The sequence below is a fragment of the Dromiciops gliroides genome, chromosome 1 (genome assembly GCF_019393635.1).
Source record: "Dromiciops gliroides isolate mDroGli1 chromosome 1, mDroGli1.pri, whole genome shotgun sequence".
NCBI classification, from domain to species: domain Eukaryota; kingdom Metazoa; phylum Chordata; class Mammalia; order Microbiotheria; family Microbiotheriidae; genus Dromiciops; species Dromiciops gliroides.
The window spans coordinates 319,448,646-320,025,361 of record NC_057861.1 but is presented as its reverse complement, the minus strand read 5'-3'; the positions used below and the strand labels follow the sequence as shown (position 1 = coordinate 320,025,361).

At 41.4% G+C, this 576,716-nt stretch overlaps 3 protein-coding genes and 1 non-coding gene across 10 annotated transcripts in view; 2 read left to right on the top strand and 2 right to left on the bottom strand.

The window, feature by feature from the left end:
• Positions 1–75,611, top strand: part of RNF165 (ring finger protein 165) — a 169,780-nt gene extending 94,169 nt beyond the window's left edge. Inside the window, exons 2-8 of one of the 2 annotated variants that reach the window (XM_043976070.1) lie at positions 51,198–51,513; positions 52,703–52,813; positions 64,920–65,049; positions 66,146–66,250; positions 67,683–67,778; positions 74,584–74,690; positions 75,281–75,611. In XM_043976070.1, coding sequence (XP_043832005.1) covers positions 51,198–51,513; positions 52,703–52,813; positions 64,920–65,049; positions 66,146–66,250; positions 67,683–67,778; positions 74,584–74,690; positions 75,281–75,398 — 983 coding nt within the window. In that variant the 3' untranslated portion in view covers positions 75,399–75,611. The remainder of the gene's footprint in view (positions 1–51,197; positions 51,514–52,702; positions 52,814–64,919; positions 65,050–66,145; positions 66,251–67,682; positions 67,779–74,583; positions 74,691–75,280) is intronic. The other variant, XM_043976071.1, reaches the window with a different exon arrangement.
• Positions 6,083–6,186, top strand: LOC122737618. The gene has a single exon (XR_006354435.1). It is a non-coding gene; the product is annotated as a U6 spliceosomal RNA (small nuclear RNA).
• Positions 75,612–103,899: 28,288 nt separating the features above from the next.
• LOXHD1 (lipoxygenase homology PLAT domains 1) lies at positions 103,900–381,208 on the bottom strand. Of its 3 annotated transcripts, XM_043977280.1 has the most exons (41): positions 381,085–381,208; positions 350,964–351,078; positions 344,478–344,558; positions 340,874–341,058; positions 292,819–292,917; positions 285,608–285,756; positions 277,840–277,963; positions 266,909–267,159; positions 264,923–265,058; positions 263,918–264,078; positions 260,060–260,146; positions 259,494–259,629; positions 251,603–251,763; positions 248,986–249,146; positions 243,961–244,037; positions 240,447–240,643; positions 236,940–237,132; positions 234,955–235,115; positions 231,627–232,083; positions 230,778–230,932; positions 227,718–227,851; positions 224,150–224,328; positions 221,540–221,644; positions 219,213–219,344; positions 217,641–217,805; positions 209,084–209,265; positions 195,324–195,440; positions 190,903–191,065; positions 185,478–185,632; positions 175,878–176,087; positions 172,506–172,641; positions 170,786–170,994; positions 162,013–162,198; positions 152,111–152,238; positions 149,052–149,169; positions 142,009–142,186; positions 138,862–139,047; positions 120,836–121,006; positions 116,181–116,310; positions 114,491–114,649; positions 103,900–104,380 (listed from the first exon to the last, which is right to left on the bottom strand). In XM_043977280.1, exons 1-41 carry the CDS (start codon positions 381,206–381,208, stop codon positions 103,900–103,902), a joined length of 6,834 nt encoding a protein of 2,277 aa, XP_043833215.1. The 3 variants fall into 3 exon arrangements, with proteins under 3 accessions (XP_043833215.1, XP_043833216.1, XP_043833218.1); XM_043977281.1 differs by lacking the exon at positions 162,013–162,198; XM_043977283.1 differs by lacking the exons at positions 230,778–230,932; positions 231,627–232,083.
• A 47,021-nt stretch (positions 381,209–428,229) lies between these two features.
• On the bottom strand, positions 428,230–571,109 carry ST8SIA5 (ST8 alpha-N-acetyl-neuraminide alpha-2,8-sialyltransferase 5). 4 transcript variants are annotated; one of them, XM_043979208.1, is made up of 10 exons: positions 570,978–571,109; positions 569,710–570,447; positions 534,323–534,433; positions 489,795–489,887; positions 485,352–485,366; positions 478,916–479,002; positions 468,390–468,534; positions 460,956–461,068; positions 438,187–438,279; positions 428,230–432,357 (listed from the first exon to the last, which is right to left on the bottom strand). In XM_043979208.1, the coding sequence occupies exons 2-10, from the start codon at positions 569,838–569,840 to the stop codon at positions 431,889–431,891; spliced, it is 1,257 nt and encodes a 418-aa protein (XP_043835143.1). In that variant the 5' UTR covers positions 569,841–570,447; positions 570,978–571,109; the 3' UTR covers positions 428,230–431,888. The 4 variants fall into 4 exon arrangements, with proteins under 4 accessions (XP_043835143.1, XP_043835144.1, XP_043835145.1 ...); XM_043979209.1 differs by lacking the exons at positions 485,352–485,366; positions 570,978–571,109 and having other exon boundaries at positions 569,710–570,560; XM_043979210.1 differs by lacking the exons at positions 534,323–534,433; positions 570,978–571,109 and having other exon boundaries at positions 569,710–570,559.
• Positions 571,110–576,716: the final 5,607 nt, after the last annotated feature.

Sequence of the window (576,716 nt, the reverse complement as noted above, 5' to 3'; positions counted from 1 at the left end):
AACTGTTATCTTTCCCAACCCCTATTTATTTATAAAGTACCATCTGTGTACTAGGGCAGCTAGGTGGCACAGTGGATAAAGCTCCTGGTCTGGTCAGGAAGACTCATCTTCCTGAGTTCAAATCTGTTCTCAGATACTTACTAGCTGTGTGAACCTGGGCAAGTCCCTTAACCCTATTTGTCTCAGTTTCCTCATCTATAAAATGAGCTGGAAAAGGAAATGGCAAACTTCCTGAGCGTCTCTACCTAGGAAAACCCAAATAGAATAGGGTCAGGAAGAGTCAGGTGGGATTGAAAGGACTCAACAACTATAACAAACCTGTGTACTGGACCCTGTGGGGAGATAGAACATTTAGATTAGACAAAGTCTCTACTCCCAAGGAGCTTTCCATGATGGGAAAAAGAGGAGGTCAGGAAGGACCAAAGACAAATGTTCATTATTATGTGTATGTATATGTATGTATGTATCTCTCTCTCTCTCTCTCTCTCTCTCTCTCTCTCTCTCTCTCTCTCTCTATCTATCTATCTATCTATCTTCTATCTCTCTATCTCTTTCTCTATATCTTGGATTATAGCTGAACTTGCCTCTGGCTCTCTAAGAAAGATTAAACCTAGAGTAGAAGATATCTCTTTTTGTCTTGGATTGCTTGCTTTCTTTTTTGGGGGGTGGGGCAATGAGGGTTAAGTGAGTTGCTCAGGGTCACAGAGCTAGTAAGTGTCAAGTGTATGAGGATGTATTTGAACTCAGGTCCTCCTGAATCCAGGGCCCGTGCTTTATCCACTGTGCCACCTAGTTGCCCCCTGTCTTGAATTTCAAACAATAATTTCTTTAAGCCAAAAGATAAAAAAGCAGAACACTGACAAATTTCACGAGTTCTTCGGAAATTACAGACAAATGGGTTCATAGTTCTAGGATTTACTTTACTCTGTCCTATTTCCTCCAAAGTGAATCCTTGACTTTCTGGGCCTTGGTTTCTTCATCTGTAATATGAAGAGGTTGGAGAAGAAAGCCTCTGAGGTTCCTTCCCATTATAGATCTGTGATCCTATGAGCCCAGGGTCTTACGACCCCTTTGTATCTCTATCCCTGGCTAGACAGGCTCTGTAATCTCTTTTCCTATTTGTGAGGTTTGAAAGTAATTTAATAGAAATGTTGTGTGTAAGTCACATTTCAGGAAATCAAATAAGTTTGGTGCAGTGGAAAAGAGTGTGTGACCTTAGACACCTTAGACAAGTCACTTCTCTGGACCTCATTTTCCCTATCTATAAAATAAGGGGGTTGGTTGGATTAGGGACCAAGGTCTCTTCCAGCTCTAAACCAATCTCATGATTCTAATATTTCTACAATGTTCTAGAAGGTAGAGAGGCAATGTGGAGTAGTGGTTAAAGAAGTGATCAGAATCAGGAAGACTTGAGTTCAAATGCTGCCTTTGACACATACTGGCTGTGAGACTTGGTAGCTCTCGATGCTCTGGGCCCTCTGAGACTGGAGGTTTCAGGACAGTTGCTGATCTATACTCCCAAAACCAAAATAATTTGAAGTTAGTTATTTAAAGTCAGTCAGTCAACAAGCATTTAAGCACCTACTGTGTATCATGTCAATCACTGTACTAAGTGCTATGGATACAACAAAAGGCAAAAGAAAAAAAAAATCCCTGTTCTGAAGGAACTTACAATCTAATAGGGAAGATAACATGTAAACAACAATGTATAAACTAGATAGATACAGGGTAAATTGGAGATTATCAACAAGAGGAAGATGCTTGAGGAATTCTGTGATGATTTATTTTTTTAAAAAGTGAACAATCCAGGGCAGCTAGGTGGCGCAGTGGATAGAGCACCAGCCCTGGAGTCGGGAGTACCTGAGTTCAAATCCGGCCTCAGACACTTGACACTTACTAGCTGTGTGACCCTGGGCAAGTCACTTAACCCCAATTGCCTCACTAAAAAAAAAAGAAAAAGAAAAAAAGTGAACAATCCTAAATTCATAGATTTGAAGTCTTCCCCAACCTTTCTTAATTTGACTGCTTTCCATCTTTTACTTATTTCCTATTATTCCCGTACATAGTTTGCTTTGTGTCTTTTTGTTTGTAAGCTTTTCCCCCCATTAGATTGTAAACTTCTTGAGGGCAGGGACTATTTTGCTTTATTTGCCCTCTTATTGTATCCCAGTGCTTACTTAGTACTGTGCCTGGCACATAGTATCACTTAATAAATCCTTATTGAATTGATTTAGAACCTTGGAGATCATCTATAGAAGGTTGGCTCTTTGAAGGCAGGGACTATTTTGTCTTATCTTTTGGGCCTTTAATAAATTCTTGTTGATTGCTTGCTCTCCCCATCTCAAAGAGAAGGAAAGTGAAGTCCTGAGGAATCACAATATGAGAAAGCTTGTAGGGCAGTAAGTTGCAGAGTCAGGATTTGAACCCAGACCTCCCAGTTCCAAATTCAACACTCTGGCCACTACTTATCTATTTTTCTAAGTGCTAGTTTTCATCTATTAGATTTCCTTACAGTAGGACTTGACTATCTTTAAAAGTAGCAACAACAAAGGGTATTCTGTTCTGAATTGTAGTAAACACACACAAAGACTATGTTTCTCCTGGCCTCTGCTCTGACATTCACAGTTGCTATCTCAGGGTGGATGGGAGGCTGTCCTTAACGTAAGAGGTCTTGAGCAAGCTTCTGGCAGACAGTGGCAGGTGAAGTCAGGGACATTTTATTTCCTGACCCCCAAATCCCTTTTGCCCCCTTCCCTTAAGCGAGCAGGCCGAATAAACATGGCCTTCCTGTGAATAGACACCTGGAAAGTCAAATGTTTCCCCTTCTCCCCAGAGGTCTTGGGAACACATCTGTTAGCACCAGCCCCCCTGTTAGAGGACCAGAAAACAGCTAGCAGCGGCTCTCTCGCCCTATGACCCAAGGCTCAACCCAGCAAGGAGCTCAGTTTTCTGCCCTCCCTTTCCGTCCCCTGTATCCTACATACCTTCAGATGCTTGTACACTGATAAAAGTCAAAGACCCATGATGGTCTTTCCTTAGAGTTGTTAAGTGTGAGGGGCCTCCAGCAGGACCTATGCTGTGATATCAGGGGAGCAAAAAATAGCAAGCCTGGACAAAACCCTTTGCTTCAGAGGCTAGGGCTTCAGATATCTAATCTCTGATGTGCTTAGTACCTATATGAACTTGGATTAAAAAATTTACCCTCTGGGGCAGCTAGGTGGTGCAGTGGATAAAGCACTCGCCCTGGATTCAGGAGTACCTGAGTTCAAATCCAGCCTCAGACACTTGACACTTAACTAGCTGTGTGACCCTGGGCAAGTCACTTAACCCTCATTGCCCTGCAAAAACAAAAACAAAAAACCCACACACAAAACAATTTACCCCTTCTCCCCTCCCCTGCCTCACCAGCCTCAGTTTCCTAATCTGTAATGGGAGGTATGTAGACCAGAAGGCAGCTAAGGTACTTTTCCTTCTAGTTGTATGAGTCTCCAACCTCCCCAGCCAACTTGTTGATGCCTAAAATCTTCCCATTGGAAACTCTTTCCTTTAGCTGAAGACTTATTAAATCCTTGTGAAAATGCAAATACCTCCAGAGTAAGCCTTTGTGTGAGCCTTATATCGAGGCTTCAGAGCTTTGTCTGAGAGGTTTTGTTAGGAGAGGGAGCTAGGGAGCCTGAGAGAGGAGGGTTCCCCTAAGGAATGGGTGGTGGCAGGCCGTGGAAGGTGAAGAACAGGAACACTGCAGCTACAGAACACAAGCTTAGCTGACTTCACAATTTTTAGAAGGACCGGCTTGGGTCTTCGACTGTTTCTTCTTAATAAAAACTCTCTGGAGAAAGCCTGGCCGACTTCCAGAACAGACCCACCCAGCGCAAAGGCTCCAGAAACTGACAGGATATCAGGCCGGTGGCCAAGCCGCATGCTCACCCCTGGCCAAGATTTTCCAAGGCTCGCTGAACACTGAGCCTAACCCACCCAGAGCCCCCTGCCTCCGACCTGTTCTCACTGAATTTCCTTCTCTACTAACTAGGGCCAGACTTTTGCCATATTGTGTCGGAGCCATAATCTGCCTGAAAACTCCAGTCCTTTTAGGAAAGGTTGCCAGGGGAGATCCATCTCATGGATCACACACTGGAAATCTGTCACCTGAGATCAGGGAGAGAACAGAGGCTAACATTCCCACCAAATCACTGATGCTTTGCAAGTGACTAATAAACATTTCCTCAGCCCTCAACATAAAAACTAGCCTCTTTCTCAAGGCCAGTTGGGAGAAATTCCAGGCAAGAAGAGAAGAAAGTTGATTTCTTCCACTTTCCTACCAAGAATAACATCCTTATGAAAAAATAGGACCTGAGTTGTAGTCCTGACTTGTTTACTCATCAACTGTGTGACCTTGTTTGAATCATTTGCCTTCGCCTTAGTTTCTTCTTTTTTCTTTCTTTTCTTTTCCTTCCTTCCTTCCTTCCTTCCTTCCTTCCTTCCTTCCTTCCTTCCTTCCTTCCTTCCTTCCTTCCTTCCTTCCTTCCTTCCTTCCTTCCTTTCGTGAGGCAATTAGGGTTAAGTGACTTGCCCAGGGTCACACAGCTAGTAAGTGTTGTGTCTGAGGCTGGATTTGAACTCAGGTACTCCTGAATCCAGGGCCAGTGCTCTATCTACTGTGCCACCTAGCCGCCCTTTGCCTTAGTTTCTTAAGGAGGAAATTATATTTTCTAAGGCTTTGTCTAGGTCTGTTATGTTCTGATTTTATAATCTGGTTACTGGCTAAACTGTAACTAGGACAGGGTAACTACAGTTGACCCAGGGCACCAAAATGTAACGATCATTGAAAGGCATTCGAAATCTTGTGGAAACCACTTGAGTTTTAACACCTAGGTAATAAGAACAATTAGTTTAAATAGAAAGCTGGGAGGTGGCATCAGCTTCTTCCCCTACCCCCGGGCAAGCTCTTTCCAAGCCTAGCTCTAGCGATACCCTTGAGGTATCTGAGGTCCCTGTTGCCCTTCTCTTCCTTCCCCCTCCTGTTGGGAATCCTTTTAATGCTAATACCCTTGGGGCAAAAATTGCTAGTTACCAGAAATTGCTAGTTACATCTCTGGGGTTGGCTGGTGGCGAGATTGGGAAATCTGCCGAGTTTGACTTTGAATCCTCCTTTGGCTCCCTTGCCCCACCTGCAGGGCCCTTCTCTCAGCCCAGCAGAACCTGTTTCCTTATCACCATGGGGGAGAATCCTCTGGCCCTTTCTCTCCTGCCTCAACAAAATTCCAGTGCCTTCATTCACATTGAGGCATGTGATGGATAACAGTTTAAATTAGCATCCCTCCCAGGGGCATATGCATTTAGAAAGGGATGGGTGTCTTTCATAGTAGAATACCAGGCATCTGCCACCTGATGGGGAGGATTTTTTATCTGTACTCCCTGGTATCTCTGACATTATATGAAGGAGCCATTTCCATGTTCTGCACATGGGGATCTGGGAGATAGGAAGCCTTCTTACACACACACACACACACACACACACACACACACAATCTCTCTCTCTCTCTCTCTCTCTCAAAAACAAAGCAATAAAACAAAAACATCCAAAATAATCCTGCAGGTTGATCAGTTCCTTTATTAGGACATAGCCTTCCATGCTACCATCAGGCTGGAAATACAAGTCCCCCCAAGTGAGGGCAACGCAGTCAGTGACATTTAGAATCAGGTGTAACTGGCAGATATCAGAGTCTTTCCCAGGCATGGGATTTGATTAGGGGAGTGGGAAGTGGCTCACTGGGAGACTCTGCCAGAGGGCAGTGGATGCCTTAGTGAAATGGGTAATCTGCAAGGGGAAAAGGGCACAGAAAGGGGAGGAGGCATGTGAGCCAAACATAGGATGCAGAAGTAGAAGGCACTCACCTGACCCATCTGTGTTATGTGGTGGAGTCATGTAGATGCCCACTTGTGTGGGTCCCTCTGCTGTACCATTCTTTCCTCTATAGATGGGGTCTATAAGCCTGCTTGCTTTGGGGAAGGGTTAATTGACAGAAACCAGAATGATTAAAAGGAAAGCTGATAAATGAGAAGGCTCAGAAAAGGATGAAGAGTGCTCTCTTCGGCAGCACATATACTAAAATTGGAACGATACAGAGATTAGCACGGCCCCTGCGCAAGGATGACACGCAAATTCGTGAAAAAAAAAGAAAAAAAAAAGAAAAGGATGAAGAGGCTAGGGGGAGTTATTCCAGACAAAAAGGTTGGAAGAAGGCTACTTAGCCTGAAGAAGAGAAAGCTTAGGGGGGACACGATTTCCCTCTTAGTGTCTTAAGGACTCTAGAGGTTGTCTAACCCAGTCTCCCATGCATCCATGCAATCCCCTTCTCAGCATCACCTCCTTGGGAACATTTCCTTGAATATCTGAAGAATTATCATGGTGAAGAGGACCACGTTTCTCCAGTAGCATATTTGTTCATTAGTTTTTGGACAATTATCTCACACTTAGAAAATTGACAGCTGTGCTAAAGTTTATAGACAATCTAAAAATTATGATTCTGGGGCAGCTAGGTGGCGCAGTGGATAGAGCACCGGCCCTGGAGTCAGGAGTACCTGAGTTCAAATCCGGCCTCAGACAATACTTACTAGCTGTGTGACCCTGGGCAAGTCACTTAACCCCAATTGCCTCACTAAAAAAAAAAAAAAAAGAAAAAAATTATGATTCTTAGCATCCTTTGCCTCCTAAAATGTCATTAATTTTGAATCATAAGAGCTAACATTCATGTAGTGTTTTAAGACTTGCAAAGCACTTTATATTATCCGATTTCAATCTTACAGGAACCCCGTGAGGTTGGTGCTTTTATCTCTCCCCATTTTGCAGATGGGTAAATTGAGGCTTCAAAAGATTAAGTGACTTGCTCAAGGTTTTACAGCTAGTGCTTGCTGGAAACTAGATTTAAACTCAGGTCTTCCTAACTCCCAATTCCAAGTTCTGTTCAGCTTTCTATGTATAATATCATGTTGCCCCTAAAGAAATGAATGGGATGAAAATATGAGCTGGTTTCATGGTGAATGTGGGAGGCAACTGATGAATGGTCCATGGCTCCACTGGTATCCTCTTGATGTCAAGAGAAAATGAGTAGAGACCCCTCCCCCTCCCAGGATGTTGGGTGGACTCCTTTGGTAAACTTCTGGGAGCATCTGGACAAGAGCCACACAGGATGGGCAGTCATAGTTGGATTTCAATCTGTTTCAATGGTGGGAATACCCACCTCATTGAGCTCACAGATTGATTAGAATTTTTAAATTATGGCTCTCCAAGGAAGAAAATTAGGATCAATGGGGATGGAAGTAACTGGGAGATGGATTTCAGATTAACATGAGAAAGTCCCTCCTCACGTTACAACCTCCCAAGATAAAGTGAATAGACAATCTCTAGAGACAGTGAATTGCTCACCGTAGAACCTGAATTTTAGAACTGGAAAGAGACCTTGGAATTCATTGTACCAATGGGGTAATTGAGGCCCAGAGAGGTGAAATTATTTACCCAAGGTCACATTCCTAGTTAGTGGTGGAGGCAAGACCTTAGAATCCAGTTTTATTGACTGAACACTTTTTATGACAGTCCATAATAGCTACAATCACCTCTTGGCTCTCTGTAGACATGAAAATCTGCTGGGATTCTCTTGCCATGGGGCTTAAGTCCTGGTCTGGAGCCAGCAAAGACTTTTTAACTCAAGGCTCTACATTTCTCAGTGGGTCTCTCTAGCTGCCAATTTCTTCACAAGTAAGTTGAATTTATTTTGTATAAACTTATATGTGTAGATGTGTCTCCACCGACAGAATACAAACTCCTCCAGGGAGAGTGTGGCTTCATTTTTGTTTTTGTATGCCAAGAGCCTAGCACAATGTCTGGCATACAATAGACGCTTAATAAATGCTTAGTGATTGATTTATGATTTGGGTCAGCAAGATACTAGGGTTAGGGCTGGCTAAGAGTAGATATGCTACCATCCTCCTTTCCTTCTGACTTCTGTTTCCTTTCACCTCCATCACTATCCAACATCTCAATTCATGTAAATACTCATCTCCTTAAAAACAAACAAGCTCATTAGCCAGGGGCCAGATGGCATATTTGTTATAACTCGAGTCAGCAAGCAATGATTCAGCTTACTCTCTCCTGGTTGAGGATAAAGATAACAGGTCAGATGGTTATTAGGGTTAGGTTGTTTTTCTACTTAACCCTTGGAAGCCCAAACACTGCAGGCAGAGAGGAGATGCAAGCTTTAGAGAGAGTCAGGCACTTCAGGGATGAATGGAGCCTCAGCCCCAAGCTTCACCCAATCTGTTCAATTCTTTAGGTTCAACCAACATTAACTGAGCTTGGGTATCATTTGGTTCTTTCCCTCCAGGTGCTTATAATCCTGTTAGGGAGATAAGAAATACGCACATCAAATAATTAGAGAGAATGTCTAGAGAAAGGCCTCTAATCAGACATCCCCTCTGTGGGTCTCACTTTCTTCGTCTGTAAAATAGGAGAGTTGAACTAGATGACTGCTGAAGTGCCTTCTAGCTTTAACATCCTCTCATTCTCAGAACAGTAATAATGGCTTTACAAACAGGTCATTGTTGGGTGATGGTATCCATTGGAAGATTTCCTTAAGGAAGTATCTTTAAGATAGACCTTGAAGGAAGTGAAGGCTATGGGTTGACTATGAGAACAAAGGGTTGGGAGAAAGGTGTGTATTCCAATCGTGTAACTAGGGAGAGGTGGACAGTAACACAGGCCCAGAAAAGAAAGTGAGTCTTTGGGGGATGACAAGTCAACTGGGCTGGCTACATAGTATATGGCATTTTTAGAGGTCTTCTGGGAGATAGAGTTGGAATAATGTGATAGAAAAAACACTTTGGACAGAGAGTCCAAAGACTTAGGTTTAAATCCTGGTTCTACCAGAACCAGAGACAGAGATATGTATATGTATGTATGTATGTGTGTATATATACATACACACATATATACATACATATTTATACACACACATATTCCAATCCCCTAATCTTATAGATGAGGAAACAGAGACTTCAAGAGATTAAGTAATTTGTCCAAGGTCACAGAGGTAACAAATGGAGAGGGGAAGGAAATAAGCATTTATATATAGCACCTACTATCTGCTAGGCACTGTTTTAAACACTATACCCTGTGAAGTAGGTGCTGTTATTCTTATTTTACAGTTGAGGAGATGGAGGCAAACGGAGGTTGTGACTTTCCCAGAATCACATAGCTAGGAAGTGTTTGATGCCAGATTTGAACTCAAGTCTGACTCTGGGCCCAGTGCTCTAACCATTGCACCACCTAGCCTCTTAGGTTATTCAGACCAATGTCCTTTTACTCCAAATCTTGCTCTTCTCCCATTGTATCTTTGTTTTTTTGCGAGGCAATGGGGGTTAAGGGACTTGCCCAGGGTCACACAGCTAGTAAGTGTCAAGTGTCTGAGGCTGGATTTGAACTCAGGTACTCCTGAATCCAGGGCCGGTGCTTTATCCACTGCGCCACCTAGCTGCCCCGTTCTCCCATTGTATCTTGCTGCCTCCTTGAGGAAGTCAGTTGATCTCTCTGAGCCTCAGTTTTCTCATCTGTGTCATGGGGGTTATAATATGTGCTTTGCCTACTTCAAGGGATTGTGAGGCTCAGATGATGGTGATGGTGAGCATTATATGCTTCAAAGTCGGGGCGGCTAGGTGGCGCAGTGGATAAAGCACCGGCCCTGGATTCAGGAGTACCTGAGTTCAAATCCAGCCTCAGACACTTGACACTTACTAGCTGTGTGACCCTGGGCAAGTCACTTAACCCCCATTGCCCCGCCAAAAAAAAAAAAAAAAACCCAAAACAAAACAAAAAAACCTAAACCAAAGTCACCAAGCACTTTAAAATATGCAAAGCATTTTACATAATTACTTTTCAACTCATAATGAGATAATGTATAGAAAGTGCTTTTAAACTATAAAAGGCTAAATAAGTGTGATTTATATTATTGTAGCTGATGGCTTAGGTGGAAGAGGACCCTGAATGCCAGGCTGAGGCTTTTGGAGGTTGTGGGAGGAGGAGGAGGAGGAGGAGGAGCTGCTGCCGCCACCGCCGCTGCTGCAGCAGCAGCAACAGCAACAGCAGCAACAGCAACAGCAGCAGCAGCAGCGAAGCGTTTTGGGCTAACAGCCCTTAGCAATGACCAGGCACTCCTATATGACGACCTGGACTTGGACCAGCAAGTGAAGAAGGGCAGTCTAGGATTAGTGGACTTGGAGGCAGGAAGTCTTGGTATTGAACCCTGCCTTCCATACTGACTATCTGTGTGGCCACAGGCAAGTCACTTGACCTCTCTGAGATGCAGGCTCTTCATCTATATAAAAAATAGGGGAGGTCTTCACAAAGTCTACAGCACCTACCATCAAGGGTTGTTGCCAAGCTCAAACCTCAGATGATCGTACTGATGTCAGTTGTTGTTACGATTATTTTCATGGGTCTGGAAATATTGAGAAAATCTCGAGTTCCTTAAATGCATGGCTTCAGGGTCCATTTTACAGATGGCTAATCAAGGTGGTTATCAGTGGTTAACTGCTTTTATTGGGGGAATCTTCTAAGTCAGTGTCAGAGCATGGGCTGTAGCCCAAATCCCCTGACTGCCAGACTTTTAGCTGAACCCTCATTTACACTTTCAGAGTCAGGATAGGTGTGAAGACATCTCTGTATTCTCTAAAATGTGCGTGTTTATTTAAATGTGTTTGGAAAAGTGTAATCCTGTGGGCAAAGCACAAGATATTCCTGTCTACTGATTTCCCCCCCTTCTTCTAGGCCAACTTCAAGGCCTCCCTTCTTTGTGAAGCCTCCCCTAACTGATCTCTCCCTTCTTGGAGCTTAGAGACCAAAGTCCATAAAATTGAATGGGGGCGGGGCGGGGGCCGGGGGAGGTCACTTCTTTACTTTCTGAAACTTAGCATTTCTTTATTTTGACAAAGGGTCCATAGGCTTTATTAGACTGCTATGACACAGAAAAGGTTAAGAACCCTGCTCTAAAGGGACAGTCTGCATTATTCCAGGGAAGAGAGCAGCAGAGGACTTTGTCCTGTGACAAATCTGCCCTGGGTCCTGGCATTAGGTTGTGAGCTCCTCGCGTGCCTGGGGGGCTGGGCCCACAGCCAGGGGCTGGGGGCCAGGGCCAGGCTAGGTTTTCTTTGTATCCCCAGAACCAAGGACAGTGCCTGGTTCACAGTAGGTACTTAATAAATGCTTGCTGACTATTGCCTGAGCATTATGAAGATTGGACTGCTGATTTGCAGAGGGATCCAGAGTGTGATAGCTCTAAAGCTAGAAGAGACTAGAAGCCATCGAATCCATCCTCTTCATTTTACTAAACTGAAGATCAGAGATGTTAATGTGCTTGCCCATGGTCACATGGGCAGTGAGCATCTTAAGTGGTGTTTAGACCTGGGTCATTGGATGCCAACACGAGGGCTCTTTCCATTGTATTGTTGCTATTCTCTTCCTTCTTGTCCAATGCCATGATTTCCCCACTGCTTATGTTCAGTCCAATCCATCGGGCATCTTGGGCAGCCTGCCTACTTTCCTCTTCCTTTGAGAGCCCAAGGGCTCTGGAGGGGAAATCTGAGCCACATGTTTTGGCTTCACCACAATGCTGTTTGTGTAAGAGCAGCTGGAAGGCCAAGACGCCTTTTAAAACCCTGGATTCTTAGAAACAGGAAGCTGTCTTTGGCCAAGAGTCAATAAGTCTAGCTTCCCATGGGCTCTGGGCCTTGGGAATGGCCAGGCCCAGGAGAAACCTTTCTCCCTCTGTTCTCCTGTTGGGCTCCATCTGTGGCAAGAAGGTTCTTTAACTAAATATGACCCTTTCAAATGGAAAGTTAAGTGGGTTCTTCCCAGGTCAGCACAAATGAGAGTGGTTTCTCAAGAGATAGAGAAGACATGAGACAGAGTTCTAACCTAATGCAAGAGGGAGACGGAATGATGTGGTCTGTATGTTGGGAGTTAGGGGATTAACATAGGGGTGGGGGATGATTTTCATGGTATGTATAGAAAAGTCAAGGTTAGTCGGTCAGTTAAAGAAGCATTTATTTAATGCACTATGCTAAGTGCTGGGCAGGTTCTGGGAAATTGAAATGACCACTCATCTGTGTAAGTGTTGTGTGGCCAGTCTTGCTCTAGGTGCTGAAGAAAAGATAAAGGAAGGAGCTCACAGTCTACTTGGGAGGAGATGAGATTAACAGAAGAAGCAGTAACGAAACCATGAGAATCAATGGATGATTAAATGATGTAATATGTAGTACAGACCCTTAAAGCTGTGGGAGGTCAAGGATGGGGGAAGGTCACTGTGGGCTGGAGACCTCCAGGAAGGCTTCATGAAGGGAAAGGGTACTTTAACTGGGCTTGAGGCGTGGGCAGGTTATGGCTCAGCAGAGTGGAGAAGGGTGGGTATAGGGGCAGCTAGGTGGCACAGTGGATAGAGCACTGGCCCTGGAGTCAGGAGTACCTGAGTTCAAATCCGGCCTCAGACACTTAACACTTATTAGCTGTGTGACCCTGTGCAAGTCACTTAACCCCAATTGCCTCACTAAAAAAAAAAAAGAAAAGAAAAGAGAAGGGTGGGTATTAATAAAGCTTCAGAGGCTGTGATGAGCATAGATACAGGGCCTGGGCCTGGAAAAAGGCTTCACTGTGATATTGGGGGGTGGAGAATGGGAGTCGATGGCCCTGCCCCATGGCTTCCCCCAGAGTTGATCCCTCACTCCCTGACATTTTCTCCCTTCAGCAATCAAAGACTTTTCTGAATCTGTAGCATCCACAACAGGCCGACTAATGAAATCAGGCTGCCTGGGCAAGCAATAGAAGCCGATTGTTTAATTGGAACAGACATGGAGTTTGGCCCCTAGAGGTCTGGCTGCCCCACAGATCTGCACAATGGCCAGACACCAAAGACCTCTGTCATTGGTGCCTGGAAAATCCCAAAGTCTCTCAATTGCCCCAGCCCTTGTCCTGAGTGATGCTTCAGGAGAGAGTGATCCTTGGGCTCGAGGCAGTGCTGAGGTTTTCTTTGTCTCAGGCATCTATCTGCCTTTTCTTCTGTTTCTAGTATCAGGGAGCAGAACCACTGAGGTCTGTTGCAAGGGATTCATTGTGTTTGGTGGTGTGAAAATAGTGAATATAGCAGTGTGAGAATAGAAATGAGATGTGTGCATGGTAGAGTCCCCTGCCTCACTGATCGGCCAGCTTCATGAGGATCGTTAGTTCCTGTGCAGCATGTTAAACACTCTGGGGAGGCTGCATGGTGGAGAGAATTGTATGGGTACGTGGACAAGGAGGACCTGGGTTCCATTCTGGCCTTCCATAAATGTTAGCTGAGTGACCATATGAAGGTCACTTAACCTCAAGTCTGGAATCGTTCTAAGATTGTAAGTTTATTGATGAGAGGAGGAGTTCCCACTACAATATAATATATAGTCAGTCTTCCAATGGCTCCATTAGCAGAGATTACTGTATCTGGTTAACCCACTTTCTCAGAGACAAGTGCCAGTGCAGACCAGTACCACTGTGGACAGATACATCGAGGCTGGATTGTTGAGCACAGAATAGGGGCACATTGGTAGAAGTGAAGGAGGGAACCTGGGCAGAAGAAGAACCCTATTGGAAGGGATAAGGGAGCAAATACTGAAAGGAGGTTGGGGGCCTTGGGTGGGAGAACTGGGAGTGGTGGTGGAGGGCTTTAACAACCTTTGAAATTTACCCTGATTGGGGGCAGCTAGATGGCACAGTGGATAGAGCACCGGCCCTGGAGTCAAGAGTACCTGAGTTCAAATCCGGCCTCAGACACTTAACACTTACTAGCTGTGTGACCCTGGGCAAGTCACTTAACCCCAATTGCCTCACTAAAAAAAAAAATTTTACCCTGATTTTGGCAAATCACAGAACGTGATTTTAGATATTGAGAGAAGGGTTTCCTTTCCTTCCTGCAGCTGGGATAGCTCCAAGAAGCTCTGAGAATATTAGGATAATAGAATCATAAATCTAGAGAGACCAACTAATTCAACCCCATCATGGTACAGATGAGTAAACTGAGGGACCAAGAAGTTGTATGACTTGGTGCATGTCATGCAAGTAGCAGCAGAGGAAAGATTTGAACCCAGGGTCCCTGAATCAAAAGCCGGGGCCTTTCCACATTACTGCCAGGTTGGGAGGGCTCTTAGGATTTCCTAATGCAACTCCTTCATTTGATAGATGAATAAAATGAAGTTCAGAGAAGAAAGTGACTTCCAAGGTCATATGCTTTTTTAGTAGAAAGTCTAATGCTCTTTCAATCACCCTCACTTAACTCCCAGGTAGGGAGACATACCCTCCCTCAATAGGAAGTCAAATTTTGTTTCCCCATTTGGATAATAGTAGGTTGGGAAAACCTTGCTTATGCTTCTTTTCCCTTGCCCTTCCTTCTCAAACCAACCCAGGGCAGGACAAGCACCCCCTCAGCAGCCCTGAAGTAGGTGAGGTTTCTCTTTGGCATTCTTCCCTAGTCTACCTGCTTCTCCAAGACACCTGGCATTTTATCATCCTAGATCTGCTTTTGGCTCAGAGACCTCACACTGCACACACAAAGAAATCCCCTGCATAGTCCCTGTCCCTAGCCCTACCCTCCACCCCCTCAGGATATCAATTAGCTCTTCATATACACTCCCAGGACTAATCTGGTAATGGAAGAGGGTTGGCAGAAGGCTGCCTAGGCAGGATATATACATTTTAGCTGAAGTCTTCTGGACTTGGCCTTTGTCTAATCCTTTAGTGATTCTGATAGTGAGAAAATCAGTGGGGAGGAAAGGACATTGCTATCTTGGGGACTGAGGGGCTGTGGAGACCCAGGAAAGACCTTGAGTAGATCCCCAAAACTCACTCCATTAGTAGCCTTCTGTTCATCATTGTGGAGATCTTCTGCAGAGCTGAGATTCTGCTTGAGACCATGGATTCATGAACAAGGTCGATCTTACACCTGGGAATGTGAACTTTGTACGGTTGACACCCCAGGTGAAGGAACCTAATGATAATTCCATGTCACTTAATATCTGCCTCTCAACAAATGACCTACAGAAGCTGTCCCCCAGCATCTGTTTTCCAACATCTCTGCCTCAATGGGTCCAGCCTTTGGACATGAAGTCTATTGGCAATTATACACATATGGGGAGGGGGAGAAACTGTACTCACATAAGCAGGGAGTCCTGGACTTTAACTGATGGCTATGTTTGGCTTTGTATTGGGTCAAATCCTGGGTTTGAAATCCCCTCCAGCTCTAAGAATCTCTAAGTCCTAGCCTTACACAAGGACTCTAGGCTAAGAGTTTGCATTCATTGGCATCCATGCTTATGCCTCAAACAAGATAAACGAGATCTTGGTGCATTTGGTCAAATGAGAGACTATTGAGTGAGTGGCAGATCTTATAGATTGATATTGGATCTCCAGTTGTGAACTTCACAAAGTAGGTTAGAATTGACCTACATCTAGAACCAGAGCTTAGAAGTTACCTTGTCCAACCCCTTTACTTTATTTTTTTAATTTTTATTTTTTTTTAGTGAGGCAATTGGGGTTAAGTGACTTGCCTAGGGTCACACAGCTAGTAAGTGTTAAATGTCTGAGGCCAGATTTGAACTCAGGTACTCCTGACTCCAGAGCCGGTGCTCTATCCACTTCGCCATCCAGCTGCCCCCCCTTTACTTTATTATTAATGAGGAAACCGAGGCCCAGGGATCCTCTGGGAAGCCACTCGCCCAAGGTCACAGAGCTTATTAGTGGTAGATCTAGAGCCTACAACCCAGGACCAGAAAAAGTACAACATTAGGTCATCTAGGTAGTAAGTAGCAGAGTCAGAATTTAAACTCAGGACCTCTGACTCGAAGTGTGGCATTCTTTCCACTGGACTGTAGTGACTCCTGAATATGTACAGGTGGCAGATAGTAACAACTTCTGTCACACTTATCTTCCCTCTATCTCCAGGGTCTTCACTGACTTCTTTCCTTCCTTCTCCTAATAATAACTTACCTATATAGACCTGTGTGTAGGGATGTGCTGGAGCCAGCTCAAACCATCTTTCAAGAAGCAATTGCTAAATATTTCAGTGCAAGCATTCAGAAATCTGCAAACGCTACAAATCTGGTTTTCATCTATTGTTTTGTTGGTTTCTAGATTTAAGAAAATGATAGAGAAAATGTTAAGATTTAAAAGTATGCATAGGGTACATTTTTTGGGGAGAGTCATTAAATATTTATGAGCACACTTTATGATTTACAAAACACTTTCCATCTAATCACTTTGTGAAATAGCTAGTTGTAGTATTCCCATCCCCAATTTATAGATGAAAAAACTGAGAGGTGACTTATCTGTTAAGGTCACAGCTAGTATGCATCACAGCTGTGATTCAACACTAAATTTCATTCATCCCAAGTCTAGCGCTCTTTCTGGTATATCACACTGAATTTCTCCTTTTCCTCCATCCTAAATGATTTTCCTTTAGTCATGCCCCTCCCTCAAGCTACCAAGTGATCTCTTTCTTCCCTTCATAGACAAACCTCTTGAATAGATGATCTACATCCTTCTTTCCCAGAGAGTCCTCCCCCTCCTTTGTTTCTCATACCATATCCCAGGACCCTTTCCTTCTCCCTCTTGGCTTTAGAATTCTGGGCTGAGAGGATGGTGATGTTGACCACCAGGGTCCTCCTTAGGCCTCAGAAGCTTTCTCTCTGTCTTCTGGCAGTCAACCAACTAATGCCCACTATGTGGCAGGCATTGTGGGTACAAAAATGAAAGTTTTTACCCTCAAGGAACTCATGTTTTACTGGAGTAAAATATATGTCTAAAGAGAAGAACTATAATAGCCAGGACCAAGCTCGGGGAAGGAGAAGGTCTCTACTGTGTAAGAGAAATGACATAAGGGAAGTTACCATGTTCCAGTGAGGCACTCTGATTAGCTCAGAAATCTCCATTGCAGACCGAACAAAATCAGATGAATATTTAGCTCAGGTTTCAGCCAGAGTCAGAGACAATCAATTATCACATTTCAAACTTTTAAAAAAATACTTCCATCACCTATGTCAGTCAAAGGGAATTTTCCCCTAAGTAGAATTTCTCAAACCTTGCCTGGTGTCATTCAAATTTTTTTTGTCATTCAAATTTTAATGAAAGATCTTTGTATTTTAATCCTGCTCTCAATTCATTAGAGATGGAGAAGAATTTAAGAGACCATCCAGTCCAATTCTCTCATTTTACCAATGAGGAAACTGAGACCCAGAGAAGGAAAGAGACTTGCCCAAGGTCACACAGTGAGTTACAGGATTGGGAATAGAACACAGTAGTTTTTTTGTACAATGTAGGTATGCAATAAATAGCAGTTGGATAAAGAGATAAAAAATAGAATCTTTTACCTCCTGATTTCTAGACATGTGTTTTTCTACTATCCTGAGCAATCTCCCAAATGTAGTCTGATTCCCTTTAGAAATGTCTTCTTAGTGAATAAATCATAACAAGAAGAATACATCATTTGTTGTCTATATGAAACACTTTATTTGGTATATATATATATATATATATAATCTTGGAATGAGAACTTGGGGGTCATCTAGTCCAACTTCCAACCCAACAAGAGAACCCTTTCTACTATATCCCTGCAGGTGCTCATCCAACCTTCTCCTTAAACATTTCTATTGAAGAGGAACTCAATACTTCTTAAGACAACCTCTAAAAAAAAAAAGACAACCTCTGTTGAATATCCTTAACTCTTTTTTTTTTTTTGCAGGGCAATGGGGGTTAAGTGACTTGCCCAGGGTCACACAGCTAGTAAGTGTCAAGTGTCTGAGGCCGAATTTGAACTCGGGAACTCCTGAATCCAGGGCCGGTGGTTTATCCACTGCGCCCCCTAGCTGCCCCTATCCTTAACTCTTACAAAGCTCCTTATATTAAATTAAGCTATACACCTCAATGTAAATTATATAAGCACAAATTCATGACCTCTCTACTCCAAATGTTCATATAGAAAAAATATATGCATATATGTCCATATATATCAGACCAATATGAGTGTTATAGCCCATATATAGCCGCTATATATACATGTATATACCAGACTGAGACACATATGTGTATATTTATCTATGTACATGTGTACAGACACATCCATATGTGTATATGTATATATGTAGTATATGTGTGTGTGTGTGTGTGTGTATCTCCCCATCCTCTTTGTTTGTTTGTTGGTGGGGCAATGAGGGTTAAGTGACTTGCCCAGGGTCACACAGCTAGTAAGTATTAAGTGTCTGAGGCCAGATTTGAACTCCAGTCCTCCTGAAATCCAGGGCTGGTGCTTTATCCACTGCACGACCTAGCAGCCCTGTCTCTCTCTATATGGTCTTATCAGCCACAGTCGGATACACTGTATGTTGACCCCAATATAGTAATATCATTTTGGTCCTCTTCAAGAAGGAAGGACAACGCCTATATTTACTCCCTTGTCCATATGGCAACACTTCAACAATTTGAAAAGAACCATTACGTCCCCTTGAGCCTTCTTTTATTTCTGCTAACTATCCCTCCATAGTTCCTCATGGTTTCTAGACTCCTCACAATCCCTCATGCTGTCCTCTGCATATATGCTCATTTGTCAGTGTTAAAAGGGGAGCCTCATACCCCAAACACAATAGTCCTGATCTCCTCTGACTAGTGAAGACTGCTCTGAAATCTATACTTCGATTAAGGCATCCAGTGCTGGTTCCCATCAAGATGACTATTACTTAAAGTCTCTTTTTCACACTAGTTTTTGTCAAACTAATCCCATGACTGACTTTTGTAAGCTAAACAAATGACTTTACCTTGATTCCTATTAAGTTTCATAGGAGTCTTTCTGGTTCTTCAGGAACCTCCTGAATCTGTGGTCCTACCTCTTAACCATCCCTCCAGATTTTGCATTATTTACAAATGTAATAAGTAAAATATCTCATACCAGAAAGTTTCCTGGCCATGGCAAATACTATGAAAACTAACATAAGAGTGCTAGATTGGAGTCATTGGTCATGTATTTAAATCCCAGCTTCTTTACTTATTATCTGTATATCCTTTATTGAGTCACTTTTAGGGGTGGGAGAACCTTACTTTCTTCAACATCCAGCTTTAGATCTCATGGCCCCATAATCAAGCTGGCTGCTGGAGATGGTTTATGTATAGATTTGAAAACATAGCCATGTTAGGGTTTCACCGGCTCTCAGAGTGAAATGGTGATAAAATGACCTAAATTAGAAAGTTGGTTTGACATAACATGGTAGATTGAAGCCTGGATGTCAGGAGGCATGGATTCTAGTCCTGATTATCAGTATTCTTATCTGTTTAACCCCAATGTTGTAAGGAAATAATGGATATGAAAGACACTATATGTGTAAAATGGTAAGAGATTATTATAAGCACAACAAAATGTTGGGGGAAGACATATATTTGTTTTTGTACCAGGACATGGTATTCGTTTATTTTACTTATGTGTCCTTTGGTCCTCACCGAGATGGGACGGGCATTATTTTTTTTAAATTTCTAAACTTTGACTCAACTCTGGATTGTTTATCTAGAAGAGGGATCTGGGCAAATGGGGACATTTTCCTATGTGACAAAGACAGGAAGAAAATATGGATACGATTCACTTTGGTGACAACTGTTGGGGGAAAAAATACCCATCTTTTCCTTGCTTCCCCCTTGAATATGTGTGTGTGTGTGTGTGTGTGTGTGTGTGTGTGTGTGTGTGTGTATGCATCAATGTCTATAGAAATTATTTTTCCTAGTGGAAAATTTTTCTTTCGATAGAAATTAATTTTTAACAAAGAAGTAGGGGCAGCTAGGTGGTGCAGTGGATAGAGCACCGCCCTGGAGTCAGGAAGACCTGAGTTCAAATCTGGCCTCAGACACTTAACACTTACTAGCTGTGTGACCCTGGGCAAGTCACTTAACCCCAATTGCCTCACCAAAAACAAAAAAAAGACAAAAACAAAAACAAAGAAGTACAGTTTAGCAAAATGAGCAAATCAACAACCATATGTCACAGTGTATACCTCATTTGTGTCTCACTATTATTAGTTATTTGGAACATTCTTTCTTATATAAGATATAAACATATCTCATTGATAGTTTGCATTTCTCTTCCCTTCCCTTCCCTTCCCTTCCCTTCCCTTTCTTTTCTTTCTTTTTTTTGGTGAGGAAATGAGAGTTAAGTAACTTGCCCAGGGTCACACAGCTAGTAAGTCTCAAGTGTCTGAGGTTGGATTTGAACCCAAGTCCTCCTGAATCCAGGACCAATGCTTTATCCACTGTGCCACCTAGTTGCCACTGTTTGAATTTCTTTTTCTAGAAAATATCTGTTCATATTTTTTGAGCACTTATCTTTGGGGAATAGCTTTTATTCTTGTATATTTGTATCCATTTTTTATTCACCTTAGGACCATCATACTTTTATCAGAGATATTTGATATAAATGTTCTCCCCCCCAGTAGCTTATTTTTCTTCTTTAGCTGCATTGATTTTTTTCATGGAGTAGATTTTATTGAATTAAATTTTGCTGTTTTTTCTTCTGTGGTCACCTCTCTCCCTGGCTTGTTTAAGAATTTAAAATTATAAAATACAGCTTCTTCCATTCTCCTCTAATTTCAGGTTGTTTATGTTGTTTGAAGCTTATTGTGGTTTATCTGGTGTGAGGTGCTGATCTAAACATAATTTTTGCTATTTTGCTTTCCAATTTTACTAGAAGTTCTTGCTGAATAAGTAGTCCTTGACTTAGTAGTTTGGCCAAGTTCTTGGATTTTTCAAAATTTAGGCTAGTGTATTTATCATTTCCTGGTCTTGCTTATCTCATCTATACAATTGATTGACTTGTCTATTGTTAGTACCAAATAGTTTTGAGATTTACTGGTGAATAATATAGCTTGCATGGTCATCTTCATTCACTCTCCCCTCCCCCATTTCTTTCCTTGATACTCTTGACTTTTTATTCTTCCATATGAATTTTATAACTGTTTTGTTTGGTTCTATAAGTAGCCACTTGGCAATTTGATAGGTTTGGCACAAAATCCTTAAGTTAATTTAGGTAGTATCCTCAACTTTACTTGATTACATCATCCAATCATGACCGATAAAAAGTCCTGTAATTTTTTTTGTCTTTTCTATAAAGAATTTTTTGTAGTTGTATTTTAATATAAGTCCTAGGTATCTTGGTAGGCTCACCTGCAGATATTTTATGTATTTTGTATTTATATTGAATGGAATTTCTTTTTCTATCTCCTCCTGGTTTTTGTTAGCAAGACATGGAAATGCTGAATATTTCTGTGGGTTTACTTTCTGTCCTGTTAATTAACTCAACTTACCACTTAACTGCAGGAGGTTTTTTTAGTTTGCTTTTTTGCTTTTTCCCAGTTAAGCCTGACTAGGGCCAAAATTGTGTTGGGAGCCAATTCTTTCAGCCCTTCTTTTTTGTTTGTTTGTTTGTTTGTTTTTTGCGGGGCAATGGGGGTTAAGTGACTTGCCCAGGGTCACACAGCTAGTAAGTGTCAAGTGTCTGAGGCCGGTTTTGAACTCAGGTACTCCTGAATCCAGGGCCGGTGCTTAATCCACTGCGCCACCTAGCTGCCCCCTCAGCCCTTCTTTTGGAAGTCACCATTCATTTTGAGTACTATCCTCAACCACATGCTCATAAGATGGGTATCAGGATGGTAAGGGGAAGGAAAAATCACATCATAGGGAGGTTGATTGTAGGAATTGGGAATGTTTTGCTTGGAGAAGAGAGACATATGAAAAGTTGTTGTATGGAAGAATACTTAGATTTATTCTGCTTGGCACTAGAAGGTAGAACTATAAGTAATAATGCAATAATAATAACTAACATTTAAAGAGCACTAATTCCCAGGCACTGTGCTGAGTGCTTTACAATTATTATCTCATGGGATCTTCACAACAACCTTATGAGGTGGGTGTTATTATTATTCCTATTTTACAGATGAAGAAACTGAGGCAGAGGTTAAGTGACTTGCCCAGGGCTACAAGTGTCTGAGATCAGATTTGAGCTCATTTTCCTGACTACAAACCCAGCACTCCATCCACTGCCACATAATAGGTGTAGATTGTAGAGAGGCATATTTAGTTTCAATATAAGTATAGCAGAGACTGACCTACCTCATGCCCCAAATCCCAAGTAATTAGAATTGATGAAAAAGAATGGGATGTTTCAGAAGGCAGTCATTTGTTGGAATGTTTTGTAGAAGGGCTTTCTGATTAGATATGGTTTGGACTTGTCCCTGAGGTCCCTTGAGATTCTGAGATTGTGTGATCCCGAGCAATTCCTGACAGCTCTGTGAGTGACTGTGATGTCAGCAATGCATCAGACTCTAATCATAGCTTGAACTTTATTCCAAGCAGAGAGGCCAAACAGGCAAACATTTCCTTGGTGCCTGCAGTAGGTAAGGGACGAGGCACTGTGGTACACATGATCTCTGCCCTTACAATCTAGTTGGACAGACAAGATTAACATAAGAAACGTTGACTAACCACAAATCTTAAAAAAAAAAAAGCCAACACACCATGGGCCTGATTAATGTTCAAATGCTTGGACGCTGGATGTTTTACTATCGCAGTTCAGAGGAAGATGGTAGGGGTAGTCAGAGAAGGTTCCATGAAAGAGGACGGATTTTATATAGGATAGAGAGAAAAAGCGCTAGACTTAGAATGAGGATAATTGGACTAAATCCCAATTTTGCTACTAACTAATTTGAATATGGATTTACCTCTTTAGTTCTCTAGGACTCGGTTTTCTCATTTGTAAGAGGCAGGGGTTGGATGAAACGGCTTCTGAAGTTCCTTCCAGCTCCATCCATTTATTAATAAATGTGGCACACAATGGCAAGAGGATGGTTAAAGCATCCCCTGCTAAGTCCCCCTACCTCTAATACTTTATGACATGGCTTCCCTTCACCATATTTCAACCTATTTTAGCTGTGTCCTCCAACATAGTTCTTTTTTCCCCTCCAAGATCAATCATGCCTTTTCCCTGAATCCACCCTTTGCCGTTTTCATAAGGTATCTGTTATGGAATAGAATTGACACTGTAGGGGGTTCCAGGTGTTTTCTGTCTCTCTAGGGCGATGCTACATGCTAGTCAGTGTTGTTCCAACTCTCTGTGTACACACATCTGGCTTCCTATAGTCGGCGTATCCGATGAGAGGCAAGGGAGGGAAACCACCAGCTGTGTGTGTTATGGTTAGAGACAGATCCCCTTTGGCAGGGAAGGACAAGTAGGAAGCTGCAATTTTGTGCTTCTACCACAAAGGACAGTGATTTGTTGGTTTAAGTAAGACTCATACCTTTATTACAGGTGTTATTATGGTGAAGTGTTGACAGATTACAGGCCTCTGCTGTGAAGTGCAAACATACTTAGGAAAATTCAAATATATTATCTTTTGACTATTCGTATTCTTTCATAGCACCCAGCACAAAGTAGCACCTTGAACATAGTTCATATTGAGTCAATGTTTGTTGAGTGAATGAATGAGTGGCTGATAGCCAACAAAAGCTTTAAGGAAGCAGGATGACCAAATACATGATTATCCTTTCCAGCAGAAGAATACGTCGATAAGCATGGTCCCATATGATTTATTAGGGACCTCTAGTTACCTCCTATGTTTGTGGGTTGTTTTGAGTCATCAGGTATTAAAACATCAGACTTGAGCCCCTATCTAGGGTATTCTTTTTACAGACTAAATCAGAGACATCATCTGATCTATAACAGCTCTGTTGCTTGTTACCTGTGTGACCTTGGGAAAGTCATTTACCTCTCTGGTCATTAGGAAAATGAAGAGGTTTGGAAGAGATGGACTGTAAGGTTCCTTGGAGTTCTAAAGCTATGAACTATGGAATAATCAATGAAGGTTATGTAATTTCAATAGGATAGTAAGGTATATCCAGGACGTTGAATTATGTGACCACTCTTTATGCATCTACATCTACATATATGTATAAATATATTCATATATATTTAAAAGCTGATATTATAAGATTCCTTTTATAATAGAAAGGAAGAAAATGGAACAAAAACAGTGAGTATAAGGGTAGCTAGGTGGCGCAGTGGATCAAGTGCTGACCCTAGATTCAGGAGGACCTGAGTTCAAATTTGGCCTCAGACACTTGACATTTACTAGCTGTGTGATGCTGGGCAAGTCACTTAATTCTCATTGCCCTGCCAAAAAACCAAAACCAAAACCAAAAAACAACAAAAAAACCAGTATCACAAAAATATATCCTTAGGGCAAATAAAGTAGACTTCATGACAAAGTAACTGAAAAACTATATAAAATAATGATTAAATTTAGAGCGGTTGAAAAATTGAATTGGTATATGAACAAAATCACATGCCCTCTTGGAGTAAGCTAAACACACCAATCAGATTGAATAATCATGATTAAAAAAAAAAAGTCTGGCACTTTTACACACTCAGACCACATGACTACCCCCACCAAATTTCTCATGGGACTGCATTTGCTCCTGAATTAATCTCCTCTTGTGTATGGATCTAAACCCATGGAATGGATCAACAGTCTCTCTGTTGAGAGAGTTTTCATTCTTTCTCATTTTAGTAGCAAGTCTTGGGTTTGCTGGTTTTTCTGAACCCATCTTACCTGACTCCCAGACAAACTGTTTTTGTTTGTTTTTTTTTGTTTTGTTTTGTTTTGTTTTCAGAATGGCAAAGAAAGATCATTGCAAAGCACTCTCCCTCTTCTTATTTTATTTTTGCTACTTACACTAGCTCCACAATGGTATAGATGAAGGGTGCTTAATCTGGGGTGCATGAACATTTGTTTGTGTATGTATGCATATGTGTGTATGTGTGTATAATGGGGCCTTCTGCATGCCCCTCCCAAGTTGGACTAGGTAGGTAGGCCACTGTCTATTTCCTCTACAGTCAGCAATTCAGCACCTCTGAAGTAGAGAAACTAATTGTATTCCCTAAAAAGAGACACTGGGCATAGTGGAAAGTGTGCTGGATTTATTAGCCAAGCTTCTGTTGAATTTCGGCTTTACTATTGTGTGATTTTTGGGACAAGTCATAGAAGCTCTCTGGGCCTCAGTTTCCCCCTTCATAAAACAAGAGGTTGGAGTAGATGACCTTTGAGGGTTTTTTTCCAGCTTTAGATCAGTTATCCTTGGTAAGGCCAACCCTGGGTAGTCTGGGTGCCAGATTAATTTAGTGTATCCTTTGGCTGGCAGCAACTGAGGGACAGTCGAGCCTCTTTCTCCAGGGCACTGATGTCAAGGCCTTTCACCCTGTGGCCTCTCCCTCACCCACATCTGCTTAGTACTTTTTGCTCCTATGTTCCTGACTCAGTGCTGAGGGAAAGAAGGTGTAGAACATGGAGCCGAGGTCCCCAAGGGCCGTATCACCAGTGTCAGGCTCCCAGGGCTAAGAGCCTCTTGTCGCAGTAATCGGATCTGACTTGCAGCCAGCACAGGGAGCAGAGATATATTAAAGTCAGTTGGTGCTATTTTTAAACGCCCTCTCTCCCAAGTGCCACCTCACTCTAAACACAGCAGGAGAGATGGGCTCAGATCTGAGGCCTGTGAGTAGAAGCTCAGCATTGGCCTCATGTAATCACCTCCCCCTCATCCCCTACTCCCTTTCTCCAACACCTTTCAAAATGGGATCCACAAGCACACTGTCTCTGTCTCTCTGTCTCTCCCCCTCTCCGACTCTCCCCCTCTCCGACTCTCCCCCTCTCCGACTCTCCCCCTCTCCGACTCTCCCCCTCTCCGACTCTCCCCCTCTCCGACTCTCCCCCTCTCCGACTCTCCCCCTCTCCGACTCTCCCCCCTCCGACTCTCCCCCCTCCGACTCTCTCCCTCTCTGAATCTCTCTCTCTCTCTTTGTCTCTCTCTGCCCCTCTCTTTCTCCCTTCCATTCTTCCTTTTCCATCTTGCCTCTTCCTCCCCCTCTCCCCCTCCTCTCTCTCTCCCTGTCCCCTCTCCCTTCTCCCAAAGCTTTGAGTCTGTTGTAGCTCAATCCTGGCAGCCAGACACAGGCACATCTCTGCCCTGGCCTAGGTCTCTGGAGTACTTCAGAGGTTCCCAAGGGAGCCTGGGACCATATTTCACCCCTTGCCTTAGACAACTGGTAGCAGCTTATGGCTGCCTGTCAAACTCTTAAAACATACCCAAGTCAGCACATTTTCAAATCCCCGGGCTGCGGCAGAGAAAAGCATTCCTGTCAAATGTCACTGTTTCGAGCCCCGTTATATGCGCTGCTGCCAGGGATGTGTTAGGCAGCAGCTTCATTAGAGACATCGGTTTCCTACAGCTCACTTTTTCCCCTGTTGTCTGATGAGCTCCCATCACTAGCTCTGTTTTTTTACCCCTCCCCGCAAAAGCTCTCCTGCCATCAGTTGCTTAGGATCATGGACTTAGCTCTGGAAGAGTCTTCAGAGGCCAGCTAGTCCACCCCCCTCCCCCATTTTACAGATGAGAAAACTCAAGCCTTAAAAAATAAAACAACTTGCCCAAGGTCATATAGATAGTAAATAGTTGAACTGGGATTCCAACGCAAGCTCCTTGACTCCAAGTCCAGGGGTCTTCTCCTTTCTCCACACTGCCATCTCTGGTCAGAGCTTGTGGAAGATCCAATTCTTTGTTGTGAGCATCCTGAGAACAAAGCCGGCAGATCCTTGTCGCTGATGAGCTAAGGATCACTTTGCTGCTTGTTTTCCACAAGGGATGGGAGTTAAGAGACCTGAACTTGGACCTAATATCTGTATGAATGAACTTTTAATTTAATTTTTAATTTTTTAGCAATCATTTATTTTCTCTCCCTGCCACTCCCACACCCCAGGACAAAATAAGATAATATTTGTAATTTTTAAACAAATAATTAATTTTTAACAATGAGATAATATTTGTAAAGTGCCTTATAAAACCTTAGTGTTGTATAAATGGTAGTTATACTATTATTATGTTATTCTTAATATGCCTAACTCTATAATAATATCAATTATAAGTAAAATAATACATTATATAATTGATTACTTTAGGTTAATATAATTCACATTAATAAATTATAAATATAATCTTATACATTCTAGCTATATTATTATCATTATACCTACCTATATTAGATGAATATTGTTAATAATAATTTAAAATTATATAATTCAATTCATTATATTAGCTATAATCAGTATTAACAAATTATAAATATAATCTTATGATAAATGCTAGCTTTATCAGTATTGTTATGCCTAACTATATTATTTAACCAATTATAACCAACTATTAAATAGTATATAATTGATTATTATATTATTGATTATAATTATTCATTATAACACTATACAGTTGATCATTATGATGTTATTAATTAGTATTGACAAATTTTGAATATAATCTCATAAGTGCTAACTAGGTTAGTATTATTATTATGTTGCTCTATATAATAATGTTATTAGTTATAATACTTACTAGATTATTACATTATTACATATATACTAGCTATATTATTGGTTTTTGTTTTTGTTTTTGCAGGGCAGTGAGGGTCACACAACTAGTAAGTGTCAAGTGTCTGAGGCCAGATTTGAACTCAGGTCCTCCTGAATCCAGGGCTGGTGCTTTATCCACTGCGCCACCTAGCTGCTCCTATATTATTGTTATTGTTGTTGTACCTAACCAACTTCTCTGTACCATCAGAGCTAGAAAAATGGAGGCAGAGAGGTGTGTTGGAAAACACAATATAAGAGAAGATTATAGATTCCTAGACGTGGAGCTTCAAGAGCCTAAGAGGCTGCTTAGTCCAATTCTCCCGTCTAGATTTAGGATCAGATGGCCTGACTTGGTCAGGGCTACCAGGGCTAATAATATTTGTAAAGAGCTTTGAAAACCTTAGCTCTACAAATGTTAGCTACGTTATTACAATTGCTTTATGAATGCTAGCCTCAGGCAGTTTTTGTAGTCATTTAGTTAGCAGCAATAATGAAGCTCTCCTCAGCTCTCCCCTTCTCCTCTTGCCTCAGTCCCCTCCCTATCAATGATCCAGGGTCTATTTCTCCAAACCCCTGCCTAAAATTAACCAATCACCAAATGCTTACAAAGTCCCTCTGTGTGTCAGGCACTAGGCTAAGCATAGGGTACAAAAAGACAAAACAAAACAAAAAACCCAACATATCCTTTTGGGGAGACAACATGTGTGCACATTACTGTGTAAAATCTATGCAACAAGGGGCAGCTAGGTGGGACAGTGGATAGAGCAACGGCCCTGGATTCAGGAGGACCTGGGTTCAAATTCAGCTTCAGACCCTTGACACTTACTAGCTGTGTGACGCTGGGCGTCACTCAACCCCAATTGCCTCACCAAAAAAAAAAAAATCTATGCAACACAAATATAAGGTATTTGGGGAGAGGGGAGGTACTAGCAGTGAAGGGCCAGTTGGAGAAGGAGGCTGACAACATACTTTGAGCCTCTTCTCCCTAACTGTTTGTGGTGCTTTGCCCCAGATGCAAAAAATCCCCTAATTACAGCTCTGCTGGGTTCAGCCTCCGCACTTACTTACCTGAGTGACCTCAGGGAAATCACTTCTCTCTGTGTCTGTTTCCTCTTTACTTCTAGCTCTAAATCCTGTGGTTCCTTCTCATTTAGAACAGTTATTTCCCATACACCCCCACCCTGACACACCTCCCTCTCCCAACCAAAGAGCTCAAAATGCTTCTCTTATGTAATCTCCTTTATCAATCTTGTAGAGGCCAAGTGTGAGTCATTGGGACAAGGAACAAAGTCCTCCAGCATTTGGTTTAAGTCAAGTTTATTATCAAAAGGGACCAGCTCTTGAATACAGCCTGGCAAATAGTTTCCAAAAATCCTTCAGCCTGAACAATGCCAAGCTGGAGCCCAGCCCTGACGTGTTTCTTTCAGAGGAGAATCGAGCATGCTCTGGAGCCTCCCTGGAGGCCTTCCAAGGGGGCTGAGGAGCCAAAGGAGGAAAAAGCCTTTGTTCTAATCCATTGCCACCTGGGCAACCCTTATTAGTAGCAGAGGAGGTGGTTGGTCACTGGCCTGTAATAAGATGTCTGCAACTGCATCATTAGAGAGTCATTTCTTTGTATTAACAAATGTCCTGTGAGAGAAAATAATAACAACAATAGCAGCAATACCAATACTGATGATGATAAAAATAATACCTTACTTATAGGACCATAGGATATAGAGATGGCATATCTTCTAGTCCAATTCTCTCATTTCATTATTGAGGAAACTTCAACCCAGAAAAGAAAAAATGACTTTCTTAAGGTCAAAAAATTAATTCTAATGATAATTGACACTTTGATAATGTTTTAAGGTTTTACTTGACATTATTTCATTTGCACCTCAGAGTAGCCCATGTTACAGATGGGGAAATAGATGTAGAGAGGATAAGTGATTTGTCCAAAGTCACTGTTATTGTTGCCAAACACCTCCCACCCCCGCCCCCATCCAAGGTCACTGTGTTAAAAAGGCACAGGATCTGGGTTTCAACCCAGGCCTTCTAACTCTAAATCTGGTGATTTTTCTGTTAGACCAAACTTTATTACTCATATGGTTCTTTATGGTTGTTTAGTTTCTAAAATGCTTTCTCATATGTGATCTCATTTCATAACCTATTAGTACTAGAAGAGACCACAGAGGCCAACTAGCCCACAAGAAACTAGTGAGAGAGATAGAGCAGGTATTTTTTTATTATTCCCATTTTACAGATGAGTAAACTAAAGCCCAAAGGAGAAAAATAAATTGCCCAGATCCACACAGCTAGTAAATAGTAGAGCCAAAGTTAGAATCCAATTATCCTGAACTACAATCTAGTAGCAACTAGATTGGGGCAGTGGGGTGGTTTAGTAGATAGAATGCCAGGTCCGGAGTCAGGAAGACTCATCTTCCTCAGTTTAAATCCTTCCTCAGACACTCACTAGCTGTGTGACCCTGAACAAGTCACTTAACCATGTTTGTTTAACCCACTTAACTCTCATCTATAAAATGAGCCGGAAAAGGAAATGGCAAACCACTTCAGTATCTTTGCCAAGAAAACCCCAAAAGCAGTCAGGAAGAGTATGATATGACTGAAATAATTCAACAACAACCACCAATCTAATGATTTCTCTACTATATAAGCTCTTTTCAACTCTCCTGGTACACAGACTACCAGGTTTAAGAAGTCTGCTAAGCCTTCTTCACACTTTGGTGTAAAGCTGTTTATCATGTGGCTTTCTTCCTAACATCCTTCTAAAATCCTCGCATTGAAGGAGTGGAGTTTTAAGTAGTAGTGGGGGTGGGATAGAAAAAGCAATTATTTCAGAGGATGGGATGCCACATTGGTAGGTCAGTTCCTGGGGGCGGGATTGAAGTAGGGGAGAGCTGGGTGGCCAGAGGGCAGCATAAATGATGAGGAGTCAGGAGACTGGACGTCAAACCCTAGCTCCAAAAATTTATTAAATGTGTCACATAGTGGATAGGACACTAGAACCAAGATCATGAAGACTTGGGTTCAAATCTCACTTCAGATACTTAGTACCTCTGCAACTCTCAGTGGAGTTTTGGCGCTGGATGGAATCAGGAGAAGATTGCTAAATTTTCAGTGTGAGCACTTACACCTCACAAATCAGCAAATGTTACAAAGCAGGGTTTGATGTCTTGTTTTATTGGTTGTTTAGCAAAAAGAAAATAATGGAGAAAATGTTAGTAATTCATTAAATATAAAGGTGGTGGTGTGCCTTTTTGGAGAGCCAGTGTTAAACATTTATCTTGTTTGTGTGAACCTGAACATGTCACAGATTTATATTATCTATATTGTATTGTTATTTATTTTGTCAGATACTTCCCAGTTACATTCATCTGGCATTTGGGAGGGTTGTGGCAGCATGTTTGCATCTGGACTAGAGGGTAATGAAGAAAGACATGGAGGATATGAAATGGATTATAATCTCTTGAGAACTGCACAAGAAAAGTAGCTATAAATGAAAGAAAAGGTGGACTGGTTGTGTGGTGAGAGGGAGAGATGATGAATGAATAGCTCACATGCTCCACTAGTATCCCCACGATGTTGGGAGGTCTAGAAAAAAGGTTTCTCACTCCCTAGGTAGAAGCCCAGTAGAGAATTTATCGGAGGACTTGAATGGAAGTTGAGAGAATCATGTACAATGGGAAGCATGGATGGGTTGTGACCTGCATCTCAGATGTTGTTGTTGTTGTTGTTGTTGTTGTTGAGTTATTTCAGTTTCGACTGACTCTTCATGACCCATTTGGGGTTTTCTTGGCAAAGATATTGGAGAGGTTTGCCATTTCCCTCTCCGGCTCATTTTATAGATGAGGAAACTGAGGCAAACAGGGTTTGGTGATTTGCCCAAGGTCATACACCTAGTAAGTGTCTGAGGCAGTTTTGAATTCAGCTCTTTCTGACTCCAGGACTGGAACTTTACCCACTGAACCACCTAGCTGCCCCTAGATCTGTGCATCTCAGGATAATGGAGCATATCAATGTCTAATTGAGTAATGTATTTATATCCTTCTGTATACCTCCCCCACCCCCCAATTAGACCTGGAGGACAGGGACTAAGTCATTTTTTCTCATATCCTTCACAGGGTTGGGCACAGAGCAGGTGTTTAATAAAGGCTAATCAATTTGATTTGTTGGCCAGGTAAACCAGAAAAAGAGTTGGGCAGTTCTAGCTGAGAAAGCCAGGTCAATTTGCAGGAAGCTCAGGGCTGTATTAGAGGGAAATGGGTTGGTGGGCAGCACAGCATAGTGGATATGGAATTGCACAGGTAGCCAAGAGCTGGACTCCAATCCCATCTCAGCTACTTACTAGCTATGTGATTCTGTGCAAGTCTCTCTGTGCCTCATCTTCCTTATCTGTAAAGGGAGGGATTTGATCACCTCGAAGAGTCTTTGCAGCTTCAATTCTATCATATGGGCTATTTCCTCTTTTTCTTCCAACACTGGGGGAAATGGGGAGCATGGGGAAGAGAGAACTGTTCACTCAGTGCCTACTAGTCAAATTTCTCATGATACTCAGTGGCTCCCACCTTAGCTTAGTAAAGCAGGGAAAGTATGGTGGGTGGAAAGGTCTGATATACGAGAATGAGGGATCGTTTATTTGGTTGGGGGCCAATTTTCCCTACTAAACATTTCCCTTTTATGCTGCCACAGCATTTTAAATGGAAATCATCAGCTTATATCCCAGCCTCAGGAAGGCAGCAGGAAAGCATGTGTGAGACCTGGGGTCCTAATCTAATCGAGAAACCCTGCTGGGGCTCTAAGAAATCTTAGTGTGGCTTCTTTCTTATTCATGGGCTGTGGGCTGAATAATTACTGCTTGGTAAACACCACTGCCAGAGTATTGAATATGAAAGGGAAGAGGCTCCAGACAGTGTAGGGATAGATGGGTAAAAGGTGAAAACAGAGAGAGAAAAACGCAAAGGAGATGAAGCTCTAACTGTTTTTTTTGGGGGGGTTTCAGAGGCACTAGGAATATTCCAAAGTGTCTGCCCCACTTCTTCCCAAATACCCTCTACTTGCACTGAGTATCAACAAAAAATGCCTTTTCAAGTTAACTGAAGACCATGATTTCTATTAAACTCCTATATCTCTGGGGGAGGGCACTGTGCTTGATTTTATTAGTCATTGATACTCCAGTAAAGATGAGTTTATCAGCTCGTTTCTTGAGATTGAGTCTTGGTTCCCTTACATTACTTCCCTCCTTACATCTTATACTTCAGTCAAACTGGAATAACCGTCCCTCTCACTTTTCTCCATACCTTGGCTCTGATTTTTCCTCCAAGGCTAGAATGGTTTCCCCTTCCCGTCCCAACCCCTGAATTCTTCTTTTTTAAAAAGCTACCTATTCCACAAGGCCCAGCTCAGATATCACCCCTTCCAAAAAGCCTTCCCCTGGTCCCTCTGTTGTAAATGTTCTCTGCTTCCTAGGCACGGGCCCAACGCTTTGTTCATACCTCTCGGACACTTTATCACATCTGTTTGTATAAGTATGAGTCTTATCTCACCTACTATCCCGGAAAGCTCTGTAAGGATAATTATATAGTTGGAAACTTAGAGGTGAAATGGACCTCAGAGGTTATCTTGTCCAACAATCTCATTGAACAGAAGACAAAGATGTAAAATGGGAATTAACCTTTAGAATTCATCTAACCCAATTTCCCTTATTTAAAGGATGGGGGAAAATAAGGCCAAGAGAAGATAAGTGATTTGTGTAAGAACACAAAGGTAAGAATGAATGAATTCTGGAAATTCACAGAGATGGCAAGTAGAGTCACAGGGTCATTGATTGACATGTCTATTTCAGAAGTAGTAATACTTATTTGAATACTGTTCCCAAAGCTAGGGGTGGAAAGGAGGGGAAGGATATGTGTGTATGAAGGGTGCTTGTGGCCTGATGGCTGGAGAGAAGCCATGGTGCATTTGGGTTGGGCTAGATATAGAGAACTCTCATCCATCAGGAGCCCTGGCCCCAGGATAGTAACTTGTTTACAAAAGGCATTAGACATGTTTCATGAATTTGATTGTATTTTCTGGCTTGAGAGAGCATGATGGCAGATACTGGGCACCTGGAGCCTAAGAGGGGTATCATGGAAAAGTAGGAGGAGAGGGAAAAGGGAAGAGGGGAAAGGGAAGATTGGAAAAAGCAACACCCAAATTTGTTGCCTTTTAATATTTCTAAAGATTAATTCTGAATGGAAAAGGTGGGGGAAATTCAGGAACTCAGGGAAACTAAAAGTAATTTATTGGAGTTCCAACTGTTCTAGAAGTTGAGTAGTTTGGGCTAGGCTCCTCTTCTTTCTGCTTTCTGCTGCTGGTACTTTGCTCCCTTTTTCTTGCTTATTTTAATTTTAAAAAGTGTTTTTTACATTATAAATATTTACAGATTATTCCCACTTCATAACAAAGTAAAATAATTCAGTAGAACTAAAAAGATAGTGACCTCATCTAAAAGAACATGGAACATTTCATATCTGTAGCACCCTACCCCACTAAAAAAATGAATAGAAATCTAAAAAAAAGAAAAATCTCTCGTTAACATAAATATCGTTAAGCAAAACCAGTTCTCTCAGTGATTGCATACAACATGGTTCTCATTCTACACTCTAAATCCATCATATCTCTGCCATGGATAGCATGTGTCATCTTTGGTCTTGAGGTCAATGAATAGTCATTATACTGATCATAGTTCTTTTAGTTTTTAAAGGTGTTTATTATTACAATGTTGTTAATTTTATGAATTGTTCTGCTACATATTAAGTTGACACAGTCAAGGAGAAGCCAGAGTAGAACAAGCACTGGCTCCCAAGTTGGAGGACCTGAGTTTAAATTCCCACCTCACCCACTACCCACGGGACCCTGGGGCAAATCATTTCACTTGGAATCAGGAAGATGAGAGTTCAGATCTGGCCTCTGACATTTACTAACCATGTGCCCCTGGACTAGTCACTTAACCTTGCTGAGCTTCACTTTCCTCATTTGTAAAACAAGGAGAGTGACACCTATAATGTATTCACCATTACAGAGTTGCTGTGACTCTTAAGTAAGGTAATGGGTAGAAAACACTTAACAAATATTAAAATGTTCTCTAAATGTCAGTAATTATTATTTCCATTAAAGTGACAAAAATGAAAATCTATCCAATAAAACCCTCAACAAGTTTTTGTTAAGCACCTACTATATGCCAGGTACCGTAGATGCACTGAGAATACAAAATAAAAAATTAGTGGATTATCAGCACATCTGGAAAAAAGTCTGGAGGTGGGGAAGTGAACACCATTGGAGATTTCGTCTTATCTATGGATCACAATTACCCATTTTTTTGTTTGTTTTGGGGTTTTTTTGGTGAGGCAGTTGGGGTTAAGTGACTTGCCCAGGGTCACACAGCTAGTAAGTGTTAAGTATCTGAGGCCAGATTTGAACTCAGGTCCTCCTGACTCCAGGGCCAGTGCTCTATCCCCTGCACCACCTAGCTGCCCCCTCAATGACCCATTTCTTCTTCTTCTTTTTTTTTTTTTTGGTGAGGCAATTGGGGTTAAGTGACTTGCCTAGGATCACACAGCTAGTAAGTGTTAAGTATCTGAGGCCAGATTTGAACTCAGATCCTTCTAAATCCAAGGCCAGTGCTCTATCTACTGCGCCATTTAGCTGCCCCTGACCCATTTCTGATATAGATGAGAAGAACCAGGTCAGGCTTTGGCTGACCTCAGAAAAGTTTGAAAATGGGACCCCTTCTAGAGGTTTTGAGCTTTCACGGTAACCTTGGACTTGGCATTACAAACATGAAGGCCTTTATAACATGGAAAGCATAATTTTCTGGCATTAAAGTATGTGCATTTGTATAAAGCAATATTAAAAAGTATGTCATGCTGTGCCCTATATAATTGACTTCTTTGTCTATACCTAGGCCTAGCTTTGCTTATGAGCTTACCCTAAGCATGGAAAATAAAGAATAAGTTGCATTAGTAGGAGAAGACATATTTATATATTATATATTATTATATATATTATTATATTAATTATATATAAGATATTATATTATATATTTATATAATGCTTTGACACTTGCAGAGTATTTTACTTGTGCCTTCCTTCTTTTGATTATGTCCAATTTACCTTTCATGTATTTTACTATTATTAATTATCTTACTATTATCTCATTTTACGTATCTTGCTTCTATATAGTTGGTTGTACGTTGTCTCTCCCGTTACACTGTGAGCTTCATGAGGGAAGGGACTGTCTTTTGTTTTTCTTTGCATCTCCAGCACTTAGCACAGTGCCTGGGACATAGCAGGCATTTAATAAATACTTGTTGACTTGTTGACTATTATCTCATTTGATCCTTGAAACAACCTTACTTTTAAGATTGGTGCTATTTCTATCCTAATTTTATAGATGAGGATGCTGACATTCAAAGAGATCAAGTGATTTATTCAGGGTCACATAGCAAGTAAGAGTCTGAGGTAGGGTTCAAACATAGGTCTTCCTGACTCCAACTCTAGCACTCTATATGCTAAAGGATGCTGTCCTTTTTCTATATTAAGATGTTATGGTCTCTCCATGCAGGATGAAAGTAGATGAGGATTTGGGATGATTCTGTCACTAGTTGGAACTAGAGGACCTTGACAATTAGTAGTTGCTTTATGTATTAAGTTAATGTCTCATTCATTTTTACAAAAAGGTATTAAGAATTTAGTATGTGTTTAGCCCTTTACTAGGCACTTTGGGAAAACAAAAAAGGGAGAGATAAGGGTCCTGCTCCACCAGAGCTTAAAGTGTCACTGGGGAGACTAGAGTAATACATGCCAAGGAATTAGAAAACAAAACATAAAAGATGATGTTAAATTTGGAGGTAATAAAATAAATGTGTAAAAATCCACAAACTTGAGAAAAATTAGAAGTGATAATTTTTGAGGGATATACTACAGACCACCTGACTAGATGGAAGAAATAGATGGCAAGTTTCTGATACAGATAGCAAATATGAAAATGGGTGAAAGCTGTATCTGTCTTGGGGAACTTTAATTATTCAGACATTTGCTGGAGGAGAGGTACTTTTCATTAGAAGCAGAGCATCTGATAACTTCTGTATTTGCCTTGCTGATAATTCCATCTTTCAGAAAGTAGAGGAAATGATAAGAGCATCTTCTTCTCTGGACCTGATTCAGAACAACTAAAGGTGAATTAGAAATGAAAGGAATCTTTGGGGATGATGACCCTGTCATCTTAGAGTTTGTGATATCCAAAAAGGAGAATACTAGGCATAGTTTAGTGAATCTACCGTGGACTTGAAAGGATAAGCTTTCAAATAATTCATGTTTTAAAAAAACCCCACAGCCTTAGACTCTAAAATGGATGATGGCTCAAGAGACATGAAAGATCTGAAGAGCAAAATTCTGGTGCCATCATCTGAAATAATTCTGGGGAAAATGGAGAAGAAAAGGGAAAGACATCTAAAGAGGCTGATGCACATGCATGTTGTTTGTTCATCCTTTGTTTTTGAAGAGGATCAATGATGTCATGATATTGGGGGTCAGGATATAGTGGCTGATCAGTCCAACATGAGTTTGGAAGGTTCTACAACAGGTTGGGCACAAATAGCCTGTTAGAATATTTGGGATGGAGATGTCTCTGGATTTGTACAGCTCATAATTTCTTTGTACTACTGTGATTCTGCTTTGCTTAAGAAGTACAATGCATTCTTTGTGGGTACACTACACTGGGTGGTCATATGTCAGCTTCTCCCATGCCTCACAATGGATGCTAAAGTTCTTCAGAGAGACCTTGAGAGTGTCCTTGTACTGCTTCTTCTGACCACTGTGTGAGCACTTCCCTTGTACCAATTCTCATAAGATAGTTTTTTAGGTAAGCATGAATTTGGTATTCAGGATATGGGGCTGGCCCATCAGAGTTGTGTTTTCTGCAATAGAATTTGAATGCTTGGCAGTTCAGCTGAAGAAAAGACTGCAGTATCTGGTACCTTGTCTTGCCAGATGATCTTCAGAATCTTCCTAAGATAATTCAAGTAGAAGCTGTTCAGTTTTCTGGCAAGGTGCTGGTAAACTGTCCAGGTTTCATAGACATACAACAGTAAAGTCAGCACAATGGCACTGGAGAACTTCAGTGTGGTAGGCATCCTGATGCCTCTTCTCTCTCATTTTTTCCTTTGGAGCTTTGCAAACACTGAGCTAGCTCTGACAATGCATGTGCCAACCTCCTCATCTATGTGGATATCCCTAAAAAGTATACTGCCAAAGTAAGTGAACTTTTCCATGGCATTCAAAATCTTTCCATTTGCCCTAACCAATGGTTCCATGTTTGGATGGTGTGGTGCTGGCTGGTGGAGGACCTCTGTTTTCTTGGTGTTGATCATCAGCACAAGTAGCAGAGAATCAATCCATACCCTGTTGTATCTCAGCCTGAGAGACTGCATTAAGTATACAATCACTTGTGAACAAAAAGTCAGCTCTCCCTCCACTTTGGTCTTGGTGTATAGCCTTTTCAAGTTAAATAATTTACCTTCAGTGAAGTTGCTGGCCTTGATACCATTTCTGTCCTCCACAATAATGTGGAAAACATCATGCTAAAAAGCAAGGGAGCAAGCGCAGAGCCCTGCTTCGTTCCATTGGCGATTGGGAAAGAGTGAGAAAATAATCATTCATCCAGAGCCCTTATGGCATCATAAAACTCCCTTACAATACTGAGGAACTCCTTTGGGCAACCAGATTTCACCATGATCTTCCAACAAACCCTCACAACCAGCAAAGGCCTTGGTCAGGTCAACGAACATTGTGTACAGACTTCTGTTCTTCTCTTGACATTTCTTTGGAGTTGTTGAGCAGCAAACAGCATATCAACCATTCCTTTTGGAAGCCACACTGGGTCTTGGGCAGATGACTGTCTTCTAGGTGAAAGGCTCAGCTGATTAAAGAGGATTCTCCAAGAATCTTGCCAACAATGACCAAGAACCTTGCAGGACAGGAAAACCTGTTTCCTTTTCTTTTGCTGTGAAGGACAATACCTCAATACCTCTTCTTCAGTTGGTGCATCTGCATAGGGAGCTCTCCAAGGAACTCCAATTTTTAAAGTATAGACACAAACAATAGAAACAGAGGCACATACCAAAAGGGTAGTACAAAAGTATGGTAGAGCCCTATAAGAATAGCATTAGGAAGATTAAAACTCAGAAGGAACCAAAAGGTGAAAAAATGTAAATGATAAGAAAAGGGACTTTAAAAAAATGTGTGGGAGAGACCACTAAGGAGAGCAAAGAAGTGAATTCTGTGGTCTCTGAGGTCCCTTCCCGATCTAAATTCTATTATCCAATAGTAGAATAATGTTAAGAAGAGTCAGGGGGCAGCTAGGTGGTACAGTGGATAGAGCACCGGCCCTGGAGTCAGGAGTACCTGAGTTCAAATCTGGCCTCAGACACTTGACACTTACTAGCTGTGTGACCCTGGGCAAGTCACTTAACCCTCATTGCCCCACAAAAAAAAAAAAAAAACAAAAAAAACAAACCCAAAACAACAACAACAAAAAGAATCAGGCACGTGGTCAATTGATGCAAAGAATGTTTGGTTGTTCAAGATAGACTTGAATTCTGGTCCTCTATTAATAGTCAATCCAGATAAACATATTTTGCATGTCTTCTCTATCAGAGTGAAAAGGATAAAACAAAGATTGAACCTCTGATAAGTGAGCTATTAAGAGAGTATCTAGCTACCCTCAGTGCAGTTAAATCTCTAGGTTCAGATGAATTAATACCAGGGTGCTAGAAAAAAACCACAAAAAACAAACAATTTAAGATATTAAATCAAAGTTTTAGCTCAGAGGTCATTGAATTCAATCACCCCATTTTACAGATGTGGCAACTGAGATCCAGAAAAATGAAGTGATTTACCTCCAATGGCTGTGCCATTTTGCCTACCATAATTACTCAAATAATTGCTGATTATTTTCAATCATCTGTAAAATATCATGGAGAAAGGAAAAAATACAATTGATTTAGAAATGGAGTAGATTCTATAAGCCATAGAGGGGTGAGTTTGATATTTACTCCTAGTAAAATTCTATAGAATATCTAGGGGACGATTTGTGAGCACTTAGAAGGGGTGATCACTGGGAGACAAACTTGTTATATTTGAAAAGTCATGCTTGACTAGCCTCATGTTCTATTTAAAAGTGTTATTAAACAGGTAGATCAGAGAAATACTATGTACATACTCTGCCTGGGTTTCAGTGGGTTGTTTGGCAAAGTCCCTCATGACATCCTTGTAAATAAAATGGAGAGATATGAACTTACGGCTGGTTTAATGACAAACTACCATATTCAAAGAGAAGTTACAAATAGATCTATTTCCACTCTGAGGGGGCTCTCTGGGGGCCTTCCCCCACAAGGCTCTGTCTTTCGTCTCCTTCTGCTTGACACTTGCAGCTATGATTTGGGTAACAATATATGGATAGTACATATGTCAAATGTATAGATTATAGAAAAGCAGGAGAGATCAATAGCTAGCATCAGAGTTAGTCCCTGCTTTCACCTCATCTAGTTAGAATGAAGGGCTGAATCTAACAAGTTACTATTTCATAGGTGTGGGTACTCAGTCTGTGACAATATGCATTGTAAGCTCTCCACATCTTCTCATTCTAGATAATCCTTGTCCATGTTTTCCCCAAATTCTCCATAAAGTGTTTGCCAAACATGCTGGAGAGCTTGTACGTGTGTGTGTGTGTGTGTGTGTGTGTGTGTGTGTGTGTGTGTGTGTGTGTGTATGAGAGATAAAGTCTTTTGGAGAGAGTCAAGCTCACCACTCCTTAACTTATTGAATTCCCTTTCTTCCTCTTCTTGAGAACTTGAGCCATCTTAATTCCTATAGTACCTGGTTCATTTCCCTAGAATAGATTTAAAGTTGGAAGGGATCTTAAAGAGCATTTTATCTAGACCCTCTCATTTTACAGATGTTAAAACTGGGACATAGAGAAATTAAAGCCAATCAAAGCATTCATTCAAGATCATGCAGGTAGTAAATGCTAGAGCTGAGATTTGAACTCAGGTCTTTTGACTCTAGACTCTATGCTCTCCTCCTCCGGCCCCCCCCTTCTCTCCCCCCCCCCCCCCCCCCCGTGACAATCAGGCTGTATCTCATACTTGCCATATGACCAAATGAACTTTGTATCCAGTCATACAAGAAGAATCTAGGTCATCCCTCTTTCTCTTCTCCCCCTTTCCCCATCTGTTGCCCGCAGCTGCCAGCTGTGTCTGCTACAATGTTTGAATAGGCCAGCTGTGCCAATGATATCCCATTTGTATGGGACACAGGGGCCCATTTTTAGCATCTTCCTTTTGGGTCTGCGTTGAGATTTTCCACCTGTGGCTTCCCCATCTGCTTAGGATCACTCACACCCTGAGGCTCTGCCCCCTGGCTGTTATTTACAGGACATTCTCAAATTTGGGTGATAACCCACTCTCCTTCCATTGGCAAAATAGTGAAGTCTATGAAATTTATCTTTGGCAACAAATAGACTCTTTCCACTCCCTTTTCTCCTTGCTCCCCCTCCCCCAACCCCAGATACCCGCTATTTTCTGAGCTGCCCCGTCTGTCTAGTCAGGCAGGAAAACTCACTCAGACTGAGATATTAAAGACTTAATGTATTTCCTCTTCCCAGAGGTATCTGTATCAGAAAAGATGTACAGGAAGCTGATGCATTTAATCCAAAGTAATAACAGTATTTCAGGCATCAGTGAGGGAAGTTGTATTCCAACACTCCCCAAATCACGTGCTCTATGCACTTTGGACCCACCCCTAAGGTCAGCACTGTTGGAAAGACTTCTAAAATGCCTCTCTATGATGGAGGAAAGGGTACCTACCATAGGCTCCGTGCCAACTTGGAGGGCGGTTTCCAGTAGAGTGTCTCAAGTCTCTGTATTGGTTGACGTTTTTTTTTTTTTAACATTGGATAATGATTTCTGTTTTAGACATAATTAGTTTAAGATGTCTACTGGACATCTATTGTGAGATGTGTGAAAGGCAGTTGGATAGGTAAGATTGGAGGTCAGCAGGGAGATTGGGACAGGATAGGTGGATTTGAGAATCATTAGTATAGAGATGGTAATTAAATCCATGGGGCTGATGAGATCACTAAGTGAAGCAGTATAGGGGGAGAAGAGAGGAGGGTCCCGGAGCAAACCCTAACGGACACTTATGGTTAAGGGCATGATCTGGAGGAGGACCCAGTGAGGGAGGCAGAGAAGGAGCAGTCGGATAGGTAGGAGAACCAGGAGAGAGTGCTGTCCTAGACAATCTAGAGAAAAGAGAGTATTGAGGAAGGGAGAGTGATCCAAAGTTACAAAAAGGTCTAGGAAAATAGGTATAGAGACTCAGGTTCAAAAAATCAACCTTACAAGTTGAGGATAGAGAAGTAAGGTTAAGCAGCCATCTATCTAATAAAAATTTAGGGGATTTAGTGGATTGCAAGCTCAATAGATGTGTGTGATGTGTTCAAAAAACCCCAAGGTGATTTTGGGATACATTGGAACAGCTTCCAGGAATGAGACAATTGGTCCCTCTGGATTCTTGCCTGATCAGGTCATCTCTTGAGTACCATATTCAGTTCTGAGCATTGCAGTTTAGAAAGGTTATTGATGAATATTGATGGACTGGTGAGGATCCAGAGAGTGGCGACAAGGATGGTGGGGGCCTTGCATCCAAGATTTATGAAAATCATTTGAAGGAACTAGGAATATTTAGCCTGGAGAAGAGAAGATTCTTGGAAGACATGTCTTCAAATATCTTAAGGTCCCTTACAAGGAAAAGAAATTAGACTTATCCGTTTGGCCTCTGAGGGAAATGTAGTTAGAAATTACAAAGAGGCACATTTAGGAATGATATCAGGAATAATTTCCTAATGATCAGAGCTATCAAAAAGTGTTTTAGATTTGCTTGGAAGGAAATAGTTTCCTTAGTAGATCATTTGTTGAGTACATTGTTGTTGGGATTTCTTTTTAGGTGTGGGTTGGACTACGTGTGACTGTGGTCCCTACAGTTTTCTGATTCTGTGTCTCACCTGATCTACCTTGCTTCTTGAGTGCTTTGAAAGAACATGGTAGGATATTGTCCTGAGAGAGAACCATCTTTGGAGTCTCTATGGAGGTAGAAGACTCCCAGCACTCTTGAGCTCAGTGTTTGCATAAAACAAAGCTATCTTTTCCTCAGGCAGAGGAAGTGACCATATAGCTAGGGTGATTTTAGGGGTCTATATCTTTGCCAAGACAACCTCAAATGGGGTCATAAAGAGTCACACATGACTAAAATGACTAAACAATGACAAGACTCTGAAGTTCCATCTTTCCCTACCAACTGGTAGATGCCCAAAATTCTACCATGACAACTTCATGCCTTTAGCTTAATTCTATAGCTGTGATCCTTGTGAAAATATAAATATCCCCAGGAGGGATACAGTATGAGTTGGTCTTAGTCCTTGACAAGCTGTGTGTAAACAAAGAATTTAAAGGCAGTTTTTGATAGAGGGAAAGAGAGCAGGCTGGCTCTTGACTTCTGGAGGTCCTATGTAGTTTGGTGGAAAAGGAGACATAAAAACGGAAGCTTGGGGAGGTCAGATAAACTTGGGAATGGGGGTGAAAGTGTCAGGTGAGTGGAGAAATGGCAGAAGTAGACCATTGTTTTACCTCAGATGTGTAAAGAAATCTATAAGAATTGTCTTTAAAGTCGTACAAGAGTAATATCCCATGGATTTGTGATTACCTGATTTGTAAATAGTCTTTATTTCCATGATCCTCATTACTCAAATGAAGATTTTTCTATCTAGCTTAGTGTCTTTTCTGAGCTATCTTACATCATGAACTGTGGGGCTGGGAGTGGGGCACTCTGAAGGCAAATGTCAGCCTCTTTATAGTATTACTTCCATTCCTACCTTTTGCCTCCACTTTGAAGATAGGATGTTTTGGGATATCAGTAAATAACTCACAGGGTTGTTGTAAAGACCAGAGAGATAAGATGTAAAATGCTTCATGAACCTTAAAGTGCTATCCTCCTCCTTTCTCTTCTTCCTCCTCTCTCTTCCTCTCTTCCCCCTCCTCCTTCTTTCTTCCTCTTTTTCCTCTCTTCCTCCTCTTTCTCATCCTGCTCCAGCTCCTGCTCCTCTTACTCTCTCCCACTCCAGACAGAAGACTCGGGCTAATTTAATTCAGGCTTTGTCACTGTTATCCTAGTGACTTTGGGTAACTCACTTCTTGATGGATCTCAGTTTCCTCATCTGTAAAATGAAGGAGCTGGATTGGGATTGGCCCTGGTGTGGTTCAGTGGAAGGAGGACTGCTTCCGGCATCAGATCTTGTTTCCGATGTTTATTAATTGTGATGCTAATTAATTATGTGATCTTGGGCAAATCACTTCCCTTTCCTGGGCCTGAATTTCCCTATTGGTAATATGAGAGGATTTGACTAGATGGTCTGAGAAGTCTCTTAGGCATGTTACTTGCTTTCCTTATTTGTACCGTGAAGGGGATTGAACCAGATGTTCTCCAAAGTCTTTTCTAGTTCTAATATTCTATGATTACTTACCATCCTTGTCTTAATAAGGAGTTGGGGTGGACCAGGTGTTATTTAAGTGACATTTGAACTTAGCCTATGGAAGGAGAAGGCAAGGCTAGCACTTTGAAAAACTGACATGAATAGATCATTCAAATCACATAGTGGTTTGAGGGCTGGACTTGGAGTCAGAAAGATCAGACTTAAAATACTGCCTCAGGGGGCAACTAGGTGGCACAGTGGATAAAGCACCAACCCTGGATTCATGAGGACCTGAGTTCAAATCTGACCTTAGACACTTGATACTTACTAGCTGTGTGACCCTGGGCGAGTCACTTAACCCTCATTGCCCCACAAAACAAAACAAAAACAAAAACAAAAACAAAACAACAAAAATAAACCTGCCTCAGACATTCACTAGCCGTGTGACTCTGAATAAGCCATTTACCTTCTCTCTGTCTCAGTTTCCTCATCTGTAAAATGGGGATACTAATAGTACCCACCTGTTGTTGGGATCAAATGAGATAATGCCTATAAGGTGCTTTTTAATCCTTAAAACATTATAAAAATACTGGTTGTTATTATTTAACCTTTTACCAGACAACTGTCTAAGACCAGAAATTACATGTTAATGAGGGGCATTTCTACCAATAGAAGCTTCCTACATGGATGACATCCCAGGTTTGCATAATAACAACAACAACAACAACAACAACAACAGAGATGAAAAAGGAAGGAAAGTTCACTTTTGATTGAGATTCCTGGAGGAATGGGCATTTGAGCTAGGTCTCAAAGGATGGGGACGATTTCATAAAGCATATTTGGGGGAGGATATTGCAGGCATAAGAAACCCTATTGGCATAGACACAAAAGGGAGAAGGCCTCTTACAGGTATGAGAGAATGAATAATCCAGAGTGGCTGCAACGTAATACACGAAAGACTCTCAGTAGGGAATAGCATGAGATCGGTCTGATTAAAATGGAAAAATCTGGAGGTGAGGGACCTCCCCTCCTTTTTATTTTCCTTCATTCTTTGCTTCCCTAGTGCCTAGCAGAGTGTCAGAAAATAGGTGGCTGGGGGTGAGGGTGAGTGGCATTATTAGATCTATGCAGCAGGAAAATTCATCTACTATTAATCCGTAGACAAGAAATGAAGGATGGATTAGAGGGTTGAGAGAGTAGAGTGGGGAGAGATTTGTTAGGAGGCTGTTTTGACAAGCCCTGTAATGAAGCCCCATCCTGGTGTGTGTGTGTGTGTGTGTGTGTGTGTGTGTGTGTGTGTGTATGTTGGCCATGTAAACAGAAAGTAGGCAAAAGGAATGAGATTTTGACTGAGGTAGAATCCACAGGTCTTGCTAAAAGATTGGATGGGAAATTTAAAGGAGAAGGTAACACTGAAGTATTGGGTCTGGGTGACTGAATGAATGCTGGTGCCTTTAGCCGAAATAAAGAAGCCAAGAAGCAGAGCCCATTTTAGGGGGACAAATACTAAGTTCTCTTTTGGACCTATTGAATTTAACAAAAGACAATTAGAAATGTGGGCCTGGAACTTGGGCCTGGATATAGAAATCTTAGATGCATGGATACAATGGGAGGACAGTGCTAATTGAGATGCTAAGGAGAAGAGCTCAGAGAGAGAAGAGAAGAGGGCTAAGAACAGAATACTAGAGATGTCTAACTTAAGGGAACAGATCAAGAAGGTCAGAGCATGGTAGATTAAGGGTCGAAAAGGGCCACAGTGGTCACCTGGTCCAACACTCAAATTTCTCAGATAAGGAAGAGTCCACAAAAGAAAAAGAGAAGTTGGAACCGGAAAGGCCGAAAGAGAACCAGAGGTATTGTCACTGATTCCCAGGGGAGAGATGGCATGAAAGAGGGGGCTTAGCCCTTTCAATCCCCCAGGGTTATAAGTCTGAGGAGTTTTCAGAGGGGCTTTTAAGCAGTTGCTGTGGTTCTCACAGCTAATCACATGAAAAATGCTTCATTTGGCTTATGAAAGTACTGCAAATTTCAGGCATTTATATGATCTACTTACCTATAGGTCACTATGGTGCAATACAGTCACCATGTGAAGATCTGTATATTTACATCGCATTGATTTTATCAGTTTTATTTGATTGAAACACTAAACTCACTTTATGTATGCTCAGCCTTCACGGTTCATTGGTGGCTTTGATATCTGCTCCCAATTTAAGAGTCTAAGAAATATGATGTAATTACCCTTCACTCTCTGCTTTTGGTGACCTTTTTTTTACCCTAGATACCTAGTGCCCTCATCTTCTCTCCTCCTTCCCTGGTCATCTTTCACCCCATCCTGCCATGCTCCTTACCTTTGTCTCCTCCATCTAAGTTTTATGCAAAATTTTTGTTCCAACCCCTCAGGAAGGTGCTGATCTGTGGTAATATGTTAACTTATTCCACCACCCAGAGTATATATAGGTATTTTAACAGGATTATTTGAGAGATAATGCCTTAACTCAAAGGATCTTGCCAAAATGCTTTTGCATTTGGGACAGAATTTCAGGTAGTGGTCTAGGCTACCGAGAGAGACTTTTTAGTAGGGGGACTTTTCAAGGTCTCACAAGGTACCAGTTGTATCACACCCAAAATCTGTAAGCCTGCTTTTAAAATTTCATTCCTTGGGATCACAAAGAATTTTTACTTCTGTCCCCTCCTTCCTATTCTAGCCACCATCCTGCCCGAGGACTTTTTTTTTTTTTTTTTAGTGAGGCAATTGGGGTTAAGTGACTTGCCCAGGGTCACACAGCTAGTAAGTGTTAAGTGTCTGAGGCTGGATTTGAACTCAGGTACTCCTGACTCCAGGGCCAGTGCTCTATCCACTGCGCCACCTAGCTGCCCCATGCCCGAGGACTTTTGATGACTATATCCCAACCTGGACTTTCCAAGTAGTCTCCTGACTAAACTGCCTGCTACTAGACCCCCCTCTCCCTCTCCTTCTCCCTCCCTCCCTCCTTTTCTCCCTTGTTCCTCTCTCTGTGTCCCTCTCTCCCCATTCTCTCCCTCTCCCTCTTCCTCTCCATCTCCCTCTCCCTCCCTACTTTTTTGTTGTCTCCCTCTCTCTCCATCCCTTCCTCTTTCCCTGTCTCACTTTCTCCTCCACTCTTCCCCTACCTTCTCTCTCTTCCTCTCTATTAGGATTTTGAAGTGCCCAAATGCCCCTGCAAATGGGTAACACTTCAATGAGCACTAGTTAATTGTTATATAGAATATGGCTCCGGAGGAATGGAACTGGAGCTAAGGGACTAAATCTGATAGGAGGAGTTCCAGCAGAGGATAGAGGGAGGGAATCATAGAAAGCTGTCACTGTCACAAATTCCCTCATCCCCTTACTCTTCCCATTACTCTCTTAGAGAAGAGTCTCTCTCTCTCTCTCTCTCTCTCTCTCTCTCTCTCTCTCTCTCTCTCGTGTGTGTGTGTGTGTGTGTGTGTGTGTGTGTGTGTGTGTGTGTGAGAGAGAGAGAGAGAGAGAGAGAGAGAGAGAGAGAGAGAGAGAGAGAGAGAGAGAGAGAGAGAGAGAGAGAGAGAAGTAGCCTGGAAATGTAGCTTAGGGAAAGTACATCTGCAAAATGAAGGGTTTGGGTTTGATGACCTCCAAGATCCTTTCCAGCCCAGCCTATTATTCTCTTATTAGGAGAACTGCCTGGACCGACTCCTCTTTCCTCAAATGGTGATGGTAGAAGAGAACAGAGATGTATGGGGAAAGTGCTTTGCAATGGGAAAGTACCCAAAATATTAGCAGGCAAAATCAAAGCATTCCCTCCTCCTGTCTCTCACTGTCCATCCTGTCAACTTTAATTCTAAATATGTCTATTTGAATGCTGCCAGCTTTAGAAAGGGAGAGCGGACATCTGCCTGGGCAGGTTTCATAATTATTGTTTCTAATAAGCAGCGATGGACTCCAATAGAAACCTGAAGTCTCAGTCATTGAAGGGCTTGCTCCCATCCAAGCAGCAGGATTTCACAAGATTGGAACAGTTGTTTCTCCCAAATGGGAAAAGTCCTACTGGTGCTGAAAGAGACAGCTCTCTGTCTGACAAGTCCGTGATTTGGAGTTGAAATACCAAACCACCTAGGCAGGATTCTATTGTCTTTGAAGATCAATCAATCAATCCATTAGTTAGTTCATCGATGAAAGAATGAATGAGTCTGCTGACTGATCCACTTGTTAATCAAAAAGTAATTTAAAAAAATACCCCCACTGGATCTGGAGTCAGAATATCTGAGTTTGGATCTCAGTGGTGGCACTCCCTGGTGCTTTAATGTAAGCAAATCACAACATCCGAGCCTCTGTTTCCTCATCTGTAACATGAAAAGTTTGGACTAAATAATCTCTAAGGTACCCTCCAGCTAGGGATATGAAGGTAAACATTTAACAATTAGCTCTCCAATTCCGCCCCCCCCATCCAAACAAACAACAACAAAATGACCCACTTCTAAATTTAATTTGAATTATTAACATTTTCTATATTGCTTTCTTAAGTCTGGATGATCAGCTAAACAATTAACCAAGCTCTTTTCATAGTACCTGCTGATTTCTGAGTTGTTAAATGCTCATACTGAAAACTTAACCATCCAGAGAGCTGGCATGAGCTGGCTCTTGCTTATAGCCCTAAGAGTCTAAAAATCTATGAAGATTTTCAGTCTTGAATGGGGGTGTACAAGGAAGGTTAGTAAGATCTAGTCCTCAGGGAGCCTGCAGATCTAATCAGGCAGAGAAGACTCAGTTACTAGTAAGACAGGAAGTACACGATTCATTGCCAGATGTGACAGGGCTGGGGCAAGGGGAAGACCTGGGACTTCTGGACGCAAACAGTGGTGTGCTAGAGCCAACTCCTATTACGAGAGAGCCAATTGTTAAATTTTCATTGTGAATATTTACATCTTGGAAATCAGCAAATGGTACAAATCAGGGTTTGGTTTATTGTTTTCTTGATTAGACTTAGGAAAGTGATAGAGACATTGTTAATGAAAATGAAACTTAAAAGTGTGTCTTACATAACTTTTTTTTTTTTAGAGAGTCACTTGTTAAACATTTGTCAGCACACCCTTGTAATAAAGTTCTATGATGGAAGAAACTTTGTCGTGCTGCTCTGTGGGAAGGGGCAAGGGGGTAGGATACATAGCTGCATGGCCATGAAGACTGTGCTGGAGAGAGCTCTTCTGTTTAGGGCATAAGGAAAGGCTGAGATGGAAAGGAGCTCACTTGGGGTGTGGCTGCTGTGGAGAGATAGCTAGCCAGGTGATAAGTCTCTTGTTTATACTTCCCAAATTATAAGTGTTGTCAGTGCCCTCCATGTTTGGAGCTGGGGTGGGGGGGGGAGAGGGGGGAAGCCTCAGTCTCCTGCCCTGGATCTGGCACTTGGTATAGATAATGAGTTCTGTTGGTCAGAAGAAGAAAAGGGCATTATGGGTAATCAGAGAAAATTTCACAGAAGAGGTAAGACTTGGTTGACCTTGAAGGATAAACAAGATCCAGATATAGAGGAAGATGCACCAGGCAGGGGAAATAGCATGAGCAAAGGCAAAGAGGCAGCAGAAATGAAAACGAATGTTTTCAGTACACAGTGACTACAGTGTCTTGGCCAAAGTGGGCAGGGGAGGAGGAGGAGGAGGAGGAGGAGGAGGAGGAGGAGGAGGAGGAGGAGGAGGAGGAGGCTGGGAACACAGGGGTGGAATCAGCCTGTGGAGGTCTTGCATGCTAGTCTTAAAGAGTTTGGATGTTTTTTTACAGGCAGAGGGGAGCCTCTAATAATTAATGGAGGAGACCAGTTAAGGGCTGAAGTGCTTACTCCATTCCTTCAGGGCTTGTTCCTTTCTTTCAAACTCTTTGCCTTTGATCTTGCCCCTCTCCTTTAGTCCTTCCTACCCCCTTCTATTTTCCTCTTATGATGCTGGGCTCTGATGGGTGATCTTTTGCTTAATCTTGCTAGGAACCATGCCTCCATGTCATTTATTGGCCATCATTCCCATCCAAACCATGCTGCCTCCTAACCCTAATATCCCCTCTCCCCACTTCTAGCTCCCCTTTATGTATTGGCTTCCCCCATTAGAATATGAGCTCTTTGGGGGGCAGGGACTGTCTTTTTTTTTTTTTTTGCTTGTATTTATCTACCTAGGGCTTAGCACAGTGCCTGGCACATAGTAATGGTAAATAAGGCTTAATAAATATTCTCTGTCTCCCTCTAATCTACCTATATTTACCTATGTGCTTAACTTCTCTCTCTCTCTCTCTCTCTCTCTCTCTCTCTCTCTCTCTCTCTCTCTCGCTCTCGCTCTCGCTCTCTCGCTCTCTCTCTCACTCTCTCTCTCTCGCTCTCTCTCTCGCTCTCTCTCTCGCTCTCTCTCTCGCTCTCTCTCTCGCTCTCTCTCTCGCTCTCTCGCTCGCTCTCGCTCTCTCGCTCTCTCTCTCGCTCTCTCTCTCTCGCTCTCTCTCTCGCTCTCTCTCTCTCTCTCATCTATCTAAGAGACTGGGCTTCTTTATATCTTAGAAGGAAGGGTTTACTCAACAAATGAATATGGTCAACAAAATTGCTTTGGTGACGGTTAGCTTATTCAAGGGTGGGGAAAATGTTTTCGAGGACCTTTGAAACTACTTTATTTGCATGTCAATAATGAAATACAAAGGGCTAGCTTAGGTGGTGGATAGGGCTGGACCCGGAGTCTTTATGATCCGAGTTCAAATATGACCTCAGACACTTATTAGCTCTGTGACCCTAGGCAAGTCATTTAATCCTATTTGCCTTAGTTTCCACATCTGCAAAATGAGCTAGAGAAGGCAATGGCAAAGCACTCTAGTATCTCTGCCAAGAAAACCCCAAATGGGGTCACAAAGAGTTGGACTGAAAAACAACTGAACAACAAAAAGGAAATGCAAACAAAATTGGTTATCTATTCATTAAAGGCAAACCTTGGAACAGTTGATTCTTCACCTTACATCAATGCAATGCTTTTATGCGATAGTTTTGAACTCTGATTAAGTTGAAGCTGTCAGCCAGGTGCTGGCTAATTGGTCCTAATAGTCTTTTTCCTGTCCTTGCTTCCCCAGGTGCCCCTTTTCAAAGGTCTCAGCATCCTCACGCTACCTCCTGCCGCCACTTCCACTTGGGTCCCCCCCAGCCACAGCAGCTCACTACAGACTTCCCCATCGCGCATCCTGTGCAGTCCCAGCCGGGCCTCAGTCCCCACATGGCCCCGGCCCACCAGCACAGCGGCACCCTCCACCAGCCCCTGACCCCGCTGCCCACCCTCCCGTTCCAGGATGTCACAGGTCCCTCCTTCCTACCTCAGGCCCTGCACCAGCAATACCTCCTCCAGCAACAGCTCCTTGAGGCCCAACATCGCAGGCTGGTCTCACACCCCAGGTGAGTGACTGTGATTAGGGGAGGGCCGAGGGATTCTGGGCAATGGGGAGACCTTTCCCTGGCAGAGTCTTGAAACCATCCTCCCCTGGGAGGCTGTTTATTCCTTAGGAGTGTATGGGAAAGTTGGCCTTAAACTTGCTGGCCATCAGTCTGCAAGAGCGCCCAATGTATCAACCCCGGTTGTTTGTAGAGGGAGATTTTTGCCTCAATAAATGAAATGACTTCCTAATAGCTAGAGCTGCCAAATAAGAGAAGGCTTTGATTCATGTCTGTCAGAGGAGAGAGAAAAAGAAAAACAATGGGAATCAGAGAGAACTTCCTGGGGGAGCTGGGACTTTGAAGGATAAGTAGGATTTGGACTGGTGGAGAAATATAACAAAGATGAGGGTGGGAATGTATGTGGCATACTGGCAAGAGAGTGAAGGGGAATGGACCTGATTAGATTGGATGGTCGGTATTGGGGAGGAACGGGTGATAAAGTAACCAGAGGCTGCAGGCTACTGTGAAAATAATGCTGCCTTTGAAATCGGGAAATCTGTGTTCAGATCTTGGCCCTGCAACTTGTGTGACCTTGGACAAAGTCACTCACCCTCTGGGGGCTTCAGTTCCTCCTCTGTTATCATCCAACAAGCATTTATGAAACACCTACTATGTGCCAGGCATCTATAAAAGGAGGGCATTGGATGAAATGCCCTCTAAAGTCCCTTCTCGCTCTAAATCTTTTTGTTTCTTTAATTTGGTGCCTTTGGTTTTCACATCACATTCATTTCTGAATGTATATACCCCTCCCTACTCAGAGAACCTTCCCTTGTAACAAAGATTAAAAAAGAAATGGGGGGGGGGGAATAACAGTTTAGGACAACCAAAGAAAACACCTAGGATATCTGGTTAGCTCTAAATCTATGATCGTAAATTGGAGAGGTAGAGATGAGAATTATGAGAAAACATCTGTGAATACCAGGCGCTGGGATCAGCTGGGGATCCTTGAGGTACCTGGAACACTTGGCAATACAGGACTTGGGTGGGATCCCTGTGGTAAGGCTTTCTGAAAGACAAGGTCTCCGAAGGGATGGGCAGGGATGGACCTGGCTCTGCATTAGGATCCCTGATGTTGATTCCTGGACAGAATAGTAGGGGTGGGTTCCAGCATGTGCAGCTTTGCCCTAAATCAAGTGCGTCTATGCCACAGGCGGACTCAGGAACGTGTGTCCGTTCACCCTCACCGGCTGCATCCAGGCTTTGACTTCAGCCATCAACTACAGACGCCTCAGCCCAGGTATTTGGCTGAGGGCACCGACTGGTGAGTCTCCTGAGTATCCTGTGTCCACCTCCCCTCACTGTCCAGGGAGCACAGATGGGGCATGGGCAGCTGGGAAGTGTGAGTCAGTGGGGGAGGTGGGAGAAATTTCTTACCTGTGCTGACTCCATCCTTTTCCCTTTAATTTGAGCAGGAAACAAGGCCTACTTTCTCATCTGTATACCTACCCCAACTGCCCCTTCTGCCTTTGGCTAACTCCCCAAAGGCTAGATAGCAAGAAAATAACTGTTTATTGATTTGGCTGTTTACTGTCCATTCTATGTCTAGGCCTGTGCTAGGACTGTGGGAGATACTAGCATAGGGGACCTTTTGTAGACTTTTTAGACTACACTGGTTAACTCCTACAGAGATTAAAGTCTAGCAGTAGTGGGGGCAGGGAATGTATAAATAGCAAAAAAAAAAAAAAGACTACAGTATAAAAGGTGTCGTAAGGTGCTGTGTGGTTACTACCAAAAGAGGGAAATCAATAGCAGGAACTTTGGGTTGAATGCTCACCCTGATATATACTAGCTGAGTGACCCTGGACAAGTCATTTGATGTCTATGAACCTCAGTTTCCTTTTCTATCACATTGGAATACTGATACAAATCCATATAGCTATTATGAGAGAAGAACTTTGAAAACTCTATGGAAATATGAATTACCATTTTTGTAAAATGGTGACAATAATTCTTATGGAACAGTGGGAGAGGTCCTGGACTCAGAGTATTCCTTTTGATTCTTATTCTATCGAGGTGTATGATACCATATCCAGGTCTTGGTAGCAGTTACAACTGGCCACCAAGTTGATTTTCCTTCATTTCTCAAGGAGCTTAATACCTTGCTCACAGTCTTCCCTCTGCCCCAACTTCTGTCCTTATACAAAGGGGTATGCCAACATTCAGACATCCTCATCTCTCATTTCACTGATTATCTCAACTCTCCTGACATGTACTTTTAGTTGATTACATAGCCATAAGCAAGAATGGTAACACCCTTGATCTCTCCATCACCCATAAGTGCCCCTTTCCAGGATCAAGCATTCTGAAATTCCTTTATCCAACTATAATCTGTTGTTATTCTATCTTTCCCTAGGCTTTACTTCTCCCAAACCTATTCTTCATTCATACCATAGCCTCCATCTCTATCCCTCAGTGTTCTTCCTGCCCATCTGGTTTTATTTTCCTCCCTTCCCAATATGGACCCAACAGCCCATTCAGCTGTATACTACTATTCTCTACTTTCTTGCTGCCTCTCCCTATCACTGCTCATATCTTTGCCAAAGCCTAACCCAAGATCACCTTTGCCATTCACCTCCTAGTTCTCCTTGCAGTTTTGATCCATCCTTCCCCCATACTCCATCCTCTTCTGGCAGATTGCTTCTACAGTTATCCCCTCTCTCACTCCCTAATCTTTAATCTCTGCTTATCTACTTCCCTCTTCTCTGCTATGTGCAAATAAGAGCAAATCTCACCCATCCTCAAAGACCCTTAGCTTCATCCTATATCTCTTCTCTCACAAACAAATCCCAAAATAAAAAATGCTTACCTTCCTAACCTCTACTTCCTCTCCTCTTATTTACTTCTCATTCTTGCAATCTGGTCTTTAGCTTTTGCAACAGTAATCAAATCAGCACTACTGCTCCTAGAAAAGACATGCCAATCCATTGTCCTGTGGCTACATTTACCATCCCAGTGACACTGTTCCTCTCTGGTCAAAATATAGATTCCTCAAGCCACACTGTTCCTCTCTGTGTCATTTCCCTTGTTAGAATGTAAACTCTTTGAGTTCAGAGACTATGTGTCTTTCTGCATTTGTATTCCCATCATTTAGCATAGAACCTAGTACACAGAAGTGATTCATAAATACTTTTTTTCATTCATTCGTTTGTTCACTCACAAATAATGAAACAAAATCCACTCACATCAGTTACCAATGATCTTTCTTTAAAAAATGTTATTGATGTCTTTTATTTTGATTATAACTTTCATCTCCTAATATATTCTTCTCTTTTCACCTACCCCATAAGTCATCTTTTATAACAAAGAATAAACAGAAAGAAAAAAAGTTCAGCAAAACCACCACAACAGAATCTGACAGCATCTTCAGTTTTCCATAATCACTGCTGCCAAACTCTTGAAAGAAAGAAAGAACATTATCTCATCTCTTCTCTGGGGCCAAACTTGGTCATTATAATTACATGGTGTTCGGCTTAATTTTTTTTCTCTTCTTTCTATTCCACTTTGGAGTCTCAGTGATCTCTTAATTGCTGAGTCATAAGGTCTTCTTTGCCTTCATCTTTCTTGACCTGCAGAATTTGGTGCTGTTGACAACCATCCTCAATGTTCTCTCCTCTTGTCTTATAGTTGTCCAGTGTCTTCTCAGTCTCCACCATCTGTTTCTCATCCTATAACTGTGGATGGACTTCAAGCCACCATCCTGAGCCCTCTTCTTTTCTCTCTCTACGACTCTGTCTCCATGATCTCATGAGCTTCCAAAGGTTCAGTTATCTCCAGGCAAGTAACTCCCAGGTCTATATATTGAGCCCTAGAGTTTTACATGACCAAGGACATTTCTAAATAAATGTTCTCAAATTCAACATGTCTACAACAGTACTCATTGTCTTTCTAACTCTTCTGATTTTGTAGAAAGCAACATTATCCTTCTGGTTACCCAGGTTTGAAATCTAATCTTGCTCGATCCTTTACACTTCCTCACCTCCTATGACCAAATCAATTGCTGTCTTGTCCTTTCTACTGCCATAGCGTCTCTTGTATCCATCCCTTTCTCTCAACTTACAGGGTTATCATACCACCCTAATTCAGGACCTCAGCATTTCTTTCTAATTAGGTTAGCAATTGCTTCCTAATTGGTCTTCTAGCCAGGGTTATCTCTTTACTACAATCTATCCCCCATAAACCGCCCAAGCAATGTCCCTAAAGCATGTTAATACTCTCATGTAAAAATTCCAGTGGCTTTCTATTGCCTCTAGGATAAAATATAGATTCCTCTACTATTCAAAACCCTTCACATTCTGACTCCAACCTTCCTTAACAACATTATTCTACTTTACTCTCCCTCATGAATCTTGTAGAGCAGCTAGGTGGTGCTACAGTGTGCATAGAGTTCTGGGCTTGGGTTCAGGAAGACTCATCTTCCTGAATTCAAATCTAGCCCCAGGCACTACTAGCTATGTGACCTTGGGCAAGTGATGTAACCCTGTGTGACTCAGTTTCCTTATCTATAAAATGAGCTGGAGGAGATGGAAAACCATTCTAGTATCTTCGCCAAGAAAACCCCAAATGGGGTCATGAAGAATTAGACATGGCTGAACAACAACAGTGCATTCTATGTTCTAAGGCAAATTATCCCAGTTGCCTTTCCTTATACATGCCAATCAACTGCCTGACCCTGTGGTTTTGCATTGGCTGCATCTCATGCCTGGAATTCACTACCTCCTCATCATTACTTCTTTGAATCCCTAACTTTCTTTAAAATTCAGGTGCCATCTCCTACATGAAGCCTTCCATGATCCTTCCTGCTGCTTGCTTCCCTCTCTCCTTATCCTTTACTTTGTATGTAGTTTGTATTTACTTGCAGGGGTGTGATGAAGCCATCTCTGGCTTAAGAACATTTTATTAAATTTTCAGTATGAACATTTACACCTCAGAAATTGGCAGTGTCTACAGGGCTTTGGTAGTTTTTTCTCCTTGATTGTCTTGACTTAAGTGATGAACAAAATGTTAATAATACAGTCTAAAAGTCATAGTATATGAATAGAGGGAGTTTTTTTGAGCTTGTTAATTACTTGGCACACACTTATTTATATGTATTTATGTTGATTTCTCCAAAAGAATGTGTTTCTTGAGGTCAGGGAGTGTGTCACTTTTGTTTTCTTTCCCTATTGTCCATCACCATTCCTAGCAAGGAAACACTTTATGAATACTTGATGGTTCATGGATTTATTAAATAAGAAAGGTCCAAGTTCTAATCTTGACTCTGAAACTGAATAAATATAGTGCCTGGCATATAGTGGGTACTCAATTAGTGTTTGTTGAATTGTGGGACCTTGGACAAATCACTCAACCTGTCTTAGCCTCAGTTTCCTCTTCTGTGAAATGAGAATAATAATAATAATAATATTTGTAGCACCTACCTCAGAGGGATGTTGTGAGGCTCAGCTGGTATAATGTATGCAAAGCACTATGCAAACTTTCAAGGGCCCTGTAAATGCCAGCTACTTGCTCAACTGGTTCTACTGAGGCAAGTATGGACCTTTTAAGTGCTATGTAGACATGACGATTATTGTTGCTGCTGCCACTGTTGTCGTTAACCATAGGATCTCCAAGAAAGGAGAGATCACTGTGGGCTGAAATGGTCAGGGGAATATTCAGTGGAAGAATTAGTACTTGAGGTGGGCCTCAAAGGATAGATGGGATTTAAATAAACTCCCATTCCAGGTGAGGGCAAAAATTTGGAGACAAGAATGTCTGAGGTATTTTCTGGAGGTAGGGAGACTAATCTGATTGGAGCAGAGTTCATCAAGGTGACTAGTGTGAAATGAGGCTGGAGAGAGAGATTGAAGCTGGACCCTAAGGGCATTGAAAGCCAGGTTTTGTTCAATTTTATGTTGTGTGATATGAGTAGCTGCTGAAATTTCCAGTAGCTCAGTTCATACAGAAGTCCTAGTATTTCATGCCTTTGGAAAGACAGTCACACCTCATTCATCTGGTCTGGTTTGTAAAGGAGGTCAGCCTAACTTGGAGACAAAGTCTGAGTTAACAAATATTCAACCGAGACAATAGTTGGGTTATTATGTGATTACTTATTGAACTGGCCTAATCAGGTGTTGTTGAGGAAGGGTCTTTTGGGGGATATCATTTAATAATAGGTAAGAGCAACTTAGATGTAAAATTCTAATTATTGGCATCTAAGTAGAATATTTACATTTATGGTAGACTGTGGCACAGTAGGAAAAAAAAAGGTGACCTCAGGCTCTGAAGATCTGCTTTTAAGTCTTGCTTCTGACACCCTGGTTGGGAAACTGAGCCGGAGTTGCCCAGGCAACTCAAACAGCATCTAAATTGCCCCAAACTGTGGAACTGCATTGGTAGGGGAGATTACTCACTAGTAGCTCCCCATACAGTTGAAATCACAGGTCTGAACCAAAAAGAAAATGGAATGTTGGAAACAGTTGATTCTCTTAAAGTAGGTTAGACCTGCCTCTTACTATCTTATTTCCATTATTTATTAACCAAGCTAGGCTTTTTAAAAAAATGTAGATAAAGAGAAGGTCAACTTCATCTCAACATTTTCCCAGTTAGTAATTGTCTGAATTAATGAGGTTTTACTATGGATCAAATCTGTTCCCTCTGAAATACGACTATGAAATAATGCTGTTAAGCTATAGCTCCATGTTTTTCCTGCCAGTGTATTTTCAGTTAAAGGCACAGAAGGTCTGGATTTGAATCCATATTCTGCAACTTAGTACCTATGTCACTTGTGTGATCCTGAAAAAATTTAAACTCTCTGGATCTTAGTTTCTTCTTCTGTAAAATGAGGATCCTATACTAGTGCTTTCTCTTCCAACTCTTAAGGCTTATGATCTAAGCGTAAAATTCTATTGACCTAATTGTTGGGGCAGCTAGGTAGCCTAGTGGATAGAGTACTGGGGCCTGGCATCAGGAAGACTCATCTTCCCAAGTTCAAATCTGGCCTCAGATATTTCCTAGCTGTGTGACCCTGGACAAGTCACTTAACCCCATTTGCCTCATCTATAAAATGAGCTAGAGAAGGAAATAGCAAACCACTCCAGTATCTGCGCCAAGAAAACCCCAAATGGGGTCACAAAGAGTTGGATATGGCTAAACAACCCCAACAATTCAATCTAAATGTAAAGACTGTAGCCCAGAGAGCAGTCCAGTGCCTCTGAGCACAGATCTTGAGAGAGATCTCCTTGTTGTGCATTTTCTTTCCTGTGTTTGCTCCCTACTGTTTTGCTTCTTTTGCCAAGGCTGGTCCCAATTTTCAGTCATCTTCAGAAGTTTCCAGAAGAAGAGAACAGCTATCCCTCCTCCTGAGTAATTATCTCTGCTCCAGCAAGTCCTAGCACGGTGGTGATGAGGGGATTTTGTAATTATGATAAAGCTAACAACATTGCAGAGCCCTCTTCTTCCTTCTGAGAGATTCCTTGTGCCAGGAGACCAGGAATTTGCTAATTGGATTAGAGAAGGAGCTGCCACTGGAGGGGCCCATCTCCCCATTCCACAAGGAGCCCCTGGGACAGAAGGAGGCAGGAGGAAGGGGAGGGATGTGTCAGGAGGTTTGGATTATTTCTCAGTTGGCATCTGAGGTGTGTGGCCTTCTGAGACCAAGTGGAGAACTCGCAATCTTGCCTGCTGCCTGCCCCACTGACTTAGTGTCCCAGGCTGGCTAGTTTTTCTTCTTTATTTGGGGAAAGCTTACATTATTCCTAGAGTTTCTCAGGGACCCCTGGGATGAAGATGGGGGCCTCAGGGTTTAGGGGTGAGTGCTGGTAACAAAAAGACTGGAAGAGCTTCCAGATGGGTTTCTCTTCTCCTCCCAAACAAATCCTCAACACCTTGGTTAATATCTAGGCCCTGTCTGATTGAGAGGCAGGCTAGTTTAGGGAAAAGTGAAGTGATCATGCAATCAGAGTACCTGGAACCAAATCCTGCCTCTGTACAGGTCACTTTACCTCCTTGGGCCCCAGGATCTTCATCCAAGAAGAGAGGGTAGAATTAGGTGGTCTCTGAGGTTCCTTCTTCCTCTAGATTTGTGATCATAAAAACCTAAAACTCTTCTAACCCTGTCCCCAAACTAATGATCAAGGAACAGTAGAAAGAGTCAGGGGCCCTGCTATGGAGTCCCAACTTTGGTCTTTGTAACAAGCTGTGTGACCTATTGCAAGTCACTGTCCCTTTGGGACTCAGTTTCCCCATGTGTACATTGGCTAAAATGATCTTTAAGGTCCCTTTGAACTGCAGGTTAAAGAATTCTAAGGGTTGGGCTGAATTCTGGAATGATGGGTTCATAATGAGTAATTAGGAGCTCAGCAAACTTGGGGGCACAGCCATACCTCTGAAGGTGACACTGGGGAGGACAGTCACTCTCCCATAACCAATCTCTTAGAGAGAGAATCATGGGCTGGGGGGGCCAGCCAGGGGACTGACCCAAGGGAGCCATTCCAAGGTCATTACAGCTGTTAGCAAGTGAGCAGGGCCTATTCTGAGTGTCACGGACAAGCCCTAGCACCTAATTATAGGCTAACTGATTTGTGATATTTAAATGACAAGATCTGATGGAGTGCAATCGAATCCTTGCAGTAATGAGCTGCATTATAACCATGTTCTTCAGTGGTGATAAGAATAATGACAAAGTAAGTTCTAATAAATGGGGCCGGCTCTGGGGGAAAAAAAATTGTGAAGCACGGGAAGCTTCAAGCATCCAGGCCCCTTCTGCTCTCCCACATCAGAGCCTGTCTTCAGGAAAGGTTCTCCTACGTGGTGATGGGTGCCTCGCTGTATCACAGCGGTGTAATGGTTAGAACACGGAACTACGAGTCAGAAAAACAGGGTTCAAATCTCTCCGTGACACCGCGTGACTCTGAGCAACACGCTTCATTTCTCTCGGCCTCAGCTTCCTCGTTAAAATGTGGAGATTGGACTTGAAGACCTATCTCTAACTTTATAATCCTAGCATACCATGTTCCCTGGTGAGAAGAGTGTGGGTATATGCTTGTGTGTGTGTGTGTGTGTGTGCATGCGCGCGCGTGTGTTTAGGTATATGTTGGGGGAAAGTGTGTACATAAGGTCAAGGTAGTCAGCAATTTGACCAAGGATAGAGGCACCATGATACAAGGAAAAGAGTAGAGTCAGAGGACCTGAATTCAAATCCCAGTTCTGAGGTTTACTCCCTGGGTGACTTTGAGTAAGTTACTTCTGTTTGGGCCTCAGTTTCCTCATTTGTAAACTGAGGGGGATTAGATCATGTGATTTCTAAGTTTCCTTCCAGATCTAAATCTATTATCTGTGATCTTATCATTTGGGTAGGGAGTTTTATGGTCATGTCAAATTCTTCATGACCCCATTTAGGGTTTTCTTGGCAAAGATACTGGAGTGGGGGGCAGCTAGGTGGCACAGTGGATAAAGCAATGGCCCTGGATTCAGGAGGACCTGAGTTCAAATCTGGCCTCAGACATTTGACACTTACTAGCTGTGTGACCCTGGGCAAGTCACTTAACCCTCATTGCCCTGAAAACAAAAAGAAAACAAACAAAAAAAGAACAAAAAATAAAAAGCAAAGATACTGGAGTGGTTTGTCATTTCCTCCTCCAGCTCATTTTATAGATGAGAGTTAAGTGGGTTAAACAAGCAGAGTTAAGTGATTTATCCAGGGTCACACACAGCCAGTGAGTGTCTGAGGCAGGATTTGAACTTGGGAAGATGAATCTTCCTGACTCTGGACCTGGCATTCTATCTCCTAAGCCACCTCACTGCCCCAATCTAATTGCTGCTAGATTAGAGTTCAGCATAATTGGATTCTAACTTTGGCTCTACTATTTACAAGCTGTGTGGATCTGGGCAATTTATTTTTCCCCTTGGGCTTTAGTTTACTCATCTGTAAAATGGGAACAATAAAAAAATCATACCTGCTCTATCTATCTCACTGGTTTATTGTGGGCTAGTTGGCCTCTGTGGCCTCTTCTAGCACTAATAGGTTATGAAATGAGATCATATATGTGAAAGCATTTTGGAAACTGCAAACAACCATAAAGAACCAAAGAGACTTAGCCAGGGTCACACAGCTAGTAATGGTCTGAGGTCAGATTTGAACTCATGACGTTGAGTCTTCCTGATGCAAGGCCTAGTGCTTTATCCAATGCACCACCTAGGTGCCTGACTCAGGAGTGGGGAATGCTGAATTTAGAGAGTTGGAGAGGCTCTTGGAATACTTTAGGGATATAGAAACAATAGAGATGAGCATCTAGTTAGCAAGAATACTTAGTGACAATGGGAAGTTACCATCTCTCAGCTGGAATGACTTCCTCCTCTGCCTTGCCCTGCCGGGCACTGGCCTCACTCCCTTGTCTCAGACTCTCTGCCCCATCATGGGCGGGGTCCCTTTTCCCTTCAACTTGAGGGAGTGCGTCCTGCTGCTTTCCCTGGGCCTGGTTTTCTTCATTAGAATAAAAGCCCTTCCTTCCTTCCTTCCTTCCTTCCTTCCTTCCTTCCTTCCTTCCTTCCTTCCTTCCTTCCTTCCTTCCTTCCTTCCTTCCTTCCTTCCTTCCTTCCTTCCTTCCTTCCTTCCTTCCTTCCTTCCTTGCCTCATTTTATGGTGATATTACTGTGCCAGACAGGAAAAGGAAATTTTCTTATAAACCCATTGACATGGGATAATAGAACCATCAGGTTCTATGTCCTCACATTACCAATGAGGGCACTGAGATCCAGAGAGGTTAAGTGAGCTTTGATCATACAGGTAGCTGAGCTGAGATTTGATCTCAGGTTTCCCGACTTCAAATCCAGTGTGCTTTCCACTCCACTGTACTGAATAAATGTCCCTGAACCTTGGGCAGACACATCTTCCAGGACTGGAGTCTGGGAAGGGGCCAAGGAAGGCATGGCAATGGAAGGAAAGACTTACTTCACTGTCTTTGTGTAAGACCATCCCTTTATTTCTTTCCAAAATAATCCTTGGTGGTAGAGGTAGGACTGGAAGAATGCCCCGATCATTGATTGGTATGACACTGTCATGATTGATAAGATCCTCAAGCCTGAAATGTGACTGACTAGAAACCAAAGGGGGAGAAGAATAACTGTGGAGATTGCATGCCAGTCTGGATGCTGAGCCAACCACTGGACTTCCATCTCCTTCTCTATGGTCTAGATAGCTTTGTGGTTTCTACCACAAGAGGTGCTAATGACACCATGTTTAGAAGGTCTGGTCATAGTGTAGCTTAGGTGGCTTTTCTCTACTGCATGACAACAGATGTAACCTGAGCTCTGGCTGACCATGTCTGGAAGGAGTAGCTTTGCTTAACAAAGCACACCAAGTAGGAGGTGGCTGTAGGTATCTCAGTGCAAATGTACCACTCAACTGCAGACATAGCTCATTCATTTTCATTGCTTACAAGGGCACCTGTGTTGGAGGGGCAGCTTGGTGCAATGGAGTGAAGACTATTGTGAACCAGGAAACCTGGCTGTGTCACTCATGAGATGTAGGACCTTGAGCTTGTCACTTCCCAGCCCTGAAGTTCTGGTTTTTGCCTTTGCAGAATGAAGAGATTGAACTAGATGACCCTTTAAGGCTGCTTCTGTGGTTGCCAAATCAATATGAATTACAAAGATGGAAGTAGGGGTCCAGGCACTTATGTGTGCAGCAGGGGTAATCAGGAAACCCCCAGATTTGCTGGAGTAGGGCACCTCCAATGGAGCTGGGAATGTGTACTAGCCCATTTTTGACACTGACATGGTGAGCCCATCTGACTGGCCCCCAGGGACTGGCATTGTCTTCCAATGATTGGTTGACTGAGACCCAAGGGAATGAACTCTGACCATGAGGGCCTTCTTCCTCTAAAACCTACAAGAGCAAGGATTCATTGGTCAGCTTTAGAAACTTTTGCTAGTGTTCCCTCTCCTTTGGACATCTAGAAAGGCATATAACCATCAGCAAGAGACTGGAGCATGTGCCCAACTCCATGGGAGGTGTCCTAGTCCCACATATAAAGGAGAACAGGTGAAGTGCTTCAGTTGGAAAGGGCTCTAGTTTGAGACAAAAACCCGTAGTTGAGTTCTAGTCCTGATTCCCTAGACTAACTCACTGTATGATTTTCAACAAGGTCACAACCTCTCTAGGTCTTAGTTTTTTCCCCCATCTTTAAAATGGGAATAATGATATCTGCCCTCTTACCTAGAAAAGATAGGGTAAAGATGTGTTTTGAAAATATTTGAAAGCACTCTTTAAGACTGAAAGGAATTTATTTATTCATGTCTCTGGGGCTGGACTAGAAACTAGACTGGCCCTTGGTGAGTGGGAAAGGGGAGTGTGGTGTAGTGGAAAGAGCATTGATCTTAGAGTCTGAAAACCTGAATTCAAGGTCTGCCTCTGACATTATCTGTATGAACCCCAGAAGGTGACTGCATCTCTCTGAGGTTCTGTTCCCTCATGTTTAAAATGAAGGTAATAATATTTGCACTGAAAGCCTTAAAGAGCAATAAAAAGTTATATTACTTTTATACAAGAAAAAGAGAAGAGAGGTCCCAGACCTTTCCTAATACCCACAGAAAACAATCTTTACCCTTCTCATTGTTCCCCATTTAGCCTCCTGCCTCCTAACAAAAAATAAACCAACCCTTGGTGGAAGAATGTTCTTTATCTCCATTTAGCTTTTAAAGCCCTATACCATCTTGCTCCCACCTATCTTTCAAGTCTTATTGGGTATTATGAACCCTCCCACACTTTGTGACCTAATCTCACTGCCCTTCTCTATGTTCCCCACATACAAAACTCCATCTCTAGACCTTTGCATTGGTGGTTCCCAATGCCTAGAACACCCTCCCTTCTTATCTCGACCTCTGAGTCTCTTTCTTCCTATATTATACAACCCAAGCACCATCTTCTTCTTGAAACCTTTCCCTAACGTCTCCTGCTGTTATAAGTTCCTCCTCTTCCAAACTACTTTATGTTTAATTACCCTCTATATATTTATACTTACCAACTTTATGTTTATGCTGCATATATGTATATTTATGTATACATGTGGGTGTATGCTTGTTGCTTCCCCCATTAGAGTGTAAGCTCATTGTGAGTAGATTGTTTCATTCTTTGTACTTGTATTCCACCTAGCACGGCACCTGACACACAGTAGGTACATAATAAATGCTTGTTGATTGATTGTCCCCTTTAGGGCATCAAGAATTAGAATGGAACTCAGTGGATTGAGTGAACCAGTTCTGTGGGTTTACAGGGAACACGGGCGTTGGGGGTGTGTGCGCACGCGCGCTTCCATAGGGATGTGTCTCTGAGTCCCAGAAAGCGAAGTTGTTCCTTGTGGATGTGTCACCATTTCCCATTGCTGCCCCTGCAGGGATCTCAGTGTGGATGCTGGTTTGAGCCATGCTCAGTTCCAGGTTCGACCCATCCCTCAGCACTATCAGCATTACCTAGCGACGCCTCGAATGCACCACTTCCCCAGGAACTCTTCCTCCACGCAGATGGTAAGTGAGAGGGCTCTGCTGGGAAAACGCTTCCCTGTGGTGCCTGCCAGGAGCTCATCACTTGTCCCTCCAGGAGCACCTCCCTCCCCTTCCCACCCTCCCCAGCTCCAACCAGGAGAAGGAACCAACCTAACAATGAGGTGACATTGGGCAAAGCAAGTCAGTTTAGAAGGGGAAGCAGCAGGAGAGAGAGCAGATGTTGTACTATGGTCTGTTGGAAAGAGCTCTACTTAGAGAGACAAACAGGCGAGTTGAGTTCTAGGCTGGATTCCCCAGGCTAATTCACTATATGATTTTTTTCACAAGACCTCTCCAGGTCTTAGTTTTCTCCATCTCTAAAATGGGAATAATGGTATCTGCCCTGCTTACCCAGAGAAGATAGGATGAAGATGAGTTCTTTGGAGGAATTTTAAAGCACTCTTTAAGACCAAAAGGAATTCATTTTTCCTTTCTCTGGGGCTGGCCCTTGGTGAGTGTGGAGAAAAGGGAGTGTGATGTAGTGGAAGGGCACTGGTCTTAGTGTCTGACCTGAATTCAGGATCTGGTTCCAAGACAATCTATTTGAACCTGAGGAGTTGATTGCATCTCTCTGAGATTCTAGACTAGGTATAACAATATTGGCTTTGTAAGCCTTAATGAACTATGTAAATGTGAGTTATTTTTGTTTTTATGTAGGAAAAAGAGAAGAGAGGTCTCTAGCAATTCCAAGAAGTTTGTAGTCTTGTTGAAGGGACAAGATAGGTACACTTAAAACATCTGAAGAAATAAATAATATAATATAGAATCAAAAGCTGGATTGCATGGTGAGGACACCAAGGCTCCAACTGAATTAGGTGTGTTCTGAAGGGGAAAGAAGGTTGAATAAGTAGATTGAAACCAGGTTTTGGGGGGCTTCGGAGGCCTGGAAGAGGAGTTTGTGTTTGACCTGATAGGAAGTGAGCACTATAGATTGTTCAAAGAAGAGTGACACAATGCTAGAAATGGATGGGAGGGATGAGCCAGGGGCTGTAGGGAGGGGGAAATGACAGAAATTAGTCCGTCGTAAAGACCTGAGTTCCTTTTTGTGTATTCATGGCATTTTCTCCGCCTGTCACAGGTCGTCCATGAAATCAGAAATTACCCTTATCCCCAGCTTCACTTCCTTGCTCTTCAGGGACTGAATCCAAACAGACACACATCGGCCGTGAGAGAAAGCTATGAGGTATGTTCTCCCCAGCTCAGTGACCCACCGAGGCACTCTGGGTTAGATCCTGGCAGGTCGCCGGCTATAAACCCTGAGGTCAGATTGCACCAAAACCTACAGTGGCTTCCTATCGCCCTGAGAGTAAAATTATTATCCTCTATTTTGCCCTTAAATATATTTTTATTTTAATATATACTTCATGACAGGTTATATAGAAATCTGTCTTTTATAATAAAATACATATTTATTATAAAATCAACATATTTATTATAAAATATGTAAAATCTATGTTTTATAATAAAATATATAGAATCTATATATTACATATATAACCTACATTTTATAAAAATCTATGCTTTTGATATATAAAATCCATATATTAAAAACTCTAGATATTTATATAAAAATATATTTTATATTAAATATATTTTAAATATAATCCTCTATTTTGTTTTTTAAAAATATACAACCAGGGGGTGGCTAGGTGGTACAGTGGATAAAGCACCGGCCCTGGATTCAGGAGTACCTGAGTTCAAATCTGGCCTCAGACACTTGACACTTACTAGCTGTGTGACCCTGGGCAAGTCACTTAACCCCAATTGCCTCACCAAAAAGGAAAAAAAAAAGTTATTTAAAAATATACAACCAGGGGGTGACTAGGTGGTGCAGTGGATAAAGCACTGGCCCTGGATTCAGGAGTACCTGAGTTCAAATCCAGCCTCAGATACTTGACACTTACTAGCTGTGTGACCCCTGGGCAAGTCACTTAACCCCCATTTCCCTGCAAAAAAAAAAAAGAATAGTAAAAATATACAACCAACTTGACCCTACCCTTTCTTTCCAGCCTCACTGGATACTGTTATCCATCTTGTTCTTGGCAAACAATCCAGCCAAAGTGACCTTCCCTTTGTCCCTCACACCTGATGCTCCATCTCTTGTCTTCATGCCTTGTGTATTGGCTGTCCTTCATGACTAGAGTCCACTCCCTCTTTACTCCTGCCTCACAGAGTCCTTCTCTTCCCTTAAGATGCAGCTGAGGCATCAGCTGCCACTTTTTAGAACAAATCTTTCTGGATCCTTCCAACTAGGAGCATCTCCTCTCCCTAAACTGCCTTATATTTATTCTCCTTATATTGATGCTGTATACACACTTATATATGTACTTGTTGCCACCTCTATGAGAATATGTTTCTGCTGAGTAGGACTTGTTTTCTTTTTTGTAGGCTTGCATATGGCAGTTGCTTAATACATTTTTGTTGATTGATAGAAGGGGGGGAAAAGGAGGGAGAACAGAGGAAAGAGAATCTTTTTCATTGCATTTTTATGTAAACCAGAAAAGTTCCTTCTGCAGTCTCTTCTGTAAGTTTATTGTAGTCTCACCAAGCAGCTCACTCTGTGTGTGTGTGTGTGTGTGTGTGTGTGTGTGTGTGTGTGTGTGTTTCTGTCACAGGAGCTACTTCAGCTGGAGGACAGACTGGGCAGTGTGAGCCGAGGAGCTGTACAGAACACCATTGAGAGGTTCACCTTCCCCCACAAGTACAAGAAGGTGAGTGACTTCTCCCAAGCATCAACTGGGCAGAATGGCAGTGTTTACTATGGCAGAGGCTGTGGGACTGGATCCAGCTCATGCTTAGAGAGATATAACAGCGGCAACCAAAGTCTGGGGCCCCACTCATCAGCCCGGAGGACAGGGTACCTTTATTGCCCTTATTCAGTGCCTGATAGAGATGATAGAGAGGGTGGTAACCCTTGTAGAAAGATGAGGGTAAGGGTGTGTTTGTATGGATATTCCTGGGTTCTTGATTGGCTGTGACAGGAAGGCTCAAGCGCTGGCAGATTCAGTAAGCTGTAAAGGCTTCAGGTATGGGCCTGGTGACAGACTGTGTCTACTGTCTGAGGATCAGCAGCAGAGAAGCTCATGACCAGAAAGTTGGCTGCTTAGTGAAAATATTTTTGGCCTCAGTACCACATCAAATAGTGGCCATGATAAGTAATAACTCAAGCAACATATATTTATTTATTTATTTATTTTTAATTTTTGTGTGTGTGTGAGGGAATTGGGGTTAAGTGACTTGCTCAGGGTCACACAGCTAGTAAGTGTCAAGTGTCTGAGGCCAGATTTGAACTCAGGTCCTTCTGAATCCAGGGCCAGTGCTCTCTATCCACTGTACCACCTAGCTGCCCCCAGCATATATTTATTAAGTGCTTACTATGTGCCAGGCACTGTGCTAAATGCTGGAGAAATAAAGGGAAAGCAAACACAGCTCCTGTCCTCAAGGAACTTACATTCTACTTACAACATGAAAATAAATGTGTTTCTATAAGACACATTGAGAGTTCATTGAGTATAACCTTAGAGAGGAAGGCACAAGCTGCCAAGGGGAGCAGGAAAGGCCCCATGTCAGAAGTTTGAGAACTAAGAGTGTACAAGCAGATGTGTATGTCCTTAAGAAGATGGGTATGTGTAAGTGTACAGATGTGTGTAACAATACTTCACATTGGTCATCTTTGGTTAAATGTGGAGAGATTTAAGCTCAGAGAGGTTAAACAACCCACTAACAGAACTGTGTGGTTGTTTGAATTATGGACAAGCAGACATCTGCTGTCTATGGGAGGACATGTGGCTGGCCTGGAGAAGGCAATGCAGTTTCCCATAAGGTGACTGCTATGTTCTAGACTGAATGAAGTTAGACTAGCTGAGCCTTAGTTGGGAGAGCTAGCATCTGATCCTGGCTCCGAGGCTCATTCTTTGGGTAACCTTCAATTTTCACCTTTTTAGGTTTACATGTTAGAGCACTGGGCTTGGAATCAGGAAGTCTCATTTTCATGAGTTCAAAACCAGCCTCAGACACTTAGTAGCCGTGTGACCCCAGGAAAGTCACTTAACCCTGTTTGCCTCAGTTTTCTCATCTGTGAAATGAGCTGGAGAAGGAAATGGCAAACCACTCCAGTATATATATATATATATATATATATATATATATATATATATATATATATATATATATATATATATATATATAGCAGAGCAATGAGGGTTACGTGACTTGCCCAAGGTCACACAGCTAGTAAGCATCAAGTGTCTGAGGGTGAATTTGAACTCAGGACCTCCTGAATCCAGGGCTGTTGCTTTATCCACTGCACCACCTAGCTGCCCCCTCCCTTCATATATTTTGGCCCTTCTGAATCATTCAGCATCTCTGTGGCTATTTTCTTTCTTATATCATAGCTGTTATGCTTTTCAAGTACTCTCAAGTTTTTTGGGGGGCCCTGGACCCCTTTGGCAGTCTGGTGAAACCAATGGAGCCCTTCTCACAATAAGGTTTTTAATTGTAAAAAAAGAAAAGGCCTAAGATTACAAAGGAAACCATTCATATAGAAGTAAAGATGCATTTTCCCCCATCCAAGCCTATGAAGTCCCTGCAAATCTACTTTTTACAGGCCTTTTGGTATCTGCGGACCCTAAGTTAAGATTCCTGGCTTCAAGTATCTAACTTTGCTGAGATATTTAGAAGTTGCTTTCTTACTCCTTTCTTTTCAGTTTAAAGTCTTCTTGGTTGATATTTAAGGCTACAGGAAAATTTATTCCTGCAAGTCCTTGTTAGGTATACTCCATGCCTGGACAGCATCCTAACCTGTCTGTATTTTATACCATGGTTTAGAAACCAAATCCTGTTTTCAGACATCATCTTAACCAGAAGCTGTTATTTCCCACATTTGTCTTTTCTGAAGTTCCTTCTTACAATTAGAAGCAGTGATAAAAAGAATATTTGCATCTCCAAGCTCTTCAATTTCTGGCCCAAACTTTATAATCTGTAGATTCCTTCTGGCATTATCATTTGTTCCCATGTGAATCATCTGAAATGGGTTAGTGGCCACCAGGTTTTGGGAGGCTCTCCCTCAAGTCCTATATCCATGCCCTGGGAAGTCAATAGACCTTTCTATGATCAATGCAACTTCAACAAATGCTTTTCCACAGGGAGTCACCAACTATCATTACTTCTGATCATTACTGAATTCTCTCCCTCCCTCTTTCCCTCCTCTCTCTCTTCTCTCTCACAGATACTCTCCTCTCCTCTCCTCTCCTCTCCTCTCCTCTCCTCTCCTCTCCTCTCCTCTCCTCTCCTCTCCTCTCCTCTCCTCTCCTCTCCTCTCCTCTCCTCTCCTCTCCTCTCCTCTCCTCTCCTCTCCTCTCCTCTCCTCTCCTCTCCTCTCCTCTCCTCTCCTCTCCTCTCCTCTCCTCTCCTCTCCTCTCCTCTCCTCTCCTCTCCTCTCCTCTCCTCTCCTCTAACATGCACACACACATGCATGGGCCTAACCGTATTTCTTATAGAGGATGCAATTCCTTCCATCCCTCATTTTGTGTAGGCATCTATTATTGAGGTACAGGGATCCTTCTTACCTCATTTTATCCACATTCTTCTGTCTTCCAATATCCCGACAAAGGTCAACATTTCCTCCTACCTCCAAGTTCCCCTTGTTCGTATTGGTAGCTCTTGTGGCTACCTGTCCTGGAGAAATGCTGTGGTGAATTGCCTATTGACCACTCCTATTCACCTTGCTGGGGGCTCCTGAGGGAGACTTTATTTATTATGGTGGTTTTCCCAGAGACAAGTCTAGCTTGCTTAATTGCCCTTGATTGGCAATTAGCAGCTTCCTGTCAAAGCTTCAATGTCTCTAAATAAGACAGAAAATTGGAATATGTTCTACTCTGAACAGCATTTATGTGGAGGTAGAGAAAGGACAACATAGTTTATAGAATCTTAGGGTTGGAGGGGGCCTCAGGTGATGAAGAGCAGTCTGACTCTGCAGCATCCCCAGGAAATGACTAATCAGCCTACACTTGACTTCCAGGCACAGGAAGCTCACTACATTTTGAGGCAACCAATTCTGCTTTTGGAAAGTTTCAGGAAGTTTTTCCTTCTATGGACCCCAAATCTGCTTTTCTGAAACTTCTACCCCTTGTTCTTAGTTTTGCCCTCTAGGGTCAAATAAAATAAGTCTGATCCCTCTTCTATCTGGTGGTCCTTCATAGACTGGAAGACAACTGTCATACTCCTAATTTTTCTCTTCTCTAGACTAAATGGTCCCAATGGTAACCACTTCTTATACGGTACAGTTTCTAGTAAAGACCCATACTAACTATCTTTTGAAATGTGTCAATATCCTTCCTAACATGTGACACCCAGAACTGAATACAGCACTCCAGGCATGGTTTGACCAGTGCCAAGTACAGTGAGAATATAACCTCCCTTGTTTTGTACACTATACTTCTAGAGTAAGTGATTAATTAAAGATCTTTCTCCCTTTCCCCCTTCCCCTTCTCCCTCCCTCCTTCCTTCCTTCCTTTCCTTCCTCCTTTCCTCCTTGCCTCCCTCTCTTTTTTCCTACCTACCTATCATCTATCAACCACCTATTTCTATCTTCTCCCTACCTATCTTTTGACCTATCACTTAACTTTTACCTACCTACTTATCCACCTACCTATCCTTCCACTTACCTATCACCTATATATCTGAATTGCCTATCCATTATCTATCAATCTATCTCATATATTATTTATCTACCTAGTTATGAGGTTATCTTTTTTTTTTTTTTTGAGTCTCCCCATTTTGCCCAATCTGAAAGTGCAGGTTCAATCCCTCTAGTGATTAGCTTGGGAACTTTCTTTCTCTATTTCCACCTAAGTCTGTTTGCTCCTACTTAGGTAACCTGGTAGCTCCTGCTCTTGAGGGCTAAATATATTGATGCTTAACTCAGTGTGCACACATAATAGGCCTAGTCCACTGCAGCTCAGAACTCCCAAGCTCAAGAGATTTGCCAGCCTCAGCCTCTTTAGTACCTGGGACTAGAGGGATGAGCCACCATGCCTGGAATCTCTGTCTCACCTCTCCTTGCCTCCCCCCTCTCTCCCCCCTCTCTCCCCCCTCTCTCCCCCCTCCTCCCCCCTCCTCCCCCCTCCTCCCCCCTCTGCCCCCTCTCCCCCCTCTCCCCCTCCCCCTCCCCCCTCTCTCCCCCCTCTCCCCCCTCTCCCCCCTCTCCCCCCTCCTCCCCCCTCCTCCCCCTCCTCCCCCCTCCTCCCCCCTCCTCCCCCCTCCTCCCCCCCTCTCTTTCCCCCTCTCTTTCCCCCTCTCTTCCCCCCCTCTTCCCTCCTCTCTTCTCCCACTTCCCCCCCATCCCCTCTCTCTCCCACAAATCTATGATCCTGTGATCCTTGAGCTCACAGGGTTGTTTTTTGGGGAAACTTTCTAGATCTTAAGGTGCCATAGAAATGTACTATCTTTCATTCAATCATTAAATATTCTTTTTAAATCAATGGTGTGTCTCAACCCTGTACTAGTTACAATGCGGGTTACTAAGATGAATAAGACAGGGTCCCTATTCTTTAGGATCTTAGATATAGCCCATTCAGGGATTGCTACATATGCTTGAGGAATTCAGAGAAGAGAATATCAATCAAGTGTGGAGTATTCACAAAAGGCTTCAGAAGGAGGTTGCCTTTAAGTGAGCCTTGAAGGATAGACAGAATTTGGAAATCATAGTGAAGTATGGGGCAGGGATGGGGCAAGAGGGTTATGTAAGTTGGGAGAGCAGCTTAAGCCAAGATCAAAAAATAAGGAAATGAATATATCATGTTTGGGAAATGGAGACCAGCTGGCTGGAGCAAAAAAATGTTGGGTATTTATGAGAGAAAAATTAATTCAATCTTTCATTGAATAAATATTTATTGAGGACCTACTATGTGCCGGGCACTGTGCTAAGCCCTGGGGATATAAAAAGAGGCAAAAGACAGACTTTGCTCTCAAAGAGCTCACAACTTAATGGGGGAGAATGAGTTGGTTGACAAAAATTATTGATGTAAGGGGACTTAATAAATATTGAATGAATGAATGAATGATTTCTGAGGTCTTTTCCACATTTGAGATTCCTATGATTTTATGAGTGAATGAAACATTAGGGAGTCAGAAAATTACATATCTCTCGAGCAGGAGATGGACATGGTGAAAGTTAGGAGGGAAGAAGGTTATAATGAGGTAGTGATAGAGCAGAGAGAACCTTGACTCTGGAGTCAGAGGTCCTGGGTTCAAATCCTGACTCTGGTGCTTATTTTTACCTATAGGATCTTGGGCAATTACTTAACCTCCCTGGGCTTTGGTTTTTCTCATGGAGTTGGCCTATATGAGCTCTAAAGTCTCTTCTGGCTCTAGGCCAAAGATCCTATATTGTTCATCCTTCATTCTTGGAAAGGACCAATGGCATCATGGGTGATGCCTTGACTTGCACATGAGCTGCGCAAAGTCATCAGCCTCACTCTCTTCTCTGGAGTCATCAGATTACAGTGGCAAGACAAAAGTCAAGACAACTGGTGATGGCCCTGATGTAGTGGGGAACCTTGGCCTTTCTATTAATGTCTTTCCTATGTCTCAGTTTATCTGAGGCTACACCAATGAACAATGGACAAGGATTAATTATTAATTGATTAACAAGTTTAGAGGCTGTTGCAGTAATTCAGGTATGAAGTGAGGAAGATTGGTATTAGGGTGCTGGCAGTGGAAATTAAAAAGAAAGGGTGAATTTAAGAGAGCTTTATAATAATGTATATGATAGGAGCAGCTAGGTGGCACAGTGAAGCACCAGCCCTGGATTCAGGAGGACCTGAGTTCAAGTCTGCTCTCAGACACTTGACACTTACTAGCTGTGTGACCCTGGGCAAGTCACTTAACCCTCATTGCCCTGCAAAAAAACCAAACAAATAATGTATACGATACAACTCCAGAAATGATCTACCAACCTTCTTGATTTCCTAACCTCTGTCCCCCGAAAGCTGCGTAGGGACCATAATAAATGAAGTTACCCTCTTCTCTCACTTATCTGGCCTGAATTATCGGTGAAAGTGTCCTTCAAATGGCATTCTGCTCCTCAATCAATGATGCACCTACTATGTGTCAGGAACTGTGCTCATCGGAATCAAGTATTTTGGCTGAAACTGAGGAAGGAAAACAGGAGCCAATTATAGGATGGGCCACAGAGGGAAGTCATTTGGTTTCAATTCCTGCCAGGCCAGGTGATAGGCGTGATACAGATTTGGGGGGAAGGAACCCATTTTGAGAAGGGGCTTAAAAGGGGTTGCTGGTTCACTGGAGGAGATTTCTCCAGCCTTGGAGTGTAGTACTGATGGAGGAAAGTCAGAAGAGACAAAACCAGGGCAGTGGAGTGGGAGGCTCCTGGGAACACCACCCCTGATCTAAGGGGTGAAATGTGAGTGGGGAGGGAAGGAAGGGATTTACTTAAAAAACACAGGAGCCACCGGGCCTGCTCTTTGGTAATTGTCTTGCCTGTCTTTCTAACAGCGAAGACCCCAAGAAGGCAAAGGCAAGAAGGAAGATGGGGAGGAATCAGACACGGATGAAAAATGCACGATTTGTCTGTCCATGCTTGAAGATGGAGAAGATGTGAGGTATGATGAAAGCCACTTTGGCCCCTGTTCTCCACTCTCCCGACAGCTAGTCATCAAGTTGATGCATATCACGAGAAGAAATCTGTGTGTGTGTGTGTGTGTGTGTGTGTGTGTGTGTGTGTGTGTGTGTGTGTGAGAGAGAGAGAGAGAGAGAGAGAGAGAGAGAGAGAGAGAGAGAGAGAGAGAGAGAGAGAGAGAGCGAGGAGCAAGCTTGATTTGGGGAGGTATAATGTGGGACAGAAATTGCTATTTGGTGAGCTTGGCACAAGGACTTCCCCTCCCATTCAGTCTGGGAAGTGTCAGCCTGGAGGAGGTATGTTTTAGGACCTCATTCAAGGACCTTTTTATCTTCTGTTCAATTCAACAAACATCTGTTTAGTACCTACTGTGTGCAAGGCACTACTTTGGGCAGTTGTGAGCCTCCTTAGCTTCTGCCATGGAGAGCTGCCAACTGTCTCTTTTGGATGAACTTCCATTTGCTCCCCAAGAGGGTTTCCGACTATAGTACACCTTGCTCTTAGCTCTAGGACTGCCCGGAGAGCCCCTCCTTCCTGTCAATCCCAGAGCTAACGCATTCTTGTCTCTTCCAGGCGTTTACCCTGTATGCATCTCTTCCATCAGCTGTGTGTCGACCAGTGGCTCGCCATGAGCAAGAAATGCCCCATCTGCCGAGTGGACATTGAAACACAACTGGGCGCCGACAGCTGAGGTGACAGTCCGCCTGGCAGATGCCCCACTTTCCTTCACCAGGTCCCCCGACGGCCATAGCCCTTGCAGCCAAACTTTGCCTTCTGAGCCATTTGATTTAAAGGAAAAGCCTGCAAGCACATTTTGCGGAAAGAGGAATCGGTGGTATCAGCGTCTGAGGGATAGGCAGGAGGCCCCACCCAGCCCAGCCCGAATGGTCACCACCCCATGTGTCATGCGTGGGGGAGGGGCCATTGCCCAGCCAGGGGGGCGGGAAGGGGGGGCCCACGCTGCTGAGGATTTAGATGGGATCTCGAAGGTACTAGTTGGATAGTCTGGCCCCTCAATCCTGGCCTTCGAAGGATTGTATATATACCTCTCGACTACGTAGAAACCATGTAGGGGTCTCTAGCTATTTCTGTGGATGGCAACCGGAGCATGTTAGCTTAAGAAAAAAATGTTGTGTGTGGTGCTCTAGTCATCTTGTGGTGGACATGTCGCTATTGCCGAATTTGCACCAAATATTTCTCATCAAGTCCCTTGTTTGGTGCCTGACAAAACTGACCAACGACAGCCCGAATCTTCCCATCTTTAGGAGAGAAGGAAAAAAAAAAGGTACAAAGGTTAAAAAAAAAAAGCCAAATCCTGTTTACAGTGAAAAGGATGATTTCTTCACCCAGGTCTGGGGGTGGGTGGGAGGGGCTTCTCGTTCTTTGTGTTGGTGTTTCGTTTTTTATTTTTGCTTTGATCATGTTTACAGTGTACGCAGCGGTGGAAGGAGGAGGGGCATCTGGGAAAGAGATGGGGACGGGCGAGGATCCAGTGGGAACAGACGGGATCCCTCAGGATCCCTACCCGAGCCTCCCACCTGGCGTGCTGGGGTTCAGGGTGGGTGGCCAGGGCGGGGAGAGAGGAGAGAGGGAGGTCCCTTCTGAGGGAAGGATCCCGAGCTCCCACTAGCCCTCGGAGGAGCCAAGGCTTGGCTTCAGGGCTCCCCGCCTGTTTCCCCATAGGCTAGAGAGAGGCTGGCCTTCAGCTATCGTAGCTTGCTGCATTCCCCAGAGCCCAACTGCTATCGCTCTGTGTTCTCCCCTCTGCTGCTCCCTGCCTCGTGGCAAAGAGGCGATTTAACCGCTGCCTCCCTATGCAAAAATAAATAAATAAATAAATAAAAAAGTAAGTAAAACATAAAATAAAATAAATAGCATAGATAATTAGTAGCTGGTCTTGGCCAAAGTGTTCTCAGCTGCTCCTCTGAGAGCTCTGGCTGGCGCTCGAGGAATGATGAGGCTCACATGCCCCAGGAGGCTGGGAGAAGGCCAAAGCTTGCAGCCTGTTCTCTATGGTGCCAGCCAAGGTGGGGCATCACAGACCAGGAGATGGTACTTGAACTTCCTCCGGTCCCACCTGGAGAGACAGAGACTGGGCTCTGGCTCAGAGAGAATCTTCACTGGGAAACTGGGGGCAAGAGGCCCCCAGCCCCTGCCTCCTCCCTTGACCTGCTTTGAGCAAGTCACGTCCCTTTTCTGTGCCTCAGTTTCCCCATCTGTAAAGTGGGGGAGAAACTAACTTTTTTTCCCAGCCCCCACTCCCTCTACCTCCACAGGATGTTGTGAGGATTAATTAGTACTTCTGCTCTCTCCTGAGTCTCTTCTCAGGGTGGGGAAAAACTTGGAAGTTCCAAATGATTCCAACTAATGTTCCCCCCACTCCCCCCACCCTGCACAAAGCCACAGCTTTTTTGAAGCTTGGAGGGAGCAGAGGGAATGAAAGAGGAGGCGACAGGTGGGAACCCATGAAGTTCCATCTAGCACCAAATTGCTTTTTTTTTTTTTTACTATTACTCTTATTAGCATTATTATCACGACTATTATTATTAGCTGGTCCATGCTTTCTTTTTCATGGGTGAGAAACACCAGGAATTAGGACATACCAAAAGGAGTGTGGGGGGAGTGATTACAGCTCATATGGAATTCTACTATCTTCCTTTGGCCTTTCCTATTTCCTTTCCTCCCACCCATCTACTACCCCTCTCCCACCCCCTTTTCTCCCCCTGCCCTTTCATAAGCTAGAGAGGACATGGGGAGAACATGGTCCCAGTGTTTAGACCATTGGGTGGAGGAGGGAGTAGGCTTGTTTTCTGTCACTCTAGAGCAGAAGACTAATGGGTAGACGTTATAGGGAGAGACTTCAGTTCCATCTAAGACCATTTTAACTGTCCTCTGATTAATCCGCTATGGAAGAGGCTTGTTTTAAGAGGCATTGAGCTTCCCATCATTGCAAGTGTCCAAAAAGATTACTGTCTGGTGGGGATTTTCCTAGAAGAGATTTCTGCATTGGATGAGAGATCGGACTGAATAACCTAGAAAGTCCCTCTAAAATCCATGATTCCGTGGAGTTTTTTTTTTTAAGTGAGATAATGTATGTAAAGTGCTTCGCAAACCTTAAAATGCTATATAAACGCAAGCTATTATTATTAGTGCTCACTGTGAGTCCACTGTTGTGCTAAGCGCTATGGGGGATATGAGAGGAAGAGGAAAACACAGGTCTTGCCCCTAAGGACCTTACAGTCTAGGGAAGTAGGCAATACCCACATTAGGGAATGTTACAATACATGACAGTGTTAAAGGAAATGCCACACTGCAAAACTGCACTGAAGCCAGTATTTAAATAACAACAAAACAAAATTCACAAAACTGCCAGGAGGCTATCAGTACTTTCAGTGGGGAGGTAAGGCTTCAATCAGAAGATAAGCAGCCGCCTTGTCACAAACAAGGACCTTAAGGAAGGGCAGACTAGTCCCGATGCAGGGGCTCACGCCATGGGGTCATCAGCAAGAGAGGTTCCTTTCTATAGCTTTAAGTAGAAAGATCTCTCCCTGTTTTGGTTCCTTGTTCCACCCTCCGGGGTGGTTGGAAGAGACAGGAAGGTTCAAGGGAAGCAATGGGTTAGAGTGGAAAGAACACTGGTTCATGATAAAACAGCTGGCTTCATCTTGAGCTGTAACACTAACTGGGTGACCTTGGGTAAATTCCTTCCTTGCTCTGTGCCTCAGTTTCCTCATCTGCAAAATGAGGGGGTTGGACTAAATGATCTCTATGGTCTGGTCCAGCTCTAACTTTCTGTGATTTCCCCAAGGCCAGGGCAGCTTTTTTCCAAGCTAGTAAGGTGCCTGCATATTCACCACCTGCTTCATACCGGGAAGCTGCTGAAGATGATTTTTTTTTGGTGGGCAGGAACATCTGCTTAAGAGGCTGAAAAAAAAAATCAGAGCGAGTGGAACATAATCTTTTCTGCCTTTCCCCTCTTTCTTCCTTGCCCACATTTTCTCCAATCCTGTTTATATATTCCTAGGTGCAGAAAGCCCTGCTTTAGGTGCCAAGGTGGGGTCTACCCAGAGGGCAGCCCTTGCCTTGGAGGAATTTAACATCTGCCACTTGTGGAATCCCAGCTGAGCTGTAATTACCAGGCTTCTCCTCAAGAGACCCCAGGTACTGTCTGGGGGGCCAGGTGAGGGGCCTGCTCTCCTTCACACCTGTCCCCCCACCCTAGCACCCTGGGTCCCTTCCATGACATAGGGAGAAGGGTGAGAGTCAATTTGGGCTCAAGACTCTTAGCCTCTTTCTTGGGAGGTCTCTGGAGTTGTTCACCGGCGATAATATGAGAAGGAAGAGTGGAGAGGGGCCCATGTTTCCTTTCCCTCCCCTCCCCAGGGACTTTTGAGGGGAGCTGGAGGTCAGGGAAGCAGGCACAGATACTGCTCCAACGCCAACATCTTAAGGAGAGGAGACCATCTTCAGTCCTTCTTCTGCTCAACTCAAGGGCCTCAGACCCTCGACTGAGAAGCATGAGTGCCTTCTGTGGCTGGAAGCTGCCCTGGGAATGAAACTGGGGCCCCTTTCCAACAGCAGCCGCAGCCACAGCAGCAGGCCCCTCTGGGACTCTGGTCAAACCAATGCCACCGAGCCCGGCAGGGCAGGGCAGACGGAGGTCGAAGGGTCCAGGGTCCACAGTACACCTCCCCTTCTACAGGACCCTCTCTTCGTCCCCTCCAGAGCCCAATGCCCAGTCCTGCTGCCCTCTGAGGCAGGGCATCAGCTCCTCTGTTCCCAGCACCCCAACTCCATGCAGGTGTTACTAACTCTTTATGCCTAACGAACAAGCACAGTTTTTTTTCCAGTGGTGATGAAAAGCACCACCAGACTCTTTCCTGAAGAAATCCCACTCGCTCCCTCCCCACCTTTTTTTTGGTGGGGGAGCCTTGCCCCCCGTGGCGCCGTAGCAACGTCTGTCAGGTCCCCCTTTGCCCGCGTTCCATCTCCTGTCCTCGCATAGAGCGAATGCTAGAGCGATTTCAGCTGATAGAAAAAAAAATACAAAAATGAAAAAAAACAAACAAAAAACAAACAAACAAAAAAAAACCACATGGCACGTTGCTAGTTTACAGGGTTTTGTGAGTTTAAATGCCTTATATTTAACAATCATAATTTATGACTAACTTGTAGATATTGTGGGTTCTTATTTAATTATTTTTATAGTTGTTTTGCATTTTTAATTATAATTTATTTATTTAGAAAGGATACTAATTTTTTTTATTACTCCTATTACCTCATTTTGGCATTGTTTCTGGGAGTGGAATGCTTTGCATGCATTGGTACGATGAAAACCGACTTTGACCACAAAAAAAAAAAAAACCCACAAAATTTCGCTGAACTTTATCTCGTCCCAAATCAGGGTGTGTGATTGCAAACTGTCTTACTGTGGTGCTGGCCTCTTTGGATACATTCCATACAAAATGCAAACCTTTGATTCTGTATGCTGTGATTTAGTGGAAAACTGCAATAGAGTAACCGTATTTAGCACATATATAAATATGATTTGCACTCAGCATCAAACTGAGGTAATCCTTTCACTCGCTTCCCTCCGGGTCCCTCTGAATATGGACCTCTGTTCTCCCCCACCTCTAGCTTCCTCTGCCCCAAAAGCAATCCCGAAGGATCCTGTTAGGGAGGGTTTGGGAGGCAAGTCATAGAGGAAACTATGCTTGGGAAAAAAGGGGGTGCTTTGGGAAATACAGGCCACTACCCTAGGGGTCCTGTCCCATCAGCAATCTCTAGGTTCCAGCAGAAGTTTCCTCTTGGGAAAATCCATAGAAGAGAGAATTCTTATTCAGGATTGGGCAATGTCGGATAGGGTGGAGAGTCTATGGCCCCATGAGCTCGCCAACAGTGTGAAGGACGAAAGACAGGGGGTGTCAATAGTAAGAGTATCCAAGCAGTGTGGTGTCATGGAACAAGTCAGGAGGTCTCTAGAGTCTAGTCCCCTCTTGGTTCTACCACTAACTTGCACATGATCTCTCTGGGCCTCTCCATTGAAAAGTGAGTGGAACTAGATGACCTCTGAGGTCTCTTCCAGTTCTAACATCCTCTTCTTATGAGGTATCCTCCTCTTCTTGGATTTCTTCTTGGAGATCCCAACTCTACAGAGAGCTGTTGGAGCTAATGGGACACCCACCATTTTGTACCTAGTTTGCTTGTATTGGGCTTCTTTGGCCCTATTAAAGAGAAAATCGTTGGCCAATCATTTTTCCAGTGAATTTGCTCAGTGTAGGCTTTCAATATAGGTCACTGGGGCCGCCAGCCCCTCCATTGCTATAATAGAAGGTTAGGCTATTTCTATGTGCTGATAATTGCCTCAATTGTGTCCGTCTCTTTGACCCTGTAGACCAGAGTTTCCCAAACTATGTTTTACAGGACCCTATGTGGTTCTGGGAATAGGGTTAAAAAAATCACACAACTCAAAATCTGTGAGGAAGTTTTAAAGGAATGTTTTGCCTCTAAAATGTTATGTATGAAATTACTTATGCATTAAAATACATAAAGCAATTTTCAGCATGAAAATAGGGTTAATTGGTTTAATATGGTGGCTCTAATTTGTCTTTGAACCCTCTTTTTTCCAGAGGTTATGCCAACATTTATGTGGCCAATGAGTTTGGGAAACACTGCTGTCCACAATGCTTGGGGCTGGGCAGGGTGGGTGGGGGGTTGGGTGGGTGGGATTCCACCTGTTTAGTGGACTTGCCTCTTGCATGCTGGCTTGTATGTTTTCAGTGGATTTGGAAGATGTTGGCTGGTTGGGCTAAAGTGCATGTCATAGAATACTGGGGTTGAAATATGGGCCCCAAATGTTGTAGCTTGATGTTATTGTCCTGACCATGGAAGCTCTTGGAGTCTTGGATGATTGGGCCTCCTCCCAGCTTGAAGCTTTATTTCTAGAAAGTTAGGGTGAATTGATGAGCAGGTAGGGGCCACCCTAGCTCTAGATTCTATGATTCTGTGACCCTGTGAATTCAGCATCATTTGTTGGCAAAATATGAGTTGAAATATGGCATTATGTTACCCCAAATCTCTCTTTCCCTGGTGACTTGGCTGGGCATGCTTCTTGCCCCTCCATCTGTTGTATAGGAAGGACAGAGAAGTCATGGGGAAGGGCTATGGTTAGAGTTGAGGGTAAGTGGGAGGGTGAATTATTTGACTTTGGGTGAGCTATCAGTGATTAAGCCATTGGTTGTAGGGGAGACAATCTGGGTCATATCTTTGGTATAGGCTAGCACATTGACCTGCTCCCAGTGCCCCTCAGTTGATAGGACATTTGGGGAGTTGTTAGTACTCTTGAAGAGAAGCATCTGCTTTCAATCCAGATTTAGATCCTTCAGGGACCTTGGTAACATTTCAGGGTGACATCTTTAAGACCTTCTGTCCATTTGACTCCTCTTCCCCTCTGTCCCTTTCCCTATTTCCCTCTTTCCTCTCCTTTTCTTTCCTATATTTTTCTCCTTTCTCTTCCCTTCCTTTCTACCTTTTCCCCATCAATGCTTCTTTCCAATAACTAACAACCCCAACTCGAGGTCATCGTGGAAGGATAGGGATTGGACAAGTGGGATTGGTAATATCACCTTACTACTTATAGTCTGTGGAGCAGCCAAGTCAAGGGACCTTTCTGCCAACTAGTGAGGGGTGATGGAGCCTATGTGCTACACCTCCCCCACCCCACCCTCACCATCTTCTTATATCTCCTGTCAGTCTAGCTCTGCCTTCCCCTTTGAAAAACCATCACTATTGTGCCAGACCTGGGGTCCAGCCTCTGGGGTCTCTTCTAGGTAAACTGGCAGACATTATAACAAAACTTGTCAGCCCAAACTCCTTTGATGGGTCCCAGATGGATTCCCCTTATATCAAGCTCTGTTTTCTAGCAGAAGGTATTTAAGTGAGGTACCTCTTGTGCTTCTTTTGAAGTTGGTACCTGGAACCCAAGCCAACACCATTCACCCTTGCCTGTTCTGGTTCTCGTTGTTCCCCCACACCCCAGTTACAGCCACTTTTGTTTCTCCCCATTTCCCCTTCTGGTTCCAACTTCTAGCCTTGGAAACCATTCCTTTCTAAGGCTGTAACTAGCCTCATGGGGGGCCCAGGCGAGTGAAAGGATTATTATTGGTTTTGATTGGTTTTTTTGGTAACCCTACTGCTGTTCTGTTCTGTTGTGCTGTGTGACATTTTGCTACATAGACTATTTTATAGCAGAAAGCTAGAAGAATATTTATTATGAATATTAAAGCAATAGTGCATCAAGAGACGGAGACATTAGGAATTGTGTAAATGCTTAGATTCACTTTTGGTGGATTTTTTGTACTTTATTTATAACTAATAAAAACAAACTGCATTGCTAACTACATTCTGCTTGTCTTGAGTGATTATTCCTTGGCATACTTATCAAAGTCAAGGACTCAGAAAGAATATAAATTGTCTCCTTCCTTTTCCTGGGATTTGGGTTCAATTCCTCATGTCAGTATTGTCAATCGTTCATCTCTTTGTCTCCTGACTTTTTGGTCTCCTTTATCACCTACATACTTTTCCTTTCTTGCTCTTTGTTTTTCAATAGTTACCCATTTTCTATGGAAGTTAATATCATCAGTGTTCATCACCTATAGCTATTTTAGGCTACCATTCATATCTATTAATGATTGGCTACTAGGTGGTACAGTGGATAAAGCACAGGACCTGGAGTCAGTGGCCTCAGATGCCAAATAGCTGTGTGACCCTGGGCAAATTATTTAACTCTGATTGACTCAGTTTCCTCCTCTGTAAAATGAGCTGGAGAAAGAAATGTCAAAGCACTACAGTAGCTTTGCCAAGAAAACCCAAATGAGGTTACAAGTGAAATGACTGAACAACCAAAGATTGGCTATTTTTAGCTATCTGTGATCTATTATTTATTTATGTCTATCATCTGTATCTTTTGAGAGATAGCAAGGCAGAGTAGGTAGAGGGTTTGGGCTCGGAGTCATGAAGCCAAAAATTCATATTCTCCTTTAGCCATATACTAGCTGTGTGACTACAGGGAAGCTGCTAAATATCTCAGGTACCCCTAGGCAACTCTCTAAGACAGGTAAGTTACAGGCCAGTTGCATTCAATGAAAAGATTTTCCATACCAGGGAGTTCTCAACAACTTTGAAATTGCAGGGATGGCTCCTGCCATTTTCTATTTTCATCCCATTTTCTATTTTCTATTTATTTATAATTATCTATTTTTATTTGTTGCCTAAGAGCTTAAACTAACATCTTAGGGAGGCAGCATGGTACTGGGAAAAATCAATGTTTTGGGAGTCAGAGGACCTGGTTGCTTACAGTCACCGAAGCTCTCTGGGCTTCAGTTTCTCTTCTGTAAAATGAGAGTTGGACTTGACCTTGAAGGTTCCTTTCAGTGCTAAATCTATCTTGTGATAAATTGTTGTTATTCAATCATTTTTCACTGTGTCTGACTCTTCATGACCCCCCTTTGGGGTTTTCTTGGCAAAGATAGGGGAATGGTTTGTCATTTTCTTCTCCAGCTCATTTTACATATGAGGAAACTGAGGCAGAGTTAAGTGACATGCCCAGGGTCATACTGCTAGTAAGTATTTGAGGCTGGATTTGAACTCAGGTCTTCCAGACTTCAGGCCCAGCACTTTATCCACTTTGCCACCCAGTTGTCCTTCCTATGATAAATAAAGAATAACTATTAGTAAATTCATACAGTCCTGTTTTTAATTTTTTAATCATCTGTAATCACATTTTGAACCTGAAGGTTTTTAGTTATCACCATTTCTATTCAACAGTCTGTCTACCTGCCTGTTTCAAAGACTCATCCATCTGCATTTATAATTACCATTCATTTCTACTTGAGTATTTCTAAAATTGTGTGTTCTGAAGAAACTTTGGGATTTCATTGGGAAGTGTGGGATATATCATGAAAAAACCCTTAAAAGTTGGAATTATAGCTAAATACATACAGTCAACAAATACATTCGATTTTTGGTCTGTGTCAGTAATAAACAATTGTGTGCATTCAGTCAATGCAGAGATTCATCAGGAATTGGATGGAATTGATAATGAGACAAAGAGATTACTATCTTATTGGTCTAGAATCAAGAACTAAAAGAATTAGTTGATGGACAAGCAGTTGATCCACAGTCCTTAGCAAAGTGCAAGTAAAATAACCAAGTACCATTTATATTCTTAGTGCCTTCTTCCAAACCCCCCACTCCCTTCCCTTTCAGCACAGTGGATGTAGAGCAGGAAGACCTGAGTTCAAATCTAGCCTCAGATACTTACTAGCTATGTGATCTTATGGCCAAGTCATTTAACTTCTGTTTGCCTCACTTTTCTCAACAGTAAAATGGGGATAATAACATCAGCTGTCTCCCAGGGTTGTTATGTGGACCAAATTAACTATTTGTAAAAGCACTTAGCAATTCTAAAGTAGGAACTTAATATTTCCTTCCTTCCATTTAAAAACTAACACCCATTTTGTATAATTGGGTAAAACTGGGAAGTTTAAAAAAACAAGGAGGCCCAATGTAAATAACCAAGATTCTGACAGTTAAATGAACACCCACAAAACTAGAGTATTGAATCTCCAAAAGAGAAAAAAAATGTAATCATTACCCAATTAAAAAGATAGTTCTGTAAATCCAGCAAAATCAGAAAGGCATTTACAAATTTAAAGAAATTTAAAACAAAAATTATATTATCAAAATGAAAATGTAATGAACTGAAAATTTCTCCCAGTTTCTGTAATGAGGAAAATGGAAATTGTTGTGAGGCATCTGACATAATTCTCATTATATCTGATTTGGAATAAAATTGTTCTGAAGGTGCAGTTTTTTTTTAAATCAGTCTTTTCTTATTTGGCACAAAGAATAGTAAGCATTTTCAAAAGTTATTATTATCAATTATTATTCCTATGAGGAATAGTTGATGGACTTCCCTACCACTGCAAAAGCTGTGGCCCAGAGCTCTAGACAATAGCAATATTTGCTTCCTATCAGTATCTGGAAGTGAGAACATGTGTGAACTTCACAAGGGGAGGTAGATTTTATATTTCCCAGCAGCTTTAGGCAATGTTTTCACAGAAATCAGTTCTCAGGAAGGCACAGAGTATGACTTTAGCTAACAGATGATTACCCTTCACAATAGACCCACCAACGAGGCCCAAATGACTGAATTTGCTAGTAGCTATTTCCTGTTTAAATGAGATTTGCTAATGTTCTGTCTTTAGGTTTAATTTAGCTTTCTGTAGTATTTGTCTGCCTTGATTATCTCTATCCGTCTCACTCACTCTACTCATTTATCTGTCTAATAAAAATAGCAGACATTTACATAGCATTTGGAAGTCAACAAAGCACTTTATAGACATGTTCACATTTGCTTCTTCTAACTCGGTATAAGTCAGCTGTTATGGGTATCATTGTCTCCATTTTACAATTAAGGAAACTGAGGTTCAGAAAGGTCAGCGATTTGCTCATGGCATGAGAGGCTTAGTCAAGTGTCAGAGGTTGGGTTTATATGCAGATCTCTCTTGACTTTCAAATCTAAAACTCTATCCACTCCACCATACTCTCTCTAGATATCTATCTGTCAATCAATCATCTGTCTAACCTGGATTCTGTTGTTGACTGCTATGTAAGAGTGAATGAGTCACTTAACTTCCCGGGGCCCAGTTTCCTCATTAGCAAAAAGAGGAAGTTAGTTTAAGGTATCTCTGGGGTCTGAAATCTGTAATTCCTAAGAACCATTTGCAGCTCTCTCAACACACATTTGTTCTGACCTGTTCTCCTCTTCCCATGGCTTTTTTCTATGATTGATTTCCCATGTCGATAGTTCCTTTCTTATGATTCAAGTTCTCTCTGATACACTCAGTTTGCCCTTCTGGGCAAAATTTCTGGGGGAAAATAAAAAAAGCAAGGGCTGGACTGAACTTGACCTTTCAAATTTGTAGGATTTAATCAGCAAATGAATGCTGCAAACACAATTGGTAGGGCTTAAGTTTGAGCTACCTAAGAGAACCAGTGGTTTTTCAGGACTTTGGTATGGTGAATAGTTTGTAGGTAAGTATAGGCTGTTAATTAGGAACAAATCTCATCTCTTCATTAAAGCAGCACCCCCAAGGAGCTTTATTTAGAAAAGCTTTGTTGGCCTATGGCTTCCAAGGAAACTCAAACCTATTTCCCTAAGAACATTCAGACTATCGGCCACCCCTGCCTCCCAACCTCGCAATTCCTTTCTCCACCACAGAATCAATCTCCCTCTCCCTCCCCTTCCCCCTCCCCAGAAATGAATGTGCATGTTGAACCCAAAAGGTTCCCAGTTTTTACAGAAGTTTACATTTTTATAATTGGACAATGGGAGGAGGGGATGGATACCGGGAAGGGGCATAACACGGGAGGGGGACAGTTCAGCAAAGGTGGGGGAAAGGACAAGATCACTCCTCACAAGGAGGATGATGGCAAAAGCCTCATTCTTTTCCCTTGGGAACTGCTAGACTGTGAAGATGGGAGGGTCGGCTTATCTGCAAAAGACCCCAGTTGCACAAGCATTATCCCAGCCTGGCACAGACTGGCTAGAGCCTGTCTTGCCTCCCAAGGACACACAGCTTGGGGTGCAACAACAAATTATGTCAGCTCAGGGGGAACTTCATCCTTGACACATTCAGGGCTTCCTGCATCCTCTGAGTCCAGTGTTTCTGGAAAATATGGCAACTCAAAAAAGACAAGTTCAGGGGACCTCTTAACCCTTAACATAAGGATAGGAGATCATTTCAGGCTGGAGTTTGGAAATGCTTAAATAGAGAAAAGTCTGCAAATGCATCAGTGAAATTATAGTCCTGATTGAATTATTGATAGTTCAGAGGATAAAATATAACTGGAGCAACATGGCAGCCAGGTGGTACAGTGAATAGAGCACTGGGCCTGAAGTCTTCAGAAGAACCTGAGTTCAAATCTGACCTCAGACATTATGTGACCTTGGGCAAGTCACTTAACCTATGTTTGCCTTGGTTTCTTTGGCTGTAACATGGGGACCAAAACAGCATTAAGTTCTAAGAATTATTGTATCAAATGAGATAATACTTGTAAAATGCTAAGCACAGTGTCTGGCACGTAGTAGGTGCTGTGCAAATGTTTATTCCATCATCTCTTTTCTCTCCCTCCTTATGTCATAGGAGAAATAACCATGGGAATAATGTGGCTTAATCTGGAGGGGAAAAAAAGATCTGGAGGGGGTGTGAATATTCTTCAAATATGTAATGCACACAGACAGTATGCTTTTAGGTTTACAGAGCACTTTCCTTGCCCAAGCCCTATATGGTAAATAATACAAATATCACTCTCATATTTTATGAATCAGGAAACAGAGTCTTTGAGCAGTGAAATGATGTGATGGAGGCTACATAGCCAGGAAGTTCTGGTATCCAAACTCAGGGCTTCCAGTTCAGTGCCGTTATATCAGATGAAGGAAGGATCATGTTTTCTTCTGCTTGATTCCAGAGGACAAAACTAGAATAAAGGGTGGAGGTTGTAGGAAAGCAGATTTGGACTCGGTAGAAGGAAGAACTTTATAATAATTATAGCTATTTATAGTGCCTCTAGATATCCAGCGATCAATATGTCATCTATCTAATCTGGATTCTGTTCTTGACTCAGCTACTAATTAGCTATGTTACATTGGGTGAATCTCTTAGCTCCCTGGCCCCTATGAGGCAGTAAGTAGCTCATCATTTGAGATATGTAAGAAGAGGTTGGATGGCTTGTCAAAGGGATTCCTGCCCCGGGTGGAAGGTTGAACAAGATGATGCCTTAAGTCCCTTCCAACTCTGATATTCCATCATTTTATGAAATCTGAGTTCCTGCTTAACATAGTGTCATATTGCCTACATGACACCAAAACACCAAATGGGTTATTGGCAGCATGAGATTTTAGTGAGATATAGGGAAGAGCTTTCCTTAAAAAGAGGAAAGTCACAGTGGGATGGAATTTGGAATTCCTGGAGTCAGTGAATCAGTCAATAAACACTTATTAAGTGCTGAATTTGTGCCAGATGGATGCCATGCTAGGTGCTGGACCTACAAAGAAGGTAAAAGGCTCTGACCTTAAGGAGCTTGTAGTCTAAGGAGAGAGAAACATGCAAATAACTAGATATAAAATAAGCCATACACAGGATAAATTGTTAATAACCAACAGAGGGAAGTCACTAGAATGAAGAAGGATCAGGACAGGTTTTATGTAGAAGGTAAGATGATGATTGGGATTTGAAGGAAGCCGGGAAAGCCAGCAGGCTGGAAATGAGGAGGGAGAACATTATCTGGATGGGGGTCAGCCAGGGAAAATACCCCAAGTTACAAGATGGCGTGTCTTGTTTGAGAGATAACAAGGAGGCCCATGGCACTGGATCTCAAAAGACATGGTGGACTGTGGGATGGATGGAAGAAGACTGCAAAGGGATGCGAGGACAAGGTTATGAAGGGCTTTGAACACCAGGATTTCATGTTTGATCCTTGAGGTGATGGAGTCACTGGAGTTGACTGGGTTGGGGAGGGGAAGGTCTGACTTGTATTTTAGTAAGATCACTTTGCCAACTGAGTGGAGCATGGATTGGAGTGAGGAGAGACTTGGGAGACCACTCAACAGGCTGTTGTAACAGTCTAGGCTTGAGGTGATGAGGACCCGCACCACATTGGAGCTCACACTTCAGATGTACCCTCTGCTCTTGGGAGAAGTCTCTGATTGGAGGGTGGAGGGTTCCTTCAAGAACCTCCATTTAAGGAGTTTGTCCAGGCTAACCATCTCCTCATGTCACACCAGGCTACAGTCCTCTTGACTTATCTATCAGATCCCCCAGTAAGGTACCTTTTCTCCCCCTTCAGCTTCCTTCTATGTGTTGTCTTCCCCATTTGAATATAAACTCTTTGGGGACAGGGACTCTTTTGTCTTTCATTTTGTTTTTATTTGTGACGAGATATGTTGGCAAGGGCCACCCAGCATGGTATGCCCTCATCAGAGAAGGCACTGTGCTCTATGAACAAAGCAGAATTGAAGTAGCTCAAAAGAAACTTGAGATGTACAAATTTAGAGAATCCACCCCAAATGTTCACATAGACTATTTGTGCCCAAGCTATGGTCAAACATTGAGCTTGTATTGGTCTGATCAGCCACAGTCAGACACTCTTGATCTAATATAGTGATATCATTTTGGTTGTCTTTGAGAATGAAGGACAACCAGCCAATTTGTGCTCCTCACACATCATGATGTCTGGAACACATTAAGCACCTAATAAATGCTTGTTGACTGATTGTCCTGATGGATTGTGTAAGGGCCAATTGGCCAAGTTTAGACTAGGTTTAATAGGCTGGGCCAGGTGTGGCTCAAATCTAATCATCTTTAAGTGGGTACTTAGTTTCTCACTCACACCCAATTCAAAAACTACTAAGTCAATTAAGTTGGACTCCTGGGCATCTGCCAAATTCCATTATTTTACCACAATTTATTGAGACATGTAACAGAGATAAAATTGACAGGCCTTCACAATAGATTGGATTTTTGGGATGAGAGAGAGTGAAGATTCAAGGATCATACGTAGGTTGTGAGCCTGAGAGACTGGAAGGGTGGTAGTGCCCTCCACAGTAATAGGGAAGATTGGAAGGAGGGAAGATTTGGGGGTTAGGACATAATGAGTTTAGTTTGGGACATGTTGAGTTTAAGATGTCTAAAGGCAATCCAGATTGAGATACCCAATAGGCAGTGAGCTGATGATGTGGGACTGAAAAACAGCAGAGCAGTTAAAGCTTCATAAGTAGATTTGATAATTATTAGACTAAGGGCAGCTAGGTGGCACAGTGGATAGAGCACTGGCCCTGGAGTCAGGAGGACCTGAGTTCAAATCTGGCCTCAGACACTTAACACTTACTAGCTGTGTGACCCTGGGCAAGTCACTTAACCCCAATTGCCTCACCCAAAAAAGAGAGAGAGAGAGAGAGAGAGAGAGAGAGAGAGAGAGAGAGAGAGAGAGAGAGAGAGAATTATTATTCTAAAGATGATACTTTTGTCCATGGGAGCTGATGAGATCACTAAGTGAAATAGTTAGAGAAGGACAAGAGAAGAGCCTAGGATAGAGTCCTTAGGAACACCCATGATAATCAGGCATGACCTGGATGAAGAACCAGCAAAGGAGACTGAAAAGGAGCAGTCAGATAGGTAAGTGGAGAAATGGGAGAGAGCAGTGTCCCAAAAATTTAGAGAGAAGAGAACAACAAAAAGAGAGTAATCAGCAGTGAGAGGCTGCAGAGAGATCAAGGAGAATAAGGATTGAGAAAAGGCCATTGGATTTGGCAACTAATCGATCAGTGGTAACTTGAAAGAGAGCAGTTTTGGTTGAACGATGAGGCTAGAAGCCAGACCATAGAGAGATAAGAAGAGAGGAAGAAGAGAGAAAGTGGTCAAACCTGTTGTAAATGGTCTTAGCCAGAGAGAAAAGAAGACCTTTTATTGTATTCAAGTAAATTTTTTTTTTAGTGAGGCAATTGGGGTTAAGTGACTTGCCCAGGGTCATACAGCTAGTAAGTGTTAAGGGTCTGAGGCCCGATTTGAACTCAGGTACTCCTGACTCCAGGGCCCGTGCTCTATCCACTGCACCATCTAGCTGCCCCGTATTCAAGTATTTTAAGAGTTCTCAGCAGAAGAGGGGGTAGGGGAACAGATTGGATTTGTTCTATTTGGCTCCATGGGGCAGAATTAGGAACTAAGTGGAGGTTGCAAAGAAGTCAATTTAAAGGTTTTGGTTTTTTGTTTGTTTTTTAGTGAGGCAATTGGGGTTAAGTGACTTGCATAGGGTCACACAAGCTAGTAAGTGTTAAGTGTCTGAGGCCGGATTTGAACTCAGGTCCTCCTGACTCCAGGGCCGGTGCTCTATCCACTATGCCACCTAGCTGCCCCAATTTAAGTTTTATAGCTGGAAAAATAGAATTCCTAACACTTAGAGATGTCCCAAAGTGGAATGGACTGTCTTGAGAGCTGATGGCTCCCTTCCCTTTGAGGTGTTCACACAGAGGTCAGATGTAGATTTGCTCAGGTATGTTATAGTGGGGATTCTTTTCATGGATGGGTTGGATTAGATGGCCTTTGAGATCCCTTCCAACTCTATGATTCTGTTAATGTCCTTGTTCATCTCAGTAAGATAGGAGGTCAGGTAAGCTTCTAGATGGTGAGAATGGAATCTGATCTGGGGCATGAGAAGGGAAGTGAAAGAATAGAAGAGTCACTGTGGGGAATGTATTAGAGAGTCCATAAGGCAATGGTGCCCAAAGGAAACACTAAGGCATGCTGCTGTTGTGTTTTGAGTTTCACTAGGTATGCTATGAATTCATATGGTACTTACAATTGCCTACCCACAGGACAGTCTCCCTGTAATATTGCTAATTTAAATGTTCAGTGTGCCACAATTCCTTATGATAAAGAAGAAAATTGCTACATGAGCAAAAAAAAAAAAGTTTGAGGACCATTGTCCAAAGGGGTGAATGGAAGCATTAGTGGGAAGCAGGGAGTTTAGGTTAGAAAGCATAGACTTTTATGGGGCCCAGTCAGCTCTGTTTTATGATTTTTCACATAGCATTTCATGGAGACAGGGTTGGAACTAGCCAGGACTGGGAGGTAGGATGATAATGGCAGAAGGACAAGGTTTTCATTGAAAAGGCTGACCATTAAGGCAATGCCAGGAGTGAAGGTAATGAGGCCTAAAGAGGGTTGATGGATTAAGTGAAAGGTCCTAATAAGGGCAGACAATGGGTTTGGGAAATGAAAGAAGGGGCAGAGATGGGAGGCAAAGGGATTACAGTAAAAAAAAAAAAGGATTTCAAAATTCAAGATTTTGGAAATGAAAATAGCTAGCATTTATACAGTACTTTAAAGGTTGACAGAAGGCTTTACAAAGAGTTTCTCATTTGATCTTCACAACAACCCGGGTTGAGGAGGGGGCTGTTATTATCCCCGTTTTACTGTTGAGGAAACTGAGACAGACAGAGGTTAAGTGACTTGTCCAAGATTGTACAACTAGTAAATGTCTGAAGCCAGATTTGAACTCAGGTTTTCCTGCCTTCAGGTCTAGTACTCAAATGCTCATATGCTTCATTTAACAGAGATTGAAAGAGTTAGTGCTAGAAGGGGTCACCCAGGCCAACCTTCTCATTTTTCAGATGAGGGAAGCAAGCCTCAAAGAGGTTAAGTGATTTAATGGTAAGGAATAAGGTAGCCCTGATTATACAATGGATAGTAGAGGAAAATAGGGGAACAAGATCTGGATTATACTGTGGCTGAGCTGGATTTGAGCAGAGGGTGGAATATATGTTCTTCTTGTTCTCTACTCTGTTACTTGGATTGTTCTGTGACCTGGTCCACGTAGGTACTCTTCCACCCCGGAGCAGAACACGAATCCCCCAGGCCTTCTCATATGATTCCTAGCATATTTTTCCATAAGTCCTCCACAGAGAATCCACCCAATGGGCTGGAAGTAGGGGCTCTTTCTCTGGATCACGTCATATTTGTAGGCTCTTAGTGCTACATGGCAGTGGTCCACGATTTTATCTCCTGCTTGCTACATGACTGGCCCATTTTTTTTCCCTGAAAGAAATCTGTCCTTTACAATAGAAGGCTGCCCACCAGGTAATGCATTTAGGTGGGGGGCGAGGCAGACCTATGAAACAGGCAACAATCCAAATTGCCCTTGGCCCTCTGCAGCAACCTTCCTCTTTCTCAATGATGATGGTGGGACTAGAGGAAATAAAAGGAAGTTAGAGGATACAAAGAATCGGGGCAGCTAGATGGTGCAGTGGATAGAGCACCAGACTTGGAGTCAGGAAGACCTGAATTTAAATCCAGCCTTAGATACTGGCTATGTGATCCTGGGCATGTCAATCTTAGCTTCCTCATCTATAAAGTGGGCATAATAATAACATTTATCTTCCAAGGTTGCTGGAAAGATCAAATGAGTTAATAATTGTAAAGGACTTAGCACGGTGCCTGGCACATTGTAAATTCTATACGAATGTTAGCTGTTATTATTGTTATTGTTATTAATTATTTATTATTACAATGTCCCTGACAGATGTGTCATTTGGCCTGTGCTGAAACAGCTCCAGTGATGGGGAACTCACCACCTCAGAAGACAGCCCCATTCCACAGCAAGGCAGCTCTATTGTTAGAAAGTTCTTCCTTATTTGGGAGCTAAATACAAAGTGTTTACAGGGGTAGAGTGGGAATCAGAGCAGGCACACAATTGTAGGGGTATGTTGCATTTCCTTGCCCCTGGCTCCACACCCAGGGATACCATTGATGTTCCTGCCCTGGTAGGGTGTGGGAAGTTGGGGTGCTCTAAGTCATTGTAGGATATTTACACTTTTTTGTCACTCTTTTTTTTTTTTTTTTTTTTGGGCAGGGCAATGGGGGTTAAGTGACTTGACCAGGGTCACGCAGCCAGTAAATGTCAAGTATCTGAGGCTGGATTTGAACTCAGGTCCTCCTGAATCCAGGGCCCGTGCTTTATTCACTGCACCACCTAGCTGCCCCCAAGATCTTTACACTTTTTAGGCCATGCTAGATGTTATTTTAGGTCAACGTACAGACCTAGTAAAAAAATAAATCTCGGGGGCAGCTAGGTGACACAGTGGATAAAGCACTGGCCCGGGATTCAGGAGGACCTGAGTTCAAATCCGGTCTCATATACTTTACATTTACTGGCTGTGTGACCCTGGGCAAGTCACTTAACCCCCATTGCCCCCCACACAAACAAAACAAAACAAACAACAAAAAATAAATCACATTTATAGGGTGCTTTATAGTTTACAAAGCAATTTCCTCATAAACACCCTGTGAAGTGGGTAGCACAGGTATTATTAGCATACCCATTCCACAGAGGAAAAAACTGAGTTTCAGAGAAGTCAAGTGAGTTTTCCAGTCACATAGTCAGGAAGTTATAGGGCTAGACTACGAAGGTAAGTTTCTCCAATTTTATGTCCTGTTTGTAGGTTTGTAGAGTTAGAGCTTGTAGGGACCTTAGAGACTAGCTAGTCTAGCACCGGCAACCCACCCCCCCCCCCCGTTATAGATAAGGAAACTGAAGCCCAGAGAGCTCAAATGATGCAGAAATAGGACTCAAATCCAGATCTAGGTGGCAGAAACCTATTAGTCAGTGATTTGAGGGGCTCCAGAAGCTTCCCTTACTCCAAATCTCTTCCTTTTGTAGATTGTTCCTCACTCCTGAAATTCTACTTGAACATCACCCATTGTCCTGGTTAAAATGGAAATACCCCAGAAGAGGTCAGCCCTTGGCTGTGATTAGCATCACAATGAGAGTTAGGCTATCAGATCTTTGCCATCTTTGCCACTTTGACAATGAACCTTGAGCAGGTTGCACAATGAGGAGAGAGACCCAGAGCATGTGAACTGTGAGGAGGACAGGCCTGGAGGGGAGGCAGTGTAGGGGCCAGGGAGCCTGGATACCTGAGGACCAGGGGGAGCAGGATGCAGGAAAAGCACACTGTCAGATGGAGGGTAGAATGTCCTAAAGATAGACTTCTCCTTCACAGTTTTGCCCAGGCCTGGCCATGTTTAACCTTATTGATGCTGAGGTCCTGGTTGTCCTGGCAACAGCATGGCACACCCTGAGAAAACCGGGCAGCCCGTGGTTTTCCAGAGCACTGCAGTCATTTGCAGATCAAACAGTAGACCTCAAAGACAGAGAGAAGGTGCCCCTCCATTATGCCTTTCACATTTTCGGCCTCTTGTCCTCTAAGGCCCATCAGTATACATGTAATGCTTCATTCGGCCCTCACCCAATGACCCTGTGAGACAAATACCATAGACATTACTTTTTATTTTTATTTATTTATTTATTTTTTTGCAGGGCAATGAGGGTTAAGTGACTTGCCCAGGGTCACACAGCTAGTTAAGTATCAAGTGTCTGAGGCTGGATTTGAACTCAGGTCCTCCTGAATCCAAGGCCAGTGCTTTATCCACTGCGCCACCTAGCTGCCCCCCATAGACATTACTTTTACAGTTTTTTAGATGAAGGAGTCTCAGAGTTTAATGATTTGCCTAAGAAGTTAAGGGGCACATTCACCCATCAGCTATTCCAGATAGCATAGCAACAAGATACATCGGTTGTGGCTGGACCACCCACAATTCTAGTTAGCCCTTCCTGATTCCAACTGCTTTCTGCCCTTCTCTCAAACCAAGTTGTGGTTAAATGCTTTTAAAAAATTCTCTTTATATTTGGGGTGTGTGTGTGTGTGTGTGTATTTAGCACTTTACTTGTTGCCCCCATTGGAATGTAATTCCCTTGTAGGCAGGGATGATTTAATTTTTTTTTTTTTTTGGTCTTTGTATTCCCAGAACCAGCACAGTGCCTTGCATGTAGTAGGCTTCTTATCAATGCTCGTTATTGTTAATTGATTGTCTAATGACTAGGGCTTCAAAAAGGTTTAGATGGAGGAGGCTATGGCTATGGCAAGGAGAACAGAAGATTATGTGTTGCAGAGGAAGATAAGGTTTAACAAAGGAATTAGGTGGGCTGAGGCACAGCCTCAGGGTTGTTTGGCATCTGCGCCTTTACTTAGAGCTGCTTCCTTTCTCCTTTCTCCTCCTGTAACCCTCCCCCCCCCCTTTCATTTTTTAAGGACCAGATTAAGGAGGTAAGGAGAGCACTTAAGATGAGGGAAATAAAGAGGACATGTGTCTGGACACTGAAGAAATTAGTCTGAGTAAAGCAGAGTGTTTATGTAAAAGTGGGAGATGATATTGTAAAAAGCAGTTTGGAGTCATATTGGAAAAACCTTGAATGCCCAGTTGAGGAATTTTAAGGATAGTTAGTTTTTGTTTTGGTTTTGGTGGGGCAATGAATGCTAAGTGACTTGCCCAGGGTCACACAGCTAGTAAGTGTCAAGTATCTGAGGCTGAATTTGAACTCAGGTCCTCCTGAATCCAGGGCCAGTGCTTTATCCATTGTGCCACCTGGCTGCTCCCAAGGCTGGTTATTTTTAAAGGGGAAACTCTGCCTGGGTCCTGCTCTCTTCACTGTGTGTGTGTGTGTGTGTGTGTGTGTGTGTGTGTGTGTTGTTTTGTTTTTGTGGGGCAATGGGGGTTAAGTGACTTGCCCAGGGTCACACAGCTAGTAAGTGTCAAGTGTCTGAGGTTGAATTTGAACTCAGGTACTCCTGAATCCAGGGCTGGTGCTTTAACCACTGTGCCACCTAGCCGCCCCTCTCTTCACTTTTACATTCTCATAGTTAATGCCTGAAATATTTTCTTGTGGTTAATTGGGAGAGTTTGGCATTAGGATAAGGAGGAACAGTTTTTCAATTAATCGGTTTAATCCATTTTTTTTTTCATTTTAAATTCTAGTTCCAATTTCTCAGCCCATCAGCTTATAGGTTTGTGAGCCACCCAATGGCTTGGGAACATGATCTTGGCCTCTCTGAGTCGGAAGGGACCTGAAAGGCCATCTGGTGTAACTGGTGCCGGGACAAGAATCCCCTCCACAACACACCCAGCACAAATAGACATCCAGTTTTTGCTGGAAGGCCTCCAATGAGAGGCAACCTGCTCCTCCTGAGGCAGCCATTCCATTTCTGAAGAGCTCTCATTATGTGAGCTAAAAGATCCGCCTCTGCAATTTGCACCCATTGGTTTTAGCCCTTCCCTCTAAAGCCAAGCGGACTAGGGATAATACTTCTTCCACTTCACTATTTCCTTTAACTGATCCTCGTGGGACAGGGTCGCAAAGGCCCGCATCTTCCTCTGGATATTCGACAGATCAGCAACGTCCTTCTTAGTATTGAATTCAATACACCAGACACGTTCTGACCCGGGCAAAGAGCGTTGAGCCTGAGGTCTACTGTGTTCTGAACAGAAGTGAGCTGAAGATCAATCACATTAGCTTTTTGGCAGCTTGGTTGCACAGCTAACTCCTATGGTTGCAATTCACTAATACCACCCACTTCTCTCCTCTTGAACTTGTGAAGTTAATTAAACCTAAGTCTAGGATTTAAAAAAAATTTATCACTCTTAAATTTCATCTTACTAGATTCACCCTAACATTCCAACCAGTACATATATTTTGAGATTCATGTCTGTCCTCCAGTATGCATACATACATATGTGTTAGCCACAATGCATACACATATATACGTATATGTATATTTAACTATATGTATGTGTAATGTATATACATACATCTACTTTTGTGTGTTCACACACATATGTCACGCAGCTTTGAGAATCATGCTATCTATGCCTTTGTTTAGTCATTTTCAGTCATATCTGACTGTGACCCCATTTGGGGTTTTCTTGGCAAAGATACTGGAGTAGTTTGCCATTTCTTTCTCCAGCTCATTTTTTAGATAAGGAAACTGAGGCAAATAGGGTTAAGTGACTTGCTCAGGGTCACACAGCCAGTAAGTGTCTGAGGCAGGATTTGAACTCAGGGAGATGAGTCTTCTTGACTCCAGGTCCAGCATTTTATTGACTGTGTTGCTTATCTGTGCCTACATTCAAGTCATTTATAAAAATATTAAATTCCACAGGATCCATGGACAGCTACTTCCCTCCAAGCTGACATCAAACTATAATGATTATTTTGGATCAAGTCATCTAATCAGTACTAAATCTACCTATCTATATTATTTTCTAGCTCCCATCATCCTCTGTCCAGAAGGACAGTGGGAGAAGCATTGTCAAATACTTTGCTGGATCCAATAGCAGTAGCCAAGTCAGAATTAGGGTGGGGTACTGAGGTCTTTTCTCAAGGTGTTGAAATTGAGAGGGTGCTCATAGCATTTGCAATCTTTTAGCAGTATAAAAACAATTGAATTTATTTGAAAAATTTGATGTGAGGCGATTTCATAGCATAGGTGTATTTTGTCCTGAATGCCCTGGGTGCAAAAATTTCTGGTTATGGCTCTGTAGTTGAGGAATCTTGTCCAAAAAGATTTGTCTGGCATGACCTGTTTTTGATGAAACTATATCTGTTCTATATATTATTTTGGGATGTTCACCAATGATCCCTTAAATAGTATATTCTTGAATTTTGCAAGGAATCAAAGTCAAGCTCACTGACCTACAGTTTGTGGATATTACTTTCTTTTCCTTTTTTTTCTTCAAAATTGGAACATTTGCTGTTCTCCCGTCTTGTGACACTTGTCTTTCAAAGATCACTGACTGTGGCTCAGCTTTCAGTCCCCTGGGGACATTTTCTTTAGACACATGCACAGTCACAATACGTGGTTATATACCATTTATCTCCACAAGCTGTGACTTACACTAGCATAATTATTTGACAATTCTTTTAAGGTTGATTTGTAATGGTGGGAAGGGAACCTAGGCTTAGAACCAGAGACATTCTCAAATCTCTCAGCCATCTAGCCCATCATTACTCATCTCTCACCAAGTCCTAACACTGGATCACTTCTACTTTATGCTCATCTGCCTCTACTCATGTGCTGCTAAACCGAGCTGGAGGAAGTCATGCAGCTGTACTTACTGGTAGACATTGATGCCCTCTAACTTCAACTGGGCCCTCACTGCAGCAAGGCAATCAATCCTTTGATCCTTCCCCAAATGATTTCCTACCTCACATCTCAAAGAAGCTATTCCAAATCTTCTCTGCTCTCCTCCCCAACTGAGAACCTTAGTTTAGTGAAAAATTAAGGCTATTCACCATGGGTTTTCTCTTCTCCCCTTTTCTTCATTTCGAAACTTCTTTTCAGTAGGAAGATTCTCCCGCTCTCTCTTCTTTCTCTCCAATCTCCAAGAAGGTGGCTCTTCCTTGCCATCTCTAGCCCCTCTACAAGTGTCCTTGATACTATCTCATCCCATTTCTCTTCAACTCTTTAATTTTCAATTGATTGCTATCTACTGGTCCTCACCCTGCTATCCACAAACACACTCAATGTGTCCCCATCTTTAAAAAATCTTCATTAGATCCTTCACTTTCCCTCAAGCTATTGTCTTGTATCTTCCCCCTTTTTCAGCCAAACTCCTAGAAAAACCTGCCCATATGTGTGCCTCCATATCTTCTCCTCTCATTCATCAACCCTTTGCAGTATGACTTCTGACCTCATTACTTAATTGACTTCGTTCTCTCCAAAGTTATAAAAAAATCTCTCAATTTACAGTTCTGATGGGCTTTTCTCAGTCCCCATGGATCTTGCCCTCTTTATATCATTTGACACTGTTGACAAACATCTCTTCATGAATACTCTTTCTTCTCTGGGTTTCGTGTGATGATTCTCTACTGTGGGTCTTCTCCTTGTCTGAACTCTCCTCCTCAGTCTCCTTTGTTGGTTCATCATCATATCATCTTCCCTTAACTATAGGCATTACCCAAGGCCTGGTCCAAGGCCTTCTTCTCTTCTCTCTTTATACTTTATCTCCTACTGATCTCATCAAGTTTGCCTGAGTTTAGTCATTATTTCTTTTCTTTTTTCTTTCTTTCTTTTTTTTTTTTGGTGGGGCAATTGGGGTTAAGTGACTTGCCCAGGGTCACACAGCTAATAAGTGTCAAGTGTCTGAATTCAGATTTGAACTCAGGACCTCCTGAATCCAGGGCCATTGCTCTATCCACTGTGCCACCTAGCTGCCCCAGTCATTATTTCTTTGCAGATGACTTCAAATCTGTCTGTCTGTCTCTGTCTCTTTCTCTGTCTCTCTGTCTCTGTCTCTCTGTCTCTCTCTCTCCATCCCCAGTTTCTGCTCTGGGCTTGTCTCACGTTGCCAATTACTTATTGGGTATTTCAAACTGGACATCCCAATGACACCTGAAACTCAACATGTCAAAAGCTGAACTCATATTTCCCTCAAAACTCCCTCCTCTTCCAATCTTCCCTATTTGTTTTGAAGGCACTACCATTCTTCAAGTCCCCATGGTATCTAACCTCAAGTGTTATCTTGTACTTCTCACTCTCCCTCACCCTGCATTATCCAATTGGTTGCTAAATCTTGCTGTTTCTACCTCCATAGCATCTCTTAACATTTGACCCCTTTGGGGCAGCTAGGTGGCGCAGTGGATAGAGCACTGGCCCTGGATTCAGGAGTACCTGAGTTCAAATCCGGCCTCAGACACTTAACACTTACTAGCTGTGTGACCCTGGGCAAGTCACTTAACCTCAATTGCCTCACTAAAAAAAAAAAAAAAAAGAACATTTGACCCCTTCTCCCTACCCAAACAGCCATGACTGTACTTCAGGCCTTCATCTCCTCTTTTCTAGAGCATCACATTGACCTCCAGAATTTTCCCTCTGCCTCAAATCTCAACCCTCCACGTTGCTGCCAAAGTCATTTCCCATAAGCGCAGGTCTGCCCATGTCACTCTTTTACTCAGTAACCTCTGGGGGCATCTGATTGCCTCCAGGATCAACCATAAACTCATTTTGATTTGTAAAGCCCTTCACAGACTACTCCCAGCCTATCTTTTCAGCCTGTTTGTACATTCCTTCCCTTTCCTCACTCTTCTGTAGAGCCAAGCTGACCTTCTCTCTTGTCTCACATAAGCTCTCATCATTGTGCCTTTGCAGCATCCATTCTCCAGTTGGAACTCACTCCCTTTCCTCCTCCACGTTACAGAATCCCTCCCTTCCTTTAAGGCTAAGCTCAAGCATCACCTTCTACACAATGGCTTTCCTGATCCTCCCAAATGCTGGTGCCCTCCCCCAATGACCTTGTATTGCCATTATATTTATTCTGAGTATGCATGCACATATAATTATGTTATACATGTTTATATATATACATATGTGTGTTTCATACACACACATGCCTGTTTTGCATAGCTAGGTGGTGCAGTGGATAGAGTGCCAGGCTTGGAGTCAGGAAGACCTGAGTTTGATGCCACTGATCTAGTCCAACCCCCTTGTTTTACAAGAGGAAACAGATTCAAGAGTTTAAAGGATTTACCCAGGGTCACACAGGCAATAAGTAGAACTAAGAGGTAGGATTTGTTTAGTATTTTTTGTTTGTTTTGTGGGGCAATATTGGTTAAGTGACTTGCCCAGGGTCACACAGCTAAGTTAGTGTCAAGTTTCTGAGGTCAGATTTGAACTCAGGTCCTCCTGAATCCAGGGCTGGTGCTTTATCTGCTGAGCCACTTAACTGCCCCTAAGAGGTAGGATTTGAACCCAGGCTCTTTGACTTCAGAGTCTGAGTTCTTTCTACTACATTATCCATGTTCATATGGGATCATAGGCTTGAGAGCTAATCTAGTCCAACGTCTTTACTTTATAGATTAAGACACTGAGACTTAGAGCTTGCCTAAGATCACCCAAGTCTCAGGTGGCAGAGCTGAGATTCCAACTTCAGGCTCCAGATCTGATGCTCTTTCCATTCCCTTCCACTGTTTGCTTTGTGACAGTTCTAGAAATCGGCTCTTGCCCATGGGCCCTGTCTTCCCTGCTTAGGTCATAAACTTCTCAAAGGCAGAGATGGGGCCTTGGATTTCTTTTTTGGGCACAGTGGGGCCCCAGGGATGGTTGGTGGATGGCTCCTTGCCCTCACATTTCATCATCAGGAGATGGGTGAGTCAGTCAGGTTCCAGGCTCTGCGTGCCACCCCCACCCACACTTTGTGCCCTGCTGCTACTTCTCATGGGCTGGACACAGAGGAAGAGTGCTTTGAATGCTTGCGGAATGAAGGAGTGAAGAAACGGCTTCGTCTCTTTTCTATGGGATCGTAAATCACCGAACAAAAAAACACTCTTCACAGTCATTTTACTCTGCTTGACACTGGATTTATTGGAACAGGAAAAAAAAAACAGTTTCTTAGCACCTGCAATACTTGCCAAGAGTGCTGCTCATTGTGGGGGGCTGGTCAGCATTGGCTGTACTGGTTCCAGCTTTCCTTTTTAAAGTGTTAATTAATTATGGCTTCAAAATTGACCACCTCAGCTTTTCCTTATCTCCCATCACTTCCTTTGGGTAAAGCCCCAATCCCCTCCTGTACCCTCTGGCATGTCCTAGCTTGGTCCCCACACTGTGTGACAGCTGCATTAGAGGAGGAGAGTAAACCAGGAAGTAGGGAGCTTGAAGAATCATAGCTGGAAAGATGGGCAGATGCAGGCTCTCCTACTGCACCACTACCTTCCATAGGATTATATGGTTAGGATGGGTAGATAGATCTGGGAGTCATCTACAAAGAGATGATAAGCAAAGCCAGGTAAGATGATTAAAAAGAGAAGAGCAGAGGGTCCAGGGCAGGACTATAAGCGACCAGAGATGGCTTATCTTGACCAACTTATATTTTACCTATGAGAAAATGGAGACCCAAAGAGGACCTCTTCAAGGTCATGAAGCCAGTAAGTAGCAGATCCTGGATTTAGACTCAGGTTTCCTGTCTCCTAATGAGATATTCTTTCTGACACATAACCATACCAGGGGTTGGTGCTTTTAAGGGCAAATGGATAAGATAAAACTGGATGACATGACTTCCTCCCCAATCTTTTACCCATCCCAGGGCTAAAAACCCCTCAGTATAAAAGACAACATTTAACAAAATGGACCCAGGGGGCAGCTAGGTAGCGCAGTGGATAGATCACCAGCCCTGGATTCAGGAGGACCTGAGTTCAAATCTGGCCTTAGACACTTGACACTAGCTATGTGACCCTGGGTAAGTCACTTAACCCTCATTGCCCCACCCCAAAAATGGATCCAGTGCCTCTTTCCTCTAAAGCCCTAAGTCCAGATGGCCTTCTCTCTACTGACATAGCTTGTATGTCCCTTGTTAGATACATGTTGTTTTCCTTATTAGAATGTGAGCTCCCTGAGGGAAGGCACCATGGTTTTTCCCTTTGTATCCACAGCAGCTCAGCACAATGTCTGGGGACAGAATAAGTGCTTTAAAATGCTTCTTGACTGACAAAAACAATTGTTTTTGTTAAATAGGCAAATAATTTGTTCTAGGCTGCACCACAAGTCAGTAGTGAATCCTAGAAGAAAATGCAGGGCTGATTTTATCTTCCTTATGTCCAAGGAGTTTGGGGAATGGAAGACACCATGATAAATGCCACAACTGACAAAGAAGAGTGATTCTGGAATGACCTGGTGAATTCTGGCTGCCTCCCAGGGGAGAGAGAAGGGTAGATATGAAGAGACTCTTAGGTATCCTTTCTTCCCCTCAGACTGTAGGGAAGAGATCTCTCCATGTCAGCCCATCTCCCTTCTTTGGGTCCAGCCATTTCCCACAGGCAAAGATTGTGGCGACTCCATTGCTGGTGTTGGTGACCTCCACTCTCTCCACCAGCCAGCCAGAGCAGGGACCTTTGCCGTCATGCTCCAGCCTCACCTTGCGCAGCTCCCCCAGGTCCAGAGTCTCTAGGAAGAAGCGATCAGTGTGGCCCCTCTCAAAGAGGTTGCGCATGCGCCGCTGGAGCTCCCGCTTCCCTGTGTCACCATTGGCCCCAAAGACGGTGATCATGACATTGGCATCTGTGCCTGCTCCATGCTCATAACCGGTCGTGATGATGATCTCGTACTTGACTGGCACCAGGCTCTGGACCTTACTGGCAAAGCTCTCAGTCACTTTGGTGACCTCAAACACCTTGAAGTACTTTTTCTTTTTCTTTAGGGGGATTTTGTAGTCACAGTTAAAAAAGTACCTGGAGAAAAAAGGTGGAAAAGAAAGGGAGGATATTGAACCCCCAGGGAAAATTATCCAAGTCCCTCTGGGGGTACAGCACAATGAACCCTAGATTGAAAATCCCAGGATCAGAGTCCAAACCAAGGTGTGCCATCAACTCTCTATGTAGCCTCTAAGTTTTTTCATTTGAAAAATTGGGGAACTATACTAGATAATCTCTAAGATAACCTCCCATCTCTGAAGCTGATGGCTCTTCTGATCCTGATTGGCATATTACCCTTGATTACTGGCTATAGAAAAAAAATACCATACCTCCTTCCTCCCAAAAGATAATTGTGAATGGAGGAGTGAGTGCCACCAGCCAGAGAGGTCCAGATCTGAATGTATGGTCCAATGGATTTTAAAGGTTATAATAAAAGTACATGGGGGGGGCAGCTAGGTGGTACAGTGAATAAAGCACTGGCCCTGAATTCAGGAGTACCTGAGTTCAAATTCGGCCTCAGACACTTGACACTTACTAGCTGTGTGACCCTGGGCAAGTCACTTAATTCCTCATTGCCTTGCCAAAAAAAAAAGTCCATGGGAATAGCTGCTTTTAATCTGTAGGAAGGTATTATGAGGGAGACTATACAGGGATATCTCATAGCCTGGGGAATGAGGACCTCATGGGCTTTATGTGAGTGGATGCCACTAAAGGAAGAAGTGTAAGGATAAGGACCTACTGAAAAAACTGGACACCATCACCAAGAAGAAAAGACTAAGGACAGACAGTGGAGTGGAAGGTACATGGGTTTAGCAGTCAGGAGATCTGGGATTCAACTACTGACTAGTGTGTGATCCTGGACAAATCGCTTTACCTCTCTGGTTCTTAGTTCTGTCCTCTGTAAAATGAAGGTATTGGACTAGATAGTTCCAGTTCCAGAGTTATGAGCCTATGTTTAGAAGGTTTCTGAGGTTCCATCTATTTTTAGATGTATGATCTATCTAGAGTTATCTAGAGATTATTAATCTGGGTTTCATGCACCTGAATAAATCTTTGGATAGATTTCAGGGGGTAGGAAAATTTGGATAGGAAAAAAAATACATATTGTTCCTAGAGTTGATTTCCATCATAATCCTGTGTATTTTATTTTATGCATTTTAAAAACCTGGTTCTGAGAGCGTTCCATTGGTTTCACCAGAATGAGAGAGGGCTTTAGGGCACAAAAAGGATCATAATCCCTGGTCTAGCTGATCTCCAAGTTCCCTTCAATTTCTAAAGCTATCACCCTGTGTCTCGATGACCTCTGAAGCCTCTTCCAGTTCTAAGGCCATCATCCTGTTCTAGGTGACTGCTAAGTCTTTCCAGCTCTGATATTCCACAGTTCTCTAGTGGGAAGAGATGCCAAGGAGTTTTCTAGTATGTACAGCCTTAGGTGAGATAATGGGAAGTATTTTCCAATACCTCAAAAGCCCTGTGATTTCATCTGCGAGAGTGGTCCTTCACGAGTAGAGATCACAGCTCCCAAATGACTCAGGAGACAGTTTTCATGATCTGTTTTGGCCAAAAACCAGTTCATGTCTTGGAGCCCAACCTCTAGGTGATAAGCTTCTCTGTACTCAGCTGTCTGGAGTGGTAAGGTGAGGGGAGAATGTGTGCAATACCCTTTTTTCTTTTGTGGGGGGGCCAATGAGGGTTAAGTGACTGGCCCAGGTCACACACAGCTAGTAAGTGTCAAGTGTCTGAGGCTGTATTTGAACTCAGGTCCTCCTGAATCCAGGGCTGGTGCTTTATCCACTGCGCCACCTAGCTGCCCCCACAATACACTTTTAGTTTAATCTTCATTATTAAGAAATTAAAAAAAAAAGTCTGGACAATCAGCAGACCAATAAATTAAGTCTTCGTTTAGAGGGTTGCTGATTTCATGCTGAAAATTTAAGATGGGCTCTAGCGAGGTGGTTAGAACTAGCACCAACACACGCCTGGAACTCATGTTACCTCATTCAGTTTCAATGAGGAGTCCAGCAGAGGAATGGAAAGTATACATGTGTCCAAAAGAGTCAGGAGAAGAAGTGGCCTATTGGAAATAGGACAGAGAAGTAATGGAAGGGAAAAGGATACAGATTTAGGACCCTGTATTTTTAGACAACTGTGAAGTGGGTCACTTAAAATTTGTGGGAGTTGTTGCTTTGGTTTGTTGATGTGGAAACAGAAATCATAAATCTGTATAATATGCAAATTGAAAAGGGCAGCATGAAAGCATATAGTCAGCCTTGGAGTCAAGAAGATCTGGATTCAAGTCCTTCCTCTGACACTGTCAATATGACCATGTGCAAATCACAACATCAACGTGTGTTAGAGGACTCTTTAAGACTTTAAGGTGCAGAGAAAGTACAGGTCTCTATTGGTAGAGAGTTTCCTCCTCCAGGAAGTTCCTGGATCAATGGAATCACAGGTCTAATCCCTATCCCTATATAAATACATTGCATAATGGAAAAGATAGAAGGTCTTTAATACTATGTAAATATCTCATAATCATAACATGTAAAAACCTATAATTAAAAAAAAAACAGCCTGTGCAATCTCCCTTTTGGAAGTTCTTGTGAATAAGAGAAGATACTATCTATCTGGAATAGCTATATTGGGTCTTGCCTAAAGTCAGGGGGATGGATGAGATGACCTTGCAAGGTCGGCCCCAGAATTCCCTCATTGGCTAGCATTTGGTTCTAAGAGCTTTAGGCAATTGCCGAAATGAGATCATTCCCTGGGTAGTGAGTGAGGTCAAGCCGGCTCTACAGGGAGTAGAGAGGTCTGAGCAGAGAGAGCCAGTGAGAAGAGACAAAATCACACCGGATTTGGCTGGGTAAGCAGGGGGAAGGGAGCATACTCTTCCTCCATTCCCAGCAGTAAGCTGCTGCAGATATTTGGAGCAGATGCTAAGAGATGCATGCCTTCAGTTACTGCCGTGGCCCATGGCAATCTACATGGAACCCGCCAACAGCATGTCTGGAATTAGAACTGGCAGCAGTCTAGTGAGGTTTGAATGCTGTGGGGTTCTCAGTGATGCATTTCATTTCTAATCATGTAAATGACTTCCAAATGATCCTCTCTCTCACCCTCCATGGCAGGTATTCATGAACATGAAAATCACAGAACACTAGAGCTGGAAGGGGCCTTCAAGGTCCAACTCCTTTGTCTGACTGAAGGGGAAACTGAATCACATTTCCCAAGGTCAGGTGATATGGAATGCAGAGGTAAGACTCGGACCCAGGACTCCCGACTTCCAGGCTGGTGCTACCTCCCTCCATCCAGGCTTGGCAGGGCAGGAATCCCTAATGTAATGCTCTTGGGATAGGGGCCACAGAAAGCTAGCTATACAGGTGTATTCATGATAGTTTTATAGCATATCATTGTTCATTGGATCCCCATTTCACAGATGATGAGAGCAATTAAACATTTGTCCTGGTTCAGTTAGAAAGTGATTGAGCAGAACTTGAACTCAGTTCTTCCTGATTCCAAGTCCAGCACTTTTTCCATCGAGACCCCTAGCTGCCTAGGCAAAATGTTACTTCACAATTGAACTGCTGTAATATTTAAACACATTTCTGGACCCTACAAGTTCACCTCATAGAGCTTTAGGGAGGAAAAGTGTTGGGTTACTTAGCATGTGCAAAGTAGAAGTTGAAACATAGGCTGAAGTGATCACTGGCAAACCCTAAAATATTCAAGCTGCATTTCAAAGGCTTGGACTCCTGGGTGCTGATTAATTCACCAGGGAGAGGCTAGAAACCTGATCTGTGGTATTGTTATAGTGGGGAAGAAATGCCCTAAACCATGAATCAAGAGAAATGAGTTCTAAGATCCTGGCTTTGCCGCTAATTATCTGTGTGACCTTGGGCAAGTCCCTTCACAGCTCTAAGTTCCATTTACATTATCTACAAAATTGAAATCGATTATACTAGCTTAGATTTTCTCCTTTCCCAGAGGAGTCAGGAGCCCTAAGTTCTGGTGTTGTCTCTGGCACTAACTGACTCAGGAAGCTGGACTGACATTTCTCCCATGTGAGAGATAGGAAGAAAATGAAGGGTGATAGAAGCACTTGCCCAAAGTCACATGGCCAGTACACACAGAAGTAGGATTCAAAGTAGGCAGTGTCACTTTCCACTGTAACATTGCTCCACCCCCACCCCCACCCCCACCCCCCAGATCTGTAGTGTTCCTTTTAGCTCTCCTTGAGTCTCCAACAATCATGAAAGGCATTCTCTAGGGCAGTGGAAAACCCTAAGTGCAGCAGAAATGAATGCTACTTCCTCATTTGCCTTTCTGAGCTTTGCCTCCTCACCTCACCACACCCTGACTAGGAGTTCTAGAGGTTCCAGATGTCAAAGCAGCTGCAAGAGTCTTTTTCTTCCCTCTTTGGTGAGGCAATTGGGGTTAAGTGACTTGCCCAGGGTCACACAGCTAGTAAGTGTTAAGTGTCTGAGGTCAAATTTGAACTCAGGTCCTCCTGACTCTAGGGCCGGTGCTCTATCCACTGCGCCACCTAGCTGCCCCAAGAGTCTTTCTTTTGCTTACATTTTCCCTTATGCTACATCTCCTCTGTTTTAGGGTGACAAGCCTGAGAATGGAGTTCAATCTCTTCTTTGATGTCTTGACAGACTACTCCAACCCTCACTGAGCTTTCCCCTCAGGATATCCAATAACAATAACAGCCAGCATTTATATGGTACTTTAAATTTGGCAAAGCACTTTAAATATAGTATCTTACTTGATGCTTACAACCACTCTGAGAGGTAGATGCTATTATCCATTTTTTTTTTTACTGCAGAGAAGGAAACTGAGGCTGAGAGGCTAAGTCCCACAGCTTATAAGTTTCTGAAGACTTCTTTGAATTCAGATATTCCTGAATCTAAAACCTAGCACTCTATCAACTACTCCATCTAGCTGCCTACTATTACTTACCCTCTGTCTTCTCTTCTCCAGTTCCTTTAACTATTAGTGCATTCTCTGTATCTCTTTTCTCTCTTCTCTCTGTCTCTATTCATCTATATATCCATCCATCTATATATGTCTGTCTGTCTGTCTATCTATGTATCTATCTATCTACCTATCTATTTATCTATCATCTATCTATCTATCTATCTATCTATCTATCTATCTATCTATCTATCCATCCATTCTTCCCTCCATCATCCATCCATCCATCCATCATCTACCTACCTACCTACAGAGTTGTTATGTGGAAGACTTACTTTTGCTTGGCCCAGAAGGCCGGGCTAGGAGTAATGCTGTTAGAAAATGGTTTATAATTGACTCACTTCTTTAAGGGTGTATTGGGCTGTCTCTGACACCTGGATTTGTACCTGCTCTGCCCTTCAGGTTAGCTTGATGTCTTTTAATGACTAGACTTCTTTCTGTTCCCTTAGTCAAAACAGACAAATTTAAGCTACCAAACTTGGATCATCCATTTCCCCCTCCCAGTCATTGTATTTGGGGTGGGAGGGGATGTCTAGAGAGCCTTTCTTCTGTAGTCCAAATGTCTATCCACTACATACTAACATGTGGCCCTAACTTCATGAAGAATAATAGGTTGATTCTCCTGGTCTATACATGGGCAGGCATGTACTTCTATTACCTTATCTTCCTCTGTCATTTGGCAAAGTTGAGATATTTGCTCCCTAAGCTCTGAATTCCTATAAGGAATAACCAGGAGATAATCTTTTTTTTTTTTTTTTGGTGCCCTGCCTCTTCCAGTTCTTCTCCCTATGAATCTATAGGGCTATGGCCATAGACTTGATGGGACATCTTTCCCAGTCTCATTCCTAGGATTTGACCCACAGAGCTCATTGTTCTTGGTCAACATATTCTACACACCCATGTCAGATCTCCTGGCATTGGTAGGTGTGTGTGTGTGTGTGTGTGTGTGTGTGTGTGTGTGTGTGTGTGTGTGTGTGTGTGTGTGAGAGAGAGAGAGAGAGAGAGAGAGAGAGAGAGAGAGAGAGAGAGAGAGAGAAGGGGGGGATCTTCCTGAACTATAAGGCCATTGTGCCAGATATTCTAGGTAGGTTCTAGCCCAGAACAGTGGAGCACTTATGCCTCAAACATACAAGTGAGCAGTTAATCTTACTAAAGTAGGATACAGTTCTTAAACAGCAGTACAACAATTCCCTATGTTAGGCTCCAGGCTTCTCACTAGCCTGGTCACCTTCTTCTGGACACTTTCCAACTAATCAATATCCTCCTGAAAAGGAGACTCCCAGACCTGGATTTAATCCTCTAGGTTGCACTCTGATCAAAGTGGAAAACACTGGGACTATTGTCTTGGTTAAGAGGAAGTTGGGAGGCAGTATGATATAGGATGGCTAGCCACATGTGACCTTAAATAAGCCACACAACCACTCTGTGCCCAAGGTTTCTTGCCTGTAAAATGATGGAGTCAGATTAGATGATTTCTGAGGTCCCTTAAGCCTCTAAATCTATTATTCCTATGAATTGAAGCCCAAGGTGCAAGAATGAGGTGCTGCCAATTCCTTAATTGAAAGGCAAGTGCTCAGTTGTGGTAAGAGTTCTAGATTTGGAGTTTAGGAAGACCCAAGTCCCTCCCCTGATATTTACTTGTGTGACCATGAGTAAATCACTAAACTTTCTGGGACTCCGTTTCTTCATCTGTAAAATGGGGATAATAATACTTCATAGGATTATTGTGAGCCTGGAATGAGATAATGTTCCTGTAGTCTCCTCCTTCAGTTGTTGAGTTCTTCCATGGAACCTCCACCAGTTCCTCCACTGGAGGATATACTCATGCCAGCCTTATTTACTTCTTATTGGGCTCAGTCCCTGAACTATCTCCTCACCTTAACCAATGGGTGATTCCCTCTCCCCACCTCCAGCTCCCTTTTATGTGCTGTCTTCTCTATTAGAATGGAAGTTCTTTGGGAACAGAGAATGTCTTTTTGCTGGAATTTGTATACCCAGGATTTGGCACAGTATATAGGCACATATAAGAAATGCTTTTCTAATCTAATGGATTTAAGGTGCTTTTTGGTGGGGAGGGGAGTCCAGACTTGTGACATCATTGGTGAAAGGGAGTCCCACAGTGAGGAAAATGCCCTCTACCAATGCATATTGGCAAGGAGCAGACTTTAAAGCGTTGCCTAAGGTGCTAAAAGATAAAATGACTTGCTTAAGGTCACACAGACAGTATCCTCTGGCAGGGGATTTGAACCCAAATAGGCTGGACTTTTGTAGTGACCTTCAAGTCACTAAATTATGTTGCCTCTGAGGGCTTTGTAAACTTTAAAGCACTACAAATGTCCGACATCATCATGATTAAGATAAAGAGCTATTAAAAGAGCACCTCATAAAAGAGTTCAAATCTCAATGAGATTAACTCATTTAGATAAATTATGTCCCAGAATTCAGGAAGAACTCATAGGTTTGATCACAGGGCTACTCTGGATAAGTTCTGAGGGACTATAGAAAACAGAAGGGAGATGCCAGAGGAATGGGAATGGGTAAATGCCATATCAACTTTCAAAAAGGTGAGGAAGATCAATTATGGGAAACTGGGCCAGTGAACATGAATTTGATTCTGGGTAAAATTCTAGAGGATATGATTAAACAGAAAAATAATCAGGGGGTGGCTAGGTGGCACAGTGGATAAAGCACCGGCCCTGGATTCAGGAGTTCCTGAGTTCAAATTCGGCCTCAGACACTTGACACTTACTAGCTGTGTGACCTTGGGCAAGTCACTTAACCCCCATTGCCCCGCAAAAAAAAGAAAAAAGAAAAATAATAAGGAGGCAACTTAGTTCCCATAGAAGAAAAAAGTGTTTGCCCAACTAAGATCCCTTGGCTTTTTAATTGAGTTATTAGGTTGCGCCGAAGACAGTGGCTTTTGTGTATCAGACACTCAAATCAGTGTTTACTGCATTGAATTGAATTAAACTGGTAGATGGGAAATATTATTATAGAATATAAAAAATAGAAACTGACATTTATATAGATTGAAGGTTTTGAAATTGCTTTACAGTTCTTAATGGAGGCTCACAACAGTCCTGTGAGGTAGGGGCTATTATACCCATTTTATAGATGAGGAAACACCAAAGCTGAGAATGGTTAAATGAGTTGTCAAGCATCACACAGCTTGTAAGGATCTGAGGCAGGATTCAAAGCCAGGCCTCTCTTGATTCCAGATCCAATGTACTTGGGGAAGCTAGGTGGCGCAGTAGATAGAACACCAGCCCTGGAGTCAGGAGGACCTAAGTTCAAATCCAGCCTCAGATGCTTGATACTTACTAGCTGTGTGACCCTGGGCAAGTCACTTAACCCCAATTGCCTCACCAAAATTAAAAAAAGAAGAAGAAGAAAACCCAAGAGATCCAATGTGCTTGATCTCAGCGAGCCATGTGACAAAGTATCCCATGAGAGCTTTGTGGATAAGATGGAGAGGTGTGAGTCATATGAGAGCAGAGTTAGGTAGATTCAGAGTTGGTCTGAACCACTTAGAGATTTAATTGTGTCTTAGTAGTGGATGAATGCCAATCTGTAGAGAGGACTCTAGAGCAGCCTGTAAAAGAGTGATGTCCCACTTATGTTTTTATCATCAATTTGGATGAAGGCATAAATGGCATTCTTGTCAACTTTATGGGATGCCACACTGTTGGGAGGGATAGCTAATATGTTGACTACAGGAACTCAAGGCTTAAAGATTTCAATAGACTGGAATGATGGGCTAAAATGAACAACAAATATGCAACAAAAACTGCTTAAGTTCATTTGTATAGAGCAGAGAATTAGAGATGGGGACTAGATGTGTAGTTTTATTGACATCAGGAACTCCCTGGGTGAGGAAACTCACTATATCAATACAAGTCTATCAATCATTCAATCAATAAACACTTATGAAGTATCCATTTGGTGCTAAGCATTGTTCTAAGTGCTACCTTCTTTGCAACTTGTAGTGTTAGAAATTTGCCTATAACACTGAGAAGTTAAATGACTTATCCAGGGTCACACAGCCTACCATTCTGTATCAGAGGTAGTATTTGGACCCAAGTCTTCCTGGCTTCAAGTCTCTATTGACTATGCTATATTGCTTCTCAGTAGAAAGGTAATCAAAATAAATGTAAAGTTTTGTATTTTGGTTTAAAAAATCAATGGCACAAGTACAGGTTGGGGGAGACTTGGCTTAACAGTAGTTCATGTAGAAATATTTAGGGCTTTCATAGGGCTACAAAGCTCCATAATGTGACCTTTTAACTCAGTTCGGGTCAAATATTTAAATGCCTCTCATTTGCACCGCACCGTGGATACAAAGTTAGATATGATAGTCTTGTTTTCAAGGAGTTTATCATCTAATAGAAGGTTATATTAGCAAAGGTATAATGTCCAGAATGAGGGTGCTTGCTCAGGCCATATCTGAATTATGACACTTCTGGGCACTACATTTAAATAAGAAAAGGAACAAGATGGAATATGAATCAAGAGAAGAGTGACCAGGGAAGTGATGTATCTGGAAACCCCATAATGAGAAGAATGCTTGAAAAATGTTTAGGATAGAGAAGAGAAAACTAGGAGTGGGGGGGGCACATAATAACCCTCTTCACATATATGAAGGGTTGTGTCATGTGGCAAAAGGGACAAGTTTGTTTTCAGTAGTTCCAGAGGGTAAAACTAGAAAGAGAGGGTGAACTGATCCAATAAAAAGGGAAGAATTTCTAACAACCAGAGCAGTCAAAAAATGATACAGAATGCTTCTGGAGGCTGGGAGCTTCCTGTTACTGGACATGTTCAAGCAGGACTTGATGATATTCTGCCTGAAGGTTTCTGCAACTGGGTAGAAGATTGAACTTATAAAGTCCCTTCCTCCACTGATGTCCCATGACTCTGTGAATCTTTTTGGTGTATTTCCTTAGTATTTCCCTTCAGTGCCTTCACTATTCCTCATTGCCCTCATAGGATACTCCTTAGATGACCTGGTTCTTCCTTCACTCAACTTCCCAAGGTTGTGCTCACGACACCAACCCTACTTTGCCCACAGTCAAATGAGGCAAAAGATTCCAAGCCACCTTAGTAGCCTACACTTTTCAGTTGGGAACTCCCACCAAACCCTTCCTGGTTTTCTAGCCAAGACAGGAAGTTACATACACATTGTTGAACTCTAGCTCTGTGATGGTGATGGTCTTCACATGCCAGAGTATCTCCCTGGGAGGCATCCTCTGTCCTTCTCTGGGCATGTGCCACAAACACAGTGCTGCTATGTCACCCACATAGGTGCTGTCAAATTCAAATTTGTCAGTGGCGCCTCTGTAAGAAACAAAGGATACTTCCAATGAGCCTTCCAACGCCTAAATCATCCACCCATCCATCCATCCATCCATCCATCCATCCATCCATCCATTCATTCTCTTGCCTATTTTATTTAGCTATTCATTAAAAGAATATTGATTGAGTGTCTACCATATGTGAACACTAAAACTGGGCACTTTGGGATGCAAAGAGTAAGACACAATTCCTGTACCCATTTGGGTTATATTTTACTTGGGGAGGCAAAACTATCACACATGAAATAATTCAATAACCACATGGTGCTATCTATACTAAGACAGAAATAATGGCAAAAGCATTAAGTGCTTATAGGATTTCAGTCAAGGGAGAGACCACTGAAGGATGGGTTGCTCAGCAAAGGTTTTATGAAGAAGGTGCGATTCTATCCTTGGCCAATAGGTAGGTCTTGGATGGCAGGGAGGGGACAAAAGGAAATAAGAAAAGCCAAGTCATGGAAATGGGGATGCACATGGACTACAGGAGACGGAGGGGGCCAACCTCCCTGGAGAGTGGAAGGATGGAAGGTTGGAAAGATCAAATATATAACTTAGGGCCAAAGGGTGGTGGAGCATTGAATAACAGAATAAGGAGCCTGGGTTTTATCCTGTAAGCAGTGGGGAGGGAGTCATTAAAGCAAAAAAATCGACAGAATGTTACCTCAATAGTGTTTTAAGATTAATCTGGCAGTAGAACACGGGAGAACCTAGACTTAAAGGTGGTATGATTCCTCAGGCATAGAGGCCAATGTTAGGAAATACAGTTAAAGAACGCTTTTTGGATAAATCCTTATGAAATAAAAAAATATATTAACTTATGTTGATATTAGTCTTTTCTTTTTTCTTTCTTTCTTTCTTTTTTTTTTTTGCAGGGCAATGGCAGATAAGTGACTTGCCCAGGGTCACAAGGCTAAGTGTCAAGTGTCTGAGGCCGGATTTGAAGTCAGGTACTTCTGAATCCAGGACTGGTGCTTTATCCACTGCACCACCTAGCTGCCTCCGATATTAGTGTTTTCAACACTGCAAAGCACTTTACTTATATTATCTCATCTGAGTCTCTTAAGAACATTGTGAGTTAGTTAATTCAGGTATTATCATAGCCATCCTACAGATGAAGATGTTGAGGCTCTGAACAGTGAGGTAAGTTGCCCAAGGTCACATAGCTAGTGAGAGGCAGGATTTAAACTCAAGTCATCTGACCTCTACCTCCCAACACTTTACTACCCTGCCCTGCTTCTCACCTCCATGAAGGTGACCTCCTGGAGGGGAGAGATCATGTCTTTTTATTCTCTTTTATCTTCTAAACTGCCTAGTGTGCTGGGCACCCAGAAGAGATCAGTAGACACTTTGCTAATCTGTGTCCTAGGATCAGATGTTGGAGGCTGCCCTGCCCCCTCTCTCTGTGCTCAATCACACTAAAGACAAGAGGACTGCAGGACACCTGGCAGTTCTTAGGTCTATTTTCCTTATTATCTACCCTCCTCCCTATGCCCTGGTCCACAGGCCTCCCCTACTTTCTAAACACCCTGTGCCTAGGGCTGTTTTCAATGAGAAGTTCTTTGGATCGGTCCTTTCTTCCTTCCAGAACGATCCAGGCATTCTCCCTGGTATCTGAATCGCCGGTTTCTATGACGATCTCATACGCTGCAACAGAGGACAAAAGCCACACATTAGGAGAGGGGAGGCAGCTGCCCATAAGTGGGGATCTGGCAGAACAGCTCATGTCCCTTTGGCCTCATCCTCACCTCTGAGGAGGCGGGGAGCATGGGGCTGGGGGAAGCTGAGGTTAATTACTGGGCTGAAAGGCTACAACCAGAACCCATGATGAAAAGAACAAGTATCCCCTAAAGATTCAGGGGATAATTAAGCAATAATTCCCATTCTCTTTATTGTAATGATTTCTTCACCACGTATTACAGTGAAGCAATCTTGACTCAACTGCAGTAGAGAGGCCTGTCTGGAGGAGGTGTGAGGAAGACACTGCCGGGAATGGAGGTCTGGCTATCTGACTCTCACTGACATAAGCCTAAATCTCTGTCCCATATTTCCCCACTTTGACCATTCACCATTCATGTGAAAGATAGCTGGGTAAGCAGAGACAAAAGGGGGTGGGTAGGAAGGTGGAGGGCAGAAGGCCCCAACAGAAATATACAAGAAGGAGTCTGAATCGGCTCTTTTTTTTTTTTTTTTTGCAGTGCAATGAGGGTTAAGTGACTTGCCCAGGGTCACACAGCTAGTTGAACCAGCTCTTTACCAATCAGCTCCATTCTTCAGGTCCATTTTCTGTCAGCAGAAGGAAAGATAGAATCACTGAATGTTACTGCTGGATATAACCTTAGGGATCACTGGTTCAGCCTTCTTATTCTGTAAAGGAGAGTGCAGAAGCCCAGGGAAGGGCAGTGGTTGGCCTAAGGTCACATAGCTTGTGAAGCGCAGAGCTGGGAATCTAACCAAGATCCCCCGGTTCCAAATCTTTTGCTCTTTTCACTGCCTGCTGCCGCTGCTACTACTGTGAATAACCATAGCAGATAGTTCTCTCCACTCTGAAGAAAGAAAGCACTTTCTATAGGAGGGTGCCCAAAGTCTTAGTGCAGTTTAAAATTTTTTTCCAGTTACGTGCGAAAACAATTTTAAACATTCATTTCTTAAAAAAAAAAATGAGTTTCAAATTCTCTCCCTCCCTGGACTCTTCCTCCTCCTTGAGAAGGCAAGCAGTTTGATATAGGTTATATATGTGCAGTCATTCAAAATATATTTACATACTAGTTATGTTGTGAAAGAAAACACAGACCAAAAAAAAAAGAGAGAAGGAAAGAACGGAAGGAAGGAAGGAAGGAAGGAAGGAAGGAAGGAAGGAAGGAAGGAAGGAAGGAAGGAAGGAAAAAAAGAAAGAAAGAAAGAAAGAAAAAAAGAAAGAAAGAAAGAAAGAAAGAAAGAAAGAAAGAAAGAAAGAAAGAAAGAAAGAAAGAAAGAAAGGAAGGAAGGAAGGAAGAAAGGAAGGAAGAGAAAGAAAGAAAAAAGAAAAGAAAAAGAAAGTTTCAAAAAAAAGGATGTTTTGATCTGCAGCCAAACTCCATCACTTCTTTCTCTGGAGATGGATAACATTTTTCATCATTAATCCTTGAAAATTGTCTTGGATCTTTGTATTGCTAAGAATAGCTAAGCTGTTCATAGTTGATCATCATACAATATTTCCATTACTGTGTATGATATTTTTCCTGGTTCTGCTCACTTCATTTTGTATCAGTTCGTATAAGTCTCTCCAGGTTTTTCTGGATCATCATTTCTTCTACCACAATAGTAGTCCATCATAGAGCAGTTAGGTGGCACAGTGGACAAAGCCCTGGACATGGAATCATGAAGGCTCATCTTCATGAGTTCAAATCTGGCCTCAGACATTTACTAGCTGTGTGACCCTGGGCAAGTAATTTACCCGTTTGCCTCAGTTCCTCATCTGTAAAATGAGCTGGAGAAGGAAATAGCAAACCACTCCAGTATCTCTGCCAGGAAAACCCGAAATGGGGTCAGAAAGAGTTGAAGATGACTGAAACAATTCAACAATAACAACAACAACAACAACATTATTTGGAGCTAACTTTTTTTGTGTGAAAAGTGTTTTGTACTTGGGTTCATATAATTCTTGGGTCTGTCTTGGCAGGTAGTTCTCAAGTATTTTATATTGTCTATAGTTATTTTAAATGGAATTTTTCTTTTTATCTCTTGCTGTTGAACTTTGTTGTTAATATATAGAAACGCTGGTGGTTTATGTGAGTTTCTTTTATATCTTTCAACTTTGTTAAAGTTGTTAATTATTTAAATGAGTTTTTTAAATTGATTCTCTAGGATTCTTCAAGTATACCATCATATTACCTGCAAAAAGTGATAGTTTTGTTTCCTTATCACCTTTTCTAATTCCTTCAATTTCATTTCTTTTCTTCTTTTCTTCTTTTCTTCTTGGCCGGGCAATGAAGGTTAAGTGACTTTCCCAGAGTCATACAGCTAGTTAAGTGTCAGGTGTCTGAGGCTGGATTTGAACTCAGGTCCTCCTGAATCCAAGCCAGTGCTTTATCCACTGCCCCTCTTTTTCTTTTCTTATTGCTATAGCTAACATTTATAGTACAATATTGAATAATAGTGGTGATGGACATTCTTGCTTCACCTCTGATCTTATTGGGAAGGCTTCTAGCTCATCCCTGTTACAGATAATATTTGCTAATGGTTTTAGATAGATGCTACTTACCTTTTTTTGGGGGGGGCAGGGCAATGAGGGTTAAGTGACTTGCCCAGGGTCACACAGCTAGTAAGTGTCAAGTATCTGAGGCTGGATTTGAACTCAGGTCCTCCTGAATCCAGGGCCAGTGCTTTATCCACTGCACCACCTAGCTGCCCCCTAGTGTTTTTTAATAGGAATGAGCATTGTACTTTGTCAAAAGCTTCTGTATCTATTGAGATAATCATATGATTTCTGTTGTTATTGTTATTGGTATGGTCAATTATGCTGAAAGTTTTCCTAATATTGAACCAGCCTGGCACTCCTAGTATAAATCCCACCTGGTCATAGTGTATGATCTTTGTGACGTACTGATATAGTCTCCTTGCTAGTATTTTATTTAAAATGTTTCCATCAATTTTCATTAAGGAATCAGTGCAGTTTTAGACTGTATTTAAGTACAGTTTAAACTGTATATGCCCTGTATATAAAATCTCTTTTGATTCCCACAATAACCTTGTGAAAGTGAATATATATCCCCATTTTATAGATGAAGAAAATGGACCAGAGAGTAAGCTGACCCATGTCATAGAACTAGTGCGTTCATGACGGAGTCAAGCCTGAAATCCAGACTTTCTGACACAAGTCCAAAACTCTTTCCCCGATCTTATGCTGCCTAGTGAAGAAGAAATTAAGAAAATATATTTTTTTCCTCTTGGCAAGAGAAGTAGTTGCTTAAGACTACCAGCTGTGTGACCTACAGTTTCCTCATCTGCAAAGTGAAGGGGTTGAACAAGATGATCACTAAGGTTCCTTATAATGCTAACATTCTAGGATAAGAAGCCGCTGCCTGCTGCAGGAAGGGACTAAGCTCCCTGACATGAAAACAAAGCAGAGATAGTTTCATGCCAACAACCCAGCTCAGCCCCTGGAGAGAGGACTAGCCTGATCTATGGTGTTTTCTTGCTGTTTGTTTAATTTCCATGATTCATGACCCCAAGTGGTCAACGGCACTTTGTTGGTACAACTTAAGTGATTTTTCTGACTCAGAAATATGATCACTGCCTCCTGACTTGTAAATCTAAATGTACCCACCCATACCAATGGGCACCAGGGTAGACTAAAGGATCTGAGGTTGGAAGTCTTAACAATTATTTTCCTTCCCTGTTCTAAGCCAAAGAGCTTTGAGCCTCTTTACCTGCCACCTCTAGAGTCCATATCACTGACTTGAGGCCCCTGTTGATTTCTGTGAGTTCCTGCACTAGACAGGGTGGTGACAGAGAGCCCTAGATGGGGCTCTAGATAGAGTAAGTGGACTCCTGAAAGGTGGGATTGGAGGAATGCTGCTGGACTGTGATCTGTCTACAAGGAACTCACCCACTGACCCCCTACAATTTCTACCACTTGTGATATGCCTCCTGGCTGTCCCAGGGTCTCTTGGGGAGTAACTCTTATGGTTAGCACCACTATCCAAAGGCTCACTCAGGACCCACCCTACACGCAGGGAGAGAAGATGGTTTTCCACATTAACCTAGTTTCAGGGGCACCTCCAGAAACCCTCTTTCCCTTAACAGTCTCTCTTCTAGTTCTGATATTTGAATTTCCACCATTATGGATTAATGCCTTTGAGTTAAGGCATCCTTGACTCCTGTGATACTGCAACTATATTACCCTGGAGATAACCCCTTTGTAGGGGCTAATTTATCTAATGAATTAGCTGGAACTTTGAGGAAGATGATAGCATAAAGACTAGGTTGGTTTTAATGAGGGTAGGGGAAAGCATTTGGAGTTTCTAGGAATCAAGGGGATAGTATAATAGCACCAATTGCTTATGGTGCTGGGGGAGGGGCAGGAAGGATGAATGGAAGCTCTGAGACATGGAAGTAAGGGAACTGAAAGTGGGGAGAACTCTCCCTACTTCCCAACTCTCTGTGGGGCTTCTCCATCTTCTAGACTTACTGGTTTCCTCCATCTCCTCCAGGATCTCATTGTTGGCACAGCGCAAATCACGGACTGTCTGTCTGTCCCCCTCGCTCTTTGATAGCCAGCGTTCGCATGGGAAGCGGAATGTCTCATCCCGGGAGTTGTCCTTCACATCTATGTAGTTCAGATGCCAGCCGGGAAATATCCCTGTGGGTACAGGGATGGGACTGGAAGTCAAACTTACCCTCCCCTCTTTCCCTTCCACCATCCTCCTCTCCTCATTGAGTAACTTCAGGCAATATCATTCCTCTCTCTTAACCTCAGGTTATTCATCTATAGAACGGGTGTCAGGGGAAAAAGACTAAGTGAGCTTTAAAATTCCTTCCAGCTCTAAGTGTTCATGGCTTCCTTTGGGGAGAGAGTCTCTAAGAATCATCAGAAGTAACACATCTGTCTGGCCTAAAGCAAGTTGAGCTGGGATCCAGAGCTGATGATGATCTTGGTAAAGAGACTGTGACCAGAGCCAGCTGTTCTAACCTTTGCCTGTTGGAATGAGTGAGCTAGCTGAAGCTAGCAGACAGCTCGGAGAGCCTGCAGTTGCTGTCCCCTCGGGAAGAGCCACAAAGGCAGCATTGTTGAACTTTGCAAATCATTGTGGGGAATCTGAAATACAGCTGCTATTTGTCGGGCATGGTTGAGAAAACAGGCCAATTTTTCACAGCTCTAAGGTTGTCTGCAGACCCCTGAGTGTGTGGCTGTCAATGGTGCTATAATTTGCATTGCACAGTGTATGAGGAACATTTCACTGAACTGCAATATAAGTTGCTCTGCCTAGTTGCTTCTCAGTCCCTGAGAGAACCTAGGAAGAAAAAGGCTCTACCTTTCTTACACACTATACATGCCTCCTCATTTTCATTTGTTCATTCATTCATTGAACAAAAAATTTTTAAGTGCCTGCTCTGTGCACCGGGAAATAGAGAATAATAAACAATGTGCAGTCTCTGCTTTCAAGGAACTTATTATCTAGTAGTAGATGAAATAAAAAAACACATTTTTGTTGAATAAAAAAGAGGCAGAGACCAAGAGTGGGTGATATCATTGGTGTGAATACTTCCTCTGCCAATACAGATCAAAATCACAAATTCGTCTAATTTTGAAGATGATCTTTGAGAGTCGTCACTAAGACTTTATCAGCCTGTAGCCAACCTTCTGGTGTAGCTCTCCAAACCTAACTAGGTTGGTCTTCAGAGGACCATCACTGGATCTCTACTCAAAGCCATTCCAGTGTGGAAGGACAGGCCTGAACCTGTACTGTGCTGGCTTTACCTTAAAGATTGAACCCACGGTAAATTCCATGACATGATGAATAGGACAGAAATGAAGAGAATAATAATATAATAGTATGTTGTTATAATAATATGCAATATATGTGATAGAGAGGAGAGGTCAGAACAAGACCCTCATGTCAAATTCAAGGTGGAAAGGGTCATTGAGGGAGAGGCTAAGATGGAAATCAGTGAAGACTACATGGAAGAGGTGACTCAAGTGCCGCCTTGGAGAAGGGAAAACTTTCAACAGGTGAAGATTTGGAGTATAGGACATAATGTATAATAGTCAGGGATATAGAAGAAGACAACAGGGCAGAAAAAAGTGATGTAAACCTGCTTTAAGCAAATGTTGGGGAACAAATATAAATCATGCACTAGCATCCCCAAAGAACTTAAATAGGAAATGTAAAGGTCTAAGAGGAGGTGTAAAGGCAGGAGAGAAGACAAACTTTAGAGAATTTCTGTGTGTGTGTGTGTGTGTGTGTGTGTGTGTGTGTGTGTATAATGAAGAAGGAAGGAAGAAGGAAGCAGGGGTATTTTGGGCGAAGTTATTTTGACACTGATTTGACAGTAAATTTGCTCACTCTTCAAACAAAAGAAAAATCTTCCTTCTGGAAAAGAACTGAAATTGCAACACCAACTCCCCAGGGTCAGCTCAGCTCAAGGCTCCTTAATGAGGCTTTTCTGGGTGGCTTTTACCTGCTTTTCTTCCTTTTGAGAAAAGATCCTCTTTCCCAAGAAGACAAGTCACTTTCAGATATTGCCCACCTCCACTGTCCTAAGCAGACATGGATGATTTCATTGACAAGACTAAGCATTGTACAACAAACACCAAGGAACAGTGCTGACTCTTTGGTGTCAATCAATCAACAAGCACTGATTAAGCACCTACCATGTGCAAGGAACTGTGGTAGACACTAGTGACACAAAGGATGAAACACCCCCAGCTCTCAAGAAGCTGACACTTAACAGAAGAGAGAAAATGAAATGAGGGCCATTTTGGGGAGTTTGCCATCATTCTGGTTATGTAGGGGAGAGAATGAAAATGTCTTTCCAGTTCCCCCTTCAGGAACCCCAACCCTTCTTCTATATTTGCCTTTTCTTTCCTTTCACCCCAGGGCCTTAAGCGACCCCCCTAAGATACTTCGAAACTTCCATGGATCCAAGGTTCTAGAGCCTTTAAGGAAGACCTTGTTGAGCTCACAGGGATCTCATTGAGGAGAGATGTGAAGAACCTAAGGTGTTAACCCTTCTCAGCATTTTGACATTTCAGTAGAGAACTCACTGCCCACAGTTTTCCAAATCATACCATGTCAGTTGATGCCTATTTGGCCTCCAAGTAAGATCAGTTTTGTGATGTCTATTGATTTCCTGGGATTCTGGAGCCAAATACAATTCGAATGAATCTATCTCATGGGTAGATAATCTAAAATCCTGAGGTGGGAAGTGACCATGCCAAGGAATGTCCAGGGAAGTGAGTAGCAGAGCAGGACTTTAGCTACTGCCTGTCTCACGCTTGGGACAGCAAGAGATACTCTCAGATAAGCAAGGATACCTTGAGAAAGAAATGCATCAGCACAAAGTACCAGCTTGGATTTCAAGGGACTTGAGTTAACAAGATAGTGGTTCAGATATAAGACCAGGGTCAACAGCAAGCATAGAGCAAGTAGATGACTGCCTATGAGGTTTTTTTTGTTTATTTTAGTGAGGCAATTGGTGGGGTTAAGCGACTTGCCCAGGGTCGCACAGCTAGTATGTGTTAAGTGTCTGAGGCCAGATTTGAACTCAGGTACTCCTGATTCCAGGGCTGGTGCTCTATCTACTGCGCCACCTAGCTGCCCCCCCAATTTTTTTTTTGTGAGGCAATTGGGGTTGACTTGCCCAGGGTCACACAACTAGGAAATGTTAAGTGTCTGAGGCCGGATTTGAACTCAGGTCCTCCTGATTCCAGGGCCAGTGCTCTATCCACTGCACTACCTAGCTGCCCCCTATGAGGTATTTTTAAAATCAGAAAATCCCTTATTTTCAAATCTATCTCTTCTGAACCCCCACCTCAATTTGTCTCATGCTTGAAACTCCCATTAGAGTTTCCCTATGGTTTTCAAGAGATGCCAATTAAAATGAAAATGCCCCGAGAGATACTGATCAATATTAACTCCTCAGCAAGGTGTATCTCATCAACTCCTTTTCAATCCTGATAAAAAGGGAACTGATTATACCATGCAAATCAGTTCCAGGTGGGAGAGTGAGGCCCTCCAAGGTTCCATATGCTGTCAGCTAAGTGACCAGGAGGCTCCAAAAGGGGTTGTCTCTTCCACATTCAAAGCACAGGTTCCTGGCCTGGCTTCAGAAATCCACTCAGATGGAGATTACTCTAGCATTTGGCTTAAAATTCTTCCTATTCCTTCTCCTTCTCCATTCAAACCCCTTGCTAGACCAATCTACATCTCTCAACTCTCAAAATCGGGTTCAAAACTAATCTCTTCAAGGAGGCCTTGCTCACTGACCCTCTCACTAGTTGGGTTTATTTCCTTACATTACATCCCTTCCAAATACAGCATACCTCCCTCACACATTACCTCCCTCACATAGGCTCTAAAGATCCCTGAGGGCAAGGATTGTGACTTCTATTTGCTTATTATCTGCCTTTTACCCCACATTGTGCCTGGCACTGGGTTTTGCACAAAAGGAATGTTTGATCAGTGCTATCAGTGCACTTTTATAGAGCATTAGTCTTCAAAATGATGGCCGGCCTCATCAAGGGGCATGGCATCACATTCAGGGCGGCATAAACTAGGCCCAAGAGGTAAATAATAAACTAACCAGGAGGTAGGAAGATGTAATAAGGCACTATTTATAATAAGGCACTATATATGCGTGTGTGTGTATATACACATAATATATTCATATGTATATATGTGTATATAAACAGATATATGTATATATGCACATATATGTCCAATATATACATGAATAATGAATTCAAAAGCATTGCATGGTCCTATAAAAAGAGACTCTGCAGGGCTAAAGCTCAAAATAAGCTGAGGCTGGTGATGAATGCAAAGGACAAGAAAAGGGGCTTTTTTGGTTTTGGTTTTGGTTTTTTTGCTATGTTGCTAGAAAGAGGAAGATCAAAGAAAGAATAGGGCAGCTGCTTGGGATGAATAGCATCATGATAATGGATGATGAAGAGAAGTCAGAACTATTGAAATCTTACTTTGTCTCTGTTTCCTCCACCAAGAGAATGGTCCTCAGACGGGGAAGAATGTAACAAAAATGATTAACAAGGAGTTGAAAACCAAGATAAGTGAGGTGTTTAAAAAAACAAAAGAAAAACCTAGCTGCTTTCAATGAGGGGTGTGTGTATATGAATCTATGTATGCATATGCAACACACATGTATATTGCATATGTGCACCCATCACACATACATGCACATACACAAGGCATACACACATGCCAATACACACAAATATACACACATACATACACACATACATACATACACACATACATACATACACACATACATACATACACACATACATACAAACAATGATTGTGGAGCTACTCTCATTCATCTTTGAAAAATTGTGAAGAATGGGAGAGGTGGGACAGGACTGGAGATGGGCAAAGGTCCTAATTTTCAAGAAAGGGAAGAGGGTGGTGCCTACAAATTATAGGCCCATGAGGTTGACATTGATCCCTGGCAAATTTCTGGAATGTATTATTATAGGGGTGGTATCTAAGCATTTAGAAAGGGAATCAGTAATTACTAGGAGTTAGCATGTCTGTGTCACAAAAAGTCATGCCAGGCCAGCCTCATTTCATTTTTGGACAGTTACTAGAATAGCAGATCAGGGGAATCATATGACATAGTAAACCTGGATTTTAGCAAAGCTTTTAATAAAGTCTCTCATTCTGCCTTTGACAAATTCTTTCATCCTAGTTTTTGTAGACAATATGGAGTGATGTGGCCTGGAGGATGAGACAGTTAGGTGGTTTCAGAATTGTTTAAACTCGAGTAGTCATCAATGGTCTGATGTCAATTTGAGCAGAAGTCTGTCTCTGTCTCTGTCTCTGTCTCTCTTTCTCTCTGTCTCTCTCCCTGGGGCAATGAGGGCTAAGTGACTTGCCCAGGGTCACACAGCTAGTAAGTGTCAAGTGTCTGAGTCCAGATTTGAACTCAGGTCCTCCTGAATCCAAGGCTGGTGCTTTATCTACTGTGCCACCTAGCTGCCCACAGAAGTCTCTTAATGGCATGTTTCAGGGGTCTGTCCTTGGCCCAGTGTTAGTTAACACTCTTCAAAATGACTTAGATGGATATAAGGAAGATATGCTAATCAGGTTTAAAGATGGCACAAAGCTGAAAGAGATCATTATTATGTTTTATGAAAGACTTGAGATATAAAAAGATTGCAAAAGGCTCAAAGAAAGATCAAAATTTAACTAATAATATACTTGTAGTTCTGTAATTTAATGGATTTGTGTGTTTTTTCCCAATCACCTTTACAAGTATATGATGAAAAATACAGGACTGACAAGTAGTTTGTGCAAAGATGATCTGAAGTTTGGGTGGACTGAAGTCCAATGTAAGTCAATGTGACACATGGACAACGTGACAAAGCTTACACAGTCTTGGATGGTGTTAAAGGAATTAAAGTGTCATAGGAAGAGGTCATCATCCCAAACAACTCTGATCACAGTCTAAAATCCCATCTCACCTATGAGCACCACATCCTGGGAGAGGCATTGACAAGCTGGGGTGATGAGGTTGGTGAAGACACTAAACCATGGGATACAAAAACATATGCTGAATAGTCTCAGCTGTTGAAGTAAATATGACTGCTTTCATATTTTTGTCTAATGGTAGCCATCTCCAGAGCTGGGTGGGGGGAGGGAAGAAAAAAAAGAATGTTATATGATGACTTTTTTGTATATTTAAAAGGAATAATAAGTTTTACATAATCAATTTGTAATGTCATGTGAAATCATCTTTTATTCTACTATGTTATGGAAATGCTTGTTTTATTTCATAAATTAAAAATTAAATTAAAAAAGAAAAGACAGGGTGTGGAGGGAAAATATAAGTTATATCTTTAAGTATCTGATGGATTGTCATTTTGGAAGAGATAGTAAATGTGTTCTGTCTAGCTTCAGTGGGGAAAACAAGGAGAACTCAGTATATTTTACAAGAAGATAGATTTTGACTCAATAAAAGGAAGAACTTTCTAGGATTCAGAGCTGCTCAAAAGTGGATTTTTTGTTTATTTAAAAGGTAGCTAGGTGGTTAAGAAGCTAAGAGGTAGAGATGTTATAAAAGTAGCAATAATAGGGTGGGGCAACTGGTTGGATATGGGATGTGAGAGCAAAGGAGGAGTTGAGAATGACACCTAGCAAGCCTGGGTGACTGGGAGCATGGCAGAACCTTCAATGGTAAAAAGGAAGTTAGGAAGAGGAGATGGTTTGGGAGGGAGAAAGATAATGAGTTTATTTTTGAACATGCTGAGTTTAAGACATCTATGGCATATCCAATTGGAGATGTCTATTAGACAGTTGGAGATGTGATATTGGAGGTCTCTAAAGAGGCTAGGACTGGACAAATAGATCCAAGAGTCAGCTGAATAGAGATGATAATTGAATCCACTGGAGCTAATGAGATAATCAAGTGAATAGAAGGAGAAGAGAAGAGACTCTGGGTTAGAGCCTTGGGAGACTCCATGGTTAGCTGGCCTGATAACAGCAAAGCAGTAGCACAAAAGACAGAGGAGTGGTCAGAAAGGTCAGAGAAGAACTAGGAGAGAGCTGAGAAGAGATGGAATGGAGGAGAAGAGGGTGATCTACCATGTTATGTGACTGCAGAGAGATGGAGGACAATGAAGATTGAGAAAAGGCCATTAGGTATGGAAATGAAATCATCATTGATAACTTTGGAGAGAACAATTGCAGTTGAATGAGGTCCGAAGACAAATTGTAGAGAAACAAATGTAATGTTATCAGTGGAAATTACATAAAGAAGACACTTTACATGTTTTTCATGGCTACACCCAAATGCCATGAGGCCTTTCTATCTGACTTGTTATTTTTGGTCTTTCTCATTAGAATGTGAGCTCCTTGATCATATAACCTGCTTGCTTTTTTGTTTGTACTCTGAGGCAGAGCCAAGATGGCAGAGTAGAGGCAGCAAACCAACTGAACTCTCCCAACATTCTCCTTCAAACATCTTTAACGACTCAGGAGGCAGCTAGGTAGTACAGTGGATAAAGCATCAGCCCTGGAATCAGGAGTACCTGAGTTCAAATCCAGCCTCAGACACTTTACGCTTACTAGCTGTGTGACCCTGGGCAAGTCACTTAACCCCCATGGCCCCGCAAAAAACAAAAACAAAAACAAAATAATGCCTCAAATAAAATTCTGGAATGGCAGAGTCAACAAAAGGTCAGAGTGAGACTTTTTTCAGCTTAAGAAAGCTAAGAAGATCAGCACAAGAGGTCTGTGACATAGGAGTAGAGACCAGCCTGGAGCCTACACAGCTGCAGCACTAGTAGTGGGCCTTGGAGGTGTGTTTGTGACAATGGCCATAACAGCTTTGGGAGCTCTCAGCCCAGGGATGATAAGAGCAGTGGGCAGGGCAGGGCAGTTAAGCAGTCAGAAAGAGATTATAGGGGCACTAATTACAGGGCCCTGTTGCATTGCCCAAACACAGTTCCAGGTTGCAATTCCAAGTCAAAGAGGAGCACTAGTGCTTGTGGCCACAGGGGAGCAGGGGCTCTGGTCACAGTTTCAGGGTGAAGAAGAGTGCTTGTGTTCACTTACAGGGGAGTAGGGGTCCTTGTCTGAGGTCCAAAGCAGCAATGGTACTTATGGCTGCAGGAGAGCAGGGGACCTTCCTGGGTAAAGACAAGGGCACAGACCAGGAGAACCTTAGAAGCCCCCAAAACTTACAGACCCCCCAGAATGAGCTCTGAAAACAGCAGCACAAAAAACCTGAAGCTTAAGACAATCTCTCCCCACCCCCACCCCACCTTTCCTCCAATTTGGGAAAAGAGCCCAACTTTAACATAAAGTTAAAAATCAAGAATCAGTTGGGGAAAATGAACAAAAACCAACAATATCAACCTGACCATAAAAAGTAACTATGGGGAAAGAAAAGATCAAGTCACAAACTTAGAAGACAGAGATGTCAAAACAGCTATAAGCAAATTCTCCCCCCCCCAAAATTGTGAATTGGACACAAGTCAAACAAGAATTCCCAGAAGAGCTTAAAAATATTTTAAAAAGCTATTTGTACCTCTAGTGCTAAATACATATTAAGCACTTAATAAATATTATTTTTCATTAATTCATTCCATGGCTGCAAGCTATAGGCCTGACCTTAGAAAACCTATATAGTCTGACTTAGACTGAGACCACTCCAACCCAAAATATTTCCTCTACAAATGCCTGGAATTCTCCATTTGCTTTAATCACTCTGTATGAAATTCTGTCATTATAGATACATTTGGATTTTTGAATCTTTTAACACACAAATATCCCTCAGAGAATAATCAGTCATTTAAACCCTCAGGGTTAAATGGTTTACTTATATTGCTTTCCTCTTAACACTTAGTTGAATGCAGCTACAAGAACAGAATGGGAGTTTGGATGTATTAAGAAAGAAAGGTTAGAAAAAGAAGATTAACTTTTTGAGAAGTAATGGAAGAGGGCAGGTTTGGGGGATAGGGCACACTAGTGAGTATTCAAGAAAAAGCAGAGGGCAGGATAAAGGCAACAAGAGGATGGAAGCAGGAACTAGTAAGAGCCTTCTTCACTAATGTCTGTCATTAGTCATAACAGAGTATCTTAGAAGGGAGTATGCGATAGCTCAGCTCAATCCATCATCAATCTTGGAACAAAGGACATATATACTGTGTTGATATGCTGGATCAATAGGTTTATCTTGACTGAAGGTCAGATGTCAAATATTCCATTAGTCTTGAGATAGAAATGAAAGGAAAGAAGGCCAGGAAAAGACATGAGTGACACTGCTCTTGAAGTTGCAAAGTAGCAGAGGGGAAAAAATTAAGGTGATGCTCTAATGACAGGGGATTCTTGGAAGATGGCTGAGTAAGTCAGAAATTTTAAGGCTCTCCAGATTTCCTCCAAAAACAGACAGAAAATCACCATGGAATGAAAGTAGAGCAGAAAATATAAAGGGGAAAAGCAGTTGTGGACTGAAGACCCTGGACTTAGTGGTCCAGCCTAGTGACATCATGTGCACTGTTTCCATTTGGGTTTTGTCATTAAAAGAAGGGACATGAAGTCTTCTTAATGAATGTGCATGTTCTCATCTTCCCAGGCAATACATAGCCATCTCTACATTACTGCCAATGTTCTCTCTCTCTCTCTCTCTCTCTCTCTCTCTCTCTCTCTCTCTCTCTCTCTCTCTCTCTCTCTCTCTCTCTCTCTCTCTCTCTTTTTCTTGTAGGGCAATGGGAGTTAAGTCATTTGCCCAGGGTCACATAGCTAGTAAGTATCAAGTGTCTGAGGCTGGATTTGAACTCAGGTCCTCCTGAATCTAGGGCCAGTGCTTTATCCACTGTGCCACCTAGCTGCCCCACCAGTTCTATATTGCTAACTAAACCTGCTTCTCTCTGGATTTCATGTTACTATACAGCTTAAAATCCATCAGTAGCTACCTATTACCTACAGCTGAAGTCCATACTCCTTAACATGGCAGTCGAGCCTGATATAATCTGACTCTCATCTTTCCAACTTAATTTCTTTTGATTTTCTTATGCAAATCTGTCACTTCAATAAGTCTCATCAATTTGATTATTCTCCTCTCTGAGTTGTTATTTAGGTCAGAGAATGGATAGGGAAAACATAAATTCTTTTAGACCTCAGTTTCCTCAGTTATATAGTGAAAGAGTTAAATTAGATCATTCAATTAAACTCAATAAGAATTTACTCAGTGTCTATAATGGCACTGAAGATACAAATATAAAAATAAAATGGGTCCTGCCCTCAGAAAGTTTATAGTCTAATTAGATTCTCCAAGTTTCCTTCCAGCTCTAACAAAGATTACAAATCATTCTTGATAACAACAAATCAATTTCTCTTTCTCTCTTGAAGTCGCCAAACTGCTGTCTATGCCTCCCATTTGGTCCTTAATCATATGATGTTTTATATCTCTCATTTGAATGAATGAATGAACAAATGAATAAATGAGAAAACATTTGTTCAGTGCTTCCTCTATGCCAGTCCCTCTGCTCAGCACTGATGATAGGGATAGAATAAAGTCCCCTGCTCTCAAGAAGCTTACATTTTAATGGGAGAGGGGGCAGTTGTATTTGGGTGCAGGTAGAGATTTGTAAAGATAACATATTATTGGAGGGTTCAGCTGCAGGTAATTGGAAATGCCTACTTGTCCTTAGGGTGTCATGGCAAACCAGATGGTAATGCATCTTCTTGCATGTTATTAATTATACTATTGGCCTGCATTTTAATGTCATTCTTGTATTCTTATTTAATTTTCAAGCATGTTATTTGCGTTGCCAATAATCTCCCATTTGTTCCAGATCCTTGCCTGCTTGTTTCCACCCTCATTTGTTTACAAATCTTTGCTCTTGGCCCAGTATGAGTCTTTTGTTCAGCTAGTTCTTTGGATACTATCTGCTGATTCACTGACAAGTCTCTCCCTGCCTCTAGGATACTGTGAGCACCTTGTCTTGCCATTCTCTGCTTTGCTTACTGACAAGATCTCGATCTCAGACACTTCCCTTCAGACTGTTTGCTTATCCAGCAGCAACTCCATTTTTACCTTTTGACTAGTGCCTTTTGGCTCACTCTCTTTAAACCCAGTTTTATTCCCAGAGGATGCCCAGCCCTTCCTTCTTGCTGACTCTCAATCTGGCCCTGGTAGATAAAATGACATCTTGCTTTGGATGAAATTCAGGTGGGTCCATCTGAGAATCCTCCAAGCCATTCTTTCAAAACCTTTCCTTCAAATATATCTGGGCTGGAGGAGCAGAATGGTGTGGTGGAAATGCCATTCATTCTGGAGTCAGGAGATCTGGATCCAAGCTTGGATCACAACCCTTATCCCTTGTCAAAGCTGTTACTAACATAGAGTAAAATGAGTCTGCCTCAGGGTGGTAATATGGGAGGGAGGACTTCTCCCTTGCTTTCCTCATTCCTGAAGCACACAGAATTAGATTGTGAGCTCCTTGAGAACAGGGATTGTCTTTTACCATTTTTTTTGTACCCTCCATGCTTAGCACAGTGGCATATAGTAGGCACTTAGCACCTGGTACATAGTAGACACTCAATTTTCACTGACTGACTGACACAGTGAACCCGACTCTAGCTGTCACCTTCAAGATTTTGTCACTTGGGGTTTACCTGTTCACTTTCAGCCCCAAACCCCATAGAGGCAAGAAAAGAACTATGTGGGTGAATGGCCACTGCTTTCCTATTCAGCTGCACCTGTGACAGCAAGGTCTTTTGGGCCACTGTTCCCTCCTCTACTCTACTGTCCTCTAGCTCTCTGGAGAGGCCAACTGAATTTGTCCCAAATGCCATTTCAACTAGTTCTAGCTATGCTCATTGTATGATCCTAAGTAAGTCCCTTAGCTTTCCTGTACCTCAATTTCCTGGTGTGTAAAATGGAATAATAAATGTTACCTACCACACAGGGTTACTGTGTTTCTCAGATTTTATCTTGTCTATAAAATACGGATGAGAACCTTTGTACAACCTTCCTCAGAGTTACTGTAATGAGAGCATTTTGAAAGCCTCAAAGTGCTCTGTAAACTATATTTCCCATCATCCCATTGTCTAATATTGACAATAAGGGAGAAGTAGAGGGATTTAGTAAAGCTAAGTTCTAGTCTCAGCTCAATCACTAACTAGCTGGATGACCTTGAGAGAAAACTACTTTACCTTTTCTGGGCTTCTGTGTCTTTCTCTGTCAAATAAGGAGGTTGGACCCAAGGCCCGCTAAGGCTCCTGACAGATCTCCTATTTTATGCTTCTCTGACTGATGCAAAAGCAGAAATGAAAACCTGTTTCATGATTAAGTCATAAGCTGTACTCCTTTCTCCGAGGTTTTCATTTCAGAAGGGAAAGAGGAAAGACAAGATTAATTTGAACAAAACTCAGACTTATAATTTATCCAGCCTTTTGACAAAGACCCAGACAAATGGGGGGATGGGAAGATAAATGCCAGTAATGAGAAGACTAGTAGTTCAGAGTGTGACTCGTTATTAGGTGTGATTCCTGGGAGACGCTAATTTATATAGTATTTACTATGAGCTAGACCCTATGCTAAGAGCTTTGCAATTATTATCTCATTTGATCCTCACATCAATATTAGGAAGATAGGTACTTTTATTACCCCCATTTTACACAGGAGGAAACTGAGGCAAATAGAGGGTACATGGAAGAGCATGGTACAGGGGTCAGAGACAGCTCTACCAGCTGTAGAAAATGTCAGGGCTCCTCAGGTCCCAAACTCAAAATATGTTTGGTATCTCTTACCTGTCTACTCACACAGCCAGTACCCTAGTTCAAGATCTCAGCCTCTCTTGCCTGGGTTCATTGGAATAGTTCCCTAATCTGTCTTCTGTTTCCTATTCTTTCCTTACACATGACTGCCAAATGAATATCCCTAAAAGGGACATCTGGTCAAGTAACTCACCTGTTCCAGCATTTTTAAAGGATCCTTATAACTAGGATAAAATACAAACACCTGAGCCTGGCATTGAGCATGTGACAGAATATGTCTGCAACCTACCTTCTCAGAGTCATTTCACATTACTCCTTTTCCTGTACTTTTATGTACCTGTTTGCTGCCCTTGTCATTCAGTCTCCCATCTCTACTTTTGGCCTGGATGCCACCCCACTACATGGAATGCTCTCTCTCTTCATTGCCACCTCTTAGAATCTTTAATTTCCTTCAAGACCCATTTCAATCAAGCAATCAATAGGCATTTATTACCTTACACTCGTACTGTGTATAAGGTATCATGCTAGGCAAGCAAGTACAAAGACCGAACAATTTCTACTCACAAGAAGCTTATGGTCTAATGGGGGAGGTGAAAGGTACATATATAAGTATGTGTAGAATAAATATAAAGAAAACAAATATAAATGTATCCAAAGTAATTAAACACAAGGTAGTTTGGGGGGGTAATCATAGTTGGAGGGATCAGGAAAGGCTTAAGATGCATCTAAAGAAAGAGATGGAGGTGAGCGTGGAGTGTGTATCAGGCATGTAGAATGGATAGGGCAAAGACATGGGAATGGGAGCTAAGGTTTGGAGTGTGAAGAACAGAGAGAAGACTAGTTTGGCTGGGTTGCAGAGTCCAGGAAGGAGAGTGATGCTAAATGAGGCTGGAAAAATTAGTTGGAGTCACATTGTAAAGGGCTTGAAGAACTAAACAGAGGAGTATATATTTTAACCTAGAGGCAATAGGGCATCCCTGCACATGGCTTGAGTAGAAAACAGAGTAAAGTTACATAGATTTGTACTTAAGAGAAAATATTTTGGCAGCTATGTGCTGGCTGTTTAGATGGAAGTAGTAAAAGATCCGAGGCAGACATTTAGGAGGCAATTGCAAGAATCTGAGTGAAAGGTGATGAAGACCTGAACTTGGGTGGTGCTTGTGGGAGAAGAGATAAGGGAACAGATATGAGAGTTATGGAGGCAAAAATGGAAAGATTCAAATCAACTGATTCAAATCAACTGATTGAGTATATGGAGTGAGGGAAAGTGAAAAGTCATAGATAACACTAAGAATCTGGGTGACTAGAAGAATGAATGGGGCCATTGAAAGAAATAGTGAGGTTTGGAAGAGGGGGAGGTTTGGGGGAAAAACAATGAGTTCAGTTGGAGGTATGTTGAGTTTAACATGTCATAGGCACATTCAGTTTAAAATGTCTAACAAGGCAGTTAGTGATGAGGGTCTGAAGTTCAGGGGAGACAGTGGAGCTATCATCTGGGAGTCATCTGCATTGATATGATTGTTAAACACACAGCCATGAGATCTTATGAAACAAGAGCAAGAGCAGGAGTGAGTGCTTAGAAGGAGAAGAGAAGAGGGTCTAGGGTAGGCCCTTGGGGAACATCCACAGGTTGGGGGGGTGATATGATTCAAGAGCTAGCAAAGCAGATGGAGAAGGAATGGTCAAACAGAAAGCAAAACAGGGGACAGTTATATCATGAGATTCCAGGGAGGAGAATGGATCCAAGAGGAGAGGGTGGTCAACAGTAGGTCAGATGCAGCAGATACCTCTTCAAGTAGGAGCACTGAGAAGAGGCTACTAGATTTTTTTCAGTTAGGAGATTATTGGTAACTTTGAAGAGTTTCCTTTGAGTGATAAGCATGATCTCCTGAATCAAGGCTTTCCCTAACATTCTATTTGTCAGTCTTTCCCTCTTCAAAGTATGGTGTTATTTACCCAAGTAGAATATAATCATCTTGACGACTGGGATCAAATTTATTTTTTTTAAAAAACGATATCCACAAAACCTTGTCTTACATATTAAAGGCATTAATGAATACTTTATTCATCCCCCTAGGTTTTGCATTCTATCTTGAGTCTGTTAATCTGCTCTGATTTGGAGCTAAACTGAATAATAGAGACCTAGCTTTGCCACAATTCTCTTCCTGTCTCTTCCTCTCCCCTTTCTCCCTCTCTTTTTCTCTCTCCCTCTGTCTCCTTCTCTTTCCCTCTCCTTGTAGCATTCTCCTTCTGTTCCTCTCCTTCTCTCTCTCTCCTCTCCCTCTCCACTCTGCTCTCCCCCCACCCTCATTCCCCTTGTTGGACATCCATGTGGCTGAGTGTTGATATATGCCCTAGGAGGCCTAGGAGTGGGAATCCATTGTAATCCTCTTTTCAGAAACAATTGTGGGACTTATATGCTTAAGATTATAGCAAAAGATTATCTTTTCATTGCTTGGGAGCCATTTTTGATAAACTGGTATGTTTGTTATAAAACTAAACATTGCTGTATACATAGTATATGTGCACATGATCTCTGTTAAATACCTCTATGATGAGAGTGGCTGCTGGGGGCGGGGGGGGGGGGGTGTCCAAATTTGGACTAGGAATGGGCCTTCAGGCAGCAGTTGTAGGATTGTTAATGAGGGTCAGAGTTATACATGAATATTCCAGGCATAGTGGCCTACTTGCTACTTCTGCCCTGCTTCAGACATTCTGTTTCCTGCCTATGTGCTTCTGATAGCACAATGTCTCCCAGGCCTAGAACATTCTCCCTCCTCACCTCTGCCTCTAAGAATTTCCTTCAAGGTTCTGTTTAAGTGCCACCTCTTCATAAGGCCTCTCCTGAAGCTCCCAGTTGCTAGAGCCTTCTTACTTTTTCATATTCTTTTGTATTTTGGAGGTGTGAGGTTAAAGATTTATATTTTCTTACCTGTTTCCATATTGTTTTCTCTTAGTAGATTTATAAGCTCCTCAAGGTCAGGCATAATTTTTGATTTTGTATCCCTAGCCTAGAATAGTTCCTGGCCTATAGTAGATACTTAATAAAATGTTGTTTGACTAAATGATATAAGGAAAGCAGAAGTCATGTCTATTTATTTTATTTTTTTAATTTATTTTTATTTTATTTTTATTTTTTGCAGGGCAATGAGGGTTAAGTGACTTGCCCAGGGTCACACAGCTAGTAAGTGTCAAGTGTCTGAGGCCAAATTTGAACTCAGGTCCTCCTGAATCTAGGGCCAGTGCTTTATCCACTGTGCCACTTAGCTGCCCCCAGAAGGAGGCACCCCCACCAAGGAGGGGAAAATGGTAAGCATAGGTCAAATCAATAGGCTAAGGTTGGAATTTTAGTCCAAAGCCAAAAAATCAATTTCAGGTCAAAAGGCTGATGGGGTCAGGAACACAGAGGTCAAGTAGTAAGAGAAATTATAGGAATGGGACAGGGCACTAAAGGTTCAAGCAGCAAGGCAGGATAGACAGATGACCAGCAAAGAAAGAGGCAATCAGGGAGAGAGATGAGCATGGAAGTAGCACTGGATAACCCTGAAATTTTAGGTATTAGATTAATACTTTAACCCAAAGACATAAGGCTTGTACTTTTCTAGGCTTATATCTTATGCTCTTTATGAGGAAGAAAGTTTGTGTCTTTTCTATGACTGAGGCTCTATAAAATCCAACAAGGGAAATAAGCAAAAGCACCAAGAAAGTCTGATGCTTTCTCTTAACTGTGGTAACTATGGATTTGCAAAGACTCTACCAAGATAATGCAAGCACTGACAATTCCTACACAAGCTGGGTATTCTTCAAGTACAAACCCAGTGATAGACTGTGTCTATCAGCCAATGAGCAGCCTAGCTAAGCTCAGAAAGGTTTACCACCCCACAGGCCCAGGGTAATGAATTCTTTTGGCCACAAACCAAAACAAAAAACCTGTCTACTGAGTGAGGCATGGAGGGGCTACTATCTGAATAAGTGGAGAGACTGCCCACTCTGATGAAATCACTGAGTTCTTCAACTATTAAAGTAAGTAGAGCTATCCCTGTGCACTGTTTCCTAAAAGGAAGTAAATGACGCCTCTAATCATTTGAACTTGACCCTTAGATTAGCCTAGCACCATAAAGGAAAGAAGTGGCTGATTTTGGAATGAGATTTTTAAAAGTTCTGTTATAGTTCAATGATGGAGAGCAGAAATGAGTGCTCATTCCCTATGATTGATCTCACCTAGGGGAAGCCAGGGAAGTAATTTGCTCTATCTCAGGGACATCAGCCTGGTATCAGGGATGGTAAGAAACTTGGGCTTGCTGTGACAGCCTTGCTATTTCTAAGTCTTTCCTTTTGATCCTGGGGCATAATCACTCCCAAAGGCCATCAATAATCCTGGTCATAGCCCCCCAAAGAGAAAAAGACTTATTTGTACTAGTAGTACAAAAATATTTCTAGCAGCTCTTTTTTGTGGAGGCCTTAGCCTCCACAAAATTGAAAATCAAAGGAATGTTCATCAATTGGAGAATAGCTAAACAAGCTGTGGTATATGACTGTAATGAAATATTATTGTGCTATAAGAAATGACAAGCAGGATGACTTCGGAAAGGCCTGGAAAGATTTGTATAAACTGATGTATAGTGAAGTGAGCAGAACCAAAAGAACATTGTGCACAGAGAAAACAATATTGTTTGATGAAGAACTGTGAAAGACTTATTTTCAACAATACAATGATCCAAGACAATCTCAAAGGACTAATGATGAAACATACTATCCACCTCCAAAGAAAGAACTGATATTGACTGAACACAGACTGGAGCATGCTATTTTTCACTTTCTTTCAATTTTTCTTTTATTCAAGGTTTTTTAAATAAAATGACGAATATGGTAATGTTTTACATAATTGTACATCTATAACCTATATCTTATTGCTGCTTACTGCCTCAGGGAGGGGGGAGGGAAGGAAGGAGGGATAAAAATTGGAACTCAAAACTATAAATAAAAATGTTTATTATATGAAAAAGAATCTTGATCATGACATGAGTTGGCACCCAGACAGCTTGTCAGTCTGTCCCCAAGCTTCTAGTTAACCCAGCTTCATCTAGCTGCCAAGCCATGGCATAGCCATGCTTGTGGCCACTGCCATAGAGGCCTGACCCTTGGCCCATGCCTACCTCGTGGAGCAGAGCACTGAGTCATCCAGGGAAGCAGCTGTGGCCTGGCCTCCTCCACATCCCTGGTATGAGGGGTCTGATCAGGGCATTACCTTTGTTGTCATGCCAGACCCTCAGCTTGCAGAGATGACCAAGGCTCAGCATGTCCGTGAAGCTGAATGTGTCTGTCCCACTGCGCTCAAACTTGTTAAAGTTTTTGGATCGCTTCAGGGGCAGGGTACCACTGTCTCCATTCTCTCCAAAGATGATGATGAACACATTGGCATCAGTGCCAGCTCCTGAAGGGACATGGCAAACAGACCACATAAGTGACTTTGAAATTCGATCTCTCCAACATGAGACCTTCTCAACCCTGGAGTTATTTCTAGACTGTTTTGTGGCTCACCTGGTTGGGGCTTACAGTTCTTAAGGTCCAAGTCAGATGATTGACTCCCAAATGACCAGTTAAGTTCATTATGCTCCCTGGCCTGGGACCCTAGCCAATCTCCTTGAATATGCTATTGGTTTCAAGAGATCTCAGAGAAGGATTCAAGGCAAATCTATGACCAATACTTAAATAACAGTACAAAGCACAATTCATCCCAGGTTGATTTTATGTATAGATTGAATTGACAGCTGCCTACATCATGTGAATTCAAAGTAGTAGGAAAGCTTCTAACAGGAAGACAGCTAAATACTAGTAATGCCTAAAATCCCACTATTAGAACTTTACTCCTTTGGCTGTAATAAAATGAGCATTTTGTCTCCTCTTATAATGAACTGTTTAGCCATTCCCTAATCAATGGTCAGTTGAATATTAAATATAGTTTTTGTACCCATCCTCCTACAAGATAATAAACAAGTCAGAGACATAAATAATATCTCTGACAATTTGTTCACCCAGATCAGAGAAGTCTATTTCTGCCTCTCTTACCAGAAGTAGTTACCTCATAGAAACTAGGTCAGAGAATGGATAGGGAAAACATAATATCAATTTGATATTTTGTCCCATGTGGAGTCTCCTCTCCTAAGAAGAGAGCTCAAGGACTCCCTCTTTCTGAGGGTATATAAGGTTTTCTTTGCTCACTGGTTACAGTGACATCAGTTTTATTAGCATGATACAAATTAACCAAAAGCAAATACTATAACAGGCAGCTTAAAGACACAGGAAGGGTTTACCAAGGACAAGGATGTCTAGATATTTGCTAAGAAGAATGATAAGATCTATTTACTCTTTGGGGGAAAGAAGATAGTGAATGGGGTCTCAATTGAAGTTTAGTCAAAAGGGGCATTTTGATTTGTTTACTCTCTTGGGGAGAAAAGTTAGTAAAATAGGAACTTATCTGCTAGCTATCTGGGTTCAGCCTGAAGTTTAAGCTGAAGAGCATTTTCCAGGGTTTCATAAAATTCATTTGGATAATAAGATATCTCCATCAAATCCAGGTGATCCATATATTCATATTAACAGGTGATGGCTAAATTATTGATCAACATTGATTAGATTTGCTAGATCATGGCAAAATTTGATATGGTTAGACCACTGCCAGAGAAGGTTAGCCTTACATATAGGTACAATTATAGACTATCTATGTAGTGTGATTTGGGGGGCAGTTAGGAAAACTTTTCTTTCCCAAACATCTTCCCTGCTTACCTATCACAAAATTCCACCCTTAGAGCTTTATTCTTTTGGGTTAAGGGATTGTCCCTCGTTAAAATACAAAGATACTATTCCAAAAGATTCATGGTGGAAAATGCTCTTCACAATCAGAAAAAGAACTGTGGTGTCTGAATGCAGATCAAAGCATACTATTTTAACATGTTTTTTGTTGTTTTGTTTTTGTTTTCATTTTTTTTTCTTGTGTTTTTCCCTTTTGTTCTGATTCGTCTTTCACAACATGACTAATGTGGAAATATGTTTAGCATGATTATACATATATAACCCATATCAGATTGCTTACTATTTTTTTGTGGGGTGGGGTGGGGTGGGGTGGGGCAATGAGGGTTAAGTGACTTGCCCAGGGTCATACAACTAGTAAGTGTCAAGTGTCAGAGGCCCCATTTGAACTCAGGTCCTCCTGAATCCAGGGCTGGTGCTTTATCCATTATGCTGCTAGCTGCCCCCAGATTGCTTGCTATCTTGGGGAGGGGGGAGGGAAGGGAGGGAAGAAGAAAAATTTGAAACTCAAAATCTTACAAAAATGAATGTTGAAAACTATCTTTATATGTAATTGGAAAAAATAAAATAAAATACTATTTAAAAATACAAAGATCTTGAAGAGATAGCATAATGTGTTAAGTTCTTATTGAATTTTTTGATTGGAGTTCTTGAATGTTATTAACTTACATGGGTTTGGATAGAAGAGAGGAAAAAGAGGTGGAGTTTGAGCACCATGCACCCTCCAGAGAGGGCTGGTTTCAATAGGGGTTCTAGGCATCAACAGGGCACTCTGAGGGCATGGTGATAGACTATACCAGGCAGCCTAGGAGAGGCACTGACTGGGTGATGATCACAGAACGCAAAGTCCACTTTATTCAAAATTTTACTAAAGACCAGCCACAAGAGAAGAGAAACTGAGGCAAATATGTAAAAGATCTAATATCCAAATAATATCATAATATCTACTAAAATATTTAAATGAAAATGGAAAGCAACAAGGAAGCTGCATTATTCCCATTCATCAGATGTGGGAACAAAGGGTTTTTTTTTAATTTATTTTATTTATTTACTTATTTTTTTGGTGAGGTAATTGGGGTTAAGTGACTTTCCCAGGGTCACACAGCTAGTAAGTGTCAATTGTCTGAAGTCGGATTTGAACTCAGGTCCTTCTGACTCCAGGGCTGGTGCCCTATCTACTGTGCCACCTAGCTGCCCCCAAACAAAAGGGTTTTATTCATTTATTCATTTTGTGGTTTTTTGACAATCAGCATAACAAAAAGGGCCTGGGTTTTGGAGTCAGCAGAACAAGTCCTCAGCCCCAAGTCTACCAACCCCAAGCCCCTGTCTTCATGCATAAATAATATTATCTCTCTAAACTTTAGTTCCCTAGCCTACAAAAGGAAGGGGTTAGACTAAGAGACCTTAAGGTCCCTTCTAGCTCAAAAACTCTATGATTCTAGATGTATAAGCTTCTCAAAAGTCACTCCCCCCAAAGTGATTGGAATAGGAACTAGGAAACTGAGACAGGACTCTGGACTTGAAGAGAGGAGGGGACAGGAAGTTAGCAGAGTGGAAGCCTTTCCCCAAGAGGACTAACACTCACCCAGAACGTTGCTGGTCTTGACTGTAACAGTGTAGGATGTCCACTCCATCATCTCTTCCTCATTAATCACTGCACACATCTCACAGACCAGGGTCTTCTTTTCACCCTTCCTCTCAGATAACCACTCACCATAGTAGAACATTGTCAGGTCTCCATTGTCCATGTTCTTCAGGAGGACCTGAGGAAGAGGAATGGCCAGGGGTGGGACCTCCATGCCTCTCGGGCACCAAACTCAATACCTTCAGCAGAAAAAATCAATCAGGGCTGCAAGGGACCCGAGGTGGGGCTGGCCCCAAATATCCTGGAGTAAGCTGTCACCTAGCTGGTATAATTTGAGGTTGCCATCCCTGCCCTCATTCACAAAATCTTCTCTCACTATCCTGTCACAGCGTCAAAATTTTCTACTTTTACTTACTCATTTAAGGCAGTTAAGTTGTACTTGGGTGAGATGTATATGTATATGTATATATATATGTGTGTGTGTGTGTGTGTGTGTGTATACACACGTACACATATACACACATGCACACATACATATAAAACACAAGGAATATATGCATATTTATGTTTATGCATGTATGCATATGTATATATACACATATGCACATACAATACACATATACATATACATATATGCCTCAAGGATATTATTTTTCCCTACAGGGGCAAGAGTCCACCCTTTAAGTCACAGGTCTTAGAGCTTCTCCCTTCTTCACTTAAGAAGAACCCTGCTCAGCTGCCCCAAAGGAAGGAGGGAAGCAAATGGAAATAGAAAGAGACCCCAAATGCTTTTCTGAATCCCTCTTAACACCCTGAATGAGTGATGACCAAATGGGAAGTATGCTCTACAGGCCCAGGCAGGGACAGGGGCAGGGGAAAAGAGATGGATGAACCAGACAGGAATGGGAAGTAGAGACATTCCCAGAAAGGCAAGTTGGAAGTGTTTCCACAACTACTTGAGAGAGTCCTCTGTGTATAGGGTAGGGATATGGGACCTGGATGAAAAAAACAGAAAATTTCCAATTGTCCAAAGGCATCCTGCCCCCTTACTGGAGGGTAAAAGTGCTATTGCCCTGGATCAGTGGATGCCCATACAGCAGCTTAGCAATGGGGAAGAATAACCTTAACCTTCACCCTCAAGCCCCACCTGGGACAATAGGGAGTCACAGGCCTTATACAAGTCTCCAAGGTCTTTACAAAGGGGAAAGGGTCTCTCTGTGGACTCAATTATTTGTCCTTACTGTGTTCTTTATTCTGCAAGTAAAACCTGAGGCTTTATTAGGAGAGCTAGTCTTATTACTGGGGAAATGCCAGTTATCCAAGTGACCAGATTCTACTTGGACAACAAAAATCAAGCCAGATAAATAAGAGGTCATTAAATCATAGGTTCTTTTTTTTTTTTTTTTTGGAGAGGCAATGGGGGTTAAGTGAGTTGCCCAGGGTCACACAGCTAGTAAGTGTCAAGTGTCTGAGGCCAGATTTGAACTCAGGTACTCCTGAATCCAGGGCTAGTGCTTTATCCACTGTGCCACCTAGCTGCCCCCAAATCATAGGTTCTTAGTGAAGGGAGCCATTGATGCAAAGGTTATCCATTCATTCAACAAACTATTGAACATCTACTATGTGCTAGTTACTAAGGATACAAAGAGATAAGACACAAGCTCTGACCTCAAGGGGTTTATACAGCCTGGCACATAGTAGGTACTTAATGTTTATTGACTGAATAATTGATTGAAATGAAGGACAATATAAGTATATGAATGAAACTGTGATATAAGGGAGAGTGAGATAAGTGCAAAGGAGAGTACCAGGGGAAATGCTATGAAAGATTTAGAGGATTCTTTGTAGGGGAGATGGGGCAAGCTTGGAGAGGAAGCCATAGTGGGAGCTCTGGTTTAGAGGAACCTGGGATCCAGGTTTGTGGGAAAGGAGGAAGTCAAAAGAGAAAAGAGGAGAGAAGAAATGGTGATGAAGGGACACTGATGACAATCATGTCAGTTTTGCTCAGGACCAGACCTGCCTTAGCCATGGAGCAAAGAATCTTCCCTGGTGTTTCTGATGATCAAAATGCAATTCTATTCTTTAAAAAAGGATCTACTCACTGTTTACTATGCTCACAGTGTTCTGGAGGCTAAAAAAAGAAGAATAAAATGTATTCCCTGACAGCAAAAATCCTACCTGACTTTAGAATGAACCACAACTGGAAACAATAATGCCCATAATTCAGTTGTAATATAAAGCATGTCTCCTGAGGAAGCAGGGGTGAGGAGAGAATACATCATTGTTGGCTTCTGGTCATTATACCACTGCCTCAAGTGACCAGACACTGACCCCTCCTCTGGGTGAATGTAAGCGTCTGGTGAGTAGAAATTATTCAGGTTTCATCTTTGTGTCTCTGGTGCCTACCGGAATGCCTTGCACACTTAATAAATGCTTGTTTAGTTGAAGTCTTCTGGTAGAAACCAGGTCATGCCACCTCTTGCCTGTGCGACACTTAACCTCTAAGCCTCAGTTTCCTCACTTGTAAAATGAAGGGTTGAATTTGAAATCTATAATGCAATAATCAATTAAGGCATGGATCTTTTGAAGCATTAAGGAAGTATTGTTTTTTGCCTTTTAATCTATCCCCATGTCTTTTAATCACCAATCATTCTAGGCTCTTCAAGGATAACAACTGTGACTTATCCATTCAAACAACATTTGTATCCCTCATACAGCTTGACACTTAATACATGGTTGGCAACTAGTTGATGGAATCTTGGGATTATGAACCAGGTCTGGTGACTGCCCTGGTCCCTGGGCCCCTCTTTCCAGGCCTAATATGACAAGTGGCTGTCCATCTACCCATCTGGGACTCACTTAGCAATCCAACAGATGCATATTCAATCTGCCCATATCCCCTTGACCTTCAAAAGCACTCATCTTGCTGACCTCCAAACACACACACACACACACACACACACACACACACACACAAGCAAGCAAAGTGTCAATTGACCTTGCTATGTCTCCAACATGTAACATCCACCCAGTACTTCAGTTTTCTCATCATGCGCTAACCCTATGAAATTTAGCCCATATCCTCACTATTTCAAAGGAATTCTGAGATCACCAAGAGCTCCTATTTGCCAAATACATTGACCCTTCTCCAGCCTAATATGGACCAATGAGAGGAATGGGTGATGTCAAGGGAGCCCAAGTCCAGAGATGCCATGCCAATGAAGAAGGCCATTTGTTAACAGTCAAACAGCATGTAAGCCAGGTCCTCCTACAGTGACCTGGCAACACACTGTCAAGTCCAAGGGATCTTCATTGAGTGCAATTCCCTCCTCTACCCTCACCCCTAAGCCCTGCTGGTGTCCCATCAATCAGCAAGTCTACCATTTCTAACACTGGTACTTCCTCCAGGCAGACCACCGAAAGATAAGCAATGGTTTTGCTTGAATTTGTCATTTTGTCATTGGTTCACTCAAAAGAGTTTAAGCTGCGGCTACTTGAAATTAAAGTTAAGTTAACTGGGCAGTGAAGGGCTATAGGGGTGGGGGGCGGAATGAACCCAAACAGTTTGTCACCATGGAAGGTGAGCAGTGCAGATAGAAGAGCAATGGACAGGATGTTCATAAGATGCAGGCGTTCATCCCTGCTTTGCCACTAACCAGCTAAGACATTGGGCAAGTCACTGCTTGTCTCTGAGCCTCAGCTTCCTGACTTGAGGATGAGAAAAATAAGGATTTTAACGCCTGTCTTACATACCTCCTGTTATGAACATTAAATGAAAAAATGATTGAACAAGTGCTTTAGTAAAACTGTAAGCGACGTACAAATGTCAGGGATTATTAGACAAAACCAGCTTGTTCACTGGATTTTTCATTTTCCAAATGATATTTTTGATAGAGTGTGTTAAGGCTATTTCCCCAAGGGCCCGTCCATGGAAAAATAGTAAAATTTGTTCTTGTGGCTCCAGTCTACCTTTACAGATCCTTCTACTATCATTTGGACTCTTTCCTTACTCGCTCCACAAACCAACCTTGGGTGTCTCCTTTAGTCTGAAAATGGAACCATGTATGTATTAAATACAGTATTTTCCCTCACCTACCTGCTGATGTATCCCCACATTTCACCACTCTTTTGTATTAAAGCATTAACCCCCTCCTAAAACATACATTTTGTCCAGGAAGGATGACAATCCATTCTAATAAAACATTAATGTGTTTTGTTTTTGTTTTTGTTTTTGTTTTGTTTTGTTTTGCAGGGCAATGAGGGTTAAGTGACTTGCCCAGGGTCACACAGCTAGTAAGTGTGTCAAGTGTCTGAGGTCGGATTTGAACTCAGGTCGTCCTGAATCCAGGGCCAGTGCTTTATCCACTGTGCCACCTAGCTGCCCCAACATTAATGTATTAAAGTGAAATATACAGGTTGTCCCAAAAATGGTACTAGGACTTTTGGGACACTATTTTGTGTAGATGGAGAAATATGTTTATATTAATATATTATATATAAACATGAATTATATATACATACATGTATGAATTATGTGTGTGTATTTGATATAAACTCCTTTAGGCAGGAATTATTCCATTCTTGTTTTTGTGTTTCTAGTGCATGGTTTCTATCATATTAAATACGTGTTGCTAGATTAATACACTCATACGTCATACACAAGAGATCTAGCAGGAAGCAGAGGATAGAGAGCTAATCTGGGCAGCAGGAGGACCTGGACAAGGACCAGCTTTCCCTCATTCTAGCAGTATGACCCTGAGAAAATTAGTTAACCTCTCAGTACCCCCAGACAATGCTCTAAAGACTATAAGCTGAAGAAGAGTTGTTTATCTGAATTGGTAAAGGGTCCTTCCTCAATAAGAGCTCTCCAAAAAGTTAAAATCATAGGTCTAGAAGAAAACCATACACATAGACATATTTGTATGTCTATGAGTATGTTTGTACATGTCTATGTGTATATATATGTATATATATACACACACAGAGGCACATACAGATACATACATACATACATACATACATCCATACATCCTTCAAGAATCTCACAGTTTGTTGGTATGGGTAATCTTTACACCTAAGCAGATCACAGTCCTATAACCTTGTAGAACATCTTTGAACATTGCCAAGGCTAGAAATCCCACTGCTCTGTGTCCAGCTTTGTGGAGAGTCTCCCTAAGCTTTGTTAGGTTGGTCCTTGAGTCACTGATGATACAGAGCCTATTATCAAGTCCATACTTGAAACCTTCCAGTTTGATAGGACCTACCGGGACCTGTACTCTGCTGAGAGCCTTTTGGATCCCAGAGTCATATCCTAGTCACAACATGGCATCAGAAGAGGACTTTAGTGTGGGAGGAAAACAGTACTTGTGTGCATGTTTATAAATAGAAATATAAATTATGACGTTGTAATATAAAAAGATACGATATATGGTATAATATGACACAATAGATGATATAGTATAATATGATATTACAATATAAAATATGTTTCTATATATGATAATATATGACATAATATGATATGATATAATAATATCTAGCATCTATATAGGACCTACTATGTGTCTGGCACTATGCTAAGCCCTTTGTAAATATTATCTCAGTTGATGCTCAGAACAACTTTGGGAGGTAGGTTCTATTCACAGATGAAGAAACTGAGACAAACAGAGGTTACGTGACTTGCCCAGGGTCAGACAGCTAGTAAATGTCTAAGGCTGGATTTGAACTCAGGGCTTCTTGATTCCAGGCCTGCCTGGTGCTCTATCTACTATGCTATCTACTTGCATGATATGATTATAACATAACATAACATAACATAGCATAGCATAACAGCACAGCACAACACAAGTTAACACAACATTGTTGTTGAGTTGTTTTAGTACTGTCTAACTCTTTGTGAACCCATTTGGACTTTTCTTGGTGGAAAAATAGAATGGTTTGCTATTTCCTCCTCCAATCCATTTTGCAGATGAGGAACTGAGGCAAATAGGTGTAAGTAATTTGCCTAGGGTCATACAGCTAGGAAGTGTCTGAGCCCACATTTGAACTCAGGAAGATGAATCTTCCTAATTCTAAATCCAGTGCTCTATCCACTGTACTACCTAGGTGCCCTATAACATAACACAATACATCTTTACACAATATACTCTCACTTTATTGGTGTGGAATATTCCCTCTACTGATGTAGAATCTAGCTCCTTGCCTGGGTGGATAGCTTATTTCACAATTTACATTACTGGAAAAAAAAATGTATCATTTGGTGAACAACCTCTTGGTGATGATATGTGTGTGTGTGTGTGTGTTTGTGTGTGTGCGTGTGTGTGTTTGTGTGTGTTCTTTTTTTTCCCCTTGCCTTGAGAACAGTGTGGAAAGCAATATTCCAAGAAGTCAGATAATACAGTTGCTGGGGAGTGTAAGGAGCTAAAATTCTAGCTATACTATCTAAAATCTAATGAGTGGTTGCCAATAAATTATAAGCTTTTGCAAGAGTATTTAAGTGCCTATTTATTAAAGAGCATTAGAATCAGAGAGAAAGGTAAAAATCTAACTATTTCTAAGAGACCCCATCATCCAACCCACCACAGCGAGGTCAGGAACCAAAAGAGAAAGAACCCCTCTGCCAGCGTCTGCTTCCTACTTCGTGTTCTCCTCCCAGAAATGGGAGGCTCCTCAAGTTGATTGGCTGGTAGCTTTGATAGAGAGTACCCATGAGCATACGTTACTTCCTGACACCAAGGACCTGACCACATGGCTTGCCCTCAGACGCCTTCTCCTTATGGCAGAGCTTTCCTACAGTAGCTCTCCAGCAGGTGGCATCATTCCAGTCATTACAGGAGGATGGGGAGAGAACAGGCAATAATTATGCGAGCAGGGTCAGGTTAGTCAGGACACAGTTTGGGGGTGGGGGGGCGATACAGTTATGTGAGGAGATAATGATGCCAAGAAGGAGCCCAATGAGAGAGAGTGAGCAAGGAGACTGAGAACAAAGGGAATGGCAGGTGAGATGGCAGGGGGGTGGGGAGGGAGTCCGGCTCAATCATTACCTTGTCCAGGAACCACTCGGGTCGGTTGCCCAGCCCATCCAGCCGCATCCGCATCTTCGTGAACGGGGCAATGTCATCAATCTCCATAACGAAAGTGTCATTCTGTCCTCGCTCAAACCTGGGGGCATGCAATCAGAGCATATTTCTAAGGTGCTTTCTAATTACAGAGTGATTTCTATACATTAGCACATTTGATCCTCACAAAATCTCTGCTGTAGGCAGTGTATATTTTCTTAGCCCCATTTTACAGATGAGGAAATTGAAGCTTCTAAGGTGTATTGTGCTTATAGGAAATCAGAAAGACTCTTTAGGGAGTGACAGCAGGAAGGTTTTGATCTGTTAGTGGATAGAACTAGTTTACCAATGAAGCCACTCTAACTGTACTTCTTTTTTTTTTTTTTTTTTTTTGCAGGGCAACGGGGGTTAAGTGACTTGCCCAGGGTCACACAGTGACCCTGTCAAATGTGTCAAATGTCAAAAGTGTCAAATGTCTGAGGCCAGATTTGAACTCAGGTCCTCCTGAATCCAGGGCCGGTGCTTTATCCACTGTGCCACCTAGCTGCCCCCCCAGATAACTGTACTTCTTTCTATGAGGCAGGACATCACAAGGAGAAGTACAGTGTAGAGGAGCCAAGTGCTGCTCACTAATCCTCCATCTAGTTCCCCTTCCTATGGCTTAAGGTGAATACCGTCCCCCTTGAGAGTTTCCATAAAGTAATTTGCCACTCAGAAAATACAGAACCATAGAGCTTTTTTTTTTTTTTTTTTGGAGGGCAATGGGGATTAAATGACTTGCCCAGGGTCACACAGCTGGTAAGTGTCAAGTGTCTGAGGCCAGATTTGAACTCAGGTCCTCCTGAATCCAGGGCTGGTGCTTTATCCACTGCTCCACTTGGCTGCCCCCGAGCTTTGTTCATAGAAGGTGCCCTGGAGATTTTTGTCTTTATTTGCCTTCAATTCTTCACACTTTTCATTGTCTTCTTGAAACAGCATCTCGCACACACATTCACATGCACACATTCATACACACACATCCAGCAAAGAGGAAAAAAATCTATTTTTTTTAAAAAAAGAGCAGTGGGGGGCAGCTAGATGGCACAGTGGTTAAAGCACCGGCCCTGGATTCAGGAGTACCTGAGTTCAAATCCGGCCTCAGACACTTGACACTTACTAGCTGTGTGACCCTGGGCAAGTCACTTAACCCCCTATTGCCTGCAAAAAAAAAAAAATTAAAAAAAAATAAAAAGAAGAGCAGTTAAAATTTTGCCCTAACCCATCATTCCTTCATGAAACTCATTTAAGTCCCAGCTCACTTTGCCTCTTCACAGAACAGAACACCCCCTTGTCTATGTGGGTGACTCCTCGCTATCTTGTTCCATTTCTTTTGTACATTAGTCACACCCTTCTTTTATGGCTGCAGGAGGTTTAACTCCACCCCTCTCTTCAAACCACTCAGCTTTCTCTTGCGCTCTGAGAATGCAGGGATGGGTTTAGCTAAGTGCTTCTAGCAGCCTTGGCTGGGGAGGCTCTATTCAGTGTACCTGAAGGGTTTGATTCAATAACCAAATGGAGAAGAACCTCATCTTACAGATACTTCTCCTAAAAAGAACTTCCTAAGAAAGGGCAGTGATACAACAAGATTAGCTTTTCCAAAGAGTTTGTATTCAATGGCCCCAACTTTCTATTTGTTCCTTTGTACCCCGCCCCCCCCACACACACATCGTCCCTCTCAACTGCCAGTGTCTGTTTCTTCTGCTCCCCTTCCTCCACTCCCACTCTCAGGAAAGGTCTTAAAATGCTGAACCAGGGACTGACCAAACCCAGAGGTTTCCCTCAATGTTGGTCATTTATTTTACTGAAGATCAAAATTTTAAGATAGAGAGATGAAGACAGGACTGTGGAACTTCCACTTTGGCCAAGAAGGTGGTTGGGGAAAACTTAAGGTGCTGAAACTTCCTGGATAACTGACATAAACCCATTTAAGGCAGTGGCTGACTCTCCCTATAGCCCGGGCTGGCTCTAGCACTACCTTATTGTACCTAGGGTGGAACAGATAGTATGGTTGAATTGAAATACTATGGAATAGGGGGCAGCTAGGTGGTGCAGGAGGACCTGAGTTCAAATCTGACCTCAGACACTTTTCACTTACTAGATGTGTGACCTTGGGCAAGTAACTTAACTCTCATTGCCCTGTGGGGGTGGGGGGAATGAAAAAAAACACTATGGAATAGAGTGAAAAGAGGTCAGACCCCCACCCAAATCCCCAGTGTGTTCCATGCTGGGAGTTTCTTTTACCCTGTGCTCAAAGAGATGATATTCTAGATGGGGAGACAAGCTATCCAAATATGAAAAACTATGATCAGTACAAGGCTGTGTAGGATTAGAACCAAATTAATGGTATTATCAGTGCTATAGGATTTCAGATGTGGGAGAGGTCATTGTGGGCTGGGTTGGGCTGGAATAGCTTCATGGAGGAGGTAAGACACTGATCTGTTCCTTGAAAAGAAGGTAGGGGGCATCTAAGTGGCACAGTGAATAGAGCACTGGCCCTGGATTCAGGAGGACCTGAGTTCAAATCTGACCTCATTTACCTGACACTTACTAGCTGTGTGACCCTAGGCAAGTCACTTAATCCCAATTGCCTCACCAAAAAAAAAAAAAGAAGAAGAAAAGAAAAGAAGGTAGGATATAGATAATTGGAGGCAGCCTTTCCTGACATGTTCCATCCGAAATCCCACCTCTAATGACATGTACACATTGTTTTGCCCAATAGAATGTAAGCTCCTTGAGGGCAAAGTCTGTTCCATTTTTATCTCTGTATCCCCAGCATTTAGTGTGGTATCTGGCACATGGTAAACACTTAATAAGTGCTTGGTGATTGAGTGATTGATGGACATTCCAAGCAAGATCAATGGCATAGAGAGAGATGTAGAATGAGGACTGGATAAGACATTTGGGGAGGAATAGGAAAATGACCCATTCGACTGGAGTCAAGGATGTGCAGAAAGGAGCAATAGAAGCCAGGTTGTGGAATACTGGAGGTTAGTGCCTCTGCATACCGAGCTTTCTTTTTGTCCAACTGCACCTCTTCTGTGCTCCCATTGACACCATAAAGTGTCATAAAAATGTTGGAATCAGTGCCACCTCCAACGATGTCACCCGTCCAGACGGTCATTTCATACATGATCTGCCAAAAGAGCAAAGGGTGGTTTAAGGTTCTTTCATAGAATATTATCATTTGAGAGGTGGAAGGGACCCCAGCAGCTATCTAGTTCAACCCAAACCCCAAAGCAATCCCTGTTATAACATTGAACAAATGATCATCCAGCCTATGCTTGAAGATCTGATTGGAGAGGGAATTCATCACCTCCAACATAGCCCATTCTATTTTTGGATAGCTAATTTTTTAGGAAAATTTTTCTGACATAGAACCTATATTTTTCTCTTTGCAACTTCTTCCTATTGTTCCTCATTCTCTCCTCTTCTCAGAAGAGTCCCAAGACAAGGGATCAGGGGCCCTGGTTGCATTTCCAAGGCAGAGAGTATCATTAACACTTTTGGCTACAGGAGACCAAGTAACTTTGTTGCAGTTCCAGATCCAAGAGGAGTGCTAGCACTTAGAGTTGCAGAGAAGCAGAGGCCCTTCCTGAGTAAAGACCAGAATGCAGACCAGGAAAGCACTGACCATACCTCTCCCTGAACACACCACCTTGGAAGCACCAAAAACTTACAAACCCTCCATAGTAGCTATGAAAACAGTAGTATGAGAAAACCTAAAGCTTAGGAAAGGGCCTACCCTCTACCCTCAGTGAACAGAGCCCAACCTTAATATAAAGTTCAAAGGCAAGAAATTAGCTAGAAAGGTAAACAAACAACAAAATAGGAACTTGACCATAAAAAACTACTATGATGGCGGGGAAGACCAAGAAACAATCTCAGAAAAAGACAATAATGTGAAAACAGCTATAACCAAAGCCTCAAAGAAAAGTGCTAATTAGACCCAAGCCTAATAAGTATTCCTGGAAGAGTTAAAGAATGAGACAGGAGTGGTAGAGGAAAAATTGGGGAAAGAAATGAGAATAACTTAAGAAAATTATGAAAAGAAAATTAACAGCTTGGTAATAGAGGCCCAAAAAATACTGAAGACAATAAGACCTTAAAAAACAGAATTGGCCTAATGTTAAAAGAAGTACAAAAATTTGCTAAAGAAAAGAAGTCTTTGCAGAATAGGCCAAATAGAAAATGAGGTATAAAATTAACTGAAGAAAGGAACTTCATGGGAAGCAGAATTGGCCAAATGGAAAAAAAAAAGAGGTACAAAAGCTCACTGAAGAAAACAATTCCTTAAAAAATAGAATTGGCTTACTAGCTATGTGACCCTGGGTAAGTCACTTAACCCTCATTGCCCCACAAAAAAAATAGAATTGGGCAGGTGTAAGTTAATGACTCCATGTGATATCAAGAAACAATAAAACAATAAAAGTCAAAATAATGAAGAAATAGGAGAAATATGAAATATCTCTTCAGAAAAACAAATTACCTGGAAAATAGATTTAAGGGAGATAAACCTGAAAACTATGAGCTATAAAAAGAGCTCAGATATCATGCTTCAAGAAATTATCAAGGAAAACTGCCCTGATATCTTAGATCCAGAGAGTAAAAAAGAAATCGAAACCTACCAGTCAGGGGGTAGTTAGGTGGCACATGGATAAAGCACTGGCCTTGGAATCAGGAGGACCTGAGTTCAAATCCAGACTCAAACACTTACTAGCTGTGTGACTCTGGGCAAGTCACTTAACCTTCATTGCACCGCAAAAATAAAAAATGAAAGAAAGAAAGAAAGAAAGAAAGAAAGAAAGAAAGAAAGAAAGAAAGAAAGAAAGAAAGAAATCAATCTACTAGTCACCTCCTGAAAGAGATCACAAAAGGAAAATTTGCAGGAATATTATAGCCAAATTTCAGAGCTTTCAGGTCAAGTAGAAAATATTGTAAGCAGCAAGAAACAATTCAAATATTGTAAAGCCATCGTCAAGAGTTAGCTTCCGTGTTAAAGGAGCTGAGGTCTTGGAATATGATATTTGATTGGAGAGGGAATTCATCACCTACAACATAGCCCATTCTATTTTTGGATAGCTAATTTTTAGGAAATTTTTTCTGACATCGAACCTATATTTTTCTCTTTGAAATTTCTTCCTATTGTTCCTCATTCTCTCCTCTGCTCAGAAGAGTCCCAAGACTCTATTTTGGAAGGCAAATGAACTAAAATTAAAACCAATAATAACCTACCCAGAAACATTGAATATAATCATTGGGGGAGGGGGATGGAAATTAAATTTAATTAGAGGACTTTCAAGCATTACTTATGAAAAGACCAGAGCCAATTAGAAAATTTGACATTCAAATACAAGAGATTCCAGAGAAGCATTAAAAGGTAAATATAAAAGAAAAATCATAAGGGATCAATAAAGTTAAATTGTTTATATTCCTATATAGGAAAATGATATATGTAACTCTTAAGAACATTACCATTTTTAGGGCAGTTAGATGTAGTCTACATAGCTATTTATGGCAATAGTTACACAGGGCATGGATGTTAGTAAGCTATATCAAGATAATCTCCGAAAAAAAATGAAGAAATAAGAAAGAGGGACACATTGAGACAAGGGGAAGGGAGAGGTAGAATGGAGAAAAACATCTCATTAAAAAGCTGTACATTGAAGAGATTTTATAAGGGAAGGGAAAATGGAGAGGTGTTGGGTACTCCTTGAACCTCACTCTCATTGTAATTGGTTCAAAAAGGTAAGAATATATATACACACTCAATTGGGTATAGAAATCTATTTTACCCAGTAGGGAAATAGGAGAGGAAGGAAATAAGAGAAATAGGTAGGGGAATGACAAAAGGGGGTGGTGGATTAGGGGACACTGTGATCAGAAGCAAAACAGACTTTTGAGGAGTTATAGGATAAAAAGAGGAAAAAAGATAAATAGAAGAAAACAGAATGGAAGGAAATACACAGTAATCATAACTGTGAATGTGAATGGAATGAGCTCATTTATAAAATGGGAGAGGATAGCAGAAGGTATTAGAAACCAGAATGCAACAATATGTTGTTTACAAGAGACATATTTGAAACAGAAAGACATACACAGAGTTAAAATAAAGGACTGAACAGAATTTATTATGCTTCAGTTGAAATGAAAAAGGCAGGGGTAGAAATCACAATCTCAGACAAAGCAAAAGCAAAAGCAAAAATAAACCTAATTAAAAGACATAACCAGGAAACCACATTTTGCTCAAAGACAATGTAACAATATCAAAAAAATTTATAGCAAGTTTTTGTGATAAAGGCCTAATTTCTCAAATATATAGAGAATTGAGTTAAATTTGTAAAAATAAGAGCCATTCCCCAATTGATAAATGGTCAAAATATATAAAGAGGCAGTTTTCAGAAGAAATTAAAGCTATCTATAGTCATGTGAAAAATATTCTAAAGCATTAGTGATTATAGAAATGTAATTTAAAATAATTGTGATGTACCACCTCACACATAACCGAAATGACAAACAGAGGGGATGTAGAAAAATAAGTACACTAATAAGCTATTGGTGGAGTTGTGAACTGGTCCAATCATGCTAGAGTATAACTTGGAACTACTGACCAAAGAGCTATAAAACTGTGATCCAATAATAGTATTACTAGATCTGTATCCCACAGAGATCAAAGGAAAAGGAAAAGGACCTATATGTATAAAAATATTTAGAGCAGTTCTTTTTATGGTGGCAAATAATGGGAAATTAAGGCCAATGCTCATCAATTGGGTAATGTCTGAACAAGTTATGGAATATGATTATGATGGGGTATTATTATGCTATAAGAAATGACAAGGGGGGTAGTTTCAGAAAAACCTGGGGAAGTCCTATATGAACTGACTCAAAATGAAGTGAGAAGAATCAGAACATTATGCTTAGTAACAGTAAGGTTGTAATGATGATCAACTGTGAAAGACTTGGCTACTCTGATCAACACAATGATCCAAGACAATTCTAGAGGACTCATGACAAAAAATGCTATCTACCTCCAGAGAGAAAACTGATGAACTCGGTGTGCAAATTGAAGTATAATTTTCTTGCTTTCTTTATCTTTCTTGTTTTCCCTTGTAATATTGCTAATCTGGAAATGATTTGCATGAGTCCACATGTATAATTGAGATCACATGGCTTGCCTTCTCAGTGGGTGGGGGAGGATTAGGAGAGAGGAAGAGAATTTGGAGTTCAAAATTTAAAAAGAAAGCAATGTTAAGCATAAATAATTTTTTAAAGAAAAAAAAAATGTAAGCTCTTTGAGGGAAGGAACTATTCATTTTTTGCCATTGTTATCTATCCCCAGCACACTGCCTGGAACATAATGAGTACTTAATAAATGCATGTACAATTGAAATTAATTGGCACAGATCCTGCTCTGCACTCTAGACTGCACATGGAAAGCACTTAGTAATTCTTATGGCAGAGAGACTATCAAATATGAATAATAATAACATTAAACAGTGCCAGGCTTCTGTGCTCTTATTGTTGGTTCTCCTGTCTCCTCCCTTGCTCTCAGACTGGGACTTCCTATTGACATCATTGCCTCTTGGAGCCCATAACCCACCTTTTAGTCTGCTTCTATCCTAAGCAAGCTTGTTAACTAACTCTGTATCCTTATTTTTACACACATCACTAAGTCTGTAAGGCTCTGGGTGGGCACCTGAGAGTTTGATTTATGGTACAGGAGGTTTGTAACAGCTACTTTTAACATATCTGAGAAATCTGTTTTAGTTGTTGTTTTTTCATTTCTGGGCTCCCAGCTATGTTGTAGATGATTAAGGTTATTAGAAGGTAGTCTAGTATAGGAGAAAGAAGACTTGGATTCTAATACTGGCTCTGCTACTAATTCCCTGGGTGATTATGGAAATCATCGCTATAAGCCTCAGTTTCCCTGTCTGTAAAACACATAGAATGGAGGAGATGATTCCTAGGGCATCTTCTAGCTCTGAATTCTATGATTCTAAGTCCAACTTCTAAAGAAGTGGGATTGTTTAATGTGTAGTATTAAATATAAATATAATCAAGGCCTAGGTTGTCTAGTCAGGATAATACATGCCACAGGAATTTAGAAAAGCAGAGAGAAGGGACTGGACCAACATGGTAGGCACTATAAACATGCTCATTCCCTTCCCTATTCAGGGAAGGCTTCATGGAAGAGGTAAGACTAAGGTGGCCCTTTAAGGCCAGGCTGGGCATTAAAAGAGAAACAGAAAAGAGGAAGAAAGCCATTCCTCTGATAGAAGGTAACCTGATCAAACTCGCAGGTGCCCCACTGTTTTGGCTGCCATGTAAACAGATGGGCATTTAAACAAACAAGGAAACAGAGAAACCCAGGAGCCCAATTCATTGTCTCTTGGGAAAACCAGCTGTGAGATGTGAACAAGATGGGGTTCTGGCCTTCTGAGCTCTTAGGAGATCTGGATTCCTTCTCTCTCTGTCTCTGTCTCTGTCTCTCTCTGTCTCTGTATCTGTGTGTGTGTCTCTGTCTCTATGTTTCTCACTCTGTCTCTGCCTCTCTGTGTCTCTTTCTCTATCTCTGTCTCTCTGCCTCTTTCTTTCTCTGTCTCCCTGTCTATGTATCTCTCTCTGTCTCTCTCTTTGTCTCTCTCTGTCTTTTTTTCTCTGTCTCTCTGTATCTGTCTTTCTTTCTTTGTCTCTCTGTCTCTGCATCTTTCTCTGTCTCTCTCTGTCTCTCTCTATCTCTCCCTTCTCCCTTCCTTCTCTCTCTCCCTTCCTCTCTGTCTCTCTTTCTGTCTCTCTTTGTCACTGTCTGTCTTTCTGTCTCTGTATCTCTCTCCTCTCTGTCTCTCTCTCTCCTCTCTCTGTCTCTCTGTCTCTGTCTTTGTCTCTCTGTCTCTCTGTCTCCTCTCTCTCCCCAGATGTGTTCCTGACAACTTGTGATCCAAACATTTCCTTTCATTCCAACTCTATCCTAAAAGTCCTGGGAAGATAGCTACAGAAAGACAGATGACTATTTTGTCAAGGGAAGAACTCTGGTATGAATCCAGATGTTCACACACCACACTTCCTTACACTGAGTTACACCTGTAGTTTGTCTTCTATGCACCTGTGAGCCGGTGCATACACTCACATATGTCAGTAATGATTTTTTTGCCCAGGGAAGACCTCTGGTGTGAATCCAGATGTTCACACACCAGATTTGCATACACTGAGTTAAACCTGTGGTGTGTCTCTCTATGCATGTGTGTAGGCACACACACATGCTCTCTCTCTCTCTCTCTCACACACACACACACACACACACACACACACAAATCAGTAACTCAGCATCAGGGTAGAAGGACAGGAATACTAAGTTCTGGCAGTGTCTATCATGCAGCAGAGGAGAATTTCCCTTCCCAGGAGACAGAGTTCTGAGCTGCACCAAGGCTTGGGTTGTGCCACCTGGCAGGCCCATGTGCTGATTCTCCTGCTTACCAGTGTTTCTATTAGAAACCTTTTGGGTTTGTTTTGTTTTGAGGGCCCAATATCTCAGTTCTTTCATTTGAATCTATTGGAACATAACCAGGAGGGTTTTGGCTCTGATATAACTTCACTCTTCCTGCTTTCCAGAGCCATTCAGGGGTCCACATAGGCATGGCTGGGCCCCCATCTATACAACCACCCGAATGCCAAATTGGCCCTTGACAACCTGGCTCCAATAACCTGCCCAGCCGTAGCTTCTGCTGCTTTCCTTCACTCTGTTCCCCCAGCCTAGTCTCCCCACAACTCTCAGCTTTTGCTCATTCTATATCCCCCACATTCCTGGAATGGCCTCCATCTCTTCAAAGGCCAATTCAGATGGCATCTCCTCAATGAAGCCCTTCTATGACCCCCCCTTCCCTTCAAGTGAAAATGACTCCTTTCTCCTCACATTTCTCATAACAATTAGCCTATTCTTCATACTCGAATCATTTTGGTGCACTCATCCTTACTTCCATTAGATTACAAGCTCCTTGAGAACAAATCCCATGTCATAAAGATCTTTTGGTGCCTAGGGAATACTGTCATGCCTTGCATGTAGACTCTTAGGCTCATAACCCTGGAGCTGGATGACTCACAAGCCATCTGCTCCAAACTCTCATCAGATATGGACAATGAACCCCAGGGGCTTAATGGACTAAGGTTATACAGGTAGTAGCAGTATCAGAGTTGGGATTTGAACCTAGGTCTTCCAAAGTCAATCTTTTTTCCAGTTTCCCACATTGCGCCTTATAGGGGGTGAATAATAATGTTTCCAGAATGACAACACTATTGTGCTTTCTGGGGATTTGATCATCGCAAAGTACATATAATAGTCCTGCAGTTGGAATCAGGAGCATTGAGCTCTGGTTTTGGCTCTACTACAAGCTTACATAAAGGCCACTGTAAATGCAGGCAAGTCGACTTCACCACAACTCACAGTAGGTCAAAACTAGAAAGAATTTACTGATCTCATGGGAACTAATAATATATTTATAGCTGGAAAGAGACCTCAGAGGTCATTTTGTCCAACTTTCTCATTTTACAAATGAAGAAATTGGAGCCTGTTGAAAACTATCCTTATATGTAACTGGAAAATAATAAAAATGCTTTTATTAAGAAAAAAAATAATAAAAAAAAGAAATTGGAGCCTGGGGAGCCGAAGTGATTTGCCCAAAGTCACATAGGTGGTAGGCTTCTGTAATGGAATCATCCTTAGAGGTCATTCGATTGAACAGACCCATTTTACAGATGAGCAAATTGGGGTCCAGAAATGTGAAGGACTTCCCAACAATAAGTTGTGACAGCTGGTTAGTGACAAAAGCAAGAGCAGAATGTCATATCTTCTGGTTTCTAATCCAATGTTCTTTCTGCTCCCCAATTCTACCACTCAGAGAACAATATTTATTAAGTACTTAGTATATGCAAAGAGAACCAAACTGTATTGAGTCTTGGAGTTTTTTACTTTATACCATGTTCCACAGGAAGCTATTAAAGGGCTTTAAATAAAGAAAGAATAGAGTAACAACATTTTAAAAATCAACAGAATCATAAACTATTGAAGCTGGGCCTTAGCTAAATTGATCAATGAACAAGCATTCATCACTTGTACCATGCAACATGCTAATGGGGATACAGAACTAAAAGTGAAATCATCACTGCCTTCAAGAAGCCTAGAGATCCTTCAAATCCAACCCTCTTTATTTTATAAATGAGGACACTGATGATCCCAGAAGCGAAGTGACTTGCCCAAGGTCACACAATTCATTAGTTCCTGTGACAGAACTGGCATCCAGGTCTATTCATTCCAGCCTGGCATTCTTTCTACAGTATCACATTTCCTATGATCAAATAAATCTGTTTTCTCATCTGTCAATTTTGAATAATAATCTCTGCCACACCTACCTCAAAGGATTTTTCTGAATACCAAATGAAAGCATCTCACATGGAAGATTAAAAAATGTAAAATATATATATATATTTTTTTTCAGTGAGGCAATTGGGGTTAAGTGACTTGCCCAGGGTAACACAGCTAGTAAGTATTAAGTTTCTGAGGCCAGATTTGAACTCAGGTACTCCTAACTCCAGGGCAGGTGCTCTATCCACTGTGCCACCTAGCTGCCCCGAAAAATGTAAAATATTCTACCAGGAGCAATGTTAATTAGGTAGAATCGTAGAATCTAAGGGGGGAAAGAGAGCCCTTGACCCTTGTATAGACTGGGGATGGGAGAAGGCCTAGGATTGGGTTGAAGCACTAATTCTCCCTCCTACTTTAAGATTAAGTAAACATATTTGTATATATTATACACACATGCACACACACACTTTAGGTTGATATAGTTCAACCCTCTCATTTTACAAATGAGGAAACTGAAGCCTGTTATCTATCCCATTCTTTTACATACTACTATGAAGGACTTATTTGTCCTTCATAATACTTTTGGGAAATAGGAAGGGCAGCTAGTGTTATCACCATTACCTTGTTGTCAGGAAGGTTCTTTGTAAACATGAAAATACCTCAGTTCAATTCAACAAGCACTGATTTAGCAGCTACTGTGTGCCAGCAGTAGGTCAGGTGATAATAATACAAAGACAGTCTCTGTCTGCAAGTAGCTTTTGTTCATACAAATAAGTTATCAATATTGTTACTTTTTAAAAATCTCATTCTTACAATTTTTTTCGTGGAGTTCAGACAATTTGTTTTCCTATTTTTCTTTTACATTTCATGTTCTCTGACCTCTTACAGAGGTATATACAATGATTGCTTTAAAATATTGAATCAGACTCAGTGGAAACTTCTTTAGTACAATATTAGTAGCAGCCAACACAACAGGGATAACTATTGGTCTCTATATTTTGAAAGTTTTTCATTTCATGTAGTTTGGAGATTACAATTATTTGGTATATCTAATAGATCATTATGACATCCAGGCAATTCTGGGTGACAGTGTCCTCATCTTAAATGATGTTCTAGTTTAAGCACAGTTTATTTATTGAATTCTCAAAGACATTTGGGGTTTTATGTCTTTAGTACAGGGATTTGTCATCTGCTAGTTTGTAAAGGCTAGTGAACTTCCACTGTGCATATCTAGCTACCTTATCATCTATCACTAGGCATATAGTAGATGCTAATCTGAATCCATCAACAAATCTGAATTCCTTGAGGATAACCTTTCTGTAGTTTCTGGTGGCAATAACCTGACCCTAAATTGATATTAGAAACCTCCATTTCTATAAAAAATCCTCATGATTCAGCCATTTGTTCAGCATGTGTGTGTGTGTGTGTGTGTCTGTCTGTCTGTCTGTCTGTCTATATTTTGTTGGTTCAGGTATACAGATGTTGTCCATGGAGCACCTTTTGACTCGGCTCTTGGATCTTAGTTATTTCGTGGACTCTGTCTATGTTCTGTACCTTCACACCAATATTCACAAACACAGCATCTAGGAGGTCAAAGACACTAGAGGTCAGACCATCACCACGATCCTTTGCCAGCCAACAGTCACAGCGCAGGGTGTACATGCTCCCCTTGGTAGGCACAGCGACACACAACTCCTCTACCAGCCAACAGCTCTCTGGTGAGGCTCCATCATGACCCAGCTATGAGACAACAGATAAACAGGAGGTGCACAGTGAAAAGTAATGTTATGATTGGTCCAACCATTCTAGAAAACAATTTGAAATTACACTAAGATAGTAAGTTGTCCCTCCTCTTTGACCCAAAGATCTCACTGTTAGACATATACCCCAACGACGTCAAAGACAGAAAGGTTCTGTACACACTGAAATATCTATAGCAACACTTTTGTGGTAGCAAAGAACTGGAAACAGAGTAGGTGTCCATTGGTTGGAGAATGCCTAAACAAATTGTGGTACAGAAATGTAAATGGAATGCTACTGTTCTATAAAGAAACAATGAATATGAAGACTATAGGAAAACATGGGAAGACTTACATGAACTGATGCAAAGTGAAGTAAGCAGAACCAAGAAAGACAATGCACTATGTTAACATGATCATTGATAAAAACAATGAAGGAGAACTGGGAAAGGGGGGGAAACTGTTGTTGGATTATAATGACCAAGTTTGATCCCCCCAAAATATATAGAAAATATAGAAAAAGCACCACCCTCCCTTCTTTGAAAAGGTAGTGACTGTATGTCACTACTAGTCACAACTAAGTTGTTGACTACTATCATATTCACTTTATGTTGGTTAGTTTTGATAAGGTGCTTTTTCATTTTTTTTCTCTTTTTCATTCTTTGTTACAAGGATGGGTTTTCTGGAAAGGGGGAAAAGGAGAGGGATGCATTTGCAAATGAAGGTGATGTAAAAACTAAAGATGGTCTTTTTTTAAAGAAAAGTGTTATAAAGTCAGAAACAATTGTCATAAAGCCACTGAACACAGGGGCGATAAAAAGTATAAGTTAAATCAACAAGTTGAGTATAAGCTAGGAGTCCCTAATATCATGGGACCTGTGTGATCTCAGGCAAGTTGCTTAACCTCTGAGTCCTATTCTCCTTATCTTTAAAATGAAAGGTTGGATGATATGGTCTCTAATTTCCTTTCCATTTCTAAATTTTATTATCCTATGATTGATAGTGTTTCAAGAGACCTTAGAAATCATATAGTTCAACTCTTTTATTTTAAAGATAAAAACACCTATGACTATCAAAGATTATGTTATAGTGATTAAGATGTGCCAAGGGCAAAATCATGGAAGAAACCATATCTATCTTTAGCATACCAGCCTCTCCTTTCTGTGCCCATCTTTCTTCCTTTTGGGGCACCCTCAGGCTTTGAACACTCAAGACTCTCATCCTGACCCAGGTCTTCCCTGTTAGGGAGGAAAGGGAATCTGCCAGTTTACTAACACACTACTATGGATTTACTTAATGCCTTAATCTTCTCTAAGATCTTAGATGTTGTTGTTGTTGGTTTTAAAGAGGGGGCTGAGGGGTGCCTCTGAAAGAAAGCAATACTTTTTCTAAGGGAATAAAATGTTTATGGAAAAATTTTAGGCATCATGACATTGGCCAGAGAGATATTTTCAGGTGTGTATCATATAAGTCATATCAGAAAGGTTTTTGCCTATATAATAATATCAATAAATATTTACATAGACTTTAATGTTTGCAAAGACATGCATTAATATTTGTTTATATTATGTACATGTATGTATATAATATGTATGTGTATATATTATTTATGTGTGTATGTATATATTCTCCTTTGATCCTCACAACAACCCTGTGAGGTAGGCACTATTATTATCTCGATTTTATAGGTGAGGAAACTGAGGCTGTGAGGGATTAAGTGACACAGCCACCACTCTGATGCAGACTCTCATCACCTATCACTATTACAATAGCCTGCTGGTGTGTCTGCCTGCCTTAAGTCTCTCCACACTCCAATCCATCCCCCATTCAGCCACCTAATGCACAGGTCCAACCATGTCACTCCCCTACTCAATAAACTCCAGTGGCTCACTACTCTGACATTCAAAGCCTTTCATAACGTAGCCCCCTCTTACCTTTCCAGTCTTTTTTATATTTTACTTCCTAACACATTTTTTTTTGATCCAGTGACACCAGCCTCCTGACTGTTCCATGAACAAGATACGGCATCTTGGGCATTTTCTCTGTCCCCCATACCTGGAACATTCTCCTCCTCATCTTCCCCTATTATAGAACACTGGGCAGCTAGGTGGCACAGGGGATAGAGCACTAGGCCTACAGTTGGGAAGTCCTGAGTTCAAATCCAGCCTCAGACACCTACTAGCTGCATGCCCCTGGGCAAATCACTTAACTTTGTGTGCCTCAGTTTCCTCATCTATAAAAGAAATGGCAAACTACTCCAGTATCTTTACCAAGAAAACCCCAAATGGGGGTGATGGAGAGATGGACGTGACCATAACAATTCAACAACAATACTGAACGTTAGAAAACACCAGCAGAGGGGCAGCTAGGTGGCACAGTGGATAAAGCACCAACCCTGAATTCAGGAATACCTGAGTTCAAATCTGGCCTCAGACACTTGACACTTACTAGCTGTGTGACCCTGGGAAAGTCACTTAACCCCCATTGCCCTGCCCAAGAAAGAAAGAAAGGAAGAAAGAAAGAAAGAAAGAAAGAAAGAAAGAAAGAAAGAAAGAAAGAAAGAAAGAAAGAAAGAAAGAAAACACCAGTAGGTTGTGAGGTTTGTTCCCTTTCTGGAAATGTCACAATCAGATGTATCATTTTAGACATGGCTAATGAGGGAATTTGTTTTGCTTAACCATACATACATGTTTGTAATAAGGGTTTTATTTTTCTTTCTCAAGGAGGGAGTGAGTGGGATGGAAAGAAGGCAAATTTTCATTGATTGGAAATTTAATTTAAAAAATAAAATAAAAATCACTGGTCAAAGTCATTTCCTGCTACATAAGCTCCCCATGGGGCTGAGAGATCCCACTTCCTTGGCTCCCTCCCCACTGCTGACCTGCTTGGAGCTATTACTCATATTATCAGCTGCATAACTCCTGGTAGGAAAATCCTCCCAGGGCCAGTGCCTCCGCAGCTGCTGAAGATTAAGAACCCAGACTCCACATGGAGGAGATTAGCTTTCTGTGCTAAGATAGCCATATTGAGGCAAAGGGTTTCTAGGTGACAGTTTGGGACAAGGATAGCAGCGAGGAAGAAACCAGTCTCTTCCCTGCCAGATTGCCATGCAGATCATGGGCTGGGGGATGAAGGGAGTGGTGGGGGTATGTAATCAGTGCCTCAGGCTTCTAGACCCAGGAATCTGGATAGAGAAGTAGGGGGAGATGTTATAAAAGCAGGAAAGTGAGTCTGCATGATTTGTTTTCACAGTTTGAGCAGCACTATTGTTATTTTGTGTTCCCTTCTCCTCAGGCCTTGTGATTCAGTTGAAAGAGCACTGATCTTGGAGTCACTGGTCCTAAGTTCAAATCCTGGCTGGTTCTACCTCATGTTATCTGTTTGACCCTCAGCTTTTCAATTTCTTTGGGCTTTGGTTTCCTCTTTTGTAAGATGAGGATTTTGGATCGATTTTGGAACTCGGTCCCAGGAAGAGACAAAACACCCTTAAGCTCTTTACAACATCCTAGCCTGCATCTTAGGGTTCCTGTTATGGAGGAAAAAAGGACTGGATTTCAAGTCTAAAGACCTGGGTTCAAAATTCAAGTTCACAATTTCTAGTTGTATTACTATTTCCCCTTTCTGTGATTCAGTTTCCTTATTTGTAAAACGTGGACAATAATACTGATTTTACTTGCCTCAAAGGATTGTAGTAAGGAAAGTGCCTTAAAAGTCTTTAAGTGTTATGCAAAGGTGACTTGTTACAGTAGTTTGTTCTAGCAGTGTCTTATTACCACTCCAAGAAAACTATTATTTACAGTTAATTTCATTATATAGAAGAATAATTAGTAAATGTACGGACTAAGCTTCAGTTTACACATGTTTCCAAGACTCATAAGTGTTTTCCTTTTATCTGAAAAATATAAATTCAATTATATTTTAGCCATTGGGTTAAATTTTACCTAAAGGAGTAAATTAAATTTTACCAATAGGATTGTCATGCATTTATACTACTGGTGGGCAAATGCTTGTTGACAGGACCCATTAAGGCAGGTTTTAGTTTGAACTGATAACTCTGGCAGCAGAATTATAAATAGAACCATCCTTGGTGAATTTGCACCCTCACTATGTGCTCAGGTCCATCCTGGGGTGCAGTGGTGCAAGCAGAAGCATAAGATTCCTATGTTTCTATACTTGTCTGCAAAGGGATTATAACCTAGTTGATGAGAGAAGCATGACACACATATCGAATCATATTCTTTTTACTTAATTGAGCATTATGGGGGGTTTATGTGGAAAAGGAGAGACAACCAAAGAATAGCTTCCTATGCTAAACTAATTCTTTATCATTTCAGCTTACTTTATTAATGTAACATTTCTTCAGAAATTTGTTTCATAGAGCAATTTAAAAACATTTAAAAGCTGAAATGGAAATTTTATCCGCCAAAAATAAAATGTGCAGTTTGTTGAGAAGAGATAAGACTGTATTACTGAGATAAAGGCCATTATCTCACCTCCCCAGTGATTACTCAGAAAGGCCAAGCATCCTGGGGTAGCAGAAAGGACCCTGGCCTTAGAGTCAGAAGCCCTGGGAAGCCCTGGTTCATCACCAGGAATCTGGCCACTGGGGAAGAATTTTATTTTACTTTATTTCATTCTATTTTTTCCCCTCAAGGCAATTCATGAAAACCATCTCCTGGAGCAGACACACTTCAGTCTTCACTGGTGAAAGGAGTACTCAGGTTGACAAAAAGCCTAGATTCCTGAAGTACTGAAGCAAGCACAATGAAGAAGGGACCTGTGGTATCTCCAAAATAGGTGAAAGGTTGGACCAGATGACCTCTCAGATCTCTCGTAATTTCAAGGAAGCATCATGAAATAGTGGACAAACACTGGACAGGGAGCTAGGTTACTGGGGCTCCTTCTCTGACTATGACCTTAGGCACTTCACTTGCTCTCTCAAGAATTCAGCATTCTCATCTATAAAATGTGGAGTTTCAGCCAGATCCCTTTTGATATTCCTTCCTGGTATAATATTCTATGATATAATTTTTGCCAACAGTCTAAAATTGTGGGGAAAATCAATAGTATAAAAAATTTTTAAATAGCTAATTTCAAAATACCTTAGGTATGAAGAGACATTGGGGGCAAAAAGTGTTATTTTATAGCTTTTTATTGCTAAATTAGCAATACAGGAAAATTTAAAACCAAACTAAGCTTCAAAAGTATAATCTATCTTGAATCAACCAAGACTGACTATCCACAAGACTAACCACTGATGAAAAGTGTTGGGGGTTTAGGAGAAGGTGTGGAAGAAACATTTTGTAACACAGTCAACTCATTGGTGAATGGCTAAATAAGTTGTGGTGTATGATCGTGTTGGAATATTGCTGTGCTACAAGAAATGATGACCTGTCTGATTTTAAAAAAACATGGAAAGCCAGCCACATGAAATAATGAAAAGTGAAATGAACAGAACCAAGAGAATGTTCTATATAGTCAAACAATAGCTGTGAATGACCAAGTTATTCTGACTATTATAAATATTTAAATCAACTACAAAGGTCTATGAAGGAAGATGCTATGCACCTCCAGAAAAAGAATTGATTATAGAAGTATGCATAGTATGGTTATACATATGTTTATAAATCTGTGTCAAATGGTGGCCTTCTTTAGTGTGGGGTAGGGAAGGAGGGACAGAGACCATTCAAAACTTAAAATGTAACAAAAATTAATAAAATTTAAAAGCTAAGTCAACTCAAGGAGAATTTGTGTTTGAAGCTGAGACTCAAATTTCTCCTCAATTCATGCTCAGCTTTAGCCTCAGTCAAAAATTATACTGCACTAAAAGTTATGTGGCATTTGACAAGTTTGCCACCATGGAGTAGTTAAAGCTTTTTGCAAACCTTAAAGCCTAGATAAATTTTAGATGTTACTATTGTTGTTGTTACCATTATTATTCAACATGTATACATAAATGCATATATTACTTGCAAAACATGGATCCAACTATGTCACTTCTCTGTTCAATTGTCTCCAGTGGCTTCCTATTATCTCCAAGATCAAATATAAACATCTCTGTTTGGCATTAAAAAGTCCTCACAACCTGAGCCCTTCCTACCTTTCCAGACTTCTTTTACTTCCCTCCCCTTTACATATTCTAAGATTAGATATCCTGCTCTACTTGCAATTCCTGAATGCAACACTCCATCTAACATCTCCATACCTTTGCACTGGTGTTTGCCTCTGCCTGGAAATGCTCTGTCCCTCTACCTCTATCTTTTGGTTCCTTTGGTCTTCTCCAAGAATCAGCTCCAGTCCTGTCTTCTGGAGAAGGCTTTTCCCAGTCCCTCTAGTTGTTAGTGCCTCCCTGTCTCAGATAATCTTCCAGCTACTCTGTATATATTTGGTATCAACCTAGTTATTTACATGTTGCCTTCCCATTAGAGTGTACACTCCTTGAGGACAGGGCATGTTCTTGCCTTTTGTCATATCTCTGGTGCTTAGTATAATACCTGGTATATAGTAAGTGATAATACCTGCTGACTGATCGATTGACTAATGTGTTATTGTTGTCTGTCTTCTTTTTCAAAGAGAACCATGACATCAGGGTGATGTCATGACTTGTAGTGAATTGGATTTAAGTGAGGGAGGGCTGAGCAAGGTCACCAACCTCACTCTTTCCTCCAGAACCATCTGGGTCCAGTGGCAAGATATAGATAAGGATGACTGGAGATGGCCCTGGAAGTTTTAAGGCAAATGGGGTTAAGTGAGTGTCTGAGGTAAGATTTGAACTCAGGTTCTCCTGACTCCAGGGACAGTGCTCTATCCACTGTGACACCTAGCTGCCCCCAAGACTAATGTGTATAGGATTTTAAAAGCATGAACAATAATAATAACAGCTTTTATAACACAATAAACTTTTCTAAATGCTTCCAATACTATTTTAGACACTTTATTATCTTGACAGGAATCATCTTATCTTACTTGGCTAGAGTGAAGCCAGTGTTTTAGCATGGTAGAAAGAATACTGGAATGAAGTCAGAGAACATGGGTTTGAACTCCAGCTGTGTTACTAATGACCTTTATGACCCTACATAAGTCACTTAGCTTCTCTTGGCTTCTGTTTCTTCAACTATAAAATAAGGGGGCTGAAGTGGATAATCATTAAAACCCCATCTAACTCTAAGAGCTTATGAGCCTGAATTTAATCCAGATAAGGGCCACAACTTTAAATTAGCTGGTTATTTCACAATTTTTTGTTGTTGTTGAGTCACTTTTCAGTTATGTCTGACCCTTAATGACCCCACTTGGGGTTTTCTTGGCAGAAGTACTAAAGTGGTTTGCCATATCCTTCTCCAGATCATTTTACAGATGAGGAACTAAGGTAAACAGGTAAGTGACTTGCTCAGGATCACACAGCTAGTGAGTGTCTGAGGCTGGATTTGAATTCACAGAGAGTAGTCTTCCTGCCTCCAAGCCTGGCACTTTATCCACTGCACCACCAAATTGCTTGGTTACAAAGGGACTAAGTGAAATTGTGGGTATATCCAATGCAGACCTATTCTCACTCGGGGAGAAACAACTCAAAGAACATTTTCACCAAACATGGGTTCCACCCTTCATGACAGGTTCACAACATCTTGCATATGTGGATCTTTGGCCAGAAGGTAGACTGAGTAAGAGTATATATGGTTCATTGCAAACCTGTCACTCTTACAGGGAAAATAGGTCATAGCTGTGATTCCCAACATAGGGGGCAAGTACCATAATTATCTCCATTGGGCAAATAAGGAAACTTGAACACTAAAAGGCTAAGTAGCTTGCTCAAGATCACACAATGGGTCAGTGTCGAGATTAAGCCCAAGTTAACCTACGTCAGATTGTTAGCTGGCATTGGGAGGAGAGAGGGAAGGGAGCATGGGAGAACAATTTGGAACTCAAAATCTTACAAAATTGAATGTTGAAAAAAATAATCAAAAATAGTGAATGTTTAAAACTATCTTTACATATAATAAAAAAATAGAGATCTGATAAAATGAAAAAAGATTAAAGCCTGAGGTCCTGATTTGAAGACTGGCAGTCTTTCTATCACACCATGCATAATATGTCCTGGGGCTTCAGGGCATGTTCCCCTTTGTTTTTCTTTACTCCTTTCACCTTCAGCTCCCTCCCACCATTATGGTAGTTGTTTGTCCTTCATTCTCAAAGAGGACCATGACATTGGGAGGTGATGTTTTGACTTTCAGTGAATTGGATTTGAGGGGGCAGGGTGTGAAGTCATCAGCCTCAATTTCTCCTCTAGAGCCATCTGGGTCCAGTGGCAAGATATACATCAGGGTTACTAGAGAAAGAAAGAAAGAAAGAAAGAAAGAAAGAAAGAAGAAAGAAAGAAAGAAAGAAAGAAAGAAAGAAAGAAAGAAAGAAAGAAAGAAAGAAAGAAGAAAGAAAGAAAGAAAGAAAGAAGAAAGGAAGGAAGGAAGGAAGGAAGGAAGGAAGGAAGGAAGGAAGGAAGGAAGGAAGGAAGGAAGGAAGGAAGGAAGAAAGTCCCTTTTTGCTAAAGAGATAACATTGTGAGTTTCAGTCCAAGGGTTTCCTGGGGCTGGCACCTCTATTTTCTTGATGACTCCTACATCCAGGCCAACGACATAGAACTTCTCCACAGAGCCACAGCTGAAACCTTTCTTTGTCCCGGGGTAATCCAGCCAGATGCGGTTGGACACCTCATCATCCTCCCCAATAATGATGATGAAGGCACGGCTATCAGTGGCTGCATCCTTGTGCTCACCCGTGGTAATGGTCACATGGTAAGGAATCACTGCAACAGATGCCCAGGGACCCTGGTTGTGATTAGTGTATAGCAGGTGAGGGGACACAGACTCTCATAACTATAAAGCTGACAATAACCATTTAGTTCAGTCCCCTGCCTCTAAGATAGAATTGATCTAAGCCTTTCCTGACTGGTCAACGACCATTTTGTTATCTGTGGAAGACAGAAGATTCCCTAAATATAAGGATAAAAGGAGATAATCTTTTTTCATTGGTATAGAAGAGGGGTCAGCAAATTAAGGCTCAACACTTGTTTTTGTATAGCCTGTGAGGCACGAATGGATTTTACATTTTAAAATAAGTTTTAGTGTGTGTGTGTGTGTGTGTGTGTGTGTGTGTGTGTGTGTGTGTGTGGCAATTGGGGTTAAGTGACTTGCCCAGGGTCACACAGCTAGTAAGTGTCAAGTGTCTGAGGTAAGATTTGAACTCAGGTCCTCCTGAATCCAGGGCCAGTGCTCTATCCACTGTGCCACCTAGCTGCCCCATATTTTTTAAAATGGAAAAAAACCCCAAACTCATTCTTAGCTCACCAAACATGTAAAAGCAAGTGTTGAACCATAGTTTTCCTATCTCTGGTATAGAACTTTATGTTTTTCAAAATACTTTTATAAGCCATTATCTTTTTTTTTTTTAAGTGAGGCAATTGGGGTTAAGTGACTTGCCCAAGTTCACACAGCTAGTAAGTGTTAAGTGTCTGAGGCTGGATTTGAACTCAGGTACTCCTGACTCCAGGGCCAGTGCTCTATCACTGCACCACCTAGCTGCCCCAGCCATCATCTTTTTTGATGCAACAATGCTATGAAATAGATGGGCATTTGTATAGAAAGACAGCCTAACATAGTGGAAAGAACATGGGACTTAGCTGGCTGTGTGCCTGTAGGTAAGTTACTTAACTTCTAGAAACCTCAGTGCAAATATAGTGCAAATAAAACAATTTGTACTATGTTCCTCATAGGAAAGCACTATCCATATGCAAGCTATCATTAGCATTGTTGTTGTTTATGATATCCCACTTTTTCAGATGAAAGAACATAGGCCTAGAGAGCTTAAATGATACCTGAGGTCACACAGAGCCTGGGATATGAACCCAATTCCCCAAAAGCTTAATTCAGTCCTTTTTTCACTACTGCCTGCTATGAGCTAATGGATATGAAAGCATTTTGAAAAGCATGTAGAGGTAAACATACAAGCAACTGTTATTGTGGCTGAAGGAATGATTGATTGATTGGAAATGTCTAGAACTCTTTGTGACAAAGTGAGGCAACATAGCACTCATCAAATGGAGCTACAACTCCGAATCAGCTCTTAACTGACAGTAAGTCACTAGTCCCATTTTCCTAGCTGAAAAAAGGGCCCCTTTCAGTACAGTGGACAGCAGCAGCATGGACTAGACAGGTACTGAATTTCCATTGTTCCTGTTGCTAGCCCAGTTTATCTCCCCTCTCACAGGTTCTTTGGCCTCCTCCCAGCTTCTCTTCCCCACCAGGGGCAGTGTCTTACGTGGACCTTCCTGAACATAGTTCACCAGAGGGCCAGTCACAGTATCTATATCGATTTCACTCATCTTGGAACTGAGGGTCATCTCCCAAAAGTCAGCAGGGCTGCTGCAATTGCTGCTTCGGTCACCTTGGTATTCCTGACCAGAAGAAATAGAGGGAATTTGAAGGTCATTACTCTCTGAGTCTCAAACCATTTCCACACATTAAGTCTGTCACTATGGAGATGGTAGGATATGGTAAAGTCAAGGGCCCTGTCTTTAGGCTTTATTGGAGCTCAGATCACTGGCTTTCTACATAGAAAGAAGACTGTGGGGGCAACTAGGTGGTGCAGTGGATAAAGCACCAGCCTTGGATTCAGGAGGACCTGAGTTCAAATCCATCCTCAGACACTTGACACTTACCAGCCGTGTGACTCTGGGCAAGTTACTTAACCCTCATTGCCCCCACAAAAAGAAGAAGAAAGAAGGAGGAGGATGAGAAAGAGAAGGAGAAGGAGACTGTATTAGGAATTGTGGACCCTGGATTCAGTTGTTAGCGCTACCTCTAGGTAATGTGGTCAAAGCACTTAACTTTTCTGGGCCCCAATCTCTGCATCAGTAAAATGGAGATACCACTTACCTTTCCTTCCTCAGAGTGGTTTTGTGAGGATGATATGAGAAGCATGAAAGCACTTTGAAAAGCATATATTATTACACAAATATGTCATTATTATTGTAATTATTATTTTTATAACCTCAGCTTCTACACCAGCTGCAGCCCTAAAAATACCTATATTATTGCTGTGGCACTGAACCATGAGCGCCCAAGGAAGATCACAAATCACAAGTCAAGGAAGAGAGGAAATTCAGTTTCTTAGATGCCAGTAGACTCCTTGTTCTGATCAAAGCAAAGCCTTCATGGCCATAACAAGATGATCATTACTAATGATAATAATATTTTCCCCTCTAAAACAACGGCATCCTCCACACCTTATCATGCTTCCTGTTTCAGTAGGAACTCTTTCCTGATCTCACAGTGGTTAGAGCATCACCCTTATTGGCAAACTTTTGTATTTGCTTCTCTGTGGGCACTTTACTCTTCTTCCTCTCTAAGAATGGATTTCCATGAAGGCAAGAAATGTGTTCTATTTTTGTTATTTCATCCCCAAGCACCAAGTATATCACAGGTGCTTAAGAAGTGGTCATTGAGGGGCAGCTAGGTGGCGCAGTGGATAGAGCACCGGCCCTGGAGTCAGGAGTACCTGGGTTCAAATCCGGCCTCAGACACTTAACACTTACTAGCTGTGTGACCCTGGGCAAGTCACTTAACCCCAATTGCCTCACTAAAAAAAAAAAAAAAAAAAGAAGTGGTCATTGAATTGAATTCTGCATGGGAAGTGACCCTACTTTTATAAAAGTCATGCCAACAGGGCATTAGCTATAAGCTCCAGTAGGTCCCATCAAACTGAACAGTTTTGAATACAGGCCTGACCACAAACTGCCTTCTAAGGATTGGTCAGGGACTCATCACCAGAAGACTGGTCACCAGGGGTGACCAGAGTCACCAGGATTGGTGATGGGATAGAGTAGACATTCATTGTCTCAAATGAAGTAAAATTACATTAAACCATTTAATAAAGCATTTCTGATCTGTCTCATCAGAGGAAGTGCTTCCTCACTGATGAAACTGGGGATCTCATGAAGTCCTGAGAAATAATACAATCATTTTCATTGATCTTGAGCTTTGGCTTTTACATTTATGATGCTCATTTTTTCTTCAATCCATCCTTGGGAGACAAGTGGAACAAAAAATATTTCTCTCATTTTAGAGATGAGGAAAATGTAACTTCTTGGTTACAGAGATGCAATCAGATATTTATGCATCCTGGGCAAACAGCATAAAAGTTGCCCTTAGTTGAGTGGTGGTAGGGGAAGAAAAAGACATTCCAGGATATCAGTTGCTATTGGGGTAGGGGACAGGTTAGAGAGGGAAAGGGGCTGGCCCAAGCCTGTCATCTGGTAGTTTCCTGTTTTAACTAATTATTCTCGTTAATTTAGTTGTTGAACAATTAATTGCAAGTGCTCTTAGCACCCTCTAAATTCAGCACACCTGGGGAAAGCCCTCATTGACCCACCCTAGCTACAACTCTATAGAGACTTCAAGTGATTTGCTTAGGTGGGCACACAGAGCTAGAACTTGGTTATTTTGATTTATTGTATATTGGAATGGGGCAAGTTAAAGAAAAATTCGGGGATGATAACCTTGGGGAGGGAGAAGCAACCAATGGGAGCCTCCTCATTCCACCAAAGGAAAGCAAAGAGAGGTGGTGGAAAGTCAGTGGCTGGAGGGAGAGGGGATCTACTTCCTGCTCTCACTGCCAAAACATGACAAAATTGTGATGTGTGTTTCCAATACTATACACAGTGCTATGAGCTCTAAGGGACCTTAGAGATCATTAAGTCTTAGTTTGCTGACCCCTGTTTTATATCAATGAAAAAAATGGTCTTTTATCCTTATATTTAGGGAATCTTCTATCCTCTTTCCTGCTTTCATTTCTCTGACCCCTCATTTTAAAAATTCTTAACCTTTTTTATCTCATGGGCACCTTTTTCTGTCACATGAAGCCTGTGAACCCCTTTTCAAAATGATGTTTTAAATATATAAAATAAAATATGTAGCATCACAAAGGAAACCAATCATGGTCAAATGCAGTTACCAAAATCATTTATTATTATTATTTGGGGTGTGTGGGGGGAGGCAATGAGGGTTAAGTGTCTTGCCCAAGGTCACACAGCTAGTAAGTGTCTGAGGCCATATTTGGTTTTGTTTGTTTGTTTGGTTTTTTGGGTGAGGCATTTGGGGTTAAGTGACTTGCCCAGGGTCACACAGCTAGTAAGTGTTAAGTGTTTGAGGCCATATTTGAACTCAGGTCCTCCTAAATCCAGGGCCAGTGCTCCATCCACTGCACCACCTAGCTGCCCCTGTTTTTGTTTGTTTGTCTGTTTGTTTGTTTGTTTCTGAGGCCATATTTGAACTCAGGTCCTCCTGAATCCAGGTGCTTTATCCACTGCGCCACCTAGCTGCCCCTCCAAAATAATTTTTTTAATCTAAAAAGAAGTTATTGAGTTCAAAACCTGCCTTTGCCACTTGCCACCATTATTACTGTGAGCAAGTTATTTAATATATCTGTGCCTTGGTCTTCCTGTATGTAAAATTACAGGAGGAGTGTTAGACTAAATGACTTCTAAGGTTTCTTCTAGCTCTAAATCTATTATCTATCCTAAGGGGTCATGTTTCTCACCCAGAGAGTGAAATAAGGAACATGGATGAAACACTCAGACGTGGTGTGACAACAAAGTCCTGGGTTTGGGCTATTTTTCTGCACTCATAGTACCTTCTCATAAAACAGTCGTTCTAGCCGCCCATCCTCCTTCTTCAAGGACAGCCAGCGTCCACAGAGGAACAGAAACTCATCCTCATTGGTATCATTCCAAATTTCAACTTTCTCCACATACCAATCAGCATACCACTTGCTGTTGTCATGCCGGAGTTTGATTTTGTATATGACGCCCAGGTCAGCAGCCTCTATGATGAAGGTGTCAGCCTGCAGAATGCAGACAAGGAACGTCACCAGGAACAAAACCCTGTGTTTCAACTACCTCCCAAATAATATTATGCATGGAGCAGGGTCCCAGAATTTTGTTAGGAACACAAAGGAGACCTATAGCCTAAGAAAAAATTTTCTACCTCCAGAAAATAAAAAGTAAAATAAAAAACCCAAATATAACACACTTGATACTTCTGCTATGCTCCTCTAGTTTTTTTTAAATAGAAGTATGATTTTTAATATTCAGATCACATATCCATTTTTAGCTTATTTCACTATGTATTATAATGTGTTTGGTCTAAAACTAATTTCTGTCAAACTGCATTCTAGTTTTCCTAGCAGTTCTCATCAAATGTGGAATTCTCCAAGTAATTTATGTTCCCTGATTTGTCAAACACTGGGTTGATGAATTCTATTGATTCTTATTCATTCCCGTCTAGTCTGTTTCACTAATCTACTTTTCCATTTTTAAGCACTACAGATTAATTTTGATGATTACTGCATTTTAGTATAATATTAGATCAGGAAGTTCTATTTCCCCTTCATTTCTATTTTCCATTATTGAAGTTCTAGATCTTTTATTTGTCCAGATGAATTCTATTATAATTTTTCCAGCTCTACAAAGTATCCTCTTGGTAGTTCATTGTTATAACATCAAGTCTGCAAATGAATTTAGGTAATATCATTTTTATTACATTGGTGTGGCCTATCCATGAGCATTGAATATCCCTCCAGTTTTCAGGTTAGTTTTTTTATTTATTTAAAGAGTATCTGGTAGTTTTATCTATAAAGGTTTTAAATGTCCCTTGGTAGATTGACTCCCAGCTCTTTTGTGCATTTTCTAGTTATGTTTAATGAAGCTTCCCTTCCTATTAATTCCTTCTGGAGTTTGTTATTGCTATATAAAGATGCTATTGGTTTTGTGGGTTTATTTTATGTCTTGCTATTTTATTGAAGCTAATCATTGTCTCAATTAGTTTCTTTGCTGATTCTCTAAGATTTTCTACATAAACAATTGTTTCATCAGCACAAAGGGATGAACTTTTGATATTTAAAGAACTTTCATACATATATCCTGTTTTGTGAGGGAGGCAAGATAGACATTATTGCTCACATTATAGACAAATAAACTGAGGACCCAAAAGTTTAAAAAGCCTGTAGTAACAAAACCAGTACTATATACCCAATTCCTTGGTTATATGCCTTGGAATCACTCTATACAACCAAGGAAATGAGGGAAAATGGAGCAAATGTATAAGGTCTCTTAAATTCCCATCTTCCATTTCTCAATCTTTTGACCATACATAGGAAAGAAATTGGGCTAACTGGAAAAATTTGTTAAATGGAGAAGAAAAGCAGCTCCAAGGAGGGGGGGGGGATAATGAGTCTAAACACAAGAAGTATACAAACTGAATCACAACTGGTGCTGATATAATAAAATACTAATGCAAATACAATGAAAAAATAGAGGAAGTGGAAATAAAACCAATATAGGTAGGTACCCTCAGCACATTCATCATGTGTGCATATGTGGCAAAGATTGGCATTATAGTCTAATTGACACTTCTCAGACCTAAGAATCAGAAAAAATAGGAACTGTCTGTGGTACTGAACCTGCTGAAGCTACAGAACTTCACAGAGCTCTACATGTCCAGGGTCACAGACAAAGGGTGTGTAAACACACTGTCCACTATAAAGTATATTTGCCTCTTTCCTTCCCACGAGGAACACCACAACCCAAACCAGACATCCAGAAACCAATGCTCCAATTTAGCTTGGGAACCTCCATCCTGGAGTTGAGCTATAGTGATTGGTGAGTGAGTTCAAATTCACCCAGATAACTATGTCGAGCTGGCCCCAGATCACATCTTGCCAATTGTCCTTCAACTACTCCTAAGAATGCAGATTTTTATCTCCTTCTTTGAGCAAAGTAATAAAATCAATATTACTGTTGCATCATCTGCCTGTGACTCCTCAGACCAAAACTCCTTTCTTCAGTCATCACTGTTGGCATATAGTAGGCATTAAGGTTTTTTTTTCCCATTCCATTTAATTTTAGCTACTTTAGCAGAATTACAACACTACCCTTATAGGAGTATCTGTCTTTCGTTCCTATTCTGAAACTGCCACTATACAATCCAGAATGGATATCTTACTCTTCACTGATTATTTGGACACTAGCAGCTTTTTAAACTAGTTTAGAGATAAATTGGGAGCTTCATTTAGTCTTTTAGACTCTTGGTATGTGTTGTGTAAGTAAACCCTCATCAAGCCTTACCAATGAACCCTCTTTTAAAGTTTCTGGTGGTCAGGAAATATAGGTATATGTGTGTGTGTATGTGTAGTATGTATGTATGTATATATGTATGCTGCTCCTGGCTTGGGTTTTATCCACTGTATTCCCAGGAGTAAAGGCTTCCTTATAGGGAAATAGAGATTACAAAACGAACTCTGAGGTGGTTAAAACACAAGGTGTCAGAAGCCAGTGATTATGACTAGTTTCAGCCAGTATACATCTAGGTTTATGCCTGAGTTAGACAATTCTGAAGTCTTCTTTATATCTGCAAATGGAAGGAACAGTTAGATAAATAAAGACAACCTGTTGCAATTTAGTTCTTAGCTTGGTTTTGACATTAACTATGTGACTTTATTTTCCCCAAATATTTTACTTATTTCATAAAATATTTCTCATTTACATGTACAAATTGTTTAACATTTGTTTTTTAAAATTTAAGTTCCAAATTCTCTCCTTTTCTCTCTGTTCCTCTCGCAATCTAATATAGATTACACATATCAAGTCATGAAAAATATATTTTCATGTTAGCCATGTTGCAAAAGAAAAGAGAGACAAAAATTCCCAAGCAAAATAAAGAAAAAAGAAAAGAAAAATTTAAAAATAATTTTTAAAGTATGCTTCAACATGCATTCAAACTCTATCACTTCTTTCTCTGGAAGTAGAAAACATTTTTCATCAAATGTCCTTCATAATTGTCTTGGATTATTTTGTTGATCAAAATAGCCAAGTCATTCACAATTGATCAATGTACAGTATTACTATTACTATATACAATGTTCTCCTGGGTCTGCTCACTTTACTTTGCATCAGTTCATTTAAGTCTTTTTTTCATATAAGTCTTTCCAAGTTTTTATGAAACCATCCTACTCATCGTTCCTTATGGCACAATAGTATTCCATTACAATCATATACAATTTATTCAACCTTTCCCCAAATTATTGGCATCCCTTCAATTTCCTATTCTTTGCCAACGCAAAAAGAGCTTTTGTTTTCTATTTTGCACATATAGATCTTTCCCTTTTTTCTTTGGGATACAGACCTAATAGTGGTATTGCTGGATCAAAGTTTAAGTACAATTTGATTACCCTTTGGGCATAGTTCTGAATTGTTCTCTAGAATGACTGGATCAGTTCACAACTCCACTAACAGTATGTGTTAGTGTCCCAGTTGTTCCATGCCCCCTGAAACATTTGTCATTTTCCTTTTCTGTGGTACTAGCCAATCTGATAGGTGTGTAGTAATACCTTAAAATTGTTTTAAATCTATATTTCAGGGGCAGCTATGTGGTGTAGTGGATAAAGCACCGCCCCTGGATTCAGGAGGACCTGAGTTCAAATTTGACCTCAGATACTTGACACTTACTAGCTGTGTGACCCTGGGCAAGTCACTTAACCCCCAATGCCCTGAAAAAAAACTCCACTACACTTCTCTAATCAATAGTGATTTAGACCATTTTTTTCATATGATTATAGTTAACTTGGATTTTTTCTTCTGAAAACTGCCTATTCATATCCTTTGACCATTTACCAATTGGGGAATGACAATTTTTTTCTTTTTTCTTTTTTTTTAAGTGAGGCAATTGGGGTTAAGTGACTTGCCCAGGGTCACATAGCTAGTAAGTGTTAAGTGTCTGAGGCCAGATTTGAACTCAGGTACCCCTGACTCCAGGGCTGGTGCTCTATCCACTGCACCACCTAGCTGCCCCTGAATGACAATTTTTATAAATTCAACTGAGTTGTCTACATATTTGATAAATGATGCTTTCATCAGAGAAACTATAAAAAATTTCCCCCAGTTTCCCATTTCCCTTTTAATCTTGGGTATATTGGTTTTGTTTGTGCAAAAACATTAATTTAATATAATAAAAATTATCCATTTTACATCCCAAAATGTTATCTTTTGTTTAGTCACAAAGTCTTCCCTTAGCCATAGATCTGACAAGTAAAGTTTTTCTTGCTCCTTTAATTTGTTTAGGATATTGCCCTTCTGTGTAAATCATGTACCCATTCTGACCATATATTGGTATATAGTGTGAGATGTTGATTACACTGACTTTCTGCCAAATTGCTTTCTAGTTTTCCCAGCAATTTTTGTCAAAGAATGCGTTTTTGTCCCAAAACCTTGGATCTTTGGATTTATCAAGAATTAGATTACTTTGGACATTTACTACTGTGTATTTTATATCTAATCTATTCCACTGATCCACCACTCTATTTCTTAGCCAGTAGCAGATTGTTTTGATAATTACTGCTGTGTAAAACAGTTTAAGATTTGGTACTGCTAAGCCAACTTCTCTTACTTTTTCATTGATTCTCTTGATATTTTTATCTTTTGTCCTTCCATATGAATATTGTTATTTTATAATTCTATAAAATAATTTTGGTGGTTTCATTGGTATGGCACTAAATAAGTAAGTTAATTTAGTAGAATTGTCATTTTATTGTACTAGTTCATCCTACTTATGAGCAATTCATATTTCCTCTAATTGTTTAGACCTGACTTTATTTGTATGAAAAAGTGTTTTGTGGGGGACAGTGAGGTGGCACAGTGGATAAAGCACCCATCCTGGATTCAGGAGGATCTGAGTTCAAATCTGACCTCAGACACTTGACACTTACTAGATGTGTGACCCTGGGCAAGTCACTTAACCCTCATTGCCCCACAAAAAACAAAACAAAACAGTGTTTTGTAATTGTGTTCATATAGTTCTTGGGTTTGCCTTGGAAGGTAGACTCCCAAGTATTTTATTTTGTCTGCAGTTATTTTAAATGGAATTTCTCTTTCTGTTTCTTCCTGCTGATCTTCTATGGTAATATATAGAAATGCTGATGATTTATGTGGGTTTATTTTATATCTTCCTGCTTTAACAAACTTGTCAATTAATTAAACTAGGGTGGTTTTTCTTTTACTTTCCCCCTAGGATTCTCTAAGTATACCATCATATCTGCAAGAGTGATAGTTTTGTTTCCTCATTGCCTATTCTGATTCTTCAATTTTGTTTTCTTCTCTTTTTGCTATCATCAGTGTTTTTCTTTCTTTTTTGTGGGGCAATGAGGGTTAAGTGAGTTGCCCAAGGTCACACACAGCTAGTAAGTGTCAAGGGTCTGAGGCTGGCTTTGAACTCGGGTCCTCCTGAATCCAGGGCCAGTGCTTTATCCACTGCTCCACCTAGCTGCCCCAATCGCTAGTGTTTTTAGTACAATATTGAATAATAGTGATGATAATTAACATCCTTGCTTCACCCTGATGTTCTTGGGAAGGCTTCTAGCTTGTCACTATTACAGATAATGCTTGCTGATGGTTTTAGATAGATACTACTTAACATTTTAAGGAAAGATCCATTTATACCTATGCTTTCTAATGTTTTCAATACAAATGAGTGTTGTATTTTGTCAAAAAACTTTTTCTGCACCTATCAAAATAATCATGTGATTTTTTTTGTTTTTGTTATTGATAAGGTCAATTATCCTGATAGTTTTCCTAATATTAAACCAGCCCTGCATTCCTAGTATAATGCCCACCTAGTCATCATGTATGATCTTTTGATATATTGCTGTAGCCTCCTTGCTAGTATTTTATTTAATTTTTTTGCATCAATATTCAGTAGGAAAATTTGCCTATAATTTTCCTTCTCTGTTTTTGCTCTTCCTGGTCTAGGCATCAGAATAAAATTTGTGAAATAAAAGAAATTTGTTAGCACTCTTTCTTTACTTATTTTTCAAATAGTTTATATAATATGGGAATTAGTTTTTCTTTAAATGTTTGGTAGAATTTACTTGTGAATCCATTTGGTCCTGGGGATTTTTTTAATGAGTGAGTTCATTGATAATTTTTTCAATTTCTTTTTCTAAGATAGGGTTATTTAAGTATTCTATTTCCTCTTATGTTAATCTGGGCAACTTATATTTTTATAAATATTAATCCATTTCACTTAGATTGTTAGATTTATTGGCATATGCTTGGGCAAAATATCTCATAATTATTGCTTTAGTTTGATATTTATTGGTGGTGAATTTACCCTTTTCATTTTTGCTGCTAGTAATTTGGTTTTCTTCTTTTTTAAAACAAATCAACCAATTGTTTATTTTTTTGGCTTTTTCATAAAACCAGCTTCTAGTTTTATTTATTAGTTTGGTAGTTTTATTGCTTTTAATTTTATTAATCTCTCCTTTGGTTTTTAGGAATTCCAATTTGGTGTTTAATTGGAGATTTTTTACTTTGTTCTTTTTCTAGTTTTTTTTATTGCATGGCTAATTCATTGATTTATTCTTTCTCTACTTTGTCGATGTAAGCATTTAGAGCTATAAATGCCCCACTAAATACTGCTTTGGCTGCATCCCATAGATTTTGGTGTGTTTTCTTATTGTTGTTATTCTCTTTAATGAAATTGTTTGCTGTTTCTATGATTTGTTCTTTGACCCACTTATTCTTTAGGATTACATTACTTAGTTTCCAAATAATTTTTTTTCTGTTTCCATGGCACTTTATTGAATGTAATTTTTGTGGTCTATCATATATAATTTATATAAAATTCTATTCATCTCCCTAACTTCTTTCTTGTTTATTTTATGGTTAGATTTATCTAGTTCTGAGAAGGGAAAGTTGAAGTCAGCTATTAGTATAGTTTTACTGTCTATTTCCTCCTGTAACTCATTTTGCTTTACCTTTAAGAATTTGGATGCTATGCCATTTGGTGCATATATGTTTCATATTGATATTATTTCATTGTCGATGGTATCTTTTGGCAAAATGTAGTTTCCCTGATTACCTCTTTTAATTAGGTCTTTTTTTTTTTTTGCTTTTGCTTTGTCTGAGATCATAATTGCTACCCCTGTTGTTTTTTTTTTAACCTCAGCTGAAGCATAATAGATTCTGCTCCAGACTCTTATTTTTACTCTGTATGTGTATCTCCATTTCAAGTGTGTTTCTGGTTGTTGGATTCTGGTTTTTAATCTATTCTGTTATCCACTTCTGTTTTATGGGTGAGTTCATCCCATTCGCATTCACAGTTATGATAAGTAACTGTATATTCCCCTCCATGATACTTTTTCCTTTCTCTCTCTCTCTCTCTCTCTCTCTCTCTCTCTCTCTCTCTCTCCTTCTCAAAAGTCTGTTTTGATTATGAGCACTGTCTCCCTTAATTCACCTTCCTTTCTATCAGCCTCTCCCCATTCTTTTATACCCTTCCCTTCCTACTTCCCTGTAGGATAATATAGTTTCTATACTCACCTGAATGTGTATTTTACTCCCTCTTTGAGCCAATTCTGATGAGAGTAAGGTTCAGGTATTGCCTGCCCCCCCCCATTTTCCTTTACTGTAGAGGCTCATTTATGCAAGATAATTATCCCCATTCTACTTCTTCCTTCCTTCTTTTCCCAGTGCATCACCCCCTTAATTTTTTGAAATCATTCCACCATATTCAACTCACACCTGTGCCCTCTATCTATGAATATTCCTTCTAACTGCCCTAATAATGATAAAATTCTTAGGAATTACAAGTATCATATTCTCATACAAGAATATAAACAGTTTAACCTTATTGAATCCCTTATGATTTCTCTTTTCTATTTACCTTGTGTTTGAATGTCAAATTTTCTATTTAGCTCTGGTCTTTTCAACAGGAATACTTAAAATCCTCTATTTCATTGTGTCCATTTCTCCCTTAAAGGATTATACTCAGGTTTTCTAGATATGTTATTCGTAGTTGTAAGCCTAGCTCCTTTGCCTTCTAGAATATCATATTCCAAGTCCTCTAGCTATGTCTATAAAGTCAGTAGTGGTGGTGGTTGGCCACAAAGAGATGTGGGCAAGCCTAAGGCTACCTAAGTTTAGGGGAAAGGAAATATAGCCAAGGAATAAGAATAGAAAAGAGAAATAAAATGGATGGGGAGAATAGAAGGAGTGGGGGATGGAAAGAGAACATGGAGAAAATATTCCAAATCATGGCTTTAAATCTTAGCCATTATCCAGTAGAAGCTCTGCTATAGGTCTCCTAGTACTGGAGTTTAATTTAGAACTAGAAGGCACATAAGAAATCTTCAATATTTTCATTGCACAGATAAGGAAACTGAGGTTCAGGGAAATTAAGTGACTTACCTAACATTACCCAGGTAGTAAACATCAGAGGCAGGATCCAGGTCTTCTGAACCTGAGTCCTCTGATTCTAGGACCAGTTCTCTTTTCACTGACCCTCCCTCTCTTGTGTAAGAATAGCATAAAATAATAGGATTGAAAGGTCAGACCAAACTCCATATTTCATAGCAGAGGAAACTAAAGGTCTAAAGTTATATGTGTTCCTAAGAGTCACATAACTATTTAATGGCAAATCTGAGACTAGAACTGAGGTCTTCAGTGATCCAATCCAATCTTGAGATCTATCTATTGCATCAGGTTTTCCCTTCCTTCTTCAGCTCAGTGAAAACACCCTCTTTTTGAACTCCTCTTCCATTTACTATATGTATCACTTTTCTAAAACTTATCATGTTCAATCAGTCCTAGAAATTAATTTTTCAATTGGCCATATTTCCCTGACTCTGCTATAAATGTATCCAGTATTGGGCTCAGATCTCTTACCTCTCTGTACTCCTATGATCTAGCAGAGTAATCTGTGTATATTGGTCATTGACCAAATACTTGATGATGGTGAAGTACAAAGACTTCTGTAGGTTCTTTGAATAATCCAAATATGAAAAGGACATAATTCCTGCCTTCTGATAGCTTATAGTCTAATTAGAGAGGCAAGGTTAATACAAATTAAAATACAGATAACAATATAAGGTGGTATACAATTTGGGGCAAGTGAATGGTAAAGAAAGAACTTTAAGAGTTTAGAAGATTAAGAGGAAGAGATCACTGAAGTCTGGGATAGTCAGGGAGGTCTTAACAAAGAAGGTAGGTTATAGGTAGGGCCTTGGAAAATAGGTAAGTTTGGAGAGTCAAAGACAGTGGAAGAAAATATTCCTGGTGGAGAGAAGAGGAACAGCATTAAGACTTTGCCCCAGAGACTATGAAGAAGACAAAACAAGTGATGCATTGAGGATAGAGACAGGGGAGAAGGGAAGGCCAGAGGACAGGAGAGTGTCCATCCATACCGTTCCTTTTTCAAATTTGTTAGTCCTGTTTTCTGACTTTCCAAGGTACCGTTCCCCAGTGTCTCCAAGGTCTCCATAGATTGTGATGAAGACCTTAGCATCTGTTCCAGCCCCAGGTATATTCCCAGTGAAGATCTGCACTGAATACAGAACAACTATACAGACAAATAGACAAGAGGAAAAAGACAACTCAGTTTAAGGGAGCTAAATTCCTAGGTAGATTCAATGAAACACATGGACCCAAATTTGCTCAATAGTGTGGATTCAGATGTGACCATAGTTGTTCTAATATCCACGCTTATGCAAACAGATATATTGACCAGACCCTTTAGAAGAGTGATAAAAGGATTCATATGATGATCTGAGAACCTTCTGATATAGACAATAAGGACATAACACTCCTTTTACTTATTTCGTTGCTGCATATCTAGATGTAAATGCTCTTAGAACATCCATATCCCTATTTGATGTACTTATGAGAAGCCTGGCTAGTCAGAATAGGGAGTGTATCCAAAAGTTTTCAAAGAGATTTAGGAGACATGGATGGTAGGTGATTATCTATTCCACCTCAGTTCCAGTCTTGGATTAACATGAACCCAAACACACGCACATCAAGATTAGCCTGAGAGGGATGGCCAATGTTAATTCTCATAAGAACTAGCTGAAAATTGTGATACTGTGATCACTAAATCCACATTATAAAATTATTAGTGCTTCTCATTTGCAAGTGACTCTTGTCCATTACAACTCCATTATTGTTCAAATGATTCAATATTACCAAGACCCCTCTGGCTATAGTTGATATAAGCTAGAGTTTGGACTCTGGCTGCAATGCAGACAAAACAAGCAGTTCACTGAATTTTTCACTTTCTAGCTGCATTTATTGGCATCATCAAGACATAGACAGCTTTGGGTCTCTAACAGCCATAGGGTGTAATTGGTCTGTCAATGTAAATAACTTGACTCCTTGGAAGGCAAGTGTTTTTGAACCTTGGTCTCAGAATGTGATGCAATGTCATCGGGCCTGTCATTAAACAGCCTTATTTTTCTTCCTCTCTGGGACCTGGGGAAGCTAGGAAAACAGATTCAGCTCCTGGGTGCTGAGCAATAGGGATGTGCAATGAGATGTGGCTATTTCTGGATACCTCCTCCCTCCCAATGCCCACCTCAGGCATTGATCGTTAGTGAAAGGAGGTTTCCCTAGAAACATTATAAAGAGCAACATAGTTTTAATAGCACAATAGTAACATACAAGGGCCCCAAGAGGGTTATTCAGGCAGCTTTCCAGGGCACTCCCCTGGGATTCCAAATGAAAAGGGACACATTCACGGAATTTTATAGCATCGCAAAGTTGGGGAGTAGACAAATGTTTGTGGTAACTGAAATTCTAATCTATGAATGATCAGCAACCAGGTTCAAGGAGCAGTAGAGGTAACAAGAAAGGTGGTATGAACATGGTGGACAAAAAAAAACCCTCCTGTTCTACAGGCCCAGTAGGATCTCAGAGGCTAGTAGTTAGGATTTAGGGGTTCTCCTTCCCACTTAGTCACAAGAGCTTCTTCCATAAGACAGAAGGAAGGGGCTGGGATTCCCTACTTCTCTGAATGATCTGATCTAGGTAGGATAATACAGATAATTAGGCAGCAAAGTGGTTTGCTTGGTTTTTTGTTTTTTTTTTTTTTTAGTGAGGCAATTGGGGTTAAGTGACTTGCCTAGGGTCACACAGCTAGTAAGTGTTAAGTGTCTGAGGCCGGATTTGAACTCAGGTACTCCTGACTCCAGGGCCGGTGCTCTATCCGCTTGGTTTTCTTATACAGTTAGTTTTATCTATAACACTGTTGTCTATTCAGGATGTCAGGAAACTTTGGTGTTGCAGAACAAACTGGATAATTTGTGGTATGCTGCATTGTTTCCCAAATATTTCCTTTCTCAAAGTTCTTGAACAAGAATATATGAAGAGGTGCAGGTAGGTGGCACAGTGGATAAAGCACCGGCCCTGGATTGAGAAGGACCTGAGTTCAAATCTGGAATCAGACACTTGACACTAGCTGTGTGACCCTGGGTAAGTCACCTAACCCTCACTGCCCTCCCTCCCCCCCAAAAAAAAAGAACATATGAAGAAGAAAGGGAGTAGAAAGAGAAGGGTGTGTGTGTCTGTTGTGTGTCTGTGCATGGGGGTATGCATATAGGTATGACGTGAATGGGCCATAGGTCAACAGATGGATGAATGTCTACAACACTAATAAGATTTGATCCAGTGACACTGGCCTATTGACACTAGCTATTCCACTAATAAACCCGCTCCATTTCTTGGCTCTGGGCATTTTTGTTGGCTGTCTCCCATGCCTAGAGCATTCTCCTTCCTCAGTTCAGCCTACTGATTTCCCTAGCTTCCTTTAAGTCCTAGCTAAAACCCCATCTTTTTTCAGGAAACCTTTCCTAACCTCTTTTAATTCTAGTGCCTTCTCTTTCTCAACTATTTTTAATTTATCCTCTACATAGCTGTTTGCATATATTTGTTTGCATGTTATCTCCTCCATTAGATTGTGAGTTCTTGAGTGCAGGTACTATCTTTTGCCTCTTTTTTATCCCCAGAACTTGTCACAGTGCTGGCACACAGTAAGTGCTTAAAAATAAATGTTCATTGATTGATTTGCATGACTATAAAGTAATATATGAAATGCACTTATAAGAAGGATCTTCAATTTCAGTGATGCAGACTATAATGTCTACTTTATAATGTAATATAATTTTAAAAACAGATACACACATCCCCTAATTTACATGTGTTGATGAGTGTTGTCTCCTTGAAATAATCACTTTGGGAGACTGTAGCCCAACAGTACTGCCAGTTTTGAGATCCTTGTTGGAACAAACTCTTGAGCCTGTGATAGATTCTCTTATAAATGTGCAATGATGGAAATTCATCATTCTTTGAAGACATTCAATTTTTTAGAAATAGCCACAAGTCATTTAGAGCCAAGTTTGGAAGAATAAGATTAGTCATCATGTTGGGTAAACCTGTTTTTAGTAAAAAAAAAAAAAAACAGGCATTGCTGTCAAGTAATGAGATTGATTTTTGGTGTGACATATACTAGCAATGAACTTATTGGAAGAGTTAGAAGAGCAAGTGAAGAAAAAGTAGAGAATGGATGGAGAAAGGATAATAATCATCATCATGAAAATTACAGATAAAGGAAGAGGAAAAAATAAAGCACCAATAAGTCAAAGGGAAAAAAGGCTTTAGGAACACTCATAGGTAGGGGAGGGAGAAAAGATGAGGTACTCACATTAGAGAAAGAAATATTTTAGTCATGGAATGCTGTTGTTGAGTTGTTTTAAGTCATGGTCAATTCTTCATGACCCAATTTGGGGTTTTCTTGGAAAAGTCACTGAAGTGGCTTGCCATTTCCTTCTCCAGCATATTTTTTAGATGAGGAACTGAGGCAAACAGGGTTAAGTGACTTGCTCAGGGTCACACAGCTAGTAAGTGTCTAAGGCTGAATTTAAACTCATGAGCTTGAGGCTTCCGGATTTCAAGCCCAGTGCTCTATTCCTTTCACCATTTAGTGGCCAAAGTCATGAAAATGAAAGGAGAAAGTTTCAAGAAGTGCTTGGTCAACACTGTCAGACATGGTATAGAAATCAAAGAAGATGAGGGTTAAGACCAGCTGTCAGGTTCACACTGACCTTTAACTCAAGTCTTGGCTTCTTAAAACCATGCATTAATAAAGGCAATTTTTTCTCCAAATGTAAATATGTGCTAATCATAACATCTAGGATACTTACTGTGCTTGAAGACATATGGCTGAATAGGAATAGGAACTATAGACAGTGAGAGGAAAAAGGATTAAGTTCTATAGCACAAAAGAAAAATAGATTGAAATAAATATTTCCTCCTCTTCTTTATCCTACCTATCCATTGAAGAAGAGTCAGGGGAGCCAAGATGGTAAAGGAAAGGCAGTAACCTCTCAGAGATTCCCACATGATCACTCCAAAAATCTCCAAATAATGCCATATGACAATTCCTGGAGCAGTAGAACCCACAAAAGGATGGGGTGAGATCATTTTCCAGACAAAGACAATTTAGAAGGTCAGCAGGAAGGTCTGCTGTACCAGGGTGGGAGTGAAGAACAGCCCTGAAGCTACACACAGATCCAACTCCAGGCAGGCTACACCAGAGAAAGAGACGTCCAGAGTTTCTGAATCGGCTGCAGCTGTGGCTACTTCTGAAACTCAGCTCACTGTCTGGTGAGAAGGTTGGGTGGCTGGGTGGGGGGGATTACAAGGGTGGCTGCTGGCACTGGTGCAGAGGTGGAACTTGGTTGTCTGGCCTGCACTGGGAACCAGGAAGCAGTCTTGAGTGGTGGGCCCAGGTGGGGAAGGGGTGCAGGCATGCCCAAAGCTAGCAACCATATTGACACAGAATTCTGTTTCCTTGTTAAAGAGCAAGCAAGAAAGACTGGGGCTATTTACAGACTAGAGGATGGGCCAGGGGAGTGAAGAACCTGTCTCTCCTTAAAATCAATCCAGCTGGGACACCCTGAAACTTGGGACAGTACATCCAGGAGACAGTGCCCCATTTTAAGAAAAAGTTAAAATCCAAGAAATAGGCTAGAAAATATGAACAGTAAATAACTTAAAGATAAGTAGCCAAAAAAGAGGTGAGAAGAAGCCAGGAGTCTAGATAATCCACAAACAGGATTATCAGGCCTTAGATAATGAGATTTGATTATACAATAAGATCTCACCTATCTGAAACTCAGCTGCTCCAAAATTATGTCTATCTGGAACATGTCTTGGCCCAATATGAGCATCAAAAGCTTCTGGGCTACCAAAATAGATTTTAGAAAGTCTACATACAAAAGATTTATATACATGTTTTATTCTTAGAATTTCTTATATACTTGTTTAGATTTTTTTACTCTTATTTTACACACAATTCTGACACACTTGGCCATCTAATGTGCAAGCCCACAGCAGATGAGAAGAAAGCAATTAGGGGAGAATGTGCTACAAGATGGCATGCTGACAGTGGTGAGAGATAATAGCTGAGTCTGACATCAAGGGAGGAGACAGGAAAAAAATAAAAGCAGACACATACTCTCAGAAAGCATAGCAGTCTGGGAACATTTAATGTAGGACACAAATAGGAATTGAAAACATCAATGTATTATTGCACAGTACAGAAGTTAATGTTCACAATGATACCCTCAAGGCAAAGTTAAAAGATGTTCAGTATTTTCTATTTAAGGAGGCAGGGGAGTATGCAATATATTTTAGAAAAATGTTCATTCCATATGATCAATGTTTTTATGCATTGATGCTTAAGATCAGACCCTCCTCTATGTGGAACAATTCATAATCACATAACATCAAGGGTTGGGGTTCAGGGTAGAAAATGGATCCTATCATCATACTTACTGTCCAGAGGTTCCTCTATTTCCTTATAAATTTGTCTTAAAGACCCATCTTTCATTACTTTCTCAGTAAACATATCAAATGGGACCAGTTCTCGGATAGTCTTCTTATCATCTTCAGAGGTGGCAAGCCATCGATCGCAGGCAAAAGTCACAGTCTCTGATCCCTAGAGCAAAAGGGAAGGAAAAATAAATTCAACCTTCAATAAGGGAAATGCCTGGTTCAGCAGTTTCTAAGCAAGCCAGTCAATATCCAGGCAGGAGGAGTCTCTGGTAACTGGGACAACTGTGTTTCATGGAGCTACGTTTATGCAAAAATGGCAACAGGTCAAATGTTTAAAGACTCTTCCACCAAATCCTATTGCCTTCCATTTCTTCTTTGGTTTTATCTTTTGAGTAATTATCAAGTTTTGTAATTGTTACTTTAGAGGCAGCTGGGTGGCTCAGTAGATAGACTGCTGGTCCTGGAGTCAGGAAAACCTGAGTTCAAATCTGGCCTCAAACACGTATCCTGGACAGTCGCTTAACCTATGCTTGCCTCAATCCGGTGGAGAAGGAAAAACCAGTCCAGTAGCTGCCAAGAAAACCCCATGGACAATATTGGCATGCTAAGGTCTACGGGGTTACAAAGAGTCGGACATGTCTGACCGACAAATTATTTTTAAATTTCTTTTGCTCTCATTGACTCCCCAAACATGAATGTAAGCTCCTTGAGGACATACTCTCTTTTAATTCAGCATCTAAGCACAGTTATGCCCACATTTGAGGCTATACTTTTTTGTGGGGCAATGAGGGTTAAGTAACTTACCCAGGGTCACACAGCTAGTATCAAGTGTCTGAGGCCAGATTTGAACTCAGGTCCTCCTGAATCCAGGGCCAGTGCTCTATCCACTGTACCACCTAGCTGCCCCCTGAGGCTATACTTTTATATCCAGTTAACATCATCCAATCTCAGGACTTTCACTCATTCCTTCCTACCAATATAGTCACTCACCTCCAAATATGCTAATCTTCCTCAGTCTTTGGACCTAGTTCAAGGACCATAAGGCTAGAAATAAACCAATAACCAAGACCCCAAAGTAAGTTAGCAAGCTCTATACTTTGTCCTACCTCCACCCCAACCTCCCCAACCCCCCCCCCTTATTTTTTGCTACTGCCCTCTGGAAGTCCTCACTGCTCCACCTTCTTCTGCAATTATGTTTTAATACTTGAAATGGCTCAGCTTCTTGATATGGGTGCTCTGGGTCAGGCAGCTGAGCCATTTTTATGTATGTTTGGGGATAGGAGGAGGGCTGATAAAAGAGCTGGCAAAGTCAGTGGTATCCTCCTTAAACTTATCTCACAGCTTCTTGTTATTGTTCATCCTTTGTTCTCTCTTTTTTTAAGTGAGGCAATTGGGGTTAAGTGACTTACCCAGGGTCACACAGCCAGTAAGTGTTAAGTGTCTGAGGCCAGATTTGAACTCAGGTACTCCTGACTCCAGGGCCGGTGCTCTATCAACTGTGCCACCTAGCTGCCCCCATCCTTTGTTCTCAAAGAGACTCAACGACATCATAAGTGTGAGGTCTTGGCTTACATGTGAATTAGATTTGAGTGAGGCAGAGCTTTGAAAAGTCATCAGCCTTTCACTCTCCTCCAGAGTCATTGGAATCCAATGGCAAGACAAAAGTCAAGACACCTGGCCATGGCCCATGATGTGGTAGGTGACCTTTAAGAAAGTGATGGTAGAGGGGAGGATGCTGGCCCTCATGAATTAGTGGAGTATGGCTGTGTCACAATGTTGTGAAGCTGTCTTAAGTATAGTATGATGTCTTCTTCTAACACATTGCCAATTTGTAACCAGGAGGACAGAGGCCATTGAAAGAGGCTTATTTAGATCACGTGAACTTGTGTGGTTGTGTACATATTTATGTATATGCATGTGTGTATGCATATGGCTGTGTATCTATACTGATGTGTGTATATGTTTATTGAGGTATGGATGTCAGTATACAGTGTGGGGTGGGGTGTGGAGAGACAGGTGACTGGACCCATCTCCTGCCTTTCACTGAGAAACAACTTTACAAAATGGTACACACCCCAGGTCTACACTTTCCCATTATCTGCTCTATTCAAGGGATTGCTGCCTGGTTTCTGCCCTCCATCACTGTGCTGATACTGGGTTGTCAACGCCTACTGATGCCCTTCAAATGGCCAAATCCAAGGAGTTTTTTCCCAGTCCTCCTTTCTTTTCTTCTACGCTGTAGATGACACTTCTGGCTGTCCCCTATTACTCTGAATGCTCTCCTTCCTTCATTATAGAAATACTAACTTCCTGGTTATGCTCCTTCCTTCCTTCCTTCCTTCCTTCCTTCCTTCCTTCCTTCCTTCCTTCCTTCCTTCCTTCCTTCCTTCCTTCTTTCCTTCCTTCCTGCAATCAGAGTTAAGTTATTTGCCCAAAGTCACACAGCTAGTAAGTGCCTGAGGCCAGATTTGAATTCAGGTTCCCCTGACTCCAGGGCTGGTGATCTATCCACTGTACCACCTAGCTGCCCTTCCTCCTACCTTTCAAATGTTTCCTCTCTGCCTTCTTCACTGACTTCTCATCTTTTTAATTCCTCAAGGTGGGATGTTCCCCAAGGTTCTGTCGTCATTTCTTCTCTCTCTCTAATCCCTCCCTTAGAAATTTAATCACTGTCACAGATCCAGCTAACACCTCTATGCAGATGACTCCCAGCTCTGTTTTTTATTTCAGAATTGGCCTCTCTTCTTAGCTTCTGACCCACATGGCTGACTACCTACCAGATGTCTGTTTCTACCTCAAACTCAACATGTTCTAAACCTTGCTTAATATCTTTCCCCCCAAATCAGCTCTTCCTTCTGAATTTGCTTTTCTTGTCAGGGTCACCACCATTCATGTGGCCTCCTGTTTCCAAAATCTGGGACCTATCTTTGATTCTCCCCAAGTCTCATATTCAGTAACAAAAATCCTGCCAATTCCTCTTCTGCTGCTTTTGTCATTCAGTCATTTCGGTTATGTCCAACTCTTCGTGACTCGCTTTGGGGTATTCTTGGTAAAAATACTGGAGTGTTTCAACATTTCTTTCTTCAGCACATTTTACAGATGAGGAAACTGAGGAAGATAGGGTTAAGTGATCCCAGAATCACACATCTTGTATCTGAGGCTAGATTTGAACTCAAGTCTTCCTGATCCTAGACCCTGTGCTTTATCTACTACACCACCTGGCTGCCCTCCTCTGCAATTTTCCTCAGATTCCTTCCTTCCTCTCTATACCCAGTGATGCCACCTTTTTATAGGCCTTCATTACCATATTCTTGGTTTATTACAATAACCCATTTGCATCCCAATTTCATCCATAAACAACCCTCTCCAATCTATCCTTAATTCCACTGACAGAATGGTCTTCCTCATGCACAGATCTGGTCATGCCACTCATTTAATCAAAAAACGTAAGCTGCACTCAAATGCCTGCCAAATAAGATTAAAATTCCTTTGTCTGTCATTCAAGGCTCTTCACAATCTGCTGCCACCCTCCATTTCTGGCATTTTGTCATATTGCTCCCTTCTATACACTCTATGCCCCAGTTAAACTGGACTGTTTTCTGACCCTGAAATATGTCCTGTGCTTTTCTGCCTTGACATGCCTTTGTTTTTGCTGTTCCCTATGACTAGAATATCCTTTCCCCCGCTTCATTAATTTAATTCTTACCTACCATTTATTGTTTTTTTTTCTCAACCAGACCTGTGATTTCACCATTATAAGGAGCTCCCACTTAGGGAATTTCCTCTATATATGTAGAAGGATACTTTCTCTGCCACTTACAAACTAAGAGAATTGCTTGAGACTTTCAGAAGTTAAATTCCCAGGGTTATATAGCCAGTATATGTCAGCATAAGACTCGATCCCAGGTCTTCCTGACCCTATCTATTACAGCATGTTGCATTTTCCATGATTTAAAGTCCAATTCAAATACAATCTTCTTCATAAAATCTCACCTGATCACCCTGTCAATAACAGCTTTCTAATTTTGACTTAGCAGAGCACTTTGTTTTGTACTTCTTAATTTTAATTATGCAATGTTATCTTTAGCTATCCACATTTGCATCATTCCCTATTAGACTTTAGGCTTCGTGAGGACAGAGACCATATATTATCTGAAATTTTCATCTCACCCATATGTAACACAAGGCTCTGCACATCATGTTTTTAATAAAAGTGTGTTGATTGAATGTATAAATCAAATTAATATATTACTCTTTTCCCCTTAGATTTAAAGATTTTCTTGAGAAATTTAATCAAAAAATCTAGCCCCGAGTTCTCAGTGTACAAGGCAATTTTCACAATCTCCTTTGCAAACTCTTTAACTTATCAAAACAAGAAAGACTGCCAGGTTGTTGCAGGAAATACTAGGGCAGGAACATACATCTTTATCTGGCAGAAGCCTTCGGATATCCACGTGGTCACAGTGCCACCCGGCATTCATTCCTGCATTGTCATGTCCAATCCGAATTTTTTCAATGACTTCTCCCACATCCTCCATCTGAAGAGCAACAAGCACAGGGCACCAGCTTAGTGTTTTAAAAATAAAACATTTGATGAATAAATCAGGGAAGGATTGATAAAAATGTTATCCCCAACAATGTCCTTTTCCCCTCTGGTCATGGCAGTAAGAATTGACTTGGTCATTTTTTGACTCACGAAAGAATGGAAGCTCCTCCAACAGCTTTGGGAAAATACCCCAGATAAGAAGGGAAGGAAGCAAAGCCCTTCTACTTCTGAGACACTTTTAATTATTCAATTGTATGTCTTATGGTCTACCAGAGTTGGTCTATTAACACATCAACCATCTTATCAGTGGTACTGGATCTTTTGATCCAATTGTTCCCATAAAGAGAAAGAACTGAAGGTAAGAGGAAGAAAGAAAAATACCCAAAGACTGAGAAAGGGACAGTGGGGCTGGACTCCCCCAACCCCCTCTAGTCAGGGTTGAGTTGAAGAAAAATAACCAGGACAGGGAATTCTATAAGATGCTGTTGCCAAGTCAATCTATAACTGGATTATTTTTTGAGAGAGAGACAGAGACAGAGACAGTCAGAGACAGTCAGAAACAGTCAGAGACAGAGACACAGAGAGAGAGAGGCATAAGGAAAAGCACTGTACTCGAATTCAAGAAGATCTAGGTTCAAATATTAGCTCTGATGCTTTCTACCATGTGACGGCGAGCAAAACCACAACACATCTGGGTCTCATTTTCTTTCTATAAAAAAAGAATAAAATAATATGTATAGTACCTACCTCACAGGATTATATGGATCAACTGAGATGACATATTTAAAGATTTTAAAATAAATATGTAAATTATCTTATAATTCAGAATGACAAATCTGTACCTAGTATATTTTTCAATTATTTTTGTTTTCTTAAATTATTAGCTAAACTTCATTTTGAAACATCCCTACTAGGTCAAGAATCTCCAGTAAAATATTGAAAAAAATGTACAAAAAGGAAAGGGACCTAGCAGTATTTGACCTTAAACTACACTAAAAAGCAGTCATCATCAAAAACCATTGGTAATGGTTTAAAAAAGATAAAGTTGAAGAAGAAATTTAGGTACATGAGATCCAGGAATAATCACCGTAACATAGTAAATACAAGGCAAAAACTCACAATTTGCCAAAAAAATACTGGGAAAATGGGAAAGAAACTTGGCAGAATTTTATTTTTGGCCAACATCTCACATTGTATACTATAGTAAACTCCAAACAGATATAAGGCTTACATATAAAATATCACATCATGAGCAAATGATAAGAACAGGAAACTAGAGGAGATATTTTCACAACTATGACTAGACAAGAATTTCTTGACCAAACAAGGGATAGAGCAAGTTATAGGAGATAAAATGGACAATTTTGAGTACATGAAGTTGAAAAGTTTTTGCACAAGCAAAATCAATGCAGCTGAAATTAGAAGGGAAACCATTAACTAGGGAAAAAAAGCTTTTCAGCAAGTTTCTCTGATAAAAAATGTATATCCAAGATATATATGGAATGAATTTGAATAAGAAAAATTACTAAGTAGATAAATGATCAAAGAATATGAACAAATAGCTCTTAAAAGAAGAAAAGTATGCTACCAAAAATTAAAACAACACTGCATTCTATTTCACACTCTTAGATTGGTAAAAATGAAAATAAAGGAAAATGACAATTATTGCTGTGGCTGTGGGAGGAAAAGAACCCAGAACAATTCACTGTTGGTGGAGCTGTTAATTGATCTAATCATTCTGTGTGAGAATTGGAGTTGCACCCCCTACTGGAAAGATACCGTAGGGAAACTCCACTATGAGGAGAAAGCATGTGATTTAGAGACGAGGTGACTTTAGTATCCAGAAATTACATCTATGGAACCACCTGTGGGACTTGTCAATCAAAGCTACCAGCCAATTAGCTTGAAGGGGTGTGTGTGTGTGTGTGTGTGTGTGTGTGTGGACAGGCTTGCTTCCTGTTTCACAGACAGCTTCTGGGAGAAGCCATTGAGGATCGGCCTCTTTTCGTCTGGGAACAAGAGTGGTGGCAGATGGAGAATGGGGGTGGGGGGCTGGGGGGGGGCCCTCTTAGTCGTTTGGACACCGACTTGGTGGTGGTGAGAGATTTCACGTGGGCTGCTAAGAAAGGAAATTGCTTTCTTTCTCTCTGGCTATACCAAATTAGATCTAAGCTAGAATTTCCATGCTATAAGGAATCTGTTTTCAATCTTTCTCTCTCTCTCTCTCTCTCTCTCTCTCTCTCTCTCTCTCTCTCTCTCTCCACTAACTTAAACTATATATTTTAATAAATCTTTAAAAGCCTAAACTTTTGCTAAATTTATCAGTGATTTTAGCCAGCTTCCCCACAAGACTGGGGGGGGGAGGCAGATTAGAACCCACAATTTAGATTTTAAACAACACACTGGAAAGAAATTTTGAACTATATCCAAAAAGTCATAAATTCTATATAACTTTTAACATATACCTCAAAGAGATTAAAGATAGAAAGAACCCATATGTTCAAAAATATTCATAGCCACACTTTAATTATAACAAAGAAATAGTGACTAAGAGAATATTCATTGATTTGGTAAGTGATGAACAAATTATGGTATATTAATAGAATGAAATGTTATTTTGCCATAAGAAATGAAAACAACAAAAACCAGACTCAGAGAAACTTGAGAAGATTTGTATAAAATGACACAGAGTGAAATGAACAGAACAAGGGAAACAACATATACAATAATTATAAAATTGCAAAGGAAATCAATTTTGAATGACTAATCAATATAATAACCAACCCCAACTATAGGAAACTATTATGAAATATATATTCCACTTATTGTTAGAGAGGTGACTGTCTATAAATGCAGAAGAAACATAATTTTTTGACATGATTAATGTGTGAATTGTTTTTTTGTTGTTTTTACTTTGTTTATGAGGAGGGACTGAGTCAGGGCAGAAAAAAAGCAGGCTAATGATAGTGATGCAAAAAAATGAGTGTCAATGAAATGTTTCTTAAACTGTACAGAAGAAAAGAGAATAAAGCTCAGAGGAGGACAAAGAAAAAGAAAACAGTTTTAGAACTAAAGTATAGATTTCATTATGGACTTAAAAATAAGTTTATTTTTGAGATTTATGATTTTTATCAGATTTATTATGAAAATTATAGCTTCAAATACAATCCTCTTTTTTCTGTTCTTTGTATGTGGAAATGTTGATGTGTGTTGATGTTTAAATAACAAAAAAAAAATTAATTAAAATCCCAGGGCAGAGTAATTGCCTACCTTCTCTCTCTCTCTCTCTCTCTCTCTCTCTCTCTCTTTTTGCAGGGCAATGGGGGTTGAGTGACTTTCCCAGGGTCACACAGCTAGTAAGTCTCAAGTGTCTGAGGCCGGATTTGAACTCAGGTCTTCCTGAATCCAGGGCCAGTGCTTTATCCACTGGACCACTTAGCTGCCCCACCTACCTTGTCTCAATCTAACCAAAGGGGAAAAAAGTATGTTCAGTTTGGTTACCACATTTTAGGAAGGAGAGTGATCTACTAGAATATGTGGTAAAGAAGATGACCAGGTTCATCAGGTCTGGGTTCACAAAGCCATGCTATGTAAGAATTGGATGAAGGAACTAGGCTAAGGAAGAGATTTAGAGGACATAAGATAAATGCCTTTAAGTATTTTAAGGATTTTCACATAGAAGAAAAATTAGACTTGTTCATCTTGGTTCCAGAGGGCAGAACTAAAAGAAATAAATGAAAATTGCAGTGGCTGATTTTAGCCTGATAGAAGGAGAAAAGTTCTTAACAGTTAGAATGACCTAAAATTGGATGACTCAGTGGGGTAGTGACTTCCAAATAATTAGAGGTTTTAAAGGAAGTCCTGCATTAACTCCTTGTTGAAGATCATGGAATCTCAGCGTTATAAAGGACCTCAGAGGCTTTCTAGTTTTAACTTGGTATTGAATAAGAATCCCCTCTATAACATACCTGACAAGTATCTAGCCTTTACTTTAGTGTAAAGAAACCCACTACCATATTTGAAGAAGACATTCTTATTTTTCAAATATCCCTTATTGATTATAATATTTATTGCATTGTAGTCTAAAATGATGCATTTAATATTTCTTCCTTTAAGCATTTGCTTATGATTTCTTTATGTCCCAGATTTAGTCAGTTTTTGTAAAGATGCCATGCAAAACATAAAAATAGGTATATTCTTTATGATGCCCATTCAGTAATTTTCAAAGGTCTACTATATATGATTTTTCTAAAATTATCTTCAGGTCCTTAACTTCTTGTTTACTTGTACTAGGTTTGTCTATGTTTTCAAAAGACACAATGAAGTTCCTAATAATTTTTATTGCTTAGTTCTCCCTAGGATTGACTAATTTTTCCTTTAATTATTAAATGTTATATCATTTTCTTCACATTTATTTAGTAAAGATATCTTTTCCTTATCTGTGGTTTCTTTAATTATCATCTACTTTCCTTTCTTATCTCTTTCAACTCTGTTTTTACTGTTACCCCATCTGAGATCATGATTGCCATCCCTCTTTTTCCTTTTATCACTAAGACTTAACAGATTCTACTCTTCATGTTTTAAAAGTTTCTTCTAAATAACATATTGTTGGGTTTTGGTTTTTGTCCCATTCTGCCATCCTCCTCCATTATAGGTAAGTTCATGCCATTTACATTCAGAAGTTATTATTGCTAGGTTTTATTTCCCCTCTATTATATCTTACTATAATGCTTTATTTCTTTGCTTTATATCCCCTTCCAACCTTTACAAGGTAAATAAAGATGGAGAAAAACATAGAAATCAACATTAATAACCCATAGCTATAACCCAAACCTTTCCCTCTGAGGTTACTTCTCAATATGAGATTGTATGATTATAATTTTCCACATCTCCCTCACCATAGATGGAGCTAGTATTGGGAGAGAACAGTGCATCCCTAATATCCTAAGTATGGTAAAGGAAGTGCCATCTTACCTCGGCATCCCAAGAGGAGTCTAATGCCAAGGCAGACAGAATGAGGAAAAGAGAGAAAGATTCAGCTATAGCTATAGGCATTGATTCCTTTTACCTGGGGCATTCCCTAATATTTTTCACATCCATGCTAGTGGATACATATATGTATGGTGCATATGTGTGTATGTATGTATGTGTGTGTGTGTGTGTATGTATCTTCACTAACATTTTGTCTATTTACTTTATGCTACTTGGAAATTTCTGTTCTGTCTTGTTTATTCGCTCTTTCATTTATTGCTCCTGCCTGCTCCTTTGGGTGCAGAGATTTTGTTTTCTACATCCTGTAGCACAGTGCTGAGGTGCTCAATTTCTTGTTTGAGAACTTCAGATCTTCCCTCAAGAGAACATCAAGAAGACTCAATTCAATGAATATTTATTGATACCTACTATGCATCTGGCAGTTTGGTGCAGTGAATAGAATTCTGGCCCTGGAATCAGGAGAACCTGAGTTCAAATCTGGCCTCAAACCCTTACTGCATGACCCTGGACAAGACACTTACCCCCATTTGCCTCAGTTTCCTCATCTGTAAAATAAGCCAGAGAAGGAAATGGCAAATGACTCCAGTATCTTTGTCAAGAAAACCCCAAATGGGGTCACAAAGAGGGGGACAACTGAAAAATGACTGAAACATGCATCTGGCACTATGCTAGACATGGAGAATCCAAAGACTAAAATGAAGTTTCTGCCCTTAAGGCATTTACATCATAGTGGGGGAAACAACATGTGCACAGGTAACTACAAAATAAATCCAAAGTTATGGGGGTTATAGGGATGCCAACAGCTAGGGAAAATCATGAAGGTAATAACACTTTAAACCAAGACTTTAAAGGGCATTGGAGGTTCCAGAGAAGGTGAGAAGACAGACCATTCTAGAAATGAAGGAGAGCATGTGCAAATGATGGCAACAAGAGATGGAATGTTGTATGTAGAGAACAGCAAAGGAGGCCAATCAATGGATGATAAAGGGGATGAAGGGAAACAATGTGAAATCAGTCAGGAAAGATGTTGGAACCCGATTATGAACGACTTGAAGGGCCAAGCAGAGAAGTCTGTATTTTATCCCAGAAACAATAAGGAGCCACTCATGCTTCCTGACTAGGAGACTGGCATTATCTGACCTATGCTTTAGGAATGTCAGTTTGACAACTATGGCTGCTAAATTAGATAGGGGGAAGATTAGAATGAGGAAGACCAATTGAAAAGTTATTATAATAGTCTAGATGAGAGAAGATGAAAGCCTGGCCCAAGGATGGTGGCCACCTAAGTGGAGAAAGAGATGAATGTGGGAGATCCCGTGGAGAGATGATTGACCAGTCTTGGCAGCTAAGTGGATGTGGGACATTAGAGAGAGGACTTAAAATGCTCTCCCTCGCTTCCCACTGCTCATCTACATTCTAACCACACTTATTCCATGACGCATTCCTGGATTGCTCCATCCCATATTGATCCCTGCTGCCTCTCAAATCCTATAGCACTTAATGAATGGTACAGTTTCTGCAAGTCTCTGAATTTCAGGCTTTCAGAAACTGCCAGCAAGATGACCTAATCATGCTCATATGCATATCCTGAGTGCAGAGCCACTTAATGAATGAATGAATGTTTTTTGATTGATTCATTCATCAAACATGAAGCCTCGGTAACCTTGGACAAGAGCAACTGCTCTGAATGAATTCAAGCATCAGCTTATTGGTGGCAGTCCCATTTTTGTCATACTACTGCAAACCCTTACAAATGCTAGGACTCGGGAGGGAAGGAACAAGAGTGAGGAAACCTGGGTTCTAGTCAGAGGCAATAGAGTACACTGGAAAGTGGGCTGAATTTGAAATCAGAAGTACTAGGCTTAAATCCCAGCTCTGCTACTTACGATTCATGTGACTTTGGGTAAAGTCATTAAATCTCTCTGAGCTTTTTCATTTGTAAAATATGAACGTTGGACTGGTAGACCTCTGAGGTTCCTTCCAACTCTAAATCTGTGACCCTATTTACTCTCTCTTCTGAACACACACACACACACACACACACACACACATGCATCTTCTATTAATGTGACTAATGAACAAGTCGTTGTACCTTTAGAGATTTCCATTTCCTCATCTGTAAAATTTTGTTGGTTTTCAGTCATATCTGACTCTTCGATGACCCCATTTGGAGTTTTCTTGGCAAAGATACTGGAGTGGTTTACCATTTTTTTTCCAGTTCATTTTACAGATGAGGAAACTGAGGCTAACATGTAAGTGACTTGCCTAGCATCACATAGCTAGTTTTTGAGGTGGGATTTGAACTCAGGTCTTCCTGACTCCAGGCTCGACTCTCTATCTACTGCACCATCTAGCTGCCCATCTATAAAACAGGAATAATAAATAATACCTTCCCCAGGGAAGGTGGTTGAATAAAATGATCTTGTGGTCCCTTCCAGTTCTAAGGTCTAAGACTTTACATGTTGGGATTTTTCTTTGAAACAAAAGTACCACCTTATGTATAGTGCTTAGTCTTTGGTTTATGGTCTACTCTTTGTACATCTTTACCAGGTCTGCCATAAGAAATGAGAGAGCAGGGCTTGAGTCATTTTGGTCATTATCTTATAGATCCAATAGATGATCATTCAGCACTTACTGACTTAAGTTGTGAGCATTTTCAGGAGCATAAAATGCTTCCATGGATGGCGGTGCAGCGATAGCTAAATTCTAACCACTGGAATTCTCCATTAACTGGCATTTTTTTGTTAGTACAATGATAAAGCTATATCTCTAATGACCACCTTGAGTCACTGTTAAGTTGTTGAAGAGCTTTCTGAATCATCAAATAAATAAGCAATTATGGTAGGTTTAGATTTACTGTGAAGTTTAACACTATTGTACTGTATAACCTATATCAGATTGCTTGCTGTCTTGGAGAAGGGTGAAGGAAAGGAGGGAGGGAGAAAAATTTGGAACTCAAAATCTTACAAAAATGAATGTTGAAAATTATCTTTACCTGTAATTGGAAAAAATAAAATACTAGTAAGTGAAAAAAAAGATTTGGTAAGAAGAACAAGGTGGTATATTCAAATCTACCTGATAAAAATCTATGATCCATGGCTGTTAAGTATGGGATCCCTAATAACCCAAATTTTGAATGAACCAGCACACTGCATTATTCAAGTATATTGGCTAACAGTTTACTGTATTTTTCCTTTGTCCCCTGGCTGATTTTCTTTTATCCCAGCCTCATTTCTAGGAGGCTCTAGTCTTCTGGACTAGAGTTGATTTTGACCCTGGCTGCCAAACATTCAATTATATGAGGCATTGAAGACAATAGGCAGCTAGACAGACCCTCTAAATTATTCTGTTTCTATGCTTTTTAATTGTCCTTTCCCTTTAGTTGAAAAATTTCCACTGTCTCAATTGAACTAAGGGGGAAAAGGGATTGTCCAGATGGCTATAAAAACATTGTGGTGAGGCAAATCCCTGGTGACTCAGTGGCAATGTCACACTGCAGATAAATATACAATTCTCATAGGGTAGAACTATAAGGCCCCTTAGGGACCATCTAGTTCAGCTAGGCATCAGCTATTAACTGAAGCTTCTTATTTCTCATATGGAGAAAGTGAAGCCACCCACAGGGGTGGGGTGCCTCGATAAGGTCATATAACTAGTCAGCAGCAGAGCCAGTACTAAATGCCAAAGCCCCTAATTCCCATTCTAGTCTTCTTCCTACCATACCACCATGTGTCAACAGGGATAGGAAAAAGAGGAGGAATAAATATTCTGAGGCCAGTCTGTGCTTGCCTAATAATGCCCAAGAGAAACAACATTTTCATTTGGGGCTCCTCAAAATTTACTGAGGCCTCAGTCTCTTCTAGGGCTTATATAAATTTGAAAGGAAAAACACACACACATAACAACAGTATCCAGCAGCGGAAATTATAGATGAGTATTAATGGAGTGCTCAATTGAAGAAAGCCTTGGAAATCTGCCCAACTATGAGTACTCCTTTTGGCCTGCTTATGACAGGCTTGGATGACTCAAAAGCAATCACCCTTGACTGGACTCTTATACTTAAAAAAAACAACAATAGTACAACTGACCAGAGAGAGCCGGACCTGGACACCCTCTATGGAAGGTGGAGAAGAGCTATGAAGCCTTTGGCACAGAAGTCTACACTGGAAAGCAAGAGGGCTCTCTGTGGCTGTGCTTCTTTCCAGAAAAACAGGTGAAAATGTATGCTCTCCCATAATACTACTATCTGCTGAAAAACAAACAATAGGTCTCTTTTGACTACAGAATAAAGTTTCAATTTAGCTTACTGTTCAAAGCCCATCAAAATCTGGGCCCACTATCACTCTTCAACTTTTTTTCTCAACTGTTTTCCTGAGTGGACTCTTCAATTTACTCAAATGTGACTCTTCACGATTCTTTGTTTATGCTATTCTCACACCACCTCTTGGTTTTCTATTTTGGCCAGAAGCCTTGAGGGTCTTCCCCTCCCAGATTGATTAATTTCTTTATTTACTCTTTTGTTCATTTATTTATTTATTTATTTTGACTGGGTAAAAGAGGCCAATCTTTGCCTCATTTCTTACCTAGCCTTAAGCACTGAATGGGCGTTGCCTCAGGCAAACTGAGACCTGGGAACAATCTTAGCTTACAAAGGTCAAGGTCTCCCACTGCATCAGAGCCATCTCTAGACATCCTCATCTATATCTTGCCACTGGACCCAAATGGCTGCTGAAAGAATGAGGATGGTGACTTTGCACAGCCCTTCCTCACTTAAATCCAATTCACTGCAAGGCATAACATCACCTTCCTATGTCATGGTTCTCTTCCAAGAACTAAGGAAAACAACAACTACCCCCAAGAACACCTTTGTCTTTCCTTGCTTCCCTCTGTTTATCCAACCTTCAAAGCCTGTTTCAAATCACATACAACCTCTGCAAAGTCTTCCCTGACCAAACTCACCAAACTCACTGTTTTCTCTCCCGCCTCGTTTTTTTGTTTTTTTTTTTAGTGAGGCAATTGGGGTTAAGTGACTTGCCCAGGGTCACACAGCTAGTAAGTGTTAGGTGTTTGAGGCCAGATTTGAACTCAGGTACTCCTGACTCCAGGGCCGGTGCTCTATCCACTGCGCCACCTAGCTGCCCCTCTGCCTCTTTTAAGTAAGCCCTTTTATAGGCTGTCCCAGTCATCTGGCACTCACAATGACTTGTATTGCTATCTGATTCATGTATGAACCATATTGTCCCAATAAGGCCTGCTTTTCTTTGATCACTCCCCCTACTCCAACATTGATGCTCCACAAATATATATTTTACATGAACTGAAAATAGGTTACCAGAATTGGTGATGCAACTTGACAGACCATTCAAAAATGAATTGAAATGGTAAGAGGGAAAAGAAGCAGAACCACAAAACCAAGTGTGTGAGCATATATTCTAGTCCTGGGACTGCAGTCCTATTTCAGAGATGCAAGGTCCTCCAATACATGAACTCCTGAACAGAATGCTCTGAGAAAATGTTAATGTGATCACTGAACCTAGAGAGTAATTTAGCATCTAGAGACTGACACAGGAGAGTTAAGAGTTAAATTAGAAAGTCAGACCATGAACAAACATTGGCATCTTTGTTCTTGGTATGAGTTCATGACCACCACCTGTGCAGGGGAATTTTCTCAGAAACCCAGCCAAGGTCTATCTCTAGGAGAACAGGCCCAAAGTTAGGTATGAGATGAATTAGATTTTTATCCCCACTTCCCTTTCTCCTTCTTTCATTCCTTACCCCTCCTCCCCCACCAACCCAATTGCAAGGTTCAAAGATCCCAAAGTGCAGATCACACCTGACTTCCTTACCAATGGCCAGCCTGGAATTCCTAAGGAGCATGGGAGTGTTTCTAACTCACACAAAAGATGAGATGTTTCCTGCACCAAAGGGGAAAGCTGGGAAGCCATCTTTGGAGCTGCCATTCCACCACTCCAATATCTGTGCAGACCTGGAGGCCTGAAGCCCCTCTCCTGTCTCCAGTACTCCTGAGGTCTCAGTGAGCTCTGCAGAATGTTCGTTAATACATTTCACTCAGACATATGGATATGGTGCATGTGTTTCCTCTTTTCTTCTTCCTAGAGGAAATTCTGGTTTGCCATATAGTCAATCATTTGGAAGAGTCTTTGTTACCAAAATGTAGGACTTGAAATGGGTAAAAGAGACTGGTGGGACAGCTAGGTGGTGCAGTGGATAAAACACCGGCCCTGGATTCAGGAGGACCTGAGTTCAAATCCAGCCTCAGACACTTGACACTTACTAGCACTTAACCCTCATTGCCCCACAAGAGAGAGAGAGAGAGAGAGAGAGAGAGAGAGAGAGAGAGAGAGAGAGAGAGAGAGAGAGAGAGAGAGAGACTGGTCAAAACTTCTCCTTTTAAAACTTCTAGAATTCACAAAGAATAGTCCTCATTCACCAAGTTAGTAATGGGGGAGTCTTCTCTCACAAAGGATGAGATATGCAGTGAGTGGAGAGACCAGGGTATAAGATAGATGATCTTCTTTCCATGAGAGACGGCTCTCCTGAAGTGTTATCAGTACAAGGAAGATCAGACATATACCCATATCCCATGTGAGCAGAAACCATGTTCTACTCCTGGGTGACTTGTGAACTTCATAGGATCTTACTTCTGGGAGAGACTGCAGGGATCTTCCTTACGATATTACTACCATAGAGCATATGTCTAGGGCTCCATGTTTTTGTTTTCAAATCACAATGGCATCATCCCAACATGACTGCCACTAAGCAGGCAGAGTGGGATCATGAACCTCATTTTCCTGAAAGCAGGACTTCAGCAAAATATAAAGTGCTCCTGTGTACTGCTGAGCACTGCACCTCAGGAATTGAAATCCAGATCAAGATTCGCTAATAAATTCAGAGAAGTGGTAATGAACTGGGTCTGATATTGTACTGACATGAAGGTCCAGGGCACTCAACCCAGATGGATACCCACACATATCAAAATTACTATAAGACTAGACAGTCAATCAATTAACAAGTGGTTTGTTTGTTTATTTTTTGCGGGGTGAGGAGGGTTAAGTGACTTGCTCAGGGTCACACAAATAGTAACTGTCAAGTGTCTGAGGCTGGATTTGAACTCAGGTCCTCCTGAATCCAGGGCCGGTGCTCTATCCACTGCACCACCTAGCTGCCTTCAACAAGCATTTATTAAGCACTTACCGCATGCCAGGTACTACTTTAAGTGGGTTACAAAAGCAAACGTGACAAGTTCAGAACTGTGCCTTAGGAAGATTAATTTGTCAACAGCATGAAGCATTGATGGGAAAGAAATATGAAATAAGTGATGAGAATCTACTTGGGTGGTTGGAAGGAGGCAGATGTGAGAGAAGCTGCAGAGTTAGAATCAACAGAACTTAGAAACTGATTGGGTTTGGGGAGGCCCCCTTTGTTCTTGTCACTCTTTCATTCTCCACCATAGCCAATGTGCTGCTAAACCCTGCTGATCTTACCACCCTTGAGGGATGGGCTCAAGAGTACAAGCAAAGAGGTTGGTTAGCCCTAACAAGGAACAGAGGCGATTCAGGCCCCTAGCTTCTTCTGATCACTCCCCACCAAACACTCCTCTTACTCTTCACACTAAGTAACTTCACTACACCAGACCATCCATTAATGTTCACACAACATCCTAACCCTACTCTTCTGTCTCCACATCAGCTTCAGGCTCATCATTTACCCTTGACCGAACACCAAGAGTTTTCCTGCTTCTTAGAAGCCCTCAATATTTCACAGAACTGTCATGCTTCCCCAGATGCCACTGCATCCTTAAGAACTATGTAGAAAACTTTTCTAGGAAGGAAGGAAAGAAGGAAGGGAGGGAGGGAGGGAGGGAGGGAGGGAGGGAGGAAGGAAGGAAGGAAGGAAGGAAGGAAGGAAGGAAGGAAGGAAGGAAGGAAGGAAGGAAGGAAGGAAGGAAGGAAGGAAGGAAGGAAGGAAGGAAGGAAGGAAGGGAGGGAGGAAGGGAGGAAGGAAAGAAGATAGGAAGGAAGGGAGGGAGGGAGGAGTTGAAGAAGGAAGAATGGAGGGAGGAAGAATGGAAGGGAGGGTGTGAGGGAGGAAGGAAAAAGGAGGAAGGGAGAGAGAAGAGAAGGAAGGAAGGAAAGAAAGAAGAAAGGGAGGGAGTGAGGGAGGAAGGGAGGAAGGAGACAGGAATTTATATAGCACCTACTGTGTGCTGGGCACTGTACTAAATATAAATATTACATCATTAACTCCTCACAACACTGTGAGGCAGGTGCTGCTGTTATTACCCCCACTTTACAGTTGAGGAAACTGAAGAAAGAAAAGATGAAGTGATCTGCCCAAGGTTACACAGCTAGTAATTATCTGAGGGCCAAATTTGAACTCATCTTCCTGACTCCAGGTCCAGCATTGTATCCATTTCACCACCTAGCTGCCTAACTACTCTTCCTCATCCCTGACCTAACAGACCCCATGTCCTAACACATAGCTAGTTAGTAGTGGAGCCAGAATTAGAACTCAGGTCTCCTGAGCCAAGTTTAGTGCTTTCCATTTTACTGTGCAGATATCCACACCTATATATTTTTTTCCTTTCTTCTGAACCATCCCACATCCACAGCCCAACTCTACCTCCACGATGAAGCAGGAGACAGAATTTCTCTCAAAAAATGTCTTCTGCTCCCTTTTGCTGGTGCACAGATACTTCTGTTGGGTGCAGATGGCGTCACAGCCATAGATCACGATGAAGATGCTGGCATCCGTCCCCGCGGCAAAGACATCACTGGTGTAGATGGTTATCTCATAGGGAATATCTAGAGGGCAGAGAGCTCAAGTGAAAAGGTAACCAGGAGGGTGAAAGTCTAGAAAGGTATTTAAAGATGGAGAAGCCCACTTAGGCTTGGGCCTGGGAAAGGGTGTGTGAAAGAGGTGGAGCTTGCCCTCAGTTGTCCTTCCTACCCCAGCCCCTTTTGGGACCTTTTAGTACTCTGTCATTCTGTGACTGGGCAGCTAGGAAGTGCAGTGGATAGAGTACTGAGCCTGGAGTCAGAAAGACTTGAGTGCAAATCTGGCCTCAGACACTTGCTAGCTGGGTGACCCTGGGCAAGTCACTTCACCCTTTTTGCCTCCGTTTCCTCATTCATAAAATGACCTGGAGAAAGAAATGGCAAACCACTCCAGTAACTCTGCCAAGAGAACTCCAAATGGGGTCACAAAGAGTCACACATGACTGGAAAGCAAACAATTTAATTTAGCCTGACCTATGCTAACCATCAGTTTGTTCTTGTGATATTTGGTTCCCATTTCAACTTTCCTGTCTAATATCTTGTCTTCTCTCTATGCCTTTCAAGATGACAAATAAGGGATAAATCACTATGACAATGTGGTAATGGAGAGAGTCTTGTGGTTCAGTATTGAAGCATCATAGCGCTGGAGTTGGATAGGACTTCAGAGGCCATCTGCTGTAACCCCCTAATTTTACAAATGGGCCTCCTGGGGGATAAGTAATTGAGCAAGTTTATACAAGTCCTAAGGGTCAGAGGTAGGAATTGAACCCAGGTCTTCTGATACTCAAGTTGTTATTTTTCCACTATACTTGTACTGTGTACAGTGCCTGAAATGTAGTAAGTGTTTAATAAATGTTGATTGATTGATTGATTGATTGATTGATGGACTTGCCTAGGAAGAGAGTGGCAGAGCTAAGAGAAGAACTTAGGTCCTCCGACTCAGCCTAGAGCCCTCTGGGCAGACATAGTCCTGAATTTTTTTCTAAACTTCTATTTAATTTGTGTTACTCTTGCCACCCTCCTATATATATACAGAGACAGACATAGACAGAGAGAGAGAGAGAGAGAGAGAGAGAGAGAGAGAGAGAGAGAGAGGGAGGAAAGAGAGAGAGGGAGAGGGAGAGGGAGAGGGAGAGGGAGAGGGAGAGGGAGAGGGAGAGGGAGAGGGAGAGGGAGAGGGAGAGGGAGAGGGAGAGGGAGAGGGAGAGGGAGAGGGAGAGGGAGAGGGAGAGGGAGAGGGAGAGGGAGAGGGAGAGGGAGAGGGAGAGTTTTATAAGGGCAAAGACCATGTCATTTCTCTTGGCTCCTTCACTGAGCCTGGTATAGTGCCAGACACAGGGGAGATACACCAAAACCCATTCTGGATTGCAGAAAGAGAACTGGATTTGAAGTCAGAAGACATAGGTCTGAATTGTGATCCTACCACTTTCTGTGTGACCCTGGGCAAATCTCTGAGCCTCTTTGGTCCTCAATTTCCATATCTATAAAAGAGGGATACTGTTGGTCCTGCTTACCTTACTGGGTGGCCATGAGGAAGTTATTTATAACCCTTAAAGCGATAGAGAAATGGGATTTATTTTTTTCCTAGTGGATCTTATAATTTATTTATATAACTGCAATTGATACAGTTTGCAAAGCACTTCACATACATTTCTCATTTGAGCCTCAACAATCTACACAATCCTGTAAAGTTAGTTCTGTGGTTCTTTTTTTTCTCAATTACATGTAAAGATTTTTTTTGAGTTCCACATTTTTCCTCCCCCCTCCCAAAGCCATCAATGTCAATCATATTGCCACAGAGAAATATGATTTATTATTAATAATAATATTACTATTATTACTGTTATTGTTTTTGTTTTTCTTACTGAATTGAATACCTGGCACTGAGCCTAGATGAATTGTCTCCAAAATGGGGGCTGTGGTCTCTAGGAAGAAGGAGATGTGGCTTGAAGGGGGAATGTCATGTCAACAAGAGCTATGTGATCAACCAGAGGGAGGAGAGATGGGTCACATACCACCTTCTCCACATAGCCAATGGTGCCACTTGTCTCTAAGACAAGCACCTCTACCTTTCACTTGCAGGACCTGCACCAGTAGAGACCTCCTGAGTCTGCCCTCTCCCACCAAGACCCGTACTAGCAGTTGTACGGGTGTCACTGGGAAATCCTCACCCCAAGCATATGTATCCCCTGTCCTCCGAACCACCTCATGGCTGTGGCAGGCCTAGTTCTTCAGGACAGCAATTAGTGATTACAGATCCCAACCCCTGGGGAAGGGTGAAGTATATAGGACAAGCAGGTATGGAAGAAGGAACCTTCTGCACTTCATATCTCATTGACATTCTATTTCCCCCCAAACCTACTCCTCTTCCAAACTTTCCTATTCCTATCAAGAACACCATCATTTTTCCAGTCATCCAAATTCACATCCTTGATTTCATCCTCAACTCTTCACTCAAATATCACCTCATTTAGCTCATCTGTTCCTAAATCTTCTTGCTTCTACCTTCACAACATCCCTCCTAGATATCCCTTTCTCTCTCCTCACATAGCCACAGCCTGGCCCGGGCCCTCATCATCTCTTTACTGGACTATTAAAACAGCCTCCTAATTTTTCTCCTTGCCTCAAGGTTCCTTTCCCCTTCAACCCACCCCCCACATAACTACCGAAGTGATATTCCTTGAAGCAGAGGCCTGACTGTCACACACCATCACCCCCTGTCTTCCCCAACAGAATACTTCAATGGTGCTCTATTATCTCTAGGATCAAATACAAACTCTTCTGTCAGTTAAGGCCATGCACAGCCTGGCCCCAAACTACCTTTGCTGCCTCATTATACATTTCTCCCCTTTGCACACTCTATAGTCAGCCAAATTGGCTTTTTTTCCTGCTCCTCAAACTCATATGAAAACAAAACTAAAATATCCAAACATGAATAGGAAATTAAGATATGATACCATCTAATAGGCAGAACCACATAAAGCAAGAGGCATGGATTTATATTGAAAACTTTCTGCTGGATTGAAACCAATGACAATGCACATTTTCTTGATATTTTTGCATTGTGTGTGGTGAATAAATACATGCTAAAGAACATGAATCCTGCTGAAAAGATGTTATCTTCACTGATGGGGATGTCACCTGTTATTTGATTGTTGTTTTATATACCTTGATTTTTTTTAAAATTGTATTTATTTTATTCTGAACTTAAATAAAACAAGCATTTCCATAATATAGTAGAATAGAAGAAAGATGATTGTACATGAAATTGCAAATCTATTATGTTCAACTTGCTATTCTTTTAAAATATATAATAAAGTTATCAGATAACTTTAAAGTACCTTTAAAATAAAGAAATCCCCCTATTTGGCTACTTATGTTGATGAACTGGACTGAAAAATTAATTAATACCATTTTGCTTCTACCCTAGAGCATATACATGGGTTTTAAAAGTAAATAATAACCTGCTGTCTAGGGGAGGGGGAAGGGAGGGGAGGGAGGGAGAAAAATCTGAAATCATAAAGCTTGTATAAACAAAAGATGAGAACTATCTTTACATGTAACAGAAAAAAATAAAATACCTTATATGTAAAAAAAATTAAATTAAATTAAATTTTAAAAATAATTTTAAAAAATTTTAAATTAAAAAAGTAAACTTTAAAAAAAGTAAATAATAGGGGCAGCTAGATGGCGCAGTGGATAGAGCACCGGCCCTGGAGTCAGGAGTACCTGAGTTCAAATCCGGCCTCAGACACTTAACACTTACTAGCTGTGTGACCCTGGGCAAGTCACTTAACCCCAATTGCCTCACTAAAAAAAAAAAAAAAGTAAATAATAATGGGGGGGCAGCTAGGTGGTGCAGTGGATAAAACACCGGCCCTGGATTCAGGAGGACCTGAGTTCAAATCCAGCTTCAGACACTTGACACTTACTAGCTGTGTGACCCTGGGCAAGTCACTTAACCCTCATTGCCCTGCCCCAAAAAGAAAAAAAAGTAAATAATAACGAAGCATAATGAATCACATTGTTGTAAAAAAAAACAAAGCAAAAGGGTTTTTGTGCTGTTGATATATTTTAAATTTTAAAATATTATTTATTCCACATTTAACTCATCCTTCCTTAATTTCTATTTTTGTGAAACTTTTATAAGGTGCCTGATGTGTTTGTATAATAGTGCACTATACAGTTTAAAAATAAAAATACGCAGATACTAGAGGTATACATTTAAAAATATTTTCCTGAAGGAGTGCATGATGAAATAAGTTTGGAAACCACTAGCCTGGACTAGTACAAAAGTCCCCCACTAATATGCCTATAAACCTGAATGGTGAATAACACCTGATTTTGAAGAGGCAATCTCCCAGTTAAATGCCATCTCTCCCCATGATAAGACTGGAGACTCCAAGTAAAATGTGGGGTGTCTGGTGGGTCCCTTAGACCTGTTCAGGGGTTCAGCAAGATCAAAACTATTTTCATAATAATACTAAGATGTCTTAATTTCCATAGGATAATATCAATAGCTATCACCCACATAAACATAAGCTCTTTGGGATGATCCTCAATAATTTTTAAGAATGTGACATGGTCCTATGACCAAAGTGTTTGATAACTGCTGGTAGAGATTCATGAATTTCTGTGACTACTGAGAGAAAGAGACAGACAGACAGACAGAAAGAGAGAGACAGAGACAGACATAGAGGAGGAAGAGAGAGAGAGAGACGGAGAGTCAGAGACATCAAGAGGCAGAGACAGAGTCAGACAGACAGAGAAACAGAGAGAGACAGAGATATCCATTTCCCTGTCTTCTCCCTTGTAGGTTGAAGCAGTCCCCTAACTCCTGTGCCTTAAAAAGCTGAGTCTTTCTTGTGCCCGCTCTGGCAGATGTGTTTAGAAGAATGAAGGGTAAATGGATTTTTTAATATCAGGCCAGAAGCAACAATCTTAAAGGATAGACTGTAAAAACCCCTCTTTTATGAAGTCTGGACTCTCCTAAGGGAGGAAGTCAGAAGCAGATAAATGAAACAAGCATTCTAAGGATTACCTCTGAGAGCCACAAAATTTCCTTCTCCCTTTCTGTTTCTCCCCTACCCATTCCCTTGGCTCTTGACAAGCAAACTGATTTTCCTATTCTCAAAGGCTATAGTCAGTGTTTCTTTCCTTTTCTGTTCTCTCCAGGGCTTTCCTACATTTCTCTATGTCGATTGGTCAGTTTTACATCATGAGTCCCAGTATTCAGGACCTAAATCGACTTGGTTTTCTCCATTTGGGGATCCAGGCAAGACACTGAACAGATTGAAATTTTTCTAGGTTTAGATTTGGTCTAGAGAATATCTTGATATTCCAGTATTATTCCACTACAGTAATTTTAAAAAATATATAAACCTGTAGAGTTAGAAGGGCCCTTATAGGTCACCTATTCCAACCCCTTAGAACTTGAGGGGATGAGTTTGGGAGCCTCATCTCTGTGCCTAACACTTGGAACATGTGGCCTGGGTTGGGAGGAACGGAGTCACAGGGAACCTACCTGGAAAAATCTAAGGCCTCAGGCTCCCTAGTACTTAATAGGGATCCCTTCTGAAGCTTGGGGATGGCATGGAAACCCCTTCTTTCCCTGCTTCTGTCCCCCAGAAACTCTATGGATTCCTGATCTTTTATCTGACAAATAAGTCATCATTCTCAGAGGAGAAATTTCTAATTCGAACTTGGCTGACTAGTTATTGTTGGGAAGTATGGGAGGGAATAACCCTCTGGTTCTATTAAAAATTGTAATAATTAACTAAGAAATGTGGATTTAGAATTGTAAGGAACCTTAGGGGTCATTGAGTCCAACCTCCCTCATTTTACAGAAGAAGAAACTGAGGCACAGAGATGTTAAGTGACTACCCTAAGGTCACATGGGTAGAAAGTAGAAGACCCAGATCCTCTCATTATAAATCCAGTATGCCATCCACTGGATCCGATTTCTCCTCCTAGAATACAATCCTGGTTTGGTTTGGTTAGGTTTGTCGAATTATCATATGGCTCTTGTATGCCTTGCAAAATGTTTCCTGATAATGACCAAAGAGAGAAAATGTCAAAGCTCTTCCAGACCAACAGCTCCCCACCCTATGCTTCCCTTGGTCAAACAAATTAATGGAGTTTCCATCCTCTACTCTTTCCTGGTCAGATCACCTTCCCAGTACCACACCTTAGAAAGGACACTGATAATCAAGAGTGTATTCATATCACATAAGGACCAGTTGAAGGAACTAAGAGTGTTTTACCTGAAAAAAAAAAAGACTTAAGGAGAATATGAAAATTGTCCTCAAGTATTTTTTGTTTTGGTTAGGTTTCTGGAGGCCATTGGAGGGCCAGCTAGGTGGCACAGTGGATAGAGCACTGGCCCTGGAGTCAGGAGGACCTGAGTTCAAATCCGGCCTCAGACACTTAACATGTACTAGCTGTGTGACCCTGGGCAAGTCACTTAACCCCAATTGCCTCACCAAAAAAAAATGAATGTTGGAGGCAATCAGGGTTAAGTGACTTGCCCATGATCACATAGCTACTGACTCCAGGGCCACTGCACCAGTTAGCTGCCCCATGTCTTCAAGTATTTTAAGGGTTGTAATATGAAATAGGGATGTGGTTTACTCTACTTGGGCCTAAAGGGAAGAACATATAACAATGAGTGGAAAGATGCAAATTTAGGCTTGACTTCCTTACAACAAGAGCTTTCCTAAAGTGGAGTGGACTGCCTTCAGAAGTTATGGTCAGCCCTGATTCCTCTCTCACAGTCACCCTACATACTCTTTGCCAAGTCTTAGCATTTCTAACTTCACCACATCCTTCATATACATCACACAGTCCCCACTGTGGTGCAGGCCCTCACAGCCTTAGCCCTGAGCTATATCAGTAGCCTTCTTCTTGGTCTTCTCAGCTTGAATCTCTCTCATTCCAATCTGTCCTCCACTCAGCTGCCATAGTAATCTTTTTTTGTGTGGGGGGGGCAGTAAGGGTTAAGTGACTTGCCCAGTAAGTGTCAAGTGTGTGAGGCCGGACTTGAACTCAGGTCCTCCTGAATCCAGGGTCAGTGCTTTATCCACTGCGCTACCTAGCTGCTCCCTGCCATAGTAATCTTTCTAAAGCACAAGACTGGCCATGTCATCCCCTCTACTTTCCTCTGAAATTACCTTCCTCATTTGAATGGGACCATTCTTTGAGGGCAGAAACTGTGTTTTTGCCTTCCTTTGTAAACCGAGAATTTACCACAGTTCCTGGCACACAGTAAGTAATTTCTTTTTTATTTTATTTTATTTTTTTAGTGAGGCAACTGGGGTTAAGTGACTTGCCCAGGATCACACAGCTAGTAAGTGTTAAGTGTCTGAGGCCAGATTTGAACTCAGGTACTCCTGACTCCAGGGCCGGTGCTCTATCCACTGTGCCACCTAGCTGCCCCACAGTAAGTAATTTCTAAATTGTTGCTGACACTGTTGACTATCTAGCAGGATCCCTTTCACGGGCAACCTTCAAATGAGATGAGCTGGATGACCATTGGTCAAGTATGTCATAGGGAGTGATTCTTGTTCAGGTACAAATTAGATCAGATACCTTCTGAGGTCCCTTCTAACAGTGAAAACCTATTATTCTATGAATCTTTTCTGATCTCTTCCTCGTTCCAAGCACCAGGAGAAATTCTTATACTGGATGAGTAGGCAAGTAATTACAAGCAAGGTAGCATTAATGAGTGGAATGAAAATTGGTGGGTGAGCCTAGAGGTGATTTGGTTGTTGTTGAGTCATTTTTCAGTCTTGTTCAAATCTTTGTGACCCTGTTTGGGGTTTTCTTGGCAAAGTACTAGCGTATCTTTCTTCAGTATCATTTCCTTCTCCAGCTCATTTTACAGATGAGGAAACTGGGTCAAACAGGATTAAGTGACTTGACCAAAATCATATGGCTAGTAAGTGTCTGAGGTCAGATTTGAACCCATGAAGAGGAGTCCTGACTCCAGGTCCTGTGCTCTACCCACTGCATCACCTAGCTATCCTTATAGTTTTACAGTTTTAGCATTCTCAGAATACTTTTATTTAGATCAACTTCTTTGATGTTTACAACAATCCTGTGAGAGATCAAGGACAGGTATTATTACCCCAACCACTCTTCAACAGATGCAGATATAGGTCAAAAGAGGTGACTGGGTCAAGGTCACACAGCCAATTTGTAGCAGAGGTGAGATTAAGACCCAGATTTTATGAGCCTTATTCATAGGCTTTTATCATACTGCCAAGCCTATACAGACTCTTTGGGAAAGGAATGGAAGGCCCAAAGTCAGCTGGGTAGGCACATTCTACAATGTGCCTAGTGGAATCAGGCAGAATTTGAGTTGAGACACATTAAGGACACAAGGACAGCTGCCATTTACCTACATGGAGTATAAGTTTTAGTCTGTAGCTCTGCGTGGAAGAGGTCCCGGAAGGTGGCCCCATCATCTTCTTCTTTTCCTAGCCATCGTCCACAAGGATACATCAGGCACTTTCCTAGGGATGGTATATCTACCTCTACCCAGTCCACAAACCAGCCTGGGGACTTGCCTAGGGAAAAATACACATGTCTGGCACAATAAGTAGGTAGGGAAGTATTTGAAGTTACTCCCCCCCCCCCCCCCCCCCGTCTATCTGGTGAGATTTCAGGGTCATAGAAAAGGCCCTGCTGCCCAGGTACTCAAATCTTCCTCTAGCTGTTAAATAATGCCTGAAATTCCACCATTAGTGTTTTATCCCTCTAACTTAGGCCTTGATTTCAATGAAAAATGCACACAGTCTTGGAAGGGATTGCACTATAAGCTGTTGTGTCATTGACATCTTGGTGTGAATAGATGTGAGAGCTGCTCCTCATAGGAGAAAAGGAGACAGAGTATGAGGACAATGGCAAAATCCAAAGAAAGGAAAGGGCAGAATTATAATGTAAGGGAATGGGCAGGCTAAAGACACACCAAAAACAAACCCTATAGACTTTGTAATTTCTCCCAGGGCCAATTCTGAAAGCAGGGAAATCATTCTACAACGCGGGGCTGGAGCTTTTCTTGAGGAGATGGAGGAGAAGAGGAGGAGGATTCCTTGGCTGACACAATTATTTGCTATCGTGAAAGGGGGAAGATGGTGATGCGAAAGCAGATGTGATTTGGGCCATCTCTGTGTGTGTGCAAAGACGTCTTTCCTTCTTCAGTGGGCCATATGTGTGAATCGGTGCTGAGAACACAGAGGAAGAAATGAAAAAGAAAATGGGAAAATGGGGGTGGAAGTGGGAAAGGTTGGAGGGACCCAGTATAAGGCTTGAATAGAGCTAAGGAACACAAGAGACAGAGGTGGGAAAGGAGGGCATTCTAGGCATAGGGGGACAAGTCAAAGGTGCAGTCAGGGATGGAATGTCATGGGCAATAGGTCAGGTTATCTTGAATATAAAGTACATGAAGGAGGAAAATGTGAAATTAATCTAGAATACCAGGTTGGAATGAGATTATGAAGGACTTTAAAATCCAGAGGGTTTATATTTTCCAGGGGTAATAGGGAGCTACTAAAGCTTCTTGAGAAGGGGAGTGATGTGGTCATACCTGTGCTTTGGAAATATCAATGTGGCATCTATATGAAAGATGGGTTGGAGAGGGAAGATAATGGAAGCAGGGAGAGTAATTAGGAGGCTATTACAATAATCTAGGCAAGATGTGGTTAAGGGCCCTGCCTTGAATGGTGGCCATAGGGGAGGTTTGTAGGTTTTAAATATTAATGGATGCAAGCTGAATTTAGGAAACTCCGAGATGTCAGATCTCTCCTTGGTTATTGAAAGCAAGGAGGGTTGTTTAGGGTAGATCACCTGACAACTTGGTACTCATTTCAGAGATAAGCCTGAGTCACAGGTGGCAGGGGCTGACCTAGGGTGATATTTCGGGGTGGGGGGAATCTTATGTTCTTAGTAAGAAATGGGGGACAAAGAAGACTCACCTGTATTGTCGTGACCAATCCTGATTTTCTGAAGTTCTCCAAGATAAAATGCATCCACCGTGAAGATTTCAATACTCCCTCTCTCAAATTTGTCCTTGTTGCTGGACTTGGAAGACTTCAAGAGAATTGTCCCTGCCAATGCAGCGGCCCCAGTATAACTGATCATGTGTCACTCCAGCCTGAGAATAGCTCAGTCCTCCCATTCTCTCCCCACAAGTGTGGGGAGTTTGCAAAGGGAAAGAGGGTGAGGTGGGCACCCTTTGACACTCCCCTGGTAGAAAGGGCTATGCCCCTACAACAAGGGGAGTTCTTATAAGATCCCTCCAGGGGAACAGAAGAAGAGAAAGGGGACACCAGTGACTGTGCTGTCTAGACACTCCCACCTTGGCTTTTGGTTCGAGTTTAAAGTCCTATTTGCCTGGTGGTGATCTTGATGTCAGTCTGGAATTTGAGATGAGTTTGTGAATTGTTGCCCCTTTCCTCCTCTGTAAAACAAACATGCCCTCCTTCTAAGTCCTCCCAGTCTTCTCCCACATTTCCCTGGAATCACATCTTTGGCCTATTTCCTATAGTAATTATTTTGGGATTAAAAGAGACGATTCTCCAGTCTGCCCATTGAGTCTTTGGCTCACTCGCTTCCTTGTTTCATCTTCCTTATTAAATGTAGACACCTAGTAGGAGACTGGGCATCTACTGAGTACTCAGAAGGTTAATAGGCTAGCTAACTAACACTGGGCAACCAACCAACTGAGTTAAAGAGGTAGATTGCTAGCTGGCTATCTAAAAAACTGGGAAAGGGAATTGGAAGAAGGCTCCAGTTGTCTCCAGGTTCTTTGGCATTGCCCATTGATGCTGGCACCTTCTGTCTAGCACACTGCCTGCTGCTCTTTAGAGTTATTGGTCATTTCTGTTTAACATTTGCAAGATCACCATCTCCCCTTCCCCTCAATAGTCTCCAATGTCAGGAGAGGAATAAAGGAAGCTGATGGAAAGTACAACAAGCAGCTCCCTCATGTTTGGGGTCCAGGACCCCTGTCATTCAGATTTTGAAATGCAAACCCAGTGATGGCCACAGGGAAATCAAAGGAAGCAATGTGAAATTTGAGAAGGAGCCTTAGTAGAAAGACCTATTAACAGAACTAGAGACATTTATCCTGAGGGAAAGACGGCTGAGGGAAAAGGGCTTTCATTTAATAATTTCCAAGTCCATCAAGAGTTACCATATGAGCAGGACTGAGAATGGGGGCCAAAAAAAAAAGGCACAAGGGACTAAAATGGAGGAAGATGGATTTAGGTCAAATATGGTACAGAATTTCTGTGATAGTCCCCCAAACTCATGCCTATGAACCTTTCTGTGGCCCTTCAGACTAACTTCTCTTTTCTGGACATTGGGTATTTTTATCCTCCCCAGCTCCTGTCCTACCCTGTCATTTTATGGAAAGTTGCCTCAGAAACCAAGCCCCCAAATTGCTTTTCCTATTTGATTCAGCAGGACCTCCCCCAGTCCCCTAGTTCTCTCTGACTCGGACTTCAAAGATGGGAAATCATTCAGAAAGGCCTGAGTGAGAGCCAGCCTCTCCATATACAACTCTTCACTACTTAGCTGCTTCCATGAGCTAGGGAGGCAAATGGCACCCAGGCATCCCTGTGTTGACCAGGAGGAGTGATCTCCAAGGAGCCTGTTGGAGCAGAGTGTGCCAAGTATGGAGATGGCCCAATTGAAGAACCATCACCAATCCCCCATTCCACCTCCTGCTGTGGCCTGAACACCCTTCCCACCCTGGAGGCCCTAGAGATCTCACTAATTCTATCTTCTCCTTGTTGTCCCACCCCATCTTCCTCTTAGTTCTTGCCATCACTCAGGCTGTGAACCACCTCTTATGTGTGATAGGACAGGCTATAAAAATATATTGTTTTATGCATTACTGGTCTGTGTGATTCTTTTGGGAACTCTTTTTTAAGTTCCATAAGTGTAGGTATAGATTAGGACCACAAACTCCAGGGTGTTTAAACAAGGAAATGTCATACAATTTTTCTTAATAAATATTTTTATCCCTCCCTCCTCTCCCTACTCCCTAAGATGATAAGCAATCAGATATGTTATACATGTGCAATTACATCATAGAGTTTTTACAAAAAAGGAGGCACCCTTCTTTGAGGAGATGGTTTGAATGCAGTATTGTCTAGAGGCAGAGGGATGGACCAGATGACTCCCAATATGGTCCCTTATAGCAGAAGATACAGATAGGTCTTACAACTCAATCCAGTTGCTAGGAACATAGTTATCTAAACAAATCAAGTCTCACTCGCACACCCAGGGTTTTTACCTGTATCATCATCTGTGCCAAAAAGAGTGATGAAGACATTGGCATCTGTGCCTGCTCTTTTCTTGTCACCAGTCTTCACGGTCACTGAATACATGGTTGATTTATCTGCCGGGTGAGGGGTGTGGAGGTGTGAGCAGTGTGAGCTGTTCTCAGTCTCAGGCATGGTGAGAGAAAAAGACAGGTCTGGACTGTGGCCCGTGGGTCACTGACACAGTCAAGTAACCTTAGATCCACAGGCCAGGCAAATCTCCATGATTCCATGGCCAATAGGAAGAGCTGCCAGGGTGGTGCTCTCAGGAACTGGTGATATTCTGCATGGTCTCATGGAGGGTTATGGGGGAGGGGGAAAAGGAATTGGTTAAGGGGATAGGCTATGGGTTTAGTTCAGCTACCAGCTGCCACCAGAGAAATTGGGTCTCTTCCATGGGTCACTGGGTATACCCTCCATGGATAGTCCCACTTCGTCTGCCAACCTGTGGAATTTCTGTCCCTCTTTCCTGATAAACCATGATCCTTCCTGGAAGCAACATTCAGTTCAATATAACCTCTTCTAGAAAGTCTTCCCTGTTGTACCTTACCTAGAACAGCCACTCCAATCCTTCCTGAAAACCTTAAGTATTCTACCTCTGAACAACTAGAATTAGCTTTCCCAGTTGAGGGGGTGGTAGACTTGTGATTTCCTTCATGCACTGGTATAGGGAACTCTTGGTATAGAAACTCCCTCCATCAATGCAGGCCAACACCTCAGTAATTTAAGAGTCTTAGAGAGTTGCCTGTGGGCACTAAAAGCTTAAATGTCTTGTCTATGGTCACACAAGCAGTAATGTGTCAGAGGCAGGACTTAGACCCAAGCCTTTATGATTCCAAGGCCTATCCTCAACCTGCATCATCACACTGCATCTTGACTAGCTATGAATGTTTTTTTATAAATTCCTCTTGTCTCCCAACTATGGATTTCTCCCATGTGCTAGTCCTTTCTTTCTCCCTTAGCCTAAAAACTTCTCGAAGGCAGGAACTGGGTCCTTCCCTTTTTCTTGGGACCACACAGTAAGTATCCAATAAATACTGTTGGGAGATTGAAGCAGTCACACTTGGAGATGATAAGGCACTCTGTCCCCCTGTCTGGTGTTAGGACACCCTTAACCAGCAGACCTGGGCCATTCCCATGATGCCAAGCCACTGGGTACAGAGAAGTCAAGTTTCTTTGATCTCTAGGTAAATGTTTCTAATTGCTGCCAACTGTAAACTGTATTCATTTTCCTTTTCCTTAAAGAAAAAGTTGGGGGGATTTTAGTTACCCATTCAAATGTCCAACCTTCACAACCTCTCTGGAATACAATCTTAGTTTAGGTTCTTAACACTTCTCACCCAGAATATTGCAGCCATCTCCTCCTTGGTCTCTCTGTTCCAAGTCTCTCCCCACTCCAGTCCATCTCACACACTTCTCTCATTAAGCACAAATCTCAACCACCTGACATCCTACTCAACTAACCCCAGTGGCTTCTTATTGCCTCTAGAATAAAATTGAAAGTTCTATGATTGGTTTTTGAAGCCCGTCATAACTTGGCTCAAATCTCTTTCCAGCTTTATTGGTCCTTACATACCTTCCTGCACTGCACCATCCAACCAAAATTGGCCTTCTCTCTCTCTCTCTCTCTCTCTCTCTCTCTCTCTCTCTCTCTCTCTCTCTCTCTCTCTCTCTCTCTCTCTCTCTCTCTCTCTCTCCCTTATTCCCAACACTCCTGTTCCCATATCTTTGTACTGTTCTCTATGCTTAGAATGCGCTCCTTCCTTATTTCCACCTCACAGAATCCCTCTTCTTTTTAAAGATGCTGTTCATCTTTTGTGTGAAGCCTCTCCTGATCTGCTGACACTCCCCTCCTCCCAATCAATGCGAGTGCCCTCCCTCCCAAACTACCTTGTATTTAATTACTTTGTGTGTACACGCATATATATGTACATATACAAATATAGGGATGTATTTATTAACTTTATATTTTTGTTACTTTTTTTTATGTTCTTGTACTCTTCCCCCCATTAGAATATGAACTTCCTGTGAGTCGGGATTATTTCATTCTTTGTACCTGTCTCTCCCCTGCCCTGCACAGTGCCTGGTGCAGAGTAGGCATTAATAAGTACTTGTTGATTAATTGATAGAAGAGTGCCTTGCACACAGTAAGCACTTAATAAGTGCACTTTGAATGTAATTGAATTGAAATAATTAGAGACCAAAGTAGGACTGTGTATGATTAAATTCCAAATGTGTAGCATAAGTAATAAATTCTGTGGGTAGGCAGAAGGGAGAGAATCCAATAGAGGCTGGAGGTTTGGGGTAGGTGGTGGCAACTTGAGCTGGATTTTCAAGGACAAGCAACAGTGGGTACTCCAGGTAGGAGGCACAGATCTGGAGGCAGGAGTGAGCATAGCACATGCAACCCAGTGAGGATGCCAGACAGGCCTAATTGGAACAGAGGTGTGCAGGGTGAAAGGGGGAATGTAAGATTGAATCATGGTGGTAAGAAGCAGAATGGGGAAGGGATACAGCGTGAGGATTTTAGGAGTCTCAATTGTTGATGGGAAGGAATGAATCAGTACTAGGTCAAGGGGAACCTTTCATATCCAGGGCCAGGTTGGCAAGCCCAGGGTCTTCAGTTCCTCCTTCCTGGCCCTCTTCCTCTTCATTCTCCTCGTCCTTCAAGATATATGACTCATCCACTGGGATCAGCTCCCTGGAGAGCTGCCCATCGTCTTCATCGACTGCCAGCCAACGCTGGCATGGGAAGTAGTACCTAAAAGGAGACAAGTGAGGCATGGTCGACTGGCACCTCAAACTCTGTGACAGTCTCTGGAAGACAGTGAGGGGGCCATTGTCAATGTCAACTGATAGGAGCAGTGTTTGAAGCATCCCATCTCCTACCTGGCCTGACATGATCCCCAGCAAGGTCCACAAAGACAGTTGCATTTTCTCTAGAAGTTGCCAGAACTACTTGGGAGGAAATGAAGGTTTTAGGGGGCTCTACTCTACCTTTTCCCACAAGTGTTTTAGAATAGGTTACTAGTAGGTTGATAAGAACATTGGACTTAAAGTCTTAAACCTAGGTTTACATTCTGGCCCTGCTAAAATCTATCTAGTTGGGTAACCTTAGTCCCAGAAGGACTAGGCACATCAAGTGATCCAAAAACCGTGTAATTTTACTTTAAAATAAAAAATTTCATCCTACTATATCTATTTTCTTTGCCTCATGAATAAGAAAATGCACCATGTCAAGTGACACAGCTTGGTCCTTTGAGGTATTCTTGAATTTTAGTCCTAACAATGTTAAATAAGTCATTTCTTGGCAGCTAGGTAGTTTAGTGGGTGGAGCACTCAGTCTGGAGTCAAGAAGCCCTGAGTTTAAATCTGGTCTCACACACTTTGTGAGCCTGGACAAGTCACTTCACCTCTGCCTTGCCTCAATTTCTTCATCTGTAAAATAATAATATTATTATAAATAAAATTGTAATAGCACTTATCATCTAAGGTTATTGTGAAGATAAAATGAGATAATATTTGTAAAATGCTTCTCAGATCTTAGAGTACTATAAAAATGCTAATTGTTATTAGCATTGTATTTTTCGGAGCCTTTTCCCCCTATATATCAAATAAGGGTTATAATACTTGTGCTATTTCTATAGCTATAGTCAGGAACAAATTATATACAGGGTATGAATGGGCTTTGAATGTTGTAAAATACTACATAAATGTGATTTATTACTAGTTACCAGATTAAAGTGCTTGCAATTTGGGATATGAAGTAGAAAAAAGCTGGGGCAGTTGGAAGGAGAGAAGATAGAGATTCCAGTGAGGCGCCTCAGTGTGGGGGCTGGAAAATTTAATGGGTAACTAAAGGTTAGGAGGGGAAAGACCCTTGCTTGTGGAATCATTAGATCACAGAATGTGATCAGAGCTAGAAAAGATCTTACATCTAGAAGGGATAGACCATTTAGTCTATGCTTTGAGAAATCATTTTTGTAATTAATATCTTGGGGATATAATCCTGACTTCCCCCATTTCAAAGTCCTTCTTGATAAAATAAAGACAACTCTCCTTGGCCCTGGTCATGGCCATAAACTTTTAGGAATCTTGATAAAATAAGAATGAACCTTCTAAATTCTTGTTAGGACAATAAAAAATTTTGTCTGGGGTAAAGATTAATAATTAGCCCTAGGTTCAGGGGTGGGGGGGGGGAGGTCTGCTATCAGTTCTTCATTTTTTGTTTGTTTGTTTGCTGGGCAATGGGGGTTAAGTGACTTGCCCAGGGTCACACGGCTAGTAAGCGTCAAGTGTCTGAGACCAGATTTGAACTCAAGTCCTCCTAAATCCAGGGCCAGTGCTTTATCCACTGCGCCACCTAGCTGCCCCCAGTTCTTCATTTTAATATAGCCTACCTACAAATTAAGTTGGCCAATCAGAGGTGATTAGGTATCCCTCAGGAATACCTCCTCCTCGAAGGCCATATAATCTTTGACCTCACTGCTATTAAGGGTTTTGGGTCTGAGAGAGATGGCCAAAGACCTCATTCTACTGATACCCCCTGGCCTTATTAATAAAATGATTAGATTGCCCAGAAACTATGTCTTTCATATTTTTAATCATCACAATGCCTTCATTTTCTAGTGGAGGAAACTCAGGCCCACAGTAAGAGAAGTGATTTGCCCAAGGTCAGAAAGTAGGAAGGAGGAGATTCCAACTCCAAATTCAGTGCTCTTTTTGCCATACCACATTGGTGTGGTGAAATTATAATAGTAACAGGATATATTATGTATCATCTATGCAATATATTCTATACATCACATATTTATCTAAGAATATATGTTGTATATTCATAATATTATGTATCATATAATAACACTTTTATTATGATGATTCGGAAGCTAGGTACTATATATCAATCCTGAAGGACTGGAAGGATTTAGGTTGGGGGGTGATAAAGAGAGTTGTTTTGGATATATTGATTTTCAAATGTCTACTGGACATCCTGTTCAAGATTCCTGAAAAGCAGATTGGAGTTGCAAGACTGGAGGTCAGCAGAAAAGTTGAGGAAGGAAAGGTAAATTTGAGAACTGTCAGCATAGAGGTGGTAATTAAATTCATGGGAACTGATGAGATCACCAAGTGAAGTCATATAGAGGGAGGAGAGAAAGGGTCCAGGACAGAACCCTGAGGGACACATAGTTAGAGGGAGTGTTCTGGAGGAGGATCCAGCAAAGGAGGCAGAGAAGGGGAGGTTATATAAGTAGGAGGAGAACCAAGAGAGTGCAGTGTCCTGAAAACCTAGAGGGAAAGGAGCATCAAAGATGAGAGAGTGATCAACACTGTCAAAAGTTGCAAAGAGGTCAGAGAATGAGGACTGAGAGAAGGCCATTGGATTTGGCAACTAAGAGATCATTAGTAACTCTGGAGAGAGCAGTTTCAATGGAATGATAATTCAGAAGCCAGATTGTAAGGTGTTGAGAGGAGAGAAAGTAGGGGCACCTATTGCAGTGCCATTTTTATATAGTCCTACAAAGTGCAAATAAAGGACAATAGTTAGCATGAAGTGAAAGTTCTTTCAAGCTAGGGGATACATAGATATGTTTGTTGGAAATAGGAAATGAGCCAATAGAGAGTGAGAGACTGAGAGGGAGCAGTCTGTTGGAGGAGACAAGATGGAATAGGATCACCTGAACAAATAGAGAGGTTAGCCTTGGTAAGGAGTGAGGCACAGAAGTGAAAGGAGGAGAAAGTAGCCAGCATTAATACCTAAGGAATCAAAGTTGTTCCCATCCAAAAAATTGTGATCTGGCATCTTCTGTGACACTGTACCTCCCAAATTCTGAGACACCCTTCTTCGTATAGACCAGACCAGCCTTCCACTGGACCTGAAGGCAGTCTTAGGACAGTTTTTGTTGCAGAGTTCATACTCTGGGAGTACAGGGTTCCTTCACCTGTGCCCTTAGAATCACAGAATGCAGGTTGGCATCTATCCTGAATATGCTCAAGGGCAGCACTGAGTGAAGGAGTGATGGGGTAGGGAAAGGTATGGGGGCGAGCATCTAAAGCATGAGAAAAGAAAATGCAATGTATACATAGGACAACATTTGCCTCTCCCTTGGCCATTCAGTTGTGAGTCTGCCACTCTCACCCCTAGCCACTCACGTGGTTTCATTATTTTGGTCAGTGATGTCCACTCGATCAAGGAACCAGCCAGAGGCATTGCCAGAGTTATCATGACGAATCCTAATCTTCTTCAGGGGTCCCAAGTCAATGGCACTGATGATAAAAGTGTCTGTCTGTGGAGGGTAAGGATGCAACATTCAGAAAGGAGCAAGTCCAGCAACCCTAGCCTATTTCTAGATTTTCTAGAGAAAGCTCAAGACTACAATTTTTTGGAACACTAAATGCAGCAAGCTGGAACAGAAAACATTCAGTCAGCCAATCAGCTATTTGGTATGGCTACTCAGCATTTTTAGCATATCATGAAATTCTATGTCTTCTCACTCCCATTGATCATGGAAGAGGATGGAGGAGAGAGAAAGGCTTAAATGGGTATACATATGTTATATATGCATGTATGTATATATTTGACATGACATAATAAGAAAAAAGCAGGACATGGATCAATTACAATCCTGTGTCAGCCACCGGCTAAGTGATCCTAGGCAAGTCATTTAACTTGAGCCTCAGTTCCTATACCTGTAAATCGGGAATAACAACAATGCCCATCGCCTAGAAATGTTGCAAGGATCAGATAACATATAAAGTGTTTAGCAAACCCTAAAATGGTTTATAAATGGAGGCATTAAAATATATATATATATATATGTTGTATATGATGATCCTCAGGGAAGTAGCTGGGTTATAGTGGATAGAGACTTAGCCTCAGAGTAAAGAAAACCTGGGTTCTAGTCTTGTCTCTGACACATATCCACTTGTGTGATGCTGAGAAAGTTACAACTCTCAGTGATCCAGACAATGCTCTAAGACTATGGGTCATAGAGAAGTTGCTGATCTGCATAGAGGGAGATTCCTCACTGGGAATTCCATACATCAATGGGGAACCACAGGTTTGGTCCAAAAGAAATGATCATAATCAAAAACAAATGTATAGTTGCCATGTACAATGCAGGTATGACAAAAAGACAAAAACCCTAAGCTTTCTATCCTGCAGGAACATAGAGTCAATGGCAAACAAGGAAACCAATCATCAAACATTTATTAAATATTTACTGCACATCAGGCATCATGTTAGGTGTTGGACATAAAAAAAGCAAAAGTAAAAACAGTTCCTGTTCTCAGGGAACTTACATTCTAAGGGAGGTGATAACAGGTACTTACATAGATACATGTGGCAGCTAGATGGCACAATGGTTAGAGTGCTAGATCTGAAGTCAGGAAGACTCATCTTCCTGCATTCAAATCTGGCCTCAGACATTTACTAGCTGTGTGACCCTGGCCAAGTCACTTAACCCCATTGGCCTCAGTTTCCTCATCTGTAAAATGAGCTGGAGAAGGAAATGGGAAACTACTCCAGTGTCTTTGCCAAGAAAACCCCAGAATGGTGCCGTGAAGAGTCAGACATGACTGAAATGACTGAACAACAACAAAAATGATTGATAAAATCATTGTGAACAATGAATTGGTGAATACCAAACCATCGTTGTCAGGGGAAATACAGGGTTAAGTTCTTGCAAGCCTATGATCACAACATTTAATTTAGCACTTTCCAGATTAGTGAATTTCCTCTTCCTTTTTCTGGATGTAGTGTATTGTTGATTCATTAACATAGAACTCACAGTCAACAGCACTACAATTCATGCATGAATGAAGCTTATCTAACACCCATATTTGCTCCATAAGACACATCACAGTCTTCTTGTGCTTAGGAACACCAGCTAGCACTTCAGCACTGTGCTTGGGGGCCATTTTAAACAGTGAAATCACCAACAAAAAAGCACAAAAATGTGAAAAATGTAGCACTAGAGATGGCCTGTAAAGGACACTCATTTACAGTATGAAAGTTGAAACAAGCAGGCAGAGCATCATCTCCTTGTTTGACCTCTCCTGGGAACATGAACATGGGTGATGAAAACTCTCTGCACATGTCTGCGAATAGCTGTGAAAGTGCCCTGAGTATTGATTTGGGGGTTACAAATAAATTTGAGTGCGTACGCAAATTCCAATACGGAACCCACAAATGAGTATCAGCTGTACATACAAAACAAATACAAGATGATTGGTCATTAACACTAACAGCTGGAGGGATTGAGGAAGACCTCATGTAGAAGGGGATACTTGAAGTGAATCTTGAGGGAAACCGAGGATTCTTAAGAACAAGCAAGAAGGCCAGTAGCCAGATTTCGAAGGGTTTTAAATGCCAAGTATTTGCATTTATACTTGATCCTGGAGGCAAGAGGTCTAGAACTAGAAGGGCCACTGAGTCCAATGTCCTCATTTTACAAATGAGGAAACTAAGGCATGGCAGCTAGGTGGTGCAATGGATAGAGTACAGGAAGACTCATCTTTCTGAGTTCAAATCTGGCCTCAGACACTTACTAGCTGCGTGACCCTAGGCAAGTCACTTAACCCTAGTTGTTTCAGTTTCCTCCTCTGTAAAATGAGCTGGAGGAGGAAATGACAAACCACTCCAGTAACTTTGCCAAGGAAACTCCAAATGGGGACACAAAAAGTTGGTCATGACTGAAATGACTGAACAACAACAAAGGTACAGAGGGGTTAAGTGACTTGCCCAAGGTTATCTAACTAGTAAGTCTGCTGTAGTGTCCTCTTGAGTCTTAGTCCAACGCCTTATTTACCAACACTTGACATGCATTGAGTCATTTAATTGTCACAACAGTGACATGAAGCTGGCTGCTTCATGACCCCAAAAGAAATGCAAAGACAGATTTAGAGCTTAGACAGAAGATTCTGTACTTTCCTGCCATTCTCGTGTCATCATCCCTGATTCCAATCCATTCCACTGGTACAATAGTTTGCTTATAATATGCATGAATTAATATGTTCCCCCCCATTCATTCACTTACTAGTTGGACAAATCACTTAATCCTTCTGTGCCTCGGTTTCCCCATTTGTAAAATGAGGGGGTTAGACTCAATGGCCCCTAAGGTCTATGCATGGTAAACTTTAAATCCCTGTTTGAATTTGTTACAGTTAATCTGTGTAAAGTGCATATAAATAAATTGTTATTGCTGTTATTACCTGTCCTTGTTCAAACTTATTTGATTTATCTGATTTTCTTAAAGCTCGTTCCCCAGTATCCCCATACTCTTCACCATAGATATTCAGGTAGACGTTGGCATCAGTGCCACCTTTGGGCATCTTCCCTGTGATCACCTGGACCTCATAGGTATTGGCTGTGGACACAAAAGAAGTCAGGATTTAGGAAACCAAGACTTGATCCCAATCCCCAGAAATCAAGCCCAGTTCCAAGGAAAACAAATGGCTGTCAGCATGCTGGGTTTTCAAAGGTCAATTGTACATGCCTCTAAGACCAGTGCCAAAATTGGCTTCCCTAAACTGTATCTTAGCCCCAGCTCTACCTCCCCCCTCTCAATTCCTACTCTTTCCAAAAAGTCCATGGGTACTGAGAGATTTAGCCAGTGAAGTTTGTCTTTGGCATCTCCCACTTCCTATTTCTAAATGATTTCCTATTCTCTCAGTGCTTTCCTGTCTCTTGACTACCTCCTTTAACCCCCTCCCCAACCCCACCTCCCATCCCTAGCCACCCAATGGATTCATGTTACCCTGAGTCCATTTTGGGGGGGAAAATCTGATCTCATAAACTCATTCACACTAGAATGCTAGCAATAATTTTCCCCCTTTCCAAGGGTATCTTGTAGTTTAAAAAGAGGACTGCAAAAAGTGAAAAATGCTTGATCCCAAAGACCAAATCGCTAATGGTGGGATTGCAGGCACTGGGCCACCTGGGTGGGGGAGATATTTGTGACACCTCTGGGTGACTGCCAATTCTGCCTCCACATAAGGTGGTGTCACAAATAGGTGTCTGATCAGCTCCGGGGAGGTTATTCAACCCTGTCTCAGGCTTACGCTCAGGACCCGATCTTCCAGACGGCGCCAGCTCCATGACAAGCTCTTTATCCTCCTCATCCGTGGCTAGCCATCGATTGGCTTGAAACTTGTAGACATCAACTACTTCCTGCATGCCCGGCCCAAATTCTTCCTCTTCATCCTCGATCTCGGTCTCCTCTTCCGACTCCTCTGAAGATTCCTCCTCCGAGGAGGACTCTTCTTCCTCAGACTCCACGTTGCTGCTCTTCTTTTTCTTCTTCCTCTGCTCCTTGGCCTTTTGCCTCTCCTTCCTCAGCAGCTGCCTCAGTTTGTCCTGCTCCTTCTTTTTTCGGGCTTCCTCCTCCGGGGTGACTTCCACCTCCTGAAGCACCAGCCGCCTCAGCTCCACCGTGTCCACGAACCAGCCAGACCCGAAGCCTTCGCCCGTGTGGCCCACACGGATCTTGAAGATCTCACCCACATCTGCTGCCTCTAGCTGTTGCCAAAGCACAGGTCAGTGCCTTGGGGGATGTCTGCCACCCTCCTTCCCCTCCCACCCAAGAAGAACGGGCCCCAGGGTCCCCAAGCCTATTCAGACTCAGGCATGAGATCATAAGGAACTAATGCTAGAAGGGGCCTCTCAATCTCCAGAACAGTCATTGCTTAGCACATCATATCTGAGGTGTCAAGCCAGCCCTTGGACGTCTACCATCATTTGTCCTCACCTTACTTATCCAATCTTTTCTCATGCTACTTCCCCACAGTAATCCTTTACTCTAAGCAGGTCAGTCTCCTTATTGTCCTACACATATATACCAAGCTCTTTGCTTTTTTTCATGCCTTGCTTCTGTCATCCTCCTACATTCAAGGCTCACTTCACCCTTCTCCTCTAGAAATCCTACCTATCCATCAAGGGCCAGCTCAATCCCCACTTCCTCTTTGAAGCCTTCCCTGATGAGATGATAAAGCAGAAAGATTGATGTAAGAATCGTGGCACCACAGAAAGAATGCTGCCTAGGGAGTCAGAGGACTTACCTAGACTGAGCTAGCTAGCATTTTATACTATAATACTTTAAGGGTTTTCAAAGTGCTTTACCTATATTAACTCATTTGACCTGGGTTCAAATCCCATCTCTGATGGGTACTGCCAATGTGACCTTGGGCAAGTCAATTGACCTTCTTGAGTCTTAGTTTCCTCATCTTTAAAACCAGAGGGTTGGACCAGATAGTCTTTGAGGTCCCTCCTGGCTATAGCTCTGTGATCTTTTAATCCTATGACATCGTTTCAAATCCCGGCTCTGCCACTCACTATCTGTGTGGTTAGAGGCAAGTCATTTTACCATTTCACTTTCCTCAACCATGAAGTCAGGGGGCTGGACAAAAATGATCTCCAAGATCTCTTCAAAGTCCATGTCCTCTGGTCTCCAGACTCCATTCTCCCTCTTCTGAATTCTGTAGTTTATAATTCTCTCATATTTATTGGTCGTATCTCTCCAAATACTCTGCAAGCTCCCAGAAGGCAGAGTCAATTCACCTTTCTCATGTATCCCCAATGCCTGCTGTAGGGTCGAACCCACAGAAGGTTCTAAATTCACTGGCTTAACATTTTCTCATAGGCATCCAGCTCCTATATGATCTTTGTAACACATAAAGCCTCAAAGGCTCCACCACATCCTACTCTATTAAATGCGTGGTTGGCCAGATTGGTCAATATATTCAAATAAGGCCTGACTGATAATGAGGAAGAATTATTTCCTGTCCCTCACACATCATACTCCTCTTAATTCAGTAGTAGTAGTAATAGTAGTAAATTTCTGGCCTTCACACATTATACTCTTCAATCGAATAAAAATAATAATAATACCTTGACTTTATATTCTTTGTTTAACATTTCAAAGAATTTTAAAACTTTTCTATCATTGGATTCTAGAAGCAAATAGGGAACTGATCATTTGTGCCCATTCCACAGAAGAGGAAACTGAAACTAAGAGACCACACAGTGTCAGAACTGGGATTAGAACCCAGAAATCTAGACAACCATCCTGGGAGTTCTTTCCCACATATTCTGCATATACACATACTGACACACATGTATGTGTATGTTGTATATTTTAGATGTTATATATTTTATGACATGTATATATTATATATCTTTATATATGTATGGCATGCATATGTACATATAATATATACACCTTTCTACATGATATATATATATGTGTGTGTGTATCAGTACAGAAACAGAGACACCCCCCTGTATGAAATTATTACCTGAAAGACAATGTTGAAGCCCTTGGGGAAAATGAATTTACACTTTCAAACCAATAAGGGACTTCTTAGTAAGTCACTTCTGTAGTGCCCTTAGTCATGAACTTTCCTGAGGCCATGCTAGTGTCAGGATTCATTCCCCTCATCCTAGACCCCACACCTGTCCTGCCATCTATCTACCCACACCACCCACCCCAGCCACAGCAAGAACAAACATACAGTGTATATAGCCACCTCTATATAGAACTATACAATATAGTACATTGAGTCTCCATACATATACACAATCACATAATCAATAATAAAGTCATGATGATGATAATAATAATAATAGCTAGCATTTATATTATGCCTACTGTGTTCCAGGAACTATGCTAAGCACTTCATGAATATTATCATACACATATGCATGTATATGTAGGAAAGTATAGTCATGTATACATGAAATGTGTGTGTGTATATATATATAATATATATAATATATAGTGTGTTTGTATATACATACATATATATATATACACAAACCCTCTTCCTTCCCATATTCACCAAAGTCTCACATACACACACACACACACACACACACACATACACACACACACCATTCCCCTGCACAACTCTATACACAAATTAGCAAAGAGGGGCAGCTACGTGGTGCAGTGGATGAAGCACTGGCCCTGGATTCAGGAGTATCTGAGTTCTAATCCGGCTTCAGACACTTGACACTTACTAGTTGTGTGACCCTGGGTAAGTCACTTAACCCTCATTGCCCCACCAAAAAAAACAAAAACAAAAAAACAATTAGCAAAGGAAAGCAAGAAGACCACCATGACATATGACCCCAACCCTTGGCTGGGAGACAGGTCCCTGGTAGGCCTATGGAAGATAACCCCCTCCAGTATTCTAAAGGAATCAGGTCTCCACTGGTGCCTTGGGCAGTGACCTTACAAAATGGTCTTCCAAATATCTCTTCCAGGATAGCTATGCAGGGATGCCACCAAAGTGTCTGGATGGAGGAAGGATGGACAACACCCAGTGACTCCATCCCAGGTTCTCTGTGGACCCATGGCCCATGCACCTATTTCCCCTCTATACTGCATACCTGAAAGGTGTCCTTGTTTCCCCGCTGGAAGACTTTTGAGCGGCTTTTGAGATAGAGCACTTCGGTCTTGCCCTCCTCCCCATAGATCTGCATGTAGACCTGGGCACTGGTGCTTGCATTGCCCACATCTCCGGTCACGATCTCTACCTCATAATGGATCACTAGGCCAGAGACAAAGGAGGGAAACAAAGGTTTAGGGGTGAAGGAAACCCTACTCTATAGAGGGAGCTATCACCTCTAGGATGACAAGGATTCTAGGGGACACCACCCAATCCGCAGACAGTATTCATTGATCTGCTGCTCTGCATCCAGCCTTGTGCTAGCTTCTGGACTGGATGGTTCATGGAGTTCACAGTCTAGTTTGGGAGGAAAGGACAATTTCACACATGAAAAGATAGCAAAGTCCCCAGACCTGTAGGCAGTGGACAGGGCTTAGTACACAGCAGATACTTAATGAATGCTTGTTGATTGATTGACAGAAAATGCTCTAGAATTTGAGAAGAGGGAGGATCAGTGTGAGGAAGGATAGTAGAGGTGTCATTTGAGCTGGACATTGAGCCCAAGTGAGATTTTTTTGCTTTGTTTTGTTTTGTCTTGTTTTTCACAATGAATAGAAAGATTTACCATTTTTAGTCAATCACTATGAAGTTCTTTCTGTTACTATTAAGCCTTACAAATACAACAAAAACCCACTTTTATCAAATAACATTTTAGAGATGTTTCTGTTTTATAAAATGAAGACAATTTCAACAGACCACAGTTTTGAAACTGCCTATTAACCAACGACTGTTAGTGTCACAGTAAGTTTCCATGCAGAGGGACTTGGCTAGGCAAGAAAGGGGATGACATTCTAGGTGAACAGAATAGTCTGAGGAAAACTTTAAGATTTCATAGTACAAGGCTTGGGTTGACTAGAATAGAGAGTTCAAGAAAAGGAACAGTTGAAGATAAAGCTAAATATTGAGGGTTACTGTGGAAATGAATGATTGACCAAAGGATTTGTACTTTATTGTTTCAAGTAAATGGATCTGGCTCGATAGATTGGAAGGGAAAGAGATGGGAGGCAAGGAGACCATTTAGGAGGCTGTTGCAAGAATCCAGGTGTGACACATAAATGCTTGTTAATTGTATGATCAAATTTCATTTGTGGCGTATGGATTCTTGTTGGCTTCATTATTTCAAATAGGCATTTTCTGACTGTATCTCTAGGTTTGGGGGCTCCAATACAGGGGCCTTTAATCCCCTTCTGACTACTTTTGCCCATTCCTTCTGGATTTGAACATTTAGATATTCAGGAAAAATGACTGGGGAAGAAACCATTTAGAATCACAGAGACAGTTTTGCATGCTTTTACAACTATAACTAATTTTTAAAAAAATAAATGTTATTCTGGGGGCGGCTAGGTGGCGCAGTGGATAAAGCACTGGCCTTGGATTCAGGAGGACCTGAGTTCAAATCCAGCCTCAGACACTTGACACTTACTAGCTGCGTGACCTTGGGCAAGTCACTTAACCCTCATTGCCCTACAAAAACAAAAACAAAAAAAATAAAAATAAAAAAATAAATGTTATTCTAATGATGGATTCTTTGAGAAAACAAAAGAATCCAGGTCTGAGGCAATAAGGGATTTAACTAGGCTGGTTACTCAATGGTTTTGTCTGCTGCCTGTGAAGATGAATACCATTCTGCCTTCTTTTGCATGCCTTATAATAGCTAAAATAGTTTTGAGGGCACCATAAGCGATAGATAAATATTTCTAGATTGAGGCATTAATCAATGGGGACTCTTCACATCTTGCTAGCCATCATCTGTCTTTTAAGCAAACTGTTACACCCATGCAGGTCTTGACTTCCCAATCATAGAATGAGGTTACTAGAGTTCCTTATGGGTATTACCTCTACACAGGACCTTCTCTTAAGGATGCAGACCAGGCCAGTGATCTTCCTTTCCTACTGAGTAAAAAAAGTGACCTCCCCTCTGCTTACACGTTTCAATCTCTTCAACCTCGCTGGGGTACAGCTCCACTTCTGTGCGCCCATCAGCCGCTTTCTTGTCCAGCCAGCGATTGACAGGGAATGTGTACTTCTTCCCTTGGCGGGGCACCCGAATCTGAATGCTGCCCAAAAACCATCCTGCCCGCATGCCCGCGCTGTCATGGCCAATGATAAGCCGGTTGATCTGGAAGGAAACTGAGGGCTAAGTGGAGGGATAAGATTTGGTGAGGCCCACCTTATACAACTGAATGTTTGAGCCAGAAGGAACTCTGGTTTTGGTTTTGGTGTTGGTTTTTCTTTTATATTATATTTTATATTATATTATATTATTTTCTTTTATATTATAATCTTATAATCTTCAACAAAGCCAAATACAAACATGCAGTCTACAAAGAAAAAGAAAAAAAGGAACACATCTGAAATTAAGTGTTACTTACAATTTGGTGGATTTTCTTAAAGTATTATTAAATTTAACAAAGGAGCATCAAAACTGCCCTATTTGTCTGAACCTCTGTGTATGTTAAAATGCATGATTGATGTTCTTTAATTTCTTTTCTTTTGCATCTCTAAAATTACCCACTAACTTACCCTTCCCTAAATAGAAGCCCTCCCTTATAACAAATAGAGTTGAGAGGGGGAAAATCAATGCATTAGCCATATATGAAAATGTATATCTCATGCTGCACCTCTATCACCTGTCTGCCAAGGAGCAGAAGACAAGCTCTGGGAGATATTTTGGAGAGCAGAGAGACCTTCTCATTTTACCAAAAGGGAAACTGAGGTTCGTTGTGTTTAAGTTGCTTGCCTAAGGCCACATAGCTAGTTAGCAGCACACTTAGGACTAGGTGGCATGATCCTGAAGTCAGTGCACTTTCTATTAACCCATTCTACTCCCTCTCAGGGAGCTCTCATAGACCACCCACTCAGTAATAACATTCCTATGCCTAGCCACAAAATTATATTTGGCAGCTGAGGGGAAGGGGGAAGCTTCTCAGATACTATTTTGAGTTATACCTTTTGGCACCAGCCTCAGAAATGTGGTTAGCTTAGCTGAGGTCATCAGGACATCCAAAAGGGAACAAGCAGGAAGGTATTTGGCAGGTCCTAGACAATCCCCAATGAATGAGTCTCTGGGCTCCCTAAGCCTTCACTCCTGGGGAAGGCTTGGACCATATGAGGCAGGGGATCATTCTTGCTTGGGGACTGAGTCACAAGCTGCTTATATGGTGTGATTCCAGAAGCTTGAGACAGTAAGCTAGGTCCATAGCCTGCCCCCAAAAACTACAGCCATAAACCCTGCCCTTGGGACAAAGCCTCTCATTCTACAGCGAGAAAGTGCAAAATATAACTCTCACTTGAAGACATTCTCAAAATACAGATTTAAGTGGAAGGGGAAAGAGCAAGGAGGGTGTTGGGTGCTTGAAGAAGGATGGGAGCAGCACAATAGCAAGGGGATAACTAAGAAGTGGCATGCTATTGGGGAAAAAAGAATTCACTCTGGAGGCAGGAGCCCTGAGTTCAAATTCCGACTCTGGTGTTTATTATTTGTATGAAATTGAGCAAGTCACTTATTATCTCTCATCCTCAGAGTCTCATCTGTAAAATGAAGATGTTGCCTCTGAGGTCCTTTTTTACTCTCCATCTACTCTCCATCTAGGATTCTCTGAGTCTAGACCACTTTGCCTCTCCATAATTTTGTTTGGGAGCAGCCCTGAGTACAGGACTAGATGGTATAGAAAAGATAGGTCTAGGCCTTTTCAGGGAAGGTCCTAAAACCTGGGAAGATTTTTGTTTTGTTTTGTTTTGTTTTGTTTTGTTTTGTTTTGTTTTGTTTTTTAGTGAGGCAATTGGGGTTAAGTGACTTGCCCAGGGTCACACGGTTAGTAAGTGTTAAGTCACTGAGACCGGATTTGAACTCAGGTACTCCTGACTCCAGGGCCGGTGCTCTATCCACTGCGCCACCTAGCTGCCCCTCTGGGAAGATTTAACGAAAGCTGCCTGTTGGCAGAATTATGGAGCAAGCAACATACGTTCGGCTCTCCTCTGCCTTGCCTTTCGGCATGGTGGGTGATCCCCTTTGCTCTCCTGACATCATCTTCTCTGGCACCTCGATGCCCCTTCTCTTTTTTTAAATTTTTTTTTTAATTAAAAAAATTTTTTTTTTACTCTGAATAGAATTTTATTTTCCAAAATATATGTAAAAACAATCTTCTCAAAATAGCCTGCTGGGATCCAGGACCTGGGAACACTGATCCCGACTCTCATTACAGGTAAGGCAAGTATGATATCATAGCCGCTACCTCATCCTTTCTCCCATCACCAAAGCCTCCAAAGCCCAGAAATTAACCATTGTTCACAGCTCTTCCAGTGCTCGGCTTCAGCCTTTAGAATGTGTGACACCGTTACTAAAACAGACTCCTGTTATGAAGTTAGGAAGACAAAACAGAGAAGAGGCAGGGGAGCAATATAAGCAGAAACAATGCTGGATTCTGACTCCAAAGATCTGGATCTGGGTCTGGAGCCTGACTGTGGGCAAGTCCTTACTCCTCCCTGTGCCCATTTCTCATTATGCAAAATGTAACATTTGCACTATCCCCTTCACAGAGCTGTTGTGAGCATCAATTCATGTAGGATAATGTAGGGATGTATGTAGGTAATGTAGTTATCCCCTCCGCATCTTGACTTTCCCTATCATGGTATATGTGTGTGCATGTATGTGTGTATGTAGATGTGTGTAGAAGTATACATACATATGTGTATGTATATATTATATTGTATATTATACATTATATATTATGTGGATGTGGATCAGCATAAAAAATTAAGTGGGAATTTTTTTGGAGTTTTGTAGAAGCTGCAGTTGACACTAGGTCAGCAGATGATACACAGAAAAGTTTAGAAACTAAGAAATGCATAAAGTATATGTATAGTGTTGTATAATATCAATATAATTTATCTTTTAATATGATAATAATTCAGAATTCTCTGGTACGAAGGGAGGGCCAAATAATTTTACGTGTATTTTCCACTTGCCAAGGCACAGCACCCCTAATTCCACCCACAATGAGGAAGGAAAACTGTACTCATGTCAAACTTTGAAGTTGTCTATAAAGGTAAGAGAGTAACTAGGTGGGGAAGTGGATAGAGCACTAGGCTTGGAATCAGGTAGACTCATCTTCCTGAGTTGAAAACTGACTGCAAACACTTACTAGCTATGTGACCCTGGACAAGTCACTTAACCCTACTTGCCTAGTTTCCTCATCTGTAAAATGAGCTGGAGAAGGAAATGACAAACCACTCCAATATCTTTGCAAGAAAACCCCAAGTGGGGTCATGAAGAGTCAGTCACAACTTGAAACAACTGAACAACAACAACATAAAAGTAAACCATCACAGGTCTTATTCATCTTCAGAACTGATGCATGTGTGCTGGGCAAGACAAGGATGTGAGGAAAGCTAAATGTCATATCAGTACACAGGCCTAGGAAGAAGACTTACCTCTCCAATGTCCATAGTCTCAAGGGTGAACTCGTCAACTCGGCGACGCTCAAAATGATCACCCAGGTTATTGTTAGAGACCTGGAGGATCTGCTTGATGGTGTCTCTCTTCTCTCCATAGAGTTTGATGTAGACCTTAGAGTCAGTGCTAGCACCTCCAACATCTCCTGTCTTTATGCTGATATGATAGCGAAAGTCTAAGATCATGAGAGAGAGAGGACATTAGTGCAGAGAATAGATGGAGAGAGACTGATTCTTGTGTGTCTGTCTCACTTTGTACTACACAAGTACCTATAAGCAGAGGGTGTGACTGAGCTGTAAGGGAGAGAAACCACTGGGCTTTAGTCAGGAGACCTGGGTTCTGACCAAGCTTCTTATGCTAGATGTGAGACCTTAGATAATTCCCTTCATTTCTTAGAATAATGAGATATAAGAACTGGAAGTGACCCTAGAGAGCTCTAATTCACTTTCTGCCTTTTGTAGATGAGTGAACAATGGGAAAATGACTTACCAATGAGAGGGGAAATGGGTTACTAATGATGTTTCAATCAATAGCTGGCAAAATTAAAACAACTCTAGTTCTGTTCATTCTGAATCTAATGCTCTTTGGACTATGCCCCTGGGCCTCAGTTTCCTTATCTAAAAAATAGAAAACCTTTTCTACCTACTTCATAGGATTTTATGAAAGTAAAGTTAGATTGTGAAATTGTATCAAAAAGAAAAAAACCCTCTCTGTTTAGACAAGTTATTCCGATCAAACCTCTACTATCCAGATATTTTGGGAGAGGAGTTTTTCTGGTTAGCTAATGATTCTACCAAGCACCAAAACTCTTTAAAACCATTTTATGTAAATCTTTCTGATATTTCATATTTCCCTGTCTTCTTATGCCTACTTTCTATAGTTTTTCTATTTCCTCCTTTGATGTCAAATTGTTGGCTTTATTTCTCACAGCTGTCAATAGAGCTGTTTCAGTTTTAATTACTCTTTTCCATATTCTAATCTGCTGTAGCCAGAAAAACCAGATTATCCCATCTGTTAGAAATGTTTGCAGATTAAGAGTAAATTAGCTGAGGGCAGCTAGGTGGTGAAGTGGGTAAAGCATCAGCACTGGATTCAGGAGGACCTGAGTTCAAATCTGACCTCAGACACTTGACACTTACTAGCTGTGTGACCCTGGGCAAGTCACTTAACCCTCATTGCCCTGAAAAAAAAAAGTAAATTAGTTGAGAATAAGGATCTGGGATACTCTCTTGTGAGTAACATGTATGGATTTTAGTGCTTGGATTTTGTAACTTCTATTTTTGGCTATTCAAAGGCCTTGTTCTTCAATCATTCAGTCATATCCAAACTTCATGACCCCATATCCATGACTTTGTCCATGGAACTTTCTTAACAAAGATATTGGAGTATTTTGCCATTTCCTCAGTGTATTTCCATTTTACAAATGAAGAAATAAGGAAACAGAGGGGTTAAGTAACTTGCCCAGGCTCACACAGCTAGTAAGTGACTGATGCCCGAATTGAATTCAGATCCCCCTGATTCCAGGCCCAGATCTCTATCCACTACCCACTCAAAGATCTACTCTCTTCCTTTTCTTCCAGTGCTTAACTCTTTCAGATTGATGAGATAACCAGAGCTAAATTCTCAGTATATAATATTGGTATTGTACAATACTATACAATAAAATATATTTTATGTTATATAATAAAAGTATATGCTGTGCTAATATTATCATCACTGAGCAATGGAGTGATTATACATTGTTAAGGAATAGTCTTATCCCCAACCTGGGCCTAAAGCCCCATCTGTTGATTTCAGGAAAAGGATAAGACAGAGGCATAAAAATAGCAAGTAACACTAATTCTGACTCTGGGAGTTTATCGCCATTCCCAGCACCTGCCTGTTAGGAAGCTAAAGTTAGGGAAATGGAACTCCCCAGGGGGCCGGTCCTCCAAGCTAGGCCCCAATAAAATAGCCAACGAGGCAGCTGCAATCACAAAGGACAGCTCTGTGGGCACAGTTCAAATTAACCAGCTGCTAGAGAGGCCCAGAGGCCTCCTTTAGAAAGATGCTGTATTCTTCTCTCTATAAAACATTAGCAGAACCTGAGAAGAAAACCAGCTCCTCATAATTCCATATTCTGTCTACCCAAATTCCATTGTCCCAGCTGAGGATCTAGGGGGGTCCAGGAGCTGTCACTCACCTATGTCAAGGACACAATGCACTGTGACAAAATGAGGGCAAGAAAGCAAATCAGGAGCCCTGGATTTACTGTTTAGCCTAGGGTATTTCTCCCTCAGGAACTCAGTTTACTTATCTGTAAACACGAAAGGTCTTTCCTAGTCCCCCACTCTTATTTCTGAGATCATGTCCCATTTACACTGTATATATCCCATAGTTGTTTGCATGTTGTCACCCCATTAGAATGTGAGTCCCTTGGGAGCCGAAATCCTGTTTTTGCCTTTCTCTGTATCTACAGTGTTTAGCATACTGTCTGGAACATAGGAAGTGCTTAATAAGGAAGACTCATTTTCCTGAGTTCGAATCCAGCCTCAGACACTTACTGGCTGTGTGACCCTGAGCAATTCATTTAACCCTGTTGGCCTCGGTTTCCTCATCCATAAAATGAGCTGGAGAAGGAAATGACAAACCACTCCAATATCTTTGCCAAGAAAACCCCAAATGGGGTCATGAACAGTCAGACGTGACTGAAATGACTCAGCAGCGACAAACCCTTAATAAATGCTTGTTGACTGGCTGAATGTAAAATTGGAACAATATCTCCTCTGCTTTCTTCAGAAGCAGATGCTTTGAAGATCAGGTCCCATAATGAAGAAGAATAACAGCTCATATCATCTGATTCATCCCATACATTATCTTCTCATAGCTACCTGTGGTTATTGGATTTTTATAGATAAGGTAACCAAAGCTGAATAACTTGTCCTATAACTATTAAGTAGCAGTCAGGACTCAAACCCAGGTCCTCTGCCTCCTGAGTTCAAATCTAACCTCAGACTCTCACAAACTATATGACCCTGGGCAAGTCACTTAACCTCTGCTTGCCTCAGTTTCTTCAATTGTAAAATAGGACTAATAATGGCACCTGCCTCCCACTATGGTGAGGATCAGATGAGAGATCTTTGTACACCACTTATCACAGTGTTTGACACGTAATAGGTCCTCAACAAATGCTTATTCCCTCTTTCCTTTTCCTCATCTGCACTCTCTCCCCATTCCATTCTGTGATCATGGCTAGCTAGCAGCAGAGAGCAGGCCAGACCCCAGGCTCCTCATTTGGAGTTCAGAATGCTTGGCTCCCACCCCCACCCCCTCTGCTTCCAAACCAACATGACTTCCCTCCCCCTTCCCTCCTCCTCTCCTTCCCAAAGGCCACAGCTCCCCTTTGGCCTGGGAAGTCTTCTGATTCCTGCTCAATGGAGTGAATACCCCTCCCCAGGAACACACACCCTACGCAGCCCTTCAGAAAGGCATGCTCCCCCAGGGATAACTCACTTTTCAACGTCGCATTGCTGCCACTGGGTAACAATTCTCTGATCAACTGGCCATCGTCCTGATCCCTGTCAAGCCATCTGGTGTGTGAACAAAGGGAAGTTATATCTTCAAGAGCACCCTTGGGAGGGACACATAGAAATTTGGCCAGACTAGGGATGAAGCAAGAGGCATTGGACTATGACTTCCCCAGAAAAAAAAAATAGAGGGCTATGGAGGAGAGAGAAATCAAGAAAGGAAGACCATTGGAAAATGTCAATTGGTTAAGTATTTATTAAAGACTTACAGTATCCTTAGAACTAGGCTAGACATTGCAGGGATACTAGAGAACTATAAAATAGTTGCTCTATGGAGCCTTAGAAGGTAGCCATGGTACAGTGGAACAACTCCCAGAACTGGAATCAGAGAGCCCAGGTTCAAATTTCTCACCTGGTGATTACTACCTTGTGTCCTTGGACACATCACAACCTCCCTGAGCTTTGGTTTCTTTATTTGTAAAATGAATGGGTTCAACTAGGTAGTCTAGAGCTCTTCTGTTTCTAGATACATGAGTTGATGAGAGGAGTCACACTTGGCACATAATAAGTGCTTAATAAATGCTTATCCTTTCATTCTACAATTTTGGCAGAAGAAATGGCATGGGTGAAGGAGAGGAAGAGGTCCTGGAATATTTGAATTCATAGAACATCTATTAAGCACTTATGGTATGCTCAGCCCTATGATGGAAATTTCAGGGGATACCTGAAAAGAATAAAACAGGGTTCTTGCCCTAGGTGAGGGAGCTGAAATACAGAAAAAGCCCTGGAGCCCAAGCTAGAGGACTGGGTTCAAATATCTACCTCACTAGGTGTATGACTTGGACAAGTCACAGTATCCAATATAGAATATGAACTCATCCTTCCTGACTCTAAGCCCAGCATCCCATGCCACCTAAGCTGCCTCTTTTATAACCCAATCAATTGCTTAGGTGATGGGGTGGTGATCTGTATTGGTGGAGAAAGTTCCTAGACTAGGAATTCCCCACCCTTGATGAAGTCATAGATCCTTCCAGTATTTGTGTATAATTGGAATGACTGATGATCCTAGCTGTCTGATGATCCCACGGTTCTGGAAGACCACAGCTGGTTTGTTCTACCTCAGAGCTATGTGCCCCCTGAGAAAGAACCTAAGATCAGAATTACAGACATAAGACATCTGGTCACTGTGTCCCTCAAGTGTATTGAGTCCTGTGTAAACAAACAAAGCACCCCCCAAAAAAAAAGACTTTTCCCTTCCCAGAGCCCCACCCCACCCTACTTCCATATTTTTTTCCATAGGGCTGCACATCGAGAACCTAACTATGCCCTTAGTGGGAGAGATAACTAACTCCTTGATCACAAAGTTCATTAATAAAAGCGAAGAAATCCATTACTATCTGTCAGTTCCTAGTGCAGAGTGCTTGGGAACCCAACTTAAGTAGCTCAAATCCCCAAATTGTTTTCGTGTTTGCAAAGCATTTTCCTTACAATCCCATGAAATACATCATTCAAGTATTGTTATCCCCATTTTATACATGAGGATGCCTCTCATCTTCAAAATTCATTTATTCATTCAGTAAGCCTGAGAAGTATCTCCTAGTCATCTTGAATTCTATATCAAGACCTGAGGAGAACATGGGCTGGTGACAAGAATTCCTAAATCTGGACTTTGAGTGAGAAGACCAGTGTCCTGGAGGACTGCCTCCAATCTTTGTTTTGTTGTTATTTCAGTCACTTCCAACTCTTTGAAACTCCATTTGTTGTTTTCTTGGCAGAGATACTGAGTGGTTTATAATTTCCTTTTCTAGTTCATTTTACAGATGAGGAAATTGAAGCAAACAGAGTTAGGTGACTTGCCCAGGATCACACAGCTTGTAAGTGTTTTTGTTTGTTTTGCAGGACAATGAGGGTTAAATGACTTGTCCAGAGTCACACAGCTGGTAAGTGTCAAGTGTCTGAGGCCAGATTTGAACTCAGGTCCTCCTGAATCCGGGGCCAGTGCTTTATCCACTGCACCACCTAGCTGCCCCCAGCTTGTATCTGAGGCAAGATTTGAAGTAAGGTCTTCTTGACTCTGGGTCTAGCACTCTATCCACTGCACCACCTAGCTGCCTAACCTTTACCGCCTTTAACCTTGGGTCTTTTCAGGGCCTCAGCTTCCTTATCTCTCAATGAAGCGGGGAGGGGTTGCAATGAATCAAGGGTTCTCAACCTGGGTTTAAGATTTCAAGGATCCATAACTTTGAATGGGGCAAAAATTAGATCTTTATTTTCACTAACTTTTGGTTTCCTTTGTAATTCAATGTATTTTATTTTGTGTTTTTAAAAACATTATTCTGGGGGCAGGCAGTGGATAAGCACCAGCCCTGGATTCAGGAGAACCTGAGTTCAAATCCGGCCTCAGACACTTGACAACTTGACACTAGTTGTGTGACCCTGGGGAAGTCACTTAACCCTCATTGCCCCACAAAACAAAAACAAAAACATTATCCTAAGGGGTCCATAATTTTTACTAGACCACCAAAGGAATCTATGACACAAAAAAAGGTTAAGAACCTCTACCCAAGATGATATCTGAGCTGCCCCCATGACAACATTAATAGTCTGATTCTGTGATACAAATATACGCAGGGCATGGTCCTTGAAATCACACTTTGCAATTTCCCTACAATAAAACCAAATCCTTCCTGTTTCCCCAGTCCTCCTGGATTCCTCACCACCACCACCAAGTGTTTTATTCCTCTCAGACCTTAATCTCAGCTGACTGTCAACTGTTAATCCTTTCTAAAGTGTTAGCTGCTGAGGGGTTAAGGTGTTACTTCTCCTGGGGGTTGGAGTATCACTATTTCCATCAAAACTCAAAGGAATGAATCTCTAAGAACAGAATTTCATATATTAGTGAGGCAGAGGGAAAGATATTTAAAGGGGGAGGGGGAGATTGCTGTTCAGCATCTGTCAAATAATGTCACTTTAGTTTCTACAGATAATTAGGGTTTCTGCATCTCTGAACTGAGCACAAATCTTGACCAGTCATATATTGGTAGAAAAAAGAAAGAGAAAGGGAATCAGCACAGGTCCCCCCAGTTTCTATCAGAAAGACCATCTCCTTTCAGCCCCTTCCCCACCTCCTGTCGCCCAGTAAAAGGAAGCTATTCCAGGTCCAAAGCATGAAGCGTCATTTCATATCCACTTAAGTGCTCTTGTGGTATTAATAGTCCTTTCCAAATCCAGCATTTCCCCTCCAGCTCAGAACGTTTCTGCCCAATTTCAGAGAGTGAGATGTTGCTGTATACATTAGCCTACATAACAGCCTGGCTGCAAATTTATTACTCTTTCCCTTAGCTCGCAAAGGCATACATACACACATACCCATATGCAACCTACAACTGAGCCACTTTGTATTCTTCTCCATGTCATTTAAAACCCTCTTGAGTCCTAAGCTGGCCAATGCTATCCCCATGCTTCACATCAAGATAAAAAAGAAAATTCTATTTCTTTAAAGGAGTTTGATGCTCATGAATGAAGGCAAATTGTAGAAGCTTGGAGACTCAACTCCCACTTTGGATAATCACAAGGCCATACATAAACTCTAGGGCTAAATGCAACCTTAGAGTCCTGTTAATCCACCCGCCACTGACCCCTCCCCTATTTTCCAGATGTGGAAATTGAAGTAAAATTACTTGTCAGTCAAAAATCATCTATTAAGTGCCTACTATTTGTCAGGTACTGTGTTATGAAGACAAAGAAAGGCAAAAGCTGATCCCTGTCCTCAGGGAGCTTCCATTCTAATGAGAATGGCTGTGGTATGATGGGAAGTAAGAGGGAGGGGAGAAGAAAGAGCTCCTAGTAAATGACTTCAATTTTTAAATCGATGTGTAAGACAACGTTCTCAACTGCCATGGATCATAATGAGTCTCAGGTCCTTTTTAATATTGTCAGGCAAAATCAACTACTTAATTGGATTTTGAGGGGTGAGAAAAATGATTATTGATAATCAATAATTTGGGGAGATCCAGAATCCTACTTTTTCTAAAGTCCTGATTTTAAAAGTGCAGTCTCTTGACAATGAAATTTAACTAACTTTCTGGTTCAGACTGAGTGGGGTAGCCATTGTGCTCTGCTCAGGCTTGGGTGGGGAAGAAATTCATTGAATAGATTGCCTAAGGCTGGGATTAATTTAAGAAGTAGTTGACTTAAAGTTCAGGTCCAGACTCTCATTGTAATATTCATTCTTTCATTAACTGTTAACCAATCAGTGTTAATTCCCACCCTGAGGAATGGCTACTCTTCCAATGGAATATAAATGGTGAGCCTGTCACTGTGATGGTCTTTGGTCTAAGAGAGAGATGCCCAAATGACCATCCTTTAATAAAAGGATGGCAATATTAATAAAATTATTAAATTGCCCAAAATTATGTCTCTCAAACTTTTTTAATCGCCACAATTAGAAAAGACTTTAGTGATCATTTAATTCAATACCCTCATTTTACACCAAAGACTTAGAGAGGGTAAGCGACTTCTCCAAAATCCTATAGGTTAGTAAGCAGCAATGCTGAGATACAAACCCAATGCTTCCAACTCCAAATACACCAAATACACCAAATACATCAAATTCCTCTCCAAATACTCCTCTTGTTGCCTCCTTGCCTGGTCCAAACAGTAGGTTCAACCTCCCCAAAATCATGGAGACTTAGATAATTGCCATGAAGAGGCATCATCTGGGGAAAAGTTCTGAGATAATTGCTTAGGGAAAAATTAAAAAGCCAGTGTGCTTATTTCCTAAGACCTGTCTCTGATACATGCTGGCTAAGCTATGTGATGCTGGACAAGTCTCTTAACTGCTCAGGGCTCTGGGCATCTCTTTGAGACTACATATTGCAGAGCAAGTGCCATCGTACTGTAGTAGAGCAAGTTTCTTTATTCAGGATCTTCCAACACCAGTGGAATCAGAAGTCTACTATTCCTGAGAAATAGAAACACTCAACAATAAGACCGACCAGGGTTCTCCTACCTGTTACATGGGAATTCCACATTGTCGCTCTCTGGCTGCCCTTCTTCTCTCACTAACACTCGCTCCAGGTACCAGCCACTGCCTCCTCCTTTGCCATCATGTCCAACTCTGATTCTTTTTACCTTCCTCAGGGTGACTGCTTCAATGGTGTATTCATCCGCCTTACCCAAGGAGAAAAGCAGCAAGGCAAATTATGTTGGAGTTGTCCCTCTATGTCCCCCTCTAACCTTATTCCCCCAGACTCTTACGGAAAAATAGTCAGTCCTATTCATTAAGGACAGCCTTCCACATAGGGATGAGCAGCCACTTATATGGTATGAGTTAAGGGATACCAAGAAGGGCTTCTTCCCCCCCCCCCCGAGATTTTCCCCATTTATGCCATAGTACCTACCAATTTCCACCATTATAAACGATAATATTTTATTATTATTATTATTATTAAATACTTCATTGTGATGTGGAAGGAATCGCGGGTTCTTCAAGATGGTACCAGCAGAGCCCAAGCTCTGGTAGGTCCCCACAAAGGTTCCCAGCATAATGTTGGTGATATATAGTTTCAAAGGGCTAGCTGCATTCAGAGAGGTCTTACGCTAAAGGCTATGGGGTGATAGATTTTTCTGCTACAGTGACTTTCAAAGATGATGTGCTGTTGATAAAGCCTTCAAAATGTAGCAATGTTTAAATGCTTAATGTGGAAAAAAAAATGATTTAAGTTGGGGAAAGGGTTCAGAAGGTATATATGTATTTATATACACACACATAAATATATATGCTGTGCATATATGGGTTATTTAGGTCTTATTTTTATAGTAATTATATTTAAACAAATTTGTCATATATTATTTATATAAATTGATATGTATACATTATTTATAAAACAGTTATTTAAAGATTTAAAATATTAAGTTATATGTATTAGAATATATCTAGGTATATCTAAATGTAATAATGTAGAAAATTTACGTTATATATATGATATATGTGTGTATATGTATTATATATATATATGTTTGATACATGTATAAAATATAATTGTATATCACAAATAAAAATAAAATTTAAAAAACGTAGCAAGGACCCAAACCAACAACATCATAGATCCTTGAGAGGTTGAAAAAAATCATCCCCAAGAGCCAGGTGGAAAAGTTGGCTGCCTGGACCAGCTCTTGGAGAAAAAGTCTTCCACGATTCTTCCATCACATTCCCATCTCCCACCCACCCCCCAGCTACTGTTCCTTTCCCCTTTGGTATTCTTTTTACTATATTGTTTTGTTTTGTTTGCTGGGCAATGAAGGTTAAGTGACTTGCCCAGGGTCACACAGCTAGTAAGTGTCAAGTGTCCGAGACCGGATTTGAACTCAGGTACTCCTGAATCCAGGGCTGGTGCTTTATCCACTGTGCCAGCTAGCTGCCCCCTCCCCTTTGGTATTCTTAAAGATAAGGGAGAAGGGCAAAGGAGGAGGAGAGAGGTGGGAGTTCTGATTATACAATAAATAGCCCACATTTCTAAGGTAAATTGGCCTTTTTTCACAGGCCTTCTCAGCTCTATGAGAGAAGTAGGATAATGTCACTAGTCCCATTTTACAGATAGAGCAAGTACCTCCTAGGGTCCCATTTTGGACCTAGAGCTAGAAGGAGACTGGGGGCTATCTGGCCCAAACCCTCCTCACTTAACAGATCAGGAAACTGTGACCTGGAGATGTGAAGTAATTCATACAAAGTCATATGGAGAATAAGTTGTACAGCCAGGATTCAAACTGAGATCACATGATTCCAAATTCAGCATCCTTTACACAGCACTTCCCGGCTTCCTGTTCTTACGGTGCTTCATAATTCTCAAAGCTCTTCAGAGTATCTCCTTTGATCCTCACAACCCCTAGTTAGGGCTTACAGGTAGGAAGGAATTTGCGGGGGGAGGGGGTGGAGAAAATGTCATTTATGGAGTTCCTCAAAATTACATCAAGTAGGCAGACACCTACTCTGCCAGCAAATAAGGGCAGTTTCTTCTCTCTTGAATCCATTCTCCTTCTCAAGTTCAGGAGATCCTGCAATGCTTCCCCACTCACCTCCCCCTAATTTCCCCTAACAGACAACACAAAAAGGAAGCAGGATGCAGTAGAAAGTGAGTGAATTTGGTGTTGGAGGACCTGGATTTGAATCTGAACAATACCACTCAAAAATTGTGTGAACTTGAATAAGTGACCTGAATTCCCATGGCCTCAGTTTCCTCATCTGTAAAATGAGAGGATCAGACCATCAGACAGAGGGTCTCTGAGGTCCTTGTCAGCTCTACTTCTCTAATGCTAGGCCCCTAGGCCCCACGGCTGCTTCCAGTGGGATTTTTCCCTATCCAGGAAATCTGACTCAGTCCCTCTCATCTTAGCCAGCAGCCAGAATGGCAGGGAGAGGGGAGGCTAGGTGGCCCAGTGGATAAAGCACTGGCCCTGGATTCAGGAGTACCTGAATTCAAATCCGGCCTCAGACATTTGACACTTACTAGCTGTGTGACCCTGGACAAGTCACTTAACCCCCATTGCCCCGCAAAAAAAAAAAAAAAAAAGTCAGGGAGAGAAGGACACTCTGGGAAGAAGCAAGCAGAGAACATTCTGATACTTACATTGCCTTTTTGACAGATATCGGTGTTGTTCCTGCAGATGACGCTAGACAGGGTGCGCTCCCCCGTATCTCCCGCATCACCAAAGAGGCAGACAAAGGCTCGGGCATTTGTCCCTGCTCCTTCAACGTTCCCTGTACACAGGGTCACTCGATACTGGGCCACTGTCAAAGTGAATTATCTTCTTTCTGCTCTGTGGGAAAGGCCTCACTTTCCCTACTCAAGATCCTTTACACTGGCCTTCCCCCACCCCTACCTCTGTTCCCTCCCCCGCCCTCTCCACCTCTCCAAACATTACCTATTTTTCAAGGCCCAACTCAAGTCTTATAGCCTCCACGAAGCCTTCCCTGACCACCCCCAGCCTATATTCACCTTCCCACTCTCTGAGTGTACATAGGACTGATTGCGACTTCGTGATTTTGACTCTACTTTGTGATTTTACATAGTTACATATTTTTCCAGTTTGTTTCTTACGTGTTTGTTCTGTCTTTCCAATCAATTTATAACTTCCTTGTGGAAAAGAACCGGTCTTTTGCTGTTCTTATATTCTCCAGTGGAGCCTGGCCCAGGGCTGGGCACAAAGTAGGTATGAGATAAAGGCTTGAGGAAGGAAGGGAAGGGACAAGGGCAAAGGAAAAGGGGGAGGGGATGGCAAGAGGGACATGAAATCCATTCATTCAGTGGGCCGCTTCTATGCTCCCAAGAGATTCCTCCCAGCTCTCATTGTTTGGCCTTTCTAAAAAAAGCAAACTGTGCTATAGATGAGGTTGGCATTCAGCACAGCGCTCCCCAGTCCTCCCGGTCACTTTTAAATAAACTGTAAAATAATCCTTGCTAAAGGCACAGAAGTCATCAGCACAAAGAACCATGTGGGCCCACTGGGAAGATCAGCACAGCAGATTGTGTCAAAAGAGCTATTTTAATTTGTTATTGGGGGCTGATTATACCCTCTGACCTGCTCTCTTATGTTGAGATTCCAGGAAACAAAGGAGACATCATGAGTCCAATTAACTCCTCCTCAGTAGAGTTGGGGTGGAGGGGTACAGAAAGAGATGAAAGAAGTGGCCTCCCTGCCACCTCTCCAAACAACCCTTCTATATATAAGAATCAGTGCATTCAAAGAGAAGCCTGGCTCTCAGGTAGAAGCATTTGGTAGTGACCAACAAATGATCTGTCAGCAAGTTCAGAAAGGGGGCAGAAAGAAGGGATCTGTCCCTAGATATAGGGATGGTAGGGAGCCCTCCTACATTCACAGGAAAAAAGGTGATTCAAGTTTTCACTGAATTGAGTTTTTCCAGTTAGACCTCACTTTCAACAACCCTGATACATGAATGTTTCTGTGTTTGGACTAAGTCAATGGGAAGAAATTTCATGTTTTGGGATGCTTTAAATGGGAAGATGCCTTTGATGACATATAAATTCCTACCTCTTATTCATTGGAATCATGGGATTTTCGAGCTAGAAAGAACCTGAAGAGGTCATGGAATTCAACACTCCCCCTTTTCCAGTGAAGAAACTGAGGTTCCAAGAAGGGAAATGGCTTGCCTGAGGTTGGACAATCAGTTAGTAACAAGTATACCCACGGTCTCCTGATTCTCACTTTGGTGCTGTCATAGATAATTTGCCAATTCTATAAGATGTTGCCTTTATGTGAAAGGTTGGTAGTGGTAGAAGAGGTGAGGACAGAGAAATTAAATGTAGACATGTTGAAGAGCCACATGCACTGAAGGTCTCTCAGAGATGACAGAAGATCCAACATTTCAGAAATAAGAATGGTGTCAACACGGAAGTCAGATTTCATTTATGAAAAAATCAATTTACATATAACTTTTCAGGAAGATACACCCCTTAGTATTGCACAAAATGAGGAACAACAAAAGGTTGGGTTTGACTTTCATCAAACCCCCAACAGGCATGCAGATCTACTCATATACCTTAAAACCCAGCATACTTTGGCCATATCTTTTCTTTTTTTTTTTTTTGGTGAGGCAACTGGGGTTAAGTGACTTGCCCAGGGTCACACAGCTATTAAGTGTCAAGTGTCTGAGGGCAGATTTGAACTCAGGTCCTCCTGAATCCAGGGCAGGTTTATCCACTGCACCACTTAGCTGCCCCTCCTTGGCCATATCTTAATCCCTTCCTGGACAAAAATGTTTACTTCAGTCTATTGGCCAAATGAAATAGGATCTAGGACAAATGTAAACATTCGAGTAATATAAATAACAATCATCTTTTGCTTTTGTAGTCACCTTCATGCAAAGACAGATTAAGTGGTCAGCTGTGTGGTGATTTGAGGGATGCTCTGCAGTACCCAGAAAGTTTCCTCAACAAGGTGCCTGAAATCCCAACATTCTGCTCATCTCTCAAGGTTAAGTATTGTATTTTCCAAGTTCTTTTCGAAAATCAGATAACCTTGGAAAGGAGGCAATACCTTAACATATTACTGACCAGAGAGATGTCTCGGATGTCTGGTAGGGAGAGGGGAAGAGGATCCTGAAAATGTGGGGAGGTGGAAGGAAAGAAGTAGAGGTGCTCGAAGAAAACCTCACTAGATTTATAGTTTTGCAGAGGGCCACCTCTGCTCTTTTATTAAGAGGCAATCAAGGGGCAGCTAGGTGGCACAGTGGCTAGAGCACTGGCCCTGGATTAAGGAGGACCTGAGTTCAAATCTTACCTCAGACACTTAACTCCTACTAGCTGTGTGACCCTAGGCAAGTCACTTAACCCCAATTGCCTCACCAAAAAAGGAAAAAAAAAAAAAAGAGGTAATCAATCCCCAGGACCATATACATGTTCCAACTATTAATGAGGAAGTGCTTTTGTTCAAGTGGTCTGAGTGCCATCTGCTCAGAAGTTCTCAAAGAGCATGGAGTTCTTATTGGGTTCCCATATGGACCCTGAGCACCCACTTGTTTGGTCAAAGCTATATCCTGAAGAGGATACTGCAGACAGTTAAAGATAATTATATTGGTAGGCTTGACCAGGAAAAGATTTTAAACAGATGGGTAAGTACGAGAACCTCTTATTTGTCCTTTAATTAACATAATTACAGTGCAGTCTGATTAACAAGAGCCTACAATATCTAATATTTGAATCCAATGGTCTTTTGCCTAGTTGTCTATGGGGAGTAATCGCTTCTGCTGGGCAAGCAGTAAAGAATGCTGATTTCATTTATTTTACTATCTGGGTAGCTCCTGGGGGAAAGGAAGGGGAAAAGAAACTGTGAGCTGGGAAATATTCCTTCCATGTTTTAAAGCCCCTGTTAATCAGTACAATCACTTCTGAAACCCTTCCAGCACACATATACACACAGAGACAGACAGACACATACACACGTATGCCCCAACACATGCATGTACATACATACATACAAACACAGAGACATATGTGTGCTGCATACATATGTATTTCAGTAGACTCACACATATGTGCACATGTGTGTGCATGCACATGTATGCACTGTGTGTGCGCTGTGTATATATACATAGATATTACATATATTTGGTTATAATTCAAAGGATCATAGATTTGGAGCTAGATAAGACCACAGCAACCATCTTGTCCAAACCTCTCATTTTACAGATGAAAAACAAAAAGGGTAAGTGTTAGTGGAAGTATCTGAACCCAGGTCTCACTGGCTCAGAGGCCTCTTCTCTGTCACTACAGTATGTTGTCTCATACTGTTACACTCTTCCTTCATGTTAAGTGACCTAGATTGCCACAGTTTTGAATCTGCAGAATACATTGACAATAGATATTGATCCATTTTACATAATTCCAAGTTTCAAACTTCAGACATATTTAATCTGTCTTCTCTTGTGTGTTATATGGGGGCATTAGGTGGATGAAGTGATTGCAACCAAGCTCTGTAAGCAGCCATAAATAACCAGACAAAGAGAGAAGAATAGCTGATTTCTGGGAACTATGAGTGTGTAGTTAAGTATTTCCCTGGCAGGGGAAAAATCCCTCTGTTCCAAACAGGGAAGCCACAGAGGCCAATTAATCTGAGTTGCTCCAAAGTAGACAAAGAACCCCCAACAGGCATTCAGACCTACTCATGTACCTTAAAACCCAGCATACCTTGGCCATATCTTAATCCCTTCCTGGACAAAAATGTTTACTTCAATCTATTGGGGAATATTTTTTCAGGTAGAAATGCATCTTTGATTTTAAAAGAGAGAACAATGAACAAATGGGATTTGTTTTAAAGAATTTTAACCATCTTTGCTGGAACACATCTATCTTGTAAAACAATGCATAGCTACAAGGTCAGTTCTTGATTATCTGTGTCAAGGGAGAGTGCTGTAGTCTGGAATTTACCAACTGATCTGTCTCTGCGGGGTATCTCTCCCTTAGCCACATCTTTTCCTCCTGCCTACTCTCCTCTTCTTCCATACTATACTATCTTTTTATTGGACACCTCCCCCGAATCTGGTATCTTCCACATCTGGAACCTTTCAGTCTGAAAGCTTCCAGTTGCTTAACTGATTAGTCCATCTTTGCCTGTGACCTCAGGGGTAGGAAACCAAAGAAACATGTCCCACCCTGCACTGCCATTACTCCTGAGATGCCCCTAGGCATGGTATGAAGATGGATTCAGGAAACCTACTGAGAGTTTGATATAACATGCATCATGCCCTGGAAGCAGCCTCTCACCAGACCATCATGGGCTCCTCACTACTTCCAGAGCCTGAGATCCTTGTGCCTCAAGGCTCTTTTGAGACATCTCTGATGGCATCCCTTCCCCACACTTTTTGCCAGAATTCATTCTGGCCCCAGTGTGCATGGGATATCTCCCAGTCTCAATGTAGGGGAGGTGAACAGAGTTGTTCAAGTTTGGCAGACTTAGCTGCTACCACATTAGGGGGCCTGGTTGCTGCCCTTTTCTACCTGTGCCTTCTCCTTGGGGTTCCTTTGAGTTTCCCTTGTTAAGCTGTATGGGCTTCCCTTAAATATGCCAAATAAAAAAGGCCTTATCCATTGACTGGCTTGTCTAATTCTTCTGTGAAGCCCCTTGAGCAATAGACCCCGAGAGAGGGGAAGCAGTTATATGAATAATGCATAATATTAGTTAATTCAAAAATTCCTTATTTTTGACTTTGAAATACATTATTACATCATTTTCCCAGATTCAACTTCTAATTACATCTCATTTAATATAACATTCCATAATGTTTCAATCCCCGTAGGATTAAAAAGTAGATAGGAAATCAGATTATTATTCATAGATTTAGAGATGGAGAAGTATTCAGAGGTCATCTAGGCCAGCCCACTTATTTTATAGATGAGGAAACTAGAAAACTGGGGCCCAGAAGGGTTAAGTAACCTACCCAAAGTCACATAGGTAATAAAGGGGAGTTGGGGTTCAAACTCAGGTCCTCTCCACTCTAAACTCAATGCCTCCTTTCTATAAAGCATAATGCCTCTCCTAAGCAGAGAAACTGCAGGTTGGGAACTGGGCTTTGCTCAATGGAGTGTTTTCTTTGATTATTTTTTATTTTTTATTTTTTTGCAGAGGGGCAGGTCTAAAATACTGTTATCCCTTCCACATCATGATTTTCCCCATTGCAGTTTCAATATATTGCAGGTTGGCATAAGAAAATAAATGGGAATTTGGGGGCATTTTTGTGAAAGATGCAGACAACACACAAAGGCCAGCAGATAACAGAGAAAAACTTAAGAAACTCAGAAATTCCTAAAATATATGTGTTGCATAATATATCCTATGACCAAATACTTAACCCACATTTTACAATAAGGTACTGTAAACACCCCATAAGAGAAAAAGGGGAAAAAATCAGACTTCTCCTCTGGTAAGAAGGGAAAGCCAAAAAATTTTACATGGATTTTCCAGATCACTGGAGTGCCTTGCCCCCAATCCCCTGCAATGTAGAAAGGATAACTGTAGTTCTTGTATTGCTTCTCTCCTATTTGATGAGGAGATCTTAAGGCTAGGGACCTATCTATTTTCTTCCCTTTTTGTTTCTCATAGGCCTTACCCCAGAGCTGACCCTATATATAGACAGAGTAGGTACTGGCCTCCATGGGTACTGGAGAGGGTCCCTCAAGTAAGTGCCTCACTATCTTGTTACAATGAATTAAATGTTCACAATGATAATCATGCCTTTGACTGGTGGCAATAGGAAGGGAGAAATAATCAGGGAGACCAAGCTGGCTTCAAAGCTGTGTGGATCTGAGCCTGCGCTGCCCTGGGACAAAGGAAGAAGAACTACATGGAAATGGTAATAGGGAAGGGAAAGTCAAAATGCCCTAGTGGTCGCAGGCAGGGCAGCTATAATCAGCAGAATGGATAGCGCTGCACATATAGCCAAGTGTGAGCCCTATTAATAATTAGCAAAGGCCAGTGATAATTAGGAAAAGGTAAAGACAAAGCATAATTGCACATGTTATCCACTCAGAGTCAAGCCTGGCACATCCCAAAGGGGCCCAGATGATCACGGACACAAGGTAGGAGCATAAGCTTCCACATGCTACTCTCCTGAGGGGGCAACAAGTGTGGCAAAGTGGAAGGACTGCTGAACTCAGACTCGGGGAGACCAGAGTTCAAGTCCCATCTCTGACACAAGCGAGGTGACCATAGACAAGTCACTCAATGAGCTATGATTTTTTTTAATCTATAAAATGTGGGTATTGAACTAGACACCTTCCGAAGTCCCTTTTAGCTCTAAATCTGTGATCCTTCCTCTTCCTACAACAAGACTAATGTAGAAATAGGTTTAACATGATTGTAGTGTATAACCTATATCAGGTTGCTTGCTGATTTTGGGAGGGGAGAGGGAAGGGAGGGAGGGAGAAAAAAATTTGGAACTCAAAAAAAATTTTTATATGTAATTGGAAAAAAATTTAAATCACATTAAATAATTAAATGAATGGATAAATGCATAATTAAATAAATAAATGGATGGGTGGATAGATGAATGAATAAATAAATAAATGGGTAGATGGATGGATGAATAGATAGATACAGATATAGATAGACAAATGAATAAATAAATGGATGAATGAATAAATGAACAAATAAATAGATAGATGATAGAGATAGATAGATAGATGAATGAGTGAATCTGTGATCCTATGCCAGTGACCAGGGGGTGACCTGGACCAAGATAGGTCGCTCAGCTCCCAAGGGATCTTTTTTGGAACACCAAATAGCAGGAGATGGGTGGGAGGATGAGCAAGTTTCTACTAATACAGCAAAAAAGAAAGAATTACTGTTGGGGCCAGAGTTACAAATATCAGGAGGGCTCATCCCTTAATTTTATTGGAGGAAACTAAAGCCTAAGGAGATAAACAGATTTGCCTGAAGCTACCCAGGTAGTAAGTAGCAGAAACAGGATTTGCATCCAGGTCCTTTGATTCCAATTTTAGGATTTTACTAAAATATCAGGCATTTTGTGAAAAGCAAAGTCTAAATGTAGTGTCTTATTATTTCTAAATCTAGAGACATTCTGAGGAAGCCCAGATCTGTCCAGAACTTCTCATGTGCCCTAGAACACCCCTCTCAGATAAAATGCTGGCCCCCAATCATTTCAGCATTTAGAGACAGGGACTTGGAAGTACAAAGGGGTTAGGCTTGAAGCCTCTGGACTGCACCCCTCACTGGTGCTCTGGGTCAAGCCTACTCCTTAGAGAAAAACAAAGAATTCTCTACCCTCCTCCCAGGAAGGCCCATCCTTCCCTAGAAAATGGGATCAAAGGGGCAGCTAGGTGGCACAGTGGATAGAGCACTGGCCCTGGAGTCAGGAGTACCTGGGTTCAAATCCGACCTCAGACACTTAACACTTACTAGCTGTGTGACCCTGGGCAAGTCACTTAACCCCAATTGCCTCACTTAAAAAAAAAAAAAAAGAAAGAAAATGGGATCAACACTCACTTCCCATTATCCTCCGAACTGTCGGACCCTCTGCAGTTAGCTCCCTCACAGTCTCATAGTCATCCTCATTGACATCCAGCCAGCGGTTACAGTTGAAGTTATACTTGTCCTTTGTTAGGGTATTCATCAGTGTCATCTGGAAAGATGCCACAGAGTAGACTAGGTGAAGAAGCATCCAACATGTCCTAGGAGCCCCACTCTGCTGTCCTAACACATAGACAGGCTAAATCTTCTTGTAAGGAAGACATGGCGATAGGGAGGTTGGAGTAGTAACTACCCTGCCCCATCCCCCTCAGAGGCCTGTACTTTTCTGGAGACCAAGATGGAGCCCCAGTGGCTTCCCTTAGAAAAGTCATTCCTCCCTCCTCCTCTCTGTGAGTCCAGTACTCTCCATCCTGATTCAAGCCGACCTCCACGATCACTTACCCCTCCTCCCCACTACTGGAGTTATAGGTAAGTATGTGGTATACATTTGTGGTGGAGTCACTAAAACGAAACCAGTCTGGATCCCTGTTTTTCCCCACCTATGATGATAGGGGTCAAAGGAAAAAGATTCCACTTCTCACCTTTACTAGATGCCATCCGGAACCAGGAATCTTACTGTCATGCCAAACTCTGATCTTATAAAATCTTCCAAGATCTGGGATTTCCAGCTTTTTGAAAAAGAGAGGATAAAATAGTGTCAAAAATCCCTGCCTCTGATAGAAAGATTATGCTCTTTGCCCCCTCCCCGACTCTGACACTGCCACCAATCTGTTGTTGTTGTTCATCCTTCGTTCTTTTTTTTTTTTTTTTTTGGTGAGGCAATTGGTGTTAAGGGACTTGCCCAGGGTCACACAGCTAGTAAGTGTTAAGTGTCTGAGGTCAGATTTGAACTCAGTTCCTCCTGAATCCAGGGCCGGTGCTCTATCCACTGAGCCACCTAGCTGCCCACCATCCTTCGTTCTTGAGGAGGACCAATGACATCAGGAGGGTGAGGTCTTGACTTGCAACTGAATTGGATTTAAGTGAGGGAGGGCTGTGCAAAGTCATCAGCCTCACTCTCTCCTCCAGAGCCATCTGACTCCAGTGGTAAGACATAGGTCAGGATGACCAGAGGTGGCCTAGCACCACCAATCAGTTCAGGCTCTCATCTCCTTATTCCTGCATTATTGCAATAGCCTGCTGGCGGGTCTGCCTGCCTCCAGCCTCTCTCCCAGCCTAGTCCAGCTGCTAGAGTGATTTTCCGAAAGCCCAGGGCCAACCTTACAACCCTACTAAATAAACTTTAGCAGCTCCCTATCCCCTCCAGGGTCAAATACGACATCATTTGCTTTACATTCAAAATCCTTCGTGACCAGCCCTACTTGTGCCTTTTCATTTTTCTTACTCCTTATCCCATACTCCTTGATCTAGTGACACTGGCCTCTTGGCTTCCACTCTGTGTCTCTGCTCGGGGCATTTTCTCTAGTTGTCTCCCCTGCCTAGAATGTTCTCCCTCCTCATTTCCACCTCCTGACTTATATGACTTCCCTTTGAGTCCTAGATACAATCACACCTTCTCCAAGAAGCCTTTCCCAATCCATCAGAATCCAGCACCTTCCTTCTCTTAATTATTTCCTATTTCTCCTGTGTACAGGCTGTTTGTCCATAGTTGTTTGAACGTTGTATCCCCCATTAGATAGTGAACTCCTCAAGGACAAGGACTGTCTTTTGCCTTTTTTGTAGATCCCAATACTTAGCACAGTGCCTAGCACATAGTAGGTGCTTAATAAATACTCATTGACTGATGCATCCACTGTCCACAACAGACCATCCGCTTTGAGTCCATTCAATCCACTGAACATTTAAGTGACTAATGTGGGTAAAGTAGACAGACAGTGTAACAAAGTAGATAGAGAGCTGGCGCTGGAGTCAGGGAGATCTGATTTCAGATCCCACCTTTGACACAGGCTGTGAGACTCTGGGCAAGTCATTTAACTTCTCAATGCCCCAGGCTTCTTCCCTCCCCCAGCCCCAGCTGTACCTTGGAAATTTCCAGATTCACCACCATGCCTCCTCATTAAGGTACTTTCTTTATGCCCCCCACCCCTTCTTTTCAGTTCTCTATGTGTTGTCCTCATTAGAACAGAAGATTCTCAGGATAGGGACTGTCTTTCTTTCTTTTTTTTTTTTGTGAGGCAATGGGGGTTAAGTGACTTGCCCAGGGTCACACAGCTAGTAAGTGTCAAGTGTCTGAGGCCAGATTTGAACTCAGGTCCTCCTGAATCCAGGGCCGGTGCTTTATCCGCTGCGCCATCTAGCTACCCTGACTGTTTTTCTTTTTGTTGGTTTGTATCCTTTGTCTTAAGTCCAATGCCTGGCACATAGTAAGTGCCTAATAAATACTTGTTGCCTTATTGTTGTCAGGAAACTCTCTCTAGGACTATAAATTTTGCACAAAAAAAAGGTGCATTGATTACATTGGTAGAGGACGTTCCTTACCCGGAGTTTATTAATGTGGATGTCCTTGATTCAGAATATTAGACATACAAGAAGAATTAGAGCATCTTTAAATAGGAAAGGACCTTCTAACCTTAATTCAACTCCATCATTCATTAATTCACTCAGCCAGCATTGGTTCTGTGCTTGCTACATTGAGAGCACTGTACTAGGCATGGGAAGAGATGCAAAAATTGAATAAAACACAATCTCTGCTCACAGGGAGTTTGGGGATAGGACATGTGCACAAATTAAGTACATGAGAGAGGGGTGAATCAAGTGCACCGTGATATTCAAGGGAAGACAGATTATTACTCAGTTTGGGCATCAAGAAAAGCATCATGTAGAAGGTGGCATTTCAGCCAGGATCTAACCGAGGCTTCAGAGATGAAGCAACTTGACCATCCAGGTGAACAGAGGGCTTTCTAGTTCAAGGCCTTGCTTCAATGCTGACCTAGAAATACTCTGTGATGAATTATCAAAGAAGCAGTCTAAGTGTGGCTGGCACCGCCCTTCAAATGTTTACCTATAAACTGTTTGCAAAGGTTTCATACTCACTGGCTTATAGATAAACATTTCTAAGTTTTGTGCATGTTGGAACCAGCCCCTTAGCCCAATTTGATTTTATCTAATCATTATAGTAGAGCCTCAAACTAGGAGAACCTTTGTTAGCCTCTTTTTTTTTAGTGAGGCAATTGGGGTTAAGTGACTTGCCCAGGGTCACACAGCTAGTAAGTGTTAAGTGTCTGAGGCCAGATTTGAACTCAGGTATTCCTGACTCCAGGGCCGGTGCTTTATCCACTGCTCCACCTAGCTGCCCCAGCCTCTTTTAAATTAAGAACAGATTACTGCTAGTGGAAAGTATTTTTTAATTCAGTTTTTTTAAATGTCAAATTCAGATACTTCTTGCTTTAAAAAATCCAAATGAGATATGTTTTATAAACATTTCAGACAGGACCCCTGTCCTACACATATGGAAGCACTAATACTCATCATCCCTGGAAGGCCAAGGTTTTCTGAACCAAGGTGTCATCATTGTTTCTGAATCCTCTGGCTCAGTGGTATCAATCTCAAATAGAAATGGGGTCACAATAGCTTACATAAGTCAGCTACATATTGAGTTAGAAAACCACAAACTAACATTACCTATGTTTTATTGTATTTTATTTTATTAATCTGTTGTGGGCCTCCCAGTCTGCTACCATATGATTGATACCTCTGCTCTGAGTCATTTCTTTGTGGTGCTATAATCCCCTGAACTAATTATCTTTTTTCCCCTTAAGCACCTGTCTGATCAGTCTAATTCAGATAGAAAATCTAGGGGGTATTTAAATTCTGCCCCTTTTCTATTCAGTGAACGGCACATAATGTAACATCATTCTTTATTGGAGCCTACATTCTATCTCCTACCCTTTCTCTTTGTTGCCTCTAGGATAAAATGCAAACTCCCTCAGATTGGCATTTAAATTCTACCACAGCCTAGCTCCAATATACCTTTTTAGACTTTTTTTTTACATTACTCTCTTGTTGTTCCAAGAATTCAGCCCCCATCTCCTAACTTGGTGTGTCTGCACAGGTTATGTACCATGCCTAGAATGTACTCATTCCTTATGTCCTCTTAGAATCCTTACCTTCCTTCTAGGTTCAATCTAGATACTACTTCCTATAGGAAGTTCTTCCTGACTCTCCTAGTTTTTATCATCTTCTTTCTCCTCAAATTATCTCCTATCTGCTTGTCTCTATAGGATGTATCTTCTAGTAAAATGTAAACTCCTTGAGGGAGGGGAACATTCTTTTTTGTTTTTTCTTTGCATTCTCAGTACCTTGTACATGTTTGAAAAATTGAAATAAAAAAAAATAAGAAAAAGAAAACCCCAGTGTTCATTTAATCTTAGCTTTAAAAAAAATTTTATGATGTCCACTGAAATACTTCTTCCCTCTTTTCCCACACTCATTGCTCCTACCCTGAACTTGTCAATCTTGCCAGGTTTAAAGCCCTGTGGACCTGGGTTCAGACGAATTTGATCTGTTCGCCCCTTCTGTCCATAGAGTTGGATAAAAACAGGGACATTACAGGCAGCTTTCTTCAGGTCATTTGTCCAGACCCAGAGGGACCAAGCAAATTCTTAAAACAGAACAAAAGCATAACAAAAACAACTCAAGCTATTCTGCAATTTTTTACAGTGGAGTATACATACAGACACATACATATACACATATATACATATATATTAAGGCTAAACTATTACAAATGGGAGAAAGAAGAAAAGATTAAGATTACTTGAGATCAAGGGACAAGAAATATTTATACACACATACACATGAGTATGTGTATATATGTATATATGTGGGTATATATATGTATATGGATGTGGATGTATGTGTGTGTATTTAAGCCAAACTGTTACAAATTGGGGAAAGAAGAAAAAATCAAGACTACTTGAGATCATGCAACAAGATATATAGTGATGCAACTGTTGGAACAACAGAAAACAAACCCCAGTAATACCAAAATCCCAACTGATAAGATGGATAAATTAGGGAGTGATGACTTGTTGCCAAAAGAATTCTTTGCTTTGGAATAGGATTTGTCTCAGAGTTCCTTCAATAACTAGAGTTCTGCTAGAGTATTTAAAATAGGACTTGACTTTAAAAAGGTGATTTATCTATGCTGCTTTGAACAACTCAATTGCCTTCAAGGACATTACAAGTAAACAGTCTGTTAATTTTTGGAAAATGGAAATATTTGCAGCAGGGCTAAATGGGTTGTGGATTTCTTATTGGTCTTTGCTCTGGAAAGCTAAGGCCCCAACCCAGAAAGCAACATATTCTAGGCAGTCTATTGGGAAATCTATGTCCCCCACCCCCGTCCACCCTGTTCTCTAATAGAGAAGAATGGAGTAGCAGTAGCTTTGGTCCCTGAAAATTCTATCTAGTATCCCGGGATTCCGCCTGACTTCAGCACATACTCTTGAGTCTCTTCTTCCGCAGGGACACCACCTCATAGAGCTGCCGCTCAATCAGTCCATCGCCTTCCTTCTCATCCAGCCAGTTTTTGCAAGGAAAAGTCTGTTGTATACCAGTGAAGGGACACAAAATCACCACCTGAGGGAAACAGACCAAGATCCATTTTCAATATTCCTTCATAGGACAGCCTGCTTCCACACCAAATGAGAGGGACACAGATGGGAAAAACAGAGGAATGGGAGAAGGAGAGAGAGAGACAGAGAGACAGACAGAGACAGACAGAGAGACAGAGAGACAGACAGAGACAGACAGAGAGAAGAGAGACAGAAAGAGACAGAGAATGAGAGAGAGGGGAAGAGGAAGAGGAGGAAGAGAGGGAAAAGAAGAGAAGGGTGGAAGAGGGAGGAAGAGAGAAAAGGAGAGAGAAACAGAGAGAGAGAGAGAGAGAGAGAGAGAGAGAGAGAGAGAGAGAGAGAGAGAGAGAGAGAGAGAGAACAGGGGGAGGGAAAGAAAGGGAGACAAGGAAAAAGAAGAAAAAGAGAAAGAGAGGCACCTTATACTTTGAGTCAGAAAACCTGGGTTTAAATTCCAGCTGCGCCCTAATGGGCATGTCATTGCCCTTCTCTGGCTTTCGTGTTATTCACCTGTCAAATGAGGACATTGGACTAGGAGACACAGTGGGTAGAGGGTTGGATGGGAGTCAAGAAGACCAGAACTTCTGACGCTTGCTAGCTGTGTGGTCCTGAGTAAGTCCCTTAACCTTTCTCAGCCTCAATTTCCTTATCTGTCATATGAGTAGGTTTGCTCAATGGTCTCTAAGAAGCCTTCCCAATCTAAATCTATGATTCTATCCTATAGTTCAATCACCTCTGAGGTCTCACAGTCTGTGATTATGAGCCCAGGTTTTTTTAAATGACTTGTGTTAGGAAATCTCAGGGTTTCATACCACTTACCAAATGAGTGAAAGATTTTCTTCCTCCCATTACTCACAGAAGACATCCCTTGCTCTTTCAAAACTTGACTCCAATCTACCATCCTAGAGGCTGTCACCAACCTCCCTTCTCAAACCCTTCTTTATTTTATTTTATTTTTTTTTAGTGAGGCAATTGGGGTTAAGTGACTTGCCCAGGGTCACACAGCTAGTAAGTGTTAAGTGTCTGAGGCCGGATTTGAACTCAGGTACTCCTGACTCCAGGGCCGGTGCTCTATCCACTGCGCCACCTAGCCGCCCCTCAAACCCTTCTTTAAATATTGGCGGTGTTGTTTTCCATGAAGGTAGTCATCTTAAAAGAAACCCAATTAATCAGAATACTCAACTGAGAAGACTTTTTTAGGAGGCCAATCACAGTAAAACAAGTTAAATCAGGGGCTTACTCTCAAAACGAACTTTGTTAACAAATGGAAAGGGAGCAGCGAAACAGGAAAGTAATGGGAACATGGGAAGAATAATGGTGAAAGGAAAAGAGGTATGACATGATGAGGTAGAGAGTCACTGTCTCCTATAGTGCTTGGGCAGAATTAAATAGAGTATGTGTTCAATATTTGTTGAATGATAAACTAATTGATTTTCTATTCTGTGCCAGGCACCAGCCAGTCAGAAAGTATTCTCTGAGAATTTAGTGAGTCTATTTTTATGTTCAAGTCTGTGCATAAGAATGACCCCAGGGGCAGCTAGGTGGCGCAGTGGATAAAGCACCGGCCCTGGATTCAGGAGTACCTGAGTTCAAATCCGGCCTCAGAAACTTAACACTTACTAGCTGTGTGACCCTGGGCAAGTCACTTAACCCCAATTGCCCCACTAAAAAAAAAAAAAGAATGACCCCAGCCCTTCAAGGAATTTTCGATCCAATTGGATATATGAGGCATACATATAACCAATGTATGACAGTAATTACTGAAGTTCACTGAAGGAAAAAGGTTAACCGCTCATGTATTGGAGACAGTGTGGGATGAATCAAAGTTAGTTCCCCAAGGCTGGTGTCCCTTACCTTCTCACAGTACCAGCCTCTGTTGACACCTACATTGCCATGCCCAATGGAGACTCTGCTCAGGGGGCTGAGCAAGACAGCCAGCTCAATGTTGAAGATGTCCGTCCGATTTCGGTCAAACACACCCCCTTCCAGGAAGATTTTCCCACTGTTCTTATTTCCTCTGGCTCCATACATGACAAGGAAAATCTTGGATTTGGTCCCAGCACCCCGGACATCCCCTGTTATGACTGTAACGATGTAGGAGATAGCTGGTGGTATCAAAACAGAACCAAAAAGAGAAGGGAAGTTAATTAAGGTGGGATTAGAATATATCATATATGAACACATCCTACCCCCCCACCCCGGTTTTCCTCAAGACTGCAACTGACCATCATGTCTTCCTCCCTAGCACATTCTCAATCTCCTCTTTTCCTCCATCCCAGCTTCGTTGTTCCTTTTAGGCCCTCGTTTTTAGTTCATGTCTTCCTGTTGGTCACATCTTCATCCCCAGCATCAGTTCTGTCCTCCAAGAATAAGTTTCTTAAAAAACACATTTTTCATCCTCAGAACTCACTTATAACAGGTTGCCTCCCTCTGCCCACTCTCCATCTTCATGTGCCATACTTGGTTTTTTTTTTTTCTGATTTGCTACCCACTCCCCAGCATCTCTCTGCCTGTGACATCAAAAATGGGAAACCATACTGATATAATCAAATGAGAACTTGCTTCCTCCAGGCAAAATTTCTGGCTCTTACCTGCCTGAACCAGATGTCCTGGTGTGGAAGCATATAGGAGGCATGATGGGGAACTGGCAACACTCCAAATGCCAAGTTCAATGGCATCCTCTCGATGGACCACCAGTGGTCTCCTCTTCTCCTCCTGACTTAGCTTGAACACCATTCCACCCCAGGTAATGATGACTTCCCTATTTTGTCTTTGCCCCTGTTGTCCTTAAGCCTTGGTTAATCCCCTGAGTGTATGATAACACTTCATAATTAAGGTCATTTGCTTTACACCATATTAGCCTGTATGATTCTTTTGGAAAAACTTCCTTTGCACCCCAAAGCTTCTTCAATGAGTTGGGATATACTCCCCCAATCATAATCTCTTGTGTTTTCCTCATGGCCTCTCCATCCTCATATTTCTTGGTCCAAGACAAATGTTCCCTATTGTAGATCTATCTGTTCAAAATCCTTTGGTGGTTCTTCTTTTTTTCTTGCGGTGTAATGAGGGTTAAGTGACTTGCCCAGGGTCACACAGCTAGGAAGTGTCAAGTGTCTGAGGCCGGATTTGAACTCGGGTCCTTCTGAATCCAGGACCTGTCCTTTATCCACTGTGCCACCTAGATGCCCCCCTTTGATGGTTCTTTATTGCCATCTCAACAAAGTTCTGGTTCCTTACCTTTCCATTTAAGGCCCTCTGTGATCTGATCCACACTTCCTTCCTACCGTTAGTTCATATTACTCTCCTCCACATATTCTGTGCTCCAACCAAATTAGATCATTCATTTTCTTCATCATACCCTGGAGTTTGCTACCCCAGTGCCTCTGTTCACATTGTTACTTATTACTGAAAGCTCCTCCTTCCTGCCTCCACCTGTCAAATTCCTAGTCAGTCATTAAAGCTCCATTAAGTCTTCCTTTCCTGACCAGCTCCCATTGGCAATGACCTTTCATCCCAGACCTCACAGATCACTTTGTTCATACTTCTCTAATAAAAATTTTCAGCTAAGATTTGATATCTAGGGCAGCTAGGTGGCACAGTGGATAGAGTACCAGCCCTGGAGTCAAGAGGACCTGAGTTCAAATCCGACCTCAGACACTTGCCACTTACTAGCTGTGTGACCCTGGGCAAGTCACTTAACCCTGATTGTCTCATACACACACACACACACACACACACACACACACAGATTTGGTATCATGTGAAAGACATCATAGAGAATAGAGAGCCAACCCCAGAACCAAGAAGACACAGAATCAAGTCTCACATCTAGTTATTTATATGTTGTTTCCCCCATTAGACTGTGAGCTCCTTTAGAGGAGGGGTTGTTTTTAACCTTTCTTAGTCTTCCCAATATTCAATGCAGTGCCTAGAATATGTTTCTGTTGAGTTGTTTCCATCATGTCAGACTGTTCGTGACCCCATTTGCTTCCTTGGCAAAGATACTGGAGTGATTTGTCATTTCCTTCTCCAGCTCATTTTGCATATGAAGAAACTGATGCAAAGTTAAGTGACTTGCTCAGGGTCATACAGCTAGTAAGTGTCTGAGGCCAGATTTGAACTCAAGTTTTTCTGATTCCAAGCCCAGTACTCTATCCACCACACCACCTAGCTACCCACGTACACCCAGATGCCTAAGATGTATTAATCCCTTAACAATTTTTAAAATTTGATTTGATTAATCTGATGCATACTGGCAGTGTGACCCTGAGCAGTGCTCCAGGCAACTGTCTAAGACTGTATGTTACAGAGAAAATGTCGGTCTGTACTGGTAGAAAGAGTTTCCTCATAAGAGAGTTCCCTAGACCTAGGTCCAGGCCATGCTGCCATCTGGAATCTTGTATGTATCATGTCATTTTATTAAACTGTGAGTTCCAGAAGGGCAGAATTGATGTGTCGTTCTCATATATTTTGTCTAGCCCAACCCCTAGTCCAGTGGTCTGTACACAGTAACCACTTAATAAATATTCACTGATTTAAATTGATGAGAGCAATGATTATTAATAACCAATGATTTGGGAAGGTTCATATTTCCCCCTTCTCTGTCTCCTTATTTCAAGACCTCAGTCTCTGGAGCTTGAGCCAAACTTCTCTTTTGTCCAACCCTACCCAACCTCACAAGGAATCTCTCTAGTCTAAGGTGAATTCCATTCAATCAAGCTTGGGTAGAGACAAACCTTTTTGTCTAAATTGACCAAGACTGGGAGTGGTCTGGGTATAAAGATAGTCTCAAGGGTGACATGATGTCACTCTCAGTCTTTCTTTGCAATATTCATTTTCTCATTAATTGTTAACCAATCAGAGCTGATTGAACACCTGCTCTTCCAAGGGCATATAAAATGGGAGCCCACTGCCATTAGGCATCTTTGTTCTAAGAGAGACATAAAAATGACCATCCTTTTATTAATAAATATGTTGGCCTTATTAATAAAATGATTAAATTACCCAGAAATTATGTTTCTTGAACTTTTTAAAATGCCACATTGAATTGATTTGCTGCCTCCTCCCCCATTTGGTTTCTGTTGTCCTCTCGTATGTCCCTCCCTCTTGATATTTCATTTTTCTCTACTAACAGGCTAAGGGGAAGAATACTGTAGGAAACACAGATGTTTTCAAAATAAAAGATAACAATAAAAAATTAAATTCCTTCTAAGTTATAGGGATTCATAGTTCATGCAGGACAATATCTCTGGCCTCGGTTTTTATATGCTTAAAAGTAAAAAAAAAAAAAGAGCATTTAAAAAAACAACTGGGAAGTAGAGTCTGGCTTTTGTGCTTCAGGTTTCCTCCTTCACCCACAGGGATGAAAATGAGCTGGTTCACATATCATAGAAGAGTGGGTAGCTTTGGCAGGTCACTTTGGGCGGCTCAACCCATAGTCCTTGCAATGTCATATTCAAGGCCATTCGATTTTTATCCAAAGCTTCCGTTTGAACAATCCCTTGGGAATATGTTTATGTAGTGTGGCCAGGATCATGGGATTATTGATTTAGGGCTGGAAGGGACTGTTAGAGGTCACCCAGGCCTACCTGATTATTTAACAGATGAGGAAAATGAGCTTCCGAAGAGAGAGGTGAATTGATTTGCCTAAAATCACACAAGTTATAAGAGGCTCCACCAGGATTGGAGCTCAGTACTTCTGACTCAAGAACCAGTGCTCTTTAATTCTGCACCACAGTGATTCCCATGACAATGTGATTTCCTCCACAAAAGTCATCTCTTATGGGCAGATAACTCACATTAATATCTTGGAATGGCTTGAATTCCCAAGGCACTTTCTCAGCTGGCCACCTCTTCTTCATCAAGCTTCAAATTGTGGATTGAATCACACAATTTGATCAGCCTAAAGAAACAGATCAGCGAGTTCTCACATCAAAGCTCCCAATGGAGGTAGCACAATATAATCTGGGATCTGTATTGACAGATGGCTCAGGGTATTAGCATTCCATATCACTCTCCAAGGCATGTTGGCAGGCATGGAATAATAGCTGGCATTCACACAGGGCTCTAAGGTTTAGATATAAAGCCTTTTACCTACATTATCTCATGTGGGGCTCACAGCAATCCTGTGAGGTAGCCAATGCAAAGCTTACTCCCTTCATTTTTTTTTTTGTGAGGCAATTGGTGTTAAGTGACTTGCCCAGGGTCACACAGCTAGTAAGTGTCAAGTGTCTGAGGCCAGATTTGAACTCAGGTCCTCCCGAATCCAGGGCCAGCGCTCCACTCACTGGGCCACCTAGCTGCCCCCCCTTCATTTTCAAGATGAAGAAACTGAGGCTCAGAGAGGTTAATAGATTTACTCTACGTCTCAAAGCTAGTAAGTAGAAGACACGAGATTTGAATGCAGGAGCTCAGATTCCAAGTCTAGCATTCTTTCCACCTTACCATGAGAGTTCCTCAAGCAAAAGCCCTGAGTCAAACACCTCAGGATTGTAAATGTGTTTGAGGATGCAAACAGAGGCTCATAAAAAAGTGCCCACAGAAGGTTAGTGATCTGGGTCCATTGTAAAAACAAAATCTCCAAAGTCATAAAGATATCTGAGGGAACTGGCTGGTTACTTTGCTGTTAGAGAAGGCCTCATTGTTGATTTAGGTGTCATTTCTTTCTGTAGACTCAGTTCCATTCAGTTCTATTCGACAAACATTTATAAAGTGCTTACTATTTGTAAGTTGTTGGATCATAGCTCTAGAGCAAGAGTCCTTAACCTGTAACTTGTTTTTTTCCTAATATATTTTGATAACTATTTTAATATAATGCTTTCTTTATAATCCTACATATTTTATTTTGTGCACTTAAAAATATCATTCTGAGAAGGTCTCTCAAGACTTAACCAGACTGCCAAAGGAGTCTAGAACACACAAAAATGTCGAGAACCCCACTCTAGAGGTTTCTAGTCCAACCCCCTTATTTTATAGATGAGGAAACTGAGGCCCAAAGAGGACATTCCCAAGGTAAGTCCCAATGATAAGTGGGAGACCAGGATGTGGAGACAGCTCCTCTAACTTCCAAGTTCACCATTCTTTCAATTACCTCAATTGTCACTCCATTGAGCAAAAGTTCAGCTGTCAATAACTGCTTTAACATTCCACAGAGTCACCGTCTGCTATCGAGGTTTCCCTGATTCTCAAAAAGCTTTCTCTTGTCTCTTGCCCAGTCCCATCTGTCTTCCTTCTTTCACTGTTAAAACTCTAACCTACTCAGCCATTTCCCTTCTTTTTCATCGTTTTCATTTCCAAACTTCTTGAAAAAGTTGTCTATACCTTATAAACATCCTTTCCCCAGAAGCAATGGGATGCCTTAAGAAAAGCCACATTTTGTAGGAGGGGAACTTTCCAAGTCCCAAGACAGAGGATGCAAGTCCTTTATTGTTAGAGACAGGATTACATGGCCTGCAAGGACCTTAAAGATAGCAGACCAGGCCTGCAGCAGCAGCAGCAGCAGCAGTGACTTAGAAGCCTAAGAACATTGCACCAGAAGTAGCAGTCACATATGCCTCTCTTTTTTCATGCCGATACCCGATGCATTGAAACCAGGGAGAACTTCCCAAAGATTTTCCATATGTTTAAACTCTCTTGATATCACAATTAGGATATCATCAAAATACGGTACCATCTCTGGAATCCAAGAAAGCAGTATCTATTGGAAAATTCCATGACAACAGAAATTCCAAATGGAAAATGCTGAACAATGAATGACCCTTTGATGAGGGCTGATTGTTCAGGAATTAATTATCATCCATGGTTATTCATTGATTATTTTTGGATAAGGTCAAGTTTTTCAAAGGCCTTTATTCCCCTAGCAAAAGAAGCCTATACCTGACTGGCCTTAAGCTCTGGATATGATGCTTTTTGCTTTTTATTCCCAGGGAATATTTTATATAGACAGATAGTCAGACAGACAGATAGATACACACATACATATATATACATATATAGATATATTGTACATGCATATGTACACATATGTATATGTGCATGTACATGTGTATGTGTATATACACATGCAAATATATATGTATATATGTGATGGCAAATAGGCTTCCATTCTAGCACAGTCGCCATAGCTCACTAAATACATGTAACTAGTTGTTGAAGGGCATCTTGTTAATTAGATGTTTACAATTTTCTTCATTTTTTCCCCTCAGCAAAGAAAATTGTTTGTTTTTAAAAAAAAAAAAAACAGATTGGGCAATAGCCAAATCCAGATGCAAGGACCTTGGTCCCCCCTTGTAAACCCCAAGAAAATGTGCTGAGAAGCCATTTGGTCAGGCTGTTGGAATAGTATGATGCCCAGGGCACTAGTTCCTAGATTTATATTCTAGTTCATTCATGGGAAGCTTCTGTGACCCTCCTTAGCTGCTCTCAGAATGAGGCATATGGAACATTTCATAGCACAGATTATCGCAGCATTAACTGGGCAATCATTGTGATCTTGAAGCATGCACAGTGGATTACACAGCCTTAACATGAGACAAAATTGCAGGGGAAAAGATACCACAGAAGCTATCTTTACTAATTATTATACTGCAACTGGAGGACTACTTGCATTTTATAGGTTTCTGTCAATATGACTGCAAATACTGCATTATTCTGAGGTATATTTCTATTGACTCTAAAGAGGATAAAAATACCAAAGAAAGAAGAAAAATCACCTGATGCCAGGGATATGAACTGCTACAACAGTCCCTGGGCTTCCTTCTGAAGAACAGAATACTTTCCCAACTGTGTTTGATGCTCTACATCAGTGGAGTCAAACTCAAATAGAAAGGGGGCACTATCTATACATAAAGATCCCTATGTGCTGCCTTTTGACTCAGTTTTAAAACATATTATCTATATTTTATTATATTTTTATTTGTTTTTTTAAAGATTTCCCAATTACATTTCATCAGTACCCACTGATTGGAGAGGGGAAACTATAAGCTCCAAGATCTCCATTTAAGGTGAGGTCGCAGGACAGCTATCTCCTCATTTCCCACCTGATTGCACTCCTTTTGGACATTTATAACTTCTTGATCATTCCCCCTCAAAACCTCATGTCCCATTTTTAAACTTTCTTTTGTGCGTTATCTTTCCTCATTAGATTGTAATCTCCTTCAGGGCAGGGACTGTATTTCTTGTTTTTATATTTATCCCTAGAACATGGCATAGTGCCTGATGCATAGTAGGTACTTAGTAAATGTCTATTGATTGATACATGATCTTCATTAGGTAATACGATCAAAAACTTTAATCCCATGGTGATCAGACTTCTCCACATTTGGGATGCTTCTTGGCTCATAGACACATGGTCTGTTTCCTGTACCCTGACTTGTCAAGGGTGGCTAAGGTTTGTACTTCACTAATATAGCTTTCAAGAAACCAGAATCACCTCCAAGCCTCATTGAGGGATCAAAGTAAGTTTTATTTATTATAAAATGTCAAATTTGGTTCAGTCAGGAGTCTCTAATGGAAGACTTCTTCATGAACGCTACATACAAGATGTGGCTACAATTACATTATATCTCCCCCAATTGCACTATTGAGGCAAATTGCGTAGTCTTACAATAAGAGTATCCATGCCATTTCTAGGATGTTAATTCCACATATAAAGGCTTTGTCCATGACTGATAATGATGGTAAAAAGTATGGTTTCAATAATTTCCCCAATTCATTGAATGTCTTAACCAAGGTTGAAGAAAAGATAGTGAAGGCTTTTTCTTAATGTATTTTGTATTTTTGAAAATTTTTAGCCTTATTTTGACATATGGTTGGATCCTAAAGACTATGAGGTTACAACATGTTCCAGAATGAGTACTGGGTCAGGCATCAATAACAACCAACAAATAATTCTTGGATATGGTCTTAGTTTCTGCTAAAATCAGGTAGACCTATAGGATATAAGTATAGAAATTCAAAAGGTCCAAAACTCTAAGGAATTCAAAGGAAATACCATAATTCATACCAGACCATATCATTCTTTGATATACAGACAGAGCAGGGGATGCTGTGGGGTGAACCATCAAATGGATGGTGCTGCTAGAAGAGACTGCCTTAAGTGTAGTGGATGCCAGGATCACAGAGTCCACTGTCTCCCAGCTACCAGAACCTGAGGATAGGAAGATCACACTGGGAAAACACCAAGACTATGGGTCTCCCCCTTTAATCCTCAGGGAAGGAAATTGATAACTTTCCTGGGGAACTGGTAGTAATGTTCTAGTTAGGAGACTAAGAAGTCAGGTGAGGCCTTCTCTTCATGAAAGAGAAATAACAAAGGTAAAACCTGGCGGTTAATGTATTTCAATGTCCAGACACTGTTGGAGGAGAAAGACAAGGAGCCGGGCTGAGCAGGCTGAAAGCCAAATCCGCAGAATGTAAAACCTGCAATGCAATTTAATCGAATTGCTTTCCTTAAGAGAATATACATTTTGATTGGCAGGGGAGAGGTGATTTTGGAGCTGCAAGAGCTAGGGCAGGTCTGAGGGGAATGTTGCAGTGTGGAGTTGGGGATAAGCAGAGAACAGGCATGAGGACAGTGAGAGATTGAGCTAGGAGATAGGGGAGAGATGCAGAAAGCAAAGAGGCCAAACAGAAATTCTTTTTATTAAACTTTACCACGTGCTTTCCCTCCGAAAAGCCAAGGAATCCTCCGTTTTAGAAAGCAGGAAACTGTCTTAGTTCTATTCACATCTTCCCCCAATCCTAGCACCATAGCAGGCAGCTGGTATCAAGCATTAGATATTGTCAAAGGAGCTAGATTTCAATCCTAGCTGTTATACATGTGATCTTGACAATCCACTTCACCGAGGGCTGTTTTGCTATTTGTAAAATGGAGTGGAGGGGGGTTGAATGGATGGTCTTTAGGGTGTCTTCAAGCTCTAGAATCCTATGAGTCTTCTCACGTGTCCTCTCCTACTCTACTCCATCCCTTCTGGGAGAACTGAGGTGATATCAAGGGCAGGGCTGTCAGGGTGAACAAGGTGACGCTAAGGCAGGGGTAGACAATGTCCATTTCTGGGCTACAAACAGAAGGAGGAAGGGCAGGGCACCTAATAAGAGTGTCTATATCTTGTTACAGCTGCAGTTATTGTCAATTGAATCAGTCATTTTTTCTTAAGCACCTACTATGAGCCAGGCATTGTGCTAAGTTAGGGATATAAAAAGAGTCAAAAGACATTCCCCGCCTCAAGGAATTCACAATTGAACATGTGAGACGACAAACAAACAAATATAAACTTAAATTGTAGACAGGATAAATAGGAAATGATTAACAGAGGAACAGCACTAGAATAAGAGGGGTTGGGAAAGGTTTCCTTTAGAAAACAAGATTTTAGGTGAGATTTAAAGGAAGCCAGGGAAGTCAGTAGGTAGAGATAAGGAAGGAGGAAACTCCTTCCCCTCTTCCTTTTCTTCTTCAATCTTCCTCCTTCCTTCTCTTTACAATCTGATTCCATCCTACTTATCTGGACTTACTATACACTGATTCCCGCAACCCATTCATCCAGCCACATCAGCCTTCTAGCTGTTCCTCTCACCTGACACTCCATCCCCCATCTTCGTGCCTTTGTCCTCCATGCCTAGATGTATTTGCTCCCTCACATTCTCCACTATGAGTCTCTCATGTTATCCTCTTTCTGAATCATCAAACAGGGAGCTCTCAGGCCAACCAAGTTTCCAAAGGAGTTTCTAGAGCTAGGAGTGACCCCAGACCTAGACAGACCTGACCGAGCCATAATGGAAGGGGTCGTCACCCATAGGCAGTGTAAGTTAAATGATAACTCCTTCAGCTCCATCTCAGCTGAGCAAAGAATAACATGACTTCTTCACATTCTGCAGTTTAATTGGGACTCAAAAGATCAAAATTCAAGCCTTGACTCTGCCTTTGATCACTTGTGGGATCTTGGGCAAGTTATGTCATCTGTCTGGCCTCAGTTTCCTTATCTGTAAATTGAAGAGTTTGGACTAGATGACTTTTAGGTCCCTTTCACTCCAATAGCCCTGGGAGATAGGTAGACCAGGGATTGGCAATCGCTTTTTACAGATGAAAAAGTGAGGCAAAAGAACTTGTCCAAGGTCACATAACAAGTAAATGATAGAGCCAGGAATAGAATCCAGGTCTCTTTACTCATCATCCAGGGTACATTCCTCTACACTTTACTCTTAACCACTTTCTGGGGAGAGTAACAATTTAAACAAGCAGTAAGACAGGAAGGAATGTTCTTGTCATAAATGATACATCCATGATTTTTTGTTGTTTGTTTGAGCAACAAGGGTTAAGTGACTTGCCCAGGGTCACACAGCTAGTAAGTGTCAATTGTCTGAGTCCGGATTTGAACTCAGGTCCTCCTAAATCCAGGACTGGTGCCTTATCTACTATGCCACCTAGCTGTCCCATACATCCATGATTAATTAAATAAAAAGGAAGTTTGGACTATTTGGGTCTCTCCCCTAATCTCTGAATGACCTCTTAGAGTCACGGAGCCATTACTAAAGATGGAGACAGGCTGGTGAAATCATCATGCTGACCCTGTAGAGCTATCCTGATGGGTTTATTTGGACACATGCTTCCCATGTAATGAAAGGATCGGGCTATTCAAACACTTGACATAGTCTGTTAAATGATTTGTCTTTTTAGCAAGTTCTCATACACAAGCATTTCACCTGTTTGTTGATTACTACGGGATGGTGGCTGTGGAGCTAGGATTCAGGTTCTACCCTAACAGTGACCCTCTTTCCCCAATCTTTACCTGTGGTTATAGCACCGCCCACCAGAATATCCCGTTGAATTTTGCCATCATCCTCATCTAGGGCCAGCCATCGGTCAAGAGGGAAATCATATTTTCTTTTGTTCCCAATGTCTTCAATGATAATCTGGGAGATGGGGGGGTGGGGAAGAAGGAAGAAGAGGATATAGTCAACTCTCAATAATCCACTCTTAAATGACTGCATTTTGGGATGATCTGTGGTGTATGTTTAAGACTTCCAGTCAGGTTTCCCTCTTGATGTTTTTGACTTGCTTCTTTCTGCTCTGTGCTCTGGAAATACAAACTCATTTTATTGTTAACCTAAGCAAAGCATAATTATAAGGGGAATTCTATTACTAAAAATATATATCTCCTGTAATGCATTACAAAGCCAAATGTGAATGATTTTTAATTATCTGTTGTTTCTATTATCTAAACCACTGCTCTTCTTCCTAATCAAGAATTTAATGTGTGAAGAATTTGGTTTGACATTTTCCATGAAATTCTAGTTTAAGAAATGGGAGCTGAGGGGCAGCTAGATGGCGCAGTGGTTAAAGCGCTGGCCCTGGATTCAGGAGTACCCGAGTTCAAATCCAGCCTCAGACACTTAACACTTACTAGCTGTGTGGCCCTGGGCAAGTCACTTAACCCCCATTGCCCCGCAAAAAAAAAAAAAAAGAAAGAAATGGGAGCTGAGATTTTAAAATTCTACCATGTATATTCTTTAACTTGCTTTCTACTTAATTATTTAGCCAATCAATAAACATTTAATACCCCTGGCATGCAGAACACTGCTATTGGGTGCTAGGAAAGATTAAAAAAATACGTAAGGCACAGCCCTAACCCTCCTGAAGTTTACAGCCTGTAGAGGGGTAAGAAGCTATCTACAAAGATAACTATAATATGAAATATTTACATGTCAAACTCATTCAAGAACTACAAAAGAAAGCACTATATACAATAGAGGGAAAGCCACCATCTTATAAAATCATAGATTTAGAGCTGGAAGAGACCTTTAAATTAAACTAGTCCAATCTCCTAGTTTACAGTTTAAAACATTGAGGCTGAGTGGTTAAGTGACTTGCCCAAGGTCTCACAGGTAATAAGCAACAGAGGCAGGATTTGAACGCAAGTCTCTGACTTCAAATCCAGTATTCTATTCTACTGTGCCATGTCTCCTAAAGGAGATGGCATTTGCATTGTCTTATAAAGAAGGGAGAAAAACTCAACAGGAAATGAAGGGGTGGAAGGACATAACAGCACAGGAAACAGTTCCACCAATAAAGTGGGGCTAGCGGAGCTCAGGGGTGTTTAGGATGGAGGGAGAGGGGAGAGAAGAGTCCAATTTGACTGGAGACTAGAAAGGGTAGAAGTGAGTAATTTGGGCAAAACATAAGTAACTGCAGACTCAAAATAGACCGAACCCCTAGAATTTAACGACAAGATCAAAACAAATCACCTTCTGAAATTAAAGATGACAAGGGTTCACCAAAATAGATGAGATTTGGTCATCTGTGGAAATCTTCCCAGGAGTAAGCCTCACTGAGAAATGGTCTGTGAAGGCACTCAAGGGACCTCTTCTTTCCTTGTGAGGGAGATGCTAACTCTGAGATGTAATTGATTCAAGATAAGACGTAACAGATTAATTGTTATACGTCCTTTCTCAGGTTATGTGGCAATGACCGAAGCATTTGGTGACAGAAAAGGAGCACTGAAAGAAATGAGTTATATGGTAGCATTTGTGAATACCTCTCCGGCACTGCCCAGCAAAGAGGCTGCTCTGTTTCTAGATCAGTCCCACTTCATTAGACAGAAATATCCCAAGAGTAGAGAAGGGCAATTCATCAAGCTGTATAAATATATATCACCCAGTCACGGAATCTCAGAGTGGGAAGGGAGCTCAGAGGCCTTCAAGTCCAATCCATTCCTGGACAAGAATCCCCTTTTATGACATCTCTGACAAGTGGTCATCCAGTCATTGATCAAAGACCTTGGGGAAGGGGGACCCATTACTTCCCGAGGCAGGCCCTTCTATTTTGGGAGAGCTTTGTTAGGAAGTTAGTTGTTGTTGTTCTTTCCATAAATCAAGCTTATGTTTTCTATTTTCCAACTTCTATCTGTTGTTCCTCCTTTTGCCCTCCATGATCAAGCAGAACAAGTTATTGAGATACAGGATCGGGTGGCTAGGTGGCGCAGTGGATAAAGCACTGGCCCTGGATTCAGGAGTACTTGAGTTCAAATCCGGCCTGAGTCACTTGACACACTTGCTAGCTGTGTGACCCTGAGCAAGTCACTTAACCCCCATTGCCCCGCAAAAAGAAAAGAGAGAGAGAGACACAGGATCGTAGATTTAGTACTGAATGGGACCTAGAAGGTCAGAATCTATCTACTTCCCATTTTACAGATGAAGGAACTAAAGCACAGAGAGGCTGTCACTTGAGCAGGATCCTATAGCTAGTAAATGTCAGAGACACACTTTGAACACAAGTTTTCCTGACTCTCAGTCCAGTGTCCTATCTACTACACTATGTTACCTCAAGTCCAAACCCCCTTCCATTTGATAACCCATCAAATACTTGAAGTCAGCTGTCATGGTTGTCATTTTCCTTCCCCTCACTACCACCCCAAGCTTTCTTTCTTCAGGCTGGATATCCCCATTTCTGAGGATCATAGATTTAAAGCTAAAAGGACTGACCTTGAAAGTCATCTCATTCAAATCCCTTATTTTATAGATGAGAAAACTGTGGCTTAAAGAAATGAAATGACTCATCCAAGGTCACCAGGTAATGTGTGGCAAAGCCAGGATTTGAACCTACATCCTTCAATCAGTGTTCACATAGAAGAATCCTGAGACTCATTATCATCCTTGTTGCCTTCCTTTGGATACTCTCTCACTTATCAGTGGCCTTTCTAAAATGTAATACCTGGAACTGAACACAATCCTCCAGACATGGTTTGACCAAAGAGAGCACAATACCACTATTTCCCACCTAGCCCTGGACAACTACACCTCTGTTATTGCAGATTAAAGACCATATCAATGGTTTTGGTTACCATCTCCTAATATTGACATTGTATTCACAAAAACCTCAGATTTTTTTTCAGCAAAACTGATATCTACCTATACCTCTGCCATCTTTGTACATGTGGAACTGATTTATGCTTAAAAGGAATATCCCCTAAAATATTCTTTGTTCTAATGCTGGAGTCACCAAACAACTTTCTCATCTATAATTTAATCCTCTGAGTAGATCTTCCCCCCAAGGAGAGAATACCAGGTCCAGATAAAGAATTCTTAAGGCAGGTATAACTGCAGTAGCAGATTAGTCTCTGAGAGTTTGGTTAGTGTTTCAGTCCACTGAACCCTGCTTGGCACCAATGAAATGAAAAAATTAAGTTTTTGAATTCACAAAGCTACTGACCATAGCCCAGATCCACAATGGCTCCTGACAACAAAAAGCACACTGTGATATGAGACCAAGCCTGAGACAGGTGGCCTCTCTCATCCCATATGACCTCTAACAAAGAGGAGCTACTTTTTCATTTCCCCCAGAGTTGGAGATCTGGAGTTGGGAAGGGGGGGGTAATAAATGATGTCACTGAACAAAATGGACAATTAGACTTTCCTGCGTCCCCTTCACAATCCAAATTTTGTCCAGCAGCATTAGGGGTGGGAGTTGGGGAAACAACTGGCATAAATATCCATCAGATAAGTCTTCAAACTCCAACCATAGTTTGGGATCTACAGATTTAGGGAATCTTGATGCTAAATATACTCAAATACAACATGGTGGAAGAACACTGCTTTAAGTCAGAGGAGCTGGGTTCAAATCTTTTTATAAAAACCATGTGCTCTTGTAGCTCTTGACCAGAGTCAGGAAATGTAGTGAGCCTGGAAAATGCACTATGCCCTGTTAATCCCTCCTTAAAGATGGTAGATCAAGAGTTGCAGCTATACAAGCTGACTAGCAGAATGTGAGATGCAGGACAGTAAAAGCAAAGAATCCAATATCAGTCATTCAACACCATGAATGGAGGAGCTGAAAAAGAATGTCACCAAATAAGTCGGAATGCTAATATACCATACTGGCATTAATAGACCCTTGCTGAAATCTCTTCTCAAAGAAGCTGTTATTCATGGTTAGATGCTGTCTAGGGTGAAGCAGAAGGGAGCCAACTACTTTAGTCTTGAGAAGATTTAGTTAGTTTGAAGGACCAAGTGGTGACCTGTTGTGGTGGTGGTGGTTATTCAGTTATTTTATTCATGTCCAACTCTTCAGGACCCCATTTGTAGTTTTCTTGGCAAAAACACTGAAGTTATTTGCCATTTCCTTCTCCAGATCATTTTACAGTTGAGGAAATGGAGGCAAATAAGGTTAAGTGACTTCCCCAGGGTCACATAGCTAGTGTCTGAGGCCTTTGAACATAGTAAGATGAATCTTCCTGACTCCAGGCCCAGCACTTTAACCACTACACCATCTAGATGCCCCAAATGGTGGTATACCAAACCATAAACAACCCAGGAGATGAGAGAGCACAGATGAGGGCCAGATGTTCTATGTGACACCCCCATTAGGTGGAGTTGGGGACTGAGAAATGAAAAATTCTATCCTAATCAGATACTGGCCTCCACACCTGTCCTGAGCTTGTGGCCTCTTTAACTCAAAACCACTGGCCCTCCACTATCTCCGGTCCAATCTACTTTAACTCAAAGTCAGATTCATGTCATTAGAAAAGGTCATGGCTGGAAAGGGAGACATGACCTCCTCCACTTGGCCACCCCATTCTTTCCCCCCAGCAAGCCCAAGGTCTTGGCTCATTGGTTTTTCAGTGTTCCCACCTTCATCTTTGGCCTGCCCTCAGTTTTGCCTTGGAGAAGAGAAAGAATTTCCTTGAGCTCCCTTATCTTGCTTGATAGAAACCACAGAGAACCCTTCTTTAACCAGCAATACCACTCCTAAGTCTATACCCCACAAAGTGATGGAAGAAAGAGGAAAATTATCAATATATACAAAACTATTTATAGCAGCTCTTTTGTGGTGGCAAAGAACTAGGGACTGAGGAATTCAATTGGGGAATGGCTGAATAAGTAAGGGTAAATGAATGTAATGAAAAATATTGTGCTATAAGAAAGGATAAAGAGGATCATTTCAGAAACACCAGCGAAGACTTATATAAACTGAAACAAAATGAAGTGGGCAGAATCAAGAAAACTATTTACATCGTAACAGCAATGTCATAAAGGTAATCAACTCTGAAAGATTTAGTAACACTGATCAACACAATGACCAGCCACAATTTCAAAGTACTCATGAGCTGATGGACTCAATGCATATTGAAGCAAATTTTCTTCTTTTCTTTTTTTTTTTTTGACATGTCTAATGAAGAAATTTGTTTTACTTGACCATATATATTTGTAATGGGTTTTGTTTTCCTTGCTTTCTCAGTGGGAGAGGGGAAAGAATTGGGATCCAAAAATAAAATGGAATTTTAAAAAAATAAATAAATAAAAATTAAGGACCCTTTTTAGAGTTTTAATTCTAAGCACTAAAGGGATATGTTCAAGGGAATAAACAAATAAAGGGAAAATACATAATTTTGTAGCAGATTTATTAATTAATTCTTGTGGCACTTCTAGGAATTGAAATGTTTCCCAGTTCATTGGCAGGCAAAGAAAACAGACAAACCCCAGGGCCAATGAAGGCTTAACAGCAGTCCCTACACCAGCTGTATACACTGTTCTCTTCTCCTCCCTAGGATACTGGATTACTAAAATCCATCCTCATTATTAGAGATACATTTCATAACAGATCAAGCCTCTCATAGTTTTGCTGATGCCTAGCCCCAATTCTATTGTACACATTTGACCCTATACAAAATCCTTCAGCAACTCCTCACCATTTATAGCATAAAATATAAACTCCTTATCCTGACATTCAAGGCCCTCCACTATCTCCGGTCCAATCTACTCTTCCAAAATTATTTTATGCTGCTCCTCTTCACATATTCTATGTTCTAGTCATATGACTCCCCAATTTCATCTCCTTCTCTTCTATGTTCATGTATTCTCCCCATACCTGGAAAGCATTCCTTCTGTGTTTCTGCCACTTGGAATTCCTCCCATACTTCAAGGCCCACATCAGGTGCCCCCTTGTTCCAGACCCATTAGACTGTGACTACTGCAGTTCATTTGGAAATGAATCACCCCTCAAAAGGTGTATAAAGGTGTCTTGGCCATTTCACAGTTTTGTTAACAGCAAGTTCTACCCTTCCTTTGTGAATGTATCTTGATTGACACTGATTGTTAAAAAAATGTATATGTACATTCATGCACTAGGAATTGCCTGCTGATCTAGCTTGTAGAAACAAGATACCCCAATAGAGAAAATAAGGATAGGTGCTAGACTGATGATTTCATTGATATAGGAAACTCTGGGTTAAGGAAACTCCTACTACTGCAGCTGTTCAGTTGTGTCTGACTCTTATTGAGCCCATTTGGGATTTTCTTGACAGAGATACTGGAGTGGTTTGTCATTACCTTCTCCAGCTCATTTTAACAGATGAGGAAACTGAGGCTAATGGCATTAAGTGATTTACCCAGGGTCACACTGCTAGTAAGTGTCTGAGACCCAGAAGAGATTCAGGAAGATGATTCTTCCTGACTCCAAGCCTGGTACTCTAACCACTATACCACCTAGCTGCCCAATATAAATAACAACACTGCTTTTTAAAGCAGTAAAATGAATCACCTCAGTCCTAGAGAACAGACAAGTATATTCCTTTCCTCATTAGAGAAGGCAGACTCTGCATGTATATGTATAGAATAAATATAAAAAAGAATAAATACAAATGAATAGACTATAGTTAAATGCAAGGTAGTTGGGGATGGAGGACACTGGTAGAAAGGGGAATCATGAAAGGCTTCATGTAGAAGGCGGTGCTTTTTTTTTTTTTTTTTTTGGTGAGGCAGTTGGGGTTAAGTGACTTGCCCAGGGTCACACAGCTAGTAAGTGTTAAGTGTCTGAGGTCAGATTTGAACTTAGGTCCTCCTGAATCCAGGGCCAGTACACTATCCACTATGCTACCTAGTTGCCCCCATAGGTGGTGCTTCTTAGTGCTATCCCTGCATCCCAACCATCTTGTACCTATTTTGTGTATATCATGTATATGCCTATATATGAACATGTTGTTTCCCTCATCAACATGTAAGCTCCCTGAGGGCAGGAACTGTTTTTGCATCTTTGTATCCTTGCACTTAGCACAGTATATAGCACACAGTGCTTAATTAATGCTTGTTGATTAATATCTAGCCAATGTCAGATGAGGCCATACTTCACATTCCATCCAGTCATCTACTCCAGCCCCATACTTGCCATCTACCCTGCTCATACACCTCCCCACTTTCTACTCCTATCCTTAGCTTTCTCCTTCATTCTGGAAACAGCAGACAAATCAATACTAACATTAACTTCTAGAAAAGGTGTGTCAATTGACTGCACTGTGGTTCTTCTCACCATCCCTATGATTTTTTAGACCCAAACACTCTTCTTTAGACACCACCCTCCTGTATGTGTTGTCTCCCTCTTTAAAAATGAAAAATGCTTTGAGAACAAAGACTGTCTCAATTTTATATTTGAATCACCAATGTATAATGCCCAGTACATTACAAGTGTTTCATAAAGGCTTGTGGAAGGCCATGAACATTATGCCAAAGAGTATAAAATTTATCTTGTACATTGTAGAAAGTCATTGAAAAGTGGTAAGAACCCACCTTGGATAGGAACCAGCCTGCAGATGAGCCTTTATTGTTATGGCCAATGGTGATTTTTATCAGCTGCCCCAAATCTGGTGCATCCAGTGTGAACTTATCTTCTGCCCCCTTTTCAAAGTTGTCTTTTTCACTTTCCAGCCTCCGTTCTCCTGTGCACATGCACATATAAATATGTGCATAAGGAAAAAAACACAAAGGAAAAACATCTGATGATTGAGTCTTCTTTAGCATCTCAATGGACTAGTCTGTTAATGGGCACATTTAAAATTTTTCTTATAATTAAGTCTAAAAAAATCTTGTGGTCAAAAAACATCAATCCTGAAAAATCAAAGAATAATAAAACTAAAAGGGAAAATATATATTTACAAATAAAACTAATAAAATCCATAAACTTTTAGCTAATATGATTTTAAGAGGAGAAAAACAAATTACCAATATCAAAAATAAAAAGTAAAATTCAAATCAAAAAGAAACAAAGGAAATTATTAGAAAGTATTTTCCTCAATTACATGCCAACAAAAGTGATAAATAAAATGATTAGTTAGAAAAATAAAAAATATTTAAATTAGTGGAACAAGAAATAAAGAATTTTGGTAACCCAATCTCAAAAAACATAAATTTGATCTGGTTACAAATGAACATCCAAAGGAAAAAACCTCCAGGATTACATGGATTTATAATTGAACTTGATCAAACATTCAAAGAACAATTAAATCAAATATGACACAAACAGAAACAATAGGAAAAAAGACTATCAAAATGAAAAAGAGAAATAAAACTATTGACCAATGTCATTATGAATATTATTGCAAAACATTGAATAAAATATTAGCAAAGATACACAGAAACATTTTTAAAGGATAATACATTAAGGGGGCAGCTAGGTGGCGCAGTGGATAGAGCACCGGCCCTGGATTCAGGAGGACCTGAGTTCAAATCCAGCCTCAGACAGTTGACACTTACTAGCTGTGTGACCCTGGGCAAGTCACTTAACCCCCATTGCCTTACAAAACAAAACAAACAAAAAAAAAGGATATTACATTATGACAAAGTTGGATTTATACCTGAAATATAGTGTTGGTTCAGTATTAGGGAAAGTATTATCATAGTAGATTATATTTTTTTAATTAATTATATGATTATATCAAGAGATGCAGAAAAGGCTTTTAACAGAACAGATAACATTTGTTTATATTAAAAACATAAGAATATAATAAAAATATGAGAATAAATGAACCTTTCTTTAACATGATAAACAGATATAGGAACTAAACCTGTAATTTCATGTATATAGGAAACTATTCGATGAGAAAATTCCTTCTACCAAAATGAAGGTTGGCATGTTCTCTCTAACCTATATATATTCACACATTAGGAAGTTGTCAAGAACACTGAAAGGCTAAAGGATTTGCCCAGAGTCATATAGCATGTGTCAGAGGTAGAACTTAAACCCGGGTTTTCCTGTCTTTGGGCTAGCTCTCTGTCCAATACAATACATTTGCCTTTTATATGCTAACTAGTATCTAACTAAAACCAAAAAAAGTCATAATCTTTAGTGGAGAAATGCTAGAGATCTTTCCAATAAGATCAAGAGTAAAGCAAGGATGTCCATTATCCCAACTCACATTTGATATAGTTCTATAAATGCCATCTATAAAAATCAGACAGAAAAACAAACCAAGAGAATAAGCATAGGCAAAGAAGAAACAAATTATCACATTTTGCTGATGATATATAATGATCCACTTAGAGAAATCTAGAGATTCAACTAAACTTAATTTAAATGATTTCTATTGCCATTGAAGTAGCAGGATATAAAATAAACTGACAAAAATAATCAGACTTTCTGTATATTACCCCCCCAAAATAACAAAAACGAGAAAGAAAAATTCTATTCAAATAAACTACAGAATGTATAAGTATCTGGGAGTGCACAAATACAGCAATTATATGAATACAACTATAAAACACTCTTTACAAAACAGAAACAGATGTAAATAATTGGAGTGATATTAATTGCCCATGGTTGGTCTATGCCATCATAGTAAAAATTATAAAACTACTTAAAGTAGTTTACTTATTTAATATTATACTAATTAAACTACTAAAAGGTTACTTTACAGAATTTTAAAAATCAAATAAAATTCATTTAAAGGGGGAAAAAATCTAAAATCTAAAGAGAAATAATAAAAAAAAAATGGGAAGGAAAAAGGTCCAGCAGTATCTGATCTCAAACTATACTATAAATCAGTAGTCATCCTGCTTTAAAAAATAGAAAAGTTAATCAGCAGAACAGATTAAGAACATAAGATACAAGATCAAATGAATATATTAGGTTACTGTTCAATAAACCCAAAGACCCCAATTACTAGGATAAGGATTCACTATTTGAGAAATACTGCTGGGAAAACTGGAAAGTCATTGGGAAGAAATTTGACTTAGATCGACATTTAACACTGTATACTACAATAAGCTCCAAATGAATACAAATTAGAGAAACAGGAAAAGAGATACTCTTTAATGACTATAGATAGGGATAGAGAGAATCACAGGAGAAAAAGTGAATAATGTTGATTACATACAATGGAGAAGCTTTTGCACAAAATCAATGAAGCTAAAATTAAAAGGAAAACAGTTAACTTGGAAAAATCTTTGCAGCAACTTTCTCTGATAAAGCTCTGGTATCTAAAATATATAGTGAACTAATTGAAATATATAAGTATAAAAGATATTGCCCAATAGATGAATGGTCAAAAGATATGAACAGGTAGTTCTCAAAAAAAGAAAAGCAAATTATTGACAATCAAATGGGGAAAAATGCTGTAAATCACTAATCATAAGAGAAATGCAAATTAAAACAACTCTGAGGTTCTATCTCACATTAACCAGATTAGAAAAGATGACAAAAATGGAAAATGATTATAAAAAAGGGCTGTGGAAAATCACTTATTATTACTGGAGCTGTGAGTTGATCCAGCCATTCTGGAAAGCAAATTGGAATTATACCCAAAAAGTCTTATAACAAGTCAGCATCATAAATCAAGACAAAACTCCCTGCACCTCCCTTTGATCCAATGATACTTATAACATAGGTTCATGCCAAAAAGAAAACAAAAAAAGATAGAAAGGACTCATGTACAAAAATACTCATGAAAGCACTTTTATTTTAGCAAAAAGCTGGAAACTAAGAGAATGTCCATTAATTTTTGAATGGCGGAACAAATTATGGCATATGAATACAACGGAATATTATTGTGCCATTAAAAAACATGAAACGTTTGTACCCAGAGATACTCAGAAAGACTTATAGAAATTGATGCAATGGGGTGAGCAGAATCAGAGAATAATTTAATTTATATAATGAATACAACAAAAATTTTAAATCGACTTTAAAAGATGTAAGACCTCCAATAAATGCAACGACAAGTCATAACTTCAGAATATTAATAATGAAGCATTCTATCCACTTCTTGACATAGAGGTGATAGAGTAGAGGTGCAGAATGAGAAACACATTTTCAGGCCTAGACAATGCATAAATTTCTTTTACTTTTCTAACTTATTACAAGGGGAGGCGTTTTTGCTGGGGAGAAGGAGAATCTTGGGACTAGTGATGGTGATGTTACACCCCTCCCCCCCCCCAAAAAGAAAGAAAGAGATGAGAATCTGTGAAGCATTTAAAGAAAATGTACAGAAGAGATTAGAAAGAGAATTAGAGGGAAACAGACAAGTGAGAGCTTTGGAACTAACATGATGAACTGAATAAATGTTTACAAAAATAAACTGTACATAATGAGATTCTTGGTTTCATACAGAATCCTCTTTTTCTGTTCTTTGTATATGGAAATGTTTATACATTTTGGTGTCTGTCAAGGTCAGAATAACAATTTTTTTAAATCTCCTGGCCCATCACCCCTTCATCAGCCTTTCTCACGTTCCAGTGCAGGTAGATGATGGTTTTGCTCACAGCCCAACCCCCTGACATTCTCCCAACTCCCAACTCACTCCCCATACCCCTCACCCCTCATCCATACAACCCTCACTCATCCTTCAAGGCTTAAATTCTACTTCTTTTTTTAGCTAACAAAAGGTTAAGCAGCACAACCCCAGGCTCCTACACTATGCACACAACTCAACCCTTTCTTGGCCTTTTCGACTATGCTAATCTTCTCTCTTTGGGAAATGAAAACTAGGTACTCTGTTAAAACAGTTAGGTATCCCAGACTAAATAATAGTTAAAGTTTCTTCTGGATCTGAAAATCTAACTCTAAGGAGAGAGACAAAAAATAATTGTGTGGAAGTGATATGTTGCCTTCCTGAAGTCATAGCCACTAGGAGGAAGACCTCCAAATCCTCAGTAAGTAAGGTGTGAAGGTAGATAAGGTCCCAGGCCAGCATAAACACCTCACTGCCTAGACATCCATCTGGAGGAGTGGACAGGGAGAGACAGGACTTCTTGAAGGTCTATTCTTCAGAAAAATCATCAGCCAAGAGGTGGAGAGACACAGGTGATATGAGTAACTGGTGCCCTTCAGGTAAACCTACAGATCTGACGCCTCACTTATGAGGCAGTTGGGTGGCACAGTACATAAAGCACTGGGCCTGAAGTCAGGAAGATCTGTGTTCAAATCCAAGTTCAGACTCTTACTAGCTATGTGGCCCTGGGCAAGTCACTTAACCTCTGTTTTGTAAAACAGAGAGCAGAATATCACCTATCTCACAGAGTTGTTGTAAGGATCAAATGAGATAGTATTTATAAAGTGCTTTGCACATGGCTGGCATATAGAAGATACTCAATAAATGCTCATTTCCCTTCTATAGAATGTGATCATTCATCAGAGTGCATTCAAGCATTTCAGAAGGATTGTGTTATACTAATTACAAACCAAATATATGGTCGTTATATCAGGACACAGGTAGGTAACACTTGGTGGTTGTACACCATCATCTGTTATTTATTTACTAAGGACCTACATTGAGTACAGAACCCTGTACCAGGCCTGAAGGAAGTACAAAGTCTAGACAAGACACAGTGTCTACTCTCACAGAGCTTACCGTCTAGTGGAAGACATGGAACATGCACAGAAATCATATGTGTCATTACTTCTTTTTTTGTGGGGCAATGAGGGTTAAGTGACTTGCCCAGGGTCACACAACTAATAAGTGCCAAGTGTCTGAGGCCAGATTTGAACTCAGGGACTCCTGAATCCAGGGCCAGTGCTTTATCTACTGCACCACCTAGCTGCCCCCTGTATCATTACTTCTATGCCTCAGAGAGACACCAAAGTATGATACTAGGGAAACCTAAAATGAATAAATATATTAGTAAGTGTATAGAACTTAGAGGAACTTTAGAGATCATCTTTCGCAAACCCTCTTATTTTACAGGTGAGGAAACTGTGACCTGGAAAAAAGAAATGACTTATGTAAGGTCACCAAGTAGTTTAAGAAGCAGAGCGAGGATTCTGAAAAACATTAAATGGCATAAGTTTAAAAGGACATAAAGGGGTAGCGAGGTGGCGTAGTGGATAGACCACCAGCCCTGGAGTCAGGAGGACCTGAGTTCAAATCCGGTCTCAGACACTTAACACTTACTAGCTGTGTGACCCTGGGCAAGTCACTTAACCCCAATTGCCTCACTAAAAAAAAATTAAAAATAAATTTAAAAAGGACATAAAACATTCATACATATTAACTGGTCTTTTCCCTCATTTAATCTGATTTAGGGAGGATTTGCTACAGCTACATAAGAGCTCCATCCCAGGGCTTCATTAAAGCAAAACTTTCAATATGGCTGACTGAGATGCTTCACAAAATCAGGAATGTTTGAGCCCAAAGAGAAGCTCAGGAGCCACCTAGGCTAACAACCTCATTTCAAAGGTGATGAAACTGAGAGCTAGACAGACCAGGTGGTTTCCCTACCGTCACACAGTGAGCATTTGTTGGGGCTGGGCTGTGGACCTTGAAATCCACCTGGGCTGGAAATCAAGGCCAGTGAACTTTCCACCAAACCCATATGGGTCTAGTTAGAATAAATATCACATATTCTAGACAATAAGCCATATAATAATCGTCTAACAAACCTCTGTGATTTGGAGGGCCTCTCAAAGACCCATGTGTTTCTTTTGCAGTGAGCTGCCTTTCCTTTGAACACTCTCACCCTACATTTTCATGGAAATGTCATCCTTCCCTTGTCCATCCCTAGCTTCTCCTTCCTTGTGACACAAGAGGTGGGAAACCAGCCAGACTCAGCAAGAACAGGCCCATCCCCATAAAAAGCCATACCTAGGCCCAATTGTGCACATGATGAAGGACACTAGCATCCAACACATTGACTAGGAAGAACAATGGAGAGCTTCTCAAGATGCAGAAGTGCCAGATCTGAGGAAGTGTGTCCGTCTGTCCAAAGAACTATCTCACACTCCCACTTCTCTTCCTGTCGTGCACTAAAAAGAGATTTTCAATAGTCTGCCTCACAGCCTGCCCCTTCCCCTGATTCCCCTGTACCCTCTGCTTTCACCCTAGTGTCTCATTTTAAACTTCAGGCACTCTCTTGTATGACTAGACCATTCCATAATTAAGACCTATTGCTTTATCCATTATCGGCCTCTCTGACCACCTTGTGAATACTTCTAAATCCTCAAACCACTAGTGGTTTGAGTGGACTAGGTCAAAATGTCACCAACATTACAGATGAAAGTAAAGTACAAAATTTAGGTGATGTCAGAGAGTATCTTCTTTTGACAAAGAAAACTGCACTGTCAAGTGAGAAAGTCTACACTAGTGAGCTCCACCCCAGGGAACAAAGGAACCAGCCTTGTTTTGAGTCATGTGATAGGAAGAAATTTCTGAAGAGTCAAGTAACACCTTATCCTGAAAGGTGGGTAATCTACATTTGAAATATAAGCATTGGGCACAATGCCCCATGTCCTGACCACAGAAACCTGCTTTATTTGGAGAGTTCTGCTTTCCAAAGAAGACCAAAACGCAGCCTTGAAGTCTCCTTCCTTGTCAGGTTGGTTTAGCATTTTCTACAGTTTCCCCCTCTTCTGCCTTTTTCCACATGCAGACACTGGATTCCTTTCATGCAGCCTGGAACCAAACCTTATAGACTGGGCCAGGCTTGTTGGAAAATGTTCTGCCTAAAGCCAGCCCTGAATGACATTAGAAGAGAAACACGGTGGGGGTGGGGGGGAAATGGCCTGGAATTACCTGTGTCACCATATTCTCCAAAGATATTAATGAAGACATCTGCATCTGTCCCCGCACCAATTATGTCTCCAGTGTAGACTTTGATATCATACTTGTTATCTGGACAGAAAGAGAGGGAGGGAAAAAGAAACTCATGAATCTTTCCAGCAAGTTTAATTTAATTTAATAAATGAAATAAATGTTTGTCGATCATCTTATTGAACCATAGGATATACCAGCGCAAAGGGATCTTCAGAGGTAATCTAGACTCAGGTCCCTTTGCAGATAGGGAAAAATAGAAGCCAGAGAACAGAATTGACTGGTCACATATTGAGCATTATCAATAATATTGGGAAGAAAAGAATATAGACTGGGTTATTTTACTTACTAACAGATACCATATATTCCAGATAATAAGGTGTCTATCAACCTCTCTGATTGGGGAAGGGGGTTGGGTGGGGTGGCTCTCAGAGACCCACTTGTTTTTCTTGCACTATACTTTCTTCCATTTTCCATATAAATATTTTATTATTTTCCAGGTACATTTAGAGATAGTTTTCAACATTTCGTTTTTTGGTTTTGGGGATTTTTGTGGGGCAATGGGGGTTAAGTGACTTGCCTAGAGTCACACAGCTAGTAAGTGTCAAGTGTCTGAGGCTGGATTTGAACTCAGATACTCCTGAATCCAGGGCCGGTGCTTTATCCATGCGCCACCTAGCTGCCCCCTCAACATTTGTTTTTATAAGATTTCTAGTTTCAAATTTTTATCCCTCCCTCCCCCCTCCCTGAGACAGCAAGCAATCTGATATAGGTTATATATGTACAATCACATTAAACATATTTCTGCATTAGTCATGTTATGAGAGAAGAATCAGAGCAAAAAGGAAAAACCTCAAAAAAGAAAAACAACAACAAAAAAAACAATAGAAATAGTAAGGTTTGATCTGCATCCAGATTCAACAGTTATTTTTTTCTGGATTTGGAGAGCATTTTCCATCATGAGTCCTTTAGAACTATCTTGGATCACTGTATTGCTGAGAAGAATCAAGTCTATCACAGTTAATCAATACATAATGTTGTTGATACTGTGTACAATGTTCTCCTGGTTCTGCTCATCTCACTCATCATCAGTTCATGCAAGTCCTTCCAGGTTTCTCTGAACTCCTCCTACTCATCGTTTCTTACAGCACAATAGTATTCCATTACATTCATATACCACAACTTGTTCAGCCATTTCCCAATTTCCAATTCCTTGCCGCCACAAAAAGAGCAGCTAATAATATTTTTGTACATATGAGTCCTTTTCCCTTTTTATGATTTCTTTGGGAAAAAGACCTAATAGTGGTATTTCTGGGTCAAAGGGTATGCACAGCTTTATAGCCCTTTGGGCATAGTTCCAAACTTTTCTCCAGAATGGTTGAATCAGTTCACAGCTCCACCAACAATATATTAGTGTTCCAATTTTTCCACAACTTCTCCAACATTATTTTCCTTTTTTGTCATATTAGCCAATCTGATAGGTAGCAGGACTTGCACTATACATTTAATGGAAATGTCATCCTCCCCTAGCCCATCCCTAGTGTCTCTATACTTGTGATGTGAGAGGTAGGAAACTAACCAGACCAAGCAAGATACACCCATCCACAAAAAAACCAGCTCTCTGTGCTTCCATTTCCTCATTTATAAAATTCAATTCAACAAGCATTTATTAAGCACTTTCTATGGGTAAAACACTGTGGTAGACACTGAGCATACAAAGAGAAAAAAAAGGAGAGCCCTCAAGGAATAGTTTATGATACTCTGGGAGGAAATATGTACACAGATCAGTAAATACAAAAATCATGCAAAGTAATTAGTGGAAGTAAAACACAAAATTGTGGGATGGGGATAAGGAAAGGTTTTATGTGGGTGTAACAGTTGAGCTGAGTCTGGAAAGGAGCCAAGGAATAGGAAGAAGTAAAGGAAAGAGAAAGAGAGGATGGGGGAGGGGAGGAGAGGAAAAAGGACAGGAAAGGGAAAAGGGGAGGGGAGAGGAAAGAAGGGGAGGGGAAGAGAGAACATTTGTTAAATGTTTACTATGTGTCATTTGTGTGGATAGAGTGCCAGACCTGATGTCAAATCTGAGTTCAAATCCAGTCTCAGACACTAGCTGTGTGACTGAGTAAGTCACTTAACCTTGTTTGCCTCACTTTCCTCATCTACAAAATGATCTGGAGGAAGAAATGGCAAACCACTCCAGTATCTTTGCCAAGAAATCCCCAAATGGAGTCACAAAGAGTCAGACATTACTGAACAACAAATGTTCCATTTGTACATATTACAATTAACTTTCTAAGGAGAGCCAGCATAGTATAGTACATAGAGAATTGACCTCAAAGCCAAGAGGTCAAATACCACTTCTGACACATACTGGCTTTTTGATTGTGGGCAAGTCACTGAACCTTTCCATGTTTTAGTCAACTCTCTAAGACTATAAGTTACAAAGACGATGCCACTACACAGAAGGAGGGACTTTCCCCAACTGGGAGTCCCCTATACCAATGACAGGGGCAGCTAGGTAGTACAGTAGATAGAGCATTGGCCCTAAAGTTGGGAGGACCTGAGTTCAAATCTCACCTCAGATACTTATTGGTCATGTGACCCTGAGCAAGTCACTTAACCCCAATTGCCTCAAATATCCAGGGCCATCTCCAGTCATCCTAATGTATCATTTCACTGGACCCATATGGCTCTGGAGGAGAAAGTGAGGTTGGTGACTTTACACAGCCCTCCCTGATTTAAATCCAATTCACTGCAAGCCATGACATCACCCCAATGTCATGGTCCTCTTCGAAAATGAAGGACAAATAACAACAACACACCAATGATATGACAGGTCCAATCCTTATACCTGTGTGCCAAGCACTGGGCTGAGCACTGAAAGGATGAATACAAAAATTACACAGGGGAGAGGAAGAAATGAGTGGTGATCTACATCAGCAAAGGAGAGGACCATATCAACAAGATCAGAGATCCACCAAAGTGATGGAAATATTTTGAAATTAACTTGTTCAGAGTAACATTATACTGGGTAGACTTGCACATTCCTTTCTTTAGTGACAAGCCCTTCTAAAAACCTAACCTCTGCTTCAGTTGCACTTAGAGGAAGAAAGGAGATGCATGTACCCCAAAAGGGGGCAAATAAATGGCAGCTGATAGCAAAAATACTTTAAAGATCAAGTGGCAACAACGACAACAACAATAGTTGTAGCACGTGATATTTGTATGACACTTTGAAGTTTGCAATATTCTTGACATGCTCATCAAATGCTCATTAACAGCCCTGAGGTAGACATGGTAGGCACTATTATCCCCATTCCCCAGATGAGAAAACTGAAGTTCAGAGGTTAACTGGTAGACCACATCCCATAGCTAACCAGTGTTGGAAACAGGATTCAAACCCAGGCCTCAAAGAGGACTAAAACCCCAGAGGTTGTTCCATCACAAAGCCACAAAAGCAAATGGGGAAAACAAACCCTGAGCCTCACTAAAGACTCTAAGGTGGAGTGCTGGAATACCCACAGTGCTCTGGTGCTTCCATGAAACTGCAATATCACACATGTGGCATTCCAGGTCCTGGAAGGGACTCACTGCCCTGACAAACTTGAATCAGCCAGATCGCCTCGCTCCAGGATGCCAGACACTCACTCTCCATCCTGCCGCAGTGTTCGATGTTTTGGTGCCAGCTGGCATGGGCTTCCAAATTATATCCATTTTACTCAACTTTATTCTCTAACAAGATCTGAGGCCTTGCCTCAGACAAAAGCAAAACCTTCCCCTAGCCAGTATAAGAGGTACCCCATGGCTGATCATGCTATGGGCTAGAAGCACAAGAGAAGGGAATTCAAATTCCAACTCTTCTTATAGGCCTAAATGTCATGTCTGGGTCCAGGCAATAATGGAGTCAGGGTAGTTAGGCAAAGGGCCAAGACTCCAGAGGGAACTGGAAATATTTATCCTGGAGAAGAGTAGGCTTCAAGGGAAGGGAGGTGGGGGTGGGACAAAATGACTTCCTTCAAATATGTGAAAGTTTGTCATCTGGAAGAGAGATTAGATTTACTCTGGGTAACTCCAGAGGACTAACCAGTAAAATCACAAAGAGGCAGGATTGTTTTTAGCTCTGCCTTAGATTTTAGCTCTGTCATTAGGAAGGACTTCCTAACCACTGGGGCTTCCTAAAAATCAAAATGGCCTAGCTGATGAGGAAGAGAACTCCATCTCTACCCCCACACACACACCTAGAAGTGTTCAAGAAGGAGGGGAAACACCACTTTTTTGGGGGTTATCATGGGAAAATATTCTCATATTGAGTGACAGGGAGATTAGATGACTTACAATATCTCTTCCAAGTCTGAAATTACATAATTATATGTCCAGGAGCAGTCTGCTTAGAAATTGGGATACAGGAGCAATAAGGCAAAAGATTAAGCATCCCAAAACTGGCAGAACAAAGGAAAAGCTAGAAGGAATCTTGGAAAGCCTCAACATATTTAGATTTTTATAGCTGTATTTTATAGGTGAAGAACTGAGGCCCAAAAAGTTACATGACTTGCCCATGATCTTCTATTTATTAGGAAACAGAACATAGAGGAACCACCTCACACCTATCAGATTGGCCAATATGACAAAAAAAAGGGAAATGTTGGACATTGGAGAGGGTATGGGAAAACTGGACACTAATGCACTGTTGGTGGAGTTGTGAACTGCTCCAATTATCCTGGAGAACAATTTGGAACTATGCCCTAAGGACTGTGGGCAGTTCTTGGGAATGTATGTACATGCAAGGAGTACCTGAATCTAGCTAGAGAATTAATGAATGAGGAATTTATTAAGTACAAAGTACAGTCCCTGCTAGCAAGGATCTGTGCCTACTAATATTCTCTAATTACAAAAAGGGCCCAGGTTAAGAGCTGAGGCTATCTTTTCTTATACAAAGACCATCCAGATTGCCCTACAATGAGTTCTTACTTATCTTATGCTCTCTATTTCATTCCACTTCACCATGCCTGAGGGCATGATGCTGTGTGATCATATCAGCCCTTAGGTGTATATGTAAGTGCCAGTTGGCTTAAAAAGGTGGTATGGCCTAAGGCCTGCTAGCTACCTTTTAGAACAGCTTGTACCCTTAAGACATCTGGCTAGAGGGGAGACATTCTAACAACTCCATCTGTCTAGAAATGGGTAGACTACTGGATTACCCATTGCCCTGCCTTGATATCAGCAAGAAAATACATCTCAGTCAATAACTGCCACAATGAATTCTCAATGGTTTGTGTCTAGACCTTAGACCCAAGGCTGTAATCAAGATGGAAGGCAAAGACCTTATCCAAGGATACTGACATCTAGGGGGCATGCTTTGTCTCATAGCAGTCATCTAGCCCACCATCCCCAAGAACTTCATGGAATTCTATTCTCATTCCCTCACATAGATCTGACCCACCACCACAAATGCTTTGTGTTCTTCCTCTCTCTTGGTATGCCTTCCCCCCATGAATATCCACCTCCTTCCATGGATTGGGGAAGGGGCTGTCAGTGAGTATCAGCTATATTACAGAGGCATAAGATGGACTTCCTGAGGGACAATCTGTCCCCTTTCCTGGTATAACTGCATCTGAGACAGACTGTTCTCTGTGTTACCCACCCCCAAATTTACTTCACAAGCAAGAATTCCTAGTTACAAACTCTGCTTAAGCAGAATTTACTTGACAAGAAGGCTAAGTTTTCTTCTGCATTCCCTAAGTGGGGATAAAGGGGAGAAGGGGTAAGAAAATGGAAATAGGAACATAACTTTTGTTAATCATGAGACATAAACTCATTGCAGACACTTCCCAGTGCTTCAGTGAATGCCTATACCTTTTTTTCATCCAGCCACACAACCCTCCTCTTACTCTGAACCCCCAAGGAAGCACTGACAGAACAAAGGAATTATATTAGGTACAAAAGGAAAGGTACTCAAGAGGATAAGGTCTTAGTTTAATTCAACAAACATTTATTAAATACCTATTAAGATCCAGGAACTACATGAGTCACTGATAATACAACAACAAAAACAAAATAGGCCTGTCCTCAAGGAATTTATACTCTAATTGTGGATATGACAAAGGTACAAATAAATAATTAGAGGATCATTTGAAGAGAGGGAAAAGCACTAACAACTCTTTTCTTCAAATATGATTGTTAATACAAAAAGAAGTTTGTAAGCCTTAAAGAATAATATGATTCACAATGGTTATATTATGATTTTTATATATTAGCTAATATTCATTAATATGTTATTATTAATAATATATCTCTTGATAGACTATAAGCTTTTTGAGGGCAAGGATTGTTTGGATGCTTTTGTCTAGCACCTTGGACAGTGCTCAGACCATTCTAGTTGGTCCCAAATGTTTGCTGATTAATTAATATGGCTTTTCAAACATGAGTTTCCAAGCACCAGTATTTGAAACTGGCTCTCTATACTGGGTGAACATATGGAAGGAAGGAAGGAAGGGAGGGAGGGAGGGAAAAGTATTTATTATCTGCGAAGCACTATGCTAGGTGCTGGGGATACAGCAACAAAAGTAATACAGTCACCACCTCAAAGAATGTAATGGGGAGACGACACATGAAATAACATGGTGGAAAGAGGCTGTTGGATTCCCTGGGGTGATACAACCTTGCTCTGCTATCTTCCCATCCCTGTAGGCCACCAGCATTTCCTTCCCCTGGATGCTAGCAATTCATTTATAATCTACTCTGTGAATTGTTTGCTTCACAATTCACCCTCTAGGCTGAATTCCCTCAGCTGCCAGGAGCCCCCTCCAGCTACTGCTATTGTCCACTTTTTCTATATGTGCAAAGGGAAGGACAAATTCATTTTGCCATGAGTATGAACTAAACATAAATAGGAAGGTAAAGCAGCATTTTAAGTCCCCTAAAAGGTACAAAGTTAAGAAAGCAGAGTCAAAAAAAATCTCTGCAACAGCATAAAGTCAGCATGGAGTTGGAACAAAACTGATGAAAAGCACCACTGTCCTCGTTGATAACCATCCGGTCAAACTTAAAGGCCATTTCCCTCCTTGCTGTTAACAATCTGATTGACTGCTGTTCAGGAATTTTACTTTGCAGGGGGTCTTGTTTGTTGTGAAGTATATATTGTGTCAAAATAAAACATCTATATATTTCAAAAAACTTTTAAATGACCAAATATATTGTGCTTCTGAATAGAAATAATTTGAGGATTATCTGATGCTAAGGATGATCTGTTGATTCAAGTCAACAGACATTTGTTAAGTGCCTGCCATGTTCTAGACACTGCACTAAGTGAGTTGAGAATCATGTGCTTTATTGTGTCTCAGTCAACCAGCAGTGGCCAGATTAAAGGTGAGAGCGATGGCTTGAAGAGAGAAAGTCTTTGTTTTATTGGTTGGCATGGTATTATGGAAAGGAGGCTGGATTTCTAGTCAAAGAACTTGAGTTCAAATCCTGACTTAGCCAGTTACTACCTAAGGGACCTTGGGCAAGTGACAACCTCTTTAGGCTTCAGTTTCCTTAATTGTAATATGAAGGAGGTTGAACTAAATTACCTTGAATGTCCCATTTCAGCTCTAGCACTATGATTCTGTGATGCTCTGTTTGGGAGTAGAAAGGGATGTGGTCAAAGGGAGTAAGAGTGTCAATGGAGACAGAAGCAGAGAGTCTGGGACTAAGGAAGATAATAATAATTATTATAAAAGCTTACATTTATATAGTGCTTCATATATATTATTTCATTTGAGTCCCAAAATAATATTATAAAATAAGTACTTGTAGCTATCCCTGTTTGACAGATGAAGAAATTGAGGCTCACAGAAGCTAAATGACTTGCCTATGATCACCCAAGTGTCTCATTATTCTAAGTCCTTTGCAGGCAGAAAGATCTGAGTTTAAATCCAGCCCTGACACTTTTTTTGCAGGGCAATGAGGGTTAAGTGACTTGCCCAGGGTCACACAGCTAGTAAGTGTCAAGTGTCTCAAGCCAGATTAGAACTCAGGTCCTCCTGAATCCAGGGCCAATGCTTTATACACTGACACCTAGCTGCCCCCAACACTTCTTAACTATGTGAACCTGGGCAAATCACTTAACCTCTGTCTGCTCCTGTTTCCTCAAATGTAAAATGAGTATACTAATAGCACCTACTTCACAGGGTTGCTATAAGGATCCTATTAGATGATATTTATAAAAAAGACAGCTTATTGGCTGGCATATAGTAGGTGGTCCATAAATGCATGTCTTTCCACTGGCCCATGCTGTGTGGCACAGTGGAAATCTGAAAGGAGCAGACTAAGTAAAATGCTTATGGTACCAAGGATCATTTGGGGGCAAGTGGACACCAGAATAAGAATTAAACATTAAAACATAAGAATTCAGAATCAGCATCATGGGGAGAATGAGGCCCAGTGGGAAGGGGGCAAAGTAAGGCACAGGAGACTCCACGTACTGCATGCAAGAGATTACCATGGTATACTGGTCTAGCACCAGAGTTACTATGGACAGCTGCCTAAGTGGTGGCACAACCACTGTGGTGGCATTTCCTCCAGGATTCTTAGCAAATCCAAATGATGAGAAGGAGGCTGGTGTATCTTGGATTAAATCAGTCTCTGCCTAAGATTGAGAAAAGTGTTCATTGAGAGTGATTACAATATGTCCAGAGAGGAAATCCACTGAAGGCAGGAGAGATGGGGCAGTCACAGTACCCTTGGTATTTAGTCCTGGGTATTTCTCCCTATATGTCATTGGTGTGGTACCTGGGGGTGTTGACTGGTATCTGTATGAGTCTAAGTTCATGTCTTACAGAGCCAAAGCCATACAAAAGCATCCCCAAATTCAATTTTAAAGACAAATTCAGTTAAGTGACAGGGACATAGAGGCCCCAGGAGACAACAAGCTGATCCTCTGTCTAGAAATGGGTGACATGTCAATGAAGGAGAGATGTAGGTGAAGCTCACCTGCATTGCTCAGTTTCAGGGAGAAAGTACGGGCAAACTGCTGGCTTCCTATTTTTAATTAATTATCCTTGCTAACTTTGTGCTAAGCTCAGTTGTTTCTAAGCTGCTGGAGGAACATAAGTACTTTCTCATTTTTGGCACCCTGGGGCAGAGCCTCCATGAACCTGCCTAGTTTTGGCTCTGGTGATATGTGCTGCTCTCCAGCTTCCACCAAGGTTGGAAGAGTGAAGGATGATGAAAACTGTTGTCAGATCCAACATAGGGCAGCCCATCTAAATTGTAGCAGCTGAGCTCTTTCCCAGTTCCCTGTCCCTAGAGAAAGGTGCCCAGCAACTGGCATCAGGCATGCATAACTGAGCGACTGTTAATGATAGCTTGTTTTGTTCCCCATGTGCTCTGGCAGAACATTCTTTTATGGTAGTCTTGTGCATGCTCACCCTGCTCACTTCCCTTTCTTAATAGCTTTGGTAGTAATAGCTCACATTTCTAGAGTGCTTTATAGCTTACTAATTACTTTCTTCAAAACAATCCTGTGAGTGAGTTAGGAAGGACAGGTATTATTATTATTCCTATTTTACAGATGAGCAAACTGAGACTCTAAGAGTCACTTGCTTGTGACCACATAGCTAGTAAGCCATCAGAGCCATAACTTTTCTAATCCTAAAATCAGTACTCTTCTACTACACCACAAATTATTTTGGATCAGGACCCAGCACCTACAGCCACAATTGCTTTGCACTGAGGCAAATATTCAAGAGTTCACAGAAATCTAACTCTCTTGGAATGATGATGGTTTTCTCCCCTTTACCCAGATCACAGATCTCAACCTCATGGACATGGACCCCTCTCTGGTAGTCTGGTAATGCCTTTGGACCCTTCCTCAGGATAATGTTTGTGGTTTATATTCATAATGAAAGGAAATGCTAAATTTCAGTTAGAGTGTTTTTCCCCCATCCTAGTTCACAGACTCCCTAAAATCTTATCCTGAGGTGGAGGGGGACATCTGTGAACACCGGGTTAAGAACCCTTGACCTGATAGATCCTTAAGTTAAAAGTGTTCATTTCTGGTTAGGCTGGTCTGGAATCCCTGCTACTGAAAAGGCTGAGGCTGGTGGATCCTTGATCTCCTAAGTTCAGAGCTGGAGGGGCTAAGCCCAGTGGGTGTCCTCACTAAATCTGGCGAACCCCTGGGAGTAGGAGGTCTACCAGGCTGCCTAAGGAGGGATGAATTAGCCCAGGTCAAAATTCCGATGCCAATCAACAGGGGGATCAGGGCTCTCAATGGCCGTTGGACTTCGAGGGTGAGATAGAGAGATCCAGTCTCCAAAACAATTGTCATTTCCTTCATCTCATCCCAAACCCTTTTCTTTCGCCCCTTCCTCATGACGAGCATCGGACAACAATCTTTAAACAGGGGAAACTATGACACACAGAGCCCAAAGCTACATGAGGTTCTCAAGAAGATGAATACACAAAATCCTCACTCTACAGTCTCGGAGCCTGGCACTCCCCACCCTCCCTGACTGCCACCCCCTACTATATTTTGTGAACACACAATCACACTACGACCCACAGAACGGATCTCTGGAAAACCAAATTTCAATCGTGGCACAGGGGGAGGAAGGGCAACAAATCCCCTCGCCGATAGAACAGCTGAGACTAGACTGGGCTGCTCATTATGTTCCCTAAAGGAGAAGCCAAACATATGCCCCTTTAATTAAGCCACCTTTTGATTGCTGGGGGAAATTGACAATCCTCTCCCTAAACAGCTAGTTCTTTGTGTTCTCAGCTCCAGAAGGAGCTCACGTGTTGCAGCGGCTTTTTTCGGAAGAGAGAATCATGAATGAAATGACCAGAGTGTCTTTTGTCAGCCTCGTCAGGCAGTGGCGAATCTTATTTTTAATAAAGAGCCAATACAACACCTCTTTATTTTTAGCAAAGACTTTCGTGGTGTGGTTTGATTCCCTGCCGCCCATCCCCCCCACACACACACTCCCATTGTGTCCTGATGGGTTTTACGCCCCTACACACCACACACTTCCGGGGTTTAATAATATCTGAGACAGAGGTGGGAGAAGTGAGACATTCACAGCCGCCATGTAGGAGGAGATGAAAGCCGGCAAAATACAGCAAAGCTTCCCAGGGGGATGGGGAGATATAGGGCAGAAGGCTCTCTCTCCCACAGGAGAAGGTCTCAGCGGTACTGAATGGAGGGAGGGGATGAGAGCAGTGTATTTGGGAAAGCCAGAAGGAAGTACAAAGATAGGGAACAATACATACATTACTCTATCTCCCTATCACACTATGTCTATATTTCAGCTAATGATCAAATGCCAGTTACTTTTGAACTAAAAAAAATACCATGCATTACATACACCACGCAACATCCCCCCCCAAAAAAACCCTCTTTACTTATCTTATGTCTTCCTCAGAGCAACCCTATGAAAGAGATAGGGCAAATATTATTCCCACTTTACAGATGAGGAAACTGAGGCTCAGACAGGTGATGTGATTTGCCCAAGGCTACACATTCAGGAAATTGCAGAGCTGAGATTCAAGACTCCTGGTTCCAAATCCAGAGCTCTTTCCACATCACCATAGTTTGGTATCCTGAACAAAGAGTCAGGGTTCAAGTGGGTCCAAGACCAGGAAACCAAACAGAAGTCAAAAAGACATAGATAAGGAAGGGGTGATGTCTCACAGATAGGACAGCCAGTTTGGTATGAAAGAAGAGAGCCAGTTTGGAGTCATCTACGTAGTGATAATCTCTGAACCCAGGGGAGCTGCTGAGTTCCCCAAGCATAGGAGTGTGGAGAAAAAAAGAGAAGCCGGCCCCAGAGCAGAGCCTTGAAGATGTCTGCACTTAGCAGGAGGAAGAAGAGTGACAATCAAGTGAAGGAGCCCAAGGAAAAGTCAAGCAGGTAACTGGGGAGCCAGGGGACTGCAGTATCATGAAAGCCAAGGGATGAGAAGGGAGACAGGAAGAGGACTGGGAGGCTTCTCCCTGATGTGCCATTTTGTTGTTTTTCTTGTTGTTGTTTCTGATTTTGGTAATCCTAGACAGTAGGAAAAACCAAGGCAGTGGTGAATGGGATTGTCATACCAACAACATCCCTTGCCCTGTTGTGAGCTCTCCTTCCTATGCTTACACCATTGAACAAGTCCAATGGTCTTTAGGTAACATGGAGATCACCAATACCATGAAAGGAAAACTGAGTCTGTAGTGAGAGAACCCTAGTTCAAATCCTGCCTCTGTCTCTTACCACTTGTATGACCTTGAGCCAGTCAGTTAACTCCCTGGGCCTCAGAGAGGTTAACCTAGATAACCTCTGACATCCCTTCCAGCTCTAGTCAATGGATGACAGACCTCTCCAAAATCTCCTTGCAATCCCTCCGGTTCTTTTGTCAACATAGGTTGACCTTTGCGATTTTCTCTAGCCCCTCTTTAACTTTTTTGGTAAAAAGAATCCTGATTCCCACCTACCCCCAAATATACAGAAAAAACCCACAGATACCAGAAGGCAGAGCAAGGCAGGAGGTCCCAAGTGTCAAGCAAAGTATCGAACAAGCAGAAGATAGACGGGAATGGAGAGAGCACAGGCAAGCAGACAAGAGAACAGATGCCCAGCCCCGGCAACAAGAAAAAGGCTCTGATCCTGAGACAGCTGGAGGTCCCAGCATCAGCTGCTGAGCTCCTTTCTCTTCCTGGCGAGAGCCAAATTTGAGTGAACCTGACCCAGAGGTTTGCGGTAATGGTAACTGAAAACAGCTGGCTGGCAGTAGGGAGGGCAGGAAGCAGACAACTCTCCATCAGGCATTTCCCTGACAAACGAACTGATGAAAGACCTCCCAGAAAAAGGGTTGCCACTAATTAAGCAGTGGCCTGGTTTCCTGGCTGGTGAGTTAGAGGACGTGGGGGCCAGTGAAAGGATGCAGGTCACCAGTTGGCTGTAATAACAGCCTAAAGCTTTCTAGACACCCTGGTCTTATAGATTTTTTGACATGATACTGTGCCTGTGATATATGTAAGCCTTTGACAGCTGATCCTAAGGGCTCCAGGGTGTGAATACCCTCTCCACCAGCAGGAAAGAAGTATGATGTAGGAAAATCTGGATGTCAGAGTCATCCTAGCTCCTGACCCTGTGAATGAACCAGATGATTGAGTTAAATAGGAATAATAATAGTAACAATAATAAGCATTTAAGGTTTGTGAAGTGCTTTATGTGATCTCATTTGATTCTCATGAGTACTATTATTGCCCCCATGTTACAAATGAGAAAACTGAGGTCTAGAAAGGTTAAATGATTGGCCCAGAGTCATACAGCCAATAAGTGAAGCAAGATTTAAGCTCTGTGAACCTTGCCACTCAGGAACCAGACAGTATCTTCACCTGTACTTGGTCCAAGCAAAGGGAATCCGGACCCAATTCTGCTGACCTTGACAATCACTGTGGCAAATCCAGATTTTTATACAATGGCTTTGCTTTCAAACTGGGGCATGGGTATGCAGGTCTCTGCAGACCCTGGATTTTGCAGCTTGGGTGAGGTTTGGGGAGAGTGGGTAGGAGTGGGGAAGTGTCTAAAGATGAAAGACAGAGGCTCCAACTGGTGGGAAGGCATATGGGTTGGAGGAAGGCCCATTCTTGGTTGTTCCAAAGAGCTGGCTGGGGAATTCTGGCCCCTAACTGCAGCCATCAGAAGCTTCGGGGACATGTGGAATTCCACATAGGAAATGATTCTGGGCCCCTTCCAGCAGCATTTGTAGGTGACAGTGCTGGCCTTCAAGCCCACAAGCCTGTCTGGTGGAAGTGACCAGGACTCCTGCCCGATGGCCCAGGCTCTGTCTGCTAGGCTGGGCTCAGGGAGCCACAGCAGGCAGGGGCATGAGGTCCCCCTAGTGGTCACTATGCAGGAATCTTTGCTTTTCTCCTGGGACCTAGAAGCAGAGTGAGGTAGGATTGCATTGCTTCTCCCCCCCGCCCCCCCCCCATCTGAAGAATGGACAGCCTAAGGCATTAGCCTTTCTCAGTGCAGACTCCACTACACTTAAGGGATCCTGGTGTGAGCAGGATAGTTCCCCCACAGAGGCCAGACAAGAGTGGATCACTCAGATCACATAGAGTAAGTGCTTAACTGTGTTTGTTCCTCCTCTCTCTCTCCCCAGCTGGGGTGGAGGCAGGAGGCATGTCGAAGATCCAGGAGTATAGGTCAGCACTGCAGCAGCCTTTGAACAGAGAAGGCAGGTGGGTCTAAAGTCAGGCATGAAGAAGTCCAAGATGACCTAGGCTTGAGCCTGTGAAAGAGGATATTTCAGAATGACTCATTCCTTAGGAGCACCAGCCTTAGGGATTGATCTGCCTCTCTTTGCTCTTCTGACTACACTTCAGGTGTGGACAGTTTCTCTACCACTGCAAGGGGAAGGGGGGTGGGAGGGGCTGGCAAGAGAGAAGACATATGTAAAGAAAAGGTAGTAGAATTGTAAACATAGTAGGTCAGAAAGACTCATCTTGCTGAGTTCAACTCTGGACTCAAACACTTACTAGCTATGTGACCCTGGACAAGTCACTTAACCCTACTTGCCTCAGTTTCCTCATCTGTAAAATGAGCTGGAGAAGGAAATGGCAAACCACTCCAGTATCTTTGCTAAGAAAACCCCAAAGTTGGTCATAACTGAAACAACTGAACAACAAATCAGAGTAGGTAGCCCTATAACCCTGTCTCCACCCTGTCAAAAAATTATCCAAGCCCATAACTACTCTATTTTACGAGTCTATTCTTGCCAAAGTAACAATAGATAACATTTATATCGTATACTTCATGGTTTGTGAAGCACCTTACTTATGCTCTTATATATATATATATACACACACACATATATATATATATATATACACATATATATATATATATTCTCATAACAACCCTATGAAGTAGGTAACTATTATTCCCATTTCACAAATGAGGAAACTGAAGATACATGAAGGTAAGTAACTTGCCCAAGGCTACGTAGGCTGGATTTGAACTCAGTATTCTATCCATTATGCTTCCTACTTGGCCTGAGGGAGTGGGACCACCTCCTCAGTGCCCTGTAAACTGAGAAGGCTACGGGGTGCAAGTAAAATGGGAATTTGTGTGCAGCTAAAACTAACAGCATGCCATGAAACGAGGGACTTGAGATCTGGGGAGACATTCTAGGATTCAAATGACGTCTGTGCCCACAGATGCAGAAGCATGGAAAGAGGATGATTATTCCTAGTGTCCTGCTCATCACAAAAAGATGCCCGAGCTTTTGTGTAAAACAAAACGCCATCACTATCAAACCAATATGTTCCCTCCTCTGTGTTATGTCCCTGTGTGTAGCCCCCTACCTCCTTCCACATCCTGACTCACAATGGACTCAGACAGTGGTTTCCTGCCTAGACCCTAAAGGGAAGATCTCTTGGCTCATTGAATTCCTAACTTAGAACTTGAACTGTGCTTAACACTTGGATCTCTTCATTCCTCACCTCTGAGTGTGTAACTCGGTCCATGCCTGACACCTTGCCCATTTTCCCTAGCTTTCAGTTTGTTGATTATCTTACCCCTTGTAGATTAGACCCTTGCTGAGACATACCCCAGTCATTCTGCTGCTAATCTATTGTGCATTACCCTTCTACCACCACTACCACCACCCATGCCTCATGGGGTCCAGCAGAACATAAGTAGAAATTCTTCCCTTCATTTTGCCTGAAATAATGCTATAAGAAGTAGATTCTTTGGGGTTAAAAAATACTCTTTTAAAGCAAACACCTGAGGATGGATAACAAAGGAATCAGGATATGAGTCATTCATACCTTAGTGAGAATTAGTTTAAGCAGATGCTCTAGGATGGGAGAGGATCAAAAGAGCTCATTCTAGAGTGAAAGGTAGTACCTAGAAGAGCCTACCTGGAGGCCTGGGGGATTCATCACAAGGAGAAGCTGTGTGCAGAGGAGAGCACAAGGACTCTGAGTACTTGATAATTGGGAAAGATAATAAGGAAACGTTAGCTACTTCACAATTTTGCTAAGAGCCACCTCTGTCAACATTCAAGTAAAGATTATGGGTCAATGATGCTAGTTCCTAGTCAAGGTGGAAGGAGAATTGGAGAGTGTCCATATGGCATCAAAATCATCTAATTTCTTCACAACTCACGGAAGGGGCACATTGAGAAGCAGTCAAACTGGCTATTTGAATGAACTGCTTGGTTAAATTAGGTAAAATAGGTAGTCCTGAGGGGACATAGCCTTGGATTCATATATTTTAAAGTAAGTTCTTATAATTTAAGCAGATGCTCAAATACCACCATGTATTGTTGACCTGGGAGCTGGGTGATCTGAGTCTTTCACTTGCATACTATATGACCTTGGATAAGTGCTACTCATATATATGTAACATGTTAAGGGTGAAAAAGAACTCAACCACCTGTGAATATGGCACAAATACCATCACCCCCATTTTAAAGAGAAGGAACCAGAGGCTCCAACAGATGAAGTGACTTTAGTCTTTTGTGACATGGTAAGTGTCAGGGTCAGGAGAAGAGGACAGGCATCCAGACTCCAAATTCAGGTCTCTTCTCACTGTACCACAAGGTAAGCCATCTCCAGACTCAGTGCTTCCAAAATAATAGAAACATCTTGAAGCCTTATATTTGAGGGGTTTTGACAGGTACTGGGGATAAAAAAAAAATTCTTACCCTCAAGGAGCTCATGTCTTCCTATCAGGTTAGGATATAGAAACAAATACATATATACCTAACAATTTGAAAAGGAATGAATAAATGAGTGAGTGAAGGAATGAATGAATGGAGTGAATGACTGAATTAATGAGTGAAAAAATGAATGAATGGTGTGAATGACTGAATAAATGAGTGAAAAAATGAATGAATGGAGTAAATGAATGAATGAAAGAAAACGCATTTGCTTCTATGGGTCAGGCACTGTGTTAAGTTCTAAAGATATAAGAACAAAAATCCAGTCAATCTCTTCCCTCAAAGAGCTTAGGTTCTACTGTAGGGAAAAATAACTCACACAGGGAAGAGTATTTTGGTCTGGGAAGTCACAGGGATAGTGAGTAGAATCCGAGGTCATCCACTGACATACCCTTTCTGGAAATGATAGTGTTGATATGACTACTGCCCCCAGAGCAAGAGGTAGAAAATGGGGCAGGAGAATGGGATGGTGCTGGGGAGAGTATTGTTCAATGACCCCAAGATGACCAAGTGCTGACTCTGGGTCTGGGCTAAGGCCAGATATGGTAAACACTTACTGATGAAGAGCTCAGTGCCACAGGGAAGACTAGTGCTGGATGCAGCAAGGCAGAATGACAAAAAAGGTAACTCAGGGGGAGACTTCCCATAGGGGATGGCAAATGGGCTAAGATTTTAAGGAAGCAAGAGATTCTAAAATGTAGAAGTGAGAAAGAAACATGTGCCAGGTATGGGGATAGCCCATACAAAATCATGGCAGTGGGAGATTGACACTGTGCTAAGTTTGAGGAAAAGGAAGGAGGCTAGTTTGAATGGAATATAGTGTGTGAAAGGGATTATACTGTATGTGTGTATGTGGGTGTATGTATATGTGTTTGTGTGTGCAAGCACATTCAGCCTAGAATGGTAGACTAGAGTCAGGTTGGCATCTTTAAATGCCAGGCTGAGGACTTTGCATTTTATCTTACAGGCTAAAGGGAATGACTAAAAGTCTTTTTAGACCTGTGCTTTAGAAAGCAATTTGGGGATCTGTTCAGAAGATGAATTGAAAAAGAATGAAACTGGATATGAAAGAGGAAATCTGTAGGAGTCCAATTGGCCTGCTATTTCTATAGTCCAGCTAATACCATCCAATAAATATTTATTAAGCACCTACTACATGCCAGGCACTGTGCTAAGTACTGGGGATAGAATTAAGTTTTTTAAAAAAAGACAGTCTTTGCCCTCAAAGGGAAGAGACAACATACAAAAAGAGACAGGAAATGGAGGGGGGAGGCAACACCAGAGGGTACCTAGTGCAGGGGAATATTGTTCCATGGAATTAAAATCAGGGAGAACAATAGATGCAAAGTAGAGACTCCAGTTTCTGCCTTCTATAAAGGAAGGCACTGGGAGGAGTTTGGTACTCTACCCTCCAGCCCTCCAATAAGAGGGGAGAGAAGGCGGAGGGAGGTGGTGTCAGTCAAGGAATGAGTTAGTAGCATGGTGGTGAGTGTGGAAGTGATGAGCTTCTGAGGTAAGGGGTAAGGAGGTACCAAACCAGAGTAGGGGTTGCATGAGTATAGAGAAGGGCTTAGACACAAGATATGACATGGAGGTATAACCTGTAAGACTTGAAAGATGATGGGATATAAATAAAGGAAAAAGAAATGTCAAAGATGACTCTGAGGCTGCAAACTTAGGTGGCCAGAGGGGTGGTAGAGCCCTTAATAGAAATAGTGAAGTTTGGAGAAGGCATAGATTAAGCTGTGTTTGGACAGACTGAGTCTGAGATATCCACAGAATATCCAGTTGTATATGTCTAATAAGAAGCTGGTGATATGAGAGATCATAAGGGAAACTAAATTGGGTACCTAGGTCTGACAATTATTTGGTTAATTGAATCCATGACTGCTGATGAAATAACCAGGAGAATGAAGGTGGAAGTCAAGGGCTTGGAGAACATCCATGGTTAGGAAGCAAGACATGGATAATGATCCAACAAAGGAGACTGAAGGGTTGTTAGCCATACCGGAGGAGAACTAGGAGTGAACAATATCACAAAAAACCAGAGAAGATAGAATATAGAGAAGAGGTGGTCACCAATGTCAATCACAGCAGATAGGTCAAGGATGAGGACTGAAAAAAAAAGCCATTTGACTGAGCCATTAAGAGATCACTGGTAATCTCAAAGAGAACAATTTTAGTTGATTGGTGAGGTTGAAAGCCAGATTGTAAAGGACTGAGAAGTAGAAAGGAAATGGAGAACAACAAATATAGATGGCATTTTGTAAGAGTTTGGCTGTGAAAGAGAGGAAATATATAGGATGATAGCTTGAAGGAATAGTAAGGGCCAAGTGAAACTTTTTTTTAAAGGATGGGGGATACGTAGGCATTTTCAAAGGGAGCCAAGAAGACAAAAACTGCAGTAGGTGAGGAATTGGAGGATAAAGATTAGAGAAGGAAGGATTTGATGTAGGAGGCAAAAAGGGTTAATAGAAAAACCTAAAACCCAAGCTCTAATTCAGATATTAGCTCCAAAAGGGAGTCAGATCCCAGTTAATGGATAACTTATGTTAGGTTCTCATACCCATAGTGATCAACATCCATAACGGACCAGAGTGGGTCAGGTCAAAATAACAATAAAGGAAAAAGACAACCTATAGAAATTCTAATGAAAAATGATTATACTTTGAAACTAGCCATGGGAATCAGAAAGAGACATGCGCAGAAAAAGCCAAATTTGTCCCCAGATTCACCTTATGATGTGTAAACCCCCAAAACACACCTCCACCGAAAAAGGTACCCGCCTCTGGGGTTGGCTTAGGGCCCCAGGAACTCCAAATTAGGATAAGCCCTCCCTTGTAACACCCCTAGGTGGATAATATTATAATGAGAAGGACAGGCCCTTCCCTATACCTCCCCAAGGTGGAGATTATTATGAGACTGATAATCAATTTATCCATACTATAAATATAACTGTCTTTCCTTTTCTTATTGGAGAGATACCTTTCCACTATTCTGGTTCTCTCCCTGTAATCACTCATAGTATTGCAATAAAACTTCGGAAACTGAGTCACTGAGTCTTGTAATTCTTTTGGGATGACTCACGATCAATTTGACCGCAAATTCCAGCCCACATCAGATTGAGGGTAATCTATGGGAGCATTTGGGAGGAGATGGCATCAGGGGCACAAGTAGAGGTTGACCTAGCCAATAAGAGGGGCCACTTCTTTGTCAGGGACTGAAAGAAAGGAAAGAATAGGAGATGATGAGGAAGGATTGTGAGTTGTAGTACAAGAAAAAAGAAGGAGAGGATACACAATGGATGGATAGACTCTTTTCCCTTAATCAAGTAGGATTTCAGGTCTTCTGTTGAAAGGGGGAAAGAGGTGGGATAAACCTTGACTTCTCATCTCTAAAATAGAAGCAATGGTACCTGTTTCTTGCTCCAAAAAGAGATTATGAAGAGTGAATGAATGTCATTTTTAAAAATTTTATTTTAGTGGGGCAATGAGGGTTAAGTGAGTTGCCCAGGGTCACACAGCTAGTAAGTGTCAAGTGGTTGCGGCTAGATTTGAACTCAGGTCCTCCTGAATCCAGGGCTGGTGCTTTATCCACTGCACCACCTAGTTGCCCCCCTGAATAAGTCATTTTGACTATTTAAATACCCAAGTTAACTACAAAAGATATATGAAGGAAGACCCTATCTGCATCCAGAGAAAGAACTGATAAGAGTAGGTAAAGAATCATTTAACCTACTTATACCTATTTGTGTCTAATGGTAGCCATCTTTGGGGGGGATGGGTGTAGGGAAGAAAAAAAGGAAAAAAATGTGCATGATAACTACTATATATTTATGGTTTTTGTTTTTAGTGAGGCAATTGGGGTTAAGTGACTTGCCCAGGGTCACACAGCTAGTAATTGTTAAGTGTCTGAGGCCAGATTTGAACTCAGGTACTCCTGACTCTAGGACCGGTGCTCTATCCACTGCACCACCTAGCTGACCCCACTACCATATATTTAAATGGAATGGGGCAGCTAGGTGGCACAGTGGATTCAGCAGCACTGGATTCAGGAGGACCTGAGTTCAAATTTGGACTCAGACACTTGACACTTACTAGCTGTGTGACCCTGGGCAAGTCACTTAACCCCCATACCCCACCCCCGCAAAAAAATTGACTATAAATGGAATAGCTAGTTGCACATCATAGGTTTGCAATTTCATGTACAATCATTTTGTCTTATACTATATTTCAAAAATATTTGGTTTATCCCATAAACTAAAAATAAAATAAATTTTTACTGGCTAAAATGACAGTAGAGAATATCTGACCTACAGTGTCTATAATCTCTTTAGTCTGGTCATTTGCAAGGGATCTCCAGGAGCTACATAGCCCAGTATTTTATTTAGAATAAGATAGTGCCTACTTTATTTTGAGAATTCAATGAAGATTTAAATGGGGAGAACAATGTAGTAGAAAAATCACTTGGTTTCCAGAGGCCTATGGTGTAGCCCTAACTTTGTCACTAAATGGCACAGTTGATAGAACGCTAGATCTAGAATCAGGAAGACCAGAGTTCAGATCCAGTCTCTGACTAGCTGTGTGACCCTGAGCAAATCACTTAACTTCAGTCCACCTCAGTTTCCTCACCTGTAGATATCTGATAATAATAGTAATACCTCACAAGGTTATTATGAGGATTAAATGAGACAATATTTGTAATGTGCTTAGAACAGTGTCTGGCACATAGTAGGTGCTTTAAAATGCTTGCTTTTAGAAAGTCACTTGTCCTCTCTTGGTCTGAGGGTATTGGAATGTTTAAATGAAAATGGAAAGACAGAAAAAAAAACCCACAACCCCAACCCTGAAACTACATACTGTGTAATTATAATGACTAAGCTTGGCCCTAGAGAAGAGCTGAGAAGATGATGTGTTGGCTGGTTTTGTTAAACTTTTTTTTCTTTCTTTCTTTTATTCTTTGTTTCAAGGCATGACTTGACGGTTAAGGGAGGGGAAGAATGAAAGGGACATTAAAAATAAGATGTTAGAACTGTGTAGGGCAAAAAGGGATCCTCTAGTTCAACCCTTTCGTTTTAAAACTGAGAATATTGGGCTTTTGAGAAGCTAATTGACCTGCCAAAGTCCACATAATAACCCCAATTGCCTCAAAGATCCGGGGCCATCTCCAGTCATCCTGATGTGTATCTTGTCACTGGACCTAGATGACTCTAGAGAAGAGAGTGAGGCAGACCTCGTACAACCCTCCCTCACTTCAATCCAATTCATTCCAAGTCATGGTCCTCTTCAGTAACAAAAGACAAAGATGAGAACAACAACCATGATAATGATGATGACCACGACCCATTTGACAGATAAGGCAATTAAAGATTAGAGGTTAAGTGACTTGTCCAGGGTCATTCAGCAAATAAATGCCTGAGGTCTAATTCTAAATCAGGCACTCTATCCACTCCACCAAACTGTCTCTGTGTTTTATTTTTCTCCTCTTTAGGAGGAAGAGAACAATATCGGGGTTGTTGTGAGACTCAGATGAGATAATGTATGTAAAGTGTTTTTGTAAATTGTAAAGTGCTTAAGAAATGCCAGCTATTATGATGCTGCTCTCATTTGCAGTTTCCAAATGCAAAGTGTGTCTTCTGTTGGGCACATATTCTCTTGCAGGTTATATGTAATTTGCATATGTTTCTAATACATTTATCATAATCATTTTCCACCCTTTAGAGTTTTCTCTTCCCCCAACACCCCCAAGCCCCAGGAGCCTCGGGCATGGTGCCTGTCTTATCATTGCCAAGTCAGCGTGTGTATCCAGTGCCATGTGCTAATTGCTGTGTAATATGACAGGGGCCCTAATGAAGTTATAACCCAGTTACTTGGTGGAATAACTGGGTGTGGAAAATGATGTGATTGAGCTGAAGGCTGATGGGCTTGTCTGGGAGGAGGATTAGCATAATCCCATTTCTATCCTTTGGTTTCCCTGGCTCTAGGTGGCTCGAAGCCATGAGGATGTGTTAGGGGGAGGGGGAAAAGAGTGGAGAATGTCAATCAACTTTTCCTAGCCCCGAAGTGGCCAATTGAAACACCTTCTATCCCACTTCTCATCCCTGTGCCATTCTGCCCATCCCCCAAATGTTTTCCTTTCTCCCAGACCCAATGTAGTAATTCATCAACCGGTCAGCGCCAGGTTCGCTGGGCTGTTTGAAGGCTGCTCAGCGACCCCTTCATCTCCTGAGATTGAGTCAGAGCCCACATGGCCATGTTTATTATTAATCCCTAGAGAAGGTGAAACCCAAACCAGAGAAGGGGTCCTCCCTTGTTAAATAGCAGAGGGAATGCCTTCCTGGGGCCCAGGGTCAGGGGCACCTGGGAGCATGGCCCCAGCTGCCGCTGCCATAGCCCAGACTCTGCTCAATGCAAACAGCCTAGTAGGTCTTTTTGACACAGCCTGGTGTCTGTGACATTTATAAGCCATTGTGCCCAAATTCTAACAAGCCTGGGGTGTGAACAGCCCGAGGCCAGCTGGAGAGAAGCTTTTGGCTCTGGGAGCCCCCTCAGCCGCCAAGTTGGCAGGGATCTCTGAACATGGGATGGTCTGTGTTCAGTGCTAATTTAAGCCACGTGAGGGTCTCAGCTCTTTTCTGGGTAGGAGGGTATACAAGGTGGGAAGCCTTAGGCTTAGGGTGTCTGATTTGCCAAAGAGAAGGAGAGATAGCACCAGCCTGGGATTCCAAACTCTCAGGGTACAATTGGCAAGTCTGTAATAAGACGATTGCTTTGTCTCCCTCTTCTCTGTCAAGCTGGGATCACTGGAGAAGCTTCTCTATGTCTCTACCCTGTTCAGCTATAGGGAGGATGACTATGGTCATGTTCTGTCATGCTTTGAGCTCTTCTAAGATCACCAGGAATCACATTATTTTTGAGGTTCAGAATACATTAAAAAGCAACCGGTAGGGGCAGCTAGATGGTGCAGTGGATAGAGCACTGGCCCTAGAGTCAGGAGTACCTGAGTTCAAATCCGATCTCAGACACTTAACACTTACTAGCTGTGTGACCCTGGGCAAGTCACTTAACCCCAATTGCCTCACTTAAAAAAAAAGCAACTGGTTTAACTCGTCCATTTTACAAATGAGTAAACTGAGGCACAGAGAGGTTAAAAGATTTACCTCAAAAGAAGAAATTTGCCTATAGTCCTATACTGAGTAAAGCAAAAGAAACACTCAGCTGGAAAATCAGAGAGGTTAAAAGATTTACCTCAAAGCTTACTATCCACCCCCATAGAAAGAACTGATAAAAAGAACACTTGTGGATTGTACATATATAATCTGGTTGTGATCTTGTGGAGGGGGAAGAAAAGGGAGGGAGGGAGAAAAATTTGGAACTCTAAATCTTATGAAAATGAATGTTGAAAACTACCATTACATGTAACTGGAAAAAATAAAATAAATGTTTGTTGCTATAAAAAAAAAAAGATTTACCTCAAAAGAAGAAATTTGCCTATATTCCCATACTGAGTAAAGCAAAAGAAACACTCAGCTGGAAAATCAGCACTAGAATACCAGTCTCATTCCACCAACCTGCTTCACCCCTTTCCAAGATCTGCACCAAAGCCATTGCCCACAACTCACCTCCTTCATTTATTTCTTATTATTGCTTATCAAGCACCCTTGCCCCACATATCCCTCAACTGCCAAATCTTATCAATTATATCTCCATAACATCACTTGAATATGTCTCCTTCTCCACTCACCTAGAGTCCGCACCCTATTTCAGGCCCCCATCATCACTTCTTATTTGGACTACAGCAACAACTTTCTGATTGGTCTCCCTGCCTAAGATATCTCCCCTCTCCATTTCATCTTCCACACAGCTGCCAAAGTAATATTCCTATAGCATAGGTCTGACCTCATCACTCCTCTGCTCAGCAAACTGCAGTGGCTCTGCTACCTCTAGAATCTTGTTTGTCACAAGCTGCCTCCGATCTGCCTTTCCAGCCTCATTGTGCAGTACTCTCTATGCACTCTTTGGACCAGTGAAATTAACCTTGCTAACAGACAACATCCCCTCTCCCATCTCCATACCTTTGCACAGAAATTCCCTATGCATGTAATATGCCCCCTCCTCATTTCTATTTCTGAGAATCCCTAATTTCTTTCAAATCTCAGCTAAAAGGTGATCTCATACAAGAAGACTTCCTTTCCTAGTCCCTCCCCCCACACCCAAAACGACTCTTTGTGTATTTTGTATATGCTAATATGTACATGTTGTTTCCCCTGTAGAATGTAAGGTACTTTTTGGCTTTATATCTCCAGTGATTAGCATAGTGCCTGGAATATATTAGGGCTTAAGAATGTTCGTGGAGTCATTGCTCATGTGTGCCCCTAATTCCCAACTCAGCAAGTCAACAAGTACTTACAGATCATTTGCTATATGCCAACCCAATGGTGGGCACCATGAGGAAGACAAGCAATGAAGATGTGGCCCTGTAAACAAAGCATCAGTCTAGTTGGGAAAGCAAGACTCATATACACTTACCGATTAAAAACTTATTTGCTGGCTAAAGACATTTTGCCAAATATGTAGCAAATGAATGTATCTTAGAGGTAACACAACTTTGAAGATATGCAAGGTATCTATCTCAAAAAGAAGAAGATTCCAATAGAAGGAGAGAGGGGAGGCAAAAGACAGGCAGAGAGAAGGATATGAAGAGAGGGGCAGCTAGGTGGTGCAGTGGATAAAGCACTGGCCCTGAATTCAGGAGGATATGAGTTCAAATCTGACCTCAGACACTTGACACTTACTAGCTGTGTAACCCTGGGCAAGTCACTTAACCCTTATTGCCCTTCAAACCAACCCCCCCCCCAAAAAAAGAGAAAAGGATATGAAGAAGTCAACCTGGTATGGTAGAAATTGCATCCAAAAGTGGGCAAGAATCATACAGAATGAGACTGTAAATTGCAGAGTAGTTGCTCTACATGAAGCATGGAAGGGCTGTTACCAGTACCAGTGGAGGGAGTACCCACATCAGATCATAAATTCATCAGAGTTAAGAATCGAGTGTTAGATTGCATGGCAAAAAGCAAAGCAGAAGTTCAGAGGGAATAGATTCTTGTAAAACTAGTTTTGGGGAAGATGAGATGGGACTCTAGTTGGGACCTTGAAGGAGAGGTGGGATTTGGAGAAACAGGAAAGAGTTGGATAAAAGAACTTGAAAACATTTCAGGGGCGTGTGAGGGGGTGTGACAAAATTACCTTCATAGAAATGTGAAGCCGGATATTATTGAAATTAAAAGGTATGATCAAAAATGAGTAGCAGTAGGGGCAGCTAGGTGGCGCAGCGGATAAAGCACTGGCCCTGGATTCAGGAGGACCTAAATTCAAATCCAGCCTCAGACACTTGACACTAGCTGGGCAAGTCACTTAACCCTCATTGCCCCGCAAAACAAAAAACAAAACAACAGCAACAACAAAAAAAAGAGTAGCAGCACAGTCCAATAATTCATGGGGAAAAATTACTGGGAATGATAATAGTCATACCTTCAGATGTCTGTGTAGCAATGCATAGAATTGGGGGTGGGAGAGGTTGTCTGTACATGTGATTTCATCAATATAGAGAAACTCCTCTACCAACACAGGATAGCAACTGTTCTGCAAATAATATTCTTACAAAGTTGACTGGAGTGCTGTAAGAGAGGGTAAGTGAATTATTCAGGGTCAAATGACCAGTATATCAAATGCAGAACTCCTGATTCTGAAGCCAGCTCTCTATCCACTGTACTAGAGAGCCTCTTCTTCCTTTCATATCTAGGGAGGACCTGTGAAGCACTTGGGGTGTCCATTTATTGTTTCTCCATCTTAGTACCTGATTGGTCTATCTACTTTTCCAGTCTCTTGTCATTACTTTTACAACCTATCTAGTGTATAATGCTTCTAACAATGCAGAATATGGGTAACAAAAAATGAACATAAAATATCAATGCAGGAAAGGGAATATGACCTCATAGATATCACAGTTTGGTAGGCTAGGACTCAAACATGGAATGCTGACATAGAAGGGTAAATATTGTTCAAAAGAAATGGCTCAGAATGTGGATAGGCAGGAGCACTATATGGCAAGAAAACAAATAACTTGGTGACAACTCATAGACCTGAGCAGCTATGCAGGAGAGAAAGCATGCAGATGGGATAAAAGAGAGAAGAAAAAGAAGTAATAGCATTGTGGCCCTCTAGCACTCTATACTAAGTACTGTATACTCTATATACTCTACACCATAGTACTCTATACTAAGACTGTCCAGCAAGCTGGAAGAAGACAATAATGTTCTGGATCCTGGCTACAGAGCTGGCACGGAGGCAAGATATAGTTGTGATGTGCTCTTTTTACTATCTAGATATATTCTAGAGCACTGTATCAGCAAAAAGCAGAGGCAACTTCTTGACTTGCTTTGCTGATAATGTCATTCTTCAGAAGGTAAAAGAAGCAAACAAGAGAACTGGTATTCTGGACCCCATTGTGACCAATAAGATGAAAAAAGTGAAGTGAAAAGAATCTTAGGAAAGAATGATGAAGCCATCTTGGAGTTGATGATGACCAAAACAAGAGGAACATTGGGCATATTCTGATATGTATCCCAGCCTTTCAAAAGAATAATTGAACATTAAATCTTAGAGAGACTTTAGAATTTATCTTGTCTAACCCTCTCATTTCACCGATGAGAGAAATGAGAACTCCTTCACCTTGTCCCACCCCTCCCAAAGTCATACAGCTAGTTAGTGGAAAAGTTAGGACTTGAATACCTGGATTGATCCCCAGTCTAACAGTTGTCCCATCACTTCATGCCTTCAGGATAGCAAAATTTTTGAAGTTGAAAGGAAAGTATTTTTCCATTAACTGAGAAAGGTGCTTAAAGGGAAGTCAGCTCAAGAGAGAAAAAAGGCTCTCAATAACAAAATTGTGGTGAATAATTAGAGAAGAATTCAATATAGAACAAAAATGAGACCCAAGGTTTTGGAACAAAAATTCGTTATTTGACAAAAACTGTTGGGAAAACTGGAAAACAGTATGGCAGAAACTAGGTATAGACCAACATCTCACACCATATACTAAAATAAGGTCAAAATGGGTACATGACTTACACATAAAGGATGATACCATAAGCAAATTAAGAGAGTATGGAATCATTTATCTGTCAGTTTATGGGCAGAGAAAGAATTTAGGACCAAAGAAGATATAGAGAATAAAATAAAATGTAAAAGAGATCATTTTGATTATATAAAATTAAAAGGCTTTTGCACAAACAGAACTCATGTAACCAAGATTACAAGGGAAGTAGAAAACTGGGAAAGAATTTTTGAAACAAATATCTCTGATAAAGGCCCTGTTTCTCAAATATATCGAGACCTGAGTCAAATCTATAAATGTACAGTCATTCCCCGATTGATAAATGGTCAAAGGATATGAACAGGCAGTTTTCACACAAAGAAATCAAAGCTATCTATAATTGTATGAAAAAATGCTCTAGATCAGTATTGATCAGAGAAATGCAAATTAAAACAACTCTGAAGTATCACCTCACACCTATCAGAGTGGCAAATATAACAAAAACAGAAATATCAGATGTTGGATGGGATGTGGAAAAGCTGGGATGCTAATCCACTGTTGGTGGAGTTGTGAAAAGATCCAACCATTCTGGAGAGCAATTTGGAACTATGCCCAAAGGGCTATAGAATTGAGCATACCCTTTGATCCAGAAATACCACTGCTAGGTTTATATCCCAAAGACATCCCCCAAAACAGAAAAATATCTATTTGTACAAAAATATTTATAGCAGCTCTTTTTGTGATGGCTAAGAATTGGAAATCAAAGGAATGCCCATCAATTGGGTAATGGCTAAACAAACTGTGGTATATGATGGTGATAGAATATTACTGTGCTATAAGAAATGACAAGCAGGATGACTTCAGAAAGGCCTTGGAAAGACATGTATGAAATGATGTATTGTGAAGTGAGCAGAACCAAGAGAACATTGTACACAGAGACAGCAATATTGTTTGATGAAGAACTGTGAATGACTTAACCATTCTCAACAATACAATGATCTAAGACAATCCCAAAGGACTATTGATGAAATATACTGTCCACCTCCAAAGAAAAAACTGATATTGATGGAACAGACTGAAGCATGCTTTTTTCACTTTCTTTCATTTTTTTATTCAATTACCAACATGGTAATATTTTACATAATTGCATATGTATAACCTATATCTGATTGCTTACCACCTCAGGGAGGGGAGAAGGGAAGGAGGGAAAGAAGGATAAAAATTCGAACCCAAAACTATAAATAAAAATGTTTCTTATTTTTAAAAAAAAGAACAAAAGTGTGAAGTTTCTAAAAAGATTGATGTGACTATGTTAGGCGACTTTAGTGAGCACACATTTCAAAAGATAGTACAAAGATGGAAGCCAGAACGGGTAACGAAGGATAACTATAAGAGAATGAAATATTCCTATAAGAAAACTGTCAGGAAAATTGTGAATATAATCAAAAGAACTTCTTTAATTACAGGTGCAAAAAGAAAAAAGAAATAAAAAAGGGAAGGGTCAGGTGGCTAAAGCCTAATGTAAAGCACTTTGCAAACCTTAAAGCTCTATGTACTCTCTTTGTTGTTGTTCAGTCATTTGATTGTATCTGACTCTTTGTGACCCAATGGACCATAGTATACCAATACCATCCACTGGATTTTCTTGGCAAAGATACTGGGGCAGCTAGGTGTCATAGTGCATAAAGCACTGGGCCTGGATTCAGGAGGACCTGAGTTCAAATCCAGGCACAGACACTTGACACTTACTAGCTGTGTGACCTTGGGCAAGTCACTTAACCCTCATTGTTCCCCCCCCAAAAAAAATATTGGAGTGGTTTGACATTTTCTTTTCCAGCTTATTTTACAGATGAGGAAACTGAGGCAAACAGGGTTAAGTGACTTGCCCAGGGTCACACAGTTAATAAGTGCCTGAGACCAGATTTGAACTGAGGTCTTCCAGACTCCAGGCTTTGCACTCTGTCTGCTTTGCCGCCTAGCCACCTGACACATAATAGGTACTTAATAAATGCTTGTTGACAGACTAACAGGTCAAGGGAATGCCATAGACTTAATAGAAATGAACATATCTATAAAACTTTTTATGGTTACAAATCCAGATACTTTCTATGCAGATTTCAGCAAGCCTTTTGTCAGGATATCTTACCATATCTTTGTGGACAAAACATAGGGAAGACAGTTTGTTGTCAACCTAAGTTTATAATAGCATAGTAGACAGTTTGGCCCTGTCCTAATCGATTGTTTTATTCACAATTTCTACAAGGACTGTGATATATCCTTATCAAGTTTTCAGAAGGAAAAAGTAGGAGGGATAGAAAACATGATGAGTAACAGAATTAGGGTACAGAAAGTTCTCTGTGGGCCAGAACAATAGTCAGAAACCAATGAGGTTAAATTAAATAGGAATTACTGTAAAGTTATAGATAAATTTCAGAAAATTAATTGCACATATGTAGGATAAGGAAGATACGAAAAGAAAGTTGTTTGTTTGAAAAAGAAAAAAACAATCTAAGTACCTGAGTACAATCTCATTATGAGTTAACAGGTGACAAGGCTGCTTTAAACAAACAAAAAAAAAGGAATATAATTATAGTCTCCATTAATATTCATTTACACCTTTTTAAATGATTAAGTATCTGCTAGAGGAAGCAGTGGATTAGTGGATGCAGGTCAGGCTGTGGGGTCAAGAAAACCTGAGTACAATTTTTGCCTCTTGTCAGCTATGTGATCATGGGCAAGTCACTTATTCTCTTTTTTGTGCCAAATAAATCTCTAAGACTGTAAGTTCCAGATGAATTGTTGATCTGAATTGATAAAGGCATTTCCACACTAGGAATTTCCCATACTGATGAAATCACAGGTCTGAAAGTACCAAGTGCAAGGCACTGCATTAGGTGCTGCGTGGAAAGAAGGTGTCCCAGCTGAACCTTTAAGGATTGCCAGGGACAATGATAGACAGAGTGCAATCCAGGCACAATTAAAATCTATAACGTGACAATGTCTGTTTTGTATGGGGCATGTAAATTGATGAGCAAAGACATGGAGACAAGACAGCAGAACCAGTTTGGAGAGCTAGGAATAATCCAGTTTGGCAAGATAATGGAGTATGTGAAGGGGACTAATGGGAGATAAAGCTGGAAAGGTAGGTTGGAGCCAGACTCTGGAAGGCCCAGAATGTTGGGCTAAAGAGTTTTGCACATTATGGAAAAATCACTGAAAGCTTTTGAGAAGAAGAATGACAAGATGAGAATTGTGCATTAGGCAGATTACTCTGGCAGCACTATGTAAGATAGATTTGAGTACAGAGAGAAAAACTTGGCAAGGAGACCAGTTGGAAGACTGACTACTGCTTGAGTCTAGGTGAAGGGCAATGACAGCCCAGATTGGGGTGCTGCCAGTGGTCATGGAAATAGGGGAAGGACTTTGACAGATGCTGCAGAGGTAGTACTGATGTCACTTAGCCACTGATTGAGTAAGGGAGAGTGGAGAAGAGAAGAGGGAGATTTTAAGCTTAGATGACTGAGAAAAGGAAGGTGTTCTTAATAGATGTAGGGAAGTTATGAGACAAGGGAGGCTTAAGGGAACTTTAAAATGTTGAGTTCCATTTTAAAAATGTGTCTCTCCAAGTAGACTCCAAAAGCAGGGCAGTGATAACACCATGCCACTCTGTGAGACCACATCTGGAATATATAGACCACATCTGTAGTATGCTTATTTTTAGTTCTTGGTGTCACATATTAAAGGGGACATTGGCAAACTGGAACATGTGCAAAGGTGGCATCACAGGACCAGTCCTTCAACAAGCATTTGTTAAGTATTTACTATGTGTCAGGTACTGTGTGAAGTGCTTGGGTTACAAAGAAAGGCAAATACACTTTCCCTACCCTCAAGGAGTTCACATTCCAATTGGAGAGACAACATATAAATAACCAGCTACATCAAGATATATACTAAGTAGGGGGCAGCTAGGTGGCACAATGGATAAAGCACTGGCCTTGGATTCAGGAGTTCAAATCCAGCCTCAGACACTTGACAGTTACTAGCTATGTGACCCTGGGCAAGTCACTTAACCCTCATTGCCCCTCCAAACAAAAACAAAACAAATAAAATAAAATACATTTTTTAAAAAGATATATATTAAGTAGATGGAAAGCAATCTGAGAGAGAAGACACTAGCAGCAAGGAAAGACCAAGAAAGGACTCCTGTAGAATATAAGATTTTCAAATCATGAAAGAAATTAGGAGGTAAAGGTGAGGAGGGAGAATATTATAAGCATGGAATTAGCCAGTACAAAGGCAGAGTCAGGAGACAAATGTCGTGTCCAAAGAACAATAAAGAGGTCACTCTATATGGATCATAGAGTTCCTGGAGGAACCTAAAGTATGAGAAGACTGGAAAGGAAGCAAGAGGCCAAAGAGCCTGCTATAAAACTGCAAATACCCCCTGGGAGGGGTCACACCATATGAAATTATTAGCCAGTAAACTACAATAACCCGAGAGTCAAAATTATCAATACCATATGACTAAAGTATTTGTAGCATTATAAAATCTCAAAGTAGATTTTTTTTTTGAGAGGAGCTAAGACTGACTTCAATTCCTTACAAAACTTTAGAAGATATTATCAAAGGTATGATCAGGAAACATAAAAAAAGAACAATGATCACAAAGAACCAGCAGGATGGCTTCATTAAGAACAGGTGACACCAGACTAAGATCATTTCTTTTGACAGGTTTACTAGACTAGTAGATCAGGGGAAAGTTATACACATAGTCTACCTCAATTTCAGGAAAAACATTTTTAAAATGTTTTCATGGTATACTGCAGACAAGATGGAAAGATGTTAGATGCATTGTTTTTGTTGTTGAGTTGTTTAAATCATGTCTTTGTGACCCCATTTGGGGGTTTTCTTGGCAAAGATACCAGAGTTTTTTGCCTTTTCTTTCTCCAGCTCATTTTACAGATGAGGAAACTGAGGCAAAGAGGGTTAGATGACTTGCTCGGGATTACACAGCTAGTAAGTGTCTGAGCCCAGATTTGAACTCAGGAAGATGATTCTTCCTGACTCCAGGTCTAGGACTTTATCCACTGCACTACCTAACTGCCCTTGATTCTTGGTTATTTAACATTTTTTAATGAGAAATCTGGGTAAAGGCATAAATGATATGCTTACCAAATTTGCGATTGGAGGACAGATTCGGGATTCATTCATTCCACAAGCATTTATTCAATGCCTAATATATTCCAGGCACTGAACTACTAGGCTTACAAAGACAAGAACAAAACAGTCCCTATTTTCAAGTACTTTACATTCTGTTGAAGACCTCAGTGAGCTGGAACATTGGATCAAATTTAATCATCTGAAATTTAACAGGTAAAGTCATACATTTGGGTCCCAAAATTCACCATCACAAGTGTAAGGTAGTAGAAGTGTGATTAAACAGTACTTTATGTGGAAAAGATTTGAGGATATTCATGGACTGGTGGCTAAGTGTGAGTCATCAATGTGACATGGTGCCCCCCACAACCAGTGCAATCCTACCCTACCTTAAGAGAGGCCTTGTCCAGGTCTAAGGAGGGGAGAACCCTGAAATACTCTGGCCAGGCCACATCTGGAGTACTGCATTTAAATCTGAGGGCCGTATTCAAAGAGGGACATTAAGAAGTTAGAGAACTTCCTGAAAAGGGGTGACCAAAGCTACAGGAGGCCTCAAGATCATGCCATCTGAGGACTGACTGACTGAAGGGCCTGGGGGCAATCAGCCTAGAAAAGAGAAGACCTAAAAGGGATGTGATGGCCACATTCAAGTATTTCAAGGGTGTGGAAGAGGAATATACCATTGGTCACTCAGTCTCAGAGCACAAAAAGAAGAATAGTAAGTGGGGGTTACAAAGATGTAGATTTAAGTTCAATGTAAGGAACAACTTCCTGACAGTTTGAGCTATCCCAAAGGGTGATGGGCTGCCTCAGGAGGAAGTGGGTTCCCTCCCTGGACATCTTCAAGGAAAAGCTGGACGACTGTATGTTGGGTATGTTGTAGATGGAATTCTTGTTCAGGTCCAGATTGGACCTAATGACCTCTAAAGTGTCCTTCCAGTTCTGAAATCTGTGATCTTTGTGAAAACAGGAATTCATTTGATTATATAGGAAGATAGGTAGAACTAGTTGGCCACTGGGAAAGAGAGATGTGAAATATCATTGGTCCCAGCTGGTGAATGGCTAAACACACTATAGCATATGAATGGAATGGAATGGAATATTAATATTAGCAATCCAGAGACCATGGGGAGACTTTCATAAACTGATGCAGAGTGAAGAAAGCACAACCAGGAGAACAATATACACAATGCCTACAATAATGTGAGTGAAAACCACACTAAATGGCAGCTGAACTTAGATGAGTTGCAATAACCAATTTTGGTCTAGTGGACAACTAATAATGAAACACATTCCCCTGCTTGGTAAAGAGGTATGTGATTACAAGTGGGAAATGTTGCAGGCACTGTTGCTTTGCTAATTGGTTTTGCTTAACTGTTTTCCTTGGTAGCAAAGAAGGATTCGATGTAGAGGGGGAAATTTTGGACAATAATTGTGTTTTAAAAATTGAAGGGCATCGATAACACTTTAAAAAATGGATGTGAGTGCCTATGGTGAGGGAAGAAAAGTCAGTAAACTGATAAGTGTAAATAAAGAATCATACAGACAGGTAGACAGGATGAGAGAGAGAATGAAAGAATAAGAGAAAATTTGAGAGTAGGAGAGAAAGAGAAGGAAAAAAAAGAGGAAGAGAAGGAGGAGGAGAAGAAGGTGGAGGAAAGGAAAAGGTGGAGGAGGAGAAGAAGGAAGGAAGGAAGGAAGAAATATCATTGGTCTCAGGGCAAATCTATTACCTCAGTTCTGCCAATAACTGAAACACCCTCAGGGCAAAAACTGAGACCTGACGGGCAATAAAACAGGGAGTGAGAATTTTAAAAACAAATGAAATGTCATTGGTCCTAAGTAATGGTTGTGAAAGGAAAACTCTGGCACTTAGTGACAGAGCCATTGTCACCTGGAAAGGATCTAAGATGGGCATAGATGAGGTATCTAGGAATGTTATGGTGAGAAAGGACCTTAGGGATCCTCTTTCCTGGCATCATTGTGCAGACAAGGAAACTGAAGACCAGAAAGTTTAAGTAAATTATTTCTGATCCCACAGCTGGTAAGTGGCAGAGCCAAAATCTGAATCCAGAATTCGGATTCTGAATCCAGTATACTCCACCGCTATCAAGAGAACTTCACCCCATATTGAATGCTAGTGAATACACACAGGCAATTGACCTTTATGTAGAAATGTGTCAAGAGAGCTACCCAGAGGCCAAAGCATGGCCTGGGATCAAGAATAAAGGAGAGTTCCATGCTAATTAAGACTTGCATAAATGATACAAATGATACTGCAATATTATCACAGAGATTAACATTTCTATCCCATTTTGAGTACTTTCCTTATAACAACCCTGTGAGGTAGATAGGTAATTGCAAATATTTTCCCTATTTTCATCTAAATAAATGATGTGTCCAGGCTCATGTGAGGAACATATATCTGAGTTAAGACTCAAATCCAATTCTTCTGACCCCAAGACTTGTGCCTCTTTACACTATATACTTGTGGGGGAAGGGCAATGAGGGTTAAGTGTCTTGCCCAGGGTCACACAGCTTACTACATCTTTTTTGTTTGTTTTTGTTCTTGTTTTGGGGGTTGGAGTGGGCAATGAAGGTTAAGCGACTTGCCCAGGGTCACACAGCTAGTAAGTGTCAAGTGTCTGAGGCTATATTTGAACTCAGATCCTCCTGAATCCAGGACCAGTGCTTTATCCATTGTGCCACCTAGCTGCCCCCTTACTATATCTTTTAAATAGGATGTTTTCATGGGCTATAATTTCATTGTTCATAAGCTTTTATATGTTGTTTTATTTTTCTTTTATTCTAATCACTTAGCAAAGATATTTTCTGAGGAACTCAACCTTTTTTCTGGGGACAAGATTATAATTCTAGACCTAAAGCTAAGAAAAAGTTCATCTTGTCCCATGCCCTCATTTTACAGATAAGAAAACTGAGGCCCATGGAGGTTAAGAGTCAGAGGCAACAGTGGATAGAGCATCAGCCCTGGAGTCAGGAGGACCTGAGTTCAAATCCAGCCTCAGACACTTAAGTGACCCTAGGCAAGTCACTTAACCCCAATTGCCTCACAAAAAAAAAAGTCAGAGGCAAGATTTGAACTGAGGTCTTTGGAGGCCATAGTCAGTTTTTTTCCTCCTGACTCCCTAGTGGAGGTCATGATTGATGGCTGCTAAAGAGAGAGGGAGATCTACTTTCAGACAGATCTCCAGCGCTTACCCATTATTGTTGTTTGTCATTTGTTCTCCAAGAGCACTGTGATATCAGGGTGATGTCATGACTTGCACTGAATTGTATGTGAGTGAAGGAGGGCTGTGCAAAATCACCAACCTTACTCTCTCCTCCAGAGCCCTCTGGGTCCAGGGGCAAGATCTATATCAAGAGGTTTGGAGATGGCCTCAGATGTTTAAGATAATTGGGGTTAAGTGACTTAACCAAGGTTGAACAACTAGTAAATGTCTGAGATGAGATTTGAACTCGAGTCCTTCCAACTTCAGGGCCAGTGCTCTATCTGCTTCATTGCCTAGCTTACCCATTAGACAGGGAGGAGAAGGCCAGATGAAGTGATTTCTGGAAGTTCTGCTATTTCCTCTATTTCCTTATAACTCCTTATTAGGAATTAACTTTATCAGATCATTTTCCCAGCCACAGGACCAAATGATAGCAGGATCCTGCCAGAGTAGAATACAAGATGGGATCCTAGAGAGGAGTGAGGTTTGGAATACCAAGGACTGTGGAGAGGAGATGGAGGTGGAACAAAAGAATGCAGAAAGACCTGAAAGAGAAAGTTGTTGTTGGGTCATTTCAATCATGTCTGACTCTTCATGACTCCATTTGGGGTTTTCTTGGCAAAGATACTGTAATGCTTTGCCATTTTCTTCTCCAATCATTCTACAGATGAGGAAACTGAGGCAGAGTGAAGTGACTTGCTCAGGGTGACATAGATAAGAGATCAGATTTGAACTCACAAAGATGAATCTTCCTGACTCCAGACCAGGCACTCTATCCATTGTGCCATCTAGCTGCCCCAAAAGGGAAAGTGAGAGTCCATTAAAGATCCTCTTCCCAACTTCAGAATAGCCAGATGTCACCGACCCCTGACTCAATGGAATTTTGGAAGGACAAGAGTCACTGCTGACCAGGAACTTAATTCTGATCCCAAATAGATCTACATGGTACACTTGTGGCTGTCACAAGCAGCCCCACTAACTTTATGTGGTCAAGGAAACCAATGCAAAAACATAATGGACTCTGGGAGGGTAAGGCCATGACTAGGTGAGGACCCATCTCCAAATACCTGAGGGATCAGTTCTCTCCAAGTGACAGCTGGACAGGACCTGGCTTTATTCATGCCCCAGAGACCATTTGGAAAGTGGCAGGAGTAGTGGGCAGAACTGCTATCACCCCTACTGCTGCCCCTTCCATTCACCCACCTCAATCGCCTTGGCCTCAGCTTGGGTGGGCTTCCCACCAGCTCAGCTGGCAGCTGGCAGCCAGGAAGTGGCTGGCTTATTTCTCCCCCTGATGGTCCTGGCTGAAAATCAGTCACAGGGAAACTGTAAAAAGTTTATGACTCACATGTAAATGTCATTAATTACTGGTCCAGCCACCCCGTTTTGATCAGGCAGGCAGTGGAGTCTAGTTTCATTCTTGGCAACTCCTTCTAGATATTCTCTTCAAGTACTAAAAAAGTAATGAGGTGTCATTCTTGGCCTCTAACAGCTGGTGGGAATTATAGCCAGATTGTCTAAGAGAGATGAGGCGAGACCCATCTATACAGGGCAGTGGAAAGACAGGGAGTCGGGGAGACAGAAGCTATAGTTCTGGCTCTATCCCTGACATGCTATGAGGGGTTAGGTACATTCCAACCTCCCTTAGCTCCAGGCTCCTCATCAGTCAGATGAGAATAGTTGAGGATCAGATGAGATAATGGATTTGCCAAATGCTATTCAAATATTTTTAGTCCAGACCCACCAAAGTCAAGACAACCTGAGTTCAAGTTCCATCTCTGATACATACTAGCTATATGACCCTAGCCAAGTCATGCTCTCTCTGAAAGATTGTTGGATTTTGAATCAAAAGACTTGGATTCAAATCCTGCCCCAGCAACTTACTAACTGTGTGACCTGAAGACAGTTGCTACATTTCTCAAGGCTTCCATTTCTCCAATTATAAAGAGAGGGGGTTGTTCTAGATGGCTTCTAAACTCCCTTTTATCCTTAAATCTATGATCTTTCTGCTATAAATTGCTGAACAGTTGCTGATCTGTTGTTGATCTGCTGAGGATTTCCTCATTGGGATGCTCTTTATGCTGACAAAATCACAGGTCTGAGCCACCTTCAATTATAAGCAATTATTGCTTCTATTCTCATGATTTCTCAGCTTCTGTACTTTGCATTGACCCCACACGCGACTCGGTACTGTTCCTAATACTCCCTGACTTCTGCCTCTCCTTTCTCCTGCATCCTAGATCCCAGGTTCAGAGAACAGAGGTATCTAAGGCCAACTCCTCAGCGCTCCCTTCTCCCACTCTCAGGCATGGATCCCTAAGTAAGACAAACATTAAAAGAACCACAAGGCATAAGGAGATGCTATATTTCCATTGGCCTCCTGCCTGATTTCTTTCAGCCTCCTGGACAGCTTGATTTTCCCAGCTGTTTAGAATAATGGCAAATCTCAATTTGAATATGTAAATTTGGTGTAAATTAAAATAGCTCTGAGGTCTCACCTCACACCCAGAAAATTGACAAAGATGGAAAAAAATGGAAATAGCCAAAGTTGGAGGGGCTATAGAAAGAGGCACCCTGATACACTGTAGGCAGAGCTGTGAATTGATCCAACCATTCTGGAAAGTAATTTGGAATTATATTGAGAAAGTGATTAAAAATAATCATGCCCTTTGATCCAGAGATCTTTACTGCTAGCTATATACTCCAAGGAGATCAAAGACAAAAAGAAAGGTCCCAAATACACCAAAATATTCATTATATCATTTGGGGGTGGGGAGGGAATAGGAAAAATACAACCTGAAACAAAGTAAGTGTCCATTGATTGAAGAATGACTAAACAAATTGTGGTTTATGAACATAATAGAATATTCCTGCACCCAGGAAATGGCAAATATGAAAAATTCAGAGAATACAGTATATGAACTAATATAGATTGAAATAAGCAGAGACCATAAAATGGTGAATATAATGATTTTAACAATGTGAATGGAAAGAACAACATCAAGAAACTAAAATTCCCATAATTATATAATGACCAAGGCGCTGGGGAAAAATTGAGAAGATAAACCCCACTCCGTTCATTGCAGAAATGAGGGACTATGAGCATAGGATTTTGCATTTACTTATAAGACACAGTTGATACATTGGTTGATTTTGTTAAACTTTCTTTTTTTCTTTTTTATCTTAACTATGAGAAGGCTTGCTGGGTAGGGAAAAGGGAGGGATTATTCAGAGATGAATGTGACATAAAAAGAAGAAACACCAACAAAAATGAGGAAAAATAAAAATATAAATTTGATAAAGTGTAATACTCCTTATTTCCTCTTTTGGTGTTTTTTGTCTGCTCTTTATGTTTCCATAACCTCCCCCTGCCCTGATGCTCAATGCTCTCTGTTTTTCTTAGGTCTCATAACCAAAGAAAGTGGAAAGTCATTTATCCCAAGAGTGTGAGAGACTGAATATGTCACCCTTCCCAGGGATGCCTAAGTAAGACTTTGATGGGTCCCTGGAACTAACAGGTACTTACCTGAAGAAATGAAAATTCTAACAGTGAATGTTGAGCATGGGTAGGAGTGAGATTTTTGATCAGGAAGACCTTTCTACTTCCCTCTAAAATATCATCTAGAGGTGAGCTGACTTTTCTGCATATGGGGAAGGCTGGTCCTTGCCTTTGGTAAAGACATGTGAGAGTTTCCTATGACTGTAGTCTCAGCTTTCACTTCCACCTGGATTGAAACTGTTTGGGCTTCAAGTTACAGACATCACATATCACTTTGTCTTTGGGGCCAGGCTGGGTGAGCACCAGATGCATTAGCCTCACCTGGACATAATTAACTCAGTAGCCTCCCACTCCCTCATCAATTATTGGCAAAACCCTGCCCAGACCTCATGGAGCTGGGGCTTAGATAGAAACTGTGAGGTGCCAACAAACACAGTGCTTGTTTGTATAGAGGAGAGAGGAAGCAGGGGTGGCAAGAGAGCTGAAGGATTCTCTTCTGTTTCCTTTCACCCCTTAGGCCCTGGATAGGAAGTGTCTGACCTGTAATTCTCTTAATTTGGTATAGCCAGGGTCAGCCTCACTCACAGATGGACGCTAGCAATCTTCAATTCAATTCAATCTGATTCAATTCAGTTCATTTCAAACAAAATATATTTATTAGCAACCTATTACTCTACTATATGAAGAGTACTGTACTAAGGATACAGAGGCTACAGATATGAATAATGACAAAAAATATTCACTCTGAAAGGATAGCACCAGTGGTGTGCTGGTAAAGGTTTAATGATCAGCTTTCAAAAAAGAAGGAAGGAAGGAAGGAAGGGAGGAAGGAAGGAAGGAAGGAAGGAAGGAAGGAAGGAAGGAAGGAAGGAAGGAAGGAAGGAAGGAAGGAAGGAAGGAAGGAAGGAAGGAAGGAAGGAAGGAAGGAAGGGAGGAAGGGAGGGAGGAAGGGAGGGAGGAAGGGAGGGAGGAAAGAAAAAGAAAGTTTTCAGTTTGATCTGCATTATTGACATTCTTTCTGTCACTTTAAGTTCACACAAACAACAAAGCAATAAATCAAGCCCTGATGTGTAGCATTTGCTGGTTTCTGAGTCATAAATGCTCACACTGAAAATTTAACAACCGGCTCTGCCAGTAGGTGCTGTCTCCAACACACTCCTGGATGGCATGTAGTTCAAAGGAGAGGTCAAGGAGGGTGTGACCCAAGACATTCAAGGAGGAAGTTTGCATGGCAAAGGTGATAAGAGACTTAGGCTTTGAAAGTGGGAAACACTGTCAAAAGACAGAGATGGGTAGAGAATCCTTTCCAGGTTTGAGAGAGGAGTATGTAAAGGCACTAAGGCAAATTACTTTCTACATCCACTGCCACCTCCTTAAGACAAAATAAGAACAAAAAAAGACAAAATAATACAAGACAAGGGGCAGCTAGGTGGTGCAGTGGATAAAGCATCAGCCCTGGATTCAGGAGGACCTGAGTTCAAATCTGACCTCAGACACTTGACACTTACTAGATGTGTGACCCTGGGCAAGTCACTTAACCCTCATTGACCCGACAAAATGATGATGATGATGATGATGATACAAGACAAGACTAAGATGGAGAACAAAGAAGCAGTCCAGCTTGGCTAGACACTGAGTGCACAAAGGGGAAGGCCATGAAACACAGCTGGAAAGAAAAACTGAAGACAGATAATAGAAGACCTTGAATGTGTCATCCAAAGTCATTTGTATTTGTAAAAGCACAAAGGTGGGACAGGGCAATGAATGGTTCCATCTGATTGTAGTGTAGCGTGTACAAAGGAACTATTATGAATGAAGATAGAGGTCAGGGCCAGATCTTATAAGGCCTTGAACATCAGGCTAAAAATATGTATTACAATTGTTGGGCAAAGATAAGTCACTGAAGGTTGTTGAGTAGAGAGTAACTAGTACAATAGGAAAATTACTCTGGTGGCAGTATGAAGTATGGATTGGAAACAAGGAACTCTAGAGCAAGATTTCTTAACTTTTTGTGTCTTGGACTGCTCTGGCAGTCTGGTAAAGCCTATGAACTTCTTTTCAAAATCATATTTTTAAATGCATTTGATATAATACATCAGATTACAAAGGAAACAAAAAATTGGTGAAAATAAGTAATTTTTCCCACCCACATCCATATATCCTCTGAAATCTATGCAAGTCTAGGGACCCCAGATTTAAAACCTCTGAACTACAGGCAAGGAAAACCAGGAAGGAGATTCTTGCAATAGTTGAGCCAAGAGTTCATAAAAGCATTAATTAAGGAGGTGGCAGTGGAAGTAGAAAGGAAGGAAGGAATTTGCAAGTTACTGCATTGATAGAATGGACAGAACTTAATAACTGAATGGATGAAGGATAAGGGATAGTTAGAGAGTTTGGAAATACTCTAGAGTTTCAAGGTTCAGCAATTGGGAAGTTGGTAAATGTCACGAAGAGAAATAGGGAAGAAATAGGAAAAGAGATAGTGCATTCAGTTTGGGGCATGTTGAGCTTGAGATGCTAATGGGACATTAAGGTGGAGTTATCTAGCAGACGGTTATTAGTTCAGTCCTGAAGCTCAGGGAGGAAGTTAGCATTGGAAATACATGTGTGGCAGTTACCAGCAAGAGATGTTTTTTAAAAGGGGGAAGGGGGAAGGGCATCATGGGAGTATATGAGATTACCAAAGGACAAAGCTTAAAAAGAGAAGCCAAGAGGACCAAAGATTGACCTTAGAAGGACAGGCATACTTAGTGGAGGAAAGAAGGAAAAGAAGTAGGGGATGAGAAGGGTCAGACAGGTAAGGGGAGAACCAGAACAGGGTAGTGTCATGGAAGTCAAGGAAAGAGAGTATCCAGGGGGTACGGTACTTAGCAATGTCAAACTGCAGAAAAGTCAAAGAAGATAAGGTCTGATAAAGGCTACTGGTTTTTAGCAATTGGAGAGAGCAGACTCAATAGAGTGGCTGGAACAAAAAGCGCATTACAGGGGGCTGGGAACTAAATGGAGATTGAGGAAAGGGAACCAGTGAGTGAGCTAAGGCTCCTCTTTCTGGTTTACATGTGAAGACAAAGGAAAAGATAGGATGATAGCTTGAGGTCAAGGGAAAATATCAGGCTTTTTAAGGATGTGGTAACCCGAGCATGTTTATAGGCAGATGAAGAGGAACCTGTGTATTGTGACTTGGGTAGACCTCCTTGCTTCAGGGCCTAAAATACTTTTATCTACAGAAATATCAGGGATGGAAGGGACCCAAAAGCCTTTTTAGTCAAACCCAGAACTGTCTTGCTGTGAGAGTTTGTCAAATGCTTCACTGAAATCCAAGTGTCTTTAGCATTCTGCTGACCTAAGAGATGAGAACTCCATCAGAAAAAGAAGCCTATTGAGTGCTAGGTCTGGAGTCAGGAAGACCTGAGTTGAAACTGAATTACCAGTTGAATTACTAGCTGTGTGACTCTGGACAAACCTCCATTTGCCTCAATTTTCTCTCATCTGTAAGATAGGGATAATAATAGCACCTGCCTTCTAGGATTGTTATGAGGAGCACATAAGATAATAATAATTGTAAAGTGTCTAGCACAGTCTCTGGCACATAGTAAGTGCTATATAAATGTTAGCCAGTAGTAGTAATAGTAGTAGTGGTGGTGGTGGTGGTAGTAGTAGTAGTAGTAGTAGTAGTAGTAGTAGTAGTAGTAGTAGTAGTAGTAGTAGTAGTAGTAGTAGTAGTAGTAGTAGTAGTAGTAGAATCATTATTTATGGTTTGGGTTTTTTTGTTTGGTTTTTTAGTGAAGCAGTTGGGGTTAAGTGATTTGCCCAGGGTCACACAGCTAGTAAGTGTTAAGGGTCTGAGGCCAGATTTGAACTCAGGTACTCCTGAATCTAGGGCCAGTGCTCTATCCACTGCGCCACCTAGCTGCCCCCTAGAATCATTATTTATAATGATCAAATTTGGACCCAAAAAAGTGATGAGAAATTGTACTTCCTTCCATTATTTCCCAAGGTGGGATATGAGGTGGGGCAGAACAGTGTATATACTGTCAGCCTTAATTGATAGATTACTTTTATTGAACTACATTTTTTCTCTCTTTTTTTTCTTTGAAACAAGGGATGGATCTCTTGCTAGAGGAGTGGGGAGGGATACATTTAGAAATAAATATAGTGTAAAAACTAAAGATATCAAGAAACTTCAAATAAAAATGTACTAGAATCTTGTCAAGAACAGAAGACAAGTTTAGTAACCTTTTGTTTAAAGAATCCACCTTCTCCCCCTTTTTGACTGGAACACTTACCATATTGACACATAAAGGTACATGTAATTACAAGAAACCAAAGTTAATTAGAAAATATATCCATAATTAGTTCAGCGATTTTAAATTGATCTTGAAGTCTCCCATCCTCATAGTTCAAGCTATAACTTCCTTCTCTCTTATCCCATCCATTTATTATTTTCCATAATTTCATAGCTTTATCATTAGTAGATAACATTCAACATTCATTTCCCAAGACATTTATTACATTCTCCCAGTAACTTCATTCTTTTAGGTTAGGGCACTGTTCTCTCCAGGACACCTCTTTTAAAATGCAGGTGCCTTTGGGAGTGGAATCACCCTGAGCCTATTCACACTCTCATCTAAGCTGTCAGATGTTCTTATTCTGACAAAAACAGATGAGGCAGCAAGGGCTCTTGGAGACCTTACTTGTGGGTGCGGGGGAGAGAATAGGTGCTGAAAGGAAAACAAGGTCACAGAAAGAGAGGTGATGTGAGACATAGGAAAGACAAAGTTTGCCAGCTTCACAATTTTGCTTCACACTGGCCCTAATGGGGCAAATGGGGTCACTGCATATGGATACTGCTTGCTATAATGCTGTCGGTGTAGGCAATTGACCAACATCAGAAGTACTCACAAAAAAACAAAACAAAACAAAACCAAGGGGGCAGCTAGGTGGTGCAGTGGATAGAGCATCGGCCCTGGATTCAGGAGGACCTGAGTTCAAATCCAGCCTCAGACACTTAACAATTACTAGCTGTGTGACCCTGGGCAAGTCACTTAACCCCAATTGCCTCACAAAAAAACAAAACAAAAAAGAAGTAAATGAGAGGAATTAACCTTGGAAAACATGAGGGAACCACTTTCCCCTTTTAAGAAAAGAACAAGTTGTGTGGTATATACACAGTTGCATAAAACTTTTGAAAATAGAAAGTAATGGGCTTTTAAAAGTGAATGTGTTTCTTTCTATGGACAAAGGATTTTTGATCTGTTATAGAATTTCATACCAACAGTGAGGTATCTGAAGCCTTTTACACATATGAGTTTACCAGGAGGTAACAAAGCTATCCTTTTTTCTAGGCTCTGACACTTATTAGCTGTGTGATCCTTGAGCAAGTCTTTTAACCTCTATTTCTTCAACTATGAAATAAGAATAACAATAACACCTCCCACAACTATTCTGAGGATCAGATGAGATCCTATTTGTAAAGTGCTTAGCAGAGTGCTGGCCACGTAGTAGGCACTATATAAATACTAGCTTTTAATAATAATAATAATATTCAATTGTAACAATTACCCTCTGCAAATGGAGTCTGCTAATAGTTTTACAGTCTTCACGCCTGCTGTTGTTACATAATTAATTCAACTTGTGGACTAGGGTGTTGCTCAGAATATAAAATGTTATGGAAATCTTGGGAATATAGATTTATTATGCAAGCCCTAATGAACTTTTACATCTTTTTTTTTTGCGGGGCAATGGGGGCTAAGTGACTTGCCCAGGGTCACACAGCTAGTAAGTGTCAAGTGTATGAAACTGGATTTGAACTCAGGTACTCCTGAATCCAGGGCCAGTGCTCTATCCACTGCACCACCTAGCTTCCCCGAACTTTTAATCTTATAATATAAGAGATGACTATTTTAATGTTACTTGTGCCTCACACTGTTTTTAAAAAGTGAAATATTAAATAGCTTGGAGAACAAAACAGATGGGGAGAAAGTATCAGGGCTATCGCAGAATGAGTACTAAGGCAGGCTTAAGAAGATGCCGTTTCTAGCTCACTCTCCTCCACCACCTCAGCATATGACCTTGGAAATGTCACTTGGCCTCTCTCTTCTTCAAGATACTCCAACTGTGAAATTAGAATGGATGACAATCTTATAGAAAGGATAAGAAGTAATCAGTGTCATAAGACTTTAAAAGTCAAATATGCTATGATGAATACTGGAAAACCCAAATACTTTGGTAAGAGTGTGACCAAGATTGATGAGGTCTGGAAAAGGTCTCATGCAAGGAACAACTAAAGGTTCATCCTGGAAAAGAGAAGACCTATGATGAGAGGCACTCACTGCTTCTAGGTATTGTAAGGATTCCCATATAGAAGAGCAATGAGAATTGTTCTAGGTGGCCCAAGAGGGCAGAACCAGCAGCAATGAGTAGAAGTTGTGGAGAAGCACACCTCAGCCCAATGTACAGAAGAGCCTCCTACTAATCATTAACTAACCAAAAGAGAGCTGGGCTGTCTCCCTAGAGAGTGAGTTCCTCATGCCTAGATGTTCAAGCACAGTCTGGAGGCTCATTTGTCACGGCTGATTGTAGTCAAGGACTCGTGATTTAGGTAAGGTTGAATTAAAGTATCTCTTGGGTCCTTTATAACTCTTACAGTTGTTGTTTGGTTTGGTTGTTTTTATTTTAATTCTATTATTCTTTTTTATTGATCAGCTATGAATTAGCATCATACAGGATACTGTGAAGGTTGTAGAAGAAGCCAAGACCCTGCCCTCAGGGAGCTTACACTGTAGCTGCAGAGACCACAGAGGTATGACTAACATGAGGGACAGGTATTATAAAATAGTCCCCAAACTCAGATCAGAAAGTCATAGACTGGGGCAGCTAGGTGGTGCAGTGGATAGAGCACTGGCCCTGGATTCAGGAGTACCTGAGTTCAAATCCAGCCTCAGACACTTAACACTTACTAGCTGTGTGACCCTGGGCAAGTCACTTAACCCCAATTGCCTCACTAAAAAAAAAAAAAAGAAAGAAAGAAAGCCATAGACCTGGGAGCGTCTAGGTGGCACAGGGAATAAAGCACCGGCCCTGGATTCAGGAGGACCTAAGTTCAAATCTAACCTCAGACACTCGACACTTACTAGCTATGTGACCCTGGGCAAGTCACTTAACCCTCATTGCCCTCCCCACACACACACACACACACACACAAAAGTCATAGACCTGAAACTGGAAGGCACCACAGAGGCCTTCCGGTCCAAATCCCTTTTTTATTGATGAGGAGAAGAAGCACAGGGAGGTGATTACATGGCTTATCCACGGTCCCACATATGGGAAGTGGCAGGGCTAGGATTCGAATACCAGTACTCTGATCCTAAAAACTCTACCATAAGGTGAAGAAATATTTGTTTGACTTTTTCCATCTTGTAAATTTGATTTTATATGCATTGTGCCTTTCTCTGAATTGATTTATGATTCAAATACAACTGTAGAAATCACTCACACTCTTAAAAATTCCAGTGTGTCTTCCTCATGACAAAGCTGTGAGGTGCATAATTCAAATGTTATCCCCATTTTGCAGATGAGAAAAGTAAGGCTTGGAGGTTAAATGGATTGCCCATGATCACACATCTAGGAAGTGTCTGAAGAGGGATTCAGGCTCAAATCTTCCTAATTTCAAATCAATTACTTTCTACCTACTAGGCCAGTTGGTGTTCAGTCATTTTTTAGTCATATCTGACTCTTCATGACCCCATTTAAGGTTTCCTTTTTCTGTTTTGGATGGGGGGGTGTTAAATATCAAGTAAGTGTCAAGTAAGATGTCAAGTGTCAAGTGTTTGAGGCCAGATTTGAACTCAGGTCCTCCTGAATCCAGAGCCCGTGCTTTATCCACTGTACCACATAGATGCCCCCCCCATTTGGGGTTTTCTTAGCAAGGATACTGAGGTGACTTGCCATTTCCTTCCCCAGCTCATTTTATAGATGAAGAAACTGAGGCAAGCAGGGTTAAGTGACTTGCCCAGGGTCACACAACTAGTAAGTCTGAGGTCAGATTTGAATTCAAGAAAATGAGTCTTCCTAACTCCAGGCACAGCACTCTATCCACACCACTACCCAGCTGCCCCACCTACTAGGCAACACCACCTTTTAAAGGGAAAAAAGTTAGTGAGAGCTAGAGAAACAAGACAGTCTCTCTGGAGGATATGATCCATGAACTTGGCCTTGAAGTATATGTAAAGAAGAGTGTGGGAAGGCCATTCCAGGGGAGAAGACCAGTTAGAACACAGGTGACTTGATAGAGACCAGTGAACAAGGTTAGTCTGCCTAAAGTGGCATTCCCCATGCCCACCCCCAGAGCACCACTTACACCTGGGAACATCCATCGGGGTGAAGCTGGCTAACAGGTCCCGGCACAACTGGCGGTCCCCCTCCACTTTGCTCAACCAACTAGTGCAGTTGAAGTAGTGCTTGAGGTGGGGCCGCTTCATGTCAGTCAGGATGACCCTGTCCAAAAACCAGCTGGCATTCATTCCAGTGTTGTCATGCTCGATTCTGGAGTAGAAGCAAAGAAGTGAGTTAGGGTCAGTGCCAAATGGGGAGGGCAGACCCAGTCATTTCACTTTTTAAAAAATAATAAACATTTAATAAATAATACTTAAGTTAGTCATTTCTTTTATTGGCTAAGTTTTTAAGTTTCAACCTGGTCCCAGGCAAAGTCCTCACTATGAATTCACAGGACTCTAATTTACTTACCTGCATACCTGCCACATTCTTGAATAAACTTCTTGAAGGCAGGGCCGGTTTCATCTTTGTCTCTGGTGGCCTTGCTAGCACAGTGCTTTGCAAAACTGAAAAGTCACAGTCATTTGTCTTTGGGAGCCTCCCTCCGAAACATCTTCCCTTTAAGCACCTCCTCTCATTGATTATGGCATTTCTACTTTTTTCCCTTCATGCCTTTTCAGTGTCCCTGAAGCCCTGGCCCTCACTACAGTAACCATTCCCCCACCAAAGTGAATCCTTTGTTGTCTCTTTATCTTTTGGAAACTGATCTAGCAGAACCCATCCTTTCAGAGAACATTCAAATGAATTCAGTTCAACTAACATTAGGACCAGAAATTTAGAGCTGAAAAGGACCTTAGATATCCCCAAACCTCTCATGAACAGATGAAAAAAACTGAGGCTCAGAGAGATCACACAGATAGCAAAATGGCAATGTCAAGATTGGAAACCAAGTCCTATGCCTTCAAAGCCAGTGTTCTTTCCTCTATAGTCTATACCACAACTGGTAATTATGTTTAAGACACTGTGCTAAGGCCTGAGGACATGGACACAAAAACCAAAGCAGTCTGCCCTCCTGTAGTGTGAAAGAAGACATGGAGAATAAAGCCAGTAAATAGTAACTACAAGGCAACTGGAGGAAGGAGGGAGACAGAACAATTGTTGCTCATCTGTTTAGTCCTGTCCAACTCTTCATCACCTCATTTAGGGTTTTCTTGGCAAAGATACTGGAGAGGTTTGCCATTTCCTTCTCCAGCTCATTTTACCGGTGAGGAAACTGAGGCCAAGAGCATTAAGTGACTTGCCCAGGGTTACACAGCTAGTAAGTATCTGAGACTGGATTTGAACTCATGAAGATAAGTCTTCCTGACTCCAGGCCTAGCATACTATCCACTGTACTACCTACCTGCCCAACTGCTGAGAACAATTAAGGGATGTCAAGGATACCAGAAAAGGGCAGATCTTGATGGCTGATAAGAGCTTACAGTGACATTCACCCTCCAGATTTGTATCTTTTAAAACTTCCTGGAGGGATTTACATTTAATAAAAGAGGATACCTTAAATGAAAAAATACACACACACACACACACACACACACACACATATAATCTCTTGATATTGTCAGGCCTTGGGGATACATCTTGGGACAAGTTGGCTTGTGGTTGCCCTCAAATCACACTACATAGCTACTAAAGCCAACTCTGTTCAAGGTTCAGGTCTGTAGAGTAGTTAAGAGCACTATATTTAGAGTCTGAAGACTTGGGTTTGAGTCTCAGCTTGGCTACTCTTAGGCAAGTTTCTCTTCCTCTCTGGCCTTCAGTTTCCTTACCTATAAAATTAGGGAGTTGTTCTAGACAACCCCAGGGGTCCCTTCTAGCTCTAAATCCTTAAGACCCTCGGCTTTCTTCCACAGCCGTAGTCTGTGCGCCTGTCCTGAAAGAGTATTTGACAAAGGCATGTGAATTTAACCTGATAGGCAATAGGGAGCCTTTATGGGTTCTTCTCTGACCATTAGGCTGGACAGAACTTCCTTCTCCTCTCCTTATTCAGTCTACCCACACCCCAGAGAAAAGTTTATGTAACATTCTCCAGCCAAAGGGTGGCCATAGGAGAACCCAGAATTCCAGTTCTCCTTGGGATTTTAAGCTCTCAATTTTGACAGGAGCTCTGAGGTCAAATTTCCCCTCTACTTAGTCAATCTATCCATCAACAAATCGATAAATGCTTAGTAAGAGCCTACTATGCTAAGTGATGGAGTGTAGGGGAAGGGGAGGGGAAGAAAAGTTTTGGGTTTTTTGGAAATACCCTTACTTCAAGGGACATTCCACAGGGGAGACAATATGTAAATTTACAAGTATATGAAGATTAATTTTTTAAAAATCAGACACTTAACACTTACTAGCTGTGTGACCCTGGGCAAGTCACTTAATCCCAATTGCCTGACCTAAAAAAAAAAAAATGTAGTTTTGGGAAGGACAGCACTTGTAGGTGGGGGAGGGGGTCAGAAAAAAGCTCCATACAGAAGGTAGAGCTTGAACTGAGTCTTTTTTTTTTCAGGGCAATGAAGGTTAAGTGACTTGCCCAGGGTCACACAACTAGCTAATGTCAAGTGTCTGAGGCTAGATTTGAACTCAGGTTCTCCTGAATGCAGGGCCAGTGCTTTATCTACTGTACCACCTAGCTGCCCCCTTGAATTGTCTTTTTTTTTTTTTACTGAGGCAATTGGGGTTAAGTGACTTGGCCAGAGTCACACAGCTAGTAAGTGTTAAGTGTCCAAGGTCAGATTTGAACTCAGGTACTCCTGACTCCAGGGCTAGTGCTCTATCCACTGCACCACCTAGCTGCCCCTTGAACTGAGTCTTGATGGAATAGAAGGATTCTGTAAGGAGGAAGGAGGTGAGGAGGAAGTATGTGCCAGGCACTAGGAACAGCCAGGGCAAAGGTACAGAGACAGAAGCTAGAGTATGATATGTGAGGAGCAAAATGAAAGCCAATTTAGCTGGATTCTAGCGTGCAGGAAGGAGAGGGAGTATTGTACTGTGATGAAATAACGGGATTTAGCAGCTACTCAAAGACCCACCTGGAGATTAATCAAGACTGATTGAATCAAGTGAGAGTAATTGACTGCTGATTAAGCCTACTTCAAGTTAATTGGATTGTAATCACACCTGGCTATCCCTTAAGAAGGTATTGTTCTCAGAAACTAGACTGTGAACTCAACTTGAGAACACCTTCAAAGACAATGGATTTGGATGACACCAACCAATCACCTTGAAGCAGTGTGTAAGGACCGCCTCTGTTCCAGATCTATAAAAAAGCTTCCACAAACAGCTTGCTGAGGAATTCTGATTAAAACAGGCTGTTGAGGAGTTCCTGATTAAAGCAGGCTTGTGGAGGAGGACTTCAGGAAGAACCCAACCAAGATGGAACTCTAGGCTAGATAGGACTTCTTTTTCATAACCTTCTGAACTCTTTGTAAATATCTGTATGTTCTAATAAATGTTTAATGACCAAAGACTGGTACTGAAGCCTTTTAATTTTTGGCGACCACAATTTAGATTTTAAACATCAGTACAGTGGAAAGGTTGCTTGGGTTCAGGTTGGGAAGGATTTTAAAAAGCCAGATGAAGACACACTGCATTTCATTCTAGAGACAATAGGGAGCCAGTAGAGTCCAGGAAAGGAACCTCACCTGATTTTGTAGATGGTACCAACATTGTTGGTTCGAACACGGAACACATCCACATTGGCTTTTTCAAAGGCAGATTCGCTCCTGTGATGTATGGAGACAGAAGTTAGTAAAGACCATCATCATTCCAGGCCCAGGACCCAGCAAGAAAGCCAGAAGGCTGAAAACTTCCTTCTCTAGCACCTTTTTATTGGGCCTAAAAATCTTTTTTTTTTGAAGGGCAATGAGGGTTAAGTGACTTGCCCAGGGTCACACAGCTAGTAATTGTCAAGTATCTGAGGCCAGATTTGAACTCAGGTCCTCCTGAATCTAGGGCCAGTGCTTTATCCACTGTGCCGCCTAGCTGCCCCCTGGGCCCAAAGATTTAATTCGACTCAGTTACAACAGATGTCAGGGGAGGTAAAAATAATCCTTTGCCTTTAGATAGCCCTTAAAATTTTCAAAGCCCTATCCCTTGTCATGCCTCTAAGGGAGGGAGGGGAGGTAATGTTACCTCTATTTTATAAATAATGAAACTGAGGCCAAAGATATTAAGTGACCTGCTTACAGTCACACTGCCATAATCAAATACCTCAGATTAGTTGCTTTAGGTTCTAGGGAATGGGAAATGTAGAGAAGGAGCCTTCGATGCCTTTGGGGTTCTCGAGTCCAGTAGGTTTCACTGCTCCCCCACCCTAGGACACAATATGTGATGGTGGCCCCAAGTAGATGCAAACCTTGGGTGCCATTCCAACAGGAAAGGAAATAAGAGTGAACAAGCACGGGAGAAGAGCAAAGCCAGGGAAGCTACATACTTAGAACCGAACAAACAGTGAGGAGAGAGGCAAGAACACACCAGACATTCAATGACATGGCAATGTCATGGCCTCCAGTCAGAACAGGACCTGGATGGATGAAATCCCCTTCCATTGCTCTTGGATGGACCTAAATTCAATTAGTTTCAAGCCAGCATGGGAGAGACTTCCCAACGCACAAGCAGTCTTGTTATGGATCCCGTTTATACCACTCTTCTGCTCCAGAAATTCCAGCTGGCTTATCTCTGGATCCGGTCAAGACTGCCTCTATCTCTCCTCACACCAGTGGGGACCTTCTTTTCACTAGAGATGAGTCAATGTAGATGACCTCCAAGTGTTCTAAAGGGAGGATGCCCTCCCACTACAATTAGCAGGCTTGTGAACTGGCAATCTCCATGAGTTCAAATAGTAACTTCAACACATAGACTAAATTTCAGTGAAATATGTTGAAAAGTCACAGAAATACACAATAATGACTATTACCATGTAAACAGAAAGAAAAAGAAGACAATCAAAACTGAATGCTAAAAAGTACAGTGACCAACTTGGCCACAAAGAAGAGATAGGATGAGGTACTCTCTCCCACTTCTTTGCAGAGGCGAGGGACTACAGGTATAGAACACTGCATAAAATTGTCAGACTTTTTTTCAAATACATTGGTTCATCTTGCTGTACCTTATAGAAGTACAAAAGGGAGATAGAATAAAATGGGAAATGTAGGTGATATAAAAACAAAGATATTGTTTAAATTTATTTTAATAAAAATCAAACATAAATAGCAGCTTTAAAAGTTACAGAAGATATTCCTATTCAGACATTGTTATTGGCCGCCATATTGTTTCAAAGTGGCAGCCTGTGTCACAAATCAAACTTCAGGTGTATCTTTATGCCTTCCAATTGTATGTGTTTATTGTCTATTTTTATAAATGAGTGTGCTGTTCATGCCATAAATTTCTGTTCATAGTACATAGGCATTTGCTTCATGATAAGTTAAGTAGTGTTTCTTACAGGGAAGGTTCAAAACCTCTGATAGCTCACATGACAAGTGTAATTTTCAAGTGTAGTGGAAGGTGATTTTAAAAACTTGTCTATGATATATAAAGGCCTTGATCTGACCCTGGGAACAGCACATATTCAGTTGGAAGATATTGTCTGCTGTTTGGAAAAACAGAGACAGAGAAACAAAGACAGAAACAGAGAGATATGGAGTCAAATAGAGACAGAGAGAAAGAGAAACTCTTGGGAGTAATGGCCTTTGTGTATGTAAAGACAAACATTTCTATATAAAGAGAGGAAATCAAGGGAGTTATACACAGAGAGCATTGTCCTTGATATTCAAAGATGTCCTCGTAGTATTAACAGGATGTTAAAAAAAATAGTATTGAGTAGAAAGTTAAATGCCTATGACTTCTTGGGAGATGAAGGATAAGCCTCAGGTCAGGCAGCATCCTTCAGCTTTTCCCTCTGAAAGGATGAAGGAAAAAATCAACAAAAATAGCTGTCACCCTCCATTTGGGAAGAATGGAGGAAGATGAGTTGGTGAATAAATCCTAAATAATCCCAAAGGAGGACACCTCCCCTACTCTCTCAGCCATAGACCCAGGTTGGCAGGATTAAAATTCCTAAAATTTCTATTCTTGATTATGACAAATACCTGCCATGGGAAGAAGAGGGAGGAGAGCCCCTCAAGAGGATGGGGACAACAGCTGACTAAGTGCCCAGAGGAAAGAATCCTCCTGAAAAAGGTGACATGGTTCAAGCTAGGTTCTGAAGAAGTGAACCAGAAGCCATATGAGGCCAAACTAGAGCTGATGGAATAACCAAATATAAGAAACTAAGAGGAAGGGAGAAAAAAAGGAATCCATGACAATCCTGCTAAATCCAACATGGAGTCATTGAGGGAGAATAAACTATAGGGGAGCAGTAGGTAGCGGAAAGACAGGGGTCTATCTTCTCTCCTGTGACTTTTCAGGTCCAGTGTTCTTGATTGCTCATTGAGAACTAGCCATACACCCTCCTCCCTCTGCTATATCTACATTGCTCTGGGTGCAGACAGAGAAGACAGTATGCAGATTCAAGTAGGTTTAAGACAATTACTTTTTTTGGAGTAAAAATGACCAGAAATGCACACTATTTCATCCTTTTGTTGTAAGTGGGGAGAGGAGGTGCTACTTTCTTACCTGGGTCCTTCTGGATCTAATAGCAGCATGAGAGAAAAGAGCATGCATCTCCCTTCCAACACACCAGCACCCAACAGAAACCCTGCTGATTTCAGCTGCAGGCAAAACACGGCATTTTAGCTTCTGGTCATCCGGATCTAGATAGCCAGCCAGGATTCAGCCCCAGCCCCAAATGCCATGCATTCTCCATCAATGATTCAGAAAGATACATGAGATTCAATCCTTTTGCCATATTATAAAAAAGGTGACATAGCATCAGGGGGCCCTGGTAAAACAGGGAAGGAATCTACCAGGAAGCTCCAGGAAGATGATTTCCTTCTGTTCCTGTGTCAGCTCCTAGAAGAATTACTGCCTCTGGCTGTGGACTGATTGATTGGGACAACACCAAGCATATCATCACATATCTGTTAGGCACTGAATACAGACTGTCTGATTATGCTGGTGATTCATTACCTCTGAAACCCCCGTCCTGCCTTTCTCAAAGGGCAGCCAGGCCAGAGGAGTTCACTCTACCCAAAAGGCTGCTTATTTTTATCACTGTGCCTTCAATTAATGTTGATGCCTCACTCTCCACCCACTTTATGCCTTGTCTCTGCTTATCCAAACCTCTATCCATTCTGCAAAGCCCAATTAAAAAATTCCTCTTCCAGGAAGTCTTCTATGACTAATCTCACTCCATCCTGATTTCATTATTGAACTCCTTCAGTATTTATACAGCTCATGTCAGTGTTTCCGAAACCAAATTTTACCGCATTCTGATAAAGTAACTTAATTCCTTTCCCTCTAAACTAATCCACTCACTGCCTCAGACACTTTAGCAAGTGGCCAAGGGACTAGGAATTGTGGGTGGGAGGAAGAGGACATGAGGTAATAAGTCCAATTTCTTTTAAGTTTATAGATTTTAAGGAGTCTAGACCTTTAGTAGTAGATGTTTAGCAATCAGGTAAAAAAATATGCTATGTGCTAGTGATCAGAAACCATTGGTCTATCTAGCCTGCAGTATTTACCTAATCCTTTCACACCTATCTACTTGGATGTGACCTGTTACCTTCCTAACCTACAATATCCAACTGGTCCCTCCAGCTTTGTTGGTCCCTCTAGGCTTGATTCACTGGTCACCTGACCTGAGATTCCTGCCCGACCTTCCAAACTCATTAGACTCTTGATCCTGGCCCCTCCTAACCCACCCTGTTTTGCTGGTGTTTACCTATTATAAAAGTAAAAAACCCTATATGAATCTATCCCATCCTACCATGTCCATTCTGGTGTCTGTTTAGTTACTGGTGGCAGTGATGGCCTTGGAAGTAGGTGGATTCAATGACTGTCCAAGAATTACTTCCAGGAAATCATGAAGGAACCCTCAACAAAAAATTGTGTTCTCCCGCCCTGCCCCCCATTCACTGAAAACTCAGATTCCTTTGCCAGAAAACAAAGCTTTTTATACCTCAAAGAGAGATAAGGCTTGAATTTCAGATCCCTATGGGGAGGGGTTAGAGGGACTTACATTCATATAAATGGGGATGGGGGTGAGGGAGTGTCAAGACTGGCTACCAGACAGAGCCTTTTCTAAAAAGATAGTTTAATGGGAGGAGGAGAAAAAGGAGCTGAAGAGACTTGGATGCTTTGAAAAGAGGTGGGGTTGCTAGACGTGATCTTTGCCCACTTCTTCCCAGTTTCAAACTCTCTCCCCATAGCAGAGTGCTACAGCTATTCCATATGGCAAAGGAGATCGATATTTCATGTAGTCTTGTTACCATGCCCATTTCATTTGGATGACAGCCTTCCATAAGCAAGTCACTCTTTGAAGTGTAAGGTTTATATGGAGATGATACCCTATTCTGCAGGAATCAACAAAACAGGAAGTTACATTTAGATTCCCAAGTCTCACACCATAGCCCACTTTTCAAGGAATCTAGCTAGACCCCAACATGGCTCACAAAGATGGTCCTATAGAAAATGACTGGCATTTTCTACAGGAAAGATGGCATTTGCTCAGAGGACATCTCAGCTCTTAGGTTCACCCCTTCCCAGTTCCCCTACATTTACTGAATATACAATGCAATCTAAAAACAAGAGTTATGGTTCCTAGCCCAGTACCTTAGAGTGACCCCAAGGTAAATACCCTTTTAGCTTCTCTGAAAACTATTCACAGCGATGAAGTATAATGGAAAGAAATCACATTGGATTAAGGTCTTGGCTCCTAATCCTAGTTTTGTCATTAATTCTTTATTATCATGAATGAGACATTCCCATTCTCTGGGCCTCAGTGCCTTGAATTCTTCACCTAAAAAAATGAAGGAATTAGACTGGATTCGTGGTTTTGAAAATGTGGTTCTCCATGAAACCCTCCAGGGAGCTGTGAGGTCAAAATTATTTTCAAAATAATACTAAAACATTTTCATTTCTGATACAGTAAATATTGAGAGAACCCACAGAAACAAAAGCTCTTGGGGAGGCATCAATAATTTTTAAGAGTGCTAAGGGGCCCTGAGACCAAAAATGTTTGAGAACCACTAGATTAGATGATCTCTGAGATCTTTTCTAGTTTTAACATTCTTTGCTCTGTGTGCGTGTGTGCATGTGTGCATGTACCTACTTGTGTGCGTTATCTCCCTCGTTTAGAGAACAGATTCATCCTCCTCGATCATGAGCTTCCCCATGCTGTTGACTGTGCTATTTTGACAGCCAAGTTTAAAAGATCTATCTTCCTTTCTTTTCTGTAAAAACCTTTTCATCACTTCCTGGTTACTCAAAGTGTTTTCACAAACATAAAGGAACCTCTGCTCCTCACATCCTCCCACAAGTTAGGGAAGAAGAAACTGAGGCTAGAGAAGAAAAGTGACCTCCCAAAGGTAGTTAGTGTCAAAGTAGCTAGTTTCAAACCAGGGGTAGAGCTGGGGTCTCCCAACTCCTAGTCTAGGGATCCTCCTCCCAAATCGAAAACAAGCTTGAGAAAAGGTTGGTCAGAGTTGAGGGATATTTATTTTAATGTGTAAAATTTTTTATGTAATTCATTTTAAGAACCCAGACTAATGGCCCACAAAAAACAGTCCTGCTCCAATGGATACAAAAGAATAATTTAAAAGTAGTACAGTTTTGTTTTTATGTGGTGCCACCAGTATGAATGCAGTTTATAGCCTCCAACATAAGTTGTAAGTGCCTTCTGCTCTGATATTTGTGTCTGTTTGTAATTGGACTAGCAAACCACTTCCTAAAAACCAGAACATCAGCCTCAGCCCAGCTGCCACCACAATGATTGACCATTCCAAATGAGCAAGGGCAGAATTTGGGTAGCTGACACTGTAGGGACCCACTGACAATGCGGGGAAGCTATGGCAGTGGGAAAGGATGCTGAACAGCTCCATCGCATAATTCTTCATTCAGAAAAGTCCTTGGGTCAATTGAAATGTCAGTGGTCACCAGGTTGTCTTCTTCCCAGATGTCACCAGGACAGCCCCACCCACTGCAGCTTGGCCGGAGCCCTGGCTACCTCAAGGCTTCTCTATGATACTCACTTGCTCGAGAGATGGAGCTTAGGAGATAGCCCATTCTCCCCGAAAATGGTGATGAAGACGTTGGCATTGGTTCCTGCGCCCCGGACATCACCAGTCATTGTGATTACCTCATACACTGAGGAAGGAGAGAGGAATACAGGATTGAAAGAGATGGAGGAAATCACTCAGATTCATCATATCTACAGCTGGCAGGATCCCTAAAGATCAACTATTGAAACCCCCCCCAACCTATGTTTTATAGAAGAGGCAATCGAGGTCCAGAGAGGGAAAGTTCCCTATAACCATACAGCTATTAAGTAAGAGTCAGGATTTGAACCCAGGTCCCCCTACTCCAGAGAGTAACGGCCTCAAGGCTTTGCAAACAGCAGGTACATCAAGCTGTCATACTTCCAAGAACCCTGGCTCCCAGTTCTCTCTCCAGATTGATCTCATAGTACTACCCTTGGGCATGCAGCCAAACTGGCCTCCTTGCCAGCTTCCTTCAAAGCCGGGACTCCCTTCCCCCCATCCTCCTCCACCCCATTGCTGGGATCCTCCCACCCCTGCCCAATTGCTTTGTAACTGATAGCCATATGTAACTTTATATATTTCTGTGTAAAGTTGTTCTCCCCAAACAGTAGCCCCTTGAGAACATTAGCTGTTCTTTTTCTGCATTTGTAGCCCCAGACCCTAACACGGTGTCTGGAACTCATCAGGCCCTCAGTGAATGCTGCCTTCTTGTTCTATTGCCCACAGAAGAATCAATGCGTGATTCCAAGTGTCAGAGTCCAGAGACCCAGAACTTCCTTGATCTATGGAAGGTCCTAGAGACATCTCTGAAACAGTCTCCACAGCTGGAAAGGACCTTAAAGGTCATCTTGTCCACTGATTCATTTTCATATGGGAAAACTGAGGTCCAGAGAGGTGAGGACACTTGCCTACCATTGCACAGTGAATTAGTAGAAGAGACAGGACATGTCTCAGACATACCCCATCCCTCCAGTCAAAGCCAGGTCCAGTGTGTTTATTCTCCAGGGAACATTTCTTTGTCTATCATCTCCCTCAAGAGCTAATCTACTACCATACCTTCAACTATCTCCTCAACCTCAATTCCTCTATATTTGTAGTCCTGACCACTCTCCCAGCTCCAATTACAATGCCCAACTTGATGGATTGTGCACTTGGATCACAGAAGCATGAAGACAGTGTGGTATAGGAGTGCTGGACCTGGAGTATGGAGAGCTCAGAACTTACAGTTTTAACACTGGCTAATTGTGTGAACTTGACCACTCTAGTCCTCCGTGTTCATATTGGGAACAATATTACCTGTACTATCTACCTCATGAGGCTATCATGAGGAAATCACATTGTAAATTTTGCCTGAGTGTGAGTTATGTTTATAGTTTTATTATAGATTCTTGAGCCAAGTTAGGAACCATTTTCCCAGTAACCTCTTTCTGTGAGGGGAACTACTTGTTGCATTACGTTTCTCATCTGTTGTTAGACCCCTTAGGGTCAGATGTTCCTGGAACCACCAACACAAAAGAAAACTTGCTCTGGGGGTCCTTTCTCACAAAAAAATAAGGATACTGGCCTGAGATCCCAAATTCTCTGCCCTATGGTCTGACATCAAGGGCATCATGGAGAAATCTCAGACTTCTTGAAAGAGGGTCTCCCATCCCAAAAGCACAGTACATTTGGGTAAGTACCTTAGACACATGGAATTGTTATTACATCCATAAGTCTCACTGATCCAGCTCTTACTGGATAAAGAAAAGGAGAGATTGGGTAATTTGGCAGAAAGACTCAGCAGGCAAAGTTTGTCTCAGATGTGCCTCATCTCTCCATTCAAAAAATTGACCAGACCAGGGATGCAATGTCACACAGCAGTTTGTTTGGACACAAGCTCAAAATGAGTCAACAAAGAAGCATGGCAGCCAAAAATCTAGATGCTGCCTTGGGCTGCATTAGAAGAGGCTTAGCTTCTAAGAATGAGGGGTTTGTAGACCCATTGTACTCTGCCCTGGTCAGATCACCTGGAGCTGGATGCCACAGCTTAGAAAGGACATTGATAAGCTGGAGGGTGTCCATTGAAGGGCACTTGGGATGGTACAATGGCCTTGTGACAGTACCTTGTGAGGGGCTATTTATGGAATGGCAGATGTTTCTCAATAGCCCTCAGGTCATGGCATTTAGGGGCCTGTTATATTGGATCTACTTTGTTGGACAGTCATATAATAGGCACCTTGGAAGAAGAGGGAAAATATAGCTCATGGAGTCACAGAAGCTTAGAGTTCAAAGTTGGCCATTTGGTCCAAGCTGTCCTGAGCAGAAGTCTCTAGAAATCCCAGTAGACTTTCTGACCCAATCCTTGCTTATAGACTTTCAGTAATGAGGGTGCTCCTGACTTCATAAGACAACCCTTCCCATTTGTTAACATCTCTAACTGTTGACATTTTTTCCTTATATTAAGCTTTTCTATGTCTCTCCACAGCTTTCATTGTTCAACTGTCTGAGGCCAAGTAGAAAAAATGTCATCTCTCTTCCCGTGTAATAGACCTTCAGATACCTAAAGACAACTATCTCCTATCCCCCTCTAAATCTTCTTTTTCCTTGCCAAACATCCCAAGTTCCCTGATCCAAGTTTCAAGTCCCCATTAGGTACTGGTCTCTCTACGCTTGACTGTGCTTGGCACATAGTAAGCACTTAACAAATGCCTGTTGACTTGTTCCACTGTTCCCGTGTCCTTCCTAAAATGTGGTGCCCAGAGATGAACAATTGTCCCCATGTAGATCTAAACAGCTCTGAGCAGAGTGTAACTGTTACCTCCCTCAGGTTGGAAACTCTATTTCCATTAAGGTAGCCCAAGATGGCATTAGCTGTTTTGGAGGTTACCTTATTCTACTGACTCATATGGAGCTTGAATTTCACTAAAATGCCCAAATCTTTTGCTTATAAATTTGTCTAGCCAAGACACTCCTAGCCTACATTTGTGAATGGTCCTCAAAATTTTTCTCTCCATCTCTGTCTCTATCTCTCTCTGTCCCTCTCCATCTCTCTGTCTCTATTTCTCTTCTGTCTCTATCTCTCTTTCTTTGTTTCCCTTGGTCCCTCTGTCTCTCAAAAATAGAACTAAATATCGTTCAATCCACCTCTACAACATATGTCACAACCATTCTCTTTTCTCCCCTCACATGCCCACCCCTGTAATGCAGGCCCACATCACCTTTCATGTGGATTATTAGAACCACGACCTAATGGGATTCCCAACTTCTAGTTCTCACCCTCTCTAATCCATTTTCCACAGAGCTGCCATAACCAACTTCCTAAAGCTCAAGTTTGACCGTGTCATTCTCCTGATAACGAACCTTTTGTGGTTCCTTGTTGCCTCCAGGATAAGATGCAGCCTCCTAGCTTGGCATTTAAGCCCTTCAAAGTTGGCCTTCAGCCTACCTTTCTAGGCTTACTGCGCTTACTCTACTTCACATGTTCCACGTTCTTGTCAAACTATTCAACTTACCAGTCCCCCATACCAGGAATGGCCTCCTTCTTCACCTCCATCTCTTAGAATCTCTAGCTAATTTCAGAACTCATCTTTGGGTTTGCCTTTCTTCTAACTGTTAGTGTTCCCTCCCTCCTCAAAATGATAATTTGTCTACCTGTCCATTTGTATGTTATGTTCCCTTCATAAAATATAAGTTCCCTGAGGGCAGGATGTTTTTCTATCTTGGCTTTGTATTCCTGAAGACCAATACATTTCTTTGCACATACCATAATAGGTACTTAATAAATGCTTGTTGGATCTTACTAGGCGATTTTCAAACCCAAGTGTGAAACCTTACATTTATCCCTTTGAAATTTCATCTCATTCTAATCATCCCATTGGTTTAGACTGTCACAATCTATTTGGAACCTACTTTTTGTCATCAAACATATTAGCTATCCTTCTGAGTTTCATGTCATCTGCAAATTTGATAAGTTCACCATCTATGCCTTCATCCAACCTTTATTAAAATGTTGAAAAGAACAAGGCCATGACACTACACTGCAGATATCTCTTCAGACTGACACTGATCCATTAATCAACATTGTTTCTTCGGTCTAGAGATTCAGCTGGGTTTGAATTCACCTAACAACCAATATCTCTCTGTCTTATCCATGAGGATGTCAGGGGGTGGGTTAGGAGATATTTTGCTGAAATCCAGCCAGACTCTGTTTAGGTCACTCTATCAATCTAAGAACATTGACCCAAAAAGGGAGGGAGGGGGAAAGATGAGATTAGTCTGATATGATTTCATATTATAGAATTTGGAACTAGAGGAACTTTAGAAATTAAAAGACGAGCAAACTGATGCTGTGAGGTTAAATAATTTGCCCACAATCATAATGAAATAAGAACCAGAGACAAGATTTGAACCCCTATTCTCTGACTTCAGGACTAATTGTTTGTTATACCACATTGTCTCCTCGTTTTCATGAACTCATGTTGACTCTTAATAATCACCACTTCCCTTTCTAAGAGTTTAGAGATCATCTTTTTCATAACATATTCTAGGGCTTTCCAGAAATTGGTGTCAAGCTCCCCAGCCTCGAGTTTAAAGAATGCAACTTCTCCCTTTGAAAAATTATGGATTACCAGCAGCAGCTCAGGAGAGACATCTCCAAACTTTTTCAATTACCTATAATAAGCTACTCAACTGACTGGGTCTGGTGACTTGAACGTATAAAGGAGAGCTTTGATCTCTTACTGTTTTCTTTCTTTGCTTAAATTTCCAGTTAACCATTGTTGCTCAAAACTTCTAAGCCTAAGGTCATTCCTCATAGAAGAAAATAATCAATGTAGGAATTGAAAAGCTCTCAGCTATCAACCCATCATCAGTGATTATAGTCCCACCTATCCTGAGTTGTGGCCCTTAGTTACCCACCCTCATTTTTATCTTTTCTACAGATCTTTTTTTGGGGGGGGAGGGCAATGATGGTTAAGTGACTTGCCCAGGGTCACACAGCTAGTAAGTGTCAAGTGTCTGAGGACGAATTTGAACTCAGGTCCTCCTGAATCCAGGGCCAGTGCTTTATCCACTGCTCCACCTAGCTACCTCCTCTACAGGACTTTTAAAAATCCTGATTAAAAGATGAGTTTTCTATACACAGACAGTTCTTGCTTTATGTAAATTCACAGTAGGTAAATTTGACTTTGTGTAAAGAATTCTGGAAGAAAAGATGGATCCAAATACTTCAAGATTTTTAAAAGTTAAAGACTAGTTGAGGATAATGTTGCTCACTATCTTCAGATATATGAGGCAAAAAAGAGAACCTCTGTCCAAACATTTCTTGAAATAAAAAAAGAAGTTGCACAGCCAACCACCAGTGATAAAGGCTAGGTGCAGTGGGTGGGGAAGGGGCAAAACACTGCACATCTATGTTAACTTTACTGTACAATACGGTGCATACTTTATCATTAAATTTGCCTTTCATTCCATGATTCTGCTTATTATAGTGATACAGTATTTAATACATCTGCATTTTAGTTCATTTTATGACTTGCATAAAGGTATTATTGAGTGTATGCCTTTGTTATATAGGCTAAGAAGGTGGGGAGGGGAAATTTGCATTATACAAAAATCGCTTTACATAGAAATCCATGGAATGGTCTACTTATGTGAAAGGAGAATAGTCTATAGTTATGTTGGTCCAGTTAGGTGGTACAGTGGAAAGAACACTGGGTCTGGAATCAGGAAGACCTGAGTTCAAGTCCTGGTGTCAGACCCTACACAAGTCACTTAAAAAAAAAAATCTCCGTTTGCCTCAGTTTCCTCATCTGCAAAATGGGGATAGGATAGCATTTACCACCTAGGGTTGTTGTGAGGATCAAATGAGACAATAATTATAAAGTGCTTAGCATAGTCCCTGGCACATAGTAAGGTACATAAATGTTAGTTATTATTATGTTAATCTCTTTAGGCATTTAGACCTTTCTTGCTTCATCTGAAACATTTGTTTGTGTCATCAGAATCTCACTCTTTAGCCAATTTTTTCCTGTTGAATCTTAGGCCTTGGCATTTTTCCCTTTCTTTCTCTGAATTCTTTTACACTCACTCTCCTGGTTAATTGCACAACTTGCATGACATATCATTCCTCTTCCAGTTCTGTCATCTCCATTGCATCTAGCCAGAACCCTCATTTGAACCCTGAGCCAGAGGTTCCTCCCCAGTACTAGGACTACAAAGAGACCGAGACAGAGAATTTGCCACTAAATCAGCTGTTAATGGTACCATGATAGACCTCACTCTAGGAGCCCTAACACAAGCTAGCTGCATCTATTCATTGACTATTCATTTATTCATTCATTCAACTATGGGCCATGCATTGGGGATACAGGAACAAGAGTGAAATGGTCCTTGACCTCAGGGAATTTACATTCTACTGGGGAGAAACAATGTCCACACAGGTAAATAAATCCAAAATATATGTAAAGTAATTTCAAAAGGGACAGGGCACTAGCCAGGAAAAGCCTTGTGTAGAAGGTAGAACTTGAGTCTCAAAGGAATCTTGGAATTCTAAGAGACAGGTGAGGAGGAAGGGAGTATATTGTAGACACAGAGAAGAGGATATACAAAATCTTACAGATGAGAGGAGACATGCCCTTGATGGGGAATATTCCTATCTACCTCTTGAGTCTAATATATATTATATATTATATATATATAATATATTCATATTGCTCTATCCTGGATAAATATCACTTGTGTCCCATAATGTCTCAGTGATACACAGATGGTTCAGTTGTATTTACCTCCTTGTCAATTTGTCAGTCAACAATCAACAAGCCTTTATTTTGGTGCTATGTGTTAAACTCTGGAGATCCAAAGAAAGAAAAAATAATCTCTGTCCTCAAGAAGCTTATATTCTAATTGGGGGGGCAGGAAGTAGTATGACATGCATATAACCAGTTAAATTATATGCAAAGTAAGTGGAGTAAGTGGAAGGTGATCTCAAAGGGAAAGACACTAGCAGCTAGGAGAATGGGAAGGACTTCTTGTAGAAAGTTAGGATTTGGGGGGCAGCAAGGTGGCACAGTAGATAAAGCACCAGCCCTGGATTCAGGAGGACCTGACTTCAAATCCAGCCTCAGACACTTGAAGTTACTAGCTGTGTAACCTTGGGCAAGTCACTTAACCCTCATTGCCTTGCAAAAAAAAAAAAAGAAAGAAAGAAAGTTAGAATTTACCCTGAGTCATCAAGGAAGACAGGGCAACTAAGAGGTCAATGTGAGGAGGCAGAGCTTTCCAGGCATGGGGGATAACTAGTGCAAAGGTACAGAGAGAAGAGGGAGTGTCATTTGTGAGGAACAACAAGTAGAACCATGCGTCTGGATTGAAGAGTATGAGGAGAGTAGTGTAAGTATAAGAATGGCCAATAAATGGGCCAAAGTATGAAGAACTTTAAATGCAAAATGCAAGAATTGATATTTGATCCTGTAGGTAATAGGGAGCCACAGAAACTCATTGAGCAGGAGAGTGACGTGTTAAGACCCAGGTTTCAGGAAAATCACCTTGACAGCTAACTGGAAAATAGGTCGGAGTGGGGAGTTACTTGAGGTAGGGAGAACAATTAGAAAGCTTTTGCAATAGTACAGGCAAAAGGTGGTGGGCTTACTCAGGGTAGGCACTTGCACTTTGCATCATAAGACCATAGACCTCAAACTGGAAGGGATTTTAGAAGTCAGACCACAATTTAGAACTATACAAATAGGCCTATAAACTGTGCATACCCTGTGATCCAGCAATACCACTAACTAGATATCTTAAGGAGATCAAAGGAAAAGGGAAAAGATCCATATTTACAAAAATATTTATAGCAGTTTTTTGGTTGCTCTGTGTGTGTGTATGTGTGTGTGTGTGTGTGTGTGCGCGCGTGCGTGCCCGCGTGCGCGCGTGTGTGTGCGTTAACAAAGAATTGGGAAATTTTTCAAGGATGCTCATTAACTGGGGAATGGCTAACCAAGTTGTGATGTATGATTGTGATGGAATACAATTGTGCTATTAAAAATGATGAGCAGGATAATTTCAGAAAAACCTGGGAAGACTTATATGAACTGATGTAAAGTGAATGAGGCAGAACCAGGAGAAGATTGTACACAGTAACAGCAATATTGTAAGGATGATCAACTGTGAAAGACTTAGCTACTCAGATCAAGACAATGATCCAACACAACACCAAAGACCTCATGATTAAAAATGCCTGACAGAGAACTAATGGACTCAGAATACAGATTGAAGTATATTTTTCCCCTTTATTTTTCATGCTTTTTAATTTTTTCATGGCTAATGCAGAAATAGGTTTTGCATATATAATGGCCATCCAGTTTCTTGCCATTCCAACGGGTGGAGGAGAGGATGAAGGAAGGGAGAGAATTAAGAACTGGAAAAAATGAATAAATGTTGCTGTTTTTTATAGAAAAGACACCACCTAGCCCTACCCATTTGTTTTACAGATGAGGAAAATGAGGCCTAAGAAGTGATTTGCCTGAGGTTGCACAAGTATAAAGTCCCAGAGCTGGGATTTGAACCCACATAGTCTGACTCCAAATCAATCACTTTTTAAAAACTACACAAAGCCAAGTGCCCTCCTGATAAAGTTATAAAAACCCTATAAATTAGATAGCATGTTAATTTCCCAACTTAATGAATTGAAAAACTGAGATTCAGAAATGTTTAATGACATTCTCAGAATCACAACTAGTTAAGTGACAGAGACAAGATTCAGACCCAGGTCTTCTGCCTCCAAGTTCTAGGGCCCTTTGGATTTCACCAAGGGTTCCTAACATTGGATAAATTATTTTAATATATATTTTGATAATTGGTTTCCTTTGTAATCCTATGCATTTTATGCATTTAAAAAAAGATTATTCTGATAAGGGGTCCATAAGTTTCCCCAGACAGTCCAAGAGGGTCCATGACACTCACAAAAAAAGATAAAGAACCCCCAAATTACACCACACTGCTTCCCTGGGAAAATTTAGAAGAGATGTGCTTTTAAATATCTAAAAAGCTGTAATATGGAAGAGGGATTGGACTTGCTCCGCTTGTCCTCAGAATGCAGAGCTAAAATTGATGGATGGAAATTACAGGGAGGCAGCTTTTTTTGGTTCGATATTAAAGAAGAACTTTCTAAAAATAAAAACTGTCCAACCATGAAATGAGTTGCCTCCCAAAGCAGTGAGTGAGTCTCTCATCACTGGAGGTGTTCAAACAGAGGCTATATTTTTTTTAAAAATCTGTATTAAAAGGTTGCACAAAAGCCCAATTTTTATACTGACTGGTTGTAAAACCCCAAATGAGCTAAGTATAAAATGCTTTAAATCTCATATAAATAAATGCCTAAATCACATATAAATATCAGCTGTTGTTATTATAACCATTTGTCAGATCAAGAGGAAACTCCAATGGTCCCCAAAGTTCCACAAGTCACTGAGGGTAAAATGAGACATATTTAAAGTGCTTAGTACAATGCCTGCCACATAGTAGCCGCTTAATAAATGTTTTCTCCCTCTCCCTGGTTTCCCACTTTGGGCATCAGCCACAGCTTGACCAGGGTATCCAACAGGCTATAGTTTAGCATACTCTCTTCTATTTTAGGTGGATCCCTGTGAGCTCATTATTGTAGCTGAGAGTGGGAAAAAGAATGCCCATGATTCTCCTTGTCTTCCTCTTCTTCCCTTATTCACTTCACTGATCATGGAAAATCCTGTTAATACTCTCTTTGTAAACTTGAATTTTAGAGGCTGAAATGGAATCTTGAAAGCTCATGCAATCCAACCCTCCCCTTCCAAGCATTTAGTGAGTTAGCAAAGACTGAAAAGGTGGAAGGACACAGCTGGGCTCACATAATGGAGTTAAATTTTTGTTGGCTCCACCTGCACCTGGGTCAGGGAAAATGAGGAATTTAGGCTAGTTTCCCATTGTACTCAGTGCTGACGTACAATGAATGGTTAGGCCAGACAATCTTTTGTGAGGTTTGTGGTAAAATGCATCATCGAATTTGGCAGTGAAATGTCCACATCAGGCACCTGAGAAGCCAGAGACTCCATGTCTGTCCGCTTCATTGATTTCAACCACTCAGTTGAATGTTCATGTTATCTGAAACAGATCTTTTCCACATATAACACTGAGTCTTGTCCAAATGATTGGTTCCAGTCAAGATCAGTCAGCATAAAGAATGTACAAAGAAGGCTAGGCTAGGGAACAGGTGGTGTGAGATTCTAGTTCACTCTCTAACTGTGTGAAAAGGAGTAGTCACATCACCTTGGGCAAGTCACATCACCTCAGTCTCAATTTATCCATCTACAAAGTGGGGAAAACATTTTATCTTTCCAATCTTATCTCATATTATTCCATTCCATGCACTTTACACTATAACCAACTTGTTCTATTTTCTGTCCCCTTTACTACTCTATCCTTCTGTTCATCCTAGTCCCAATGCCTGGAATGTCCTACCAATTGTTCACCAATTGAACTCCTACATGTCTTTCAAAGTCTAAGTCAAACAGTAACTCCTTTCTCGGATTGCCCTCAGCTGGTGGTGATCCTGGTCATTCCTCGTGTGGCCCTATAGCTTGTAACTCTCTGATGTACATATAATATAATACTGTATATCATAAATCCCAGATTTGGGAGTCTTGTCCTCCTTTCTAGATAGTGAGCTCCAGAAGGGCTGTGATGATGTTTTTTTCTGAATTTTTTATCTCCCTTGGCTCTTACAACAGTGCTTTACACACACACTAAGGCCCCTAATAAATATTCGTTGTGTTAACAATAAATAACATTTATTTGATGTTGCTTAGTAATTTTTCAGTCATGCCTGACTCTTCATGATCCCATTTGGGGTTTTCTTGGCAAAGATACTGGAGCAGTTTGTTATTTCCTTCTCCAGCTCATTTTACAGATGAGGAAACTGAGGCAAACAGGGATTTTTTTTTCAGTCATGTCCATCTCTTTGTGACCCTATTTAGGGTTTTCTTGGCAAAGGTAATGGAGTGGTTTGCCATTTCCTTCTCTAGTTCATTTTACAGATGAGGAAACTGAGGCTAACAGGGTGAAGTAACTTGCCCAAGGTCACACAACTAGTAAGTGTCTATGGCCAGATTTAAATTTATGAAGATGTGTCTTCCTGACTCCAGGTCCAGCATTCTATCCACAGCACCACCTAGCTGCCCTAACTAGCATTTATATAGCTCTTTAAAATTTTGTAAAGCACTTTACACATATTATCTCATTTTGTCCTCACAACAACCCTGTGAAATAGAAGTTATTATTATCTGTAATCTAAAGATGAGCAAACCAAAGATTAGAATGGTCAAACAACTTACCAAGAGTCACACAGCTAATAAATATCTGAGGCAGAATTGGAACTCAGGCCTTCCTCCTGATTCCAAGTCTACTATCCTGCATACATTTTGGATAGAATACAATCTCAAAGAATTTAGCACTAAAAGAAACTTTGAGAAATTATCTAAACCTCTCACAACTTGCCCAAATTTACACAATATAGAAATAGAGTGGGGATTTGATCCTGTCTTCATTTCCAGATCAAGCATTCTTCCCTCAACAACCATTATTTTCTTTTTAGGAATAGTTGTTATTAGTGATAATACATTATTACAATACTTATTGAAATTTACTAAATACTTTCCATTTGTTCTTCCCAATCATGCTATAAAGTAAAGGAGGGATACATGATAATTCTCCCCAATTTTTAGATGAGGAAACTGAAGCTCAAAGAGGTGATATCATTTGTCCATGATCCCACAGTCCAACACACAGCATGTTTTTTTCTCAGTCATGCTGTTATGGAGATGCCATCGGCTCACTCAATCATTCAAGAAAGGGCAGGAAGCAAGCTCCCAATAAGCCCTTAGGTCTCTGTGGAGGGCTTTCAGGTAAAGCTCTTAGATAGGCCAGCTCCTTATCTACCTCTGAATGGGGCCAAAGGAAAAAATATATCTCCCATCCTCCTTCCTACTAGAAGTTGCAGTAAGGGAAATGGGAGTAATGACCTACTTTCTGTTCCCCAAATAAACTTCACACTTTCCTGCTTGGATATGCCATTGCATTGTAGGAAGTCTGGAAACCCAGGAAAGGGCCAGGGTATGAGGAGTTTCAAATTCCAAACAGAGGACTTTCTATTTGATCCTAAAGGCAATAGGGAGCCACCGGAGATCACTGAGCAAGAATAAAGATGCAGTCAGACCTATGCTTTGGAAAAATCACCTTGGCAGCTGAGTGGAGGATGTGAACTTATATAACACTTTGTTTTGCACCTCTTTAATATACTCATTATAAACATCTGTTATATGATAGTTTAGGAGTCATAGAGCTTGGTTAAAACTGTCTGCCTCTTAATGCCTAGGTAACCTTGGTTCAATTCAATTGAATAAATACTTCTTAAGTACTCACTATGTGCCAGGCAAGGTGCTAAGAGCTGGGGATACAAAAAGAAGCAAAAGAGTCCCTGCTCTCAAGAAGCTTACAATCTAATGAGGGAGACAACATGCAAACAACCAATGGTCAGCATTCTTACTTGAAGAAATTACTAACCTTGGGGCAGGTAGGTGGCGCAGTGGATAGAGCACTGGCCCTAGAGTCAGGAGTACCTGAGTTCAAATCCGGCCTCAGACATTTAACACTTACTAGCTGTGTGACCATGGGCAAGTCACTTAAGCCCAATTGCCTCACTATAAATAAATTTTTAAAAAAAAGAAAGAAATTACTAACCTGGACATATTTTCTTCATACAAATGTGTGTGTATTTTGGGGAGGTGGGGCAATGAGGCTTAAGTTGCTTGCCCAGGGTCACACAGCTAGTAAGCGTCAAGTGTCTGGGGCTGGACTTGAACTCAGGTCCTCCTAAATCCACGGCTGGTGCTTTATCCGCTGTGCCATCTAGCTGTCCCTGTGTGTATTTATTTGTAAGCAGATATCTATATCAATTCATAAGTAAATTCATGTCCTCCTTTGGTAAAATAATTGAACCTCTCTGACTCTCAATAGCCTCATTTGTAAGACAAGATTAGACCAGATGATTTTTGGTTTCTCTAATTCTATGATCCTATGAATTAATTCTTACCTACTTCATAGGGGAATGATAGTGATCCCATGGGTCCCATCTACATGTGAGGGATTGCTATCATTATCAGCATTAACTTTAATTAACCAGTGTCCTTAAGACCCTGTTATCAGGGATGGGTCAACAGTGCCTTTGGTGTTAGAAGCCTACCCCGATATTATCTCTACTCTGCTCTAGGAGCATCATTTCTAGTTCTTGGGAAAATATGTCAGCTGTATCCCAGATCCAGAGTGCTATGTCTGGGGTTTACAGAAGGTCTGGCCATGGTGCTCACAGTGGAAGTACTGTTCAAAGAGGCCCGCTGAATGCCTTGCTTTGTAGCTGCAGGAATAGAGAGAACATGGAGAGTCAGGGAGACTTCTGTTCAACCCAACTCAACTCAGTTGGCATTTGTGAGGTCCCACCCCAACTTTACCCCCAACCTGCAATGCATTATGCTAGGCAATGGGAAGATAACATTAAATAAGATACAACACTTGACTTCACAAATCTCGGAGTATCATAGGGGATTACAACACATGAGCAACTAACTATGCTGTAAAATAGAACATGAGAAATCTAGAAAATGCACAAAGTGCTATGTTAGAAAATTGATTGCTAGCTGGAAGGATCAGAGAACATGAAATGCCAAGAAGGCTTCCTAAAGGAAGTAGTATTATACTGGATCTTGAAGAATGGAGATGTCAACAGGAATCAAATCAATTCATTTCCATTCAAAGTGCATTATTAATCACCTACTACACACAGGGCACCATGAGAAGTTCTGATGCTACAAAGACAAAACAAAAAACTCCCCATTCTCAAGCGAGGAAGAAATAAGCACTTATATAACACCTACTGCATACCAGGCACTGAGCTAAGTGGGGTTTTGTTTTGTTTTGTTTTGTTTTATAAATATATTCTCATTTGATCCTCATAAAATCCCAGTAAGGTGCTATTATTATCCCCATTTTACAAATGAGAAAATTGAGGAAAACAGAGATTAAGTGACTTACCCAGGATCATAAAGCAAGTAAATGTCTGAGCCCCAATTTAATCTCAGGTATTCCTGACTCCAAGCCTAGCACTCTATCTACTACACCCCCTAGCTGTATCATGGTTTTTCTTTTAGAGGAGGAACAGAGAAGGGTTCATATCAGGCACAGGGAACAGAATGACCAAAGAACAGAGGAAAGAAAGTGTAAGGAATGAAAGACAGACAGTCTAGCATGCTTAAAGTGCAAAACATCTTAGGGAAAGGCAATTTCACCTGGAACATAGGGCTTTGGGCTTACAAGAAGGCTGTCAAAGCTTCCTGATGCTCTATCTTTTGCACATCTTCTCATTGAAATGAGGCCATTTCACCTTGCTCTTTGCTTCACCTTCAAACCAGGGGACATCCTGTTAGTCAAAAGCAACAGAGATGGCCAAGCCACTTCTAAGCCCAAGCCATTCTCCTCTCTCTAGGCCCAATCCCTACCTTCCAGGAGGTACTTAAAGGAACAAAGGCTGAAAATTTTAAAAGATAATTCTGAAAAGAAGGGGTGGGCAAGTTCACACTGAATTCACAAGATTTGGGGTACTTGATCAAGGTCACCATAAGCCAGAACAATCAAAGTGTATCTACAGGCTTGTTCCTGCCCAAGGTGGGTTCTCACCACTTGTCAGTGACTTTCTATGTCCTATGGGATTAAGTCCAAGTTCCTGACCTAACATTCAAGGGATTCCATGATCTGAATGAATTAATAATAAGCATTTATTACTTATTATATATTAGTGTTCGAATTCCTTCTTTTCTCTAACACATTCTTTTTTTTTTTTTGGTGAGGCAATTGGGGTTAAGTGACTTGCCCAAGGTCACACAGCTAGTAAGTGTTAAGTGTCTGAGGCCGGATTTGAACTCAGGTCCTCCTGACTCCAGGGCCAGTGCTCTATCCACTGCACCACCTAGCTGCCCCACATTCTTTTTTTTTTTACAAAGAAGGAGGCAGGAAGAAAAGAGGGGGGAAAGTACAAAAGAATATGGTGGAGGAAAACACAATTAATAGTCATAGCCATGGATATGAATGGGGTGAACTCCATAAAACAGAGGAGGAGAGCAGAATGGATTAGAAAACAGAATCCAATGTGTTGTTTGTTGTTTACAAAAAACTCTATTGAAACAGAAAGATTCACAGAGTTAAAATGAGGGGAAGGATCAGGATTCATTGGGTTTCAGGCAGCTTAAAAGGGTGAGGGTAGCAAACACCTCAGAGAAAGCAAAAAATCAAACATGGTTAAGAGAGATAAGTAGCTGTGTGACCCTGGGCAAGTCACTTAACCACAATTGCCTCACCAAAAAAAAAAAAGAGAGATAAGTAGTATAATTACATTCCACTTAAAGGTTCTTTATATAATGAGATACTAACAGTATTTAATATATATGCATTGTGAAAATGGATACCTTGATTTGTTTGAATCCCCTACTTATCCAGGTAATCAGGACAACTCACGAGAGCTGGCTGCACTGGCTAACACACCAACAATCCTTTGCAGTGACCAAAGTTAGCCTATGGACCTTCAAGATACATTCCTATCTTACCTACTGCAAGTTATGAGACTATGAACCTACCTGTTTGTGGTCTTATTGTCTTCAGCTCTCCCCCAGCTTTGGTTATGGGACTCTTAGAATTATCCTGTTTCTTGAGAGATATCTTCGTCATGCTATCTCCTAATCAAGCCATGAACTGTGAACCGTGAACTGCTTATGACCTTGACCCCTGGAATTCCTCAGTCCCCCTCCCCTTGATAATGGAACCCACTGAGTAAGTCCACCTTTCTCTCCAAAATTCCTTAACTGCCTTTCTTTAAAATGTATATAAACCCATACAACCTACTGCCTGGTGTCCTATTCAGCATATGCTGGAAAGTACCTATGCAGCATGTTAATTTTTTTCTTTTCTTCCCTGCTTAATAAAAACCTTTCTTTAATTGTACAGGCATTATCTTTCCCTGGTTTCCTTCCCTTTTTGGGAAGAAGGGGATTTAAATCTTGAGAAGTGGCTTTTGCATTCTCCAGTCTTCCCCTTTGGGAAATGTGAGATCTAAATTCCATCAAGAGAGGTTTGCCTCAGTTTACAGCATCAAAAAGCAGGGCATCAGGGGGGCGGCTAGGTGGTGCAGTGGATAGAGCACCGGCCCTAGATTCAGGGGTACCTGAGTTCAAATCCGGCCTCAGACACTTGACATTTACTAGCTGTGTGACCCTGGGCCAGTCACTTAACCCCCATTTCCCCGCAAAAAAAAAAAAAGCAGGACATCTATGTACTTAAAGAAAAAGTTATTCCCTTCTTTCCTTTCTTCCAGAAGCCTGGGCCTATTGTAAATATGGTTTCAGGGGGAGGGTGCTGTTGAGGCTTCTTCTCTTTCTATCCATAGGTATGTTACCATATTCTCTGAGTCCAGGCCAAATGATAGGGGCAGGGTGAAGGGGAGTTGAGGTGGGGAGAAGAGAGGGAAGGGAAGGGCTGGATTATTGGAATAGATAGATGGAGAGATTGAAGGATTGGATGGGTGGACCTTGGTCCTTGCTCCTTTTTTCAACTCTGCCTCAACCCCTAAAGAAGGGATAGGCAGGCTGGGTGGGTGGTTGGAGGTGGGTGCTGTTTCCCTGGGAAAACATCCTGAAGTGATCAGAGGTTGCTGTTCCAGGCAGCAGCAGTCACTCCTCAATCCCCTACCATGACCAGTAGGAAAATGTGCCTGGACTCAAATACAGTTTTGTGGGCCTTATACTCTCCCTTGCAGGTCCCCTGATGAGTAATCATCATGGCAGGGGAGGTTGAGGAAATGAAGAGAAGGAACATGGGTGCTAGGAAAATGAAATATTCAATAAAAATTCCAGTTGACTTAAATTTTGAAAAAGTAAATAAGCAAAAGGGGGAGAGAGAGAGAGAGAGAGAGAGGAAAAGTCAACCAAATTACAGGGAGTAATTAAGAGCAGAATTATAAAATTCTTTGGGGATGTCAAAATGCCCCTTTCAAAACTAGACAAATCTAACAAAAGGTAAACAAGAAAAACATTAAGGATCTGAATAGAACTTCAGAAAAGATAGCTATAATAGCTGTTAATTATGGAATGATAATAGAAAAGAATGTACATAATTCTCAGCTATGCTTGGCACATTTACAATAATTCACTATGGTTTAGAGCATAAAGCTCTCAAAAACAAATACAGAAAATCACAGCTACTGAATACATAATTTATTGGCCACAATGAAATAAAAATTATAAGTAAAAAGTATTTGGAAAAAAAGAATTCAAACTTAAATAGTGAATAAACAATTTAATTCTAAAGAATAGGTGGATTAAAGAGCAAGTTACAGAAACAATAGATAATTTCCTCAAAGAAAGTGACAACAATAAGATAACATACAAATTTGGGGGATACAGCTACTCTTAAGAAAAAATGTATATATCTAAATACTGTCATCATCAAAAGAGTAAAAGGATAGATCAATGAATTAGGCATGTAAATAAAGAAAATTAGAGAAGCACCAAATTAACCCCCCCTAAATTAAACACAAAAATAGAAATTCTGAAAAATCAAAGAAAAGATAAATGATATTTAAAACAAAAATGAATTTATAAACAAAACTAAGAACTGGTTTTTTTAAAAAGTAATAAAATGTTAACCAAAAGATCTATTAGCTAATGTGATAGAAAAAAAGGAAAACCAAAATCCTAATATAAAAAGAAATAGATAAAGGAGACCTCACAACAAATAAAGAATTTCATCAAAAATTATACATCAACAAAACTATTCATTTAAAAGGAATTGGTTATGGGGGCAGCTAGGTGGCACAGTGGATAAAGCACCAGCCCTGCATTCAGGAGTGCCTGAGTTCAAATCTGGCCTCAGACACTTGACACTTATTAGCTGTGTGACCCTGGGCAAGTTACTTAACCCCCATTGCCCCCCCAAAAAAATTAAAAGGAATTGGTGAATAAATATTCAAAAATTCAAAGTGCTCCTGGTAACAGAATGCTAAATAACCCAATCTAAGAGGAAAAAAATTAATGAGTCATAATTGAACCCTTAAAGGAAAAAAATACCCAGAATCAGATGGATTGAAAGGTGAATTTTAACAATTAATTCCAATACTATATTGTGTGTAAAAATAAAGAAAGTATCCTACTAAAATTCCTTCCATAAAACAAATGTGATCCTGAAATGCAAACCAGAGGGAGATAAAGAGAAATATTAAATACATATTTTAATGAATATCAATACAAAAATATCGAATAAAATTTTAGCAAAGAGGCCACAACATATTTAAAAGATTATATACTATGACAAAGTTGAATTTATGCCAAATATGCAGAATTGGTTTGATTTTAGGAAAACTAATAGACTATATTAATAACAAAAACAATAAAATCACAATATTATGTCAATAAATGAAGAAAATTATTTTGACAAAATGCAATATCCATTTCTATTTTTTAAAAAATTAAGCACAGGAATAAATGGCCTTTTCCATGATATAGTAAATAGTATAATAATAATAACTAACATTTACATAGCACCTACTATGTGCCAGGCACTATGCTAAGTGTTTCACAAATATTATTTCATTTGACCCCCTCAACTACCCTATGAAGTAGGAGCTATTATCATCATTTTACAGGTGAGGAAAGCAAAGCAAATAGAAAATAAGTGACTTGTCCAGGGTCACACAGCTAATAAGTATCCTAAGGTATATTTGAACTCAGATCTTGATTCCAGGCCTGACACTCTCTGAGTCTGGTGCACCACCTAACTGCCTCAGGAAAGTACCTATCTATCTAACCAAGAGCCATTATTAAATGTAACAGAGAAATACTACAAGCATTTCTAGTAAGATCAGGGGTAAGGCAAGATGTTCTATTTCATTGGTCATTTGATATAATGATAGAAATGTTGGCTATAGCAATGAGACAGGAAAAAGAGCTTGAGCAAATAACCAGAGGCAATGAAGAAATTAAATTATCACTTTTTGCAGGTAATATGATAGTTTACTTTAAAAAGTATGGAGAGGGGCAGCTAGGTGGCGCAGTGGATAGAGCACCGGCCCTGGAGTCAGGAGTACCTGAGTTCAAATCCGGCCTCGGACACTTAACACTTACTGGCTGTGTGACCCTGGGCAAGTCACTTAACCCCAATTGCCTCACTTAAAAAAAAAAAAAAAGTATGGAGAGGAACATCTAGGTGGCACAGTGGATAGAGCACCAGCCCTGGATTCAGGAGGACCTGAATTCAAATCTGGCCTCAGACACTTTACACTTACTAGCTTTGTGACCCTGGACAAGTCACTTAACCCCAATTGCCTCAAAAAAAAAAACCCTATGGAGAGTCAGCAAAAAATAATTTAAAATAATAACTCCATCCTGGGTAGCGGAGTATAAAGTAAACCTACATAATTCATCAGCATTTCTGTATATTACCAAAAAAACTCAACAGGAAGATATTTTTTTTAAATCCATTCAAAATAGCCACAGAATGTAAAAAATATTTAGGAATCTACCTACTAAGGCACACAGAATATAGGATATAACTACAAAACACTTTTTTATAGAAATAAAGACAGATTTTTTTTTAATTGAGCAGTTAACTTCCCCTTGTTGAACTGAATCAATATAGTAAAAATTACAATGCTGCAAAATGGATGATTTTGATTATATTAAATTTAAAAGGTTTTGTACAAACAGAAGCAATGCATCCAAAATTAAAAGGAAGGCAGAAAGCTGGGAAATAATTTTTATGGCCAGTACTTCTGATAAAGGCCTCATTACTAAAATATATAGGGAACTAAATCAAATTTATAAGAATCCAAGTCATTCCTCAATTGAGAAATGGTCAAAGGATATGAACAGGCAGTTTTCTGATGAAGCAATCAAAGCTATCTCTTGCCATATGAAAAAATGCTCTAAATCACTATTGATTAGAGAAATGCAGATTTAAACAACTCTACCTTACACCTATCAGATTGGCTAATATGACAAAAAAGGAAAATAATAAATGTTGGAGAAGCTGTGTAAAAATTGGAACACTAATGCATTGTTGGTGGAGCTGTGAACTGATCTAACCATTCTGGAGAGCAATTTGGAACTATGCCCAAAGGGCTATAAAGCGGTACATACCCTTTGACCCAGAAATACCACTATTAGGTCTTTTTCCCAAAGAGATCATAATAAAGAGAAAAGGACACCCATGTACAAAAATATTTATAGCTGCTCTTTTTGTGGTGGCAAGGAATAGAAATTGAGGGGTTGCCCATCAATTGGGGAATGGCTGAACAAGTTGTGGTATATGAATGTAATGGAATACTATTGTGCTGTAAGAAACAATGAGCAGGCAGATTTCAGAGAAACCTGGAAGGACTTGTATGAACCGATGATGAGTGAGATGAGCAGAACCAGAAGAACATTGTACACAGTATCATCAACATTATGTGTTGATCAACTGTGATAGACTTGATTCTGCTCACTAATACAACGGTAAAAGAAAGTTCCAGGGGAGTCATGATGGAAAAGGTTCTCCAAATCCAGAAAAAAAAGAACTGTGGAATATGGTTGCGGATTGAACCATACTATTTCTTTTGTTTTTGGTGCTTTTGCTCTGATTCTTCTCTTATAACATGACTAATGCAGAAATATGTTTAATGTTATTGTACATATATAACCTATATCGTATTACTTGCTGTCGGGGGGGGGATAGAGGGGAGGGAGGGAGAAAAAATTTGAAATTAGAAATATTATAAAAACAAATGTTAAAAACTAAAAAAATATATCATACTATCTGAATTAATTTGCATACTTATTACCATACTAATAAAACTACCAAAAAGTTATTCTAGAGAACTAGAAAAATAAAAATGAAATTAGTCTAGAAGAACAAAAGGTCAATAATATCAAGGAAAACAATGAAAAGTAGAGAAAAGAAAGTTTATCAGTACCAGATTGCAAGTTATACGGCAAAGCAATAATCACCAAAACTATCTGATATGCATTAAAAATAGAAAAACTTATTAAAGATTAAATAGATAAGATTCCAGAATCAAAAAGACATAGTAACATAGCATTTGATAAACCCAAGTATCCCAACTACTTAGGAAAGGACTCACTATTTGATAAAAAACAATCTATAAAAATTGGAAAGCATCTGACAAAAATTAGGGTTAATGCTACATGTTGCACTATATACCACAATAAGCTCCAAATGGATACAAGACCTAGATATAAAAATTCATATCATAAATTGGAAGATCAGAGGAGATACTTTATATGGAAAGGAGAAGAGTTCAGCTCTTGACCAAATGCAAAATAGAAAGAATCACAGGTGGAAAAAATGGACAAATTTAATCACAAATAATTTACCCAAACAAAATTGGCACAACTGAAATTAGAAGTGAAACATTTAAATGGAAAGCCAACTTCTCTGGTAAAGGTTTGATATTTAAGATATGTAAGGAATTGATTCATATACATTAAAACAAGAATCATTCCCAAAAAGATGAATGGTCATAGGGTATGAAGAGGCAATTCTCAAAAGAAGACACGCGAGTTATCAAGAACCATATAAAATGTTTCAAATCACTAGTAATAAGAAAAACGCAAATTTTAAAAACTGAAGTTCTGCCAAACACCCACCAGATGGGCAAAGTTAAAAAATAATAATTGTTGTAGGGGCAATGAGAAGATAGGTACATTAATAAACTCTTGATGTAGCTATAATTTAGTCCAACTATTCTAGAGAAAAATGTAAAACTATACCTTTAAAAAAAATCAGCAAATAATATATGCCCTTTTACCCAGAATTACCACTACTAGGCACATACTTCAAAGAATTCAAAAGCAGAAGGGAAAAAAGCCATACGTTCCAAAATATTTATAGCAGTACTTTTTATTGTATCAAAGAACTGGAAACAAAGGAGGTGTCCATTAACTGGGTAAAGGATAAGCAAATTATTGTATATGAATGTAATGGAATATCATTGGGCTCTAAGAAAGGGCAAAATGGACAGATTCCAAGAAATCTAGGAAGACTTGTATGAACTGATACAGATAAAGTGAACAAAATCAGGAAAACAACTTTTACAACAACTTACAGTGTTGTAAAGGAAAACACATTTGGAAGGTTTAAGAATTATCATCAATGTAATGAACAAGCAAGACTCTAGAAGACTCAAGATGAATCAAAGTTTTCCACCTGTTGGCAGAGTTGATGGAGTATAAGTGAAAATGAGACATAGATTTTCTGACATGGTCAGTGTGTGTGTATATATATATATTTGTGTTAAGAGAGAACTTTTTCTGTTGGAGTGGAGATGGAGAAGAGAAGGAGTAATTGTGATTAAAAAGAAGAGAAAGATTAGCTGGGGGGGGCAGGGCAATGAAGGTTAAGTGACTTGCCCAGGGTCACACAGCTAGTAAGTGCCAAGTATCTGAGACTGCATTTGAACTCAGGTCTTCCTGAATCCAGGGTCAGTGCTTTATCCACTGTGCCACCTAGCTGCCCAAAAAAAGAAGAGAAAGAAAAGGTCATTGGAGAAACATTTATAAAATACACAGAAGAGAGAAAAAGGAAGTTCAAAAAGAAATAGACAAGCAGGACAGTATTAGAATTACCATGTTGATTTCATTATTATATGAGTATATTTTAACTCAGCTGTAGATAATAGAGATTCGTGGCTTCCTATACAATTCTCTTTTTCTGCCCTTTATATATAAAAAGGGAAATATGATATTTGTTGATATCACAAAGAGAGAAAGGAGAGAGAGAGTGAAAGAATGAAAGGAAGAATGAAGGAAGGAGAGAGAGAGAGAAAAAAACATTGCCCAAGATGCATGGAAAGTTGCTAACCAATTTAATTTTAAAAGACACACCCAGAAAATAGAAACAAAGGTAGGTTACAAAGCATGAACACAAAGGCATGGCATATTCCTGAAAAATAGTGTCAGTCATTTTAAAGTTCAAAATGGCTTGAGGTGAGGAAATCTGTGATTAACAAAAAGGAATTTTTATCTATATTGCAGAAAAGAAGAGACTAAATCAAAGAGATATTTCACTGCTGGGTGTTTACGGGAAAATGATAATGGAGGATGGAAGGAAGTCAGAACTATCCAAATCTTATTTTGTGTCTGTTTTCTTTTGCCAAGAAATATGAGCTTTGGGCCAGAAAGAATGTAACAAAAATAGTTAATAGGGAATTAAAACCTGAAATAAGTTAAAATTACCAGGCCCAGGTGAACTTCACCTCATAGTACTAAAAGAACTGATAGATATGATTCCTAAGCTATTGTCAATAAATGATGTAAGATCTTTGCAAATGGGAGGGGTCATGCAAGATTGATTTAGACAGTTGTTTTCTTGATTTTCAAAAAAGGGAAGACAATAGAGTTTAACCTTAATTCCTAAGAAAATTCTAGAATCTATTATTAAAAGGGTAGTTGGTGAACATTTAGGGACAGAAGGAGTGATAACCAAGAGCCAATAAGGCTTCATCAGACTAACTTCATTTCCTTTATGACAAAGTTACTAGACTAGTAGATTAAGGGAACATCATATGTATATATATATATATATATATGTGTGTGTGTGTGTGTGTGTATGTATGTATATATGTATGTATATGTATATGTGTATGTGTATGTGTATATGTATATGTGTATGTGTATATGTATATGTATATGTGTATGTGTATATGTATATGTATATATATTTCACCAGATCCTTGATTAAATCTCTCCTGCTATCCTCATGAACAAGATGGAGACATATGGAGTAGGCAATTGTACTGTTAGGTAGATTTGGGAATAGCTGAATAACCAGACCCAAAATGTAATCATTAGTGACTCAATAGCAGCTTGGAAGGAGTTCTCTAGTGGAATGCCTCCAGGGATCTGTCCTTGGCCATGAGCTGTTTAACATTTTTTATCTGTGACTTGGATGAAAACATAGTCAACATGCTTGTCAAATTCACAGATGACACAAAGTTAACTAACATGTTGGATTACAGTCAGGATCCAAAAAGATATAACTGACTAGAATGACGGGCCATATTAAATGACAAAGCTTACGCATGAGTTTAAAAAAAAAATCAACTTTACAAATACAAGGTAGGGAAGGCCTGGCTAGATTAAAAAGTTCGTGTTTAAAAAGATCATGGGAGCGGGGGAGGTAAGCTCCAAGTTCAATATGAGTCAACAACACAATGTGGCAGTAATACTAAGAATCATAATGGTAACAGTAACAATATAACAATATAGAAGGGTATATAGAGAATAAAGGAGGTAAGAGACCAACTGCATTCTTCTCTCCTCAGATCATATCTAGGATTTCACTTTCAGTTCTGAGTGCTAAACTTTAGGAAATATATTTAGAAGTTAGAATGTGTCCAGAGCAGGACAATTAGAATGAAGGGCCTCAAGACCATGCCATGCATGGATCGGTTGTAGGAAATAGGAATATTTATCCTGGGAAAAAAGAAGAGTTCAGAGGGACCTAGGGCAATGAGAGTTGCAGAACATTATAATGGAAAGAATACTGGACTTGAAGTCAGGTAAAAATATGGATTGAATCCTATTCTTAATATTAATGAGCTTTGTGACTATGAGCAAGTCAAATAATGAGATAACAAAAGTAAAGATCAAATGAGATAACACTTGTAAAATGCTTTCCAAAACCTTAAAAGTGCTATGTAAATGCTGGCTATTATTATTATTATTATTAATAACTCTCCATTTATCCTCACAATAACCCTGGAAGGCAGTGATATTATTATCCCAGTTTTACATATGAGAAACTGAGGCTGATAAAATTTAAGTGACTTGCCCAGGGCCTCACAGCTTGTAAGGGTCTGAAAAAGGATTTGAACTTAGGTCTTCCTGATTCCATGTCTAGCACCCTATCCACTGTACCTCAGTTTCTTCATGTGTGATCCTCAGTTTCTTCATGTGTGAAATGCATTGATGATTATATGTAGTGTCTACCTCACACAATCTAAGAATTCAATGGCATGGGGCAGCTAGGTGGGTCAATGGATAAAGCACTGGATCTGGATTCAGGAGGACCTGAGTTCAAATCCAGCCTCAAACACTTGACACTTATTAGCTGTGTCACTCTGAGCAAGTCACTTAACCCTTATTGCCCTGCCAAAAAAAATTCCAATGGCATAGTGTCTGTATAGAGCTTCTTAAAGCTTTAAAAGCCAAGAAAATATCACCTGTTATTACTTTTCTTGACTCCAAAGGGCGAAAACAGGTGACAGTAGTAGAAAGGCAGATGTGGGCTGATTGAAAAGGAAACCATGCTAACAATTTAAACTGTTCACAAGTGGAATTGGCTGCTTTAAGGGGCAGCTCATGGTCCCCTCTCCTGGGATCTTTAAACAAAGTCTAGATGACGATCTATCTGGAATGGTGTGGACAGGATTCTTGGTCCAGAATGTGTTAGAATAGATGGTGCTCTCAGTTCCCTACCAGAGATTAGATTCCACAGTTTGGGGGTCCATCTGAAAGCTCCTGACAGTGGCTATGACTTTTCTAGATAAAAGGAAAACCAGGCCTTGGAGTCCCATAGGGAAAGCCTGCTTTCCGACCTCTTTTACTAGGAAGGAGGGATAGAAAAAATAAGAAAACCTATGGGAAAGTGCTTTCACATGCAAAAGGCTATAGCCATATGAGCTATCAGAAATAGGGTTAGCTTTATGTATAGGCAAAGTGGGAAACCATTTTAATTCAATTTAACAGGCAGCTAGGTGGCTTAGTGGATAGAGAGCTGGGCCTGAAGTCAGGAAGACCTAAGTTCAAATCCGGCCTCAGATACTCACTAGATGTCAAGTCATTTAACATCTGCCTTAATCAAGAAAGAAATGGCAAACCACTCCAGTGTCTTTGTCAAGAAAACCCCATGGAGAGTAGGGTCCACAGGGTTATGAAGAGTTAGACATAACTGACCAAAAACATATGCCAGGCATTGTGCTAGATACTAGGAATACAAAAACAAAAAACATATTCCTTCACCTCAAGGAACTTACACTGGATTGTGGGAAAATGAATCAATATAAAGTATATGCATAGGAAATATAATGTAATTTTTGAGAAGGGAGATTTGGGAAAACTTAAAGAACTCAGAATCACAGCATCGAAGACTTAGAGCTAGAAGGAACCTCAGAGTCAATCCCCTCATTTTACAAATGAAGAAATTAAGGCCCAGAGTGGGTAAAATACTTGTCCAAGATCACACGGTTACTGATCTCCATATGGGATCTGAGCCCAGGTACTCTGACCAGGGTTGTTTTTTTTTAAACCATTTTTATCATGAATCCTTCTGCAGTCTGGGGAAACCTAGAGACTACTCAGAATAATATTTTTAAATGCATAAAACAAAATCTATAGGATTGCAAAGGAAACTCATTATATTGAAATATAATTCTCAAAATATCTTTAAAAACAAGATCATGGATCCCAGGTTGAGAACCCCTGCTCTATGAGTCAATGTTTTTTTTTCTACTGTATCACAGCCTCCTCCTACTTTTAAAAGTAAAACACATTGATCCTTACCTGTATTTTTTTCATTTCATGCCTATAATACTAGGGTTTGGGCGGGGAGGGGGGGGGGAGAAATCATAAAAGTATTTTATTATGTTCCAGTTACATGTAAAGATAGTTTTCAACATTTGTTTTCATAAGATTTTGAGTTCCACATTTTTCTCCCTCCCTTCCTTCCCCCCTCCTCAAGACAGAAAGCAATCCAATATAAGTTATATATGTACAATCACATCACACATATTTCTGCATTAGACATGTTGTGAAAGAAGAATCAGAACAAAAGGAAAAAACCTCAAAAAAAGAAAAAACAAAAACAAAAAAGTAGAAACAGTATGGTTCAATCTGTATTCAGAATCCACAATTCTCTTTTCTGGATGGGGAGAACATTTTCTATCATGAGTTCTTTGCAATTGTCTTGGATCATTGCACTGCTGAGAAGAGCTAAGTCTATCACAGTTGATCATCACACAATGTTGCTGTTACTGTGTACAGTGTTCTCCTGGTTCTGTTCATTTCACTCAGCATCAGTCCACTTAAGGCTTTCCAGGTTTTTCTGAAATCTGCCTGTTCATCATTTCTTTTTTTTCATTGTTTAGAATTTTATTTTCCAAATTACATGTAAAAGCAAATTTTGACATCAATTTTTTAAAACTTTGTGTTCCAACTTCTCTTCCTCCCTCCCTTCCCACCCCCCACACCAAGAACTCAAGCAATTCAATGGAAGTTATACATAAGTAGTCATGGAAAACATTTCTACATTAGCTAGATCGTGAACTGCTCATCATTTCTTACAACACAATAGTATTCCTTTACATTCATATACTACAACTTGTTCAGCCTTTCCCCACTTGATGGGCATTCCCTCAATTTCCAATTCCTTGCCACCGCAAAGAGAGCTGCTATAAATATTTTTGTCCATGTGGGTCCTTTTCCCTTTTTTATGATCTCTTTAGTATACAGACCTAGTAGTGGTATTGCTGGGTCAAAGGGTATGCACAGCTTTATAGCCCTTTGGGCATAGTTACAAATTGCTCTCCAGAATGGTTGGATCAGTTCACAACTCTACCAAAAATGTATTAGTGTTCCAATTTTTCCACAATGTCTCCAACATTTATTATTTTCCTTTTTTGTCATATATATAATACTAATTTAACAAAGACTTTTTCCCTATAATAATTTGTTCTCGGGGCAGCTAGGTGGCGCAGTGGATAGAGCACTGGCCCTGGAGTCAGGAGTACCTGAGTTCAAATCCGGCCTCAGACACTTAACAATTACTAGCTGTGTGATCCTGGGCAAGTCACTTAACCCCAATTGCCTTACTAAAAAAAAAAAATTGTTCTCTACAAATGGAAAATACTGGCTTTCTTTGGACACAGCCCAATATCATAAAGGAGACTGACCTAGGTGTCTAGAGCCCTAACTTCCAGTCATGGCTCTGCCTATAACTAGTTACCTGTGTGACCTTAGTCAAGAGGGTCATTTTAGGGCCACCAGAGGATGCCTTTTCTTTCCAACTATGTAGTAACCATTTAAGAAATTGGGATTGTGCTGCTTTTGTATCCCTGACAGTGTTGAACACATTCTGGACATGCAGTAGCTACTCAATTGATATTTGTTGATTGATTATTTCACAGAATTGCTGAATGTCAGCAACAAAAGGAATCTCGGGGGCAGCTAGGTGGTGCAGTGGATAAAGCACCGGCCCTGGATTCAGGAGGACCTGAGTTCAAATCCAGCCTCAGACATTTGACACTTACTATCTGTGTGATGTAGGCAAGTCACTTAACCCTCATTGCCCCACAAAACAAACAAACAAAAGGAATCTCACAGGCTACCTGGTCCACCAGACATGAAAGACCTACAACATGGTCCCATGAGAAGAAGGCATCAAGCTCTTGCTGAGATACTTCCAGACACCCACCTGGAAGGTACCTTCATCCTCCCTGAAGCTGCTCCTTCCCAAGGTAGTCCGTTCTGTGTTGGGAGAGCTCTACTCATTAGGAAGGTTTTCCTTAGAGTAAAACAAAAATTTTCTCTCTACAACTTCCTCTCATTGGGAATCATGTTATCACAGACACCCAAGAGTTGGCAGCAACCTCAGCAGCCATCTCAGTCAGCCCCCAATGGGACTTCACTATCTTCAGTTCTAGCATCACCTGTTCAACATTCCAGACAAGTGCTCATCTACCTTGTACTTGAAGACCTCCAGTGGGGGAGAGCCAGTCCCTTCACAAAGGAGTGTGTTCTCTTCAGAAAATGCTCCGTTAGCACTGACTAAGGGATATGAGGGTGTGTTGTTGTTTTTTTTTCTTTCTCAAATCATGAAAATAGATCGGTCATTATAATCAAGACCAGCTGGTAACAAAATTGTGAAGTCAAAGAAATTCTTATTTAGTACTCCCAGCTTCCTTTTTCTTCTCCCTTCCCCCCTCACCCCTTCCCCATTCTGCTTATGTTCCTAATATCTATAATCTTGTCCCTATCAAAACTTGCTCTAAGGAGAGGACCTAATGAATTCATTTACACTGGGGTTTCAATAACAATGTGAATCGCCACCTCTAAAGAGAAAGTTAAAGAAAGAGCAGAAGGTAGGGCATGGGATACTGAAGTATGCTACCTCTTGAAGGAAGGTTGTTGGGGTGCAGTAGGGGTTGAACAGAAGTAGCTTGATCTTCACTACAAAAAAGATTACTATCAGGTCAAGAGGACAAGGCTGTGAGGAAAATGCTTTCCAAACCTTAACATTTTGTAGAGAAAGAGACAAGACAGAATCCAGTGCTACATTATGCGTAAAACAGCAAACCTGCATGGAGTAGTTGGGACTTCCACTGGATCTTTGGTTTGTTTCTTTTGTTTTTGTTTTTGTTTTTTGGTGAGGCAATTGGGGTTAAGTGACTTGCCCAGGGTCACAGAGCTAGTAAGTGTTAAGTGTCTGAGGCTGCATTTGAACTCAAGTCCTCCTGAATCCAGGGCCAGTGCTCTATCCACAGTGCCACCTAGCTCCCCCCTTCCATTGGATCTTGAAAGAGAGTTGGGATTCAAAGAGGAGATGAAGGGGGAAAACATTCCATGTGGGGAATTCCAGCCTGAAGGAAATTAAGCTGGAAAGTAGGAATGACCAAAGTTTTATAAAAGGACAATAAGTATATGCTTCCTCCCTTTTTTCCTTTCTCTCTGTCTCTGTCTCTGTGTATGTGTCTCTCCCTCTCTGTCTCTCTCTTTCTCTCTCCTCTCCCCCAACCTTTTTCTTTCTTCCTCCCTTGCTTCCCTTTTCCTCCTCTTCTAATCTTCATTATATTTCCTGCTTTTATCCCAGTTTCCTCCCTCCCTTCTTCCATCCCTTTTCTCATTCCTTTCCTCTTAGCTCTCCCTTCCTTCCTTGCTTCCTAGTTCATTCGTTCGTTCGTTCGTTTGTTCCTCCCTCCCTCTGTCCCTCCATCTCTCCTCACCCTGTAGGGACTCACCTCTGGTCTTGTAGTAATCATGTTCTAGCTCCTCTTCGTCTTCTGATTCATAGTTCAGCAGCTCCTCCTCATACAGAGCCAAGAAGTCAATATCTTTCTTCCTTTTCTTCCTCTGGGGCATCATTTTGCCAGCTTCCTATCTGCAGAAGGCTCTGGGCCTGGATCTTCCCTGCTCAGCTGCCCTTGTCTTCCTTTTACCCCCACCCCAATTCTTTGGCTGAGATCCTTTTGATCTCAGGGTTCCCTTCTAGAACTCATCCTCCTAGTCGTGGAGACAGGCACCAATCTGGGAGCTCTCCAGGGTCTCCTCTTTCTTTCCCTTGCTCCCTATCTCCAATCTCCTATGCTTTCTCCAACAAAGCTACCCCCAAACCCCCCCACACACACACACACACACATACGCACACACATGCACAGACACACTACCAATACCACGCCCACGCGGTGGTGGCTTACTTCACCAGCTACCAGTTGTCTCTGGGTTTTTTATCTCTGCCCTTCCCTACCTCATCCTCCCCTACTTCCCCCTCTTCCTTATATCTCTTCAACCTGCTCCTCCTCCCCTATCTCAAGCTGCCTCTGGGGTTTCTCCTTTGGGGCATCATCATTTATTCATCAGGGCACAGGCCTGACTGTAATTTCTTACTCCCCTTTCCCTTTCCTTCTCCCTGACTCTTCTGCCCTTTGGCCTGAATTAAGTCATGGGGCCCCTGGCATCGATTGCTGACTGAGCCACTCTCAGCTCCTTCTGGAAACGAGAGGCTTAGGGGCCATTGAGTCCAACCTCCTCATTTGGCAGATAAGAAAACTAAGACTCAGAAACGTTAAGCCCTTTGGAGGTTTCATAGGCATAAAGTGACAGAGGCAGGATTTGAATTCAGGTCCTCTGATTACAAGGTTGAAGCATCACATTCATCACACCACACACCTGTGGTTCATGCTTCAAAGTTGCCATTCTCTCTCTCTCTCTCTCTCTCTCTCTCTCTCTCTCTCTCTCTCTCTCTCTCTCTCTCTCTTTGTGGAGCAATGAGGGTTAAGTGACTTGCCCAGGGTCACACAGCTAGTAAGTGTCAAGGGTCTGAGGCCAGATTTGAACTCAGGTCCTCCTGAATCCAGGGCCAGTGCTTTATCCACTGTGCCACCTAGCTGCCCCGCTGTTCTCTCTATGAGGTTCAAACAAGATAATATTGGTCAAAAAAAAAAAACACATTGCACAGTGCCTGGGACATGGTAGATTTTTGATAAATGCCTCTTACCTACCTATGGCTCAGTTAGACAGATGATGGCAACCCTCCCCACCAAAAAAAAATTAGTTTGGCTTTCCCTTACAGTGAATGAGAGTCAGTGACTCACTCCCATCCCCACCCACAAGCACACAGAAAGAATAATGGCCACAAACTAGGCTGCTGTCTTTGAAAAGTTATTAACCCCTGAAAGCCCCAGGGGATATAAAAAAGATCAACTAATAAGGAAAAGTTCTACACCTTATATCCCTGCACTACCCCTGCACCCCTGTTGGGGGGGTGGCTCTTGAAAAATGATTCTCCTTCCCTGGGGTCCCCATGGGGAGTCTTGGAGGAGCCCAAGTGATCTGCCAGGCTCTTGTATCTGGGAGGCCTCGATTTCCCCTCCATTATTCATGGTGTCCTATCATCTTACTGAGCCAGCTTGGTTCCATCTTACCTGAATCTTTTCTTTTCTCTCTTTTCCCCCCTCAATGGTGACGACAACTGGGAGGCTCTGCATGTCACTGCTTCCCCCAGAAGGGAGTCATGGGCCATTTGGGGACACCACTCTGTTGGGCAGAATCTAGACATCCTACCCCAAAGTGAAGGGAGAACAGGCTACTGAACCACCATCAGTGGGAAGCAACTAATGAAGGCAGCAGGTAGGCATCTAAATGGTACTTCTTCCTTCAATGCCTAGACCATGAAGAGTGCCTTCATGGAAAGATACATTCTAGTCACTCAGGGAGGCATAGTCCCCAGAATATCAAGATATTTTGTGCACTATGTCTATATGTGTGCAAATCCATGCAAGTACATGCTCTTTTGTTAGGAGAAGAATTAAAGTGGGGAGTTAAAAAAAATATGATTCAGTCTATTATACAGGAGGGATCACTCAACTAGAAATCAGGAGACCTAATCAATCAAGTGTTTATTAAGCACCTACTATGTGCCAGACAGTATTAGGCTCCAGGGATATAACCACAAAGAATGAAACTATCCCTACCCTTAAGGAGCTTGTAGTCTCACAGAAGAGACAATGCAAGCATATGTAAGTACATGCAGAATAAGTATAAAAAGAATAAGTACAAAGATATTAAATGCAGGATGTTGTTGTTGGTCCTTCCTTCATAGGGATGATGTCATGACTTGCAGTGAATTGGATTTAAGTAAGTGAGGACTGTGCAAATTCACCAGCCTCACTCTATCCTCCAGAGCCATCTGGGTCCAGTGGCAAGATTGGCAAAATAGATATAGATACAGATACAGATACAGATATCAGGAGGACTGGAGATCGACCCAGATGTTTAAGTCAGTTGGGGTTAAGTGAGTTGCCTAGGGTAACACAGCTTGTAAGTATCTGAGGTGAGATTTGAACTCAGGTCCTCTTGACTACAGGGCCAGTGTTCTATAGACTGCCACCTGGAAAGGCTTCATGTAGAAGATAGTACTTGAGCACTTGAATCAAGAGAAGGCTTCCTTCAGTTGTAAATGAGGAGGGACTACATTCCAGATTTGGGATAGAGCCAGTACAAAAGACATGGAGGGGGCGGCTAGGTGGTGCAGTGGATAAAGCACTGGCCTTGGATTCAGGAGGACCTGAGTTCAAATCTAGCCTCAGACACTTGACACTTACTAGCTGTGTGACCTTGGGCAAGTCACTTAACCCTCATTGCCCTACAAAAACAAAAACAAAAAAAGGCATGGAGACAGGAAATAGAGTGACCTGAGGGAGGAACTGTAATAAGTGGTTTTTGCTGAACTATAATGGATGGGGATGACCATCCAATAAGCCTGGAAAGATAAGTTGAGGCCAGGTTGTGAAAGGACTTTAAACATTAAATAGAGAAATATATATTTGATCCTAAAAGCAATAGGAAGCCACTGGAGTTGACTGAATAGTAGAGTGACCTGGTTAGACTTGCCCTTAAGAAAAAACAGTTGGGGGGGCAGCTAGGTGGCACAGTGGATAAAGCACTGGCCTTGGATTCAGGAGGACCTGAGTTCAAATCCAGCCTCAGACACTTGACACTTAACTAGCTGTGTGACCCTGGGCAAGTCACTTAACCCTCATTGCCTCCCCCCAAAAAAAAAGAAAAAAAAAAGAAAAAACAGTTGGACAGCTATGTGAAAGAAGGACTGGAGTGGGGAGACCAATAGGAGGCTGCTGCAATAATGTAGGTGATGAGGATCTGAACTAAGGTGACTTAAGTTTCCATCCTGGCTTCGACACTACTTGTGTGATGTTGGACAGGTCACTTCCCATCTGTAGGTTTCAGTTTCCTGATCTACCCAATAAAGCAATTGGACCAGGTGATATTTAAGGCTTGCAATGGGACAATTTTGTAAATAAACGTATAATGGATCCCAGCCTTCTCATATTTGTTGTTGTCTACTTTCCCCACGGATGCCAAATAAACTACCTTAGCCCTTTTTGCTACTCATCCCAGATCGGTGTGCATGTCCAAGGCAATAATATAACTGTGTTTTCAAAAGAAATCCCAGAAGTTCCTTCTAAGGAAAGGTTGGTGCCATAAACTCTGGACAGTTATTTGGCGACAATAAAAGCAAAGTTCATTCAATTGGCTTCTTTTCCTCTCTTGAAAGACATACCAGTTTCTCTCTTAGTGGTCAGAATGACAGGACCAAAGATCTTACTGAGCATCTACTATATTCTAAGCCCAGTGCTGGAGTCTATGGGGGAGATCAGAAGGAAATAGTGTTGTCCTCTAAGGCTCAAGGTGCTAAGGAGACAAGTGGAATACAAATAAATCAATCAGCAAGCATTTGTTAATCACCTCCTGCATGTAGAGCACTGTGTTAAGCATTGGGGGAAACACCAAGTATAGATGAAACATAATCCTGGGGGCAGCTAGGTGGCACAATGGATAAAGCACCAGCCCTGGATTCAGGAGGACCTGAGTTCAAATCCGCTCAGACACTTGACCCTCATTGCTCCACACACCAAAAAAAAACAAAGCAAAACAAAACAAAAAACAAAAAAAACATGATTCTGACCCTCAAGGAACTTGTCATCCAATGCCTAGAAAAAGGAAGAGGGGGGCAGCTAGGTGGCGCAGTGGATAGAGCACCGGCCCTGGAGTCAGGAGTACCTGAGTTCAAATCTGGCCTCAGACACTTAACACACACTTACTAGCTGTGTGACCCTGGGCAAGTCACTTAACCCCAATTGCCTCACTAAAAAAAAAAAAAAAGAAAGAAAGAAAAAGGAAGAGGAAGAATTTATATCACACTTACTATGTACCAAGGACTATGCTAAGAACTTCACAAATATTATCTTGTCTAATCCTTCCAACCTGAGAAATAGGTGCTATTATTAACATTATTTTTAAATTGAGGAAACTGAGATGAACAGAGGTTAGGTGACTTGCCCAAGGTCACATAACTAAGTATCTGAGTCAGAATCTGAACTCAAGTCTTCCTGACCCCAAGTATAGTGCTCTCTCCTCTATCCCACCACCCAGCTGCCACAGTAAATTCATGAGATACAAAAACACCACCTCTGCATGAGTTCTGAGGGCATGAGCTATTACCACTTGTGGAAGAGGGTAGATGTACTGGATAAGGTCGCCTTTAAGTTTGATCTTAAAATATGGGCAGGATTTAAACACGTTCAAAGATGGAGAAAGAAGGACTTCTGTGCATAAAAAACCAGCCTAAGTAAAGCAATGGAGGTGTTAGAGCACGGAGTGTGCTAGCCTAGAAAGTTATCTAATTTTACTTAGCATAGAGTATGCTAAGAAAAATAATAAGAGATCAAGTTGAAAAGTTATTGTGGTACCAGATTGCAAAGAGCCTTGAATGCCAAACAAAAAAAGACCAAACTTAACTTGGGAGGCAGTGGACATCAGAGGTGACATAAGGGCAACAAGGACAGATCAATGGATAAGAAACTGTATTGGAAGGACCATGGATAAGAATTGCAAAAGAGTGGAGGCCATAAGAAGGCTATTGCAATATGTCCTAATGCAATGAAAGAACAAGAGAGTAGAGAGTCAAATATCAGATTAGCGATCAGCAGCTTAGAGACAGAATGCTTAAGATGGCACGCTGACCAATGTTCAAAAGCATATGGGTCAGACTCCATAGCTATGCCCTCTCATTAACACTTTGAAGAGTCTTGAAACCAGGCATAGACCAACATCTTACGCCTTATACTAAAATAAGGTTAAAATGAGTACATCATTTAGACATAAAAAGTGATATCATAGGTAAATTAGGAGAGGAAGGAATAGTTTACCTCTCAGATTTGTGGAAAGGAGAACAGTTTGTGATCAAATGAGATATAGAGAATATTATGAAATGCAAAATGGATGATTTTGATTACATTAAATTTAAAAGTTTTGTACAAACAGAAGCAATGCATCCAAAATTAGAAGGGAGGCAGAAAACTGGGGAACAATTTTTATAGCCAGTACTTCTGATAAAGGCCTCATTTCCAAAATATATCAGGAACTAAATCAAATTTATAAGAGTCCAATATAATGAATGGAATGGAATACTATTGTGCTGTAAGAAACGATGCAGGCAGATTTCAGAAAAACCTGGAAGGACTTGTATGAACTGATGATGAGTGAGATGAGCAGAACCAGGAGAACATTGTACACAGTATCATCAACATTGTGTGTTGATCAACTGTGATAGACTTGATTCTTCTCAGCAATACAATGGTCCAAGATAGTTCCAAAAGACTCATGATGGAAAAGGCTCTCCAAATCCAGAAAAAAAAAGAACTTTTGAATCTGGATGCAGATCAAACCATACTATTTCTATTGTTTTGTTGTTGTTTTCTTTTTTGAGGTTTTTCCTTTTTGCTCTGATTCTTCTCTCATGACATGTCTAAAGCAGAAATATGTTTATTGTGATTGTACATATATAACCTATATCAGATTACTTGCTGTCTTGGGAGGGGGGAAGGAGGGGAGGAAGGGAGAAAAATTTGAAACTAGAAATATTATAAAAACAAATGTTGAAAACTATCTCTAAATGTAACTTGAAAATAAAATATTTATATGGAAAAAACTTTCATACAAATAAAATCAGATTTAAATGAAACAAAAGTCTTCACCCATTATCCTCACTTCCTTTGATATTTTGTGTTTCTATGGGCATAGGTGCAGAGAGCAGTTCATAAGGTTCTTAGGGACTGGGTTAGGACTCATATGAACCAGCATTTTCCAACAACAGGGGTTAGGCCCACTTCTCCTTCCCTCATGCAACATGGATTGTTGTTCAGTCACTTTCAGTCGTGTCTGACTCTTCGTGACCCAATTTGGGGTTTTCTTGGCAAAGATACTGGACTGGTTTTCCATTTCCTTCTCCAGCTCATTTTATAGATGAGAGGACTGAAGCCAACAGGGTTAAATGACAGGGTCACACAGCTAGTAAGTGTCTGAGGCCAGATTTGAACTCAGTAAGATGAGTCTTTCTGACTCCATCCCTAGAGGTTGTATGGGAGATGGGAAGTGAGGATAATGGGTGAAGACCCAAATGGGGTCACAAAGAGTTAGACATGACTGAAACAACCGAACACTAAAAGCAGACATATGTATATATATATGTGTGTGTGTGTGTGTGTGTGTGTGTGTGTGTGTATGTTGTATATATGTAAGCCTAAGTAAGTGTAGAATTATCCAGCACCTGAGTCTTGTTGAGCAGGATAAGGTTAATGATTGGTAGTGCCCCCTTGTGGGTTAAATGTATGTGAGGAAATGAGAGTTAAACTAAGGTCTTTGCTAGTTTTCTTGGCAGATACTGAAGTGGTTTGCCATTTCCTTTTCCAGCTCATTTTACAGATGGGAAAACTGAGACAAACAGGGTTAATCAACTTGCCCAGGGTCACACAGCTAGTAAGTGGCTGAGGCCAGATTTGAACTCAGGAAGATGAGTTCCTGACTCTAGGCTCAGCACTTTATCTACTGTGCTACCTAGCAGCCCCTATACATATTCTTACATATATACATATGCTTACCTTATGTAAAGAATTAATTGTTTTTTGAGGTTTTTATGACCCCATCTTTTGGCTAAAATTTAAAAAAAAAAAAAACCTCAGAACGCGCACTGGCCTCTGGGGCTCCGCAAACAGCATGGTGCTCTACCCACGGGTTGTAGCCATTGCCATGGCACTGGCACCTCATGTCATCACCACTCACGGATGCCTACATGGGCCTGGCAAAATTATAATGATTGGAAGCCTAGTGAGGGCAGTCATGTGACTATCAGAGTGGCCAGACAATTGGCTAGGGACTGTCTGGGGTCTTCTGGGAAGAAGGAGATTTGCCATTCTAGGGGGAAGCTGGAAGGTGACTAGATGTTGCTGTGTATTCTCAGCTGATTCCTGAGCGGTAGTGTTATTCAGGCTGTATAATTTCCCTTTCCCCATTTTATTCCCTTTCCCTTGATCCTACTGATCCTGTTTGTAGGGTTTTTTTTTTTTTTAAAGTTCATTCTTGTTAAATAAATCCTGCTCTGTTTTGAGGAAGGCTGCTGGTTTCCTTCCTTGCCCCAATGTTGCGGTGAGCCGCTTAGCTAACATTCCCCAATTGAAAATTGGTCCCCACACTTACATACACTCCACCTAACACCAGAGGCTTTTGGAAGAAATGCTAAGCTCTCTATGGTTTTCAGAGGGGCTACTTCTACCTCAAAACTCAGTTTCATTTTTCTTGTAAGAGACATAGCTCATCTTACTAGTCAAGGGGTGTTGTCTGTATGGATTTATCTAATTAGCTTTTTTATTGAGCCCCCACTCCCTGGGGAAACTCTCCCTTCTTTTCATTTTTCTTGTATTACTTACTATATAATGGATCCAACCACGTGAACAAGATATAATGGATCTCTCCTTAGAATCGTGGCCACAGTCCTTCAGTTACTTCTGGAAATAGGTAGCCCTTCACCAATTCCACAGGCATGGACTAAACCCAGGCATTCTCATATATAATTCAGGTGCCTGGACTCAGCCTCCCCATTAGTCACTCCCACTGGAGCAAACAAATTGTTGTTCAGTGCCATTCTATTCAGGAGAGTCAAAGTTGGGTCAGTGAAGAAACCCCCAAAGTGCAGCCACTGGTGATCTGGATCCAGGCACCATTCCTCCTCTGGCTGATTTTCTTCCCTATTGGCTGCCAGCCTCTGACCCAGTCTCTAGCCATTTTGGCCCCACAGTTGCCTTCCTGTATCTGCTCTAGCACAGAGGCCCAGTCTTGCTATCAGGGTGGAAATGCTATAGCACTACAAGAAGATGCCCTCCATGCCAACACCATTTTGTCTTCCCTTTGCCTCTTGTGCCAAAGTTTGTTCACTGACCTTGGGAGTTTTGTGTCCCTGACTGTGTCTCAGCTTTACCAGTGGAGCCTGCCAGAAGCAGAAGTCCATCAGCTTTTCAGATGAAATGCAGGTATGATGAAAAAGCCCAATGAGACTCAAAGACGGTCCCAAAACTTAAAGACTTGACTCTTTGGACCTTCTCTGAGTCTCTTTGAAAATCTCTTCATGGGGCAGCGAGGTGGCACAGTGGATTGAGCACCAACCCTGGATTCAGGAGGTCCTGAGTTCAAATCTAGATTCAGCCACTTGACATGAACTAGCTGTGTGACCCTGGGCAAGTCACTTAACCCCAATTGCCTCACCAAAAAAAAAAAGTCTCTTCATGCTCTTCTGGCTTCCAGCTTTGAGAAAGAAGATGGATGATGTCAATTCCACTTAAGGCTGCTGAAGAAAAAGACTTTAGGAAGACATGATGGAAACCACCTGGAGCAGCAGTCTCCATCATGTCCTGTCCACAGCTTGCTGCTACACTAGACACTTCAGGGAATTTCTGTGGGTGATATTTAGTGCTCTTTTGGTTGAACTGAGTTACCTCACTCCCAATGGGAGAGCTCCTTCACTCTGCATTGCTTGGTGTATATTCTTCTATGTATACTTTCTCTGATTTCTATTTTACTATCTACTTGGATAGATAGGTTTCTTTATGAAAGAAAGAAAGAAGCAAGGCAAGAGACAGAGACAGAGACAGAGAGACAGAGAGAGAGAAGGGAGAGGAAGGGGAGGGGAGGGGAGGGGAGGAGAGAAGGAAGGCAGGAAAGAAAGGAAGGAGAAAAGAGAGGAGAGAAGGAAGGAAAGAAGGAAGGAAGGAGAAAAGGAAGGAAGGAAGGAAGGAAGGAAGGAAGGAAGGAAGGAAGGAAGGAAGGAAGGAAGGAAGGAAGGAAGGAAGGAAGGAAGGAAGGAAGGAAGGAAGGAAGGAAGGAAGGAAGGAAGGAAAGAAGGAAGAAGGAAGGAAGAATAACCCCTATTACATACAGATGAAGAAACTGAGTTCCTGAAAGGGAAAAGTCACACATCAAATTATTAGTGGAGCCAAACATAAAGCACAGGTCCCTCAACTCTAGTGTCTTTGCCCCTGCCCCACACTGCTACTGGCTGACCCTCCGTTCTCACCATCATTTAATTAAATCCTAGGCCTCCTGAGCCACAACACTCTAAAGAGTGTGGGGGCCCTTTATTAACTGCACAATAATCGGCCTCTCCAGCTGGCTTAGCAAGTGGAATCCCCCTCCCTCTGCCCTCCCCCAGGCTGCTCCGGCCAGGCTTCGGGCCATTCCAGTTCTCTATACACATCGAGGCCTGCAACAGTGAGAGAATGGCTAGGGAGCAGATGACACTCACTGGGGGGAAGTCTGTAGCAGGGCCTTCCCCCTCCTGGCCCCTCTTGCCCTTTATTCTAGAGAGCTGTGAACATTCCATGGCCTTTTGTTCTTCCCCAGGAGTAGACAGACAGAGGACAATGGAAGTCACTGATGCAGAAAGAGGCCCGGGGAAAACCCCTCCTAGGTGAGGAGGTGGGGGAAGGGAATTCTCTGAGCCCAAACTGTCAGATGGTATAAAAATAATAATAATTCACATTTATATCACATTCACAGCATGGCCCCATCCAAGGAGAGTGAAAGGGAGACCGTGCTCCCTTCTAACCCCAAAGAGACAGCAAGATGGACAGCCAGCATCTGGGGTTCAGAGGTGAAGTTTTTTCTCCCCCGAGTTCAAGCTGTCTCAGTGTTTTGGCAAGAATAGGGCTAAGTAGCAGGTTGCCTTTCAGCTGGGGGCTGTAGTGTAAATGACAGCTGAAAGAATCCGAAAATACTAAGCCAAGATTCCTACTATTTTAAATATGGACTCATGAGAATTTTAGACCTGGAAGTAGGACCATGTTTGGAAATTTACTGTTCATAGGATCCCATAGAAGTTAAAGGCTGCATAATACAGGCGGAGAAAACCAATTCCTCCTCTTTCCACCAATGCCACTGGCTGACTGAGGTCACACCAAGGCCATGGTGACCCTCAGTTTTGATGCCAGCCTTGCTGGACTGAGGCTGATGGACAGCTCACCCTGCTAATGACCAGGAAGTCCGAAGGCTGGAGGGCCTTTATCTTCCCCTCTGCTATAGCAACACAAGAAGGTCCTGGCAAGCTGCCCTAACATGAAGGTGTATGAGGTCATTTTGCAAATGCTGGGAGGCTACTCCATCCTAACTGAGAGAAGCCCAAACCAGATTAAAATGTAATTGGGAAATGTCTAACAAAATAAAGAAAATACAATGCAATGAAGATAATGTTAATTTGTGGTTTTCTAAGTCAAAATGCAGCCTGCAGGGATATATTTCTGTTTAAGTTTAACACAACTGGGCTCCGATTAGGAGATGCCACTGAATCCTTATGCTGTTGTTTAGTATCTCCCTTGTGTGTCATAAATAACACAGGCAAGAGGGAATCTTCCAGCTGAAGACCAGGAAGAGCCAAAAAGGTAGGTGCTCCCCCAAATGCCTCAGGAAGTGAACCTTGGGGGTTATCTAAGCCAGCCCCGTCATGTTATAAATGAGACTTGCAGTCCAAAGATGACATAACTTCCTCAAAGTCTCATAGCTACTCAATAGCAGATTCTGAACTGGAATGCAAGTCTCCTGACCCACAGGACAATGCTCTTTCCATGGGACCACACACATACACCACCTACTGATTTGTCCAAATGCACAAATCAGGGACCAAATTATATATATGTATATGTATATGTATATATATATATATGTATATGTATATATGTATGTATATATATATATATTAGTGCCTACTATGTGCCCAGCACTACAAATATTATCTTATTATCTTCACAACAACCCAGAGGGGTAGATGCTGTTATAATCCCCTTTCTACAGATTGAGGAAACTGAAGTGAAACAGAGGACAAATTAGTGTCTCAGGCTGAATTTGAACTCAGGTCTTCCTCACACCCACTGAGTAGGAAACCAGGATTCCCCAAACCCACCATGGCTATGACAGGTTCTTCTGCACTTGACTTTTAGGAGGGAGAAAAAGACAAATCATAGTCCTACAAGCTGAGATCGAGGTTTTAGCATGCCCCCAAACACCCCCCCCCAAATCCAGATGACTTTCTAAGGGATATTCAACTCCGTTTTTTATACTTCTAGGAGGCAAGTCAGCTCTCCAACCCTTATTAGACATATGAAAACACTTCTTTAACTGTTTTATTGATGTTACTTGTCTTCGATGCTGTCATCACTTCCTTGTAACCACCCACCATGGATGCCTCTCTTATAATGACAAAACAGAAGTTACAAAAAGACAGCTGGCAGTGACCACATCTGACAATGCAGTCCATATTCTATACCCATGTCCACCACCTTTCTGCAAAGAGGACTATGTTTCATCTCATCTGGAACCAAGATTGGCCATTGCCTTTAATCTGAATTCAGTGTTCTTTTCATATGCATCATTGTACCCGTTGCTACTTTAAAATCCCTTCTCAAAGAATTATTTTTGAAATAATATAAATCTGCAAGGCCTATCTCAAGCCCCTCTTCCTCCAAGAAGCCTTTCTGGGCTCCCCTCTTATTGATCTCACTCCCTCTCCTTGACAGCCTTGGAAGTTACTGACACAGAAAGAGACCCAGGCAAAACCTTCTGAGTAAGGGGGTGGAGGGAAGGGAATTCTCTGAGCCAAAACTGTCAGATGGCATAAAAATAATAATAACTCATATTTATAACACACTTTACAGCACAGCCCCTCCAGGGAGAGTCAGAGGGAGGTCATGCTCTTTTCTAACCCACGAGAGGCAGCAAGATTGGACATTTGGCGTCTATGCCAACAACCTCTGGGTTTTAGGGGTGGATATTTCTGTTTGTTTGTTGTTTGGTTTTGCCTTCCATAGTTCAAGCTATGTCATGGCTGCAGCAAGGATCAATCCAGAAAACAGGTTGGAGCATGGAATAACAGCAGGAAGGACATTTAATCAATCAATCAACAAGCACTTATTAAGCACCTCCTTCATTATATGCTGTTTTGTATCATTTGCTCTAAATTAGTGCCCGCTGGTCTTGTAAGTAAAAACAATGGAAGCACCCCAAGGGTAGGAAGTGTCTTTATTTTAAAGATACTAGCTCTTAGGACCATAGAGGTAGAACTAGAAAAAATGACACAGGCCATCTAGTCAACCTCCCACCCCCACCCACCCCATCCCCTCATTTTGCAGGTGAGGAAACTGAGGCCCAGAGAGGTTAAATAATTTGCTTAAGGTCACGGGTATAATGCAAAGTGACATACACTCAGCACAGGACTAGGCACATAATAGATATTTAATAAATAATCATTTATTGTTGATGATGGTGATGATGTGTATTATAATTTACCTCCTAAGAAAGGGAAGCAGACTAATATATCCTGGAAAAAATTCCAGCAAACGGGATTGAAGACCTAAGGTGTTTCTGTCAAATCTTGAGTGACCCAGAAAACCAAATTTGTCAGAACTCTAAGCCTTCCATCTCTCTGAAACTGGCCCCATTCCTCTTCCCTTTTTGCTTCTGTGCAAGTCAGAGGACTCATTGTGCCACTGAACCACAGTAGGCTTCCTGAAAGAGGGTTCTGGCATGATGCTGGAATGGATGCAGAGAAGTGGCTTCATAGACACCCTGCACCAGTGATTGAATTTGTATTTAATACTGTAACGATTGGAATGATGCCACCTGCTGGAGACTTACTGTAGAAGAGTTCCACCCATGAAGCGAAGGTCTTTGAGGGCAAGACCAGGAGTCTTTTCTTTGGCATCAGGAAGTGACGTTGGGTAGTGGGAGGAAGAAGGAAGAGAGTAGCGCTCTGTCTGAGGCTCTTTCCTCTGGACTCTGGTGGAGAGCGGAGCTAGAAATGTGCTCTCCCTTTAATAGATAGGAATCTAGGCCTTTCTCTCTCTCTTTACCAAATTCTTATTCTCCTTAATAAATGCTTAAAAGTCTAACTCTTGCTAAAGCTTATAATTTATTGGCGACCACTCATTAGATATTTTAGACAGTTTAGATAGAATTTTAGCCCTTAACAATGCATTTGTGTTTGATGAAGGCAGCTGTTCTAGGTACCAAGTGGGGTGGCGCCAGGAGAGGATGTTAAGTAGAGAAAAGATTGAGTTTCACTCATTTTTTTTGCCATACTGATACTGCAAAGGATCCTGCCCTTTTCTCTGATGATGGTCCTGAGCCTGGTGAATAATATCATCCTAGAATGGAATTACCTAGTCACAGACCCTTACTTGTTTGTTTTGCATCTTGCAGATGCATTTATCATGTTACTAATAGTTACTTAACATGTTATGAGGGTGTGTTTATGATCCCCGTACTAGATAATAAACTTCATAAGGGATGGACCATCTCTTATCTGAAATGTTGTAACTCCCTCAGTCTAAAACATAGGGCTCCAGGGGCAGCTAGGTGGCGAAGTGGATAAAGTACAGGCCCTGGATTCAGGAGGACCTGAGTTCAAATCCAGCCTCAGACACTTGATACTTACTAGCTGTGTGACCCTGGGCAAGTCACTTAACCCCCATTTCCCCACCCAAAAAAAAACACAAAATAAAAACAAATGCATTAAAAAACAAACAAAAAACCCATAGGGCTCTAAATACAGTTAGTGCTTAATAAATGCTTGGGCAGCTAAGTGGTGCACTGGGCCTGAGTTCAAATCTGACCACTTTAGATTCAGAGAGATTCAGAGATTCAGGCTTGATCTTGAAAGGCAAGTATGATTTTCACATGTAGACTTTGGTAGGGGTGAGAGGGAAGGGGAGATTTTAGGCACAATGAATGAAAGAACAAAAATAGGACAGCCTGGGATGTGCATAGAGGATATTGAATAGTCAAGTTTGGCTCAACATACAATATGTAGTGGTAAGTAGAGAGAGATAAAGTTAAAAAGGAGGAAAGGCATCAGAAAAGGTAAAGAGACTATGGATATGGTACTAGACCTGGAATCAGAGGTGGCACAGAGTACCAAGTTAAAATCTGGCCTCGGGCACTTACTAGCTGTGTGACCCTGGGCAAGTCACTTAACCACTATCTTCCTCAGTTTCCTCAATTGTAAAATGGAGACAATAACATCTACTTTGCAGAATTGGTGTGAGGATTATATGAGATATTTGTAAAGCAATCAGCATAATGTCTGTCACAGTGGGCATTATATAAAAAACTTATTCCCTTCCCCTTTCTCCTTATCTAAGTAATTGTTACAAATATTAAAAGCACACAGCCAATATAAGCAATGACAAAACAGTTTCAGAAGACACTAAGAAGTCCCCTATGAACTGACGGAGAGTGAAGTAAGCAATAGAATTAGAAAAAAATAGTTTCCGCAATGACAACATAACTTTGAAAGACTTTAGAATGATTATCAATGCAATGATAAACAATGACCTAGAGGACTGAAGGTGAAACAAGTCACCTACCTCCTGCTATAGAGGCAATAGACTTAAAACATAGAATGAGACATATGCTTTTGGATATGGCTCATATGGGAATTGGTTGTTCTGGACTATGCATATTTGCTATGAAGGTTTTATTTTTTTTAACTGTTCACTGGGGGCAGTGGGAGGTAGAGATAACAAATGGTTGTAAAAACAAACAAATAGTAGATAGATAAATGAATAGGTAGATAGATAGATAGATAGATAGATAGATAGATAGATAGATAGATAGATAGATAGATAGATAGATAGATAGATAGATGAGACAGAGAAACAGACACACACAGAGAAAGGGATATTTTTAAAGCTCAGGACCAAGGACAAATCCTTGGGACACTACTAGAGTATTCCTCTCAGTTTGATATCAAAATCATTGCCTACTATTTAACTCCAGCCATTCAACCAGTCTGTCACAAAACTTGCTCTGCTTGACCCCTAAGAACAAACCTAGGAGTATCAGGTAGATGCTATAATGAAGACAATTTAGGTTTGATTTCAAAAAAAACCTCAATAATTGGTTACCCAAAAGAGGAATAGGCTGACCCAGGAGGAGCTCTCTCTTCTCTGGATGTCTCCAAGAAAAGGCTAAATGACCATATCTGCTAGGTATGCTGACAAGGAGATTCTTGGTCAGAAATGGGTTAAACTAGGGGCAGCTAGGTGGCGCAGTGGATAGAGCACCAGCCCTGGATTCAGGAGGACCTGAGTTCAAATCCGGCCTTAGACACTTAACTCTTACTAGCTGTGTGATCCTGGGCAAGTCATTTAACTGTTTGCCTCAGTTCCTTATCTGTCAAATGAACTGGAGAAGGAAATGGCAAGCCATTCCAGTATCTCTGGCAAGAACACCCCAAATGGGATCGTGAAGACTTGTACACAATTGAAAAATCACTGAACAGGGGCAGCTAGATGGTGCAGTGGATAGAGCACCAGCCCTGGATTCAGGAGGACCTGAGTTCAAATCCAGCCTCAGACACTTAACACTTACTAGCTGTGTGACCCTGGGCAAGTCACTTAACCCCAATTGCCCTGCAAAAAAAAAAAAAGAAAACAAAAAGAAATGGGTTAAACTAGATCTCTTTCCAACCCTGACATTGTATGAATTTGTGATTCTCTGACTAGGGATGTGGATGATAAGGACAGAGCCGAGGTTCCCTTCAAAATGAATCTTTCTTTCCTTTTTTTAAACCAAATCCCTGTTACATACCTGTTTTCTTGTCAATCTGAATCTTTCTCCTCAAAGTGGAGTAAGCAAGAAAAAAATCCCAATTTATAGCATTTTATTGCTTAATGACATTTCAGAACTGGAAGAAACCTTAGAGATCAGCTTAAGATTTTTCACATGAGGAAATTGAGGACTAGAGAGGTGAGTGACTTATCCAAGGTCAGGCAGGGGCACAGTTGGACCCAGAGCCCAAGTCTGCTTCAGTTTTCCCATTACATTATGCTGGCCCCTTCAGTGGAGCCTGAATAATTGGGTTTTTATTGTACCTGGCAAATACTTGCTGCAATTGACTAGCATCAATTTAAATCCTATTCCGTGCATGACCTTGGGAAAGTCCTATCATCTCTTGGGACTTCAGTGTCTTCATATGTAAAATGAGGTGGTTAGACTAAATATCTTAAAGTATCTTCTATCTCTCAAATTCTGTGATCTTCAAAGGAAACATTCAAGAAATGACCTTTTACAATGGCAAATGAAACAAATCCTCAGCTTTCATTCACCCCCTGCACCATCCTCCCATCCAATCCCATCCCAACCCCCTCTTAAAGCTTAAATCTCCCTGACAGAGTCACAAATTTGTCAATCATTCATAATCACAGTTACAATTTGGGGAGAATGCATCTCAAATGCCCCACCCCCACCTTTTTCAGAACATTATAGACAAGATCAGAGATTTAGAACCAGTAGAAATTTGAGAGATCATTTAGTCCAATCCCTTCCTTCTGCAGAGGAGAAAATAGAGGACAAGTATCTTACTGAAGATTACACAAGTAGTAGGAAACAGAGAAAGGATTTGAGAGCAAACTCCAGAAAATCCAATGAAGCTGAACAATCATTAATTGAACAACCACTATGTGCAAAGCACTATGCTTCCATTTCTTCATCTGTAAAATAAAATGCCTAGATAGACTAAATGATTTCTAAGGTTCCTTCCAGGCCTAAGATTCTAAAATACAGACAAAAATGAGAATCTCAGCCCTCAAGAAGCTAACAGTCTGGAAGATAGTATGGCAGAAACTAGGCATAGACCAACATCTTACACCTTATACTAAAATAAGGTCAAAATGGGTACAGGATTTAGACATAAAAGGTGATACCATAGGTAAATTGGGAGAGGAAGGAATAGTTTACCTCTCAGATCTTTGGAAAGGAGAACAGTTTATGACCAAACAAGAGATAGAGAATATTATGAAATGCAAAATGGATGATTTTGATTACATTAAATTATAAAGGTTTTGTACAAACAGAAGCGATGCATCCAAAATTAGAAGGGAGACAGAAAGCTGAGAAATGATTTTTATAGCCAGTGCTTCTGATAAAGGCCTCATTTTTTCAAAAATATATAAGGAACTAAATCAAATTTATAAGAATCCAAGTCATTCCCCAATTGAGAAATGGTCAAAGGATATGAACAGGTAATTTTCTGATGAAGAAATCAAAGCTATCTATTGCCATATGAAAAAAATGCTCTAAATCACTATTGATTAAAGAACTGCAAATTTAAACAACTCTGAGATACCACCTGACACCTATCAGATTGGCTAATATGACAAAAAAAGGAAAATAATAAATGTTGGAGAAGCTTTGGAAAAATTGGAACACTAATGCATTGTTGGTGGAGCTGTGAACTGATCCAACCATTGTGGAGAGAAATTTGGAACTATGCCCAAAGGGCTATAAAGCTGTGCATACCCTTTGACCCAGAAATACCACTATTAGGTCTTTTTCCCAAAGAGATCATAATAAAGAGAAAAGGACACCCATGTACAAAAATATTTATAGCTGCTCTTTTTGTGGTGGCAAGGAATTGGAAATTGAGGGGTTGCCCATCAATTGGGGAATGGCTGAACAAGTTGTGGGATATGAATGTAATGGAATACTATTGTGCTGTAAGAAACAATGAGCAGGCAGATTTCAGAGAAACCTGGAAGGACTTGCATGAACTGATGATGAGTGAGATGAGCAGAACCAGAAGAACATTGTACACAGTATCATCAACATTATGTGTTGATCACCTGTGATAGACTGGATTCTTCTCAGCAATACAATGGTGCAAGATAGTTCCAAAGGACTCATCATGGAAAATACTCTCCAAATCCAGAAAAAAAGAACTGTGGGATATGGATGCAGATTGAACGATACTATTTCTTTTGGTTTTGGTGCTGTTGTTTTTCTTTTTTGAGGTTTTTCCTTTTTGCTCTGATTCTTCCTTCACAGCAAGACTAATGCAGAAATTTGTTTAATGTGATTGTGTATATATATACAACCTATATCAGATTACTTGCTGTCTTGGGGAGGGGGGAAGGAGGGGAGGGAGGGAGAAAAATTTGAAACTAGAAATCTTATAAAAAGAAATGTAGAAAACTATCTCTATGTGTAACTGAAAAATAATAAAATACTTTTATAATTAAAAAAGAAGCTAACAGTCTGCTGAAGAATAATATATGTGTGTGTGTGTGTATAATATATAAACTAGTGTAGTACAATGCATAACTGGAAAAGACAATCTCTCCTCCACCCTTGCCTCCAAACTGATTTTAAAAAGCAGACCCAGAGTATGCCTCTTCCTCACAACACCTATTCCCTGCCCCCCCCAATTAACCCACATAATTGGGGTGAAGGGAATGGAAGAGAGAAGGGAAAGAAAGGAGGGGAGAGAGACAGAGAGGAGAGAAAGACAGAAAGAAGAGACAAAGACAGAGAAGAAACAGAGAGACAGAGGAGAGACAGGGAGACAGAGAAGAAACAGAAAGATAGAGACGGAGACAAAGACAGACAGAGACAGAGAGTAACCTTCTGTATGGTTTGTACTGACCAAAGAGGGGAGTGTATGCTTGGCACACAGAGCCCCCTGGTGACCCAAACTGAAAAGTTTTTGTCAATGAAATTGAATTGGGGGTACACTCCCTGACCCTACCTAGCTTTCCCTTTCTGAGCTTCCAACTTGAAGAAAACTACAAATCAGAGTCTGATTTCCAGCTTCCTCCTTTTACCCACTCCTGATTTCAATACCCAGCACCCTATTATTGATTCTGGGAAAGCCCCTATTTATGGTCTACACACCATTCAGAGTGTGTAGCAATTGTTGCCATGTCCCTCACCCAGTCCTCTCTGTTGTCCTATTCTGACCTCTCCCATCCCCTCCGACTCAAGTTTTCTGTACCCAAGTTCTATCACTTGTGACATAAAATATAAAATCTTCAGTCTGGAGGTTTAGGCCCTCAACAGTCTAGCTCCTACTTCCTTTCTACCATTCTTCGCCCTTCCTCTGTCCATCTTTCCACCTTTCATGCATTCTCTGGTACAGTCAGACTAGCCTGCTGGTCTGTCCCTATCCACAACATTCCATCTTCCTGTTCTTTGCCCTCACACAGGTCTAAAAATGCATTCTCTCCTCACATGCCCCTCTTGGAATCCAACAATTCCTTCAAGATCCACCTCAAGGGGCAGCTAGGTGGCACAGTGGATAAAGCACCGGCCCTGGATTCAGGAGGACCTGAGTTCAAATCCAGCCTCAGACACTTGACACTTAACTAGCTGTGTGACCCTAGGCAAATCACTTAACCCTCATTGCCCTGGAAAAACAAAAACAAAAAACAAGGTGTTAAAGCTTTGGGGGCAGCTAGGTGGCACAGTGAATAAAGTACCGGCCCTGGATTCAGGAGAACCTGAGTTCAAATCCGGCCTCAGACACTAGACATTTACTAGCTGTGTGACCCTGGGCAAGTCACTTAACCCTCATTGCCTCACCCAAAAACAAAACAAACAAAAAAGATCCAGCTCAAGTGAACATTGTACACTGTATCAACAACACTGTGTGTTGATCTACTGTGATAGACTTAACTCTTCTCAGCAATACAATGGTCCAAGATAGTTCCAAAGGATTCATGATGAAAAATGCTCTCCATATCCAGAAAAAGAACTGTGGAATCTAAATGCAGATTGAACCATACTGTTTCAATTTTTTTGTTTTTCCTTTTTGAGGCATTTCCCTTTTGTTCTGATTCTTCTTTCACAACATGACTAATGCAGAAATGTTTGATGTGATTGTACATATATAACCTATATCAGATTACTTGCTGTCTTGGGGATGGGGGAGGGAGGGAGAAAAATTTGGAACTAAAAATCTTATGAAAACAAATGTTGAATACTATCTCTACATGTAACCAGAAAATAATAAGGTAATTTTATAATTAAAAAAATAAAAATAAATAAGAAGAAAAAGATTCAGCTCAAGTGCCAGCTCCTATACAAGAACTTTCCTGTTGTTATTGTGCTCTCTCTCTTTATCTGTCTCTCTCTGTCTCTGTGTGTCTCTTTCTCTGTCTGTCTCTCTGTCTCCCTCTATCTCTCTCTGTCTCTGTCTATGTGTCTCTGTCTCTGTCTCTGTGTCTCTCTCTTTATCTCTCTGTGTCTCTATCTCTTTCTGTGTCTCTCTCTGTCTCTCTCTCTGTCTCTGCCTCTCTCTTTCTCTCTGCGTCTCTCTGCCTCTGTGTATCTCTGTCTTTCTCTGTCTTTGTCTCTGTGTGTCTCTCTGTCTCCCCCTCCTTTCCCTGTCTCTCTGTCTCTTTTGAAATTACCTTATGTTATTTCATACATATGTTGTATTTAGCATTGATCTTTATAGAGGTCAAATCCCACTCAGTAGAATGTAGACTCCTTGAGGGCAAGAAAGAGTGCTAGTTTTTTAAGTCTGTAACCTCAGTGCCCTGAACATCATAGATGCTTTGAAAATGGTTATCGAATTGAATTGAGTTACTTTCCAAGGTAACCCTTCCCTAACCCAGCACTTCCCAGACTAATTTGACCACTACATACCCAGAGGTCAAGGGAAGTCAAAAAACATGGCAGCTTCCATTAAGGCTGGAGCAGGGACCTGCATGAATGGACCCTTCTGGAATAAAGGCAGGGGAGGAGAAGTTACTAAAGAAAATTGGACCATAAGAAAGAAAATTAAGTCCATTTTGTACCCCCAGATTGCTCTCTTGTCGTCTGTTAGCTGCCTCTCCATGGTGCAGAGATGATCCTATGTTCTCCAAGGTTATACCAGTCCAGGACCACCAAGCCAGAAAGGCTTCTAGGGCAGTCCCTATGGTTGTTACCTGGGGTTCAACCCAAATAAATTCAGAGAGACTTGTCAGCAGGTTGGGTACAGGGCAATGAAATATTAGGTCATTGCACCAGACAATGACCATCTGCTAAAGTGTGTAAGGATTGTCACCTGTGTCCTTGGAGGCAGGATCCACACTGCTGAAATCCTTCACCTTTGAAGGATTGAAGCAATTTCATGTTTAACATTTTGGAGAGGAAATACCACTAACTAGCACCGGGGGGAGAGCTTAGGAAAAACCAGGGAGAAGGCTATGAGGGAGGGAGAAGGCTACCTTCCTTACCTAGATAATCATGGGTGCTAGCAGGGGCTCATCTAAGATAAGGTAGCTGCTGTTCACTCCCAAAGGAAGGTGTCTAATAGGGGAAATTCCTGTCCAAGGAGTAGGGAAGGCTAGGGCAATGTCTAAGGAGAGGGACATTTGGTTTAAAAGTGGACCCCATTAATATTACTATGTGGTCGGTCACTATCACGTCTCCATATAGGAACCACCTAGTTTCCATCTTAAAGAATTAGCATAAGCGCTACACTTGGGGGGGAGATCTGAATTTAGGTTCGGACCGTGTGACCATAGCCAAGTCCATCCAAGCCTCAGTTTCTTAATCAGTAAAATGGGGACATATTCATGTTACCTATCTCACAGGGTTGGGGTGAAGGGAAAATGTTTTGCAAGCCTTAAAAGCGCTTTGTAAATGTGAATGATTTCTGGTTAAAGACGTTCCCCCCAGGGGGCAGCTAGGTGGTGCAATGGATAAAGCACCAGCCTTGGATTCAGGAAGACCTGAGTTCAAATCCGGCCTCAGACACTTGACACTTACTAGCTGTGTCACTTAACCCCCATTGCCCCACAAAAATAAAGATGCTCCCCTCATTTTTATTCCAGTGTTTAGCATTCCTATCAGGAAGCAGAACAATAAAATGGAAAGAGCAGACCTGAGTTTTGGTACTGGCTAGAGGAATGTGCATTTTAGCAGGGTTAGGATGTTGTGGAGCGCAGCCTGGTGTAGTGCAGAGCTGTCGAACTCAAATAGAAATGGGGACCACTACTCTATAAATAAAGATCCCAGGGAGCAGCATGTTGACTTGGTTTTAAATGTAATTTTAGCTATGTTTTGCTGTATTTTCAATTATTTTGTAAAATATTTCCCAATTACATTGGGAGGGGGTTGTTTGTTGTTGTTTGATGAAGGAATTGGGGCTAAGTGACTTGCCCAGGGTCACACAGCTAGTAAGTGTCAAGTGTCTGAGGTTAGATTTGAACTCAGGTCCTCCTGAATCCAGGGCTGGTGCTTTATCCACTGCACCACCTAGCTGCACCACCCCCCCCCCACCCCCGCAATTACATTTTAATCTGGTTCAGGCTGCACTTGGGAATTTTGCTCAGGCATAGTGTATTTGACACCACTGGTGTAGTGGATAGAGAGCTGAGCTCAGAGCCAGGAAGACCTGAATTCAAATTCTGCCTCCAATACAGACTATGTAACCCTGGGAAAGTCACTGAACCTGTCAGTGTTATTGCTGTTGTTTGTTAGAGGAACAATGACATCAGGTAATGAGCGATACCTTGACTCTTGTGTGAATTGGACTGAAGTAAGTCAGAGTCACACAAAGTCATCAGCCTCACTTTCTCTTCCTGAGTCATCAAAGCCCAGGGGAAACTCAGGGCCAGTCAAGATGACCGTGGATGCAGTGGATGACCTGAGCGTCTTCAAGGTCTGACCAAACTCTAAGCACTCCCCAGCACCTGCTTCAGCAGACTACATGGCCATTGGAACAAATTGTTCTCATGTGACCATTCTGCCAGGGGAAGTCTCCATGTGTTTGGGCTAGACACGCCCTCCAACTTGGAGACCTGTCAGTTATCCTCAACTTGATTTAGCCCATCTGCAGGGATAGTTTTGCCAGAGTGGGGCCAATGTTCCTGCCACAGCTTCTTGGAGCCACAGGTGAGAGCTGAGTGCCAAGTAGACACCAAAGGTGGATGAGCAGCCCTGACTCTGCAAAGCCCTCACCTCACACCAGAGGTGCTGGTCCTTCTCAAACACACCCTAGACCCCTGAATACCCCATAGAACACAGGAAAAGTACCCATCTGGCACAGTGGATAAAGCATCAGCCCTGGAGTCAAGGAGGACCTGAGTTCAAATCTAACCTCAGACACTTGACACTTACTAGCTGTGTGACCCTGGGTAAGTCACTTAACCCTCATTGCCCTGGAAAAAAAATTTTTTTTTAAGTGCCTATCTGCCTTGGTAGAGGGAGGGCCCTCATTTGAGAGCTGCCTATATCAGTGAAGCTACAGATCCAATCCCTATCCCTAGAACGTTATTTCATGGGCAGGGGAGACTTTATCTAGAAGAACTTTTAATGGGCACAAGTTTACCAGATGAACTGTTACCCAGCATTCAAGATGCCCTGAAGGAAAGAGGGAATCGGAGGCACCGGGCTCCAGCAGGGTGGGTTGGAAAAGAGGATACCTATTGGGCAGGGAAGAGTATCAGGAATCACAAATACTAATGACCTCTTTCACTGTGTTACTGAGAGCAGGCCCTGGAAGGAGGAGGCTTCGAAAAGGTGGTTGGGTTTCCGGGCAGATTTTATAGACATAAAGAGGCTTAGTTTTTCAAGTATTAGTCAATACTGACCCCTGCTGGTTAAAGCTGGTGTGACACTCTTTTGTTTAACCATTGAAATGGAACAGAGCTGGGCAGGACCGGAAGAGCTAGACTCTTTGCATATTTCATATATTCATGGACTATTTGAACTGGAGTCAGCCTTACAGCTCTTGTCTAATCCCTTTATTTTGCATATGAGGATGCAGAAGACTAGAGAGAGGGAAGGGCATGCCCCAGATCACATAGTTAGCAAGCATAGGCACAGAGGATCAAATCCAGGTCTCCACTTTTTCTCTTTGGCATTTTTGATGCTTCTTGCAGAAACTAAACTGAAACATCCTGGTGAAGGATATATTAAGTTTGGAGCTTCTTGTACTGATTCAATTCAGCTCAACAAATATGCACTAGGTCCCCACAGGTGTAGAGCACTGAGCTAGGCTTGGCGGAGACACAAAGCTTAGACACAGCCCCTGCCCTCTTGGTCCAGAAGAAACATGCAGGTGTGTGCTAAAGCCGATTGTTAAATGTCTAATGTGAACATTTACAATAAGAAAATTGGCAAATGCTACAAATCAGGACTTGATTTCTTATCTTGTTGATTTCTAGACTTAAGAAAGTGATAGATTTTGCTGTTGTTTTTCTTTTTTGAGGTTTTTCCTTTTTGCTCTGATTCTTCTTTTATAACATGACTAATTCAGAAATGTGCTTAATGTTATTGTACATATATAACCTATATCAGATTACTTGCTGTCTTGGGAGGGGGGAAGGAGGGGAGGAAGGGAGAAAACTTTTAAACTAAAAATTTTATAAAAACAAATGTTGAAAACTATCTCTACATGTAACTGGAAAATAATACTTTTATAATTGTAAAAAAAGGAAAGTGATGGAGAAAATGTTAATAGAGCAGATTAAATTTAAAAGTATGTTATGCTCTTCAGAGACCTGGTTGTTAAACATTTACCAGCATACCTCTACATAGACACATAGTTATGATATATTATATTAATGGGATAGTGAATTAGAGTGGTACAAAGCCCTCTGTTAGGTCCAAGCATAAAGGCCCTAACTGACAGGAAAGGCTTTCCAAGGAAGATTTGCTTTGAAGTTAGGGTTTGGAGTGATGGGAAGGAACTCAGGAGGCAAACAGGGTAAGGTAGAATTTTTGCATTGGAGGATAGCCTCCAGCAAAGGCACTAGGGAAGCAAAGGAATATGGTGTTTGAGGACAGCAGGATCTGGTTTGTAGAAATGTAGAGTGTGTGGAGAAGAGATGACAGGGAAGGATGGGACCAGATATATAGGGAAAGTTCTATTTAAAGCAAGGTCATAGGTGACATGGTGGGGAGATCACACTGGGCCTGGAATTGGGAAGGTTGCAATCTAGCCTCAGACACTTACTAGCTATGTGATCCTGGCAAGTCACATAACTTCTGTTTGCCTCAGTTTCCTCATGTGTAAAATAGAGAATAATAACACCTGTCGCCCAGGGTTGTTGTAAGGATCAAATAAGATACTTAATTGCACAGCATTTAGCACAGCGCCTGGAACATAGTAAGTGCTATTTGTTGTTCAGTTGTTTTTCAGTCATGTCTGACTATTTGTGACCCTATTTGGGATTTTCTTAGCAAAGGTACTCGTGTGGTTTGTCTTTGCACTCTCTAGCTCATTTTAAAGGTAAGGAAACTGAAGCAAAGAGGATGAAGTGACTTGCTCAGGGTTACACAGCTAGTAAATATCTGAGGTCACATTTGAACTCAGGTCTTCTTGACTCTAGGCCTGGCACTCTAGCCACTATACCATCTAGCCTTCCTAAATGAAATAGCTATTGGACCCACAAGAGAACTTAGAGATGCTTTCTCTAATTCCATTTTACAACCAAGGATACTAAGGCTAGGAGAAATAAAATGACCATGCCAGAGCCACACTGCTAGCAAGGATCAGGGTTGACATTCAAATTCAAGATTATCTAACCCCAACTTCAGCAATCTTTTTGTTTGTTTGTTTGTTTTATTTTGGGGGGTTTTCTTGGCGGTATAATTGGGGTTAAGTGACTTGCCCAGGGTCACACAGCAAGTAAGTGTCAAGTGTCTGAGGCCGGATGTGAACTCAGGTCCTCCTGAATCCAGGGCCGGTGCTCTATCCACTGCGCCACCTAGCTGCCCCCAACTTCAGCAATCTTTAATTTTCCTCTTTCCTAATTTCCTCTGCCCCCAACAGGTACCTCACTTAAGCGGAAATTGAGTCCCAGAAAGACAATTAGAGACAACCAGAGGCTCTGTAGACACCAGTTCTACTCCCTCACCTCTAGAACAATTACTGGGGTATGAAGTAGTCTGTGCTCTGTTCCTTTCAGTCTGTCCCTGCCCCGAGGCTGTGAGAGCCACCAGCAGCAGTGTCTCTGGAGGTAGGAGGTTAAATGGATGAATAAATACCCTCTAATAACTAAAAGTAGTCATCAAGGGACGGCTAGGTGGCACAGTGGATAGAGCACCGGCCCTGGAGTCAGGAGGACCTGAGTTCAAATCCAGCCTCAGACACTTAACACTTACTAGCTGTGTGACCCTAGGCAAGTCACTTAACCCCAATTGCCTCACTAAAAAAAATTTTTTTTAAATTAAAAAAAAAAGTAGTCATTAAAATTCCCTGTGTTTGTCTAGGTCTTTATAGTATTTAAAGCATTGTCAAATCTACCACAGCATCTGAACCTCATGACTATAATAACCAGAAAAAAAGTCAGATGCAGGAAAATTCAGAAGCAAGTCCTTGTGAGGTCAAGAGATTCAGAGCCCCCCTGAGCTCCCAGCTCCACTAATAGGAGGAGATAAATGGCAGCGGCGGGAACAGCTGCTTTGGGAGAGCAAAGACATGAAGGTGGTGGCAGTTTCCAGGAGTGAGACCGCTCATAATGGAAAGAAGTGCCAACTCTAGACTCCATAAAGGCACCTAAAGGGAACTTAATGAGGACTTTATGCAGAGAGAAAAGGACTTCCAAGGCTGGGTGTTGGGAGGTACTCCTTTGCCACATGCATCTTATACGCATGTGCCTTACTACCATTTGCTTTCATTTTTTTTATTTATTTATTTATTTTTGCAGGGCAATGAGGGTTAAGTGACTTGCTCAGGGTCACACAGCTCATAAGTGTCAAGTGTCTGAAGCCGGATTTGAACTCAGGTACTCCTGAATCCAGGGCCGGTGCTCTATCCACTGTGCCACTTAGCTGCCCCCCATTTGCTTTCGTTTTAACCCTCTCTTCCCAGGGACCATATGTGCAAGAAGAGAGTCTGCCCTCAATATGAAAGGAATAGTTTATGTCAATTATTCATGCTATGCCTTCTCAGTAAATCCTTTTTGTAAAAGCAAATTGATAGGTGGCAGCTAGGTGGCACAGTGGATAAAGCACCAGCCCTGGATTCAGGAGTACCTGAGTTTAAATCCGGCTTCAGACACTTGACACGTACTAGCTGTGTGACCCTGGGCAAGTCACCTAACCCTCATTGTCCCACAAAAAAAAAAAAGGCAAATTGATGTGTACTGGCTGGGGTCTACACACTGATGGGGTCTCAGAAGCAACTAGAAACTCCAGCATCTCAGGGTTACCCCCTAGAATCACACAATAGAAACAGTATTAGCCGACCTCTGGGGACGTGGCCTACCCAAGGGGAAAGGGAGTTGGTAAAGTGACCCCACAGAGAGGAGTAGATATAAATTTAACAGTTTTTCCTTCAATCTTTTAAATCTCCAACACTGCTTGGTTATTATAGTAACTAAGAAGGCTGACCATGAATAAATGAGCTACCTTCCTGTTTAATAGGCTAAGGATACTCTGGTTTCTGCCTTTGATACTGGGACCTTTAAGCCTTTTAAAATAATAGGTAACTACACATACATTTACACAGAGGTTTCAGGGATATTCCCTCTTGAATGTTCTCTCACCCTACCCTTTACCCCTCAAACCTCTAGTCACTCTGTCTGGGATAGGTGCGAGTGTTCCCACTATGCAAATAAATAAACTATGATAAAGAGAACTGAGAGAGTCTGTAGTAGTGGGAGAAAAATTAGTTCTATGACTCTTTTCTTTGGGAGTACCTTAAGGCAGGGAACTCCGCCAAATGCATTTCTATTAACCTGCAAGGAGGTAGAAGGAGGATATTTAATTTTCATAGTGATCGCACACATTGGTATGGTAAATTCAAGAGGCCCTAGTGCCAAGGAAGAGAAAATTAATTTGTGTGGCTTCCTGAAATTGGATCCAAGCACACTATTTAAGACTGACTCACAAATGGATTGGGGAAATGGATGAATGAGAGGAGCAAAATAGACAGTGTATGAATAAGTTGCATGCTAGGGATTGGGGGAGCAGGAAGGAATAATGAGTGTGCTTTATGAATGCTATGTTGAGGCCCCTTGCTAATGTGTATGTTTGTGCCCACATGCACAGGCTAGAAATTGTGAAAATTATTAAGACAATATCATGGTGCAACAGATAGAGGCTATTACAATTAACGGTAAGTTATTATAGCTAATAGTACACTACTAACATGCTAAACAGGAGCTATTACAACTTAAAACTGCCCCCCCCAAGACTTTTGGGACACCTTATGTCATACTGGTTACCATTGCAAAATACCTATCTCATGTGCAGAAAGAGTACTAACTCTGGAACTGGGTTCAAATCTTGCCTCTAATACTCACTGTCCATGGGACTTTGAGTAAGTCACTTACTGTCCTCATCTATAAAATTAGTTGTTTTATTTGACTCTTCATGGCCCATTGGGGTTTTCTTGGCAAAGATACTACAGTTGTTTGCCTTTTCCCTCTCCAGCTCATTTTGCAGATGAGGAAACTGAGGCAGTTGGGGTTAACTTGTCTAGGGTCTCACAGCTAGTAAGTGTCTGAGGCCAGATTTGAACTCAGGCAGGTGAGTCTTCCTGACTCCAAGTCCAGTGCTCTATGCACTCTGGCGCCACCTAGCTGCCCCATAAGATTAGAGAATAACACAAATAGCTTCTGAGGTTCTGTCCAACTCTAGAGCTATAGCGCTGTGACCCTAAGAGCCCCATAACATCCCTGAGAGATGTTTTGTAGCTAAGGAAAATGAGTTTGAGAGATTAAGTAACTCACTCAAGGTCGCATAATTAGGAAGAAAAGCAGAGCTGGGATGAGAGTCTGCCTCCAGAATTGCCCCTTCGCCCGTGTTTTTCGGCCTTTTCAGCCACAGAAGGGATTCTACATGATGCCACAGTCCTGATCTGACTAATCTGACTGAGGTGGGATTAGATTTTAACCTTGCTTTATATCCAGGAATGTTCCGAAAGTGCCGTGTAAATGTAATGTTAAAAAAAATTCAACCTGACTCCTGAAAGGAACCCTGAAGTGAATCCTTCTGCAAAGTGAATAGTTGCTACTAATTCTCCCATCATCTATTGCAGCTGCTTTATCGATCTAGACTTTCATGTAATGGGCTTACTTACTTGGAGGGGCACCTGTGGTTGACTTTCCAGGCACTGAGCCAAGTTTGTCCTTGGTGGTTCATGAACCCAAATTCGGGCCTTCTTCTTCTGTTGGTTTTCCAGATTCAAAAATCATTTTAAACACTTTGAAAATCTTTCAACTATAGAGCTGTCTGTGACTTGAGGCTGAATGTCAGAGGCACGATTGCTATGAATTAAAGAAAACAAACCATTTCCTTATGGAGGAAAAAGCTCATTCTGGGGTTTGGGCCTCATTTGCCATTCTCTCCAGCTCTCTGAGCTAGAATGAGTCAGGGTAGAGCTGGGCACATATGCTCTGGTGTGGAATGCCTTCCCTTCTCACTTCTACTTAGCTAAATTCTATCCAAGGTCCTACTTAAGACCCACTTCCTCCCTGATGGTAACTCCAGCTCCCAAGACCTTTCTTGCTCTGAACACTTATTGAAGCCAGAGAAGTTCAATGAAATTTACCTCTTAGCTGCTTTCTAGTTTTATCCTGTGCTTTGATCTTTGCTCCCTGGATAAAACGTAAGTTCCTTATGGGCAATGACCAGCTATAGTATAGCACAGAGTAGATGGGGCTCTTTGACTAGGGGTGCGGAAAGAGGGAATGGATTAAGGAGGACAAGCACAATCAAGGGTGAGCAATGCAGACCCTAGGCACTTGAGTAGAAGAGGAAAGAGAGACTCATAAAGGAGGAGGAGACAAAATACTATTGTGCTATAAGAAATGATGAGCAGGCTGATTTCAGAAAAAGCTGGAAAGACTTACACAAACTGATGCAAAGTGAAGTGAGCAGAACCAGAACAGTGTACACAGTTACAGCAACATTGTGCAATGATCAATTATGATTGACTTAGGGGGCAGCTAGATGGCGCAGTGGTAAAGCACCGGCCCTGGATTCAGGAGTACCTGAGTTCAAATATGACCTCAGACACTTGACACTTACTAGCTGTGTGACCCTGGGCAAGTCACTTAACCCCCATTGCCCTGCAAAAAAGAAAAAAAATTATGATTGACTTAGCTCTTCTCCTCAATACAACGATCCAAGACAATTCCAGAGGACTCATGATGAAAAATGGTATCCACATTCAGAGAAAGAACTGATGGAGTCTGAATGCAGATCAAAGCATACTATTTTCACTTGATTTTTTTCCTGATTTTTTTCCTCTTGGTTGTTTCTTCTTTCATAACATGACTAATATGGAAATATATTTTACATGATTGCACATATGTAACCTATATCAAACTGCTTACTGTTTTCGGGACAGGAGAGGTTAGGGAGGGAGGGAGAAATTTTGGAACTCAAAATTTTTTTAAATGAATGTTAAAGTTTGTCTTTACATGTAATTGGAAAAAATAAAATACTACTTAAAACAGAATAGACAAGAGAGACTTAAAGGAATTAGCATAAGATCATAGAACTAAAGCCAAAAGGAATCACAGATTCCATCTAGTCCAATGCTCTCATTTTTCAGATGAGGAAAGAGGTCAAGGGAATCTAAGTGATGTGCTCAGGGTGGTGGTCACGGAAACAATAAGTTTAAGGGGTGGGGTTCTTCGTAAGATTTCTGCTTAGGATATCAAAGTCAGGAAAGTTTGTCTTGGGTCTCCCTCCTCATAGACAAGCATACATCTACCTTCTAAAGACTTGTTCCCAAGGACTTCTCCTGAGTTCAAATTCCCCTAGAGCTTTTCCTAAGCTACTTACAAAGTACTCTTACAAAGGTTTAAGATATGGGGCTCTAGGAGACCAAAAAGCCTTCCAGACTCAAATAAATAAAGCTATAATAATGGAATTATAAGCATAATATAAACCCAATAGAAGAACATTTGGGGAACAAGGCTGTATTTCATACACAATTTCCTGGTACATTTCTAATCACACCATGTGGGTGGATGGCTGTCTTGTCTGAGATTAGCCTTGTATTTGATCATATTATTTCAAACTCATGTTCTTACCTTCCCCATCAGAATACAAGGGTTATGATACCACAACCCAGGACAAAATGGCAACCCCATTCACCCCTCAGTTAGTTTCCCCTCCAGAAAACTCTAAGGTCCTCATAGCCGCTGTGTGTGTGATTGTAAAAGAGTGTAGAAAGGAGATTATATATACAATTATAAGTATGTGATGTATGTGTGGACCCAAATCCAAGTCAAGAAGAATAAAAGCTAACAATTATAGAGTGCTTACTATGTTCCAGATAGTATGCTAAGCACTTTACAATTTTTATTTTGTTTCATCCCCAAAACAAGCCTTGGGGGGGGGCAGCTAGGTGGCACAATGGATAGAGTACCAGCCCTGGATTCAGGAGGACCTGAGTTCAAATCCAGCCTCAGACACTTGACACTTACTAGCTGTGTGACCCTGGGCAAGTCACTTAACCCCAATTGCCTCACCAAAAAAAAAAAAAAAAAAACCCAAGCCTTGGAGGTAGGTGCTATTATTAATCCCCATTCTATAGATGAGGAAACTGAGGCAAACAAAGGTTAAGTGACTTCCCCACTGTCATACAGCTTGGAGGAGTCTGAGACCAGATTTTGAACTCAGGTTTTCCTGACTCCAAACCCGGTTCTCTTTTCACTTCATCACCTAGTTCAGATGAAGGCAAAAATCAGACTCTGCCTTGGATCAGGTCACTTTGGGAATGCTAAAAGTTTGCAGATCTCCAGCCTGAGCTGTCCCTAAAAGCCTAGAATAATGCAATGCTGTAACAATAACAACAACAAACACAAGAAAACTGAAATGGAACTAGTTTTAATAAATTAGATGAGGGAATTAGAGGAAAAATTGGGAAAAAATGAGAACTACAGAAGAAAGAATTGAAAAGGTGATTAATAGTTTCACCCAAGCAACAAGCTCCCTGAAAATTAGAATAGACCAAGAAGAAGCTAATGACTCCATAAGACAAAATTAATATTAAAATAGTAATATTAAAAAGAAACAATTTTTCTTTTTAAACTTATATTAAAAAGAAACAAAGTTTCTTTTAAAATTTATATTAAAAAGAAACAAAGTTTAAAAAACTTAAACAAAGTCAAAAGACTACAAAAAATAAAAGAAAATGTAAAGTATCATAGAAAAACCAACTAACTTGGAAAATAGCCCAAAGAAAGATAATTTAGGAATCATTGGGACACCTGAAAGGCATGATTGCCCTCCTCCAAAGAAAAAAGAAACCACAAAAGCCTTTGAGTTCCAAAGTACAGCTGAAGAATCATCAGAGACCTTTGATTCTTCTAATTTCAGGATATAGATGAAGGGAAAGCATAGCAGTCATCTCCCCATTATGAGAACTTATGGCAGACATAGAAGATATTGATCCATTGGCCACTGGAGGTCCACTCCCAGCTGTTGAAAGTGATGGCCAGACCCTGTGGAAGGAGCAACCTGGTAGAAGACACAATTCAGTTTCTGTCAATAGGAGACCTGTGACCCAGTAATGGCCTAGGACCATCACAGCTGGGAGGATGTGCAGTGCAGCTGCTGCCCCAGCTTCTTTTTTTGTTGTTTTGTTTTTGTTTTTTGCAGGGCAATGAGGGTTAAGTGACTTGCCCAGGGTCACACAGCTAGTAAGTGTCAAGTGTCTGAGGCCGAATTTGAACTCAGGTACTCCTGAATCCAGGACCAGCGCTTTATCCACTGTGCCACCTATCTGCCCCCTGCCCCAGCTTCTTTATCCCACTCAGGCCACCCATCCTGTACTATAGATTCTTTTTTTACTGCCCCTCATTTCTATGTCAACCTCTTCTTTGTGAGTTATGGTGGTTGATTCTGAAACTTTTGAAACTACTCCAGAAATCCTCATCTCCATACTTCTTAGATGTTGGGAGTTGGTTGACTGGAAGGAATGGTTTTTTGTAACAGAAGCCCATGCCTTATCTAGGGCTTGCAAGAATCTAGTCCAGATGAGATATTTATGATGATAATAATTTTCACATCTTAAATCTCACAGCCAGTTCGCTTCAAAGGCCTAGCTGAGGTATGAATTTTACAGCAGAATATGTAGGAGTGTTACCTGCTATGAACCCCTGTTGATAACTTAAATGATCTACTAAGGCTTTGCCCCTGAAAGTTTTGCTATGAGATTTCTGTGAAAATAGGGATGTGGTTTTTTTAATTTACTCTTAGAAAAGAGAACTAGGTCTGTACTTGAAAGAGACCAAAAAAATAAATAAATAAAAGGAAAAGGTCCTATGTATACAAAAATATTTATAGCAGTTCTTTTAGTGGTGGCAAAGAACTGGAAACTGAGGGGAGGTACAACAGTTGGGGAATGGCTGAACAAGTTGTGGTATGCAATTGTGATGGAATTACTGTGCTATAAGAAATGGTTAGTAGTATGCTCTCAGAAAAACCTGGAAAGACTTACATGAACTGATGCAAAGTGAAGTGAGCAGAACCAGGAGAACATTGTACAGTAACAGTAATATTGTACAGTGATCGACTGTGAATGATAGCTATTTTCAGCAATACAATGAATGATCCGAGAGAAATCCAAAGAGTTTATGATGAAAAATTCCATCCACCTCCAGAAAAAAACACTAATGGAGTCTGAATGCAGATTGAAGCATAAGTTTTTTTACTTTATTTTTCTTGTTTAGTTTTTTTTGTCTTTTTTAACAACATGACTAATATGGAAATATGTTTTGCATGACTGCACATGTATAATCCATATCAAATTGCTTGTCTTCTCAATGACTGGGGGAAGCAGAAGGAAGGACAGCAGATTTGGAACTCAAAAATCTTTTTTAAACGAATGTTAAAACTTGTTTTTACTTGTCATTGGAGGGAAATAAAAGATATAAAAAATATTTTTTTTAAAAAAAAGAAGAGACTAATGGAGACAGTATCTTAAGGATATACTCTGCAGAAAGAATTAGGGCCAAGGAGGAAGAAATCCTATCCACATTAGACAAATGGTTTGGGAAACAGAACAGGTTTTTGATTGTGTGTGTTTGCTGTTTTTTGTTTGTTAGGTTGGGGTTTTTTTTTTGGGGGGGGGGATCCTGGTTGTTTCTCTATTAGATAGTAACATCTAAACTGTCTGCCACAGCCAGCTTGGAGAGGAAAGGGCATAGGTCATGGGGCAAAGGTCATCCTCCCCTTCCTTAGTTCTGATTTTGACTGTAGAATAGAGCCTGGGAGAGGAAATTTGTCTGTGATGAAGGATTAATGTGAGCAGGATTAATGTCAACAGACTGGGATGAGGCACCCAGAAAATCAGAGCATGAAGGGAAGGAAAAAAAGGAAGGGGAGGAAGAAGAAAGTGGGGAAAGGAGGGCAAGGAGGGAAATAATCATGAAAGTGTACAAAGTACATAAAATTGGGGCAAAACAATCCAAATTAGAAGAGCTGTTGGTGAATCTGAGATAGACTGTGAGGATAGGGCATTCTGCATTCTCAAAGTCAGTCAACCCCATGCTCTTTCGAAGGGGGTGGGATGTGAGCACTGTTGCAAAAAGCTGTACAATTCCTTGGTCCCTCAGCATGCCAGTCATCTCTATTTTGCACATTAACTGAAAGCTGGAGGCATCCTTCAAACAGGAATGAGGAGCTTTATAGGAAGTTCAACTGGGGAGTGTATTCTGAAATAAGAAGAGACAGAAAGACTAAAGAGACAGGAATCTTTCCTAAATTTGGAAAAGATAGAGGGAGGGAGGGAGGGAGGAAGGAAGATAGAGAAAAGAAAAGAAGGAAGGAAGTGAGAAAGGAAAAAAGAAAGAAGAAAAGGAAGGGAGAGAGAGAGAGAGAGAGAGAGAGAGAGAGAGAGAGAGAGAGAGAGAGAGAGAGAGAGAGAGAGAGAGAGAATGTCTTAAAAACCAGACTTCCTCAGTCAGGGTAGAGCTGATGGATACTGTGGTATGCACTGTTTCTCTATATATGTCTATGTGTCAAAAAAAGATACAGATAGACATGGAGATAGCATGTGATATAGCAGGTAAAGGTCTAGCCTTACAGTTAGGAAGACCTGTCTTTCAAGACCAGTTTCCAAAGCTCACTAGCTGTGTGACCTTAGGCAAGTCATTTTATCTCAACGTCCCTAAATAATTCTACAAAACTACAAATTATAGACATGAAATCTACCATGACAAATTTTAAAAAGTATATTTATATAGTAGATAAGGATTCATGGGGTTTTTGTTGTTGCTGTTGTTTGGTTAGTCGATTTTGCTTTGCCTTTTTAAAGTTAACTTTTGCCTACATACTTATCTAGAATAGTAGGTAAAGAAGTTGAGTTTCATGGATGAATAGGACTTAGAAGTCTCTTGAAGGGACAAAGGAAACGATTGCCATGTCAAGTATGCCTAAAACTCTGTGGAAAAATCTTTAGAAGCAAAAAAAGACAAATAGCTTCACAGCAGGGGTTTCTTTGGCAAGGTTGAATCAAGAAACTCGTTCTGAGTGCCCTTTAAACTCTATCCATCATTATCTTAGAATAGGGGTTCTTAACCTCTGTGTGTGTGTGTGTGTGTGTGTGTGTGTGTGTGTGTGTGTGTGTGTGTGTGTGTGTGTGAAATGGACTCTTTAGACAGTCTGGTGAAGCTTATGTACTCTTCCTCAGAACAGCATTTTTAACATATAAAATAAAATACATAGGGTTACAAAGAAAATCAATTATAGGAATATATAATTATCAAAATACTTAAAAATAAAACAGGTTCAGGGATCACAGGTTAAGAACCCCTGCCCTCCTAGGAGAATTCTGAGCTCTGCAGGCTCACCCACTTTCCATGCTTTTATTGTGTTTTATTTTTCCCTTAGTTACCCAGAAAGGTTATCTGCTAAAGTCATCCTCCAATTTCCCCTGGCGGTGTGGTGGTGACTCCAGCTGGGGTCTTGACAGGAATGCCCATGGATCACAGACTCTGGCAGATTCTACAGAACTTCAATTATGGCCTTGAGATTGATCTGAGGACCAACCTGGTAAAATTCAGATAGGCTCAGCACCAGAAGGATGGTAACCAAGTAATCACTTGTTTAGGCCAAGACAAGAAAAATGTGGAGAGACAGCTGCTGTGGGGGTTAGAGCACATGGGTTTGAATCCCAGCCCTCCTACTTACTTCCTATGTGTCCCTCAGGTAAGTCATTTAACTTTTCTAGGCCTTATTTTCTTCTTATGTAAATTGAAGGGATTGGACTAGATGAACTTCGAGGTCCTTTCCACCAGTTTAATTCTATGAACTCTGTGAAACCATTTGGTAAAATGGAGAAGGGGTATATCCCATGCTGGTCTAGGTCAAAAGATTCTTCACCTGAGGTCCATGGACCCATAAGGTTTTATTTGGTTTGGTCTGGTTTTTATAGATCTGAGAGAGTCTATGAAATTGAATAGGGAAAAATTGTATGTTAAAACTAACCTCTAATTGAAATTTAGCATTTCTTTCTTTTTTTTTTTTTTGTGGGGCAATGGGGGTTAAGTGACTTGCCCAGGGTCACACAGCTAGTAAGTGTCAAGTGTCTGAGGCCGGACCTGAACTCAGGTCCTCCTGAATCCAGGGCCGGTGCTTTATCCACTGCGCCACCTAGCCGCCCCTCATTTCTTTCAATGATGAATGTAGGCAAAAAAAAAACCCATTATTCTGAGAAAGGGTCCATAGGTTTTACTAGCTAGCCAATGAAACACAAAATAGTTAAAGAACCCCTAGTAGAGAACATACAAACCAATGAAAGTGCAAATCCTTAAAAGAGTAAGATAAGTATCCAACAACTTTCTTTTGAAAAAACCCCACTTTGGGCTGAGAAAAGAGGGGAAAGGACTTAATCACACCTTGGCCAGGAGGAGATAGAAAAGGAATGGGGCAGAATCATCAGAAGGTTTAAAAAACGCAAGCTGTAAATGAGGCTGATCACTAAATGAATTCTGATCACTTCCTGGCTCCCCTTCACTTGTAGCACAAGATATGTCCTGCTAGGAATGCAGGAGTACTGACTAAACAATCTCTCCAAGCCCTGTCTGTCTCTAGGAATCTATCTGTAGTGCACCTTTAACCAATGGGCACATTGTTCTGTTCTATTCATTGCATGAGGTTGGAACAACTCATTTCTATTTGCCACATGTCATTTTTGAGTCTTTCCTACTTATCAAAGATTTCCAGGAGGTACTACATAGTTTAGCACTTAATTTCATTCTGTCTCGAATGATTCTTTTTCATCATTGAACTTACGTTGAGTCTTGTATCCCCAACTAGACTATAAATTCTTCAAGGGCACACAATGTGTTTTTATTTCTCTGCAGAGGTGTGCTGGTCAAAGTTTAACAACTGATTCTGGGGGGAAAGTGCATGCAGGACACACTTTTAAGTTGAATCTACATTTTTAACATCTTTTCCTTCATCTTCTTAAGTCTATATGATCAACAAAATAATAAACTGAGCCCTAATTGGTGGTTGTTGTTCAGTTGTTTTCAGTTATGTCTGACTCTGTGACCCAATTTGGGTCACAATTTGGGGTTTTCTTGACAAGAGTGGTTTGCCATTTCCCTCTCCAACTCATTTTACAGATGAAGAAACTGAGACAAACAAGGTTAAGTGACTTGCCCAGGGTCACATAGCTAATAAGTGTCTGAAGCTGGATTTGAACTGATGAAGATGAGTCTTCCTGAATCCAGACTTGGAACTCATTCCACCTAGTGCCACCTAGCTTCCCTGTGCCACTTATTTCTAAGGTGTAAATGCTTACATTGAAAATTTAACAATTAGCTCTTTCAAGCCTATGGGAACTGGTTTCAGTACATAGCTACTTCTCTGTGTCCCACACAGCATCTGCCACAGGGATGGACACATAGGAAGTGTTTCATAAACCTTAATGATTGATTGGATGTGTGACACCACTGGGACCCATATCTCCTTAGCAACATCTCACACTCAGTCCAGTAATTTCCTTCAAACCCTTCAAGGGTCTTTTAGCACATTTATCCATTCATTCACAAAACCAAAAATGCTTATTTACTTCTATGTATTTCCTTAGTAGGGGCAGCATGGCTTAATGGACAGGGCTGGCCTTAGAGTCATGGCCTTGAAGATGGGTTTCAATCCTAACTCTGACAATTATCATGTGACCCTAGAAAAATCACTTGACCTCTATGTGTCTCAGGTACTACCATGAGTTCTGTCTCTAATTGGAAATTTTTTCTAAGTCAGAGACTGGTTGATGGGGGCAGTTCTCACACAGGGTTTTTCTTCCATAATTTCAGAAGTTTCAAATATTCACAAAAGTATTTCACACACATGCTTAAACACACACATACACATAAACACACACTTTGGGTAAATTAGCACTCCCTCTGGGCATGAGTTTCACATCTCACTTGATTATCTTAGTATTCCCTCCCAGAGTAATGGGATACCAGGGGATAGAAAGGAAATACTCAGATTCAAAATTCATCTGTCCATCCCCTCCCCTCCCCGTGTCACCCCAGTAAACAGTTAAGGATTGGTAGTGTTGAGTACCCATGACGCAAGTGACCAGATTCACAATTCTCTTTCCAGATGAAACTTTGGGATTCAGTTTATTAGGTAGAATTAATGGCCTTTCAAACACAGTGACAGAAGCAAAAATACCCTGATTACAGTTTTGACATGGCTTCAACAGCACCAGGCCTCGGGTTCACACCTCTGAGTTAGCATCACTCAAGAAAAGTTTTGCAAACTGGCTCCAGGAAACAGAAATCCTCTGGAAAATAAGATAGATACAATGGCTTCCCCTCCCCCTTTGAAATGGGATAACCCTTTCACCCAGCCTTCCCCCACCCCTGAAAATACCAACAAAGAAAGGTTCATTCTTAGCAAAAGTCTAGGGTCCACAAACAGATCCGATTGTTCCATATCATAGGAGCATTGGTTTCCATTGAAGGAAACATCCTGAGTTTCCTTTTTCCTCTTCACTAGGAAAGACCTCTCCTTTGGGGAGCAGGGGGGAGAACTGGGGACAGACGAGTTGCAGAGAGGTAAGAATCCACAGGGTCCAGCACTGTGACAACCTCACTTTCTTCAGCCACAAAGTGCCCACTCAGGCATGAGTCAGATATAAGGGTACCCAACCTTGTGGAATTCAGAGGCTTTTAGATATTCAGCAGGGGGTGAGGGGAAGGGAACCACATAGAGGATGTACCACCAGTTAAGATCAAAAACAGGAGGGTTCCAGATGTCTCCACTGGAACCTATACTCACTCAACACTTCCTGCCTGGTTGTTTTCAGGGTTTTTTTGTTTTGTTTTGTTTTTTGCATCGACTTAAAACCATACTACAGAACAACCCATTTTTGACAGTCACTGAGATTAACTGATAGATTTCTTTAAAATATATATTTATATGTATATATTTATATCACAGTTCAACCAATAAAGGTTTTAAAGAAGAGTTATGGCTTTCTAAAGGAACATTCAGACAAGTTCAGGAAGGGAAATCACACATGCAACAGAGCTCACCCTATTGAGGCAGCTCTGATGCCTGTCTAAATCAACCCAGGAAGAGTTGTCTTTTCCCAGAAGTAGCCAGAAACAAGAGACTTCACACAAGAGCAAATTGTATTTAGAATCTTACCTCATGATGGAGAACTGTGGCAGCCAGCCTCCTGAGGCTGAGAGAGAGAACTAGATCTGGCTCCACCATGGGCCATGTTGATGGCAGGTGAGGGAAGGAAGTAAGGAGAGTTCTCTTTTTCCTATGAACCACCCCAAGTTTAAGGGTCACCAGTCCTGAGATTTGGGCTATTCTGTGAGAATGTGATGGCACAGCCTAACCACATTCCTGGTTTACTAGGACGCTAAGCTGGGATAAGGTTGGAGAGATTGCTGGCTCAATAGGCACACTCAACAGAAACCACCGTGAGCTGTCCATTCAGGACCATTGCTGCCCCTGTCTCACAACTTCATTCCTACAAGAAGTTCCTGCCCTGTACAATGGCACCTGCTTGCACAGTCCTAGTTACACTGGTTGTTTTCTCAAATACACACTTACCCATGGAATTCTAGGTATCAAACCAAACTTAGGGTAGTTCCAAAAGGCCGAAGATAAATCCAGACCCAGATATCTGTTTCAAGATAACTCCTGATTAGTGCTCCTGCCCCTTGGGCAAAAACAAACTAGAAACCTATTTTGGGAGGTGGAATAGGACACAACTCAAGTATAAATCCCTTCAAAACCCTTCTCAATGTTAAGTTATTGAAAAGAGGCCTACATTTAATATAACAGGCCTATCCCAATCTACTCCAGTAGCACTAATATTGATGACAAATCTTTCTTTGGTTCACCAGTCTCAATCCTTATTAGGTATAGATGTGAGTACCAGACTAGGAAGCAGATGATCCATTGTCTTAGGTTTCAGACCCAGGAACATAATCTTGAATATTTGACCTCTTTGTGCCTCAGTTTCCCCCCCCTTTAAAATGAAGGTGTTAATCCCAGCCCTTCTTATATCACAAGGACATAATGAGGATCAAATGAATGCCATGAAAAGGATAAAAAGTGTTATCTCAGATACAAAATATTGTTACTGGTATTATTATCTGTCTTGGGCATTGACTCTTCTAAAATGGACTCTACCTACACTCTTTTCTATAAGCAAAATACATTAATCCTTGCAGTAAATGAGCCTGTTCCCTCTGACGCCAAGTGAATGGCCCATGGCCTTGGCAAAGCAAGTGGGACTATGGTAGTCTCGAGCAACAATGGAAGGAATCTGCTGGGGACCAGCATGGTATAGTGGAGAATAGGCAGCAGAAGACAGTGATACCAGTCCTGGCTCCTCATCTAAAAAATGAACAAGTTACACTTTACCTCTAAGGTCCTTTCCAGCTCTGTCTATGATCCTGGGAATCTGCCTACAAAATAAAAATAATGCTGACCCTCTCTACCTTACTAGGCATTGTGAAGATCAGATGAGATACTGAAAATGAAAAATATAAAAGGCTATAACCATAAATATAAGGGATTGCTATTATTGAATCAATAAGCAGAAGACCAGTCTGGGAAGCCAGCCTGGCTGCTAAGTGTTTCTTCTCCCTCAGGTCCAGCACAAGTTTAGGGGTAGCACTGGGAGCAGAGCTGGAGGGAGAGGAGGAGGGAAGAAGCCCTGGTGCCAGCACTTTGTCAGCCCAGAATCTTCCCTGGAAGAAGTGTGAATAGATAAAATAAGAATGCACTCTCTCCCTCTTAGCAAAGAAGCAACTAAAAATCCCCTCATTTTTAAGGGCTGACTCTCAGAAAAGGAGTACCAGTTTATATAAACAGTCCTGAGAGCAAGGATCCTTCCCTGGCAAATCAACCAACTTCATGGATAAATGGAGTTCATGTATAAATGAAACTTGCCCTCTAAGCACAAAACCTTTTTTTAAAAAACATTTTGGAGGTAAATTTCTCTAAAATGAACTACTATGTCTTTATCTTCTTAAACAGAGGCTAAAGGACATGATTTAACTCTGTCTTGACAACTCATGGTCCATTTTGCTACCCTCTAATTTAGTGAGGGGCTCTCCCCAGTGACAGGACTTTGTGGTGTTCATTTTGACTGTGGTGTTCATTTCTTCATTTATTTCTGGGTTTTCATAAGTATTCCCCACAATTTAAAGTTGCCAGATTGTATCTTCCTTGTTTTAATAAAACTCTAATGCCTGCTACAACAAAAGCCCTCCATTAAGACACTGGTGCTAGAAAACCTAGTGCAGAACTTTGAAATACCAGACCCAGCTAAATACTTCCTGAAGCACCCTCATTGCTGGTTTAAGGATCCACTCCCTGAGGGAGAAAAACCTGGGAACAGTGCAAGAAGGGATTGAGGTAGGAACCCAGTTTTCATAGTGGCTTATTTCTATGCTAGTTTATGAAGGAGGAACACATGGAAAGGGAGCAATTTTACCTTGTGACATCCAGTTTCTCATTTCTGTTTAATGTCTCAGTTCCAACCTTTGTGCTTTCAACCTGGATACTATAGTGGGCAGAACATATGAAGTAGGAGTCAAGAGGCCTGAGCTATAGTTCCAGCTCTGCTCTTGACTCCCATTCTTTTCCCTATGCATACCCTATGGTCCAGTCAGACCAGTTACCTCATTGCCCCAGGATATCATGCTTACTCCTGCCTCTGGGCATTTATTCATGCTGTTTTCCCATGTTAAATATCCTCCCCTTTTCCAAATCCTACTTCTCCTTTTTGCTAACTGAAGTCCTCCCTCCTCAGTGAAGTCTTCCCCGACCCTGCACTTAGTAAACTCTCAATAAATATTTTTTGAATAAATGACCACCTTAGCCCATGGCAACCTTTCCCACCTTTGAGCTCCTAAGCCTCATGTGTTCCAATCATTTGTACCCATCATACATGATTTTGTACTATTTCCTTTTTTTTGATGTATGGAGGTGTGTCTTGTTCCTTGCCCTACACCATAAACCCCATGAGAACAGTAACAATGTCATTTGCATCTCTTTATCCTCACAGCATCTACAGCAATGTCTAACATGTAGTAGGCATCACATAAATATTTATTGATTGACAAATATTTGACTTACTTTGTGAATCCTTGGGCAAATCATTCAGCTAGCCTATGCTTCAGTTTTCCAGTTTGTAAAATGAGGAAAAGAATACCTTTTCCCTACCTACTGTACAAGGGTATGCTCCACTGAGCATCAAATAAGATAATGCACCTTATTTGGGATTTGAGAAGCATAAAGTACTATACACATGTAAAAGATAATGATAACAATGATGACAACGATGATGACTGTGTAAGGAGAGCAGTGATTTGGGCATAAGAATATAAGACAAAAATTTTCAGCTCTACCCTGTTACTCCAGTATTGCTAAGTAAAGCTCCAGAGTAATCTATAAGGCCTGGTGCTAGCTGCCAGGGATATGCTGGAAGTTGAAAGGAATTTACCCTAATCCCAAAAGCAAGTAAGCCTGGGGAGGTTTCTGCTGGATAAAGGGGAGAAGTAGTAAAAAAGACTAACTGGACCTGAGGGATTCTTGCTGTGCTGGCTCAGTGTTGGCTATGTGTTTGACTCTCAAAAGAGCTGAAATAGCCCCGAGGCTATGGGCTGGCTCACCCAAAAACTGTAAACACTCACTGGAGTGAAGAAGCCAATGAGAAGCTATAATTTAGGGAAGGAGCAAGGGGAAGCTCAACACAGAAAGCAGCCTAGCAAATGACATCGGTAGACATTGAGTGGAAGCCTCTGAGAAAGAGGAGTTTAGCCAGGACACAATATGACTTGTCTAAGCCATAAGGTTTTCCTCTCTCACCAATGGGGTGAGAACCTGTGGGAGAGTGTGCCCTTGTATGTAGGAGGACTGGTAACCTGAGTTCTACAATTCCTCAGCCTCTATTCATATAACTACTTTGCTTATATCATGGAAGTATGTTCTTCTGATTCCAGAGAAGTAACCTTGGCTTCTTAGATGCTTTGCCAGCAGAGCAAAAGCTAGGACTTGCCCTTTCCAACCAGAAAAGAACCTGAATACAGATCTAGAAACAGATTTTATGTCTACTGTTTGAAGACCAGCTCGTTGAAGACTGCAGGAGTCGGTGGTTATAAAGTTATCCACCAGGTGACAAAACGTTTTGGCCCTGCATGATCTCATAAAGATTGTCTACTAATCCATGGAAGGTAGTGATTTACACTGGGGGAGGGAGCACCCACACAGAGAAAACCACAAGTCTTTTGAAACTTGGAAGTAATGAAATGTTGTTCACTGGGCTTAAAGTTGGTCTTTGAGTAACCCTTGCCCTGGTTTCCATTTCTTAAAGCTTATAGATTCGGAAATCAGATTCCCTGGAGGCATTTGAGAAGCTTTCAATGTAACGCTAGCTCAGTGACTTCAGGAAATACTTTCTAGACTCAAGAGTAGCAACGGAGCTTCTTCCCTGAACACCAGACATGCTATATGACCATATGTTATGGAGCACCACAATTACCAAAGAACCAAAATTGCAGGCCACCTAATTGACAATGGGAAGACACATGGGTCAGCATAAGTAGGCTATGACATATCTCCAACAACATATAATAGATAGGGCACTTGACCTGGAACCAAGATCTAGGTTCAAGTCTTGCCTCAGATTTACTAGCTGCATGACCCTGGGCAAGTCACCTAACCTCTCTGTGCCTCAGTTCCTTATTTCTAAAAATGAAAAGGTCGAAATTAATGCTTTCCTAGGGTTCCTTGACCATCCTATCTTCATGAGATATAAAGAGCCCCAGAGGAAGGCCTACATAGCATTAGGTAGATCCTCTATCAACAATCTAGAGGGCAGGGACAATCAGCGGGGAGGATAATAAGTCATAGAACGTCTACAATCTGCATCAGTGGAGGCAGAAGCCACATCAGTGCAACTTTCTAAGTATAGGGGAAGGGAATAGCAGTGACTCGGGCCCCTGGAAATCCCAATAGACTGACTGGCAACATGGTCATTTGCTATGGGGAAGGCTAACTGAGCTCCTGACATTCACAAACCCAGATGAGAAGCGCAGAGAGGGTGTCAGTGGGTGGAAAGAGCACTGGTATCTTTGGAGAGAAGACCTGGGAAAACTGAGGGTTCCCAATATTCTCTTCTAGGCCTTGGGCTTCATTTCATGTAAACCATCCACCCAGGGCTTGCTTGTTTAAGAATTAATTACCGGGGCAGCTAGATGGCGCAGTGGATAGAGCACTGGCCCTGGATTCAGGAGTACCTGAGTTCAAATCCGACTTCAGACACTTAATACTTACTAGCTGTGTGACCCTGGGCAAGTCACTTAACCCCAATTGCCTCACTAAAAAAAAAAAAAGAAAGAAAGAAAAGAATTAATTACCATCTTCCCATGACACCCCCATTCAGTTAGCTTGAATGAACCAAGTGAGGTGACTCAGTATGCCCTTCACATTCTATTTTTCCCCCAATATGAAGACCCTTTTGCTATAGGATATAAGCACGTAGAGAAAAAGCTAAGAATACCACCATTTACCTAAAGAACAATTTAAGGAGTTGGAGGAGAGGGAGGGATAGTTCAGATTATTCACTAGAGAGAGAAAGAACCTTTTGTTTTACTAAATATTAGATAGTGGATCGGAAGTGCTCATTTAAGCATCAAGTGACTCACCTGGTACATTTAAAATAGTATTTTACCAAAAAAATCAATTTACATATCACTTCTCAGGAAGACACCTAGCATGCAGAGAAAAGGAAAAGAATATCCTCAGTAGAATAAGACTCAGCCCTCAAGATACTTCAACAGCAATTAACTTTCAGATCTCAGGGTCACTAAAATACACACACACACACACACACACACACACACACACACACTGCCTTCCCTACCTTCACCCCTCCTCCAACAAGCTCTCATGTTTTCATCCTCTCATTGCAGTTAACCTTTCAGGGCCCATGCTGGAGCATAGGGAGCTTATTAATAAATTATTAAAAGGGATTTCCATAGGGTTAAAAAATCCCACACACATACTTGCTCCAAGATACACACAGGGCCAAGGCCTTGGCCTAATGGAGAGAGATTGCTTAGAGGATGAAGGAATTGGTGGTAGGGTGTCATGGAAAGAACACTGGATTTAGAAGGGGATAACCAGGGCCGGAATCCTGGTTCCACAGCCGGCTAGCTGTGTGATCTCTCTGAAGCCCGGTTCTCTTCTCTGTAAAATGAAGGGATTAGATTAGTTGACAGTTAAGGTTTCTCCCAGTTCTAAATCCTATGGTCCTATAATTGTCCAGGTGAAGACAAAGATGGAGTAGCCTCCCATACATGCCAAAATGGAGTCATGAAGCATTAAATACAATTGAACAACAAAATCAGTATCAAGGCCAAAGTCACTATCCCATACTTCTTTCCATTTTTTTCTCCCCCTTCAGTTTTGTGTGTGTGTGTGTGTGTGTGTGTGTTTGTTTTTTTGAGGAAGAGGTACAATGAAGTCGTTATAGGAAAAGATAGAATAAGGACTGCTGAAATTAACTCAAAGTTCTCCCTCCTCCCAGAGAACAGAGTACAGGCTAGCCCTATGTGTGAAGGCTAGGACAGAGCAATCTTCCATGCACCAGCAGCAGAAGCATGCCAGGTGGGGCAGCTAGGTGGCGCAGTGGATAAAGCCTTGGATTCAGGAGTACCTGAGTTCAAATCTGACCTCAGACACTTGACACTTACTAGCTGTGTGACCCTGGGCACGTCACTTAACCCCCATTGCCCTGCCAAAAAAAAAAAAAAACAAGAAGCATGCCAGGAGGCTACAGAGTGGTGGCCAAGGGCCCTGCGCTTTTGGTTTCTTGACATATGAATAGGAGAAAACTGGAGGTTTTCCTTAAAGTAAAAAAAGGAAAGCCAGAATTAGACAGAACTGTTACTGATAACTTTAAGTTGTGAAACTCCACTTGACTTGTACCCAGAACTTCTTTAAAGAGTGTTTAATATAGTGACTTCCATTCATTATATAAATTTTAGTAATTACTGAGTGCATGTGAGCATGTGTGAGTGGGTATATATGTGTGTGCTAGTGTGTCTCTGTGTGTCTGTATGTCTGTGTGAGTGTGTGTGTATGTGTGAGTGTGTGTGTGTATGTGTGAGTGTGTGTGTGTATGTATGTGTGAGTGTGTGTGTGTGAGTGTGTGTGTGTGTGTGAGTGTGTGTGTGTGAGTGTGTGTGTGTGTGTGTGTGTGTGTGTGTGTGTGTGTGTGTGTGTGTGTGTGTGAGAGAGAGAGAGAGAGAGAGAGAGAGAGAGAGAGAGAGAGAGAGAGAGAGAGTGTGTGTGTGTGGTGTGTGTATGTGTGTGTGGAATCTGGACCTTTGACTTCATAGGTGTAGGGAATTCCTCCCAATGCAGATCAATGACTATTCTCCAACTCAGAATTTCAGAGTTTCTTGGAGCACTACAAGATTAAGTGCCTTGCCCCGTGAGCATATGGCCAATATTTTAAGAGGGAGCACTTGAATCCACACCTTCCCTACTCTAAGGTTGGTTATCTAGCCACTAGACCACAGTACCTTTGATCACTGAATGGTTAATATTATTACTATTATTTAAATAAAAGGTAGGGACGGGTTATAAAAAGCCTCATTATGCTAAATCTTTAGTTCTCTCAGGGATCCTGAGACAAGGGCAGGGCAAGATTGGCCCCTGGGCCTCTGCAGGTAAATCCAGGCACTGCTGTTATATTCGTAGTAACTAGCAAAACTGTCACGTTTAGGAAGCTGAAACCAGCCTTGCTCTAATCCATTCCTCTTACTCGATGGTAAATGTTAACCTCTAACTTCTGATCGTACCCCTAGCTCCAATCCTACTGGTCACACATTGACTCCAACCTTAGCCACAGATTGCCCCCTAGTCTTGGCTCACCATCACACAAGAGTGCACTCCTGGGGCAGCTAGATGGCACAGTGGTTAAAGCACCGGCCCTGAATTCAGGAGTACCTGAGTTCAAATTCGGCCTCAGACACTTGACTAGCTGTGTGACCCTGGACAAGTCACTTAACCCCCATTGCCTGCAAAAAAACAAACAAACAAAAAAGAGTGCACTCCTGGTCACAAAACTAGAGAGCGAGGATGGCTCACTATAGACTCCATACCCCACTACTTGCAGGGGGGGGGGGGAACCTAATTCTAAGTTTATGTCTTGTTGGTGGCTAATTAGGTACCATGTCCTCCTAGCTAAAGAATGATACATGCAATTCTTGGTCAAACTCTTTCCATTAACAAGCATGGTAAAAATAGAATATGGTTCCTACCTGCCTGTTATTACACTATTTGGGTTAAGAAGATGTCTACCCCTAAATCTTTAGTCCTCTCATTTCTCTCTAAAGCAAAGCCACCATCATACACAATATAGTAGAAGAACCATGTGTCTCATTCCCTGCCCTGACCACCCATCCTTGACCCCAATCAACATTTAGTGTCAGATACTATAAACAACACGATATCCCATTCCAAAATGAAATTACCACCATTCTGTACCAACCATGCCGATTGCAGAAGGCCACAATTGTGGAAAGCCACTTTGCCTCAGTTTCCCCATCTGTCAAACATGGACAATAATACCTGCTGCACCTAACTCACAATATTGTTTCAGTCACAAAGTAAGACAATTCACAGAGAGCCATATCCCTAGACAGATGTGGCCTAGGGTAAATCATAGATGTGGGCTATGCCTTCCCCCAGTATCTATACACAAGTGAAATCAGGTTACAGTGGCCATCAGTGAGCCAAGATTAGGGATAAGAAATGTCAGAAAAGGAAAACATGCAGCCTTAGGGCAGAGTGGGGACAGGCATCTAGCCCCAGCCCACTCTGGTGCGAGGTGGGGAAGGTAGCAGTTCATAGGTGGGTGGCATGATTAGGATCCTCAGATCTTTTAAAGCACCAGATGGCAGGGTTGGCCAAGTCTTTCTCCCCTACCAGGTGCCTCCCTGAAACACTGCCCAGCCACCTGGTCCTGTAGACATGTGAGACCCTCAAAGCACAGACCTCAGGGCCATCACCCCAATTCTTAGTATTCTCGGGTCAGCCCTGAAGAAATGCAAAAGCACTTTGAAAAACATAAATCTCCATACAAGTGCAAGGCCTTATCTTTTCTTATTCTTGGCATGAGTATTGGCCAGAGAGCAGGTGGGGGATCTGGGGTCTCGTGAAAGAAGGAGCAGCCCTCTCTGCAGAACATAGGGCAAGAGGATTTCAAGGACAGCCAGGATAGAGGAGAGATTTCTGAAAATCCTCCTTCAGGATGCAAACCTTAAACTTGGCCAGAAAGGATATAGGTGGAGGAAAAACACATGGACCCAGGACTGTGAGTCACCAGTAGTGACGAAAGGACCAGAGGTTTCACTAAAGAAAGCACTAGAGCTGGATTCCAGTCTAGAGTCCTCCACTTACCACTGTATGACCCTTGGGAAAATCACTACCCCTCTCTGGGCCTCAAATGGATTGCTCTGTCAGATGAGGGGGTGAGACCAAATGAGCTCTAAGCTCCCTTCCAGCTCCAACATTCAACAAGTCTATGATGAGATATCTAAGTTCTAAGGCAATTGATAAGGATTCTATACCATTTACAGCAACCCCAAAGAGGGGCAGGAGAGAGCAGAGAATGGTACAAGCCATAGGCAGGAGGCAACATTCTGCTTACATACTCTAGACTGGACACAAGCATAGCTAACTTCTGCCAGGCTCCATATCCTCTGAGGCTGTTCCATGAAGATCATCAATCTGAAAGAGCGGGGAATCAGTCTTTAGGGCTTCTTCCTTGTCCTTTAGCAAGACCCAAAAGAAGTGTTAATAATGCTGGTGTCTGACAGACAGGACTAACTCCTCCCACTGAGGCGGCCCATGTTAGGTCAGGCTTTTTACTGAATTGTTCACTTTAGAGCCGTGTCAGTTGACCCTCCAAGGCATCTGAATATATCTAATAAAAATCCCCCCCCACCCCCGGCTGAAATGGAGCTGAGAACGAGAAGGCAGATGAGAAAATGAGCTGCTATGCCCTTAATGAGTTTGTAACACTGGCCTTGGAAATCTTCATTTAGTTGGCTGATCTGGCTTATCTCCTTTCTCATATTTCAAACCCAAAGTTAAGCCTGTAGGCACTGAGAAGAAAATAAAGTTTTCTTTAGTTCTAGAAAAAAAAAAGAAAACAGAAAACACCCATTTAGTCAAAGAGCCTATCTAACAGGTAAGCCCTGAACCCGATCCTACCATGGCAAAAGAGAGAAATCAGTCTGGCTGGGTGGGTGACCTTGAACAAGGTCACCTTCTCTAGGCCTCAATTTCTGGCCCTATAAAGACAGTTGGACGGGATGATCTCCAAGATCCAACTGAGCTATGATATAATATGGCTCTATGATCAATATCAGAAAAAAAAAATCCCTAAAAGCCCATCACAAAATTCAGGAAAGCAAACCATTACAAGAAACTCCACATGTGCTTAAAGCCTTCACTCCTCCACTGCTCCCCTTTAGTGATTTTCTGAAGCTGTGAAATAGCCATGATGGCTTGTGCTCAACTCAGTGGCTAAAATTTAGCGGCGATGTGCTTATTCACTTGTATTTCCAGGGCTCCCTCCTTGTTCAGGCAATGGACAGGCTGGAAGCTTGCCCCCCAGGGACTTGCCCACTGGGCACATGGGTAGGTAGAGGATAAGGAGGGGGAACACTTATCAATAGGGGTGACTTTACCCCATTTCCCCATTGTCTTCCCCACCCACCCCAGAGTGCAGGAGGTGTGAAGCCCTGGTGGATATGGCCCCACTCTTCAAAGACTATTGCATAAATGCTGGACTTGCCCCTCTTCTCCACAGCATGTCTTCCCGCTGCCCCCTGATGCTGGAAGGAAGGAAGAGAAGAGAGGCCTGGAGAGACAGGCCAGCCGACCGCCTGCCTCATCAGCAGCAATTGCAGGTGCCCGTGTGGACACGGAGGATGCCCCGGCTGTGCAGGTGGAGAAAGTTAAAGATCTCAGATGGCATGGCATGGAAGCCGGGGCGAGGCTTCACATTGTCATAGTAGTGGTGGGTGATGAAGAGTCCCGAAGGATTCATGGGAAAGGCCCAGAAGCCAAACAAGTGCACCTCCTCACAGAGCTCCAGAGCCGCCGTCACCAGGATGAGGCCCGTGCTGATGCGCTTGGCCCGCACACCGAGGTTGAGCCAGTAGCGGGACACGTTGATCAGATACTGAGGGTGGAAATAGTAGACTGCCTGTGGGGACTCAAAGTCATCCAGCACATACTTGACCCGGATGGAGACGTCAGTATTACGGGTGTTGTAGAAGGCCGGCAGAAGCACCGAGGCATTCTCGTAGACCTGTAACACCTGATAGAAAGGCCGCCTCCACTTCTCCAGCTTGTGGAACCTGGGGGAGAGCAGAGAGACTAAGCTGAGCAGGAAACAGCTGTGGAAACGGTAGACTTTTCATCCTTTTTTTGTGTGTGTGAGGCAATTGGGGTTAAGTGACTTGCCCAGGATCACACAGCTAGTAAGTGTTAAGTGTCTGAGGCCAGATTTGAACTCACCACCTAGCTGCCCCTAGACTTTTCATTTATCCTAATTAAACATCATCCTCCTAGATGTGGCTCACCATTCTAGACTGGTAAGATCTTATCAAGGAGGTGACCAAGTAAGCTCAGGGCCATAATGGAAAGAAGACTGCTTTGGGGAGGTATCATGATGGAAACAGGAAAAATAAAACTATGCTTTTTTCAGGAACCAGACAATCTGGGTGAGAATCCCTGCTCCGGCACTTCCGAGAGAAGTAAGAACATCCTGGTACAGCAGAAAAAGCCCAGGGTTTGGAACCAGGGAATCACAACTCTGGTGCCTATTACCTACATGACCCTGGGGTGGTCAGTTGGCTTCCCTGGGCCTCAATTTCCTTATCTGTCAAATAAAAAGGTTGGGCTGGATGGCCTCTGAGACCTTCCCTCTCTTTTCTCTTGGTCTCATGCCTCCCTCCTCACCTCTAATCTCCTTCAAGTTGCACCTTCTATGTGATCTTGCTAGAGTTCTCTCTTCCTTTTTTTTTTAAGGTGGGGCAATGAGGGTTAAGTGATTTACCCAGGGTCACACAGCTAGTAAATGTCAAGTGCCTGAGGTCAGATTTGAACTCAGGTCCTCCTGAATCCAGGGCCAGTGCTTTATTCACTGCACCACCTAGCTGCCCCTAGAGTGCTCCCCTCCTAACGACACTTGTATTTATAGAAATGCATATTTATTCTGTGTCTTCTTTCATATGTGCTTGCCTTCTTGAAATGCTTGAGTTCTAGTGGGTGGGGGGTGGGAATGGAGGAGGAAGAGAAGTTGGAACACAATTTTTTTAAAAATTGATGTTAAAATTTGTTTTTACATATATTTTGGAAAATAAAATTCTATTCAATATTTTTTTCAAAATCAAATATAAGCTCCTAGAGGTTAGGAACAGCTTCATTTTTTGTATTTAAATATCCAGCACCCAACACAGTGCTTGGCACAGAGCACACACTAAATTAATGTTTATGGATTGATTGATTGATTGATTCCAGCTCTATGTCCTACTAAAACAGCAGCGTGATGGGGAGCAATTAACCTCATTAGCCTTGCTTTCCTCACCTCTAAAGTCCCATGAGGCTCAGCTCTAACACTCACTAATCATGTAACTAGGTAGAATCTCTACGAGCTTCAGTTTCCTCACCTGTATGTTGGAAATAAAAATATCTCACAAGGTCACTCTAACGAAAGCACTTTGTCAATCTTAGATTTCTTTGTAAATGTGAGTTTATTTGTGGCACTGTTTCCTCTTCCCATACAAAAGACGAGAAACCAGTTGTCCTGATTCACAGCTTTGGGAATCAAAGTCAAGTTCGCTGACCTCTAGTATACAGCATTATTTTCTCTACTTCACACAGATGGTTAATGTGGTAGAGGAGGTAGGAAGCTGGTCTCATAGCAAGGAAGACACAAACTGACTGTTACCCTGGGCAAGTCACTTTCTATTTTTAGGCAGCTCTTGAAGACTCTAACTTGCAGGGCAGGTGCTGACCTGCACTGGAAGAGGGTGAGGTCCTCACCTGGAATTTCTATACCAGTGAAATCACAGGTCTTCTCTAAAAAGGGATAACTAACAACATGAGACTTTGTAATAGAGGCCACGTGAAAGGTGCCAACATTAAGCGCTCTAAGAATTCATAGGAGCATGTCATTCAGAAGGTTAGGGATGGACTTGGAGTCAGAAATTCCAATTTTGTCCTTAGGTTTGTCTTCAGGTTCTGTCAAGATCTTCCAAGGTATTCCTCATCCCTCGTAGATATGCATATTCTGCAAATTTGATAAGCATGCCATCTAAGTCATTCATGAAAATGTTCATTATCACCAAGCTGAGGACAGATCCTTGTCTAGAGATTTTCCAAAAAGAAATTGACCTATTTATGACTACTCTTTGGGTCTAGCCAATCAACTAGTCCTTAAATCCACTAATTGTCTATTTCTCATTTTTCTCATCATTTTCACTGTCTATACCCCTTGGGTTCAACTCTATTGTCATAATACCCTCCCTCCCACCCCCAAGAAAAACTCATCTCCAGGAAACTCATCCCCAAGGAGATTGAATCATCTTTGATACTTACACCTCTTCAGTAGCCTCATTTGCCTCTGCAAATTGATGACTGAATGATAGAGTAAAAAATTTCTCCCAAGGCCTCCATTAAAAGATAGTTCAGAAGCCCAGCTAACTCTTCTCACCAGCTGCACCCCTTAGATTCAGCTCCATCATGATTATATCCTTGTGTTAAGTACTTTTTCATCCCCCCCATTTTGTGTGTGTGTGTGTGTGTGTGTTTTGTCTTCCCTTTTAGATTGTAAACTCCTGAAAGACAGGGACTATCTCTCTTTTCCTTTGTTCTTTTTTTAAAATTTTTTTTTGGGGGGGGCAGGGCAATGAGGGTTAAGTGACTTGCCCAGGGTCACACAGATAGTAAGTGTCAAGTGTCTGAGGTCAGATTTGAACTCAGGTCCTCCTGAATCCAGGGCCAGTGCTTCATCCACTGTGCCACCTAGCTGCCCCCATCTCTCTTTTTCTTATTTGTATTTCCAGAGCTTCACAGTGCCTGGCATATAGTAGGTGCTTAATAAATGTTTATTGTATTATATTGCATCTTGCTCTTGGTAGGTTATTTTCAGACACGTCTGACTCTTTGTGACCCCATTTGGGGTTTTCTTGGCAAAGATACTGGAGTGGTTTGCCATTTCCTTTTCTAGGAAACTGAGGCAAACAGGGTGAAGTGACTTGCCCAGGGTCACACAACTAGTAAGTGCCTGAGGCCAGATTTGACCTCAGAAAGATGAGTCTTCCTGACCCCAGGCCTGACACTCTACCCATTGCAATATTTTGCTGCCCATATAGTATATTGTATCTTTTCTACAATGGTAGCATGACAGAATTCTAAAATCTAGGTATACTGTAGCCACAATCATCTCTGTATCTACCAGTCTAGTAGGGATAAGGACCAAACCTATGATTTTCCTTATTTAAACAACTCCCAGATGAGGAAACCCCCACTACCAGAGCAGACTGGCACCTTTTCAGAAAGTGGTCTAGAACACAGAAAGGATAAATGACTTGCCCAGGGCCATCCAGTCAGAGTAGTATGTGTCAGAAGAAGAATTTGAACTCAGGTCTTCCAGACTTTGAGGTCACCTCTCTATTAGTTCAATAATTGTCAAAAAAAAAAGTAGATGAGCTTACTCTTCTGATGAAACCATGCAAGAGCTTTGTGATCATCACTTCCTTTTCTGGTTATTTATTGACCATCCCTTTAATAGGATGTTCCAGAATTTTGTTAGGAATCAAAGTCAAGTTTACTAAGCTATAGTGTGAAGATTCCATTCTCTTCTCTATTTTTTTTTTGGTTTGTTTTTTTTGTTTTTTTTGTTTTTTGTTTGTTTTTTTGGCAGGGCAATGAGGGTTAAGTGACTTGCCCAGGGTCACACAGCTAGTAAATGTCAAGTGTCTGAGGACGGATTTGAACTCAGGTACTCCTGAATACAGGGCCGGTGCTTTACCACTGCTCCATCTAGCTGCCCCCCTCTTCTCTATTTTGAAAATTAAAATTACATTTACCCTTATGCCTTCGAAGCTATGGCCCCTCTCCTGTTCCCCTTAATCACACAAAAATTACTGGTGATGACGCAGAAATCATAAGCCCTGGAGGATATAGTTCCTCTAGGCCCCTTTCTTATTAGCTGCCTAATCATCTTGAGTATCAATTCCTTAATAAACATTTTTGAATGGTCAATGAGGGATCAATGTCATCTTGGAGGGAGGTCTCTAGTAGAGTGCCCTAGAGATCTGTCCTTAGCCCTGTGCTGCTATAAACAGTTTTGTCATGAGATTGCAAGCTCCTACAGGGTAGGGACTAACTTTTCCCCCTTTATATATCACCAGCATTTAGCAGAGTGCCCAGCACATAGTAGGTACTTAATAAATGTTTATTGACTATCAATGAAATGGATGATGGCACATCTGCTGTGTATGCCAAAGATTATTTAGTTGTTTCTCAGTCACATCCAACTCTCCATGACCCTTTTGAGGGTTTTCTTACCAAAGATCCTATATTTACTCTTTTTACACTATATTTACTCAAGCTGAGCTTACAGTTTATTAAAAGCTTGATTTCACATGAACTGTGGTTTGGTCTTTCCCTTTCTAGTCTATATTTGTAGAAGTGCTTTTTAAAACTCAAGTGTCAGGCTTCACATATGACACTATAAAGTTTCATCTTTTTATATTCTGTCCAGTGTGACAGCCGTAGAGATCTTTTGGGATCCTGTCTTTCGTCATTCACTATATTAACTATCCTTCCCAACTTTAGGCCATCCATATCTTTGGCATGGCGTAGCTAGGTGGCAAATGGATGTTCTGGGCCTGGACTCATTAAGACCTGAGTTAAAATTCAGCCTCAGACAGTTAATAGCTGTGTGACTTTGGGCAAGTCACTTAATTCTGTTTGCCTCAGTTTCCTCATCTGTAAAATGAGCTAGAGAAGGAAATGTCATGCTTTCCATGGTGAGCAAAACATGAGAGTGCATTAGGAAAGGCAATGTCCAAAATAAGGGAGGGGGTAGATCCTCATACCTCACCCTCATCAGAGCATATCTGGACTATTATGTTCAGTTTGGGATACCATATTTGAAAAAGAATACCTCCAAAATACAAACAATGAGGTAAGAAGACTGGGGTCTTTCTATACAAGGATGGCTCAAAGGAAATAGGAATTTTTAGCCAGGAAGAAAGAGGATTTAGGTAGGGACATTAGAACTTATTCAAGTATTTGAAGGTCAACCCTCAGCGCAGTGTCTGATAACCTGGGTTTTGTTTTGTTTTGTTTTTATTCATTTTTCAGTCATGTCTAACTGTTTGTGACCCCGTTTGGGTTTTTTGTGGCAGAGATACTGGAGTGGTTTGTCATTTCCTTCTCCAGCTCATTTTACAGATGAAGAAACTGAGGCAACCAGGATTAAGTGACTTGCCCCAGGTCACACAGCTAATAAATGTTTGAGGCTGGATTTGAACTCAGGTCTTCTAGACTCCAGGCCTGGCACTCTATCCTTAACCTGTCCTCAGGACCTCAGTATTAGCAAGCTCAGCTCCTAGCAAAGCCATGAAACACACAAAATTTTCCTCTATCTCCTAAAATGCCACTACATACTTTTGAGGGCAGGCCTTTTGTCCCTTTTCTACTAATTTAGTCCTGGGTCTATTAGATCTTGGGCCAATCACTTCCTCTCTACTTTAGTTCTTTCTTTAAAATGATGGGGTCAGACTAGATCTTTGGAGTCCCTTCCCTTTCTGAAATTTTATGGTTCTGGGATACATGAGCAAGTGCTATGTGCTAATTAAAGTTTTCATGACTGATAATAGCTTAAGGCATGATCCTTCCCAGAGATTAAAAGATTCTTGAAGATTCAAAAGGAAAATAAGTGTAACATTATACTTCAGTGTTACATTATACATAGGTCTCCATCATACTTAATGGAGAGAACACTGATTGAAGTTAAAGGATTTGGTTTTGAATTCCATTTCTGATACTTACCGGTGTGGTCTTGGACAAGTCATACCTTCTCTAGGTGAGGGAGGGGAGAGGTTGGTATCAGACTGTATTAATTCTAAGGTCCCTTTCAGATCTAAACTCGGGACAAGGCTCAGACTAACCTCTCCGTTATGATGCTGGGGTTCACAGTAACAACATCAGTCTTCGCCCCAACGTCCCCAGTGTACTTCTCTGAGATTGGGGGTAAATTACACCTGTAGAGAAAATGACAAAGAAAACTAACATGAAGTAAATTAATCTCATTACCCCCTCCATGCAAAACTACTGGGGGCCATTACCAGTCATCTTGACTTTTGTCTTGCCACTGGGACTCAGGAGTAGAGTGTGAGGCTAATGACTTTGCATAGCTCTGCCTCATTTAAATCCAATTCACGCATGAGTCAAGACATTGTCCATTATGCGATATCATTGGTCCTCTTTGAAAATGGAAGGACCAAAAACAACAATTACTGGAATAGAAGAAGTGGGGGAAAAGGATAGGAGCAGGAGGAAGAAGGGAAATAATAATAATTTCTCACCTGACTGTCCTACTTTGCAATTTTCTTGGACTTCACCCTAACCCAGGAAGCTCATTACTGGAAAAAAGCTCATCATCCTGCAAGATGTCATTAGCCTTGGGACTCTACTTCATCACTACCCTCTGCCCCTCTGATTGAAAGACAGAGCCAGGAATAACCAAAGCCTCCATTTAAGGAGGAAGCTCAGCTAAGGTCAGACACCTTCTCATCTCTCACCTGGCTGCACTAATGTGGGACTCCTCTGCCTTCTCCTACCCCTGAGTCAGGTACCTTTCCACCCTCCCCTCCACCTTTTCAGCTTCCTCTTATGTGTTGTCTTCACCAGGTATATTGTAAGCTCCTTGAGAGCAGGCACTGTCTTTTTTTTACATTCATCTCTGGCACTTAGCACAATGCCTGACACATCATAGGAGTCAGATGCTTATTGACTATTAATGCTAGTAACGGCTGGCATGGTACATAGCATCTTAGCAATCACCATATCTATACTGTCACATCCACATTCCCTGGCAACCACTTTTTCCAGTGAGGCAATGAGACATACTAGGTAGGATACTGGGCTTATAACCAGGAATACCCAGGTTCTTACCCTTATAAGTCATGTGACCATGCACAAATCACTTAATGTCTCTGAGTCTCATTTTCCTTATTTGTAAGATGGGGAGAATAACATCTGCACTACTTAGCTTACCAGGTTATTGTGAGAACAAAATGAGATAACGCATGTAAAGGGCTTTGTCAACCTCAAGGTCCTATGGAAACACGAATCATTATTATGATTGTCACCATATTTGTGTCTTTTGAATCTAGCACAGCGTCATACACTCTTGTTTTTTTCATCTCTTTCATGGGGCACCATAGCCTACATTCTGGTGACGAGCCTCTTCTCTCGAACAACACACAGTCTGTATCTGAAGCCAGAACTTCTACTCTACAACCAAAAAGCACAGGAAAACCTTCGACAAGGATCTCATTGCAGGAGGCTTAAAGTGGAGGTAACAGAAGAAGCATGAAATTGCTGATTTGACCCAGGAGACACATAAAGACACATTATTAACAAGTATTAGTCTATTAGACTTCTACTGTGTAACTTATGGTGCCACAGGGAAACAGCAGGATGTAGCAGGATCCCTGGACAAGGATCTAGAAGACCTGATCTAAGTTCAGTTCTGTTATGTAACTCTGTGCCTCAGTTTCCTCATCTATAAAATGGGAATAATTATAAATCAGACTTGTATAGTGCTTGTATAAGGCTTACTTGCAACTCTGTGTGGTTGGTTGAACAAGAATTTTTATCCCCAATTTATAGAGAACAAAACAAACTGAATCTCAGAGATATAGGTTGTCATTCTGAATCATCTTTTTCCATCCACAGGCAAACTCCTAGAAAAAAAGTTATTGAAAGTAGTCACCTCCACCTCACCACATTGCACTCAAGGGTTTCTAAAGCCTTTGCACTTGCTTCTAACTTTACTACTCAAGTGAAGCTGCTCTCTCTCTCTTTTTCTCTCTCTCCCTTCCTCCCTCCCTCCTTCTCTCTGTGTGTCTCTGTCTCTGTCTCTGTCTCTCTCTGTCTCTGTCTCTGTCTCTCTCTGTCTCTGTCTCTGTCTCTCTCTCTCTCTCTCTATCTGAATATCTCTGAAATCCAATCAATCCAGTGGCCTTTATCCCATTCTTATCCTGCTTGACATCTCTCTGACATTTTACACATATTCCTACTCTTTTTATATACTTTTTCTTCCCTTGACTTTTTTTGTTTGTTTAGTTGTTTCAGTTACATTCAACTCTTCATGATCATGTTTAGGGTTTTCTTGGCAAAGACACTGGAGTAGTTTGCCATTTCCTTCTCCAATTAATTTACAGATGAGGAAACTGAGGCAAACAGGGTTAAGGACTTGCCCAGGGTCACACAACTAGTAAATGTTTGAGATCAGATTTGAACTCAGGAAGAAGAGTGTTCCTGACTCCAGGGCCAGTACTGGGTCCACTGTGCCAGCTAGCTGAGCCACCTTCTAGGAAACTGCTATCCTCTGGTTCTTCTCCTTTGATGTCCATCTTCTGCCTATCAAGACTCGATCTTGAGGCTTCTCCCTCTACATCTCTAGTCCTTTGTTGTGAGGAATCGTTGGCCAAAACAAACAAAAAGCCCTGCTTCCAGGCAATTGGATCATTGCTGGTGTGTTGTTTGCCTTTGTTTTCATTTTTTTTTTTTTGGTTGGGCAATGGGGGTTAAGTGACTTGCCCAGGGTCACACAGCTAGTAAGTCAAGTGTCTGAGGCCAGATTTGAACTCAGGTACTCCTGAATCCAAGGCCAGTTCTTTATCCACTGCGCCACCTAGCCGCCCCTGCCTTTGTTTTCAAAGAGGACTGATGACATCACATAATGGGCCATGTCTTGACTCATGTGTGAATTGGCTTTAAGTGAGGCAGAGTTGCACCAAGTCGCCAGTCTCACTCTCTCTTCTAGAGTCACTGAAGTCCAGTAGCAAGACAGCTGGTGATGGTCCAGGATGCCGTGGATGATCGTGGTGTCTTCAATGTCTGATCAAGCTCTAAGAACTCCACAGATCCACATCCCACCCCACTCCACTCTTTATCTGCCCTCATGGCCACTGGGATCAATTCTTCTCAAATGCCCATTCCATCAAGAGAAGTCTTCACATGCTTAGAGTAGACCTTCTGCCTAACTCACCGACGGGTTTGAGGCCTGTCAGTTATCTTTAACTTGGTTTAGCCCATCTACCAAGACAGTTTCCCAGGGTGTGGTGGCTGCACACAGCTTCTTAGAGCCACAGGTGTGAGTCGAGTGCCAGGCAGACAACAAAGGTGGATGAACATCCCTTAAAAGGGTTCGGCAAGCCCTCCGACCCAAGGCATTAGTCCTCCTTGAACAGCTCATAGGTCTCACAGAATCATGACTCGGAACTTAGGGTTCCTCTGCTTCTGCTCTTCACTCACATCCCCTCCCCCTGTCTTTTCTTTACCACCAGGAACTTGAATTTCCCACTGTTTTTTACCATTATGATGATCCTCCTAATGAAAAACAGGGGTGAGCTGGCAGAAAACTGTAGCTGGGAGTGGGAACTGTAGAATGCCAAAGTCTCAGGGTGTGAGACTCTTGGTGGAGAACCTTGCTTCATATTTTGCCGGGGGGGGGGGGGGGGATTGAGAACATTTGCCAAGAGCTTCCTCTTCTCTTCTCCTCCTCAGCTCACATCACCCAGATGCCTTCTATTACTATCTTCTTTACCCCTGTCCCACATGAAGAAGTGGCCCTTCCTTTTGCCAAGGCCAATCTCTCGACATTCACAAGTGATCCTATTCCATCCCATCTTCTCCAGCAGATTATCCCTTTATCATCCCCACTGTCTCATTTATCTTCCATCTCTTCCTGTCTACTGGCTGCCTCCCCACTGCCTGCAAACATTCCCATGTCTCCTCCATTCTCAAAAAACCCTCAGCAGATCTATCTATGCCCACCAGTTATTGTCCCACATTTCTCCTCTTTTTTTGGTCAAACTACTTGAGCAGAATAGCTGCGAGTGAGCTCCCGAACTCATGACACGATCGCTCCAAAAAACATCCAAATAATGCCATAGGAAAATGCCCGGAGCAGCAAAACACACAGGAGAATGTGATAAAATCATCTTCTAACCAAGAACGGCTTGGTAGGTCAGAAGGAGGGAGCTGCTGTGCTGATACAGATGCTGGTGCTGAGGCAGAACTTGGATTTTACACCCCTGCTGAGAACCAAGAGGTAGGCTCCAGTAGCAGTGGCCCAGGTGGGGGAGGGGCACAGGCTCATCAGAGCTAACAACCACAACACACAAAGCTGGTTGATTAGCAAGTTGGTCTGGGGTCATCTAAGGACCAGAGAACAGGCCAGGTGAGTGAAGAACCTTATTCTCCTTAAATCATACCACCTGGGACTTCTGAAGCTTGGGATACTGCAGCCTGAAAACAGTGCCTCACTTTAAGGAGCTAAAAGTCTAGTAAAAGAAAGGCAAGATGAGCAGACAGAGAAAGGTGAGGACCATAGAAAGTTTCTTCAGTAACAAGGAAGACCAAGGGGCACCCTCACAGGAAGATGTCAACATCAGGGCCCCTATATCTAAAGCTTCCAAGAAAAATATGAATTGGTCTCAGGCCATAGAGGTGCTCAAAAAGGACTTTGAAGAAAAAGTTAGAGAGGTAGAGGAAAAAATGGAAAGAGAAATGAGGGTGATGCAGGAAAGACATGAGAAAAAAGTCAACAGCTTGAAAAGTCAAATGGAAAAGGAGGTACAAAAGCTCTCTGATGAAAATAATTGCCTAAGAATTAGGATTGAACAAATGGAAGCCAGTGACTTTATGAGAAACCAAGATACAATAAAGCAAATCCAAATGAATAAAAAAATAGAGGGCAATGTGAAATATCTTCTGGGAAAAACTGCTGACCTGGAAAATAAGTCCAGGAGAGCTAATCTGAAAATTATTGGTCTACCTGAAAACCATGATTAAGGAAAGAGCTTAGAAACCATCTTCCAAGATATTCTCAGGGAAAATTGCCCTGAAATTCTAGAAGAAGAAGCTAAAATAGAAATTGAAAGAATCCACTTATCACCTCCAGAAAGAGATCCCAAAAAGAAAACTCCTAGGAATATTATAGCCAAATTCCAGAGCTCTCAGGTCAAGGAGAAAATATTGCAATCTGCCAAAAAGAAAGAATTCAAATACTGTGGAGCCCCAGTCAGGATAGCACAAGATCTAGCAGCTTCTACATTAATGGACCGGAGGGCATGGAATATGATATTCCAAAGGGCAAAGGAATTGGGATTACAACCAAGAATCACCTACCCAGCAAAACTCAGCATTGTCTTTCAGCAGAAAAAATGGGACTTTAATGAAAAAGAAGACTTTCAGAAATTTGTGATAAAAAGACCTGAACTGAATGGCAAATTTGACTTTCAAATACAAGACCATAGAGAACCATAAAAAATTGGAGCTGGGGGACATACCTGGGGTCGTACAGTGGGCAACTGTCTTGTGTCTGTGGCTGGGTTTTGGCTGGGATCCCCCTGGGTCCAGGGGGGATGTTTGTTCACTGTGTCACTTAACTAGGTGATGACATCTTTAGGGTTAAATTGAGGGGTGAAGGGAATTCACTGGGGGAGGGGGAAGGGCAGAAGTGAAATCCTACATGAAAGTAACAGGAAAAGGCTTATGGAGTGGGGGAAGAGATGGGAGAGGAGCAGGGCAGTAAATGAATTTTATACTCATCAGAAAAGGCTCAAAGACCTTAAACTCATCAGAGCTGCCTCAAGGAGGGACTAACAGACACACCCAACTGGGTGTAGTAATCTGTCTAATCTGGGCAGTAAATGAGCCTAACACTCATCAGAATTGGCTCAAAGACCTCAATCTCATTAGAATTGGCTCAAGGAGGAAATAATGTACACACTCAATTGGGAGGAGTAATCTCTCTAACCCTGCAGGAAAATAGGGGAAGGGGATAAAGAGAGAGGGGCAAAAGAAGGAAGGGCAGAGTGGGGGAGGGGACACAGAAGCAAAACCCCTTTCAAGAGTGATAGGATGAAAGAAGATGGATAATAGAATAAATATCATGGGGAAGGGAATAGGATGGAAGGGAAACAGTTAACAATAGTAATCATGAAAAAGAGAAAAGGGGGAAATATTGTACAAAGAATATTTATAGCAACTCTTGGTGGAGGCTAAGAATTGAGAATCAAGGGAATGTCCATCAATTGAGGAATGGTGGAAAAAGCTGTGCTATATGATTGAAGTGGAATGGTCTTGTGCTATAAGGAATGACAAACAGGATGATCCCAGAAAAACCTGGAAAGACTCATGAACTGATGTATAGTGAAGTGAGCAGAGCTGGGAGGACATTGTGTGTAGTGACAGCAGTATTGTTCAATGAGCAATTGTGAATGACTTAACTACTCTCAGCAGTGCAGTGATCCAAGACAATCCCAAGGAACTAATGAGGAAGCTTACTATGCACCCCTATAGAAAGAACTGATAAAAAGAACACTTGTGGATTGTACATATATAACCTGATTGCAATCTTGTGGAGAGGGGAGGAAAGGGAGGGAGGGAGGGAGAAAAATTTGGAACTCTAAATCTTATGAAAATGAATGTTGAAAACTACCCTTACATGTAACTGGAAAGTAAGGTAGCTGGCTAAGAATTGGACATCAAAGGAATGCCCATCAATTGGGGAATGGCTAAACAAGCTGTGGTATATGATGGTGATAGAATATTATTGTGCTATAAGAAATGACAAGCAGGATGACTTCAGAAAGGCCTGGAAAGACTTATATGAACTGATATGTAGTGAAGTGAGCAGAACCAGGAGAACATTGTGCAGAGAGACAGAAATATTGTTTGATGAAGAACTGTGAATGACTTAACTATTCTCAACCATACAATAATCCAAAACAATTCCAAAGGACTATTGATGGACCATACTATCCAACTCCAAAGAAAGAACTGATATTGATTGAACACAGACTGAAACATGCTATTTTTCACTTTCTTTCATTTTTTTCTTTTATATAAGTTTTTTATACAGAATGACTAATATGGTAATATTTTACATTAAATCCTAACATCCCCTCCTTAACAATGGGACATTGGAAGAAGTGTCAAGTAACCACTGCCAAAATACAGCAAAACCCCACACTATCACTTTCATTTGGATTTATTTGGATTTTCCAATAGGAATGATTACCCCAAAAAAGGAAATTAAATAATTTACTAAGTTAAAAAAAAAAAGAATACCTGCAATGAATGCTTCCACTCCATTTCCTCTTGCTCTCTTCTTAAATTCTCTACAGTTTGTCTTCTAATCTCATTTTTGAAACAAAACTATTTTATTCAAAGTTACCAATGATTTCTTGATTGCCAGATCTCATGTCCTTTTTTCAATCATTTTCCTTCTTAACGTCTCTGCAGCCCTTGACACTGTCAATCGCCATCTTCTCCTTGATTCTCTCTTCTCTTCAGGTTTTTGTGACACTACTCTATCCTGGTTTTCTTCCTAAATAACTAACCATTCTTTCTTTGTCTCTCCTCTGCTGGATTTTCATTTAAGTCACAATCACTAATATGCCTCAAAGTTTTGTTCTAGGCCCTTTCTTTTTCTCCCATTCTATTACTTCTCTTGTTGATTTTATCAGCTCTTATGGATTCCCAATTATCATCTCTATGTTGATGATTCTCATATCCACTTATCCAGTCCTAATCTCTCTGCTAACCTCCAGTCTCTCATCTCCAACTGTCTATTGGACCCATCAGATTGGGATATCCCACATACATCTTAAGCTTAGCATGTCCCAAACTGAACTCATTGCCTTACCTTCTTCAGAACTTCCCCATTAGTCAAGGATACCTCCATCCTGCATACCTACAAGCCTGAAACCTAGGTGTTATCTTTCTCACCTTTTATATTCAATCTGTTCCCAAGTCCTTTCCATTTTACCTTTATAATATCTTCCATATATTCCTCCTCTCTTGTGACACTGCCACCATTCTGGTGCAAGCCCTCATCACCTCACACCTGAACTGTTGCAACCATTTTCAGCTTGGTCTCCCTGCCTCAAGTGTCTCCCTACTAGAGCCCAACCGTGACTCCACTGTGAAAGTGATCTTCCTAAAGCAGAGATTTAAACATGTCCCTCCCATACTCAATAAACTCCAGTGGCTCCTTATCACCTCCAGATGTCAGGGTCTAAAATTATCCAATCTGAAAGAAAAACAACTAAAGCAGAGCTACGAGCCATTAACCATATATTAAAGGGTCTGGACCCCTTCAATAAAGGGACCACAGATCTTCCACATGATCTGAAATGCTGCCTTTCCACAGGCCTTACTTTTATAGGGATTTATATCCAGACTTTCAGAAGAGATAAAATAAAATACAGAGTCTCATTGGTTAATGGACTTTGCTTTTGGCCTTCCAGGAGGACCAGACATGTTGCTGCATCAGCATGGGTGGTCACAGGAAGGGCAAGGCAAAGGTCATCTCCACTAAGTGGTCATAAGATGGGCCTCTCCTCATGTTGAGCAAGAGGGTGGTCTGGAGATACAAAAATAAATTGGGAATCATATCAAGACATCCCACCCACACTGGGTTTGGTCATCAGCATTCTTGTGGTTAGAGAAGTGTACTTTATAACTAAAGTAAATAAATAGTGAACAGTGAACTTATAGGTTTTCAAGTTTGAGATCTACTTTAAGAAAGAATCTATCTTATCTAATTATCCCTATATTATGTCTATAAAACATGCATTACTTTACGTTATCCTTATATTAATACTAGTTGACTAAACTGACTAAACATATTTTAGTAGATAAGGATATCATTCATAATTGTTAACAATCATTACCACTATGGAATCATACTTAACTGATTAATATTGATTGGAATAAAATTGGGGTCCAATAAATCATTTCTCTCACAGGATCAAATACAAAATCTTCTGTTTGGCATTCGAAGCCTTTCATATCCTACTCCTACCCCCACCTTTCCAGTCTTCTCACACTTTACTTCCATATACTCTGTGATCAAGTAACAGGGGCCTCCTTGCTGTTCCTCACACTGGACACTCCATCTGACTCCTCAAGGCATATTCACTGGCTGTCCCCTGTGAGAATCAGAGCTCTGCCCTGAGGAGAAAGCATGTGACTTGGTGTCCGGAAGTACATCTATAGAACCGACTGTAGTCTTGTCAATCAAAGCTACCAGCCAATTAGCTTGAAGCTGTGTGTATGGACAGCCCTGCTTCCTGTTTCACAGAGGGCTTCTGGGAGAAGCCTCTGAGGATCTGCCTCTTTTTGTCCAGGGCTTCAGTGTGGTGGCAGAACTTCACGTGGACTGCTAGGGCTATCCCGCATAGATCTAAGCTAGGGTTTTCCATTCTATAAGAGATCTGCTATTACCCTCTCTCTCTTCACTAACTTCTAATACACTATAATAAATACTTAAAAGCCTAAACTCTTGCTGAATTTATCAGTAAATCTTAGCTAGTAAACTGGGGGGGAGGGGCAAGTAAGGACCCACATTAGATTTTAAACATCATACCCCCATGCCTGGAATGCTCCCCCTCCTAATGTCCTCCTCAAGTGCAGCTGAAATACCATCTTCTACAAGAAGATCCCAAATCCCTCTTACTACTAGTGTCTTCCCTTAGTTGATTATCTTCAATTTATCCTGTATAGCTTGTTTATATATAGTTATTTTGCATGTTGCCTCACTCATTAGACTGTGAGCTCCTTAAGAGCAGAGACTGTCTTTTGCCTTTAGAACAGTACCTGTCACATAGTAGGTGCTTAATAAATACCTATTGGTTGACTGACTATATGAGTAGACATTTCTCAGCATACCTGGCCTCACTACTGTGCCACAACATACCCTTTGAAAACTACTGCTCTACACCCTCACTCAGGGATCTTATTAGTTATTATAATCTCTGGGAACTAAATTTCATGGGTTCAGTCATAACCTTTACATAGAGGACTGCCAAATCTATGTATTCAGCTCTAATCTCTCTCCTGAACTTGCATCACCACCAACCTGTTGGACATCTGTAAGGGGTGCCCTCTCTGACTCCCTGTGTTGTATATGTCAGCCCATCTCACAAATCAAGACATTCCAATCTATAAAGTATTGGCCAAGAGCCCTGAATGACTGTTAAACCATTCACTACACTGATATAGTTGGCTTTAGAGACCATCTTGGGAGAGTTGAGTTCAGTCATGTACTTTATCCATGGGTAGATTTAAGACATAATTTTGGGGGGCAGCTAGGTGGTGCAGTAGATAGAGCACTGGCCTTGGATTCAGGAGGACCTGGGTTCAAATTCAGCCTCAGACACTTAACACTTACTAACTGTGTGAGCCTGGGCAAGTCACTTAACCCCAATTGCCTCACCAAAAAAAAAAAAAAAGAGACATAATTTTTTTTTTCTTCAGCTTACTCCTCATAATCCTGAACTATAAGAGACCTTTTGGCCCAGGCTTTCTACACCTAAAAATTATAGCACCTTAAATATTTTCCATCTGGACAAAAAAAAAGTAGTCCCACAGTATGGTCAAGTATGGACCAGAGAGTTTTCCAGCCCCCAGCTCAAATCCTTGATAACAGCCTTCCCCCATTTCTGTATGGTTGGTACAGGACAAATGAATAAGGTCAAGCCCATATTTTCCCTCTCCACCCTCTCAATAAATTGCAATGCTCAAAGCCTAAAGAAGATTTGGGGACAATGGTGGCACATAACACTTTGTTTCTCCACCAGTTAAAATGCTATAAAAGTCAAAGCAAGAGCAAGAAGGATAAAAGAATGATAGGAAGATCATAGCCCATGTGAGAAGATGGTTCTCTAGTATATAAGGGAGTCCCAGAAGCTTCCATTTCTGTGCTGAGGTTTTGGGGGGGGGATCTGAATGGTTACTGTTTATACAGTGGGATCAACAACAGGCACGAAACCCAAAACCTACAGGCCTTGGGGAACATGCCCTCACCTGGAAGGATCCATGCATCATCAGCAACTATATTTCCTCTACCTTAACATCGGTCCTAGGACCAAATGACTGGCCCCACAAAATATCCCTCCAATAAATTTCATTTAATATATAGAAGTTTTGTGTGGAGAGTTTCTTTAATTTTCTCTGGTGTGGCTATTGACTTTTCACAAAATCACCCATTTTGAAGGCATTTACTTCTTTATGGTGGGAAAATGTACAAGAAATTCCGATCACCTTTCCTGCCTCCAATAAATCCCCCAAAACTCATCTAAAATAATATCTCTTCTTTGAAGTCCTATAGGACCTCAAATTCAATATGCCAAAAATGGAATGAATTCTCTTACTCCATGTATGTATGTATATTATATATATATGTATATATGTGTGTATATACACATTTACACAGATATATATTTCCCTTCCCCTAAATACTTCTTTTCTGTTAAGGGTACCAACTTCCTGCCAATAACCTAGTCACCCATGTTCTATACCTCAAGGTCATTCCTGACTAAAATCTTATAGATAATGCAAATTTTTTAAAAAGGAAAAGGAAGGCCAGTTCTGGGGCTAGAAAAAGAAAAACAACACTGTCCCTGCCCTTGACAAGCTTACATTCTATAATCATCATTGCTGTGGTCATCCCTGCCTTACTGTCCTTAATGGCTGGCCTGCCTCTTTTGCCATCCCTGTTGGAGTTTGCTTAGCTTGCTATGTGAGTTTTATCCTGAACCAGTGGGAGAGGCAGACATATGAGAAAAATCAGAAATCAGTGAGATATAGGACAGCGTCTTGCTCTTTTCTAGAGAGAGTCTGGCCACAAGCTTCACTCCAGGGGAATGAAAGAGGCCTTATTCCTCACCTGACCTCTTGTTCCAGATAAATTCAAGAAGCCTTAATCAGGGAAGGATCAGTCAGAAGAATTAGGTTACTTGCAATGTGACTGCAGGTAATGATGTAATGCAGAATTATATGAGGCTGGGAGTTCTGAGGGGTGAGCAGTGGATTCATTTCAACTTTCATATAGGTGCTTCTCTTTCTAATGAACTTGGGCTCCAAGAAAATAAGTTCCCAACAATAAATATAGGCTTACTTCAGCATCCGCACTGACTCTGGACATGTTGTATCCTGACTACAAAAGCCTAGAGTCTCAAACTCATGTTCAAAATGAAACTCATTATCTTCCCCTTTAAATTCCTCCAAACCTCTCTCTTACTTCAAGGATAACACTACCCTGGGGCAGGTAAGTGGCACAGTGGATAGAGCTCCAGGTCTAGAGACAGAAAGACCTGAGCTCAAATCTATGTGACCCAGGATAAGTCACTTAACCCTGTTTGCCTCAGTTTTCTTATGTGTAAAATGGGCTGGAAAAAGAAATGGCAAACCACTCCAACATCTTTGCCAAGAAAGCCCCAAATGGGGTCACAAAGAGTCGGACTGCACTGAAACCACTGAACAACAACAAAAGCACTATTCTCCCTGTCACTCAGGTTTACAACCATGAAACCTCTTTGAATCTTCCTGTCCCTCACTCTCCTCCATACTCAATCAGCTGCCGAGTTTTGTCAATTCTACTGCCACAACATCCCTTGGATTCTTTCACTGTAACGATTGGAATAACGCCACCTGCTGGATACTAACTGTAGAAGAGTTCTGCCCATGAAGCGAAGGTCTTTGAGGGCAAGACCAGGAGTCTTGTCTTTGGTATCAGGAAGTGACGCGGACTAGTGGGAGGAGGAAGGAAGAGACTGGCACGGAGTCTGGGGCTCTTTCCTTTGGACTCTGGTGGAGAGCGGAGCTAGAAATGTGCTCTCCCTTTAATAGATAGGAATCTAGGCCTTTCTCTCTCTTTACCAAATTCTTATTCTCCTTAATAAATGCTTAAAAGTCTAACTCTTGCTAAAGCTTATAATTTATTGGCGACCACTCATTAAATATTTTAGACAGACTAGCTAGAATTTTAGCCCTTAACAGATGGCTGACCACGAAGAGGAAAGCTGAACCTCACTTCTGATCTTCCGGTTGGGTAAGAAATTTTCCCTACCCTAACCCTTTAAATCTTAAGTACTGCTGAATTGCCTGGTGTTTTCCCTTTAAATTTTTTCAAATGGACCTTTTAAACTCCCTAATTATCCTATTTTTGATTTTAGTCTGTTTAACCAGACAAATGGGAGATAAGATCATGTTAATGCTTTGTTTTTGTGGATTTTCTATTTTTCTTTTTATTTTTGTTAGAAGAGCCAGCGATGTACTCCCACAAAGAAATATCTCCCCCTCTCCCAACCATGCTTTTTCAGAGAAACCTGAAGAGATTCCTGCAGCTTTTCCCAGTTCTTACACTAATTGTTGCTCTAATTTTGCATGCCTGGAGGCAATGACCCACCCTCTAGAAGCTTTTAATCCCCTAGCACCTGGAGGCAAAGTGGGGGAAGAGGAATCCAGGCCTGAGTTCAAAATCAAGTCTGATTCAAATTGCTCTGGTCCCTCCCCTCCTCTCCAGACCCCACCCTCTACTCCTCCCATGGCCAAGCCCATTGCTTCCCGGGCCCGGGAAGTCCAAAGATCTAATGCGCATGCGCAACTTTCTCTAACTACATTTGCAGCTTCAGGCTCAGCCCTTCCCCAGCCTGGCTGTGCTTCTGAGACAACTTTAGAAAACCCTTTAAATTCCAGATATGCTCGTTTTGTTCATAATTTTGCTAACCTGCTTTTGTCTTTAATTAGTAATCTTATAAAGCATTTGTATGGTGAAAAGGCTGACAGACAATATAGAGGGGTTAAAGAAGAAAAACTTAAGCCGAATAAGAATGACAATCATCAACATAGTTCAAGACTCCGATTCTTTTGCCATGGAAGGGTATATATTTTACAGAAATGTAGAAGTAAGCAGCAAGGTATTGATATGAGTATTGGGGATTTTAGATATCGGAATCAAAGGTGTTCTGAATTCACTCAGAGTATTAATATCAGTTCAGAGGTTACATAGGATTTCTATGCTATTACATATACATTTTGAAATTAATGGTATGGGTTTATTTTCATAGAGATTTTCATGCTTTTGAGATTGTGTTTTATATTTAGTTTTTAAAACAAGGAGAATATTTGTAAAAGCTTTTTATAGTCATGTGATCAAGTTTATATTTTATAATACTCTTATTAATATTAAGTTCACATTCATTTAGACTTCCTTAGTTTGAATTTCACTGTCTTTTATTGTTCCATGTGTATTTTCTTCTATTCATTTGTCTATCTAATTTTGAAACATTGCAAGATGGTTTTGATTTTATTATACAATGTTAATTCTAGGAGTATTGTGCTCCCATATTCTGAGTTGTTTGTTTTTATTATTTTTTCTCAACTGATTATTTGATCAAACTCTTTAAAGCATTTCCTTGGCAGATTGGTTGCCATGGCAAGTGTAAATTGATTCTAGAAGTTTTATTTTTGATAAGCACATTCCAAAAAAAAAAAAAAAGAGGGGAACATTTGTAAAGTTTTCTTTTTTCAAAAAAAAAAAAAGTTCTTTGAGATTCTGTTATGCTTTAACTTGTATTTAAATATATTCAGATTTTTCACAAAAGTAATTGTATACTAAGTTTTTTTAAAAAGGGGTATTATTTGAAATTGTTGCATAATTATATATTGTGTTCTGAGTCAAGATGTATTCACATTTTTTGCAATCATTTATTATCCTCAATTTTTAAATACATATGAGACTTGGATTATGGGAACTTATCATTTAAGACATTAATTGCCTTTATTCTGAGTTATCAGATGCCAGTTGGCCAAGATGCCATCCAATCACAAGAGGAATACATGCAAGAGCAGACACTGAACTGTCACATGAGGGGAGACATGCATGAAGTCAAGGTATGGCCGAGGGAACGGCTTTTGACTAATGTTGAGGTTGGATTCTCTTGGTTTAATATTTTATTTTATTTTTCCCCACAATATTGTACAGATGGCTGGAAGTATTGATCCCACCCATCTCACTTCTACACCTGGCTTCTATGCTCCCTCCTATATGCCTGATGCCATGGACATCTCAATCCCATGCATCTGATTAAGTCTGACTCAGTTTCTTCCAATATGTTCGGTGGCATGGACGTATATTCCATCCACCTATTTTAAGCCTGGCATACTGTATGGGCAGTACATATTGCTCAAGTGTGGGAATGCTCATATCCCATCATTTCTCTGTTCTTTTATGGTAACCCCCATAATTATCTCAGGTGTCATGATAAATAACAGTGTTGAATTTGGCCTTGACATCTGTTACTAATTATATTAGATTTTAAATTTCTCATAATGGCATGAGGATGATTAGGCAGATGATGCAAAAAGTGATGAAACAAAGATAAAAATTATTTTTAATAATTAATATTGCAGCAATTGTCTTCTCAATTACCCTCCAAAAGGGGGGACTATAGTAATATATAATTTTAAAGAATGTTTCAATTTTTGTTTTATTGTATGTTTCATGTGTTAACAACTAAGATTCTGAATTCCCTTAGACATGTTTTTGAGAACTTTCATTGTTTGATTTGATTATTGACAAAGCTATTTTAAAGTTGTGTTAAGCTCAATTTTGTAGGAAATTTTCCTGGCTGATTACCAGCATCCACACATCAACCCCTGAAAAGACTTCCATTCCACAACTACACCTAGAGGACATCTGAGAAAAGACTTTCAGAGACTTTAAATGAACAGTTTTGATTTGTTGTTTTTGTTGTTTTTTTCTCTTTCTGTTATAATATACACCATCTGTAACATGTATTCTCTGCAGAGGCCCTCCCTTTGCAAGACTAATGTCAAAGCGTCGGTTCATGAGGACAAAAAAAATCGCCCCTCTGGACAAAACTTTCCTCTCTTCCTTTTCTATATTGTTGTTCACATATTATTAGTTATCAATAGTTATTATATTCTTTTTACTGTTCCATCAAGGAAACATTTTGTTTCTTGAGGAACAACAGGGGGGACTGTAACGATTGGAATAACGCCACCTGCTGGATACTAACTGTAGAAGAGTTCTGCCCATGAAGCGAAGGTCTTTGAGGGCAAGACCAGGAGTCTTGTCTTTGGTATCAGGAAGTGACGCGGACTAGTGGGAGGAGGAAGGAAGAGACTGGCGCGGAGTCTGGGGCTCTTTCCTTTGGACTCTGGTGGAGAGCGGAGCTAGAAATGTGCTCTCCCTTTAATAGATAGGAATCTAGGCCTTTCTCTCTCTTTACCAAATTCTTATTCTCCTTAATAAATGCTTAAAAGTCTAACTCTTGCTAAAGCTTATAATTTATTGGCGACCACTCATTAAATATTTTAGACAGACTAGCTAGAATTTTAGCCCTTAACATCACACAAGCACAACCCAGTTCAGGCCCCTTTTGTCTTTTGCCTGAACAATCAAGATAACCTCCTAACCACTCTCCTTATTGCCAGTCTCTTCCCCTCTCCAAGCCGTCCTCCACATAGCTGCTAAACAAATTTTCCCAAAGCACAAGTCAGCCTGTGACATTCTCTGCTTAAAACTCTTCATTTGCTCCCTGTTGCCTCCAGGACAAACCACCAGCTCTTCTGCCTGGCATTTAAAGCCCTCCACAATCTGACTCCAACCTATCTTTCTGGCCTAATTTCCTACTACTCCCCTTCATGCGTTCTATGTTTCAGTCAAACTGGCCTATTTGCTATTATCCTATCTTTTTTTTTTTTTTTTTTTTGCGGGGCCATGGGGGTTAAGTGACTTGCCCAGGGTCACACAGCTGGTAAGTGTCAAGTGTCTGAGGCCGGATTTGAACTCAGTTACTCCTGAATCCAGGGCCAGTGCTTTATCCACTGTGCCACCTAGCCGCCCCCGCTATTATCCTATCTTGACATTCTGTGCCTTCAGCCCTGCGGTCCCCCAGCTATGGCATGAGCTCCCTCCTCAGCCAACCCCCTCCCCAATCCTCATCTTCCTTCTAGGCTCTGCTCAGGGGCCACCTATGCCATCGAGCCTTCCCTGACCCTCCTAGTTATTAATTAGTATTTTCTTGGGCCTACATTATTTTGTGCTGCATAACTTAAGGGGGTGTAAGTTCCCTGAGGACAAGGACCCTGTCATTTCTGGGGTTTTGTATCCCCATCACCTATTACAAAGCCTTGAACATGGTTTCTTTGGTTGGGAACTGTTATTTCATTGGGAAAAGGGTGAGGAAACTCCCACCTGCCTCTTAAAATCATATGGAGTTGCCGGGGGCACTAAGAGATTAAAGGATTGGCTCAAGGTCACATAACCAATAAGTATCAGAGTGAGACCTGAATCCAGGTCTTCCTGATTCTGAGGCAGGATCTCCATCCACTATAATGACAAGCTGTCTCTCCACCGTGTATATACTAGGTGCTTAATAAATGTGTGTGTTAAGCTGAGAAGTAAAGCAAGCTAGTAAGTCATGTACTGAACCCAGGCATCCTGAACCGAAGTCCAGATCACGGGACCATACCTTGCTGCTTCACAACAACAAGATTATTGTAGAAATCAAATCATGCATGTGAAAGTCCCTTTATAAATCAGTCAGTAGTTTACCTACTGTAAACCACTGTCCAGCTATAATGGATTATTATTATATTCTGATGTTGCTAGCAATGTTCTTATCTCATTGTATCCTCAGGTAGGTAGCAGAGGTTGCACGATCTCTGCTTAACAACTAGAGAAACTGAGGCCTAGAGAAGAGTACCCAAGGTCACACAGTGAAAGACTGATGAACCTGAGATCCAAATCTAGATCTTCTGAAGATAAGTTCCAGGATAATCATGGAACAGCAGAATCAGAGGGCCTGGATTCAAATTCTACCTCTGAAGCTTACTGTCTGTGTGACCTTGGGCAAGTCATTTAACCATTCTAATCAGTAAAAAGAGGATTGACCTTGATGGTCTCTGAGGCCCTCTTCCGTTTTACAGATCTCAAAAGCTAGTCCATTCCTTTACGTTCAGACAACAACCTTTACCTCATAACTTTCCTTTAGCACTTTGGGGGGGGGCACTACTTTGAGCTTATCTTGTGGTCCCTCATATCCTAGTCATTCCTGTGCTTCTCCTCTCCCAATTAGATCCTAGGCTCATATTACAAACTCCTTGAAAGCAGGCCCTACATCCTATTAATCTTTTCTCTCCGCATTGTCTATCACCCAGACTCCCACAAAATAGATGCTAAATAATTTTTTAATTAAATGGAACACTTTAGGAACATGGGTTTCTCTTCTAAAGAAAATCTCCCAAAAAGGGGACTTCATCTGTTCTTAATCCAGTACATGCTCACAGGTTCTGTGTTTGCTATCATTTTAAAGGAACCGGTCCTTTAACAAAAAAAAAATGAGACCAGTTCTCCCTATGTCTCCCAGGCTGGAAGGGTAATGGCCATTCATAGGACTAATCCCATTCCTGATTGGCATTTCTGATCTGGGCCAGTTCCCACCTCATTAGGCATTCCGGCCCCCCCTTCCCAACTTCCAGACTCACTATAACACTCACTATATTAGTGTTAGCCTTAGTGTAGATACCCTGATTGGCTTTAGCCCTACTACATCTCAGACCTCCCAAACCTGGGTAAACCACCAACCTTGGCCTCCTCAGTAGCACAGACTCCAGGCCTGTGCCACCACCCCCAGACTTAATGGAATCATCTTTAACCACTAGAGCCCCTGATGATGTCTCTTGGGGCTATGAGGATCAAGTACCCAAAGGCAGAAAGCATCTTCCTGCCATTGTTGGCAAGAGAGGTCTAGTACCCAGCAGCTGGTGGGCAGCTCACAACTAACTCCCTGTTTCCAAGAACAGAGCAAAGACAGCTTGCGGCTTCTGTTCCTTTAGAAACAGGAGGCTCCCTGTTCCTGTAGCCAAGAGCCAAGAATACTCACACACAAACCCATTCTCGGGCAGGGAGCAAAAGGAGACCTGCTAGCAAGTTACCACTCTCGTCACATCTGGAGAAAGGCCAAGAGACCCCCACACACACCCCACAACTGAAACTGTTACATGTTTCATCACAAGCCTCTCCATAAAATCATTTTGGTAACAATATCTGGGGCAGCTAGGTAGAGCAGTGGATAGAGCACTGGCCCTGGAGTCAGGAGGATCTGAGTTCAAATCCGGCCTCAGGCACTTGACACTTACTAGCTATGTGACCCTGGGCAAGTCACTTAACCCCAATTGCCTTAAAAAAAAAAACAACAATATCCACTGGGAACGTGGGGAGAGAAAGATTTTTCCCCACACAATTCAGAACTAACTCAGATTTGTATGATTTTCAAGTAGGATTTGAATTGGAATTTTTAAAAATCTTTTCTTTTTAAAATCTGCCAGCTGTGGGACAGAGCTGCATAGTTACAATTATACAGATCATTGAGGAAAGAAAATCTGCTTCTGTCTGCATTCTTCAGATGACTGAGCAAAGGTTTTTTTAGTTGTTTTTCTTCTTTAATTTTTGACTCACATCTACACCACCAGATTGGATAGCTACACTTGTTATATCTACCAGGTGATCAACTGGGCAGGCATTTAGTCATTATTGTATAGTTTGTCTTCAGAGTTCCCTCCACCAAACATCCACCCTGCATGTCCCATTGCCCTACACTTGTCCTGATCAACCTGGTCCCCCAGGGTTCCCCTCTACCACCTACCTGCTTCCACTCCATTCCTCCTCCTTCCATACCCCAAGTCTTCTCTGGGCCCAAGGTGACAACTCACAGATCTGATAGGTAAACTGCATTAATGAGAGACGCCAGGTCTCATACATACATATTCTTTCTTTTTTTTTGCGGGGCAATGAGGGTTAAGTGACTTGCCCAGGGTCACACAGTTAGTAAGTGTCAAGTGTCTGAGGCTGGATTTGAACTCAGGTCCTCCTGAATCCAGGGCCAGTGCTTTCTCCACTGTGCCACCTAGCTGTCCTCTTCATACATACATTTTAATAAAGGCCTTCTGGAGGTAATAAATAATAATGGGCCTATTTTATGTAGGGAATTTTTTGTTGTTGTTGTTCAGTTGTTTCAGTCGTGTCCAATTCTTCATGACCATATTTGGGGGGTTTCTTGGCAAAGGTACTAGTTTGTCATATAGGGCTTTACAGTTTATAACAACCCCATAAAGTATCTTCTATAGTCCAAAAGGAACTATTACTATGCCCATTTTACAGATGAGGAAGTTGAGATGAAATTCATTTCGATTCAGCAATCATTCATTAAATTTGATTAATTAAGATTTATTAATCTATCATTATAACTATCATCATCATGTGCCAGGCACTATGCTGGGCACGGAGGCTACAAAGACAAATTATGAAATAGTTCTTGTGTTCAAAGGGCTTTCATTTTAAAGTAAATGATTTTTCCAAGATCACACAGTCTAAAAGGGTTTGATCCAAAACCTCAACCAAGGGGGCGGCTAGGTGGCGCAGTGGATAAAGCACCGGCCCTGGAGTCAGGAGTACCTGAGTTCAAATCCGGCCTCAGACACTTGACACTTACTAGCTGTGTGACCCTGGGCAAGTCACTTAACCCCCATTGCCCCGCAAAAAAAAAAAAAAAAAAAAAAAACCAAAAAAACAAAACCTCAACCAAGGCCCTCTTTCTCCAAGTCAGTCTCTCTTACTTAACCTACTAGTAGCTCTCATGACAGAGATTTCATGGAGATCTTTGGAGGCTTCTCCTATTATATTGTGGAGGTTAATCTGACTGCTTCCCTCTGGTCAACCAAAATCTAGCCTGAAGGGGAACTGTCCAGTCTTTTCTCCACAAGCCCATCCATAGGGGAGCAAGGAACCTTGATTCATGAATTCATAGACCCCTCTTAGTTCTGAATTCTACACTAAATGTGACTGCCTCTGAGCTTCAATACACTGACATTTGAGGGACAGAGACAGAGAAGAAAACAAGGTACAAAATCACAGTCCCTGCTGCGAAGATGCTTAAAATCTAAGGGTGGGGGGAGGTGGCAGGAGGTAGGTCATATAACATGTAGAAAGGGAAATTAAACAGAAATTAAATATCCCACATTAAATAGCACTTTAAGATTTATAGTTCACTTTCCCACAACTCTGTGAGATAGTATAAACATTATTATTCCCATTTTAAAGATGAAGGAAATGAGACCCAGACATGTAAGTGATTGGCCCAAGGTAACACAGTTAGTAGAATCAGAATTTGAACCTATCTTCGCTGAATCTAGGGCACTTAGGTGGCACAATGGATTAGAGCACCAGAAGTCAGGAAGACTCATCTTCCAAGTTCAAATCTGGCCTCAGACACTTACTAGTTGTATGACCTGGGCAAGTCATTTAACTGTGTATCTCTCAGTTTCCTCATCTGTAAAATGACCTGGAGAAGGAATCAACAAACCACTCCAGTATCTCTGTCAAGAAAACCCCAAGTGGGGTCACCAAGAGCTGGACAGTACTGAAAAACTACCCAATGGTAACTCCTGAATCTAAATCCAGTACTCCTTCCACTATACCGTGATAGCAACTGAACACAAACAATTATGACACAAGGTAGAATGCAATAGAAGCAAAGCAGATATCTGAACAAAATTCTCTAGGAAAATTTGAGTGGCAAGATCACCTTCAGCCAGCAGGGGGATCAGAGAAGGCTTCATGAAAGGAAGAAAAGGAATCCAACAGAGGGAGAAGAAGAGGCCCGAGGCAAAGGGGATTGTCTGCCCCAATATATGGAGGACAAAGAGGAAGGAAGAAAGCAAACAAATAAGCATTTATCAAGTGCCTACTATGTGCTGGGCATTGTGCTAAGAGTTTTTCAAATATTATCTCATTTGATCCTCACAACAACCAAAGGAGGTAGGTGCTTTTAGACCCATTTTACAGTAGAGGAAATGGAGGTAAACAGAAGTTAAGTGATGAGCCCAAAGGTCACACAGCTAGTAAGTATATGAGGCTGGCTTTGAACTTGAATGTTCCTGACTCCAGGCCTAGTGTTCTATTCACTACTACCTAGCAAGATATGGTTGAATAACAGCTATTAGTTTTTTTGTTTTGTTTTGTTTTGCAGGGTGGTGAGGGTTAAGTGACTTGCCCAGGGTCACACAGCTAGTAAGTGTCAAGTGTCTGAGGTCAGATTTGAACTCAGGTCCTCCTGAATCCAGGGCCAGTGCTTTGTCCACTGTGCCACCTAGCTGCCCCCAACAGCTATTAGTTTAATTGGAATAAGCATATTAAGGGGAAGAGTGTGAAATCAGGTTAGAAAGAAGGGTCAGCAGGAACCATATTTTGGTGAAACTTGTGGAAAAGCAAATTTCAGCTCAAAGTTTGGAAAACCTCTTAACAATGAAAGCTACCCAACAGTAGAATGGAAGGAGTAAGGTGCCCATCACTTGATGTCTCCAAGTGGGGGCTATGAGCATCCTGAGGACAGGGACCCCATCTTTTAATCTCCTCCATCACCTACTACTGTACTTTTCCCCACAGAGTAAAATACAATACAAAGGATTGTAAAGCAAATTAATTATAGTAAAATACATCAATCAATTTTTTAAAAATCAAGTTAAGAACCTCTGATCGGGGCAGCTAGGTGGCACAGTGGATAGAGCACCGGCCCTGGATTCAGGAGGACCTGAGTTCAAATCTGGCCTCAGAAACTTGACATTTACTAGCTGCATGACCCTGGGCAAGTCACTTAACCCCAATTGCCTCACTAAAAATAAAATAAAATAAAATAAAAAATAAAAGAATCTATGATCATCCCTATGGAATGATACAGGGAAAAATCTCAGAGAGCCATGTAGAAGCACCAGGGCCCTGAGACTATCCCCAAAACCCCAGGGAAGAGAAAAGGATGCTTTTTACCGGAACACGAAGTCTGCACTATCAATCTCTCTCCCACACCGGCTGTTCTTCAGGATGCCTCCATTCCCCACGACTGCACACTTCTTAAACTGAGAGCGGTTGTAGGGCATGTCCTAAGGAGAGATGGTGAGCCACAGTTAGAATGCGAGTGATAATCCATCACCTCTACATGTATTATTTACTTTGCTCCTCCCTATGGGACCTGGAGAGATAAGTGGGAAAGGCATTATCACCCCATTTGACAGAGGAGGATCCTGAGGTAGAAAAGCTAAGTCACTTGTCCACAGTCATGCAACCAGGGACAGAGTTGAAACTGAAACCTAGGTAGGTCTCAGGGCTCCCCCAGGGCTCTCCCCAGTACCCCACACTGCTTGCTCCCTGCCTAATAGTGAGAATAGAATTCTGATTCAGATGTCTTTAGGACAGGTGAAATACATTCTCCAGTCGGGAACTCTACAACCTCTATTCAACTAGGACTAGGGAATTCCAAGGCCAGCCTAGATTCTTAAAAGGACCAACTCTATGTCCCCAATATACAATGCAATATAGTATCAGAAATGAACCGGTTTTTGCTTTCTGGTATGTCTTCATCTCAACTTATTTTAATGACTTTGTTTCCACATTTTAAATTGTGTCATTTAGTGTTTAAAATTTTGTAGGACAGATGTCAGCAAATGACATGGGACTACACCAACAGTGGCATGGGAGGCAACAATGGGGGGAGCTATGCTGTTGGCAGCAGAGGCAGCAGAGGAATCAGTGAATAAAATGTGTCTCAAACCCCTTCCCTATCCTCACCTTCCATCAAATTCTTTTTGCTCAACAAGTAGCGCAGTGCTTTAGGATGAGCTGGATATTGCATGAGAGAACATGGGTTCAAATATGTGTGACTATGGACAAATCACATAACCTCCTGAGGCCTCCCTAGGGGTGGGGTAGACTAGACAACCTGTAAGGTCACTCCCAGCTCTACATCTATAATCCTCTAATTCTATAATCCCATGATCCTCCCTCAACTCCCTGAGGGGAGGTAGAGAATATGGTCTTGGTTACAAAGGATGTAACTTAAATGGGCAGGAAAGATGAATGCCTTTTGCCACTTCTGCTGAGAGGGCAAGGGACAAGGGAGCACATCCCAGATAGAGCTGGGGGGAAGGTAGCACAGTGTGCTTCCTAAGAACCACTAGAGGTGAGCAGGCATCTGAAAGCATTTCCCCAGGACCTACTGATCTAAAGCTGTATTAATAGAACTGTAGCATCCACCACGAGGGAGGTGCTTATCCAACTTGACTCTGCCCCGGTCAGGCCACAGCTAGGGCACTGGGTTCAATTGCTGCAGTAACTTTTCTGAGATATAATATAACCAAGGGAAAGCAACCAGAATAGGAAAGGGTCTGGAAGTCATGTTATAGGAAGCTCCATTGAAGGAAATAGGGATGTTTAATCTGGAGAAATCTTAGGGAAGATATGATTGTATCTGATTCTCTTCCTAGACTACAAGTTTCATGAGGGCAGGGACCTAAACTTTGTATCTTCCCTCAGGGCCCACCCTCTGTGCCTAGAAGATATTTAATATACGTTTTTGAAACTGAACTGAATGATAGTAGTCATATTTGAAGAAATACCATGTAGAAGATGGAATCAACTTATCTTGTGGGGATGCAACTAAGAACAAGACCAATGAGACTTCTTACTAAAAGCAGCTTGATGACACAGCGGATAAAGCACCGGTCCTGGATTCAGGAGGACTTGAGTTCAAATCCGGCCTCAGACATTTGACACTTACTAGCTGTGTGACCCTGGGAAAGTCACTTAACCCTCATTGCCCCACCAAAAAAACCCAAATAAATAAATGAAATGAAATAAGAAATAAAAGGGTGACCTTGAGCAAGTCAGTTATGTTCTCTGAGCCTTAGTTTTATAATAAAAAAAAAAAATGAAGGAGTTAGACTATGGCCTCTAAGCTTCTATCTATTTCTAAATCTATGATTTTGTGACCCTAATGAAGAAACAGAAGTCATGTTGTTATCAAAATATACTATAGACCACTTGAATAGAAAGAAGAAATAGATGAGTAGTTTAAGAAAGAAATCTCAAGCCTTGCATAGAGATTTGATATAGTAGTGATGGGTGACTTCAATTATCCAGACATATACTAGAGCTCTCACTATCTCTATCTGTGTGTATATCTGTTTTTCTCTCTCTGCCAAAAGTAGAGAAGCTAATACTTTGTGGACTTTCCTCAGTGATAATTTCAAGTTTCAAAAGGCAGAAGAACCAACAAAGAGAAATTATATTCTGAATCTGATTCTCACTAACAGGGTGGGACTGTTTGCTGGAGTAGAAGTGATAGAAATCTTGGGGGAAGTGATCATTCCATCCTAGACTAGAGGAGAGGAGATCTGGAGTTAGTTTGATACATATCCTAGATTTGGGGAAAGCAGATTTCAAAGGGTTCAAACAAAAGACAAGTAGGATGCAAATGGGTTAAAATAATAAGGGTACATAATGTCTGAATGAGTTGCGGTATATGATAGAAATGGAATACTGCCATACTATAAGAAATGACAATTAGGATGATTTCAGAAAAACCTGGAAAGACTTATATGAACTGATGCAAAGTGAAGTGAGCAGAACCAGAATATTGTATACAGTAACAGTAATATTATACAATGATCAACTATAAATGACTTAGTTGTGCTCTGCAATACAATGATTCAAGACAATCCAAAGTATTCATGATGAAAATATGTTATCCACCTCCAGAGAAAGAATCAATGCAGTCTGAAGATCAAAGCATACTATTTTTACTTTATTTTTTTCATGGTTTTTTGTCTGTGTTTTCTTTCACAACATGGCTAATATAGAAATATGTTTTGCATGATTGCACATGTATCAAATTGTTTACTGACTCAGGGAGGGGAAAGGGAAGGGAAGGAAAAATTTTAGAATCCAAAATTTAAAAAAACAAATATTAAAAATGGTTTTACATGGGGGGCAGCTAGGTGGCATAGTGGATAAAGCACCGGCCCTGGATTCAGGAGTACCTGAATTCAAATCCAACCTCAGACACTTGACACTTACTAGCTGTGTGACCCTGAGCAAGTCACTTAACCCCCATTGCCCTGAAAAAAAAAAAAGAGTAAAAATGGTTTTACATGTAATTAGGGAAAAAAAAACATTATTCAAAAATAATAAAATGCTCAGGGGAAGACAGCTCAAGAGAAAAGAGAAATGTTCAATAGTTAAATTATGAAGACAGAGAAAAACATTTCCAATGAGGATGTGTGAGGATCACCTTTATGAAGAGCTTTCTAACAAGAACTACCCCATAATTGGATTAGCTATCTCATAACATAGTGACCTCCCTGTCACCAGGTGGCCAACTTGGGAGCTGGTGATAGCAAAGGAAGACCCATGACACTCGTTGGTTGGGACAATTACAAAATCAGAATTTCAGAAGAAAGAAACTCAAAGACCATCTAGTCCAACTTGACCAAGAATCTCCCCATGGTCACCCAACTTTCACTAGATGACCTCTAGTAAGAGAGAAGTGACTGCCTCCAAGGACAATCCATCCCTCTTTTGCACAGCTCTAATGGTTAGAAAGCTGTTTTCCTTATATCAAGCTTAAACCTGCCTTTCTGAAACTTGTATCCATTATTCTCAGTTCTACCCTGTCAGGACAAGTAGAACAAGTCTTCCATTTGATAGGCCCCCAAATACTTGCTCTCATGGCTTCCCTAAGTCTTCTCTTACCCCAGTTAAATTCCTTCCATTAATCCTCCTATGGCATGAATCTTGAGGCTCCTCACTCCCCAGGTCATCAGAATTCCTGTCATTATCCTTCCCATAATGCATTACACATAACTGAACAAAATACTTCACACATAGCCTGTTTGCACAGTGGGCCTGCACAATATATCCTGTGCTCTGACACACTACCTCTTCTAAGGCAGGCTAAAGTCACACTGGCACCTAGCTGTGATTTGTGTTTGGAGAAGGAAGAGAGCCTGAAGCACAGCATCAGTTCTGGCAATTCAATGTCGTATTCAGAGAGAGACCTGGAACATAGGTACTAGAATACCCTCACAAAGGTGATATAGAAAGGACCCTGGAATGGGAATCAAAAGACCTGGGTTCTATTCCAAATTATTCTGTGAAAAGGTGATGTGACCTTGGGCAAGTCATCCCCCTTTTTGAGCCTCAATGTCTTTATCTACCAAGTGATGGATTTGAGCTAAATCAGGCAGTCAATGAATATTTATTAAGTGCCTACTATGTTCCAGGCACTGCTAAAATGTTCTGTAAGGGCCCTTTCAGCTTTGACCTTCAATGATTCTAAGTTCTGATAGCTTTTCTTCCACGTCCTTGGTCTAAGCAAGTTGGGAGAGTGAGTCCCTGAGAACAAATAGCCAGGGACCCTGGACTTGTGTCAGGATACCAGCACTTTCACTGGCAAGGAGCCAGGCTTGTGTCTTAGTTGAAAATGACATTGGTTTGAAATAATAATAAATGCAGTCAGATCCCTAAGCTGAGCTGCAGTTTGTTTCTAGGTGATTATTCATTCATTGCACATTTTTCTTGACAGGTCAGGAGTGGAGACTGCAAATGGGATGGACTGCATTGGCTCAGCCTCCCCACCAGGACATTGGGGTTGAGGGACAGAGGGACAGTACTTCTGAAACTTTTCAGGGAGGGGGAAGAACAAGGCCATATGTGGAAAAACTACTGCATAGCTCCTTAATGTTTTTTTCTTTTATTTTTTTAATCCCTGTTGTTTTCTGTTTAATTGTGCCGCCACCTCCCCCACCCCAATCCCCAAGACAAATGATCAATTATCCACACCTGTAGGAAATCATTCTGCTCAAGCCATGAAGCTATAACCCAGGTTACTCTGTACACCTGATAGATACCAGCTGACTTACACCTTTGTTCCTAGGAGGAAATAAGATATCCTCGTGTTGTCTAGCTTCTGTAAGCTGACTGAAACATCACTTCCTCTGACTTTGCTAATTTGGGAAGGTGCTCATCTTGCCTCACACCCTCCTTCTCTCATCCCCCTACCCCTGGCAAAAAAAAAAAAAAAAATTCAATGTATTCTACAGGATGTGTATGAGAAGAGTTAGAATACATTGAACTTTCCTTTCTGCTCTCTGGGAAAGCAGCAGAGAGATTCTAGTTCCAATCCACATCCCATTCCAGCCTCCAAGGGACTTGATCACTCTGCTCCCCAAGGTCCTATATTTCCCTTTCAATAGAATGTACCCAGCGATTCCTCGGCAGCTAGGTGGCGCCATAATGCACAGAGCACCTGGCTTGGAGTAAGGAAGACTCATCTTCCTAAGTTCAAATCTAATCTCAGACACTTACCACCTGGGCAAGTATTTAACTCTCTTTGTCTCAGTTTCCTCATCTGTAAAATGAGCAGGAGTAGGAAATGGCAAACCACTCCAGGGTCTTTGCCAAGAAAACCTCAAATGGGGTCACAAAGAGTTGGATACAATTGAAAAAAACTGAACAAAGCAATTCCTTCCTCTGTTCCAATACCTAAGAATGTGACCAGAACTTGATGCCCTGAGCTTTTTGGAAGATGGGATTGATATTGTGGGATATATTTTATAAAATAACATTCTCACTTTATTACATGGAGAGCATTTATTAGGAAGAGGAAGAGGGAGAAAAGGAGGACAAGAAGGAAAAAGAGAAGGATGAGGAAGAAGAGGAAAAGACAGTTTTTAAATACTGCCAAAAGCTGTCCCAGAAAGAATGAACTTTGACTTTCACTCAGAGGTACTCATTCTTATTCTAAACATAATTCTTATAAACTGAGCTACCTGGTTTCCCAGCCCATGGCTGATCAGGATCAAGAAATTGGGGGAAGGGTAGTGCTAGAAGCAGAGCAGATGACAGCAATAGAGGTGACAGCTGACAGCAGGGGAAGAGACAGGAAAACCAAAAACAGCAGATCTGTGCTTCGCATTACAGCAGGCTACCATAATTGATGCTTGGAATGATAACTCTGAATCATCAAGAAAAGGTTAAATTCTGTTTGGCATTCTCTACTGGGGAAGCCAGGACAGCACATAATACATTCAAGAAAGATTTCATTCTAGAGTAGTTACAAGAAACAAAATCTGGGCACTTCAAATGGATAAGCTTCAGCTTCACTACAAAATTATGTACTTTGAACACGTTAAAGTGATATATATAATGTGTGCAAATTATTGATTATCATTATCATTATAACACTCATTTTGAATGATGCCAAATAAATGAAGTATTACAGAATATATGAATGCATTTCTTCCTTGAAGCCTTCCTAGATGAATAGGGGTATGTGATGGGGAATAGGTTATTATTCCGCTGTCCTTGCCCTGCCTGGTCTCAGATCCTAGATGGTTAATTTCTCCTAATCTAAAACTGTCCCAGAGTTATAATGTAAAAAATGAACTTTGGGGCAGGTAGGTGGCACAGTGGATAAAGCACTAGCCCTGGATTCAGAAGGACCTGAGGTCAAATGCAGTCTCAACACTTGACACTTACTAGCTCTGTGACCCTGGGCAAGTCACTTAACCCCAACTGCCTCACCCAAAAATTAAAAAAAAAAACAAAACTGTGCTACCTGCTTTCCCAGTCCAGCCTTCCTACTTCTTATCACCATTCCCCGCTACTCTCCCCAAAAATATTTGCCCCTGTCGTGTATGTGAAGTGGACATTTTACTGCCTCGCTCTCTGTTGGCTCACTGTTATTTTGTTACCCACACACATACATCTTTTATGTGTGAATTTGTGTCGATGTGTCTGTCTTAGATTATAAGCTCCTGAAAGGGAATGACCAAGTGTGAATTGTGTTCACTACACGGTGCCCTATACAGCAGCACATACACTTAGGTGCCTGATAATGGCTTGTTATTATGACATTACCCTCATTACTATTCTCACAGATATGAAGCGAGCATCTTGACCAACCCACAAGGTTTATTTCTACACAGACAACTTTTGGCCAACTGGAACTTAAGGAATGAACACATTAAAACTCAAAGAATGATGTGCCAGGGGCAGCTAGGTGGCGCAGTGGATAGAACACTGGCCCTGGATTCAGGAGGACCTGAGATCAAATCCAGCCTCAGACACTTAACACTTACTAGCTGTGTGACCCTGGGCAAGTCACTTAACCCCAATTGCCTCACAAAAAAAAAAAGAATGATGTGTCAAAACATATATAACCTAGAAAGTGACCAGTTGGGACCCAGAGAACTGTCATCTGAGATCAAAAGAATTATCCATGAAATGGACAACCTAGACTGATTAGTGACCTCAAATAATAACCATCAGAGAAAATGCAGATGTCTGGTCCTTCTTCAAACATAATGTTTCTTCCCCTTACTCTCCCCAACCCAACCTTTTCAAGGAATGCATAAACAACAGCACCTTGGGAAACATGCGAAAGATTTCCTGGTTGATGTGGTAGATGCCACTCGTGTCTACCTCATACTTGAGTTTTGTGCCCAGAGGGGTGTTTTTCTGGGTGGTGAAGAGAAAGGAAGGAGCATTGCAGCACCTGGAAAGAGTAGACCTGCAAGGCAAGGGAGAAAGATAGGGAGGAACTGGTTAGGTCATTCTTTGTGCACAAGCCATTCTAAGTTTGACACTTCCGGGCCATGGCAGGGGAGCGGGGGAGAGGGAAGTGCCAACCATGAGGGACACCAGCACTATAGGAAATCGGATTAATATCAGACCTCTTTACTCTTCACCTCAGCCCCTGCATCCTACATCTCACATGCTCATTCCCACCTAAACCTTACTCAAGTTGGTGTTAGCACATTTGTCAATATGGGCTACCAGATGATGCATATGGGTATTTCTGCCATGGGTTATATTAGGTATTTAAGGGATAGAGGTAAACATGGCTAGTGTATGTTTTAAAACGGATCGATATGATTCAGCAGAGAGCTTTTTGTAGAGAGTGAAGCAGCAGAGGAGACAGGGAGTTCTCTCAGATGTAACTACAATATGAGCTTTGATTTTGTCAGGTTTCCTAGAATCATAGACTCAGGGCTGGAAAGGATCTCAGATGTGATCTACAGAACCCGGGACACATTTCCCTCACCTGTGTTTGTGTTGTCTTCACCACCCTACTCACTCTCTGGGACTTGCCCCTCAGGGATCTGTGGGATCTTTGTTCCTAGGTTTCTTATCACTCCCTGGCCATGCCAATTCACCCCACCCCACCCCCAGAGCCAGGCTTGTTAGATCTAGGGTATCATCTGTGATGACATATGCCTCCCATTCAACAAACAGCTGCATCTCTGACTCTACAATCAGAGACCACTCCTCCAGAGCCAGGGCCAGAACAGCTTTTCCCATAGTTTGCGATCTCCATCCCTACCCTTCCCCCACTCTATCCCCCATACACACATGCATATACTCAACCTTTCCAGATTTCCAGATTAGTATTTAGGATCCAAGCCAAGGCCCACTTCCTTCCAACATTTTTCTCTGACTTCTCTGGTTGATAATGACCTTTCCTTCCTCTGAACTTTGGATTAACTTACAGTCTGGGGAATACAATTTTTCACCCAATTACAGAACTTTATATTATTCTCTAATTGTTTCATGCTTGTGAGCCTTGGCTCCCTGGTTAGATACTAAGCTCCTTGAGTGCTGGCAGGGGGACCTTGACTTTTTGTTTGGTTTGGTTTTTGGTTTTTGGGTTTTTTTGCTGGGCAATGGGGGTTAAGTGACTTGCCCAGGGTCATACAGCTAGTAAGTGTCAAGTATCTGAAGCCAGATTTGAACTCAGGAACTCCTGAATCCAGGGCCGGTGCTCTATCCACTGCGCCACCTAGCTGCCCGGGACCTTGACTTTTAAATCTTGTGTATGGCCCATTGTACCTGGCATAGTGCCAGACACACAAACACTCCATAAATACTTGTTGGCCAATTGATTAATTGATTGTGAAGTGATTATTTCTCATTCCAGCTTCCATTCAAAGACTAATGTAGTTACTCTGTTATCTTTGGGGAAATTCTGACATTCTTACTTTCGTCAATAAGTATTTAGTGATTCTGGGATCCCATAGGGTATACAGAGAAGTTCCAGTCTCTTTCCCAGTCCCAAATTAAATATATCTTATACATACACATGGCTGAATGAGAACAGGCAACCCCACAAGTGAACCCAGGAATTCTAGTTACTTCTTGTTGTTGTTGTTTCTTGGATTTCCCCTTTGTCCCCTCTTTCCCCTCTCCTCACTGCTTCATGTTCTGTAGCTAACTGGGACTGCTTATCCCCACCACCCCTGCTCCTTGCTTCTCATCCCGCTTGAGGTATTGGGTCAGAGCAGTGGAAAAGAGGAATGTTAACACTTCACCCACAAACCAAGTCACTCCTCCATCCCCTCCCTAGCTCCAGCAATGATCTCAAAGTTAGCTTCCCTAAACTTGCTTTATAGCCTTATCTTTTCCCAGAGGCTCAATCCTGCTCCTATAAAGAAATATCCAAAATACTGGAGAATCGATCTTATAGGTTCATAGCTCTAAAGCTAGAAAGGACCTTAGAGGTCATCAAGTCCAACCTCTATTTTACAAATGAAGAAACTGAGGTTGAGGGTAGTTAAGTGACTTGATCAAGGTTACACAGGCAGTAAGTAGCAGACCTGGGATTTGAATCTGGTTCTTCTTACTTCAGATCCCCTTCCCTCTCCATTGTATATTGGTACTTTTCTTCAGAAATGAACATTTATTTCACTTCAGTCCTTTATGTATCTAAAGGTCCATTGGTGGACCTTTGGTAAAGAGCTACAAGTGATCGATCAATCAGCCAATCAAAAAGTAATCATTAAGCCTGTCCTATGTGCTAGTCAGTCACTGAGAATATAAATACAAAGAATGAAATGATCCCTACTCTAAAAAAGTATGATTTTCTAGCATCGGGGACAGAAAAATAAAACAGAGGCTGGGAAATTGTTTTGGTCTGCAGTAGGTCAGGGAAGGAGAAATCCCAGTCAGAAGTAACAGATAGGTCAGTCTCTAAAACTTTAAGGGGGAAAGAGAGGAAGGAAGGGAAAAAGAGGAGACAGACAGGGGAGAGCAAGAAGGGGAAAGGGAACTGGTCCAGACCAAAGTGACTCTCTAGAGTCCCTGAACCCCTTCCATCAAACTTCCCCAGTTGACTTCCCCCAAAAAAACTAGAGTCCCTCCCACAGGCCTCTGGAGTCAGGCCCAGTAGCTCTGAGCTGAGAAAAACCTCATTCCTACAGCCTGACAAATGAACAAGAAGCACAGGAATCTTGGCTCTTACTGGTGAGACTGCAGAGAGGGGAGATGGGGCTCTGGCATCCCAGTCAGGAACTCTAAATGCATTTCCCACAAAAAAACATTCCAGACATGGAGGCCACGCCACCATGGTGTAAAGAAGGGCCAGCATGATTGAGTAAAAAGTACACTGTATTGAGAGTTAAAAGACCTGGGTTCCCATTCCAGCTCTGCTTCTTAATTACTATTTGCTGTTCAGTTGTATCCAAATCTTCAAGACCCTATATGGTATTGTCTTGGCAAATATACTCAAGTGCTTTGCCATTTCTTTCTCCAGTGGATTAAGGCAAACAGAGGTTATGTGACTTGCCCAGGGTCACACAGTTAGTATACAAAGCCAGATTTGAACTCTGGTCTTCCTGACTCCGGGCCCAGCACTGTATCCACTGAGCCATCTACCTGTCTCATTAATCACTATAACTAATACCTAATTTAGCCAAATCTTTTCACCTTTCCTACCCTCAACTGCATCAGCTGTGAAAGTGGGGATAATGGGGCAGCTAGGTAGCACAGTGGATAGAGCACCAGTCCTGAAGTCAGGAGGACCTAAGTTCAAATGTGACCTCAGACACTTGACACTTACTAGCCATGTGACCTGGGCAAGTCACTTAACTCTCATTGCCCTGCAAAATAATAATAATAACCTCCATCTTTTAATAAAGTGGGGATAATGATAACTGTTCTTACCTCACAGGGTCATTGTGAGAAGAGGATTTATTGGTGAAGGGCCCCTGATAGGCCCTAGTACCTTTTGTTTTTGTTTTTGTTTTATAAAAAGATCCATTAAAATGCAAGTCTTTATTAAAGTGCCATGCTTCAGCTACATCCCAAGGTTAAATAGGCTTTTGTGGATTGGTCTGAGAACCCAGCCACCACATATGGTGAGTTTTTTGTAGTAATATGTGTTCCAAATTGCAAACATTCAACAAACAAATGAGGCCCTTCATAAATTCAGAACTGACTGAGCAACATTCTTGGTTTATATATTAAAGAAGAGGCACAGTCTCTGTTTTCAAGGGCTTACTCTCTAGGAGACAAGAGAACATTAACATAATCAATGAAAATGTGGAAATCTAAACTTTTTTTTTTTTGGTTTTTTAGTGAGGCAATTAGGGTTAAGTGACTTGCCCAGGGTCACACAGCCAGTAAGTGTTAAGTGTCTGAGGCCGGATTTGAACTCAGGTACTCCTGACTCCAGGGCCGGTGCTCTATCCACTGCGCCACCTAGCTGCCCCCTAAACATTTTTAAAATGTGTCCTGGAAGCAAGAGAGGGATCAGAAATTATGATAATAAGCTGGGTTCATCCCAAAGGGCTTCCTGGAAAAAGTAGGCCCTGAGTTCCAAAAGCACTTTACAGAAACTTATGATTCTGCCCTTCCAATTGTTAGACTCTCCCCCCAAAGTTTTGTATGAGAGTGTGTGTGGTGTAGTGGATAGAGAGTTGGTTTTGGAGTCAAGAAGAACTGGATTCAAATCCTGTCTCTGCTATGTGACCCTGAAAAAAGCTTCTTGGCCTCTTGGTGAAACTCTTTAAGAGTTTAAAATGTAGAGAAGGGGCAGCTAGGTGGCACAGTGGGTAGAGCACCGGCCCTGGAGTCAGGAGTACCTGAGTTCAAATCTGTCCTCAGACACTTAACAATTACTAGATGTGTGATCCTGGGCAAGTCACTTAACCCCAATTGCCTTACTAAAAAAATTTTTAAAAAAACAGCTGTGTGACCCTGGGCAAGTCACTTAACCCCAATTGCCTCACAAAAAAAAAAAATGTAGAGAAGATGCTGATCTGCCTTGATGGAGGAACTTCCACACCAAGGTCTTCCTATAGCAACGAAACCATAGCTCTCACCCATATTTAATAAATACTTATATATTCCATATTCTCTTCCCACCCTTCCCCTCTTTCATTTTTGTCTTTGTAACCATAGCACCTAGCACACGGCCTAGCACATAGTAGATGTGTCATAAATGCTTGTTAATTAAATACTATTAATAATAACTCTCATATATGCAGCCTTTTATAATCTATAAAATATTCTCCACCTATAATTCCATCCAAAATTCACAACAACTCTGGAAGGTAGGTAATGCAAGTATTATTATTTCCCTTTTATTAGATGATGAAGTTGTAAGAGGTTAAGGGACTACAGTAAGTTCACACAGTTAGTAAATAAGCAATAAAGCCAAGAAATAAACAAACAACAAAAAACCAGGCCTTCTGACTCCAAGTCCATTGTTCATCCCAGTATATGCATTCTCCCTTAGAGCGTCAGCTCAAAAATACAGCCGATGAATCAGACACTGAAGGGTTAAACCTCAAGCAATGTGAGCTTAGAAAATGAAGGGACAATGTGGCTGATGAAACAGGCTTGGGAATGCGCCAGGCTGAAGAGTCTGAAAAAAATTTTTTTTTCCTCCTCTGCAGCTGGTGTTCCACCTGGAACTGCATTCTTTCAGGAGCCAAGACTGGGCTGGGGCTCATTGGAGAAGGTCAGACCCTGGGAAACTTCTTGCTTCCTCTGCCTTGAGAACTCAAGTCCTTCCAGCCTGACTGAGGGGGGAATGGAGGGTCCTCTGTGTTCAGATTGTACTTTCTGAAAGTCCAAGAAACCTCCATTTGTCCAAAATGGACAACAGCTTACTGGAAGCTAAAATTGTGTATGTCCCTCCCCTGCCCCCTGGGTTCAGCCATCCTCCAAATCCTATTCAGAGTCATAATGATCACTTTTGTATGATCTAGAGGACCAGAGAAAGCCAGACCACCCCACCCCCACCCTCATGCCCAGTTGCAATGAGAATGAAAAGCTGAAGAGAGTCCTTCCTAAATAAATTGCCTAGAGCCCCAGGACTCATACAGCTAATTGGGAGCCTTGACTCCATCTATTCTCCTTTCTAAGCCTCTGTTTTCTCTTCTGAAAGTGAGGGGCTTGAAGTAGATAATCTCTAGGGGTCCCTTTAAAGTAGTTCTAACATATTATAATTTGGGGACTTCAGATAAACGGCAAACAGAAAACTTTTGGCAAATATTTTCTTTCAAATACTCTCGGGAGGGGGGGGGAGGGGGGGCAGCTAGGTGATGCAGTGGATAGAGCACTGGCCTTGGATTCAGGAGAACCTGAGTTCAAATCCGGCCTCAGACACTTGACACTTACTAGCTGTGTGACTCTGGGCAAGTCACTTAACCCTCATTGCCCTGCCAAAACAAAAAACAAAAAACAATCAAATACTCTCTGGGAGGTAGAAGGTAAGAAATAAAACAGGCTTCTGGGTTCAATAATTTTTTTTTCCAAATTGGAGAAATACTTGGTTTTTTCTCCTATTGCTCCTATTGGTCCCTGGTCTGTGGTCCCTGAACTATATCTTTTAGTCACTGGTCTCTGACCTATATGCTGCTCATCTGTCTTCAGAACCCACTCTTCATTCAGAGCCTTCATGGCCATTGGAACAAATGGGTCATCCCCCCATTCTGCTGGGGGAAGTATCCAGATGCTTGGAATAGACACCCCCCCAACTCACTGACAGGTTTGAGGACTGTTGGTGGCCCTCAACCTGGCTTAGCCAGTCACCTGAGATAGTTTACTGCACGTGCTACAGCTTCTTAGAGCCACAGGTGAGACTTGAGTGTCAGGTGAACACCAAAGGTAGATGAGCAAACCTGGAAGAGACTGAGCAAGCCTCACACCAGAGGTGCTAGTCCTCCTTGACCACCCCATGCACACCTGGTTTCACTGTAAACCCAGAGAGGCAAAGGATTCTTCTTTATCTTGCCTTATGGGGCTGATGGTGAGTAAAAGCAAAAGGATCATCATGTACCTAACTGCAGTGTAGGCAACATCTATTTCAGAGGATGAAAAAGTACAGAAATTCCATAAAGAAATTCACAAAATCCTCCACAAGTACACTTTGAGACTCAAGGTCTTCAATGCCAACATGAGCATGGGAGGAAGGTGTAAAACACATTGGAAAATATGGTTTGAGATCAAGAAATTAAAAAGCCAAAGACTTGTAGACTGCTCAAAAACTCATAGACGCCCACGTGTAAAGGCAATGGATATAATTAGCACCAAATGGCATCACAAAAATGAAATTGACTCTATCTGGACAGGAAATAACTGGTCACAGACACAGAACTAATTTCAAAATCAACTCTCAGATTGCAGTCCAATCATGAACTAGTCAGAGCAAAGATCAAAATAAATACTAGATTAGATGAAAAGAAAGAGAAAAGACTCTGCTTGTAATTATAGCAGCTCCAACCTCTAATAAGCCATGGGTCCAGGAAAAAAATAGGAAATGGATAAAAATAAAGATATTGTCTCTGACAACCACCATTTCCAAATGGAGTCTTACTGATTCAAAAGAGTAGCTACCATGCCTGTCAAGTGGAGAATGGCTTAACAAATCATGTTATACGAGTGTAATAGAATATCACTGTACCAAAAGAAAATATGAACATGAATTTTGAGAAATATCAGAAGATACATGAACCGATGCAGACAGGAGCAAGCAAAACCAAAAAAATAGGAGTAATTACTACAATAACAAAAAAAAACTACAGAGTGAAGTCAAACCCTAAATAACTGTCATGATCAATCTTGGACTCAGAGAAAAGAGGAGGAAATGCATTTCTCTCTGTTCTTAAGAAAGATCAGGAATGATGAGTGAAGAACATTGCATACAGTAGGCACTGTGTTAGTTGTTTTGCCTACTTGTCTTTCTCAATTAATTGAGACAGGGTAGAAGCAGCAGTGATACAAAAAAAAGGAGTTTTAATAAAGTAGTCATTTTTAAAACTAATGGCAATGATAAGGACCCACCTCAGCCAGCAAAGGCAACCTCTTTGGCAAGGGCAATTTTAGATGTGTGCAGACTCCATTGCAAAGTGTTATGGAGGAGGATGGAAGAAGAGTAAAAGTAGCTCCACCCGCCCCCAGTGAAGCAATGTAAAGTGCTTCAGAAGAAATGGGCATTTGCAGGGTTTGGATGGAGAAAGATCCAGCTAAGTCACATCCCAAGAACGCTTATGTTTAAAACTGGAAGAGGAACAACTAACAGAGGTAACATGGAACATAACTATTAGTGTTTCTATTCTGATCTCATCAGCAAAGATATTGGAACCAAACCACACAGGGATTCTACCTCCTCTGTACGAGTAATAAGCAACATGAAAAAAATGGCAACGGCGCTTTAAAAAGATGAAGTAGGGAAGAGCAGCTGGACCAAACCAAATATATATAGAAGAAATCTGTGCTAAATGGGATGTGAAGGGCACTTGAAAATCTTTCTCAGCCAAAGAAAGATTCCAAAAGAAGGGGGAAGTGGGAGGGATGAATATGAGGAGCATGAGCCCCAAAAGCATAAACCAAAACAGAGACAATAATGATATCTCGAATGATGAACAATATCAATAAAGAACAAATCATTGAAACACATAATAACTACATGAAAGAGAAGGATAATAGCCAATGAGATAACATGTGAAGCACTTTGTAAAAGCTTAAAGCACTATAGAAATGCTAGCTATTAATATTATGCCAAGATTTCTGTGAAGCAGCTACAGAAGTCCTCAGGAGAAAAATTATATCTCTGAGAACATACAATAACAACATAGAAAAAGAGAGAATTAAGGAATTGAATATATATTTGGGGGGGGCAGGGCAATGAGGGTTAAGTGACTTGCCCAGGGTCACACAGCTAGTAAATGTCAAGTGTCTGAGGCCACATTTGAATTCAGATCCTCCTGAATTCAGGGCCAGTGCTTTATCTACTGCACCACCAGCTGCCCCGAATATAAAATTTTAATAATTAGAAAACCAAAATAATAGAAAAGAGCATGAATGATGTGCTGTTGCTTCCAAAATTGGTAACCAAGAAGTCAGCAGCTATCAGTTCATATGTCTGGTTTCTTATATATAAAACATTACAGAGCACCCTCAGTGAAGGGATTTGGTTTAATCATCCACACAGGAAAAACAAAATGGATGATGTCCAGACCACAACATGCAATTGAATAGAGTACCTGAGTAAGCCCACTTATATCATGGTCAGGTACTACAGCCAGACAAGGCCTAGTTGGCATTAGAAGAAAGAGATTAGGTTGAAAACTGTGTAGTGCTTTCAATCTATCCCATACTGCTCCATGTTGCAGCCCATTTCTTGAATATCAATATTTTCCTAGTACTGTAAAAAATGGAAAGCCATGATTCCAGAAGAACCAAAATTACAAATAACTCAAAGAAAGGCACAAGATAGAGTATAAGTAGGCTGTAATATATTTCAAAAAATAACTTGCAGGTGAGAAGTGTTGTAAAAGACATCACTGTGGACATATATGACTCAAAAAGGAACTGGGCCTATTGGTAGCAAGGCTGAGAAAGAAGATGGACAACTAGTACCTTGCCCCAAGGGAGACAGCAACAGAGAGAGGCAGACAGATATATGCGTATGTATGCATGTGGATATAAATATATGTGGATATGTATATATATATATATATATATATATTTATAGCATGCCTCTAGATAGGTAGATAACCTATGGATGATTTAAAGAAAATATGGCAAGAATTATATAGCATTTCCTCATCTGTAGAATGGGCTTAATAGTACATTTACTACTTAAATCACAAATTAGAGACTATTATTTATACTCCTCCTACAGATGAGCCCTTCTTGAGGAAAGATCAACATATAAAAGTGTTGATCTCCAAAGACAAATTACAAGGTGACAATAAAGCCATTCTTCACTTTCAAATTAGATTCCCCACAAGATTCCCTTAAATTGTGAGCTCCCTCAGCATATTTTAAATGAAACTTTAATCCAATTGATACATTTTCCTTTGACATACTCCATTAAAGCAAGGCCTATCTGCATTAACATAATATAGCTCAATCAACAAATCTTTACTGAGCACCTATAATGTGCTCAGTACTATACTGGTGAGATGGAGAAGATGGCTAAGACATAGTTTCTGAGCTCCCACTAACTGGAGGGGCCATGTTTATATGTGTGAGATAATTAGCTCACAATAATATAATATAATTATGTGCCAGACAGTGAGGTACTAACAGTGGACTGCTATCTGGCAGAGGCAGTCAGAGAATAGGAATAACAAAAGATCTCAGATTTAAAGCTGGAAGGAATGAACCCTAGAAGTCATCTAGTCAAACTCCTTCATTTTACAAATGGGGAAACTAAGGCCCAAAGAGGGTGTGTGATTCAGCCAGGGTCACACAGGTGGTAAGCAGCAAAGCTAGGCTTTGAACATGGGTCCTCTGATTCCAAATGCAGCATTCTTCCCACAGTACCAGGCTGCTTATCAATCAATAATCAATGGGGTTAGAAGTAATTGGTGAGGGGCAGCTAGGTGGCACAGTGGATAGAGCACTGGCCCTGGAGTCAGGAGGACCTGAGTTCAAATCCAGCCTCAGACACTTAACACTTACTAGCTTGTGTGACCCTGGGCAAGTCACTTAACCCCAAATGCCTCACTAAAAAAAAAAGAAGAAGTAATTGGTGAAATCCTCATAGAAAAGATGACTGGAAATGGGCCTTGAAGAAGCAGTAGACTCTAGCTAGTCAGAGAGGAGACCAAGGGTATTTGGGGCAGGGGAAGAGGGGAAGACAGTAGTGTCTTACATACTTGAACTGGTTGGCTTCTGAGATATTCATCGCCCATTTGCACATCTGGAGACTCTTCCACCTGTCAAACAGCTCTGATTGCTTCACCCTTTAAAAAGCACAAGCAGAGGAAATCGTCAAAATTCAGTCCGGCCAAAGGTTTCATGATTTAAAATAAATGCAATGGATTATTCTCCACCCACCAAAGCCTTCTGGATCCTTATGGTGCACTATGAGCAATATTGTGAGAATCACAAAATTTTAAGCATAGAAACTAGAGCTGCCCAGTTTATTTGGATGGCAGACTCTGAGGTTTCCCACCAGGGCTGAGGAGTTCAGGAGAAATGGAGAGGAGCAAGGTTAGATAAGTTATGTTTCATAAAATTCTAGAGAATTCTAAGGCCTTCAGGCAGATGACTAGTGAAAACCATTTCTCTAAAACCTTTGTCATAAAGGCCATTCTCAGAATGGTACATATACACAGAGGGTAGACTTGATGAAAACACAAGAAATGAACGAGCAAGTTGGCTTTTGCAGGCAACTTCATATATAGCTACCACACAGTTGACTGAGATGTGAGGAATATGAGATCCCATAGTGTCACTCCACAACATGTGCGTCTTCTCTCCCTAAAAGCCTCTGGGGAGGAAGACTCCATTGGCAATATTGTTATAAAAAGGATGGCCTTTCTGTTTGTTCTCCCTCCTCTTCCATAGCAATACTTCAGGTGAGGCAGCTTGTTATGGAGGAAAGAGCTATGAATATGGAGTCAGAGGACTTGGATTCAAATCCCTGCTCTGCTACTAACTTTGTGACCTTGGGCAAGTCACCTAACTTCTCTGGGCATCTGTTTTCTCATTTGTAAAATTAGAGAGTTGGATTAGATTATCTCTATGGTCCTTTCCAGCTCAAAATCAATGACCCTGTGACCATCAAAGCCAGTTCTTCCCCTGACAGTAGTCTAGAGCCCTATTGTGGACCAGCATTTCTGCTGTTCCAGAGCGGAGCATTCAACTCCCTCCCTTGGTGTTTGATCTGCCTATCAGTCCTATTTCTGGCCAAAATCTCTCTAGCTTTCAAGGAAGCCTTCTCCAGAGTGAGAGGGCCAGGGAAGGGTACCATTTTTAGACAGATTACAATCAGGAAAGGGATGTCCTCTACAGTTATCCTCTTAAGGTTTTGAGGTCCAAGCATCCATCAGTCCTAGAAGCAGCTCATCTGGCTGCAGGGCCACAGGATGTAAAAAGATGGTCATGGTGCACTAGCCATGTCAGCAGGGGCTGGTCCCTTGGTGAAGACACTGGCAAGAAACTCCACAATGCTGACACTATTTGTTTCTGCATTTCATGCTTTCAGCCTCCTTCCCCCTCCCCCCATGCTCACTGCTAATCCTTCTAGGTTCCTGCAAGAACGACCTTCATCAAGGGACCAGAGTCATCATTGACTTTTCTAACAGCAGAGTCATGATGGGAGGCTTACAGCCAGGCTTAAACTCATCTGTTGGTCTTCTGCAGGACATTCAAAATAAGTCACCACTGGTGTCTGGCTGTCCTAGGAAACAATCAAGCCTTTGCCTATTGGCCTGGGGGTAAGGCCAGTTTTATGAGTGGGCTGCCACCCACAGAGCATGATTCTGGGGATGCTGGGAAGTATCCAATCCTTGGAGGACAACTGCAGTTATGGGGAGAAAAAAAAGAATCTAACCTGTCAAGACACTAAAGAGCTACAAAAACGTGAGTGGTTGTTACAACCTTCCCTAGGCTCTAGAGCTCGGAAGGACCTCAGAGGGGTCTAGTCCAACCCCCTCATTTTACAGATAAGGAAACTGAGACCCAGAGAGTTAAGTGGCTTTGCCACTTCCTACCTCTGTGACCTTGAGCAAGTCACTGAACTCTGACGGGCCTCAGTATCCTAGTTTGTGAAAAAGCATGGGTCAAATTAAATGACCTACAACTTGCCTGAGATCACATAAGTAATAAGTGACAGAATCTGGATTTGAATCCAGGTCCTGGGTTTCCAAAACCAATGTTCCTTCCACTCTGCCACATGTCCTTCTCTTGGCACCCCTGCCAAAGGATGCTGACAAGGAAAAGGCCTGGTCAGAGAGCCCCTTTAGAACACAGAGGGGCCAGTAGGGTAAAGTAGGAGAGAACAGGGAGGCATAAACTGCTCTAGCTTATAATGAGCTGTGAGACTTAAAAGAGTCCTTGAAGTTCACCCAGGCTGTGACAAGAGGCATCTGTGGTGTAGCAGGGCTGAAAGGGTGCTTACACATCCCCTGATCCACCCCACCTTCCTTTACCTTCATTCCCAGCACAAAAATTCAGCCATTTTCATCCTGTATAAATTGAAAATTCAAGGGGAAAAAAAAACACTTGATACAGGATTAAAAGAAACTGGGCCCAGCAAGGTCAGGCTGTACTGCACAGTGCAGAATCTGAAAGAACGCCATCCACAAAGGGGCCCCATAGGGTGTCCCTCTCTCCTTTTCCCAATAAGCCCTTCTACTCCTGGGAGAAGATAGGCAACTGCTCCATAATGATCTTTTGTGCACTCGTTAATTTGCTGACAGAGGAAGGGAACAAATGTTTGCAAAGCCCAAGCAGCTAGAGAGGTGCTGTAACAAAGGATGCTTCTTCCATAGCCCGCCATGGGAAAGCAGATGGTTGCCAACGACATCTATGGTTTTTGCAGTGTAGAAAAAATGTATTAAAATTGAATAGAAAAGGGCTGACTGAAGCTAATTGGCCCACATGCTTATATGCTCTCTCTTCCTGAAGGTGAGAAGGAAAAAAATTGCATCCACCTTCATGCATTTCATTATGAACTCTGTGAATATGATTCCCAAAGCTAGATATCCAGTCATTCTCTGTCCCAAACTAAATGAAGGGGGACTTATGAGTGAGCTCAGAGGAGTGTGTACTCAATATGCCTTATCTGTCTATCTGTGTTTCTGTGTTTGTTTCTGTCTTCCTCCCTCTTTCTCTGTCTGACCACCTCTGTTTGCCTGTCTCTGTCTCTGTCTGTCTTTTTGTCTCTCTCTCCCTCCATTTTCTCTCTCTGTTTCTCTGTATCTCTTTGTCTCTTCTCTCTCTCTCTCTCTCTCTCTCTCTCTCTCTCTCTCTCTCTCTCTCTCTCTCTCTCTCCACACACACACACACACACCATATTGCTCCCACTGAAGGCCAAAAAGTAAAGCATTTGGGACAGAGATATGGGGAAAAGATCCTGTTCTAGAGGGTTCAGGAGTGAGCTATTATTTGTTGGAATGTGATGCTTCTGCATTCTACCCCAGATGTTCCCAGCTTGGGTCCTTATAGTTAACCAGTGGAGGTTTCTTTTCTATACTGTTATCAAAGCTGTAGTGGAAGATAGAGCACGTGGGTTTGTTGGCCGGGCTCAAAGAAGATCTCACTTCAGGCTATAACCTAGGAAAAAGCTCTACAAAATCCTCCTTCATCATCCTTCCCTCCTGACCCCAATCTCACTGATCTAATTTCTTGTTATTTCATAACACAGACACAGTATATTGGTGGAATGCATGGGATGTGCACTGTCGGGCACCAGAGACATCCCCTTTCTTCCCTCACTAATTATTTCCCTCCTCCACGTGTGAGGGACATATTGCCTGACATTGCCATGTTAAAGGTTCATTCCTCTTGGTTAAATGTTCCTCTGAGCAAGGTATTCTTTGAAATACAAATATTCTTTAAAAAAAGAAAAGAAAAGAAAAGAAATATAAATATTCTGGGTAAGGAAATAGACTAAATCATCAGCACCTGTGCATGAATTTGGTTAATCTAGATACTCTCTCTCCTTTCTGAATCCTACCCAGGGGTGCATTCATTCTGCCATGGACAGGGAAGAAAGAACACTAAACTTGGACTCTGGAGACCTTAGATGGAATCCTAGTACTTACCTGTGGACTGGGTGACTGTGGACAAATCACCCAACCTCTGAAAGCCTCATTATTCTCCGATGTAAGGAATGGTGATAATAATGTGTACAGTGCCCACTCTATTTATTGGAATTGTTTTGAGGACAGCATTTTGTAAGTCTTAAAGCTATTATTACCTCCCACAGTGTCTAGCCCAGGGCCTCCATAAAAATTAGTTGAGTGTTGGGAGTGACAAAGAAGCCTACCAATCCTACCTGGTCAAAGGAAGATTCCCAGAAAAGAGAACATGCTTCATATTAAATTAGGATGTTAGTCCTTCCCATCTTCTGGGAAAATAAACAGTCACAAGATAAAGCTTGTTCTGAAGAAACATGCCTCCATAGTTGGTGAGCGGGATAAGTTACTGTTCCATAAACCAGGGTCTACTATACAGGTAAGCAGAGTCAGCATCTACCTATGACCATGTGGTTTCAAAGAAAGGAAAAAGCCTCCCTGTCCCACAAAATACTTTCTATAGCTACTTCTTTTTTTTTTTTTTGTGAGGCAATTGGGGTTAAGTGACTTGCCCAGGGTCACACAGCTAGTAAGTGTTAAGTATCTGAGGTCAGATTTGAACTCAGGTCCTCCTGACTCCAGGGCCAGTGCTCTATCCACTGCGCCACCTAGCTGCCCCTCCATAGCTACTTCTTGATTCTTCTAGGGAAAGGAAGCAGTGATACACAGAGGGAGAAGAGGGCCTAGGTTCAGCCTGCCTCCGGCATTCCTTGTATAAATCTGGGTAAGTCACTGAGTCCTTGGGTCTCCATTTCTTCCTTTGTGAAGTGAGGGAGTTGGACCGCTTGGCCTCTAAAGTCCCTTTGACCTCTAAGTTATTATTATCCTATAATTAGTTGACTTTTGAGGTCACTCACAGATCTAAATATATGATTCTATGAACTTCTCTGACATCTTCACAATCACATGTCAATGACTGCTCACAAATCCTCTTGCAAGATCAGGGTCTGGGGAAAAAGGGAGGAAGAGAGCCAATGGGCACTAAACACCTGAAGCATACAATAGGAAGAAGTGGGAACAAAGATGAAGAAACAGGAGGTGGGGAACATCAAAGTCACACCCCCTCAAACTGGTCCAGGGTTGGAGCCCAGAGTTCTCTGCACCTACCCCATAAGCCCTTTATGGATAAGCCTAATGGGCATAGTTAAAAGGTCAGCCCTAGGGAAACTCTTGTGACTTGGCACCAGTACCTTAATGATATCCCAAAGCTGATTTCACTAATTCATCCAGAGAGACATTTTTGCCATTCTTTCCATCCTCTCCTGCACCACCCTGGCCCTCCCCTCCTCCCCCATCCTCACCTTCTTTCTCCCCACACCCCCTCTCTCTGCCTAACACACCATTCTGTGAGTCATGAGAGAGGTGCTACTTCATAGCAAAGTCTTGCATCACCCTCAGCCCAAGGGGGAAATGGTCCCACTTCACAGTCAGACTGCTCTGCTCCACCTGTCAACACCCTCCCCCATATCATATCTCTCCTCTCCTCTCCTCTCCTCTCCTCTCCTCTCCTCTCCTCTCCTCTCCTCTCCTCTTCTTTCTCTTCTCCTCTCTCTCTCTCTCTCTCTCTCTCTCTCTCTCTCTCTCTCTCTCTCTCTCTCTTTCTTTCTCTCTCTCTCTTTCCCACCACTTCACCCTACAAGGGTTTTCCTACATGCCTTCTCCCTAAAGAAATGATCTCCCCACAAAAAAACTGCAGGCTGGCATTTTCCCTGACGATAAGAAGTCCAACCCTCACCCTTCACTAAGGCCCACTCTCCACAGCTCTGAGATATCTGAAGGATGGCCTATTTAAGCACTACTGGGCACAGAGAAGGGTTTTTCCTTAAAAAGAGGGTGTTTGCACCAGATTTCTCTCCCTGGTAAATTTCAACCCAGTTCACCTTGACCCCCCCAATAATTTCTCTCCTCATCACAGTCCAAGGTCAAAATCAGCTCTCAGCATGTTGTCCAAGGAATGGCATCAAGTCTTCCCCTCTCAGAAAGCCATAAGGTAGCTGCTTTTACCCCCTGATTCATGGCCCTGGTGCATTTGTTACCTGTGGGAGAAGAGAGGGGCCCTTCAGGAAAGGCCCCTCATCCAGGTTCTAGGGGACCAAGTATTGTGTACCTAAGTTCAAATGTAGTGTAGTGTTGTGTGCTGATCCCTAAACTCCAGAAACCGGGGTTCAAATTACAACTCTGTGGGACCATGGAAAAATCAATTCATTTTCCTGAACCTCAGTTTTCTCATCTGTAAATGGAGATCATAACACTTGTACTACCTACATCATAGGTTAGTTGTAAGAAAAAGCATTTTGAAAGCCTTCTAGTACAATATTAAATGTAAGGCTGTGTGGCATTATGCATAGAGGGCTGGCCTTGGAGTCAGGGGTCCAGTCTTCTGAGACATAGGGACTCTGTGACCCTGGTACAAGGCTCTTAACCTCCCAGTGCCCCCCAGACAATTTTCTAACATTATAAATTGCAGAGCAGGCGCCAATTTGCATGGGTAGGGAGAATTCCTCACCTGGAGCTCTTTACACTGATGGAATCACAGGTCAAGTCAAAAAGGGAGAGAGAGAGAAAAGAGAGAGAGAAAGAAAATCCTTAGTAAACCCAGTATCACACGGGAATCAACTGTGCCATATAAGTGAATAACTAAAGCTTGTCTTTATAAGTGTCAAAAAAATGGCTTTGGTCTTAACCATTTTGAAGGAAGTCTCTAAAATGTAGCCTATTTTTCTCTGCTTTCTTAAGCAAAATAAAATAGTCATAGAAAGAGCTGGTAGGAACTTTAAAAATCATCAGGAATTAACCTTTTCTCAATGACTCATCATTCTGAATATCAATTGCATTTCACTGTAATACAGTGATGCCTTCAGGCCAAAACATCCTTACCTACACAAAATGGCCCCACAGTGTGGTGGGGTTTTTGAGTATCTTGTCTTCTTTGTAGAGTTTTTCTACATGTAGAGCTGTCTGTCGGCTATCACTTCTCCCTGCCTATGCCAATCCTTCTCTCCTTTCTTCTAATATGTTGTGGCTGAAAACTAAATCACCAAGTATATTAGAATTGTGCCCAAAATAAGAGTAAATAGTTTCTGAGTAAGAGCCTGAGAGGGCTCATTTATAAATAAAGTGAATGAGCTTTGGGATCAACTACCTGGGTTCTCAGATACCTTTTGTTTTTGCCTACTTTTGTGTTCTTAAATGCCTTCCAGTAATCCAAGTTGCCAGATAATTGAATTCCAGATAAAGAGAATAGAAATAATATTCATAATTATTATTATTGTAAGAAATAATAATTCAATTTAAAATTTGATGAACACTTGTTATGTTTTCATTAAACACACACACACACACACACACACACATTTTGGGAATTTTTCAGATGCTGACATTTCCAAGGATAGAAATCATATCAAGTGGCTAAATTATCTCCATGATTCTGACCACTTTTACCCAAAGGAGGGAGTATAGTGCATTGGAGCATGTAGGCAAGGTCTTTTCCTTGGAAAAGAAAAAAGGGTTGCCTTGGGTGCCACTATATTGGAAACAATGTCCCCCCTGAAGTTTGGTAGATTACTTATTAATTATTTAAATGCCCTTAAGCTGCTCTGTGTCCTCTTAAATTCACCATCCAGTCTTTCAGCCTTGATATGACCATCTGGAAACAGTGTCCTCTTGTGATTCTCAAATATGTTTGTCTTGATGGTAAAAGCCATGTCAAACCTCTTTGTATCCCTCCAATGTCTACCATAGAGCTGGGCATGTAGAAAGTTCTCAATAAATCCTTGTTGGTCAAATGATTTAGAATGACGGGCAGCGGGGCGGCTAGGTGGCGCAATGGATAAAGCACCGGCCCTGGATTCAGGAGTACCTGAGTTCAAATCTGGCCTCAGACACTTACTAGCTGTGTGACCCTGGGCAAGTCACTTAACCCCCATTGCCCCGCAAAAAAACAAAAAACAAAAAATAGAATGACGGGCAGCTTCAGACTAACAAAGAATAAAGTCCAAATTCCCTAACCTGACATTCAAGGCACTTGACATTCTGGCCCCAACTTACCCTTCCAATCTCATCTCCCTTTATTCCTATATAACAATCCTCTACTCCAGCAAGATTGGTGTATTTTTTACTGTTCTAAGCATACCCCATATAGTCTCCCCTCGGCACTTTTGCTTTCATCATTCCTCCTCTCTCCTTCTTTAGTCTCTCTTTTTATGTAGCTGCAACCAACCCTCCAGAATCAACTCGAGTCCCCATCGTCCCCATGAAGCCCTTCCTGCCAACCTGGAGCCACAGTGATGGAGGAATCATTCCCTCCTCTGACCTCTCCTAGAAGCTTTTATCAATTCACTCATCCAGTCTTTGGCATAGATTGTTTTTGCATCATTAGCAAACTTTTTATGACTCTGTACCATCTTCCCAACTAGACTGTAAGCTCTCTGAGGCCAGGAACCATGGCTTCTCTGTCTCTTCCCAGCCTCATGTCTTGGGCAGAGTAGGTTCTCATTGAATACTGTTTCTGATTTTGAAAGGAGGAAGAGAAAAACAGGAGAGTGACCCTCAAGCGAATGCTAAATTACCCCCAAAACTGGGCTAAATGCTTTGTATTTCTCCTCTCTTCTACCTCTAAGCTCATAAAAAGAGTGTTCTCTACTCTGCCTCCACTGCCATCCATTCACCCCTCAATCCCTCACAATCTGACTTCTTGTCCTATGCCTCTAATGGAAATGTTCTCTCAAAGGTTACCAGTGATCTCTTAGCCACACACTCCAATGGCCTTTTCTCAATCCTCATCCTGTGTGAACTCTCTAAAACTTTTGATGCTATTAATGATCCTTCTCTTCTGCATTTGCTCCCCTCCCTGGGCTTCTGAGATACTTTTCTTCCCTAGTTCTCCCACTTGTCTGAGCACTCCTTTGCCGATTCTATCCATTTTCCACCCCTTGTGTATGAGTGTCTCCTAAGACTCTGTCCTGGGATCCCTTCTCTTCTCCTGCTCTCTCTCTCTCTCCCCCACTTTGAACTCCCCCTAAATCCAACTCTCCTTTAAATTTTCCTGTTTCTGTTGAGGACCCCACCATCTTTCTATCCATCCAGGTTCATAATCTTGGAGTCATCCTCAACTCTTTCCTCTCCCTCACCACTTCTAATCAGCTACAAGGTCCTGTTGATTGTACCTCCGTGACATCTCTCATATCTATCCCCAACTCTCTGCTCTAGTGGTCATCACCCTATCTCAGGCCTTCATCACCTTTCAACTGAGGCTATTGTGAGAACTTCTAATCGATCTACCTTCTTCCAGTCTCTCTCCAATCTATCCTCCACATGGGTGTCAAAATAATTTTCCTGAGACACAGGTCTGTTCATATCACTCCCCCTGCTCAAAAAATGTCACTGGCTCCCTGGTGTCCCCAGGAGAAAATAGAAAACTCCCCCACCTGGGTTTCAAGGCCCTTTCCAAATTGGCTTCAACCTCCTATTTTATCTTATTGCACATTCCTCCTCCTCTTCAAACATGATATATTCTAACCATGGGGGACCAGCTGTTTCCTGAACTGAACGTGGTATCTTCCGTCTCTATGCACTCAGAGCATCAGTCCACTGGACCAGGAATTCACTCCTTCTTCACCTCTGTCTTTCAGATTCCCTCTTTCCCTTCAAGGCTCAGCTCCAGTGCCACTCCCTCCATTTTGCCTACCCTGATCCCTCCAGCTGATAATGTCCTCTCTCTCCTCAAAAATTACTCAAGCACTTTGTCTGTTTTCTCCTTCTTTGCCCATGTATTACTTTGTACTACATTTTTCTGAGAACATGTTATGCCTCTCCCAGTAGATTGTAAGCCCCTTGAGGGCAGGGACTACTTCTTTTTTTTGTTTTGGTTCCCAGGGTCTGGCACAGTGTCTTGGATACCAAAGATATGTAATAAATGTTTGTCTTCTTGAATGTGAGTACATCATTGAACTGCATTGGTTTCACTAAAAATTTCCAGTAAGGGTAGTTGGCCAGCAACATGGCCATGAGCCTGGTTACTTAAACAAGATATTCAGACATCCCAACTATCCTTCTGCCTGTGCTGGTGTATGGGAGAGATGTTCCATAAGATCACAGATCTAAAGCTGAAAGGGACCCTTGGGTCCATCCAGTCCATGAAGAAAATGAGGCATAAGGGGCAGCTAGGTGGCGCAGTGGATAGAGCACCAGCCCTGGATTCAGGAGGACCTGAGTTCAAATCCGGCCTCAGACACTTGACACTTACTAGCTATGTGACCCTGGGCAAGTCACTTAATGCTCATTGCCCCAGAAAGAAAGAAAGAAAGAAAGAAAGGAAGGAAGGAAGGAAGGAAGGAAGGAAGGAAGGAAGGAAGGAAGGAAGGAAGGAAGGAAGGAAGGAAGGAAGGAAGAAAGGAAGAAAGAAAATGAGGCATGGAGACTCCCAGGGTAGTATAGTTAGCATCTGGGTCAGGAATTGAACTTAGGTTTTCCTGACTCCAGGTACAGTGCCCCGTTAGTGCCTCCTTTCTTGCTACAGGGGTTCCTAGAAGTCTCAGTGAAGTTTGAAGCTTTTAATAACAAAAAACTGCACTGCAATTCCTGGGACACCCTGAACTTCACAGGACCACAAAATATTTTTGTTTATGTTTTTGTTTGGGGTTTTTTTTGGTGGGGCAATGAGGTTTAAGTTACTTGCCCGGGGTCACACAGCTGTAAGTGTTGTGTCTAAGGCCAGATTTGAACTCAGGTCCTCCTGAATCCAGGACCAGTGCTTTATCCACTTTATCCACCACCTAGCTGCCCTCAGGACCACAAAATATTAAAACTAGGACTTAGAAGATCTCGAGTATAATCCTTTCATTTCATAAACATCTGTGGTCTAGACAAGGGACTTGCCCAGGGTCATTTAGCAGGCTAAAATTTCTCTCAGCCCATCTAGCCAGAGAACTCTTGATAAGACAACACTTACATGGACAGCACCTTCACCTCCAGAATTTCATGGCGAAGTTCCAGGCATCTGGTGGAGTTATATTCAAAAGGTCCCTCATAAAATTCGAAGTACCTGAGGATGGAGACATGAGTATCTCATTACAGGTTGAAGCAAACATTGGAGGGTGAGGAGGGGGGAGTAAAGCAGTCACCTGGCATCTGGGAGAAGGGGAGAGGGTGATCTTATGAGGTCCCTACCTTACCACACTTGATATTCTCATGTTGGTCATGAAGACATGAAGGAGGTCAGGATCAAATAAACATATAAAACCCTAAAAAGTTGGCCCCCTGGAGTATCCTGTATTCTTACATTATCAGGGAAGAATTGTTTCAGTTGTCAATTATCTAGGGCCCCACCCACTCTGCCCTTACAGGGGACCTTCTTCTCCCCTGGTATTTGTGATCATTTGACTGAAGCAATGTGTATCAGTGTTACAGTATGAGGGCAGCTTTGGGCCAGTGTCTGAAGGGGGCGGAGGTGGCTAGGAGGTGGTAGCCCCATCTGTGCATTCAGGCATCCTTCCCAATTCTCCATGACCACCAATAACTGAGCATTTACTCATGGCTGAATTGTTCCAAAATTAGGAACCTGAAGTCTGTCTTCAGTTACCTCAGTTCTGCTTTTCTGCCTTTCACAGCACTCCCTCTGCCCACCCAAAACCCACCTCGAGCCCCTCCCACTGTGCCCCACCTCAACACAGGCAGCTCAATAGAAATATAAATCCCAACAAAGCTGGGTTTGGCCTCTAAGCCTTGACATCAGCTGTCTCCCCTTCCCCCCTCCCAAGGCTAAGAATGCTCTCCTCGGGACAGCTAGGTGGCGCAGTGGATAGAGCACTGGCCCTGGATTCAGGAGTACCTGAGTTCAAATCGGGCCTCAGACACTTAACACTTACTAGCTGTGTGACCCTGGGCAAGTCACTTAACCCCAATTGCCTCACTAAAAAAAAAAAAAATGCTCTCCTTGCTCCCTATGCCTCTTAGCATCCTTCTAGGCTGAGCTCCTGTTCAACCTCCTACAAGAGGTCTTGCATGATTTCCCCAGTTGTTAGTTTACCCCCCTCCCCATTACTTTGTGATTGGTTTTTTTGTTTCTTTGTTTGTTTTTTGGTGAGGCAATTGGGGTTAAGTGACTTGCCCAAGGTCACACAGCTAGTAAGTGTTAAGTGTCTGAGGCCGGATTTGAACTCAGGTACTCCTGAATCCAGGGCCGGTGCTTTATCCACTGCACCATCTAGCTGCCCCGTGATTGTTTTTAATGTATTTTTGCTTATTTATCTGTGTGTGTGTTGTCCTCCCCACTCTCCCAAGTAGAGTGTAAGCTCTTTACAGGCAAGGAAAGTTTCATTTTCATCTTTGTATCCCAAGTTCCATTACGCATAATAACTGCCTGTTAAATACGTGTTGAATTGAAATTAATCTCTAATTGCTCTAATGATCACATGGAAGCTTCTACTCTCTGACAAAGGAATCTCAAGCATCCACCAGCAAGTTCATAGGTTGTCATAGGCAGGCCTCCGAATGTCAGAGCAAGAAAGGTGTTTAGGGGGCAGCTAGGTGGCACAGTGGATAAAGCACCAGCCCTGGATTCAGGAGGACCTGAGTTCAAATCTGGTCTCAGACACTTGACACTTACTAGCTGTGTGACCCTGGGCAAGTCACTTAACCCCCATTGCCCAGAAAGGAAGGAAGGAAGGAAGGAAGGAAGGAAGGAAGGAAGGAAGGAAGGAAGGAAGAAAGGAAGGAAGGAAGGAAGAAAGAAAGGTGTTTAGATCTGATCTAATATAACCCCCACCTGTAAAATGAAGCCCTCTTACCTCCTCAAACTACCTTCTATTCACTTATCTGTGTACATGTTATACCACTTGCCTCCCTTCCTCCAAATAGAATGTAAGCTCTTGGAGGGCAGGGACTGATTCATTTTTTTTCTTAGTATACACAGTACCTAGAATACAATAAATGTTTAATAAATATTTGTTGAACTGAATTAAAAGTTAGCCACAGTCACCCAGCTAGGATATGATACCTGGTCTTCCAAATCCAAGAGCAAACATTTTTCCATGACAGCACACTGAAGAAAACAAACATTCCAATGTCTCAAAATTGTTGATTCATGTATGCAAATTCATACATGCACTGAGAAGCTGTATGGTATGAAAAGTGTTGGACCAATAGTCAGGAGAGTCCTGGGTTTGAATCCTGCCCCTGACACTTAATAGTTGTATGGCCTTGGTTGGACTACATGGCCTCTGAGGTCTCTTCCAGCTCTCTCTCTTCGATGCTTTATCATTTTAAGGTGGTACAGCCCCAATCTGCTTCACTTTCCTCATTTGTAAATAGGGGATCATAATGCCTGTGGTACCACATCATGGGGTTGCTGGAACAGACAAGTGAGATGATCTACAGAAAGTACTTTGCCACCTATGAGGCGGTAAACTATTTATCAATATACATTCTGTGACAATTTAATGTATTTATCAATTTCATTAGTCTATGGCATCTGGGAAAATACATGTAGCACTGGCAAAGGACTTCCCCAAACTAGAATGTACCATCCCTCTGCTTCCTGTTCCCTTCCTCATGATTTTCAGGGGTCTCTGCAAGGCAGGGATCACTCTATGATTCAGTCATTTCTGTTTGTTTTAGTTGAAATAATAATAGCTAACATTCTATATAGCTCTTACTATGTGCTGGACACTATTCTAAGCACTTTACCATTATTATCTCATTTAATCCTCATGACAATCCTGGAATTGTAGGTACTGTGATTATCCCCACTTTACAGATGAGGAAACTGAAGCAAAGAGAGGTTAAGTGATCTGCAGAGGGTCCCACAGCTAGTAAGTGTCTGAAGGCAGATTTGAACTTGGGTCTTTCTGACTCTAGGCTCAGTACTCTATCCACTAGCTTCCCCTAACAAGTAGAAGAGGAGGAAATGGCAGAACAAAAGGAAAAATCCCAGAGCAACATGGGAGACGTGGAGAGGTCCAATGCAAATTTTATAGGCTAGGTAGAATTCTGACAACCATACACATTAACATATTAACAATGCATACATGTATAACATGTTCATGCATATACACAAGGACACACATAATACATGAATACATGCAAATATGGTATGTATCCATATGCATATATCTGATGCATCCACATATGCACACATTATAATCCGGTATAGACACATACACATATGTGTGTATAGATAGAGAGAGAGATGAGAGAGATCATGTATTTTGCAATATGTAGTGTATTTGTAATGTATATCTACATATTTACACATGAATGCCTTACCACAGGCACAAATGCAGAGAACTATCACTTCTTCCCCTATGAGCAGCAGTTGTGGTCCTAGCTACTCATGGAAACACAGGGGCAGAGGAAACTCTCCATTATTTATGTGGGAAGCTGAGCAGCTGCAGCCATAAAACCTCACTCTCTTAAGTCTTGGCCCAAGGATCAGTCAGAGCCAAGGTCATGTCCCATCATCCATTCCCTCACGCAGCAGAAAAAACCAGCAAAGTGCGGGTGCAATCCCAGATGGAGCCAGAGACTATGGTCCTAAATAAGCAGCCAGTTGCCCAAGCTCGAGGCTGGCACCAGATTCTGGCTCCCAGCCTAGATCAGCCAATGTGCAAGCCTGGTGGCTTGACTAATCATGCAGAAAGGGGGTAGGGTTCCAAAAAGGGTACATCCGGCCTTTGTATGTTCAGCCACTTACAATAAATCATCCACTGTGAGCATGCTTTCCACTAATTGGGAGACACCTGTACTCCTTGACAGGGACTGATCTTCCTTGGTTCAGGCTCAGTCGGTCTATGTCCAGGGTTAGGGAGACAGTCTGATGACATGCACCTAAACTCTCTTACTTCCATTCCAGGGTTCTACCCATCCAAGTATACAATCTCTGGTGTACCAGGCCAGTGTGGTGAGGGAGAGAAGCACTGGCCTGAAGTCAGAAGACTTGTATTCTAGTCTTGCTTAGTCCCTAACAAGTCAGCTAGGTCACCTCCGCTCTCTAGAACTGCATCCTGACCTACAAAATGAGAGTGGATCAGACTAAGCAACCTCTGGAATTGCTTCTACCTTCAGCACTCATGATTTCTCTTGGCCTCAGTTTCCTTATTTTTCAACAGGAGCTAATGACACCTTTCTTTGCCTACCTCATGGGCTATCATGAGAACCTAATAGGAAAATGGATGTGAAAATACCTGGAAGAACTAGATGGCAGAGTGGGTAGAGCATGAGGCCCAGGCTTCGAAAGTTCTAGGTTCAAATCCAGCCTCAGACACTTGCCCTGGGCAAGTCATTTAAGTGTTTTCTGCCTCAGTTTCCTCAATTGTAAAATGGAGATAATAATTATACCTACCTCCCTGGGTTGTTTTGAGGATAAAATGAGTTATCTGTAAAGTGCTTAGTATACTGCCTGGCAAATAGTAAGTGCTTAATCAATGTTTGTTCCCTTCCATCTCTGGGACACCCTGTATAAGCTTCCAAACAAAGGTAAGGAATTATGACCATGACCATTTGAACCTTATTACTTCCTCTGAGACCTCTACCTTCATTCCTGGACTCATTCCTTAGCAATCCCTCCTTGTAATAAGTAATAATCATAATGTAGTATAATAATAATAATAATAATAAAGTAATGTAATAGATAACAACAAATAATAAAGTAGTAGAATAATAATAAAGTCATGTAATCAATAATAATAATAATAACAAAGTAATGTAATAAGAGTCTTCCTCTCAGGTTCCTGGGCATGACTACAATTCAAGGTCTTGGTACTGTACTTTCTGACATTCAATGATATTCACTTCAGCCCCAGTGAAGTATTGAAGTACAGCTTACTGCAAGGGAAAGAATACTCCACTTTGAATCAGAAAGACACATGTTTAAATCTCCCCTCTGGTTATCTGTGCAACTATGATCAAGGCAAGTAGGTAGCTACTATACAAAGGGGGACTCATCAATAAGCATCTATTATATGACTTACTATGTGCCAGGCATTGTGCTAAGCACAGGAGACACAAAGAAAAAGCGAAAATAATTCCTGCCCTCAGGAAGCTTACATTCTAAAGGGGAAGATGGAATGTCCATATCATAGGTATATATAAGATAAATACAGAATAGTTGGAGGGGAACCTCTGAAGGGAAGACACTGGCTCTTGGGAAAAGCCTTCTGCAAAAAGTGTTACTTGAAGGGAGACTTAAAGGAATCCAGAGATTCTAAAAAGAGATGAGTATGGAGAATATTCCAGACATGGAATGGAGGTGGGGAGGCAGTCGGGGCAGAGCAGAGCTGGAATTATCTATGAGAAACAGTATGCAGGTCAATATAGCTAGACCATAAATTGTGTGGAGGGGAAGAATATATAGGGAAATTATGAAGATAGGAAGTAACCAAGATGTGAAGGGTGATTGTATTGGATCCTGCAAATAATAGAGAGCCATTGGAATTTATTAAGTAGGGGAATGGAATGGTAAGACCTGGGCTTTAGGAAAATCATCATGCCTGAAGTACCAAATAAGATCATATGAAGAATGTACCTCGCAAACTTGAAAATTATACATAAATAGCAGTTGTTGTTATTATTATTATTATTATCATCATCATCGTCCTTTGTGCTTAAGACTTATACTCCAACTAGATTGTCAGCTTCTGGAGAGCAAAGACCATCACCTTCTATTAACTAGCTGTGTGACCTTCAGTAAGTCACTTTCCTCTCACAGCCTCAGTTTCCTCATCTGTAAAATAAAAATAATAAAATTCTCCATATTCTCTTTCTTATGATGTTGTGTTGTAAAAATCCAATAAGGTAATAGATGTTTTTAAAAATGCCTTGAAAAGTATGCTGTTCATATATAATTTTTTTTTCAGGGCAATGGGGGTTAAGTGACTTGCCCAGGGTCACACAGCTAGTAAGTGTTAAGTGTCTGAGGCCAGATTTGAATTCAGATACTCCTGAATCTAGGGCCAGTGCTTTTTACACTATGCCACCTAGCTGCCTTGTTCATATATTATTAAGCGCTTGGCACCATTCCAAATACAGAGCAAAAGTCCCTTTTAATAGTATTAGAATGGAACGGAATCCCTTCTCCAGGATAGCGTTGTTCAGTTTCTGTGGCTCTTCTCAGCCTCATACTCCTTGTCATACTTCTCCCACTGTGAGGACAAGAACTGCCAATGAAAATCACAATGGGTTCTCTGACAGTAGCAGGGCAGACAACTTTTAAGGGTTATTGTATACAGAGTGTAAATGCCTATTGACATCAAATAAACCTCATCCCTCCTTTGATTTCACCCAAATCCATAGACCTGGAGGCAGAGCCAAGAGCCCTCTTTCCTCCATCAATAAGCATCAGGAACCAAGTCCAGGAAGAGGCAGGGGGCAGATAAAGGTAAGTCTAATTGCTTCCCTGGCATTCAGACTCCTACTTAATCTTTTTTTAAAAAAATAAACAAATGCGTTTTTTTTCCCTTTTTCTCCTTTGTTCTGATTTTTCTCTTACAACATGACTAATGTGGAAATATGTTTAACATGATCGTGCTGTATAACATATATCAGATTGTTTGCTGTCTTGGGATGAGGGAGGAGAGGAGGGGAGAAAAATGTGGAACTCAAAATCTTACAAAAATAAATGTTGAAAACCATCTTTACATGTAATTGGGAAAAAATAAAATACTATTAAGTAAAAAATAAACAAATGTATTATACATTTATTTTTAGCATTCACTTAAGAAAAATTTTGAGTTCCAAATTCTCTTGCTCTCTTCAGTCACTCTCCAACTCAATGAAAGGGCAAGCAATATGATATCAACTATGTATGTGAAATGATGCAAAACATTTCCATATTAGCTATGTTGCAAAAAGAAAGCAAGAGAAATAAAGAAAGTGAAAAGGGCATGCTTCAATCTCTACTCAGAGTTCATCAGCTCTTTCTCTGGGGATGGATAGCATTTTTTTTTTATCATTAGCCCTTCAAAATTGTCTTGAATCATTGTATTGATCAGAATAACTAAGTCATTCACAGTTGCTCATCATACAATATTACTGTTACTCTGTATAATATCCTCCTGGTTCTGCTCACTTCACTTTGCATCAGTTCATATAACTTTTTCCAGGTTTTTCTAAAGCCATAGCACAATAGTACTCCATCACAAACACATACCACGATTTATTCAGCCATTCCTCACTGCATGGGCATCTCCTTCATTTCCAATCCTTTGCCACCACAAAAAAAAAGAGTTGCTTTAAATATTTTTGTACACATGGGTCCTTTTCCTTTGTCTTTGGCCTCTTTGGGATACAGACCTGGCCCTGTGTAATCTGACTCCAGACCACATTTCCAATCTTAGGATCAGAGATTTAGATGTGAAAGAGACCTTCATTTTATGGAGAAGGAAAAGTAGAGAGTTAAGTATATCTGAGCCAAGATTCTGGTATTGGTCTTCTTGACTCTCAGTCCAGCATTCTTCTTCATTCTTCATTTTACAGAGGAGGAAACTGAGGCCTGGAGAGATTAAATGACTTCTTCTATGATGTACCTAAATAGGCAGCATGTTATGGTGGAAAGTCTGAGTGGGGAAGACTGAAGTAAAATCCTGCCTCAGACACTTACTGGATATGTGATACTGGACAAGTCACTGAACCTTGAGCAATCCTTGTTCCCAAAGATATATTCAGAAACATCGATGGACCTTGTAGGTTACCTAGTCCTAGGAAGGGTAGTTGGTAGTTAAGAAAATGGAACTCATTACTCATTACTCTGAGGGGCAAAAACAGGTTCTGAAAAGGGCTTAGACAGATTCCTGGGTCACAGATCTTGAGGAAATCTTGAGTTATGACTGTCGTCTTCATTTCCCTTGTCTCCAAAGTCCCCAGCATAGTGCCTTGCACATCATGGCCAATCAGTTAGCATTTGTTGAGAGATGGAAGAAACAAATGGAGTGTTAGTGTAAGGCAAAGGGATCACCCCTAAGAGTCTTTGACATAAATTCTTCCCATGTATTATCTCATCTGAATCTCACCACAACCCTGTGAGGTCATGAATGCAAGTATTAACCCTACTTCATTGATGAGGACACCGAAGTTCATATAATTGAATTTATTTGATAGTCACACAGCTACTAAATGAAAGAACCATGCATGACTATCAGTCACCACTCAAGATCTTGTGTAGTCTTAGGCAAGTCATCAAGTCTCTGGACCTCAGTTTCCACATCTATAAAATGAGAGGGTTGGACTAGATAACCTTCAAGGTCCCTTCCGCCTCTAAATCTAGAACCGTGATCCCTTTGCCTTACACGAACACTGCACTGCTTTGCCCAAGTCTTCTGTCTCCTTCCTCGTCTCCTTTGGCTAAAGTCTTATTTCTTCCCTGAGCCACGCCCTCATCCACCCACCTAAAACCTCTTTACTCGGGGCCCACTATATCTCTCTTATCTGATTTTCTACAAACTATTTTCTGTACCACAAAATCTGCTGCTTCATTACATTTGTTTCTTCCATCTCTCAACAAATGCTACCTGATTGGCCATGATGTGCAAGGCACTATGCTGGGGACTTTGGAGACAAGGGAGATGAAGATGACAGTCATAGCTCAAGATTTCCTCAAGATCTGTGACCCAGGAATCTGTCTAAGCCCTTTTCAGAACCTGTTTTTGCCCCTCAGAGTAATGAGTTCCATTTTCTTACTACCAACTATCCTTCCTGCTGGGTGTCCTAGATCCACTTCCTTCAAGTTCCAAGGAAGAGCTTCATCCTCCTATCCTGGGATTTCACAGAATTACAGAATTTCAGAGCAACAAATCCCATGGAGATCATCTAGTCTTGGAGTTCTTAACCTTTTATATGTCACCCATCTTTTTTGTCAGTATGTTGAAGACTATGTATTGTATTCCTATTCGAAGTAATGCTTTTAAATGTACAAAATAAAATGCATAGGATTATAAAGGTAACTGATTATGCTGAAATAAACCTATTTCCCCCATTCAAGTTTCTAGGCCCCCTGAAATCTACCCACTGACCCCTTGTAGGTCTGTAGGCTTGAGGTTAAGAACCCCCTATTCTGTTCTAACCCTCTCACTTTGCAAATAAGGAGACAGTGTTCCAGAGAGACCAAGCACATTGTCCAGGGTCACATGGCTACTAAGATGTAGGGATGAAATTCAAACCCACCTTTTCAATCCCCAGTGTTTTTTTCACTACACAACTTTGTAAACAGGCCCTCAGATCTCCCTACCCCATCACTAATTAATCCCTGTTATGAGTTTAGAGTTCACTGTAAACTATAATCATCTTAGTGTCTCCTATGCAGCTTCTTCCAGTAGGTCTCCATCACTTCTCTGAGGCCTGTTAGGTGTTCAATGAAAGTACAATAGGAGCAGGCACAGAGTGGTTTTACACAAAGTTAAGGTTAGGTTTCCTAGTTTGTTTTTGAAGTATTTTTTGTTTCTTTTTTTGTGAGGCAACAAGGATTAAGTGACTTGCCCAAGTATGTATGGTGTCTGAGTCCAGATTTGAACTCAGGTCCTCCCGAATCCAGAGCCAGTGCTTTATCCACTGCACCACCTAGCTGCCCCTCCTAGTTTGTTTTTAATATTCTTTTTGGTGAATGGAAAAGACTGGGCTGTGTGGGTCTGCAGGCATATTATATGAGCTAGAAACACTAGGTCAGAATTCAACTTGGAATTTTTAAAAGGATTAAAAGGCAACTAGACCTGGGACAAGGGGAGGGGGGAGATTCTGGGGAGGTCGGTGTGTACTTTCCATGCCCTGGTCTGGCCAAATAGCCCCATGAGTATCCCCACAGGGCGCCTCTCCCTTTCACAGGAAGTTCTGATGGTAAGAAGCATAACTGTGCTCTACTGATCTTTTCTGTAGCTTGCTAACTTGCTAATGCAGAAAAGATTCATGTTTTACATAGACAGGCAGAGTGAGCAGGAGAAGAAAGAGCATCAGAACAAAGAAAGAACACAGCACCTCTTTGCCATGGGAAAGCAGGAGAGAGTTTAAATTACAGTTAGAGTACATCCCCAGCTCTGTTTTTTGCTTTTTGAGAACAGAGCTGAACACTGCTCGCTGCCTCGGCCTTTGCTTGCTCAGGTGTGTGGGGTCCAGAGCTATTGGGAAGAGAGAGCAGAAGAGAAAGGGACATTGAATCCTGCTCTTGTCTCCAGATCCAAACTTTGGCATCCGCTTATAGCCCAGGAAGGGAATATAAAAAGGGAATCAAGTGGGCAGCTAGGTGGCTCAGTGGATAGAGCACTGGCCCTGGATTCAGGAGTTCCTGAGTTCAAATCCGGCCTCAGACACTTGACACTTACTGGCTGTGTGACCTTGGGCAAGTCACTTAACACCCATTGCCCCACAAAAAAAAAAAAAAAGGAATCAAGGCATTGTGGGGCTGTGTCGAAGACAACCAAGTCTCTGGATCTCACTCCAGAGATGAAAAGCAACTGGGGCAGGGATGGAGGTGTCAGGCACAGGACTCATGTCTGTAAAAGGAAGAGGGGGAAGGGGGGAGGAGGAAGAAGAATCTCTCATCTAGCAGCAGTCACTTATTTACATAACATTTGGTGGTTGTAAAAACCATAGAATCTCAGAGGCCACATGACCCAACCTGTATCTGAATAAGAATTTCTTCTATGGATGCCACAGTGGCATATACCTGCCATCCCTGCTGTTGGAAGAGGCAAAGGCTGGTGGATCACTTGAGTTTGAGAGTTCTGAGCTGCATGCAGGCTACAGCTGATAAGGTGTCGGCACTGAGTCTGGCAGCAGTATAGTGAGCCCCAGGGATCAGGGGGTCACATGGCTGCCTAAGGAGGGGCAAACCAGTCCGGGCTGGAAAAGAAGATTTAGTCAAAGTTTCCATGTTGATGAGTATTGGGCTATGAGTAGATGCTGCACTTCCAGCCTGGGGAACTTACAACCTCCCAAAGCAGCTCATTCCACTTTGGGGCAGCTCTAATTATTAGGGATTTTTTCTGAATCAAGCTCATCTTTTCTTCTTTGTACATTCCACTCATTCCTTCCAGTTCTGCCCTTTGAGGCAAAGCAGAAGAAGTTGAATCCGTCTTTCACAGGGCAGTCTATCAAATCAGCTCAGGGAACCAAAGAATGTTAGAGCTGGAAGAGACGCACACCTAGCTTCCTTCAAGGTCATTTAGTCCAACCTCTTCCTTTCCAGGCCAAGCATACACTATCCTCTGACATATAGGGAAACTGAGGCTACACAGCTAGTAAGTAGCAGAGTGGGATCTTGAATCCTGGTTTCCTGTCTCCCAATCCCAAATTCTTTCTACTATATCTTGATCCCCTTGAAGGCAACTAGCACATTCCCCCTCACCATTGATCATTCTTTTCTCCTGGCCAAACATGACCGATTCCTTCAATGGCATATCTCCAGTAGTCTCACCATCTAGGTCTTCTACCCTCTGAATGCTCTTCAGCTAATCAACTTCCTTCTGAAAGTGCCCAGAATTGAACACAGTGTTCCAGGAGGCTGATGAGGACAGAGCTGAGTGGAACTATCACCGCCCTCATTCTGGGCCCTCTGCTTCGATTAATGCAGATGGAGATCAATACATCAGTAGATCTGTAACATTACTGCTGTGAGTACTCCTTCTACCATTAGAGGTTGCTGACCACTAAGATCCTTTCCAGACCTAAGTCTTCTGATCCACACGTCCTCTTCATTCCTCCAGTGAGGATCTGTCCAAAGTGCTTGAGACTTTTCTCTGAGTCTTATACGACTCTGGGGCTTCCAGTGTAATACCAAGGCCTTCCTTGGGTTATTCCCTTGACCAGATCACCTCTTCCTTCAATCAAATACTCCTTTTTTTTTTTTTTGCAGGGCAATGAGGGCTAAGTGACTTGCCCAGGGTCACACAGCTAGTAAGTGTCAAATGTCTGAGGCCGGATTTGAACTCAGGTCCTCCTGAATCCAGGGCCGGTGCTTTACCACTGCGCCATCTAGCTGCCCCCAAATACTCCTTGATAAAAGTCATTACAGGCAGGCAGTGATCCTATTGGGCTTTTTATTTTTTGGCTGCTATATCATAACAAGCTTGCAATCCACTAAAATGTCCAGGCCTTTTTTCCTATAAACTGTTATCTAACCTCATCTCATAGTCTATCTATACTCATGAGATCAATCTTTTTAAGTGCAGAACACTACATTTATCTGAGATAAAGCTCGTCTCACTAGATTTCACTCATTGTTCTAGCCTGTTATATCCTGATTCTGTCATCCAACATGTTAGCTATTCCTCCCCATTTCACACATGAAACACAAATTTGATGAGCATATGCTTCCATCCAAGTCACTCATAAAAATGTTTACAGTGTTTTCTTCATAACAATCCTATAGGGTAAGCTCTACAGGTATTATTATCCTCTTTTTATAAGTGAAGAAACTGAGATCCACCATGGTTGTGACTTACGATCACACAGCTAGTGATGGGCAGAGCCGGATGACTTCAGAAGCCAGCGTTCTTCCCATTATACTATGGAACAAGTTTGCCACTTACTGAAAGGCTGTTAATCTCAAAGCCTGTAGGGATATTTGGGGTTCTTTGTGGAGATTTCCCTTTGGCTATATCTCCTGGATCATAAGTGCTCTGGGCTATGATGCTGTTCATCCATTTTCTTTTTTTTTTTTTTTAGTAAGGCAATTGGGGTTAAGTGACTTGCCCAGGGTCACACAGCTAGTAAGTGTTAAGTGTCTGAGGCCAGACTTGAACTCAGGTACTCCTGAATCCAGGGCCGGCGCTCTATCCACTGCGCCATCTAGCTGCCCCTCATCCATTTTCAAAGAGAAGCAATGACATCCTGAGTGATACTTTGACTCAGTGGTAAATTGGATTTAAATGAGGCAGAGTTGCACAAAGTTGATCATCAGTCTCACTCTCTCTTACTGAGTCATCAAAGTCCAGTGGCAGGACAAAAGTCAAGAGGACTAGTGATGGCCTGGGATGCAGTAGATGACCTTGGCATCTTCCATGTCTGACCAAACTCTAAGAGCTCCACAGCACCTGCTTCAGCTGCCTTCATGGCCCTTTGAACAAATTCTTCTCATCCAGCCATTCTGCTGGGGAAAGTCCTCAGATTCTGATAGACATCCCCCTAACTCACCAACAGCCTAGAGGTTTGTCAGTTACCCTCCTCTTGGGAGAGTTTTACTAGGGTGTGGCAGATGCTTATGCTACAGCTTCTTGAAGCCATACACCAGAGCTATAACTGGATTATAAATGGCTTCCCCTAGGGCAGCTAGGTGGCACAGTGGATAAAGCACCAGCCCTGGATTCAGGAGGACCTGAGTTCAAATCCGACCTCAGGCACTTGACACTAACTAGCTGTGTGACATTGGGCAAACCACTTAATCCTCATTGCCTGGCAAAATAAATAGATAGATAGATAAATAAATGGCTTCCCAAAGGGAACCATTTGCCAATTAGTGGAGAGGTCTTCCTAGCAAGCATTAGCTCAATACAGATCACAAAGCATGGTTTTATAGCCTCACCAATGCAGCAATAAGGACTTGGAGGAGCCTGAGAAACCATGTTCCCATTAGCCTATTCCAAGCACCAGGGCATGGTGGTAGAAGCCTGTCTGTCCTGTCTTTTCTCATTTCCTTGGGGATTCCACCCAACCCTGGCACCAGACAGAGGCACTTCTTGGTATGTCTGGGGGCTCCCCAGAGCCAATAAGGCAATATTCTTTTAGGTTTTTCTCAGCAACCATCCATTCCACCCCCCAATCATTTCAACTGCAGTAGTGTTTCTGTAAGCTCAGAGCTATTTCTAGAATCAGAACAGCTGCAGTCTCAAGATATCACGTTTCCCCGTCGAAAGTGTATAGAGAAATCTGAGTTTGAAAATTGTACCCTGACAATCCAAATGGCCTAGTACTTCTTCTCAGAGGCAGTGGTTTAAAGCAATGAACTGGGGGGGGAGGGGGATGGGGAATAGAGGAACAAGGAAGAGATCAGGGAGGGCCAGCATTGAAACAGTCTGCTGGGGGAAGTATTCTTCCGTTGTAATGGAAAGAGCTGAACTAGGAGCCCAGAGACCTATATTTTGGTCCTGGCTTTCCCCATTAATAAGCCATGTGGCTTTGGGCAAGTCAGCTCCTCCAAGCTTTAAGTTCCTTATCTATGTTTTCTTTAATACCTCAATAGCCCTGAGACATGCACTCCTCAGACCCCTCACTCCATCTCCCTTTGCACTGACTATCCCACTGGACTTGGAATGAAATTTCCTCCTTATCTCTCTGCCTCATAGAGTTCCTCTCTTCCTTTTAAGATACAGCTTAGAGGGCAGCTAGGTGGTGCAGTGGATAGAGCACCGGCCCTGGAGTCAGGAGTACCTGAGTTCAAATCTGGCCTTAGACACTTAACACTTACTAGCTGTGTGACACAGGGCAAATCACTTAACCCCAATTGCCTCACTAAAAAAAAAAAAGATGCAGCGTAGACATCATCTTTTGCCATGAAACCCCTCCTTATCCCTCCAACTGCTAATGCCCTCCTTCCCAAACTATCTTGTTATTTAACCACTTTGCATATGTTTGTATTTATTAACCTTATATTTGTATTGTATATATTTATATATGTCCTTGTTCTTGCACCCCCCCCAAACCATGCACCCCCATTAGAATGTAAGTTCTTGTCAATCAGGGTTTCATTTGTCTAGAGGAATCTTGGTTCAGACCTTGCCCTGGTCAATAATGAAAACTCAGGAAATAAAGCAAAGGTAGTTTATTAGCACACCAGGGTAGCAAGCAGTTGGGGTGCTTCCTGTGCCAATTATAAACCATGCGCAGTTTTTATTAAAGACAAGAGTAAATGACTTCCATATAAGGGCAAAAAAAAGCTTGGTATAGGTATTATGAGGAAATGGGTTTGGTGCCATCTGAGCTGTTTCCCACATCTAAATACTACCAGCAGGTGTATTTCCAGACTGCCATTTCCTGCAGGCTGGCTGATCCTATACCCAAAGGTCAAGCAAAGGTTTAAACATGGAGTCACTTAGGCTAAATTCGCACACATTCTTTGTACTTGTGTTCTCAGCTCCTAGCATAATACTTTGCACAAATACATGTTTAATAAAAAAAAAATTTTTTTTAACTTGCTGACTACTGACCTTGGCTTCCTTTGGTTGTCATTTTTTCAACGATGTCCAACTCTTCATGAGCCTATTTGGGGTTTTCTAAGCAGACACTGGAGTGGTTTGCCATTTCCTTCTCCAGCTCATTTTATAGATGAGGAAGTGGAGGCAACCAGGGTTAAATGGCTTGCCCAGTTACATAGCTAGTCCACGTCTGAGGCCAGATTTGAACTCAAGAAGAGTCTTGGGGCAGCTCACTTGTGGCAAAGTGAGTAGAGTGCCAGGCTAAGCTAGCTGCCCTGACTTCCTTTAAGTCCCAACTAAAATCTCTTCTCTTACATGAAGTCTTCCCCAACCTGTCTTAATTCTAGTGCCTTCCCTCTGTTAAGTATATAGCTTGCTTTGTATATATTTGTTTCCATGTTGTTTCCCCCAATTGATTATAAGCAACTTGAGGGCAGGGAGTGTCTTTTGCCTCTTTTTAGGTGCCTGATAAATGTTTATTGATTATTTGAGCTCTTTTCAGGGCAGATATGGGGCTCCAACAGTATAGAAGACAATCCTTTCTTGCTTTCTCATCTTGAGTAATATTGTCCATGTCTTTACATGAATACTCCATTGCTGAAAGTTATATTGCCTCAGTTACCCATTTTCCCAGCTGCTTATCCTACAGTCTTGGGGGAGGTTCTGGTGGGCAAAGAGACACCTAGTCTGCAGCTTTCTATATCACCTGCTCTTTGTTACATACCCCTACCTGTAAACTGTGGAGTTCTTGCCATCTACAAGAGGAACTGAGATTCAAGGACCCTTCCTCTTTTGCTGAGGTGGACCTACCTGGATTACCTTAAAGTTACCTACAAAAGCTGTCCCCCACCTTGAAGCCATTGTTGATCTTCAGTGGTCCACCTGTCAATGTGTTACTACTTAGGATAAAACACTTTTAATTCTCTTTGTCCTCAGTTTTGCCTTCTTAATCAGGGTGAAAGCCCAAATGAAGGACTTTCCTTTCAACACCATCAAGGTTTACATCCTGTAGACCTTCCTCAGTTTTGATTTATTTTGCTTTTTGCTATATAGCAGATACCCATGCAGTATGTACTGCCATCCTTCTCTCTTGCTAACTGACCCGCCCACCTTCTTTTCACATAGACATGTCCTTGATGATGTTGTCTATACCATTTTTTCAAATGTGCGTCATCTTTGGTAAATATGCTGGATTCTGCTTACACCCACCATGTGTTTTTCCATTGCCCTTTGAATCACCTGCAATTTTGATTCTTCTAAGACTATTGGAGTTCCAAAATCGCAGCCCCAGAGCATCACAGAGAGAATATTGATGTTGAAGAGTTAGGCTTTTGCAGCTTAGAATCATTGAAACACTGTACAATGGCCCAATTTTCTTCATCTACAAAATTGGGGTAATAATCCTTTCCTTATCAGCCTTATAGAGCTCTTATGAGAATTTTAAAAGATAATGAGTATGTTAAGTACTTCAAAAACATAAAGGATTGTAGAATAGAGAGGTTAGTGATTTTCACTGCTGGTGGGAAGTAGGACAAAGGTTACCAGCTTCACCAATATTTTTCAGTCTGGCTTCTCAGCTAATCTGCATGACAACCAGGGGCATTAAGTAAGGTACAAGAATGTTAGATGATTCTTCTCACCCCAGCTCCACCCAATTGCCTGGCAGTTTAGCCAAGTAGATTCCCCTAGAGGATTAGAAGTAGAAGAAGACTAGTGACCCAAGGATAGAATAAGAATTAAAAGGAATTTCAGATACTAGCTCATAAAAGAGTTTAGTTTAAGGACCTTTCTCTGGACTGTGGGAGGAAAAAAGAAAAAACAGTTCAAAAGATAAATTTAATATAACCTTAAGAGTTTTTGCTACCTGCCTGGTTAAGTGTGGCTACAATAAAAAGCTAAACCCTCACAACCAAGATTAGAAAGAAAGCGGAAAGCTGAGAAACAATTTTTACAGAAAGTTTTTCTGATAAGAGCCTCATTTCTCAAGAATATAGAAAACTGGGGCAGCTAGGTGGCACAGTAGATAGAGCACCGGCCCTGGAGTCAGGAGTACCTGAGTTCAAATCTGGCCTCAGACACTTAACACTGACTAGCTGTGTGACCCTGGGCAAGTCACTTAACCCCAATTGCCTCACTTAAAAAAAAAATATAGAAAACTGAGTCAAATTTATAAGAATGCAAATCATTTTCCAACTGATAAATGGTCAAAGGATATGAACATACAGTTTTCAGATGAAGAAATCAAAACTCTATTGCCATATGAAAAAATGCTCTAAATCACTATTTATTAGAGAAATGCAAATTAAAACAACTCTGTGGTACCACCTCATAGCTATCAGATTGGCTAATATGACAGAAAAAGAAAATAATAAATGCTGGAGAAGATGTGGGAAAATTGGGGCTCTAATGTGTTGTTGGTAGAGTTGTGAACTGATCCAACCATTCTTGAGAGCAAAACTGTGCGTACCCTTTGATCTAGCAATACCCCTACTAGATCTGTATCTCAAAGAGATCATAAAATAGGGAAAAGGACAAACATGAACAAAAATATTTATAGCAGTTTTTTTGTGATGGCAAAGAATTAGAAATCGAGGGAATGCCTATTCATTGGGGAATAGCTGAATAAGTTGCAGTTTATGAATGTAATGGAATACTACTGTGCTATAAGAAACGATAAGCAGGCAGATTTCAGAAAAACCTAGGAAGAATTACATGAACTGAGTGAAGTAAGCAGAATGAGGAAAGCATTGTACACAGTATCAACAACATTATGTGATGATCAACTATGAAAGACTTAGCTCTTCTCAGCAATGCAATGATCCAAGATAATTCCAAAATACTCATGATGGAAAATGTTCTCCACATCCAGAGAAAGAACTGATAGAGTCTGAATACAGATTGAACCATACTATTTTAAACACTTTCTTTGTTTTTTTTCATACTTTTTCCCTTTTGTTTTGTTTCTTCTTTCACAACATGACTAATGTGGAAATGTGTTTACCATGATTGCACATGTATAACCTATATCAGATTGCTTGCCATCTTGGGAAAAGGGGAGGGGAGGAAGGGAGAAAAATTTAGAACTCAAAATCTTATAAAAAATGAATGTTAAAAACTATCTTTACATGTAATGGAAAAAATAATATACTATTTTTTTTAAAGCTAAGCCCTCAGGGGCAGCTAGGTGGTACAGTGGATAAAGCACTGGCCCTAGATTCAGTTCAAATCCGGGCTCAAACATTTGACACTAGCCGTGTGACCCTGGGCAAGTCACTTGAACTCTCACTGCCTCACCAAAAAAAAAAAAAAAAAGGCTAAGCCCTCTCTCCCTTTTGGTGGAAGAGGCTATGTGGCAACTACAGTCCAGAAGATCAATTAATTAATAAATCAATAAAAATATATTATGTGCTAGGCACTATACTAAACTCTGGAAATACAAAAAGAAGCAAAAGACAATCCCTGCTTTCAAGGAACTCCTAATCTATTGGAGAAGACAACAAACAACCAACTATGTACAAACGAGTTACAGGAAATAATTAACAGAGGAAAGACACTAGAATTAAGAGGTATTAGGGAAGGCTTCCAGTAAAAAATAGGATTTTAGTTGGGACTTAAAGGAAACCAGGGGAGGGGCAGTTAGGTGGCACAGTGGATAAAGCACTGGCCCTGGATTCAGAAGGACCTGAGTTCAAATCTGGCCTCAGACACTTGACACTTACTAACTGTGTGACTAACTGTGTGACCTTGGGCAAGTCACTTAACCCTCTTTGCCCCCACCAATAAAAAAAAGCCAAGGAAGGCAGTAGCCAAAATAAGGGAGAAAGCACAAAAGGAAACCAGTGCCACTGGATCAAAGGGGAATAAAGTATAAGAAGACTGGAAAGATAGGAGGGAGTTAGGTTATGAAAGACTCTGAATAAGGGTTTTTTTGTTGTTTTGTTTTGGTTTTGCAGGGCAATGAGGGTTAAATGATTTGCCCAGGGTCACACAGCTAGTAAGTGTCAAGTGTCTGAGGCCGCATTTGAACTCAGCTCCTCCTGAATCCAGGGCTGGTGCTTTATCTACTGCACCACCTAGCTGCCCCCAGGCAGAGGGTTTTGTATTTGTTTCTGGAGGCAATAAGGAGCCACTGGAGTTTATTGAGTAGGGAGGTAAGATGGTTGGACCTGTGCTTTATGAAAATCACTTTGGCGGCTGAAGGGAGGATGAACTGGAGTGGGGAGAGACCTGAGGCAGGCAGAAACAGCAGCAGGTTATTGCCTAGAGTGGTGGCTGTGTCAGAGGAGAGAAGGGGTACATTTCAGAGATATTGCAAAAGTGAAATAGACAGGCCTTGCCGATAGATTGGATTGTTGGGGGGAGGGGGGCAGAGGGGGAAAGATAGTGAGGAATCCAGGATGCTGCTAGATTGAGTTTGAGGGACTGGAAGGATGGAGCTGCCCTCTACAATAAAAGGGAAGGTAAGAGGGGAGGAGAGCTTAGAGGGAAAGATAATGCGTTCTATTTTGGACATAATGAGTTTAAGATGTCTATGGGACATTTAGTTTGAGATGTCTGAGAGGCAGTTGGAGATGTGAGATTGAAGGTCGGCAAAGAGGCTGGGGCTGGATGGGTAGCTTTGAGAATCATCAGCATAGAGGTGGTAGTTAAATCCACTGACAAGTGGAACTGACAAGATCACCAAGTGAATTAAAAGGGGACCCAGAACAGAACCCTGAGAGACACATAGAGAGAGTGATCTGTAGGAAGATCCAACAAAGGAAACAGAGAAGGAGTGGTCAGATAAAAAAAGGAAGAGAACCAGGAGAGAGGTGTCCTGAAAACCTAGAGAGAAGAGAGTATCAGGAAGGAGAGAGTGACCAACTATGTCAAAGGCTATGGAGAGATCAAAGAGAATAAGGACTGAGAAAAGGCCACTGGGTTCGGCATCTAAGAGATGACTGATAACTTTGAAGAGAGCATGTCACCATCCTCTTGCTTCTGCTCATTTCATTCTTCATTATTTCATGCAAGTCTCTTCATGTTTTTTCTAAAACCACTGAGCTCATCATTTCTTACAGTACAGTAGTATTCCATCACAATCATATACTGCAACTTGTTCGGCCATTCCCCAGTTGATGGGCATCCCTACAACTTCTGGTTCTTTGCCACCACAAAAAGAACTGCTATAAACATTTTAGAACACATAGAGTGAATAAGTTATTTTGTCTTATTATAATTACCCAAATTAACTATAAAGGACATATGAAGAAAGATGCCATCTGAATCCGGAGAAAGAACTGATAAATAGAAGTATGTATAGAATGATTTTACACATACATACCTATTTGCATCTAATGGCAGCCATCTGTAGGGGGGGAGGCAGCAGGGGGAAAAAAGACATTTACATGATAATTTTGCTGTATATTTGAAAGGAATAGCAAGCTATGCATAGTAGATTTTCAGTTTCATGTGCAATCATCTTTTTATTGTACTGTGCTATGGAGATGCTTGAATTCCATAAATTGGGAAAAAAAGAGCATTTCAAAGGAATGATAAGGTCAGGTTGTAAAGGGTTAAGAAGGGAATGAGAGGAGAGAAGGTGGAGGTATCTATTGTAGACAGCCAGAAGAGAGGACCTGATGGTTACAGAGACAAACATCTGAGCAGAGATGCCAAGCAGAGAAGAGAGATGCTTTCTCTCCCCTGTGCCACCTAGCTGCCCCCATTCAAAAAGTCTATGCCCTTGTGTGTATGAGGGGGAGGGGAAATCGTGTCACTTACTACACTCTCTGATCAGGTGTCTTTGCCTTTTGCAGCTTGTTCTAGTAAAAGCAACACACTGGTGAGAACTCACAAGCTATGGTTTGAATATGAGCTTACCCATAAGGTACTGAAGACCTAAGGCAGCATCTGGGAACCCACATGAGGAGGGTCCCAGGTGTTACCTTATCTGTGATGTTTTTATAATGTATTCAACATCCATTCAGCACTATTTCCTGAGAGACTAATGCATTCAAGGCACTGTGCTTCTCACACGAATAAGACGTTGTTCTTAACCCACAAGGAGCTTACAATCAACACGAGAAGATGAAGTCTTAAGGAAGGAAAGGAGACAAGCCTTTATTGACCACCCACTGTGTGCCAGGCACTGGGCTAAGCACTTTACAAATATTACCTCATTTGCTCCTCCTCATAACAACCCTGGGAAGTAAGTGCTAATATTATTCTCCCCATTTTACGGTTGAGGAAACTGAGGCAGAGAAGTTAAGCAACTTAGCCAGGGTCAAACAGCTAGTGAGTCTCTGAGGCTGGATTTGAACTTACCTACTAGGTGGTACAGTAGATAAAGCACCAAGTTAAGACCCTTAGCCTCTGCTTGCCTCATTTTCCTCATCTGTAAAATAATGAGAGCAACTACCTCCCAGGATTGTTATACGGATTGTTATAATGATTGTATAACACTTAGCATAATGCCTAAGTAGTTATCATCATCATCATTACTACCTAGGTAGTATACACAGTACTGGGCCTAAAGTCAAGAAGACTCATCTTCCTGAGTTTAAATCTGACACTTCCTAGCTGTGTGACCCTGGGCAAGTCACTTCACCTTCTTTGCCTCCATTTCCTCATCTGTAAAATGATCTAGAGAAGGAAATGGCAAACCGCTCCAGGATCTGTGCCAAGAAAACACCGAAGAAAACAACTCGGTAACAACCACAATCTAGCCATGGCTGTCAATAATATCCAAGGAATAAAATGTAGAGTATAATAAACATGGATTGAGCACCTGCTGTATTATACCAGGCTCTAGGATAGATGCAAAATTTAACTACAACATGGTCCCTGCTCTCATGGAACATATAGTTTAATGGGAGAAAAACCACCAACACCGAGAGCTACGATATTCTATAAGTGTGCTCTAGATATGCAGAACAGAGGAAGGAAGGGCAGGAGAGCAGAGAGCCCTACGGACCCGCCTGCCCAGCCTGTACCAAGCGCTGAGGCCACTTCAGTGTAGCCGAAAGTAATTGTCGTGCCTCCTCTGTGGCTCTGGCATCTTCCTGCCTGTTTCTAAGACCAGTGGAAGCTAGCTTCTCAGCTATCCATGCTTGACTCCCCAGCAGTGGGGAAAACAAACAAAAACCAGAGAAGCTTTCAGGACCAGTCACTGAACTACAATCTGGCATCGCTGAAGTCTGCCTGGCATAATAGAACACAATGGTCTGGGCTATGAGGAAGTAACCAATACTAAAGAGATGACCAAAGCTTTGTTGGGTGTGGGAAGGAAGGAGAACTGGGGATGGAGCTCCCTTTCCTTCCCTCTATTAGAGGCCACTGAAATCAACAGGGCAGGGCAAGGGGTGGGGCTTATTTCACAAGAAAACTCTAGTTCCACTACAAAACATCCACAGAACATGAGAATGGCATTTCTGCTTTGTCCAGGGAATCAGCCCCGAACAAGCAGAGGCTTTCACAAGTGACACAATGAGCCACGTCTTTATCATTGTGTAATTAACTGAAAGAAATATGAAGCACATAAGACTCCCTTTGTGTTGTTTGTTTTTTATGAAAAAAGCATATTATTTGATAGAACAAAATGCCGCCTTATAAGCTCTTTTACAACAAACTGTCTCCAATCCTTACATCAAAATTACTAAAGATTTTATGGAAGATGCAACAACAGAAATATCCCAGTTCAACAAACCTCTGATGATAAACACAGATGAGGCATCAAACAAGATGTGTGATCACTAAAAGAACTTCAGTGGGTTCATTGCCTATAAGATAAAGCCCAAATAAAATATCTCATAAAAAAAAAAAAGATAAAGCCCAAACTCGGTCTGCCATTTAATACTTTATGATCAGGTTCAAACTATCTGTCCGTCCTAATTTCCCACTGCTCTTCTACTCCAGTAAGCCTAGTCCATACCCCAAACAGGCGTAGGACTTTCCTATCTCAGGGACTTTCTGCCCGCTCTCCCACCCATTGAGAATGCCTTCTCCCCATCTTCTTTGATGCCCCTTTCCATTCTTCAATGTCCAGCTCAAGTTTCACCTTCTCCATGAAGCTTTCCTTATCACCCCAGCCTGCCATGATCTTTACCTTTCTCTGAACTCGTTGGCTGCAATTAGACATCCTTGTATTGTTAGTTATCTACCTACATAAAGTCCTGTCTTCTGGTCTCTTGTATCTTTGATGTTGTTCAGTCATTTTCAGTCATGTCCAACTCTTCATGATCCCATTTGGTTTTCTTGGCAAAGATATTGGCATGGTTTGCCATCTCTTTCTCCAGCTCATTTTATACATGAGGAAACTGAGGCAAGCAAGGTTAAGTGGTTTGCCCAGAGTCACACAACTAGTAAGCGTCTGAGGCCAGATTTGAACTCAGAAAGATGAGTCATCCTGATTCCAGGCCTGGCACTCTATCCACTGAGCCACCTGGCTGCCCTCTCTTGTATCTTACATGTACCTATTTCTGTACATGTTGTCTCCCCAATTGGGATTGATTTTGCCTTTCTTTATACCCCTAAGCAGCCACTGGCATATAGTAAACACTTTAAAATTTTGAGTTGATTAGCCAGGAAAACCACTTATACAATAACAACATGGTAAAAATTATCATCTTGAAAGACTTAAGTACTATGATCATTATAAAAACCCACTATGATTTCAGAGAACTGATAATGAAGCCTGCTACCCAATTACTGACAGAGAGGTGATGGACTCATGGAGCAGAATGAAACAGAGTTTTTGACATGGCCAATATGGCAATTCGTTTTTCTTGACTAGGTATATTTATAACAGTTGCTTAGTTTTTTCTTTTTTCTTTCTCCGTAGCATGGGAAGGATGTCGGAGGGAGAAAAAATAAGTTCCTGTTAATTGAAAAATGATAAAATTTAATTTTTAGAAATAATGATTGTTGATGCATTTCCCAAAGAACCTTTACACATTCTTCTTTTAAACTAACATTAACATTAAAACAGCTAGAACAGTATCTATTTTCTTCCCTATTCAATGCACCCATTCTTAGAAGGTGACACCATAGGGCCTGTGGGCTATGGAGCTGCCTCATGACTCACTAGGATCCCTGGCAAAGTCTTAAGGTGTCCTCATCACATTGGCTGACTGGCTTCAGAGGAAGCTGCCCACTGCTGCCATGATGACCAGGAAGTAGGAACAGCAAGGTGGTCAGGTGTTGCTCCTCCCCATCTCATAGGGTTATTTCTTCCTGCCTAGCTCACTCCAAGACTAAATTTTCATTTCTACCACCACTCCCCACCCCCCACCAAAAAAAATCTTTCAATATCATTCCCAGACTTTATTCATTAATGTGAATGGATATAGCTCTTCCCACTTTAGCACAGAGTCTGCTGCCTAGAACAGCTTGGCCAGCCTGAATCTCTACATTCCGCCCAGCTGGATGGAGCCCAGTGACGCTTCCCAACTTTGTCATCTTTTTTACAGAAGTGAAAATTGGCCAGTGAGACTTGTAAGAAGTAAACCTGCAGTCCATCACTCAGGGATGTAATGAGGTATCATGATATAGTATGTAGAGCGTTAGACTTGGAGATAGGTGGACCTGGGTTCCAATCTTGCCTTAGACACTATCTATGTGACCCTGGGAGAGTCATAACCTCTCTGGGCCCCATTTTTCTCATTGGTAAGATGTGAGAGTTATATGCAACCACCTCTAAGGTCCCCTCCAGTTCTAAATCTACATTCCAATAACCATAGTCACTCATACATTTCCCCAGCCAAGAATACACATTTCTTTCCCCACTTCTCCATCAGTCCAAATAGCTTTGCCTCAAGAATTTTTCCAAATGCCTGAAATACCACCATCAGAAAGCCCCTCTTTTGAGTCAAGCATTGCCCTTTCTGGGCCCTCAAGGGAATGTTGATGTTAGGTCACCAAGGAGTACAATAAACACTGCACTTGGGGCTAAAAGTCCTAGCTCTGACACGCACACATGCACACACGCACACACGCACACATGGCATTACTTGGTGCTGTTTCTTCTTCTATAAATGAAGCCTTTGGCTAGATAGAAGATGATGATTCTGACATTTGTAATAATAAAACTGACATTTATATAGCAATTTAAGATCTTTTAAAACACTTTATCCATGTTATTTTATCTGAGCATTTACCACAATCCTGCCAGGCATGGATTATATTTATGATCTCCGTTTTACAGAAGAAGAAAGTGAGGCTCTGAGAGATAACTATGGCCACATTGAACAAGTATCAGGAGTAGAATTTGAACCCAAGAGTGTCTGACTCCAAGGCTAGCCCTCTCTCCACTATGGCATATTCTTTAAAGTTCCTCTACCACAAATATTCTGGGAATCTCTAAACCAATAACTTCTGTGTAAATTAGCTTATCAGATGAATTTTTTTCCAGTAATGAGAAAGACTAGGAGAGCACAGGAGAGCTCTGAGTACCTTGAGGGAAGAAAGTAATTCTGACCATGGAGAAAAGATATGAATAAAGGAAGTAATGACAGATGGAAGAGAAGAAAAAAAACTGCCTCCTTCCAGTAAATATAGAATAGAGAGGGGCACTGGACCTACTCTACTTCAGAGGTGTGGTTGTTGTAATAACAACAGTTGTTTTCAGTCATGTCTGACTCTTCATGACCCCATTTGGGGTTTTCTCAACCAGAATGTTTGCCATTTCCTTCGCCAGCTCATTTTACAGATGAAGAAACTGAGGCCAACAGAATTAAGTGACTTGCCCACGGTCACACAGCTAGTAAGTGTCTGAAGCTGGATTTGAACTCAGATCCTCCTGACTCTGGGGCTTGGGCTCTACCCATCAGAAGAATGGTAGAGGGACTTTAATAAAATATAATTTTATCAACATGGAAAACTCTTTGATATGGAAATTCCCCTTAGCAATGCAGAGAAGAGCTTTATAATCCATACACAGGACAGCTAGATGGCACAGTGGATAGAGCACAGGTCCTGGAGTCAGGAAGAATCATCTTTGTGATTTCAAATCTGGCCTCGGACACTCACTAGCTTGGTGACCCTGGACAAGTCACTTTATCCCATTGGCCTCAGTTTCCTCATCTGTAAAATGAGCTGCAGAAGGAAATGGCAAACCACCCCCTGTATCTTTGCCAAGAAAACCCCAAAATGGGCTCATGAAGAGTCTAATGCTGAAAATGACTGAACGATCCATACCTAGGGATCCCTGAAGGCTGCATATTGACCATTTTAAAATGTGATGTTATTTATGTTTTACTGCATTTTTATTTATTTTGTTCAATGTTTCCCAATTACATTCCAATCTGATACCTGTGGCTCTTGGGAGTGTTGTGAACTACTGGCTTGACACCTTTGACCTAGATCACTGAGAGATTAGGTGATTTACCCAGGATCACACAGCAGTTCTGTATCAGAGGTGGGACTAGAACTCAGGTCTTCTTGGCTACAAGGTCAACGTTCTATCTGTTCTACTAAGCTGCTTCTCAAATCTAGAATGCCTTTCGATTATGCCCCAGCAGTGAGGAGCAAAGAGTACCCCCTTTGGTGAGGCAAAAGGAAACCAAACCCAGTCGGGAATCAGATATATTCTCTCATGGGCAAGTAACTCTGTCTGCAGGGATCTTGAGATACTCTCCAGCCCAAATACCAGGCAGCCTGCCCTGCCCTCCTTTCTCTTATCTGCTTCTCCATATCTTAGCCATCCTTCAAATCTGGGGCCTAGTCACAATTCTATCCCCCTCAAGTGTTCCTCTGAGGGCCCCAGCCTTTCCCTCTCCCTCACCACTGAACTCCTCCAGCACTTATAGTTTCCACCACATAATTCAGCACTTAATTATACACTGCCTTGAAACAATTAGAGAACAATACAATACAGTCTAATAAAGTGCTAAATTAAATATAATCAAGTCCCTTCCAGGCCTAAGTGCCTACAATCTGAAGAGCCATAAAATGTGGTGCAGAGATCTATTATGGCCCAGCTGATGGGGGTGGGGGGTGGAGGGGGGATAAGGGGATCATGGGGGCTAGAGAAGACTTTGAGTAGGAGCTGGGTCTTGTATTGGGGCCTTGAAAGATTGGTATCATTTAAAGAGGCAGGGGGAAGGGGGAAAGTTGGGAGAGGGGAGTAGGGAAGATAATACGAGGAGCACAGTTGGTTGCAGAGTGTCATTGGATTTTTAAAGGCCTCCTCTCAGATACCCCATCCCAGCTATGGAGATGTAGGTCACTGTCCCCTTGGATGCCCCATGCAAAAGGATTTGGTGTCAGTCTGTGCTGCAGCAAGAGAGGTAGCCAAGAAATACTGGGTTAACTCTAGGAGTCCCACTACCTCCTTGTGAGGCAGCCCTGCAGGGTGAAAGAGGCTGTGAGTCTGAGACCAGAGAGGCTTTCTTGGAGAAGAGAATTACTTCTCTCCTCCCCCTCCCTACCCTCTCCCTGACTGTTTCAGTCATTCTCTCTGTCTCTCACTTTCTGACTCTTTCTCTGACTCTCTATCTCTGTGTCTGTGTCTGTGTCTCTCCTCTCTCTCTCTCTCTCTCTCTCTCTCTCTCTCTCTCTCTCTCTCTCTCTCTCTCTCTGCCCCCCCTTTTCTTTCCTTCTCCCTTCTCTCTTCCCCTACCAACCCCCAGCCCTGCAGATTAGTCAGTTAATCAAGGAAAAATTGTGTAATTGGTGACATTTGCCTCAAGTGCATCCAGCCTCACCTTTTTGTATCCTTTTCCCCCCCTTTGAGGACTGCATCTCATATGCATACTCTCTCTCACTCACTCACTGATGTAATTGTTTCTGGCTGCCATCCAGGGCTCTCCTGTCGGGGAGAAAAGCACCTGATAAACTCCTCTCAGGAGTAGCAGCCTTTTCAAGGGGAAGGCAGGAAGAAGGCCAGGCTTAATCCAAAAAAATCCAAAAGAATAAATCTCTAATGATAAATGTTGAGTACCAGCAACAGGCAAGCCTATGAAGAGAGAGGGAATTTCAGTCAGGAGGGTCTTTCCAGCACCTTTCAGCTGGCATCCTGGGCAAAGCAACCTGCTAACTGTGAGCAACAGTGGTCCCTTGGCTCATCTCAGCTCCCTCTACAGGCTGCTCAGCCGTAGGAGTCAGCGTGGGGCAGGTAGTGGTGCTAGGTGCTAAGCCCCAAGGACCTCAGTTCCACCCCCTGTTCTGGGAAAGAACTCTTCCAACTGAAGGGAGGGCTTCTGCTTCTCTCACTTCAGGATCATTAACGCTCCTTACTTGCCCTTTCTCAATTCTTCTCCCACCCACCCCTCAAATTTCCTCCACCTTCTTCTCAGGGCTTATATTATGAAGTGGTCATACACACACACACACACACACACACACACACACACACACACCAATTTGGACCTGTCTCTGACTCAAAAGTCCTGCGACGGTGAACTGATGCTTATTTAGCACTCACTACAAATTCTGGCAAAGTACTTTATCTTCCTTATACTATTTGAGCATCAGAGGTTCAACTGAAATGTTTAATAAATACCTATTGTACTCAGAATTTTATGGGGAAAATATAAAGTTTACACAAGACTGGATCCCTTTTCTCAAGGAGGAAGATAAGACACAAACATAGACAGTTGCAATCCACTCTACAGGCAGAAAAACAAAGATCTACATGATATGTGAGGGGAAGGGTCATAATAATACAGGGGAAATCAGAGAGGGCTTCATGAAGGAGGTAGCATTCTCAAACTGAGCCTCAATATATGGATAGGAATTCAATAGGTAAAGAGGAAGGAGAAGGACATTCCAGACCCGGGGAACATCCAAACTTCACGAGCAAAGGCATCCCTGAAGCCTGTGGAAAAGCACAGAACTTGGGGGCTTTTTGGTCTAGTGGTTTTAGTTTTGTTTTTAGCAGTGGATTGGTATTATTTAATCTTGATTCATTAACATCTCTATAGTGCCACAAGGTTTGCGAAACCTTTCACATATGTCATCTCCTGTGTGCCTCACTGCAACCCCAGGAGAGCTATGCCCAAGTAGAAAGGTCCTGTCAACCCATCACAACGTTCTACATCCCATATTCCTCTCCGCCAAGGTCCCCGATTCATCTCTTGGTAGATCTCAAAGCTTCATATGGCAACTCTCCAAGACAGCTAGCCCTCCCCTGGCCTGCTTTTTATTCCTTCATTCAACACACACTGACTGATTTCCAGCTACCTAAGGCTCTGAGCTTGGGGCTGGGCCCTGTGTTCCAGGCCTCTTCCTGGAAGTTTGCAAGGATTCCCACAAGGCAGCAAAATATGGGCAGTGGTGGCAAGTAGAAGTTTGAATACTTTCTACTATCCAGAGTAACACAGTAGGGGTTTAACAAAATGTCTCCATTTGGTGGTTATTAGGGAAACTGCTATATGTATTCTTTTAAATTAGTACATTGTAATCGGTGATAGTAAAAGTACTGAGAGAATCATGGGATTTCAAGCTACAAGGGACCTTAAGTATCATCTAGTCCAACCCCCTCTTGTTTTATAGGAGAAAACCAAGTCCCAGAAAGGGAAAGTCATCTGACCAAGACCACCCCAAAAGTAAGAGGTACATCAGAGATTCAAACTCAGATCTTCTGATTCCAAAACCAGGGGTAATAGGTGGCTCAATGGATAGAACACTGGCTCTGGAGTGAAGAAAACCCAAATTCACTTATGAGCTTATATGACCCTGGGGAAGTCACTCAATTGATGTCTGCCTCAGTTTCCTCAATTGTAAAATGAGAATACTAATAGCAATAGGCAGCTAGGTAGTACAGTGGTTAGAGTGCCAGACCTGGAGTCAGGAAGACCCGAGTTCCAATTTGGCCTCAGATACTTACCATGTGACCCTAGGCACACTTAACCCTATTGGCCTCAGTTTCCTCATCTGTAAAATGAGCTGCAGAAGGAAATGGCAAACTGTTCCAATGTCTTTGCCAAGAAAATCCCACAAAAAGGGGTAACAAAGAATTGGACATGACTGAAAAACTACTGAACAACAAAAACTATAACAACTAAAATAGCAACTGCCTTCCAGGGTTGTTGTGAAGATCAAATGATAAAGATGAAGAATATAGAAGAAAATGGGAAAGTTTACATGAAGTGTTTGAGTAAAGAAAGCACAGATTATATGCTGACTTCCATTAAACTAAATATGTATTTATATAATATGTTTATATATACACATACATGTATATACATATACATACATACATGTATACATATATGCACGTGGATAAGGAAAAGAGAGAGACAGAGACAGAGAATGTTTTCTCAGGTTTTATATATACATATATATGCTACTAAATAGTAGATGTGTGTGTGTATGTGCACGGAATTGACACGTTTGAATTCTGATGCCAGAGAAGACTTTTGAGAGTCCCTTGGACAGTAAGGAGATCAAATCAGAGATAAAATTTAGAGCTCAGAACTTTAAATAAAAAATGTTGGGGGCAGCTAGGTGGCACAGTGGATAGAGCACCGGCCCTGGAGTCAGGAGTACCTGAGTTCAAATCCGGCCTCAGACACTTAACACTTACTAGCTGTGTGACCCTGGGCAAGTCACTTAACCCCAATTGCCTCACTAAAAAAAAAAAAAAAATTTAAATAAATAAAAATAAAAATGTTAAAAAATTTTGGGGAAAAAACAACATTGTTCAGTCTTGTCTGACTCTACATGACCTCATTTGGAGTTTTCTTGACAAAGATACTGAAGTGGTTCACCATTTCCTTCTCCCATTCATTTGACAGATGAGAAAACTGAGGCAAACAGGGTTAAGTGACTCTCCAGGGTCACACAGCTAGTAAGTGTCTGAGGACAGATTTAAATTCACATCTTCCTGACTCCAGGTCTGGTACTCTATTCACTGTGCTACCTAGCTGCCCAAGCTAACATTACAGAGAAATGTCCACCAGATCTTATCATCTGCCATGCTGCTATACCCTCTTGTCTCGCAAGCATTGCCATCTGATCTGCCCCTGCACCCTAAGGACCCCTGAGCTTTGTCATCTGCCCTGTCCCAGAACACTAAGACCACTGGTCCTTTCCAGGTATCTTGCTACTGAATCCTCCAATGTTTTCTCTACTATATACAATATGATCTCCTTGAAAGAGAATTGTTTCACTTTTCTATTTGTCTCACTAGCCCTTAGAACAGTGGCTGTCAGGGGGCAGCTAGGTGGCACAGTGGATAGCGCACCAGCCCTGGAGTCAGGAGTACCTGAGTTCAAATCCAGCCTCAGACACTTAACACTTACTAGCTGTGTGACCCTGGGCAAGTCACTTAACCCCAATTGCCTCACTAAAAAAAAAAAAAAAAAAAAAAAGAACAGTGGCTGTCACATAAAAAGTGCTTAATAAATTATTTTCCCGTTCCACTTTAAGGTTTACAGAGTGCTTTCCTTATAACCTATAAGGTAGATATTACAAATTATTATCTCCATCTTCCATAGGAGCAAACAGAGGCTCAGAGAGGTTAGGTAACCTGTCTTTATCCCCTAAATACAAAACGAGTACATGTCAGAGGCAGGATCTGAATACAGATCTCCTAATTATTGGTTTACTACACTTTCTATTTCTCCAGGATGCCTCTTGGTAAAACTTTTGATGAAACAAATTAAACTGTTTTGTAAAATGATGCTTAGAAGTTCTCTGTGTATATTCTCTAGTACCATTCACATTTTCGTTCTCATAAAAAACTGAGAATTAATTCTAAATTCCACCTGCTTTGCCACTGCCCTGCTATTGACTGGTTCCACCTCTCAGGGATCTGCTGCAACACTGAATAAGTATGCTGATGTTGTCAATCAATCAGCAAGTATTTATTAAGCCTCTACTACTAATCTGTCATTGTGTTAACCACTGGAAATGCAAAGACAGAAATGAAATAGCATTTGTCCTCTACGAACTTAGATTCTATAAGGGGAGACCATGTGTCCATATGTAAGAAGATACAAAATAAATGCATGCAGGTTTTGGGGGGTTTTTTTACAGGAGGAAAAGGTAGTAGTAGTTCAGGGGAATCATATATTTGTGTGCTGCTCTTTGCTTCTTTCTTGGTGATCATGACATTTCTGGTAGGTAAGTGTGTAGGGAGAGAGGGAAGGAAAGAGGAAAGACATATTACAATCTAGACTAGGGCAGTCCAGTGCTATAGAGGGTTCCTAACTGTGGTTCCTAACTGGCAGAGAGAGAGCAGTGATCTCAATGCTGTGTAAGAGATTGCTGGAGGTCTATTGCGACAGACCAAGCAAGAGGTGGTGAGAACCCAAACTTGGGTGATAGCCAGGGCAATGGAGAAAAGGGGATGGAAGTATAATTCACTCAGTAGCCATATCATTTTATAAAAAGGTGTCACACCCTACCGCAAGAATCTTGCTTTTAAGATAAATATAGGGGAAGCTAGGTGGCGCAGTGGATAGAGCACCGACCCTGAAGTCAGAGTACCTGAGTTCAAATTCGGCCTCCGACACTTAACACTTACTAGCTGTGTGACCCTGGGCAAGTCACTTAACCCCAAGTGCCACACTAAAAAACAAACAAACAAACAAACAAAAAGATAAATATAAACATCTCAGCTTGGCATTTTAAACCCTTCATCATCTAATTCCAATCTACCTTTCCATACTTATATTCCCCATGCCTGGAATGTCCTCCTTCCACACTTCCACCTCTTAACTTTATTCAAAGTTCAACTCAGGTGCCATGCTCAGATGGGCAGGCTTTCCCAATCCCTCTTCAAACTATCCTGCACTTACTTTTCTGTCCAGTGGAATATAAGGTCTTTAAGTATAAGTACTATTTTGTCATTTGTATAGTCAACATCTGGCCATCTTGGATTTCCCTGGGTCATCAGAATCAGAATATGTGTCATCAGTGTTAAAAGGAAGATGCCTTGGGAAGTAGAAATCTCTCTGTCTCTTTCTCTTTCTTTGTGTGTCTGTGTGTGTGTGTGTCTGTCTGTCTGTCTGTGTGTGTGTGTATCTCTATGTCTCTGTTTCTCTCTCTCTCTCTCTCTCTCTCTCTCTCTCTCTCTCTCTCTCTCTCTCTCTCTCTCTCTCTCTCACTCTCTCACTCTCTCACTCTCTCACTCTCTCCTCCCCCCCCCCATCCCCCAGCAGTTGCCTTTTGTCAGCTTCCCTTTCCCATTGTCTCATTCCCACGGTATGATCAAATAAACCTGTCTCCCTATGAGTTAAACCTGATGCTTTGACTAGAGAATCCCACCTGAAGGGAGGAGTTGGAATGGAAAAAAGCAGCTCCACCCATAAGGGGGTGGGACCACACTGTAGCTAGTTGCCTCTTCAGCCAATCACCTCCAACCTCCAGCCACTATTTTTTTTTTATCAGCCTAATTCAAGTTACTGTATGGACTTGAAAACATTTAAGTGGCATTTCTTAAAATACATATTCTGTCCTTCAGACTTTTAATATTTCAGCCCATCCTCCTTCCAATAAACCCTATATAAAAATGTTTAACCATAACTCCAAACGCCAGATGGTGACGATGATTTTTTGCTCATGGTCCCGTTTGGAGTTTCCCAGTTTGGCCATTTGGATCTGCTCCCTCCCCTTATGTCTCCAGTTCCTGCTGTTGTGCCCTACTTAAGAATCATCTGCTCTTTTCCCTTTTTATACCCTCATTACATTAGGTGCCTTCTGACTTTCCTTTCAACTCTGTTAATTATAAAACATGCTAGGTCACACAAAGTCTTGAACACAAGGCTTAACTACTGACAATAGAGTCATAACTAAAACGCTTTTAACCTGGGGCAAAAATATCGCTGGGAGAGGGATGCATATGTGGCAAGAGAAAGGTGAATGGCCCCAACCTGGGGAATGGAGGTGAGTGGCAGGAGGAAGAAGGCAACTTGAGAGAGTAGAACCATAGCTACAGACTGGAGAGAGAACTGACTGCCCCACACTACATCCCATATCAATAGAAGAATGGGAAAATGGGGTCAGAGCTTTGTTCACTCTATCCTAATTACTGATCTGACAGACCACAAAATTGTTCCACAAATGAAGAGCAGCATAATGTATACATACAATCTGTATATTCCAGACCCTTGTTAATTATCATGAAGAGCTTTCTATCTGCCAATGTGGCATAGTGGATAGTGAGCTAGAATTGGAGTAAATATAATCTGAGTTCAAACCTTGCCTTAGACATTTACTGACTGTGTCGCCCTAGGCAAGTCACTTAACCTCTGTGTGCCTCAGTTTCCCTACATGTAAAATGTAATAACTAGAATACCTACCTCACTGAGTTATTGAAGGAATTACTCCCCCCAAAAAAGTATGTAAAGTGTTTTGAATAACCTTAATCCATGAATGCTAATTATTATTATTTTGGTATAGCAGAAAAAGTCATGGACTGTGGGGATTGGGTGACCTGGGAGAAGACTTGGGGTTTTTTAACTGATGAATTTGATTTTACTGTAATAGAAAATGCAAAAATAAACAAAGAGAAGCTGGGGTCTTACTTCCTGAAAGCCGTTAAGCAAAGCACTCTCATGCTATCTCACCCTGTCTGTGGGACAGTCAAGTGTCCTAACTTTTGGCATGATAGTACCAAACTTCCTGTATTCATTGTCTTCACTGTGAATCTGATGAGGCAATTGGGGTTAAGTGACTTGCCCAGGGTCACACAGCTAGTGTCAAGTGTCTGAGGCTGGATTTGAAATCAGGTCCTCCTGAATCTAGGGCCAGTGCTTTATCCACTGCACCATCTAGCTACCCCTATCCTATTGTCTTTTTTTTTTTTTTTTAGTGAGGCAATTGGGGTTAAGTGACTTGCCCAGGGTCACACAGCTAGTAAGTGTTAGGTGTCTGAGGCTGGATTTGAACTCAGGTACTCCTGAGTCTAAGGCCGATGTTCTATCCACTGCGCCACCTAGCTGCCCCTATCCTATTGTCTTTTAATCACTGCTGCCTTTATGCAGTAATGGTCACTGTGCACCTTGATCTTTTGGCTCTGCTTTTCTCACTCTGTTCTCTCATATAAGTATCCCTCTTTGGTGTCCACCTTCACCCAGCTCTCATTTGTGGCTCCAAGAAGCTGTAGCATGCGCAGTAGCCACATCCCAGTAAGCCCAGTAGATGGACCAAACCAAGTTGAGGGGTGACCAACAGTCCTCAAAATTATCAGTGAGTTAGGGGAATGTCTTCCCCAAGCATGTGAAGATTTTCATTGACAGAATGGGTGGATAAGAATAATTTGTTCCAATGGCCATGAAGGCAGCTTTTGCAGGGACTGTTGAGCACTTAGAGTTTAGTCACACAAAGAAAACACCAAGGTCACCCACTTCATCCAGTCATGCACAAAGACTGCAACCAAATAGAGCGCAAGTTATGGTGTTTTATTCCTATGGTGAAATGATAGCCCTTTTGCCCCAGAGTGATTGGAGAGGACTTAAATAATAAACATTTTTCTTTAAAGTTTTGAGTTCCAAATTCTATTCCTCTTTCCCTGCCTTCCCTTACCCCTCCCTGAGGTAGTAAGCAATCAGATATAGGTTATACATGTGCAATTATATAAAATATTACCATTAGTCATTTTGTATTTAAAAAAAATTAAATAAAAGAAACAAATGAAAGTTCATCTTCAGTTTGTGTTTAATCAATATCAGTTCTTTCTTTGGAGGTAGATAGTATGCTTCAGCACTAGTCCTTCAGGATTATCTTGGATCATTGTATTGCTGAGAATAGTTGTCATTCACAGTTATTCATCAAACAAAATTACTGTCACTGTGAACAAAGTTTTCCTGGTTCTGATGACTTCACTATACATCAGTTCATATAAATCTTCCCAGGTCTTTCTGAAATCATCCTGCTTGTCATTTTTTATAGCACAATAATATTCCATCACCATCATATACCACAGCTTGTTTAGCCATTCCCCGATTGACGGGCATTCCCTTGATTTCCAATTCTTAGCCACCACAAAAAAGACCTGCTATAAATATTTTTGTACAAATAGGTCTTTTTCTGGAGATGACTTTAAAGCAAGCACTTAAACAATTCTATAAGCAGCAGCTAGTCAACAAACCATATCAGGGCAAAGCATCTTCTATCACCACTTTGGCTCCAAGCTCCACCTTTCTTGAGAGGGAGGGATCCTTTACCTGGTATGCAGACTGGCAAAGAGAGTCAAGTTAGACCATGTCCTGTTGAATGTGGCCAAAAGATGTCTCAGGAGACAAGTGCTGTCATTACTGAGGGCGGTACAGAATGAAGGACACTCCCCCACATCCTCTGCCACTGTAGTCCTCAATAACCCAGTGATATCACATTAAATAGACTAGTGAAGGCCATCAGAGTGCCAGGAACCACTGAGGTTCAGGTAAATTTAACTGTTCCAGGGTTGAAGGAGTCACTTTGACTGAATTTAGTAATCCTTGACCATCAGAGTTATATTGCTACTGTCACTAATGTTACTATGCCTTTTAGTGGATCTGTTTTTTTTTGTTTTGTTTTGCTTTGGTTTTGGTGAGGCAATTGGGGTTTAGTGACTTGCCTAGGGTCACACAGCTAGTAAGTGTTAAGTGTCTGAGGCTGGATTTGAACTCAGGTACTCCTGACTCCAGGGCTGGTGTTCAATCCACTGAGCCACCTAGCTGCACCCCACTATGCCTTTTAAAAATAAATATTCATGTTGGTGAAGTTGTGAATCAATCCAACCATTCTGGAAAACTATTTGGAACTATGCCCAAGGGATATGTGGCTGTGCATACCCTTTGACCCAGCAATAGCACTACTAGGTCTGTATCCCAAAGAGATCATAAGAGAGAAAAGAATCTACATGTACAAAAGTATTCATAGCTGTTGTTTTTGTGGTGTCAAGGAATTAGAAATTCTTTGGAATTGAGGGGATGCCCATCGATTAGGGAATGGTTAAACAAGTTGTGGTATATCAATGTAACAGAATACCACTGTGCTATAAAAAAAAATAATGAGCAGGCAAATTTCAGAAAAACCTGGAAAGATTTACATGAAGTGATGCTGAGTAAAGTGAGCAGAACCAGGAGAACATTGTATATAGTAATAATAATATTGTGTGATGATCAACTATGAATGACTTGGCTCTTCTTGGCAATACAATGATCCAAGACAATTCCAAGACTCATGATGGAAAATGCTCTCCAAACCCAGAGAAAGAGTCTGAATGCAGATTGAATCATACTATTTTCACTTTCTTTGTGTTTTTTTTTAGTGTGGTTTTCTTTCCTTTTGTTCTTTTTCTTCTTTCACAACATGACTAATGTGGAAATATGTTTTACAATATTGTACATGTATAATCTATATCAGATTGCTTGTCATCTTGGGAAGGGAGGGAGGGAGGGAAGGAAAGAAAATGTGTAACCCAGAGTATTATAAAAAAAAAACATTGAAAATTGTCTTTACATGTTAATTAGAAAAACAAAAGACTTTAAAAAATGAAAATAGACATTCAGTTTTTCAATCAGCTAGAGTAGGAAAAATTGAAAAGCATCAAATAGTGTGTCTTTGCTATTTGATTGTAGATGACCCAGGTAAAAAGTAGGCACATGGGGGCAGCCAGGTGGCACAGTAGATAAAGCACCGTCCCTGGATTCAGGAGGACCTGAGTTCAAATCCAGCCTCAGACACTTGACACTTACTAGCTGTGTGATCCTGGGCAAGTCACTTAACCCTCATTGCCCCACAAAAAAAAAAAAAAAGTAGGTACATGGACCAGGAAGGCAATAGAGTATACAGTAATACAATGATAATGGAGGGGGGGGCCTCTGGGAGCCTGGGAACTAACTAAATCATTAAATTTAGCCTAGTAAAATATTCCTAAAGCTCTCAAGTTTGGTGCCCAGTGTCATAACAAGTATTTTAAAGGAAGAGAAACTGAGTCTCTAGGGATTTACTCTGGATATAGCTTGTTTAGAAATCACCAAGAAGGGCAGCCAGGTGGCGCAGTGGATAAAGCACTGGCCCTGGAGTCAGGAGTACCAGAGTTCAAATCTGGCCTCAGACACTTGACACTTACTAGCTGTGTGACCCTGGGCAAGTCACTTAACCCCCATTGCCCTGCGAAAGAAAGAAAGAAAGAAAGAAAGAAAGAAAGAAAGAAAGAAAGAAAGAAAGAAAGAAAGAAAGAAAGAAAGAAAGAAAGAAAGAAAGAAAGAAAGAAAGAAAGAAAGAAAGAAAGAAAGAAAGAAAGGAAGGAAGGAAGGAAGAAAGGAAGAAAGAAAGAAATCACCAAGCTCTGGGGGCCAGAAAAAGCAAACTGTTAGCTATGATTCACTGCTAGCCAGTCATTAGGTTGGGCTGAAGAGTCACAAAACCATCGATTCTGGTGGTTAGGGGTCATCTTAATGACATTATATTTGATGGTGGAACCTATTCTTCAAGGCTCAGCATCCTAACCACGCTTGTGGGGATAGGGACTGAACAATGGTATGGAAGAGGAAGGGGTAAAGTCAGTCACACTGGCAAGTTAGAAACATAGGCAGGGGGAGAAGATGGAGGAAGAGGAAAAAAGTATTGGGGAAGATGAAAAAATGAGGGGGAGGGAGACCACCTCCAGAGATACCTGAAAATATGAAGAGGATAACTTAACATCCTATTAGGTTGCTAAAGGTGAAAAGGCAGTGGAAAGGAGAGAAGCTGTCAGTCTGGAAGTGGTAGGAGGAGGTCATTGGTGACCACACTTTTGTTTTTGTTCATATAAGATGAAATGGGAAGACACATGGAGGTGACAACCTGGGAAATTAATACCATTGATAAGGTCTGTTGGTCTTCTTTAAAAAGAACAACAACAACTCTAGGAGCGGCTAGGTGGCACAGTGGATAAAGCACTAGCACTCGATTCAGGAGGACCTGAGTTCAAATCCAGCCTCAGACACTTGACACTTACTAGCTGTGTGACCCTGGGCAAGTCATTTAACCCTCATCACCCCACAAAAAAAAAAAAAAACCCAACTCTGATCATCTTTATTTGTTTTATTTTTGCTTATTATTTTACCTAGGGTCTGACCTCAGACTAATAAGATCTTTCTTTGTAGGTTTGAAGTAATTGATCTGAGGCAGGCAGATATACTACATCCCCCCCCCCACCCAAAACAGCCCCGACTCACACACCCCTGACCCATGGCTGGAGACAGTCTTTGGTTTAGAGAACTCCTCACCCCTGAAAGACAAGTGCAGACATCCCAGGCAGAACAGATCTCGCAATCCTGAGTCCCATATAGAATCCTAGGTTTTAGAGATGGCAGGAACCCCCAGCACCAACCAACAATTTTTTTAGATGAAGAAACAGACCCAGAGAGATTAAGTTGCTTGCCCTAGGTCATAGAGGTAGCAAGGCCAGGATGCAAATGACAAATCAAATTCTCTTCCCACTGGAGCATGCTGTCACAATGCAGTCTTGAGTAAATTATTTTACAGAGAGTGAGAAAGAACAGAAGGGAAAAAGATAGGATGAGGCTAAGGAGAAAGAAGAAGAATGTTGCATAGTATTAGATAGGTTGTTAGGTTGATTGGTTTTGTCTGACTCTTGTTACAAGGGGGATGGGTATGCATGTATACAGGAATGACTATGCTATTTTAAAAAGCATCAATGAGAAAAATTAAAAGAAGAATAAAAAGGGAGAGGGAGAGGAAAAGAAAAAACAAAAAGGATAGGGGAAAGGGAGGAACAGAGGAAGAGAAGCAGGGAGGGAGGCATGGAGGAAGGAAGGAAAAGGGAAAGAAGCTCAAATTACCAAAATATTCATAGTATCACTCTTTTGTAGTAGTAAAGATCTGGAAACACAGTGGGTACTTATTTATCAATAAGCCTAAACAAACTCTGGAATACAAATACAAAGGAATATTATTGTACTGTAAGAAATTACAAATATATGAGGAATTCAGAGAACCTTTGGAAGACTTGTATGAACTGATACAGAATGAAGTAGACAGAACCAGGAAAACAATATGCATAACAACAATAATAATATAAATGAAAAGAATAATAAAACAAAGGTAAGTACTATGTACTTATAATGCCCAATCTAAGCCCCAGAGAACAGCTAAGGAAACACACCTCTCAGGGGCAGCTAGGTGGTGTTGTGGATAAAGCACTGGCCCTGGATTCAGGAAGACCTGAGTTCAAATTTGACCTCAAACACTTGACACTTACTAGCTGTGCAACCCTGAGCAAGTCACTTAACCCTCATTGCCCCACAAAAAAAAAAAAAAAAGTAGGTACATGGACCAGGAAGGCAATAGAGTATACAGTAATACAATGATAATGGAGGGGGGGGCCTCTGGGAGCCTGGGAACTAACTAAATCATTAAATTTAGCCTAGTAAAATATTCCTAAAGCTCTCAAGTTTGGTGCCCAGTGTCATAACAAGTATTTTAAAGGAAGAGAAACTGAGTCTCTAGGGATTTACTCTGGATATAGCTTGTTTAGAAATCACCAAGAAGGGCAGCCAGGTGGCGCAGTGGATAAAGCACTGGCCCTGGAGTCAGGAGTACCAGAGTTCAAATCCGGCCTCAGACACTTGACACTTACTAGCTGTGTGACCCTGGGCAAGTCACTTAACCCCCATTGCCCTGCGAAAGAAAGAAAGAAAGAAAGAAAGAAAGAAAGAAAGAAAGAAAGAAAGAAAGAAAGAAAGAAAGAAAGAAAGAAAGAAAGAAAGGAAGAAAGAAAGAAATCACCAAGCTCTGGGGGCCAGAAAAAGCAAACTGTTAGCTATGATTCACTGCTAGCCAGTCATTAGGTTGGGCTGAAGAGTCACAAAACCATCGATTCTGGTGGTTAGGGGTCATCTTAATGACATTATATTTGATGGTGGAACCTATTCTTCAAGGCTCAGCATCCTAACCACGCTTGTGGGGATAGGGACTGAACAATGGTATGGAAGAGGAAGGGGTAAAGTCAGTCACACTGGCAAGTTAGAAACATAGGCAGGGGGAGAAGATGGAGGAAGAGGAAAAAAGTATTGGGGAAGATGAAAAAATGAGGGGGAGGGAGACCACCTCCAGAGATACCTGAAAATATGAAGAGGATAACTTAACATCCTATTAGGTTGCTAAAGGTGAAAAGGCAGTGGAAAGGAGAGAAGCTGTCAGTCTGGAAGTGGTAGGAGGAGGTCATTGGTGACCACACTTTTGTTTTTGTTCATATAAGATGAAATGGGAAGACACATGGAGGTGACAACCTGGGAAATTAATACCATTGATAAGGTCTGTTGGTCTTCTTTAAAAAGAACAACAACAACTCTAGGAGCGGCTAGGTGGCACAGTGGATAAAGCACTAGCACTCGATTCAGGAGGACCTGAGTTCAAATCCAGCCTCAGACACTTGACACTTACTAGCTGTGTGACCCTGGGCAAGTCATTTAACCCTCATCACCCCACAAAAAAAAAAAAACCCAACTCTGATCATCTTTATTTGTTTTATTTTTGCTTATTATTTTACCTAGGGTCTGACCTCAGACTAATAAGATCTTTCTTTGTAGGTTTGAAGTAATTGATCTGAGGCAGGCAGATATACTACATCCCCCCCCCACCCAAAACAGCCCCGACTCACACACCCCTGACCCATGGCTGGAGACAGTCTTTGGTTTAGAGAACTCCTCACCCCTGAAAGACAAGTGCAGACATCCCAGGCAGAACAGATCTCGCAATCCTGAGTCCCATATAGAATCCTAGGTTTTAGAGATGGCAGGAACCCCCAGCACCAACCAACAATTTTTTTAGATGAAGAAACAGACCCAGAGAGATTAAGTTGCTTGCCCTAGGTCATAGAGGTAGCAAGGCCAGGATGCAAATGACAAATCAAATTCTCTTCCCACTGGAGCATGCTGTCACAATGCAGTCTTGAGTAAATTATTTTACAGAGAGTGAGAAAGAACAGAAAGGAAAAAGATAGGATGAGGCTAAGGAGAAAGAAGAAGAATGTTGCATAGTATTAGATAGGTTGTTAGGTTGATTGGTTTTGTCTGACTCTTGTTACAAGGGGGATGGGTATGCATGTATACAGGAATGACTATGCTATTTTAAAAAGCATCAATGAGAAAAATTAAAAGAAGAATAAAAAGGGAGAGGGAGAGGAAAAGAAAAAACAAAAAGGATAGGGGAAAGGGAGGAACAGAGGAAGAGAAGCAGGGAGGGAGGCATGGAGGAAGGAAGGAAAAGGGAAAGAAGGTCAAATTACCAAAATATTCATAGTATCACTCTTTTGTAGTAGTAAAGATCTGGAAACACAGTGGGTACTTATTTATCAATAAGCCTAAACAAACTCTGGAATACAAATACAAAGGAATATTATTGTACTGTAAGAAATTACAAATATATGAGGAATTCAGAGAACCTTTGGAAGACTTGTATGAACTGATACAGAATGAAGTAGACAGAACCAGGAAAACAATATGCATAACAACAATAATAATATAAATGAAAAGAATAATAAAACAAAGGTAAGTACTATGTACTTATAATGCCCAATCTAAGCCCCAGAGAACAGCTAAGGAAACACACCTCTCAGGGGCAGCTAGGTGGTGTTGTGGATAAAGCACTGGCCCTGGATTCAGGAAGACCTGAGTTCAAATTTGACCTCAAACACTTGACACTTACTAGCTGTGCAACCCTGAGCAAGTCACTTAACCCTCATTGCCCTGCAAAAAAAAAAAAAAAAAAAAAAAAGGAAACACACCTCTCTGATCTATTTTTTCATTAAGGGCTATGGAAATGTGATATTGCATGTGCTGTCAAAACTAACTGGTCATGGGCCAATCTGGCTTCACTGGTTTTCTTTGTTACGAAGGAAAGCTGAGGGCTTAGGGGTGGGGGGCGGGGGAAGGGTTTTAACTGGAAATACATGTGATACGAAACCAAAAAGCATCAATAAAACTTTTTTTAAAAATTAACCACAGGGGGCAGCTAGGTGGCGCAATGGATAAAGCACCAGCCCTGGATTCAGGAGTACCTGAGTTCAAATCTGGCCTCAGACACTTGACACTTACTAGCTGTGTGACCCTGGGCAAGTCACTTAACCCCAATTGCCTCACTAAAAAAAAAAAAATTAACCACAGGGGGCAGCTAGGTGGTGCAGTGGATAGAACACCAGCCCTGGAGTCAGGAGGACCCAAGTTCAAATCTGACCTCAGACACTTAACACTTACTAGCTGTATGACCTTGAGCAAGTCACTTAACCCCCATTGCCCCACAAAATTAAAAACAAAAAACCAAAAAAAACCCAAAAATTAACCACAAACAAAACTCATGTTTTTCCCCAGTACAACAAAAATATACAAGCCACCTCCTGCTTGCAGACACGGGCATATAAATGGTATAGTTTGTTTGGATCCATCTCCCTGACACATCTCTGCTGGCATCCCCCCAGGATGTGCATCTCCACAGAACACAACTCTTCTGTTAAGCACAAATTCCCCATAATGCATTCAGGATTGAGTGTGATATCCTTTCCATGAGAATTAAATTTTAATTGACTCCTAAATATACACATGGTACTTATTTACTAATTATAGAATCAGGTAGGAAACCAGACCAAGGAAAGGCACACTTAGCTCTGAAGGTTTTTTCTTCTATCAGGAAGGCTCTGCTGCCCCCAGGGCCAGCACTGCACAGGGATGGAGTGGGCTCTCCTACCTCAGGGATATGGGAAACAACCTTCTCCCATCTGCTCAGTGGTACTTAAAATCCCATTATGAAAAGATAGAGCCTTTCATTCCATGGGTAGTGGTTATGGGATCAAAGATCCAGAGATCTAGGGAACCTCAGAGGCTCTCTATTCCAAACCCACTCCAATTCCCATTTTACAAATGAGGAACTTGAGGCCACAGAAAATTTAGGTGACTTGTCCAAGGCCACACCAGGAGTAATCATCAAAGGTGGGATTTTAACCCAGATCTGGATGAGACTTAAAGGACGAAACTCCTTAGGGAGGAAGCCCAGAGACTTAACAATGATATTCAGGTCATGATTACTGACATCAAAGCCTTTTCTAAAAGCAAATCTCTAGGGGTAGAAGGGGAGAGAATACAGGATATTGGGAACCTGAAATGGTTGGGAAGGTCTTGGCACAGGAGAGAGAATAGCATGGGAACCATACCAGGAAAGGCCAGGAAGGTAACCAAAAAGGAATGGTTGGGGGAGAAACCTATGGCAAATGTCACTAACTTCATTTACCACTTTGCTGAGGACTGACCGACCCTGCACGCTCCTCTTCAAGTCCACCCAGCCCTCACCCTTTGGCAGGCAAGGAGAGGAGCATCCTACCCCCAGAGGAAGGGCATGCTCTTGTTTGAACCCTTGGGGCACAACCCTGGGGACAGGCAGGGTGGAGGGAAGCCGCTCAGAACAGAACCCACTTGGATTGTTTTCCCCTCCTTTGTTGTCGCAGCCGGGGCTATACCTGGTGCTGGTGGCACTGCTGCTCTGCAGTGCTCTGTCTTCCGTGACATTAGAGGGCCCGTTGGTCCAGTTGGCCATCTCCTCCCCACTGTGCCAGCTAAACTGCAGTCCTCTGATAAGAAAATGAGGCAGGTCATATTTTATCTCATTCATCGGCTTAATTCTTTCCGCTGGAGATACATTTTTTTCCATGTGCAGGGGCAGATGCCACACGTCCCCCATGGTTATAGGCTTCATATTAATCCCTTCCTTTTCTCCAGCATCTTATACCCCACCAAGCCCTTCACAAACATTCATTGTCCAAAAGCAGGTGGCCAGGGAATTATTAGCCCCATTTTACAGAGGTGGGAGCAGAAACACAGAGGTCATGGCCAATTAGCGTGGTTCAGTGTAATGGGCAATACATTTTAATTTCCACCTCATTATTCTGAGAAATTTATCTAGATGTAAATTGATCTCCCTAGACCCGTGCCCTCCGGTCTACATACCAGAAACATTTCCCCCAATGTTCTACAATAAACGCATTCTCAATTTTCAGAAGCAGCTGCAGATTTGTCCATCTCTGTATTTATAAGCAAATACATTTTCTGTGACTGAAATATATTCTCCTATAACTAAGCAGGGCCCTTTCTGTTTTAAATCTATGATCTTATGATTCAACATAGATTCAAAAATAGAAAAGACTCTAAAGATCATCTATTCAAACCACCTTATTTTACAGATAGAAAAACTGAGGCCCATGATACCACTCACTCCTGGTTCTCTTTCTGTCTGTCCAACCCCTCCTTCTTAGTCTCCTTTGCTGCTTGTCCATCCACGTTGCACCCACTAACCATGAGTATTCCCCAAAGCTATGTCCTGGCCTCTTAGCTTTTTCCCTCTATGTTATTTTTCTCGGTGATCTCATCAGCTCCTACAGGTTTAATTCTAGTTATGCAGATAATTTCCAGATTTATATATCTAGTCCTAGGCTCTTCTCCCGAGCTACTCACATGTCATCAACTGCATCTTGGACATTTCAAACTAAATGTCCTGTAGACATCTCACCCTCACAAGTCCAAAACAGATCCAATTATCTCCCCTAACCCAAACCCTCCCTCTTGGGGATTCTCTTTCACTGTCAAGCATACCACCCTTCTAGTCATCCAGCTCTGCAACCTCATTATCACCCTCAACACCTCATTTTCTCTCGCATACCCAATTTGTTGCCAAATCTTGTCATTTCTACCCTCACAATGTCTCTCGTGTTCTTCTCTTCTCTCTACTCACATAGCCACAACCCTACTTCAAGCCCCCATTACCCCTTACCTCAATGATGGTGATAACCTGCTCACTGATCTCCCTGGACCTTATCAAATCACAGCTTTTTTGGAGTTAGAAGGTCATATGATGTCCAACTTCCTCACTTTACAGATAAAGATGAAGATGAAGGCTTAGAGAAGTTCAATGACTCACCCAAGGCCACATAGGTAATAAATGGCAAAGCTAGTATTCAAACTCAGGGAGCCTGACTATAAAGCCAGTGCTTCATTCACTGTATCATACTGTCTTGAAGGAACAGAAGGATTTCAAGGTGTGGAGAAATGTTGAGAATGGGCCTGAGGTGTGGGACAATAGGAAAGAGAGGAGCTGTCAGTGCCAATATATTGAGATAGAAGAGGTCAGGACTGTAGAAAGAACCCAATAGGGTCCCATAGTGGGAGAAATAAGATAAGAGACCCATAACTACCCTACCAAGGCTGGGTAACTGTTTCCTATTCTGTCCCTTACTATATGTCCTTCTCCAGGACAATCAGACCCAGAAATGACTTTAAAATTCTTTAATTCCATCATATCCTCATCTCTGATTACCATTTTTGGTTCATCTACAGGATCTGAAATTAGAACCCACTATGTACAGCTGTGCAAAGTGAGAGTCCCAAACTGGAGTCGATCTGTTTTAAAATGCTATTTTCAGATCGTTAAGATTTTTTAAATGTACAAGGGAGGCAACATGGTATAGTCAAATGAGAAGTAGGCCAAGGTTAAGGGGACATTCTCTGAATCTATTGTTGGCTCATTGTGTGGCCCAAAGCCCATCACCTGACCTTTCTGAACCTCTGTTTTCTCATCTATAAAATGAAGAGGTTAGACTAGGTAAGGTCTCGAAGTGCCACATGGATTCTATAAATGCTATGAATTCTTAGCCCAGAGGAATAATCTCTAATGGTAACATTTCAGATGCTGTGAGAACAAGATGATGGAGAAGATATCTAAGGTCAAAAAGGCCTTTCTTGGGGCAGCTAGGAGGTGCAGTGGATAGAGCACCAGCCCTGGAGTCAGGAGGACCTGAGTTCAAATCCAGCCTCAGACATTTGACAGCTTACTAGCTGTGTGACCCTGGGCAAGTCACTTAACCCCAATTGCCTCACAAAACAAACAAACAAACAAACAAAAGGCCTTTCTTGACATCCAGGGCCTACCAACAGTGCAGTCAACTTCTCTACCGATGCACGTGGAAGCCTTGAACTTGAGGGTGGAGGATGGGTCCCCTCCTCAACCTTAGGACAATCAGGAGAGGAAGACCTGACTCTTATTTTTGTATCCTACATGGATCCCCGGAGCTATAGGACTATTTAGGGCCATAAGGATGCTAAACAAGTATGCCACGTGTCCCCAAGTAACCCAGGAAAAAAACTGGCTGAAAAACCAAGCAAGCGGCAAATGCCAAGGAAGTGACTAAAGCCCATTGGGACTGAAATAGCCACAGCATCCTTTAATCACAAATTACCTTGTGCCAAGTTGTGGAATCATTTTTTACCAACAGCAACTTCCTAATCCTCCCTGACTGCCTCCCACTGGAACATAGGGTCAGGAAGAGCTAGATGCTAGCTGAATTCTACAGTAAAAGACTCCTAGCTAGTCATCATCATCAATTATGTCCTAAAAAAGCACTAAATTTGGAGTCAGGAGACCCACGTTTCAGTCCCAGCTCCACCATTTGGGCAAGTTATTTAATCCCCATGGGACCTGTTTAGTAAAATAAGTATAGAGAGTCAGTGTAGTATAGTGTATAAAACTAGCCTTAGAATCAGGAAGACGTGAGTTCAAATCTCTCCTCTAACACACACTGACTGTATGACTAGGCCAAGTCATTTAAATCTTTCAGTGCAAAAGGCAATTAACTCAGGGGGCAGCTAGATGGCGCAGTGGATAGAGCATCGGCCCTGGAGTCAGGAGTACCTGAGTTCAAATCCGACCTCAGACACTTAACACTTACTAGCTGTGTGACCCTAGGCAAGTCACTTAATCCCAATTGCCTCACTAAAAAAACAAAACAAAACAAAACAAAAGGCAATTAACTCTCTGAGAGGTCCACAGTTCTACACCAAACAACCAAATTAAAGCGGGGGAAATGGGTGCAGAGAAATCTGGAAGAGATCAAGCTGTGACATGTGTTTGAGGGGAAATGGGACAAAATCCATGACCTTGTCTATCAATTCTATTTTATTTTGAACACCTAAGTGGAGAAGTAGATAGAGCACTTCCTAGCTGTGTAAGCCTGGGCAGGTCATTCAACCCTGTTTGCCTCAGTTTCCTCATCTGTAAAATGAACTGGAGAAGGAAATGGCCAATCACTCCAGTACCTTTGCCAAGAAAACCTCAAATGGGGTCACAGAGAGTCGGACACAACTGAAAAACAACTCAGCAACACTACCACAAATTCTATTTGCCTAGAATAGAGGAGTAAAGTTACAATAGTTTCCTCTATAGTTTTCACTAACTTCCTTTTTCATTTAGGACCTCTGGCTGACTCGTAAAAATAAATTCATTGGTAGAGATTTGGGAGCTATGGTTCCTAATAGATTCTGACCTACAAAATATCCAGAAATTGGAGTATCTAATCCTAGAGTCAATAGGAAAAGAAAAACCTTCCTTCCCAAAGGAAAAACCACTCCATGATGATACTAATATTTATATTACCTGTGTCACATCATTGTCATGAAGAAAGTGTTGTGCAAACACTTTGTAAAGTGCCACATACAGTATATATGAGCTGTTAGTGATGTTGCTTTATGATTATTATTAATGTTACACATCATTGTCTGCCCAATGTGGTCACACAGCACATTTTGATCATGTTATTTAACTGCTTAGAAAACTTCAATAATTCCCCTTTGCCTACAGGATAAAATTCCATCTCCTTAACCTGGAACTCAAGAACCTCCACTATCTGGCCCCAACCTACCTTATCTCACACAACTGACCCACATGTGATTACTGCAAAACTGATCACTTCCCTGGTCTCCTCAACATGCTATATGCATTCCAACCTCCAAACCTTTGTTCACAACATTCTCATGTCTGAAATGCCTTTTCCACTTATTTTAATCCTATCCATCTTAAGAGTCAAGGATGTGGAATAAGAAGATCTGCATTTGATTTTTTTTTAAGGTTTTTTTTTGTTAAATCATTGAAAATCTGCTTTCTTTTCCTCCAAGTATCCCTTTCTTTCTCCTCCCCCCACTGAGAAAAAGACTTGTATTCAAATCTTGGCTTTTTCACTTGCTGTATGTATAACCTAGGGCAAGCCATTTCCCCTTGGTGGGCCTTAGTTTCCTCATCTGTAAAATGAAGTGGACAAATTAAATAATGTGTAAAGACCCTTAAGATTCTGACCCTAGGCTACCATGAGATCTCACTGAAATCCCACTACTCAACCCGCCCATAGGATCTCTCCCTCTGAATTCCCACAGCAGCTATTGTCTATACCCTTCATTTGGCATCACCCACACATTTTACTTATCTCTTTATGTATATGTGTCTTTCTGACTAGACTCAAAGATATTGAGGCCTGACATTGTCTCATCCTTCTTTGTATCCCTTGAACCTGCGGCATCTTAGACACTTAATAGGAATTTACAGGTGATAGTGAGAACCAGATAGTGCAAATAACTTACCCATGATAGAAGATCAAGTTGGAGCTGGCTTTACAGGGTGTTTTCTTTGGAGAACAGGGAACACCTCAACATCCTAGAACTCAACACCTGAATCCCATTCTACTGCTTTCTACCTTACTCCCATGCTGGCAGGGATATGACCAAGGAACTAAGAACAGAGTGTCTTACAGAGCTCAGGGACAATTCAAAAGGAAGGAAGATCAACAAGTAAGGTATGAGCCAGAGAACTTGTCACAGAATAAAATATTAGGAATGGTGAGGGTACTATAGTCGCAGAGACATAACTCTCAAACTTTCTCTCTCTGGTACACAAGTGTTTATAATTTGTAGCTTCAAAAGCCTGGAATTTCCCAAGGGGACAGTGGACATTGGATTTCATCTATAGGCAGAGTAGGGAGCCACCTACCCAGTGTGATTTTTTTTTTTGAGAGACTCCAGGAAGATCCTCTCCAAAAGTATCTCCCCATCCTAATCCCTTGTTAAACCAGTTCTACTCTACACTGTCCAATTCTCTTGAGTCCCTTGCCCCCTTATCCTATTGCAAAAATAGCCCTGCATAGCCTATGCCTTGAGTCACTCCCACCATCCACATCAGTGCTACTGAATGAAGTTGGAGAAAATCACAAAACTGAGCTGACTGGATCTACTGCAACTTTCTGTTAAATTGACTCAACTAGGCTTACTGCTGTAGGGCAATCCTTTTTATGCCTACCTAATTAACTCATTAGCCCACTCATCACAGTGGCTCTTCCAAACCTCTGCATCTCTCTTGCAACTTCCCATGAAGCTTCTGCCTCCCCTCTACCCTCTCAGGTAAGAACTTCGCATCATATTTTATTGAAAAAGTTAAGGCAGGGCAGCTAGGTGGCACAGTGTATGGAGCACCGGTCCTGGAGTCAGGAGGACCTGAGTTCAGATCCGGCCTCAGACACTTAACACATACTAGTTGTGTGACCCTGGGCAAGTCACTTAACCCCAATTGCCTCAAAAAAAAAAAAAAGTTAAGGCCATTTGCTGAGAGCTCTCTCATCTCTTCTCGTCTCATATCATCCAGATGCCTTCTGCCACTCTCTCTCCCTGTCACTGTGAAAAGTACACCCTTCTCATTGATAAAGTCAATCCCTTTACATGCACAAGTGATGCCATCCCATCCCACCTTCTCCAGCAGACTGCCCCCTCTCTCATCCCCACTCTCACTTATCTTCAATTTCTTCCTGTCTACTGGCTGCTTCCCTACTGCCTACAAATATGTCCATGTCTCCCCTATCCTCAAAGAACTCTCATTGATTCATCCATTTTCCACTAATTATCATCTTATATCTCTCTTCTCTTTTGATGCTAAACCCCTTGAAAAGGTCATCTATAACCAAGGCCTCTGTTTTCTTTCATTTTCTTTCCTTTCACTCTCTTCTTAATTCCCTACAGTCTAATTTCCAAACTCATCAATTAACCAAAACCAACATCTCCAAAGTCACCAATGATTTCTCAATTGCCAAATCTAATGACCTTTCCTTGAACTTCATCCTCTTAATCTCTCTGCAACCTTTGACATTATTGATCACCCTCTTCTCTTTGATACTCTCTTATCTCTAGATTTTCATGATACAATCCTCTCCTGGTTCCCCTCCTACCTGCCTGACTGCTCTTTCTCAGTCTCTTTTGCTGGATCTTTATCCAGGTCACCTACTAATTTTGGGTATCCTATAGGGCTCTGTCCTAGAATTTCTCTTATCCCTATATGTTTCACTTGGTGATCACATATGCTCCCATGGGTTCAATTATCATGGATTCAATTATCACCTTGATGCTAATGATTCTCAAGTCTACTTTTCCAGCCTTAATTTCTCCTCTGAACTTCAATCTTTAATCTCCAACTCCCTAGTGGATGTCTCAAATTGGATATGCCATAAATATCTTAAATGCAACAAATCCAAAACTGAACACATTATCTTCCCCCCAAAACTCTCCCCTTACTTCTTAAATTCTCTATTACTATTGAGGGTACCACTATCCTCCCAGTAACTCAGTCTCATGTCTATATGTTATCCTCAACTCTTTACTTTTTCACTCTCCATATCCAATCTGTTGCCAAAGCTTGTTGATTTTTCCTTTGTAACATCTCCAATAAATTAAATGAACAGGAGGTATGAATGAATCTAATTGTGTAACTCTCCCAGGGTTATTTACATTTTTAAGAGAGGACAAGAACCAAACCCAAAGGAACAAAGTTCTAATGGTAGGGCAAGATTTCCCATCAGAGAAGCCTTTGATCCAAATAAGAGAGAGAGTCAGATGAGTATGGCCACCATATTCAGCTCTCCCAATAGAATGTTTAAGGGGAAAAGAAATCCAGGTATGACTCACTGATTGAGGAACAGCCCAGTGAATATGGTCGCTAAATGTGATAGAATTGTGCATCATGAGATGAGAAATATGAGGAATCAGAGAAACATATGAAGATTCATATCAACTTATACAGAGTGTAAAAAGCAGAACATGAAGAATGATAAACATAATGACAATAATAATGTTAATGAAAAGAATAATCATAAAAAACAATACAATTCCTGAGAAACAGATAATGAAACAAACATCCCTTTTTCCAGGAAAAAGGCAGGAGATCCCAGGAGCAGAATATTAGGTACATTGTCTAATAATGACATTGTACCGATTTTTGTTGATAAATGGATTTTCTTTGTTTAAAGATATAGTTCAAGCATGGGACTAGCAGAATATCAAGAGATTACTGTGATGAGAAATAATAGGAATCAATAAAAAATTATTTTTTTAAAAGTTATTTTAAAATAACCCAAAGAAGCACAACATAAGATTTAAAGCTAGAAATTGCCTTAAATAATCTGTCAATTCCCTCCTTTTAATAGATAGGTAAACTTGGACCCAGAAAGATTTCCTCCAAGTGAATTAAAGGTTCCTGTTTATACACCCAATGGGTAAAGCCCCCAAAATAGCTGACATGCAGAGATTAAAAACATAAAGGTGAGGGAGAAAAGCCATTAATTTTTTTTCATGCTGTCATTTCATACATAAAATTTATGGGCTAGAGGCACTTATGTTATTACCCTAATGAGGATTGAGGTGTCAGAATCTATCAGGCCTACTGATCTAGTAGGTTATATGAGAAAAGGGATGAGATGTAAACAGTGACTCTTGTTCCAAGGCTGACTGCAGTGACCCAAGTCAGACAATTCTGAAAGCCAACTCTAACCAACCTCAAAATGACCAACTCATTGATGGTGAATCAGGTTGAATGTGCTTCCACCCTTGAGACAAAATAGCCTGTGGCAAATGTAAATCAACCATCAAACATGGTGTCTCTGCACTACTTAAAAACCTTAGAAAGCTTCCCACAACCCACCATCAGAATACCCCAGTGAGAGCCATAGAACCAGGGATTCCGTCTCTGATAAGGACACTGAGAGAGGTTGTATAAACATTGCTGTCCTCCATGACAAGTATCCAAATAAAAAAAAAAAAAGATATACAAAAATTCATGAAGAGAAGAACTCCTTAAAAAGCCGAATCCGAAATGGAAAAAAAGACACACAAAAATTCACTGAAAAAAAATTCCTTAAAAAGGAAATACAAAAGCTCACTGAAGAAAATAATTTCTTAAAAATTAGAATTGGGTGAGTTGAAGCTAATGTCTTTATGAGACATCAAGAAACAATAAAACAAAGTCAAAAGAATGAAAAATAGAAGAAAATGTAAATATCTCATTGGGAAAAAGCTGATCTGGAAAATAGATCCAGAAGAGATAATTTAAGAATTATTGTACTACCTGAGAACCATGATTAAAAAATGAGCCTAGACATCATTTTTCAAGAAATTATCAAGGAAAACTGCATTGATAGTCTAGCACCAAAAAGTAAAATAGAACTGCAAAGAATCCACTGATCATCTCCTGAAAGAGATCCCAAAATGAAAACTCCAAGGAATATTATAGCCAAGTTCCAGAGCTCCCAGATCAAGGAGAAAATATTGCAAACAGCCAAAAAGATGGAGCCACATTCGGGACAACACAAGATTTAGAAGATTCTACATTAAAGGATTAGAGAACATGGAATATGATGTTCCAGAGGGTAAAAGCTAGAATCACAACCAAAAATCACCTACCCAACAAAACTGAGTATAATCATTCAGGTGGAAAATAGATATTCAATGAAATAGAAGACTTTCAAGCATTCCTGATGGAAAGACCAGAGCGAAATAGAAAATTTGACTCTCAAATATAAGATTCAAGAGAAGCATAAAAAGGTAAATATGAAAGAGAAATCATAAGGGATTCAATAAGGTTAAACTGTTTACATTCCTACATGGGAAAATGAGACTTGTAACTCCCAAAAACCTTCTAATTATTATGACAGTTGGAAGGAATACACATAGACAGAGGGCATGGGTGCATGGGTGTGAGTTAAATATGATGGGATGATTCTCTTAAGGAAATTGAGGGATAAGAAAAAAATGAATGCACTGGGAGAAGGGAAAGGAGAGAAGTAGGATGGGGTAAATTATTTAATATAAAAGAGATTGAAAAGAATATTTACAGTGGAAAGGAAGATGGGAGAGTTGTGGGGGAGGGGAGTAGCAAATGACTCTTACTTAAATTGGATTTGGTTCAAAGAGGGAATAATATACACACTAAGTTGGGTATAGGAAAATAGAAAGGGAAGGGGATAAGAGAAGGGTGGGGCTGATAGAAGGGAGGACAAAAACACTTTGGACAGGTGTGAAAGGAAAGAGAAAGATTAGGATAAGTGGGGAGAAATAGAAAGAGAGAAATTCATAATAACCATAAGTGTGGGAAAAAATATAGCAAATTTCTCTGAAAAAAAATTTCTTAAATATAAAGAGAACTGAGTCAAATTTATAGAAATAGGAGACATTCCTCAATTAATAAATGGTCAAAGGGTACGAACAGTTTTCAGATGAAATAATAAAAGCTATCTAAAGTCATGTGAAAAAAGTCTTTTTTTTCTTTTGCAGGGCAATGAGGGTTAAGTGACTTACCCAGGGTCACATAGCTAGTAAGTGTCAATTGTCTGAGACCATATTTGAACTCAAGTCCTTCTGAATCCAGGACTGGTGCTCTATCCACTGTGCCACCTAACTGCCCCTGAAAAAAGTCTCACTATTGATCACTATTGATTAGAGAAATGAAAATATAAACAACTCTGAGCTACCACTCCACACTTATCAGATTGGCTAATATAACAGGAAAGGAAAATGACAAATGTGGGAGGGGATGTGGGAAAATAGAGACATTAATGGCACTGTTGGTGAAGCTGTATATTGATCCAACCATTCTATAGGGCAATTTGGAACTATGCCCAAAGGGCTATAAAACCATGCATACCCTTTGACCTAGCAACACCACTACTAGGTCTGTATCCCAAAGAGATAAAAAACAAAAAGGAAAGGGACCTATATATACAAAAATATTTATAGCAGCTCCTTTGGTGGTGGCAATCCCCAAATGGGGTAATGAAGAGTCAGAAACAAGTGAAACGATGGAACAACAACTATATGATTTTTATTCCTGTAGGGAACTTTTTCCACCAAGGACGATCCCAATCTTCTAATGATTTAGTAGATAAATGCTAGGAAGTCTCCTGAGGTAAATAGGAGTGAAGTGACTTAGGCAGGATTATACAGCTAGTGTCAGAGTAAAGATCTAGAGATTTCTATCTCTAAGTCCAGCACTTTATCTACTATATCGCCTCTACAGTGTGACCTCATATTACTTTAATAAAAGCTAAGTGTCCAAATTGGCAGAGGAGATAGCACTTGGTCAGAACACACCCAGAATACTGTGTTTTCTTCAGAAGAATCTGGACAAACTGGAAGGTATTCACACAAGACTGTTAAGAAGAGTGAATCAGACTTAAAATCAAGCCATGCAAACTTTGAGCAAAGGAACTGGAGTTGTTTAACCTAGAGAAGACTTACAGAGGGTATACTTAACTGCCATCAAACATCTGAAGAGCTAGACAGCTCTGGGGAAGAGGGATCAGGTGTGTTATTTTGTAGCTGTAAGAGGAAATAATCATTTTATTAAATGCCTATATATGCCAGACATTATGCTAAGCACTTTTACAAATCATCTCATCTGCTCCTCATAATAACTCTGAGAGGTAAAGTGCTAATTATGATCTCCTTTTTAAAGTTGAAGAAACTGAGGCAAGCAGAGGTTCTTTGTCTTGCCCAGAGTCACTAAACTAGTAAGTGTCTGAGCCTCGATTTTGACTGTCTTCCTGACTCTGGGGCCAGGGCTCCATCACTGCCCACCTAGCTGCCTCAAAAGAAGAAAGTAGGAAATAGGAGCAATGGTTCCACTTTAGAAAGACACTGATTTCAGCTCCATAGGAGGATTTCCTCAACAACCTCACTGTACAAAAGCCTCAGGAGGAGGTAGATTTCCCAGTACTTTGGATTTTCAATGAAAGATTGGATGACCATTTGCCAGGGATGAGGTCAAAGGGATTTCTGTTCAAGTACATGTTGGTGGGGGCAGCTAGGTGGCACAGTGGATAGAGCACTGGCCCTGAAGTCAGAAGGACCTGAGTTCACATCTGTCCTCAGACACTTGAGACTTACTGGCTGTGTGACCCTGGGCAAGTCACTTAACCCCAATTGCCTTACCAAAAAAACAAAAAAAAATCAAGTACATGTTGGACAAGCTAACGTCCAAGCTTCCTACTCCTCAGAGATCAGGCAATGCTATGGGCATGCATCAAACTCCCCCTACTTATGCCCTGCCCAAGGTCACTAGAGATTTGGGGTAAGACCACTGTAGCAGGTTAATCTAGCACTAGGTCCCTCTAGCTCCCAGCTTATGACATACTTTAGATACCCCAAAACCCTACCTTCAGTGACTCGCTCTAAACTTGGAATTGGGGGAACCAGCCTCTTCCTCTCGCCTACCCTTCTCGCCACCCCCCTCCTCAGCTTCAGCTTTTCACACCCAAATGAAAGAGGAAATGCCATAGCAGCTGTGAAAGACTCTCAGCGGTGGTTTATGGAAGTAATTACCAGGTTCTGAGTGTTCCTTGCCAGTTCTTGCTCCTGACTCACTATCTGACTCACAATTATTTTTTTTCTATAGAGGAAAAAAAAGTAGGTGTGCTTTTCTTTTCTTTCTCATTGAGCTTAGGGAAAGGGAGGAGATGGTTTAGTTAATTCAAGGGTGAGTCTGGTGGCCAGCACAGGGAGGAGTATCCTCCACTCAGTACAAAAGGAAAGATTCCTTGAGACCTAGGCAGGATAGCACCACCCCAAGACAAGGAAAGGAAGAGAAGGGACTCAATTTAAGTGTTTAAATGGATGAGACTTTCAATACTTTCCATTCCTCCTCTGAAGTTCTCCTCATCATGGCATGTAGGTGAGACTGGGTTTTCTGGTCTTTGCCAAAAGGACATAACCTCTAATAGGTCTTGCCAACCAGAAAGTCTTCACTGGTGGACTCAGTGACTGACTATTTATCTGTTGTCCAAGGACTGGTCTACTTAAGTTCAGAGAAGCTCATCAACCAGAGGTTGGTCACCAGGTCATTATAGATATAGATATAGATATAGGTATAGATATAGATAATCACAACTACTCACAAAATGTACTGAGGCATAGAGGGTGGTGATTTGCATTTCTGAAGAGAGAGTCTACAAAAATGAAAACAGAGATCCCAGTATTAAAGTAAGAAGGATTATAATCTAGACCCCTCCGTGAGGAGATAAGAGTAAGATCCTTCTCTGAATGATGATCTAGGGCTGAGATTCAAAAAACCTGGGCTCAAGGTCCTGGCTCTTTGGGCACCAGTTTCTTCATCTACCAAAAGAAGGCTGTTGGGCTAAATGTCTTCCAGATCAAAAATTATTCTATGAGCTTGAGAGTGACTTTGGAAGTCTCAGAGCTCTGAGTGTACTCTTGCCTGAGTCCAGAGAGGTGAGGGATTGCAGGAGGTAAGGACCCAGAGGGAACTGAGAAACACTAGTAAAGACAGGGCTCTGAAGTTTAAGGTGGGTAGAAAAAATATACCTTATGGAATTTTTCATTAAAAAGCACTGGAGAGGGGCAGCTAGATGGCACAGTAGTTAAAGCACTGGCCCTGGATTCAGGAGTACCTGAGTTCAAATTCGGCCTCAGACACTTGACACTTACTAGCTGTGTGACCCTGGGCAAGTCACTTAATCCCCATTGCCTGCAAAAAAAAAAAAAAAAAAAGCACTGGAGTGGCAAGGAATTGGAAATTGAGGGGCTGCCCATCAATTGGGAATGGCTGAACAAGTTGTGGTATGGGAATGTAATGGAATTCTATTGTGCTGTAAGAAACAATGAGCGGGGGCAGCTAGATGGCACAGTGGTTAAAGCACCAGCCCTGGATTCAGGAGTACCTGAGTTCAAATCTAGCCTCAGACACTTGACACTTACTAGCTGTGTGACCATGGGCAAGTCACTTAACCCCCATTGCCAAAAAAAAAAAAAAGAAAAGAAAAGAAACAATGAGCAGGTGGATTTTAGAGAAACCTAGAAGGACTTACATGAACTGATGATGAGTGAGATGCATAGAACCAGGAGAACATTGTACACAGTATCATCAACATTATGTATTGATCAACTGTGACAGACTTGATTCTTCTCAGCAATACAATGGTCCAAGATAATTCCAAAGGAATTATGATGGAAAAGGCTCTCCAAATCCAGTAAAAAAAAAGAACTGTGGAATATGGATGCAGATTGAACCATACTATTTCTTTTGTTTCTGGTGCTGTTGTTTTTCTTTTTTGAAGTTTTTCCTTTTTGCTCTGATTCTTCTCTTATAACATGACTAATGCAGAAATGTTTAATGTTATTGTACATATATAACCATTATCAGATTACTTGCTGTCTTGGGGAGGGGAGAGGGAGGGGAGGGAGGGAGAAAAATTTGAAACTTATAAAAACAAATGTTGAAAACTATCTCTTCATGTAACTGGAAAATAATAAAATACTTTTACAATTTTTTAAAAAGCACTGGAGGGGGCAGCTAGGTGGTGCAGTGGATAAAGCACTGGCCCTGGAGTCAGGATGACCTCAGTGCAAATCCGGCCTCAGACACTTGACACTTACTAGCTGTGTGACCCTGGGCGAGTCACTTAACCCCAATTGCCTCACCAAAAAAAAAAAAGGGCACTGGAAGTTGGGGCATGGGGAGAGAGGGAACAGCTAGGAAGAGAGAAGCATCATCTAAAACCATGGAATGAACTGGGGCATTGCAAAGACTCCACTAGTAAGTCTTGGCAAATGAACGCAATGGGCTTCTTTCCTGGCCTCCCTACCTCCAATACCTTCCCATTCTAGTTCTTCCTACACATTGTAGAATGTGTCCAAAGTGGTCAGTAAAGACCTTTTGAATACAACAATGACAGTATTGGACTTTTTTCAGGGTTGAGATACAGTGATATATACAGTGGAGGGTGCATTGAACTTATAATAAGAACCCAAGTGGGAAGCTGAGAAGCCCTCAAAAAACGAGATTCTGAGGACACAAGAAAAAAATTATTCTGATAAAGAGGAAAGAAGGAAAATGTCTAAAGACAATTTTTAAAAGACAGATGCAGAATGTATAAGCAAGAAACCTGAATACAAAATGGTAGCATGGCCCTCTAAATCTAGTGTCAGAAACACTAAAGCCCAGAGTAAATTCAGCAATGAATGACAAAAAAACAACAAAATAAGGTTATTCTGTTCTGTTGGGATCAAGAAGAGCAACAAAGAAGGGAGAGCACTGCTGGGGCTCTGTGTAGATAGTACGAGGATGATAACTACTTTATTCTGGCTTTGCTTCTGTTATCCATTCCAACCGTCATAAAAAATGCTGCCTCCAATGCAGCATGAAAGCAATTCCGGATTTTCCAAGGCTATTCCATTGGGGTACAAGTTTCAGAGTGTATCATTCTGGAAAGATTTTAAGTGTCATTTCAGGGACTGATTATGTCTACTATCCCAAGTCTAACCTACGGAAGTGTGAAGAGGTTCTTAACCAATAGGATGGCCACTAGGTAAAGCCTTCTTTGGCCATGGCAATTCATGAAACAAACAAGAACAAATGAATAAGCATTGATTAAGCACTTATTATATGCAAAGCACTGTACTAAGCCCTCAGAACATAAATAGAAAAGACTATTCTCCCCTATTCTCAAGAAGCTCACATTCTAAAGAGAATAACAATATATATAGAAAGTTTAAGCTAGTCATAGGGAAAGGCTACTAGGTGGTATAGTGGATAGAGGGAGAATCACTTAACCTCTGAATGTCTCAGTTTTCCTCTCTGGAAAATGGGGATAATGGCACCTACCTCCTGGAGTAGTTGTGAGGATCAAATGAAATAATATTTGTAAAGTTCTTTACAAATCGCTATATAAATGCTGGCTATTATTATTACTCTTCTAGAATAGCCTTCAGGTGTATGCAGCTCCAAGGCCTTCTGCCATGACAGTGGCAGAAAGCCAGAGAAAGGAGCAGACGATGCTAAGAATCACTATCTAGACCATTATCGTGTCAGCACTCTAAATAAAAGAGCCTTCTTCAAAGACCAACAAATCAACATATTACCAAGCAGGAGCTCTTAACCTTCCATCCATGAACTTTTTAAAATGATCATTGTTTTTCAGCATAATTGGTTTTGTTTGCAATCCTAGGTATTTTACTCTAAGAAAAGGGGTCAGACCATTCAGATCAAGCCTTTACTCCCTTTGAGAGTTTTCAACATCAATTGATCGAGCTTCAGGCTTTTCCCTGTAGAGATCATCTCTACAGTTCCTCGGGAAAATGTGAATGTGCCGCGTTTTGTTTTCAATACTGTATGAAAACAGGAAAAAAAATCAAACAAAAATTTAGAAAATACAGCTCATTAACAAATAAAATTGTTGGAATTTCATTTCCCCAGGTCTTCAGTGTTGATGTAAATGTGTTTTTGTAGTGTTGCGTAGCACTTTGCGCATTGTATAAGTTGGGTAACAGAAAGATAAAAGAAATGACAGGATTCCCAATTATCTTGCTCTGCTTCCAACATTTCTTGAGTCATGTTAATTTAAAGATTTGGTCAATAGTCAAAAACCCAAGGATACAATTTTAGCATGTTTCACTACTCAGATTGCATTTACTAATCTAGCCTTACCATGAATCTTTGTTTCTGTCTTAATTGGCTTTTTCCTGTTTTAATTTGAATTCTTCCAGATTAAGTCCTTATATTGATTAGGTTCTGTTCTGCATTATTTCTAGAGGTAAAAAAGGAAAATATTTTAGTATGTATAAATTGTATGATAATTTTTTTTTTGCTGTTGTACTCACTGCTGAGAGTGATTTGTACAGGGCAGTGTTTTTATTTCATTTATTGTAGACAAATTCAAAATAAATGGATTTAGTGTTCACCTACCCACTAATTCAAATATGTCAGAGCACAAAGGTGGCAGTTGCTTATTTCGGCCCCCTTTGAAAAGCACACCAGTCTACACTTTGTTATAATGTCTTTGGGTTTTTTGCAACCATAAAGTTCCTCCACCTTAAATACTTTGGGAGAAAAAAGTGAAGCCTGTTGTGTACTATTAATTTACTGTTTTAAAATACAATCTAAAGATGCAATAAATATGGTTACTTTAATCTTTTAATGAAATCTTCAGTTCTTACAGCCAAATTTTATGTTTTGGAGTGTGATAAAGCAATATTTTTTTAAAGCTGGTAATTTGTGGACAAAATATCCCACAGAATCAGTTTTACTTTTTTTAAAAATGTGCTTTGTGCTGAAGGTGTACTTCAGTTTTCCTTTACTTCCGACATTCACAGATGTTTTTGACCTAACATCTGCCAAGGACTATATTTTTCTTTATTTTAACATCAAAGTATTTTTATCTTTGTTTTTATTTAAGTTTGGTTTGGTTCGGTTTGGTTTGGTTCTCCTAAGGCCATGTTTCAAAAATGTAATTGGGACAAACCACTATAGATGCCTGTTGAGTAGAAAAATTGTTACTAACAATTTTGAATTGAATAACTGACACTTGGTTGAATATAAGTACTATTGATACATTTATTAGAATGTGTGTCTCAGAAGATGGTTTTTGTTCAACTTTATGGTCAAGTTAAAGCAATTGAATTTTAATCTGGATTAAAAATTCCACATAAATATTTTTTCCCATGAAAAAAAAAAGGGGGGGTCAGAGGACTTCACCAGGATTGCAAAGGGGTCCAGGACACAGAAGATTAAGGACCCCTGAGGAACTGAATCATAAATACTAACACTCTCACTCTAAGTGAAACCCGTTATAAAGAAATCACAGATAAGCAGAAGAATGGCTCCCGACTTCTCCTTGGACTGTCAAATTAAAAAACTGGTTTCATAGTGCACCCAAAAGCACTGATAACAATAATTGAATAGGGTATTTGATGAACTTCCCCACCCCACCCCTTGTCCTGCTCATGATAAGCAGATGCAAAAAGACCACCATAATGATAAATCCAGTTTAGATACTATAATCTGTTGTAGGGGATGGGGAGGAAGAAAAAGTCTATGAAGAATTCAACAAGATACTCTGAATTAATTCATGATATAATTTGATTTTCAGTGATTTCTTTGTAAAAATGGACATGGGGGGCGGGGCAGCCAGGTAGAACAGTGGATAAAGCACCAGCCCTGGATTCAGGAGGACCTGAGTTCAAATCTGACCTCAGACACTTGACACTAGCTGTGTGACCCTGGGTAAGTCACTTAACCCTCATTGCCCCACCCAAAAAAAGTTGGGCATGGGGAGAGTGGTAGAAAAATATGTTGGAAAATACGGCTCAGTAGAAGAAATTAAAAAGGTCAGAAGCTTGTAGACTACATAGAAGTGTCACTTTTTTTTTTATTTGCAGGACAATGAGGGTTAAGTGACTTGCCCAGGATCACAAAGCTAGTAAGTGTTGTATCTGAGGCTGGATTTGAACTCAGGTCCTCCTGAACGCAAGGCCAGTGCTTTATCCACTGTACCACCTAGCTGCCCCCGGAAGTGTCACTTCTACCAAACACTAATACTGAAGTATTCTTCAGGAAGCACAGGGTGTGATGAGTAGCAGATAATATAACAAAGGTCAGACAAACTATATCTTATTTTTTTAAAAAGACTAATGAATTCTTTGGGAGTCATTTTCATTTTTTAATTTGTTTTTGGAGGCAATCAAAGTTAAGTGGCTTGCCCAGAGTCACACAGCTAGTATGTGTCTAAGACTAAATCGGAACTCAGATCATTTTGGCTCTATCCACAGCACCACCCAGCTGCTTCTCATTTTCAAATCAGTTAACTATACCATTGACTTTCTAGAACAAAGACCCAAATCAACACCAAATGAGAAGAATAAAAATGAGGGGAAAGTAAATTATGTTATTAAAACTGTTTCCCTCCACAATCCAGCTCCCACTTAACTTACCAGTCTTATTTCCTATATCTCACCTTCCTGTACTCTCCATTCTAGTTAAACTGGCCTACCAGTTGCTTCCCTACAGGACAGTCTACTTCCCAACTTCATACCTTTGTGCAGACTTTTTCCCCCATATCTGTGATGCCCTGACTCACCTCCACATCTTGGCATCTCTTGCTTACTCACTCGCTTCCTTCCTGACACATTTCAGGTGCCACTTCATAGTGATTGAAACACCCTTTCCCTTTCCCTCTCCCTCTCCCTCTCCCTCTCCCTCCTCCTTCTCCTCCCTTCTCCCTCTCCCTCTCCCTCTCACTCCCTCTCAATTGTTTTGCATTATTTTGCATATGCTTTTGTCTACGGGCTGCATCCCCCCAGGAGAATGTTAAGTACTTGAGAGCCAGGACTCTTCCTTTTTGTCTTTGTATTCTCACCTCCTAGAATGGTGCCTAAAATACAGTAAGCTATAAATATTTGTTGAGTTTAATGATAATAATAGATAACGTTTGTATAAGGGGAGCTAGGTGACTCAGTGGATAGGACACCAAACCTGGAGTCAGAAAGACTCATCTTCCTGAGTTCAAATCCAGCCTCAGACACTTGCTAGCTGTGTGACCCTGGGCAAGTCACTTAACTCTGCCTCCATTTCCTCATCTGTAAAATGATCTGGAGAAGGAAATGGCAAACTGTTCCAGGATATTTGCCAAGAAAACCCTAAATAGGGTCATGAAGAGTCTGTCATGACTGAAAAAAACAAACCCTACTACAACAACAACATTTATATAGTGCTTACTACATGTCAGGCACGGTGCTAAGTGCTTTCCATTATAATCTCATTTGATCCTCACAACAACCCTAAGAGGTAGGTGCTTTATTATTATTATTATTCTCATTTTACAGATGAGGAAACTGAGGGCAAACAGCATTAAGTGACTGGCTCAAAGAAATACAGCTACTAAGTGTCTGAGGCCAGATTGAACTCACGTCTTCCTGCCTCCAGGCCTGGCACTCTATCCACTGTACCACTGTGTCTATTGTTTGTGACTGTCCTAGAAGCAAAGAGAAAGACCATTTCTTCTCTCTTTTCTAACATAAGTAAATGCCATCTTAGAAGCTGGCCTCCATTCTACCCAAAAAGAGGAGTCATACATATCTCTTGGAACAAGTACACAAACCCTCCTCACCCTGGCCCTGGTCCTCACTGCTAGACTAATAGGCTAAATGATAAAGTTACACAACTAGAGTAAATGCAGATCAGTATGCCTGTCAGGTGAATGCAGAGAGAATTACTTGTTTTCCTTAAATAAATAAATTTTTTTTTCAAAAAAATTTCCTTTAAGCTCTGATCAGGGACATTTCTTTCTTAAAGAATTTTGTGTTCCTGAATAAAAGTTTCTGCTGAACTGTTTTCAAGAGTACAAACTATGGTCAGTTGCCGGGACAAGATAAATAAGCATTTAGTTGATTGCTGAACAAATAATTGCATATGAATCTAATGGAATACTGTTGTGCCATAAGAAATGATGAAAGGGAGGATTTCAAAGAAACCTGGGAATACTTGTATGAACTGATGCAGAGAGAAGTAAGCAAAACCAGAAGAACAATTTTTACAACAACAAAAGTGTTATAAAGGAAAACAACTTTGAAAGATTTAATAGAACCATGATTCCGGAGAACCCCAGATGAAGCATGCTATCCAACTCCTGACCAAGAGATGATTGATTCAAGGTATAAAATGAGACATATATTTTTGGACATGGCCAATGGGAGAATCTGTTTTGCTTGACTATGAATATTTATTACAAAAAATTTATTTTTCTTTCTTTCTTTTAATAGGTGGAGGGACCTTGGAGTGAGAAAAAAAAATTTTCTGTTAAAAAAAATTTCTAAAATGTTTCTGAAAAAATCATTAAAATGTTTAATATAATAATACAAGATATATAATATATCATATATGTAATATAATATGTGTAACATATGATATATAACAAATAATATAATCGCAATGATATATAATAGCCACCTTCACCCCCAAAAGCACTTGATTTTTTTTAACAAAAATGTAGTCTTAAAGACTCTCTTCTCCTTCCCATAAATGTTAAGATCATACAAGATTCCTTAAAAATCAAAACAACAGAACTAATTTTGTTCAATGATCTTTGATCATTAATATCAAATGAAGAATAAAACAAAGAGACATGTGTCACTGTTCTAAAAGGAGTCAGTAATTCAATAGGCATTTATTTATTAAGTATCTAGCATTAGCCAGGAACTATGGTAAGAGCCAGGAATACAAAGGCAAAAGAGGTAGCTATTTGCATGTTGTTTCCCCCTTAGATTGTGAGCTCCTTGAGGCACTGCAGTTGATGGGCAGTGGCAATCAAATCTATGCTTTAGGAAGATGAATTTGACATCTGAATGAAGGATACACTGGGGTGGGGCAAAAAGAACAACCAGTAGACCATGGCAATAGTCTAGGTGTAAAATGAGGGGGGCTTGCACCAAGATGGTGGCAGTGTCAGATGAGAAAAGGGGCCATATGTGAGAGATGGTATGAAGGTAAAGTCAATAGGACTTGGCAAAAGAATGGATATAAGTTGTGTGAGAAAATGAAGAGGCAAGAATGGCATATAGATTGTGAGGCTAGGTGGCTAGGAGCATGGTGGTACCCCCAACAGTATTAGGGAAGTTTGGAAAGGCAAGAATTTGAGGGGAAAAGTGGTAAGTTCAGTTTTGGACATGTTAAGCTTAAGATGCCTATAGGGCATCCAGTTTGAAAAATCTAATCAGAAAACAGCCAGAAAAGTCTAATCCGCAGTAGGAAATAAGAATCTGGAGGTTGGATGTTAGAGCTGCATAAGTAGATCTGAGAATCATCAGCATAGAGATGACAATTGAACCCCTAGGAGCTGGTTAGTAGTAGAAAGGGAGAAAAGAAAAGGGTCCATGATACCAACAAAGAGGTCAAATAGAGATCAGACTCCCTATACTTGATGGGTCCTCTAAAAGCTCCTGTTAGTGGGTGACACTGTGCCAAGTGCAGCAAGACCTGGAACACTGAAAAGCCTCTATAATGAAATTCACAGTCACCTAAGATTTCTAATATCCACACAAGAAAAACTAAGTGGATGAAGAACACCTCAAGTTGGATGGACAAATCATAGAGCTAGTCTATCAATATATGACTCTTAGATACTTCAGGACAATAACATGGGCCTAGAATTCAAAAGGAAGACAAGCAACACTTTGTGTTCTTGGAAAACCATGAAGCACTTTCCAGAACCCTAGCCTTCTCCCTGAAACAAAAACTATTACCACCAAGGGTCTTCCAGTGACGTTTTACAGCTGTGAGTCGTGAAGTACCACAATCTTCAAAGAATCAAAAAATGTGGGTCACCTAAAAGGCAATAAAGAGATGCATAGTATACATAAATCACCGGAAAAATGTCACTAAGAACAAAATACATGAATGAAGAAGCAAAGAGTATTAATATACTATCAATAACAAAGAATACTGTTATACTATTAATATCAAAGAGATAGACCAATCGTGTAAGATCAAGAGGTAACAGATGAGGGGCAGCTAGGTGGCGCAGTGGATAGGGCCCTGGAGTCAGGAGGACTTGAGTTCAAATCTAAACTCAGACACTTAACACTTACTAGCTGTGTGACCCTGGGCAAGTCACTTAACCCCAAATGCCTCACTAAAAAAAAAAAAAAAAGAGGTAACAGATGAATAAGATGCATGGCCAATGTGCTATACTGGTACCCATATAATGTTGAGACCTAAAGGAACATCCCTCAACCTGTTGGGCATTCTAGACTTTACAGGAGGTCATAAACAATAGTCACATAGGATGAGAGAATGTGAATAGGCTGGGATCTGCACCACTTGAAATAGTACCCACCACCCTCAGTGAGATTAGAGATCTATTTGAAATAGTAAATCATATTTCTCTTCCAAGGAGAATGGTCTTTGGGCCAAAAAGGAAAGGACAGAAATGGTTAGTATTGAATGGAGATCCAAGAAAAAGGAAGGAAATGGTCAAGTAGCATCTAATTGCCCTCAAGGAGCACAACTGACCAGACCTAAAAGAACTATGAGATAGGGTTCTGAAAGGACTGACATACATTATTGCTAAATTTCTATCAATGATCTTTGAAAGATCATTGGAGATGCCCAAAGAGTTATAAAACTGTTATACCTATTTTTTTTAACTGTTTTTAAAACCTTTTAACCCAGAAGTACCACTATTAGGTCTGTTTCCCAAGGTGATCAGGGAAAAAGGAAAAGAACCTATATGTTCTAAAATATTTATAGCAGCTCTCTTTGTGGTGGCAAAGAACTGGAAATTGAAGAGATGCCCATCAGTTGGGGAACAGCTAAACAAGTTGTGGTATATTATTGTGATGGAATATTACTGTGGTATAAAAAATAGTGAGCTGGGGGGCAGCTAGGTGGTGCACTGTCCCTGGATTCAGGAGTACCTGAGTTCAAATCCAGTCTCAGACACTTGACACTTACTAGCTGTGTGACCCTGGGCAAGTCACTTAACCCTTACTACCCCACAAAAAAAAACAAAAATAAAAATAAAAATGAAACAGTGAGCTGGTTGATTTGAGGGAAAAAAACATGGAAAAATTTGCATGAAATAATGAAGAGTGAAATGAGCAGTACCAAGCAAATATTGTATACAGTAACAACAATATTCTTCAGAGAACAACTGTGAAGGATTAAGTTATTCTGAGTATTATAAATATTCAAATCAACTAAAAAGGACCCTTGAAGGAAGATGCTATCCATCTGCCAAGAAAGAACTAAAAACAGAAGTATGCATCGTATAGTTTTACATATGTGTATATGTGTATCTGTGTCAAATGGTGGTCTTCTCTAGTGTGAGGTGGAGAGGGAGGAAGGGAGACAGTTCAGAACTTGAAACTGTAGCAAAAAACTTCAAATGTAACCAAAAAATTAATTAAAAAAGAAACATGGTGGGGGCAGCTAGGTGGCGCAGTGGATAGAGCACCGGCCCTGGAATCAGGAGTACCTGAGTTCAAATACAGCCTCAGACACTTAATACCTACTAGCTGTGTGACCCTGGGCAAGTCACTTAACCCCAATTGCCTCACTAAAAACAAAACAAACAAAAAAATTTAAAAAAAGAAACATGGTGGAGAATGAGGCTGCACAAGGCTGAAGGAAGGCAGAAGTTTTCCCAATTTTTACAAAAGGGTAGATAGAGCCTGCAAACTTTAAACCCAAGTTAGATTCCTATTCCTGGTGAAATATTAGAATACATCATCAAAGGAATGATTTGTCATCACTTATAAAATGAAGTAGGCCAGCATAAGACAGCATGGTTATAGGATTAATATACTTATACTGCAGAAAAGCATTTGACAAAGTCTCTTCCGCCATGTTTGGGAGTAAGGGGAAGAGATTTAAGCTAGAGATTGCCCAGTCTGATGGATTTGGAACTGGTTGAATAACTAGACCCCAAGAGTAGTCACTAATGGGAGCCTGTCGAATTTGAGGAAAGTTTCTAGTAGACTTAGAGACATGTCAGTGGTCCTGTGCTGATCATCATTTTTATCTGTGACTTTGGTGAAAGAAGAAATGGCACTCTTATCAGATCCCCGGCTGACACAAAGACAGGTGAGATTGCTAACCACATAGGAAGTCAGAGTTCAGATATGAAAAAATGGACTAGAATGATGAATTGAATCAAGGAGAATGAAATTAATAGGGACAATTTTGCAGTTCTACATTCATATCTAAAAATTCAACTTTGCAATGACAGAATGAAGCAGGAACAGCTAAAGAAATGGTCTCTGTGAAGTCCAATCGGCAGTATGACAATGAAAATAGCTCACGCCTTTCTAGGTTGTAGTGACATGCAGAGTCCAGAAGGAGGGAGCGAACAGTCCTACTATATTCTCCCTTTGTCAGGACACAGCTGGAGTACTTCATTCAGTTCTGGGAACTGCAGATTAAGAAAAGACTTAATCAAGCTGGAGAACATCCGGAAGAAAGTAACTGACATAGTGAGAGGGTTAGAGGAGAAACCCTGCAAGCCTCAATTGAAGGAAATGGTGATGTTTAACCCAGAGAATAGAAGACTTTGGGGGAACATAACAGTGCCTTCAAGTCAATTCTAAGGACTGTTAATATGGAAAGGGGATCTGCTTCACCCAAGAGGCAGATCCAGAAGCACTGTTATTTTGTGGTAGCAAAGAACTGGAAACAAAGTGGATGTAAACATCAATTGAGTGATGGCTAATCAAATTGTGGTGCATGAATATAATGGAATGTTACTGTGATACAAGAAATTACAAATATAATGACTACAGAGAATAGAAAAACTTACATGAACTGATGTAGAGTGAAGTATATAGAACCAAGAAACAATATTTACAATAACTACAACAATGTAAGTGAAAAAAACAACCACAGGACAATCAAAAATGAATATTGCAGCATTATAATGAACACCAATGATCCCAAAAAAGAAATGTGAGAAGACACCTTACTTCACTGCTTTGCAGAGGTGGAGGTCCATTAGTATAGGACATTGGATATATTTTGAAACTCTCTGTATTGATCCATTTTGCTTGTTTTTCCCCTCTTATTTCGTCTTTTTTCTTAAAAAAAAAAGTCTTTGTTATATGAAAATGGCTCTCTGGGAAGGAGGAGGAAGAAGAATACTACGAGAAATTTAGGTAATGTAAAATAAAAAAATAAGATTCACAATTTTTTAAAAGGAAGTCAGAGAGGCAGTGTTATGAAGGGAAAATGTTCTAACGATCAGGGTTGTACAAAAGTGGAATGTGTTGCCCTGGAAAGTAGTAGGTTCTCCCTCACTGGGGGTCTTCAAGAAGAGGATGGATGACCTCTTGTTGGGGATATTATATGGGGCTCATAGTCAGAATAAAGTGATCTTTGAGGTCCTTTCCAAATCATTCATTCAATGTTAACAGAGTTAACAGTATAACTGATACTCTTGTCTTTTTTCTTTGTTTCCCCATTTTCCATTATTTTCATTTGAAAACTAGTAAACCAATGTGGTTCTGCTTCTGGGTGTGTAAGTGTTTTATATGTGTGTGTGTGTGTGTGTATACACACATACATGTGTGTATATGTATATATGTATATGTATATATGTGTTTGTATGTATATATGTATATATGTATGTGGGGAGGGGGAGAAAAGAGAAGTGATGATAGTAATAATATATAATAATAAAGGAGAGACCAGAAAGCCCATTTGTCTCTCCCAGAAGTTCTGGGGACTCTTAAGTTCTCCAAGACCCTTTCAGGGGATCCATGAAGTCAGAACTATTTTCATAATAATGCTATTTTTCCTTTCTAATCCATTAAATATTTATAGATAAAACCTACATCTTGGTAGGGGGGAAGAGGGTAGTCCTCAAAAATTCTTAAGAATATAAAGGAGGGGCAGCTCGGTGGTGCAGTGGATAAAACACTGGCCCTAGATTCAGGAGGACATGAGTTCAAATATGGCCTCAGACACGTGACACTTACTAGCTGTGTAACCCTGGGCAAGTCACTTAACCCTCATTGCCCCAGAAAAACAAAACAAAACAAACAAACAAAAAAGAATAAAAGGGGTCTGGAGACCAAAAAGTTTGAAACCCACTAGTCTATGCTGACCCAAAGTGAAAGTTGAGGACCTTGTAGAGGATCTGGGCTGTTGGATGATACTGGCAACAGAGCCGGGTGTGGGGAGGGAGCATATTAAATTTAGTGGCTGGCTTATTTATGACCTTGGGTAAATCACTTAATATCTCTGTTCTTTAGGTTTCTCATCTATTAGAAGAAAATGGAGATAATAATATATTGTCTACATTATAGGACTACATTGAGGAAAGCTCTTTAAAGTTTATAAAGGACTAACTTTAAAGCAATTTTATTACATAGGTACTGACATTCACATTTTACGGATGAAGGAACTGAGGCTCAGAGAGCATCAGAGGATGAATTAAAACCAAAGACTTTTTTTTAAAACTTTTTTTTGGGGGGGGGCAGGGCAATTGGGGTTAAGTGACTTGCCCAGGGTCACACAGCTAGTAAGTGTCAAGTGTCTGAGATTGGATTTGAACTCAGGTCCTCCTGAATCTAGGGCCGGTGCTCTATCCATTGTGCCACCTAGCTGCCCCTGAAAACCAAAGACTTTTGACTACAAGACCCATACACTTTCTACCAAACTACCTCTGCCTCAGACACGCAGCTCAAAGGGAACAAGCTGACTGTAATGACCTAAGGCCCCTGATCCAGGTAAGGGTATATATAGGGTTTCATGCTCCTATCCTCCAATCCCAAAGGCACCCCCACTGAATTAGGGAACCATAACTTCTTATTTACTATGTGGTTATTTCTCTGTTTTAGCTTCTTGGGACATTTTTGATCCCCTTCAGAGAGAAGTAGCCAAGCGTTAGCCTCAAGCAATTTTGAATTGCAGTTATATTTTAAGAATTGAGCATTTGATATTACAGCAACAAGGAAACTTAAAGACAGTCTAATCTAATAGTATCAAAATTAAATAGAAAAGGGGGTCACTATTCCATACATAAGGATCCCTACGGGCCAAATATTGACTTAATTGTAAAATGTGATGCTGGGGCAGCTAGGTGATGCAGTAAAGAATGGGCCCTGAATTCAGGAGGACTGGAGTTCAAATCCGGCCTCAGACACTTGACACTTACTAACTGTATGACCCTGGGCAAACCACTTAACCCTCATTGCCCCACTCCCACCCCCCAAAAAAAGTGATGCTACCTATATTTAATTATATTTTTATTTATTTTGTTAACTATCGTCCAACCACATTTTAATCCAGCTAGGGCTATCCTTGGGAGTGTTGTTTTGGGGCCCACATTTGACACCTCTGATGTAATCGTCTCAAAATGGAAAAGAGAAAACTGAGACCCCAGAGGTAAGATGACTTTCCCATGGTCCCTTGGCAAGTTTTAAGTGGTAGCTATAGGACTGCAATCCAGGGCTAGTGACTCCTAGACAGGTGTTCTATCTAATAAGCCACACAGTAACTAAGTAAAATACAGCAACTCCAGCCCCTCTTTCTTTCACTCCTGAAAGCAGCTTTGTGAACAGCCTTTCCACCCCAAGATTCTATCCCCCCATCCAGCCAGTATATTCCATTCATTTCAAAGCATCACTTCCTCCAGATTATTCTCTGCTTAAGAATTTCCATATCAAGTCCGGATCCCTCTGCAGGACTTTAAAGGCCTTTTATTCTCTGTCTCTACCCAATCTATCCATCCTCATCTCCCCTTTTCCCCAACACATTCTGCTCCTCTTGGGCCAGCCTCATTGTCCCCTGAGTATGCCGTTCCCACCAGTAGGCTTTGGTTTATACTATATACCTTCCTGGAATGTCCTTTCTCCTCCTATCTAACTAACAATCCAACTAGTTCCTAAAATTTGCCATGTCTCCTCAACCAGTCTCCTCACAGTCCCCAAATGTGCTGTATTCATTCCCACAGCCCCACTTCTCCTTACGCTATTCCACCAGCTCTTCTTCCCCCTCCTCTAAGCTATCCACTCACCTTTCAAGGCCTACTTTTTCCAGGAAATTTTCCATAACTACTCTAACCTGTACCATTCACCCTCTCACTTAATCAAAAGGGCAAGTCAGCAGAGTAGTGGTGCAATGGAATGAGCACTAGTCTTAGAGAGAGAAGATTTCAATTTGAAACCTCTTTGTGCCTCAGTTTCCTCATCTGTAAAATAGACATAGTGTCACTTATACTGACTACCAGGTTGTTGTAAGGCAAGCCTCTGTTAATGCTTAAAGTACTAACTTAAGAAACATTACAATCAGGGGCAGCTAGGTGGTGCGGTGGATAGAGCACCAGCCCTGGATCCAGGAGTACCTGAGTTCAGACATTTAACACTTACTAGCTGTGTGACCCTGGGCAAGTCACTTAACCCCAAATTACCTCACTAATAAAAAAAAATTTAAAGAAACATTATAATCTGTTTAATTCAATTTTGTATTGCTCTCTAATTGTTGCACATACTTGTCTTAATCTACCTATAACTTGCCTCCCTAAAAATTCTTGAAGACAGGGTAAGACACAAAGTAGGCAGTTAATAAAAATAGGTTGGTAGTGGATAGAGCACTTGAGTTGGGGTCAAGAAGACCCTGATGGTCAGGTTATCATCACTGGCAAGCAGGTTTTTGTGTCCAGAAGTTCTCTTCCAACCCTTTCTTAGGTATCCACAAAACTACCTCAGACACTTTACTAGCTGTATGACACTGGACTTACCCTCTCTCAGCTTACATTCCAAAGGAGAGAAGAAACATATATATTCTATTTTGGACTGGCCCTGACATCTCCTTTGTATAGGGACATGTTGTTCAGTCATGTCTGACTCCTTGTGACCCCATTTGGGTTTTCTTGACAAAGATACGGAAGCCATTTGCCATTTCCTTCTCCAGCTCACTTTCCAGATAAGAAAACTGAGGCGAACATGGTTAAATGATTTGCCCACAGTCACACAGCTAATAAGTATCTGTTGTTGTTTTTTTGGTTTTTTTGGTGAGGCAATTGGGGTTAAGTGACTTGCCCAGGGTCACACGGCTAGTAAGTGTCAAGTGTCTGTGGTCAGATTTGAACTCAGGTCCTCCTGAATCCAGGGCCAGTGCTTTATCCACTGTACCACTTAGCTACCCCCAGGTAGTAAGTATCTGAATCTGGATTTGAACTCAGGTCCTCCGAACGCCAGAGCCAACACTTTATCCACTGTGGCACCTAGCTAGCCCGTGTAGAAGATGCCTCCTCTGCAATTTAGTCTTTATTGTTGCCAGGGTCACAGGTGTCTGAGACAATTTCAGCTGAGTGATGACATCAAAATCCAGATTGCAAAAAGCTGGGAAGTGAGAAAAAGTGGAGGAAGGCAACAAATATTGATTTTTTCCAGGGAAAAAAATGAGAGGATGTAAATAGACTGAGAGGAGGAGAGGGGACATTCTAGGAGATGATTCTGAAGTCTTGAGTCTGGGTGATTAGGGGGATAGTGTGGCCAACAACCAAATTTGGAATTTGGAAGGAAGAAAAGGTTCAGTGTAAAAATCACCAGAGCACAGATTTAGAGCAAGAAGGTACCTTAGAGGCACCCAATTTAAACCCTTCGTTTTACAGATGAGGAAACCGAGGTTCAGAGCTGTTAAGTGACTTGCCCCAACTCACACATACTAAATGCCTGAGGCAGGATTTGAGTTCAGATCATTCTGACTCCAAGTCCAGTACTCTATCCCCCTACACCACTAATTATAAGTTCAACTTTGGATAGAATAAGTTTGATGGATCACCTGGACATCCAAGTGGAGATGGCCAGCAGGCAGTTGGAGATGGGGAAGTGGAGTTCAGGGGAGTGGGTCGAGAGCTCAGGGAGGTGGGCATATAAATTTGAGAATCATCTATATAGCCATGAGTATTGAACACACAGCACTGGTTGAACCCACCAAACAAGTGTGAGAGAAAAGAGAAGAGGATAGAACCTTAGAAAGTAATCACATATGAGTGATTAGAAGAGAATGAAGAACCAACAAAGGGAATTGAGGAGAGGAGAGAGCATAGTTAAAGCAAAAATTAAAGTATCATAGAAGCAAATGGAAGAGAGCTTACCCTGGAAAAAGGAGTGGGGAATAAGATCAAATGCTTCAAAGACATCAAGGAGGATGGGAACTGAGAAAAACTCAGTGGGCAGAGTTAGTGGAACCCAGCTGGGGCAAGTAGCTGAGATTTCTCCATGAGAAAATACACTCCCTTAGCTCGATTGCCTTTTCCAAGCACATCTTTTAAAATGCAATACCTCTGGAAAGAGCAATATATAAAGTCACTGACATCTCAGTGTGAATGCCATTATCCTACTGGCTGAAAAGATATTCTGAACTGGGAAGGGTGAGAATGCCTTAAAAAAAGGAAAGGGTTTAAAGAGGGCAGAAAGAGAGGAGGCTGGGGATGCCCAAGATGACCTTCCCAGATTTGCTTGGTGGGGATGCCTCTCAATAATTAAGTAATGAAGTACTCTAAATATTATTGGGGGTCTTTCTACATCAAGATAATAAGAAAAATAAAAACTAACATACAGTGCTTACGATGAGTCAGGCACCGTGTACTTTATAATTATAATGTCATTGCACTTTACAATTGTCATCTCAATTGGTCCTTACAACAAACTTTTGGAGGCAGGTGCTTTCATTATCCCCATTTTGCAGATGAGGAAACTGCAGGGGTTAAGTAACTTGCCTAGGATCCCACAGCTAGTATCTGAAGCTGGATTGGAACTCAGCTTTCCTGACTGCAGATCTGGCACTAACCACTGCACCACCTAGCTACGCCAAAGATGCATTTGCAATATAGTAGAAAGGATCAAGATTTGGTGTAGAAAATCTATGTGTAAATACTAGCTCTGTCACTAACTGTAAGACTGTGGACAGGTTACTTCACTAGCTTCAGTTTTCCCATGTGCAAAATGGGAATAATAATAATATCAATATTACCTACCATCATTGGGAGGAGAAAATAAAAGAATGTGTGTAAAGATACTTTGTAATCAGTAAAGTGCTATCTATGTATATAGGTCAGGGAGGATCAGGAGGAGGAGGAGAAGGGGGAAGTTTCTCTTCATCCATACATAGGACAGAGCATGCCCTAATTGGTTTCTCCAGTGGTTGGGCTAACTGTTCACACCCTCTTGGTCATTTCCCTTTTAGTCAATCGAGTATGCTTGAGAGTCATGGATGGTCATGGTGATTTCAGCACATTATTCCTGAAAGAGCTGATATTGTTGCCTAATTTACAACAATGGAAGAAGTTTAGAAGCAGGCAGAATTGGGTTTAACATCCCCCACTCTCCATAGGTCTAACTTTGTCATTAAACTTGCACTCATTTCTTTAAACAAATGGCCCTGAGATCTTGGAACTTTAAAACTATTAAGTATAACACCAAACTAGCTCAAGCTTAAAAAATCAACCAATCAGTCAGATAATAGGCATTTATTAAGTGCCTACAATGTAGCAAATACTCTTCTAAGCACTGGGGATACAAAAACAAAAATAAAACTATTAGGGGAAACAGCATGATTTTTTTTTTAAAAATAGGTCTATATGAAGTAACTACAAGGTAATGGGGGCACAGGGAGGGCAGAGAAATGTCACTAGCTGCTGAGAGGATCAGAAAATGCTTCATTCAGGAAATGACCCTTAAACTGAACTTTAAATGAAGTTAGCAATTCTAAGAAGCAGAGGTGAGGAAAGAGTGCATTTCCACGCAGGGAGGACTTACTGCCTGGGCAGAGACATGAAGAAAAGAAATGAAATGTAAAATTCCAAACAAGTAAAACAGTTTGACTGGGCAGTAGAGTGAGTGAAGGAGACTAATGTATAATAAATCTGGAAAGGTATTTGTAATTGATAAAAGGAGTATTTCACATTTTTATCTGAGAGGCAATAGGGAGCCACTGGACCTTCTTAAGCAGGAAAGTGACATGGTCAGACTCATACCTAAGGAATATATATATCACTTTGGCACTCATGTTGAGAATGGATTTGAGAGGGAAAGACACTAACCCTAGAAATTTCCAAAGGGGACTGAAGTGAACTAAGAACTAAGGCTTTGAGACGCCTGAATTAGATTGTTGTTATACACCACACACACACACACACACACACACACCCCTAGACATCCTAAAACAGTGATTTCCTCGTGTCATTCTTCCACTCAAGAAACCAAAATGGCTCCCGACTGACAACTACATCATGCCCAAACTCCTCTCCCTTGTTTTCAAGACCCTCTACCCTACCCAATATTTCCAGCTTTATCTTCCTATAAATTCTAGCAAACAGACTTTGCCTCAGATGTGGAGGCCTCCTCATTTCACTGGCCCACATATCTCATACTTATTTCTGTCCCCGCCTTTGTTCAAGCTATCCAACCTCATTTCCTGCCCATGGTTTTCTCTTCCAAGGTACCTGTGATTTCACAAAGCTGAGAACTTAGAACAATCTTCTTCCTTTATCTGACTAGATAAAGTTTTCTCATTCCAAAGATTCTGCCCAGTGACTTCTGAGTTCCTTCATGTAGTCAGTACTTCCCAGAAAGCTTAGCCTGGTCAGTAATAACCTCTCCTCCTGAACTTGGACTTCTAACTCTTTCTCTTTTTTTTTTTTTACTTCTAACTCTCAAATGCATTTATCTCATAATATCGTATATACAATTACTTGTGGATTAGAGTTTTATCTCCCCCCTAGACTATTTTAAGTCCCTCATGAGTTGCTAAGAACTCATCTAAACTTTGTACCTCACCTAACCTAGTGCTCTGTCCACTGTAGGTATCTAATTGATGTTACGCTATACCATATAGCACTGAATTATTTTTAATTGTTTCATGTGTGTGTGACTTGTCTCCCAGGCAGGATAAGCTCCTTGACCAAAGGGTTAATGTCTAACTATATGTGTGTGTACGTGTATGTGTATGTATATGTATGTGTATATGTATATACACATACCCAAGACCCAGAACTGGGCACATAGTACATTCTCAGTACATGACTGTTTCAATTGTCTTAGGGCACTGTAAGAAGGTCCAGGAATGGGAACAAGAATGATTTAAAGGGTCAAGGCAGGCATCAGGGTACATACACCCTGCTACTGGGGGCTACTACCTCTTTAAGATGAGGTCATCCTGACCCAATGAAGCCAAGCAATAGTAAGCAATGATGAGTTTGGTTTGCTTCTGTGTAGAGCCCTATGTCCCCTACTCTGCTCCAATATCACATCACAGAAACTTGTCGGGGATACTGCCTACTTTCTCTCTCACTCCTCCCCCACAAATCCATCCCCTAGCTCCAACAGAACAACGTGACTAGTAGATAAGGATGTGACAGGCTTGAGCCCTGAGGCCTTATTGATAGATGTCCTCTCCAAGAAGATGGACCACAGGGAGACAATTGACCCTGGGGGAGGGGGGCGGAGCAGGGAGGAACACAAACAATCAAAACCTATGGCTTGGGAAAGAAACAGTGAGAAGAAACCCAGAAAAATTGGTTGGAATTTCTGAGAACCTGGCTGTCCTTGGGGGGAGGAGAGAGTGAGGACTCAGCCAGAGGTGAGAGCAGTAACACAAGAGCTGTGATAAGGTTTCCAACAATCTCCCAGGTTCTAGGTTGAATTGTCCTTGCAAACCACTAGTCTGATGCAGGTCTGATCAGCTGCTGACTCCCAAGGGAAAGAAAATACTCTTGAAAGTCGTCACCTCCTGAGGGCTAAGCAGAGATCTAGACACACTGAACAGGCACATCTGACCTAGGTTTGAGTCCTAGCTCTTCTACTTACCATCTACAACACCTTGGGAAAGGAATTTTATCTCTCTGGATCTGTTTTCTCAACTGTGAAATGAAGAGGTTAGCCTGAATCTTTAAAGTTCCTCTCAGCTCTAAATTCTCTCATCTTTTTTTCCAAGGTACCTGTGATTTCCCAAGCTGAGAGATCTAATTTTAAAATGATCAATTGCTGCTTAGTTTGGAGTACTTTAAATGCCCTCCTCCCTCCACCAGTAGCGACATCAACTAGTGCAGACTTCTTGGGATGAGGGAGGGGAGTTGGAGGTGGGGAGGAGGGGGAATATATGGACAAGTGGGAGGGAAGGCTAGCTGTCTCATCAGAAAAGTAAGAAGGGGATGTTTAAATATAAAGGGAAAGGGGAGCACAGAGGAATCAAACAAGGGGAGTAAGCTTGGGGTGGGTGGGTGCCGGAAGAAGCAGGTCTAGCAGCCTGGGAAAAGGTGGCTGAGTTGAGGACCAAGATATATTTGCTCCCTGATAGTAACTTCAGCTTGGGACTACCCTGGTGCAAGCTCTGGATGTTAGCAGGCAGAAATAAACAGAAGCTGTTTCCACCCCTCAGAGAAGCAAAGACAGAAAGAAGAAGAACAAGTAAATGTATAAGTGGTCATTTTCCCATAGATTTTCCAGGTCATACTTTCTGAGGATATTTCTGTTCATGTCAAGAGTATTTGTTGTGAGAAAGAGGGGCTCACAGTTCTCACTGCATCTTCTCTGGCTCATGACAAAAACCCATCTAAGGGTAGGAGTATAGTTCTAAGGCTGGAAAGGACCTTGGCATCCATCTAATACAAGCCCCTCATTTTACAGGTAAGGAAACTGAGGCCCAGGGAGGTTAAATGACTTGCCAGTATCACTAGAATCAAAGGTAGGATTTGAACCCAGAACCTCTGACTCCAGCGTGCTCTTTCCACTGTTCCAGAACAGATTAAGCTGTGGACTTTTAAAAATATATGACAAAATCCAATGACAGGTAAAATATAAATTCAGCATCACTCTTGGATTCCCTCCTCCCCATCCTCAGCACCCCTCGACTATGCAAACCTCATTTTATCAAGCGCCCCAAGTTGAACATTGGTCAAGTTCACTGAACAAGAAGCTCCCCTGGGATCTGACCCACACCTCCTCCAAGGGAACCTCCAGAAGTTACTCTAGAGTCAAGTAGGAAGTGAAGATCCCTGAAACCGAGGCCAGAGTTCTCAATTTCCACCCTTGCCATTGACCCCTAACATTCAAATGGGTTTCTAATCAGCTAAAATTGGTGTTGGCATTCAAGGCTCTCGCTCTAGGGAGACGCAGGCAGGTCGTGAATCTTTATTGTTCTCCCGTATGACGGGAGACCCAAAGTACACATGGGCTTTGGGTCCTCACTCATCCGTGACCCCTGGCTTCTCAGAGAGCTGCATTTATCTGGGCTGCCACGGAAACTTAATGTTGCTCTGTACCCCCTGTCAAAAAGGGGAGGAGGGAAGCGGCACACATCAATTTTAAAAGGCAGACACAAATGAGCCCCCACCCCCGGAGCAGCTACGGGAGGGTGAACTCCAGCTGACTCCTCGGCCCGTCCCCCAGCCCCAGCCCTGATCAGCCTCAGCCCCGCGTTCGACTTTCTGACCTCCTGATGTAGTTTCGGCCATATAGGATCTGTTGCAGCAAGGTCACCACGGCAAAGGCGCAGATGAAGATGAAGAACAAAGTTCGATTCCCCAGCAAATCCCGGTTGGCCGAGGGGTCGGCGTAGCCCATCCTGGCCCGGGGAGATGGGGCAGGCGGCTGAGTTCGGCAAGGGCTCAGCGCCGCGAACCCGGGGGCCCAGCTCTCACTGGCAGGGGGCAAGCGCCCGTACCTCCAGCCCCTGGCCGAGGCAGCCCAGGACCCGATGCCCCATCTTGCAGCCCTCCTCCTCCTCCTCCTCCTCCTCGCTCCCTGGGGCTGTCAGGCGAAGCACGGCACTCTCGGTGGGGTAAACTTTCTAAGCACCTTGAACGTGGGTGTCATCCAAAACCATCCGTGCCGGGGAGTCCGAGGTGCAACGCCGTCCTGGGTTCACCGGGGCCGCGCCGACCCTCAGCCTTCCACCTCCCTCCCTCTGCCCCTCTCACCGGACAAGCTCCCTATTTCCATTCCATAGCGAGATTCCAGATGCCCAGATCGGAGAGACAGCACATCAAGTAGAGGGGAGCAGCCAATGAGAAGGCCTGGGGCTCCCACCCCCTTCTCCAGCTCCCCAATGTCCTCTGCCCTCCTTTGCTTCTGCTCAATGATGCTGGCAGTCAGGGCTCGCCGAGAGACGTGACCGGGATGTGCTATGATCGAACAAGTAGGTAGTGATCAGGAAGATTTTGATTCAGTCCTGCAGGGAAAAGAGGAGGGGACGAGAAAGGGGAGGAGGGGACGGGGGAAGGGAGAAGGAGGGGAAAAGAACAGTGGCAATCTGGTTCATGAAAAGCTGTTTGTAGGTGGGGGAGGGAGGGAAGAGCAGAAAATGCTGGTTGAATCAGGGAATGAAAAGCCCGATTGAGAGGCGGGGAGGAGTGGAGCCCAGCTCCCAGCCTGGCTGCATTTGCATGCGGCAGGAAGGGTGTTTAGTCACCACACTCTTGGTTTTCTCGGCTTTCCTGGTGATTTCTCGGGAGTAAGCAGGAGCAAGGTCAACTGGGCTGCTCTTCAAGGACAGGGAGAGAGCACTTGGCTTCTGCAGGCTGATTTATCACTGGCCGGGTTCCCCCTGCCACTGGCTGGTGGGCAGATCTCCCCTGCTAGCCTTCCAAACTATTTCAGAAAAAAGGGCTTATAGGTTTCCCCACCTTCCCCCAGGGCCCCCAAACTCCAGCTCCTATTGAAGTGCTGGTTGTAGTTCAAAAGATCGGGACCTTGTCTTACCTACCAAACTACTACGGACTCACCACGAGCTCTGGAAAGCTATGAAAAAGTAATCAGAAAGATTTTTTTTTAACCTCTAAGTCCTTGGGAGTGAGAGAGAGAGAAAAAAAAAGAAATGCAGCGCGAATGAACCACCTGCCCGATATATATTTTTTAATTTAATTTTTTTTGTTACATTCTAAGTTCCGAACTGTCTCCCAATATTTTCATCCACATCCTGGGCACTGGTGCTTCTGAAGCCCTGACTCCGAAATCTCTCCATTCTCTCGAGTCACGTGCCAGCTGTGTTCGTGCTTGATTCCTCTAAAGATATTTATCGGTGCCTGTGAGATACTCACTGCAGCTTTTAGAATTAACCCATCTATTCAACTCAAAAGTAATCTCAAACTCACAGAAGTGGTGAGGAAAAAATCTTCAAGGCAAAGGAGTTTAAAACCAACCCCAAACCCTTCTTTTTGAAATTAGACGTCTCCCTTCAGCAGTTCAGGAGTCTCTGAACGTGAAAGACCAGAAATTTGGCGTCAGGCTTTATTATCTGGACATCCCCAGTAAATAGGCCTTTATAACAATTCAGAGGAGGCAGAATTTTTACATGCTGCTATCTGTGAAGAAATGTTTTTCCAAGCAAATAAAATAGTGTAAACACAACCTACTTAAAAGAACAAATTATTTTCAAATACTTTGATAGTATCTCTGGTCATAAAACATGCTAATTAATTGCAAAGGATTCTTCTCTATCCAATCAACCAAGTCAGTGACTATTGTGATTCACAGACTAGTTCAGTGCTCCATATGCACTTAAAAGTAATAAAACCACATTACTAGAAAGACATTAATGAACTTAGACTTTGAGACTGACCTTGAAGCCAACAGATCTGAATTAATGGGCAGCTGAGCCAATGTCAATATTATCCAGGTAATTTATATAATAGTAATCCATGACAGGACTTGTTTTAAATAGGGAAAATATTTTAAATATTAAGTATTAACATTAAACATGGAACTGCTGACTTCCCCCCCAAAAAAAATTAGTTTGACATTAACCAATAAAAAAAGGTCAACATTATTTGAATTTTTACCTATAAGCCCTTAGATCCAGGTTAATGACCTGCAAAAATAAGCAAAATATTAGATTACACCTTTTCTGATGTTCCTAATAATTTATTTATCGATTCTTTATTCTCCTCAATGCTCAACATATCCAATGTTTATTTTTTGAGAAAATAACCATTAAAGAAGACCTGGGAATTTTAGTGGGCTGCAAACTCAATATTATCCACCAGGTTGTTGTGGTACCTTAAAAAGTTAATGCTACTTTGGATTGTATTTATAGAAGCATGGAGTCCACAATGAAAGCGGTGACAACCTTACTATAGTGCCATATCTAGAGTATTGTCTTCAATTCGAGGAGCCTTATTATAGGAAGGATATTGATAAGCTGGACTATGTCCAGAGAAAAGGAGATCAGTGTGGTGAAAGAAATTGAAAGCATGCAATTTAAGAAGCTGTCCAAAGAACTGAAGCTATTTAGTCCAGAGAAAAGGAGACTTAGTGGGGACATGATTGCTTTTTTAAACTACTTAAAGAGCTCTCATCTGGAACGGGGATGAGACTTGTTTTGCTTGGACAGAACTCTGAGTAATGGACAGAAATTAAAGAGGGACATATTTCAGCTGAAAGTAAAGAAAAATTTCCTAACAATTAGAGCTGTTCAAAAGTAGAATGGGCTGCCTTAGGTTGGAAATTCTTCATCATGGGACATCACTTCGAGCAGAGACTAAATTACTGGGAATGTTGTAGGTAGAGTCTCTGATCAGATACAGACTGGCCTGATCATTTCTGAGGTCCCTTTCCATTCTAAGGTCTGATGGTCTGAGATTTAACTCAAGAGCAAAAGGGTAAATACATTGACATTTTAGCATCTGCCATATTAAAAACAAATCATTTTCCCACTAATGAAAATAATTCAATTTAGGTTGAGAACAGTTACCTTCATCACAAGCTTAATTGCCAAATTGTTGATTATCAATGGGCATTATCTAATTTATGGACAATGTCCATATAATAGAGAGAACAACTTTTTGCTTGGGGAATGGGGGCTGGATTGATGAAGTCTATTTGTATATTCCAATGTCCCACCTCAAACTTCCATATTTTTCAAGTGTGATGGTGTTTAATATACATATTCAAGGAATCTATAGTAGACTTAGGAAGTTTCTGTCATGGTCTTAGGATTACAAACTCAGTACTCAAAGGCTTTCTTCTTAGGTGTTTTTCAGGGAATGAGTTTCTTGCCAGCAGGTAAGGAATGGCTCCTTGGTTATGTTTCAGACAACTAGGTTTCAACTAGACTTACAGCTGGATGCATGAAAGATGGATTTCATTCAATTGTCCCAATAGCTCAGTGTAGGCTTGACCAAGACCAAGCCTAACAGAAAGCTCATTTTTCAAATCTCACATCTACATATTTGAACCAGTGTTGCATTGATTGTTTTTAATAAATATACCATATTCCTGTTTGATAAGCCAGATGTAGGTCACTCCAGACAAACTGAATTCTCCCATTTGACAGCAATTGTATTTAAGGACGCTAACTGCCTACAAGGTCCAGACCTTTGAAGAAGAAACTATGGGGACTAACTGAATATTTCATGCTTGACTGAGTTCAGATGCCCAAGGCATATTTTATTGGTGGATACTGGACTCTTCAAAAAGGCATCATATAGGGGGGCGGCTAGGTGGAGCAGTGGATAAAGCACCGGCCCTGGATTCAGGAGTACCTGAGTTCAAATCCAGCCTCAGACACTTGACACTTACTAGCTGTGTGACCCTGGGCAAGTCACTTAACCCCCATTGCCCCGCAAAAAAAAAAAAAAAAAAAAGGCATCATATAAACACAACCTGTTTAGTGTTTATAGTGTTTCATGAGTACCTAGAAAGGAGAAAGGAATGAGTAGTTCTCACAGAGGATCCCACAGTTCTAAGCACCTGCTGTGTAATCAGAGTTCTAAGTGCTACCAGGTAATGAGCTCTGGTCACTGGTGGTCTTCTAGCAGGGTCTGGCTAACCATTTGTTGGCAATGTTGTAGAAGAGATGCCTATTCGTGTAGAGGCTGGGCTAAATGACCTCTGAGGTGCTGCTCCAACTCTTGAAATAAAGTTATTCGGTAATCCTTTAAATATAGATAAGTCTTTATACTTGGTCAAGCATTCTGCCTTTTGATACCCATAACCACCGTAAGGAATTAGGTTGGACAAAAATCATCATCACCATTTTAGAGAAGCAGAAGCACCTGAGTGCATCCAATGACCTGCCTAAATTCACACAGCTAAATAATGGCAGAGTCAGGACTAATAGGACCATAGGATTTTGAGCCAGAAGGTGCCTTAGAGATCTTTTATAGTCCAGACTTGTCAAAACAACCTTACCAGGGGCAGCTAGGTGGCACAGTGGATAGAGCACTGGCCCTGGAGTCAGGAGGACCTGAGTTCAAATGCGGCCTCAGACACTTAACACTAGCTGTGTGACCCTAGGCAAGTCACTTAACACCAGTTGCCTTACAAAAAAACAAACAAACCCTGCCTGACACAACACTCTCAAATGCACAGGAACCAGATTAAAATGTAATTGAGAGATATTTATTTGTTTTGTTTTTGTTTTTGTTTTGCAGGCAATGGGGGTTAAGTGACTTGCCCAGGGTCACACAGCTAGTAAGTGTCAAGTATCTGAGGTCGGATTTGAACTCAGGTACTCCTGAATCCAAGGCAGGTGCTTTAACCACTGCACCATTTAGCTGCCCCCGGGAGATATTTAACAAATAAAAATACAATAAAATTTAGATAATACATTTTAAAACAAAATTAATATGTAACCTGAGGGTATCTTTATGTATGAATTTGTTGTTCAGTTGTTTTTCAGTTGTCTGACTCTTTGTGACTCCATTGGGGATTTTCTTGACAAAGAAAATGACTCTCGGCCTGGTACTCTATATGCCACATATCTTGCACATGTCCCTGGACAAGTCATGTAACCTTTGTCTACCTCAGTTTCCTCAACTGCAAAATGGGGATACAAATAAGGTAGTAGATTGTATAAAATGCCAGACCTGGAGTCAGGAATATCTGAGTTCAAGCCCCTTAACCTTTTTGGAAACTGAGTTTTCTGATCTGTAAAATGAGAAATAATAATACTTGTACTACCTGATTAAAAAACAACAAAAAAAATGTAAGCTATTTATATTGTAAAATGAGATAATGGATAGCAAAATAGTTTGAAGAGTATAAATGCAAGGCACTCCTCACATTAGGAGTGTGGGTGGTGATCATTTAAACCCACCTGTGATCTCCAAACCTCACTTCCCAGCACCATTTTCCATTTAGCAGTGGAATAAATAACCAAAAGATTGGTAGCCAGAGAGAGAAATTATATAGGAAAATGGCCAGAAGAATCTGCCCCTGAATATGAGTAAGCATGGTCTCTACCAGCCTCCACACACTAATGAAATGAAAAACCATTCACAACATCCTGTCTGACCCCAGGTTATGACAAATCCCCTGCTTACTTATATGGAAGTAGGGGAAGTGGCCTCTTCCCTGGGATGGGGGTTTTTCCTCATCTATAGTTCTAGATGTTGCATTGTTGAGTACTTCAAAGCAGAAGGGGAAACTCTCTTTCTCTCTCTCTCTCACTCACACACACACACACACACACACATGAGAGAGAGAGAGAGAGAGAGAGAGGAGAGAGAGGAGAGTCTCACCTTTCCTAACAGAAATAAGAAGAGGAATATCTCATTATGATGGAAGGTGTGAGTGGCTAGGAAGAATGTCTAGAATTCACCAAAGTATTTTAAGAGGAGAAAGGTGAACTGACAATGATACTATTGTACAATTAAGAAATGTATGAGGGGCGGCTAGGTGGCGCAGTGGATAAAGCACCGGCCCTGGATTCAGGAGGACCTGAGTTCAAATCCGGCCTCGGACACTTGACACTTACTAGCTGTGTGACCCTGGGCAAGTCACTTAACCCCAATTGCCTCACCAAAAAAAAAAAAAAAGAAATGTATAGAAGAAATATGTTTTACATGCTTGTACATGTTAACCTCTATCAGATTGCTTGCCATCTTGGGGAGGGAGAAAAATTTGGAACTCAAAATCTGATTAAAAAAACCCAAATGTTGAAAAATTATCTTCATATGTAATTTGAAAAAATAAAATACCATTTAATTTTTTTAATGTACAGATAAGAACAACATAGGGTTGGATAAAGCACTGGCCCTGGATTCAGGAGGACCTGAGTTCAAATGTGGCCTCAGACACTTGACACTTACTAGCTGTGTGACCCTGGGCAAGTCACTTAAGTCTCATTGCCCTGGAAAAAAAAAACAACAAAAATAAATAAATTAATAATTAAATAAAAAGAACAACATAGGGCAATTGGATAGTGCTTAACAGTTTGTGAAGCATTTCATATACATGATTTCATTTGATCCTTATGACACCCCTCTGGAGTAAGTGATACAGGTACCATTATCCCCACTTTACAGATAAGAAAATTTAGACAAAGAGGTAACATGACATGCCCATGGTCACACAGCTAATAAATGTCCTGAGGCAGGATTGGAATCTAAGTCTTCCTGCCTGCAGGTTTAGCACTAAAGGACAGTAGCATATAAAGCTGGAAAGGAAACCAGTATGACCCGCTTTCCCCTAACAAGCATTAGGACCCTATCCAAGCTA

Excerpts from the sequence above, each read along its gene's own strand:
- LOXHD1 (XM_043977280.1), bottom strand. The coding sequence starts at position 381,208 with ATGATGCCCCAGAGGAAGAAAAGGAAGAAAGATATTGACTTCTTGGCT. Across the intron at positions 224,329-227,717 it reads GACCAAAATAATGAAACCAC|GTACTACTTCCCATGCCAGC; the intron begins GTGAGTGGCTAG and ends GTCTCCTTTTAG. Across the intron at positions 139,048-142,008 it reads CAAGACCAGCAACGTTCTGG|GAGCTGGCACTGATGCCAAT; the intron begins GTGAGTGTTAGT and ends ATGTCCCTTCAG.
- ST8SIA5 (XM_043979208.1), bottom strand. The coding sequence starts at position 569,840 with ATGGGCTACGCCGACCCCTCGGCCAACCGGGATTTGCTGGGGAATCGA. Across the intron at positions 438,280-460,955 it reads AGTGCAGACTTCGTGTTCCG|GTGTAATTTACCCCCAATCT; the intron begins GTAAAAAGCATC and ends TTTTCTCTACAG. Across the intron at positions 432,358-438,186 it reads CCCAGCATCATAACGGAGAG|GTTCCACAAGCTGGAGAAGT; the intron begins GTTAGTCTGAGC and ends GCTCTCCCCCAG.